The sequence below is a fragment of the Eurosta solidaginis genome, chromosome 1, assembly GCF_040869045.1.
Source record: "Eurosta solidaginis isolate ZX-2024a chromosome 1, ASM4086904v1, whole genome shotgun sequence".
NCBI lineage: Eukaryota > Metazoa > Arthropoda > Insecta > Diptera > Tephritidae > Eurosta > Eurosta solidaginis.
The window spans coordinates 251,149,645-251,558,360 of NC_090319.1; the positions used below are offsets into that span (position 1 = coordinate 251,149,645).

General features: G+C 39.1%; 3 protein-coding genes and 2 long non-coding RNA genes across 9 annotated transcripts; 2 read left to right on the forward strand and 3 right to left on the reverse strand.

Moving 5' to 3' along the window:
* Positions 1-21,132: 21,132 nt before the first annotated feature.
* LOC137241999 (uncharacterized) lies at positions 21,133-23,950 on the reverse strand. The gene is made up of 3 exons (XR_010950048.1): positions 23,327-23,950; positions 23,096-23,265; positions 21,133-23,036 (listed from the first exon to the last, which is right to left on the reverse strand). It is a non-coding gene; the product is annotated as an uncharacterized lncRNA (long non-coding RNA).
* A 20,395-nt stretch (positions 23,951-44,345) lies between these two features.
* On the forward strand, positions 44,346-46,582 carry LOC137242006 (uncharacterized). The gene is made up of 3 exons (XR_010950051.1): positions 44,346-44,419; positions 44,492-46,258; positions 46,328-46,582. It is a non-coding gene; the product is annotated as an uncharacterized lncRNA (long non-coding RNA).
* Positions 46,583-57,432: 10,850 nt separating this feature from the next.
* LOC137242015 (solute carrier family 23 member 2) lies at positions 57,433-109,496 on the reverse strand. The gene is made up of 8 exons (XM_067769380.1): positions 109,241-109,496; positions 79,656-80,269; positions 60,944-61,064; positions 60,393-60,648; positions 60,179-60,318; positions 59,741-60,110; positions 57,678-57,798; positions 57,433-57,600 (listed from the first exon to the last, which is right to left on the reverse strand). The coding sequence occupies exons 1-8, from the start codon at positions 109,274-109,276 to the stop codon at positions 57,540-57,542; spliced, it is 1,719 nt and encodes a 572-aa protein (XP_067625481.1). The 5' UTR covers positions 109,277-109,496; the 3' UTR covers positions 57,433-57,539.
* Positions 109,497-137,713: 28,217 nt separating this feature from the next.
* Bruce (BIR repeat containing ubiquitin-conjugating enzyme) lies at positions 137,714-406,055 on the reverse strand. Of its 5 annotated transcripts, none has more exons than XM_067760342.1 (41): positions 405,728-406,055; positions 360,454-360,767; positions 318,318-319,326; positions 317,446-318,240; positions 305,124-306,072; positions 303,370-303,602; positions 301,559-301,780; positions 296,326-296,469; positions 295,479-295,890; positions 268,662-268,922; positions 268,401-268,567; positions 268,108-268,340; positions 267,920-268,028; positions 220,259-221,379; positions 219,979-220,197; positions 210,735-210,946; positions 210,395-210,675; positions 209,929-210,107; positions 208,604-208,837; positions 208,375-208,524; positions 203,940-204,051; positions 203,348-203,416; positions 202,522-202,952; positions 202,076-202,435; positions 201,743-202,010; positions 190,994-191,214; positions 190,383-190,500; positions 190,114-190,326; positions 188,398-188,579; positions 187,802-188,316; positions 182,385-182,833; positions 180,840-182,309; positions 151,009-151,287; positions 149,269-149,453; positions 148,770-149,208; positions 147,950-148,164; positions 143,408-143,599; positions 142,976-143,340; positions 142,409-142,895; positions 140,832-141,260; positions 137,714-138,907 (listed from the first exon to the last, which is right to left on the reverse strand). In XM_067760342.1, the coding sequence occupies exons 1-41, from the start codon at positions 405,912-405,914 to the stop codon at positions 137,948-137,950; spliced, it is 15,390 nt and encodes a 5,129-aa protein (XP_067616443.1). In that variant the 5' UTR covers positions 405,915-406,055; the 3' UTR covers positions 137,714-137,947. The 5 variants fall into 5 exon arrangements, with proteins under 5 accessions (XP_067616443.1, XP_067616444.1, XP_067616442.1 ...); XM_067760343.1 differs by having other exon boundaries at positions 148,776-149,208; positions 151,009-151,290; XM_067760341.1 differs by having other exon boundaries at positions 151,009-151,290.
* On the forward strand, positions 225,387-231,823 carry LOC137237097 (uncharacterized). The gene is made up of 2 exons (XM_067760346.1): positions 225,387-228,755; positions 229,382-231,823. The coding sequence occupies exon 1, from the start codon at positions 226,151-226,153 to the stop codon at positions 227,327-227,329; it is 1,179 nt and encodes a 392-aa protein (XP_067616447.1). The 5' UTR covers positions 225,387-226,150; the 3' UTR covers positions 227,330-228,755; positions 229,382-231,823.
* Positions 406,056-408,716: the final 2,661 nt, after the last annotated feature.

Consider the following 408,716-nt stretch of genomic DNA (forward strand, 5'->3'; position numbering starts at 1 on the left):
CCATTAATCATCCGGAAACTTTTCTCTCGAACAATCCAAGATCCATCCCATCTTCTCTCGACGCCGTCCATGATTCCGAACAATACATGAGGACAGGTAAAACTCATAGCGCCTTTGTTCAGGCCAATAATATCAATATCATCACAATACGGCAGTTATTGTGCGCTCTTATAATAGATTTTACCATCACGGTTTAGGTCTACTGCTAGAATTATCTTCTCCAGCATTATGTTAAAGAAATCGTACACAAGAGACTCGCTTTGTTTAAAGCTTCGTTTCGAATGGCCCGGAGAGGTCCTTCCCACCCTTACTGAGTTCGTTGTTGTTGTATTAGCAATAAAGACACACTCCGCGAAGGTTTTGGAGAGTATTATCGATGTTGATGGTCCTCTGCTGGATAAATATCCGGTACTTTCATGTAACAAACACCATTAAGGTACTAGCCCGACCATTTCAGGAACGACTAATATGACCACATTAAACCTTCTAGGCCATCCCGCCCCCTCCACCTAATTCCATGAGGACCTTGGGGTCGCCAGAGCCTCTCCTGCTAAATATGTGTATGATGCATTCATATTTGTAACAGGATTCCCTCGCGTAGGTGAGGTTGACAATTGAGTTGCGGAAGCTCTGAAGCTATAAAGCTTTGTATTCTGCTTATCAACCCTTTGAATTCCACACTTAGCTGGTGGTGTTGCTCAACGTCATTTGGCAGAGCCTTGTTAACTTTTCAGGAACCTTAAATTCAGACATAGCAGCATACAAACAACTTTTTTCGCACTTTTGAAGTCCGCTCCGAATTCCACGAACAAATGGTGAGTGTCGACTATTTTATCGTGAATCTTCTCCAGGATCTAACGCATCGTGAAAATGTACTCGATAGTAGATTTACCCGGTATGAAGCCGCACTGATAAGGTCCAATCAGTTTGTTGACTATGAGCTTAAGCCTTCGGAGAGTACGCTAGAGAGAATCCTATACGCGATATGAAGCAGGCTTATTCCATGGTAATTTGCGCAGTTTGCGGGATCGCCTTTCTTGTGGATGGGGCAAATTACACTTAAGTTCCAATCTGGAGGCATCCGCGCATTCGGCCCTATTATGCATAGAAGTTTGTGCATGCTCTTTACCAACTCTTCGCCTCTAAGTTTGAACAGCCCGGTGGGTGATTCGTCCTTATCTGACGCCTTGTGATTTTTAAAACGTGATGTTGCCATTCTTATTTCGTCACAGTCGGGTGCCGGAACGTGTTTTCCATCATTGGTGATTGGGGTATCGGGCTCGTCTTCTCCCTAACTAGCAAATGACCGCGCCCATACGCAACGTAGCCTTATAAGCAGCGTGCTTCTTTTACGAGGCAGCGCGCCATTCCTCATCGTGCCGGTTGTTTTTTTGGGCTCACTGGAAATCTATAGTGTCAGCAGCGTCGATACGAAATAAGTTCGCACTGTTCGGGTACATCGTCAGGTTGAAGATTGATCTCGATGAGCAGGTGTGAGATCCAAGTGCAAACCTTCCTTGTGTTACTGCACGCATCTCCTTTGCTGCGCAGAGGCGTGTACGCATCTTGGCTGCCACAAGGTAGTGGTCTGAGTCAATATTTGGAGCTTGTGAAGTGTGCTCATCCAGGACATTGGAACTATGTCTGCCGTTGATCTCTACCTGATCGATTTGGTTTCATGTCTTTCGATCAGGAGACAGCCAAGTAGCTAGATAGCCAAATAGCTAACACATAAGCGAAATATGCAGCAAATCTAGCATACGGTTAACCAGCGTCCAATCATGGCTCATGCAACATGGATGCAGAACAAAACACAGAGGCAATGCTCGTATCAAGCAGTTGGAAACTAGAGAAAGTGATTATAAAAATCGATAGCCATGACACAGACTATAATTAAAAACCCACCTCGATTATGCTAACGAAAAGGCATCAAAAACCGTAACGTCTTTATTGAGTACAATGTTAAATGCAAGTGGCGCGAGATCCTGTCATATTTCCGCGGCTTTAAGTTAATATACCGTCTGTGCGCGAGCCGAGGGTGTACTGCTTTTAAAACGGTATGTGACGAAGCAGCGCTTGTTGTAGCGGCAATGTATTCGTCCGACTTACTGGCAAATGAAGCAGTGATGATTGCTAAGGAGGAACCACACACTCCGATGCATGACAAATTAGTATGCGAAAATGGCAGTAGAGATGGAATAATTCGACAAAAGGTCGTTGAACATATCGGTGCACTCCAGTCTTGAAACATTGGTTGTCACAAAATCACGGCGAAATGGTTTATCTTTACCATTTCACGCACGAAGAGAATAACATGCGGCCATTGTGGAGGTGAAGCAGTAGAATTTGTTTACCGTGTTCCGTTTTAAATACCCAAGGTCCAAAACTATAAATGGAGACTACATATGTAGCATAAGATAACACACTCGAGACTTTAGTAGCCTATGTTTGAAAGTAACGAAAAATGGAATGCAAAGAAGAAATCGAATAGTATAAGAGGAGCTATGGATTGGATACAAAGCCTCTACAACGATTCCAACCGCGTAAGAAGCAAAGAAGAAATGAAATAACGCCATTGGTGCTAATAAGTAGCACTGAGCATGAATCGGAGACACGGCTGCTTCAAACGGGGCAACTAGCGGCGACTGAGAAATTACGAATTCGCAAAGTATTGAGGGAATAAAAAAAATCATAACAACAAAAAAAAACAAGAAACAAAGAAAAACAAAAAATATCGTAATAAGGAAAAAAACATTCTATAGGTGAGACCTAAAGCAGCGAAGACGCTGATTGAATAGATGGTCTCCTCAACTGCCGGAAGGTGTTTCAATGCGACACGCGCATTGGTCACAAAATACGTCACATGGAACAATAATAAACCAAAATCTTTCCTTTTTTCCTTTTTCTTAATTTGCTTTACATTTTTTTCATTACCTTTCCTTTCCATTATTTTCCTTTTCATTATTTTCCCTTCCTTTCCTTTCCTTTTCTTTTCTTTTCTTTTCTTTTCTTTTCTTTTCTTTTCTTTTCTTTCCTTTCCTTTCCTTTCCTGTCCTTTCTCTTATTTTCCTTCCGATTTATTTTATTTTATTTTATTTGATTTTATTTTCTTTGCTTTCCTTTCCTTTCCTTTCCTTTCCTTTCCTTTCCTTTGTCTTCCTTTCCTTTCCTGTCCTTTCCCTTAGTTTCCTTCCCATGCCTTTTCTTTCACTTCCTTTCCTTCTCCTTATTATTTTATGTATGTTATTTTATTTAATTTTTTATTCAAATCATTTAACTGTTTACTTTATTTTATTTTAATTTATTTTATTTTATTTCAGTTTATATTATTTTATTTAATAACTAGCAGACCCGGCAGACGTTGTTCTGCCCTAAATTTGGCCTATCTGCATAAATTTTAATAAGCTTTTTCCGTCTAACTCTGCCCTACACCCCTCTATACTTTTTCCTAATCTTTTTATTCTCTCCTCCCTCCGCCTTTTTCGCTTCATCTCCATCTTCGTCTCATTCTATATCTTTCTCAGTCTCCTTCTCTCTTTTCTCGTCTCTCAAGTTTTTCTCCTTCTTCTTCATCTCTTATTGCCAGTCCCAGAGGGTGGTATGTATTTTGTTCCAGTCCTATTCCGAGTCTTAGTCCTAGTCCCACTCCGAGTCTCAGTCTCAGTCCCAGTCCTAGTCCTAATCCCAGTCCCAGTCCGTCTCTGGTTCACTTCCCACAAAAAAGCATCGTAAATACTAATATAGGCAAATTTATATACGAAATTTCAGGCAAATCGAATAGGACGTATGTAAATAGGTACATATGTGGGTATTATTAATTCTTGTCTTTATTTCGGCATCGCATGCATATTTATCAGTTTTGCCAGGTTGATGCGACTAAATCGAATATCTGCAATGAACTTTAGAGCTCTCGGCAACAGCTTTCATTTGCTTCCACAATACACACACATTCTAGGGGTATTCGGGTCCATGTTTTGGCCTATATCTCGAGACCCTAGTCACTCAGCGGTGTAAAACTTACTCTGTATTATAGCACACATCAACAGCTTCAATTTGATACCCATAATGTAAAAACACATTCTAGGTGTATCCGGGTCCACGTTTTGGCCTACATCTCGAGACCCTAGTCACCCAGCGGCATAAAACTTACTCTGTGCTAAAGCACACATCAACAGCTTCAATTTGATACCCATAATGTAAAAACATTGTCTAGGCGTTCACGGGCCCACGTTTGGCCTATATCTCCAGACCCTAGTCACACAGGGGTATGAAAATTATCCTCTACTAAATCACTTATCAACAGCTTTCATTTGTTATCCAAATTGTATAAACAAATTCTGGGGGTACCCGGGTCCACGTTTTGGCCTATATCTCGAGACCCCAGTCACCCAGGGGTACTAAAATTATCTTGTACTATATCACTCATCAACAGCTTTCATTTGATATCCATATTGTATAAACACATTCTAGGGGTACCCGGGTCCACGTTTTGGGCTATATCTCGAGACCCTAGCCTCCCAGTTGTATGAAAAGTATCCTGTACTATAGCACTCATCAACAGCTTTCATTTGATATCCATATTTTATAAACACATTCTAGGGGTACCCGGGTACATGTTTTGAGCTATATCTCGAGACCCTAGCCTCCCAGTTGTATGAAAATTATCCTGTACTACAGCACTCACCAACAGCTTTCATTTGATATCCATATTTTATAAACACATTCCAGGGGTACCCGGGTCCACGTTTTGGGCTATATCTCGAGACCCTAGCCTCCCAGTTGTATGAAAATTATCCTGTACTATAGCAACACATCAACAGCTTTCATTTGATATCCATATTATATAAACACATTCTAGGGGTACCCGGGTCCACGTTTTGGGCTATATCACGAGACCCTAGCTTCCCAGTTGTATGAAAATTATTCTGTATTACAGCACTCATCAACAGCTTTCATTTGATATCCGTATTGTACAAACACATTCTAGGGGTACCCGGGTCCACGTTTTGGGCTATATCTCGAGACCCTAGCCTCCCAGTTGTATGAAAATTATCCTGTACTATAGCACTCATCAACAGCCGTTTCAGAGGAGTTAAGCCTCTAACACCGTGACAGAAGAATTTTATATATTAGATTTGGTAAAAATTTAAACAATGTGACATCAGACCGAGCCACCTCGGGAAGTGCTGATGGCCTTACCACAGTGAGGCGCACTGCTGTGGCCTACGGTTCCTTTCCCGTATTTCATAGACCACTGAGCCCGCCTTATAGGCCAGGTGGTCGTACGACCAAGATGAACGACTCAATATCTAATTTTAATACGGACGTTGATAAGGGGAGGACTGAGTCCCAAGCCAAGGTGGGCCGGCTCTACCATATACGCGGACTACGCGACCGCCTAGGGCACCAAGTTCTAGAGGGCACCAAATTCGATAAACACTTATGTACTAAAAATCCTTTTTGTAAAAAAAAAAAAATGTTTGTAGGGGCCCTATACTTAGTTTCATTAAAAAAAATTTAATTTTGACCTTTGTTATATTTTACAACACAACTTGTCTGGTCTCATGCTCAACATAGTATTTTGTTGACGATACCAATGTCGGTTGCGAGTGGCGAGCGTAGCTTTTCGAAACTGAAATTAATCAAAACGTACTTGCGTTCGTCCATGACTCATTGCTATCAATAGAGCAGAAAATTGCGCAAAAATTAGATTTAAGTAAAATTATATCAACTTTCTCTGACTTGAAGGCGTGGAAAATGAAGTTTTAGTAAACTCTAAGATAATTAAAATTACTTTTGTGTGTTATAGTTTCGTTCTTTATTGAAAAAAAATATATATTTACTATGCAAAAGAAATATTTTTTTGTTTTATTGACACTAACGGCCCGATTCTTAGCGTTACCGGTAAAATAGTACCCAGAACATTATGTAACTGAAAATCGTTACCAGTTGTTTTGTTCGCGATTCTGGCCAAAGTGGTAACGCTGCCATCACCGAAAAACTCAGCAGTGTCTGTGGTGAAATTTAAAAGTTGGTTTTCTTCGCTTTACCCATGGCGGAACGATACAAGGTGGCAGCATGGGACAGCTGAATATAAACTTTTTTTATTTAATTTGCTACATCTACGATTTTGACATTTGTCCATCGAATTTACAAAACCGAAGTACATGGAATTTTTATTTATGTTTGTAGGTATGTCACCATGCTGCCACCGTGTATGGTTCCGCCATGGCTTTACCGAAAATGTGTCACTCGTAGATACGATGTTAACGAATAAACGGGACGATGTGTATATACATATGTGCATACATGAATACGTTTTTACATAGGTATATTGTAATATATACTGTGAAATTACATGGAAACAAATATGTATAGCAACGGGCCGATTCTGAGCGTTACCGGTAATAGTCCAGAGAACATTATGTAACCGAAAATCGTTACCAGTTCTTTTATTCGCGATTCTGGCCAAAGTGGTAACGCTGTCATCATCGAAAAACTCACCAATGTCTGTGGTGAAATTTAAAAGTTGGTTTTCTTCGCTTTATCCATGGCGGAACGATAAAAAGTGGCAGCATGCGACAGCTGAATATAAACTTTTTTATTTGATTTGATACATAAACTTCCGGCGCAGTTCGATTTTGACATTCGTCCATCGAATTTACAAAACAAAGTACATGGCATTTTTATTTATGTTTGTAGGTATGTCACCATGCTGCCACCTTGTATGGTTCCGCCATAGCTTTACCGAAAATGTGTCACTCGTAGATACGAGGTTATCAAATAAACGATACGATGTGTATATATGTACATACATGCATAAGATTTTACATAGCTATATTGTAATTTATTCTGCGAAAGGAGATAATGTAAACAAATATATAATATATAGTAAGAGGCAACACTTTTTTACTATTATCTTTACTTATTTGCGCTTACAATTGTTTATTTTTCAGTTTTGCCTTTTTCTAAACAACAGCTGTTGTTTGGTTATTTCGATGTAACCACCTACTTTTGTGGGTAAAAAATTATCCGGCTACTTTCGCGGATAGAATACCAAAAGGGTGTAAAAGTTTCCACATGATTTTGTTACCGTGGTGAAGAATGTTGTTACCACACTAGAATCGGGACACAAGAGGCAACACTTTTTTACTATTATGTTTACTTATTTGCGCTCACAATTCTTTATTTTTCAGTTTTGCCTTTTTCTAGACAACAGCTGTTGTGTGGTTATTTCGATGTAACCACCTACTTTTGTGGGTAAACAATTATCCGGCTACTTTCGTGGGCAGAATACCAAAAGGGTACAAAAGTTACCACATGAAGAAAGTTGCCGTGGTGAAGAAAGTTGTTACCACATTAGAATCAGGCTGTAAGTTTGAACTTAATATTTCTGATCTCCAATTTCTTTCCATAAATACGGAAGAAAGGGGCCCCAAATAATAACTCGCCTAGGGCCCCAAATTCTCTTGAGCCGGCCCTGAAGCCAAGGGCAACAAAAACGGACTTGGCTATGCGTTGGACTCGGGGAGCGATTCAATGAACTCCGTGTCGGAAAAGCATACAAATGAAAACGTAGAAGTAGAGTGGAGAAGGGTATGGAAAAGAGGAAGTAAGAGAGCTCTGTCGCAGTACCGTGCAGCACTAAGACTTTTTCAACGCTTAAAAGCAGTGGTCGACCCAACAAAAGAGGATATCGAGCGCCTAGAATGGGCTCATGAGGCGGTAGGAGTATGTAGAAGGCAGTTCAAGAGGTTTGCTGCGAAAAACCCTCGGTACTGCAACCGGTCCGAGGAGAAAAAAGCGTCGAATGGCAGAATGAAGTGGCGGAAGGCGACAAGCCTGCTTTCAAGGGCCAGAATAGGGGGGTTGGTATAATGATGTGAAGATGATAGCGAACGATAGCATTGCGAGCTTGCGTTGGCTGGAAGAAGTGGTTCCAGACCTCCAAAGGCAGGGCACGAAAGCGCGGAGTAAGGGTCCTGGGGTACAGGCAAAATTTACATGCAACTCAAGAAAAGCAGTTCCGAAAATAACACGCTAGAAGTTGGCGAAGTCGAAAAGGACTTCAAAATCCTATGAGAAAAGGGGCCGGTGGAGGACGCGGACGTCACCATAAAGGTGTTAAAAGATGACCAACAGCCAAATGGTGCTGCGAGTCGAACAGAGGAACGCCGAGCATAGCATTCACGACCCGGGAAAAGAAGGCCCGAGGGTAATATTCCAGAGATTTTGCAAGAAGTTGGAGAGGCTGAAGAGGGCCTCGAAAGCCTTAAACCAAAAGGGCAAGAGGAGGACGAAGACGTCACGACGAAGGTGTTGGAGGGGGACAAACAGCCGAATGATGAATCTTCGCTTTGAAGCAACCAAAGCGTTTATATAAATCCGCATTTGATTGAACGTAGATAAATCGTTAAAAAATCGACTAATGTAAAACAGTCTAAAAGTGAGGGGTTGCCTTGAGAAAAACAAGTTACACACGTATGGTGCTCTATTTTTTGTTTAGTTTCCCCAGACTTTTTTGACTCTAATTTAAATCAATTTTGCTTTTCGTATGTTTTCGCATTGTTGTAGCGCATAAATCTTCTATTATTTTTTATTTCGGCGGAAAGATATTAAACCATTTCTTTTTTAAATACTACTAAGTTTTATTAAGCTATGAAGTGCAACTTAGCTTAAAGTAGTCTTACGTACGGAAAATGCAACTCTATACCTAAGATTAGATGTGAGCGAGGCTCTTTTAGTATGTTAAATTCAAGCTCTCGCTGAATAGAAAAGTGTGCGTATATAGTTGCCACGCATCAAGGATAAAGGGCCTTGCCTACCATCCCTCATGAGGTGATCAATTTGGTTTGCCGTTTTTGATCAGTAGAAAACCAGGTAGTTTCGTGCATATTTCAGTGATGCAGCTTGGCATTGCAGATTATCATATTTCGACTCACAATTACCCAACCGCATAAAAAAATAAATGTAAGGCGTGATAATCTCCGAAGAGATCTAAGGCCGAGCTTCTCTTCCAATTTGCGTCGTGCTCCTCTTGATTTTCCATACAAATTGGCCGGATGGGACCTACATGTTTTATGCCGACTCCAAACGGCATCTGCAAGGCAGATGAGCTTTCACTGAGAGCTTTTCATGGCAGAAATACACTCGGAGCGCTTTCCAAACACTGCAGAGGGGCGACCCCGTTTAGAAAAATTTTCTTCTAATTGAAAAACCTTATTTTTTAAATTTTGATGTTGCTTTGCCCGGGGTGTGAACCCAGGGCATACGGTGTGGTAGGACAAGCACGCTACCATCACACCACGGTGGCCGCATAGGAATAAATATTTTACATTGTTGAGATTTAATGTTTCCACTATAGGACAAAATACACCTTCTTTCAAGACCAAACCAGGTTTTAGACAAACGGTTTTCAAATTTTTCATTTCGTTGATCTGATACTGGGTAAGACACATCCAGCAGCATATCTTAACTGCAATGGTACAATCTATTGATATTATTGGCCTCAAAAAACGTGTCGGAAGTACTGACTTTTCTATCTTGGAGAAAGAGGGGAAAAAACTAGTCTTACGGTGAGCTTCACAGTTTACAGATGGAAACTACAAAGGATCTTCATTCATTTGTTAATCAGCGTAAATTATTAAAACCTTCGTTTGAAACTCGAGTATTGAAAGAAATAGCGATAGGCCTTGAACAGAAAAGTTCTGCGGAATCTTAGTATTCCTTTCCTTCATACCAACGCGTGTATCGAATTTAATTACATTTTTAATGAGCTGAACGCTTTAGGCGGGAAGTATACCTCTTGACATTCATCATGTCATCAGAAAAAGTATACACCTACAACGAATCGAGAAGAACAGGTTGGAGAATATTTTATCTTCCTCGGTATTCAAAATTAGTGTCAGTTATGGCGAAGAAGTGATGACTAGCATGCTGGTTAAGTGCCATTTACTGATGTTGATAAGTTCGGTCCTGCGAATGAAAATATTTGTTTGCACGGTACTTTGATTTTACACAACAAAATTTTGAGAAAAAATTTAGTAACAAATAAATACCTAATAAATACCTATATTAGTAACAAATAAATACCTATTCACTATATATGTATGTAGATAACTACAAAAGTTTATCATTTGTATTTAATTAGTGAGACTTGCTCATAATGCTTTATACAATTGTTTTGTTATTGATATTAGAGAAAAATTGCTAATTTTACAAACGGGCATTCATATGGCTGATTGGTTAAAGGCATCTGCCTTGACACTGGTATGAATGTTGGAGATTCGAGTTCAATACTCACCTCCCGAGAAGCTAGCTGATGAAGATGTGAAATTCAGAAACATGCCCTAATAACCATCGCCATTTGTAAACTTTGCAACTTTTATCTAATATCAATTACAAAAGATTAAAATACATGTTTTGATCAGATCACCAAAGTAGGTGTGTAAATTAAACCATATCACAAAACAACAGACAAAGTGGGTGAATGCCAAGCTAATTGTTGTGCAAAAATTTGATACAATCGCTTTCGATTGGCTCGAACTATTTTATGATTAAGTTCACACTGGAAAACTATCACGCGGCTCTCTTGGACTGCATGTATACACCAGAACCGGACTATAAGGCATTTGGAGCCAACAGCAGAAAGGAGACCAGGCTATGGATAACACTGGTCAACAACATTTTTGTACATGGGTCGTGCGTATATTTTTTAAATTGCTTTTGCATCCAGAAATAAGAATATGAACATAAAAAAGTTGTTGATTTGGTTTTGTTCGAAAAAAATGAGAAAAACGAAAAACATGAAAATTCATCAAAATTTGACATAGATTTGATTTATTCTAGTATAGTAAAAATCAATTTAAGATTTATTCTTATAACTTTAGTCGCCCACAACGAGTGACCCAAGAAACTACAGCTTCTTAAAAAAAAGTTTACTTACAAAAACGCTACCAGGTAGCTGGCATGCTCTATTGCTAGGCCTGCCAATCCGTCAGTAAAAGTTTCGATGAGTTTCTTAATATGTACTTAACGAATTGCCAAATCTACCTAAATCATGTGTATCTGGTACCTTTTATCTCCTTTTTACTGTTTCTCAACCACATTTTTTTGGTTTTTTTTTTAAGATGAGTATGTTGTGCTTTAAGTAGATCTTTTTTCGATGCATCGCTGCATCAGGTAGCTACCCGCTGCCCTCTATCGACCGAAATAACGCGAAAGGACCTACATTAGCCTGGTGCAAAAACGTAAAATTTTCAAATCGCTATAACTTCTACAAAACCAAACATTTTTGATTCGTAATTGCATTTTTTTTATAGAATTGAACATAGAATCCGAATATATAGGGCGAAATCCATGTACAAAAAAATTTTTTTTGTTGACCTGTGTAATAGGCGCTCTGTCTAAATCATTCTCATATAAATTCTCAACACTGTTTTCGACAATCCTATACATACATTCTTGCTATACATAATCATTAATATATATGTACATATATTGTTCACGCATACCCACACACAAATACGAAAATTGATATAAATTAAATTTTTTTAATTCTTATTATAACACTAAATGGTCGCATTGACGGTCAATAGCGTACATAGGCCGGGTGGGCGCTAAGATATCCTCTGAAAATAAACAAAAAAACAAAACAATATATTGTCTAGCAATGTTCTTCCCCAGAATATATAGTTATAACGGCATACCAAATGATATCAAGCAAGGTTTCTTGATTTAAATATTTACATAAATAACATGCAGACGTGCATATACATTAGGGTGTGCCTAAAAATGAAATTTTTTTTCGCTCTGATCCGAATATATCAGAGAATATGTATAAACGAAAATTTCATCGAAGGAACATCTTTCATTTTAACTTGTAGGGGTCCTCGTTCGAACTTGAAGTTTTGCTATTTAAATAACACAGGAACTAGGGCCTTTAACATTATTTTGTTCTGCAAAGTATTAGCTCAGTTCTGTGGAAACTTCATTATCGACGATGAAGATTTGGCTGGATAATTTTTTTTTTTGTAGTATTTAGTGCTGAATATGATCCACGTATTCACTTTATCAAAAAAGTGCTTCATATGAAATTTTTGTTTGAACATAATCTCTGATATTTTCGGATGACAGCGAACAAAACTATCCTTATTTTTGGCACAATCTAATATACTAGTATATATTATCATACAGTCTTACAATTTAAACGTTACATACCCTTAATATGATATAGATTAATTATGTTAGGGATATATTACAAGCCCTTGAATCCTAAAACAATTTGAGAACAGAAAATTTATGATTATTATCAGGAACGGATTCTATGGAAGTTGTATTTTTTTCTGGAACCAGGTATTGTGGTTTTGATTTAAAATTACAGCGGATTAGCTTTAACTGATCCCAGATATACCCATTTCATTTTGGCTTTTTGGATATATATGGCTGTTCTTGCCTTCTTTCTATTTTATAATTTTTAAGAGCTCATATTAAATTTGCATGGTATACAAAACTGGCGTTGAAGAAATTTTTATCTTGCAATGTATTCAAAAGAAATACTTCAGCAAATAATAATTTAATACTTCTCACGTCACCTTGTTGCGTGCCAAATTTATTTCCAAATCCAAAGTTTGCTAAAACGCTAACATAAAAGCTGTTTTATTCAAAACGATTTGTCAGATTCTTTATGTGAAAAACTGAAGACATAGCAATACTAAAACAAATGCCGAAATCAAAAGGTGGAACAAAATTAAAAATCAACGGGCTCATTAAAGAGTTTGGTTCTGCCCGCAAATTCCAACCGTCTCGCAATGTAGGTAATATTACTGTTGAACCATTGCATGAAAGCGGACGACGTTATCTATTGACGGTGGTCGTGTTGGAAAAGGTGTACTCGTCAACAATTGCAACAGTTTTTGACGATTCTATGCACATTCTATGGCTAGAAGGACTCCAACACGAAAAGGTTTTGGTATTTGTTACTGATACGGCACCTTACATTCAGAAAAGCGCGTCGTTGATAAATCTACTTTACCCCAATGTGATTCCCATAACTTCCGTCGCGCATGGTGTATACCGTGTCTGCGAATCAATATGCGCAAGGTACTCTGAGGTGGACGACATACGTTCAAACTTAAAGAAAGTTATTCTAAAAAGCCCAACAAGAGTGACAATTTTCAAAAAACTGAACCAGCTCTATCTCTTTCCCCACGGCCTATAAATCAAGAAAAAACGTATTATTTTGTATGGCTTTCAACTAATATTGTTTTATTTTATGCAGGTGATTACTCGATGGGGTACGTGGTTAGTTGCAGTCGTGTGTTATGCGGACAACTTTGATTTTACAGAAAATAGGTTGTTAAAAAAAAAAATTATTTACTTACAATAGGAACTCCCCATTGGCGAAGTATTAAATATTTTGCATAATATTCAGAACGGTTTTAGAAAAATTCCATGCCGCTTTTACAGCCAACGTAGGTTAAGAGATAATAAGGTAGCTTTGTGAGGAAAGCGGCCTAATTTCTTATAATTTGGAAGCTTGCACCGTTCCATAACAAAATTAGGCACCACTTAGCTTCAGCTTAGTTCGAGCGTACCTTTAGTACTTTCAAGGCATTTCTTTGCGATAATCGAATGAAAATGCTACCCGAAAATTTTAAATTGATTTTGTGGTATAATGTTACTGCAACTTTAAGGAGTATGGTTTTTAAGTTAAGAAACTCGATTCAAATCAAATTCTAACCAAAGTACAAAAAATTCGTGTAATGAAACTAAATATTTTTTTTTCCTTTTAAAAATAAATTTTTTGTTTGTTTATAAATTTTTTTACCTTCGTTTGGTTTTAGCCTTTTCTGCGACTTTTAGTGGAATCTTTGCCAAGATGGATTGAGTACTTGGGAAGCTCATAAGTAACACACACACATTAATATTTATATATAATGGGGAATATAATTGCTCTTTTATTTCTGTGCAAAACACTGTGTACTTACGCATACCCATATATATGCGGGCGTGGCACCGTCCACTTCTTTAAAGTTTTATACAGAATAATATATATAGGGTACATACATATTGTGGCGAATGTTGGCATCACTATGCTGTTAGTCAATAATCAAAACAACAAAAACAGCAAGCAACCACACTTATATACATGTACACACAAAAGCAAGCAGCCACGCAACAAGGCAACGAAGAATATTCCACACACATAACCAGCTTCTCGAAGTGAAGATGCCGAGATTGAAACCTTGCTGCATTGCTCGTGGCATTGAAAGGGTCTGCAGTTGAAATCTTACAGACAATTACAGAGTACGAACGGAACAGTAATGAAGCATTGATGGCCGCTGTAGAGAGATGTTACGGAAACGAGCATAGGAAACAGATATACCAAATAGAATTGTAAAACCGTTACCAAAAGCGCTTATCGAAGCGTATAGGCACATGCAACATATAAGGCAAATGGTATATGAGCGTTGATCTAAACATATTCTCCGGTAAGTATATACACATGTGCATATTTTACTACACTCATTATATAAAATAATGTGGGATCGAAAACGGCGACTTGTCTAATTGCCCAGACAATATGTAAAAATGAGAATGTTGGATTCATAGGTTGGCGTCCTAAAGCTTTCATTTAGTAACGATGCTTTATGGTTTCATCCTTAAGTCTAGCCAATTTTGTTATATCCAAAATACATATATCCAGTATTTTGGATTACGTTATGACTATGCACTGACTGTTTTGTACATACAAGTACATTGATGGATGTAACGGTATATCGTGAGCGCTTATCTAGGCATATGGGTACATACATACCCACCTACAAATAATCGTGTCTATAAATGTATCCGACGAATACCTTGCGGAGGAATGCATATTGTTTTACGACAAAGCAATATGCTCAAACAATATATATGAGTAACACTACTTAGGCTGATAGCTTCACTTCCAACTGAAGCGATCCTCTAAGTTTTCATTCGTCATCGTGACCAAAGGTTGTTATATTCCATATAAATTTATTAACATATGTCCATGTACATTAGGTTGAAACTTTTTTGTAATTCCTTATAATTACGTCTAGGATATTTCCTATACAATCTCATGTTTTGCAAAGTGAGCTATATTTTTGGTGCTAACGATGGAAATTCCAAACACATTTGTTTGCCTATCATACTGTGACGAATATTAGCAACGCTAAGGGATACTATCATCTCTAAGCCAATACTAAGCAGTGACTTGTATGCACATCAACAAGTCAATCATTAACAGAAAAACATGCATATATCTGAGATACTCCCAAAAGTAGGCAATCATTTGTGCAAGTATCACTCACATATACACGGGCATATGATAAGCTATAAACGTAGTTATAGCTGGTAATTTTATAGCTGGTAACTAACCAGTAAATTCTAGAAATAGAACCGCCAAGAAATATGCCAACGAGGAAACCAAACAGTATAAAAGCAGCAACAGTTGAGGCACGACCAATCAGTTTGATTTAAGCAAGCTATCAGCTGCGAAGTATAAGTGAAGTACTTTAAAAAAGGCCATTTTGCATTATTGAATAGTTGAGTTATTTATTCAACACTTTAGTGATTCGAACGTTAGCAGAAGATTGCAAGTAAGGGGAAATGCAGTAAATTCGTTACAATTGGTGTCCCAAGAGGAATTGTTGAATAAATTCCAGAGGACAACAAGGACAGTGAATTGAAGATCCAGCAACTGAAGAAGGAGTTGGAGAGCAGTGGATTGAATCCAACCGGCATTAAACTCGAACTGCAGGTACGACTACGAGAGACAATGGAATTAGAAGGAATTGACGTGGAAGTATGACTTTCCTCTTGATGGCGATGAGACAACAACAAAAATTGAGGAGAAAAACGAAACACCGCAGACAATGGCGAACACAGGCCTGAACACAATATTAGCTGCAATATCTGCACAAATGTCGACAGTAACATCCAAGATGGAAAAACAACTAGAATCACAGGAGATACGTATAACATCGAAGATTGAAGCACAAGAAACGCGTATGTCAGAAATGTCGACACAGATTACATCCAAGATGGATACTCAGCTGGAATCGCAGGAGAACCGTATAACAGCGAAGATTTGAGCACAAGAGGCACGAAAATCCGAAATGTCGGCGCAAATTGCAGCACAGATATCACCGCAGATCTCTGCTCAACTGGAAGAGCAAGAAGGACGTATTTCCTCGAAGTTGGAGGCGCAAGATACAAAAATTTTACAGTTTGAGAAAAAAATCGAAGCCGATGTGGATGCTTTGAGAGGACGTATCACGCAGTTACAACTAAATCGCCCAGCAGTTTCTGCGAGTAATCCAAAGGTAAAAACACAATCCTTTGACGGTTCTGTTCCTTTCCATGTCTTTAAGCTACAATTTGAGAAGACCGCAACAGTGAACAACTGGAATGCTGAAGATAAAGTTGCTGCACTGTTCATGGCGTTGAAAGAGCCTGCAAGCTGAGATTTACAAACCATTCCAGAGGGCCAACGGAACTATTATGAAGCATTGATGGGCGCTCTGGAGAGACGATACGGAACTGAGCATAGGAGACAGATATACCAAATGGAGTTACTGAACCGCTTCCAGAGGCCTGGTGAAACATTGCAAGAGTTTGCGTCGGATGTTGAAAGGCTGGCACATTTAGCGAATGCGGACGCAACCGTGGAATATACTGAAAGGGTAAAGATTCAGAGCTTTATATATGGCAAACGGGACGTCGAAACAAAGCGAGCTACATACGCAAACCCAAAACCTACATTCACAGAAACGGTATCACATGCTCTGATTCAGGAAACGGCATCGCTTCTGTGTAAGCCAGCGTTCAAAGCACGCCGTGTAGAGTGGAAAGGCCAGACTGGGTGAACACAATATTGGAGTCGCTGAAAGGATCGCAAAAGCGGAATGAAAGAGTTATCAAATGCGGGAAGCCCGGTCACATTGCACGTCATTGCGATCTTGATCCTAGTGGTTTCAACAGCATGGGTGGTCTTAATAACAAAGGTGGAGGGGATGGGCAAGAGCGAGTAAGATGTAGAGATCGAGAGCTAGCTCCAGCTATTGAATGTCCTGTGATATCTGTGTCGAAAATTGGTAGAAAATCGAGCAGTCTTACCGTCAGAGGGAATGTGGATGGCAAAGAACGTGTACTGACTGTAGACACGGGCGCATCTCATTCCTTAATCCGATCTGATTTGGTCAACAGGAGAGTAAAACCGTTACCTGGAGCAAGGTTGCGTATGGTCACTGGTGAGTATAACCAAGTCCAGGGAGAAGTGATATGTGAAGTCTTGATTAGAAAGGTCCTAGTTCTACACAAATTCGTTGTGGCGAAGATCCTTCATGAAGTCATATTGGGAGTGGACTTCTTGGTTGACCATGACATCAGGATCGACATGCAGAGAAGGATTATTCGTTATAAGAACCAGAATATACTACTTAACTTCAGTGTGGAGAAAGGGTTTAGTAGTAATCGGGTACTGGTGGAGAAGACTCGACAAAGACCACGAAAGTCAAAGGCAAAGGTTGATGGACCGAATGGGCCAAATAAAGCGAAATCAAAAGTACCTGCGAGAGAAACTCTGGCATTGACAAACCTTATGGACGTACTAAAACGACTGAACGAATTTTCCAGACAGAATGCAAGGGTGGTTTCAAGCCAGCGCGCACTACTGTTGTGGAACGTCAAGACGATACTGATGATGCAAATTCAGTCCGTCAAAATCAAACTCTGCGAAGTAGTTTTTCATTGGCCAAACAACAGATGACGAAGGAACGATCAAGGATAATGAGTAGTGAGATGAAACGCAGGTACGATGTGAACAATAATTCGGAAGGTTTCTTAGAGGGAGATTTGGTACTGCAATAGAACCATCACCGGCAGAAAGGTGTTCCATACAAATTTCGGTGCAGTTGGGAAGGCCCGTACAAAGTTGTGAAGAAGATCAGTGATACCATCTCCCACATACAAACCATTGGGAAACCTCGAAGTAGAAGAGTGGTGTATTTGGAGATGCTGATCGAGAGATTTGTCTGATGGAGACGATCTGACTTAGGTGGAGGACAGTGTGACGAATATTAGCAACACATTATTGAATAGTGGAGTTATTTATTCAACAGTTTAGTGATTCCAACGTTAGCAGAAGATTGCAAATAAGGGGAATTGCAGTAAATTCTTTACAATATTGTGCAACGAATGAAAGGGAGGAGAGTATATATATCGATGCCCGTATTTGAAAGCAGGAAAAGAGGAAGACTTCCACTGCTCCCAATTGTCGTCAGTTGTAGCGAAACAGGGAAAGCTGGTATGGCTTGTTACCGTACGGCCAACTACGCCTAGTCGGTTAACTACGAATTGATGAGCTCACGCACAAATTTCAGCTTCAGCTGTCCACAGGCAATAAAAGTTTGCAGATTTGTATGTTGTTCAGTGCAATTAAATATAGCGATGTCAAAAACTTCACATGAAGCGTCCGGTGCTTTAAAGCAAGAGTGCCCGGCAGTGGTTCCGTATGGCTCGCAACAATATCACTTTGGCCCCGTTTGGCTCCCAACAACAACCAATCGAAACTGAAAATAAACCAGGCATGCTTAACGAACGAAACGATATCATTTCGTTACGATAATCAACGCTAATAAACGAAACGAAGTCACTTCGTTTCGTTTATTAACGTTAAGATCGTCAAATTAACGTTAATTTGTCGTTCTTAACGTTAATAAACGAAACGAAATGACTTCGTTTCGTTTATTAACGTTGATTATCGTAACGAAATGATATCGTTTCGTTCGTTAAGCATGCCTGAAATAAACACAGCATTCTTTGCCGGCATGTGACATAATGAAACAAATGGCACGAAAATCGATTAAATTGCATTCACTGCTGGCGGCCTGCACTTGCTGCTGTTGCTTGTTGTTGTTTCTTTCGCAGTGTGGTTTTAAATGTGTACAGTGCGTTATGTAAAATGCGTAGTTATTAATAATACCTAATGGGATACGTCACTAGAATGTGTAATCTCTAGAATTTAATTAATGGCCATTTTTTATACTGAGCACGCTCACACGTGAGCTAAAAAATAAATCTAACTTTATCACATAAAGCACACACGCCATTTATTTATAAAGCTCCCCCGCTTTGTACATTTGTCGTTCCGAGACGGAAGTTGTGGTACGTTTTAATGAAGCTGTTGTCATTTGGCTCCCTTAGTCAAACCCCTTGACCATTCTATCTTTAAAGCGTACCCGATTCTTGAAAGCATCGAAACCTTCAGGTACTGTACATTGTTGCCATTATAATCATTGATTAGTGCTAAACCACCTAGGCGATTTTGGTTATGGCGAAAGAGTTCACGTAGTCTATCCTTGCTTTGCGATAACTGACGGCATGTGAGACACCAAGGGAGATGCAGTTCTAATCCACCTTTCTCGTTATACTCAGTAGATGTCTACCCTTCATCTGCCTTCAAATACAGGTATTGAAGTACGACAAGTGTTCTTTTATTGGCATAAGATGACCAACTGCTCCACTAGTACAACGCTGTCGAATAGTCTCCACAAAAAGAGATAGAACAAGCATTATGGTCAGGTGAGCACATCTGTGAACGAACAGCTGATATCTTACTTGAAAACCTTTAGAATGGTAGCGTAGTGGTGTGTGTAGTAGCTGTAGTACTGTTTTCCCCGGATAACTTGTGAACGGGTCGAAAAACTTTACTGCCGTGCTTGCATTCTTAATTTTGATATAATTACGCGTCCTTGGATACCCATTCTAAAATGTCGATAGGTCCCATAAAATGCACTATATATTTTAAACTAAATTTGTCCCAAAAAATTTACCATCCTTCATATCTGATTTTCCGCTCCTCTTATTGCTTATTACTACATTCCTGCATCGATCTCGTTGCCTGCTGTCGGTAATTGGACACTTCATTTATTCGCACATTTCGGTCAGTGTCAAACGGCAGTGTGTTAGAATGAAGTCAAAAATGAATCAAATTTTATCAAATTCCAGGACCAACATATATATAAATTGTAACGAATTTTGGGAATTGAGGATTATTATGCACCTTCTCTTAACCTTCGAATCGCTAAACTGTGTAATAAATAACTCCAATATTCAGTATGGCAAAATCGTCTTAATTTACAACTCTACTTCACAATTAATAGTATCGCGTACTTCACTGATAGCGTGTTCCATCAAAATAATGCCTTATTCCACAGCTTGCGCTGCTTTTATATTCTCGGATACCTCGTTCCCCCATTTCTCTGGACTTTTCGCAAATAGCTGCTTATTTATGTCCCCTTTATGTATCTGATATTTACGTTTCTCTTCTAGTTATATGCGTGTGTATGTGTGAGTCACAACTTCTGCTCTTAGCTGCTGACTACATACTATATGTCACGGTGTTCTGGAAGGTGGATTAGGTTTCCTTGCGATAGTTAAAGTTTGCAATCTTAAAATAACTAATATCCATATTTAAACACTGAAGAACTGGAAATACGGTTCGTATCAAAAAATCGTGTCACAACCGTGGCACTTGTATCTTCGTAGTTTTAAGTTAAGTACCGTCTATTGTACCATTTTTCTTTAAAGTTTGCTGACATACATTTTACGGAAAATCTTGGGAGTTTTACTAGCTTTTTTTAATGAGCAATTTATTGTCAAAATGTTACAACCGGTTTCAGTATCAAGAAGAGAAATTACCCTGCTAGACAGCTGTCAGTCATTTGGGGCATCAATTGACAGACATGGCTGATGGAAATTTACATCAGGGCGTAAAGCAAAGTTTCTATCAGGTTGTTAGAAGCGACATGACAAACCTGATTAAACAATTTGTATACGTGTATGGTTTTCCGTCTTCTTTTTGCACACGAGAATCCGCATATCGTTGTCCTTGTCCTTGTCTACGACCTATTCCATAATCCCTGATGTAGATATACATAAGGTATGTATAAACAAAATCAGCAAACGCAGCTGATGTAGAAACCAATCCTGTATAAATAAACCAGAGACAGCGCTGATGTAGAAATTCGTCAAACCTGTATAAATAAAATCCGACCTGATGTAAAAACCTTTCACATTTCAAATTTATCATTTATTTTCATACAACATTTTATCATATAATTACATTACTAATATATTACTAATATATATTTTAATATTAAAATAGTAGATGTACATAACGTGGCATGGTTGATGAGCTTGAAGCTACAAAGTAAAACACTATGTTTTCACTATTAACTTATCTTTGGCCTAATAAATATAAACAAAAATACAAAAACCAAAAAAATTATATCTATAATATAAAAATAATGAAAGCTGTTGATGAGTGCTTTAGTGCAGGGTAATTTTCATACCCCTGGGTGACTAGGGTCTCGAGATATAGGCCAAAACGTGGACCCGGGTACCCCTAGTATATGTTTATAGAATATGGGTAACAAATGAAAGCTGTTGATGAGTGCTTTAGTATAGGCTTTAGTAGGGTCTCGAGATATAGGCCAAAACGTGGATCATGGCAACACTAGGATGTGTTTTTACATTATGGATAACAAATTGAAGCTGCTGATGTATGCTTTAGTACAGAGTAAGTTTTATGCCGCTGGGTGACTAGGGTCTAGAGATATAGGCCAAAACGTGGACCCGGATACACCTAGAATGTGTTTTTACATTATGGATATCAAATTGAAGCTGTTGCTGTATGCTTTAGTAAAAAGTAAATTTTACACCGCTGGGTGACTACGGTCTCGAGATATAGGCCAAAACATGGACCCGCATACACCTAGAATGTGTTTTTACATTATGGGTATCAAATTGAAGCGGTTGATGTGTGCTTTAGTACAGAGAAAGTTTTACACCGCTGGGTGACTAGGGTTTCGAGATATAGGCCAAAACATGGACCAGGATAGCCCTAGAATGTGTGTGTATTATGGATATCAAATGAAATTTGTTGCTGAGAGCTTTAAAGTAATTTTCATTGTGATATTCGATTTAGGTGCATCAACCTGGCAAAACTGATAAATATGCATGCGAAGCCGAAATAAAGACATGAATTAATAATACCCACATACCTATTTACATACGTCCTATTCGACTCGATTTAATATTATTTATTTACGATGCTTTTTCCGAGAAGTAGACCAGAGACGGACTGGGACTGGGATTAGGACTAGGACTGGGACTGAGACTGAGACTCGGAGTGGGACTCGGAATGGGACTGGAACAAAATACATACCACCCTCTGGGACTGGCAATAAGAGATGAAGAAGAAGGAGAAAAACTTGGGAGAAGAGAAAAGAGAGAAGGAGACTGAGAAAGAGATAGAATGAGACGAAGATGGAGATAGATGAAGCGAAAAATACGGAGGGAGGAGTGAATACAAAGATTAGGAAAAAGTGTGGAGGGACGAGGGCAGAGTTAGACGGAAAAAAGCTTATTAAAATGTATGCAGATAGGCCAAATTTAGGGCAGAACAGCGTTTTCCGGGTCTGCTAGTTATATTATAAATAAAATGTATAAGGAAATACATACATGTATGTAAATATACAAATAAGCTGTGTTTACTCAGGTTTATATATAAAGTTATGTATGTGTATATGCTTATACATTTTATTTATTTTGTAATTTAAACATTGTTGGTTTTTGTATTTATGTTAATGTTTATTAGCCCTAAGGAAGACTTCAGAGTAAAGTCGAAATTATGCAAAAGCAAACATTGTGTTTTACTCTATGGCCGCAAGCTCACCAAATATACCACAACAAATAGATAAGGCTATTAGTAACAATTTAAGATTAATACAAATAAGCTCGTTAAGCTGTATGACAAATGATGTGAAAGTATGAATATGAGAGTGGGGATGTGGGAGTAGATGGGCGAATATGAGGAGTTGGAGTGGATGTAGGTGTTGGAGTGGTAGTCAGTGTGCGTGTGGGTGGAGGTGGTAGTATGTTAAATTTTACTCCAAATTTGCTAACTGCTGTGCCATAATTCCTTGGTTCATTGCCAATATGTTTTGCTTAATGGAAATAAAAATGAATTAGAAAATGCAATGATAAATTAAATATCAATACATACATTCGTCAAAATGACCTGCGCCATTTCGAGCAGCTGGTCCATTTTTTTGGAGATTTCTGTTTCTCCGACATTGCTGGTGTTGCTGACTTTCATTGCTGAAGTTTTGGCGTGAGCATGAGCAGTCCCAGTGAAACCCCCGCTGGTTGTGTAACTCATCGTAAGGGCTTTGGCTGAAAATGATAATCATATAATATTTTACTTGGTTTTATTTAAAAAATTAATTATAGTTACCGTTGTTTTGTGACGATATGATGCTATTAATAGTGGTATTGAAGAGGCATTTTTTATTTACGAATTTAATATAGATAGTAATAAATTAAGTTTAACACAGTGAAAGTTATTATAGACTGAATATGTGGTTTAATTAGAGAAGTCGCGAAATAGGTGGTGAAGTAGGGGAATTATTAAAAATTCATTTTCGTAAGGAATGCAGAAGTATTTATAGTCAATATCATCTTTTTTAATTGTCTTCATTTAAGAACTAAGTTCGCTTGCTATAACTAAAGAACAGAATTAATTCCCTCAATATAGCTGCATGCACCTTCGTTTACCCCCGCACTATTCTCACTGGGCTTATACGCAACAATATTTTGATTTAATTGGCATATGCTTTGATTTGCACCTCCATTTTGAGCCATAGGAACAATATTTTCACTATTGTCCTCACAAACCACACATTTCACATTTTCCGTGTCTACCAATCTTTGAAATTTATTTACACCGGTTTCAGTTTTTTAAATGCCTCTTATTCATTTACTCACTTTTTTTTAACACGTACCGCTGTAATAAATAATTAAATCGGTAAATTTTAATAAATTACTTTCAGCAAACAAATTTTCACGACTAGATTTGTCAAATGACGCGTATTTTTTGGCTTTCTGTTCGTTGTTCTTCTTCTTTCGGTGAGAAATGTCAAAAGAAAGAGGAACAAAAGAAAAATGTATGCGAGTGTGTTAGTGATGTCAAAAATTCTGTTAATGTGTTGGAGTTTCCGTCAGCTCGGTCTAGCAGGGAAATAGCTGTAGCTCGTCCACTTTGGGAAAGTTTTTTAGCTATAAAAACTCAAAGAAAAAAGATTGAAAATATTTGAAAATCGAATATTTTGTAGTATTATGCAGCAAACTCTAATATGCCAATGTACTTTCTATGCAAACCACCCATATTGCATGCACATTACAATATCGACCTAAATATATTTCGTTTACCCCTACACGCAGGAGTTCAACATCACTCACTAATGCCGACAGCAAGACCTGTATCTGGTTACAATTCTACTGGCGTATACTGACGAGCCCGTTAATAGCGTGACCGCGTGTCAATGACAATTCGTCAATACGCCTGCCAAAATATTTCTACAGTTACAATTTGTTAAAATAGATCGAACTAATATGCTGACTCAGTATGTAAATGTTAAGAATGCAATGTATTAGTGTTAGTGTAAATATGTATGTGTAGACCAGATAATTTTGTATAAAAGGAAAGACAATTCCCAAATAAAGAGAATCGCTTTCCAACGCTACTCATCAGTGTTTTTATTCAATCATATATCACATATTACAATTTTTTTTCCAAAATTTTGGGTTAGTAAAACTGAGAGCTAGCGGAGAATCGCCCATATATCAAAATGATCTGGGCGAAAAAAGAAATTCATTTAGCCATGTCCGTCCGTATGTCCGTTTGTCCGTAAACACGATAACTTGAGTAAATTTTGAGGTATCTTAATGAAATTTGGTGTGTAAGTTCCTGGGTACTCTTCTCAGATCGCTATTTTAAATGAATGAAATCGGACTATAACCACGCCCACTTTTTCGATATCGAAAATTTCGGAAAACAGAAAAAGTGCGATAATTCATTACCAAAGACGGATAAAGCGATGAAACTTGGTAGGTGGGTTGACATTATGACGCAGAATAGAAAATTAGTAAAATTTGGGACAATGAGCGTGGAACCGCTCACTTTCAAAAGAAGGTAATTTAAAAGCTTTGCAAGCTGTAATTTGGCAGGAACGTTACTCCGATTACTATATGTATGCTTAATAAAAATTAGCAAAATCGGATGATGAACACGCCCACTTAAAAAAAAAATTTTAAGTCAAATTTTAACAAAAAATGTAAAATCTTTACAGTATATAAGTAAATTATGTCAACATTCAACGCCAGTAATGATATGGTGCAACAATATACAAAAATAAAGGAAAATTTCAAAATGGGCGTGGATCCGTCCTTTTTCATTTAATTTGTCTAGAATACTTTTAATGCCATAAGTCGAACAAAATCTTACCAAGCCTTGTGAAATTTGGTGAGGGCATACTTTTAAGACGATAACTGTTTTCTGTGAAAACGTGCGAAATCGCTTGAAGCCACGCCCAGTTTTTATACACAGTCAACCGTCTGTCCTTCCGCTCAGCCGTTAACACGATAACTTGAGCGAAAATCTATATATCTCTACTAAACTTAATTCACGTACTTATCTGAACTCACCTTATCTTGGTATTAAAAATAAGCGAAATCCGACTATGATCACGCCCACTTTTTCGATATCGAAAATTTCGAAAAATGAAAAAAATTCCATAATTCTATACCAAATACGAAAAAAGGGATGAAACATGGTATTGCGTTGGTTTTTGACGCAAAATATAACTTTTAGAAAAAACTTTGTAAAATGGTTGTGACACCTACCATATTAAGTAGATGAAATTGAAAAAGTTCTGCAGGGCGAAATCAAAAGCCCTTGGAATCATAGCAGGAATACTTTTCATGGTATTAAATAAATAAATAAATTAGCGGTACCCGACAGATGATGTTATGGGTCACCCTGGTCCACATTTTGTTCGATATCTGGAAAACGCCTTCACATACACAACTAAGGGTCACTCCCTTTTAAAACCCCCATTAGTACCTTTAATTTGATACCCATATCGTACAAACACATTATAGAGTCACCCCTGGTCCACCTTTATGGCGATATCTCGAAAAGGCGTCCACCTATAGCACTATGGCCCACTCCGTTTTAAAATACTCTTTAGTACTTTCCATTTTATACTCATGTCATACAAACACGTTCCAGGGTTACTCTAGGTTCATTTTCCTACATGGTGATTTTCGTTTATTTTTTCTCCAAAGCTCTCGGCTGAGTATGTAATGTCCGGTTACACCCAAACTTAGCCTTCCTTACTTGTTTTATTTTATTTTATTTTCGTGAAAATACTGTAGTATGGAATCTTACATTTGAGTCCAGTTAGAGAACCACAAGTTGTTAATGAAATTTTTTCAACTTTAGTAATAGCATTTTTTCTTTATAAAAATTTCCTCTTTTGCTGATTATGCTATGGTTCTCGAGTTGAGCCACTGGTTCGAATCAACTCTTGAGATTTTATAAGTATGCCTAGATATCAACATGAGCTCTAATGGTACAAAAGCCCAAATGCTTGTTGGGTATATTCAATGCCATTTCGAACGAACGTAAATAAATGATAGGTTAACTAGAGTTATCCCTCCTAGATCGGCCGCTTAAGCTCAGCATAAACTTCAGTTAACTGTACTGAAAAACCGGGCCTTACTCCTTAAATATCTACTTGCATTGTATAAAATCCTTACATTCTCCCTGTAACAACTAAATTAACTGAACGGCTTTCAAGTAAGATATTCGCTAACTATATACGCGTCTTGAATAAATATGAATTTTTAAATTATGAATCCTAAATACCTATCTCATTAAGTTATAACCAGGGCCCGGATTTTGTTGACCTAAAGAACAGCCAAAAATGACTCAAAAAAATGACATATTGACTTAAAAAATCCTTCAAAATTACCTAAAAAAAAAGAAAAAATGACCTGAAAAAATTTTATATTTTTGAATTGTTTTAAATTTGTATTGCACTTTAAAGCTTTTTGTTACAATAAATAACAAGATACATTTTTAAATTATCAACAGTAATAGATCTTCTGTTATCGGATAATATGTTTTTGTACATAGAAAAACTTCTTTCTACGTCAGCACTGATGTTAATGCAGTAAAATGTATTGTGTCAAAATATTCCTCATTTAAAACATTTGCAATGGATTTTAAAAATTTGTAACCAACATTTTTATCTCGTACTTGTCTTAATTTACAATATATATTTCTAGCTGCAACCCCATGCATATCATTCAATTTTCTTTCCAGATCTTCCATCAAATTCACACCCTCTTCTAAAGATAAATGGTTGGATTGAAGGGATTCTACCGTTTTTGAAATACATGAAAAGTAATTTTTTATGTACGTTAACTGGCCCTTCAATTCATTATTTTTAAAAAGCTGCTGAGTCTCTTCTATGGCTCTAGCATCATGGTTATTAAACGAATTAATAACATGCATTTAACGACGTACCCCAACGGGTGATTACAGGCTATGGTGGGAAAGACACTCCAGGAGCAAGTATTATAAATTGATCTTTTCGTGACGGTGCTTTAATAAAAATCTTTGTTTTTGATATCAGTCCATCCACGACTGGAAAGATCGATCTTATTTCCTCCGCAACCCTGTGCAAAGCGTGAGCGAGGCAAGTGACATGTATCATTTTAGGATAAAAAATGTTAATAGATTTGTCTGCTTTGACCATATAAGGAGCAGCATCTGTCACAAAAAGCAATATGTCATTATGTCGAATACCTGCAAAAACAAAAAAAATTAAATATGATAGAAATATATGCATGAATGTATGTAGGATAATTCCAAAATATAAATGTGCTCGTACCATCTGGCCAAAGTAAAGTCATCGCATTGTAAAAGAGTTGACATATGCTGTTATGGTTCACTTTATCGATCATTTCACATGTAAGAAGGTACGCCTGACATGGCTCGCCTAGCCCCATGGTACCCACTATAACGTTGGCAATATAACGGCCTTCAACGTCGCTTGTTTCGTCGATTGATTGAATATTTTTCTTCCAGCAATGCACTCTCTTATATTATTTATTGTTGACTGATAGCAGAGCGATAAGTAGTTTTTGCGCAAAGTAGATTCGTCGGGTATCTTACGTCCTGTCTAAGCTTCCAGAAATTTTTTTAAAGGAACGTTATTTAGTCTACCAATTGGGATGTCAGATGAAACCAATGCGTCGCATAAGTCCCTGAAAAATTCATTGTTTCTGGGACTTGTTGATGCAGCGTCGATCAAGAGCATTTGCTTGGATTTTTTTTTATCCATGAGCTCCAATCCACGCTTGTGCTTTTCGCGACCTATATGTTGCTGAACTGTAAATCTCTTATCGGGCAAAGCTTTAACTTCACAAAATTTACAAAATAATATTACGCCGTCAGTAGAAAATATTTCACAGCCAAATTCATCAACCAATTTTTTTAAGTGACTGGCTTTCGACGGCTTCTGTTTTGGCATATTTTATTTCGAACTTCAAATGCGCAAACCACAAAGAACCACGAGCCGCTAATCGAAATATCGCGAACAAACTTTTCACCCAATTTATTAATGGCTCAAAATGGTTTCTTATTTTGATATTTTTCTTAGAGTTTCAAATGCATTCGAAAACCGTTACATTAATCGGCAGCAGAGAACAACACCGCACACCAAAACAAACATTTAAGCATTTCCGGGTTACCAATTGAAGTAAAACAAGTAAAGACGGGACTGTCTTCGGCTGTGCCGAAGACTTCATACCTTTCATGAATGGGGCTGAACAATAATCTTATCCCGTTCGTAATCTCCAAATAATCGGATGTATAAGATAAGAAATATATAGTGAACAGATGTACATACCTAAACGATTTTTAAGATAAATATAAAATAAAAAATAGGTAGGTACTTTGTGTGAGGATGCAAAGTTTCAGGTTTTTTGTGGTCTGCGTGTAAAAACTATGACTACGAATCACGTATTTCAACAATATATCACGTAACGTTATTTTTTTTTTTTTTTTAAGACGTAAACGTAACTATTTGATGAATTTTGAAGCTTCTAGCCGTAAAAAAGGGGCAAAAATGACAGTTTATATCGGATATAATACTATATGTACCACCGATCTCAATGATTTTTTCAGACAACAATATATGCTATATACGTAAGCATTTGGTGAAACTTGAAGCTTCTAGCTGTTAAAATGGGGCAGAAATTGCGCAAAGTTTCTTATCTAAACAATTGGTTGTATGAGATATATACTATATATACCACCGGTCTCTGTGATTTTTTCAGACAACAATATATGCTATACACGAAAGCATTTGGTGAAATTTGAACATATCTAAACGATTTTTAAGATAAATATAAAATAAAAAATAGGTAGGTACTTTGTGAGAGGATGCAAAGCTTCACGTGTTTTGTGGTGTGCATGTAAAAACTATGACTGCGAATCACGTATTTCAAAAATATATGACGTAAGCGTAACTATTTGATGAAATTTTATGAATTTTGAAGCTTCTAGCCGTAAAAAGGGGCAAAAATGACAGTTTATATGGGGGACATAATATTGTTATGAATATTAGCAAAACTAAGGGGTGCTGCTATCTCTAAGCCGATGCTAAGCAGTGACGTGAATTCACATCAATAATTCAATCATTATGTATCTACATAAACGAAACAATAATTGCGTCTACACATATGTACCATGTACGTATACGAGCAGCGGAGATTCAATGCACAAACACATGCATATATCTGAGATACTCCTGAAAGTATGCAATAAAATCGTGCAAGTTACAGCTGAGAAGTTTGAGAGCTAATGGCAACTAGTAGATTCTGGAAGCGCCTAGAAGATGCAACGTTGAAATCAGAGAGTATAAAAGGCAGCAATTGTAGAGGCGCTGGAATTCAGTTTCATTTGAGCTATCAATCAGTTTGGTTATTAAGCAAGCTATTCGTTGCACAGTTTGAGTGTTATTGTGTAGTACTTTAATAAAGGCCATTTTGCATTATTACATATTGGAGTTATTTATTCAACAGTTTAGTGATTCGAACTTAGCAAAAGGGCAAAAAAGAGGATTTGCAAGTAAATTCGTTACAATATATATACCACCGATCTATATGATTTTTTCAGACAAAAATATATGCTATATACGTAAGAATTTGGTGAAATTGAATTTGGCAGAAATTGCGCAAAGCTTCTTATCTGAAAAATCGGTTGTATGAGATATATACTATATATACAACCGATCTCTATGATTTTTTCAGACAACAATATATGCTATATATGTAAGCATTCGGTGAAATTTGAAGTTTCTAGCTGTTAAAATGGGGCTGAAATTGCGAAAATATATATATATACTACCATATATATACTACATATACCACCGATCTTTGTGATTTTTTCAGACAATAATATATGCTATATACGTAGTAAGTATTCGTTGAAATTTGAAGCCGCTAGCTCTTAAAATAGGGCAGTAATTACGAAAAGTTTCTTATCTGAACAATCGGTTGTGGGGGATATATACTATATATACGACCGATCTCATCAATTTTTTCAGACAACAATGTGTGCAATATACGAAAGTATATGGTGAAGTTTGAAGCTTCAGTCTGTTAAATTAAGGAAGATATGACAAAAATCTTCTTTTTCTGAAAAATCAGTTGTATGGAGGATATATGCTATAGTGGTCCGTTCCGGCCGGTTCCGACAGATGTCTAATCGGACACCCAAATACACCCGCTCACCAAATTTTACCAAGATATCTCAAAAATTGAGGGACAAGTTTGCATACAAACAGACAGGCGGACAGACGGACATGGATAAATCAACTCAGCTCTTCATCCTGATTATTTCGGTATACTTGATGGTGGGTCTATCTATTTTCTTTTAAGGACTTACAATTTTGGGTTTCGTGACGAAATTAATATACCAATTCATTTTCATGAAAGGTATAAATAGATAGAAAAAGATAACAAGGTAAACTACAAAAAGTTGCAAAGTTGCCATATTGTCACGGATATTAGCATCACTAAGCTATACCATCACTAAGGCGATGCTAAGGCCATGCTAAGCGATATTTACGTCAATAATCAAATCATGTATACACATACATAAGGTAGCCGAGAGATGTCACACACAGATGCATTTACTTATACGCCTATGTGTGCGCGAGAGACTGTAAACTACAGACATTCACATCAATAATTCAATCATTATGTATCTAAATAAACGGATAAATAATTGCGTTTACACATATGTACCATGTACGTATACGAGCAGCGGAGAGTCAATGCACAAACACATGCATATATCTGAGATACTCCTATAAGTATGCAATGAGAAAAACTATAAAATTTTGCAATTGTAGTTACAGCTGAGATGTTTGAGAGCTAATGGACTAGTAGATTCTGGAAGCGCCTAGAAGATGCGAATGTTAAAGTCAAAGAGTATAAAAGGCGACAGATGTAGAGGCGCTGGAATTCAGTTTGATTTGAGTTGTCAAGCAGTTTCGATTAAGACGATATCTAGCGAGCAATAGCAGTATTATTTTGAAAGTCAGTTTCATTATTCAGTTTGGTTATTAAGCCAGCTAATTGCAAGGTATAAGTGTTATATTGAAGTACTTTAATAAAGGCCATTTTTCCATTATTCAATATTGGAGTTATTTATTCAACAGTTTAGTGATACGAACTTAGCAAAAAGGCAAAGAAGAGGATTTGCAAGCAAATTCGTTACAATATTTTGTTGTTTGCCAATTTTATCCTATGTTGCAAAATAAACTTTCAGAACTTGGCAATGTTACAAAAATAAATCGAATTTGCCCAAGTTAAAGAAAATGGTTAAAAATATCCAAAAATGTCCCTAATATAAAGAAAAATTACCCATGCGCAAAAAAAAAAAAACGGAGAATATGCAAAAATTTGACATAAAAACTTTTCGCTTTTAAAATCTAGATAAGATGAGAGAGATTTCTGGATTTTCCAGAGACGTATTCCGTGCACCAACTTGTCAACAAAATCCGGGCCCTGGTTATAACCATATTTCCAAACCGAAAAAGTTATCGTGGTTTTTATTTCATACAAAAGTTGAAAGAAATTCCTGATTACTCTGCACCTTCTATTATCTTTCGAATCGCTGAACTGTCGAATAATTAACTCAGATATTCGGTATAGCAAAATGTTCTTTATTTACAAAAATCAGGGATAACCATTTAGTTGAATAATTATTGGCGCCACTTTCGTCTTTAGTTGTCGCTCAACAAGCAAAGTAGCAACATCGATTATTGGTGTCGCTTGTTTTCGTATGACTATGCTATTAATGCGCATAAATAAACAAACTTCTTGCATACGATGGACGTTGTCTCGTTGCTTGCTAATAGGCGAATGAATCGTTCATCAAGTGATTCATACAATCATCGTGCTCTCACTAATACAGCCACAGTTCCAATTTTGGTTATCCCTGTTTTAAATCAAAATATTTGCTCAGCTTGCGTTCGCCTATTTTTCCGATGCTCCAGACCAGTGAGCTGCAATTATTCATGTTTTAAGGTTATTAGTGGACTAACCAAAAAATGTGTATTAGTGCGTACACAAACAAAGAATATCAAGCACTTATATCCACTAAAACACATTTACATAGTCATGCTTCGTAAAATGAATAACCGCTCATAATCCACGAAGCATTTCAGTACTCAATTGTCTTATTGAACAAGAAAATTAACTGTGTTATACGAAAACACTAATTTGAATCAGTATGACTAACAGTACAATAAAATGATTATAGTCATATCAGTCTTCTGACGCTAGCAACACAACGATGTACACCAAACTAAACTGAATACAGCGCTAAAGAAAAACCGATAATAAACGAAGTATACAGTGTATTACACACGAAACCAACATGTTACTAAGTTAAAGCGACTATAATTTCAGTTTATACTTAACAATGTCATATATGTATGGGACATATGTGTTGCGGAGCACTCGTATGTATTTTCTATTTTATGTGCTAGTCACTCATAGTATTTGTCTGTACTTGACTAAGTACACATTTAGACACAATTTTTTGGCGCATGACTAAGTGCACTAATTTTATTAGAACTCAAAGCAGACCTCTGTTCCAGACCTTTCGCGAACAGCTGTCTCTTATGTATTCCCCCTTCTGTATCACATGTACATATATGAGTGAATAATATCATTTTCGCTCTTGCTGATGACATGTCTGTGTGACTGTTTCTCTTTCTCCCTCGCTCATAGCTGCTAATATTTGTGAAATATTCCCATGTAATGTCGTGAAGGATGGCGCCGTGTATAAAAGCCCGCGAAAGTGAGGAAAGCTTCTGAACGTCATTCACCTGCGTATTGTAAGAGCGATTCTTTTGCATGCGGTTCAAGCAGCTCTCTCCTCCCTTCGCTTGCGGCCAAGTATCCTCTGCGTTGCCACTGAACATACGTTCCTGGCTAGGCCACTCTGACATACTCGTTTAAGGGCTAGTTGGAGGATTTTTCATCGGCAGCGTCTATTCAAAACGAAATGCGGTTGCGAGCGGGCGCATGTCTTGAATCAAGCGGGTCGCTATATAAACGTGCAAATAATAATTTCATCCCCGCTGTGCGCTGGGCTTGGGACCCGCCACGTCAAACCACACTCAAAACAACCCTGCACTTGTGACGAAACGTTTAAATCCGAAATCACCGCCATCCAAGAAATGCGTTGGATGAAGTAGGGAAGAAAGAATATTAAAAATTGTGACATCTTTTAAATTTTTTTTTTAATATATTGTAATGAATTTTGGGAAACCATCTATATACATGTATATTTGTAGTGTATGTTTATCTTGTAGCCATATGCAGGTGTATGAGTGAGTAACTACATGTGTTTGTGATTATCTCTTCGTTGCCTTATACATATTGTAACGAAGCTTTTTTTCTGCCCCGGTGCTTCTTCAATAAGTGCTTGGGGTATACTCGCCGTGTCCAAGATTCACTTACACTAAACTTGTAATTCGGGACGCGGCCACCGCGTGCTCCGCCTACCACACCGTATGCCTGGGTTCACACCCCGGGCAAAGCAACATCAAAATTTCAGAAATAATGTTTTTCAAGCGCTCCGGGTATATTTCTGTCATGAAAAGCTCTCAGTGAAAACTCATCTGCCTTGCAGATGCCGTTCGGAGTCGGCATAAAACATGTAGGTCCCGTCCGGCCGATTGTAGGGAAAATCAATAGGAGCACGACGCAAATTGGAAGAGAAGCTCGGCCTTAGATCTCTTCGGAGGTTATCGCGCCTTACATTTTTTTATTTTATAATTCGGGACACCTTGCAAATCGTTTTCATATAAAATTCACTTTATTTCTTTAACTCTATATATTTTATAACTATAATGAAAATAATGTAATAAAAGAAAGATGTATTTGTATTCTTCACTTCGCTTTGTGCTTGCTCTATGGTTAGTGGTGGGCTAACGGTCCTCGTGTCCCGTTAGGACGCCCTGCTGGTCGTTTCCTGGGTATGTGTAAATGTGTTTCTGTGACGCCCTGCGTCGGCGTGTCTCTCGTACGTCTAGTGACTGCGGCTTATGTCGGTGCGTCTGCGTGCGTGTGTGTAACTCTAGTATGGTTGACGTCGTGTATTTGCGTAAATCTGCTGCGGTCAACGTAGTATGCTTGCGTAGCGCTGTTGCGGCCAGCGTCGTATGTTAGCGCAGTGGGGTTGCGCAGCGCTGTTGCGGCCAGCGTCATATGTTAGCGTAGTGGGGTTGCGTAGCGCTGTTGCGGCTAGCGTCGTAGGTTATCGTGACTCTGCTGTGGACAACGCAGTATGTTTGCGTAGTGCTGTTGCGGCCAGCGTAGTGTGTTTGCGTAGCGCTGTTGTAGCCCGCGTCGTATGTTGGCGTGACTCTGCTGTGGCCAACGTCGTATGCTTGCGTATGGCTGCGATGGCGCGGTCACCGTCGGCGCAGGCGGGCGGACGTCACCTGTTCGTGGGTGCGCGTTACTGTGGCAGAGCCGTTGCCTACGCGGGTGTGAACGAAGTCGCAAGCGGTGGTTGGTGGTATAGCCGACACATTCACAACTTGAGGCCACGACTCACTCATATGAAACGATCTCTCCAGATGGTACAACCGATACCTTCGAGATGCGCTCTCCTGGTAGCTCCGGTCTGCTGTGGCGCGGTCACCGTCAGTGCAGGCGGGCGGACGTCGCCTGTTCGTGGGTGCGCGTTACTGTGGTAGGGCCGTTGCTTACGAATTCTCAAGCGGTGTTTGGTGGTATACCGACACATTCACCACTTGAGGCCACGACTCACTCCTATGAAACGATCTCCCCGGATGGTATAACCGATACCTTCGAGGGACGCTCCACTGGTAGCTCCGGTCACGACCACAGCTCCGTGCTAACTAACTGCTGTACTGCTCTGTCGCTCCTTTTATAGCTTTTGTGTTTGGTGTTGCTAGCTCATATGGTTGCGTTGATATGGTTACCGTGTTGCTATTAAATGTTGCGAACGCTCGTTGTGTTGCTGATACTTGTTAGTTTGTTGTGTTGCTATTAAGTGTTGTGATTGCTAGTCGTGTTGCTGAGACTTGTTGGTTTGTCGTGTTGCTAGGGCCTTTTGTGACTGGCTGTTGTGTTAAAGCTGTGTTGAATATGTTGTGGGGTCGTTTTGTGTGGACCAAATTAATGGTGTTTTATTTGGTCCTCACACTCCCCCCTCCACTTCGGAGAGTCGGCCCTCGGTATCCAGTAATCGTATGCGCGCCTTGCTTTTCACTATGGTGACCTGGTACTTCTCTGTAACGAAGGAGAGCTCTATAATTTTCGGCGACTGTGGCTTTTCCGGTGGAGCTGTGCCCTCACTCGAGGAGAGCTCGATGCTTGCCGGCAACTGCCCTGCCTCCACGTCTATCCTACCAAGTGTGACTGTTAGCGGTGATGTTGCGGTCCCATTGTGGGCCTTGGCCGCGGCTGATTCGGTGTTCGTGGTATTGGCGTCGGTGCCGTAATTTGTGGTGGTTTAATGATGCGTGCGACGCCAACGTATGTGTTTGCGCGTCTAGTTGCACGCATGTTGTTGACGTCGCCGCCTGTAGTGTTTAATGGTGTAATGATGCGTGTGACGTCAGCGTACGTGTTTGCGTATAGTTTCACGCATGTTGCTGACGTCGGCGCCAGTAGCTCCAGCAGTACGGCCCTAGGGCGTTTTGCTTCCTCCTCCTCGTAGCGCGAGCGCATACGCTTGACGCTGTTGGTCAGTTTAGCATTATAGCTCTGCATTGTAGATTGTTGGTTTATGAAAAAAAATTCGTAGCAAAAGAAAACGTTGTTGTCACCTCGGTGGTTTGCGATAGAATGACCGGTGCTTGCTTATCCTTGATATTAATTAATAATTTAAAAATTGTTTTCCTGAATTTATTTTAATTTTCCGTTATGATCTCTGCTGCATGATATGCCTTTAGCTCTGCGATGTTGACCGTTTTCTCCTTTCGTCCGTTGGGTTTTCATATTCTAAGTATCACTGGGGACACATAACCTAGGATCTGGTAGGGTCCGTCATATTTGGGGGCCAACTTTGCCGCGGAATTTTCCCCGGCCTTGGAGAGATGATGTTCCTTTGCGAGCACTAGTTCGCCGACTACGAGGGTCCACTTTCTCCGTCGTAGATTGTAATGCCGTGCTTGGTCTGCCGCCGCTCGTTCCATGTTCTGCCTCACTATTCTGAATGCCTCTTGCATTCTGTCGGATTTTTCTTCTTCCGTGGTGGGGGCTGTGCCCGTCCCCAGGTTGACTTCGTCAAACAATGCCCCTGGTGGTCGCTGGTTTCGTCCTTGTACGAGGAAAGCTGGACTGTATCCGGTGGACGCAGTCGCACTGGTGTTGATGCCCAGCTCGATCTCTGGGAGAAAGTCGTCCCATCTGTTGTGCTGTGATCTGGTGAGTTGCGCTATGATCCTCTTGACCATTCTGTTCGCCCGTTCCGTTGGGTTCTCTTGCGGTGTGTAGGGCGCCGTGATTTGTTGTCGTATCCCAATTTCCCTGAGGCAACGCTGCCACATTGTGCTGGTGAACTGAACGCCGTTGTCCGATATCAGTATCTTGGGGGCACCAAACCTTGCGGGGATGTGTTCTCTGAATGCGTGGCGAAGGCCCTCTACTGTAGCACGCCTCATGGGGACCAATTCCACCCATTTGCTGAAGCGGTCGAAAAATACTAAGAGCATCGTGTTCCCGTGTGTGGATCGTCGGAGTAGTCCGACGAAATCGACGCATACCGTGGCGAATGGTTCTTGGGCCACCTGTGTGAGCATATTTCCAGCTGGCTTTTGCTGTGCTTCCTTGTATTTCTGGCAGGACTCGCACTGTCGTACATATCGACTGATGTCCCGAAACATGCCGGGCCAGTAATACCGGTTGGCAATCCGCGCTACCGTCCAGCGGATGCCCATGTGTCCAGCACTAGGAATGTCGTGATTTTCCTCTAATACTCATTTGTGGGTACACAAAATTTCCAAGGGACCGTTTCTTCATCGTTTGACCGGCAGGGAATATGGCGGTACAGTTGTCCATATTGTATTATGTAGTCGGCGTACTTTTCCGGGTTGGTGCGTACTTCGCCGATGCGCTTGTGCCACCACTTGCCTTGTGGTTCTGCCGTCGTTGTAAGTCGTAAGCGATCCGTCTCGCCTTGTATATCGTCGTTAATTCGATTAATGTTGTCGTGCTTGTAGTGATTACTGTTCGGTGGTGTTACCCTCTGAATGGTTCCTGACGTGGCTCCAGGGGTGTCGCACCTGGTGTTTCTCGTACTCGCTGGGGTTATACTCTGAATAGTCCCAGGGGTGTCGTACCTGACATTACTCGTACTCGTTATCGTTGGTGTTATACTCTGAATAGTTCCAGGGGTGTCGTACCTGGCGTTCCTCGTTCTCGCTGGTGTTATACTCTGAATAGTCCCAGGGGTGTCGTACCTGGCGTTCCTCGTACTCGTTCTCGCTGGTGTTATACTCTGAATAGTTCCAGGGGTGTCGTAATTGGCGTTACTCGTTATCGCTGGTGTTATACTCTGAATAGTCCCAGGGGTGTCGTACCTGGCGTTCCTCGTTCCCGCTGGTGTTATACTCTGAATAGTTCCAGGGTGTCGTATCTGGCGTTACTCGTTATCGCTGTTATACTCTGAATAGTCCCAGGGGTGTCGTACCTGGCTTTACTCGTTCTCGCTGGTGTTATACTCTGAATAGTCCCAGCGGTGTCGTACCTGGCGTTCCTCGTTCTCGCTGGTGTTATACTCCGAATGGTTCCAGGATGCGGTGTATGCTGAGCAAGGGGTCTGGTTAGTACGAGGTGGCCTTCTCCACATGATATGGTGGCTCCCATGCTCCCTAGTGTATCTAGGCTCAGTATGATGTCGTCGATTGCTCCGGGCATGACGTGTAAAACTGTCTGGTGGGACGCTTCTCCGAGGCGTACCTCAGTCCTTATGGCGTCGAAGATTGTGGTGCTAGTCCCGTTTGCAATCGTTTTTTTGATGGTCACTCTCACCATTTCTCCGCTCCCAGAGTTTACCACACGTTCTGCCAGGCTGCTCGAAATGAAACTTCTCGATGCCCCTGTGTCAATGACCGCCTCGGCTGATTCCGCGCCGAGCCTGGCTACGGCGTAAAGGGGCCCATGCTCTTGGTACATTGCTACTGCCGATTCGGTGCTGGGTTCCTTGGGCTCACTGCGCCTTGTTCTTCGGGAAGCCCTCTGTCGTTTCCCTGACGTCGACGGCAGCATTCGATTGTGCGTATATGGCTGCGGCCGCACTCCCAGCAAACAATTTTCCTTGGGTTTCGGCATCTATTGGCGTAGTGTGTTTGTGCGCCGCACCTCCTGCATACGTTGTTGGGGTCGAATCTCTGATTGCCGGGAGGCGTGTGGTGCGGTATGTTCGGTGGTGGTGATACCAGGGTCGTGTAACCTGCGATGTTTCGCGTAACTTCGCGATGATGTCCGTCTGATGGTCTTCGATAGTCCTAATGTATGCTCTCGTATTCCTCGGCAAGGGTTGAGAGTTCTGCGAGATTGGTGAAGTCCCTCAGACGGATGTAAAGTTGGTAATCGGGGTGGCTGTTACGGAAGATTCGTTCCAGCCGCTGTTGGCTGGTGTATCCCGCGTGTCTCATCAAGCTCTGTATCGCTAGCACATAGTCCTTGTACTTCTTGTTATGCTGCCTCCGTTGGCGTATGTCGTCCTCGAGACGCTCGAAATATCTGGCTGGTAGGAAGAAACGTAAAAAATCCTGTTTGAAGCTTGTCCACCTTTCCCTGTGTGCATTGTTATTGCGATACCATTGTAGCGCGGGGCCTCCTAGTAACTCGGGCATGGTTTTTGGTGGGAGGTCCACGTTTAGCGCGTACACTTCGGCTAACTCCTCTAGCCGTTCGATGAACGCTAACGAGTCCCGCCCACCGTCGTACTTAACTGACCATTTCCGCACTTGGTCGATGATAGGTGCGAACACAACGGTCGGTGCTTGAGTTACCTAAGATGCGTAATTTATAGCTGGTGCCTTTATTCCTGATGGTACGTACGGTTGCGCGGGTTGCGTATTTCGTAGAGGTGTCTGGGATATACCGTTGGATGATACCGCTATTGCTGATGATAAGTGCTGTTGTGGGGGTTCTGTACTCCTGGGAGGGAACGCGAACTGGTCTTGCTCTGCTGGTCTATCGGCTATGTTCATGGTGCCCCCTCCGTTCGATGGAATCGGTGTCTTAACCTCATTTAAATCACTCGTGTCTGTAGTTTCCTTATAAGCGGCTTCTAGGGATAAAAATTTTTCGCTTATTTCCGAGTCCACGTTTGCTCTCGAAGCCAGTGCTGCTATGCGCTTTCGGATTTCTCGTGTGGTACCACTCTGCTAAATACCCAATTCCTGTGTGGGGCTATGCGCTTTCGAATTTCTCGTGTGGTACCAGTCTGCTCAATACCCAATTCCTGTGTGATGGATATCAGCTGCTCATTTGAAATGTTGCCTATTATGTTGTCTTTATGGTTAGGTTTCTAGTCAGGAATGTTCCTTCTGACGTTGGACGATTTGCGGGGTCCCTGCTCGGGCGCCAATTGCAACGAAGCTTTTTTTTCTGCCCCGGTGCTTCTTCAATAAGTGCTTGGGGTATACTTGTCGTGTCCATGGTTCACTTACAATAAATTTGTAATTCGGAACACCTTGCAAATCGTTTTCATATAAAATTCACTTTATTTCTTTAACTCTATATATTTTATAACAATAATGAACATAATGTAATAAAAGAAAGATGTATTTGTATTCTTCACTTCGCTTTGTGCTTGCTCTATGGTTAGTGGTGGGCTAACGGTCCTCGTGTCCCGTTAGGATCGTCCCGTTAGGACGCCCTGCTGGTCGTTGCCAGGGTGTGTGTAAATGTGTTTCTGTGGCGCCCTGCGTCGGTGTGTCTCTCGTACGGCTAGCGACTGCGGCTTATGTCGGTGCGTCTGCGTGCGTGTGTGTAACTCTAGTATGGTTGACGTCGTGTATTTGCGTAACTCTGCTGCGGTCAACGTAGTATGCTTGCGTAGCGCTGTTGCGGACAGCGTCGTATGTTAGCGTAGTGCGGTTGCGTAGCGCTGTTGCGGTCAGCGTCGTAGGTTATCGTGACTCAGATGTGGCCAACGTAGTATGTTTGCGTAGTGCTGTTGCGGCCAGCGTAGTGTGTTTGTGTAGCGCTGCTGTTTCCCGCGTCGTATGTTGGCGTGACTCTGCTGTGGCCAACGTCGTATGCTTGCGTATGGCTGCGGTGGCGGGGTCACTGTTGGCGCAGGCGGGCGGACGTCACCTGTTCGCGGGTGCGCGTTACTCTGGCAGAGCCGTTGCTTACGCAGGTGTGAACGAAGTCTCAAGCGGTGTTTGGTGGTAAAACCGACACATTCACAACTTGAGGCCACGACTCACTCCTATTAAACGATATCTCTAGATGGTACAACCGATACCTTCGAAATGCGCTCCACTGGTAGCACCGGTCTGCTGTGGCGCGGTCACCGTCGGCGCAGGCGGGCGGGCGTCGCCTGCTCGCGGGTGCGCGTTACTGTGGTAGGGCAGTTGCTTACGAAGTCTCAAGCGGTGTTTCCCGGTATAACCGACACATTCACCACTTGAGGCCACGACTCACTCCTATGAAACGATCTCTCCGGATGGTATAACCGATACCTTCGAGGGACGCTCCACTGGTAGCTCCGGTCACGACCACAGCTCCGTGCTAACTAACTGCTGTACTGCTCTGTCGCTCCTTTTATAGCTGTTGTGTTTGGTATTGCTAGCTCAAAAGTCGTGCGAAGGAAGTGTTTTCGGTCCCACAGTCAGGAAGTTCAGTCTACACAATGAAACTTCTAATGCCCTGAGGCTGATTGACTTTGCGGGTGCTCGAAACATGGTCACATCCACAGGGAGGTTCATGCATAAAACTATACATGAAGCTACATTGCTGTCCCCCCATCAAAATGATTAGATGTGCGCATGATCCGAGGACCTAGCATCGACTCGGATCATTATCTTTTCGCAGACAAAATACGCACCCACCTCTGCGCGACTAAAACCAAGGAACAAAAAACACAAAGAAAGCTAGTCCTCGAAAGGCTGCAATCGCAACAAACTGTCAATGATTTCGCAACTCGACTCTCACACCTAATCTTTGAGAGCACAGGAAACACAATAAGATGAGTTTGTGAACGCTATCGCGGGAGCTTGAGCTGCTAGCCATCCGGAATAACGCCCGAAAAAACTCTGGAAAGAACAAAAGCGGCGACCTTGGAACCGATGGCCAGAGAGTACTTAGATGGAGAGAACTCTTCTCTGCTCTTCTAAACGGAGACAGTGATGTACAGCACAGGGATGACGGACCCGATTCCTCAATCGATGATGATGGAATAAATGCCCCCCATCCAATGATGATGAAGTCAGAACAGCAATAACCAGACTAAAAAAACAATAAGGCCGATGGCGCTGATGAATTGCCTGCGAAGCTATTCAAATACGGCGGCAAGGAGTTGGAAAGCGCATGCGTCGGCTTCTTTGCAAAACATGGTCGGACGAGTGCATGTCCGACGATTTGAAGCTAAGTGTTCTTTGCCCAGTCCACAAGAAAAGGGATATCGCAAACCGCGCCAACTATCGCGGTGTATTATCACACTACGCTCAATTTTAGAAAAAAGAAAAACGTGAAAGAAGAATAGACACACATCACCTCTTCGTTGATTTTGAAGTCGCCTTCGACAGCATGGAAAGGAGCTGTCTATATGCCGCTATGTCTAAATTTGGTTTCCTCCCAAAATGTATACGGCTGTGCAAAATGACGTTGAGCAACACCATCAGCTCAGTCAGAATTGGGAAGGACCTCTCCGAGGCGTTCGAAGCTAAACGAGGTTTAAGAAGGGATGACCTCCTTTCGGGCGATTCCTTTTATCTGATACTGGAGAAAACTACATATGCTTGCTGCAGAACTGAACCGATCTGGAATAATATTCTATAAAAGCGTGCAATTACTTGAATATGCTGATGACATTGATATCATCGGCCTGAACAGCTGCGCCGTAAGTTCTGCCTACTCCAAACTGGATAAAGAAAGAAATAAAATGGAATTGATGGTGAATAAGGACAAAACGAAGTACCTGCTGTCATCGAGCAAAGAGTCAACGCATATGCACCTTGGCAACCACGCTACTGTTGGCAGCCATAGTTTCGAAATAGTAAAATACTTCGTTTAGTTGGGAACCAGCATTAATACTAACAACAACATCAGCTTTGAAATCCAGCGAAGAATCACTCTTGCCAATAAATGCTACTTTGAACTAGGTAGGCAATTGAAAAGTAAAGTCCTCTCTCGGCAAACGAAAATCATGCTCTACAAGTCACCTATCGTTCCCGTCCTGCTATACGGTGCAGAAGCATGGACCATGACAACTTCAGATGAAGCGGCTCTGGGAGTGTTCGAGAGAATACTTCTTCGAATGATTTATGCACCTCTACGCGTTGGCGACTACCGAAGAAGATTGAATTATGAGCTGTACTCGCTTTACGCAGACATCAACATAGTCCAGCGAATTAAAAATTACGCTCCAGTTAAGAAAGTGTTTTTATTGGAACCCGCCTAAGGAAGCAGAGGTAGAGAGCGGTCCCCACTCCGCTGGAAGAACCAGGTGGAAGAGCGAAGAAGCGACTGGCGCTCCTGTTTGGACGACCATAACCGTTTAAACGATTGAGCACCAATTAAGTATGTAAGTAATGGCATATTGAAACTGCTAATATTCGCCACAATATCATATCTCTACTTTGCAAGCAGACACCTAGCTTTGATATATCAGTGAAGAAAAGTGAGAAAAATTCGAAAGTTTTCTTTCCATATCACATATTTTGAAAATATTAAGTCACATAACAAAAATTTGGCATACATAGATGATATTGTTAAAGTCAAAGTTTAAACGAGAATTGGGGTACATGGCATCTTTCATACAATATCCAATTTCCGTAAGCAAATATTTCTTGGCGGCAGCCGTGGTATGGTGTAGCGTGCTCCGCCTACTAAACCGAAGGTACTGGAATCGAAAAAGCAACATCAAAAATTTAAAAAATAAGTATGTTGAACTTTAGCTGACTCGAGGTCAATAAAAATACGTTGAATAAAACCATAGGGTTTTTAACTAATTTATTCCAATATATTTCGGTTATTCAGCGATAACCGTTCTCTCCGCGTCAAGTTATAAAGACGTGCAAAGAAATATCCTTGAGAACGGTTATCGCGGAATAACCGAAATATATTGGAATAAATTAGTTAAAAAATCTGTGGTTTTATTCAACGTATTTTTATTGACCTCGAGCCAGCTAAAGTTCAACATATTTACATATAAAAAGGTCGCTAAAAACATTCAGTTTAAAAAATAAGTTTTTCAATTCGAAAAAGTCTTTCTAAGTGGATGCGACCCTAGGGAATGATTTGGCAAACACTCCAAGAGTTATTTGCCATGAAAAGCTTCTCAGTGAAAACGCATCTGCCTTGCAGTTCCGAGTCGGCGTTAAACTAGTAGGTCCCGTCCCGTAAATTTTTAGTAAAAATTAAAAGGAGCAGAACGCAAATTGGAGAACTTCGGCGGCGGATGTAAGCAGTTTCTCGCTCTAACGCCGCCATCTTGAACGCCCTTAGAAATAAGAAAGTGGCCGCTTTACAAAACTCCTTTTTTATTCAGAGGAAAAAATGTAGGTAAAACTATACAAATCGGTTTTTCTGAAGAAATATAAAACGGCATCACTTTTTTTTCTCAAATTCTGCTTTGTGTTGACTTTTCTATCATTCAAACGTGTGACAATTCTATTTAATGATTTTGTTTATTTTAACAAAATTATTAAAAATCGCATATTTTCTGCATTTAATGATGGTAAGATGTTGCAATATTAATATAAACTCGATAATTAATGTTTTAAACATATTTTTACATCTTTCTTTGTAGGTTTCGCCTTGCACGCACTGAACGGAGCGTTATACCCATAATGTAATGATAGGTGGCGGAAGATTAACAACCGACAATATTGAAAGTAGCGCTGATGGTTAAACAAGAATAAGTAGCTCTGAAAATGCGCTGGAAACTTAAAATAACCGTAAAACCTGCGACAACACTAATGCCGGATAGCGTAATAAGAGTTAAGAAGCAAGCTCTTGAAGATGGTGTACAAACGGATGAATGTTGAAACGAAAGTGCAAAGGCTAAGGAAGCACAAGCTCCTGCCGTACAAAGTCAACAAGAAAATGTGCTAGGAGTACATATTAAATCAGAACAAACAGATAAAAATGTAGCAGCTGCAGATCAGAGCACAACTGAAATAACACCAACTTCTGCCACGTTTGGAGAAGGAGCAACTATAGCCAGTTGTCAGTCTACCAACTACTTCTGCTTCCAATAAAAACACAGAAACTGCTGAACATGACGAAACATTACCAAAGAGTTCTTTGACGATCTATTACAAAATGCTGATGATATCACTGCAGCTGCATTACAAACGCCTGTACCAGCAGCAGTAGCTACTCCAACCCCAGTAATTAAAGCCAATAATGAATTTAAAGTAAAAAGTGAACCACCTATTAACGAAGTAGCGCCCGAACCAACACAATCAGCGAACATACCAAATAACTTTTTTACTGATTTACTTGTTGATCATGCTGCAGAGCGTCTTGAAGATGTTGTAAATAATGATTTTGAAAGAAAATTTAGCGAGCTTTTGAATGAATTAGAACAACGTGAATCCATTACAATAAGGCACATAAAAAGCATAAAAAGAAGAAAAAGAAATCGCACAAACGTTCACATGTCGAAGCTATGAATACGGAAGAATATCCAGATGGTAAGCACAAGCGCAGCAAGAGACGTGAAATTGAGAATGCCCACCCACGCTACAATCACCTATGCATATACGGGATAAAAGCGAGTTTTCAAATGTGCCACTTAAGACAATTAATTTAGTTGAGGACAATAAACCGGCAACAAGTAGTGCAGCAGCTATTGTCAACTACCAAATCTTCGGCAACAGACTGTCTTAAATAAATAAATAATTGTTTACTGATAAGCTTTTCATGGCAGAAATTCACTCGAAGTGCTTGCCAAATCACTGCCGAGAGGATGACCCCGCTTAGAAAAACTTTCTTCTAATTAAAAAAAACTTGCTTCTAAAATTTTAATATTGTCTTGCCCGGGGCGTGAATACAGGATCCTCGATGAGGTAGGCGAAGCAAGCACACCACGGCGGCCGCTGTTTATTAAAAAGATTTCAATACTACAAAAAATCAAAGCACTTTAAATGTTTAAAACTCGAATATCTCAAAACGTAAGTTTGTTGAATTAATAAATGTTTCGCTTGTTATCTATAAACAATACTCAGCAACCTAAATAGACACCGTCTCGGTCATGGTGAAGATAGCCTTTCAGGTGCCCCTCTAGTTCCCGAAGATTCCGCTGCAGCAAATCTTTGTCCACACATAGAAAGATTCGAACGACAGCCTTGCGAAATTTGTGGTAAAAGTGTAAGAAAATCTGGGGCCAAATCGTAACATCCGTGATCGTATAACTCGTCACGTAAAACATGATTTAGGATTATGACATACGTGAACGTACTACTTCGATCGTAATTTTGGATCGCAACATACGTGACGAGTGACTGAACGTAAACTTTACGTTCCACTTTCCTTCGAACACAAACTGGCGATCGTATACACCATTGAAAATGTAAGAAAATTGTTAGAATAGATGAATAAAAAAAATATAATAAATTTCAAACTCTTATAATTAATAAAGGTCAAATTCAAACAAGCTTAATCCAAGCCAAAAGGAAATATTGGCGGAATTCATGCCGAGACACCCGCTTTGGTATCGGATTGCTTCAAAAGAAGAAGGGTTACTACACTCCGCCTTAACCGCCTTTGGACTATCTTTTCATCGCCTTCGCTATTACTGGAGCTCAAACAAAACAAAAAATTGGGTCCATCGCATTTATTAACTTTTTTTATAATTTTGACAACCCATTTGACAGATCAAAATATATTGTGAGCTAAAAACACAATCCAATCTAATGTGGATCGTAAAATTTATTGTGAATTGAAAAGAAATTACGTTCCGTTTGCTATCGTATTGTAACGAATTTACTTGCAAATCCTCTTATTTGCCCTTCTGCTAAGTTCGAATCACTAAACTGTTGAATAAATAACTCCAATATTGAATAATGGAAAAATGGCCTTTATTAAAGTACTTCACAATAACACTTATACTTTGCAACTAGCTTGCTTAACAACCAAACTGATTGATAGCTCAAATGGAACTCTCCCCTCGCCTCTACTGTCGCGCCTTTTATACTTTTTGATTTCTCATTGCATACTTACAGGCTTTTCCATTCCAGAACTTACTAGTTAGTTTCAGCTACAAAATCGCCAGCCACAACTACGTTTATAACTTCTCATTTGAGTAATACTTGCACAAATTATTGCCCTCTCTTGTGACAACTCAGATAAGATATATGCATGTGTTTGTGCATTGGTTCTCCGCTGCTCTTATACGTACATATGTGTAGACGCATGTAGATACATAATGGTTGAATTATTGATGTGAATTCACGTCACTGCTTAGCATCGGCCTGGAGGTGGCAGTACCCCTTTGTGTTGCTAATATTCGTAACACTGCCCTCCACCTAAGTCTTATCGTCCCGATCAGACAAATCTCTCGATCTAAACGCTGCTAGCCTCTCCAAATGAACCACTTTCATTTTGGTTCGTGGTTTGCCAATGGTTTGTATTCGGTACACTACATCGTTGATCCGTTTTACAACTTTGTATGGGCCTTCCCAGTTACACTGCAATTTCGGGGACAAACCTTTTTTCCGTTGTGGGTTGTATAGCAGCACCAAATCTCCTTCCTGAAACCCTTCCGAATTAATTGCTTTATCGTACCTCGCTTTCATCTTGTCACTCATAATCTTTGCTCGTTGCTTTACCAGATCGTGTATCTCTCTCTGCTCTTTTTTCAAGATACCAGTGGATTTCTTGACATTCCTCTCCGCATCGGCATCTATCCCATACTTCAAATCAGCTGGCAGTCGAAGGTCATTGCCAAAAATTACCTTTGCGGGAGTTTGGCCCGTTGTCTCGTGTACTGCCGATCGGTAGGCCATCAAGAATAACGATATGTGTGTATCCCAGTCCTTATGGTACTTGTCTACTACTTTCCTTAAATGCTCCTCCAACGTTCTATTGAAACGTTCCACCATACCATCGGACTGAGGATGCAATGCAGTTGTCCGTGTTTTCCGAATGCCCAACTTCTTGCAACAGAGCTGATTCAAAATTCCTGCCTTGGTCAGAATGTAACTCCATTGGTACACCATACCTTGCAACCCATTCGTTTGTAACCACTTCTGCCACTGTTTCTGCTTCTTGGTTTGGGATTGGGTATACCTCTGGCCATTTACTGAAATAATCCATAACCACCAGTACGTATTTGTTTCCGCGGTTGCTAGTAGGAAATGGATCTGCGACATCCATGGCGATCCTTTCAAATGGTCCACCTGAAATATACTGCTTCATCTGGCCATGACTTCGTGTTTTGGGCCCTTTCGCTCTGTTGCATACCTCTCAGTTGGCAATCCACTCGGTGACCGACTGACGGCAACCAACCCAATAGAATCTCTGCTTAATTTTCTCGAGCGTCTGTGATTCCAAGATGACCTCCACTTGGACCATTATGCAGCTCGCCGAGCACGTCTGGAATCCTCTTCCTGGGAACAACTATCAGTTTCTTCTTGCATTGGCCATCCTCACTCTCCCATATTCGATGAAAGCAACCGGATATTAATTCTAAACTGTTCCACTATGCCCAATATGACTTCGCAATGGGACTCTCTGTTAACATCTCTTCTCTGCTTGGTCTTTCGTTTCGTTCGAGCCCTTGCATAACATGTGACAGATCTGTATCTTCTAGCTGACACTTTCTTAGTTGTTCCTTGTCCCATTCATCCGTACACGTTATAGTCATTACCCGGACATCTATAATGTCTTCTTTAGCCTCGGCCTTTGAACAGTGCTTGCATTCCAAACTACATGGTCTTCGTGACATTGCATCGGCATTTCCTTTCCGATGCTCAATGGAAAAGTCATAGCTTTGTAGTCGCTCGATCCACCGTGCCAATTGTCCTTCCGGATTACGGAACTGAAGAAGCCATTTTAACGCTGCGTGATCTGTCCTGATACGGAATCGCTGGCCGTAGAGGTATTTGTGAAAATGTTTAATGCACTCTACAAATGCCAACAGCTCTCTCCGCGTAACGCAGTAGTTCCTATCTGGTTTTCCAATCGAACGGCTGTAGTATGCAACTACCTTCTCCTGTCCATCAACCAGTTGTGACAAAACGCCTCCTATTGCATATCCACTCGCATCTGTATCTAGAATAAATGTTGCTCCTGGAATCGGATATGCCAACATTGGGGCAGTGCGCAAACGCTTCTTTAATGTTTGGAAAGCCAGCTTGTAACCCAAATAATTTACTTCCTTTTTAAACAGCGCACACTTTTTGGGACTTAACTTCAGACCAGCGCCAGCTATTCCCTGGAAAACTTCCTCAAATTTCTTAAGATGTTCATCAAAGTTCTTGCCCAATACGATGATGTCGTCCAGGTACACCAAGCATGTTTTCCAATGTAGACCTTTCAGTACCTGGTCTATGAGTCTCTCAAAAGTAGCTGGTGCATTACAAAGTCCAAAAGGCATTACTGTAAATTGCCAAAGACCATCACCGACACTGAAGTCTGTTTTCTCTTTATCTTCCTCCTTCACCTCAACTTGCCAGTAGCCGCTTTTCAAGTCCAGTGTGGAAAACCATTTCGTACCAGATAGCGAGTCCAGAGTGTCGTCAATTCTTGGCAATGGGTAGCTATCCTTTTTCGTAACGTCATTCAACTTCCGGTAGTCCACACAAAACCTCATTTTTCCATCCTTCTTCTTTACAAGTACTACCGGTGAGCTCCATGGACTAGCTGATGGTTCGATGACGCCGCTGTCGCTCATTTCTTGTACGATTTGACTCACAACTTCCCGTTTCGCTAGTGGAACACTACGAGGAGCTTGACGTAACGGCCTCGCGTCTCCAGTGTCAATTTGATGTTTCACAACATTGGTGCGGCCTGGTTTGGAACCATCCTGGTCAAATATGTTCGCGTACTTTAGGAGCAGTTGTTTTGCCTTTCTCTGATAATCTTGATCTAGCCCCTCCGTTCATGCCGTGATGTCATTTGAAAGATCAGTATTACTAGATGAAACGTATTCCTGGAGCTGTTCACAGTTAATAACTACTTCAGCCTCTTGGCATCTTCCCAAAACAGCTCCGTTGGTCAAATTGAATGGTGACTTGAACTCATTGAGTACTCTTACCGGAATACGTCCATCTTGTTTTGTCATAGCTAGGGTTTTTCCTACAAGTATGTTTATTGCTGATTTGTTTGCTGCTTCGACAACCACAATTTGTTTGTCCCACAATCTCCATCAACGTTTGCCCAGATGACTGCTTCGGATTTTGTTGGTATTTGCTGACTCTCTTCCACCAGCACTCGTTTGCTGCTGTAGCCTCTCTCGTAGCCGAAATTAAGTGGCACATCCATGTTCTTATATCGCATCGTCTTGCTTTGCATATCGATCTTGATGCCTTGGTTGATTAAGAAGTCCACTCCAATTATGATTTCATCAACAATATCTGCCACTATAAAACTGTGTAGTACCGTGACGTTCCCAATTGCTACTTCACATTCTACTTTTCCAATTACCTGGGTGTCCTCTCCCGTGGCTGTACGTAATCTTGCTCCAAGCAATGATCTTATCTTCTTGTTGACTAAATCCGCTCGAATAATGGAATGGGATGCACCCGTATCTACAGCCAGTAAACGTTCCTTTCCATCCACATGTCCTCCAACAGTAGGATTGCTTGATCTTCTTCCAATTTGCTAGATAGAGATAATGGGGCATTCAATTGAGGGAGCCAGCTGTCACCCCTTGCGGCTGACTCGCTTTAGTTTAACGATTGAGTGGATTTTGAGATTTGCTCCTCTCCTTCAGCTCTGCGTTTACGGCCACGCACATTGCTGGAACTGTTAGGATTGGTACTGCAATAACGTGCAATGTGCCCTGGCTTTCCACATTTAAGCATTTGACGGCACCATCGTTTTTCTGCTGCGTTCCTTTTAATGCTTCTAAAATAGTGTCTACCAAGTCTGGTCTTTCCACTTCCACGCGATGAGCTTTGTATGTGGGCTTACTCAAAAGTGACGCTATTTTCTGAGTCAGCGCATGGGATACCGTTTTGCGAATGTGGGTTTTGGGTTTGCATATGTCGCTCGCTTCGTTTCTACGCCCCGTATGCCGTTTATAAAACTTTGGATATTTACCCTCTCGGTGTACTCCACGGGTGCGTCCGCATTTGCCAAATGAGCCAACCTTTCAACATCCGAAGCAAACTCTTGCAAAGTCTCATTAGCTTTTTGGTAACGGTTTTGCAATTCTATTTGATACATCTGTTTCCTGTGTTCGCTTCCGTACCTTCGTTCTACAGCAGCCATCAATGCGTCATAACTGTTCCGTTCGTACCCTGGAATAGTCTGTAAGATTTCCGCGACAGGCCCTTTCAGTGCCACGAACAGAGGTGCAACTTTATCTTCAGCATTCCAGTGGTTCACTGCTGCGGTCTTCTCAAACTGTAGCTCAAAGACCTGAAAAGGAACAGAACCGTCAAAGGATGGTGTCTTTACATTTGAATTACTCGCTGAAACTGTTGGGCGATTTATTTGCAACTCCTGTATACGACCTTTCAAAGCTTCTATCCCGGCATCCATTTTGTCCTCGTTCTGTTAAATTTTTGTATTCTGTGCTTCTAACTGCGAAGACATTTGTGCCACCTGCAATGATAAACGCTCATCTTGTGTTTCCATCTTGGATGTAATCTGTGTCGACGTTTCTGAAATACGCGTTTCTTGTGCTTCAATCTTCGATGTTATTTCTGACGACATTTCTGCAACACGTGTCTTCTGTTCTTCCATCTTGGATGCCAGTTGAGATGTTATATATGTCTTTTGCCATTACAGTTGAGAAGCCACTGCCGATGTTTGAGCAGATATTGCAGCCAAAATCATGTTCAAGTCTGTGCTCGTAACTGTCTGCGTAACTGTCTCTTCCATTTTTGTTGTTTCCTCGCCATCAAGATGAAAGTCATACTCTTCCACGCCAATTCCTTCTAATTCCATTGCCTCTCGTAGTCGTGCCTGAAGTTCGAGCTTAAATAAAATAAATGTAAGGCGCGATAACCTCCGAAGAGATCTAAGGCCGAGCTTCTCTTCCAATTTGCGTCGTGCTCCTCTTGATTTTTCCCTACAAATTGGCCGGACGGGACCTACATGTTTTATGCCGACTCCGAACGGCATCTGCAAGGCAGATGAGTTTTCACTGAGAGCTTTTCATGGCAGAAATACAATCGGAGCGCTTGCCAGACACTGCCGAGGGGCGACCCCGCTTAGAAAAATTTTCTTCTAATTGAAAAATCTTATTTCTAAAATTTTGATGTTGCTTTGCCCGGGAGTTGAACCCAGGGCATACGGTGTGATAGGCGGAGCACGCTACCATCACACCACGGTGGCCGCCAGTTCGAGCTTAATTCCGGTTTTATTCAATCCACGGCCCTCCAACTCCTTCTTCAGTTTCTGGATCTTCAATTTACTTAACTTTGCCATGTCCTTGTTGTCCTCTGGAATTTATTCAACAATTCGTCTTCTGACACCAATTGTAACGAATTTACTTGCAAATCCTCTTATTTGTCCTTCTGCTAAGTTCGAATCACTAAACTGTTGAATAAATAACTCCAATATTGAATAATGGAAAAATGGCCTTTATTAAAGTACTTCACAATAACACTTATACTTTGCAACTAGCTTGCTTAATAACCAAACTGATTGATAGCTCAAATGGAACTCTCCCTTCGCCTCTACTGTCGCGCCTTTTATACTTTTTGATTTCTCATTGCATACTTCCAGGCTTTTCCATTCCAGAACTTACTAGTTAGTTTCAGCTACAAAATCGCCAGCCACAACTACGTTTATAACTTCTCATTTGAGTAATACTTGCACAAATTATTGCCCTCTCTTGTGACAACTCAGATAAGATATATGCATGTGTTTGTGCATTGGTTCTCCGCTGCTCGTATACGTACATATGTGTAGACCAGGGCTATTCAAAACTGAAAGTGCACCTGTATTAGTGAGAGCGCAATCGTAGCGATGATCGTGCGGGTGAATTGATTTTTCATTTAGTCGCTTACTAGCAAGCAACGAGCTAACAACAAGCATATATATCGCGAATAATTTTTCATATATATTTTGATACCGATCAGCCGATACCCACCACCGATGTTGCTACGCCAAGTGCCAAGCGACGACTAACTCAATTAACGACGGCAGAGCGAATCATATGCGTGTGAATTGAGAGGGCACAATTGTGCTATGAAATGAATAGCCCCGGTATCATTATGGAGATACATAATGATTGAATTATTGATGTGAATTCACGTCACTGCTTAGCATCGGCCTGGAGATGGCAGTACCCCTTAGTGTTGTTAATATTCGTAACAGTATGTTATAATCCCATTTTGTTTATACGTTTGACGTATCACGTAATTTTCTTTCGTATGGTTGCCGATCCGTGATCGTATGTTACGATTCGAGCCCTGAATTAAATAAGCATCAACTTATTCATTGTAACGAAAAACCGCATAAGTGTGAATTTTTTTGCCTTATCGCACTTACCTAATTTTATTTCAACCATTACTTAATCTGTTATTATCAAACAGCTTATAAGTACTAACAAGTGCTGCAATTTTAGCAATACGCGTGTTTTTCTACTAGAGAGTGTAGAAGAAATGCGAAACCGGTTCAAGGTAGCGCAGAAAAAAAAATATTTTTATTGCCGTTATTACCAAATTCAAAAAAGTCACCTGTATCTTAATCGTTATCATTGTCATAACCGCCATTATTCCATCTTCACTTATTCCAAAATTTATACAAATAAATATGTAAATTAATATAAACATATTATTAATTTAATTTTATCTCAATTTATTAATTTCAAAAACTTGGTAAAATTAAATTAAAGAAAAACTCTGTAATAGAATATAAGTATTTTGTGAGTAATGTTAGTCGTATGTCAATTTTGATGTAAAGTAATATATTCTAACGTTAAAATTACCTAAAACGTAAATAAAACTTTAACGAATCGCCAATTTGATGGGTCAAGTTAGTGTTTTTTTTTCTTAAAATTTAGCAACCTACATAGATACATGGAAATGATTACTGTACCTTTGAATAACTTCGTTTCTACTAAGCGCCAATCCTATTTTTAGATAGCTTATTATATTTGCATTTTGTTCTCTGATTCTCTACCTAACCAACGCAGCGCTTGGTTTTACTTTTAAATTTAATTTTAATTTAAGCAGTAAAGCGCATTGGACTTATAATTCATACTTTTTCTCAATATAAAAATAATCGCTAAGGATTGCTAAGCCGAAACAAAACATGTTTTTTTATTTAAATTATATTTAAAATTGTTTCTTTCCTTTGCAATCCAATTCTAACATTAAATAAAAAAGTATGAAATAAAGTACTATTTTAAAAATCGGGCCCTCTTTTATGCCCGTTCTCTTGTACTTCCAAAATACAACCTGGAGCTCACTGGAGCTAAGGGCGTTCGATATGACAGCTGTCAAATCTTCCGCCACCTTCTATCATTACATTATGGTCACAATCCATGATGCAATTACAAGGTGACGGACGTTGGCAGCTTCTCTTTCTAATCCGCCATATTGAACTCCCACTCTGAAACTCAATTTGTCTCTTTACAAAACTACTGTTTTATTCAGAGGAAAAAGTTTAGTAAAAACCATACAAAGCAGTTTTCCTCCAAAAGTATGCAAAGGCATCACTTTTTTTTCCAACTCTATTTTGTATCGACTTGTCTATCATTCAAATTCGTGATAAAATTATTTTGTTTACTAAATAAAATTTTAGAAATTTGGATATTTTCGTTAAAAAATGAAGGCAAAATGTTTAAAATCCGCCATTTACTTTCTAAACATTTTTTTACAAGTTGGTCTTCTCGTTTCCTTTTCCAGGTAATCTGCCTTTTGTTGTCGCGAGTTGGATGCCAATTTGGGTTGCGCACATCCAAATATCCAAACATGTCTTCCACCTATAGCAATTTTTTTTTATTTTTTCGACCGAAAGGCAAGACAGGAGTATAAAATATGTCTCGGTCGCAGGCAAAGTCGATTAGTCTCAATTCATTGCAAGAGGTATTGTTGTAGGGGTTGAACCTCCCGGATTTGCGGCCAAATATACGTTTTGTCCCTCGCGTTGAAGTTGGCAGACACGACTTTTTAACATGTGCGTTACACGCGCTCCTCTTTCTACTACTACGAATCCGAAACCAAAGCCTGTGTTCGTTTGATTGACCACTTTCATTGGTTATATTTACTTTATCGGTACGTCGCATCTCCTGGATCTTGTTATGTTTTCAATGGAATGTGGTTTTACGTGGCAGATGCTCATTATAGCGCCTAACGCAGTTTGACATGTAAAGTGTATCATCACACCTTTGTACAGCAAGCTGTTAGCTGCGGATTGCTTTGGCAAGAAGTTCTCAAAGATATTTTTATTTTATTACTTCACCAAGCATCCCAAAAGAATATCTCTGGTCATTCTCACATGAACGGCCACTATAAGGTTTCCTCGGTGAGTGAACTTCTACATACGACCCCAACCTCCTAGGATCTGTGCGTCGACAGAATATCACCCCTCCACTGGTTCCCTACTTAGTAGTTATTATAGCAGGGAGTTATAAGACTAGCAACTTATAATGTATCCGCCGATTTGATGCTGATAAACCGACACGGAAAAAAGTATTGTAGGTTTAGGAGTATTTATAGCTGCCCTGCAAAATCTCCACTGACAAACACTTTCAGTTTGCCCAGGCCAAGAGATCAGCCTAACGTGGACGACGCTGCGGTGATCGGGGATTTCAATTTTCGGCTAACACCGAGCTAATGGCAGAATACTCCACTCCCAACCCTGCCGTTCAGTCTGGACCCATCCGTGATCAGGTTCACCAGCTTCTCGTCCATATTAATTCCCAACTTCATTCATCCCTTAATGAATTATGAGTCGTCAATGTAGACGGATATTGATCCGGCATGCTCCGGAAACTAGCTACATTAAGGTAATAAACCGATCCTCTCGAGAACGATTTGATATGACCGCGTTGAACCCTAGGTTTGGTGATTTTGGTCGCTCCGTACTACAGGTATGCCTACCGCGTGAGTATCCTAAGCCCCTAAATCCGTTTCTAACATTTCCTGAAGATATAGACTGCACCTTTTTACTTCAATTTTAAGACCTTTCGAATTGAAAAAGAGCTCTCGTGGCTCCTAACAAAGATCCGAGATATGGATAGTGATCTTGTCAAAGTAGCTGCTTCTTTTACGACCAGCTAGCTATACTACGTCAAATAGCAGGCAGTATAAGGAGAGGAGTGTGGCCTTTATTAAGTTAACCCATACCGTGCGCTGACTTAATCTTCTTGTAATTCATTTTGTCCTTCGGAACACAAATTAAGCAAAATATTTCAAGTTTGCCATATACACTCGAATTCAAAAGAACTAGGTCCAAGAAGCCTATGAAGAAAGAATATTAATCTATCTTTGAGTGGCCGGCCTGCATGTTTTATGCAAACTTTGAGCGGAATCTGCTTGGGCTGCTGAGTTCTCTAAGAAACATTTTATAGCAGAACTAGAAGTTTATTCGGAGAGCCTGCAATTAACATATATTAAAATAAAAAATTTTCATGAAACATGTAAAAAATTTACTTATTTCTTTGCTACAAAATAGTACTAAATTTAATACAACTTCACAAAAGGGCCTCTTCTTTTCTTCCCCTTTCTCTCATCCTTCGTTTTGTATGGGAGTTTTCAAAATGAGCTGTCACTACATAGACCACCTTGTCGTTATTACATCATGGTCACAATCATTGTGAATTCATACAAGTGAAAAATCTTTCTACTCCTCCATTGCCATACCTACCTATCAAATAATAGCTGACAGGGAGAACGGCTGCCGCGAATGGCCAGAGAATGGAAGAAAGGTTTGTTTTTTGCTCGCCGTTATTAAATTGAAGTGCCATGAATTGCATATTTGAGCTTCAAATCAGCTTTTCTTTTAAATGTGTATACAGAAAATTAGACTACATATTGACATTCATTCCTAAAATCAAGTTAATAGATTAAATTTGAGCAGCCAGCTATGCAAACAATTTAAAATATGTAAATATATATACCAGTCGTCTACAAAAATATTTGAAAAACACTATTGCGCAAATGATTTAAGTAATCGAACAGCGATTGAACAGGTGATTGAGGTTGTTTACTATTGTGAACGTTTTTATCAAACATTCGCCACTTGTATGAATTCACAATGGTCACAATCGAACGGGTTCGAGAAACTTGAGAAAATATAATCAAAAATCGAATGTCTTAGTACAAATACAATTTTTTAATATAGATTTTAAGTAGGTTAAAGCAATTTTCCTATATTTTTCAGTTACTATCTTGAAGATATTGGAAAGGGGAAAATGAATTTATTAAAATCGGAAAAAAATTTATATGGATACTTATCGCGTTTTGAAATGAAACTCCTCATATCAGCATTGTCTAAACAACTAGTTTTTTCACAAAATTTTCATATTTTCTTTAGTTAACCAGCAATATTTTTTCTAATTCGATGATCTTCATGGCATATTCCGTTTAATTCCGCCGTATTTAAATGAATAAAAATGTATCCAGTTTTTTTGCATATTTATATGTATAGCGCAAAATAACAACAAGCATTTTTATAATTTACTAAATAACATATAAAAACATACAGATATAAAAAATTAAGAATATTTAACTGGTTTTATGAAGTTTGTATGTTGGTAAGAACGGAATATAATAAGTCCATTTCCATCTAAAAGTAAAAATAAATCGATAGAAAAAAAAAATAGATTAGGCTTAAGTTTTTTTTTATTATTTATAAGTCCATACCTTCTTAACGTATCCATACAACATGGGAAATCATAATCTGTGGCAGTGCCGTCATTGATATTTGCATCGCCAAGTGGCATTTCATTGGCCCACTCAATAAGACCTCGCTCCTCGTCGGAACCTGATACATAAGGCGTATAGAATATTAATATTTAAGTTATAAAACAAACAAATAAGGATGGCTAAGTTCGGGTTCAACCGAACATTACACACTCAGCTGAGAGCTTTGGAGACAAAATAAGGGAAAACCACCATGTAGGAAAATGAACCTAGGGTAACCCTGGAATGTGTTTGTGTGACATGTGTATCAAATGGAAGGGATTAAAGAGTATTTTAAGAGGGAGTGGGCCATAGTTCTATAGGTCGACGCCTTTTCCAGATATCGCCATAAAGGTGGATCAGGGGTGACTCTAGAATGTGTTTGTACGATATGGGAATCAAAGGAAAGGTGTTAATGAGTATTTTAAAAGGGAGTAGTGGGCCTTAGTTCTATAGGTGGACCCCTTTTCGAGATATCGCCATAAGGGTTGACCAGGGGTGACTCTAGAATTCGTTTGTACGATATGGGTATCAAATGACAGGTATTAATGAGTATTTTTAAAGGGAGTAGGCCTTAGTTCTATAGGTGGACGCCTTTTCGAGATATCGCCATAAAGGTGGACCAGGGGTGACTCTAGAATGTGTTTGTGCGATATGGGTATCAAATTAAAGGTATTAATGAGAGTTTTAAAAGGGAGTGGCCCTTAGTTGTATATGTGAAGGCGTTTTCGAGATATCGACCAAAATGTGGACCAGAGTGACCCAGAACATCATCTGTCGGGTACCGATAATTTATTTATATATGTAATACCATGAAAAGTTTTCCTGCTAAGATTCCAAGGGCTTTTGATTTCGCACTGCAGAACTTTTTCATTTTATTCTACTTAATATGGAAGCTGTTTTTTCTAAAGTTATATTTTGCGTCAATAAACTAATCCAATTACAATGTTTCGTCCCTTTTTTCATATTTGCTATAGAATTATGGCGTTTTTTTTTTCATTTTTCGTTATTTTCGTAATCAAAAAAGTGGGCGTGGTCATAGTCGGATTTCAGTCATTTTTTATACCAAGATAAAGTGACTTCAGATATGAGGTGCGTGAACTAAGTTTAGTAAAGATATATCGATTTTTGCTCAAGGGATCGTGTTAAGGGCCGAGCGGAAGGACAGACGGTCGACTGTGTATAACAACTGGGCGTGACTTCAACCGATTTCGCCCATTTTCAAAGAGTTATCGTCATAGAATCTAAGCCCCTACAGAATTTCACAAGGATTGGTTAATTTTTGTTCGACTTATAGAATTAAAAGTATTCTAGACAAATTAAATGAAAAAGGGCGGAGCCACGCCAATCTGAAATTTTATTTTATTTTTGTATTTTGTTGCACCATACCATTACTGGAGTTGAAAGTTGACATAATTTACTTATATACTCTAAAGATATTAAATTTTTTGTTATAATTTGACTTAAAAAAAACTTTTTTTTAAGTGCGCGTGTTCGTCATCCGATTTTGCTAATATTTATTTAGCACACATATAGGAATAGGAGTAGCGCTGTTGCCAAATTACGGCTTGTAAAGCTTTCAAATGTGGGCGGTGCGTTGTCCAAAATTTTACTACTATTCTATTCTACGGCCTAAGGTCAACCCACCCACCAAGTTTCATCGCTCTATCCGTCTTTGGTAATGAATTATCGGACTTTTTGTGTTTTTCGCAATTTTCGATATCGAAAAAGTGGGCGTGCTTATATTCCGATTTCGTTCATTTTAAATAGTGGTCTGAGATGCGTGCCCAGGAACCTACATACCAAATTTCATCAAGATACCTCAAAATTTACTCAAGTGCGAACGGACGGACGGACGGACATGGCTAAATAAATTTCTTTTTTCGCCCAGATCATTTTGATATACCGAAGTCTATATCTATATCGATTTGTTCATGCTGTTACGGATTATCGTTATGCGAACAAAGTTAATATACTCTGTGAGCTCTGCTCAGCTGAGTACAAGAAGGCGAATGGACATTTACCTGGTATAACATTATCTAAGAAACAGCCTAGCAAACCACCCACCAAAATTGTAGTACCCAACAAAACCGAAAGCGTCGAATCGATTGTTTCATTTCCAGTATTTATTGAGCCAGGATGCTGCTGCATCCATTTACATAAAACCATTGGAAAGAAAATTGATAAACCGATTATATAGAGATTCCGTGCTGAACGCAAATCCACATATTGCAATGTGGAAAGACCAAAAGCGATTATCATGCCAAACATAACACAAAAGATACCGCCAACTACCGAGTCAGGTATCATTATAAAAACTGCACCAAATTTACCAATAACACCCTGAACTATCATTATTAGGGCAGCCCACTGAATTACGCGGCGTGAACCAACCTTTTAAAAATGGTTTACCAATATTATTTATGCGAGTATGACAATAAATTACATAGAAACCAACCAACCTTAGTTACACCGATGGCACCCACATTCTCACCAAAGGTATTCGTGCCATTCCCTGCTCCCCAAATTCCAGCAAGAACTGTTCCAAGACCTTCGGTGCCAATTCCTCGATTGATGGCATGCAGTGGCGGGGAATGCGCACCTAGAAGTATGCATATTTATAACATACATAAATTAATTGATTAAGTGAAATGTCACTAAAAAATACATGCGTACCAGCCATTTGAGACACTGTTGGGTAATAACTCAGCGACTCAACTGTGCAAGCCAACACTCCCGCTAACATTCCCAAAACTCCCGAAAGAGTTACAGTCGGCAATCCAAACTGAAATGGATATGGAACATAAAACCATTTGGCATTTGTCAAAACCCCCAGGCGCACATCCGTTCGAGAGGGATGCCCAGGTTCGAGTACATTTGTCACTGTCAAAATACCGCAGAGTCCCCACATTATAGCGATGGTAAGGAGAACCTGAATGTAAATAAAATAAAGTCATAAAAACTCTTAGGCTGACGGCAGAGCGCTCGCTATAAGCTATGCCAGGCAAGAAGCGATTTTTATTTCCATATATTTTACAAGCATGAAACGTCTCTGGCACTCTGATAACCTTTACAATATTCCATAATTTACATAGCTTTCTATCTTTATACCATATCAACGCTTCTCGCTTCCAATCTGTCGTCAGCCCGTACAGATTATCGCATTGAAGTGAATGCATGCATTAGTTATTGTAACATTCGCAGCTCTTAAAAAGTTTCGTACTCACCGGAAACATTCTGAACACCTGAGAGTAACGGATTTCAATGGCATGACCCTTTCGATATGCTGGAAACGGCACAGTTACATTGGCCATTATTTGGGAGAACAATGTTAACATGGCAGTTGTGCTATAAAGAAATTATAAACAAGGAGTTAAAATAAAATAATAAATCCGTCCATAATTAAGGTTCGAGGTTATGAGTTTGCAATTTTGTAATTTTGTGCACATTTGACAGTGCTGTAGTTATTGTTGCAAGAGCTCATATCTTCTTCCCCGTAGACAGTCGACCGCTGAACCATATTCGATTATAGTGGATAAAAAAGCAGTTATATAAATCGAAACATTTTTAAAAAAATATCACAATCTGTTTCGTATAAGATAACTGTTTATAATAGTCTAAACATTTGGCGATTAACTTGCATAGTAAAATTAAATGGAGAAGATGGAAACGACAAATAGTCGATTCCACTCCAAACGACATTCGTAATAGTGGGGTATAAGAAACACCCACCAATGCTTTATTTTCGGGTTAAACATGATCGGATATCTTTCTGGCCAGTTGGTTATCCTCTCATTTTTATTACCATGTTTGCTGACATTTTTGGCTAACCTCAGATAGAAATTCGACCTCGCCTGGACATATGGAAAATATATCTAGATAGAGTTAATTAAAACCCTCGACCTTATATTATACAAAAGGTAAGTTAACTTTGTTTTGAATAAAAATATATTTTTTCTTTGGCCCCAGATATCGTTAATTATTTGGTTGAAGGCAGGGCTGAATTTAACAAATCAGCTTGATAAGGTTTATATTATTTATGTTCAGTATTTGGAATGCAGTCTAAAGAAATGCGATGGACGAAGCAAGGAAGGGAGAAAATTTTAAAGTGTGACCTTTACTGGAGTGGCCATGCAAATAGGCGAAGTTTCGGAGTCGGAGAGAGTTTGTCGCCAATTACTGACGTTCACGCCTGTGGACGAACGTCTCGCCGCTATCCGCATAAAAGCGAAATTTTTTAATATATCATTCATCTGCGGCCCAGCACCGGCAGAGGAGAAAGACGATGATATGCATATGTAAAAGTGGTTCTTGGTGACTGAACGCCAGGGTGGGCAATGAATAAAAATTGTATCTTTTGGATTGTGGCTGATCGCCTTCGCTGGTGCTCGAAACATGGTGAAATCCAGCATGAGGTACATGCATAAAACGATATGACTGTCCCCCGATCGAACTACACACAATCAGATCGACCACGTTGTGATAGACGGACGGCGTACCGCCAGTGTTTTGGTTCTGCACACGATCCGAGAGCCTAACAACTACTCGGATCACTATCTCGACACAGCCCGTCTCTGCGAGTCTAAAACCAAAAAACCAGGGACGGAAAATAATTATTTTTTTTTTTCGGAGTGGAAAAAGTCCGGGTCAAAAAATTGTCCTAGGTGAAAATGTTTGAGTTCCCAGGTATCTCTATCGCAATATCATGTCGAATCATGCATCCTTTTTCTTTTTCGAACTTTTTCCATAAAAGTCCACATATAAAAGTAAAATCTGTATTTTCATTTTTTTAGCCGATAGAACTAGTTCTTTGTTATCAAGCGGGACTTTTATTTCGGCCTTAAAAAATAAAAGTCTTGATTTAACTTTTATTTCGGGACTTTTATTTTTAAAATTCCGAGTTTAACTAGTTCTATCGGACTCAAAAAATAAAAATCCGAAAATAATTTTTATCTTGATCCAAATATATTTAAATTCCAAAGTTAATAGTTTTGCAAGGACTTATATTACAAAAGGAATAACAGTTTCGGCCCGTGCAAAAAACACAAGGAAATCTAGACGTCGAAAGGCTGCAATCGCAACAGACTGCCAACGATTTCGCAACTTTAATCTCACAGCTGCTCTCTAAGAGCACAAATCAACCCGACGGAATTCAGGAGCAGTGGAAGAGTATCTCTACAGCACTTCGTTCTGCTGCCGAGGAAATAATTGGCGACCACGAAAAACAACTGGTACGATGAAGAATACCGCATTGCAACCGAAAGAAGACGCTCCCTTCAGAACATTTTAAAAGTGAGAGCAATAAGAAGAGGGTGTGAACGCTACGCCGAGTTGAAAAGGGAAGCCAGAACCGTATACAGGGAGAAAAAATATAACCTCCTGTCAAGCGTATTGTGCGAAAAATTGAAGCCACCGTGAATCGGCTGATTGGACCACATTAGTGCGTATTCAGACCTGATAAATCTAACATCGATCACACTTTCACTATTCGTCAAATCCTGGAAAAACCCGAAAAAGTAATTGGCACAAATCGCCTCTTCGTCGATTTTTAAGTCGCCTTCAGCAGCACGAAAAGAAGCTGTGCAAAATGACGTTGAAAACACTATCAGCTCAGTCAGAATTGGGATGGACCTCTTCGAAACTAAACAAGGTTTCAGTAAAAGGTAACCCCCTCTCGTATCTTTAATTTGATGGTGGGGGAAATAACACGGGCTGCAGAGCTTAACCGCTCTGAAACTATATTCTCCGAAAATGTGCAATTAGTAGCGTATGCTGAGGACATTGATATTATCGGCCTACACACCTGCGCCGTAATCTCTGCTTAATTCAAACTAAAAAAAAAACAAGCGGAAAAGATGGGTTTGATGATGAATGTGAAGAAAACGAAGTACCTGCTGCCGTCATTTCGAAAAAGTAAAATACTTCGTTTATTTGCAAACCAGCATTAACACAAACAACATCAGCTTTGAAATTCGCCGAAAAACTACTTACATACTTAATTGGCGCTTTTCTGTTTAAACGATTATGGCCGCCCAACAAGGCGCGTCAGTCGCTTCTTCGTTCTGCCAACTGGCGCAATTGGTCACACCAAGGGAGTTTGAATCGTTTTCCACCTGGCCCTTTCAGCGGATTGGGGCCGCCCTCTTCCTATGCTTCCTTCCTCTATAAAATCTTAGCCGGAGCGTCATCTTTCATTCGCATAAAATGGCCTTAGCCGCTGCGTTTTAATTCGCTGGACTATGTTGATGGCTGCATAAAGCTCGTACAGCCCATCATTAAGGCTTCTTCGGTGCTCGCCAACGCGTAGAGGTCCATAAATCTTTCGAAATACTTTTCTCTCGAACACTCCCAGAGCCGCTTCATCTGATGTTGGCATGGTCCATTCTTCTGCACCGTACAGCAGGACGGGTGCGATAAGTGACTTATAAAGCGGAGAGAGGACTTTACTTTTCAATTACGTACCATGTCCAAAGTAGAATTTATTGGCCAGAGTGATTTATCGCTGGATTTCAGAGCTGATGTTGTTGTTGATTCCCAAATAAACGAAATCTTTTACTATTTCGAAATTATATTTGCCAACAGTAGCGTGGTCGCCAAGGCGCATATGCGCGGACTCTTTGCTCGATGAAAGCCGGTACTTCAGACAGCTAGCAGAGCAAATAGGCAATACGACTTTCCGCATGATAAACGGCAATGCCCCCAACAGAACTGGAGATAATTGTCACAGGTCGCCAGACATTTCTACATTCAGCGCAGGGCTCATAAACTACGTTGAATGGCACCCGATGCTTATTTTAGCACCTGACCACCTGCCCATACTCCTTTCAATACGGCGACCTGCCAATTTTATCACCTCTGAGAAGCGAATTTTTATTAATTTCAAAAAAAAAAACTAACTAGGAAAGCTGCACAAACTTCATAAATCAATCTTTTGCTGCTCTCGCCATCCCGACTGATGTCCGGCAAGGCGAGCGTACGTTCCGCACGGTCATCGCTTCAGATTCTGCACGCTTTATTCCAGCCGGTAGAATACCACCGTGGTGTGATGGTAGCGTGCTCCGCCTACCACACCGTATGCCCTGGGTTCACACCCCGGGCAAAGCAACAACAAAATTTTAGAAATAAGGTTTTTCAATCAGAAGAAAATTTTTCTAAGCGGGGTCGCCCCTCGGCAGTGTTTAGCAAGCGCTCCGGGTGTATTTCTGCCATGAAAAGCTCTCAGTGAAAACTCATCTGCCTTGCAGATGCCGTTCGGAGTCGGCATAAAACATGTAGGTCCCGTCCGGCCAATTTGTAGGGAAAAGCAAGAGGAGCACGACGCAAATTGGAAGAGAAGCCCGGCCTTAGATCTCTTCGGAGGTTATCGCACCTTACATTTATTTATTTTTTTATTTAGAATACTTGAAATCATATCTCATTTCCCTTCTGAAACTGCAAACTTAACAAGAGAACGTGAATTTGTGAGACAACTCGACCCACAGACCGCCATATTAGGAGTGGATATTATGCTACTGGTAAATGAACACAAACGTGCCAAATGGGAGGAACATCTAAAGAACTGCAACCTCTCTGCGGGTATCGGTAAATTATGGTCAACCGTCAAATCTTTGTCCAATCCAACAAAACACAGTGATAAAATATCCATGGCCTTCGGCGATATAACTTTATTTAAAAACTTATAATACATTCTTCAGTGGACTAGGCCATCGTGCCAACAGACATTGTCATGCCACCCATTACCTGTAGTCGCTGTCGCTGTAGTCCTTTGTCATTCCCGAACAATGGAAACGGCAAGGATAAACCAACTAACGAAGGCGAGTCATATCGATCGTTATGACTCTTTTCGCCTGTAGCGAAGACATTGGAAACCGTCTTGTTTCTTCATCCCCGCTTCTGTTTAATTTCGACATATCAAAACTCCCTTCCCACCAGAAGAAGTTACAATCACTTCCTATGCTGACGGCTGCACGATTATAGCAACGGGGCCAGGTCCAGGTTCAAAAGATGGATTAGTTTCTAAAATAAACATATATCTCCCAGATCTTCTAATCACCGACAAAATCCGCGGACACTCTGTGTACGACGTGGAAGGAAAAGATGACGCAAATATTGGACGTTCACATCGATGGTGTGAAGCTACCGACTGTCAGTCACCCAAAGGTCGTAGAAGTAACGTTCGATAATACTCCCACCTTCAAATCGCATGCCACCGAAATTGTATCTAAAGTACAAATCCGTAACATAGTCCTCAAGTCTCTTGCTGGCAGCACTTGGGGACAAGATAAAGAAACGTTGCTAACGAAGTAAATTGGCCGACCGCTCATGAGCTACGCGTCACCAGTTTGGTCGCCTGGTCATAAAAACACATACTGGAAAAGGCTGCAGGCCTATCAAAATGCTGCAATCAGAACTGCCACGCGATGTCTCCTTATGACCGCCGAACACCACCTACATAGTGAGGCCAAAGAATTAAATATTAAAGAGCACAACGAAATGCTGAGATGCAGTTTTTGCGACACTGTCACAAACCAGGATGTCCTAGCGAACAACTGCGATTTAGCACCACCTCCACGGGGTTCAAGGAACATCTCCATAAGCACAATGATGAGAACCGGGACCTGACAACACAGCCGTTTGATTCAGACAAGCTGAACCAGGGCTTAGCCAAATCCAAATAAGATCGGTAAATGTTTTAGCCGGGACGCGCCCGGTGAACCCTGTTATTAATATACAATATCCTACCTTGCAGAAGAAGAAAGCACAATACCATGGGAGACACAAGTCACCCTGGCCCATCTTCGCTCTGGATACTGTAACAGGTCAAACTCTTACTTGGTCAAAATCCACCCCGACATACATTATGTATGTCCTGCATGCGATGTCTCCCCACATGACACCAACCATCTTTTCAATTGTAATGTGGAACCTACGCCTCTAACACCAACCTCCCTATGGTCCGCTCCTGTTTAAATTACCAGTTTCCTTGGACTCCCGTTGGCAGACTTTGATAACAATTTGTTAGTGGTCGTTCCCATTGAATGGGGCGAAGCATTGTTAACACAACAACAAAAGGTACTTCGTTTTGTCCTCATTCACCATCAATTCCATATTTGTCTCTTTCTTTATCCAGTTGGAGTAAGCAGAACTAACGGCGCGGGTGTTCAGGCCGATGATATCAATGTCATCAGCATACGCAATTACTGGCGTGGCACGCTTTCATTGTTTATTGTTGCAGAGCGGTTAAGTTCTGCAGCAAGTATAGCTTTTCCAGCATCAAATAAAAGGAATCGCATGATAGGGGGTCATTCTGTTTGAAACCTCGTTTAGTTTCGAACGGCTCGGAGAGGTCCTTCCCAATTCTGACTGAGCTGATGGTGTTGTTCAACGTCATTTTGCACAGCCGTATAAGTTTTGCGGGGAAACAAAACTCAGAACTAGCGACATATAGGCAGCTCCACGCTGTCGAAGGCGGCTTTAAAATCCTCGAAGAGGCGATGTATGTTAATTATTGATTTTGCGATAGGTGACACAGTTTGCGGTATCCCCTTTCGTGTGGACTGGGCAAAGAACACTTAGATTCAAATCGTCGGGCATGAACTCGTCCGATCATATTGTAACGAATTTAGTGAAACTCCGCTTATTTTACACCTTGTAACAACGCTCGTATCGCTAAATTGTTGAATAAATAACTCCAATATTCAATAATGTAAAATGTTCTTTATTTGACTACTTTGAAAATACTTCACAATAACACTTATACTTCGCAACCAATAGCGTGCTTAAATGAAACCGATTACTGACTACTCAGCTTCTGCTGTTTTATACTCTCTGCCCAAATGTCCAGACGCTTCTTCTTCTAGAATCCTCTACCTGATCACCAGCCATATGCGCTTGCATTTGTAGTGTGTAACCATATGCGTGTGTATATGTGAGCGAAGTAGTAGCTGATGATGACATGCGTTTGTGAGAATCTCTCTGCTGCTTGTTTGTATGTGTGTACATGATGATTAATGTGTTTATGTAGCTTGCTTAAATGTTGTTGTGCCTTTATTTAATAACCTTAGAGATGGTAATATTCGTCACAATATTGTAACGAATTTTGGGGAAATCCTGTTTGTTATGCACCTTCTGCTAACGTTCGAATCGCCAAACTGTTGAATAAATCACTCACAATATTCGGTATTGTAAACTAGTCTTTATTTAGTTTACTTTGAGAGTAGTACTTCACAATTGTACTTCACAACCAATAGCCTGTTTAAATCAAAACTGATTACTGATTCCTCAGCTTGCGCTGCTTTTTTACTCTCTGTTGCCTCGTCTGCATATTTCTCCAAAGGCCTACACGTTTCACCTTCTAGAAGCTCCTGCTTGGTTAACAGCTACTATATACATGTATATTTGTAGTTTATGCATTTCTCATAGTCATATGCGTGTGTATTTGTTGTAATATTTCCGAATAATAATAAAATTGAAGCGCTGAAGTTAAGCGTCAGAATGATATTCCTCTTTTTTTGAATAAATTCTTTCCTATTTATAAAAAAGTTATTAACCTATACATATATACATTCTTACATTAAATTTACATATTAGGGGTGCATGACTCAACAGTGAGAAATGCTTTGTCAGCGAATTATTATATTGACCTTCATATTGTCAATATGATTCCTACTTGAGCAATTTGGGTATGACGCATTAATGCATTGGGCGACTTGGCAAACGCGAATGAACTCATAGTAGTTATCTGGGTCAATGAACGAATGTTTGTAATGTTAAGCGTGTTTGAAGTGAGGTGAATTCCACGCGATACTACACCATCGGCCTTTTAAGTGAGCGTATATAATTTTATGCTTAATTATAAACGGTCACTCCAATGTCACTGTGATAAGTGTGCCGTGTTGTTGCATTTTTCGCTGAATGACCCAGTCAACTTGCTTGGTGTTACCAAATAATTTTTTGCATTCAGTTGTAATTTATGTCATACTGGTAAATAAGTTTATATGTTTTCTTTTTGCTTTTATTCGTTTGCATTTGCTTTACATACTATGCCCATTATGCTCATTCTCGCTTTTTCATAATAAGCTGACCTTTTCTATTTTTTTTGTGTATTTACTATGATGAGTAATTTATTATTATTATTTTTTTTTTTTTTTGCACAGCCGACCCTTAAGAGCGTCGACTCCCTTCAAAAGCGGCATGTGTTTACAAATTATTATGGAGTAACTGTAACTTTGTGCTAACATGGGTTAGTATTTTTATTTCTTTTGTTTATTTACATTTTCTTTCTTACGTATCTATGTTGTTGAGTAAATTGGGATGCTTATAGTGTGATTGTTTTGGTTTTCAAATCATATGTATTACTAGTAAATGTTCTATACTGTGTCATGTAATATGTTCTATACCGGATTAAACCTATTCGTATGGATTATATGTGTGGGTTGAAGTAAAAATATTTTCTATTACTATATTCATCTCTAAAAAAAAATATTTTCCTATTACTATTTTCTATTCTACCTGTGGATAAATAAAAATATCTTTCCTAAAATTATGATCTCTCTAAAAATTAGGTTCCCTATCTGAAGCATCTCATACTTATATCTATTTTTTTTTTTTTTCTTTTTTTTTCTATTTCTAACTTTAATTATTTTTATTAAATAACGGCTTTGTTATTGTCATTGTTATTTCATTGTGCAGGAATTTTGGAGCTGAGGTTGACGGAAGAGCAAGGTAGTTTATATTAGTGGTAGTAGTTTAGCTGGTTAATGGAAGGATGGTACAGTGGATGCAAAAATTATTCTATTTATTTTTCTAATTTTTCCATCAATTTCTTTGATCTTATTAGTCATGCGATTTCTGCGGCGGTCACCAAGACAGAAACATGAAAATGAGCGCGACTAGTGCAAATTTATATAGCGCTTTACATATATTTTTCAGGTTCTCTTTGTGACTTTTTCTTCATAAATCTTTTTTTTTTTTGGTCTTATTAGCTGGTTGTAAAATTTTTGTATTTTTTTTTTTCATATGTCCGCTGACACAACTTTTACCACGGCTGTTTTATAAATTTTTTTCCTTTGACAGCCTTCAAGGATGTGATCTTGATAACTTCCATGGAAACTACTACTGTGAAGTGTGCAAATTATTGATTTGCCATTAAATTTGGGAAGGTCTAATGAAGCTGCCTTTAATGTCGTTTGCGACATTTTGAGGGTGCTGCGTAAGGGGTTATTTTTAGTTATTTGCTGCTCTTCCTCAGCTTTGGGTTTAGAAATTTGAGAAGGAGAAAAAGGAAATTTTTAGACGCGCTGTTGCACGTTTTTCAATTGGCTATATTTCAATTTCATATAGTTTCTGATTATAGTGGCTATTGCGATGACTAATAGCCCGACTACGCAAATCATTGCGCCTAGCCAAACATCTGGAATTTTTGGGGTAATTTTTGTGTCTAATTGGTTTGGTGGCTCATATTTAACTATCCTGTTTTCTGTTCCTGAATTTTATGAACTTTCTTTCCCTAATTCATAACCAGCTATCGCTATCATGATGCCTTAAGCTATTTTAGTCCACCAAGACATTTTGAAATATAGTTAATTTCCTGCTTCTATGAGTAAAAAAAAATTTCCATGAAAACGTCTACTAAGTTTAGACTTCAATAAAGTTTTCCTTTTTTTATGTAAGCATTCCATTTTACTTTTTTATTTAGTTAACGCTATTAAAGTATAAAAAATTATGTTTTTAATGGAAAAATTTGTTTAATTTAAAAATTGTTTGGCATATTTTTTTTCAATTTACAAAATATTTTAAAATTAATTTTTATGCCATTTTGCTGGTTTATTTTTCTTTATTTAATAACATTATAGAAAAATTTGTTTCTAAAATTTTAATTTCCTTAAAAAAATTTTACAATTTAATATTTTTGATATTACATTTTTTTTTAAAAAGGAAATTTATTTTATTTTTTTTTTAATTTACTTTACAAAGTATTGTTTAAAATTAAATTTTATGCTATTGTTATTATTTTTTTTCTACGCCACATTGGGCTTCAATTTTTTCTCTATTTTTGGATTTAGTTTGTGCCATTTTCAAGGCTGACATCAAACTTTTGGAAAAAAATTTTTTTTCATACTACCATATTAAAAAAATTCCTAAGCAAAAACTTTCGTTTTTGCTAATGGTTTAGCGTCCATAAGGCCTCTCAATTGATTCTAATCTTAAATATACATGTAATATAATAACTTTTAAATATACTTATTTAAAGCTAACAGCCGCCAGTCGTTCTTGAATCTTCTTTATTTTGCTGCCAGGCTAATGGTCAATTTTCCATTTCTCTATGCTGCTAACTGCTTTCCTTTTTGCTGCTAGTCTATTGGCCAATTTTGTATTCCACTTCTCTATGCTGTTAACTGCTGTTGCTGTTATTTTGTTTCAATCCCATCAAATCTCTTCTGGTTGTTGAAAGTCTATCACATCTTTTCTGGTTGTTAAAAGTCCATCAAATCTTTTTTGGTTGTTAAAAGTTCATCAAGTTTCTTCTGGTTTCCAATGTTTTTGTGGGATTTATTTATACCAGAATATCCTCTAGCTTCGAACCAGTTTATTGCCATTAATTTTCATACTTTTTAAAATAATTTTAAATAAAAAGAACTTGGCAGGATCTCTCCAGTAAGATCCTTCAAACAATTTTCGCTTGTTAGGCAAATTTTATGTTTTAAGGGTCCAACTGGCAGGATGTTCCTCCAACTATATTTTTTAGTAGTTTTGCCAATTTCAAATCTAGTCTGGCAGGATCGCCATGTAATATTTCCGAATAATAAAAAAATTGAAGCGCTGAAGTTAAGCGTCAGAATGATATTCTTCTTTCATTGAATAAATTCTTTCCTAATTATACAAAAGTTCTTAACCTATACATATATACGGGGTATTCCATTCCATTTCGACCAATTTTAAACCCGAACCCTTTAGAATTTGCTGAAAGTTGTTCTTCTTTTTCTAGCTTACGAAAGACGTTTTTCAGAAGTTTTTCAAATTTTTTTATCCAACTCAAAAAAAGTTATGAATTTAAAAAAACACAGTTTTTGTTTTCAAAACGCTATAACTTTTTCAAAAATTTACCGTTTGGGATCACTTTTTTTTTTTAAATATGTTTTTAAATGTTCTTTTCGGAAAAAATACAAAAAAAATTTTAAAGTTTTTTTTTTCAATTAAATAAAAAAAAAAAAAAATTCTCGGCCCACTCCGGGATTAGTGGGGATGATTGCAGAATTGATTGAAGTTTTTTATGAGAAAAAAAGGGCGAAATTCGAAAAATCTCGAAAAACTGAAAAATTACAAAAAAAAAACTTTAAAAATTTTTTGGAATTTTTTCCGAAAAGTACATTTAAAAACAAATTTAAAAAAAAAAGATCCCAAACGGTAAATTTTTGAAAAAGTTATAGCATTTTGAAAACAAAAACTGTTTTTTTTTTAAATTCATAACTTTTTTTGAGTTGGATAAAAAAATTTTAAAACTTCTGAAAAACGTCTTTCGTAAGCTAGAAAAAGAAGAAAAACTTTCAGCCAGTTCTAAAGGAGTCGGGTTCAAAATTGGTCGAAATGGGATGGAATACCCCACACATTCTTACATTAATATTTACATACTAGAGGTGCATGACTCAATAGTGAGAAATGCTTTGTCAGCGAATTATTATATTGACCTACATATTGTCAATATGATTTCTACTTGAGCAATTTGGGTATGATGCATTACAGTGGCTGCTTCATGTTTTTATTGTTGCGTGATTATTTACTAACAGCCTAGTGTTACGCACGCATTTAACGTAGCCCTGTAGGCAGCGTCTTTTCTTTCGATTGCAACGCGACATTCTTCATCGCACCAGTTGTTTTTCTGCGGTCGCTGGTAACCAATTTTTTCCTCGGCGGCAGTACGAAGTGCTTTGGAGATATGCTTCCACTGCTCCTGTATTCCTTCGGGTTGGCTTGTGCTCTCAGAGAGCAGATGTGAGAGTCGAGTTGCGAAATCATTGGCAGTTTGTTGCGATTGCAGCCTTTCGACGTCTAGCTTTTCTTGTGTTTCATGTTCCTTGGTTTTAGCCGCGCAGAGGCAGGCGCGTATTTTGGCTGCGACGATTAATGGTCCCAGTGGATGTTAGGTCGTCGGATCGTGCGCTCATCTAAAACACTTGACACCGTCTATCACAGCCATGTAGCTTCATGTGTGACTCAAAAGAGCGTATTGAAATAAGTTCATGAGTCACATGTGACTCGTTTCTTTATACAACTTAAAGACGTGTCGTTATATATTTGTAAATTCTATGTGAGCGTATATCAAAAGACCTAAACTTTAGGAAAATGAAAGAAAATTTCGAAATATTTTTTCTGATACCTTTTTCTCATTTTCTTCAGTTTTTGTATATAATTCTAACTTCAATTAAACAAAAAAGCACACTCATACACGCCTTTGACGTTTATATATCAATTTACCGTTATTGTGATTCGAAAACTTAAATTATTTCTTATGGTCCTATATGTTCACATGTGACTCATTGAACGTGGTAAACAAAATTGTTTTTGCTACGTTCAGGAGTCACATTTGACTCACAAAATAAAATAGCCAAAATAAGGTTAATATATGTCAAATTATTTATAAAAATAATATTTTATAATATATATTCATATTATACAATTAAGCAACACAAAAAAATAATGGGCGTGCGACATTCTCTAAGCGCTTTGTATGGGGGTAGGGAAGTTGTTAAAAATGATTTCCGGCCGTCACCTGTTAATGTGTCCGCCATGATCGTACTCTACACGTCATATATCATAACCGCTTTTGTTGTTGTTTTCGTGATAAAGACACTCTCCGAAGGTTTGGGAGGGTGTTCCGATGATGATGAACCTTTGCCGGATATAGATCCAATATGTTCCAGTAACAAACAACATTAAGGTATTAGCCCGACCATCTAGGGATCGAAAAGTAGCCCTACCCCCAAAAACGGGTTCAGCATTTCATATATCTTTATTAAGTCTAATGGTAACAACCTTACTGACTAGACAAAAGTTCATTTAGTACTAGTTTAACAGTTTTAAAACGAGATTTACTGAGATAAGTAATAAAACTCAATGCGTGCATTAAACAGACACCTTGGCATGGCAAAGCCCAGATAAAGGCTTCTGGATAGGCGATTAAGTTCTAGAAGACCTCTTAGTAGAGGTGCAGAAATTAAGTAATTCGAACGCAGCGCCTTAACGTGGAATGTACTGTGAAAACGGAGAGCTCTCTTACGACCATTGAAAGTCAACTGCCCAACAGATCATGGCACAGGGTTATTATGTCAAAAATATACATTACGTTTTCAAACAAAACGCCTGACTTCAAGTGGCAAGACATTGGATAAGCATGCATCTAGCATTGTAGGGTGGCGGGGGATTAACGAAGTGCACTAAGGTATAGGACTTTCTTGGTATATGGATCCTTGAAATCCTTAGCATAGCGTTACATGCTTACAAAAAGTAAAAGATGGGTCAAAAAATACGCCAAGATCGCGAAACTCATTAATGACGCAAGAGTTACATTTGAAATAGAATACACGAAATAAACCACATTCATAGGCTTAGTATACGTTATGTGACGGCATTTATTAATATTGAGTCGAAGATTATTTTGGAAGGCCCAATTAACAATAGCATTCAGATCTTCTTGAAGACGCAATGCAGGAGATCCTCCGAATGAGTTTTAAATCTTCCCCATAAAGCCAATAATTCTATATGTTTATGCATGAGCTAACATCGTGAATAAAAATGAACATCAAAATTGGACCAAGGATGCTACCTTGTGGTACACCCGATGCAGCTGAGAAATCATATGACTTACTTTTCTCGATTTACAAAGTTCAGGGAAAATGCTAACATTCGACCCTCTATCAAACAAGTTAACTAAGTATTTTAGTTATAAATATAATAATGCATTCTTAAATTTCATTTGAAATTATGTAATTTAAAGGCAAGTAGAGAAATGCGAGCTTTTTGGGTGTAGCGCTGAAATCTCTCATATTGTTTGGTTCAGGTTTAACTAATTTTTTATTAATCTCTTCTTCGTTTCTCTACATATTTTAATGCATGCAATATGTTCTTTGATTAAAGCTCTAATTTAACTTACTGACTGGAACGTTAATACCTGTTCCCTGCGAAGGTTCCTCAAACACCTTAAAAATTATTCGCTGACCCTTCCTTTTCTAATACATTGAAACCAAAGAGGAGTAAATTCGTGTGTAATGTACCACTTAAAGAGATATTTTTAAACGGCTTCTACTCATTTTCATGTAGTATTTTTGTTTGTTTTAAGGATTGAATTAATTAAGCAATTAATCCTCTTTCCAACCATCACAATACATATTAATATAAACTTCTGACAAATATGTAGAAGGTTATTTTCTAATATCCGCCAAATGAACTTCTCAAAAAGTCCAAACTGACCTCTCTTAATATTTCTATCTTCTTTGATAAAACAAAGATTGATCCCAACGGCAACAGAGAAAATGCTCATAAAATTCCCCGCCGTCTCATCCTCCTCAAAACAGGAAGGAACAAGTCAGAGTTCGTATTTACACACACACTCGCAGCATATTTGGATGGTTTTCGCTCATGCACATGAACTGTGTGCTATCACACATGTGTGTGCCTTGTATATAAAATATTTCTGCACATACCCATGTGCTGTGTAAAAAATAAGATTTGAGTCGTGTGAGTATTTTCCTTTCAATAAAACACACCCAACCTGAGTACTTTTTACAGCTACAAGATCATTGACTTTCTGTTTTTGTTTTCTCTTAAAATTTCTGCAATTTTCTTCTTGAATATTCTGAATATTTCTCTTAACTTCTTTTCGCAAATCATTTATTTCCTGATGAGTCTCTTCTATTATAATTTCATCTAATATGTCATTTAACGCTAAATCGTCTGCCAACCTCATATCCAATCCTGTTAGTATTTTGAATGGTGAGCACTGGTGCAGTATTACTGATAATTTGCTGCACACGACCAACGTATTTATACCAATGAGATGGATTATCGATACACAATAGCATTGCCAAATGTCCCGTATTGGCCGGGACATCCCGTATTTTTTACAAATTTTAAAGTGTCCCGCCGGGAAATGCTATGTCCCGGCATTTTCACAATATAAAAATTAATAAATTACAATCTGCTACGAAACATGGCCATATTTGCGGCTTCGATTGTATTCAGCTCATTAGCATATTGCATGCAACTCCGTAAAGCATAAAAATTCATCACTACTGTGATTCTGAATATTTTCAATGTTTGAGGTTTCGCACACCTAAATATTCATGTTGCAAGGTAAGTGTTGTGTTTTGAAATAACGTTTCGAAAATAAATCCACAGAATATTGAATTCGCATTAAACAGAGTAAACGTATTAAATGTTAGCCTGTTTCATAAAAATATTTGTTATAAATAAATGAGTTTAAAAAGTTTAATTATATCTAAAAGTTATTTCGCCGATTGAGCAACCCATACAAATATATAGGTGTTTCTTATTTTTCAAAAGTCCCAGGAAATTTTTAAAAATCCCGGGAATTTGGCTCAAATTTGAGGTTTGTCCCGGGAACCCGAAATAAAAATCTGGCAACCCTAATACACAATTTCGCTAACATTGGAACTATAATTATGTGGATACGCTCCACCTGCCCATTACCTCTTGGGACACCAGTCGCAGTTACTAAATGCTGAATAAAGTGTACCCTGCAATATTCCTCAGAATCCCCAGCCGTAAATGCTGCTCCCCTATCGGATATTATTCTTTTTGGATTACAAAAACCATTGACAACTTTCCCAAACTATTAATAACTGATGCAGCGTCTGTTGACCTTAGAACTTAGAAAAACCATCAACAACTACCAGAATATATTTGTACCTTTTCGAGGTCAAATCCAAAGGGCCTACATGATCTATGTGAAATTTCCTAAAGATGCATGTTCTTTATCGATTGGAACGAGAAATCCTTCCTTCCTTCCTGCTTTTCCATCAGTAATAATACACTCAACACAATTTCGAACTACCCTGTTTACTTTTGAACGTAATTGTGGAATATAGAATTCTTTCTCCAAGCATTCCATCGTTTACGCCAAAATGTCCTTTACTATGCACAATCTTAATTATCTCTTCCTCCATAGCAGACGGTACTACTAATAGTTCCGTCGTTGGATCTTTATATAGCAAATCATATTTCACAAAAAATTCTGAATACTGCTCTCTCTCAAGTAATTTCCGTACTGTCTTAATCCATTAATCGCTCATCTGAGCCTCCTTTAGGCGATGTCTAATTGAAAAAAGTACAGTAAAATCAACAAATCGGTTCTGTTGTTCTTGACTTAATACTGTTTTCACACAGAAACTTAATGATCTCATTTCACCTTCTAATGAAATCATAAATTTTTTGCTTTCACACAGAAGTAACTGCTCGATTAGTATGAAGGATGAAATGTAAAGCGAATAAAATGACAATGCTATATGACAGACAATCATGGCGGAACGATACAAGGTGGCAGCATGGTGACATACCTACATACATAAATAAGAATTCCATGTACTTTGTTTTTGTAAATTCCATGGACAAATGTCAGAATCGTACTGCGCCGGAAGTTGATGTATCAAATCAAATAAAAAAAGGTTATAATCAGCTGTTCGATGCGGCCACCTTGTATCGTTCCGCCATACATCGTTGACAAGTGACATTTTTAAGCTCTGAACACACCAAAAACTAAGAAATTGAACGCTCCCAACAGAGTTGCATTGTGCTTTTGACTTCATTAAGCATTCGATTAGCTACTAATGAAATAATTATAGATTCGAATTTGTGAGGAAGATTGAGCTCAATAAGCGTCTTAATGTAGAAAAATGCCTTTATTATTCAATAAGCCGTCTGTGTGAAAACAGTATAATAGAGATTCGGTGAAATTGGTCGAATTATGGTTAATTCGACCGAGTTCTTTGTCAAGCGAACAAATTAGTTTAGTCATTTCAACAGAAGAGAAATTGTCGCTCTCAAATTAACAAAATTCTGTAAATTTGGCAGATTCCTAATCAATCTAACTGATTTTTCTGATAACACAATTGATCTCACTGGTAATTTCAACAGCGATCAAAAGTCAATACATGAGCCAAATTCAAAGAGAATTTTACGCTCACTGCGCTCTCTACTTTGTAATTATGACGATGGTGCCATTTGTTTAAAAAAAATACAAAAATAAGAAAACCACCAAATCGAAAAAACACACAAAATGGGAAAGCAACAAAAAACTAGTTTTTCAGTTATCAATACAAAACGAAAAACCCTTTTTTGAATTTACTGTCCAAAAAATTATGAGATACCGGGACACCTATTGATCGGGTACAATTTTGCAACTTCTCCTCAACGCGAAATGCAAAGTTGCGCCCTCTTGTTGCAAAAGTTTTGTTTGAACGAACAGGATTTTTCCAAAGTTAGTAACAGTTTGCTCAAGTTTTTACGAATTTTCACTCACGCGAACGAATTTAATAAGATAATAAAAAACATCCTTTTTTAATGTAGATGTTTCCGACAATATAAAAGTTTGAGTTGTTTTGGAATCGTTTCAACTTAAAGTGTTATGAAAATTAAACTTGTCGAATTACATGTAAAGTTACTCCAGTGGTGAATTAACTTCTAGCGATTTGATTCTTTACTTCTCTTATAATTTACAAGTTCTCTATTTAAAATTGTATGTCAAACATTTATACTACAAGTTGTGTTCGAAACAATCAAGTGTGGCAACTACATGCGAGAGAAGGAATTGAGAATGAGCCCGCATTCCGAAATTGTTGTATTTGTAATCGAATTTGAAAAAAATGTTTGATGTCGTAGAGCTTTTGAAATTTTTCGATTTATTACATTTCTCTCATATTTCGCTACCAGTGTTCGGAGTATTTAAAACTGTTACCTGAGTAAACGACTATGCCGGGGTAAAAACTAAATTTTCGGAGTATATTTTTTCTTCCTTTTTGAAAGCGGCATCAAATTAATTTGGTGGCTTGGCGAACCCTTCGATTGTGTTTTTGCCATGAAATGTTTCTCAGCAAAAAAGTTATCTGCCTTATCAGATGCACATGGAGTCGACCTAAAACCAATGCTCCCATTAGCACACCACATTCGGGAAGAAAAGTGAACTCCTCCCCGGATATTTATCGTAAAAAAATAATAATTATTATTTTCGGTTTACCATACATATTTCATGATCTTTTAATGATAGAAGGTTAAAAGACCAGGGCAGATTCCTGTAGGAACGGAAATGGCAAAAATTTTATATATTTTTTCTAACTTCATGATTGAAAAAATGTGTGCACGTGAAAAAAATAAGATTTTCAATGAAAAGTAAAATTTTAGCAAGTATAAAATTTATTGTTCAGTTAACAAAGATAGTCGCAAAAGGATTCAGAAAGGTGATTGAAAAATGATTATAAATATTTGGTCACCTAAAGCAAACATATTTGATTCAAATATGATTCCAAAATCTGATTGAAAAACATTATTCAGTTTTTGATCATCAAAAGTATTCATATCTGATTATTTCTTTTGTTCAATTGTATGATAACTCAGTATTTAGTCAGAAAGAGTAATCAAATTGTTTTTATATGTAGGGAAATTCAAAATTTCATCACCTAAATGCTGAGTGGAAATGAATTAAAAAGCACACACACGAGCGTGTGCATTAAACTTTTGAATCAAAGAACGCATGTGAGTTGTGAGCTCAATAATGTTTCAATTTTGCACAGCTCATGTGTATGAACAATAAGTTTAGTGAGAATTTATTTCCCGCACGTGTGTGTGCTGAGCATTCGTGTGCAAATACGAACTCTGGAAGAAGGAAACGCTGCTTTTTTAATTAATGTAATGAAATTGTATAAAGCTTACCCAACAGCAATTCCCCAATGTTTAGAGGCTGTATCAGCGGCATGTTCGAAAAGTGTTAGACCCACCAGCGATACTGTGGGCACAATTGTAAGTGGCGTTATGAATCGTAGAATTTTCCCCACCAGACCAGTGTAGCCCAATACAACCTGAACTAATGCTGAAACTGCGATTGCTCCAGATAATTCTCGCATACGACTTTGCCATAATTCTTTACGCTCGTCTTCAGCCATTGCGTCCATCTCATGTACTGCTGGACATTTCCACTGTGGTAGCGATAGAATAGCCAGTGTGGGTACCAAAAATGATATTGTGCCACCCTGTACAATTGGCAAACGAACACCCCAGGTAGCTTGTAGTAGTGTAACGATTCCGGTTACAAATATCATGGTTGATATAATAACACCCCGATCAGGATCTTCATCGGACATACAAAGGGCGGGCGTTAAAATAAATGGAATGGAGACAATGGCACCGATCATGGTTAGATAATGCTGCAGAGCCAAAAATATACTCAAATACCATGGTGGATTTTCATTAATTGCATACAAAAGTTTCGACTGGTTTTTCTCTTTCGAAATTGTACCATGTACTGTAGATCCAAAACTAGATGGTGGCTAAAAATTATGGACAAAAAAAATAATACATATATGCAGTGTTATTTATGGTTTCAACCTTTAATAAAATCCGATATCTATACATCTTATAAAATAAATAATACACATATACATTTGCAAAAACGGAGACAGCCTGCTCCCTTTTATTTTAAAAGAGACAAACGATCATGTCTTCACTCAAGTTACAAGAAAAGCGATTCCGCAAAGCGCGCTTGTTACCGCGGAATATTGGAACATAAGGGCCCATTACTTATACTTAGCATAGACTTTACTTGGCTTGAGAACTGTCACTTACAGTTCTGTTAAATGAACATTGAATGTTACTGATTACTCAAAACTTAGCAACACTTAACTTGACTTAGAAGTGTGTTGAATTTTGACTTTCTATGTAAGTTCTAAGTGACGTTTACATTTCGGGATGCCAGTTGCTTGTTTCCATTTCATTTTTTGACATTTTGTCATACAAATTGACATTTATTTAAAAATAAATTTCAAAGCTGCTTATGATGCCAGATTGTATGCGCTGAGTTGAGTATAATCGTGGCTAAGTTGCCAAGTCAAGTCAAGTCTATGCTAAGTATCAGTAATGGGCCCTATAGTATGAGCCTCAGAAATATGATCTTAAAAGAGTCTTTTTTGATTTTTATCATGAAAATTATGAGCCGTTTGCTAGGAAACAAATTAACTTTGAACAAATATTTATATTTCATTATGAAACTTTTGTTTGAACTTTTCCTGCTTTTTATTGCACATTGATATGGACTTGCTGTTTGGTTTCATTTATGCTGACAATCTCCATTCATTAGACTTCAGAAATCTTAGTGCTCAAGACATTTTAAAAATGATACGGTCTAATGTGCGCTGGTGCAAGAAAAACAGATAAACTTTTTCTCCACATAACTCCCTACGTTTCGCCAATCTCCTTGGCATCCTCAGGCCCAGGATCTTTATTTTATAAGAAACAAACAAAGATGATACATAAGAGACAATATCATAATAATCATTTGTGCTGAAATATGTACATTCTACCACAATATTCTTTATTTTAAGTCGAAAAGTATATCATAAGCAACGGAAGAGCTCTTGGTATATTTGATGCAGCCATCCAGAAATAGCGGAAGGATTTTTAAGTAGGCTTAAATAGATTTTGGCATATGACGAAAGACGAATTCAACTCGACTTGGTCGCCAGAAGATTGCTTTGCTGAATTGAAGCAAGCAACTCCAGCGGATTTCAGAGAATACTATATGAAATGCAATACTACGCCTTGTTTATACTTTATTTCTTAATTTCAAACAAATGCACAACAATAATTAAAATTTTCAATTTTTGAAACAAATTAAGAAATGCGCAACGAAATTTCAATTGACAAAACAGCTGACTTTGAAAATTCGAAATTCCTATTCCCCAATTATTATTTTCCCTGGGAGAAAAGAATCGGACAATTTTTTCCGCGGGAAAAAAAATTTCCGCGAGAACAAAATTCCGAGGGAATATTTAGAATTGGGTTGAATACTTCCAAAGACTTTACTATTTTGATGTTACTTCTATCGGACTCTATGTAATATTTGTTCCAAATATGAGCCAAATCGGAACACAAATACGATTTTTTTGAATATTTCGATCCTTGCGCCACCTAGCGGGAGTTTTTGCATAAAGCCAATTTTTTCTGTATGTAATATATGTTCCAAATATGAACTTAATTGAACCAAAAATAGGATATTTTTTTAAATATATCGATCCATGCGCCACCTAGCGGAGTTTTACTCCTTTTATTGCATTGTCATCGGGTTCTAACCTATATTCCAAGTTTCAAGCATGTAGCTTATCGGGAAGTTACTTAAATTTCAATTACAAAATTCGTAAACAACGCTCGCTACACAGAGTCAAGCTAAATAAAACCTTTTAAAAAAGGACCAAATTTTTGTTTTATTTTGTTGATATACAAACCATTCGGCCATTCGCAAGGGTATCGTACTCGTTGTAAACTATACAATTTTAAAATAATCCATGGTTCCTATAAATAATTTTATTAAACATAGCGAATCGGAGACTTTGATTTAATTTAAACTACTTAGGTATTACATTTTCGCATTTCTAGGATAAGTCTATGTCTTTCACCAACCAAACGTTGTGAGCCTAGTGTTACTTACAAAGCTCTTAGTTCCAGCATTATGTTGTTGATTGCAATAAAATGTGTTCAACAAAATAAAAATATAAAAGAAAATTTCAAAATGGGCGTGGCTCCGTCCTTTTTCATTTAATTTGTCTAGAATAATTTTAATGCCATAAGTCGAAAAAAATTTACCAATCCTTCTGAAATTTGGTAGGGGCATAGATTCTATGACGGTAACTGTTTTCTGCGAAAATGGGCGAAATCGGTTTAAGCCACGCCCAGTTTTTATACACAGTCGACCGTCTGTCCTTAGGCTCGGCCATTGACACGATAACTTGAGCAAAAATCGATATATCTTTACTAAGCTTTGTTCACGTACTTATCTGAACTGGCTTAATATTGGTATAAAAATTGGCCGAAATCCGACTATGACCACGCTCAATTTTTCGATATGGAAAATTACGAAAAATTAAAAAAATGCCATAATTCTCGACCAATTATGAAAAAGGGATGAAACATGGTAATTGGATTGGTTTATTGACGCAAAATATAACTCTAGAAAAAACTTTGTAAAATGGGTGTGACACCTACCATATTAAGTAGAAGGAAGTGAAAAAGTTCTGCAGGGCGAAATCAAAAGCCCTTGGAATCTTGGTAGGAATACTGTTCGCGGTATTACATATATAAATAAATTAGCGGTACCCGACAGATGCTGTTCTGGGTCACTCTGTTCCACATTTCCGTTGATATCTCGAAAACGCCTCATTAACACCTTTTATTTGATACCCATATCGTACAAACAAATTCTAGAGTCACTCCTGGTCCACCTTAATGGTGATATCTCGAAAAGGCGTCCACTTATAGAACTAAGACCCACTCCTTTTAAAATACTCATTAACACCTTTCATTTGATACCCATATCGTACAAACACATTCTAGAGTCCCCCCCTGGCCCACCTTTATGACAATATCTAGTAGAGGCGTCCACGTATAGAACTAAGGACCACTCCCTGTTAAAATACTCATTAACACCGTTCATTTGATACCCATATCGTACAAAAACATTCTGGAGTCACCCCTGGTCCACCTCTATCTCGAACAGGCGTCCACCTATAGAACTAAGGCCCACTCCCTTTTAAAATAGTCATTAATACCTTTCATTTGATACCCATATCGTACAAAAACATTCTGGAGTAACCCCTGGTCCACCTCTATCTCGAAAAGGCGTCCACCTATAGAACTAAGGCCCACTCCCTTTTAAAAAATTCATTAACACCTCTCATTTGATACCCATATCGTACAAAAACATTCTGGAGTCACCCCTGGTCCACCTCTATCTCGAAAAGGCGTCCACCTATAGAACTAAGGCCCACTCCCTTTTAAAATACTCATTAACACCTTTCATTTGCTACCCATATCGTACAAACACATTCTAGAGTCAACCCTGGTCCACCTTTATGGCGATATCTCGAAAAGGCGTCCACCTATAGAACTAAGACCCACTCCCTTTTAAAATACTCATCAACACCTTTCATTTGATACCCATATCGTACAAACACATTCTAGAGTCACCCCTGGTCCACCTTTGTGGCGATATCTAGAAGAGGCGTCCACCTATAGAACTAAGGACCACTCCCTGTTAAAATACTCATTAACACCTTTCATTTGCTACCCATATCGTACAAACACATTCTAGAATCAACCCTGGTCCACCTTTATGGCGATATCTAGAAGAGGTGTCCACCTATAAAACTAAGACCCACTCCCATTTAAAATACTCATTAACACCTTTCATTTGATACCCATGTCGTACAAACACATTCTAGAGTCACCCCTGGTCCACCTCTATGGCGATATCTCAAAAAGGCGTCCACCTATAGAACTAAGGCCCACTCCCTTTTAGAAGACTCATTAACACCTTTCATTTGATACCCATATCGTACAAAAACATTCTGGAATCACCCCTGGTCCACCTTTATGGCAATATCTAGAAAAGGCATCCTATAGAACAAAGACCCACTCCCATTTAAAATACTCATTAACACCTTTCATTTGATACCCATATCGTACAAACACATTCTGGAGTCACCCCTGGTCCACCTCTATGGCGATATCTCGAAAAGACGTACACCTATAGAACTAAGGCCCACTCCCTTTTAAAAGACTCATTAACACCTTTCATTTGATACCCATATGGTACAAAAACATTCTGGAGTCACCCCTGGTCCCCCTCTATAGCAATATCTCGAAAAGGCGTCCACCTATATAACTAAGGCCCACTCCCTTTTAAAATACTCATTAACACCTTTCATTTGCTACCCATATCGTACAAACACATTCTAGAGTCAACCCTGGTCCACCTTTATGGCGATATCTCGAAAAGGCGTCGACCTTTAGAACTAAGGCCCACTCCCTTTTAAATAATCATTAACGCATTTCTTTGATACCCATATCGTACAAACGCATTCTGGAGTCACCCCTGGTCCACCATTATGGCGATATCTCGAAAAGGCGTCCACCTTTAAAACTAAATCCCACACCCTTTTAAATAATCATTAACCCATTTTATTTGATACCCATAACGTACAAACGCATTCTACAGCCATCCCTGGTCCACCTTTATGGCGATATCTCGTAAAGGCGTCCACCTATAGAACTAAGGATCCCTCCCTTTTAAAATACACATTACCAACTTTCATTTGATACCCATGTCGTACAAACAAATTCTAGAGTCACCCCTGGTCCACCTTTATGGCGGTATCTCGAAAAGGCGTCCACCTATAGAACTAAGGATCCCTCCCTTTTAAAATACACATTACCAACTTTCATTTGATACCCATGTCGTACAAACAAATTCTAGAGTCACCCCTGGTCCACCTTTATGGCGGTATCTCGAAAAGGCGCCCACCTATAGAACTAAGACCCACTCCCTTTTAAAATACTCATTAACACCTTTCATTTGATACCCATATCGTACAAACACATTCTAGAGTCACCCCTGGTCCACCTTTGTGGCGATATCTAGAAGAGGCGTCCGTCCACCTATAGAACTAAAGACCACTCCATGTTAAAATACTCATTAACACCTTTAATTTGATACCCATATCGTACAAACGCATTCTAGAGTCACCCCTGGTCCACATTTATGGCGATATCTCGAAAAGGCGTCGACCTTTAGAACTAAGGCCCACTCCCTTTTAAATAATCATTAAACCATTTCTTTGATACCCATATCGTACAAACGCATTCTGGAGTCACCCCTGGTCCACCTTTATGGCGATATCTCGAAAAGGCGTCCACCTTTAAAACTAAGTCCCACACCCTTTTAAATAATCATTAACCCATTTTATTTGATACCCATATCGTACAAACGCATTCTACAGTCATCCCTGGTCCACCTTTATGGCGATATCTCGAAAAGGCGTCCACCTATAGAACTAAGGATCCCTCCCTTTTAAAATACACATTACCAACTTTCATTTGATACCCATGTCGTACAAACAAATTCTAGAGTCACCCCTGGTCCACCTTTATGGCGGTATCTCGAAAAGGCGTCCACCTATAGAACTAAGGATCCCTCCCTTGTAAAATACACATTACCACCTTTCATTTGATACCCATGTCGTACAAACAAATTCTAGAGTCACCCCTGGTCCACCTTTATGGCGATATCTCGAAAAGGCGTCCACCTATAGAACTAAGACCCACTCCTTTTAAAATACTCATTAACAGCTTTCATTTGATACCCATATCGTACAAACACATTCTAGAGTCACCCCTGGTCCACCTTTATGGCAATATCTAAAAAAGGCGTCCACCTATAGAACTAAGGCCCACTCCCTGTTAAAATACTCATTAACACATTTTATTTGATACCCATATCGTACAAACACATTCTCAAGTCACCCCTGGTCCACCTCTATGGCGATATCTCGAAAAGGCGTCCACCTATAGAACTAAGCCCACTCCCTTATAAAAGACTCATTAACACCTTTCATTTGATACCCATATCGTACAAAAACATTCTGGAGTCACCCCTGGTCCACCTTTATGGCAATATCTAGAAAAGGCGTCCACCTATAGAACTAAGACCCACTAACATTTAAAATACTCATTAACACCTTTTATTTCTGGAGTCACCCCTGGTCCACCTCTATGGAGATATCTCGAAAAGGCGTACACCTATAGAACTAAGGCCCACTCCCTTTTAAAAGACTCATTAACACCTTTCATTTGATACCCATATCGTACAAAAACATTCTGGAGTCACCCCTGGTCACCTCTATAGCGATATCTCGAAAAGGCGTGTACCTATAGAACTAAGGCCCACTCCCTTTTAAAATACTCATTAACACCTTTCATTTGATACCCATATCGTACAAACACATTCTAGAGTCACCCCTGGTCCACCTTTATGGCAATATCTAAAAAAGGCGTCCACCTATAGAACTAAGGACCACTCCCTGTTAAAATACTCATTAACACATTTTATTTGATACCCATATCGTACAAACACATTCTGAAGTCACCCCTGGTCCACCTCTATGGCGATATCTCGAAAAGGCGTCCACCTATAGAACTAAGCCCACTCCCTTTTAAAAGACTCATTAACACCTTTCATTTGATACCCATATCGTACAAACACATTCTAGAGTCAACCCTGGTCCACCTTTATGGCGATATCTCGAAAAGGAGCCCACCTATAGAACTAAGACCCACTCCCTTTTAAAATACTCATTAGCACCTTTCATTTGATACCCATATCGTACAAACGCATTCTGGAGTCACCCCTGGTCCACCTTTATGGCGATATCTCGAAAAGGCGTCCACCTTTAAAACTAAGTCCCACACCCTTTTAAATAATCATTAACCCATTTTATTTGATACCCATATCATACAAACACATTCTAGAGTCAACCCTGGTCCACCTTTATGGCGATATCTCGAAAAGGCGTCCATAATCATTAACCCATTTCTTTGATACCCATATCGTACAAACGCATTCTGGAGTCACCCCTGGTCCACCTTTATGGCGATATCTCGAAAAGGCGTCCACCTTTAAAACTAAGTCCCACACCCTTTTAAATAATTATTAACCCATTTTATTTGATACCCATATCTCTAGAGTCACCCCTGGTCCACCTTTATGGCAATATCTATAAAAGGCGTCCACCTATAGAACTAAGGACCACTCCCTGTTAAAATACTCACTAACACATTTTATTTGATACCCATATCGTACAAACACATTCTGAAGTCACCTCTGGTCCACCTCTATGGCGATATCTCGAAAAGGCGTCCACCTTTTAAACTAAGTCCCACACCCTTTTAAATAATCATTAACCCATTTTATTTGATACCCATATCATACAAACACATTCTAGAATCAACCCTGGTCCACCTTTATGGCGATATCTCGAAAAGGCGTCCATAATCATTAACCCATTTCTTTGATACCCATATCGTACAAAAACATTCTGGAGTCACCCCTGGTCCACCTTTATGGCAATATCTATAAAAGGCGTCCACCTATAGAACTAAGACCCACTAACATTTAAAATACTCATTAACACCTTTTATTTGATACCCATATCGTACAAACATATTCTGGAGTCACCCCTGGTCCACCTCTATAGCGATATCTCGAAAAGGCGTACACCTATAGAACTAAGGCCCACTCCCTTTTAAAATACTCATTAACACCTTTCATTTGATACCCATATCGTACAAACACATTCTAGAGTCACCACTGGTCCACCTTTATGGCAGTATCTAGAAAAGGCGTCCACCTATAGAACTAAGACCCACTCCTTTTAAAATACTCATTAACACCTTTCATTTGATACCCATATCGTACAGACACATTCTAGAGTCACCCCTGGTCCACCTTTATGGAAATATCTAGAAAATGCGTCCACCTATAGAACTAAGGATCCCTCCCTTTTAAAATACACATTACCAACTTTCATTTGATACCCATGTCGTACAAACAAATTCTAGAGTCACCCCTGGTCTACCATTATGGCGATATCTCGAAAAGGCGTCCACCTATAGAACTAAGGATCCCTCCCTTTTAAAATACACCTTACCACCTTTCATTTGATACCCATGTCGTACAAACAAATTCTAGAGTCACCCCTGATCCACCTTTAAGGCGATATCTCGAATAGGCGTCCACCTATAGAACTAAGACCCACTTCTTTTAAAATACTCATTAACACCTTTTATTTGATACCCATATCGTACAAACACATTCTAGAGTCACGCCTGGTCCACCTTTATGGCAATATCTAGAAAAGGCGTCCACCTATAGAACTAAGGACCACTCCCTGTTAAAATACTCATTAACACATTTTATTTGATACCCATATCGTACAAACACATTCTGAAGTCACCCCTGGTCCACCTCTATGGCGATATCTCGAAAAGGCGTCCACCTATAGAACTAAGGCCCACTCCCTTTTAAAATACTCATTAACACCTTTCATTTGATACCCATATCGTACAAACACATTCTAGAGTCACCACTGGTCCACCTTTATGGCAGTATCTAGAAAAGGCGTCCACCTATAGAACTAAGACCCACTCCTTTTAAAATACTCATTAACACCTTTCATTTGATACCCATATCGTACAGACACATTCTAGAGTCACCCCTGGTCCACCTTTATGGAAATATCTAGAAAATGCGTCCACCTATAGAACTAAGGATCCCTTCCTTTTAAAATACACATTACCAACTTTCATTTGATACCCATGTCGTACAAACAAATTCTAGAGTCACCCCTGGTCTACCTTTATGGCGATATCTCGAAAAGGCGTCCACCTATAGAACTAAGGATCCCTCCCTTTTAAAATACACATTACCACCTTTCATTTGATACCCATGTCGTACAAACAAATTCTAGAGTCACCCCTGATCCACCTTTATGGCGATATCTCGAATAGGCGTCCACCTATAGAACTAAGACCCACTTCTTTTAAAAGACTCATTAACACCTTTCATTTGATACCCATATCGTACAAAAACATTCTGGAGTCACCCCTGGTCCACCTTTATGGCAATATCTAGAAAAGGCGTCCACCTATAGAACTAAGACCCACTAACATTTAAAATACTCAATAACACCTTTTATTTGATACCCATATCATACAAACACATTCTGGAGTCACCCCTGGTCCACCTCTATAGCGATATCTGGAAAAGGCGTACACCTACAGAACTAAGGCCCACTCCCTTTTAAAAGGCGTCCACCTATAGAACTAAGGACCACTCCTTGTTAAAATACTCATTAACACCTTTAATTTGATACCCATATCGTACAAACGCATTCTAGAGTCATCCCTGGTCCACCTTTATGGCGATATCTCGAACTAAGGATCCCTCCCTTTTAAAATACACATTACCACCTTTCATTTGATACCCATGTCGTACGAACACATTCTAGAGTCACCCCTGGTCCACCTTTATGGCAATATCTAGAAAAGGCGTCCACCTATAGAACTAAGGACCACTCCCTGTTAAAATACTCATTAACACCTTTCATTTGATACCCATATCGTACAAACGCATTCTAGAGTCATCCCTGGTCCACCTTTATGGCGATATCTCGAACTAAGGATCCCTCCCTTTTAAAATACACATTACCACCTTTCATTTGATACCCATGTCGTACAAACGCATTCTAGAGTCACCCCTGGCCCACCTTTATGGCGATATCTCGAAAAGGCGTCCACCTATAGAACTAAGACTCACTCCCTTTTAAAATACTCATTAACACCTTTCATTTGATACCCATATCGTACAAACACATCCTAGAGTCACCCCTATTCCACCTTTATGGCGATATCTCGAAAAGGCGTCCACCTATAGAACTAAGACCCACTCCCTTTTAAAATACTCATTAACACCTTTCATTTGATACCCATGTCGTACAAACACATTCTAGAGTCAACCCTGGTCCACCTTTATGGCGATATCTCGAAAAGGCGTCCACCTATAGAACTAAGACCCACTCCCTTTTAAAATACTCATTAACACCTTTCATTTGATACCCATATCGTACAAACACATTCTAGAGTCACCCCTGGTACACCTTTATGGCGATATCTCGAAAAGGCGTCCACCTATAGAACTAAGACCCACTCCCTTTTAAAATACTCATTAACACCTTTCATTTGATATCGTACAAACACACCCTGGTCCAACTTTATGGCAATATCTAAAAAAGGCGTCCACCTATAGAACTAAGGACCACTCCCTGTTAAAATACTCATTAACACATTTTATTTGATACCCATATCGTACAAACACATTCTGAAGTCACCCCTGGTCCACCTCTATGGCGATATCTCGAAAAGGCGTCCACCTATAGAACTAAGCCCACTCCCTTTTAAAAGACTCATTAACACCTTTCATTTGATACCCATATCGTACAAAAACATTCTGGAGTCACCCCTGGTCCACCTTTATGGCAATATCTAGAAAAGGCGTCCACCAATAGAACTAAGACCCACTAACATTTAAAATACTCATTAACACCTTTTATTTCTGGAGTCACCCCTGGTCCACCTCTATGGAGATATCTCGAAAAGGCGTACACCTATAGAACTAAGGCCCACTCCCTTTTAAAAGACTCATTAACACCTTTCATTTGATACCCATATCGTACAAAAACATTCTGGAGTCACCCCTGGTCACCTCTATAGCGATATCTCGAAAAGGCGTGCACCTATAGAACTAAGGCCCACTTCCTTTTAAAATACTCATAAACACCTTTCATTTGATACCCATATCGCACATAAACATTCTAGAGTCACCCCTGGTCCACCTTTATGGCAATATCTAAAAAAGGCGTCCACCTATAGAACTAAGGACCACTCCCTGTTAAAATACTCATTAACACATTTTATTTGATACCCATATCGTACAAACACATTCTGAAGTCACCCCTGGTCCACCTCTATGGCGATATCTCGAAAAGGCGTCCACCTATAGAACTAAGCCCACTCCCTTTTAAAAGACTCATTAACACCTTTCATTTGATACCTATATCGTACAAACACATTCTAGAGTCAACCCTGGTCCACCTTTATGGCGATATCTCGAAAAGGCGTACACCTATAGAACTAAGACCCACTCCCTTTTAAAATACTCATTAGCACCTTTCATTTGATACCCATATGGTACAAACGCATTCTGGAGTCACCCCTGGTCTACCTTTATGGCGATATCTCGAAAAGGCGTCCACCTTTAAAACTAAGTCCCACACCCTTTTAAATAATCATTAACCCATTTTATTTGATACCCATATCGTACAAACACATTCTAGAGTCAACCCTGGTCCACCTTTATGGCGATATCTCGAAAAGGCGTCCACCTTTAGAACTAAGGCCCACTCCCTTTTAAATAATCATTAACCCATTTCTTTGATACCCATATCGTACAAACGCATTCTGGAGTCACCCCTGGTCCACCTTTATGGCGATATCTCGAAAAGGCGTCCACCTTTAAAACTAAGTCCCACACCCTTTTAAATAATCATTAACCCATTTTATTTGATACCCATATCGTACAAACGCATAATACAGTCATCCCTGGTCCAACTTTATGGCGATATCTCGAAAAGGCGTCCACCTATATAACTAAGGATCCCTCCCTTTTAAAATACACATTAGCACCTTTCATTTGATACCCATGTCGTACAAACAAATTCTAGAGTCACCCCTGGTCCACCTTTATGGCGATATCTCGAAAAGGCGTCCACCTATAGAACTAAGACCCACTCCCTTTTAAAATACTCATTAACACCTTTCATTTGATACCCATATCGTACAAACACATTCTGTAGTCACCCCTGGTCCACCCTTATGGCGATATCTCGAAAAAGCGTCCACCTATAGAACTAAGACCCACTCCTTTTAAAAGACTCATTAACACCTTTCATTTGATACCCATATCGTACAAACACATTCTAGAGTCACCCCTGGTCCACCTTTATGGCATTATCTAGAAAAGGCGTCCACCTATAGAACTAAGGATCACTCCCTGTTAAAATACTCATTAACACATTTTATTTGATACCCATATCGTACAAACACATTCTGAAGTCACCCCTGGTCCACCTCTATGGCGATATCTCGAAAAGGCGTCCACCTATAGAACTAAGCCCACTCCCTTTTAAAAGACTCATTAACACCTTTCATTTGATACCCATATCGTACAAAAACATTCTGGAGTCACCCCTGGTCACCTTTATGGCAATATCTAGAAAAGGCGTCCACCTATAGAACTAAGACCCACTAACATTTAAAATACTCATTAACACCTTTTATTTGATACCCATATCGTACAAACACATTCTGGAGTCACCCCTGGTCCACCTCTATAGCGATATCTCGAAAAGGCGTACACCTATAGAACTAAGGCCCACTCCCTTTTAAAATACTCATTAGCACCTTTCATTTGATACCCATATCGTACAAACACATTCTAGAGTCACCCCTGGTCCACCTTTATGGAAATATCTAGAAAATGCGTCCACCTATAGAACTAAGGATCCCAACTTTCATTTGATACCCATGTCGTACAAACAAATTCTAGAGTCACCCCTGGTCCACCCACTAACATTTAAAATACTCATTAACACCTTTTATTTGATACCCATATCGTACAAACACATTCTGGAGTCACCCCTGGTCCACCTCTATAGCGATATCTCGAAAAGGCGTGCACCTATAGAACTAAGGCCCACTCCCTTTTAAAATACTCATTAACACCTTTCATTTGATACCCATATCGTACAAACACATTCTAGAGTCACCCCTGGTCCACCTTTATGGCAATATCTAAAAAAGGCGTCCACCTATAGAACTAAGGACCACTCCCTGTTAAAATACTCATTAACACATTTTATTTGATACCCATATCGTACAAACACATTCTGAAGTCACCCCTGGTCCACCTCTATGGCGATATCTCGAAAAGGCGTCCACCTATAGAACTAAGCCCACTCCCTTTTAAAAGACTCATTAACACCTTTCATTTGATACCCATATCGTACAAACACATTCTAGAGTCAACCCTGGTCCACCTTTATGGCGATATCTCGAAAAGGCGTCCACCTATAGAACTAAGCCCACTCCCTTTTAAAAGACTCATTAACACCTTTCATTTGATACCCATATCGTACAAAAACATTCTGGAGACACCCCTGGTCACCTTTATGGCAATATCTAGAAAAGGCGTCCACCTATAGAACTAAGACCCACTAACATTTAAAATACTCATTAACACCTTTTATTTGATACCCATATCGTACAAACACATTCTGGAGTCACCCCTGGTCCACCTCTATAGCGATATCTCGAAAAGGCGTACACCTATAGAACTAAGGCCCACTCCCTTTTAAAATACTCATTAACACCTCATTATCGTACAAACACATTCTGAAGTCACCCCTGGTCCACCTCTATGGCGATATCTCGAAAAGGCGTCCACCTATAGAACTAAGCCCACTCCCTTTTAAAAGACTCATTAACACCTTTCATTTGATACCCATATCGTACAAAAACATTCTGGAGTCACCCCTGGTCCACCTTTATGGCAATATCTAGAAAAGGCGTCCACCTATAGAACTAAGACCCACTAACATTTAAAATACTAATTAACACCTTTTATTTGATACCCATATCATACAAACACATTCTGGAGTCACCCCTGGTCCACCTCTATAGCGATATCTCGAAAAGGCGTACACCTACAGAACTAAGGCCCACTCCCTTTTAAAAGGCGTCCACCTATAGAACTAAGGACCACTCCCTGTTAAAATACTCATTAACACCTTTAATTTGATACCCATATCGTACAAACGCTTTCTAGAGTCATCCCTGGTCCACCTTTATGGCGATATCTCGAACTAAGGATCCCTCCCTTTAAAATACACATTCCCACCTTTCATTTGATACCCACATCGTACAAACACATTCTAGAGTCACCCCTGGTCCACCTTTATGGCAATATCTAAAAAAGGCGTCCATCTATAGAACTAAGGACCACTCCCTGTTAAAATACTCATTAACACATTTTATTTGATACCCATATCGTACAAACACATTCTGAAGTCACCTCTGGTCCACCCCTATGGCGATATCTCGAAAAGGCGTCCACCTATAGAACTAAGCCCACTCCCTTTTAAAAGAATCATTAGCACCTTTCATTTGATACCCATATCGTACAAAAACATTCTGGAGTCACCCCTGGTCCACCTTTATGGCAATATCTAGAGAAGGCGTCCACCAATGGAACTAAGACCCACTAACATTTAAAATACTCATTAACACCTTTTATTTCTGGAGTCACCCCTGGTCCACCTCTATGGAGATATCTCGAAAAGGCGTACACCTATAGAACTAAGGCCCACTCCCTTTTAAAAGACTCATTAACACCTTTCATTTGATACCCATATCGTACAAAAACATTCTGGAGTCACCCATGGTCACCTCTCTAGCGATATCTCGAAAAGGCGTGCACCTATAGAACTAAGGCCCACTCCCTTTTAAAATACTCATTAACACCTTTCATTTGATACCCATATCGTACAAACACATTCTAGAGTCACCCCTGGTCCACCTTTATGGCAATATCTAAAAAAGGCGTCCACCTATAGAACTAAGGACCACTCCCTGTTAAAATACTCATTAACACATTTTATTTGATACCCATATCGTACAAACACATTCTGAAGTCACCCCTGGTCCACCTCTATGGCGATATCTCGAAAAGGCGTCCACCCATAGAACTAAGACCCACTCCCTTTTAAAATACTCATTAACACCTTTCATTTGATATCCATGTCGTACAAACACATTCTAGAGTCTACCCTGGTCCACCTTTATGGCGATATCTGGAAAAGGCGTCCAGCTATAGAACTAAGACCCACTCCCTTTTAAAATACTCATTAAAACCTTTCATTTGATACCCATATCGTACAAACACATTCTAGAGTCACCCCTGGTCCACCTTTATGGCAATATCTAAAAAAGGCGTCCACCTATAGAACTAATGATCACTCCCTGTTAAAATACTCATTAACACCTTTCATTTGATACCCATATCGTACAAACACATTCTAGAGTCACCCCTGGTACACCTTTATGGCGATATCTGGAAAAGGCGTCCACCCATAGAACTAAGACCCACTCCCTTTTAAAATACTCATTAACACCTTTCATTTGATACCCATATCGTACAAACACATTCTAGAGTCACCCCTGGTCCACCTTTATGGCAATATCTAAAAAAGGCGTCCACCTATATAACTAAGGACCACTCCCTGTTAAAATACTCATTAACACATTTTATTTGATACCCATATCGTACAAAAACATTCTGGAGTCACCCCTGGTCACCTGTATAGCGATATCTCGAAAAGGCGTGCACCTATAGAACTAAGGCCCACTCCCTTTTAAAATACTCATTAACACCTTTTATTAGATACCCGTATCGTACAAACACATTCTAGAGTCACCCCTGGTCCACCTTTATGGCAATATCTAAAAAAGGCGTCCACCTATAGAACTAAGGACCACTCCCTGTTAAAATACTCATTAACACATTTTATTTGATACCCATATCGTACAAACACATTCTGAAGTCACCCCTGGTCCACCTCTATGGCGATATCTCGAAAAGGCGTCCACCTATAGAACTAAGCCCACTCCCTTTTAAAAGACTCATTAACACCTTTCATTTGATACCCATATCGTACAAACACATTCTAGAGTCAACCCTGGTCCACCTTTATGGCGATATCTCGAAAAGGCGCCCACCTATAGAACTAAGACCCACTCCCTTTTAAAATACTCATTAGCACCTTTCATTTGATACCCATATCGTACAAACGCATTCTGGAGTCACCCCTGGTCCACCTTTATGGCGATATCTCGAAAAGGCGTCCACCTTTAAAACTAAGTCCCACACCCTTTTAAATAATCATTAACCCATTTTATTTGATACCCATATCGTACAAACACATTCTAGAGTCAACCCTGGTCCACCTTTATGGCGATATCTCGAAAAGGCGTCCACCTTTAGAACTAAGGCCCACTCCCTTTTAAATAATCATTAACCCATTTCTTTGATACCCATATCGTACAAACGCATTCTGGAGTCACCCCTGGTCCACCTTTATGGCGATATCTCGAAAAGGCGTCCACCTTTAAAACTAAGTCCCACACCCTTTTAAATAATCATTAACCCATTTTATTTGATACCCATATCGTACAAACGCATTCTACAGTCATCCCTGGTCTAACTTTATGGCGATATCTCGAAAAGGCGTCCACCTATAGAACTAAGGATCCCTCCCTTTTAAAATACACATTAGCACCTTTCATTTGATACCCATGTCGTACAAACAAATTCTAGAGTCACCCCTGGTCCACCTTTATGGCGATATCTCGAAAAGGCGTCCACCTATAGAACTAAGACCCACTCCCTTTTAAAATACTCATTAACACCTTTCATTTGATACCCATATCGTACAAACACATTCTGGAGTCACCCCTGGTCCATCTTTATGGCGATATCTCGAAAAGGCGTCCACCTATAGAACTAAGACCCACTCCTTTTAAAAGACTCATTAACACCTTTCATTTGATACCCATATCGTACAATCACATTCTAGAGTCACCCCTGGTCCACCTTTATGGCAATATCTAGAAAAGGCGTCCACCTATAGAACTAAGGACCACTCCCTGTCAAAATGCTCATTAACACATTTTATTTGATACCCATATCGTACAAACACATTCTGAAGTCACCCCTGGTCCACCTCTATGGCGATATCTCGAAAAGGCGTCCACCTATAGAACTAAGCCTACTCCCTTTTAAAAGACTCATTAACACCTTTCATTTGATACACATATCGTACAAAAACATTCTGGAGTCACCCCTGGTCCACCTTTATGGCAATATCTAGAAAAGGCGTCCACCTATAGAACTAAGACCCACTAACATTTAAAATACTCATTAACACCTTTTATTTGATACCCATATCGTACAAACACATTCTGGAGTCACCCCTGGTCCACCTCTATAGCGATATCTCGAAAAGGCGTACACCTATAGAACTAAGGCCCACTCCCTTTTAAAATACTCATTAACACCATTCATTTGATACCCATATCGTACAAACACATTCTAGAGTCACCCCTGGTCCACCTTTATGGCAATATCTAGAAAAGGCGTCCACCTATAGAACTAAGACCCACTCCTTTTAAAATACTCATTAACACCTTTCAGTTGATACCCATATCGTACAGACACATTCTAGAGTCACCCCTGGTCCACCTTTATGGCCATATCTCGAAAAGGCGTCCACATATAGAACTAAGACCCACTCCTTTTAAAATACTCATTAACACCTTTTATTTGATACCCATATCGTACAAACACATTCTAGAGTCACCCCTGGTCTACGTTTATGGCAATATCTAGAAAAGGCGTCAACCTATAGAACTAAGGACCACTCCCTGTTAAAATACTCATTAACACATTTTATTTGATACCCATATCGTACAAACACATTCTGAAGTCACCCCTGGTCCACCTCTATGGCGATATCTCGAAAAGGCGGCCACCTATAGAACTAAGCCCACTCCCTTTTAAAAGACTCATTAAAACCTTTCATTTGATACCCATATCGCACAAAAACATTCTGGAGTCACCCCTGGTCCACCTTTATGGCAATATCTAGAAAAGGCGTCCACCTATAGAACTAAGACCCACTAACATTTAAAATTCTCATTAACACCTTTTATTTGATACCCATATCATACAAACACATTCTGGAGTCACCCCTGGTCCACCTCTATAGCGATATCTCGAAAAGGAGTACACCTACAGAACTAAGGCCCACTCCCTTTTAAAAGGCGTCCACCTATAGAACTAAGGACCACTCCCTGTTAAAATACTCATTAACACCTTTAATTTGATACCCATATCGTACAAACGCATTCTAGAGTCATCCCTGGTCCACCTTTATGGCGATATATCGAACTAAGGATCCCTCCCTTTTAAAATACACATTACCACCTTTCATTTGATACCCATGTGGTACGAACACATTCTAGAGTCACCCCTGGTCCACCTTTATGGCAATATCTAGAAAAGGCGTCCACCTATAGAACTAAGGACCACTCCCTGTTAAAATACTCATTAACACCTTTCATTTGATACCCATATCGTACAAACGCATTCTAGAGTCATCCCTGGTCCACCTTTATGGCGATATCTCGAACTAAGGATCCCTCCCTTTTAAAATACACATTACCACCTTTCATTTGATACCCATGTCGTACAAACGCATTCTAGAGTCACCCCTAGCCCACCTTTATGGCGATATCTCGAAAAGGCGTCCACCTATAGAACTAAGACTCACTCCCTTTTAAAATACTCATTAACACCTTTCATTTGATACCCATATCGTACAAACACATCCTAGAGTCACCCCTGGTCCACCTTTATGGCGTTATCTCGAAAAGGCGTCCACCTATAGAACTAGGACCCACTCCCTTTTAAAATACTCATTAACACCTTTCATTTGATACCCATATCGTACAAACACATTCTAGAGTCACCCCTGGTCCACCTTTATGGCGATATCTCGAAAAGGCGGCCACGCATAGAACTAAGACCCACTCCCTTTTAAAATACTCATTAACACCTTTCATTTGATACCCATATCGTACAAACGCATTCTAGGGTCACCCCTGTTCCACCTTTAAGGCGATATCTCGAAAAGGCGTCCACCCATAGAACTAAGACCCACTCCCTTTTAAAATACTCATTAACACCTTTCATTTGATACCCATATCGTACAAACACATTCTAGAGTCACCCCTGGTCCACCTTTATGGCGATATCTCGAAAAGGCGGCCACGCATAGAACTAAGACCCACTCCCTTTTAAAATACTCATTAACACCTTTCATTTGATACCCATATCGTACAAACGCATTCTAGGGTCACCCCTGTTCCACCTTTAAGGCGATATCTCGAAAAGGCGTCCACCCATAGAACTAAGACCCACTCCCTTTTAAAATACTCATTAACACCTTTGATTTGATACCCATATCGTACAAACACATTCTAGAGTCAACCCTGGTCCACCTTTATGGCGATATCTCGAAAAGGCATCCACCTATAGAACTAAGACCCACTCCCTTTTAAAATACTCATTAACACCTTTCATTTGATACCCATATCGTACAAACGCATTCTAGGGTCACCCCTGTTCCACCTTTAAGGCGATATCTCGAAAAGGCGTCCACCCATAGAACTAAGACCCACTCCCTTTTAAAATACTCATTAACACCTTTCATTTGATACCCATATCGTACAAACACATTCTAGAGTCACCCCTGGTCCACCTTTATGGCGATATCTCGAAAAGGCGGCCACGCATAGAACTAAGACCCACTCCCTTTTAAAATACTCATTAACACCTTTCATTTGATACCCATATCGTACAAACGCATTCTAGGGTCACCCCTGTTCCACCTTTAAGGCGATATCTCGAAAAGGCGTCCACCCAAAGAACTAAGACCCACTCCCTTTTAAAATACTCATTAACATCTTTCATTTGATACCCATGTCGTACAAACGCATTCTAGAGTCACCCCTAGCCCACCTTTATGGCGATATCTCGAAAAGGCGTCCACCTATAGAACTAAGACTCACTCCCTTTTAAAATACTCATTAACACCTTTGATTTGATACCCATATCGTACAAATACATTCTAGAGTCACCCCTGGTCCACCTTTATGGCGATATCTCGAAAAGGCGTCCACCTATAGAACTAAGACCCCCTCCCTTTTAAAATACTCATTAACACCTTACATTTGATACCCATATCGTACAAACACATTCTAGAGTCACCCCTGGTCCACCTTTATGGAGATATCTCGAAAAGGCGGCCACGCATAGAACTAAGACCCACTCCCTTTTAAAATACTCATTAGCACCTTTCATTTGATACCCATGTCGTACAAACACATTCTATAGTCAACCCTGGTCCACCTTTATGGCGATATCTCGAAAAGGCTTCCACCCGTAGAACTAAGACCCACTCCCTTTTAAAATACTCATTAACACCTTTCATTTGAGACCCATGTCGTACAAACATATTCTAGAGTCAACCCTGGTCCACCTTTATGGCGATATCTCGAAAAGGCGTCCACCTATGGAACTAAGACCCACTCCCAAATTTGACAAGGGATGACGGAAAATTGTTCCAATATACATCATTTATCCACCCTGTCGGAAAATCAACCAAACAAGATAAGTCAGTTATTGCTTATCAGGCTTTTAACTTGAACGCGAACGGACTACGAACAATTTACAAGCGACGCCTACTGAAAATATATAAAGCAAAGGAGAGCATTTGGTTCAACAAACAATGCCTGGAATTGAATGTTACTCCGAAATTCGCAAAAATAACAATAAAGGCAAATACCAAATCTAGCAGGAAAACAGTTAGAAAAGCGGAAAAGGATTTTTTAAAATATGAGTTGGAAAGCTTGTACTCGAAGAAGGATGAGATAAATGCCGAGTTATTATCTATCCATTTAAGATTGGCAGAACAACTACCTACGACTGCATTAGTGGAATGTTTCGACCGCATTAAGACAGAGGTCGATCAGAAACTACAACAAAAATACAGGTCGCTGAACCGAAAATTGGACAAGCTGGCAGGACGACGAGAGGGTAACCAAAACCAAAACACTCACCAGTTTCATGACAAGTTCGTTAACCACACAACAGTGGCCATTACCAAGGAAGAGGCACAACTTCTCGAAAAGGGCCTGAAGCACAATATCATGGACCAGAATACAGTAAGAAAAACGGAGCAAGCGATTGTAGATGCGGAGATCGCAATATCATTGATACCACAGGAAGAACAGGAGCACGCAAGACACATGTGCAGGGAAATCATAAAAAAGGAGGTGAAAGCACAGGAAGGACAAAAATCGAATACAGAGGAGAAAACAATAAAGAATCTACGGCATAAACTAAGGAAAAACAATATTGTCACAACGAAAGCGGACAAAGGAAACACCACTGTGCTAATCGAAAAAGAGCAATATATATCCAAAACCGAGGATCTCATAGAGGAAATGAAATGTCGTAGAATGAGAGAGGATCCCACAGATGAATACCAAAAACAAATCAAAGTTGCTATAAAGAATGCAACCAATATAGTATATTCTAACATGGCACATAGATTGGTCCAAATGAACCCTTCGGCTCCTCCACTGGTTGCGCTACCAAAAATCCTCAAGCCGGACACGCCAATGAGGCTCATTATTAATTTTAAATCGGCACCATGTTACAAACTGTCCAAATATTTAAAAACGATATTGATAGATACTCTGGAGCTAAGGAACGAATATGCAATAGCTAACACAACAGAACTAATAGAGAGACTCGAGACCGTAGAGCTAACAAGAAACAGCAAATTGGTATCTTTTGACATAAAAGATTTATACCCATCTATACCACTATCGGAGACTTTGGACATAGTTAGCTCAACAATAGTTCATAACACAAAAAACAAAGTGAAATGTATGCAAATCACAAATACGCTAAGAACCACTTTACGTCAAAACTATTTTCAATTCAACAATAAAATATATAAGCAAACAAACGGTCTTGGAATTGGAAGCCCCACATCAGCAATTCTTATGGAAGTGTTCATGCAAAATCTGGAAGAAAAGTACATACAGGAGCGGAAGTCCAAATTAGGCGTGTCATTTTATGCTAGATACGTGGATGACATAATATGCGTTTTAACTACTAATAACGAAGAGCTTGTACTGGAGTACCTCAACAAGCAGCACGGAAATATAGAATTTACAATGAAAACCGAAAAAGACGGAGGAATCAACTATCTAGACCTCACGATAAATATTGATAAAGAAGCCAAAAGATTTAACTATGACATATATAGAAAGTCAATGGCCACCGATACAATAATACACAATACCTCAAATCACCCTCAACAGCATAAAAATGCGGCATTAAGGCACTTGGTACATAGACTTGAAAGAATACCGCTTACACAAGAGGCATATAAGAGAGAACTTGAGGTCATATATAATATCGCTGCAAACAACGGATATAAAAAAGCACTAGTAGATAAGCTCAGAAGGACAAATGGAGAACCAAAAAGAAATAATGAAAAGGAAAATAATAACTGGACGACTATGACATATACTGGAAAAGCAACATATAAATTGGCAAACTTCTTTAAAAAATACAACATTAACACAGTATTCAAAACATCGAACAATCTAGGGCGAAAACTAAGAACTAACATTAACTCAGAGGATCCGTTTAGCAGCCACGGCGTATACAAGCTTACCTGTGGATGCCAGCATAGTTACATAGGACAAACAGGACGGCAAATAAGAACGAGGTTCAGAGAACATATTAGAGATTACAACAAAAAAATACGGAATCCAAACATTATACCCAAGTCTAACTTCGCGAATCACATGGTCGAGAGTGAATGTTCCCCAGCAAACATCAATAAAACAGTTAGGGTTCTTCACATACAGGAAAAGGGCCGACGTCTCAAACGTACACGAAAACATGGAAATCTACAAACAGAAAACATTCAACGGTAGAATAATAAACGATCAGATAAACACAATTTCTGACACAATATTCGAGGCTTTAAAACTTGTTTACAGGAAACAACTTAATCACACAGGTACAATAGACAAACACACAACAACAAATAAACACAAAACAATTAACACACCAAAACAAAAAACCGACAAAGAAGGTCAAACGACTAAAATCACAGATTTCTACCTACCCCAGTCAGCCACACAAATCGATTAGTAAACCACCTCGGTTCTGAATGAACACACAGCACATACACATAACTAAATATACACAAGCATCAATTTGACAATACCTGCTCATACACCTACGAACTATAAATACAGGACAAACGAAAACAACAGATCAGAACGAAAATCGACACTGACGATGGCACAACGCCGAAACCGGTTTGTCTCAAAACCAAATTTGACAAGGGATGACGGAAAATCGTTCCAATATACATAATTTATCCACCCTGTCGGAAAATCAACCAAACAAGATAAGTCAATCATTAACACATTTTATTTGATACCCATATCGTACAAACGCATTCTACAGTCATCCCTGGTCCACCTTTATGTCGATATCTCGAAAAGGCGTCCACCTATAGAATTAAGGATCCTTCCCTTTTAAAATACACATTACCGCCTTTCATTTGATACCCATGTCGTACAAATAAATTCTAGAGTCACCCCTGGTCCACCTTTATGGCGATATCTCGAAAAGGCGTCCACCTATAGAACTAAGACCCACTCCTTTTAAAATACTCATTAACACCTTTCATTTGATACCCATATCGTACAAACACATTCTAGAGTCACCCCTGGTCCACCTTTATGGCAATATCTAGAAAAGGCGTCCACCTATAGAACTAAGGACCACTCCCTGTTAAAATACTCAGTAACACATTTTATTTGATACCCATATCGTACAAACACATTCTGGAGTCAGCCCTGGTCCACCTCTATGGCGATATCTCGAAAAGGCGTCCACCTATAGAACTAAGGCCCACTCCCTTTTAAAAGACTTATTAACACCTTTCATTTGATAACCATATCGTACAAAAACATTCTGGAGTCACCCCTGGTCCACCTTTATGGCAATATCTAGAAAAGGCGTCCACCTATAGAACTTAGGCCCACTCCCTTTTAAAATACTCATTAACACCTATCATTTGATACCCATATCGTAAAACACATTCTGGGGTCACCCCTGGTCCACCTCTATGGCGATAACTCGAAAAGGCGCACACCTATAGAACTAAGGCCCACTCCCTTTTAAAATACTCATTAAAACCTTTCATTTGATACCCATATCGTACAAACAAATTCTAGAGTCAGCCCTGGTCCACCGTTATGGCGATATCCCTAAATGGCGTCCATCTATAGAACTATGGCCCACTCCCTCTTAAAATACTCTTTAATACCTTCCATTTGATACACATGTCATACAAACACATTCCAGGGTTACCCTAGGTTCATTTTACTACGATGTGATTTTCCCTTATTTTATCTCCATAGCTCTCAACTGAGTATGTAATGTTCGGTTACACCCGAACTTAGCCTTCCTTACTGGTTTAACATTAAATTGCGCAAAGACTAAAAAAAAATAAAAAGTTATGGTCGACGAGAAGGAAGACGCTTTACCTTGTATGTGTTTTTATCATGGTTTTAGCAGTGATGTTCGTTTATATCTTTATTATATTATTTGTAAAGACTTTTTAATAGCTCTTTTATTATTGTCATATATGTACATATGTATATACGAATTTACATTAGACTGGGTCGATTTATTAACCGATATCGCGGATTTGGGCTGAGGAAAAAAGTTCCACTACGCATACCTAAAAAAAATAATTTTCGAGCCAGCGAAGAAAATGGCGAAAGGGTAAATTTTTCGACCAAACGCTCTTTAAAACCCAAAAAATATTTTTTTTTTCAAAAACTGTAATCGCCAAAGTTTTTACAACAGTATTTTGAAAAAAAAAAATATTTTTTGGGTTTGGGGAGTGTTTTGGTCGAAAAATTTACCTTTTCGCCATTTTTTTTTTATCGCATGCTCGAAAATTATTTTTTGGGTATGCGTAGTGGTTCTGAGCCCAAATCCTATCGAAAAATCGATGGCGCGTTATCGGTTAAGTTTCGTCCATACAAATCGACCCAGTCTAATCTACATACCTATGTTTATTAGGGTGTTTCATTCATTCGATTCATTTCGCAGTTTTTTTAAACAAGGATTTACATATATGTACATATAGCATCGCAATATAAAAAACAAGTAAGGACGGGACTGTCTTCGGCCGTGCCGAAGACTTCATACCTTTCATGAATGGGGCTGAACAATAATCTTATCCCGTTCGTAATCTCCAAATAATCGAATGTATAAGATAAGAAATATATAGTGAACACATGTACATACTTAAACGATTTTTAAGATAAATATAAAATAAACAAGTAAGGAAGGTTAAGTTCGGGTGTAACCGAACATTAAATACTCAGTTGAGAGCTATGGTGACAACATAAGGGAAAATATCCATGTAGGAAAATGAACCGAGGGAAACCCTGGAATGTGTTTGTATGGCATGGGTATCAAATGAAAGGCATTAAAGAGTATTTTATGAGGGAGTGGGCCATAGTTCTATAGGTGGACGCCATTTAGGGATATAGCCATAAAGGTGGATCAGGGTTGACTCTAGAATGCGTTTGTACGATATGGGTATCAAATGAAAGATGTTAATGAGTATTTTAAAAGGGAGTAATCCTTAGTTCCATAGGTGGACGCCGTTTCGAGATATCGCCATAAAGGTGGACCAGGGGTGACCCTAGAATTTGTTTGTACAATATGGGTATCAAAAGAAAGGTGTTAATGAGTATTTCAAAAGGGAGTAATCCTTAGTTCCATAGGTGGACGCCGTTTCGAGATATCGCCATAAAGGTGGACCAGGGGTGACCCTAGAATTTGTTTGTACAATATGGGTATCAAATGAAAGGTGTTAATGAGTATTTTAAAAGGGAGTAATCCTTAGTTCCATAGGTGGACGCCGTTTCGAGATATCGCCATAAAGGTGGACCAGGGGTGACCCTAGAATTTGTTTGTACAATATGGGCATCAAACGAATGGTGATAATGAGTATTTTAAAAGGGAGTGGGCCTTAGTTCTATAGGTGGATGCCGTTTCGAAATATCGTCATAAAAGTGGACCAGGGGTGACTCTAAAATTTGTTTGTACGATATGGGTATCAAATTAAAGGTATTAATGATGGTTTTAAAAGGGAGTGGTGGTTGTTGTATAGGTGGTCGCCTTTTCGAGATATCGCCATAAAGGTGGACCAGGGGTGACTCTAGAATGCGTTTGTACGATATGGGTATCAAATGAAAGGTGTTAATGAGTATTTTAAAAGGGAGTAATCCTTAGTTCCATAGGTGGACGCCGTTTCGAGATATCGCCATAAAGGTGGACCAGGGGTGACCCTAGAATTTGTTTGTACAATATGGGTATCAAAAGAAAGGTGTTAATGAGTATTTTAAAAGGGAGTAATCCTTAGTTCCATAGGTGGACGCCGTTTCGAGATATCGCATTAAGGTGGACCAGGGGTGACCCTAGAATTTGTTTGTACAATATGGGCATCAAACGAAAGGTGTTAATGTGTATTTTAAAAGGGAGTGGGCCTTAGTTCTATAGGTGGACGCCGTTTCGAAATATCGCCACAAAGGTGGACCAGGGGTGACTCTAGAATGTGTTTGTACGATATGGGTATCAAATTAAAGGTATTAATGAGGGTTTTAAAAGAGAGTGGTGGTAGTTGTATATGTGAAGGCGTTTTCCAGATATCGACCAAAATGTGGACCAGGGTGACCCAGAACATTATCTGTGGGATACCGCTAATTTATTTATATATCTAATACCTACCAAGATTTTAAGGGTTTTTTATTTCGCCCTGCAGAACTTTTTCATTTTCTTCTACATAGGTGTCACAACCATTTTATAAAGTTTTTTCTAAAGTTATATTTCACTTCAATAAAACAATCCAATTACCTTACCATGTTTCATCCCTTTTTTCGTATTTGGTATAGAATTATGGCATTTTTTTCATTTTTCGTAATTTTCGATATCGAAAAAGTGGGCGTGGTCATAGTCGGATTTCGTTCATTTTTCATACCAAGATAAAGTGAGTTCAAGTAAGCACGTGAACTAAGTTCATTAAAGATATGTCGATTTTTGCTCAAGTTATCGTGTTAACGGCCATGCGGAAGGACAGACGGACGACTGTGTATAAAAACTGGGCGTGGCATCAACCGATTCCGCCCATTTTCACAGAAAACATTTAACGTCATAAAATCTATGCCCCTACCAAATTTCAAAAGGATTGGTTGATTTTTGTTCGACTTATGGCGTTAAAAGGATCCAAACCAATTTAATTGAAAAGGGCGGAGCCACGCCCATTTTGAAATTTTCTTTTATTTTTGTATTTTGTTGCACCACATCATTACTGGAGTTGAATGTTGACATAATTTACTTATATACTGTAAAGATATTAAATTTTTTGTTAAAATTTTACTTTAAAAAATATTTTTTTTTAAAAGTGAGCGTGGTCCTTCTCCGATTTTGCTAATTTTTATTAAGCGTACATATAGTAATAGGAGTAATGTTCATGATATCTTCAACGACTACCAAATTACAGCTTGCAAAAGTTTTAAATTACCTTCTTTTAAAAGTGGGCGGTGCCACGCCCGTTGTCCAAAATTTTACTCATTTTCTATTCTGCGTCATAAGTTCAACTCATCTACCAAGCTTCGTCGCTTTATCTGTCTTTTATAATGAATTATCGCACTTTTTCGGTTTTTCGAAATTTTCGATATCGAAAAAGTAGGCGTGGTTATAGTCCGATATCGTTCATTTTAAATAGCGATCTGAGATGAGTGCTCAGGAACCTACATACCAAATTTCATCAAGTTACCTCAAAATTTACTCAAGTTATCGTGTTAACGGACGGACATGGTTCAATCAAATTTTTTTTCGATCCTGATTATTTTGATATATGGAAGTCTATATCTATCTCGATTCCTTTATATATGTACAACCAACCGTTATCCAATCAAACTTAATATACTCTGTGAGCTCTGCTCAACTGAGTATAAAAATGGCAAAAAACCCCTTATCTAAACGATCGGTTGTATGGGATATATATTATATATAGCTCCGATCGAAATGATTTTTACAGGAAATCTTCTATGATATATTAAAATATATATGACCGAGTTTCACGTTTATACTTTCTAAATTAACGGAGAAATGGCCAAAAATCTTTCTATCTGAACGATCGGTTGTATGGAAGATATATTTTATAGTGGTCCGATCCTACCGGATCCGACAAATGTCTAATATAATACAAAAATACATCCTTGTGCCAGATTTCATTGAGATATCTCAAAATTTGAGGGACTAGTTTGCGTTCAAACAGGCAGACGGACGGACAGACGGACATGGCTATATCAACTCAGTTCGTCGCCCTGATCAATTCGGTATACTTAATCGTAAGTCTATCTTCTATATTTCTCAACGTTAAAAACATCGGACCAAAGTTAATATACCATTTCATGTTCATTAAATGTATAATAATTATAAATAACAACTTTTCAGCTCAATACGTTATTTCTTAACAGGAATTTTCTGTATCGTGAATTTCAAAAAGCTTCACAACTCATATCTCCCAAAAAATTAATACCGTAAGAACGAATTGAAGTTAAAAAAATTGTTGGTTCATTATTTTTCTTTCAAATATCGAGCTTTTGACGAAGCAAAGCCTGCAATGCACGTCACTTTTACTATCAACAAAAATGAAATTCGAACGAAAATTTAGCACTCGAATGCACCTAAGCACAACCATATATACTTGCACATATTTCTTCTTCATACTTAAGTTGGTGTCATATATTTATGTAATACTTCTATAGGCTGTATACACTCCCAAACATCAGAGTGTCGATATATTGCTGTTTAAATATTTTTGTTTTTGTATTCAATAATCGAATGTACCTAAATTTTAGGTTTTTTTTGGCAAACTTATGCTGCCACAATCACAAAAATTGTACAGTATATTGTACTAGCAGTATAGAAATATTACATACATATGTATATATGTATATGGTTATTGTTTATTAATTTTTTTAATATTTCTTACAATTTCACCATCAACTTTTACATTTGTCAACTCCATTGACGAATTTGTTTCCTTTTATTTGTGTGTCGGGAATTAATTTTCAATCCCGCCCGCTGACGTATACTTTAAAATAACGGTTATTTAAATGAAGCCGTATTTTGTTACTTAAGCGAGACTCGCCAACCGAACTGATCCGCTTGAGTCTCCGTTTCTTTGCAGAATGAAAATTGAGCGCTTGAGAGTATTGAAAAATAATTTCATCTCCTAATAAATAATGCCGCTGCGCCAATGCATCAATGTAAGTAAGTACTAATACTAAGCATACTTTGTGTTGCTGTTAATTCGGTTTCCTTTGCTTATGATCAGTGCACGGACTTTACCACTTTATTGGTAGATCTACCAACTTTTTAGCCCATTTTCTTTTTCTACCACTTCTACCACCAAAGAGAGACGATTCAATTGAAGTCGAAAAATTACACCTTTTGGAATATTTTGATGCAAAAAATATTCAATCTAGTCAAATGACAACGATTGTTCCCTTACTTAAAGCCTCTCCATTTCACAAGACTTCCATGGAAATCCTTAACAACGAATGGCGATCATTAATGTTATATGATAAGAAAAATATAGAAAAGATATTTTCCGATGATATTCTTAAAGCATGGATAAAATTGGGAACTGAAAAGAGTCCTCTAGAAGAAAATTTGAGTTAATAAATGTGCTCCTTAGCAATACTACCTCACAGTAATGCAGCCGCAGAAAGGTCGTTCTCTATAATGAACGACATAAGAACCTCCAAGCGTAATGAATTCAAAATTTCAAGCATTTCCAATCAAATATTAATAAAAGAGTATTGTATCGGACGGAATTTATTTTAGCCTCCAATTGAATTATGTAATAAGATTTTATAAAAAAATGTTATTTGTAGAAGGCGATTTTGTTCCATGTACATATTTAATAACAACCATATGGCACTAGATTTTTCTTTTGTTTTTTTCTGAATTTTTTTTTTTTTTTTTTTTGTTGAAAATTTGGTTTTTATTTTAAAAATTTGTGAGCACAAATTCAATACAAGAAATAAATTTGTTTATGAAAGAAAGTAGTAGTCATCTACTCGCAAATATTTTCCAGTGCTATTTTCATCAGTTTTTTAAGAATAATTTTGAACGAAAATAAAAAAGTTTTAAGTAAACGATAACATGCCAGTGTGGCAGAAACATATTGCAAGTATCATATAGGCATAAGCTATATACATATATACAAATTTACATGAATTTTTTTGTTTTGTTTATATGTTTTTTTTTAAGTGTTATTTCCGTGAAATGTGCTTTATTTGTTTTACAATAAAATCTGATTTGTTTTGCACAAATATAAAGTTTAGCTATCGTGTTCTTGGAAAAAAAAAATCTACCAACTTCTACCACTATTTTAATTTTTCGTCTACCAACGTTCTCTTTTAAAAGGTCCCCGCACTGCTTATGATAAAAAAATCAAGAACAGAAAGTGAGAATAGTAAAAAGTATAAAAAAAGACATATATGTGTGCATATGTATATGTAAGTATGTATCTTTGTACCTGTGCCTGGGAACATTCTTCCGTAGAAGTATTGTATAAGAACATCCTATAGGGTAGATACTCCAGTAACCGGACACTTCACACTTTAACCATTTGAAATAGGCAAGCCGTTAACTAACTTTGGAATTTATAAAATTCAGTCGAAATATCCACAAATTTATAACGGTTTCGCCAGTTTCGTTTTGCTTTAATTTACAAAGAAAGTTTGTTGTTTCAGTTATAGTTTGCTTATGCGAAGTGATGTGTTAAGTCATGCAATATTTAAATTTCTTTCCCTAGCAGTATTTCAATTGGTTTAGGTAAGTTTTTATTCATATTTTGATGGTGATGTAAAGTGGTTCAAATTACGTTTATTCTACAAATAATTGATAAAAATGCGTTATAACAGTATAAAATCACTAAAATTGTTTATACATTTTTGTTAATGCACCTGTCCGGATACTGCAATGAAAATAAAAGTGTTTTGCAGAATGCGGACAAAGTGTCTGGTTACTAGAAATTATGACTAGTCCCACATTTAATAAGATTTTTATAAGGCTACGAGCAAAGCTCACAGAGTATGTATATTAATTAAACATATAGACGTCCATATTATCAAGGTTAAATTCATTTAACCATGCCCGTTCGACCGTCCATCATACGATAACTTCAGTAAATTTTGAAATATATTGTTGAAATTTGGTATGTATGCCCCTTGCGACTCTTTTCCCCATAAAAACCATCCAAAACATGATTATTTATTAAATAATGCCAGTAAAATAACCAAATTTATGGTGTGGGTTGAAATACTAGTTTATAATTTACATATTTTAAATTTTCCAAAATGGGGCATGGCACCACCCAATTTTAATAAATCCAAACTTTTGAATATTATTTGCAATAATCAAAGTTGTCGTAACAAAACTTGGTTAACCGATTACACTTGTCATAAGGAATGAGTCTGAAATAATTTAACGAAATCGGTAACGTCCACATTTACATAAAACAATTCAAAAGTGTGTTTAGAACGAGAAAATTAATACATATATGTATATACATATTTTTGGAAATGATCGTGGCACCGCCCATATATTTTGCTTATAACCCTCAATAGTTTTGGACGATGTCGGATAAAGACCACGCCCACTTTCATATAAAAAAGTTTAGAAGGAACGTGGATGAATATAACAGGCTGTATCCTTGCACAAAATAATTTTAACTCAATAATGGAGTTCAAAATTTTGTGTACTTGACTTTGGAAACGTTGCTATAGTAAATATAAGCTACGGATCGTGAGCAAGTTTTTATACTGTGCTGAGCAGAGCTCACAGAGCATATTTATTTTGTTCGCATAACGGTACCCCGTAACGGCATAAACTAATCGAGATAGATATAGACTTCTATACCTAAAAAAGAAATTCATTTGGCCATATCCGTCCGTCCGTCCCTCTGTCAGTAAACTCGATAACTTGAGTAAATTTTGAGGTATCTTAATGAAATTTGGTATGTAAGTTCCTGGGCACTCATCTCAGATCGCTATTTAAAATTAACGAAATCGGACTATAACCACGCCCACTTTTTCGATATCGAAAATTTCGAAAAACCGAAAAAGTGCGATAATTCATTACCAAAGACGGATAAAGCGATGAAACTTGGTAGGCGGGTTGACCTTATGATTTAGAATAGAAAATTAGTAAAATTTTGGACAATGGGCGTGGCACCGCCCTCTTTTAAGAGAAGGTAATTTAAAAGTATTGCAAGCTGTGATTTGGCAGTCGTTGAAGACATCATGATGAAATTTGGCAGGAACGTTACCTCTATTACTATATGTGTTCCAAAAAAAATTAGCAAAATAGGATGACGAACACGCCCACTAAAAAAAAATGTTTAAGTCAAATTTTAACAAAATATAAGTAAATTATGTCAAAATTCAACTCCAGTAATACTATGGTGCAAAAAAATACAAAAATAAAAGGAATTTTCAAAATGGGCGTACCTCCGCCCTTTTTAATTTATTTTGTCTAGAATACTTTTAATTCCATAAGTCGAATAAAAATTTACCAATCATTGTGAAATTTGGTGAGGACATAGCTTCTATGACGATAACTATTTTCTGTGAAAATGGGCGACATCGGTTGAAGCCGCGTCCAGTTTTTATACACAGCCTACCGTATGTCCTTCCGCTCGGCCGTTAACACGATAACTTAAATCAAACAAAAATCTATACATCTTTACTAAACTTAGTTCACGTACTTATCTGAACCCACTTTATCTTGGAATTAAAAATAGACGAAATCCGACAATGATCACGCCTACTTTTTCGATATCGAAAATTTCGAAAAAAGAAGAAAATGCCATAATTCTATACCAAATACAAAAAAAGGGATAAAACATGGTGACTGGATTGCTTTTTTGATATAAAATATAACTTTAGAAAAGCTTCGTAAAATGGGTGTGACACCTACCATATTACCAAATGAAAAAATTCTGCAGGGCGAAATCAAAAGCCCTTGGAATCATGGCAGGAATACTGCTCGTGGTATTACATATATAAATAAATTAGTGGTACCCGACAGATGATGTTCTGGGTCACCCAGGTCCACATCGATATCTCGAAAACGGTTTGACAAATACATCTAAGGGCCACTCCCTTATAAACCCCTAATTAATAACTTTAATTTGAGACCCATGTCATACAAGCACATTCCAGGGTTACCCTAGATTCATTTTCCTACTTGGTGATTTTCCGTTATTTGACAAAGGATGAAGGAAAATCGTTCCAAAAAACGTCAACCTTGGTCTACAATTTACTTACACTTATAAACCGTCTACGAAACCAACGCAGCTAAGCTCTCAGCTGAGTATGTAATGATCGGTTACACCCGAACTTAGCCTGCCTTACTTGTTTCATTTTACATTTTTTCTTTCCACATTGTATTTTGTATTGACAGTTGCTGATTTGTTATATTGAAAAAATAAACTACGGTTTTTAATGTTACGTATTTGCAATGACGTAGCAAATGATAGCCGCGTATTTTGTTGGTGTACTCCAAAACTATGCTTCGCAATTTTGCAATGCAATGACGCTTGACCATTTACTCAAAATCCTTATAAAAAAATTTGGAAATGGGCGTGGCCCGCCCCTTTTCAGACCATGCACTTTCTCACATTTCGGGAGCCATAACTCGAATACCAGTTGATGTCTCAAAACGAAATCGGATTAGCGCCACGCCCACTTTTACAAAAAGGTGCCTAAAAGAACCGTAGATGAATATAATAGGCTTTATCTTTTCGAAAAGTAACTTACATACATCAAAGCTAAGCATTTTACCTTTAAAGTGTATTTATAACATGAAAAAGAATGAACAAAAAAAAATTATTGGAAATAGCACCACTCCTTTTTTTGAATAAGAACTTACCTATTGTGAAAAAAGCTCGGTACATCTATTTCCTTTCTGAAGAGAAATATTTCTGATAAAAGTGGGAAAATTCTATTAACAAAGAAGCCCGCTTTTGATAATACTTTCTCTCAAAAAAAGGAAGCTCTCAGCTGACCATCGAATATTCTGTTACACCTGAGCTTAGACAGCATTCTTTATTTATAATGTTTAATTAATATATAGGTATGTTGTATTTACATAAATGTGTTAAAATAAGTGAAGCAATACTTAACTTTAATTTTTTACTGCAGTCTTTTGTTTATTTATTTGTTTATCCAAATGTTAAATAGAAATAAAATAAGGTTTTTGATTAATAACTTGCATTTATATTATTGAAGCATGGACAAAATTTCACTTTTTATTTTTAGGGATTCCTTCTTTTATTTTTTTATCAAAATTTTAAATAAAAAGTATAATAAACGTTATAAAACAGTGACTTTTAATTTAAACAATAAGTGTCCGGTAACTGGATTTTTACTGTCCGGATTCTAGAAAAACTGTCCAGTTACTTTCAAATTCTGGATTTTGTTACAACAATAATTGTTAAAGAAATATTGAGAACTTTTTTCGAAAATCGTTGAGTTTATTATATCCAGAATTTGTTAGCAATTATTTGTAAATTAAATGTTTTTTATATCACTTTTTTGTATCAATGTAGCCTAGAAGAGTTCAAACACAAAAAAAGCGTGTCCACCCTATAAAAAGTTCTTTTTTGCCAATAACAAATGGGTGTAATTTTTCTATATTTCTTGTCAGGGTTAAAAGTAACTTCCAATTTTTATTTACTTTTCTTTAATTCGTTTTTACTACCAAAATTTAAAAGACAGCAGTAAACCCAAAATAAATTTGAAAAAAAATATATATGTATATCCCAAAATTATCTTTAAAAATGTAACTTAAATTTTCTTAAAGACTTACATAATATGGACGTTAGTAATGTTTCTGCGTGTGTGCTAATTTTGAATCAGCTGTTACTTGCGCTACCCTGCAAAAATCGCGAGTAGTCCATGCATGCATGTATGGAGTACTCGCTATGGACCAAACGAGTACTCCAAAATTAACCACAATTCATACAAAAGATATGGTACAATTAACATTGCGATGTCCTAGGACTGGACCATATACTCCACCTCCGCATAACATCAGAGTAATCCATAGAGTACCCACAGCCCAATAAATATCGTGTAGGGATTACAATCGTTAAAAACGAGCAATGATCGGCTTACAATCACCCTTATCGCGAGTTTTATTTTCACCCGAAAATATTCAAAGTTTTTGTTCACCCTATCGCAGAGGGTGGCGAAACAATTTTTCATGTTCGAAAAAGATTTCACCTTATCGGCAACTCTTTGTTCGGGCGAAATGAACAGCTGGGAAACCAAAATTTGTTCACTTATATTTTACAGGCGAACGAGAGGAAAACAAAATGTAATTAATTTTTTGTTTTGAAATTTGATAGTCTTGTAATTATATGTACTTCTATTATTAGAAATAAATCAATAAATAATGCACAATCGGAAGCTGAGTGGAAAAAAAGTGAAATTCCTGTATTGCTAAGTATGTAAATTCTATTTTTTCATAACGTATCAGTCGGCCAAGTTATCCATTGTGAACAAAGCAACGGTTCCAAAATGTTGATCACCTCACTGAAACAAGATTACCTAAGACCCACTTCATGGTCCTTTCCAACGCGTTTTCCCTATGCGAAAAAAACGAAGACATTTACCCAACTTTACAATTGGTGGAACTCCAAATTTTTGCTTCAATGGTGGCAAGGAGTTGGTAAGAATAACTAGCAAAAATTAGAATGCCAGCTTGTTTAGCCTGTAATATTGGCGAAAGCTAATTGAAAGAAAGTAACTAGTTATTCAAAAGTGCTGAAAATAGTAATTTTTAGCTTACAGTGAATCATTTAGCTGCAAAGGGTTAGAACTGTCCCTTAACTGCCTCCGAATCGCTTTCACATATATATTTGCCTCGCGCTCAATCAGTACCAACCTAAGTGCAATACTAAACATTATTTTATACAATTTTTATTTCTATTTTTGTTTTATTTTAAAGAAATATATGCTTGGTTACAAAATTTACACAATTTTATGTAAATTATTTGTTCACTGCCAATTCGCAATAGAGCATCAGCTGTTTCGAAGTGAACTTTTGTTCGTCCGAAATTGCCGATAGGCGGAAAAAGTTCACCCGAACAAAAGAAGTGAAGGCGAACACTTTTCCGCGTGAACTTCGCGATAAGGGTGAATATGTTCGTGTAGAAACATGAGTTGGTCCATTGTTGCATTACAGTGGAGTATAATGGTAAGTACTCCAGTGGACCACATGATCCAACGATTTTTGCAGGGTACTTGAATTAAGGCCCTGGCAAATTTGACAAAGTCATAACGCCAAAGTCATTACAATATCTTTACTTATCGATATCAATTGGCATCGGTTATTGGTGCTTTAACTCAAAATATCTGACAATTTAATAAGAAAGAAGAAAATGCAAAAAATTACGAACATATTCTACATATTATAAGTCTCTTAGTTAAATCGTATCCAAAACAATAAATTAAATATCTAAAAATTTAATGAATTCACCAAATGAAATATTTATAGGTTATGGATATGGCGAACAACCAATTGGTTGGTATGGTATGGCTGGAGCGTTATGTTATGGCACCATTGACTAACAACATTGATTTCCATAAGGTTGGTTAGATCAGGTGTTTAATACGGATATGGATATATCAACTTTGTCAGGACTTTTACATTTTGCTGTTGATTTACTTCCTTCATTATTAAGATTTTTGATTTGCCTGTCATTGTTCTGCATGATGCAATAAAACCAAGCAGGCGAAGTCAGTAGTACAACAACCAAAATTTGACGGCCTGATAGTCCGGTTATGAATTTTAAAGTTGCAGTTAGCTACTTTTTACGTATTTAGGACAGAAAAGATAAAAAGGAAATAGAGAAGGGAAAGTAGAGGAAGTTGGAAAAGTAAAGGGTTAAAAGAAAGAGGAGGAGTCAGAGTGAAGTAAGAATAAAGGTAATAAAATAAATATATATCTCCAAGGAGATTAAGGCCGAGCTTCTCTTTCAATTCGCGTCGTGCTCCTTTTAATTTTTCCTACAAATTTTCGGGATGGGTCCTACATGGGACCCCGCTTGGAAAAACTTTCTAAAATTAAAACTTTTTTTCTAAGTAATAGTGAGAGTTGGAATCGGTTAGGAGCAAGAATAGAAAGAGTAAGAGAGAAAGGGAGAAAATTTACGGGATAATGGAAGGGATAAGGAAATTCAGTGGGCCGATTAAGGTATAATGGACGATACTAATGATAGAGGTAAGTCCTTTTTTTGTTATATACCACAGAGTAGTCTACAGGTGGCCTACAGGGGTAGCGTGCCTACATATGTTTGGCCACCGTCAAGCAATGTGCTTGATATCACATTGAGCTCTGAGCAGGATATATCAGGGTATTAATAGAGAGTCCTTGACAGGACATCCTTCCCAGACCATGCATACATCAGCTTCAAAATCCCCCCGAAGGAGGAAGAGAAGGGGAAAACCTTTAGAAACCCTATGGCAGCGGACTAGTACAAATTTAAGCAATGTGTATCAGGAAGACTGCGGTAGCCTAAAGAGGTTACCACCTTAGAGAAGTTGGAGAAGTGCAACAAATTCTTATCAAAGGCGCTGACAACTACGTACAACAGAACTTATCCTCTGTGAAGATTCAAAAGGAAAAAAAATTGTGGAATTGTTGAGTGGAGTGAGGCATTGAGCCTTCTTAGAGGGCAGGTAAACAATTTTTAGGTAAAAGATGCGGGAAGCGAGAAGAGAGATCTATTGAGGATCTATAAACGTGAAGTCAACAGGCCAAAGCGGATTTTGTGGATACCGACATAGAATGCTCCAGCGAAACGGCGATACTGAGGAAAGTCCTATCTAAGGGAGATGCAGTCCAAGGACTGATAAAAAAGGACTACGGGTAATGGTCACACAGTAGTGAAGAATCCCTTGAGGCACTACTTAGCACACACTTCCCATCATGAGATGATGTGGAGAGTTATGTAACCACGTCTACAATCCTAATAAAGAGCGAGAGGTACCAGGATTTTTGACAAATACCAAAATTTAAAGGACAATAAAAACTTTTGCCAAATCAAATTGCCGGGTCCTGATGGGATATTCCCTGCTACGCCACAGATGGCCGGTGAAACGGTTATAGAATGGCTAAGAACAATCTTTGAGGTTTGCATAACTGAACCACGACCCGCAATCCTGGAGAACGGCTCATTTAGTCTTCATACAGAAAACGGGAAAAGCCAGTCTTATGCACCCGAAAGACTATAGGCCTATTAGTTTGACATCTGCTTTGATTTCTGCTCAAAACTCTAGATAGATTAAAAGATATGTATATAAAATCAAATACGAACGAGGAATAATTCTCTTCAGCACAACGTGCTTACACCCAAAGGCACGTCAGTCAATACTGAATTGCATAGGGTGGTCATATATATAGAGAAAGCCCTGGAACACCAGGAATATGCCCTAGGTGTTTTTCTGGGCATAGCCGGAGCTTTCAACAATGCTTCGAAAAAAGCAATTATGGACAGTCTCAACTCGACTTAAGTTCATCCAGCTTTAACAAATTGGATCGGCTCCTTGTTAAGCTGCAGAATGATCACATCGCAATGGGGTCTGAGCGAGGCAACGAAATCTGTAAACAGAAGAACGCTGCAGGGTGGGGTTTTATCATCAGTGCTGTGAACGCTGGTTATAAACCAATTGCTTAGGCTGTTCGACGGAGGACCAGTAAAACTTTTGGCATAAGTGGCAGATGCCTAACAAAAATCAGCTCAGGCACTTCGGGTTGTACATGCCTGGACATCTCGAGTAGGGTTACTAGTGATAGAACGATACGAGTACTGAGTGAGTAGTATCGATACTTTTCCAAAAAATACTCGAGTATTTCGTACTTGATACTTTTTTCCAAGTACTGAGTAAAGTATCGATACTTTTCCCCGATACTTTACCAAGAGCCAATGGTCTACATGTTTAAGATAAACAAAGTTCAGTCCATTAACACCATAACTTGAGCATAAATTGAGATCGTCAACGATGTGGTAAAAGCTCCGCGGTTAACTTAAACCGACTTTTTTTGATAATGGTGGAATGGGAGACGATTTCTGAATATGGTATTAAAAGAAAAGTATGTGTTTATTGTCCAGAATCACTAACTGCAACAAAATTATTAAAATCTGCTAACTCCATAAAATATCAATACATTTAAAATTGTCGTACAATAGAGCTTTTTCATTCTACTGTGAAATTTTGGTGGATGGAGTTAGTAGCTTTTAGAGCTTCGTGGACGATATATTGGCATTGAAAATGGTCGACATCAGATTATATCCACGTCTACTTTAAAAAATGGGAAAAAGGAACAATGTTTTAACAAATATGATGAAGTGGTGAAACTTGACGGGTGGAAAATTGCGATGTACAATAAAAATGTATTACAATTTTGTAAAATTGGCATGGCGCCGCCCACATTAAGCAGAAGAAAACTTAAAAGTTTTACGAATCAAAATCCGTTGATATCACTTTGCAATATGGCGAAAATATGGTCCTTGGTATTATAAATAAGTCCTACCAAAAGCGGATAAGGACCACGCCTACTTTAAAGGGGCTTGGAGTTTTAATCTTAACAAAATATTCAATATATATATGGTACGTAAATATACTGCCAGTGGAGATAGACTTATCAAAAGCTTTTAATACAGTCAACCACGGCAAGTGTGTGTATAGTGCAAGACTTGTAAGGGTCTCCTCTTCCTCCTAGTTTCAAACGGTGGACCGCAAATCATCTGTCTGTTCGGCGGGAATCGGTGCAATAATACCCAGACCCACTTAAATACGGTGGTGTTCTACCGCCGCTTTTGTTTAACTTCTACATACCGAAACTCTCTTAATTACCAGAAGTAGTTAAGGATTGTTTTATACGCCGATGACTGCACGATAATGTCTGCAGGTCCCGGCCCACCCATCGATGACCTATGTAATAAAATAAACAACTATATTCCTGATTTCTCTAGTTTTTTCACCTCGCGAAACCTAACATTTTCACCGGCCAAATCATAAGCGGTCTTATTTACAACATACACAAAACAAATGTCGACGATATTGGAAATCCACGTCAATGGCAATACGCTACCAACTACCAAAAATACTGGGTGTGACGTTCGATCAATATCTACATTTTGGCGAGCATGCATCCGCTATTGTACCTAGAATGCAGAGCCGTAACAAAATCCTGAATTCTATTGCTGGCATCACTTAGGGTTTAGATAAAGAGACGCTCATTACCACTTAAAAAGGGATTGGCCGGCCGTTAAGGTTACTCACTAGAAGAAAATATAGGCCTGTTAAAACACCGCTTTCAGAACCGATACGGGCTGTGTTCAAATGCCCCCATAGTGAGGCGAGAGTACTCCCCATTAGGGCGAGAAATGAAATGCTGCACTAACAGTTTCTGTTGAATACATAGAAACCAGGGCATCCCAACAAACATCTAGTTAAAGGACCCCCAGGTCAAATACGGCAAAAACATAAAAAAGTCTTCAGTGATATCCATAGAAAGGCGGCGGACCTCTATGCCAGGCATTGCCCTGAGCTCGCAGAAGAGGAAAGCGATCTCCCTAGGGAAATGCGCGTCACTCTATCTCAACTTTGATCTCGATACTATAACAGGATAAACTCTTACCTATCCAGAAGCAACCACATCACACCAACCATCTTTTCAATTGCAATGCGGAATCAATGCTTTTAACACCCCTTTCTCTGTGGTCCATCACTGTTGAGACTGCATGTTTCTTTTGATTCCCTTTAGAGGATATTGATGTGAGGGGTCGCACCTACTGGACGGAGCGAAGCACTGTTACAACAACAACCACCAGTAGAGACATGGCAGCGCAAGTACATAAGTATAGATAGTTCTAAAAATTAGAAAATAATTTTTAATCACAAATATTTTATGTTGCAGTAGGTGACGATTAAATAATTTACCATAAATAACTTTACTTACATATATTAAAACTTAAGTTATTAACAGAATAATTAAATTCAGAATAAAAACGGTGGGGTTCATTTTGATTTATTTTTTATAACACTCTTCTTAAAGATAGTTGTAAATAGAATAATTGTAACATTTAATATAAACTTTATTGGAAGTAAAGTTATTTTGAGTTAAGTATTTAATATAAAGTTCTAAGACAGTCAGTCATTTTTATTTTTTTTTGTGAGTTCATTGCGACTGCTGAGTAGCATACTGTCGTCTGCCAGTTCGAAATCGCCCATTCTCAAAATATTGTTAAACAAGTAAGGGCGTCTAAGTTCGGGTGTAACCGAACATTATATACTCAGCGCGAGTTTCAATTGTACAGTACAGTTCAGATAAATTACTTTTTCAAATTTGGTTACGAGGGATTTATTTTTTTTTTTGTTTGAAGCTCTAGAAATGTTGTGTAATGCATGAACGGAATAGGGGCGTGTCACCGCCCATTAAAAAAAGCCAATTTCCTCTAACAATAAAACTTGTCAAGTGAAATATCATTGATACAAAACAATTTTTAGCTAAGATATAGCTTATTATTCTAGCCTACGACCCTTTTAAACCCTTTTTATTTAAAAGTGGGCTTGTTCTTTAACCGATCCCGCCCATTTTTACTAGAAATAATTCCTGCTATAGGGAAAGTATATATTCCCAATTTAATTACGATATGTTAATTTTTCTTCTAGTTATGGCTCCCGAAAGCTCCAATTCGGGAAGACGTCAGCAGCGAAAAACTGGAATGCCGAAGACAAAGTTCCTGCATTGTTCGTGGCGTTAAAAGGACCTGCTGCTGAAATCTTACAGACTATTCCAGGGGGTGAACGGAATAGTTATGAAGCATTGATGGCCGCTCTAGAGAAGCGATACGGAACCGAGCATAGGAGACAGATATACCAAATGGACTTACTGAACCGCTTCCAGAGGGCTGGTGAAACATTGCAAGATTTCGCGGCGGACATTAAAAAATTGGCTCACCTTGCAAATGCGGACGCACCTGTGGAATACACTGAGAGGGTTAAAATTCAAGCATTCACAAATGGAATTCGGGATGTTGTAGCGAAGCGAGCGACATACGCAAACCCAAAACCTACATTCGCAGAAACGGTATAAAATGCACACACTGATTCAGGAAACAGCATCGCTTCTGTGTAAGCCAGCTTTGAAAGCACGCCGTGTGGAAGTAGAAAGGCCAGACTGGGTGAACACAATATTGGAGGCGTTGAAAGGATCGCAATAGTGAAGTGAAAGATTTATCAAATGCTTCATATGAGGGAAGCCAGGTCACATTGCACATCATTGCGGTCTTGACCCTAGTGGTTCCAACAGCATTAGTGGCTTAAGCACAAAACTGGAGGAGATGAGTAAGAGCGAGCTAGGTGTAAAGATCGAGAACTAGCTCCAGCTGTTAATTGTCCCGTTATCTCTGTATCCCAAGTCGGAAGAAAATCGAGCGGTCTTACCGTAAGAGGATATGTGGATGGCAAGGACAGTTTAGTGATTGCAGATACGGGCGCATCTCATTCCTTAATCCGATCTGATTTGGTCAACAGGAGACTAAAGTCATTACATGGAGTAAGATTGCATACGGTCGCTGGCGAGTACAACCAAGTACAGGGAGAAGTGACATGTGAGGTCGTAATTGGGAAGGTCTCGGTTCCATACAAATTCGTTGTGGCTGAGATTGTTGATGATGTCATATTGGGAGTGGACTTCTAGCTGACCATAGCATCATCGACATGCAAAGAAGGATTATGCGCTATAAGAACAAGGATGTGCCACTTAACTTTAGTTTTGAGAAGGGGTTCAGCAGTAAGCGAGTGCTGGTGGAGGAGACAAATACCACAAAAGTCAAAGGCAGTAGACAGGACAAAGTTTGGTGGAACGAATGGAACACACAAACCAAAACCGAATGTACCTGCGGGAAAACGCTGGCATTGAAAACCCAAATGGACGCGCTGAAACGAAGGAAGGAATTTCCCAGAAATAATGCAAAGTTGATTTCAAGCCAGGGCGTACTATTGTTGTGAAAAGTCAAAACGACACTGATTATGCAAAGCCAATACGTCAAGCTCAAGCTCTACGGAGTAGTTCATTGGCCAAACAACAGAGTGGCAGAGAACCAAGATAATGAGTAGTAATATGAAGCACAGGTAAGATAAGAAAAAACAATTCGGAAGGTTTCCTGGAGGGATATTTGGTAGTGTTATACAACCCTCACCGGCGGAAAGGTGTTCCATCAAAATTTCAGTGTAGCTGGGAAGGCCCGTACAAATTTGTGAATCGGATCAGTGATGTCTTCTACCGCATACAAACAATTGGGAAAACACGAAACAGAGGGGTGTTTCATTTGGAGAGGCTAGCAGCGGTTGGATCGAGAGATTTGAGATTTGCAGTGTGACGAATATTAGCATCACTAGCTGATACTAAGTAAATAAAGGCACAACAACAAGAAAGCAAGCTGCCATTCTTGTGTACATCAAATCATTCATCATTTATACACATACATACAAGGAAACGAAGAGATACTCACAAACACATGTAGTCATCAGCCGAAGTTGGCTCTCACACATGCACACGCATATATTTCGCTCAATTACCAAGCAGGAGCCACAGCAGAAAGCGAAACGTCTAGACTTTAGTAGAAATATGCGAATGAAGCGACGGAGAGTATAAAAGCAGCGCAAGCGGAGTAATCAGTAACCAGTTTCGTTTAAATACGTAATTAGTTGTGAAGTAAGAGTTGTTGTGAAATACTCTCAAAATAGTCTAATAAAGACCATTTTGCAATACAGAATATTGGAGTGATTATTCAACAGTTTAGCTATTCGATCGTTAGCAGAAGGTTATAAGCGGAATAATTCCGGAAATTCGTTACAATATAAATTTATTATGAAACTTTTCTTTTAGTGTTTTGTTTTAATAACTTGGTGAATTGGGTGATGCAAAGTCCGTGTTAAGTTGACATCAAAAGCGCCTTTTAATAACTTTTGAACAGTTAGAACAAGTTAATTTTCGCAATTAGTTTCTTATAACTGGCAGTGATGAGCATCCGTTGATACCACTTTCGACCGTATCCGACCAATTTTCAACATGAACAATAAATGGTCTAAACATGGCCGCATTGAGTTACGCTTTTATTTGTCTGATCAACGCCCTAGATTGGTGAGGAGTGTGATGGCTAGTACCTAGGACCACCCAATTATTTTCTAGCTTTTAGTATTATTATTACTTAATGTAAGTATTGTTTTACAATAAAAGCGTTTAACTTAAACACTTTTTTTTATTATTTTATTTTCAAGTTTTTAGTCTTTGTTTAATTGCCTATTATTTCTCATTCTATTTAGGTCTATTTGGTGACTCATTATTACAAGGACTCTTTCCTGACAATTTATTACAATCTAAGTCCTCAATACATAATCCTTCCAAAGACTTTACTCTACCCTGCGCCACGTATGCTTATCCCTCCTCCAACTCCAAAATATTTTGATGTCACTTCAACCGGACTGTATGTAATATTTGTTCCAAATGTGAGCCAAATCGGACATCATAGGTCGCTTTTTATTCATGTATGTTGTTGCATATATATACTTCTTGTATTCTACTTGTGATTTTATACGAACATATTTATATATTTAGCTTTCAATATTTATGTTGTTGTCTTGAGAAAGAAAAATGTTCTTTATTAACTTCAATAAATTCTTACTGACATTGTGAATGATAACTAAGTGTGATATCTTATCTGTCAAATGCCTGACAGGATGTTCAATAAGGCTACTTTTTAGCGTTTTGACAGGGTGTTCAATATAGCGGCGCCAATCTTCAGCGGGTGATAGAAAGAGATACAGAATGATACAGCTATAGTCAAATACAAATCAGGTGATCCAATCACTTTGGAATTTTGACGTCTATGCAGAAGATATCACACTTGGTTATCATTCACAATGCTTACTGAAAAGAACATACTCTGCTAAAATTTTGTAACGAACTTTGGGAAATTCTGCTTTGAAACCTTCTGCTAACGTTCGTATCGCTGAACTGTCGAACAAATAACTCCAATATTCAGTATAGCAAAATTGTCTTTATTAGACAACTTTGGGAGTAGTACAATTATACTTCACAACTTAAAGCGTGTTTAAATCGAACTGATTAGTCATGCCTCAGCTTGCGCTGCTTTTATACTCTCTGTTGCCTCGTCTGCATATTTATACTAAGGTCTAGACATTTCGTTGTATCTCCTACTTGGTAATTTCTATATAGATGTATATCTATAGTTTATGTTTATCTTATAGCTATATGCGGGTATATGTGTGGGTAAGGCTGATGATTACATGTGTTTGTGAGTACGTCTTCGTTGCCTTGTATGTATATGTGTAAATGATGCTTGATCTTTTTATGTACCCAAGAGTGGCAGTTTGCTTTATTTTTGTTGTGCCTTTTTTAGTAACAGCTTAGTGATGCTAAAATTCGCCACAATATGTATTATGTGTTCCAAATATGAGCCAAGTCGGACCACAAATATAATTTTTTTGAATATCTCGATCCTTGCGCCACCTAGCGGCGATTTTTTCATAGGTCTCTTTATATTGTGACGAATACTAGCAACACTAAAGGGTACTATCATCTCTAAGCCGATACTGAGCAGTGACTTGTATGCACATAACCAAAATAATCATTATGTCTACACATATGTACGTACACGCAGCGGAGAAGCAACGCACAATCACATGCATATATCTGAGATACTCCTGAAAGTATGCTATAATTGTCCAAGTATTACTCACATATACACGCGCATGGGCTATGAGAGAACTATAAAAGACGTGCATCTGTAGTTATAGCTGAGAAATTTATAGCTGATAACTAACTAGTAAATTCTGGAAATAGAAGCGCCTAGAAATATGTCGGCGAGGAAACTGGACAGTATAAAAGCGGCAACAGTAGAAGCACGACAATCAGTTTGATTTAAGCAAACTATCAGTTGCGAATTATAAATGTTATTGTGAAGTACTTTAATAAAGGCCATTTTGCATTATTGAATAGTGGAGTTATTTATTCAACAGTTTAGTGATTCGAACGTTAGAAGAAGGTTGCAAATAAGAGGAATTGCACTAAATTCATTACAATATTATTGTATGTATTATGTGTTCCAAATATGAGCCAAATCGGACCAGAAATACGATTTTTTTAATATCTCGATCCTTGCGCCACCTAGCAACGATTTTTTTTTCATAGGTCGCTTTCCATGCATGTATGTATTATATGTTCCAAATATGAACCAAATCGGACTACTGATACGATTTTTTGAAATATTTCGATCCATGCGCCACTTATAAAGGTTACATCAAATTTTTACTTAAAATTTTGGTTTGTTAAATATTTGGGCTATAAAAGGAAGAGTTACATTTTTTTAAAGCGATTGCAGCTAATTCTTTAATTCATTCTTTTTTACGTATGTCCACTACTAAGATTTTGATCGCAGCAGTAGTCACGGAATTTTTGGGAATCATTTTCACAAACTGACAGAAGTTTCATTAATTTGAAGCGCAGACGTATCAAGGGCCGATGGCAATGCAATAATTTGATGGTGGCTCAAAGGAAATAAAGTCAATTGACCTTATTGCTGTTCACGCGCAAGGGCGTCCCGTAGTCTACGCCTCAGCGCCCCCCCCCCCCCCCCCACCCCTTCCAGCAGCTCTACTGCTCAGCAAGCCACAACAAGTACCCGCTGCTGCTCGCGCCCTACCGCGCCACCAGCTCATACGGCCGCTCCCACTCATAACTAAAATCTCCGTAGTAGAGTCGGTAGCAATGCCGAGCATCAGCCCCGCCCCCGTCTTCTTCCCCCTCTTTTCCGGCAGCAATCGTGTAGGTTAGGGAAACAGACTCTTATTCCTTACCACCTTTTGCACCGTTTGCCAGCACAGAATGTATATGTTTGCGTCATTCGCCCAATGCAGCTCCTGCCTTAGACGGTGCCACTTTCCTAGATGTTCTGGTCTCCGCGACGGAAACCCCCCGACGGGCTTCATTGCGCCATGTTCCCAGGCCGCAAACCCAAATACACCGGGCACCCCAATGCTTACCCAGGGACGTCCACAACAGCAATTGCGTCCTAGCCTCTTACAACTCAGTCGTAGTCACCCGTCACTTATTCCTTGAGTGAAACGTCTCCCCCGCTGCACTTCAGGATTCTGTAGTTGAACTGTAATGGATTAACTGGGAAGATCACTTAGATAGTCGATTTCATGAAGCGGTACAACATCCGCATCGCTGCGATTCAAGATAAACTCACAGCAATATCTGCTCTGCAGACCTGTTCTGGGTGTAATGTATACAGAACAGATCGCGAGATCGGAAATGGAGGCGGTCTCGCGTTTATCATACACCACTCAGTGCGACATCGGCCGCAGGTACAGTGTCTTAGAACGTCATGGCTTATCTGTCCGGTCAGGCGATATAAACCTAAAAATCATTAACATCTACATCCCTCCTGCCACATGTTGCCCCAGTGGATACCGCACTAATATCAGCGCCTTACTCACTGGCGATAATCGCATTATTTTAGGCGATTTCAATGCCCATCACAATCTATTACATTCAAACTTGCAGACGGACAGCAGGGGTGAGATGTTGGCGGATCAGATAGAAGAAACGACGTTCTGCACAATAAACGGAGACGCCCCCACGCGTATGGTAGGAAGCTGTCACAGTTCGCCAGACATATCAATCGTGTGCGCAGGACTCGTAAACTGCGTCAACTGGCAGCCGATGGTAACATTAACATCCGACCACCTACCAATACTTATTTCGATCGAGCTTAGCGCCGACTTCATCGTCACCGAAAAACGCACTTTCATAAAATTTAAAAAGGGAAAGTGGGATGAATACAAATCCTTTACAGACAGCCGCTTTGCTGCCCTCCCTATCCCGACTGATGCTCGCCAAGGGGAGCGTGCTTTCCGCAAGGTCATAGAATTCGCCTCGGCTCGCTTTATTCCCGCCGGATGAATTCCCGATATTCGGCCTCATTTCCCGGCGGAGCCCATAAATTTTGCGAGAGAACGTGACCTTATAAGACAGCTCGATCCCGGCGACTCCCAAATAAGGGATATAAACCAACTCGTCAGATTGCTTGCTGAACACAAGCGGACGAAATGGGAGGAGCATCTTAGTAGTTGTAACGTCTCTGCCGGTTTGGGTAAGCTCTGGTCCACCGTAAAGTCCCTATCGAATCCGTCTAAGCACAATGACAAAATTTCCATCGCCTTTGGCGATAAAGTTCTGTTGGATGCAAAAAAATGCGCGAGCGCTTTTTGCCGACAATATATAATGCATTCTACGGTTGACAAAGTTAGACGGAGGGCCAACAGACGCGCACATAAACATAAATTCAAGGCGTCCCCAATTACCATCACCGCCAAAGAGGTTGAGGATGCCGTCGCTCCTGCTAAACCATCTAAAGCAGTGGGCCCAGACGGCATAGCCATGCCGATGGTTAAAAGCCTAGGAAAAGAGGGTTTCAAATATTTAGCACATGTCTTCAACCTGTCTCTTTCCATCTTTGTCATTCCCGAAAAATGGAAAATGGCCAAGATGGTCCCGCTACTAAAGCCTGGGAAACCACCTAACATAGGAGATTCATATCGCCCGATATCTCTCCTATCGCCAGTAGCCAAGCCACTTGAAGCCATTCTGCTCCCCTACTTTAAAGCAAATTTGCAACTAGCCTATCATCAGCATGGCTTTAGAAAACTTCATAGCACAACCACCGCGCTAAATGCCATTAGCACCCAGATAAATTGCGGTTTAAATCCAAACCCCCACCATAGAACAGTATTCGTTGCGCTAGACCTATCAAAAGCTTTTGATACGGTCAACCATGGCACGTTACTGCAAGACCTGGAAGGGTAGACCCTTCCCCCAAGTCTTAAAAGGTGAACCGCAAGTTATCTGGGTAGTCGGCAGGCATCGGTGCAATTTAGAAACGCAGCATCAAAACCACGAAGAATTAAACAAGGGGTGCCACAGGGTGGTGTCCTATCCCAACTCTTGTTTAACTTCTACATATCAAAGCTACCTTCGCCACCAGAACGAGTTATGATCGTTTCCTACGCCGATGACTACACAATAATAGCCGCAGGCCCATGCCCACAAATCGATGAGCTTTGCAATAAAATATACGGCTACCTCCCTGATCTCACCGACCTTATTTACAACATGGGCGTCCCAAATGTCGACCATTTTAAACATCCACGTCAATGGCACTACGCTACCAACCGTCTTACACCCCAAAACCTTGGGTGTGAAATTTGATCAGGATCTACATTTTGGTCAGCATGCAGCGCAATTGTACCGAAAGTCAAGAGCCGCAATAAAATCCCCAAATCTCTTGCTGGAAGTACTTGGGGTAAAGGTAAATAAATGCTCATTACCACTTACAAAGCAATTGGCCAGCCGATTGCATGCTACGCGTCCCCGATATGGCCGCCAAGCCTAAAGACTACTCACTGGAAGAAGCTACAGGCCTGCCAAAATACTGCCCTCAGAACTGCCACGGGTTGTCTTCTTATGTCTGCAGAACACCATCTACATAATGAGGCGAGAATACTCCCCATTAGGGAGAGAAATGAGATGCTAACCAAACAGTTCTTGTTGAATACCCAGAAACCTGGGCATCCCAACAGACATCTGATTGATGAGCCAACACCGCCCAGGGGCTTAAGGAGTCATCTCCGTAAGCAATATGAGGAAATATGGTACCTGAGAACACAGCCCTATGAAGCCAAAAAACACAAGCAGGTCCTTAGTGAACTCCACAAACAGGCGTCGGACCTCTATGGCAGGAATTGCCCGGTGAATCCTGTACTCAAAGAACAATACCCTACACTTGCATAAGAGGAACGCACACTCCCTATGGAAACGCGAGCCACTCTAGCTCAACTTCGATATGGATACTGTAACAGGTTAAACTCTTACCTATCCAGAATAAACCCCGACATACAAAACATATGTCCTGCTTGTAACGTGTCCTCACATGACACCAACCATCTCTTCAACTGTATTGTGGAACCAACACCTCTAACACCACTCTCATTATGGTCCACCCCTGTTGAAACAGCAAGTTTCCTTGGACTCCCGTAAGAGGATATTGATGACAATTTGTGATCGTTCGCACTCATTGATTTGGGCGAAGCACTGTTAACACAACAACAACAACCTTATGAACACTTCAAATGGCCATAAGTTTAATTAAAACTTTGCACACGTATCAATATGTGTGGCAATAGTTTGATGGTAAGGTAACATAAGTTCAACGAAGATAAGGTCAAATAAATTGGTCATAAGACCAATTGGAAATTTAAATCGGCCGTAGAGCCAATTGACTTTAGGGTCCTTACAAATTTGGTGTTTTGACCATTTAGGAAGTTTCCGTTTGACCATGTGACCATTTCGGAAAAAAGACCATAACCATATTCTTACTGGAGTGAAAGGAGCACACCAGGAAACAAGCTCCGCAGGATAAACTTTACGTTAATTTGCAATAGTTTTTTTACTCGATTTCCCATTAGAGTCAAATAAGATATAGAAAAATGAGCGCCGCGAAATTTTTTGTTCCAAATTTTCCTTAGGCGCAAACATCAATCAGTCAAACAGTCCAGGTCATTTACAAACAAGCAAATGGCCGACGTCTGAACGTACTCGAAAACATGGAAATCTACAAACAAAATACACCGAACTAAAAAATTATAAATTAATAAAAGTTTTGAAAAAACTAAAACCCTACAATTTTATAGCTGACCGAACTAAAAATAAAAAAATTATTTTTATTCACAAAGATTTTATATTATACTTCAATTTTTCAATTCTTTCTAATCTTTTTATTCACTCCTCCCTCCGTCTTTTTCGCTTCATCTATCTCCATCTTCGTCTCATTATATCTCTTTCTCAATCTCCTTCTCTCTTTTCTCTTCTCTCAATTTCCTCTCATTCTTCTGCATCCCTCACTCATCAACAGCTTTCATTTAATATCCACATTCTATAAAAACACATTCTAGTGGTACGCGGGTCCACGTTTTGGCCCATATCTCGAGACCCTAGCCACCCAGGGGTATGAAAATTACCCTCTACTAAATCACTCATCAACAGCTTTCATTTGATACCAATATTCTATAAACACATTCTAGGGGTATCCGGGTCCACTTTTTGGCCTATAGCTCGAGACCCTAGTCACCCAGGGGTATGCAAATTACCCTCTACTAAAGCACTCATCAACAGCTTTCATTTGATATCCATATTCTATACACACATTCTAGAGGTACCATGGCCCACGTTTTGGCCTATATCTCGAGACCCGAGTCACCCAGGGGTATGAAAATTACCCTTTACTAAAGCACTCATCAACAGCTTTCATTTGATATCCATATTGTATAAACACACTCTAGGGGTACCCGGGTCCACGTTTTGGCCTACATCTCAAGACCCTAGTCACCCAGTCACCTATCCTATATTTCAAGTTAGATCAAACTACACATGGGGTGCAAAACAAATTCAAAATCGGTTCAGTGGTTTAGGAGTCCATTGGCCTCAATTGTGTGACACGTGTTTTTTATATATTAAGATTAGTAGAAGATGGAATAATTTACTCAGAATAAAATTATCTATAATAAAATTAAAGTTATTAATAGAAAAGTAAAATTGAGTAAAAAAAGTGTTAAATATTAAAATTTTTCTATTTGCAACTATGTATTATGAAAATAAGTCAAATGATCCCCACGCTTTTTACTCTGAATTTGATTGTTCTGTTAATGACTTAAATTTTATTATATGTAGGTAATTCTGAGTAAAATATTTTGGTTAATTATTCCACTTTCTACAACTGTAACATAAAATCTTTGTGATTATAAATTAATTTCAAGTTTTTAGTTCAGTTAGCTATAAAAGCGTAGTTTTTTAGTTTTTTCAAAATATTACTTATTTAGAATAGAATTGATGGGATTACAAAACCACATACTCAGAAATTTCTGAAAAAAAGTAAAACATTCAAAACTTTCATGCAGTTTTTTCGAATTTCGAAAATGTTTTTGAGATTGGTACACTCGTAATTTATATTTTAATTTACATAATTTATGCAACTTTTTTCTCAAATTATCATTGATGAAAATTGCTAAAAATTGCCACTGCTATTTTCGTGTTCTCTGCTGTAGATACCGCACGGAACACTCGCAGCAAATATAATGAGTAATGCCCCTATTACCGTTTACAACTGAACTCTGGTTGGGTTGAAATTTCGCAATTTGTTATTACAGATTACAACTCAACCTGTAAAAAAAATGTTGGTTGAGTTGTCTAGTATAACAACTTTTTGTGGCATTACCGTTTACAACCTTGTGTTGGTGTAGTTGTCAAAGACATCAAAATCTGACAACTGATTACTGGCAGTTGTCTCATACAATTTTGGAGTTGTTTTGAAAAAAGGTAACGTTTTACAAGACGGTTCACCATCTAATTTTTCACAAAAATTTTCAAAGTTGGTATCAAAAGACACGTTTCAACCTCCAATTTTAGAATCCGAAAACAAAAATTAAAAATTTAATTTCTATCATATCACTTCGGTTAAAATTTTCATGTGGTTATTGTATTTTGCCAGATTTTTTGTACACACTAATGCAGAAAGGCGTTGCACCCACACAGAGTTATTTTTACAAATCGCGGCCGAAAGCCGCCAACGCAGAAAGATGTTCTGTGCAAAAAAACTATGGATCGGTCCTCATATTTCGGGCCCTCTCTGGGCCATTTTGTGGGTTTTTGTGAATATTTTTCGACGGAAATAAAATTTTTAATTTCCGCTTTCTAATCCTAAAAACAGAGATCGAAACTCGTCTTTTGATACCACTTTTGATAAGAGTTAGATGGCGCACGGTCTCATAAAACGTTACCGAAAAAAAACAAAAATTGTATCAAATAATAATCCAAAATTTTGTACACATTTATAGAAAAAACAAAGTTTAAACGAAGGATTACATTGAATAACTTTTTTACTTTATGGAGCGACATTCCGAAGTTGGACGAGGCTGGCTGCAGCCAAAAAAGGTGAAATTATGCGAACGTGAGTCCCATTGATACTACCCACTACTCCTGGGAATCCTGTTTTAGAGTAAAATACAATTTTTGCTGTTGGGTTTTAATCCACTTCGCACAAATATGCTCCTCAATAATATCTAAAACCAGTCCAACACCGAAATCATTTCCACAGCATTTTTGATAGCTGCCATCAGCAAGGAATCTGAGTGTGGCGTATAATTATAAAATAGAGGTAAAGCTGTGGCGGTGCAGTTCAAGTTTTCAGAACAAAAGTGTTGCTTAGCAACTAACATTTAAATTTTATATTGTTCAACAAGTTTTCATAGTTGAGTCAGTCATTAAATATTTTTCATTGTGAAATAATAAAATATATTTATATTTAAATTTCAATAGGAAATATTTATTCTTTATTTTCCTATAAAGCCTTCCCTCGAACGCGTTTGCGGAAATGGTCCTTAATTGTGTTTAGTAATAAGCAAAATGCTTTCTTTCAAATCTGCAAAATAACTTCATTTGAAGCTCATTATTTGTCACTTAAACATTTTCATACTTGGTGCTTGGTAGTTCCGAGGGATTGGAATGATCACGCGAATGTTTTTCGTATTCGCGACATATCAATCACAAACATTTTCGCCATTATAAAATAGATTTCATCTAATATCCGTTTTGCTTTTAATAACAAAATCACTTTTGCAAATACTTAAATTTCCGCCACAAATTGATCAGCTGTACATCAATTCACTTCAACTGAAATAAGTTGTAATTCGTAATACCAAACAGGAGTTGAGTTGTCTTAAAGTTGAGTTGTTTTAATTACAACCCAACTCAGTTGAGTTGTTAACCGTTATAGGCGCATAAGTCGTTGCAAATGTGTAGCTCAAGCGGGACATACTTGTGCAATACCACTAAGGCAAACCAAACAAAGTAGTATTGACAACTGAAAGATATATTGTTTGTATGACTTGTTACTTAAACAATGTGTAAACAATGTCATCAGCTCTATGTGGTCTAATTATATACAGAGAAACCCCTCCTAACGGACATCTCTTCTAGGCGGACCCGCTTTTGCCGGACAGTTTTTCATACACCAAGTTCTAGGTGACATTTTTAGAACAAATTGCCCTTCGTTAGGCGGGCATTCTCTCTGTCGAACGCTGACAGTTATTTGCTATAAAATGAGATGAAAAAAATTTGCTGAGGGAACACGTACCTCTTATCTGCGTACATTGATACCTGTTTCATAACAAATCAATCAAAAACCTCTCTTGAACGGACGCCAAACTTCTCGTGAGCGGACAAAGTGTGAGTATTTATGTAAATGATTTTATACGTTCAAAAAATCGTATTGGTTGCGAGCGTATGTATATATATATTTTTAATAAATATTTAGTTTAAAAAGTGTCATAGTGTGATGCACATAGAACAAAATTTGTTAGATACATTTTAAGGTGCAAAGCTTACTATTTACTACAAAAGGTACATTTGTTTTTTAATGAAAAGTAAGGCTCCGTATTGCCTTAAGTAAGGTTAGATTGCACTGGCCGGTCCGTACGGACCTCACAAAAACTGAATGCTTCCATAGTATAAGCAGAAGTTTATTCGACGCCCAAACTGAAAACCGTCTCTCAAGAACCATGACCTATGTTATAAGGTAACTAAGTCCTGTTATCACCGCCTCCACTTCCGCCTGAAAGACACTTTAGTGATCGCCAGTATGTATGATCTTCTTATTAGTATGGATCCACCAACTTATATATATATCATATCTACCGACATTTTCGTTCCCTTGTGCCATGTTTTCACCTTTATTGGAGTTATTACACTATGCGACAAAATCAACTTTTTTTCTGGGTATTGGACCAAACCAACTTTTTTGTGGAAATTGGGGCTTAAGTATAAAAAGTACTATCTCCGTTTTCCTAAGTTAGCCTCCAAAAAATAGATATCGGCTTTCGAAGTTCGAAATTCTACATTTCGAAATTTAATTTTTTTTTTGTTTTTTGTTAACGCGTTCAGCAAATTAAAAAAGTAAAAATGTGGTCGTGGTCCGCTCTTTTCCCTTAATTGAAGGGCTGAATTCTTTTTTTGAGAAATTTAGTATAACAGCTGTTATACCAGGTGAAAATTCAGAACTTCATATTTTTTCATATTTTCGAAGTTCTGACTTTTCACCTCGTATAACAGCTGTTATACAAAATTTTTCAAAAAAAGAATTCAGCCATTCAAATAAAAGAAAAAGGCGGGCAACGACCACATTTTTACTTTTTTAATTTGCTGATCGCGTTAAAAAAAATTAAATTTCGAAATGTAGAATTTCGAACTTCGAAAGCAGATATCTGTTTTTGGAGGCTAAATTCGAAAAACGGAGATAATACTTTGTCTAATTAAGCCTATACCCAGCCGGCTGTTGCAGTGTTAGATTTCCACAGAAGCACAGGCTTATATACCTTTTGGAGCAATGTATTATAAAACTTGATTTTTAAAAAATAAGGTAGTGAATATTAAATCTATTAAATAATAAAAAAAAAAATTTAAATATCTACCCACTCCTTTGAGCGGATACCTCTCTTAGGCGGGCAAAAGTTGGCTGATCGTGAGTGTCTCCCAAGGGGGTGTCCCTGTATATGCTTGAAATAGATATATTTTTAGACAATAAGAAATTGAAACGTTTTTGTTTATTTTAGTCCCATTTTGATAGGGGGAAACTTTGTCCCGGAGTGTTGGGGGAAAGTTCTTTCCAAGGTTTACGGACCTTAGCATAACGGCGAGTATGGAATGGCCCACCGGCAAACCGCCCTGGAAAGATGAAATCTGAACTAAATTGAAAAAAATTGAATTATTGGACTTATATTGGAGTTTCTAACAGCAAGGAATTGCTCTTCGTGCTGCACCTACAAACAGTATATGCCTTTAAGTCACTTGTCACCCTTATGGTATATGTATGACACTAGAGAACAAATGCGCCTTCTTAAAACACTTGTCTTGGCAAAGAACTCACATTTTTGTTCCCGCCGTCTTCGCGTTTCATCACCAATAAATGATTTGAAGCACCGAACAACTGCTGCATCCTTCGTAACTCCGGAAGCATCTCGCATCAATGTTCAACGTTAATAAGAAAACTTGTACGAACGCTGTTATCTTTGCCTTGTGGCCATCATATGCATGACATTTTCCTGAGAGCGAGCTTAAAGTGTTCTTTTTCATAAAATACTAGTAAAGATGTTCAATAATGTCGGCGATTTCTAGACTATTGGAAGAACATGGACTTTAAAGATCTGCCACAAAATGACGGTTTGCGATTTCCCAACTTTTAGGGCTATCGCAATATATACATTAAATTAGTAACCATGCTATGCAGCAGCAAGAAACTCCTTGATACCGATAATCTTTTATTATTTAATAGGGTATATTGCAATTTGCAAATGGATTACAATTAACATGAAAACAGTTCAATGGACGATATGTAGTCTGAGTGCGGTTGGAGTAATCGAAAAATTGCTGAGTCCTGGGACCTTAGTATGTAGCTTGATTTGAAATAAATTTCTTTCGCATTTGCAAAAATAAGTATGTGATTTGACCGCTTTCGAATCGAGTTACAGGAAAAGGCCCCTGTGCCCATCTTACGTTTATCAGTGACAGAAAACCATTTCACTCAAACGATAGCTATGCAACTGTCAAACTATTTCCAGAAATTATAAGTTATGGCGGCCGCCGTGGTGTGGTGGTAGCGTGCTCCGCCTATACTACACTCCGTTTGTATTCCGCCTTCCCCCATTTTAGCAAAGAATTTAGTTTCTTTCTTCTGCTAGTATATTTAGTTTGAAAAAAAGTTGTGATGTGGCCCCCTATTAAGGGTCTAAAGACAAATGATATGGTTGGCTATAGGAATACATGGCATTGCCGCTAGATTCTCCACGTGATGGCTACTCGAACTTCTGCACTGTTAAAGCAGCGGATGTATATCTTTTTTATTTGTACTTCCTCCTGGTAACTTAAAGCCCGGTTTCGTACACCGAGGACTGCAGAATATCTTTGTGACTGAATAAGATTACGACAGTTGCCAAGGAGAGTTAGTTCTTATTTTGGAACAAAATATATAAATGTCGATGACTGTCTCCATAATCACCCAGTTATCAGCGTAGCAAGTTTTTTTGTGGCAAATTTTTCGTCTAAGCGGTAAAAAATAAATTATCACTTTAGATCACGAAGCTACAACGAAAATATTTGATATATTATTTTTGATATGGACACTGAGTATAGTTGATTTAATGTTAAAGACAATCTTCATTTTATAATAATAAGAAAAAAATCATACAGTTATATATAAAACAAAGGATTTATATTTTATTTAATTTTATAAAAATGATTTAATAAAATTAATAATAAGTAGAAGTAATTGGGTATAACACACACACACATACTTAAAAAATTTATTTGAAATAAAGCACATACAAAGGATGTAGCAGCAACAACTACACATCGAATCAACGCATCTTTAATTAGCATCATCATGATCTAACTCCAGTAATATTTGAAGTTTACGAGTCTATTGATCATCGAAGTCACCCATTTTGGTATTATCAAATTGGGAGTCATCATCATCAAAGAACAGCGATTCTACCAAATCAGTATCATAATTATATTCACTGGAGTCAATTTGCATATCATTGACAATTTCCTCATCCTCATCACCAACTTGTGTCGTCGGCAAGTCAACAGTGGTCACTTTTGCGGTTACTAGATTTGGAACCGGTGCTTGCGGTGGCATTATAATTGTTGCATCACTCAAATCGTTAAATTCATTGCTAACATCAACCAACATTGAAACCGGTAAACTTTGTCGTAACAATGATGTCATCTCAGCAGATGTCATAGATTCTGATAATGATGATGAATATGGTTCGGAAGTATTCACTGATAGAAGTTGATTTGGAATATTATGCTGTTTATTTGCTGCTAGTATTGAAGAAGAAGGTATTGTTGTTACTGCCATTTGATTCGTAAACACTGTATTACTACTTTTACTGATATTACTTTCGGGTGTGGGCGTGGTTGAACTACTATCACTTCCACCGACAGTATCGCCGCCACTACTATTCACATTTTCATTTTTATTTTGAATATCATTGCTATTTGCTGAATTATCAGTATTAATCAAACATTTATCATCAACAATTGCAGTAGCTGTTGCCACTGAAGCCACATTCGCTGTTGTTGTTGTTATCGCGGTATTAGTAGCGTTAGTCGTGTTGCTGGTAGATTCAGTCATTGCAGGCAGATTAACATTCGGATTAAAAGGTGAATCGAGATCCTCTAAGCCTGCGGGTACTTTTAGCTTTGCAAGCTCTTCGCGCAAATGGCGATATTGACGACGTAACACCATAGAATTAAATGATATAGTACGACTATTTCTTTCACTATATTGCGGTTTGCTTAATTCTTCAATCCAATTTTCTATTTGCTCGCATATTTCATTACGTTTGAGCCAAAAATGTGTATGAATAACCTGAAACAAAATACGTATAAATAACATTCTAGTTATAAGAGTTTATATGAGCGAAATTATACAACAACTTAAGGTAAACATGTCGCCTACATACAGTATCTGAGCATACACACATTTTTTGTGCATGCAAGTGCAAGAGATGTATACACTGTTGTTATGTTGAAAAAAAAGAGCCAGAGATAAGTGTTCACAAAAACAAAGAACGTGGTTAGGTATTCAGGTTTATGTTGAATTTGTTTCTTTTTAGGGTTTTGTACATTATTTGGTTAGATTTATATGAAATAGTAATTGCACAAAGAAACAAAAAGAAAATAATTAAAAAATATATGTGTGTGTTCAATTTTACTTGAATTTTTTAAGAATTAATGAGCTTAACACCGGTAAATAATAATTGTTATTTTTGTTTATTGGATAAAACTGATAAGAAGGAAACATTTGCTGGCATATTGCTATGGTACAATTATCGGAGAGCGTGAAAATTGGATAAAACTGAAATTAGCAAAGAAGACAAAATACAACACAATAGCCCAATGGTTAGGCGATTGTAATTTCAGCGGTTCGACCGTGGTTCGATCTCCGGTGAAACCTATTGAAATAAAAAAAAAAACATCACGAAATTTTCCGACGATGATGAATGGTACGATATGCCAATATATATGCCAGCAAATGCTTCCTTCTTTTCAGGTTTTCCCAATAAACAAAAATAGTAATTGAATTACCGGGGTTAAGTTCATTATTGCTTAAAAATCTTAATTTAAAAAAGTAAAATTGAAAAAAAAAACAAAATTAAATAAAACAAAATAATGAAATGAAATACAATAAAACAAAATTGAACTGAATGACATCAAGCTATCTTAAATTAAATTAATATAAATTTATAAATTTCCGAACGGCATCTGCAAGGCAGATAAGTTTTCACCGACAAGCTTTTCATGGCAGGAATAAGAATGAAATAACATAAAGTAAAGCAAAATAAAACAAAATAAAAAATTTTATTAAATGAATATAAATTTAATTATATCGATTATTAATCGACGAGTTATCCGTTTGTTATCGAAAGGATGTCAATATGTTTTCGGAAACTTATAGATTCGTTATCGGATTGTTAGTAATTTGTTATCGGGGTGTTGTCCAAAAGTTATAGATTTGGTTATTAAAAAATGTAAAGATTTGTGATCGTAAATAATGTACGATATACTATATATTAAGAAAATGTTTCAAATACTACAACAAAAAAGTGCTATATCACTTCAAATTTAAAAAAAAAGAAAATCCACAACCGTAATTTTCAAAGAAGATTCCTTTTTCCACGCAACTGCTCAATTACTCACAAAGACAAAAATGGAAAATATCTTCCGGTCGGTCCACACTCGCTCAAACCAAAAATACGAATTGTAATTCTTTTTAAGCTTATATAACAAGAGTTTTAAGGCCTCAAAATAGCAGAAGCCAGACACTGGCGATTGAGCGTTTTTTGAACCGAACCGAGACTCTCTAGGCTAACTTTGATGTCTGATTGGGATTCAGCGCATCAAATGCACATGCATGTGTCATTGTAGCTGTGTAATTTATCGCTTTTAGTTATTTCTCTTATATAAGCTTGAAAACTTATATATGCTTAAAAAACAAAATTTATTTAGTTCAAATAAGAAAAAAATGTTTTTTTTTTTATTTTTCCAACACAATAAATAAATAAACAAATGAGAATGGGTCCATGTTCGAATTTCGAAATCCAGTATCTACGATTTGGAGGCCAACTTCGAAAGGCGGGAAAAATACATTTTTACTTATGCATCAATCCACGAAAAAATTCGTGTTGCCCAATACCCAAATTTAATGATTTGGTCGTATACTGTTACCACTCCCGCATTTAATTTTTCTGGTATGGAGATGACGATACTTATGTAAATCCAAATATACTTACATCTTTAAAACAAGGACTTGGATTACGTATTTGTTCCAACATAGCCCACCGCACGCATGCTTGATAAATGTTGCTATTATATTCACGAGATGAATGTGTGCCACTTGGTGAGCCGCGACTACGTTCAAAACCAGGCTCGTTGAAATATGGTTCTGGTACTAGAATTAAGGATTGAATTGATACTAAAACTTGTAGAAAACTCGAAGTTTGCGCATTCCATTTCTCTTCAGGTCGTCCATGCCATGTATTCAATACGGATAAGCAGACCTTGCCATCGTTATATAAATTTGGATTGAAGCGCACCGAATGTCGGCCAGTTGTTTCCAAATTAATCATCATCGGGAGATTTGGATAATCGGGTGGGAAGAAAACATCAAATTCAAAACACCCGTTCGCATATGGGGTATCTGCGGGCCCAGTAATTAGCACCTAAATAATATTTGCAATATTTGTAAATGTTTCCGCTGATCACGTATTTATTTGATTTAAATCTAAAAAGTTGATTTTCTTCTACTTAATTATCGTTTCTAGGGTTGTTGTTGTAGCGATAAACAATCCCGAATGTTTTGGGTTTGAAAAATACTGCAGTATTTGATTCCTACATTTCAATCCGATTAGAAAATCACACCTGAGTACAATTTGAAAACTATTTTTTTTCTCACTTTGAGAAACAGCATTATTGCCATATAAAAAATGTCGCCGTTTTGGTGGAGAATTTTACGATTCTCTAGTTGACCCACCTTTGTGAAACAACGCTTGAGATTTGAGAAGTATGCTAGTTATCAACTTGAGTAGAAATGTTTATTGGGAAGTAAAAAAAACACAATTTGTTTATCAATGTCAAAAATGGAATGTCGAATGTTGGAAGTTAAAGAATTACTTATGTTGCTGTATTCACTCAAATTTTTCAGAAGCATGCAGGAAGGCTTTGGTTTATGACGTTGTGGTAACTGTAGAGGCTAAAAATATGCTGCGAGAAAAATATGGTCCTAGTTTCTTCTTGATTAGGTTGAAACTAAGTATTTTATACTTATTTTCAGGACAGAAATCTTGATTGACAAGATGTTCAGTATGTCTGCGCATCCGGGTCGACTCCTATCCTTACCGAATGATAGGAAGAAACGCAGAGTTGGGACGAAATTGCCATTAAAAAAGGAGGTGATTAAGGTTGACAGTCGGCTATTACTTAGATATATATAACGCTTACTTCGATTCCCCACACATATGCACTGTAAACTGTTGAGGCGTTAAAGCTTTCAGTAGGCTATTATTTAAAAGAACCAGGACAGCTGAAGGCTTTAAATGAAGAGTTTAGTACGGTAGAGATTGATATTCGACCAAGGGTTATTACTCCAGCAAAAGATTCAGGAGTGTTTTTCTAGTAACAACAAAAACAGAAACCTTGTTCCCACGTTAGTGCCGTTTGAGCGGCGGAAACACTGCTCAAGAAATGTGCCCTACTTAGGCTTTACCCTTGCTCCTGACTATTTTACAATTCGAAAATACAATTCAAATAACAGCGTACATCAGTATATCAAGTTGTAATATTGTAGATATCTATTCGGGTCTATACTTACTTTCATAATATCCAGTCTATCAGTATCACAGCGTACAAAGACGGAACTACTATACGACAACGGCAAACTCGTAGAAAGCGTTACCGCTTCTTGAGCCAAGCGCTTCACCCGAGATGGATGATAACGATCACCAGCCATACGTACCATCTTCTCAAAATGATGTGAAACGACAAAACGAAAACCATTATTATCCGCTTCCACAATCATATCATAAGCATCGAATTGAAGTTTTTTCATGACCTCCAAATAGCTCTGTTCTATTGATTTACTTTGAGGTATACGATCAATATTTGCTAAGCCACTTCCGCCAGACTCACGATCCAATCGCTCCTGATTTGCTAAAGCATCTGCATTAGTTGTCTTTTGCACAAGTACTGTAGTCTCTTGTATATCAGGAATTAGCAATGCAAGTCCTTCGTCATCTCCATCATCAATATTAACGGTCACTTGCTGAGTTTGCCCCTTTATATTAGACTTTTTATTAACTCTGTTAAACGAAAATATTTCAAAATAAAATTAAGTTAAACCATTGAATAAAGCTTAACAGAACATACAGACAGTACTTACTTCAACCGTTTCGCATAAGTATCTACGCATGTTTTCATATTCAAAAGTAATTCAACAATGGCTGGTGAACTATCGGTATTACTTATAACTGGCTGCAGGAGTGATACTAACTCTGTAGAAAGTGATAGCGCTCTTAGTAACTGCAAAATAGCGCGATATAAAGGAATGTGCCTGGTTATATCCAGTACGGAATCATTTCGTAAGTAGGAACTTAAAGCCGGAATGAGACACGACTGCTGCAATAAAACGATAAATAGTGGAGGCAATTCGCCTGATACTTCACGTATTTCATGGTACGACATAATTTCATCCGTATGTAATGCTGCTGGAATTTTATCACCCGGATTTATATAACTGGAGAGGACCTAATATGGAACAAATAAATGTTTAAATAAGTATGTAATAAAGAAATTAATATTGTGTACCACATACTTGCAATAAAACTGTTACATGCTCTTCTTCGCTCTTTTGTCGCAGCAATGCTTGTTCAACATTCCACGACTGTGTCGTTGAACCGGTACCGAAGCCAGTTCCTTTAGCCCAATACATGTGGCTTTTATCATCAGATGTACCCAATGAGTCATCAACAATATTACTTGTAGTCGTCTTAATACCGTTGGCGGACTGTTTTTCGTATGAAAAATGACATTTTATTTATCTTTATAGTTAAAGATATAAAGAGCGAAATAATTTCTAGTCTGGACTAAAAACAAATATTAGTTTTACAAATTTTCTCAGGTCAATTAATTCTATTTTTGCAGTCATATAAAATTTTATTTTTTTTGACGAAATGATATTTGTGTGAAATAGTTTTGTGGGGCATTTCAATCGCTGACTCTCACCAAAAAATTCCTTTGGCAAGATTCATAAGTCATAAAAGGTGAAAAATTTCCTGAGAGCTCCCTGTCGATACAAAAATAATGTAAATAAAATCTATATTTATAACTCGCAAATGAAACTCAGCCAGCACATTGCTTTCACATTGGCAACACTTGCATTTTTGTTTTTTCTCGCGAAGGAATATGCCACAAAATCACTTTTTTCTGTATTTTTATACTCAGCTGAGCAGAGCTCACGGAGTATATTAATTTTGTTCGCATAATGGTAATCCGTAACGGCATAAACTAATCGAGACAGATATAGACTTATATATAATATATAACAAAATGATCTGGGCGAAAAAAGAAATTCATTTAGCCATGTCCGTCCGTCCGTAAACACGATAACTTGAGTAAATTTTGAGGTATCTTAATGAAATTTGGTATGTAAGTTCCTGGGCACTCATCTCAGGTCGCTATTTAAAATGAACGAAATCGGACTATAACCACGCCCAGTTTTTCGATATCGAAAATTTCGAAAAACAGAAAAAGTGCGATAATTCATTACCAAAGACGGATAAAGCGATGAAACTTGGTAGGCGGGTTAACCTCATGATGAAAAATAGAAAATTAGTAAAATTTTGGACAATGGGCGTGGCACCGCCCACTTTTAAAAGAAGGTAATTTAAAAGTTTTGCAAGCTGTATTTGGCAGTCGTTGAAGATATCACGATGAAATTTGGCAGGAACATTACTCCTATTCCTATATGTGTGCTATATAAAAATTAGCAAAATCAGATGACGAACACGCCCACTTAAAAAAAAAAAAATCTAAGTCAAATTTTAACAAAAAATTTAATATCTTTACAGCATATAAGTAAATTATGTCAGCATTCAACTCCAGTAATGATATGGTGCAACAAAATACAAAAATAAAAGAAAATTTAAAAATGGGTGTGGCTCCGCCCTTTTTCATTTAATTTGTCTAGAATACTTTTAATATATGCAAAATTTGGTAAGGGCATAGATTCTATGCCGGGAACTGTTTTCTGTGAAGATGGGCGAAATCGTCATCGACATCCACATAGTAAAGCCAATTAAAACGCAGCAGCTCCGCTGGCTAGGCCATGTTATGTGAATGAAAGATGATGCTCCGGCCAAGAAAGTGTTTCTATCGGAACCCGCCTATGGAAGCAGAGGCGGCCCACACTCCGTTGGAAAGACCAGGTGGAAAACGATTTAAACTCCCTTGGTGTGACCAATTGGCGCCGGTTGGCGGAGCGAAGGAGCGACTGGCGCGCCCTGTTGGACGGCCATAACCGTTTAGACAGTAAAACGCCAATTAAGTAAGTAAGTAAGATATTCATGTATAAATTGTCATGCATGGTGAAATGCCAAAATTGTTTACCTACTGCTATTTTCATGCTCAAGAAAAATGCTAAATTTGTCTCGAACGTTTGCTTTTGATTTGCGTACAGCGCTTAATAATACCAAAATGTAAGCTTTCGATTTCAAAGTAAGTATGTATGTATTCTGTTTTTAAATACTTTTTGCATTTTTTATTTGCTACTTTTATCATCGTTGGGTGTGTACATCTCATACTTATATAATTTTAATAAAACAATGTAATAATAACAATGTAAATAAATGTTATGTTTAAAGACACAGAGTGAAAATTTCTGAAAGTGATCACCGAAAAACGTCATAATTTATTTTTGAGCAACAAAGGTATTATTCGATAGCTATCGATAATACAAACAAATGCTCGTCTTCGATTTTTCCAAAAAAAAATTATCCTTAATTTGAATTTTCTTTGTCCTTTTTCTTTTAAAGTTGAATAGCAGCCGATAGGCTCGACCGATTTTGACAATTCAAACACCAATTTGCTTGTAATAAAAAACTCTTTAATAACAGATTTTTTATTTCTGTGAAATAAATTTCTATTTTTAAAATTGTTGCAAAAACTGTGCAAAAAAAATTGTTCCGGAGCACATTTTTGCACGCAAAATTTTACTCTCTATGATATTCCGTTCAGAAATAAATGGGGGGCGTAACTCCGCCCTTTTTAATTTATTTTGTCTAGAATACTTCTAATGCCATAAGTCGAACAAAAATTTACCAATCCTTGTGAAATTTGGTAGGGGCATAGGTTCTATGACGATAACCGTTTTCTGTGGAAATGGTTAAAGCCACACCCAGTTTTTATACACAGTCGACCGTACGTCCTTCCTCTTGGCCATTAACACGATAACTTTAGCAAAAATCGATATATCTTTACTAAACTTAGGTCACGTACTTATCTGAACTCACTTTATCTTGGTATTAAAAATGGGCGAAATCCGACTATGACCACGCCCACTTTTTCGATATCGAAAATTTCGAAAAATGAAAAAAAATTCCTTAATTCTATACCAAATATGAAAAAAAGGATGAAATATGGTGATTGGATTTGTTTTTTTGACGCAAAATATAACTTTGGAAAAAACTTTGGAAAATGGGTGTGACACCTACCATATTAAGTAGAAGAAAATGAAAAAGTTCTGCAGGGCGAAATCAAAAGCCCTTGGAATCATGGCAGGAATACTGTTCGTGGTATTACATATATAAATAAATTAGCGATACCCGACAGATGATGTTCTGGGTCACCCACATTTTGGTCGATATCTCGAAAACGCCTTCACATATACAACTAAGGGCCACTCCCTTTTAAAAACCCTCACTAATACCTTTAATTTGATACCCATATCGTACAACTACATTCTAGATTCACCCCTGGTCCACCTTTAAGGCGGCATCTCGATATTTCACGTTATGTAACTTTTTTATATATAGTTTTTACTTTTATTATTTGGTAGTGCGACGCATCTAAAAAAAAGTATTTGGCAGAAGATATTTAGGCCGAGCTTTACATCGGATTTGCGTCGTGCTCCATTTAATTACAAATCAACTAGCTTTTTGCGTAGCTATGTATGTAATTTATCGGTTTTAACTTTTACAAAAATCTACCAAAAATCTAATACGAAATTTGAAAAAAAAAGAAGGCAGACCGCGCTTACATTTTAACTCTCATTATATTGAATGGAACCAATATATATTAGAATGGAACTAATTTCGAACTTCGAAAGGTATTTTTTGGAGCGTAGCTTCGAAAAACGGGGAAAATTATATTTTGCTTATGGATCAATCTCTGCAAAGAAATTAGTTTGGTCCAATACCCAGCCAAGTGTTGTACAGTGTAATTGGAGAATTTCCGCTAAGAGACCTTGGCCGTTGTGTACCAAAGTATGTCAGTATTCCCCACAAAGATTACAAACGGAGATTGGGAATGCCAAGGGAGATCGAGTCTTTCCATAAATTTTCCCAAACTTAGTGGACATCGCTTTATTCCTCTGCTGCCTCCTCGAGTGTTGAGAGGCAACCTTTCTCGGCTAGAGCGCCTCTATCTGTTGGGGGCCTGTTGTTGTTGTTGTAGCGATAAAGACACTCCCCGAAGGCCTTGGGGAGTGTTATCGAGTTGATGGCCTTTGCCGGATGCAGATCGGGTACGTTCCGGTACCAAGCCCGACCATCTCGCGAACGATTTGTTATGACCACATGCGATCTTCTAGGCCATACCGCCCTCCCACCCCCTAGATCCATGAGGAGATCGCGGTCGCCAGATCCTCGGCTGTTAATGAAACAGGATTCGCCACGGATAGGTGAGGTTGACAATTGGGTTTGGAGAATCTATGTATTGCACTGGCACTGGTGGGCTGCGGTACACAAACCTCTTGAATCCGGTATTTTAGTCGCCTCTTACGACAGGCATACCTACCGCGGGTATATTCTAACCCGCTGGGAGGACCTCGCAAACGATGGTATTATACCCTGACTAAAAAACGAGCAAGCCCGTTTTTTCTATTTACCATATTGATAATCCGCTCTCTGGGTGTGGAGTCATTCTATCAAACACCACAGAAAGTGAAATGTGCCAATAACAGAGTTCACTGGCGATTTTATGCGACGTAGATGTGCAGATCGTAAAATTTTACATTTACACAAAAAAAATAAACATAGAGAGATACGAAAAATATTTGTAGTTTTTGCAACAAGTTTTTCATCCTAACTTGAAATAATTTTATCCCGAATTGAATTTCTTGCACAGTGCACTAACTCACCTCATTTTGTGGACTAGAAATTTGATAATTCTGTGATTGGTGTGTAAATACACCTAAACAATTCAAAACTAAATGCATTGCACCCACTTCAATGACCATTCGTCGCAATAGCATGCCATCATCGGTAGTAAGCAGCGAATTATCAAGCAACTGCCGGAATACTTCAAACGGTAATGTTGGTAACGAAGGTGCTATAGACAAACTATATATGTCGTCTGAAAAATCAAAATAATAACCCATTAAACATATTTTGAAAATAAACTGCTTTATTTGCATTGCATGCTTACTTCGGTAATTCTTTACTTTAGCTCACAACTGCTAAAACTCGTCCAAACATATCGGTAGAGGTGTCAAAAGACGCACTTTGGACCCTGGATCACGAATCCGAAAGCGGAAATTGAAACTTTTTATTTCTTTCCGGAAATATTTGGAAACAAAATTGAAAATTTTCATGAGGTTGTTGTAATTTTGATGATTTTGGTATACCCACAAAAAAAAAAACTGCGGTAAAAGTGTTTTGCGCGGATATAGTTTTGGTCTCCAAACCGGTGTTGGACCCACCCAGGGGAATTTTTTTATAAGCGCGGCCAAAGGCCGCCAATGCAGAAAGGTGTTCTGCGCAAAAATACTAGGGATCCCACCCCCGGTTTCGGAGCGGTCCGCGGCCATTTTTCGGTTTATGGAAATATCTTTTGACAGAAATCAAATTTTTAATTTTTGCTCTCGGCTTCGTAGTCCTGGGTTCAAAACGCGTATTTTGACACCTCTCTCGATATTTTTGGAAGAGTTTTAGCAGTTGTGAGCTAAAGTACAGAATTACCCTTACTTCCTTCTCCATCGCCCGTAACGCCGAGTACAAGACGTAACAAACATTGCGCACGCACTTTATCACGCAGTAATACATCCGAATATGGTGGCAAACGCAAAAATAGGCCAAAAGCTGCAAGGGAATGCTGTGGTACAGATGTAATTGCAGTATGTTTAGTTGTTGGTTCAGTTATTGGATCTTCTAAATCTTCATATATTTCGTCGTTTGGCTCCAATTTAACCCAATCAGTAGTGGGCGGACTCTTCTCTTTCTCCGGCACTGTTGTAGGCGTTTTACGACCAGCACTATCGGGATATACAGTAGGCAAATATTGAGCGAGCAACGATAAACCACCTCGTGTTGAGAAACGTTGCAAAGGAGATGGAATTGGCTCAATATCGGCAGCCTTAATCACAGTGTCTTCCTTTTCCTCCACAGATTTCGCGGATATCTGAAAAACAAAAATTATATATATACGCTATTGCAATTAAAATATGTGTACTTAAATTACCAAATTCAAGGTAATGCATGGCGTTGATAGCGAATAACCTTTGCTGAGTAAAGCGGCCAATAATTGTGAAATGGTCGTATCACAAGTTAGCAAGATATCCGGACAATCTGGATGTTCGAGTTGCGAACAATTAGCAATACTAGAACCATTTGATGGCGTCAAAAAGTCGTCTATGCTGAAGAATTCTACAAATTCAAATGCAAGTTAAATAGACGCAACTAGGAAATCAAAGTTCGCGTAAGGCCAAAGTAATGCAGTTCAACCCAGTTGTGACAAATGATTTCTTTAAAATATTTAATATTTTGAAATGTAGAATAATTTAGTTAAGTCTTAGTTGAAGTCCTGATACCATTATTTACGATATAGTTTGTATTAGTTATGCAGCGGATTGAGTGCAGGCAGTAAAAGACACAGTCGAATGGAGTGGAATGGAGAGCATCGTTGAATGGCATCAATTTACCTTCAATATTTGTATCAATATTACAGATAAAACTTAAAAATAACTAAATAATTAAATATAAGCAAACATTTTCTCTTAATTTCTTCTCTTAAATTATTTATTATGTTTAAAAATTAAAACCGGAAAAAATGTAGGTGGTGTCTTCCTTCTCTTTTTACTGAATTAAATTACATAATTTTTTTATTTTATGCGATAAATGTATTATCATGCATTTTAATGCTATGGATCTAAATCAGTTATCAGAATTGGCCTTGCAGGTCCCACTTCAGCCTCAACCTCAAATACCGAAAGGTTAGAGCCGAATCGGGAAAAGCTAGGCCCATTCTGATAGCCTTTTCGGATTCAGCGCACCAAAATGCATGGGAATACACGAATCGCATTATCACATTCACCAAATTTTTTGTTTAGCTTTGTTTATCGCTTTTAATTTTTTCGAAGATTGATGTATGTACATATAAATAAATAAATAAAATATATACGAAATATATACTTTCGACACATCACTATGCCGCTAGGAATACATGCTGGACAACAACAACAGAAGTTAAGAGCGCATATTACTCTTGTTTGAGTTATTTATTCAACAGTCTAACGATTCGAACGATAACAGAAGGTGCAGAGTAATCAAGAATTTTTTAAGATTCGTTAAACTATATTTTCGAGGCTAGCTTCGAAAAATGGAAAAATGCTTTTATGGTTATGAATCAATTTCTAAAAAAATATTCGATACCTCAAAAAAGTGAATTCGTTGTATAGTTAAAATACCTTTCCCTGGTGAACTTAAGCGTCTGTTAATTGTATTTCTGTTCGAAAATTACAATTCGAAATCTGCTATAGAAATTTTAGCATCTGCAGCCAAGAAAATTCCATGAATTTCCAGTCTGTATACAACGGTATAACAGATACGCGAGTATGAGTGTCTGTATCTTTAAATTCCATGAAATGTAATTCCTCGCAAGCAAACAGGCGGGTTAAGGCCAATGCAATATAAAAAGAAAATTGTTATCAACTGAATTTGCCCATCGAATATCATATTAAATGTGTTATATCCAAAACCTTTCAAAAGCTTTGAAAGAACAGGGGCGTTTCAACATCAATTTAAAATTTTTTTTATTTATCGCATTTCTTTTAGCAGTGTCGCTTATTAGGTAAGTGTATGTTATTTATATAAAACGATTGATTATCAAGATATTGCCTTCTAAATATATAATGTGGGCGTAGCACAACTGAGTATATTGCATGAAAATAGCGCGAACCATACTTAGTGACTATTAACATACTTGGGAAATTCGGAAACAAATCTTTGCTTTCCTTATTTGCGGCAACTTGATTTTTTACATCTTTAATACGTTTATCTTTTGCTGTAACACCGGCTGCAACACTCAAAAATTCCATACCATTTTCTAAGCCATTAAAATTCAATGATATACCACCATAAACACCATTATTTTGCTTCTCATTATCAAGTTGGACATTTTGTTGTTCGCCACTGTTGGTGCTTACTGCATTCGCGCCACAGTTGCCACCCAATATCCCGGTAGTATCTGATGTTCGTGTTTCTGCTTGCAGCGAGGAAAATAGAAAGTAAAAATGTTTGAAATATAAATACATATATGTGGAATTCTTAATAGTTAAAATTTCTTTAAGCTATCGTTAATCCAATTCAACTACCCTTCCTTAACTTATTGGCCACACCCTCACCTTAAGTTATCCTGAAAGGGCTGGAACAAGATAGGACGTAGTAATAAAGAACTAATCCCAAATAATTCCTTTCGAACTAACCCGGAAAATGAGATTGCCAAGACTACGCAAGGAAAAAATCTATTCGCAAGCAAATTACAAAAAAGGCAAGGGCGCAAATAACAAATCTATTAACGACACACACACATCGATATTCGTTATTAAATTAAAATTAAACTCAAAAATCAACAATGCTATAAATTATAAAGAAGACGTCAATAACATCAACTGCGCTTACAGACGGCATTATAAGCTAGTGGACGATACAGTGAAGATGAATGAATTAAAATTAAGTGTTGTTTATTTATGTTTAGTAATGTTTATATGTTTTAATAAAGTTGTTTAACATTGAATGTAAGTGAAAAGTCTGTTAAAGAGTTATCGAAATTATTCATTGCTAAATATGTTAATGTTTGTTATACTCAGCGTGCTTTGCACACAGAGTATATTGTGACGAATATTAGTATCACTAAGCGATACTACCATCACTAAGCATACTAAGCAGCCACTCGTATGTACGTAAACAAATCAATCATCATCTACACACATAACTACAAGGCAAACACATGTAATCATCAGCTGAAGTAGTACTCACACATACACACGCATATGGCTATGCGAGAGGCTATAAACAACAAATACACACGCATATAGCTAGTAACCAAGTAGAAGATTCTAAAGGGAGAAACGTCTAGACATTTGGAGAAATATGCGGACAAGGCAACAGAGAGTATAAACGCAGAGCAAGCTGAGTAGTCAGTAAGCAGTTTTGATTTAAGCAACCTATTGGTTGTGAAGTATAAGAGTTATTGTGAAGTACTCCCAAAGTAGTCTATATAAAGCCCATTTTGCATTACTGAATATTGGAGTTAGTTATTCAACAGTTTAGCGATTCGAACGTTAGCAGAAGGTTTCAAATAAGCGCAATTTCACTAAATTCGTTACAATATTAACTTTGATTGGATAACGGTTGGTTGCACAGGTATAAAGGAATCAAGATAGATATAGACTCCCATACATCAAAATCATCAGTATCGAAAAAAAATTTGATTGAGCCATGTCCGTCCGTCCGTCCGTCTGTCCGTCTGTCCCGTACCACGATAACTTGAGTAAATATTGAGATATCTTCACCAAATTTGGTACACGAGCTTATCTGGACCCAGAATAGATTGGTATTGAAAACGAGCGAAATCGGATGATAACCACGCCCTCCCTTTATATATATAACATTTTGGAAAACACAAAAAACCCGATTATTTAGTAAATAACACACCTAGAATGTTGAATGATGCCGCGTGCACTGATATTGAGACTCTTGATAAAGATTTTAAAATGGGCGTGGCACCGCCCACTTGTGATAAAATCAATTTTACAAATATTATTAATCATAAATCAAAAATCGTTAAACCTATGGTAACAAAATGCGACAGAGAGGTTGTCTTTACTATAAGGAATGCTTTGAAGAAAAATTAACGAAATCGATTAAGGACCACGCCTACTTTTATATAAAAGATTTTTAAAAGGGTCGTGGACGAATAAAATAAGCTGTAGTACGGCACGAAATAATTAAAGCGTTTTATGCTTAACTAATTATATTTATTTTGTGATAACATTAAGAAAAATGTAAATTTTATGAATTCAATATCTCAACGCGCAATTGTCGATCTTACGAAAACGAATAGAATAAGAACGAGAAAGTGCGAAAAAAAAGAAAAAAACAATGTCATGTCGCAGTGCTGTATTTTCGATGTACTATTTTTATTATACTTATTTGCTGAGCTTGTTTGGCTGAGTGCGCCACAAAGCTATATCTTTGCAAAAAAGAGCTTCATATCAATGATATTATCCAAGCGGATATATAAAAACAAATAGGAAAAACTTCAAATTTAAAAAAATGGACGTGGCATCGCCCATTTTATGACTAAGCAATTTTCTATGTTTCGGGAGCCATAACTCGAAGAAAAATGAACATAGCGCAATGAAATTGTGTACACATATTTTCCTTATAGCAGAAAATGTTTCTAGTGAAAATGGAGGGGATCGTTTAAAGACCACGGCAACTTAGATATAAAACAAGTTTAAAAGGGTCGTAGACTAGAATAATAAGCTATAACTTAGCAAAAAATAGTTTTGAATCAATGATATTTCACTTATCAAGCTTTACTGTAAGAGGAAATGGGGAGACATTTTTCTTTTAAACAGGCGGTGCCACGTGTTATGTAGAAAAGTAGTTTATCTGAAATCAAATGTATAATTGAAGCTTACGCTGAGTATATAATGTTCGGTTACGCCCGAACTTAGACACCTTTACTTGTTTTTTTTTTCTTATTTGTTTGTTTTTTTTTTTTTTTTTTTTTTTGAAGGCGTAATGCTCTTTTTGGCGGCCGCCGTGGTGTGGTGGCGTGCTGTCCCTACCCCACCGATGGTCCTAGGTTCATGTCCCGGGCAACGCAACATCAAAAATTTGGAAAGAAGTGGTTTGGTAAACGTTCCGAGAGTATTTCCGGCATTAAAAGTTTCACAGTGAAGATTCATTTACCTCGCAGCTGCTATTCGGATTCGGCATACAACATGTAGGTCCCGTCCCGCCAATTTGTAGGGAGAATTTAAGGGAGCACGACGCGAATTGAACGCTTTCCACGTCAGCCGGTTCTATGTACCGGAGCGACTCGGTATTTTACCGACCAACGGCTGTCATTTCAATGTAAGCCCATTTAATTTGTGCCCTCTCACAAATTGCCATCCTGTGAGCAACTTTTTCCAGACGGACTGCTCCATAGCATCCTGCTAAGGGAAGGTATTAAACCCAGTCCCGGTCCTACTATGTGGTTCTGCTGCATCTGCCGCAAAAGGACCTTCCTCAGACGGTCATGCTATGTCATGGTTTCACGTCCAAAAGATGGTTGCGTCGTTCGGGATGTTCTGGGTCAGAACCAAACGTTGGTTGGCTTCGAAATACCTACAAAGCTTTTGTGGCTACCTGTTGTTCGCGTCCAAGTGTGGAGGATCCATTTTATGGATCCTATAAAATGTCTGGCGCGCGCATCTGTCCGGCGCACACTACACACGCACTCACCTTTTAACTTTCTTCTTTTAATTTCTTTTAGTAAAACATTTATTTTCGTTGTATCAGTATAAGAAAATCTTTTTATTAATAGCTTTTTATCGTTTCTTACACACTTTTAGTTTTAGATGTAAAATCGCGCACTTACGCTTTAGTTCTCAAATTTAATATAAAACACTTTAAATTTAGGTTCTGTAATTTAACAGCAAACTTTTTGGTTCTTATTTTTATATATTTTTCTTACAACCCTTTTTGGTTCACTCACTGTCAGTTGCGGATCTAAACAATTGAGCGTGTGTATTAGGTGCCGGTTTTCTTCTAACTGCCCAAACTGCTGCTAACGCAACTCTGTAGCGCGGCAGTTTTTCTTTACGTTGCTTAGCAACGAAATTAATGATGGCGTCGAAATAAATCATGGCGTCGAGCAACGGCAGTTTCAGCCAATCAGAAACTTTTAGTGATGGCAAGTGCATCTGATGTATGGTTGCATCTTGCACATTTCTAAAGAGGGTTGCCATCTACAATTTATTTTAATGCAATTTACTATGGCACTACATCATTCCCCTTTAGAAAAGAAGAATTTGGTAAGGTTAGTAATTAATCTTGCCACATTCTTCTTTAGGCTTTAATATGTTGTTGTAATGTTATGAACGAAGGAGTTTGCTAGCATTAGGGTGCTCTAACCCGGGACTCATTCGTTCATCACAGTGCAACTTCTAAAACGATGATTAAAAATGAAAAGAAAATTTTGAATAAAGTGAAATATATAAAAGTTAGTTTGAAACATTTAATTTAATGTTTGAAGTAAACCGGTTTTTTTTCCTCTTATTGTAAAATCTACCTAATTACATGTATATTTATTTGTTACATTTTTTTTTTTTTAGCCTTCATTGGCGGATTTTTAAAATATATTTATATCTAAAGATTATTAGTAATAGACTATTAAATTAATTAATTTTTTGTACTCGATTTTTGTGTACAATTTTTCCGTTTTCTGTACTTATCTCACAAATAGTTACATTTGGTCCATCAATATTCTTTACTATGTAGGGACCTTGATACATATTTTTGTGTTTATTTCTAGGTTCTGTTTCTACTAAAACTCTATCATTAATTTTAATTTCTAAAGGCTTAGCCGTTTTATCGTATAAATCTTTATTTCTAATCTTATGCTTATTAATCAAATTTTTTGCCATTTTATGCGATTTTTTCATTCTAAACTTAAGCTCTTTTGCGTAATTTTCCACGTTATAGATCGGATCAATTTGCTCTTTTTGCAATTCATGTGGCATTGTAGTTTTTCTGCCAAATATTAATTCAAAGGGAGTAAATTTATTATCAAAAACCGAACTACTTGTAGTATTGTGTAAAATGTAAAGTATTTTAAATATGTATCCCAATCTGAATACGTTTCATTTAGATATGCACGCAAGTATTCGTTAAAGACTCTATGATTTCTTTCAACAGCACCAACAGTTTCGTGGTGGTAAGCTGTTGAGAAATCATGATCAATCTTTAAAAGTTTTGTCAATTCAGAAAATAATTCGTTTTTATATTCCGTTCCTAAATCGGATCTAATAGCTTTCATTGTACCATATGTTAATATAAAGGTTTCAAAAATAGCGCAAGCAATAGTTTTTGCTGATTTATGTGGTACAGCTACTGTTACCAGGTATTTAGAAAAGTCACAAATCATAGTAACAGCGAACTTGTTACCATATTTGGATTCCGGAAGTGGACCTATTGTATCGACAATTACTATGTCAAAGGGTTTGCAGGGTGTCGGAGTCAACACAAGATATTCCTTTGTTTTTGGTTTTACTTTATTTAAAAGGCATTTATTGCAATTTTTGACAAATTTAGCTATGTCACGAGTCATATTTTTCCAATAGTATTTTGTTCTTAATTTGGAATATAATCGTTTTGTACCGCAATGACCGCCTAACAAAGGGTCTTCATGATAAATTGTCATAAGTTTTTGTTTTTGCTCTGTTTCTGTTACAGTTTCTACAGGGTCTGTTAATATTATTTGTAATGATTTTAAAATTTTATTACCGCTGATTTTAAAATTTGTAATTGAAAATTCTTTGAAAAATATATCATTTTTTGGCCATTCTAACTGCTTAATATTGTGACTGCCGGCTGCTTTTTCAAGCCTCGGAAATAACTCATCTAAATTTGTTTTTCCGTTAGCATTCACAAAATTAAGTAAGTTTAGTTTTTTATGTTTTAAATGCGCATAAATTTGTATATTGGAGATCTCATTATTTTTATTAAATTGTATAGTCGACTTTATTCGCGGTATCTTTTTTGAAAAATTGTATGAAAATTTGTCATAAACTTGTACTTTAGGCGTTAGTATCAGTAAAATTATCGTCTTTATTTTGTAATTCCTTTTGTTTGGTTTGTGATCGCGTTTGAACTGCTAAAACATGCTTTGTAGATTCTTTTATTTCGTCTATACTAATGCGTGAAAGAGCATCAGCCACAACGTTAGATTTTCCTTTTATATATTCAATCGTAAATTTATATTCTGACAGTGCTAATCGAATTCTAGAAAGTTTAGAGGAAGGGTCTTTCATGTTAAAAAGATAAACTAGTGGTCTATGATCGGATTTTACTGTGAAATTTGTACCGTAAACATATGGACGAAAATGCTTTATAGCGAAATGTATTGCTAGGAGTTCTAATTCGATAATTGCTTTTTTCTGTTCTGCTTTATTAAAAGATTTTGACGCGAAACAAATTGGTAAATCGTTATCATCGTGCTTTTGGCTTAATATAGCACCACACCCACTCTTAGAAGCATCTACTGTAATTATAAATTCTTTTGTGAAGTCAGGGTATTGTAGTAGTTGAGGAGACATTAATGCTAGTTTTAGTTTTTCGAAAGCGTTTTCGCACGCTTCATCCCAAACAAATTCAACTTTTTTTCTATTTAAACGATTTAAAGGCGCTGCCAGTGACGCAAAATTCGGTATAAATCGCCTGTAATAATTTGCAAATGCGACAAATCGCCTAACCGCATCTTTGTCTTTTGGCTTAGTATACCTTTTGATAGCGTCTATTTTTGAATCGTCTGGTAGCAAACCTTTTGACGTACATTTATGGCCTAGAAAAGTTACTTCGGAACGAAGGAAATTGCACTTGTTTGGATTCAGCTTTAAATTAAACTTTCTACAGGTTTCGAAAACTTTTTCTAAATTTTTAAGGTGGTGTGTCTCACTATACTATATACATAAAAGCCTGATTTGGCGAAATGCCTGAAAATGCTATTGACATCATACGAGAAAAAGAGTTTGGTGCTATATTTAACCCGAAAGGTAAAACTTTCCAACGAAAAGCTCCTCGATCTGTACTGAAAGAAGTTACGTCTCTAGATTTAGGGTGAAGGGGTATTTGGTGGAAACCAGAAAAAAGGTCTAAAGTCGAAAAGTATTTGGCTCTGCCAAGATTGTCGAGTATGTCATCAACGCGGGCTAGTGGAAATTTGTCGGCTATAAGTTTTTTATTGACTGCTATTAAATCTACGCACATGCGATACGATTTTTTGCCTGTTGGATCTTTTTTCGGTACCAAAATTAAAGGACTGTTATAATTTGAAAAACTAGGTTCGATTAAACCATTCTGTAATAGGTTTTCGACTTGTTTATTTATTTCTTCGCGTTGTGTGTATGGCAAACGGTAATTTTTAATATATACAGGTCTTTTGTCAGTTAATCTAAGTTTTTGTTCATAGAAATTATTAAGCGTCATTAAGTCGGTTTTTAATGCAAAAATATCAGAATATTTCAAACATAAATCAAGTAATTTCTTTTTAGCGTAAGAAGGCATTTGTTTTGCCAAAATTGATTTAAGCTCTTCTATACGTTTTGAATCAATAGGTGTTTCATTTATGCGATAGACATTGAAGTTTTTTATGTCTTCAGTTTGAATATTGAAATCTTTTACGTAATTGACCTCGTCGGTGGTGTTGATAACTTTTATTATTGAGTTTTTTGTATCAACGAGACATTTTGCTGTGAAAACACCGTTACAAAGTTCCTGAGAATCAACAAAAACTGGACTTGTCGAATTTTTCAAACTAAAAACACGAAAAACTTCGCATCTTAGTGGAATTACAAGAGTATTTGTTGAAGTGCTATGCAAAATTGAAATATTTACCTTTTCTGTCCCTTGTCCGAATGTAATTGTGTCATTAGCATAATTGATTGTGCATTTGTTCGTTTTTAGAAAGTCTTTCCCTATTATGCCGTCCGAAGGGATATTAAAGTTGTCATTGACAACGTGAAGGGTCAGAGGAAAAAATGTATTCGATGCGTCGTTCTGTCGTTACGCCTGTTATATTTATTACGTTACTATCGTCTACTTCTACATCGTTTGCCAAACTGGAAATTTTTATTAGTGAAATGTCTGCTTGTGAATCTACTAGAAAAGAACATATTTTATGAGAATCGCTACAAGCGACTTCGACGAAATCGGAAAAATTTAGATTTAGACAATATATTGACTGAGAAGTATTTAGTCGAATTGCTCCTGCTCCCTCAGTGTTCGAGCCTGAGGGGATTCGGCATTTAAAGAACGAACATTGGCTGAGTTTCTAGAATTTGAACCCTGATTACTGGAATTTCTGTTATTTCCGGACCGATTATTATTGTTATTGTTTGAATTGCTATTGCCTCTATTGTAATTGCGATTATTGCCTCTGTTATAATTGTTATTTCGGAAATTTGTATTGCCTATTTGCATTACCGTTAAATCGAAAATTACTATTGTTGTTATATCTGAAATTACCGTTGCCTCTGGAATTTCCACGGAAATTATTATATCTTATCGGACGTGAACTAAACGCTAACACCTGTCGCTCTTTAACTTCCTGTTCTCGCTCTATAATCATTTTCGCTACCACGTCCTTTGAATCTTTGAAGGTTATTGACGAAAGGATTGATTTCACCATATCTGACCTACTATTTCATCTACAAACGCTAATGGTTTGTTCAACTGCCATCTCATGGGCTTTTGCCTTCGTCATACCTTCAATGATTAGACAGCGCTCTAACGAGTCAGAAAGCTCTTCTACCTGCTTTGAAAATTCTGAAAAATTGTTATTGGTTACTCTTAAGGCTGCGATTTTTCCCGCGACAACTTTCGAGTTGTCTGGCCTAATTTCACTACATAGCGCTTCTTTAATTTGGTTTACAGATTCTATATGCGTTGGTAGGGCTTCGCGAGCTTTGCCTTCGAGCTTGGATTTTAAAAATGCAATAAAAGTAGGAGTTAAATTTTCGTTAGAGAATAATTCCATTAATTCAACTTTAGTTATAAACGAGCCAAGTGCTAACGGGTCTCCACTGTAGTTGTCTCGCATAATCGAGGCACAAGTATTAATAAACGATTTTTTCTCCTCGATTGTGGCCATGGTTGTAACGTTAAGAACCGGAGTTAGAATAGAAAAACTAGAATTTGGAATTACAGGTTGATCAGCAAATCCTAAAAAGTCTGCACTCAGGGATAATTTATAATTATGTTCACTTGTTAAGGTATCAGTTGACGATGCACTTGAAGATGAATCAGAATCTGAATTATTGGAATCTATATCTTGCTCTGAGTTTTCGGAATTTAAATTTTGCTCTGAATTTTTGGAACTTGAACTCGGATGGGAATCTTTAAAAACAACCTTCCCGCTTTTCAGGTCCATACGCGTTGAAACGAATAGACAAAATATTAAAATTTTTGCTGCAAGATATGTGGAATTTGTTTATGAAGATTGAATAGAAATTGAATTTAAAGAAAATTAAATTGGAACGGGTTGAGTTGAGCTCAAAAGAAAATTATGAAAGTATTCTTAAAGGGAATTTATGAAAATATTTTAAAAGAAATTTGTGAAAGTATGTACTTTGAAAGCTTTTAGATTTTAGTTATAATTATACAATTGGTTAGCGAATACTTATAGCAAAAAAACTTTAGTTAGTGAATTTTATTGAAATACTAAAGTTAGTGATTAGTTAATGAAAAGAAAGATTAAAAAAATATTTACTTTACGCTTTTTTTGTCCGCAAATCCAAATCCAATGATTGGAATGCAAAACGGGAAGTGGGAATTGGAATTCACATGTAATTTAAAAGATGTTGAATATTGTTTACGAGTATATTTATTGAAATGTAAGAATTTTAATTGTACAGAATGTGAAAAAAAATTATTTAATTTGAAATGTATGGCAAAAATTATAATTTTATTTGAATTTAAATGCAAAGATTATAGAATGGCAAATATTTTTGTACAGGCTTTAAACGGACGCACCGCTTTTATCAAAATTGTATTGTTTTTATTTTTATAGATACGGGCGCGCCGCATCTTTCCAAAATTGTAACATAAATGTCCTCGGACGCACCGGGGTTTAAAAAAAATTTATATCATATTTTTACGCGGGCGCACCGGTTACGAAAAGTAAACAAATTTTTTTTTTTTTGTGTTTCTAATTTTTTGATGGAGCCCACTGTAGGGCAGAGTGGGGCTAAAACTAGAAGCAATTAATAAAAAATGTTTTTCTGTTTTTGTCCGACCCTGTCCCACAGTGCCTACCTGAAACCTTACGCATATACCTATGTATGTGTATTTTAATAAATTTGATGGATGTATGTATTTATTAATCAAAATTAATTTTTTTTTTTCTTTTTTTTTAGTTAATATAATAGAAAATGGTATGAAAATTGGATTTGTAACGTATTGAAAAAGTAGTTTTAAGTAGTTTTTATAAAATGAGTTTAAATAGTATAAAAGTGAGTATAATAATTAAGAAAAAAATTCATACCAAATGCCTCTGCGTTTTACCGTTTGCTGTTTTTCTGCTGCGTTTGGTGTACTGCTGCTGCGCTTGCTGTTCGGCTGCTGCCACCTGGTATTCTGCCGCTGCACTTGCTGTTCCTGATGGCGTCACTAGCCTTCCGCTATTCGGTTTTTCGATATATGGTGGTTTGCCGTTATGACGGTGGCGTGGCTAGTGCCGTTATTGAAATGGCGTGGCTAGTGCCGTTTTTCCACTAGTTTTTTGGTACAGTTTCAATTTTTTGTTTTTATAGTTCAAAATTTAATTTTTTGCAGTTTTTTCTGATTTCTTTTATTATTTCTGCTGCCGATTAGTTTGTTGTTTTATAAGCTTTGAATTTTCGTTTTATTTCGGATTTTTTTAAGTCTTGGTATTATGTGTATATGTATATTTTTCCAACCGATTTTTTTCTACCACTAGCCACGACCAAAAAAATCCACCACCACTGCCTTATTTGTTGATTTCGTAAAGTTTTTTTCTTTTACAGTTTCAAATTGTGGGTTTTTGTTAATTTTTACATATTTTTGGTTTTTATTGATTTTAAATTTTTTGTAAATTTTCCTCAGTTTTATATGTTTTTGTTTGTAATGATTTTAAATATTATAATTTGTTGAAAAGGTTTTTGAAATGTTTGTATTTTTTTGTAGATTTTCCAAATTTTTAAATTTTTTTGTAATAGTTTTAATCTTTTGTACTTTTTTTTTTTGTAATTTTTGATTTTAAACTTTTGTGCTATTTTTGATTTTATATTTGTAGAATTTTAAACTTGTATTTCATGTAGATTTTTTTCTTTTTTTTTTATTTTTTTGTATCTTATTTCCAAATTTTTATATTTTTTTTGTAATAGTTTTTAATGTTTTATATTTTTTTTGTAAGAATTTTTAAATGTTTTGTATTTTTTTTTGTAATTAATTTTTTTTTGGTTTTAAACTTTTTTTGGTAACTTTTTTTTGATTTTATAACTTTGTATGTATGTGTATTTTGTTAATTAAATTCTTTTAATTTCTTTTAGTCAAACATTTATTTTCGTTGTATCAGTATAAGAAAATCATTTTATTAATAGCTTTTTATCGTTTCTTGCACACTTTTAGTTTTAGATGTAAAATCGCGCACTTACGCTTTAGTTCTCAAATTTAATATAAAACACTTTAAATTTAGGTTCTGTAATTTAACAGTAAACTTTTTGGTTCTTATTTTTATATATTTTTCTTACAACCCTTTTTAGTTCACTCACTGTCAGTTGCGGATCTAAACAATTGAGCGTGTGTATTAGGTGCCGGTTTTCTTCTAACTGCCCAAACTGCTGCTAACGCAACTCTGTAGAGCGGCAGTTTTTCTTTACGTTGCTTAGCAACGAAATTAATGATGGCGTCGAAATAAATCATGGCGTCGAGCAACGGCAGTTTCAGCCAATCAGAAACTCTCCAAGTTGCTCGACTCTAACAATTTTAGTGATGCCAAGTGCATCTGATGTATGGTTGCATCTTGCACATTTCTATAGAGGGTTGCCATCTACAATTTATTTTAATGCAATTTACTACGGCACTACACAAGGACGTCCCGCGGTTCACGCTCAAGCGTACCTCCGTAACCTTCTAGCAGCAACACTGCCCAGCAGACCACATCAACTACCCGCAAACGGCGCTTCCAGCTAACACGGCCACTACAACCCGTCAGGACAATCTACGTAGCATGGATAAAAGCAATGCAGAGCAACAGAAGCAGTCTGACAACACATTCGACAAAGCCTGAAGCCTTCAGCGCGTGTCCACTCATCTCTAGCTCCCAGAGTGACGAATTGTAACGGGTTAAACGCAAATGTACGGCATGCTTTATTCCGGCCGGTCGAATACCTGAAATCATACCTCTGGTAAAAGAACACAAACGTGCAAACGTATCGGTCCACTGTACTCAACCGTCAAATCTTTGTCTAACCCGACATAACATAATGATAAAATAACTATCGCGTTCGGCGATTAGACTCTTTCGAACTCAAAGAAATAGGCAAACGCTTTTTGCTGGCAATTGTTGACAATTTTGTAATACATCCTGCACTAGACAAGGTCAGACGTCGTGCAAACATAAGGGCACCTAATCACAAACACGAAGTGTCCCCCATTACCATCACCCCACAGAACTCGATGAAGCTATTATAGAGGTCAAGCCCTCTAACTCAATAGGCCCAGACAGAATAGCCATGTCAATGCTAAAACACCACGTTTTCACCATTTTGTTGAAGTCCTTCGTCATTCCCGAACAATGGAAAATGACAAAGATAGTTCCAATACAAACACCTGGGAAACCAGAATATCAGCTGATATCACTCTTTTCGCCAATGCGAAGACATTGTAAACTATCCTCCTCCCTCATTTCACTGCGAATCTTTGTCTAGTCACCAATCAACGCAAAATGCGTAGCATTACCACAGCTTCAAACGCCATACAGAACAAATTACGGACTGAGCTAGGAAAAACTCCATTATAGGACGGTGCTTGTGGCACTTGACCTGTCAAAAGCTTTTGACACAATCAACCACGGCACGCTACTCCATTACACAGAATGTTCACCCATTCCCTCTTGTAAATTTAGGAGCAAACCTCAAAACCTGAGAATTAAACAGCGGCTACTACAGGGAAGGATCATATCCCCGCTTCTGTTTATTTTCTAGATATTAAAGCTCTCTTTACCCCCAGGAGGAGTTACTTTCATTTCCTACGCCGATAATGACGAGGGGTTCTGGCCCTACAACATACGAATTGGTTTCTAAATAAACGGCTATCTTCCCACTCTTTATAGTGGCTTCACACCGCTCCACCTGGTTCTATTGCCGACCAAATACACAGCCCACCTGGAGAAAAGGCTTTGAAGAGATTACATGGTATAATCGAAACAGCTGTCGCCTTGTCCGTACTGATGTCATGTTGTTTAAATTTTTCCCAAATTATTAAATAAACACAGCCACTCATTTTACGACGTGGAAGGAACAGATGGCACAAATGTTGGACGTTCACGTCGATGCTGTTACGCTACCGACTGTCAGTCACCCAAAGATCTTAGTTGTAACGTTCAATAACACTCAGGTTCAAGACGCATGCCACCGAAATTGTATCTAAAATTCAAATTCGCAACAAGTCGCTTGCCGGAAGCACTTGGAGAAAAGATAAAGGAAACGTTGCTTACCATATACCAAGCAATTGACCGGCCGTTCATGTGCTATACGTCACTTATTTCGTCGATGGTCTTAAAAAGATACTGGAAAATACTGCAGACCTGACCCAACTTCGTTCTGAATATTGTAACACGTTAAAGTCTTACTTCTCCAGAATCAACCCCGACATACGTATAATATGTCCTGCATGCGAAGTGTCCCCACATGACACCAATCATCGTTTCACTTTTAATGTGATACCTACGCCTCTAACAGCAACTTCCCTATGCTACATTCCTTTTGAAACTGCAGGTATTCCATGAACTCCCGTTAGAGGGCTTTGATGACAATTTGTGAGTGGTCGCACCCATTGATTAGGGCGAAGCACTGTTAACACAACAACGATAACGCAAAATGGAAGTAAAGCTCGGCCTAAATCCCTTCGGAGGCAAATCAATAATGGAGAAAATGTTGTCCAAAAAAATTCCTAAATATTAGAAAGATCTTTCAATCGCCAAAAATTAGTGGGCTAAAAGACTGCGTTATCAGTATTTTCTATTGCAAAGTTTGAAGTTGTTGAAGCGATAAAGACCCTTTAAAGTGTTGCGCTATACAACCCCTTGAACCAATTGAGTATTTTAGTCGCTTCTTACCACAGGCATACCTGCCGCGGGTATATTCTAAGCCCCCTAGCCCGTTGGGTCGGTAATAATTGTAGGTAGGGCCAGTACAAAGTTGACCGAATCCCTCTTTTCTTCTATACGATAAAAAACGAACATGAAAAGGTATGTGGACCCTTCAACACACAATTGAGGAAAATAACAGTTCAAGCCTGTCTAAGCCGCCGTCACAAATATTTAGACGGCGTCAAATATACGTATGCGCAGCCGTGCGCGGCGAAGTCGAAGACACCAACGAGCGACCACTGCCATCGTCGTCAACGATATTGGGTCAAAACAGTCAAGCATTATTAGCCGGCAATCGCGGACGCGCTTCTTTTATAAATTTAATTAATACTTTGGATTTGCATTTAGTTTGAACACTTATAAATAAAAACTGAATTATAACGTTTTATGAAAAGACCTTTGAACCCATTTATTTAGTGCAGAGTGAAGCGAAGAGAGACCACCATTTGTTCATGGTCCTTCGAGCCGGATATGAACCAGGTGGCCCAAAGGAAGAAACGGCCAAGGAGAGGTCAACATCCCCCGGAAATCCAAATCAGTTGACCCATCCGCGCAAAAGTTCATCGCGGAAAGTGATAATCTGATGAGATACTGTGCAAAATTCAACGAAGCACCGATTCAGGATCACACTGAATCGTATCTCATGATAAAGGACAAATCACTAGATGATTTTTGGGCACGACTTCAATCGGTTTACGATCTGGTTTTTTCGAAACCAGACGAAAGTTTCCCTGAAGACTTCAAGAGTTCAGTGCAAGGCAAACAATGCGCCTGCCTTGATACGTATGAAGTGACTAAAGCAAAAATTGCCGATCAACTTTCATTGATCAAAATGATGGCAACGCCGAGTCCACCACCCCGCGTGGAACAACCCCCGGCTGAGGCAAATTTTTACCTCAAAGTCCCAGCATGCGACACGGAGACCTTTTATGGTGGCTATGAAGAATGGCCCGCTTTTCGTGACATGTTCACAGCGGTGTACATTAACCACCCAAGGCTCTCCCGTGCTCAGAAATTGTACCATCTCCGGTACAAAACGCAAGGCAAAGCCGGCTCCATCGTCAAACAATATGCGTTGAGCGATGATAACTTTGACCTTGCCTGGGCAGTCGGTTTCCCAAGGCAGTCGGTTCTATGTACCGGAGCGACTCGGGATTTTTCCCGACCAAGGATTGTCATTTCAGTGTGACCCCATCTAATTTGTTTCGTCCCTCCGACAAATTGTCATCCTCCCAGCAGCTCCTTGCAGCAGGACTGCTCCATATTCTCTTACTCCGGGAAGGCATCGAATCCAATCCGGGTCCGTCTCCTGACCGCGGTCCTGAGAAATGGTTTTGCTGCATCTGCCGGAAAAGAATCTTTTTAGGACGGTCATACTCTGTTCAGTGTGTCTCGTGCAAGGGATGGTTGCATCGGACAGGTTGTTCTGGGCTTGATCCCAAAACCCGACGTCCACGTAACTTTTATAAATCTTTTGTGGCTCCTTGCTGTTCACGCCCAAGGGCGCCTCGTAGTCTACGTCTAAGCGCCCCCCCCCCCATTACCTTCCAGCAGCCCCGCTGCTCAGCAAGCCACAACAAGTACCCGCTGCTGCTCGCGCCTTACGGCGCCAACAACTCAAACAGCTGCTACCACTCATAACTACAATCTTCGTAGTAGAGTCGGAAGCAATGCTGAGCAACAGCCCCTGCCCCCGTCTTCTCCCCCCCTCTTTTCCGGCAGCAATCGTGTAGGTCAGGGAACCAGACTCTTAGTCCCTACCTCCGTTTGCACCGTTTGCCAGCATAGAATATATATGTTTGCGACATCCGCCCAATGCAGCTCCTGCCTTGGGTGGTGCCACTTTCCTAGATGTTCTGGTCTCCGCGACGGCAACCCCTCGACGGGTTTCATCGCGCCATGTTGCCAGGTCGCAAACCCAAATCATCCGGGTACCCCAATGCTTGCCCAAGGACGCCCAGTCCCAGGGCCACAACAGCAATTGCGTCCTGGCCTTCCTCAACCCAGGCGTAGTCACCCGTCACTTACCCCCAGAGTGGCGACGTCTCCCCTCATGCACTTCAGAATTCTGCAGTTAAACTGTAATGGACTAACTGGGAAGATTACGGAGATAGTCAATTTCATGAAGCGGCACAACATCCGCATTGCTGCGATTCAAGAGACTAAACTCACAGCACGATCTGCATTGCAGACCTGCTCTGGGTATAATGTCCACAGAAAAGATCGCGAGAGCGGAAATGGAGGCGGCCTCGCGTTTATAATACACCACTCTGTGCAGTATCACATATTTGATCCTGGCATCGACCGCAGGGACAACGTCTTAGAACGTCAAGGCCTATCTGTCCGGTCAGGCGATGCAAACCTAGAAATCATCAACATCTACATCCCTCCTGCCACCTGTTGCCCCAGTGGATACCGCCCTAATATCAGAGCCTTACTCACTGGAAACAATCGCATTATTTTAGGCGACTTCAATGCCCATCATGATCTATGGCATTCAAATTTGCGGGCGGACAGTAGGGGCGAGATGTTGGCGGATCAAATAGAAGAAACGACGTTCTGCACAATAAACGGAGACGCCCCCACACGTATGTAAGCTTGAATATGCTTCATTTATTATTAAATAGTAATTAAGTACATTAAGAAGAATGATTAAAAATATGAACGTGAAATGAAAATTAATGGTTAGCAAAAATTACTGCTGCAAAATTACGACTGCTGCTGCTGAGTGGTTACGATGACGACTGACTTCTTTTATCGTTGCTCTTGTTCCTCTTCTCTACTTCGTACAGGGGTGTTACTGGTATGATTCAGGGCTGCCATCTCACATTCGGTCATCCTGATTGTCATATGCCTCAGATGACTCTTCGTCTTGATCGTCTTCATTCTGCTCGTAATAGCGCCAGAGCTTCATATTATCTGCGCTAGTTGATGTTTGACTTGGGCCTCGAAAGTTCCCAACTTTTTTCACATCATATCTGCCATGTCTTTTAACTTTGCTTACTTCGTATGGCCCGATGTATTTACTGGCCAGTTTTTTGCCTGTTACGAACTGTGTGACTTTGATGGCTACTAAATCGGATATCTGATATCCATGCTCTCCTTTTCGTTTTCTATCATAGTTGGATTTGTACACTTCTTGCGCTTTAAGTATTTGTTTTCTGGCTTCCTGACGGATTTGGTTTCGCTCATCTTGTGCGACTACCAGCAGTTCTTCTCGGAGTACTTTTAGCAGCTCTATATCGGCTTCGTTTCGCATCTTTACACCGAACATCACTTCAAACGGTGTAAATTTTGTAGAAGAGTGAACGTGAGAATTGATTGCGCGTTGCACTTGTGACGTATATTTGTACCATTTATCCGGCTCTTTTGCTGACATCTTTGCTAGAATAGAAATAATTACGCGGTTCACTCTCTCGATCTGACCGTTTCCCCTTGGGACGCCGGTTGTTACCTCAACATGGTCGATTTTATTTTTTGCGCAAAATTCTTTAAACAGTTTCGACGTGTACGCTGTGCCTTTGTCGCTTATTATACGCAGCGGACTGCCGAATATTGTCACCCATGACTCCAGGTGCCTTACAACTTCCTGTGCATCTGTGCTCTTTGTAGGGTATATCCACGTATACTTGGAGAAACCATCGACGATAGCGAAAATATACTTGTAACACTTTGATGTTGTATCCAGAGTACCCAAGTGGTCGACATGGAGGGTAGAAAGGGGACTGTCCCCTTTGTCAATACAATGCAGATAATCTTCTTTCTTACCCAACTTATGATTGTGCATAATGCATTCGACACAATTTTGAATTACCTGCTGAACTTTTTTTTCAAGATGTGGAATATAGTAACTCTGTCGTATAGAATGCATTGTCTTTTGGCAACCCATGTGCCCAAATCTATGCGTCTCTTTAATTATTTCATTCTCCATGCTCTTTGGTATAGCCAATACATCCTGCCCATCGACTTGTTTATAAACTAATTGATTTTTTAATTTAAAGTTTTCATATGGCTTTTCCTTAAGAATCTCTGCTACAGCTGTCAAATGTGCGTCCTGCTTCTGAGCTCTTGCGATCTGGGCTTGAATTTCTGAGGTCACTGTCATCACGGGAAATCGACTTAAGCTATCCACATGTTTCATTCTGTTGCCAGATCGGTGCTCTATATTGTACGCAAAATCTTGCAGATACATCAACCATTGAACCACTTCGCGTGGTATATCTTTTTTCGCATTTGTCTGCTTGAAAGCTGAGCAATCTGTAACTAGTGTAAACTGTATACCCATCAGGTAGTGACGCAACTTTTTTGTGGCTAAGTATGCTGCTTTTACCTCAAGAAAATAGCTGTGTAATTTTTCTTCTTGGGGAGAAGTCTTTTTACTCCAGTAGAAAACCGGATGCCATTCTCCGTTCTGGAGCTGCATCAGCGTTGCCCCGAACCCATGTTTCGACGCATCGACGTGTAGCTGTGTCTCAGCGTTCTGCTTATATATTTGCAGTACTGGTTCTGCAACGAGTGCCGCTTTCAAATCATCAATTGCCTTTATTTCTTCTTCTTTTATCTGAAATACTTCGTCTTTTCTTAACAGTTGTGTCAAGGGGCTAGCTATACAAGCATAATTACGAATAAACTTGCGAAAATATCCGGTTAAACCCAAAAAAGCCTGTACGTCTCGAATGCTTTTTGGTATCGGAAAGTTTTTGACAGCTTTGACTTTGCTTTTCCCCGGCCAGACACGCCCATTCTCAACTTCGTGTCCCAAAAACGCGATTCTCTTTTTCAAAAATTGGCATTTCGCCCACTTAATTTCCAAACCATACTGCTGGGCTTGGTTCAATACCCTTTGCATATTGTCCAAGCATTGTTCTGCTGTACCTCCAAAAATAACAATATCATCAACATAAATTTCCATTATACCTGCGTTAATTAATTTTTGAAAAATGTGGTTAACATATCTTATGAAAACAGCGGGTGAATTACAAAAGCCAAATGGAGCCCTGTTAAATTCATAAAGGCCTTCTTTTGTGACGAACGCAGTGTATTTTTTGCATTGCTCCTCGACTTCGACGTGGAAAAATCCATTTGCAAGGTCCATCACGGTAAAATATTTTGCACCCTGCATTTTCTCAAGAACCTCTTCGACAATCGGTACTGGAAACCTGTCTTTCATAACCATGGAATTTAATTTACGAAAGTCAACGCACAATCTGTAGCTTCCGTCTTTTTTCTTTGCCAGCACAACCTTGCTAGCGATTTCTGAGCATGATTCGCGGATAATTCCCTTTTGCAGCCATTCAGCTACTTGCTTACGTACAAATTCCCTTTCCATTACTGACAATCGGCTAGGTGATTCGCGAAGAACAATATTGTCGCTTTTCGGAACAATATTTAATTTAATGTGACAGTCTGATTGAATAAAACTCGGCTTATAGTTATCAATCAACTGTTTGACTGCTTCTTTGTATTTAGGTTCTACATCTACCTCATTGCTGCTATGAACAACATTTACAACATTGTAACTAGTTTCTCCTGCATTTGTGTCATCTTCTGAACGTGAAAAATTATACCCCTTGGCATTTAAGATTACCAAAAACTTTTTAAAAAAATCATACCCTACAATTGCGTCTACATTTATTTTGCTATCTTTAACAACCAAAAACGTATGTTGTGTACTCAACTCGTCAACAACGACTTGTGTTGTAAATTCTCCTAACACATCGGCGGCGACGTTGCCTAAGCCATACAGTCTAGCAAAACTTTTTCTCAGTTCACAATTGCTACATATTTGGTCATATACACCCTTACGCATTAACGAAACGTCCGCTCCAGTGTCCACCAAACAAGACACATTGTTGTTATTGATTTTCAGCTGTTTCATGCGTTTTTCGTCGAATACTACGTTTACAACGTTTTGCTTCGTGGCGGTGCACTGCTTAGCCATATGGCCAGAGCCATTACATTTAAAGCATTTCGTGTTTTCTTTGCACTCAGCCCTCTTGTGTTGTGTCGACCCGCAATTAAAACAATGTTGATTTTTACGCTCGCCGTCACTGCTGCCTTTGTCTACTTCTTTACGACCGCTTGCTATCTGCCGACGTTTATTCGCTTCGCTGTATTTTGCCAAAGGCTCCACCAACTCATATGCTTTGATCAACTCTTTGTAGGATCGAGCACTATATAATGGATACTTTTGTTCGTTGCGCAACTCAACACCATCAGCTATGTACGTTATAATTGATTGCTCATCAACTTTACCTAGTGCTGCTATTTTCCGCATTTGTAACACGTATTCATGGAAGTTTTCTGTTGCTTGTTTTCGACGTTGCCTTAATAGCTTATGTACCTCTGCGCTACTTAGTGGTTTGTCAAATTCCTCTATCAACGCTTCACACAACGAGTTATAGTTGGAGACAGTAATTGTTTCCAACAACAAAGCTGCAGTGCCCTTCATTTTATTTCGCGCATTGACATACTTCTGTTTCGCTGTCAACTCATAAGCCTCAGCATTCTCGTCAAAATTAGATATCCATTGCCGAATTGGAATAGATACCCCGTCAAAATTAGGTACGACCTTTGCGAATGCATCAATAGTGACATTACCTTTACTGTCATCGTTTTGGTTCATTTTCTCGACAAATGTTTTAAAGAAATTTTCCATGCTTTTATCATCCATTTTGTGTAACAGGTGACTTTTTTCGCTGATCTGCTGCCGTTCGTGCGTAGTAACTGCGCTGTTCGTTGCTTCGCCTTCTCTGCCTTCTTGGACTGCGTTTTGTTCAGCTGGATGTTCTGCTTTTACGTTTTCTTTGGTGTTTGTTTCAATGTCGGTCTGCTTGATTTTTTCGCCTTCACTGTCGCCCGTTGTACCACTTCTGCTCACTATTTCTTCTACTCTGCTGGCGTTTGTGTTTGTTTCTGCTGCTTGCTGCTTATTTGAAGTTTCTGCTGTGTTCTGCGTTTCACTGCTGCTTGACTGATTTCTGATTTCTTTGCCCGAGCGTAGCATTCCGATTTAGAATACAAAAAATGTTATGCTCTCGGTTGAGCCCCCATGTAAGCTTGAATATGCTTCATTTATTATTAAATAGTAATTAAGTACATTAAGAAGAATGATTAAAAATATGAACGTGAAATGAAAATTAATGGTTAGCAAAAATTACTGCTGCAAAATTACGACTGCTGCTGCTGAGTGGTTACGATGACGACTGACTTCTTTTATCGTTGCTCTTGTTCCTCTTCTCTACTTCGTACAGGGGTGTTACTGGTATGATTCAGGGCTGCCATCTCACACGTATGGTAGGAAGCTGTCACAGTTCGCCAGATATCTCAATCGTGAGCGCAGAACTCGTAAACTGCGTCAACTGGCAGCCGATGGTATCATTGGCATCCGACCACCTGCCTATACTTGTTTCGCTCGAGCGTACCGCCGACTTCATCGTCACCGAAAAACGCACTTTCATAAACTTTAAAAAAGGAAAGTGGGAAGAATATAAATCCTTTACAGACAATCTCTTTGCTGCCCTCCCTATCCCGACTGATGCCCGCCAAGGGGAGCGTGCCTTCCGCAAGGTCATTGAATCCGCCTCGGCACGTTTCATTCCCGCCGGGAGAATTCCCGAAATCCGGCCCCACTTCCCGGCGGAGGCCGCAAACTTAGCGAGAGAACGTGACCTTATAAGGCAGCTTGATCCAGGCGACCCCCAAATAAGGGATATAAACCAACGCATCAGATTGCTTGTGGATGAACACAAGCGGGCGAAATGGGAGGAGCACCTAAGAGGTTGTAACCTCTCTACCGGTGTGGGTAAACTTTGGTCCACCGTAAAGTCCCTATCGAATCCGACTAAGCACAAAGACAAAGTTTCCATCGCCTTTGGCGACAAAGTGCTGTCGGATGCGAAAAAATGCGCGAGCGCTTTCTGCCGACAATATATAATGCATTCTACGGTCGACAAAGTTAGACGGAGGGCCAACAGACACGCACATAAACACAAATTCAGCGCGTCACCAATCACCATCACCGCTAAAGAGGTTGAGGACGCCATTGGTCGCGCTAAACCATCCAAAGCAGTGGGCCCAGACGGCATAGCCATGCCGATGCTTAAAAGCCTAGGGAAAGAGGGTTTCAAATATTTAGCGCAGGTCTTCAACCTGTCTCTTTCCACCTTTGTCATACCCGAGAAATGGAGAATGGCCAAGGTGGTCCCGCTACTAAAGCCTGGTAAACCAGCTAACATAGGAGAGTCGTATCGTCCGATATCTCTCCTATCGCCAGTAGCAAAGACGCTCGAAGCCATTTTGCTCCCTTATTTCCAAGCAAATTTGCAACTAGCCTCCCATCAGCATGGCTTCAGAAAACTCCATAGCACTACCTCCGCGCTAAATGCCATCAGCACCCAGATAAATTGCGGTTTAAATCAAAACCCCCACCATAGAACAGTACTCGTAGCGCTAGACCTATCAAAAGCTTTTGATACGGTCAACCATGGCTCGTTACTGCAAGACCTGGAAGGGTCTACCCTTCCCCCATGTCTTAAAAGGTGGACCGCAAATTATCTGGGTGGTCGGCAGGCATCGGTGCTATTTAGAAACGAAACATCAAAGCCAAGGAGAATTAAACAAGGGGTGCCACAGGGTGGTGTCCTATCCCCACTTTTGTTTAATTTCTACATATCTAAGCTACCTTCACCACCGGAAGGAGTCACAATCGTTTCCTACGCCGATGACTGCACAGTAATGGCCACAGGCCCAGGCCCACAGATCGATGAGCTATGCAATAAAATAAACGGCTACCTCCCTGATCTCTCCAGTTTTTTCGCCTCGCGAAACCTGGCATTATCACCGACTAAATCTTCCGCGACCTTATTTACAACATGGACGTCCCAAATGTCGACCATTTTGAACATCCACGTCGATGGCTCTACGCTACCGACTGTCCTACACCCCAAAATCTTGGGTGTGACGTTTGATCAGGATCTACATTTTGGTGAGCACGCAGCCGCAATTGTTCCGAGAATTCAGAGCCGTAACAAAATCCTCAAATCCCTTGCTGGCAGTACCTGGGGAAAAGATAAAGAAACGCTCATGACTACATACAAAGCAATTAGCCAGCCGATTACGTGCTACGCGTCACCCATATGGTCGCCAAGCCTAAAAATTACCCACTGGAAGAAGCTACAGGCCTGCCAAAATACTGCTCTCAGAATTGCCACGGGCTGTCTTCTTATGTCCCCAGAACACCATCTACATAATGAGGCGAGAATACTCCCCATCAGGGAAAGAAACGAGATGCTGACCAAACAGTTCCTGTTGAATACCCAGAAACCTGGGCATCCCAACAGACATCTGATTGACGAGCCAGCACCGCCTAGGGGCTTAAGGAGTCATCTCCGTAAGCATTTTGAGGAAATACGGCATCTGAGAACACAGCCGTATGAAGCGAAAAAACATAAGCAGGTCCTTGGTGAACTCCACAAACAGGCGTCGGACCTTTATGCCGGGAATTGCCCGGTGAACCCAGTACTCAAAGTAAAGTATCCAAAACTTGCGGAAGAGGAACGCATACTCCCCAGGGAAACGCGTGTCACTCTGGCTCAACTTCGTTCTGGATACTGTAACAGGTTAAACTCTTACCTATCCAGAATCAACCCCGACATACAAAATGTATGCCCCGCTTGCAATGTGTCCCCACATGACACCAACCATCTCTTTAATTGTAATGTGGAACCAACGCCTCTAACACCCCTTTCCCTATGGTCCACCCCTGTTGAAACAGCAAGTTTCCTTGGACTCCCGTTAGAGGATATTGATGACAGTTTGTGATCGGTCGCGTCTGTTAGGTGGGGCGAAGCACTGCTACAACAACAACAACAACAACAACAACCTTGCCTGGGAAGCTTTACGGTCACGATACGAAAACAAGCGTATCTTGGTTGACAACCAGATAAAATCCTTACTGACTCTTGCCACTATTCCATCCGAAAATAGTGAGCAACTTCAGAAATTGCAAAATACAATAAACAACTGCCTATCCGTCCTTCACTCCCAAGGAGTTACGACAGACAGTTGGGATCCGATTCTGGTGTACATTTGTTCATCAAAGCTCCCAGAAACAACCCTGTCACTTTGGGAACAGTCTCTCTCTTCTCGAAGAGATCTACCCTCATGGTCACAAATGAACGACTTTCTCACCTCGAGATATGAAGTCGTTGAAAGGGTCAATAGGCTTCAACCAAGCAAACAAAAACCAGTCGCTCATCAAAATTCTACGCAAAACAGGTCCTTCAACAGGACGCAAACCCTTGTGGCAGAATCTAAAAAGGAAACTTGCCAATGTTGCAACTCCCCGCACCTTATTAGATTCTGTCCACGATTCAAACGAATGTCTGTGCAAAACCGGACACAATTCATAAAACAAGCTAAGCTGTGTACAAACTGCCTTAGCAGCACTCATATCATCAATGAGTGCACGAGCAAGTGGTCATGTTCGACATGTCATCAACGGCATCACACGCTGTTGCATGCGAGCCCACAAGCTCAACGTTCCACCCCGCGAACGAATGCACCAAACGTGCAGCACACAACTGCTGAGTCAACATCTCCCGTTCGACAAACGCAGAATAGCTCCGATTCTGGCGAGCTACCGTGTTGTTCAAAACACGCACCGGTTCAATCATTGCATGCAGCCAATGATAACCAAATTCTCCTTCCTACTGCTATGGTCGCAGTCGAACACGAAGGGGAATTATTTCAACTGAGAGCCCTTATTGATCAAGGCTCGGAAAGAACTTTCATTTCCTCGAAAGTGCAAAAACGGTTGAAACTTCCATTTCAACATTCAAAGTTCGAAATCTCTGGCATGGGTGGACAAGTCGTACAAAAGTCCTCCAAGCTTTGTCCTTTGACACTGGTTGCATCCAAGGCCATGAAAAGGATAAAGGCTCATGCCATTGTGTTGCCGCAATTGACAAAAAATCTGCCAACATCCACCATTAGTCGCAAAATCTGGCAGCAGTTCAAACTCCTTGAGCTCGCTGATCCCAGTTGCCACATACCAGGTCAGACTGACATGGTCATTGGCAGCGACATATTTCCCCAAATTCTGCTGGAAGGTATAAAAAAAGTGTGCGGTAGCATACTTGCGCAACAAACCATTTTTGGTTGGATTCTCAGTGGTTCAATAACTGAAAATGTTGTGTCATTCTCGACGCAAGTCCAAGCGTCAAACGAGACACTCAGTTCTCAACTGAGAAAATTTTGGGAAGAGGAGGAAATTCCACAACCTCCACAGATATCCCCCGAGGATCAAGCGTGTGAGCAGATATATGCAACAACCACGACACGTGCACCAAACGGTCGATACATTGTGCGACTTCCATTCAAGAAAGAGTTTCCTGAAAAACTCTCCCTCGGCAAATCCCGCCCGGCTGCTCTGCAGCAGTTTTTCAGCATGGAGCGATCGCTTCAGAAAAAGGGGGAGTTAGGTACAATGTACAACAATGTGTTGCAAGAATATCTCGACCTTGATCACATGGAATCTGCCGACCCATGCGAAATAACTTCGAATGGCAAGGTCTTCTCATTTTACTTGCCACATCATGCGGTAGTCAAACCAGACAAGGTCACCACCAAAGTTCGTGTGGTTTTCAACGCCTCTAAAAAATCTGGGTCAGGAAAATCCATGAATGACGTGCTATACACTGGTCCAACTCTCTAACCAGATCTCATGCTACTAATTCTACAGTGGCGCATGCATAAGTATGTGTTCAATGGAGATATTGAAAAAATGTACCGTCAGATCCTTATACACGAGGACGACAAAGATTTTCAGCGAATCCTATTTCGCAAATCGGCCAACTCCAATGTTAGCGATTTCAATCTAAAAACGGTTACATTCGGCGTCAATTGTGCACCATATCTCGCTATTCGTACGTTGCATCAACTATCCGATGACACGAAAGCGACATTCCCGTTGGCTGCAACAATTCTCAAGACGCAAACTTATGTCGACGACATCCTATCCGGAAGTCATACCATCGATAACGCCACTGAATCACTCGTTCAAGTGATAAACGCCCTAAAATCAGCTGGTTTCATACTAAAGAAACTAACGGCTAATCACCCGGCCATATTAGAACAGTTTCCGAAGGAGGATCTTCTAGACTCCAACTTCTTAAAATTTGAGAGCACTTCCAATACCAAAACTTTTGGCATTCGATGGAACGCGCTCACGGACAAATTTTCATACACCATTCTGCCGGAACACACCCAAAATGCGGTCACAAAGCGACAAATTTTATCTTCTGTTGCAAAACTGTTTGACCCGGCAGGATGGCTGTCGCCAGTTATGATCCAGGCCAAGATGCTTCTCCAAGAAATCTGGCTGGATGGCAGCGATTGGGATGAAAGCGCCAAACCCGCAACATTATCAAAATGGCAACATTTCGCAGAAAATCTGCCAGCCATTTGCCACATCGAAATCCCTCGATGGGTTAATGTCGTTCCAGGGCAAGACACCCAAATCCACGGGTTCTGTGATGCCTCGGAAAAAGCATATTGCGCAGCGATTTACATCCGCACACATGTGGGCAACCAAATAAAATCTTCTCTTTTGGTTGCGAAAGGCAAAGTTGCCCCCATAAAAACTGTAAGCTTACCCCGCTTAGAGCAATGTGGTGCAGTCCTACTCGCAAAACTGGCTTCAACTGTTCGAAAACAGCTCGACTTACAAGCATGCAACATATTCTTATGGTCAGATTCTGAGATTGTACTAGCCTGGCTAGAGAAATCTCCATCGACCTGGAAGACTTATGTGGCCAACCGTACCTCTCAAATTCGAGAATATCTTCCCAGCGGCACCTGGCGCCATGTATCTAGCCAAGACAACCCTGCTGATCTTGGCACACGTGGTTGCAAGCCGCATGATTTGATAGGCTCTTCACTTTGGTGGCACGGACCACAATGGCTTTCTTGCCACGTTTCGGCATGGCCAAAGCCGAAAGCAGGTAGTGCTTCTCCACCCGAGAAACGCAAGGTCGAAGCATATCACGCACTCGAGGAAGAGGACGATATTCTCCAACGCTTCTCCTCATACTCTCGAGCTCTCCGTGTGATTGCATACGTGTTCCGCTTTGCGAACAATGCCTGCAGCAAATCCAAATCGGTGGCAACACGTAATCCCCATCTGACGTACAAAGAGTTGCAACATGTGAAAACGCGGCTTGTGGCAATGGCACAATCTCGCCATTTCGGGGCGGAAAAGAGCGGCTTACAAAACAATATGCCAATAAGCAAAAAGAGTTCCCTTCTGGCTCTTGACCCATTTCTGGATGGATACGGGCTCCTACGTATCGGTGGAAGATTGGAACATTCTACAATGCAGTACAACGAGAAGCATCCAGTAATCCTTCCTCCGGATTCAAGGCTCTGCCAGTTGTATCTGGAGTTTTTACACCGCCTGCTTCTTCATGCAGAAATGCGGTTAATGCTCCAAATGGTGAGGCAAGAGTACTACGTACCAAAACTAAAGCCTCTTATAAAGAAATGCATTTTTCAGTGCAAATCTTGCACGCTTTTCAAACAGAAAACGCGCACGCAAATAATGGCAGCTCTACCACCTGAGCGCTGCAATTTCTCACTCCCCTTTTCCACAACAGGAGTAGACTTTGCAGGTCCATTCCAAATAAAAGCATCGGTTCTGAGGTCGACCACTATCATAAAAGGGTACGTGGCTGTATTCGTCTGTTTTTCCACAAAGGCAGTACACCTCGAGCTATGCTCGGACCTTACTACTGAAGCCTTTCGAGCAGCATTCGCCCGATTCGTTGGCAGACGAGGTTATCCCTCAAAAATGATGAGCGACAATGGTAAAACGTTCATTGGCGCTCAGCGCGCACTCGAACGCGACTTCGTTAAATTTCTTAACGAATGCTCTGCGGACATTGTACAGAAATATGCCCCTCAGGGAATAAACTGGCAGTATATTCCACCCAGCGCCCCTCATATGGGCGGCTTGTGGGAATCCGCAGTAAAAAGTTTTAAAACCCACCTCAAAAAAACCGCTGCATCCCACAAGTTTACTTTCGAAGAATTCACGACGCTGTTGGTGCGTATTGAAGCAGTTCTCAATTCGAGGCCTCTCACCTCACTATCCCAGGACCCAGCTGACTTCACAGCGCTCACTCCGGGTCACTTCCTTCGAGGTGCACCGCTATTAGCCATTCCTGAGCCAAACGCGGAAGACCTCTCCTGGATAAATCGATGGGAAAAGCTCAAATCGCTTCATCACCAATTCAGTCGACGCTGGAAAGAGGATTATTTGAAGGACCTTCAGAAACGCTATAAATGGCAAACGCCACAGCGAAATCCTCAACCAGGCGACCTCGTCGTAATTAAAGAAGATTCACTCCCACCCACCGAGTGGCGTCTGGGACGAATCGAGAACGTTCGCCACGGACCTGACCACCATGTTCGGGTTGTAGAGGTTCGCACCCAAAATGGGCTTGTCATGCGCCCCTTAGTTAAACTGTGCTTTCTTCCAATGGAGCACTCTTCGAGCACAGCGCTCTAACTTATATACGTTTCCCCTGTATAATTAAATTTCCGTATCATCCGCTGTATCCAACTACTTCTCGTTTCTCTCTCTGCTCTTATGCTTTCAGGACGACACCATCATGGCATCTCGACCAGCATGTCCACTGGCTCCCACAGCAGAGACCGATAACTGCCTCCAGTGTCGGCTCTGCCACCGCTACCACGTTCTGCGGACCGGCCCGGCTTTCAAGGCGATGCGGCCACCGCAGCGTGCTACCGTGGCCAGGGCACAGGGCTATTGTTATAATTGCTTAGCCCTCACGCATACAACGGGTGAATGCGACTCCCGAGGGTCGTGCAAAATGTGCGGTCTGGCGCATCACACCCTCCTGCACAATGGACCGAAAAGTCAACGTGGTCAAGGAAAGGTCCCAACACAGCAAGCATCCCGGAAGCCGAAACCCAGGCCGAAAAAGAAGAATGAAGAGAGAAAGTCCACCTGCGCCTGTAGGGCACAAAAGGCGCACCCTGCGACCAAACCCGCAGCAACCCCAAAACCAAAACGGACGGTCAAGCGCACGATCGCGCGCACCCCAGACGGCCTGCAAACGGCGCAAGGCCAACGGCGCAATACCAGTCGCGCTTTGGATACCACCATCCGCGCCTTGCAGGAGCTGCAGAAGGTGCTTACAAGCACCTCCCTGCAGGGCGGGCAGGATGTCTAAGCCGCCGTCACAAATATTTAGACGGCGTCAAATATACGTATGCGCAGCCGTGCGCGGCGAAGTGGAAGACACCAACGAGCGACCACTGCCATCGTCGTCAACGATATTGGGTCAAAACAGTCAAGCATTATTAGCCGGCAATCGCGGACGCGCTTCTTTTATAAATTTAATTAATACTTTGGATTTGCATTTAGTTTGAACACTTATAAATAAAAACTGAATTATAACGTTTTATGAAAAGACCTTTGAACCCATTTATTTAGTGCAGAGTGAAGCGAAGAGAGACGACCATTTGTTCAAAGCCCTTATTTCTTGGCTAGAAAAGCAACAATCTAAGAAAAGTTATTTCCCCTTTATCCTAATATATATCGTATATAGTTTTCTACTTACCCGAAATGCAGTTCTGTAGTATTTCTTGACACTTTGTGTTTGCACTCACACTAAATAACAAATGATGCGCATTAACACGCTTAGAAGGATGATGATTGACCAATGACATTGACACACTATTATTTGAAATTGTGCTGGCTGTTGCAGCCAATGACAATGCTGATATATCACGTTTTTGCAAAGGTTGTTTACTACGAACTGATATTAAAATACGTTCATTTTCCAATAATAATTGTAAAACAATTTGTCTTGTAAAACCAGAGATAGTGGTTTTGCCGCCGATCGATGACACCTGCATCGGTTTACGAATTACGGAAATAAGCAATGTTGTAAGTGTATCTTGATTTTTCGGATGGCAAGCGCTAACGCGTGTAAAAAAGTTGATAGTAGCACGTTCCATACGTACGAAAGCCTGCTGCATGGGTTCCTCTCCAACATATTCCAATGGACGATAGTTACATAACAATTCCAGCAGTGATTTCCAAAAGATGGACCCCTGTTGTGTGCCTAACCAATCACGCATATGACCTTCCGCACAACATTCCGAAAAAAAATCTAATACTTTTGGAACATGAATCCAACTAAGTATCGCTAAATTTTCGCCACTGGACGTCGCTGATGTATTATCGTCAATATATTCTGCTTTATCCGCATCCGTCAAACATGTACCTGATGTGCTGCCTGTTGACAAGTCAGTCGACGACGATGCTGATGTAGAAGTGCCTGCTGACGATTGGTGACGACTAGATCGTTTAACCCCTGGCAAAAAAGCACTACAATATTGATATAAAGCATATGCTAATAATTTTGGTAGACCCGAATCTACTAATTGATATACAGCCATTGGAGATTGACATGCCATTGCTAAAGTTGCCAAATACGCTGGACGTTGCAATAACGTTGTTAAGTTTTCTGCAGCAACACTAGCAAACCAAGCACTTCCACTTTCACCTTTATTATCATCAGTTAATCCACCAGTCATGCCAGTATCGATTAGGTTAGCTTTTGGTGCAACTCCTGCAGTAATTACAGCGCTTACATTTGAGTTACTGCTACTCATTTTATCTTGCGTTTGTTGCACTTTAACATTGACTCTATTAAGCAATTGATTGAATAGCTCCGGTTTTATACAACAAAAGGAGCATAGCAAAGAATCGAAAGCTACTTTCAATGGCTCTTCATTTTCCAGTGTATCAATCCAGTATATACTCGCATCAAATATATCATTGGTAATTAGCTCGTGCAAATTTGTTACATAATTCTCCATATGCACTGACCACAGAATCGAAGCCACACACTTAACAAAACCACTTTGTGGATTATTACAGCGCAATGTACGATTACTAAAGTTATGTCGTAACTTAACGATCCACTCAAGTAATACTTGAATTTTATCTACCGTATATTCATCTCTTGTTGTTGCCAATTCATAAAGTAAATTGCAAATACTTTCATTTGAGAGTTTGTAAGCTGGAAATTTAAAGAAATGCAGTTTTTATTTTGTCTACAAGTTCAATTCAATGAAAGAAAAGAAGTTATACTTACTTTGCGGCGTGGTGGACCAAAGCAAAACGCGTATTATAGATAAACATAAATTACGATTATAGGCACCTAGGTTTAACAAAACAGTATGAAGATTTTGTAACGCTGCATTTGGTATCATTGGCATTATATTCATTAAAGAACAACATGCTTCGAGAAAGCCAGGGTATATGGCTGATGCACCAATCACATCCGCAGCCATTTTTTCGTCATAGATAATAGCAGGCGCTTTGAAGCAACGTGCTAATATTCGTATCCAACCAACGCTTGTTTTTGCAAATGTATCCTCATCATTACTTTGATCAAAATTGAAAACGCCACTTCCGGCAACACCCACTCCAACATTACTACTTCCACTTGAACTGTTGTTTAATGCATTGGAGTTGAACGCGAATATTGTATTGCCCAAAATAGCAATTTGTGAGAGACCAATACTCGAACTATCTTTCGGTCTAAAAAATAAAACAAAAAGAATGATTATTGATTTGGAGAAAATAGCGGTTTTAAAATCGTTTGCAAAAGGTGGTATGGTTTTAACTCAAAACGAATGTTTAGGACCGTAACAAAAATTTTGCTGCAAAAACAATTTACTGTGAATGGTAATTTGGTTCGCACAACGGCATAAACAAATCTAAATAAATATCGACATCCATACATCAAAATGATCGGGGTGAAGAACAAAATGCATTAAGCCATGTCCATCCGTCTATCCGTAAGCACGCTAACTTATGTAAATTTTGAACCAAATTGGCCGGTAACCACGCCTACTTTTGGCCTATATATAAAATTTTGTTAACACCAAACACGTGATAATTTAGTAAATAATGTAGCTGCAATAACAAAATTTCATGTGTGGGTTAAAATAGAGATCCCTTATTGAATTTTTTTGAAAATTTTCAAAAAGGGGCCGGGCACCGCCCACTTCTGACAAAATTTGGCAAATATTCACCCCTATTCTGCATTTCGATTACGTTCCCGTTCTACGCTCCGTTTTAATCGAAGTAGGGTATTCTGCATTACGACGGAATCGTAATGAGAAGAGGAAATCAGCTGTTTGTACGGAATGTGTGAACATTGGAACAAAATAAATTTAAGAAAATTTTAAAAAAAAAACACTGAAAAACGTTTATATTTTATTATCCACGCCATTTTGTACAAAAAAAAAGCAATAGAATATATTGCCGCAGTGTTAGATTTTTTTGAGTGAAGTGCTTTCATAATCGTGTGTGTTTTTGTCGTTATTTTGGCCAATTTCCGTCATGGCCACCAAGTTTTTTTAAAACGGATTCCTGCACGAATATATTTGACATTTTCTGAATTTTATGGATAATAATTTCATTGCACTGGACTAAAATACTTCGTGAAGATTTATTTATTCTTTCCGCAAGGACTGTTTGCGTTTTCGCTTCACCTTCCTCTACTCCGGCAGCTTGCTTTGGCATATAACTGAACCCAACCAACAGACACAAATTATAGCTGTCTATTATACTGGAGCCAATAGCCGCGGCATTATTTGTGGAGTTGGAAAGCAACGTATACGAAAATGGCCAGGCGAGAATGGAAAGGCAAATATTGCGAAGTTTGTGTAATCCATTTGAGATCAGTGACGAATTGTAAGAAATTGAACTTAAAAGTGGTAAAGTTTAATGACTTATTTTCTTATTTAGGTAAAAAAAAAAAAAAAACTTTCGACTTAATAAGGATGCTTCAAGTATGTGTTAGATACTTTTGCGGGTCAAATACGTCCGAGGACTTCGACATCGACATCGACATGTTGGTTTAGATCTGGAAACATATAAAAAACAATTATCATCAAGCCTTTTACGTTTCTTAACAAGTTTTACTTACATTTTTGTTAAAATTCTGTTATAAATTAATACAAAAAATAAAAAGAAAATATTTTTCCGCCAACCAATTTGCAACTTAGAAAAACGGAATTACGATCGAAATGCAGAATACACAAAATCGAACGATTCGAAGTTGGATCGAGAGATTGGAACACAGAATACCAAAATTGCCAAATCGAAAAAATTCCAATCCAAGTCGAAATGCAGAATAGGGCTGATTATTGGTCATAAGTAAAAAACTGTTTAAGTTGCCATCACAAAACTCGTCAAAACTATTACTGTTGCCAAAAGTAATTATGCTGGCAAGTCTCTTCTACAAAGATATCTCTGTTGACTCGTTCCACCATACCATCGGAATAAGGATGCAATACAGTTGTCCGAGTTTTTCGAACTGCCTTACACATTTCCTGGAATACAGCTGATTCAAAAATTCCAGCCTTGGCTAGAATATAACTCCATTGGTACACCATACCTAGCTACTGCTACTGAGTAATTTTGCTTCATCTTTCCGGCCATCTATAAAATCTTTTTTAGCCTCAGCTTTCGAGTAGTGCTTTCATTCCAAATGGTCTTCGTGACATTGCATTAACATTCCTTGTCGATGCTCAATGAAAAAACCTTAGCTTTGTAGTCGCTCGATCCACCGTGCAAATTGACCTCCCGGATTGCAGAACTGCAAGAACCATTTCAACGATGCGTGATCTATCCTGACGCGGAATCGTAGAGGTACTTGTGAAATGTTATATGCACTCTACCAATGCCAAGAGCTCTCTCCGTCTAACGCTATAGTTTTATTCTGGTTTTCCAATTGATCGGCTGTAATAGGCAACTACATTCTGCTTAATTGCAATGACGTCTGTTAATGAAACAGGATTCGCCGCGGATAGGTGAGGTTGACAATTGGGTTTGGAGAAGCTATATATTGCGCTGGCAACCTGAAGGGTTGCGCTACACAGCCCCTTGAATCTGGTATTTTAGTCGCCTCTTACGACAGGCATACCTACCGCGGGAATATTCTGACCCCCTAACCCGCTGGGGTCAATAGGAAAGATCAGAGAGATGGTTGACTACATGAATACAAATTTTATCCGTTTCGCCGCAAATCAAGAAACAAAGCTGATCCGGCAGGACTTCCGAACTTACGATGGCTACAACATTCATAGGAAAGATCGCACAAGGGGCAATGGTGGTGGCCTTGCCTTTATCACCCATCACACCGTGCAATATAGTATATTTCATCCCACCATCAGCCGCAGGGATAAAACCTTAGAATATCAAGGCATAACCATATGCTCAGGCGATGCTGACTGAGAAATATATTAAGATCTATATCCCTCCTGCCACCTGCTGACCACGTAGCTATCGCCTCACCACGCATTCCAGCTTGCCAGTCCACACCAGAGGCAGGCAGCGAGCAGAGCAAACAGACAATACGATTTTCTTCCCAATACGATGATGTCGCCTAGGTACACTAAGCATCTTTTCAATGTAGTCCTTTCATTACCTGATCCATATGTCTCTCAAAAGAAGCTGGTGCATTAAAAAGTCCAAAGGGCATTACTGTAAATTGCCAAAGACCATCTCCTATACTGAAGACTGTTTTCTAATTGTCTTCCTCCTTTACCCCCACTTGCTAGTAGGAACTTTTTAAGTTCTGTTTGGAAAACCTTTTCGTACAAGATAGCGAGTCCAGAGAGTCGTCAATTCTTGGCAGTGTGTAGCTGTCCTTCTTCCTGCAGTTTGAGTGGTGACTTGAACTCATTGAGAACGCTTACTGGAATACGCCCATCTTGTTTAGTTATATCCAGTGTTTTTCCTATAAGTATATTCGGTGTTGATTTGGTTGCTGCCTCCACAACCCACAACGTGTTTGTACCATAATCTTCTTCAACCTTTGCTCAGATTACTGCCTTCGGTTTTGGTAGTGTTCAAATATATATAACATATTTTTAAAATTTATCTAAAATACTTACATACACCCACATATAAAAGTCAATAGGTTCGTTATCTAGCGACCTTTACATAAAATTAAATTATGTCCATATTACATAATTTTACCTAATTCAATAACAAGCTAGACATTAACAGTTAGCATTAAAAAACATGGCAAGCATTGCTTATCACCAGCTAAGATGCACATTTATAAATGCCCTCAAGCAAGTGAAAAGAAATGCGCACATACAAAGTCAATACAAAAAGGGGCCAACTGATAGTTTTAGAAAATACAAGTAAACATACATAGTTACATTAAAAACATATTTTAAGAATTTATATGTAAACACTTGTATTATTAAATAAAACCAGAATTGGAAAGACTATCACGTTAAGACGCAGACTAGGGGATGCCCTTGGGCGTGAACAGCGAGGTGCCACAAAAGATTTGTAAAAGTTACGGAGACGACGGATGGTTCCCGTCCAGTGTAACCATCCCTTACAAGTGACACATTGACATGAGTGTGACCGTCCTAAAAAGATTATTTTCCGGCAAACGCAGCAAAACCATTTATCTGGACCGGGATCAAGTACAGTCCCCGGATTGGGTTCGATACCTTCCTGAAGCAGGAGAATATGGCGCACTCCCGCTGCAAGGATCTGCTGGAAGGATGGCAATTTGTGGGAGGGACGCAACAAATTAAATCCCAGCAAACACAGTTTCTAACGTTAGAGAAATATTTTATTTTACATTAGAATTCTAATGTAGTTCTCTAATGCATTTTGAATCGAAAACTAGGTTAGAATTTGACTGTAAAACGGTTCAAATAACACTAGAAATGCTGAGCTCAATATTTAAGTATGGTTTTAATTTATTATAATAGAAAAAACCTTTGAAATATGTTCCTTCTTAATACATAAGCTTATAACCAAATAAAAGTATTTGATTCGCTGATTTTAAATAATTGAACTTAAATGCGCATCACTTCAAAATTCTCATTAGTAACCCATTAGAAATTGACGTTCGTTCGATTCGATTAGAATTCTAACCATTTCCTCGATATCGAGAAGGAAGTCCCCTTTTTGTCGAGAATGCTATAATTCGCGACAGTATCGCAAATCGTCCTCTAACCTTCTACCTTAGAGAAATACATTAGAATTCAATTCGTCTTCTAATCGTTTTCTAACCTAAATGTTTGTTGGGATGGGGTTACACTGAAATGACAGCCCTTGGTAGGGAAAAACCCCGAGTCGCTCCAGTACATAGAACTGGTTGTCTTATCTCTGCAGCTCTGAGTTTACGGTATACAAGGCGCGATAGCCTTCGGAGGATTTTAGGCTGAGCTTCTCTTCCAACTTTCGTCGTGCTCATTTGTAAAATTTTCCTACAAATTTGCGGGTTTTATGCCGACTCGGGAGTTGTAACTAGAAAGAGGCATACCTTCGAAAAACTGGGAAACAACTTTTTTGTTTATGATCACGATTAGTTTGGTCCAACCCCGGCGAACATTGTAAAGTATATTATTTAATATAAAGAAAATCGGCCATGGAATGCAAATAAAGAAAAATCTATGTCCTAGAACGTGAGTAGAAATCGCGCCCAATTTAAAAAAATTATTCCACTATATAGATGTAACGCACCTGTACAAACGAAGCACAACACTCGTAGCTATTTCTGGTTTAGCTAGCTTCAAGCGTATGCAAGTCATGCCCGAAGTGGTGAGAGGTGGTCCTAATGGAATTGGTCCCAAGCCATAATCGCGTGATACTTCTAAAGCAACTGCAAAAGGGCATGATGCTAATGTTGGTGCATGTGGCTGTAATTGTATTTCCTTCAAAAGTATGGCAGTTGGTAGTGTAATTGTCAAATCTACATGAGATTCGTTAGGGTAAAACATATAACTCCATGCGGGTGTACGAGGACGTCTATGTGAAGCTACTGGATTCATAATTAAAATATCTGCTGAATGTGCCGTGTCATGCTCAGCAGATATGGTGCAAAATGGAGCGAAATTAATGAGCCCTTCCTGAAAATTACGTTGATTTTGGGCGCTGCTGGAAGATGAGGATGTCTTTTTGCCATTACCATTCACGCATGTATGTGAATGTAATTTCAATTTAGTATTTTTCGTCATATGTTGCATAATCAACGAAATCTATTTAAAACGAAAAAAATAAATAAATAAAAAATACTTATGATATCAAAATATAAAGTTAAAATAAATAATTATACGTACCAAGCCAGGTTGCATATTTATTAGGATTTTATTTAATCGCACCAAATTTTGACAAATTATTCTTATACCACCTAATTGTGTAAAAATTTGCACAGCTACAGAAGCCTCTAGTACTTTTGATATATACCATAAAAAGGGTTCCGACAACTGCAAGCGAGGCAAAGAATTGCGCTGAATGGTACCTGAACAAAAAAAAAGATTGATTATTGATCTCTTACTTCAAAAATATATAATTCACGCTGGTTCGAATCGAGCTCAAGGTCTAACAATAATTATTTTATCATTATTATTGTTAGGCCTTGAGCTCGATTCGAACCCGCGATCTTATAAATCAGTAGGCCGATATAACAACAAAAATGTGTATGCATAATTCTATTACAATGTTGGTAGCAACAGTACATCCTGTTCACTACCACTTCAAATTGTCATCTAAACCAGCTATCCGCAGCCCAATGAACTAGCAATTCGACAGGGTTGTGACTAAAAAAATCGGCGTTAAATGCACTGGTTTCACATTACGGTAGGGATGTTCAGTTTGTTAGTACAAGATATCTACGAACTTGGTATAGACTTTGGCATGAGGTACACGCTACATGAAATACCAAGAGCACGAGCTATGTCAATACAATGTAGGTGGCAGAGCCACGAACGTCCGTTGCGATATAAGCACCCTTTGCATGAGATAAACTGACAAGGGTATAACTTGCTTAAATATTCCTTTTTTCGGGCAGACGCAGCAGCATCAGCCTCTTGGCACGGAGCGAGGTTAAATACCTTCCCAGAGCAGGAGGCTGGGAAGCAACACCCTCCAAGGATGGCAATTTTTAAATTGCAGTAAATTAAACGAGTTATACTAGAATGACAGTTCTCGATCTGGGAAAAAAAGAGTCACTGTGGTACTTCTATCTATTCTATGTTAATAGTCCTTTGTCGGATATCGATCCTGTACGTTTCAGTACTAAACACCATTAAGGTATTAGCCCGACCATCTTGGGAAATATTTAATATGACCACATTGAATATTCTATGCCATAGCGCAGCCCCCTTCCCCACACAATTCCATGAGGAGCTTGGTGTCACAAGAGCCTTGCGTAGGTGAGCTTGACAATAAGTTTGCGGAGGCTTATCAAGCCCTTGAATCCCCACTCTGTTGTTGTTTTTGTTGCGATAAAAACATTCCCCGAAGGTTTTGGAGAGTGTTATCGATGTTGATGGTCCTCTGCCGAATATAGATCCGCTACGTTCCAGTAACAAGCACCATTAAGGTCCAAGCCCGACCATCTCCAGAACGATTTAATATGACCACGTTGACACTTCAAGGCCATCCCGCCCCACCCCCTTCTTTCATGAGGAATTTGGGATCGCTAGAGCCTTTACTGCAAAGAAACATGATTCACCACGGTTAGGTGAGCTTGACAATCGGGCTGGATAAGCTATAAATTGCGCTACACAGTCCCTTGAATCATTTGGGTATTTGAGTCGCCTCTTACAACAGGCATACTTGCCGGTGGTATGTTCTAAGCCCCCTAACCCACTGGGGAGTGAGTCCTCAATATATGTGGCCACAAGCGATAACGATATATGTAAGTAAATGCCCTTATGAACTTTAATTAATTTTTTGGAAATTTTACGTCCTTACAATATTTTTTAACACGTTCAATATTCTGTAGTGCCCTTATGTTCTTGGCGCTGTTATTGACAGATATATTTACTTACTGGCTTCCAAATATTGACATATCGGTGCAACAATAAGACGTGCATTTGACGCTTTATCATATAATGTAATGAGTAAATTAAAAACCGCATCAGCTGTACTTTGAGGCTCATCTAGCAAGAAGTTCGATGATGAAGCCATGATTGTGAAAGAGGAGCTGGAACAATGTGACAAAGAACCCAATAAACGTTTCATTGTGGGAAAATGGCGCAGCACTAGAAATGAATAAGTTAACAAAAATTAATTTTTATCTTTTCACGGTATTACTCACCAGTATCAGCTATGCAAGGGATCTTTGGGCCATGACCTTCTATATTTAATTGCTCCGCTTTGGTTTCATCTGTTTGACTTTCATTTGAAAGCTCCTTCTCTTCCGGGATAGGTAACTCCTATTTATATTAAATATTTTAAAATAAATATCAATATTCAAACATGACCTAAACTTCGGCATTCATACATCGGCGGTTGAGTTGAAAATCTCTTTATCTCGGCGAAATTATTTCTACCATTATTTTTCTCGGTAGTGGCCAAAGCAATTTTTTGTAGAAATTTGCGCCATAAGTCAAATAGTATAAAAGTAAAAATTTAGACGTTTAAGCTTTTTAACTTTTAGGAATATGTGTTATATAAGCTTGAAATTGAAATAATTTTTAAGGTTCAAACAGACAACGCCTAATTTTTTTTACTTTTTAAACCCAATATATAAAAATATACATTACGATGGGCCCGATTTCAAACTTCGAATGCCAATATCTATGCTTTAGAGAATTACTTCGAAAAACGGGGAAGTTACTTTTTTGCTTAGGGTTCAATCGTTACAGAAAAGTGTTTGGTCCAATGCCAAGCCGAGTTCTGTGCTGTGCTATTTAATATTTCACTTACACTTGGTTGTCGAGGCAGCTCCGTCTCTGCCAATGATGAAGCGAGTTTCAATAAACTAACAATCAACGAATTATCAGATAGTGTGGTATTTTGTTTAGAGTTTTCCGACCCAAGAACGTTTGCAAACAGATTGCTAAAAGTACTCGTGGCGTTGTTACAGTCAGATGAGCGTTGACATTGCAGTTTATCGCCATTTGATATGTTGTTATAAACCAAAAACGCTTAAAAATAAATATTAAATTAGCAGTTAAATTGAAGTAACGGCATTAACATACATATATATGTAGATAGACCCTTATACGGGAAGGAAATGGAACTTCACAAATAAGCTGCAAATGTATACATACGTTCTTATCTTAATAGTTACAAGTTATTTGCTAGATCCGAACTAATCTGCATGTTTATCTTTATCTTGCATAGGATTGCTTTAGCGACTCTTTCGGCATTAGGCCCACCATAATTCTACATTTTCTCCCTTCGGAATGTTAAATTTCTATCTTGAACAGTCGCAGAGGAATCAGTCGTTATGCATTGAAAGGGTTGTGTTTTCAATATTTTTTATAATAGTGGGGGAGGTTTTCAAATTTGACGCAGGTCTACATATTTCTCCGTCGGCCAGAAATGTGTAAAATTTAAGCAAACCCCAGCGGGTCAGAATATACCCGCGGTAGGTATGCCTGTCGTAAGAGGCGACTAAAATACCAGATTCAAGGGGCTGTGTAGCGCAACCCTTTCAGATTGCCAGTGCAATATATAGCTTCTCCAAACCCAATTGTCAACCTCATCTATCCGCGGCGAATCCTGTTTCACTAACAGACGAGACTTTGGCGACCCCAAGCTCCCCATGGAACTTGGGGGTGGAGAGGGAGGGATGGCCTGAAGGTTTACTGTGGCCATATCAATCGTTCCCGAGATGGTCGGGCTAGCATAGCACCTTAATGGTGCTGTGTTACCGGAGCGTACCGGATCTGTATCCGGCAAAGGACCATCACATCGATAACACTCCCCAAAGCCTTCGGGGAGCAACCTTATCACTACAACAACAACAACAAAATTTTTGCATACTAAAATATCGATGGTTCATTGTTTCGTGAATATTTCTCCATATAAAAAGTGGGCTTAATAAAAGACCGATTCCTCTCATTTTCATTGACAATCTTTCTTATTGCAACAGAGAGCGATGCGTTAAACGAAATTTATTCCACAAAAAAATATGCTTATGAGACTTCGGACGGACGAACGTTTTTCCGTTGAGACTACCCATTTTTCGGTTTATTGATCAATTTGCGATTTTGTAAACAAAGTCATTTATTTGACTGTTTGCAACTTTCACCGTGCTTTGTTCCCTTTAAACATTTTCCGCTTTTTCTTTATAAAAATATACATATGTCAATATATTATACAATCAGTTGCACGAATTTTCATTTAAGTTTTTTTTAAGTTTTCACTAAGAGCTTTTAGAAGTTTTCCAGTAAGTAATTTGGTAGCTCTTTGAATTCTAGTATAACAAACTAATAGTCTCAACGCGCTAGAACACTCTGATTTTTAAAACTGTATGTATTGAGCTTTTCTTTTCTATATAAAACTATTATTTGTAAAGTTTGTCAGTAAAACTACGCTTAAAAGTATTATGCAGTTCGTCTATTTGTACTGTGTAAGTGAGCATTACGTTGTTTTCGTTTAAGTTAGGTAGGTAGTTTGTAACTCATATAAAAGACGAAAAAGACACGATAATCGTCCAAAATAGACGAAAGGTTATTAATGATCGTCATGATGTTGGTGAACGATTTTCGTAGTTTTGAGGAAAAGCACAGCATGTGGCATTACATTTTTTTGTATTTTTGCTTTAATAATTATGTCAATATGATTCAGTGATAGTAGAGATAAGAATTGAAATGCATGTTCCCGTTTATTATATAAGTTGATAATTAGTTTTGTTGTTTGTTCTGAGATACGCTACGAATCTGAAAAGATTACTTCTTAGCAGCATACTTAATGGGTCCTGTGAATAAAAAACGCAAAATCTTTATCTTGAAGATTTCAAAAATAAATTTGTATGATAGAAACGTCAAAATTTAAGTTAAAGCTGTAACAAGCAAATTGTTATATTTTTATGCAATCGGCCAAGTATCGGGTAGCTCCATTATATTGTTGTGGTCGCGCAATCTTTCTATATTTCTTTCTTAAGTTTCCTCAGCCAGTAGAGAAATAGGAGCATACATTCTTTTTTGCAATATAATTGGACAATTCACGATAGTGTCGTATTCATGTAAAATTATAAGATTTGAGTTGTTTCCATGGTTTCCAATACAAAATTTGATTAAAGTACAGCATATACGGTGAATAGAACATGTGCATTGCCTTAATATCTTTATTTACACCCAAGCAAATGTAAACAACTCCCAACACCCTTCAAAAACACATTCATATTCATCCGGCAGCTTCACCATATCTGTTATTAACGTAATGGAGACGATAAGCAGCGACGGAGGATAGAATACATGATGACGATTCGTTCGTCTGGGGATTCAAGGGGTTGTGTAGCGCAATATATAGCTTCTCCAACCCAATTGTCAACCTCACCTTCGAGCGGCGAATCCCGTTTCACTAACAGACGAGGCTCTGGCGACCCCAAGCTCCTCAGGGAACTTGCGGGTGGGGAGGGAGGGATGGCCTGAATGTTTAATGTGGCCATATAAATCGTTCCCGAGATGGTCGGGCCAGCAACTTAATGGTGCTGTTACCGGAGCGTATCGGATCTGTATCCGACAAAGGACCATCACATCGATAACACTCCCCAAAGCCTTCGGGGAGTAACCCAATCGCTACAACAACAACAACATTCGTTCGTCTAAACGTTAGTTTTACTTTTCTTTTTACTTATTTCATCACAGCTTTTTTTCCGCCAGCAATGGCGGCCGCCGTGGTGTGATAGTAGCGTGCTCCGCCTACCACACAAAAGATCCCGGGTTCACGCCCCGGGCAAAGCAACATCAAAATTTTAGAAACAAGTTTTTTCAATTAGAAAAAATTTTTTCCAAGCGGGGTCGCCCCTCGGCTGTGTTTGGCAAGTACTCGGAGTGTATTTCTGCCATGAAAGGCTCTCAGTGAAAACTCGTCTGCCTTGCAGACGCCGTTCGGAGTCGGCATACAACATGTAGGTCCCACCCCACCAATTTGTAGGAAAAATTAAAAGGAGCACGACGCAAATTGGAAGAGGCTTGGCCTAAAATCTCTTCGGAGGTTATCGCGCCTTAAACTTATATTTATTTTTTTACTTATTCAGAGCTGTATTGGCCGTTGAGTTTAAAGCAAAAAACTTAATTTTCTTTTCTAACTCCGACGCGTTTCGACACGATATTGTGTCCTCTTCAGGGAGTAATTATCTTAATATATAGTTACACAATTTTGTAATGGGTGACATTTATTTACATTTATACAAACATTTAAACACTTAACATATAAAATCAAACATCCACACTCTATCCCAGCTGTTCGTCATTTGTGATATTTATTTATTTTTTTTTTTTTTTGGCGTCGAATATGTAAAGAAACGCTAGCGTTAAGCTGTGACTGAAAAGTGCTTTGTGGATTAACTGAAGTTTAAATTTGACTTGAATTTAGGCAAACTTGGAAAGTCAAGGTATAACCATCCGGTCAGGTTATGTTGACCTAGAAATATATTAACATATATATATATATATCCCTCCAGCCTTCCAAGTAGCTATCGCCCTGATATCAGCGCGCTACTCTGTGGCGAAAACCGTCTTATTCTTGGCGGTTACTGCGCTCACCACGACCTCCCTTATTCCAGATTGCCAGTCGACACCAGAGGCAGGCAGCTAGCAGATATAGACAATAAGACTAAAATAAATAAATTAAAATTTGCTTCAAATAAATGTTTTCATACATTTAAAAGCAATGAGGGTAATCCCGGCTTAATTCATACAAAGGGAAAAAACTACCTAACGCACGTTTCCAACCTGTCGTTGAAGTCCTTTGTCATTCCCGAACAATGCAAAATGGCAAGGCCATGTTATATATGAATCAGAAAAGATTATAGATTCTTTTTGTTTATCACTTAGTTAATCATTCACTATGGTATAAGTCCCATCTTTCAATATCTAACATACTTTAATATTTGTTACTTGATAAAAATGTTATGTTATCTGAGAATGTATTTTGAAGAAAAATATTGAAGTATTACAAATGTTATAAATATGCGCAACGCCAAGAAAAATTTGTTCATTTCAAATTTCAAACTGAAAATATCAAGAATAAAAAAATTGTTCTTAAAATAACAAAATTATTTTCAAATCCTTTTTTGAACAATAATTTTGAAATTGGCGCAGTCGGTAGGATACTCTTTGTAAAATAAGCAAAGAATCCTTACAAGAAAAACCGATTTTTAGTACAAAAATTAAAATTTTTTAAAATCGGAGAAAGTATAAATTGAGCTGTCATATATCGTGTTTGCAATACCAATAACTGAATGCAACAATCAAAGGACAATACCAACGAATTGAATGCAACATTAGTAACTGAAAGCAACAATCGAAGGCAGTATCAACAATTGAATGCAACAATCAAACGGCAGTATCAATAATTGAATGCAGCAATAAAGCGGCAGTATCACAATCAATACTTATTACATGCAAATATCATTCACTCATTAAGGTTTGAAGCACGCAGCAATCAGAAAGCCTGAATATCTTTCCATATTGTGAACATCCATAGAGGAGCACTTCCAACAAAATGAGTTTTCAACCAGCAGATAATATTCCAGGAGCAGCAGCAAATGAAGGAGCTAATACACATGATGGTAACAGTAGTTTGAGAAATTTAGATTTAAATCCGTTTAAATATATAGAAAGGTTACAAAATTTTGATGGAAAGAAAGAGGATTTACCAATTTTCTTATCAAATATCGATGATATTATTCCGACGCTTAGTCTATACAATGAGCAGTCACAACGAATGTGCATTAATGTGATTAAGAGCAAGCTAGTAGGTCGTGCTAGGCAAGTAATTGAAATACATAGCCATTTGTGTACGTGGTCAAGCATAAGAGAAATGCTTATACAAAATTTTAGTAGTTTCAAAACAAGTTCACAACTGTATGAAGATTTGCGATCTGTACAGTATAGAGGCGACGTCTTTAATTTTTTTTCAAATATTCAGAAGGCATTAACGATTTTAAATCAAAAATGTTTACAAGAAAATAATAATGCCGATATTCCTAGAAACATTGAGGCAGCTTTAAAAATATTCAAGGAAAAATTACCTGTTCATATGAGAACAATATTATATGCATTAAAACCTTCGACCATATAGAAGAAGCTTTACATGAATTAACAGCAGCTGGATTTATGAATGAATCGCAGATACCTGATAAACCGCACTACCAAGGTGGTAAAAACGATAGAAGTTTTAGAAATGATGTCAGACAAAATAGTACACAGATCACAAAACAAACACAACATTTTAGGAATACTCCTCAACATACGACATGGCAACCTAGAACATATAGTCATAATCATCAATACAGTAGTTTTAGAAACAACAATTTTAGGCATAACACATCACATAATCAAATGTGCAATCAACCTAGAAATACTAATGAACCCATGGATGTGGATATTTCTGGCCAGACAAGAAAACCACAAACTAACTTTAGCGAAACTAGTAAGGATTTTCAATTAACAGCCTCGGAAATGAATCAAGTTTACCCTATATTCGACTAATTAAAAATAATTTCAAAACAAAACTTTTAATTGATACAGGTAGTACAGACAGTTTACTAAATAGGCGAAATTGTCCACCTTGTACAATAAAGGATCGTATGGTACCATTAAATATAAAAACTGCTTCAGGAAATATTAGAATTTTTCAAGATGCAATAATACCACAAGGGCATATAACTTTGCCCATAAAAAATGATTGCATCTTTCATATTTATGATTTTCATTCCAAATTTGACGGACTGATAGGAAATGATATATTAAAAGAAAATAATGGTATAGTAAATTACAAGCATAAAACTTTGATTTTGAACGACCAAATCTTACCAATATTTTTTGATATCGAAGATGAAAGGGATTATGATTCTAATATAAATCATATGGAACGAATTGATCCATATCCAGAAATAATGGATATAAAAAAGGATATTAGAATCGAACATTTGAATAAAGAGGAGAAAGAAAAATTAATTGATCTTTTAAATAATCATAAGAAAACATTTTATAAGAAAGGAGATGACTTGACTTTCACTCATGAATTAAAACATGCAATACCAACTAAAGATAGTTCCCCGATTTATTCACGAATCTATCGATATCCCGAAATACATAAAAAAGAAGTTAATAAACAAATTAGGGAAATGTTAGAACAGGGCATAATTAGTCATAGTACTTCCCCATATAATGCACCTATTTGGGTGGTGCCTAAGAAGGAGGATAACGCTGGAAATAAAGAATGGCGTATAGTAATTGATTATAGAAAGCTTAACGAAGCAACAAAAGAAGACAAATATCCGATACCTAATATTGAAGGAATTTTGGATAAACTAGGAAGAGCGAACTATTTCACAACACTAGACTTAACGAAAGGATTTTACCAAATAGAGGTAAAGCCAGAAGATCGTGAAAAAAACAGCATTTAGTACTCTAGACGGACACTATGAATTCAATCGTATGCCGTTTGGACTTAAAAATGCTCCAGCTACATTTCAAAGGTTGATGAATAATGTTTTACAAGAATTTATCGGAAAAATTTGCTATGTGTATTTGGATGATATAATTATATTTTCTACAACCTTGGAAGAACATATAAAAAGTCTAGCAGAAATACTAAAGACCCTTCAAAACGCAAATTTGAAGGTATCCTTAAATAAAAGCGAGTTTTTAAAACACGAGACAAAATTCTTAGGTCATGTAATAACTCAGGATGGTATAAAACCAAATAGCGATAAAATTGAATGTATAAAAAGGTTTCCTATTCCCAAAAACATTAAGGAAATACAATCCTTTCTTGGGCTCACAGGCTATTATAGAAAATTTATACAAGATTATGCTAAAATAGCAAAGCCACTTACTTTGCGATTAAAAAAAGGAACAAAAATTAATATTAACGATGAAGATTTTAAGGAAGCATTTGAAAAATTAAAATGTCTCTTATCCAGCGATTTAGTGATACAATATCCCAATTTTCAAAAGGAGTTTACACTTACTACAGATGCAAGTGAATTTGCGATAGGAGCTGTGTTATCTCAAACACAGGGACCAATAGCTTTTATATCTAGGACTTTGAATCAACATGAAATTAATTACTCTACTATTGAAAAAGAATTATTGGCAATTGTTTGGGCGACTAAGCAGTTTAGACATTATCTTTGGGGAAGAAAGTTTCAGTTAAAAACTGATCATAGGCCATTGATTTGGTTAACTAATTTGAAAGAGCCAAATTCTAAAATTCAGAGATGGAACATCTTACTTAGTGAATATGATTTTGATATTACATACTTAGAAGGTAAAGAGAATAAGGTAGCAGATGCATTGTCTAGAGTAAAAATTAGTTTAAATGAAGTAAATGTATTCGAATGTGAACAATGTAGTAAATCTTTTATAGATAGGCATAGTTTAAATAACCACATAATCTTGCACAAAAAAAAAGTATACCAATGCCAGTATTGCAGAGCCAAGCTTAAAAATGATGAAAGTAAAGTGCGACATGAAGAAGAATGTGAAAATCGTAACAATATATGCTCTTTATGTAATAAACGTTATAAGCGCATATATACACTTAGGCAACATATGATACGAGTACATTATCAGAGCAATAGACAAGAAACCAAAGAATTAGAAACTGTTCATAGCGCACAGGATGATTCTATAAAAGGGATTAGAATAAGTGAAAAGCCGCTCAATATGTTTAAAAAACGAATTTTAGTATTAACCACAGAAGATTTATCGCTCCGCGATACAGTTATATTTAAACAACCTACATACTCTAGAAACCAGTTGAAGGAAATATTGAAAAATTGTGGAACAAACAACACAGGCATATACTTTGATAACGATGATGTATTCAGAGATTTTCAAAATTTATATAATGATCTAAAATCCTGCCCAAATAAAATATATAGGTGTTCAAAGGTATTACCACAATATTCAGAAGAAAAAACATTTGAAATAATTCTTCAAAAACACAGGGAAACATATAATCATCCAGGCATAGATAAAACATATGAAGAATTAAGAAGGGAAATTTATTTTCCAAATCTAAAAGAAAAAATCACTAAAATTGTTAACAATTGCAAAATATGTTCAAAGAAAATTGAAAGAAATCCAATTAAGTTACCATATGAGAAAACACCCACTCCTACACAACCATTTCAACACTATCACATGGACATTTGGTACCTTAATAATAACGAAAAATATATTACTATAATAGATAAATTTTCTAAATTTGCGGCTATAGAGCCTTACGATGAAAACAGTTTCATAAATTTAATCAATGTCATGACTAAAATTTTTTCTTATATGAATAAACCCAACTTGATTACTCTCGATAATGAAACAACATTTAAAACACTACCATTTTTAGAATTTCTTGAGAATCTTAATATTCAATATCACTTTACAACTCCTAATCGACATACCGGTAATTCCGACATAGAGCGATTTCATAGTACCTTAAATGAAAATATTCGAATTTTGAAACATAGAGAATCAATCAATGACATCATTTTAAAAACAAACAATGTTTACAAAACACTAGCAGATTATAATAACTTAATCCATTTATCTACCAAAGAAAAACCAATTAATATTCATCACGGACTTGTGAATAATGAAGTTATTTATCAAAGATTAGAAAATAAAAAGGATCAAGTAATTAACAAAATTAATGAGAAGCAAAATAGGATAGACAAACCTATTGATGAAACAATAGTAATCGATTATAAAGCGCGCACTGCAAATAAAACTGCACCTAGATATTTGGAAGCAAAGGTAATAGAAAAACAGGATAGAGAATATAAAGTTAAAACTTCTAGGCATGCTAAAACTACTAAATTTTACAAAGATCAGTTCAGAAAACTGAAGAGGTATCAAAATACTTCTACAAAATCTATAGGTGATGTTAGAAATAATGATGACAATGAATCTACTATTGTAAATCGAGGCTCGATAGCATAACAAAATTTTTAACAATTTAAACACAATTAATAAATTATAAGTGAGGTTAAAATATTTTTAGGAAAAATATTGGACAAACTATTACAACAAAGAACTAGTGCAAGGGGAGTGTAAAACTAAAAAATAATACTAATGAAATTGAAACAAAAGATTTTATCTAACAACAAATCAACATAAACATATAAATACTATGCAGAATCAAATTTTAATTCCTTTATACGTACAAATATTTAGCTTTATAAAATAAATAAGATTTTAATATGAAGTTAATCTACATATAAATATGCAAACATGTATATAAATGAATTGAACTATTATATTATATGTTGATAATATTACAAAAACTACTGATACTAATTATTTAAGAAACTATGTAATTTAATAGAATTCATTAATTTCAATTTCAGTTTTAAATATAATTATTTTTATTGTAAAGATCGTGTGAAAAAGTTGTGACTTATAAATATTTCCATAGTTGGAACGCATCTTCGGAGGGAGGTGTTATATATGAATCAGAAAAGATTATAGATTCTTTTTGTTTATCACTTAGTTAATCATTCACTATGGTATAAGTCCCATCTTTTGTACACATTATTAAAATACTATTGAATATCTAACATACTTTAATATTTGTTACTTGATAAAAATGTTATGTTATCTGAGAATGTATTTTGAAGAAAAATATTGAAGTATTACAAATGTTATAAATATGCGCAAAGCCAAGAAAAATTTGTTCATTTCAAATATCAAGAATAAAAAAATTGTTCTTAAAATAACAAAATTATTTTCAAATCCTTTTTTGAACAATAATTTTGAAATTGCCACCCATCAACATAACTTCCGCAAAATGCACAGCACTACCACCGGGCAAAACGCCATATACACTCAGATGAATTACGGACTATATTAGGAAAACCCAATCTCGACCTGTCAAAAGCGTTTGACACAGTCAAACATGGCACGCTACTCCAATACATAGAAAGCTCACTGTCTAAAGAGATGGACCGTGAAGGGTCGGTTCAATTAAGGAACGAAGTCTCAATGCCTAGGAGAAATTAACAGGGGTACCACAGGGTGGTGACCTATCTCCGCTTCTGTTCTCCCTCCCCCGCCAGAAGTTTCCTATACAGACGACTGCACGATAATTGCAACGGGACTTGTCTCTTCAATAGATGAATTAGTTTCTAAAATAAACAGCTATCTTCCCGGTCTTTCTAGTTTCTTCACCTCGCGCAACCTGGCATTATCACCGACAAAATCCACGGCCGTTCTGTTTACGACGTGGAAGAAACAGATGACGCAAATATTGAACGTTCACGTCGATGCGCTATCGACTTTCAATCACCGAAAGAAATTTGGCGTAGTTTCGATAACGCTCTCACCTTCAAGGCGCATGCCACCTAAAGTACAAAGCTGCAACAAAATCCTCAAGTCACTTGTCGGCACCATTTGTGGAGAAGATAAAGATGCATTTATACCTTATGTTTGTCAGTTGTGCAACCACTTTATGAAATTTCACTTCAAAAACAAAGAACTGAGAACTTACAAACACTTTCTATTATATTCAACGCAATGTTCAAGTCTGGCTTATCAGTAGGCATTAAGAGTACATCCCTCACTAACTGACTTTGTGCATCGATTGGTCCTTGCTGATTAGCAATAGCTCCTCCAGGTTGCACCAGTTGTAATATCACATGTAGTAAAGTATCTTTTAATTTACGTCTATTCGAAACGACTGATACACCACTACTTTCGCATTTCTTATGTAGCCATATCAACAATTCGTGTAAGTTTTTACAAATTGTTGGTCCAGCCTGCAAAAAATATAAAGAAATGAATAAATTATTACTGAAAAGATATTTAGATGCCGCTTGCTTACACATCGATTTGTTATAATTGACGAACTCATTCCATAACCAGAAAAGAAACGTAAAAGCATTTTCTCGAAATTTTCATCATTGACAATGACTTCATTGATACGTGTTGAATCCAGATCATCATCACCCAAAGATTGCGAATTACATGCCAAAAACAAGCATTGGAATCCTAAACACCATGTGCGTAATTTGATATCATTATGCCATGCTAGAGCGAGCAAGAGACCTTGTACGGCGTGAGCGCCAAATGGTATTTTCGGTATATCAGTTTGTGTGATGCCAGCATTGTATGATTTATCAGATAATTCACCATTCAATGTTAACCACATTTGTAGAACTTGTTCCAAATGTACCCAGGTATCCTGAAGATGAACATGTGTAGCAAAATAAATATAAAACTCGCTTTCAACAAATGAAAGGCAAACATCGTGTTGGTTAAAGTACATACCTGTAAATGTAAATGTGCAAAAATACAATCGAAAACATTTTTAAACATTTTATAAGTATTTTGGCCGCAACTGTATTCAGGACTAGACCAAATATCTGTTATATATTCAGGCCAAACTGTTGCTTCTGGTGGAGTGGTAATAAACTCATTCGCTAATATTTGTGGTAGTGATGAATACATGTCTAAAGATGAGACCATCGTTAAACGACGCAACTGTATTTCCACATTTATATCAAGTCCAATATCTAGACGTGAATCCATTGCGCTTGATATCGATTTACAAAAGTAATTAAATGTATTCTTGTTGATAGCATTGCTATCCTTTTTAGTAACGGTTTTTGAACGATCGATAATATCAATATCATTTAATATATCATCGAATTCAGCATCCTCACATTCAATCAAAGAAGGCAGATAAGAATATTTTACACCTAATAAATAAAAAACCAGTATGTATTAATACTTCTCTATACTTTATATAAACAATAACTTTGTATGTCTGATGTGTTAGTATTTGCTCTTAAAACGTTCGTTGACATACGACACCTGAGTGGAACATGAACTCCGCTGCCAGTACGAAAACACCCACATCAGATTTGATTAAAGAACTCTATACTTTAGAATTCGGTTGATGAAATAGAGCGCTTTCGAAATGGCAGCGGGGATAAGATGATATTCAAGTCAACGGCCGCCATGGTATGAAGTTAGCGTGCTGGCCTGCACTGAGTTCAAGTCTCGTGAGAAAATCAAAATACTTGAATCCGATTTTACGAAAATCAATGTCGGGAAAAATTATTTTATACTAATTCTTAATTTATGTACATACCGTCAGGATATTGTATATCATTTGCAGCCGTTTGTAGCTGTGAATTCATCGCTTGTGACATATAATGTGCTAGTGAAAAAAAAAAAGAAATTAGTATAACCACTTTTGTAGATATTTAGGGAATGACAAGCTGCGCGATAATGCTTGTAAAAATAGTTATCGCACAGCTTTGAATTCGCTAAGGGGTGATCCATAAATTATGGGGTCGCGTGTACTTTCTTTGTTTACTGAAATACATAAACGCTTTACCCACTTTTATTCGCTTTGGCACTTAGCCGCGCCATAACTACGGAACATTTTGCCGCTTAATTCGCTGTGACGTGACAAAGGGTATGTGTTAATCCGGCATTGTGGCGCTATGGCGGGCGCTGCTATTTTCTCTTTCCAGTTATAAAAAATCTTCACGTCTGCTGTATCAATGGCTTTAAAGCCTGATTTACATTCTGTTTTTGGGTCGTTTTGGCGTTTACGTTCCGTCTTCGCAAGCGTAACGATTCGTCACTCAGAGAGGAAGGTCAAAAAGCAGCAAAAAACCGCATCACTTAATTTACGGATCGACACTCATTGAAATATTCAAAGTGAAGTTACTTACAATAATCGGAAAATAAATCTTTTGTTTCTTGTATATCCATTGGCCGCACTCCTTCTGTATTCACTGTTGTCGTATCGTTATCCTTAAAGTGCTTATCAGCATCAAGTAGGTCCTATATAATTTATTGTGTAAAATCGATGTGAAATATTTAACTTGCAAGATAAATATTTTCGCATAAAAACCACTGTGCAAAAACTGAATATAGGAAGGGTTCGCCCCCATATATGGACGCCTCCAAAATGCGATATTCTACAATAATTAGGGATTGCAAATAACGCTTACTGATCAATATTAACACCAAAAAATCATATAGAAGTGATAATGCCAACCGCATAAAATTTAAAGACTAACAATAAGGGTACTGATTTTTGCGGGAATCTTTTGGAGCTTTTCCACCGATGGCTTAAAGCAAAAAAGAATGTGTCGATGCTATTTTGCACCTTCCTCAGGAAGTCTATTTTGATAAAAAAACACAAAATAAGTATAACATAGACAAAAGCATATGAGATTTTCTAATAAACATTAATGGTATTTGACAATTTTTCTAATTTAAACATATTATTTTACGGCGGTCCCGTGGTGTGATGGTAGCGTGCTCCGCCTACCACACCGAATGCCCTGGGTTCACACCCCGGGCAAAGCAACATCAAAATTTTAGAAATAAGGTTTTTCAATTAGAAGAAAATGTTTCTAAGCGGAGTCGCTCCGAGTGTATTTCTGCCATGAAAAGCTCTCAGTGAAAACTCATCTGCCTCGCAGATGCCGTTCGGAGTAGGCATAAAACAAGTAGGTCCCGTCCCGCCAATTTGTAGTAAAAATTAAAAAGGAGCACGACGCAAATTGGAAGAGAAGCTCGGCCTTAAATCCCGTCGGAGGTTATCGCGCCTTTAATTAATTTTTATTTATTTAATTTAAATGCTCAATTGGCAACACTTTGTTATATTTGAAGGCTTTCCAGTGCCAGTCTTGTTTTTTCTCTTCTTTCTAGATCTAAAATGTTTTTCCATTTTTGGCATCTGCTTTGTGCTCGGTGATTCTGACTCCCAAAGCTTTCTTTGTTGTGCCAATGTATACTTGGTTGCACTTTTCTTCAACATTCCCATTGCATTTAATTTCAGATAAGACAATGCGTTGTTGTTCCTTCGCTACTTTGACTTTTGTTCTTATGAATGTTTCGTAAAGCATGTATTGTTGTCCATTATTTTGTTCAAAGTTTTGTTGTCCGTTAAGCCTGGTATGTATGTAACTCGCCTGTTTATTGTCTTTTCCTGTTCGTTGTTTGTGGCTGCATTTCTGTTATAATTTTTAACTTTGTTAATTTTTGTTATAAGCATATCTATTAATGAATTAGGGCACCCATTTTTATAGAGTGTTTTTTTTAGTTTTCGCTTGTTATCGTTCGTGAACTCCTGATGTATGATTCGAGTGATAATTATCATTCTGGACGATGCTATCGATTTTGCGTATCAGTTCCTTATAATTTTTGGTTTTTTCTTATTAAAATCTAGGAAGGATATTCTAGTGGCAAGGATAATTCCACTACTAAAGACTGGAAAACCAGATAAAGAAGCAGAGTCATATCGGTCGATATCACTCCTTTCGCCAGTAACGAAGATATTGGAAACTGTTCTGCTACCAAAAATCTAGATCTAAATCAGGAAAAACCCCATCATAGGACGGTGCTTACGGCAATCGACCTGTCGAAAGCTTTTGACACACTCAACCACGCACGCTACTATGGCATGGTCGGCAAGCGTCGATTCAATTAAGGAAAGAAACCTCAAAGCCAAGAAGAATTAAACAGGGGGTGCCATGGGGTAGTGTTCTATCCCCGCTTTCGTTTATTTTCTACATATCAAAGCCCACTTCCCCACCAGGAGTTATTATCATTTCCTACGCCGACGATTGCTCGATAATGATAACGGGAACTGGCTTTCCAATAGACGAAGTTATTTCTAGAATAAACAGCTATCTCCCCAGCCTTTCTAGTTTCTTCACCACAAGCGGCCTGGCATTATCAGTCCATGATCAATCTGTTTACGACGTGGAAGCAACCGATGACGCAAGTATTGGACCTTCACGATGGTGGTGTCACGCTACCTACTGTCAGCCACCCAAAGATCTTAGGGGTAACGTTTGATAATATTCTCATTTTCAAGACGCATGCACCGCCAACAGTACAAAATCGCAACAAAATCCTTAAGTCGCTTGACGGCAGCATTTGTGGAAAACATAACGAAACGTTGCTGACCGCGTAAAAAGCAAATGGGCGGCCACTCATGTGCCACGCGTTACCAGTTTCGTCGCCTGGTCTTGAAACCACATACTGGAAAAGGCTTAAGGGTTGTCAAAATGCTGTAATCAGAACTCGGAGGGGATGTCTCCTTATAGGCCCTGAACATCACTTACAGGCCAAAGAGCTCAACATTAAAGACTTGCAACGAAATGCTGAGCACAGTTTTTGCTTAATTAAAGAACACCCCAGCAAACAACGTCTCCATAAGTACTATGATGATATCCGGCACCTGCCAACACAGCCATTTGATCTAGACGAGCATGAGAAGGCCCTAGGCCAAATCCACACAGAATCGGTAAACGCTTTTGCCCGAACGCCTCCGGTGAACCCCGTTATCAATATACAATGTAGAAGAAAACATACTACCAAGGAAGACACGACTCACCCTGGCCCAACATCGCTCTGGATACTGTAAAAGGTTACACTCTTACTTGTCCGAAATCAACCCCAACATACGTAATGGATGTCCTGCAAGCGATGTGTCCCACATGACCCCAACCATCTTTTTAATTGTAGTGGAACCTACGACTCTAACAGCAACCTCCCTATGGTCCAGCCCTGTTGAAACTGCTACTTTCCTATGACGGACTCCCGAATTGGAAATTGATAACAATTTGTGAGTGGTCGCACCCATTGAATGGGGCGAAGCACTGTTAACACAACAACAACACAAAAGTGCAGGGATTCAACCCAATTGTCAATCTCACTTACTAAAAGCGAATTCTTTTACAAATACAATCACATTTATCTTTAAAATAACAAGAACAAAATAATACTCTTTTTCTTTTGGCGGTGACATGCACAATTTTTCAAAAATTTAGCAAATTTCTATTTTGCGTCATAAAGCCAACATCTTTACCGAGTTTCATCAGTTTATCGCATTTTTCTATTTTTCGAAATTTTCGATCCCGAAAATGTTAAGTGCGGTTACAGTTCAATTCCCAATTTTAAAAACCAATCTAGTTTGGGTCTAGATAAGAATGATACCAAATTCCGTAAAAATATGATAGTGTGCGGAAGGCCACATGAAACCTTTCAGGCTTTACCGCCTTCCCACGCTCTACACCAATGATTTTTTCTGAAATATATACATATAAAAATGTTTGTTGTTGTACAGAACTTTTATCCAAGTACTGTCTAAAAAAAATGTATGTTTTTTTTTCTGAAATTTCCCCTGACAACCACACAAATTTAATCATATTTTGTACGAATAATTCAAAATCAAATTGTTCGTCTTGATGTCCTACTCAATTCAAAAGCATGTTTATATATTTGTTTGGACATTGAATACACAAAAATCGTTTTTCTTCAATTAAGAACGAAAACTGTAAAAAAATTAGTACGATTTGTTCCGTACCAACCGTGGAATGCCCCATATACAAGGTAAACTGAATATTTTCTTTTCATGACTTTTTCTATCATTTTTTTTTTTGGGTTTGAAATATATGGCAAGGAGCAGTGCTCCAACACAGCCAGGTTATCCCTCCTTTTTCGTGATAAATCTCCTAGCACGTCTTGTGGTGCTTGTTGTTCACTCCGTTAAATTGTCCCGTTTATTTTCGAGAATTTTATTTTCATTAGTATGTATGTATATGAATGTTAATTTTCAGTGGCCTGTTGCCAAGTGTCTTTCAATTATATATGTATTTAAAGCGAATTGTGTTTGATTTTTATGGCGTCACGCCGGATATTCCGTTAGTTTATGTATGTATGTATAAATTTAAGGTTAGGTTTTTTATTGGCACCACGCCATTTTTTCAATGTAACTGATTCCTATTAGGAGTGCATAAAACCGCCCTAACTCCTGGTCAGGGAGGCACTGCATCTCCTAACTCCGCGAAAACGCCCGAGGGAAGCACAGAAGCCAACCTTGTGGCCTATTTAATTTTTCACTCAATGCAAAAAGCCCGAAAATTGAAGTTGAGTAGAGGATGACCCGAACGACCGCTCGCGCGAAAAGGCAAGACCGGAATTGACTTTTTCTATCAAACAAAAATATGTAAGATTTCAAATGATCATTAAAAGAAAATTTTAAGGTTTTAACAAAGCTTAGTTCACCCATCCTAAGATATAATGGTTCCGCTCTTGCACAGGGTAGTACTTTTATTTGTCCAATATTTCTTCATATCTTTAAATTACCTGTAATAAACAAGTAATAGCATGCACAGCCCACGGTTGTTGTTGATCATTCCAAACCGCTAAGCGAATAAGTTGCTCTAATTGCGACGTTGTAATTATTTTGGATAGTTGAACAGCTGGCCGACATGCCGAAACAAGACGAGCAATAACCTATGATATTAAATTAAAAAAAAAAAAATATTATTTTAAAATGAAACACTTTATCCAAATGTTTTATTTTCATATTTACCTTGCATGTAAGTAGGAACTGGTCCATATTACAAGTAAAATCCATTTCCAGTAAGAGTGCAATTAATCCTCGTATCACAATCAATATATTATTCAAACGAATTGTTTTTAGCCCTTTGTCAAAATTATTTTCAGGCTCTTGATTGGTTTCTTTTGCTACTTTGGGTGTTATATTTGTTTTGTTGGTTTTACTAGGTTTCGGCTTGCCTGTCATTTCCATAAATATGCCTGGATGCTATGGGTAATAAAAAGGAACAAGAAAAGGTAACCGTGAAACCGGTCAAGCATTACACTCTGAATATGTCGTAAATACGAATAATCACACAAAAAACATATTTTTTCGACTTTAATTCAAAAATTTACAGCTATATTTTTATTTTTATGACAAAAGTCATAACAGTTTAGTATGTTTAATTCAGTCACTCTGATAGCGAAATCTATAAATTGGGGTAGTTACAGTTTGGTGGCAAAGTTAATACATGCTATCTTTATCCAGGTATCCTATCTTGCAATATATTGTGACGAATATTAGTATCCCTAAGGGATACTATCATCTCTAAGCCGATACTAAACAGTATGTACGTAAACAAATCAATCATCTACACACGTTCATATAAGGCAACGGAGAGATACGCACAAACACATGTAATCATCAGCCGAAGTATACTCACATATACACACGCATATGGTTACACACTACAAATATACATGACTATGGCTGGTAACCAAGCATGAAATTCGAGAAATTACTAGAGCTTAGTAGGGGTATGCGAATGAAGCAGCGGAGAGTATAAAAGCAACACAAGTTGAGTAGTCAGTAATCAGTTTGATTTAAGCAAGCTATTGGATGCGAAGTATAAGTGTTATTGTGAAGTACTTTAAAAGAGTCTAATAAAGACCATTTTGCATTATTGAATATTGGAGTTATTTATTCAACAATTTAGCGATACCAACGTTAGTAGAAGGTGTAAAATAAGTGCAGTTTCCCTAAATTCGTTACAATATTATAAATACAAGTTTTCTTTTTCTTTTCTTTTAAAGTTTCTTCTTTGTTCACTTTATTACACAAAAAAAAAATCAGCTGAGGCGAGTTGCTAACTTAACAGCTCATGTAAAACAACAAGAAAGTTAAGAGAGTATTCAAAGTGTTTTAGTCAACAGATGGCAAAATGAACGGCCTAGATAACACACAACCGTTATTAGCATAAATGTTTGCCTTGAGTGGTAAACCATTTTCATAATCAGTTTTACTATTTCGTTTCAGTTTCACTCGTTTATATCCCTTCACAAATACATAGAAAAGTTTAGAAATTATTCGATATATACCTCGTTCTGAATCATGAAAATCTTTTTGCCCCAATCCGTATAAGGCTGTACACTGTATTTATTTTGTTGAACGATACGCCTCTTAAAGCAACGTAATTGTTTTCCAGATGTATTTGTTGTTTGCGTGCGCGTCTTTGTGAAATCGGTTTCACAACTCATGAAATCCCAACGGCTTGAAGCTAATGTCATAATCAAATAAAAACGAAAGTTATTGGATCTTCGTTCCCATGGAAACTAGAACAGTGGGTCATTTTTGTGGGAGACTAGCGCAGTTTATTAGGCATCGAAGTCTAACATAGCTGAAATATGTGAGTCTTCCATTCAAAAAAAATGGAAGGTGTTAGTATTTTAAAGCATTTAGAAAACTGCTAGTTTTCAACGCAAATAATGAACTATGTTAGTCTTTCATGAATATTTGAATTGTGCTAGCCTTCGTTGGAAGCGACGAGATGTACGTAATACTCACATTTATCTTTGCGTTCATTACTATCATCCAAGCATACTGACAAAAATAGCAGCAACCAAGTGATCAGTTGTAAATCTGACTTTGACCATAAACCAGAACCGCTCCCATCACCACCATCTGAATCATCAATTCGTGTTGCTGCCGCTTGACTCTCTTGATATCTTGGCGAAATGGGTGTCAGCAATTTCGCCAATGTTTTAAGCACTGCATCGATAACAATTGATCGACATGTACCCATTGCAATGCTACGTCTACCCAAATACGTTAGCAAAAAGAAAATACTGCAAAGAAAAGAAATAACAAATCCTTATGGCAATATGCGATTTATTTAAATGCTTACCGATCTTGTGGAAATATTTTACTGTTCTGAGAAGAGAACAAGTTACAGAATATATCCGCTAAGAAATCACCCCACCAACTTTGAAAGCAGCACATCCGCACCAATAGGGAACAAGTTGCTAGCTGAATATGCGCATCACCATATACCACGAATGAGTTGAAGAGCGTATTTGCTACATCCATTGTGAAAAGCTGATGAACTGGTAATATGTTCTTTAAATTGAAAAAGAATATATATAGAAAAAGAATTATAACTCTACTAATCAAAAGCAACAATCTGAATGAAATTTTCTATAATGATCCTTGAAATTTTGTTTTTAGTTTTACAAGCTATATATCTTTATAATAGCAGTGCTTTTTTTTTACACGTATATACGTTTACGTTTCCGCGTTAAAAAAAACCATTATCCTCACTTAGATAATGCTTAGGAGACCCATCTAGCGGCAACTAGCTACAAAACATGTTGCACCGTAAAGCGCAGACACAAACCTCTGGTGGCCATAGTGTATAATATATGGCTGAATCGGTTGCGATGAATAGTGGACACACACCATTTTTGGACAGAACAATTTAGAGACCCGCAGCGGGTTAAAGGGTCAGAATATACCCGCGGTAGGTATGCCTGTCGTAAGAGGCGACTAAAATACCAGATTCAAGGGGCTGTTTAGCGCAACCCTTCAGGTTGCCAGCGCAATATATAGCTTCTCCAAACCCAACTGTCAACTTCACCTATCCGCGGCGAATCCTGTTTCACTAACAGACGAGGCTCTGGCGACCCCAAGCTCCTCATGGAACTTGGGGGTGGGGAGGGAGGGATGGCCTGATGGTTTAATGTGGCCACATAAATCGTTCCCGATTTGTCAGGCTGCTGTGTTACCGGAGCGAACCGGATCTGTATCCTGCAAAGGACCATCACATTGATAACACTCCCCAAAGCCTTCGGGGAGCAACCTTATCGCTACAACAACAACAACAACCATTTTTATAGGTGAAACATAGAATTAGTGTAGAGGTGAAACATAGACACATATTTCAGATGCATCTGAGTATAATGCGTATTGAAATTTAGTAGTACTAATTTAATGCGCGGTAATTTCAGAAGAGTAAGTAAAGTTTAACGCTTAGCATTCCATATAAAGTTTAAAAAAACACAGCTCATATTTAAACATTAATCACATTCCACATCCAAATGCAGTCAGATGTGGAATCTGATTAATGTTACTGCGAACTGACTTGATGATATTCTTGTTGCTGCAGTGCTTCGCCCCATACAATAGGTGTGACCACTAACAAAGTGTCGTCAATATCCTCTAACGGAGGTCTATGGAAACATGCAGTTTCTGCAGGGGGGCCAGAGAGAAAGGGCTGGTAGAGGCGTTGGTTCCACATTGCCATTGAAAAGATAGTTGGTGTCATGTGGAGACACGTTGCAAGCAGGGCATACATTATGTAAGTCGGGGTTGATTCTGGATAGGTAAGAGTTTAACCTGTTACAGTATCCAGATCGAAGTTGAGCTAGAGTGACGCGTGTCTCCCTAGGAGGATTGCTTTCTTTTTCTGCGAGATCAGGGTACTCAACTTAAAGATAGTGGTTCGCAGGCTAATTCCTGGCATAGAGACCGACGCCTTTTTGTGGATACCCTGAGGACCTTTTCGTGTTCTTCTACATACTGCTGAGATCTCAGGTGCCGTATTTCCTCATAATATTTGCGGAGATGACGGAGTCCCTGGGAGGCGGGAAATCTTCAATCAGATGTCTGTTGGGACGGCCAGATTTCTGGGTATTCAACAGAAACTGTTTGTTCACTATTTCATTTCTCTCCGTAATGGGAAGTACTCTCGCCTCACTGTGTAGGTAGTGTTCTAGGGAAATAAGAAGACAGCGCGTAGCGGTTCTGAAAGCGGTGTTATGACAGGCCTGTATTTTCTTCCAGTGAGTAACCCTTAGACTCGGCATAACATGCAAGCGGCCGGCCAATCGCTTTGGTAGTAACAATGAGCGTCGCTCTGGATTTAAGGTACAATTGCGGATGCATGCTCGCTAAAATGTAGATACTTATCGCGTCAAACCCAATATTTTTGTGTATAAGACAGGCGGTAGCGTAATGCCATCGACGTGGATGTCAAATATGGTCGACATTTATTTTGTGTATGTTGTAAATAAGATTGCCGATGATTTGGTTGGTGACAATGTAAGGTTTCGGCGAAGGAACTGGAACGGTCAGGGATATGGTTTTTTATTTTATTACAAAGCTCACCGATGGGTGGACCAGGACCTGTAGCCATTATCGTGCAGTCATCGGCGTAGGATATAATAGTAACTCCTTCTGGTGGCGAAGGGAGCTTCGATATGTAGAAGTTAAACAAAAGCGGGTATAGTACACTACCCTGTAGCACCCCGTGTACAGCGGGTTAGGGGGCTTAGAATATACCCGCGGTAGGTATGCCTGTCGTAAGAGGCGACTAAAATACCAAATTGATTCAAGTAGTTGTGTAGCTCAACCCTCTCAAGGGGTTGCCAGCGCAATATAGCTTCTCAAACCCAATTGTCAACTTTACCTACCCGTTGTGAATCCTGGTTCATTAACAGCCGAGGCTCTGGCGACCCTGAATTCCTGATGGATCTAGGGGGTGGAGCCTAGAAGATTTCATGTGTTCATACCAAATCGTTCCCGAGATGGTCGGCCTAGTCCTTATCGCTACAACAACAACCCCGTGTCAAATTTTTCTGGGTTGGGAGGTTACGTTCCTGAGTTGCACTGATACCTGCAGACCAAACAGACCACACGTGGTTGACCCTATCAAGAGCTACTCATAAGTCGAGCGCTACGAGTACAGTTCTGTGGTGGGGTCTTCGATTCAATCCGCAATTTATCTGTTAATTGATAGAGTTTAGCGCGGTGGTAGTGCTATGTAGTTTTCGAAGCCATGCTGATGATTGGCAAGACGCAAGTTTGCGGTGATATAGGGGAGCAGAATGGCTTCAAGTCTCTTGAAGAGAGATATGAAGGTAAGATCCTCCTACGTACGCTGGTTTCCCAGGCTTTAGTGGCGGTACCACCCTCACCATTTTCCATTTTTCGGGGATGACGAAGGGGGACAAAGACACGTTGAAGGCATGTGCTACCTATTTAAATCCCTCTTCGCCAAGTTTTTTAAGCATAGGCATGGCTATACCTTCTGGGCCTACTGCTTTGGATGTGCCCATAAAATCAGTAGTACTTAAGGGACCCAGAAAAGTGGCAACCCTTGGGCTTTTGTTTGTCGTACTGTTTTCAAATCTGCGTAAAGCTCACACAGGCCGCTGTTTAAATTCTTCGAAGCACGGAAATATATTATGAAATTAGTTTAAGTGGCATTGGAAAATCCCTTTGTATAACACAAAAAGTTGCATATTTTTAACTTATGAAAACCATATAAAAAAGACTTGCATAAAATGAGCAATGGGAAGGGACTAGAATGTTTAAGTATTTATTTTGAATAATCAATTAAATTATTATTTATTACATCATGATCAACGACTTTTATATCACAACATCTAAATTAAAAAACAACACCTTTCAGTCGTTCAAATTCTTTTTTATTTTAATACATACATACGTTTCGATACGCGCGTTATATCATCGTCAGTTGTAGCTTTCAGCGGTAAACGTATTGTTTTTTAATTTATATGTTGTGAGGATATGAATATTTTTAGGAAATTCGCAGTAATAACTAATAAAAGCTGCGCATAAAAAAAAAATGGTTAAAATATTGTAGTGAATTTTAGGAAATTCGCGATTGAACTGCGTCTTCTGTTATCGTTCGAATCACTGGACTGTAGAATAAATAAACGCAAATTTTCTGTACATAAAATGCTCCGTATCAACAGCACTACTTTGGTAGTAGATCTCCACAATTGAACGTATTCGCGTATATACACTTATAGCGTATTAAAATCAAACTGAATCTCCATCACTTGAACTGCGTTGCTTTTTTACTCTCAGTTGACTCGTTCGCCTATTTCTCGCAGGGTCCAGACTTTTCGCGAACAACCTTCTTAATTATTTCATTATTTCGTTCTCTCATCTGCTGTCCCTCATATTCGCTGTTACCTCATGGTTACCTCAATGTGAACATGCCTGAGTAATATGCGCTCTTTATTGTTGTGTTCATGTATTTGTGACTATTTTCTATTTCATCTGCTTGCTTTGTCGTAGTTGTTGTCCAGCATTTATTACAAGCGGCATAGTGACGTAACCAAAACTGCTAATATTCACCACAATATCTTTACCCGATCAGAAGTTATGACCAATAGAAGAAATGATAATTCCATTTTAAATTCGAAATCTTTTGCAACGTATGAAATTTTTAAGACACAATTTTTGATTCTCTACCAAAGATGGTACTTATTTTAGTTTTCCAAGGAAAAGTGGTTTTAGGTGGCCCTCTTTAAAATGTTAACCTTATAATAAAAATAATTCGTGAATTTATGGAGCAGTCTATCTAGAAAGAAGCATGGCTTGAAATACTATCATTCACGCCTACTTTCTTTTCTAAACATATTTCTATCTTTTTTTCTGTACGAAACGAAATTTGCCAGCTGTAGAAACAATGACACCTCCCTTGTTTGTACTTTTATTATTCTTGATTTCTACCAAACAAAAACAGGAATATTTAATATATCCTCAGTACTTTATTTCTCTCTGAAAATAACTGTTATTTTTCGAACTTTTTGCTTTGTTCGGAAAATACCCGTTATTTTTTTAATTTCTTTGCATTCTACTAGAAATATTTATCTTCATACGCATTAATCCATTGGCCCATATGTTTGCATGTATGAATAAATTTGGGTGAGCAAAATAGTTGCACCAACAAAGTAAGATGTGCTACTAAGTGAATTACATGAAATTAAACATAATTTATTATTATTTACATATTAACAAAAATTACCAAGTTTCATTAAAAAAAATTCGGATACACAAAATTAAAAAAGTAAAACCGACAACGAAAATTTGCATTTTTGCACAGTATTATTTTTTTGTTTGTTTACTGCATAAAAAACCAAGGTGAAAACTTAAACAATTTTATTACGAATAGAGTTAAAAACTACTTTTCGGCTGGCCTATTCCTGATAAATATGAAAAAAAAACTGTTAGTAGTCGTCGCAAACAGTTTGAGGTTAAACTTTATGGAATAAAAATCTTAACGAGTCAACTTAGCAAAAAATCATGATCATATGTGTAGCAAATGATCAAGACCCAAAGCCCATTAAGCATTTCCATACATATAGGTAAAATGCTAAAACTATCACTTAGCGACCTAGCGGTAAATATAGTCATATGATTACTATCATTGCTTAGATATATATAACACGTTTATATTATTGTGACGAATATTAGTATCACTAAGCGATAGTACCATCACTAAGCCGATACTAAGCAGTATGTACATAAACAAATCAATCATCATGTACACATACATACAAGGCAACAGAGAGATACTCACAAACGCATGTCACTTCACATATACACACGCATATGGATAAAAATTACAAATATACATGTGTATAGCTGGTAAAAAAGCATCAAGTTCACGAAATTACTAGACCTTATGAGAAATGGGTGAACAAGGAAACCGAAGAGTATAAAAGCAGCACAAGCTGAGGCATGACTAAGCAGTTTGATTTAAGCACGCTATCAGTTGCGAAGCGAAGTTTAATTTCGAAGTACTTTCAAAGTATTCTAATAAAGACCATTTTGTAATACAGAATATTGGAGTGCTTTATTCAACAGTTTAGCGATACGAACGTAAGCAGAATGTTGCAAATAAGCGGAATTTCCATAATTTCGTTACATTATGATACATAGAGAGCAGTAATTTATATAATACTTATAATTATTTCCAATGTGTGTTAGGGTTGCCAAAAATACACCTGTCTCTAAAACAAAGATATTTACGAATGAGAGTAAAAGTTGTTTAGCTTAAAAAATGTATCGAAAAATAACTAACTCAAATGTCACTATACCTTTGCATTCCTTCACTTTCTTTCCCTTCCTTTCCTTTTCTTTCATCTGCTTTACTTTCCTTTACTATCCTTTCCTCTCCTTTACTTTCCTTTTTCTTCTTTTTCTTCTCTTTCTTTTTTCCTTCTTTTTCTTTCCTTTTTTTATTTCCTTTATTTTCCTTTTCGCCTCTCCTCCCCCCTTACCTTTCCCTTTCCATTCGCTTCCTTGTCTATCCTTTCCATTCCCTTCCTTGTCTATCTCTTCCATTCCTTTCCTTTTCTTTCCTTTCCTTATTTTCTTTTCTTCCCTTTCTTTTCCTTTACTTTCTTTTTCTTTCCCTCCTTTCCCTTTCCCTACTTTTCCTTTCCTTTCTTTTGCTTTCCTTTTCTTTCCATTCCTTTTTCTTATTTAATTATATTTTAGTTTGTTTTATTGTACCTTATTCTATTTCATTATATTCAGTTTTATTATATTTTATTTTGTTTTATTTTATTTTAATTCTTTTAATTTTATTTTATCTTTTTTAATTTAATATTTTTGTTTAATTTTTTTTTCTATTTTAATTTCAATTCACTTTATTATATTTTATTTTACTAACTAACAAAAAGTATGTACATAAAACTGTTGCAACCGGAAAAAAGTAAATACCCTACCTTGAGTAGTCTCGTTTGTTTTATTTGTTTTCATATTTATTCCAACAAAACAACTATGTTTACACCAGTGGTCATCAAAATTGAAACTGTAGCTGTGTTAGTGAGCCAAAATCGGTGGTCGTCAGCTAGTGAAATAATTATTCGCGCTCACTTCACACAAATTATTATTCTATTTCGTTTAGTATATGCTGAACAAGTAGAGTATCAACATCAGAGGCTATTGTTTATTTGCGTGTTTCCAAACAGATATTTTGCGAACAAACGCTCAAGCGCATGTTGTTTCAATGGTTAAATATGAGCAATATATTTTGTTCAAATTTTTGGTTAAACCCAAGCAATAATGGAATATTTTCTTATTATTTGTTGAGTGTTAGTAAACATGCGTGCATACGTCCTACCTCATTGCTTTTTTATCACCTACTAAACCACTGCCAGCATAATGATTTTACTCTTACTAACACAGCCACAGTTTTAAGGCATTTTTCATAAAGATGCGCTTAACACAAGATTATGCATTCCAATAACATCGTCACAATCAACCAAGATGTTGCGTTTGTAAATATGAAAGAACTTCAGACTTGGCAATTAAAGTTTATTTCGTCTTGCCCATTCACATACAAAACTTCGCGAAGCACTCTTATAAACATTCTCACTGTACAAGAAAAATACATGCTAACATAGTTTGCGTTGTATTCGATTGTTATATTGCAGTTTTTACTTGCGAAAAATGCTAGAAAATTTACCAACCAGTGGGAAAAATAATTTCACTTGCAAAGTGTGTCAACACCCTTAACCAAAACAAATGTCACATTCTTCTTCTTATGCTTTGTTTGTAACAAAATTTGGGAGATGGCTACTTTTCATTATCAGATGGCGCCAGTGTCGCCCATTCTACCGTTCTCCATAAAAATGCGTGCAATTAACTCATAATGCATAAGCTTGTGTTAAATTCATCTATATGAAAAAGTACTTATGTGTCGGGGCTTCTAGTCCGTTGCGTGACCACTGGACTAAAGTCATCGTAGTGGTAGTGGCTTAGTTGTTGATACAAAAAACAATGAGATAGGACGCATGCAAGTATGTCTGTTGATACACAAAAAATAATTCGTAAATATGCCATACAAATACCACTTCATTGCTTGAGTCTAACGAAAAATCTACAACAGACAACATTGTAAGACCAAGTTTCTTTGAAACCGCCTTACCAACGCATAACTTTACCACATGATGCCATACGAAGTATGGACTGTGAATAAAGAAAATATGCAAAGAAGGCAGTTGGAATAAGGTTTACAACAACTATGGCATAACGTGGCTGAATGCGTTTGTAACACTTCAACCATCGTAGGAGTGCGGGTTCAAATCCCACTCCCGGGAGAAAAGGCTTTGAAGAGATTTACAAGGTATAATTGAAACAGCTGTCGCCTTGTCCGTTCTGATGTTACGTTGTTTAAATTTTGCCCAAATTATTAAATAAATTAAACAAAGTAAATTGTTAACATTAAACCATAAAAACGTTCTGAGCATTAGCGTTTGTTTGAAAAATACCTTTTCGGCATATATGTAATACTCCTATATTGCTAATAGAGAATGCTCGCAATGTGTTTTGAATTCGAAATCAAAACAAGACAGCCTATAAAATTTTTGTGATTGTAGCAGCATAAATGTGACAAGAAAAAATTTAAATTTACATATGTACATTCGATTATTGAATACAAAAACAAAAACGTTTAAACAGCAATATATCGGCACTCTGATGTTTGGCAATGTACCTAGCTTTTTTTAGCAATATAGGAGTATTACATATATGCCTATATTGTTAATAGAAAATGCTCGCAATGTGTTGTGAATTCGAAATCAAAACAGGACAGCCTATAAAATTTTTGTGATTGTAGCAGCATAAGTGTGACAAGAAAAATTTGAAATTTAGGTACATTCGATTATTGAATACAAAAACAAAAACGTTTAAACAGCAATATATCCGCAGTCTGATGTTTGGGAATGTACCTTAGTTTTTGTAGCAATATAGGAGTATTACATATATGCTTTTCGGAAATCGCAAACAAACAGTATCCTCCTTCGATGTTGCTATTGTGCTTGATCAGCGACGATAATAGAATGAGAATAATATGTGTGAAGTGAGCGCGAATAATTATTTCACTAGCTGACGTCCACTGGTTTACACTCTTCGGTTATTTGCTCTCGAGATCAAATCTAAGTTTGGTTTTCTCAACACAACAACAATTGTAAAAGTAATTGTTTTCCTTAGAATTATAGTTTGGCGGTAAAAGCGGCGCGAAAAAACTTGCCTATTTATGAAATAGACCTGCAGAGCGAAAGGTAAAACGCGAAAAACCACTGTTACTTTCCGAGCTGTTATTTTTTAAACGATTTAAAAAAATAATTGTAACTTTTCGAGCGAAAAATAAAACTCAAAACGAAATCGTTATGATGCCTGGATAAAACAACTTATATATAGTCTGCTACTTAAGTACGTATCCAAAGTCTGAAAAGCGTCATTAACGACTGGCAAGTGACTACACTAAACAATACTGATTACTAAAAAAAATATTATGTAGTTTTGATTTTATATTATAAGAGTACCTTTATTCCGTATTCTATGGAGAAATGTAACAAAATCTCCACTAAACTTTGACCTAGAACACGTAATTTGTCACGAGATGCCAACTGTAATATATTTTTCAAATTCATATTCGTCAATGAAGCAGCGACCAAACTGTTGTGTACTGTGGGAAGAGAATTCTCCAAACGCCCAATTACATTCCGTATTATATTTATTTGATGTTGCAATAAAACGCATTCCTAAACACATATTTCTCATATTATTTAAAGCCAATTTTCATTCTTATTTTGCATAACTCACCTCGTAAATAGTAACAACTTTGCTATTATCCATTACATTAGCATCTTCTTCCCTCTGTTTGTGTATAAATGCTTGCATATGCGCCACATTTGACATTTCACAATTTAAAATTGGTGTTAATAATTCAATTAATTTGCAACTTGCTAAACTATAACGACAATGTACATCTTCATACAATGAGGTGAGCGCTTTAATTTGAGCTTGAATATTTTGCGATGGTTGTTTCATAAAAAGAACTAAGGTATCGCCATATCCATCATGCTCTAATACAACTGCATGTCCATAAAATGAACCAATTGGAATTTTGCATTTAGTTGCTGACATACCGATGCGCCCAATTATAGTAATTTTCATATAACGGCATAATGGTGGTGGTTGGAGATCGCTCAATACTAAAGTTTTTGTGCTTATATCAGATGCGACAACTAAGCGTACACTATCAGCTTCCTCATCGAAACACCAAATATCTATATGGAGTGAAGCTAGCTCATCGCATGCGGGTATAACCAAATCCGTTAACAATATGGGAGAACCAAAATCTAGAACAACAAAACGACGAGCACCAGAATGCATACGGTCTATAACTACCATTTGCTTAGGCGGAGGTGCCAACAATTTATGCCAAGCAAATACATTTGTAGCAGCATTAGCAGCATTGGTGTTATCATTAACTATTGGAGTGTTAGGAGTACCGTCCGTCATTACTACTTCAATTTTGTTATTTTGTTGTTCATTTAGCTGTTGTTTTGGCAATCGCTGTTGTTGTTGGTGTTGTATACAAGGCGATTGATCTTGGGTTTGGGATGATTGTGAGCTAAGATGTTGTTGTTGCTGTTGTAATTGTTCCTCTTGCTGTGCAGCTTCAAAAATAATTTGTTTTGCTATATTGATGGCCTTAGTGCTTTCTTCATTAATTTTTGGATCCGAATTCGACAAGAGACTTGAGCTTGTTAGTACTGTGCTGTTAGTTGAATTATTGGCATCGTTATTAGCTGAGGATGTTTGCAAGCTCTCATCACAATACTCTATATATTGGCAAATTGCTTTGAACTTTGGCAAAAACGGCATACATTTAAACTTGATTTTGTCATTTAACATTGTAACGTTAGTTGGATCAAAAGCTAAAAAAAGGACATAAGAAAAATTATAATTTTTTGCTATTTATCGCTCCGACGCATGATAATACAAATAGGTTTTGAGCAGTATCTGTGCCAAAAGTACAAGTATTCAGTTTTCAAAAGTATGGACATTTCTCAAATCTTTTATATGTGGGAATTATTCCCGACAGGCTGGCAGCACCACGGCGAAGAGAACGGCTTGCGCACAATGAACAAAGAACATAGAAGAAGAGTTAGTCGTTAATCTCTCGTCGGCCGTTAAACTCGCGTTCATAGTACAGGTCTACAAGTAGGATATGTAGCAGCGCGCACATACACAGCCACACTCACCTGATAAAATGCTTGTTCTTGTTCGTTTTTTGTGTGGATGCTATTTGGCACTGTTGTACTTCTTAGTTCCAAGAAAAGTGTAGTAGCTGCTAACGAAAACTGTGTAAAATGTTTATTGCAAAATTACAAAGAAATATCCCTATTTACTTTCAAATGAGCCCTTAATTGCATCTCTCTTTAAAATACATATGTTTTGGACAATTTTAATTAAAAAAGTGTGATACTTTATTACCGGGGACGATTGCTAAGACACGACCAAAACCGTCGATGGGGTACTGATAGACGCGTTTTTGCCCAGCCTCCAATAATTGGAATACTTTTTCGCCTTTGAACTTTAGATAACAGGACAAAACGCGTCTTTTTATTTCTCTTTCCACATTTTTGGACGGGTTATTGCAGTCGACCTCGGTTTCAAACTGTTTTTCGCGGAGTTCCACACCAGATTGACATTGACCGAAGTGTCAAACGGCAGTGTGTTAGAAAGAGAAAGGAATTGTTTCCTTCTCATACATATCATACTTGTAAACCTGTACTATGCTCGCATACGAAATTATCGATTAGTAACTTAAACTTAGTCTAATTTAACTTTTAAAACCTAAATGTTACTATTATAAATAAATGTGTTACTTTTATAAACAGTGCTGTGTGAATTAAAGGAAATAGGGCTTGAGAAGGTAAGTCCTACAAAATTGGGGGCTCAACCGCGATTGTACTACGAGCAAAAAATAGCCAAATTTTTTATAGGTACGCGGTGAACAAAAAATGCTAAGAACGGTCGCGCGTGCGATGTGAAAATCTGCGTAAGTGAATGGGGAAATAAAAAGTTTAGAACGGTCACGTGCGCATACATTTATTGTATTGTGCAGCGTCGTGGACAAAATGCGAATAAAGTAAACATAGAAAACAAAACAAGACAAAGTGAAAACGAAAATCAAAGCGGCAGCCACAAAAAATAAAAATTAGAGAATAAAGCAAACTCAAAAACAATAGTGGTAACACAAGAAGTGAAATAATCCAAACTAAAGGATGAAGAAAAGTATTGCGAAAAATATTGCGAAAATGGAAGCAAGTGAAATAAGAGAGATGAAGGTTGACGAATTGAGACCGAAGTTGAGAGAGCTTAATTTAAATTCAACAGGGTTGAAAACAGATTTGCAGAATAGGTTGTTAGAGTATTTTACCATCGATGAGACAGATGATCCAAATGAACAGGGGGTTGAACATTCATTTACAACAGTAGCAAATGCAGGTGCAGGGGCGTTGCAAATAAATAGAACAGATATGGTTGCTTTTACACTTCGCGATATTAAAGAGAGCGTATCTGCGTTTACAGGAGACAATTCCACTGACGTTAAGCATTGGATTGTTGAATTTGAAGACGTTGCTGATACGGTGGGCTGGAATCAGTTGCAAAAGTTTGTTTATGCGAAACAACTTTTGACAGGCGCTGCTAAAATATTTGCTCGTGGATTAGTAGGGGTAAGAAATTGGATTTCTCTAAAAAATGCTCTAGTTGATGAATTCGGTGAAAAGTTATGCGCTGCAGAAATTCACCGTGCCTTATGTAGCATTCACTCATTAAGTTATTCATTCATTTGTACAAACATATATTTCGACCCGTTTTGGAATGTCTTAAAATACATTGACTTTTACATACATATTAATACATTTGTACATACATATATTTTGGCTCGCTTTGGTACGGCCTGAGATTCAATCGACACATTCATTCATTTGTACAAACATATATTTTGTACACCGTGCACCGTGGTAACCTGAACCTTGGTATGCCACTGTTTGGAGCTTGCTCGCGACAAGGCTTTACCTGTAAACAAATTATTAACATGATTCATTTATGCTTGCGTTGCAGATTCCACAGCCAATTTTATTTAAGCTTAGAATGCAGTTCCCTAGAGAACTGAATTGAATGTATATGTGTGTTATACTTAGTTTGTAAGTATTAGTGTAAGTATTTTAGCTCATAGAAATTTTGTATAAAAGAAAACAACTCTTGAATAAAGAACTTAATTCTCTCTGGTGCCGCTAAATGGGCGCTGAAACCTAAATTACGTTATTCTCATTATCCCCAAATCTTACATGGCGATCCTGGCAGTCCTGCTTAGGCAAACTGCTGTTTACAAGGCAGTCTGCTAAATATCTTTAGCAGGACGTCCCAAATATAATAATAATAAATACAACATAATTCCAAATAAATTTTCAACAGACTATCAGTATTGGATGCATGTTAAGCTGCGAGGTGATAATCCCAACGAACATAATTCAAAACAAATTTTCAACAGACTATTATTCGTGTATTGTATGCATGTTAAGCTGCGAGGTGATGATCCCAAAGAACATAATTCAAAATAAATGTTCAACAGACTATTATTCGTGATAAGCAAATATATGAACACATGGAATTGAAGCGTTAGGCACAGAGACGTGGAATAGACCTTGGGCTGCAGATACACATCAAGAAGACAAAAGGAGATAGCAGATTATGTATCTAATTATTTAAGTAGTTTATTTTAAAAGCATTTGGCAACCTAACGGCTGCCAGTTTGCGGGCAAAAAGTATATTTTTGCTAATAAAATTAAGAATTTTTTTTTCTTCTCGCTCTAACTTTTTCAATGAACGAAATCAATAATCAAAAAGAATTTGACGCAGTATTCTTGCATTGTTGTAAATCAATTGAGGAAGAAGTAAATAAATTAGAAAAAGCAAAAGCAGTAGAAATAATTAAACAAGGCCCTAATGCAATTAGCATAGAATAATATAGGAGTAGAATAAAACAAAAAAAATTGAGGAACCAAAGATTCCAAAACCCACCAAAAATAAAATAAAAAGAGGAGGAAAAAGATTTAACATAAGAAAGGCTGTAGACATATTGTATAAAGAAATTAATTTAACAACAAACACAGAGGAAAGGATTCGTCTAAAAAATAAAATTAGGGAATTAAAAGAAGTATAAAAGAATTAAAAAAAAAATAATTTTTTTTTTTTAATTATAATGCCGATCAAAAACCCAATCACTACACTTGAGAATAAAATAGAAAAAAAGATTTAGAAAAGAAGTTACAATGGTTGAAAGGCTTTTGGAAGGATATTGGTATGACTAGGGAACCAAATATGGAGGATGTCTGTTGGGTCATAGATTGGCAACCGCTGCATTTATTGAACATATGTTTTATACATACCTCACTACTATTTAATTATATGCCTAAGCTATTCAAGGCCAGAATAACACAAGTCATTCACCCAATCATTTTACTTGCATTGCTTACTTTGATTTGTAACTATTTTCGTTTGCTGCTAATGTACCATTGCATTGCATACAAATTTACATACATACTCCCGCTATAGTTAGTCACTCATATTTGTTGTTTGTACACTTGATAATATCACATTAAACAAGGGCAAAGCCTACAAGAAAGCAAGCATAAGAATGCTGCGATCCCACTTTTTGCTAATTGCTGTTCTATAACACATGTATGTTGAGATGTATGAATTATACAAATAGCGTTAAGCATATATTAGAGACAACCACCTTTTAAGAAGTTTGAATATATACAATAGAATATCGGTACTTATTGAATTATGTGAATTATATTTAAGGAACTGAAATTGTAAAATAAAGTTAGTCTATTAGCTGATCACCACGTCGTTCAGTTTACTCGGCCCTATCAATTTATAGTCGCTGCTGTTATTAGCGTTCTTGCTTTTTGGAGATTTCAGCGGTCACAAAAAACGCCTTGTGATCCTACATTTTTTGGCGCCCAACGTGGGGCACGAGTAAGTTTTTTGGTACCGAATTGCGCTTGGATTTTGGAATTGGTGGTCAGCATTAGACTCCACCATTAGGCAACATCATAGCATTATAGTTGCAACAATTACATCGCTGGACATCAGCATAATTGAAAGTGCCAGCATAGCTCGCTCATCGCGCGTTCATCAAGCGCACATCACTGCATATCACCTGCTTTGCCGTCGGTACATCGTTGCGCCAGAACTTGCAGCTGCTAATACTTTGGTTGAAGTGTCTTCAACATTGGTTGCCGTAAGTAAATAAAATTTTGAATTCATCATAGCTCGCTCATCGTGCGTTCATCAAGCGCACATCACTGCATATCACCTGCTTTGCCGTCGGTACATCGTTGTCGCCAGAACTTGCAGCTGCTAATACTTTGGTTGAAGTGTCTTCAACATTGGTTGCCGTAAGTATATAAAATTTTGAATTCATCATAGCTCGCTCATCGTGCGCTCATCAAACGCATATCGCTGTATATCATCCACTTGCCCTTGCCACGTCGTCGTCGCCCAATTTGCCTCTGTTAATATATTCATTTGTAAACGGGTGAGACACTGCAATATCTATACAAGGTTTGCCATTGCTGTTAACAACGTAAGAAAACACTCTTTGCATTGATTTTGTTCTGCTTTACGATGTCTTTAGAAGAGTTAAAACAGCAACGCGCTAGCACCAAGAAAAACATTTCGCGCATAAAAAATATCATTGACTCTAGTCTACGACCAGGTGGAAAGCCCCTTTCAACTGCAGAATACAAATGTCGCCTGGGTATCCTCGAGTCTTATTTTAAGCAGATTATCTCAATTCAAACTGACATCGAAAGATTGGATGTTGAGGATGGACGCGCTGACCTGGAAGAATTGTACATAACAACCAAACTACCCATTCAAACGCAATTGTCCGAAGATAACAACGTTTCACTTTCGGACACAACTTGCGTAGTACAATCGACGTCTAAACTTCCACGGCTCAAGCTTCCATCCTTTGACGGCAAGTATTCGAACTATCAAAACTTTATTTCCTCTTTCAAACAAATTATAGATCGGGAGTTCAATTTAACAAATATTGAAAAATTCAATCATTTGCAAAATTGTCTCCAAGGCCAAGCTTTAGAAACTGTTGATGCGTTCCAGGTGACAAATGAAAACTACCCAAAGGCTTTAGAGCGACTTAAGGTAAGGTATGACAACAAGACCCTTATATTTTTGGAAGGTATATCGTCATTATTTGATTTGCCTGCGGTTACAAAACCAAACGGTATTCAGCTTAGAAGTGTAGTTGATAAGGCGTCTGCTATTTATGGTGCGCTGACGTCGCTAGGTACTGACAGGCAGATATCCCAAGCTATGCTAATTTATATGGTTTTGCAGAAATCCGATGAACAGACCAACAAAAAATGGAAGGAATCGCTGGACTTTAAAACGTTGCCATCATGGGAGGAGTGTACACAGGTCTTGGAACGACACTGTCAATATTTGGAGTCTCTGAGTAACACGCACAATAGTAGTCCATTCGCACAAAGTAGCAGCAAATCAACAACAAAGTCAAGGAATCAATCAAAGGGGTACACGTTTTCTTGCTCCAGCATGTCTTGCCAATTTTGTTCCAGCACAGGCCACAGGGTTCCAAATTGTGAACGCTTTAAATCTTTGAATTACACCCAACGCTACGACAATACAAAGAAAATGGGATTGTGTCTCAATTGCCTTTCGAAGGGACATCAAATAGCCCATTGTCCATCAACACACAGATGCAAGGTTTGTGCACGGCAACACCATAGTTTACTTCATCGGGTGTGCACGTCTAGCCAATAAGCAGCAGCTCAAACATCCACTTCACAAGAAGCAGCTGTACATACACATATGAACAATTCATCGTCGGAAAATGTAATCCTCGCTACCGCAAAAATTCTTGTTCGTGACGTAAGAGGTAGTTATATGTTGGGCACCGCACTACTGGATTCTTGTTCGCAAGTCAATTTTATAACTGATGAGTTTGCGCAAAGGTTGTTACTACCAAGAAACAAGCAGAACATAGAAATTCAAAGCATCGGTGCGTCATCAACAAACATCAAATACAAAACCACAACGAATATAAGGTCGCAAGTCACTGGTTTCGAGCTCCCATTAACGTTTTGCATCACATCGAACATAGCTTATCAACCAGATCCTGAAATCGACATTTCAGCATGGAATATACCAAACAACGTTGTACTTGCTGATGATGAGTTTTATGTACCAAAGAAAATAAACATGCTATTGGGGACAGAAACATTCTTTAGTCTGCTGTCTGTTGGTCAAATACAACTTGGACCTAACTTACCTCTTTTGCAAAAAAACGCTTTTAGGCTGGGTGGTTTCGGGACGTTACCAAACGGGTAATAATAACTTAACCAAATCATCTTGTTTATTTGCAGTTTTCGATTGTTTACACACCAAATTGGAAATGTTGTGGAAGTTGGAAGAAGTTACGAGTAAACCAGAGGCTTGGACTCGTGAACAGCAGAGTTGCGACCATTTGTACAACAAAACAGTGTCAAGGAAACCCGATGGTAGAATAGTTGTGAAATTACCTTTCAAAGATTATCCAGGTTGTTTGGGCGATTCCTACACAACAGCATTGAGACGATTTCATGCAAAAGAGCGTCGATTAGAGAGATCATCACAACTGAGGAAACAATATATGGAATTTATGAACGAGTACGAGCGTTTGGGACACATGAGCATTGTAGAACATCCGAACCTAAGCGAACCACATTATTACATCCCACATCACTGTGTGTTAAAGCCAACAAGTACAACAACGAAGCTTCGAGTCGTATTTGATGCCTCTTGTCAAACAACAACCCAAAAATCTTTAAACGATATTCAAATGGTTGGCCCTACAATTCAATATGAACTGTTTACTCTCCTTTTTCGTTTCCGTCTCTTTAGGTTTGCACTCACAGCTGACGTTGTTAAGATGTAGAGACAAGTGCTGATGCACGAAGACGATCGAAAGTTCCAGTACGTCCTATGGAGGAATTCGCCGACTGAAGATATTAACACATATCAACTTAATACCGTAACATATGGAATGGCGTCCGCTCCATATTTGGCTATACGGAGTTTAATATATCTAGCTGAGCAGCATTCAGAACAATTTCCAATTGGAGCGAAAATCGTGAAGGAATCGTTTTACGTAGATGATTTATTGTGTGGTGCTGATACTCTGGTCGAACTCTCTCGAATCAAACAGGAGGTAACTCAGTTGTTAGAATTAGGAAAATTTGACTTATCGAAGTGGCATTCCAATCATTATAAATTCAGAGAAGACAACTCTGCAAAGGATCTGAACATAGACCCATCCATTACAAGCACACTGGGCCTAAAATGGATTCAAAATCTTGATTGTTTTATTTTTTCTTTCGATGAAAAACTCGGATCCACACGCAAATTTACAAAACGATCAATCCTCTCTGTAGCATCGTCGCTGTTCGAACCACTTGGTCTTTTGGCTCCTGTGGTTATTACGTCCAAAATTTTACTGCAAGAATTATGGTTGCTGAAGTTGGATTGGGATGAATCGGTGCCACAGAACATTGCGTTTGGAAAAACTTCTTAGACTGCTTACCTTCACTTTCATCAATTAAGGTGAATAGGTATTGTTTATCGGACGACATGGTGTCCCTTGAGTTACATGGATTCTGTGATGCATCGATTCGTGCATATGGTTGTGCAATATATGCCCGTGTTATCAAAAAGTGTGGAACATCAAAAAACAAACTTTACCTAAATTAGAACTTTGTGGCGCTCTTCTTCCTGCTCGTCTTATAGAAAAAATTAAACAAATCATAAATAACTCTTTTACCTTATTTCTTTGCACAGATTCCCAAATCGTATTACATTGGCTAAAAATGCATTCGGCAACACTTTCGACCTTTGTAGGAAACCGGGTTTCGGAAATTCAACATGTCCCGACACATTGCAACCCAGCCGATTTGTTGTCTAGAGGAGCGACTGTGGAGGAACTTGTCAAGTCAATATGGTACAATAGACCAACGTTTTTGTATGAAAAACCAGACAAGTGGCCAAGTGGCAGGTGCGGCGACATTGACATGGAAGTTGTAGAGAGCGAGAAACGAAAATCAGCATTCAATGCAACTATTAGTACCAATTACATTTTAGAAATCATCAATCAGCGTAGTAGTTACACTAGCGCACTTCGATTTGTAGCCTGGATGTTTCGCTTTATTAACAAATTACGACACCGTATCAAACCTGATGATGGTCATAGACTTTCATCGCAAGAATTGCATCACGCGTTGCTTTGCATAAGTTGGAACATACAACAAAAACATTTTGCTAATGACATTAATCTTTTGCATAAGGATCTTACGACGAATGGCCCATTGCGTTACTTGAGCCCTTTTCTTGAATACGTGGAAGGGTTTCAAATACTGAAGGTTGGTGGCAGACTAGAATATGCAGATATCCCAGAGGAAAGAAAGCACCCAATTTTATTACCAAACAAATGCGACTTCGTTATGCACTACGTCCGTCATCTTCATCTGAAGCACTACCACGCAGGACCCAAAGCACTAGTATCACTCATAAGACTCCAGTTTTGGGTAATCAACGCTCGCGACGTAGCAAAGCACATCGTCAGGTCATGCGTACCTTGTGTACGCTATAAGCCAAAGCTAATGAACCAGATAATGGGACAGTTACCGGTTGAACGGTTAAATCCATCTCGCCCTTTTGCACGCTGCGGTATTGACTTTTGTGGACCATCTAATGTTTATTTGCGAATTCGTGATAAAACACCATATAAAGCATATATTGCCATCTTCGTTTGCCTGGCACATCGAACTTGTATCGGACTTATCTACCGACGGATTCTTGGCGGCACTAAAACGCATGATTGGCAGAAGAGGGCCTTCTTCCGACATCTTTTGCGATAACGCAACAAATTTCGTTGGTGCTTGCAACAAACTCAATGAATTAAATGCGTTTTTATTCAAAACCGAAAATCGAGATGCAATAGTAAGATATTGTGCTAATGAATTTGTAAACTTTAATTTTATTCCCCCAGGGCACCACATTTTGGCGGTATATGGGAGGCCGCAGTTAAATCGGCCAAGTGTCACCTTAATCGCAGCATATTAAACGCAAGACTGACATTTGAGGAGCTAACGACAGTTCTGGTTGAAATAGAGGCAGTATTAAATTCTCGTCCTATCGCACCATTGTCATGCGATCCTAATGATTATGAAACACTAACTCCGGAGCATTTTCTCATTGGTAGTTCACTAAAGGCCCTTCCAGAGCGTCAGTTGTCAAACAACATCAACAACTTACAAAGGTGGAATCAAATTACTGCAATCAAACAGGCGTTTTGCAATCGGAGGTCACACGAATACATCAATGAGCTTCAAACTCGGTCAAAGTGGTTTGAGGAACGTCCAAATATCAATGAAAATACAATGGTTATTATCCAAGAAGACAATTTACCATCACAAAAATGGCAAATTGGCAGAATTATAAACTGTATTCCAGGAAAAGATTCCAAAGTTCGGGTGGTCGATATTCGTACATCAAAGGGAGTCAATCGGCGGCCGATTCATAAGTTGGCACCTCTGCCGGTTTGAAATGTCTTTCAACGGGGCCGGGATGTTGGGTCATAGATTGGCAACCGCTGCATTTATTGAACATATGTTTTATACATACCTCACTACTATTTAATTATATGCCTAAGCTATTCAAGGCCAGAATAACACAAGTCATTTACCCAATCATTTTACTTGCATTGCTTACTTTGATTTGTAACCTATTTTCGTTTGCTGCTAATGTACCATTGCATTGCATACAAATTTACATACATACTCCCGCTATAGTTAGTCACTCATATTTGTTGTTTGTACACTTGATAATATCACATTAAACAAGGGCAAAGCCTACAAGAAAGCAAACATAAGAATGCTGCGATCCCACTTTTTGCTAATTGCTGTTCTATAACACATGTATGTTGAGATGTATGAATTATACAAATAGCGTTAAGCATATATTAGAGACAACCACCTTTTAAGAAGTTTGAATATATACAATAGAATATCGGTACTTATTGAATTATGGGAATTATATTTAAGGAACTGAAATTGTAAAATAAAGTTAGTCTATTAGCTGACCACCACGTCGTTCAGTTTACTCGGCCCTATCAATTTATAGTCGCTGCTGTTATTAGCGTTCTTGCTTTTTGGAGATTTCAGCGGTCACAAAAAACGCCTTGTGATCCTACAATATCATTAATCCTACTACTAGAATCGAGGAAACCAGACGCATGATGATAATGTATAACCTTACAGATCACAAATAAATAAAAAAAAACACATTTTTTTGGCAATTATTATTTCAAAATGGGAGGCAAAGAATCCAAATTAGAAGAACCCAATGCAAACGTAATTAATTCCATTCAAGTAATTGACCATAGTGAGCCATTAGACTTTATCAAAATCTTGTTGATAATTTTGATGGTCTGCACTTGCGTCAACTTATTTCTAAAATTATACTCAACTCATAATAAATTTTTAAAGAAAAAATACATGAGCCGAGCAGATGGTCTAGACAAAGTCTAAACCCAAAAAAAAAAATATTTTTTTACCTCGATGGGCAAATGGGAAACTATTCTCAACACACTAGAGGAAGAAAAAATTTTACCAGAAAAAGCTAAGCTTATAAGTGTATTAATGAAAATATAAGCATACAAAGAATAACCATTTTAAAACACCTCACGACAATATTACAGTCATTGAATAATATATGCAAAGCTATACAAGAAGTACATAGCAAATTAACTGCCAGCCATCAACTAGCACAACGAATTTTTTCCGGTGTTAGAGATAAATTAGTATACTCATTAGGTAGATATAACATTGAGGCATTAGTCCCAACCTCATTTGAAGGAGAGATAGAAATTGATTTTGCTAGCTTATTACCTGAAACTCAACCAAATCTAGGGGAAAACCCAAAAATTGAAATTTTTAATAAAACCTCATAAACTGAAAGCAACAAAATGTCACAAACAATAGTCGAATTTTTAAAGACTGCTTCATCAGTTTTGCCAGAATTCGATGGTAAGGCTGAAAACTTGAATACCTTTTTGGTGCTTTGGATATCTTAGAACAAATTAAGGATACCCATGAAGCTGTAGCGGTTTCGATGATAAAAACCAAGCTGAAAGGAACAGCCAGAAACCTAATAAGCACCGGCTCAATTGAGGCAATAAAACAAAAATTAAAAACAGCAATTAAAGGTGAATCAGTGAATATCCAACAGCGCAGTAAAACTGCAAATCAATACACTGCTGAAATTGAAAAGCTCACAAAATCGTTGGAAGGAGCATACATATCTGACGGACTAACACCAGAGTTAGCAACCAAGTATGCTACACAATCAGCTGTGAAAGCTATGTGTAAAAACTGCTCCAGCGATAAAGTAAAAACAATTATGCAAGCTGGAACGTTCACAACAATGAACGAAGCCATATCAAAATTTACTAACAGTTGCACAGAAGTAACTGGAAATACAAATTCAATATTACATATTCGCCATCAAAATCAGTTCCGAGGTAACTTTCGCAGGAGTTACCAAAACAATAATTATAGAGGAAATTATAGACGTTCTTTCAATACTTATAATAGTAATAACAATAATAATAATAACAGACAAAATAACCAAAGATCTGGTCGAAATTTCGGATCGCGAGGAAATACCCGCAATAACATCAGAAATGTCCGAAATGTTACACAACAGGAAAACCAACAAACTCCACCTCAATAAATAAAAAAATATATATTTTCAATTTACACCTTAATAGCTACATATCTTCCAGAACAACTCTGAATGATTCCATATCAACCCTCCTAATCGATACGGGAGCGGATATTTCAATAATAAAAAAGGGTCAAATTGACAGTAATGTCACGATAAATAATTCTCAAAAAACAGATGTAAGAGTAATTGGTCAAGGGATAACAAGCACTATTGGCACGGTTAAAGCGGACTTAAAAGATGATTACCTACTAATTAGACACAAATTTCATGTAGTAGAAGACAATTTCCCAATTCCATGCGATGGAATATTAGGATTAGATTTCATTAAAAAAATTTAATTGCATTTTAGATTATCAAACAGAAGGTGACACTCTAATACTAAGACCATATGATTACCCAGAAAACATAAGATGACTAACAAACCAACAATCAATAGTATTTCAATTCCCGCACGATCAGAAATAGTTCGACAAATTCACATCGAAAATAACAATTCAGATTTACTAATTCCACAACAAGAATTGTCTGAAGGTATTTTTATTGCAAACACACTAGCAAATTCAAAACAAACATTTGTTAGAATTATAAATACAACAAATAAAAATGCAACACTGCAAGATTTTAATATACGTACAGAAAATGTGAATGATTATATAACAGTTAAAAATAATAAACTCGAAAATGAGGCCAACAATAAAGAAAAATTAGAAAGATTAAATAAAAATTTTCCAAAATTTGCAAATAAAGCATATATGTACAGAATTCATTGAAATTTTTTCATTGGAAACAGAACCAATTACCACTAATAATTTTTACAAACAAAAACTTCATATGAAAGACCCAGTCTACGTACAAAATTATAGAATACCAGAAGCTCATAAGAGTGAAATTAATAAACAAGTAAATAAATTAATTAAGGATGGCATAATAGAACCTTCAATCTCAGAATTTAATAGTCCAATTTTATTAGTACCGAAAAAATCACTACCGAATAACCAAGAAAAAAGATGGAGTGGTTGTAGATTACAGACAGGTAAATAAACAATTAACCGCAGATAAATTCCCTTTACCAAGAATTGATGACATACTAGATCAATTAGGAAGAGCTAAATATTTTTCTTGCTTAGATTTAACTTCTGAATTTCACCAGATTGAACTCAGCGAAGAGTCAAGAGATATCACATCCTTTAGAGCAGATAATGGTACTTATCGTTTTAAAAGATTACCGTATGGCCTTAAAGCAGCACCGAACTCATTCCAAAGTATGATGAAATTAGCATTTGCAGGCTTAAAACCTTCACAAGCATTCCTATACATGGACGATTTAGTCGTATTAGGATGCTCCGAAAATCATATGATTAAAAATTTACGGGATGTTTTCGCAGCTTGTAGAAAATATAATTTAAAATTACATCCTGATAAATGTTTATTTTTAACCAAGAAGTAACTTACCTTGGTCATAAATGCACAAGCAAAGGAATTTTGCCAGATCCCAGTAAATTCGAAACAGTTAAAAATAACCCAACACCTAAAAACTCGGATGAGGCGAAAAGATTCGTTGCATTTTGCAATTATTACAGAAGATTTATTCCAAATTTTGCAGAATATTCTAGAATAATAACAAGACTTGCCAAGAAAAATGTAGGTTTCGACTGGACAGAGGATTGTAAAAAATCCTTTGACTATTTGAAATCTGCGTTAATAAGCCCTAATATCCTACAATATCCCGATTTCAATAAACAATTTTGTGTAACAACTGACGCAAGTGGATATGCTTGCGGAGCAGTGCTAAGCCACGAGTATGAAGGCAAACAATTGCCAATTGCCTATGCAGCAAGATCATTTACTAAAGGAGAAATTAATAAAGCAAAAATTGAGAAAGAATTAGCGGCCATTCATTGGGCCATAACATATTTTAGACCATACATTTACGGTAGAAATTTTTGGTCAAAACAGACCACAGACCCTTAACATTTTTATTTTCGATGAAAAATCCGTCATCAAAATTAACTCGAATCAGATTAGATCTGGAAGAATATGATTTCGAGGTAAGTATATCGCAGGTAAAGAAAACTATGTAGCCGACGCATTATCACGCAAAGATATTAAAACCTAAAACAAATATCGGTAGAAGCGTGTAAAATATTAAAAGTTACGACTAGATCAGAAACTAGCAAAAATCATAACAACAAACATTCCAATAGTAAAAATGAAGAAATAAAAAGTCACAGAGAGAACCCAATAATATTTGAAGCGCTAAATAAATGTGAAGTAAAGAGACTGGAACAATATACTATAAAAGCGTGCAATTACTGGCATATGCTGATGACATTGATATCATCGGCCTAAACACCCGCGCTGTTAGTTCTGCTTACTCCAAACTGGATAAAGAAGCGGAAAAGATGGGTTTGATGGTGAATGAGGACAAAACGAAGTACCTGCTGTCATCCAGCAAAGAGTCAGCGCATACGCGCCTTGGCAACCACGCTACTGTTGGCAGCCATAATTTCGAAATAGTAAAAGACTTCGTTTATTTGGGAACCAGCATCAACACTAGCAACAACATCAGCACTGAAATCCAGCGGAGAATCAATCTTGCGAATAAATGCTACTTTGGACTAGGTAGGCAATTGAAAAGCAAAGTCCTCTCTCGGCGAACGAAAATCATACTCTACAAGTCACTTATCGTACCCGTCCTGCTATATGGGGCAGAAGCATGAAACATGACAACAGCAGATGAAGCGGCTATGGGAGTGTTCGAGAGAAAAGTTCTTCGAAAGATTTATGGACCTCTACGCGTTGGCGATGGCGAGTACCGAAGAAGATTTAATGATGAGCTGTACGAGCTATACGCAAACATCAACATAGTCCAGCGAATTAAAACGCAGCGGCTGCGCTGGCTAGGCCACATTATGCGAATGAAAGATGATGCTCCGGCCAAGAAACTGTTTCTATCGGAGCCCGCCTATGGAAGCAGAGGTAGAGGGCGGCCCCCACTCCGTTGGAAGGACCAGGTGCAAAACGATTTAAACTCCCTTGGTGTGACCAATTGGCGCCGGTTGGCGGAGCGAAGGAGCGACTGGCGCGCCTTGTTGGACGGCCATAACCGTTTAGAAGTTTAAGCGCCAATTAAGTAAGTAAGTAAAGAGACTAGTCCAGCTCGTTTTCGATCCTCCGAAATTACGTTTCAAAAAAGGAAAGAAAATTTGTAGCGAAATTAATATAAAAAATCTAATTGTTGAGGCGAAGATTGACTTAGGCCAATTCTTTGCCAGGCTTATGAAAGAAGCCGACAATTTAGGAATTAAAAAAGACAGTTGTCCTTAGGAGACAAACTGTTTAAAGATAATTATACCCGGGTAGACACATTTAAAGAAATTGGTACCAAAGTTCTCAAAAATCTAATTATAGCATTAACCCCAGAAGTTATGCATGTGACAAATAATGAAAAAATTAAAGAAATTCTTCACAAATTTCATGACGATCCTGTTTTTGGTGGCCACCCAGGAATAAATCGCATGACAAATAAAATAAAACAAAATTACTATTGGAAAGGAATGAAAAATGATATCAGAAAACACATCAAAAAATGCGCTCATTGTAATAAAAATTAAATAATTGAAATAATTGAAAGAAAAAAATAAACCATAAAACGTCAACACCTTACCACCATCAAACTTTAGGCACAGTTGAACGTAGTCATAGAACATTCAATGAATATGTACGTTCCTACATATCCATTGACAAAAACGATTGGGATGAATATCTTAAATACTTTGCGTATTGTTACAATACTACCCCATCTACAGTTCATAATTATTGTCCATACGAATTAGTATTTGCCAAAAACCCCCAGACTTACGAATTTTTAAGAGAAAATACAGTAAGCCCATTATACAATTATGAGGCTTACGACAAAGAAATTAAGTATACGTTACAAATAGCGCAAGATAAATAATTTATATAATTAGTAAAACAGGCTAGGGAAAAACAAAAAATTAGTTATGATAGGAAAACACAATATAAAGAAATAAATTTAGGAGATTTAGTGTTAGTAAAAAATGAATCAGGTCATAAGTTAGATAGTAGGTATACAGGATCTTTTAGAGTAGTAAATATCGATGAAAACAATAATTTTACATTAATTCCCTATAAGGTAGAAAAGATCGATAAAAACAATGGAGAAAATAGAAACATAGAAAACATAAATCAAAATAATAAAAATAAGAAAATTGTAATACATAAAAATAGACTTAAACTCATAGAATAAGAGCACTTTACTTTTATAAACACAAAGAAAATTGTTATTGTACGCAAAAGAAAAATACAATAATAAAACAAAACAAAAGAGAAAAACAAATGTAGACTATTCTTTGGAAATCAAGCTAAATGTCATAAAATACTGACACACACAAAAAAAAACCCAACAAGCAAAGTAAGCACAAAGGGTTCAAAATCAATAGCCTAATTTGAGTAGCCATAGATAATTCGTGTACAAAATTATATATGTCTACTCTCTCAAAGGCGGATGGTGTAGCATTCACTCATTAAGTTATTCATTCATTTGTACAAACATATATTTCGACCCGTTTTGGAATGTCTTTAAATACATTGACTCTTACATACATATTAATACATTTTTACATACATATATTTTGGATCGCTTTGGTGCGCCTGAGATTCAATTGACACATTCATTCATTTGTACAAACATATATTTTGTACACCGTGGTAACCTGAACCTTGGTATACCACTGTTTGGAGCTTGCTCGCGACAAGCCTTTACCTGTAAACAAATTATTAACATGATTCATTTATGCTTGCGTTGCAGATTCCACAGTAAATTTTATTTATGCTTAGAATGCAGTTCCCAGGGAACTGAATCGAATGTATATGTGTGTTATACTTAGTTTGTAAGTATTAGTGTAAGTAAGTATTTTAGCTCAGAGAAATTTTGTATAAAAGAAAACAACTCTTGAATAAAGAACTTAATTCTATCTGGTGCCGCTAAATGGGCACTGCAACCTAAATTACGTTATTCTCATTATCATCAAATATTACAGTTACGGAATAGACGCAAACAAACAAAAGAGAGTTTAAACGAATATTTATACGTGTTAATAGAAATGGGCAAACCCATATCGCTGGATGATCAAAGTATCATTTCATATTTTGTAGAGGGAATTCCAGACGCAGGGGCCAATAAAATGATGTTGTATCAGGCAAAAAATTTAAAAGAATTAAAAGAACATAAAGCGAATAATAGAGCCAGGAAATTTAATGATTTTCACTTTCTAGAAATTACTATGAACAATAACTTTTTCTGCATTGGTGGACACAGGTAGCAAATATAGTATAATGAGGAATGGCACACTCCTAATGTTAGGTGATGTGGAGTTAGGCAACGAAAAGCTACATCTAAGCGGGGTGGGTAAAGGTCAACTCACGAAACTGGGTTGTTTTTATTCGGAAATAAAAGTAGACGAGGTAGTTCTACAAGTACGGTTCCATGTGGTTAAGGAAAGAGATGTACCATATGCGGCGATTATTGATTGCGACGTTTTGAAGAAATTTGAGTTAGTAATAACGGGTGACGAAATTCATTTTAAGCCAGTGATAAGTGCCGTAGCTGAGGTTGCGGTGGGAAACAATCGTCAGGAAAAGGTGGTTAGGCCGAGAGCGATAGATGATGCTGAGGTATCTGTCGTGCTTTCTACTGAGGTAGTTGGTAGCAAAATCACTTCCGGGGACGATAAACGCGAGGGGGAGACCAGTAAGGAAAATGGTAGTTCCAATGAGTCTTGGTTTAAAGAGTTCGAAACGTTGTGTTTAGCAAGGGATATGACAGAAATTGTTGAGAAACAGAATGTTGATCTGTCGAGTGTTGGGAAAAGTTATGTGAAGGAAATTGAAGACTTAATACAGAATTATGTGCCTAAAAAACCGGAAAGTTCAGCAGTAAAAATGAAACTTATATTAACGGATGAAGTACCCGTTTATCAGCGCCCACGTAGAATGACTTTCGCGGATCAGAAATTTGTGGATGAACAAATTACAGCCTGGTTAAAGGAGGGAATTATACGGAAGAGTTCCTCCGATAGTACTTACTACCAAGAAAAACGGTACAAAAAGATTGTGTGTAGATTATAGGAAAGTAAACGAGAAAATAATAGGAGATAATTTTCCTATGACGGTTATCGATGAAGTCCCGGACAAACTGTATGGCGCATACGTATTTACGACTTTGGACCTGAAAGATGGATTCTTTCACGTTCCTATTGAGGCAGCTTCGAGGAAGTATACGGCGTTCGTAACCCAAACAGGACAGTACGAATTTTGTTTCGTACCGTTTGGCATATCGAATTTGCCGGCCGTGTTTTATAGGTACATACAAGCAGTTTTCCAAGATCTATTGAGGGATGGTACAGCAATTGTGTATATGGATGACATCGTCGTTCCGGCTAAAGATGAAGCCGAAGGTATACGGAAACTTAAGGTGGTTTTAGAACGTGCAAAAGAATACGGGTTAAATATGCAATGATCGAAATTCCAATTTTTGAAACGGCAAATAAATTTCTTGCGGTATATCATAGAAATGGGGAAAATATTACCGTCTTACGAGAAAACTAGGGCAGTCGAAAACTTTCCGATACCGAAAAGTAAAAAAGAAATTCAACGGTTCTTAGACGATTCGTGTTGAATTACGCAATGGTAGCTAAACCGTTGACAGATTTATTGAAAAATGATGTGAAATTGTCTCTGTCCGACGAACACATAATAGCCATCCAGGAATTGAAAAGCGCGTTGACGAACGCACCAGCATTAAAGTTGTATAATCCGACGGCATATACAGGGGTCCACGCAGATGCCTCCAAATATGGATACGGCGCAGTGTTCCTGCAGAGGGACGGAGAGGATCAGCAACTCCACCCGGTAGAGTTTATGAGTAGGAAGACAACTCCAACCGAGGAGAAGTATAGTTCATACGAACTTGCGGTTTTGGCGGTCACAGCAGCCATGAGCAAACGGGAGGTGTCGGACAGGATTATGATTACAAAGTAGAGCATCGATCAGGGACTCGCATGAGACATGTTGACGCTCTCAGCCGTGTATATTGTCTAATAATCGAAGACTCGTTAAAGTATAGATTACGATACGCACAGGCGGAAGATGAGTGGATTAGGGCTGTTAAGAAAGTTCTGGCGAAAGATGAATATGAAGACTATTTTCTGAAAAACGAGTTATTATACAATGATGTAGTGAAGGAGCTGTTAGTGGTACCTTCCTCTATGGAAGATGAGATCATACGGCTGGCACACAATCAAGGCTACTTTGTAGCTAAGAAAACGCAAGAACTGGTTGAGAAATTTTATTATGTACCAAACGTGAGCGGTAAGGTCAGTAGGGTGCTGAAAGAATGCGTTGAGTGCATCATAACGGATGCTAAGTCAGGGAAAAGGGAAGGGATGTCGCGACAATCAACAAAGCTTGCGATCCTCTAGGCACATATCATGTAGACCATGTAGGTCCACTGACTGAGACGCGAAAAAATATAACCATATTTTCGTAGTAGTGGACGGATTTTCCAAATTTGTTTGGTTATATCCAACAAAGTCCACTGGGCAGAGGAAGTAGTTGAGCGGCTACAAAAGCAGGCGGCGACTTTCGGAAACCCGAAACGAATCGTGTCGGATAGGGGAAGTGCGTTTACATCAAACTTATTTAGAAAGTACTGTGAGCGTGAGAATATACAACATTTGCAAATACCGACGGGGGTACCTCGCGGTAACGGGCAGGTGGAGCGGGTCCACAAGATAGTCATACCCATGATTTCAAAATTATGCCACAGCGATCCAACTCACTGGTACAGCCACGTCAACAAAGTTCAGCAGGTTATAAACAGTACAGCTCCGAGAAGTACAAAATCATTTCCTTTCAAAGTTCTGACATGCTTAGAAATGCGTATTACGGATTACCCTGATCTAAGGGAAATATATGACGAATTAAACATGGAAGAATTAAACTTAGAAAGGGAAACAATTAGAGAGCAAGCGCAGGAAAATATAAATAAAATTCAGACAGAAAATCGTAAAAATTGTAATAAAAACGAAAGAAAGAGAAAGAATATGAAGTAGGTGGATTGGTCGCCATAAAAAAACACAGTTTGGGAACAACACTAAGTTGAAAGCCAAGTATTTAGGACCGTACGAGATAACCGCTAAGTTAAATCACAGGAGATATGAGGTGAGGAAAATAGGAAATGGCGAAGACCCAAGCAAAACGACAACAGTATGTGAGTTTGTGAAACCGTGGGGCTCGTCGTTCGGGTCGAACAACCCATCAGGAGGGCCGAATGTGGGAATTATTCCCGACAGGCTGGCAGCACCACGGTGAAGCGAACGGCTTGCGCACAATGAACAAAGAACATAGAAGAAGAGTTACTCGTTAATCTCTCGTCGTTAAACTCGCATTCGTTCGCATACGAAAATATCGATTCGTAAGTTAAACTTAATCTAATTTAGCTTTTAAAACCTAAATGTTACTGTTAAACATTCTTATAAATAAATGTGTTACTTTTATAAACAGTGATGTGTGAATTAAAGGAAATAGGGCTTGACAAGGTAAGTCCTCCATATATTAAAAGTCTTTCAGAAAGAATTATTTCCGAAATTTTAATTGTTTAGTACGAAAGCAATTTTTAGGTTAGGTTGAACTGGCCGGTCAATAAAAGTCCTGATTACATTCACGACGGCGGTTACGAAACCACATCTGTCAAATTATTTTTAAACATATTCTTATGAATGTCGTTATTTTCAGCGCGACAGAGCAGCAAGACAATCAATCACGAAAGCCGTTGTAGCCATATTAAACCTAATTATATTTTTGGGAAGCGACAGTGAGTGGCGTCCTTTTTATTTTGTCAATAAAAACTAAAATAGAAGTAAACAGCAGATAATAAAGCTAAAATCATTCTTTTGGGCGTTTTTTAAACAATATTAATGTTTTTTTTCTAAAGTTTTCGCTACTGTTTGCTATAATTTATATTTGTGCTGCCGCTTTCAAAGTAATCAAGAAGCCAATCCTTTGCTACGGTTGCTCAAGATTTTCTTTATAGTGGTTGTGGTCTGTTGAGCCATAAAGGCTTCACATAGACTATGTGTCCATAGTGTTACCACATTTTTTTTTTTACGACCAAATGTAAGAACCCCAATCAGGTACCAGGACTTTCGTTATAGATTAACTGCACCCTCTTGGCCAATACGAAGTTTTCTAGAACCTAGCTTGATTCCCGCCTCGATACCTGGCCCCTTATAGCTGGAGCCTTGACCTGGCGACCGCAGGACACGAACACAGAACGTGATCAACCCTTTCTTCCTCTAGTTCGCATTTCCTACATCTGCTGTTACTGAAGAAGCCTAACATAAGCATATGACAACACAAGGCAGTGTCCAGTTAGTATGCCCATCGTAAGCGTTAAGTGTTCGCTCTTCAGAGATGTGAGCCACTTTTTGAGTCTAATATCGTATGATTTGCATATGATCTTTGAAATTTTGCAACCCCACTCTTCTGTCCACGCCTTTCCTTCTTGATGAATCATATGAAACTCATGTATCCTTTGATTCCTCCCGAACAGATTGGGACGTTTACCGTCGATTCAGGGAATGCTGCACCACCCTTTGCCAACTCATCGGCTTTTCGTTACCTTCTATCCCTTTATGACCGGGAACCCAGAACAGATATATGGTCCGGTCTCAGCGAAGTTTTCCAATGCTTCTTTGCATTCTAGGACACTTCTTGACGAAGTACTGGTTGGGTTTATTGCTCAATAGCAACCTGACTATCAGTATATATTGATGCGATTGCAGCTTAAACATGCATCTTCTAGAATTTCTGCTGCTTTCTTTACGGCTATAACTTTCGCCTCAAAACCGCTGTTCTGGATAGTTTTAATGCTAATCAGCATAATCAGCATACTCCAGCTAGTTATTAAATCCTAAGTTTTATCTTGTAAGTCCGAAAATATAAGTTAAATCCGTACTTTTATTTTTTAAGAAGAAAATTCGGGCCTTTTAAAAATATGTCCCTGCTCATTTCACACACCAGAAAATCAAATGTAGGAATTTTCTGCTACTAAGGACTGTTCCGAAAAGGAGGTGCACACTTTTGACTAATTATTACTCAAAGTATGTGTCCAATTCAATTTCAGTGGATGTGCATAGGTGGTCCTTTTTTTAAAACCTTAATTTTATTGTATTAAAAAAACTAAAGTTCAAACAATGTTGTTGTGCCCATTATTTACGTATTCACCAATGATAGTGCTACCATATTGTTAAAGCTCAATAGCTGCGTTCCAGATCTCGATAAAAATTTAACATGCAAATGTAACAACAACGTTGTGATCCTGTTGATTTCATTTTTTGTGGAAAATTTTTGACAGCCAAACCTTTTTACTCGGTAGCACTTGCACTAGGGCATCCGACATTTAACAAATTTGGTACATTCGACAACCCATACATTTTTACTTTAATTCTGAAAATAAACTATAAGGGCAATAAAGTATTTAAATTATATTCGTTTTCAACCATCATAGAATAAATTTGCATTGAACGCATCTATATGAAAAAGTTGATTGTGACGAGGGCATTAATATAAACCAAGAGCTAATATAAATAAAGAAGTTAGGCCTGGTTTTTCAGTACTCAACTCAGTTTGTCAGTTAAACTACGCTCAAACTTATTCTGCAGTTTTTCAGTATACTTTAACTGAAGTTTAAGCTGAGCTTAAGCAGCCGATCTGGCAGGGTTAAACTCTAGTTAACCTGTCAGTTATTTGCGTTCATACGAAATGGAGTCGAATATACCCAACAAGCATTTGGGCTTGAGTACCATTAGAGCTCATGTTGATAACTAGGCATACTTCTAAACTCTCAAGAGTTGTTTCTAAAAAGTGGCCCAACTCGAGAGTCATAGCATACTCAGCAAAAGGGGAATTTTTTATAAAGCAAAAAATGCTATTACTTAAGTTGAAAAAAATTAATTAACAACTTGTGGTTCTCTAACTGGACTCAAATGTAAGAAAATAAAATGAAATATATCTAATTTAAATAATAAATAAATGTGACGCGATAACCTCCGAGGAGATTTTGGGCCGAGCTTCTCTTCCAATTTGCGTCGTGCTCCTTTAAATTTTTCCTACAAATTGGCGGGACGGGACCTACTTGTTTTATACCGACTCCGAACGGCATCTGCAAGGCAAACGATTTTTCACTGAGAGCTTTTCATGGCAGAAATACACTCGGAGTGCTTGCCAAACACTGCGGAGGGGCGACCCCGGTAAGAAAAATTTTCTTCTAGTTGAAAGACCTTGTTTCTAAAATTTTGATGTTACTTTGCCCGGGGCGTGAACCAAGGATATTCGGTGTGGTAGACTGAGCACGCTACCGTCACACCACGGCGGCCGCCTATATAATTTATTTTTGATTAATTACGCTTCATTACTGCTATCAACCAGGTGTTTATTTCTCACAATAAACAGCTGTTGGTTTTGGTGGTACCACCTTGGACATTTTTTCCAACGCCACCTCAACTCGATATGTAGGATATCAACTGGAGAAATGTTGAATAATTGAGAACTATACACTACTCAAAATCTCTCGAAATTAGGATAATAATTGGAAAATATTAATGACGTTGGAGATCAACTCGAAAACTTTTATTTTACAAATTTTCTCAAAGGTTGGATAGTGATTGGAAAATGAAGTTTGATATCAACTCGAAAACTATCTGGTTTAAGAATAATTAAATAATGATGCTGGATATCACTTCCGGAACTTGATATATATTTCGCTGGAGAATTTTTTCCCCATGTTTGTTGGGTAAACAAGATACAGCTGTTGCCGTATCTAAGATAATAAAAAAACCAATGTTGCCGCACAAAACAGCATACCCCAAATGCGGCCTTAAACTGTGACTGAAAAACTGCTCAGTAGTTTAAGTGGAGTTTAAATTTGACTAGAGTTTAAGCTTAGCTTAACCAACTAACCTTAAAGTTGTAAAAAGCTAAAACTCCAGAAAATAAAAAAAGACCATAATGTAAAAAAGAATACAGTTTCAATACAGGTGAGTTTTACGTTTTTAGCTCGAATGAGCAAATTATTTCTTAAATCTTGAGTGCGCTTACAAAAATGGACGACGGCAGGGCGTTAAAAGGATCCTTAGCAAAATATTCAGATGGAAAGCCCACACCAAACTGGTTTGATGAGGGCCGAAATAAAAAACAAGTAAGGAAGGTTAAGTTCGGGTGTAACCGAACATTACATACTCAGTTGAGAGCTATGGTGACAACATAAGGGAAAATAACCATGTAGGAAAATGAACCGAGGGAAACCCTGGAATGTGTTTGTATGACATGTGTACCAAATGAAAGGCATTAAAGAGTATTGGTGGACGCCATTAAGGGATATAGCCATAAAGGTGGATCAGGGTTGACTCTAGAATGCGTTTGTACGATATGGGTATCAAATGAAAGGTGTTAATGAGTATTTTAAAAGGGAGTAATCCTTAGTTCCATAGGTGGACGCCGTTTCGAGATATCGCCATAAAGGTGGACCAGGGGTGACCCTACAATTTGTTTGTACAATATGGGTATCAAAAGAAAGGTGTTAATGAGTATTTTAAAAGGGAGTGATCCTTAGTTCCACAGGTGGACGCCGTTTCGAGATATCGCCATAAAGGTGGACCAGGTGTGACCCTAGAATTTGTTTGTACGATATGGGTATCAAATTAAAGGTATTAATGAGGGTTTTAAAAGGGAGTGGTGGTAGTTGTATAGGTGGTCGCCTTTTCGAGATATCGCCATAAAGGTGGAAAAGGGATGACTCTAGAATGCGTTTGTACGATATGGGTATCAAAAGAAAGGTGTTAATGAGTATTTTAAAAGGGAGTGATCCTTAGTTCCACAGGTGGACGCCGTTTCGAGATATCACCATAAAGGTGGACCAGGGGTGACCCTAGAATTTGTTTGTACAATATGGTTATCAAAAGAAAGATGTTAATGAGTATTTTAAAAGGGAGTAATCCTTAGTTCCATAGGTGGACGCCGTTTCGAGATATCGCCACAAAGGTGGACTAGGGGTGACCCTAGAATTTGTTTGTATAATATGGGCATCAAACGAATGGTGTTAATGAGTATTTTAAAAAGAGAGTGGGCCTTAGTTCTATAGGTGGACGCAGTTTCGAAATATCGCCATAATGGTGGACCAGGGGTGACTCTAGAATGTGTTTGTACGATATGGGTACCAAATTAAAGGTATTAGTGAGGGTTTTAAAAGGGAGTAGTGGTTGTTGTATAGGTGGTCGCCTTTTCGAGATATCGCCATAAAGGTGGACCACGGGTGACTCTAGAATGCGTTTGTACGATATGGGTGTCAAATGAAAGGTGTTAATGAGTATTTTAAAAGTGAGTAATCCTTAGTTCCATAGGTGGACGCCGTTTCGAGATATCGCTATAAAGGTGGACCAGCGTAGCATTATACGTCATACCCACTGTAAGGTACCATTATACCTCACAACGACTGTAACACACTTGCGGTATTACGCTGTATAAATTCCAAATATATTTTAGTAATAATCATATTACAATATTTTTCCCAACATAAATTATTGAACTAACCCTAAACGATATGGAATGCCGAACATGAGACCTATATCCATTCACAGCTAATCAATTATACATATAAACATACAACCCATTGTAATTATACATACTAACATACAAGCCTCTTTTGGGAAAATACCGAAACACTCAAACTGATCTGCCGACGCTGCTAAATGTACAAAACTACATGTATGGAGTTATGCATACAAAAATACATGTATACAAAGACCGTATACAAACAGACATGTATGCATTCTCCATTCCCTATGTACTTATTTTTAGTTATTAGTATTTAGATATTTATTAATGTATAGGTTAAACAAATTAGTATAAAGACAAGAATTTATTCAATAAAGTGAAGATTTAAGTCGCAACCTTTAACTTGCAACGTCTTCTTATTCCTTCAAACTTTTCATGGCGATCCTGCCAGTTTAGATCAAATCAGCACAACTGCTAAAAACGATCTAACTGGAAAAGATCCTGCCAGTTCAATCTTTTTAAAAAAAAAAAAGTTGCTGATCAAGCAATAAAAAATTTTTTCTAAGATCCAGCCAGTTATTAGAAATCCTACAAATTTGGCAAGGAGCAAAGGGTAAACAACACAGTTATTAATCCTGCAAAAATTGGTAACACAGAAGGAGCAAAAGGAGCAAAGGGTAAACAACATAGTTATTAATCCTGCAAAAATTGGTAACACAGAAGGAGCAAAAGGAGCAAAGGGTAAACAACACAGTAATTAAAAATCCTGCAAAAATTGGTAACACAGAAGGAGCAAAAGGGAGCAAAGGAAATTATGATCGACAACCTAATAAAATGCATTAACAATCAACGCGAGAAGTTTCGACAACAATATGCACATCTTTTAAAACGCATAAACCTGAGCAATCTGATACAACTAACAGCATAAACTGGAGAGCGGACATAAAACAATAAAATCAGCACTGACAGCGTAGATATGAAACATTGATACCCAGCAAAATACTAAATGGCAGCAACTTAGACTAAAGTAGGTATACAATTTATAACGTTAAGTATGTTTAAAAAAAAAAAAAAATTTTAGAATCAATTGAGCGGCCTTACGGACGCTAAACCATTAGCAAAAACGAAAGTTTTTGCTTAGGATTTTTTTTTTCTTTTAGTAGGAAATAAAATTAATTAAAATTTTTTTTTTTTGAACAAACTTTCATTTCCTTTAAAATAGAAAAACTGTACTTTAAACAAAAAAACAAAAAAAAAAATAAATATTATATAGTATGTACAAACAATTTCTTTTAAACAAAAAATATAATATAAAAATTTACTCAGTTAAAATTTAAAAATAAAATTTTTTTATAGAAAAAGAAAAGTAAATAGGAATATTTAGGACACTTCTAAAACCTCTAGAGAAATCCCATAGAACATTTTAATAAAATTCAAAAATTTTAACTACTCTGTCCATTACTATTAAAATGCAAATAAACCCCTCAGATCTTCCTCTCTATTGGTGGGATGAAAATACCCGACACACTAGGGACCTACCCAAAGAACTAGAAGGTTTAAAGAAATTGTAGAAGATAATAGGTATGGAAAGGGAACCCACAATTGAGGACATTATAAACCCCACTACCAGGGTGGAAGAAATAATGCGAATGATGAGGAAAGTGTTTCCCAACAATGCCAAATGCTAAGTAGCATTGAAAAAAAAAAAAAAAAAAAATCGTTTTCAACCTAAAAATTAGGAAAAAAAGATTGAAGCCCAATGTGGCGTAGAAAAAAATTTTTTTTACATTAAAATTAAACAAATTTTTCCAACAAAATTTTTCTTAAACTTTTATGCCAACTAAATAAGGAAAAATAATAAATGGAATGCATAATATAAAGAATACAATCAAATTTTTTTTATTTATTTCAACTCTCATAAAAGCAAAGAAAAATTTCAAGATGCCTTGGTGGACAAAAATAGCCCAAGTCATTATGGTAGCCATAGCTGGCTATGAAGTAGGAAAAGAAAGCTCTGAAACAAGAGATAACAAAATAGTCAAGTACGAGCCATCAACTAGGGTAGATACAGAAAGTACTCCGAACATTCCGGATGTTTGGTTAGCAATTATAGGTTGTGTATTCATCCTATTGATCATCACAATAGCCATGATGCTCAAAAACTATATGAAGCACAAATTTAGGCAAGTAAAACCAGCCACAACTCGTATCTAACCCATTACCAGTACCAAACTAAAACTGAGGAAGAGCGATAAATTCAAATAAATCTCAAATAATAAACCTAAAAGTGTCACAATCGACAGTAAAGGCAACCCTGCCTAAAGCGAACAGCAAATCAAAAAAAAAATTAGCATAATTCCTTTGATGGCTCCTGACAAAAATAGTCATGAAGCAATAGGAAATTTTAGGACAGTGGAAATAGGCAAAAACTAAGAAACCTTTAAAACCAGCCCATAACAAAAAAAAAATGATGAAGAATAGTCACAAAGAGAACCTATAAAAATATAAGTGAAGCGCTATACAAATTTGCAATAAGACATGTCGCGCTCGTTTTCATCTTAGGATAGAAAAATGGTAGCGTAGGAAAAACAAGAAACCTGATTGTAGATGATAAAATTGACTTAGGACAATTACTTATCAGGCTGTACACACGTTGTACAAATGCCGCCAATACAGGACTTGGTATTTATATGAAAAACACAGTTGTCCTCATGGACAAATTGGTGAAAAATGATTATTTACTCGAGTAGGCAAATTTAAAATAACAAAAGTAGGTACCCAAATTCTCTAAGATCAAACAATTGCACAAACCCAAAAAGGTTGTGAAAGTGACAAATCCCGGTATAAAAATAATTCTTCATAAAAGTCATGACGATTCTGTCTTGGTGGCCGCCGCAGAAATCGCATGACAAATAAGATCAAAGAAATAGCTGGAAAATATGAATCCATATAAAAAGAACATTAAAGATACGAAAAATTTTTTGCACCCACTGTACCTTCCACTTATCCATTAATAGAACTACTATCAATACATAGCTACCCCGCTCTTCCATCAGCAACCCCTCTATCATCTATGTAATTATTACAAATTTACCTTATTATGAATGAAAAATATCAAAAAAAAAAAAAAAAGAGAAATATTTTCCTTAAATAATATGCGGAATTAGTTTAAAATAAATACATTCATTTATTGCCTAGGTCTTATAAGGTCATATTTTTACATATTAAGAAAATAGCTCACTCTAACCCCAATAGATTAGAAAATATTAATAGCAAGGTTTCTTCTTCTTTAACTTTAGGTAGATAAATAATAAAAATTATTTAGATAGGAAAATGATTTGCATAAGTTAATAAGTAATGGTAGAATAAATAATGGTAGAAACTATAAAAATAATTTAGAAACTAATAAATAAATATTCCAATTCACTTGATTTGTAAGAACAACTAATAAATAAATATTCCAATTCACTTGATTTGTAAGAACATGACGATTTTTAAGAGTCGACGCTCTTAAGGACCGGCTGTACAAAACAATTGTATAAAATTTTAATATAAACAATATAAATAAAATAAGTAAGATTTAAAAAATTTCTACATCTAAAAATCTAGAATTTTGAATAAAAAATGGACTTATACAAAAAAAAAAAATATATATATACGTAAAAAGTAAACAATAATTATAACAATAAAAATAGCAAGGTCAACAGATCAAACGCAGAGCAAACAACCTCTTTCACTACAACAATAAAATATCAAAATCATTGAAAATATGACAAAGAGTCTCATACAATTGTTCACAAAACAACTGTATAAAACTCTTTTTCTAAAGCGGATGGTGTAGCATTATACGTCATACCCACTGTAAGGTACCATTATACCTCACAACGACTGTAACACACTTGCGGTATTACGCTGTATAAATTCCAAATATATTTTAGTAATAATCATATTACAATATTTTTCCCAACATAAATTATTGAACTAACCCAGACGATATGGAATGCCGAACATGAGACCTATATCCATTCACAGCTAATCATTTATACATATAAACATACAACCCATTGTAATTATACATACTAACATACAAGCCTCTTCTGGGAAAATATGGAAACACTCAAACTGATCTGCTGACGGTGCTAAATGTACAAAACTACATGTATGGAGTTATGCATACAAAAATACATGTATACAAAGACCGTATACAAACAGACATGTTTGCATTCTCCATTCCCTATATACTTATTTTTAGTTATTAGTATTTAGATATTTATTAATGTATAGGTTAAGCAAATTAGTATAAAAGACAAGAATTTATCCAATAAAGTGAAGATTTAAGTCGCAACTTTTAACTTGCAACGTCTTCTTATTCCTTCAAACTTTTCACCAGGGGTGACCCTAGAGTTTGTTTGTACAATATGCGTATCAAAAGAAAGGTGTTAATAAGTATTTTAAAAGAGAGTAATCCTTAGTTCCATAGGTGGACGCCGTTTAGAGATATCGCCATAAAGGTGGACCAGGGGTGACCCTAGAATTTGTTTGTACAATATGGGCATCAAACGAAAGGTGTTAATGAGTATTTTAAAAGGGAGTGGGCCTTAGTTCTATAGGTGGACGCCTTTTCGAGGTATCGCAATAAAGGTGGACCAGGGGTGACTCTAAACTTTGTTTGTACGATATGGGTATCAAATGAAAGGTGTTAATGAGTATTTTTAAAAGGGAGTGGGCCTTCGTTCTATAGGTGTTCGCCTTTTCGAGATATCGCCATAAAGGTGGACCAGGGGTGACTTTGGAATATGTTTGTACGATATGGGTATCAAATGAAAGGTGTTAGTGAATATTTTAAAAGGGCGTGGAGCTTAGTTCTATAGGTGGACGCCTCTTCGAGATATCGCCATAAAGGTGACCAGGGGTGACTCTAGAATGTGTTTGTACGATATGGGTATCAAATTAAAGGTATTAATGGGAGTTTTAAAAGGGAGTGGTGGTAGTTGTATATGTGAAGACGTTTTCTAGATATCGACCAAAATGTGGACCAGGGTGACCCAGAACATCATCTGTTGGATACCGCTAATTTATTTATATATGTAATACCACGAACAGTATTCCTTCCACGATTCCAAGGGTTTTTGATTTCGCCCTGCAAAACTTTTTCATTTTCTTCTACTTAATATGGTAGGTGTGACAACCATTTTATTAAGTTTTTTCTAAAGTTATATTTCGCGTCAATAAACTAATCCAATTACCTTACCATGTTTCATCCCTTTTTTCGTATTTGGTATAGAATTATGGCATTTTTTTCATTTTTCGTAATTTTCGATATCGAAAAAGTGGGTGTGGTCATAGTCGGATTTCGTTCATTTTTCATACCAAGATAAAGTGAGTTCAAGTAAGTACGTGAACTAAGTTCATTAAAGATATGTCGATTTTTGCTCAAGTTATCGTGTTAACGGCCATGCGGAAGGACATACGGACGACTGTGTATAAAAACTGGGTGTGGCATCAACCGATTTCGCCCATTTTCACAGAAAACAGTTAACGTCATAAAATATATGCCCTACCACATTTCAAAAGGATTGGTTAATTTTTGTTCGACTTATGGCGTTAAAAGTATCCTAGACAAATTAAATGAAAAAGGGCAGAGCCACGCCCATTTTGAAATTTTCTTTTATTTTTGTATTTTGTTGCACCATATCATTACTGGAGTTGAATGTTGACATAATTTACTTATATACTGTAAAGATATAAAATTTTTTGTTTAAATTTTACTTTAAAAAAATGGTCCTTCTCCAATTTTGCTAATTTTTATTAAGCGTACATAATGTAATAGGGGTAATGAATGTTCCTGCCAAATTTCATCATGATATCTTCAAAGACTGCCAAATTACAGCTTGCAAAATTTTTAAATTACCTTCTTTTAAAAGGGGGCGGTGCCACGCCCATTGTCCAAAATTTTACTAATTTTCTATTCTGCGTCATAAGTTCAACTCGTCTACCAAGTTTCGTCGCTTTATATGTCTTTGGTAATGAATTATCGCACTTTTTCGGTTTTTCGAAATTTTCGATATCGAAAAAGTGGGCATGGTTATAGTCCGATATCGTTCATTTTAAATAGCGATCTGATATGAGTGCTCAGGAACCTACATACCAAATTTCATCAAGATACCTCAAAATTTACTCAAGTTATCGTGTTAACGGACGGACGGACATCGCTCAATCAAATTTTTTTTCGATCCTGATTATTTTGATATATGGAAGTCTATATCTATCTCGATTCCTTTATATATGTACAACCAACCGTTATCCAATCAAACTTAATATACTCTGTGAGCTCTGCTCAACTGAGTATAAAAAATTAGACAACATTCGAAAAAGTCAACCCAAATAAAATAAAGCAAGTAAACGTTACTCTCAGATAGAAAAAAATAACAAAAAAATTAAGTCTTTACATGAAGGTAAAAAAGGACGGAACTGTGGAACAAACAACAGTTGTGACGAACATCGAAAACTTAAATACGGAGGGAGTGACAAGAACAAAAGCACACCATCTCGCTACATACAAAGCAGGGGAAAAAGAAAAAAAATCATACGAAAATTACAAGACAAAGAGGAAAAAACTTATACACTTTTGTGTTTCAATGACACATCAAAAAGCCCCATCTGCAAAATGAAAATATAAAAAGTGGCATTTTCTTATAGGCAGATATAAATATTTCAATATAGAAGCCAAATCATTCCTAACAATGTTACCAAAGCTCTCCCAAGAAGAAGAAAAACATAAAAACATAAACTCTAGCATTCCTATTGAATCAGACTCATGCGTCGCGACAAACGACAAAAGCAAGCTGACACCTATTTAAACAATTTCGAAGGAAGCGATCTACCCGAATATGTTGCTCTATTTTTGGTTAATTTCAAAATACTTTAGGGTTAGACAATGTTTTAACTGTGGAAGATTAGGTCACACTAGTCAAGGCTGCAAAGCAAAAAACATACATCTTATTTTATAACTTTAAACGAGCAATTCTTGTATATTTCTATATTTGTATGTTGCCATTTAGGGTTGCCACCTATTCGAAATTAAAAAAATTTCATGAGATATGCCGATATGGGTATCAAACGAAAGGTATTTTACGCCGCATTACAATAGGGACATTTTTGAGGAGGGTTGCCATTCAGGGTTGCCACCTATTGGAAATAAAAAAAAAATTGCATAAGATATGCCGATATGGGTATCAAACGAAAGGTATTTCACTCCGCATTACAATAGGGACATTTTTGAGTAGAGGTGCCATTTAGGGTTGTCCCCTATTCGAAATTAAAAAAATTGCATTAGATATGCCGATATGGGTATCAAACGAAAGGTATTTCACTGTGCATTATAATAAGGGCATTTATGAGTAGGGTTGCCATTTAGGGTTGGGGTAGTTAGACGAAATATAACTCTACTTACTCATATTCTATTAAAGCTTTGAAGGAGAACATTAAAGCTAAAAATCTTCGTAAATAAATCTTACACATGATTCGACTTAATTTTCTTAATTTCACACACGCTAATAAAATATAAATGCAATATCAAGGCACCTTGGCAAGTTCTAGCAAAATATATTTAAATGCACATTTTTGGCAAATATGAAATGAATAATTGCAATTTCTGTTGTTGTTGTCGTAGCGATAAGGTTGCTCCCCGAAGGCTTTGGGGAGTGTTATCGATGTGATGGTCCTTTGCCGGATACAGATCCGGTATGCTCCGGTAACACAGCACCATTAAGGTGCTAGCCCGACCATCTCGGGAACGATTTAGATGGGCACATTAAACCTTCAGGCCATTCCTACCTCCACCCCCCCCCCCCCCTTAGTTCCATGAGGAGCTTGGGGTCGCCAGAGCCTCATCTGTTAGTGAAACAGGAAGCGCCGCGGATAGGTGAGGTTGACAATTGGGTTTGGCTAAGCTGCATATTGCGCTGGCAACCTGAAGGGTTGCGCTACACAGCCCCTTGAATCTGGTATTTTAGTCGCCTCTTACGACAGGCATACCTACCGCGGGTATATTCTGACCCCCTAACCCCCTGAGGTAATTGCAATTTCTTACAGATTACTATTAGAAAGATTTCTCACCATAGCGAAAAGATATCTCACCATGATAATTTGCTACCGTTGAACACTAGAGGCATATGTTCAATTTGAAACCGACATCTAACCATTTAACTACTTACCAACAGATGGCGTTTAGGGAAGTAAGTTGACATTTAATTAAACTAACTGATAGTTGTCATTCGTGAAATTTACAAGTTTTTGGAAGATAATAAAATTGTGAGACTTTCATAGTGTATAACTAAAAAAATGTTTGAAATTAATAATTCGGCGCATGAAGATACTCGACCTAAATAACTTAGTTCTCGATTTCACTAATTGTCATAACAATCCTTATACTATAGGCTGGAATTACCCATTTCAAATTTTTCATTCCAGTTCATTTTGCGGTTGGTGTTTGATATGTTTTTGAAATCTATTTTTACGGAAATCAAATATTGGTAAGTAAAAATATGTAATATATGTACATTAGTGAGACCGCAAGTTATATGGACAATTTTTTTTTCATATTTTCACTTGGCAAACCCCTTATATTTATTCCAAATTAGAAAAAAAACTATATATAAAAATTTTAGATTGTTTGCATAATTATTGCACGTGCCTTGAGCCCACAAAGTTTGCTAAAAATGCTATTTTTCTCACTATGGCTCGCTTTAATTGTTCTTAACTTCAGTAATATTTATTTTATAGAAAAACTTTATTCACAAATATTCTAGGGATATATCTGATGAAAAATGTTGCTCTGTATTAGTTTTCTTTAACATTAATATTTAATACAGAAAAAACCAAATTAAAAAATAACAGCGAAATTTGCACATATCTTCGCATTCTTTGCATACGAACATATTTTCATATAATTATTTGTGTTATAAACTACTTTGCTTATTTATCACTTGGTAACACCATAGACTATTTAACTTAGTTGTATTGGCTTTGGAATTTCTGTCAGTGAATTAAAATATGTATTGTAATAATTGCTTACAGTCGAAATTATACGTGCATTGAAACCGAGTTTGTGTGTTTAGTATTCTTTTTCTATTAATAAATCTCTGCTACCAATTTGCAACACATAATTAGTGCAACAGTTTACCCTTAGTTCTTACTGAGTAGCAGAGCAGTATATTCTTGTTGTTGTTACTTAATGACGAATACATTTCATTTATTGTTAGGCTATTTTTCTCCTTCCTTAAGTGGATGTAAACTACCTTCTAACAACAAAGAAGTTATGAAGGTATTATTTTTAATGCTAACAGCTGTTTCTCGCAATTTCTTTTTTGAGTCATAAGCCACCTTTCATAGACCGGGTCACATATAATGCATGGAGGAAAGTGAATAAAAATTCTAAAATTAAATCGGAAACGCAAAGAGAAAGAGAAGACGCGTGGACGTCGAAGTTAGATGACTTATTTGATATAGCAAGTGCAAATGCACTGGACCTTATTAAAAATTCAGAGGACAAATTATTTTTGGAGAATCAAGGAAAGAAAAGTAGACCGTGGTTTATGTATGGCATCGATTACAAAACAGCAGTAAGTGAAGAACGAATGGAAGAACGTCAACAAAATCATTTAAAACGGAGAGAGCTTTTTATAGAGATATTTTTAATATAGAATAACATATATTTATTTGTACTGTCTTTATTCAGATGAAACAGCTGAACTTTCTTCCTGCAGTTCGGAGAGCGATATCAGCGAAATCGTTGCTAGCTATGAGGTAAGTTCAAGGTTATAAATTATAAGTAAAACGTGAGAATGAAACTATATAAAACGTTGATGAGAAATAATTGAAACACATTACAAAACTATAAGCAGAACACTTAATTCCTTTTTAACAGGTCTCGAGAGCAGAAGCTGTAATGCCAACGCCAGCCAAAAAAAAATGAGAGGATTTAAAAATATAATGACTCCAAAACTTGCAGCCGCTTTAGATGTTTGCAAGGTCGTGATCGGAAAGCCGTGCATTTAATTATATCTGTGGTAGAAGCACTCGGTCTTGAAGTACAAAACTATATTATAAATAAAACGGCAATACATAATGCAATGGAAAAAATGGGTATCAAACGAAAGGTATTTTACGCCGCATTACAATAGGGACATTTTTGAGGAGGGTTGCCATTCAGGGTTGCCACCTATTGGAAATTAAAAAAAAATTGCATAAGATATGCCGATATGGGTATCAAACGAAAGGTATTTCACTCCGCATTACAATAGGGACATTTTTGAGTAGAGGTGCCATTTAGGGTTGTCCCCTATTCGAAATTAAAAAAATTGCATTAGATATGCCGATATGGGTATCAAACGAAAGGTATTTCACTGTGCATTATAATAGGGGCATTTATGAGTAGGGTTGCCATTTAGGGTTGGGGTAGTTAGACGAAATATAACTCTACTTACTCATATTCTATTAAAGCTTTGAAGGAGAACATTAAAGCTAAAAATCTTCGTAAATAAATCTTACACATGATTCGACTTAATTTTCTTAATTTCACACACGCTAATAAAATATAAATGCAATATCAAGGCACCTTGGCAAGTTCTAGCAAAATATATTTAAATGCACTTTTTTGGCAAATATGAAATGAATAATTGCAATTTCTGTTGTTGTTGTTGTTGTCGTAGCGATAAGGTTGCTCCCCGAAGGCTTTGGGGAGTGTTATCGATGTGATGGTCCTTTGCCGGATACAGATCCGGTATGCTCCGGTAACACAGCACCATTAAGGTGCTATCCCGACCATCTCGGGAACGATTTAGATGGCCACATTAAACCTTCAGGCCATTCCTACCTCCACCCCCCCCCCCCCCCCCCTAAGTTCCATGAGGAGCTTGGGGTCGCCAGAGCCTCATCTGTTAGTGAAACAGGAAGCGCCGCGGATAGGTGAGGTTGACAATTGGGTTTGGCTAAGCTGCATATTGTGCTGGCAACCTGAAGGGTTGCGCTACACAGCCCCTTGAATCTGGTATTTTAGTCGCCTCTTACGACAGGCATACCTACCGCGGGTATATTCTGACCCCCTAACCCCCTGAGGTAATTGCAATTTCTTACAGATTACTATTAGAAAGATTTCTCACCATAGCGAAAAGATATCTCACCATGATAATTTGCTACCGTTGAACACTAGAGGCATATGTTCAATTTGAAACCGACATCTAACCATTTAACTACTTACCAACAGATGGCGTTTAGGGAAGTAAGTTGACATTTAATTAAACTAACTGATAGTTGTCATTCGTGAAATTTACAAGTTTTTGGAAGATAATAAAATTGTGAGACTTTCATAGTGTATAACTAAAAAAATGTTTGAAATTAATAATTCGGCGCATGAAGATACTCGACCTAAATAACTTAGTTCTCGATTTCACTAATTGTCATAACAATCCTTATACTATAGGCTGGAATTACCCATTTCAAATTTTTCATTCCAGTTCATTTTGCGGTTGGTGTTTGATATGTTTTTGAAATCTATTTTTACGGAAATCAAATATTGGTAAGTAAAAATATGTAATATATGTACATTAGTGTGACCGCAAGTTATATGGACAATTTTTTTTTTCATATTTTCACTTGGCAACCCCCTTATATTTATTCCAAATTAGAAAAAAAACTATATATAAAAATTTTAGATTGTTTGCATAATTATTGCACGTGCCTTGAGCCCACAAAGTTTGCTAAAAATGCTATTTTTCTCACTATGGCTCGCTTTAATTGTTCTTAACTTCAGTAATATTTATTTTATAGAAAAACTTTATTCACAAATATTCTAGGGATATATCTGATGAAAAATGTTGCTCTGTATTAGTTTTCTTTAACATTAATATTTAATCCAGAAAAAACCAAATTAAAAAATAACAGCGAAATTTGCACATATCTTCGCATTCTTTGCATACGAACATATTTTCATATAATTATTTGTGTTATAAACTACTTTGCTTATTTATCACTTGGTAACACCATAGACTATTTAACTTAGTTGTATTGGCTTTGGAATTTCTGTCAGTGAATTAAAATATGTATTGTAATAATTGCTTACAGTCGAAATTATACGTGCATTGAAACCGAGTTTGTGTGTTTAGTATTCTTTTTCTATTAATAAATCTCTGCTAACAATTTGCAACACATAATTAGTGCAACAGTTTACCCTTAGTTCTTACTGAGTAGCAGAGCAGTATATTCTTGTTGTTGTTACTTAATGACGAATACATTTCATTTATTGTTAGGCTATTTTTCTCCTTCCTTAAGTGGATGTAAACTACCTTCTAACAACAAAGAAGTTATGAAGGTATTATTTTTAATGCTAACAGCTGTTTCTCGCAATTTCTTTTTTGAGTCATAAGCCACCTTTCATAGACCGGGTCACATATAATGCATGGAGGGAAGTGAATAAAAATTCTAAAATTAAATCGGAAACGCAAAGAGAAAGAGAAGACGCGTGGACGTCGAAGTTAGATGACTTATTTGATATAGCAAGTGCAAATGCACTGGACCTTATTAAAAATTCAGAGGACAAATTATTTTTGGAGAATCAAGGAAAGAAAGGTAGGCCGTGGTTTATGTATGGCATCGATTACAAAACAGCAGTAAGTGAAGAACGAATGGAAGAACGTCAACAAAATCATTTAAAACGGAGAGAGCTTTTTATAGAGATATTTTTAATATAGAATAACATATATTTATTTGTACTGTCTTTATTCAGATGAAACAGCTGAACTTTCTTCCTGCAGTTCGGAGAGCGATATCAGCGAAATCGTTGCTAGCTATGAGGTAAGTTCAAGGTTATAAATTATAAGTAAAACGTGAGAATGAAACTATATAAAACGTTGATGAGAAATAATTGAAACACATTACAAAACTATAAGCAGAACACTTAATTCCTTTTTAACAGGTCTCGGGAGCAGAAGCTGTAATGCCAACGCCAGCCAAAAAAAAATGAGAGGATTTAAAAATATAATGACTCCAAAACTTGCAGCCGCTTTAGATGTTTGCAAGGTCAGTGATCGTAAAGCCGTGCATTTAATTATATCTGTGGTAGAAGCACTCGGTCTTGAAGTACAAAACTATATTATAAATAAAACGGCAATACATAATGCAATGGAAAAAATACGAGCAGAATAGTTCAAAAATATAAAAGAACGTTTCAACAAGAACGAACTTGGTGCAATTTGTCTGCACTGGGACGGAAAACTGTTACCAGCTCTTACTGGGAATGAAAAAGTTGACAGACTTCCAATCATAATTTCATACGGGCGTACGGAGCAACTACTTGAAGTTCCTGCACTTAAAAGTGGAACTGGCAGAGAGCAGGCGTCTGCTGTTTGAAAAGCTATATTTGAATGGGGACTTCAAGATCATATAAAAGCCTTGGTGTTCGACACAACTGCCGTAAATACGAGCCGTTTTAATGGAACCTGTACGACTGTTGAACACAGTCTTCAAAAGCAGCTTCTTTGGCTACCTTGCCATCACCACATTTTGGAAGACGTATTAAAAAGTCCCTTTGAAGTTAACCGAAAGCCCAAATGTAAAAATATTTGAGCAATTTAAAAATACATGGGGAAATATTAACCAAAATAATTATCAGTCTGGAATGGAAGATAATGATGTCAAAAAATATTTAACAGTAGATAAAGATAAAATAATTGAATTTGTGAACGATGCGATCAAAAATAAACAGCCAAGATGTGATTACAGAGAGTTTCTTGAGCTAACACTAATATTTCTGGGCGATGCAGCTTTTCGCGCCCCTGGGGCTGTCCACCACGCGAGAGGGATGGCAAAAGCTAGATACTGCTTAAAAATTTAAAGATAGGAAAGCTTTAGGTAATATATGTATTTTTATTGTTTCAATATATGTTGAGATGTGATTCTCTGCCCCTTCTGCTGCACAAGCACCATACAAAGATTTCCAGCTTTTGAAAAAACTGGATTCTTTTAAAAAAATGGATGCTTATATATCTCAAGTTGCATTACACAAATTTAAAAACCACTAATGGTACTTGAGTCCTGAATGTGGGACTTTAGCATTTTTTGATAACAGTGTTTCTGTTGAGTCAAAAAAAGAGATGGTGAATGCATTGAGTCGTGAGACTTTAGATGAAGACGTAAAACACGCCTCAATTCAACATTTAAATGTTATGCATGTTGTTGAAGGCGGAATGGATCAGTTCATTTCTTCTGAGACAATTTTTTTCTTCGCTTTAAAATCAATACAGCAAAAAAATTATCCAAGTTGATGGCCTGCGGATAGTAATTTTAAAACTGTTCTTGAAATTGTTAATGGCATTCACGTGGTAAACGATACAGCTGAACAAGCGGTGAAATTGATGCAAGACTACAACCCAATGCTCACCAAAGAGGAGGAACAAAAACAATATATATTGCAACTTGTCAAAAACTATCAAAAACAATTTCCTTTGAGCACGAAGGAGATTGTATTACAAAACTTTTTATAATTACACCATCTAATAAAATAAATAACCATCAGGCAAAGAATGCGAAGATATCTGAAAATTTCGCTGTTATTATAGCTTTCATGAACATGAAATGGTATATTAACTTTGGTCCGATGTTTGTAACGTTGAGAAATATAGAAGATAGACTCACCATTAAGTATACCGACTTGATCAGGGCGACGAACTGAGTTGATATAGCCATGTCCGTCTGTCTGTTTGAGCGCAAACTAGTCCCTCAAATTTTGAGTTATCTCAAAATTTGTCACAAGGATGTATTTTTGTATTATATTAGACATTTGTCGGATCCGGTAGGATCGGACCACTATAACATATATCTCCCACACAACCGATCGTTCACATAAGACGATTTTGGTCATTCCTGCCGCAATTTAGAAAGTATATACATGAAACTCGGTAATATATATTTTAACATATCATAGAAGATTTTCTGAAAAAACCACTTTGATCGGAGCTATATCTAGCATATATCCCATACAACCGATCGTTCAGATAGAAAGATTTTTGGCAATTTCACCCTTAATTTCCAATAAACTTGGTGATATTTATTCTAATATATCATAGAAGATATCATGAAAAAATCATTTCCATCGGAGCTATATATAATATATATCCCATACAACCGATCGTTCAGATAGAAAGATTTTTGGCCATTTCTTCCTTAGTTTCCAATATAAAAACGTGAAACTTGGTGATATAATTCTAATATATCATAGAAGATTTCCTGTAAAAATCATTTCGATCGGAGCTATAATATATATCGCATACAACCGATCGTTCACTTTACTCGAACGCACCAAAAGAATATGCTTCAAACAAAGGAAAATTAATATCTAAGGAGATGCCTGGCAGTCCTTCCTAGCACACCAACTTTAGCGAGATACGCGTTAACCTGTGAGTATCCACTAAAACATAGAACTTTATGGTTAACTGTAACGGCAAAAGAACTGATTAAACAACTATTTTCAAATTTGATACGAATAATACTTAAAAAAAACCTTATAAATTAACAATAATCGAATTGAAAAAAACTACGTCATCACATACGAACAATTAAAACCGTCTACTATGAAGAAGTAACAAACCTATACTAACAAACAAAGTGGGATGTGCCGTTCATGGAGTTTTGCTAAACGTTGCCTACCTGTTCAGCATTGATGTTAGTTTAACATCCGCAACTGGAGAACCATTCGCAACTTACAAGCAATTGAAGTAGCCAACAATAACAAATGGACAACAATAGGAGTCTTCGCAGACTGCCTAGCAGCTATTAAATCATTGGAATACATGGAAACTCAAAACCACATAATGGCCAAAATTCAAAACAACATCGCAAATTCACAAATTTTAATGTTAAAAAGTCGGATCCAAGGGGTTTATAAGATCAATACAAAGCTTTATAGCTTCAGAGCTTCCGCCACCGAATTGTCAACCTTAACTACGCGAGGGGCGGGATGGCTTAGAAGGTTTTATGTCGTGATATTAACCGTTTCCGAGATGTTCGGGCTGGTACAAAGGACCTTCAACATCAATAACACTCCACTGGTATGTAGAGGTTTACGCCGATTACTTTATCCACGGCGGCGTAGGCTCTATTATTTGTATACCGGCGGTGGTGACGGGACTGGCGCGCCGACAAATTGATCGCTTAAACCTCTAAACTGCATGGCTGGACTTCAGAGTATCACATTGTCCACAACTAATGAATATGGAAAGATACTGCTGACGTCAATGGTATGTTTGACGATCTGGAACAATATCATAAAGTTGCGGATGAGTATCTGCGAGGCTTGTAATACGAAAATTTTAAATAATATTTGGAAAAGTTTTGTTTATAGGTATGTAAGGAAATCGACGTTTCGGCCATTTCGGAAAAATCCGGAGTTTTTGCCTCAAAATCTCGCGGATCGTTAAAAATATTTCAGGAGTAGCTCTTTGCAGAGGGAGGGAGGAATACTTAAATGGCCACACTTAGTTTCACCGAAGGAGATGTTCTGGGCTAGCTCTAATACTCGTCGTCGGCACGATTTCTTTAAATCGTTTGTGGCTACATGCTGGTCCCGCACAAAGGCGACTTACGGTAGTTATCAATTATCTACTAATAGCCGTGACTCTCATGGCACAGTTTTAACAATTACCACCAATGCTGGCCAATTGTCCATCGCGCCAAAGGCGCGTTCTGTTTTTTCGGCTGTTTTTAAGAGCTACAATTCCCGACGTGCGAACAGTAGCAATCCCGACCACCAGTCGCTACTACGCCTCCTGGCCCTCATACCATATGCCAGCACAGAAGCTATAGGACTGCGACTTCGAACTCACACTTTCTAGGTGTAGCTCCTAAGACTTTTTGCCGCGCAATGCTGGCTAGCTACACCAAAGAAACACCTTGAAACGTAAGTGAGTAACTGTTCAGCCAAGGATGCCGCCCTCGAAATCATAAGCTGTCTAAGAGGACATCATTGCGTAACTCATGGATGAAAATCGTATAATCCTGGGCGCATCTACATAATTTAAACTTTACATGGAACATGGATAAATTTTTTAAAATGTTAACCAAAATTTGCACATGTTTGTATTCGACACATTGACTTCAATAGTCTTCGTTTCTGGCCTTATGATATAAGACCTCATTATGGATGACCGCCTAAATAAACCAGCTCACAAAATTTCATCAAGACATCTCAAATTAAATTAAATGGGCAGGACTCGTTAACTGGCAGCCGATGGTAACATTGAAATCCGACCACCTATCCATACTCCTCGAGCGATCTGCCGAATTCATTACTACTGAAAAACGCACTTTTATCAATTCAAAAAAGGAAAGTGGTAAGATTACAAAATTTTACAATCGTTTTTCTGCCCTCCCTATTCCGACTGATGCCCGTCAAGGGGAGTGTGCTTTCCGCAAGGTCATTGATTTCGCTGGAAGAATTATTATTATATATTTAGGCTCAAAATAGGAAGCTGAACAGCTCCACCCAGACATTAAAACAGCTTTCAATGAGAGTTGCCCCCAAGGAAAGATACGTACACAACGCGATGTGCCTTGGTGGAACAAAAAGCTTGGGCAGGTAAGATGCCAGGCTAGGAAGCTGTTCAATAAAGCGAGAGCTACGGGCGACTGGGATTCATACAAAGTCGCTCTAACATCTTACAATAAAGAACTTAGGAAATCTAAAAGGGCTACCTGGAGAGAACACTGTGAAAAGATTAATAATCTTCCAGCAGCGGTTCGACTATAAAAAGCCCTTTCTAGAGATCACAGAAATGTAATTGGCACGTTGAAAAAAACAGATGGGAGCTACACCACGCGACCGGAAGAGACGAGCAACTATTACTGGAAACACACTTTCCTGACTGCACAGCAGGCTATCAATCACCACCCATAATGGCAGATTTGCCAACCATCAGCGGTAATGAAAAAAGCTTAGCAACAAAGCTCACCACTGTGACATGGGTACAATGGGCTCTGTCTAATTTTAGCCCACCCAAGTCTTCAGGACCGGATGGGGTCTACCCTTGTCTGTTACAACAAGGGATAAATCAGTCCTATCCACTTTATATAAGGCATCACTACTGCTCGGCCACATCCCGAGCAGGTGGGCAGAGGTTAAGGTAGTATTTTTACCAAAGCCAGGGAAACCCGAGCAACTGCCCTGATCATATCGACCAAAAAGTCTGAGCTCGTTTCTCCTAAAAAGTATGAAGAAAATCTTAGATCAGCATATCAGGGAGGTCAATTTAAATAAACTCACTCTGTGTAGGAGTCAGTTCGCCTACCAGTCAGGGAAATCCACGGAGACGGCTATTCATAGTCTCACGGTAAAAATCGAAGACTCTAGGGTCTAAAAATACAGCCCTCTGCGCTTTTATTGATATATCAGGGGCTTTCGATAACACAACACATCAAGCTATCGAACAAGCTATGATTGAGAAGGACATAAACCCTATAATAATTCGATAGGTGCTGTCTATGTTAAAGAGTAGAAAAATCCATTTGGAACTGGGAGGGACAACTGAATCAATTGCGGTCACAAGAGGATGCCCACAAGGAGGTTTGCTCTCCCCTCTCCCGTGGACCATGGTTATAGATGACTTCCTTCAGTTAATGAAAACCAAGGGATTTGACACACAAGGATATGCAGATGACCTAGTTATTTGCATCACAGGGATGCACGAAGATACAATATCAGATCGCATGCAACAAGCCCTTTGCATCATAGATACGTGGTGCGATACCAAAGGATTGTCTATCAATTCTAACAAAACTGTTATAGTGCCCTTTCACACGGAGAAGAAAATTATCCATCCCTGGGTGGTACAAATATACAATTCTCAGTGGAGGCTAAATATCTAGCGGTCACACTGGATAGAACCCTCACGTGGAATGCTCATTTGGATGATATACTAAACAAGGCCTGTACTCGTCTCTACGGCAAAGCATGTGGGATATGTCCAAAAATGGTATATTGGACATTTAATACTGTTGTAAGGCCAATAGTCACCTATGCTTCCCTAGTTTGGTGGCAGAAGGCCACGCAAAGAACGGCAGCAGCTAAACTAAGCAAACTGCATCGACGGCATAACGGGTGTGATGAGGCTGGTGCACTTAGTGCTTTGTGGGAATACCTCCCTCCCCTATTCTGATAGAGAAAGAAGCAACATTAGGACTTCCAAATATTTCTGAGTTGAAGCAAGGAAATATGATAGGGCATTTGAAAGTAATAAGAAAATGCATAGGAAATCCCTCATTACAACTGCGTGGCGCGATGTCCCCTAAGCTCAGAATCTCACGGAACTTTGAAGTGTCCATTGTGGACAGGACCCACTGGGAAATAGGGAATTCTTATAACGACCCTGACTCAGAGGTCTGGTTCACGGATGGATCGAAATTCGATGACGTTAAAACGGGAGTTGGCATCTATGGGCCGAACTTCAAGAAATCGATACCAATAGGATGCTACCCCACCATATTTCAGGCAGAAATTCATGCAATAGAAGTCTGTGGTAGAGAATGTCTGCGGAGAGGCTCAACATCGAAGAGCATCTACATTGTCACATTATGACATGAAGGTAATGAACATGCAGATTACCTAGCAAAGCAGGGTGCTACAACAGCATTCTATGGTCCAGAGCCCTTTTGTGGACTTACAAAAGCACACACCAGGGTAATTGGGAAATTAAACAATTCAGACGTCACTGCATTGACTGCGCAGGGCAAAGGCAGGCCAAACTGTTTATACTTCCGGCAACGAAAATATCAGCCAAACTCAATAAAATAAGCAGGGAGGACATAAGAAATCTCACTGGGTACGGGACACAGCGGTCTACGATATCACCTAAGTAAATTAAATCTATCCGATACCCAAATTTGTCGGTTCTGTGAGCTGGATGATGAAACGCCGGTTCACATTCTCTGCGAACGCGTCGCACTAGCTAGGCAGAGACTATCCCATCTAGGTGGTGGGACTCTTAATCCCTACGTGATATGGAGTAAAAAGCCTGAAGATGTACTTAGATATATCAAAAGCCTCCAGATACAAAATTAGGCTGAAAGGTCTTGCACAATAGATCTGTACAAATGTCGCAGTGCTTCCAGACCTATTAATAATAGTAGACTCAAAATAAATTTTAAGACTAACAAAAGAACACTATCTGCTGAGGGCATCAGCTATACTTAATAAAATTAGATAGACTAGTAAAAATACCATAAAACAAAATTAAGTTAAATGAAAGTGAAGTAAAATATAATACAAATTCAATTAAATAAAATACAATAAAGCAGTTATTTCCAATAGAAGGTATAGAAAAGAGTTACTTAATTCAATATACGGACACACCGAAATACAAACGTGCCTATTCACCAGCAGGGGGCCGCTGGCGGCATCGCAGATAAAATTACTAACACTGAAATGCGGATAACGCCGATTAGCTTGATAGTCTAAATAAAGGATGCGGCATAAGCCCCTCTGCTAAACACTTGAGGCTGGCTCAGTCTTACAGACGTTCCGCCCATTCAACAGCTACTTCCTTGGCGCTGTAGATGGGCCCAAAGATATAGGGGAGAATGACCGTTAGGAAAGTTAATCAGTGAACTAAAGGACATAAAGGACAGTGGAAAGGGCTCCATTACTCAAAGTGTTAAAGATTAGGTGAAAGCGAACGCTGTCACATACAGTAAGGTAGTAGTCTCGACTGCAGAAAATAAAAAATATATTGCCATGAGATAGTCTCAGACTACTGCGAAGCTGGGTCAGAGGAAAATGCATACCTTTTACACATTTGTATTTGGTTCTACCGTAAAATATTCTGAAAATGAATAAGAATATTGCAACGCGTTGCTTACGCTGTATCAAACAGACGAGCATTATCAAAATTATTAAATATTTCTATTACTTACTGCATATACCATTTGGTTTTAATACTTCAGCAACATCCATGTCATTATCGGATTTTTTGGAGTTAACTATCTTCATTTGCTTATCTCCATTATATACAATATCGTTGAGCTAGAATCATTACAAGATTTATTATGTAAATTATATATACATGTATTTAATGCTCTATTTTTTTTTAGTTTGCTCTTACGTTATAGTTTTCCTGTTCTTTTGGCATATCAACCATTGGTGCGACAATCAATTCTTCCATATTAATGTTTGAAGTACTAGATGCTGAAACAGTATCCATGTTGTCGATGCGAGTTGCCTCGGATGTTGAAGCACATGTGTAATGTAATTGTTCCACCTCTAATAAACCTCGTAATTGATTACTAACACTTTTACATTTAATTAAATGTGGAAATGTACGGAAGTCCACACCATCTGAAATAATAATACAATATGTAGATATTTATATCGTTAAATTCTTTAAAAAAAATCTACCAATAGAGCAGAGTTTTTTTATATCCAAACCGGCAGCTTGCATTAGGCCTGCATTCGAGCGAATCATATTTATTAGTGATGATGGCAGTGCAACGTTATTTTTATTAATATTTGGCAAGTCGTAATCGAAAATTTCAGGTTCAAACGGAAATCCATAAAGACCAAATCTGTTGAACATTCATTTCATTTATAAAAACCAATAAAAAAAGATATTACAAACATAAATATTTTTATGTAAAAAGGTATATTTTAATTTTATACCTAGTACTAAGCAAAGAACAGTAGGGGTCCCAGCGTCCATCGATTTCCTGCGCAATATCAGTCAGTAATTTTACACATAACTCAGATATACCGTTGTGTGATTCCATAGTTGAAGTTGCACAAGCCAACATGGAATACCATCGTACAACACTGGCAAATTTGGCACTCGGTAATTCATTGAATGTATTTGCTACTGCATCCTTAATGGCAACATCCAGAGTGGAATGTGACTGCACCTCGACCGGCAAACTGCAGATGCCACTGAAAATTATAATACATAACCTTTATTTGTATGCTGATTAAGATTAAAATCTATATATACATATATGTATAAATGAAGTTGTGTGCGTTAGTACGTTCAAAGCTGAAGAACGGCTATATCGATTTGAATAGTTTTTCCTCGGTTATTTTCGATCTGATTCAAGGATCATTTACGGCAAAAAAAAAAAAAAACTTTTTTTTTTAAAAACCGCAATTGAAAAATATTTTAACTAATACTCAAAAACGGTTTGGCCGATTTCAATAATTTTTTTAGCAAAAAAACTTTTTTTAAATACTCAATTTATAAATATTTCAGCTAATATAACTAATTTGGCTGTTATTATTCCTGCTACTTTGGCGGCCGCCGTGGTTTGATGGTAGCGTGCTCCGCCTGCCTGGGTTCACGCCCCAGACAAACCAACATTCCAATTTTAGAAACAAGTTTTTTCACTTAGAAGCAAAATTTTCTAAGCGGGGTCGCCCCTCGGCAATGTTTGGCAAGCACTCCGAGTGAATTTCTGCCATGAAAAGCTTCTCAGTGAAAACTCGTCTGCCTTGCATATGCCGTTCGGAGTTGGCATAAAACAAGTAGGTCCCTCCCGCACATTTGTAGGAAAAATTAAAAAGGAGCACGACGCAAATTAGAAGATAAACTCGGCTTAAAATCTCTTCGGAGGTTAGTGCGCCTTACATTTATTTTTATTTACTTTAGCTATTTTTAGACCTGATGTTACACCCCTTTCGTATTTGCAACATTTTTCCATTTCGTATTTGCTAAAAAGTGATATAAATTTAAATTTTCCCAATGCAACCAGTGTGCCGCTCTCATATTTTCTTTCGTACCAAAAGACGAACAAATTTTGTTCTTGGCTTGATTTACCTATTTTAGGTAGGTAGCCCTTTGCCCAGATTAGTATTTTAGGGGAAGGCAGAGTAAGAGGTAAAAACTGCTTAAAAGTTATACAGATATACCAAAGCTAGGGCAAAGCAACGTCTAAGCTAGTCTATCTATAATATAAAAATAAGTCGCTGAATTTGTTGATAAGCGCGAATCTTGAGAAGTAAAAAATCATAAAATTGTAACGTAGCAAAATGCCACGTCACAATAACCTACTCACAGCCCTAACATTAAATATATACATACCCTAGCATGAAATATATACATACCCTACGATCGCCTTGCACAGCGAATAACCATGCGCACATAATATGCTAATTAAATATACATACCCTTGCACAGCGAACAACCACACGCACATGGTATGGCAAGTACCAACAGTGAACAACCAAACATACTCAGCACGCGTGGTACTGACTACCTTAAAAACTGTATACACTGCCAAGTATGTAATGGCAAACGCCATCACTTACTGCAGACTTCACCTAGGTAAATAAGGCCGAGGCCAACTTACGATGGTAGGTATCAAAAGGGTCCCAAGGTGAATGGGAAACTCTCAGCGAACCCATCGGGCTCATGGATCTCCCCCCACCTATGGGAAACCAACCTTTTGCACTTGGGCTCTACTTGAGTGACATGCCAGGCCCAATATCAATACGGGTGGCATTTGTCGCGGACAGTTCACCAAGGGTTGCCGAGGGTCATCTCGCTCCCCCGCTCCCTGGTTGAAGTACCGAGCCATATGCAAGGGTGGACTTTACTACAACACTCATGGTCGCTAGGACTCTTGTCCGAGGCTCTCTGAGAGGAGTACTGAGTCTACCCAGCAACAAATGGGGATGTCATAGGGCGCGGACGGTTCACTCAGGGTGGCCGAGGAGCATCTCCCTCCCTCGCCACCTGATTGGGGTGCCGAGCCGAATGCAACGGTGGACTTCACTACACAGCTCATGGTCGCTAGGACTCTTGTCCGAGGAGTACTGAATCTACCCAGTACCCATGTATACACATATATTTGTACGTTGGGTATTACTAACCGAGATACTTCACCTAGGTCGAACCGCGCCCTTCCTGCCGCCCCGTCAATCGTTAGCCATAGGAACACCACCGTAACCCGCCTGAACCAATCCGAGGAAGTTTTCTCTGGGGGTAAGATACTATTTGAGGATCATCACCACCGTTCCCTGAGAACCGCGACCCGTACCGTCATTTCCGAGACCCGCTTCCGTCGCTCCTGCGCTATCATCCGTGGCATCTCTCTCCCTCTCTTTCTCTGACATAAGAGGCTGTCGGCATCGAAAGTCAAAGCCGCATCGTGTGTATGTGCATCTCTCTCCCTCTCTCTCTCTGGCATAAAAGGCTGTCGGCATCGAAAGTCAAAGCCGCATCGTGTGTGTACGTGTTCGGAACAAAACAACAACTAATTGTGTTATTAATTGGTAGAGGTTAGTGGGACCTTCGCCTGATCCTAGAGCGGCTGAGCTCATCTCAGCCTTCGACAAAACCCACCTCACAAAATGTTTGTTCACAGCTATAAATTTAATACGGATGGATCGATTGGAACATTTCTTCTTTGCAGTAAAACTTTTAAATATTTACCTTCGTTCTGCATTTAAAAAATTCCTCGTACCTTTCTAATATAAGCAAAATTTATTAACAAAAGTAAATTTTTTACCAAAAATGAAGTGCGTCTGTTTGTTCGCTGACAACTGTGCGAATGAACTTGCTTTGAGTGGGTCATTATGTGTCACATACGTAAATACATAGTTCGCTAGCGTTATTTAACTTCGGGAATACATTTACAGGTATGTATATCTATACGCCGCCGATAACCCCGCCGCCGATTTGCGACGTTTTTCGCACGTCGCCGCCAAATGTCAAAAATTTCAGCGCGGCGGCGGTGTTCGGCGCGTTACTGTATTTTCTACTCTTAGGACTGTCTACGCCATTTATTGTTCATCTAGAAAATTGGCCCGATATGGGCGAAAGGGGTATCAAGGGATGCGCATCACTGCCAGTTATAAAAATCCAATTGCGAAATGTAACACTTTCTAACCGTTCAAAAGTTATTTGAGAAAACAGGCGCTTTCAATGCCAGCATAACACAGATTTCGCATCACCGAATTCACCAAGTTATTAAAACAAAGCACTTGAAGAGAAGTTATATAATAAATTTAAATGCTCACTTCGCATAATTTTTTCAAAAAATTAATAAAGAACAATGAATTTAAATAAAATGTCCCAAGTCGAACATATGTATTTTCAAATTGTCAAGTTGTTATAAAAGCAAGTTACCCGAAAAAGGTGCCGAATTTAATATCCCGATTGGCTGAAATAAAAAGCGAAATCAGTGATGCATAATCCTTTAGTAGGCTCCAGTGGTTTAAATTCTCCTTTGAAATGATTCTCAGCACATACTTAAGTTCCATATACATATTGTGACGAATATTAGCATCACTACACACGCATATGGCTATAAACTACAAATATGCATGCGCTCATATAACTAATTACCAAGCAGGAGATACAAGAGTTCTAGAAGGTGAAACGTCTAGACCTGTGGAGAAATATGCGAACGAAGCAAGGGAGAGTATAAAAGCAGCGCAAGCTGAACAATCAGTAATCTGTTTTGATTTATAGCGTTTTCTTTTCTGAAATAAATTGTTGCCTAAGTAAATGGTAAAGCCTTAATAGAGTTACTCCTACCCCAGAAAATGTTCAACATTTATAGTGCATACAAAGAACATTTCAACTCACCATATTCACTCATATCACAAATCACACAAGAAGATTGCGCATTGCGCATGTAAACATTAGATCAGCTCTTTTTTATGGGCAATTCTTACGTCATTTTACTTTAGCTCTTGTTTTTTTCTCTCTCTTCGGAGGTTAGTGCGCCTTACATTTATTTTTTTATTTACTTTAGCTCTTTTTAGACCTGATGTCACACCCCTTTCGTATTTGCAACATTTCTCCATTTCGTATTTGCTAAAAAGTGATATAAATTTAAATTTTTCCAATGCAACCAGTGTGCCGCTCCCATATTTTCTTTCGTACCAAAAGACGAACAAATTTTGTTCTTGGTTCGATTTACCTATTTTAGGTAGGTAGCCCTTTGCCCAGATTAGTATTTTAGGGGAAGGGAGAGTAAGAGGTAAAAACTGCTTAAAAGTTATACAGATATACCAAAGCTAGGGCAAAGCAGCGTCTAAGCTAGTATATCTATAATATAAAAATAAGTCGCTGAATTTGTTGATAAGCGCGAATCTTGAGAAGTAAAAAATCATAAAATTGTAACGTAGCAAAATGTCACGTCACAATAACCTACTCACAGCCCTAACATTAAATATATACATACCCTAGCATGAAATATATACATACCCTACGATCGCCTTGCACAGCGAATAACCATCCGCACATAATATGCCAATTAAATATACATACCCTTGCACAGCGAACAACCACACGCACATGGTATGGCAAGTACCAACAGTGAACAACCAAACATACTCAGCACGCGTGGTACTGACTACCTTAAAAACTGTATACACTGCCAAGTATGTAATGGCAAACGCCATCACTTACTGCAGACTTCACCTAGGTAAATAAGGCCGAGGCCAACTTACGATGGTAGGTATCAAAAGGGTCCCAAGGTGAATGGGAAACTCTCAGCGAACCAATCGGGCTCATGGATCTCCCCCCACCTATGGGAAACCAACCTTTTGCACTTGGGCTCTACTTGAGTGACATGCCAGGTCCAATATCAATACGGGTGGCATTTGTCGCGGACAGTTCACCAAGGGTTGCCGAGGGTCATCTCGCTCCCCCGCTCCCTGGTTGAAGTACCGAGCCATATGCAAGGGTGGACTTTACTACACCACTCATGGTCGCTAGGACTCTTGTCCGAGGCTCTCTGAGAGGAGTACTGAGTCTACCCAGCAACAAATGGGGATGTCATAGGGCGCGGACGGTTCACTCAGGGTGGCCGAGGAGCATCTCCCTCCCTCGCCACCTGATTGGGGTGCCGAGCCGAATGCAACGGTGGACTTCACTACACAGCTCATGGTCGCTAGGACTCTTGTCCGAGGAGTACTGAATCTACCCAGTACCCATGTATACACATATATTTGTACGTTGGGTATTACTAACCGAGATACTTCACCTAGGTCAAAGCGCGCCCTTCCTGCCGCCCCGTCAATCGTTAGCCATAGGAACACCACCGTAACCCGCCTGAACCAATCCGAGGAAGTTTTCTCTGGGGGTAAGATACTATTTGAGGATCATTACCACCGTTCCCTGAGAACCGCGACCCGTACCGTCATTTCCGAGACCCGCTTCCGTCGCTCCTGCGCTATCATCCGTGGCATCTCTCTCCCTCTCTTTCTCTGACATAAGAGGCTGTCGGCATCGAAAGTCAAAGCCGCATCGTGTGTATGTGCATCTCTCTCCCTCTCTCTCTCTGGCATAAAAGGCTGTCGGCATCGAAAGTCAAAGCCGCATCGTGTGTGTACGTGTTCGGAACAAAACAACAACTAATTGTGTTATTAATTGGTAGAGGTTAGTGGGACCTTCGCCTGATCCTAGAGCGGCTGAGCTTATCTCAGCCTTCGACAAAACCCACCTCACAAAATGTTTGTTCACAGCTATAAATTTAATACGGATGGATCGATTGGAACATTTCTTCTTTGCAGTAAAACTTTTAAATATTTACCTTCGTTCTGCATTTAAAAAATTCCTCGTACCTTTCTAATATAAGCAAAATTTATTAACAAAAGTAAATTTTTTACCAAAAATGAAGTGCGTCTGTTTGTTCGCTGACAACTGTGCGAATGAACTTGCTTTGAGTGGGTCATTATGTGTCACATACGTAAATACATAGTTCGCTAGCGTTATTTAACTTCGGGAATACATTTACAGGTATGTATATCTATACGCCGCCGATAACCCCGCCGCCGATTTGCGACGTTTTTCGCACGTCGCCGCCAAATGTCAAAAATTTCAGCGCGGCGGCGGTGTTCGGCGCGTTACTGTATTTTTTACTCTTAGGACTGTCTACGCCATTTATTGTTCATCTAGAAAATTGGCCCGATATGGGCGAAAGGGGCATCAAGGGATGCGCTTCACTGCCAGTTATAAAAATCCAATTGCGAAATTTAACACTTTCTAACCGTTCAAAAGTTATTTGAGAAAACAGGCGCTTTCAATGCCAGCATAACACAGATTTCGCATCACCGAATTCACCAAGTTATTAAAACAAAGCACTTGAAGAGAAGTTATATAATAAATTTAAATGCTCACTTCGCATAATTTTTTCAAAAAATTAATAAAGAACAATGAATTTAAATAAAATGTCCCAAGTCGAACATATGTATTTTCAAATTGTCAAGTTGTAAAAAAGCAAGTTACCCGAAAAAGGTGCCGAATTTAATATCCCGATTGGCTGAAATAAAAAGCGAAATCAGTGATGCATAATCCTTTAGTAGGCTCCAGTGGTTTAAATTCTCCTTTGAAATGATTCTCAGCACATACTTAAGTTCCATATACATATTGTGACGAATATTAGCATCACTACACACGCATATGGCTATAAACTACAAATATGCATGCGCTCATATAACTAATTACCAAGCAGGAGATACAGGAGTTCTAGAAGGTTTAACGTCTAGACCTGTGGAGAAATATGCGAACGAAGCAAGGGAGAGTATAAAAGCAGCGCAAGCTGAACAATCAGTAATCTGTTTTGATTTATAGCGTTTTCTTTTCTGAAATAAATTGTTGCCTAAGTAAATGGTAAAGCCTTAACAGAGTTACTCCTACCCCAGAAAATGTTCAACATTTATAGTGCATACAAAGAACATTTCAACTCACCATATTCACTCATATCACAAATCACACAAGAAGATTGCGCATTGCGCATGTAAACATTAGATCAGCTCTTTTTTATGGGCAATTCTTACGTCATTTTACTTTAGCTCTCGTTTTTTTCTCTCTCTCTCAGTTAACTGTGACGTAGATGCGCAGAACGAAGCAATTTTGAACGTGTGAATGCGTAATCTGGGTAGGTGATTTGTGCACTCATATTAACGGAACTTAAGAGCGAATTGAGAGTTTCACAGAGTTGCACTGCCACACCGCCATTTTATTCAGGGTAAAAGTGTTACGCTTTTGCGTTGCGAGCAGGCAACAATTTTCACAAGAGAACGAAATACCCCGTAAAGGCGTTGCCTGTTTTTTAGAATAGAACAACCCTTGCGCGGCGTACAAAAAGCGTAACACTTTAGCCAGAAAAGAAAACGCTATTAAACACGCTATTAGTTGTGAAGTATAATTGTGAAGTACTACTCGCAAAGTAATCTAAATAAAGACCAGTATACTGAATAATGGAGTGATTTATTCAACAGTTTATAGATTGAACGTTAGCAGAAGGTTTCAAATAAGCGGAATTTCCCTAAATTCGTTACAATATCTTCAACACGTGTGAGAAGGGTTTGAAAAATCACTTTATTTGCTGAGCTATAAAATAGCGTCTAAAATCTTAATTTTGATTTTCACACTTCATCTTTCAACCCCCAAGTCTCCCGGTTAGACATTTCCTAAAGTTGCCGGCCCTATCCCCAACTAGTCCCTTGGAGTGAATCACATTAGATATAGCCTATCAACCATGTTTAAATATGACCTACACGTGACGGCTCCTGTTACAAATGTGAATACGTAGGCACATTTTTTAACCAGTAAGGCTTTGTCCTTCGCAGGAACACTCAAAATGGTGAAGCAAAAGCTTTCTCAAGACAGTCGAGCAAATTACCGGGTATTCTACTAGCCTAACGAAGGGGGTAGTCGAACTATTCTTTAAACTGAAGGCGGTCATCCATAATGAGCTGTTATATCATAAAGCCGGACACGAAGACTATTGACGTCAATGTATCGAACACAAGCGTCTGCAAATTTTGGTCTACATTTAAATTTTCAAAACTTTTATCCGCGGTCCTTGTAAAGTTTAAATTATGTAGATGCGCCAAGTATTATACGATGTTCGCCCATGATTAGTTAATTAATATGTATATATATATCTATATAATATTGTAACGAATTTACTTGCAAATCCCCTTATTTGCAATCCTCTGCTAAGTTCGAATCACTAAACTGTTGAATAAATAACTCCAATATTGAATGATGGAAAAATGGCCTTTATTAAAGTACTTCACAATAACACTTATACTTTGCTACTCGCTGGCTTAATAACCAAACTGATTAATAACTCAAATGAAACTCTACTATTGGCCGCCAGATCGCGTGCGTAAGCAAACTGATTGATAGCTCAACTCAAACTGAATTACTTCTTACTTGCCTGCCCCGCTTTTATAGTTTACGCTGCATACTTCTAGGCTCTTCGATTTCCAGAACTTACTAGTTTGTTTCGGCTACAAAATCGCCAGCCACAACTACGTGCACAAATTATTGCTCTCTCTTGTGACAACTCAGATAAGATATATGCATGTGTTTGTGCATTGCCGCTCCGCTGCTCGTATACGTACATATGTGTAGACGCAATTATTTATTCGTTTATGTAGATACATAATGATTGAATTATTGATGTGAATGTTTGTAGTTTACAGTCTCTCGCGCATACATAGGCGTATAAGTAAATGCATCTGTGTGTGACATCTTTCGGCTGCCTTATATATGTGTATATATGATTTGATTATTGACGTAAATACTGCTTATCGTGGCCTTGGCATTGCCTTAGTGGTGGTATAACTTAGTGATGTTAATATCCGTGACACTGCCCTCCACCTAAATCTGATCGTCCCGATCAGACAAATTTCCCGATCTAACTGCCGCTAGCATCTCCAAATGTACCACTCTTCTAATCCGTGGTTTCCCAGTGGTTTGTATGCGGTAGATGGTATCACTGATCTTCTTCACAACTTTGTACGGGCCTTCCCAACTGCACCGAAATTTGGTTGTTTAACAGTACCAAATCTCCCGCCAAGAAACCTTCCGAATTAAAGTTCTTGTCATGCCAGTGTTTCATCTTACTACTCATTACCCTGGGCCGTTCCTTCACACTCTGTTGTTTGGTCAATGAACCACTTCGTAGAGCTTGAAACTACCCTCGCATTCTTTCTCGGAAATTCGTTGCTTCGTTTTCCTGCGTCTTTTAGGTTTTGTCAATGCCAGTGTATCTCTCGCAGGTACTTTTGATTTTGATTTATTTGGCCCATTCGATCTATCAACTTTTGCCTTTGACTTTCGTGGTCTTTGTCGAGTCTTTTCCACCAGTACCCGATTACTGCTGAACCCTTTTTCCAAACTAAAGTTAAGTGGTATGTCCTGGTTCTTATAGCGCATCATTTTTCTCCGCATATCGATCCTAACGTCATGGTCAACCAAGAAGTCCACTCCCAATATTACTTCATCAACGATCTCCGCCACAACGAATTTGTGTAGAACCATGACTTTCCCAATTAATACCTCACATACCACTTCGCCTTGGACTTGATTATATTCGCCTGTGACCGTACGCAACCTTCCTCCAGGTAATGACTTTACTCTCCTGTAGACCAAATCAGATCGAATCAAGGAATGAGATGCCCCCGTATCTACAGTCAGTACACGCTCTTTACCATCCACATTCCCTCTGACGGTAAGACTGCTTGATTTCCTTCCAATTTGCGACACAGATATCACAGGACATTCAATAGCCGGGGCAAGTTTTCGTTCTGTACATTCGACACGCTCTTGCTCATTTCCGCCAGCTTTGCGTTTACGGCCACCCACATTGTTGGAACTATTAGGACCAAGATCGCAATGACGTGCAATGTGACCTGGGTTGCCGCACTTGAAATATTTAATAACTCCGGCATTCTTCTGTTGAGATCCCTTCAGTGCTTCCAAAATTGTGTCTACCCACTCTGGCCTTTCTACTTCCACACGGCGTGCTTTGAAAACTGGCTTACACAGAAGCGACGCTGTTTCCTGAATCAGAGCTTGTGACACCGTTTCTGCGAATGTTGGCTTTGGGTTTGCGTATGTAGCTCGCTTTGTTTCGGCGTCCCGTATGCCATTTATAAAGCTCTGAATTTTTACCCTTTCAGTGTATTCCACGGGTGCGTCCGCATTCGCTAAATGTGCTAGCCTTTCAATATCCGACGCAAACTCTTGCAATGTTTTACCAGGCCTCTGGAAGCGGTTCAGCAACTCCATTTGGTATATCTGTCTCCTATGCTCAGTTCCGTATCGTCTCTCTAGAGCAGCCATCAATACTTCATAATTGTTCCGCTCTCCTTCGGGAATCGTCTGTAGGATTTCCGCTGCTGGCCGCTTCAATGCCACGAACAATGCAGCAACTTTATCTTCCGCATTCCAGTTGTTCACTGTTGCGGTCTTCTCAAATTGTAGCTTAAAGAACTGGAAAGGAACAAACCCGTCAAAGGATGGTGTTTTTACCTTTGGATTACTCGTTGAAACTGCTGGACGATTTAGTTGTAACTGCTCGATACGTCCTCTCAAAGCATCCACCTCGGCCTCGATTTTATCCTGTCGACCACTGAAGCCTTCATGAAACTGGGTTAGTTTTTCTTCCATATGCGCTTCCAGTTTAGATGATATACGGGCTTCCTGCTCTTCTAGTTGTGTGGAGATCTGAGATGATATCTGTGCTGAAATTTGTGCTGACATTTCCGAAATACGTGTCTCCTGTGATTCAATCTTCGCTGTTATACGGTTCTCCTGCGATTCTAGTTGTGATGCCATATATGTCTTCTGCTCTGCAAGTTGAGATGACACTGTCGATGTTTGAGCAGATATTGCAGCTAAAATAATGTTCAAGTCTGTACTGGTAACCGTCTGCGATGTTTCGTTTTTCTCTTCAATTTTTGTTGTCTCCTCGCCATCAAGATGAAAGACATACTCTTCCACATCAATTCCTTCTGCTTCCATTGCCTCTCGTAGCCGTGCCTGAAGTTCGAGTTTATCGCCGCTTGTATTCAATCCACGGCTCTCCAACTCCTTCTTCAGTTGCGGGATTTTCAATTCACTTAACTTTGCCATGTCCTTGTTGTCCTCTGGAATTTATTCAACAATCCCACTTCTGACACCAATTGTAACGAATTTACTTGCAAATCCTCTTATTTGCAATCCTCTGCTAAGTTCGAATCACTAAACTGTTGAATAAATAACTCCAATATTGAATGATGGAAAAATGGCCTTTATTAAAGTACTTCACAATAACACTTATACTTTGCTACTCGCTGGCTTAATAACCAAACTGATTAATAACTCAAATGAAACTCTACTATTGGCCGCCAGATCGCGTGCGTAAGCAAACTGATTGATAGCTCAACTCAAACTGAATTACTTCTTACTCGCCTGCCCCGCTTTTATAGTTTACGCTGCATACTTCTAGGCTCTTCGATTTCCAGAACTTACTAGTTTGTTTCGGCTACAAAATCGCCAGCCACAACTACGTGCACAAATTATTGCTCTCTCTTGTGACAACTCAGATAAGATATATGCATGTGTTTGTGCATTGCCGCTCCGCTGCTCGTATACGTACATATGTGTAGACGCAATTATTTATTCGTTTATGTAGATACATAATGATTGAATTATTGATGTGAATGTTTGTAGTTTACAGTCTCTCGCGCATACATAGGCGTATAAGTAAATGCATCTGTGTGTGACATCTTTCGGCTGCTTTATATATGTGTATACATGATTTGATTATTGACGTAAATACTGCTTATCGTGGCCTTGGCATCGCCTTAGTGATGGTATAACTTAGTGATGTTAATATCCGTGACAATATAATTGTATATTTGACTTCCAATCATAAAGACTAATAACAACAGTAGATAATTTATTTAATCTTAACAATAATAATATTAATTATAATTATCACAACAATTATTATAATTATGGCATCTATTTTGTCCAAAAAAACCTTAAGAGAAGAGAAAATGCTCACCATTCGAATGCGGATTTGACCCTAAATCATCATCACGTTTACCTTTCTCTTTACGATTCTTTTTAATTACCATTATTTTTTTAATCTTTGATGTAGAAATTGCATTAATTTTACCTATAATCATAATTATTGTGATATCCACTTAACCCCCTTATGATTTCGAGAGCGGCATCCTTGGCCGAATTTCAAGGTGTTTTTTGGTGTAGCTCGGAAGCATAGCGCGACGAAAAGCTTCCGTCAGAAAGTCTGCAGAACTACACCTAGAGCTTCTAGGAAAGTGACGTCAACGAATGTATGAGTTCAAAGTCGCAGTCCAATGGCTTCCGTGCTGGCATATGGTATAAGGGACAGGATGCGTGGTAGCGACTGGTGGACGGGATTGCTACTGTTCGCACGTCGGGAATTGTAGCTCCTAGAAACAACCGAGTAAACTGAAGGCGCCCTTTGGCGCGATCAACAATAAGCCAGCATTGATGGTAATCGTTAAAACTGTGCCACGAGAGTCATGAATATTAGTAGATAATTGATAGCAACGGTAAGTCGCATTTGTGCGTGACCAACATGTAGCCACAAATGATTTGAAGAAATGGTGCCGACGACGGGTATTAGAGTTAGCCCAGAACATCTCCTTCGGTGAAACTACGCTACAAAAGTGTGACCATTTTAAGAATTTCTCCCTCTCTCCGCAAGGAACTACTCCCGAAATTTTCTGAACGATACGCGAGATTTTTAGGCAAAAACCGCGGATTTTAGCGAAACGTAAATTTCCTTAAATACATATAAACAAAACCTTTCCAAACATTATTATTTTTTTTTAATTCTCGATTTACAAGCCTCCCAGTAACTCATCCGCAAGTTAATGATATTGTTCCGGATCGTCAAACCTAACATTGACGTCAGCAGTATGTTTCCATATTCATTAGTTGTGGACAATGTGTTACTCTGAAGTCCAGCCACTCAATTAAGAGGTTTACGCCGGGCACTCAATCGGCGGCGCCGGCGCGCCGACAAAGTGATCGGCGTAAACCTCTTGTATGTATGGATATATGTATGTATTTCCATTCCATATCAGCCTGACATACATATGTATGTAAGTTAATGCTATATAAATGGTTAAGAATGCGTACATACATCTCTTGAAAAATACTCCTTCGTAAAAAATTTTAAACATTTCGTCAAAATTCGTAAACAAAAGTTCTATTTTTTTGTATGTTTGTATGTATATGCTAACGTTTGTGCACTAATGAGATTTATAGCGTTTTCTTTTCTGGAAAAAGTACTTCACCGGGTATGTCGTTCTTGTGTGAAAATAATTGCCTGCTCGCAACGCAAAAGAATTACACTTTTACCCTGCATAAAGTGACGGTGTAGAAGTGTAACCCTGCTAAACTAGCTAATAGTGACAATTTAGTTTCGTTACTTCACAAATTTGTAGCGAAGAAAATTTAAATAGAGTCAATAATTGCTCATGAATATCAATCATTATTATTTGTATCCAATTATGTAGGCTAATCCGATCTAATATGTGTTTAGTGCGAATGAAACATGTAAATTCCACTGTTTTAACCCAACGTTTCGCTAATGGTTATTAGCTTCTTTAGGGGTATATAACATTTATTCAATCTGTCCAACAACAAAAATAAATATTTTGTTAAAATTAAGTTTAATACATTTCGTCGAATTTGAGTTTTTATACTCACAAAATTGCTGTTTTCCGGAATCGTTACTAATTTTACTTTATGTACCATCCACAGTGGATAAATACAAGTGTGTTGACTTCTTTCTGACAGGCATTCGCTTAAGTTAGCATAACGGGAAAATCTGGGTTGCCATTGATGTTTCGGTTGAAAACGCTCAATTAGAGTTCTGTGCAGGGATGTAAAAGTTTGAAACAGGGTTTATGTAGTCACAAAAGTGTTGCTCCTGTTCCACAGCATTTTAATTTTATATCATGGCGAAAATTTTTCAGTTCGGAGCCGGTGTTAAGCTCATGAATTCTTGATAATAAGTATAAATTGGACATACCATTAAAACAATCAAACATAGCTATTGATTTTCATTAAAAGTTTAATTTATTAAATGAGGCTACTCCTCTAAGTTTAAAAAGCATAGAAAACGTAGAGTTTTTCAAATTATTGTGAAAAATTTTTTAAACTTAACAACAGAGTATACAGTAAAATATTGTCTAGGATTTCTGTACCCAAGTTCATTATATTTGTGTAATACAAGAATCTGGTAACAACATTTTTAAATGAAAAAACAACAATGTTATTGCGAAAAAAATGTATCTAATAGTCAAACTTTCATTCATTCATATTTTTGCTGTTCCTTTGGTTTGCTTCCACTCACAGCACCGTTCTATTTGCGGGAGACTTTCACAGCTACAGAAATTAAGGCGGATTTACATAGACGCTTTGGTTGTGTTGCATCGATCTGAAACTGTGGCAGGCCCATGATATAAAATTTAGACTCCTTGCCATTTTCTTCGTTTTGAAGCGATGAAGAAGTTGTAAATCCTCATTTGAGAATTTCTCAACTTTTGGAGTCCCTTAACATTCAACAAACTTTGCTTAGCAAGATAAAGGAGCTGCCATAAATTTAACTCATTTTTCGGGCGAAGCATCTAAAGATTTACATAAACGCTTTGGTTGCGTGCCTACGCTTTGACAACGCCATACGAAAAACAATGAAACGCCTTGCGTTATCTTTGCTTTGAAGCGACCAAAACGTTTATATAGTTTTGCCCTTATTCATTTGCGTAAACAGCCATAGAAGTGAAATTTTTCCAGAGGGAAACATGTTACACGTGTGGCGCTTTATACTACAAATCTTCTATTATTCATATTTCCGCGGAAATATATGCACCTATTTCATATGTAAATACTACAAAGTTTTATTAAACTATTAAATGCAACTCAGCTTAAAGTACTCTTACGTACCAAAAATGCAACTCTAGGTCTGAGATTTGTATCAGGTGAGCAAGGCTGTTTGTAATTTTGACGTTTATCGCTTAGTTGGCACACTTGGTATTGTACACAATGGTACCATCTTCTGTGGTAGCATTGTCAATACTAAAAACTAATTACTATGTGAAAATTCATAAACATAAAACATAGGAAGCTGCAATGTTGTCTTCCTGTTCCTTTTTATTCATTGTTATTTCTCTTTTCTGCAGTATTCTTAAGCTTTCCAGTGTGTATCTAGTTTTTTCTCTTATTTCCTTGTCTAGAATTCGTGTATTTGCAGTCAGCTATGTGACCATTAATTGCTATGTGTTGTGCTAGGGCAGTGTTAGTTTTTTGCTTTTTGATGTCCGTTTGATGTTCTGCTAGCCGAGTACCTAGCGCTCTTTTCGTCGTTTCTATATATACCTGTTTCACTTTCTTCTCCTGTACATTTAATTTCGTAGGCGACATTGCTTTGTTGCCGTTGCTCAATTGGACTTTTAGTGTTGGTGTAAACGCAGGACAAAGTGTGGTTGGATTTGTAGGCAAATGAGATGTTGTTTACTTTTGTTAGTTGGTGATCGATCAAGAATTATCACATCTTCCTGAAGATGGCTTCAGATTTAAGCCGAAATATCGGGAAGTTAAAAACCAATGCAATTTAGACATTGTGTTTTATTTAACCACGGCCTTTAAGCTCACAAAAAAGTTTTTATTTATATATTTTAATAATTTAAAAAATCAAATTCGACGAAATGTATTAAACTTAATTTTAACAAAATATTTATTTTTGTTGTTGGACAGACTGAATAAATGTTATATACCCCTGAAGAAGCTAATAACCATTAGCGAAACGTTGGGTTAAAAAAGTGGAATTAACATGTTTTATTCGCACTAAAAAACATATTAGATCGGATTAGCCGAGCTTATAACTGGATACAAATAATTCCTAAAGAACCGATCATACAACCAAAAGCATATTTAATCATTATAGACAGCGCGTTTGTAAAAATCAGCTGATACACGGGGTAGCCATTTATGTTCTTTTCATGCTTTATAAAAGTTGACACTGGGGTAGGAGTAACTATATTAAGGTGTTACCATCTATTTCGGCAAAAATTTCTTTCGGAGAAGAAAACTATTAATTCTTCAATATTTTTATACTCAGCTGAGCAGAGCTCACAGAGTATATTAACTTTGTTCGCATAACGGTAATCCGTAACGGCATAAACTAATCGAGATAGATATAGACTTCTATATATCAAAATGATCTGGGTGAAAAAAGAAATTCATTTAGCCATGTCCGTCCGTCTGTAAACACGATAACTAGAGTAAATTTTGAGGTATCTTGATGAAATTTGGCATGTAGGTTTCTGGGCGCTCATCTCAGATCGCTATTTAAATTGGACGAAATCGGACTACAACCACGCCCACTTTTTCGATATCGAAAATTTCGAAAAACCGAAAAAGTGCGATAATTCATTACCAAAGAAGGATAAAGCGATGAAACTTGGTAGGTGCGTTGACCTTATGACGCAAAATAGAAAATTATTTTGGACAATGGGCGTGGCACCGCCCACTTATAAAAGAAGGTAATTTAAAAGTTTTGCAAGCTGTAATTTGGCAGTCGTTGAAGATATTATGATGAAATTTGGTAGGCACGTTACTCCTATTAATATATGTGTGCTACATAAAAATTAGCGAAATCGGATGACGAACACGCCCACTTTTAAAAAAAAATTTTTTTAAGTCAAATTTTAACAAAAAATTTAATATCTTTACAGTATAAAAGTAAATTATGTCAACATTCGACTCCAGTAATGATATGGTGCAACAAAATACAAAGATAAAATAAAATTTCAAAATGGGCGTAACTCCGCGCTTTTTCATTTAATTCGTCTAGAATACTTTTAATGCCATAAGTCGAACAAAAATTTACCAATCCTTGTGAAATTTGGTAAGGACATAGATTCTATGACGATAACTGTTTTCTGTGAAATCCGCGAAATCGGTTGAAGCCACGCCCAGTTTTTATACACAGTCGACCGTCTGTCCTTCCGCTCGGCCGTTAACACGATAACTTGCGCAAAAAACGATATATCTTAACTAAACTTAGTTCACGTACTTATCTGAAGTCACTTTATCTTGGTATAAAATATGGCCGAAATCCGACTATTACCACGCCCACTTTTCCGATATCGAAAATTACGAAAAATGAAAAAATGCCATAATTCTGTACCAAATATGAAAAAAGAGATGAAACATGGTAATTGGATTGGTTTATTGACGCAAAATATAACCTTAGAAAATGGGCATATTAAGTAGAAGAGAATGACAAAGTTCTGCAGGGCAAAATGAAAAGCCCTTGGAATCTTGGCAGGAATACTGTTCGTGGTATGTCATATATAAATAAATTAGCGGTACCCGACAGAAGATGTTCTGGGTCACCCTGATCCACATTTTGGTCGATATCTCGAAAACGCCTTCACATATAAAACTAAGGGCTACTCCCTTTTAAAACCCTCATCAATACTTTTAATTTGATACCCATATCGTGCAAACACATTCTGGTCCACCCTTATTACGATATCTCGAAAAGGCGTCCACCTATAGAACTAAGGCCCACAACGTTTTAAATAATCATTAACACCTTTCATTTGATACACATGTCATACAAACACGTTCCAGGGTTACCCTAGGTTCATTTTGCTAAATGGTGATTTTCCCTTATTTTGTCTTCAAAGCTCTCAGCTGAGTATGTAATGTTCGGTTACACCCGAACTTAGCCTTCCTTACTTGTTTTATGCTAATTTGTATGCTGATCGTAAAGACAAAATAACTAAGTATCATTTTTTAATACTTTTTTATGGCAGCCCTTAATGTTTTCTTTTAGAAGGATCAGTTACTTTTAACGAATTTACTAAATTACTATTAACTTACTAAAATTGTTACGTAGTTTGTGTAAGTGAATAAATTTAATCAAAACAAAAAAGTTATTTTTTAAACAAAAATAGGTAGCCCGAAGGAAATAGTTACATCAATGTTTATCGTAAATAAAGTTTAAATTATCGCGAACATTTTTGAAAATAATTCCAAAGGTTTTCAGAGAACTTTTCTGAGGTCAAAAAGGAAAGAAAAGAAAGGAAGTAAAGGAGAGGAAAGGAGAGGAAAGGAAAAGGAAGGAAAGGAAAAGGAAGGAAAGGAAGGTAAAGGAAAGGAAAAGGAAGGAAAGAAAAGAAATAGATTGAGTTAGATGAAGATATAAGATAAGGAAAGATGGAGAAAAAGAAGAGAAAGGTAGAGAGAAAAGAAGGTAGAGAAAATATGGAGAGAGAAGAGGCGAAGAAAGAAAGGCAGGAGTTAATAAAAGGACAGATATATCGGTGGGAGAGGGAAGGGATAGCAGAAGGTAAAAACTTCCCAAAAGTTATGCAGATAGACCAAATTTAGGGCAGAACAACGTCTGCCGGGTCTGCTAGTAATGTTGTATAATTAATAATAATATTGTAACGAATTTACTGCAATTCCGCTTATTTAAAATTCTCTGCTAAGTTGGAATCACTAAACTGTTGAATAAATAACTCCAATATTGAATAATGGAAAAATGGCCTTTATTAAAGTACTTCAAAATAACACTTATACTTTGCAATTAGCTGGCTTAATAACCAAACTGATAGCTTAAATGAAACTGACTTTCAAAATAATACTGCTATTGCTAGATATCGTCTTAATCGAAAACTGCTTGACAACTCAAATCAAAACTGAATACTTCTTACTCGCTTGCGCCGCTTTTATAGTTTTCGCTGCATACATCTAGGCTCTTCTATTTGCAGAACTTACCAACTATTTCGTGTGTTTATAGTTCTCATATAGTTTCTACTTGTCTCTCAGATGTATGTGAATTTGTAGTTTACAGTCTCTCGCACACACATAGGCGTATAAGTAAATGCATCTGTGTGTGACATATCTCGGCTGCCTTATATATGTGTATACATGATTTGATTATTGACGTAAATACTGCTTATCGTGGCCTTAGCATCGCCTTAGTGATGATATAGCTTAGTGATGCTAATATCCGTGACAATATTTAAAAAAAAAAGTATCAAGTTAAAGCATTTAGTTTGATATATACGCTCATGCTTTCCACCGCACTCGGTTCTATGAATCGGAGCGACTCGCGATTTTTCCCGACCAAGGGCTGTCATTTCAGTGTAACCCTATTTAATTTGTTTCATTCCTCGCACAAATCATCCTCCGATCAGATCCTTGCATCGGGACTCGTCCATAATCTCTTGCGCCGGGAAGGTGTTGAACCTAGCCCCGGTCCAGAGATATGGTTTTGCGTGTAGCGGAAACGAATCTTTAGAACGGTCATACTAATGTCAGTGTGTCACGTGAAAAGGATGGTTGCATGGAACGGGGTTTCTGAGCTAGATCTCAAAATTCTTCAAAACTTTTGTGGCTTCTTGCTTTTCATGCCCCAGAGTGTCCCGTAGTCCGCGCCTTAGAACCCCCACTACCTTCTAGCAGCTCCGATGCTCAGAAATCCACAACAGATATCGCCACCAGCTCACACAGCCGCTCCAAACCCAACTACAACTTCCGTCGCATGGACAGAGCACTATCGAGCACTAGCACCTGCCCCGTCTTTTTCCCCTTTTTTTGCACGAGCCCATGTGTAGGTCATATGTCCCTATGACCCTGTGCACCTGTTCTGCACGATGCAATTTTCTGGACTCAGCGACGGGTGCTTTTGTCACACCTTGCTGCCATGCCGTACGGGGTACTCCGACGCCTGATAGCATCAGCTTTATACAAACTAGGCGCAACCACCCGTCTCACAACCCCAGAGTGACGACGTCTTCCCCGTTGCACTCAGAATACTGCTGTTGAACTGCAATGGGTTAACTGGGAAGACCACGGAGATAGTGGACTTCATAAAGCGGCATAACATTCGCATAGCTGCGGTCCAAGAAATTAAGCTGATTATAATGTCCACAGAAAAGATCGTGCAAGAGGTTATGGAGGCGGACTCGCTTTTATCACACACTATTCTGTGCTATAATAATCTATTGATCCCGACATCGGCTACAGACACAATTTCCTATCTAGTGGCTTTCTCACTGGTGAAAATATCATTATTCTTGTCGATTTTAATGCCACCGTGATCTCGGGCCATCTCATATACAAGCAGACAGCAGAGTTGAGATATTGGCGGATCAAATTAGGAAGGAACACGGCGTTACGCCCAATATATGAGGGACACTTCCACACGAATGATAGGAAACTGTGATAACTCGCCGTCGGCTAGTTTCATTCCCACTGGAAGATTTGCGGAAATCCGGCCACGGAGGCCGCAACTTCAGCAAGAGAACGTTTCCATGTAAGACAGCAGGACCCTGGCGACATACGGGCATAAACCTGCGCATCAGACAGCTTTTAGAAAAACACAAGCAGCAGAAATGGGTGGAACACCTAAAGAACTGTAACATTTCTGACGGGTCAACCGCTAAGTCAATCTCAAATCCAGCAATGACAAAATACACATCGCCGATGGCGATAAAGTGCTATCGGGTGCGAAGAAATATACGAGCGCTTTCTGCCGGCAATATATAATGGACACAAGCATAAACACAGCGCGTCCCCTATTACCATCACCGCCACTGAGGTAGAAGAAGCCACGGAACTTGCTAAACCATCTAAAGCAGTAGGCCCGTCGAGGATCGCCATGCCGGTGCCTAAAAACCTTGGCCATGAGGGTTTAAATATCTCGCACCAGCCTTCAGTCTGTCCACTGTCGTCATTCCTGATAAATGGAAAATGTCGAGGGTGATACCGCTACAAAAACCTGGGAAACCAGCTAACGTACGATAATCATAGCCAATCACTTTAAGCCGTCCTGCTTCCTTATTTTACCGCAAACCTACGGCTTGCCAATCTCCTTGGCTTTCGAAAATTGTATAGAACCACCACCGCGCCAAACGCCATCAACACACAAATAAATTTCATACTGTAACGAATTTACTTGCAAATCCTCTTATTTGACCTTTTGCTAAGTTCGTATCACTAAACTGTTGAATAAATAACTCCAATATTGAATAATGGAAAAATGGTCTTTATTAAAGTACTTCACAATAACACTTATACTTTGCAATTAGCTGGCTTAATAACCAAACTGATAGCTTAAATGAAACTGACTTTCAAAATAATACTGCTATGGCTCGCTAGCTAGCGTCTTAATCGAAACTGCTTGATAGCGCAAATCAAACTGAATTCCAGCGCCTCTACATTTGATGCCTTTTATACTCTCTGATTTCAACGTTCGCATCTTCTAGGCACTTCCATTTCCAGAATTTACTTGTTGCCATCAGCTCTCAAACTTTTCAGCTGTAACTACAACTGCAGGATTTTATATCTTCTCTCATTGCAGACTTTCAGGAGTATCTCAGATATAAGCATGTGTTTGTGCATTGATTCTCCGCTGCTCGTATACGTACATGGTACATATGTGTAGACGCAATTATTGTTTCGTTTATGTAGATACATAATGATTGAATTCTTGATGTGAATTCACGTCACTGCTTAGCATCGGCTTAGAGATAGCAGCACCCCTTAGTTTTGCTAATATTCGTAACACTGGCCTCTACCTAAATCTGATCGTCCCGATCAGACAAATCTCTCGATCTAAACGCTGCTAGCATCGTTAAATGTACCACTCTTCTATTTCATGATTTCCCAATTGCTTGTATGCGGTAGATGACATCACTGATCGTCTTCACAACTCTGTACGGGCCTTCCCAACTGCACCGATATTTGGATGGAACACCTTTCCGCCGGTGAGGGTTGTATAGCAGTACCAAATCTCCCTCCCGGAAACCTTCCAAATTATTTTCCTTGTCGTACCTGTGTTTCATCTTACTACTCATTATCCAGGATCGCTCCCTCGCACTCTATTGCTTGGTCAATGAACTACTTCGTAGAGCTTGCGCTTGACGGATTGGCTTCGCATAATCAGTATCGTTCCCACGTTTCACAACAGTAGTGCGGTCCGGCTTGAAACTACCCTCGCATTCTTTCTCGGAAATTCGTTGCTCCGTTTTCCTGCGTCTTTTAGGTTTTATCAATGCCAGGGTTTCTCTCGCAGGTACTTCTGATTTTGCTTTATTTGGCCCATTCGACCTATTAACCTTTGCCTTTGACTTCCGTGGTTTTTGTCGAGTCTTCTCCACCAGTACTCGATTACTACTGAATCCTTTCTGCAAACTGAAGTTAAGTGGTATTACCTGGTTCTTGTAACGCATCACCCTTTTCTGCATATCGATCTTGATGTCATGGTCAACCCAGAAGTCCACTCCCAATATGACTTCATCAACGATCTCCGCCACAACGAATTTGTGTAAAACCATGACCTTCCCAATTAGGACTTCACATATCACTTCTCCCTGGACTTGGTTATACTCGCCTGTGACCGTACTCAACCTTGCTCAAGGTAACGGTTTTACTCTCCTGTTGACTAAATCAGATCGAATCAAGGAATGAGATGCGCCCGTATCTACAATCACTACACGCTCCTTGCCATCCACATTCCCTCTGACGGTAAGACTGCTTGATTTCCTTCCAATTTGCCACACAGATATTACAGGGCATTCAATAGCTGGATCTAGCTCTCGATCTCTACCTCTTACTCGCTCTTGCTCATCTCCTCCAGCTTTGCGTTTACGGCCACCCACATTGTTGGAACTATTTGGACCAAGATCGCAATGACGTGCAATGTGACCAGACTTCCCGCATTTCAAGCATTTGATAACTTTTTCACTCCGCTTTTGCGATCCTTTCAGCGCATCCAATATTGCGTCTACCCACTCTGGCCTTTCTACTTCCACACGGCGTGCTTTGAAAACTGGCTTACACAGAAGCGACGTTGTTTCCTGAATCAGAGCTTGTGACACCGTTTCTGCGAATGTTGGCTTTGGGTTTGCGTATGTAGCTCGCTTTGTTTCGACGTCCCGTGTGCCATTTATAAAGCTCTGAATCTTTACCTTTTCAGTGTATTCCACGGGTGCGTCCGCATTCGCTAAATGTGCTACCCTTTCAATATCTGACGCAAACTCTTGCAATGTTTCACCAGGCCTCTGGAAGCGGTTCAGCAACTCCATTTGGTATATCTGTCTGCTATGCTCAGTTCCGTATCGTCTCTCTAGAGCGCCCATCAATGCTTCATAACAGTTCCGTTCGCCCTCTGGAATGGTTTGTAAAATCTCAGCTGCAGGCCCTTTCAACGCCATGAACAGTGCAGCAACTTTATCTTCGGCATTCCAGTTGTTCACTGCTGTGGTATTCTCAAACTGAATCTTAAACACCTGGAAAGGAACAGAGCCGTCAAAAGATGGAGTTTTTACCTTCGTATTGCTTGCTGAAACAACTGGGCGAATTAGTTGCAACTCCTGTATATGACCTGGCAATGTTTCAATATCGGCATCGATTTTGTTCTCAAGTTGCAAAATTTTTGTGTCTTGCGCCTCCATCTTCGAAGAAATACCTCCTTCTTGCTCTTCCAGTTGTGCAGAGATCTGCGCTGATATTTGTGCCGACATTTCGGATATTCGTGCCTCTTGTGCTTCTACCTTCGATGTTATACGGTTCTCCTGCGATTCCAGTTGAGATGCTATACGTGTCTCCTGTGATTCCAATTGTGATGACATGTTGTTAGATATTTGTGATGACATTTCGGACATTTGTACCGATATTGCAGCCAATATCATGTTCAGGTCTGTGTTCGCCATTGTCTGCGGTGTTTCATTTTTCTCTTCAAAATTTTAGATAAACGGTTTTATTGAAAACAATACTTACAGTAAGTAATAATAATACCAAAAGCTGTAAAATAATTAAGTACGTCCTAGGTGCTAGTCATCACACTGCTCATCAATCTAGGGCGTTGATCAGACAATTAAAAAAAGCGTTGGACGCGTCAAGTTTCTGTTGATAGTCATAAGTAAGACCAACTGAACCTTAATCAGGTTATGCTACGTCTCACATTTTTAGAAATTTCACGGGCCCAACGATTTTATTTAATTGTCTGATCAATGCCCTAGATTGATGAGGAGTGTGATGGCTAGTACCTAGGACCTACCTAATTATTTTCTAGCTTTTAGTATTATTATTACTTCATGTAAGTATTGTTTTCAATAAAACCGTTTAATTTAAAACATTTTTTTTTATTATTTTATTTTCAAGTTTTTAGTCTTTATTTAATTGCCTGTTATTTCTCATTCTATTCAGTTCATTAAGTGCTCATTATTACAAGGACTATTTCCTGACAATTTGTTACAATCTAAGTCCCCAATACATAATCCTTCCAAAGGCTTGACTCAGCGCCACGTATGCTTGTCCCTCCTCGAACTCCAAAGTATTTTGATGTCACTTCAACCGGACTGTATGTAATATTTGTTCCAAATATGAGTCAAATCGGACCACAAATACGATTTTTTTCAATATCTCGATCTTTGCGCCACCTAGGGGCGATTTTTTCCACAGGTCGCTTTCTATTCTTGTGTGTATTATGTGTTCCAAATATGAGCCAAATCGGACCACAAATACGATTTTTTGCAATATTTCGATCCATGCGTCACCTATCGGAGTTTCTTTATCTTATTATTGCATTGTCATCGGGTTCAACCTTGTAGCTTATCGGGAAGTTACTCAAATTTTAATTACAAAATTCGTAAACAACGGCCGGCCGGCCGGCCGGGCGGCTAGCCACTACACAGTCAAGCTAAATAAAACCGTTTAAAAAGTAGACTGCATATTATATGTGTGATGGGAAGGCATCGGTGGAGTTCAGGAAAGTTACATTGAAAAACAGAAAAATTAAACATGGGATTGTTACAGGGTGGTGTCCCTTCCCGTCCATTTATGAGCTATGCTATAAAGTCAACGGCTATCTCCCAGGTCTTTCCAGATTTTTCACCTCGCGAAATGCATATTGGACATCCGCGTCGGTAAAATCACGCTGGGTGTGACGTTCGACCAGGAGGCGATAAATGTAATGATAAACAACAGACATCTGGTTGAAAAGGTCGCGCCCTCTATGAAGTTAAGGACCCCAGCGGGTTAGGCGGCTTAGAATATATCCGAGGTAGGTATGCCTGTCGTAAGAGGCGACTAAAATGATTCAAGGGGTTTCAGTTGTCATCCTCACCTACACGTGGCGAATCCTGTTTCATTAGCAGCCGACGCTCTGAAGGTCTCTGAAGGCCTAGAAGGTTTCATGTGGTCATACCAAATCGGTTCCGAGATGGTCGGGCTAGTACCTTTATGGTGCTTGGTACCAGAACGTACCGGATCTGCATCCGGCAAAGGAGCATCAACATCAATAACACTCCCCAAGGCCTTCGGGGAGTGTCCTTATCGCTACAACAACAACAACATGAACTTAAGGAGTTATCTCCGTAAGAACTTTGAAGAAATTCGGTGCTTAAGAATTCAGCTGTATGAAGAAAAGGAGCGCATGAAAAGGCTCGGACTACTATCCCAGGATTGTCCGATGAGCCCCATTCTTAAAGATAAAAAGCCCTATTTCGATGTATGCTAAAATTTAGCGCATTTAAAACAAAAATACTATTATAGGGAGTTTTTCAAAACTGCAGCCCAGATAAGAGTAATATTGCACTCGGCAGTCGAAACGTAAGAACAAAATTTAAAACTTTTGCGGACAAGAAGTCATGTTCATGGTCGTGTTTCATGTTCTTTCTATCCCGGGAGTTGGATGGTAGAGCTACGTAAGTACAATAATTTTAAACGGGCGAAATTGAACAGTATTCCCCTACATTGTGGTCTCCGCAACTATATTATCTAAAGCAAGATTTTACCCAGAAAATAAACTGAGGAGCCTTAAACCAAATCGCAATAAGTGACTCATAACATGTTCCTAGATAAATGAAGGCACATTGTCACATGATACTTATGATCAGAGCTGCTCAACCCCTATACACTTATAGCACTTTTGTTTTTGTTTTGCTCTGAAGAATAGGAACAGATAATAATTCACACTTTGAATATAAAAAAAAAATGTTCATACCACTCTCATATGCCTTCACATATAAATTCGATTAATATGAAAGTGCCTGAATTTCATATGAAAGTGCAAAGAAGAAGCACTTCCATATGAAGCCAAGACAATTCGGTATGATATTCAAATTTACGCTAACAAATTGACAACAAAAATTTTTCTTTTAAATATTGTATTAAGATAATAATTGAACTATGTGTACTTTTTTTGTCATATTAGTACTCCAATATAAAGAATATGGCCCAGTTCTAGCCTTTTTTTAAGTAGTCGGTTAAGTCAGTTTTTAGCATTTGTGGGAAAGTTGTTGCCCATTGGTGTTCCATGGAGTACTCTGAAGGCCCGGGACATCGCAATGTAAATTGGGCTATACTTTTTATACGTATAACGATCAGTTGTGGAGTGCTCCAATACTCCTTAAATCATCCTTAAGGGGTATAGCAGTACTCCACAACTTATCCCCATTCATATAAAAATAACCAAAATTTTCAACTAAAAAAATTAAAAAATTTTATGAAATTATTGCGTTTTAATATGAAACTAGCTTTTTTGAATATTTGAGTTATGTATTTATGGGACAATTCAGAGATTCGAATGTTAACAGAAGCTACAAAATAATCAGTAATTTTCCAAAAATTCGTTACAATATACATATATGCATAATTTATAAAGTACTTACTCAGTTAATATTAATATTAGCTTAACACATTTGTGTGCCATTGTACGATTACTATATATAATGCAGTATCTCAGCATATTTTCAAGATACTTTTCCGATAAGCAAATGCATTCGAATTGTTGAGCCATTAAATCTGTATTCGTTCCTGCTGTATTTTTATTAATTTGTGTTTTGATGCGCTCCGATTTTGGTGAGCGAAAACGATTCAATCGTATAAAACATATCCATGTAAGTATATCCAAAGCTAGATTTTTATTTAATATTCCAGTATCTGCACAACTAACAATCTTAAAAAGATTATCTAATAAAATATTACTCTCCAGCATAGCAATGCGTTGTAGTCTTTCATTAGGCATACATAACGTTTTTACTCCGCGTACATTGATAGAAATTTCATGTAACCAATCACAACCTGGAAAAAATATAAAAATGAAGTTAGAAAAGCTTTGTTAATATCATAGAGATGTTCGAAAAATACAAGCGGTTGAATATGGAGCCCTTTCAATAGTTAGTATTTAAAGTTTTCCTTTTGTTTATGAAAGTCTGGTTAATTTTGTTAGTCCTCATCAAATATATGCTGCACATAAACCACTTTTACAGTGAGGGTCAAAAGAATAAATGCTGTAAAATCTGTTCCTAATTCATTTCTCGTTTGTTAAAAGCTAAGTAGTTTCATTTTTATCTTATAACAGATCTTAGTACTTATGTTATAGGCAAATAACTTAAGTGTGAATTTAGTCTTATTCCACAGAGTATATCTATTTTTATATATTTTTAACGGGAATTATTATGAACATATAAACGACACTAAACACATCACAGATTACTTTAACTGATGATATCATACCAATATAAAAATCAAATCGCGATTTCGATGAACTCGGCGGAGTTAACGGGGTTGAGGTTTCACTTGGCATCGCATTGTTTGTTGGACAGCTGGCATATGATAATGATAGCGGTAAACGCATTATTCCACCCTTACGTACAGGCACTATAGATGTACATGTTTGTTTATGTATAGATATATATATTCATTTAAGTGATGATCATAATGCAGGATGTTGTGCGAGTATAGCAGTGAATAATGACAGCAGGCAAAAGTGATAGCATGAACATTGATGATGGAATAGATATTTGGATGGTTGGATGGATGAAGATGCAGAAAAAGCCAGAATTAGTATAAAAGAAAAAAATTTATTTATTATAGCAAGATTAGAAGATGTTAGTTTTTCTATTGACTACAACATGTTACGAAAATGAAGAAATGTTCACATTTGCATGTTAGGTCTGTGTTTTCACTTCAAAATTATGTTGTTAGCGTCTTCGTCAGGGTATAATAATAATATATATGGGTCATTATTTTACAAATCGTACGGATTTGTAGAAAAAAAATGTCACTTTAAAAGACACCAAATTTATTTGTTGGAATCTTTTCGCAATTTAAGTCAACACATATATCAGGATTTCCTCGAAAACAATTTTTTTTCAGAGATCTGCATGTGCTCAGATTCGATGGGTAAGTAAACTTGCCCACATCAAAAATGCTATATCTTTGGTTCCACTCGTTGTATCTTATTCATATTTGTTTTATTTTGAAGGTAATATTTACTTTATAATTGCGTTAAAAAATATTTAATTATAAAAAATCAAAATAATGAATAAAAAATGAATTTTTTAAATAATTATTACATACTGTTTTCCCCCACGAATATTTTCGAAAAAATATATATAATATGCGATACACTTTCATCTAAAAAACCCTTTTTATTTTAAGTTGGACAATTTTGTGGTCAAAAGATATTAACTCATTTCTGACCTGGCCTTGAGCAAATTGCTTATTTCGTGCGAGCAACTTAAAAAAAAAAAGTTTGAGCCGAATCAAAATTATGAAATCTCAAAAGTTGTTCGATTTGTAAAATAATGATCCATATATACGAAAACTTATTTATATATGTCAAAGTTGGGATGTATAACTCTCGAGTCCCTTAGACCAATAACATTTTGTTTCCACAAATATTTATTTTAACTATATTTTAGCTAGATAATGGAATATGGATGGGTCTTATAGACAGAGTTCTAGGCAAGTTTGGAAAACTGTGTAAAGCCCAGTCGGGTCTATTCGGAAGCGTTTTATTTCATCATTTCATGATGCTTTTGGAACTATTTATTGATCGCTTTGGCCCTATTAGCACGGATTGCTTCCGGGGTAATTTCGGGGAAATTTCTGCATTTTCGGTATAGTTGTCGGGACTGTTTTCAGGGGTTTTTAGGATAATTTCGGACCATCAGGGTAGTACCCGCTATCACCGGCAACTGCAACACAGGCATCTTATATTTCATTGTGAACGGATGTAGTTCAGTTTTGGCTGAATAGACATATAGACCCTTACTCCTGGTTCAGTTCTCCACCAGTCTCAGCTCTGTTTGCACTAAATAGCATAGTGTCTGCGGAAACATCTCAGTGACCAACAGCGCGAGAACTTCTGCATATGCAACCGATAGCGCGATATACTTTCGATGAGATTTAGTTGGACGGGGTCTATATGTTTTATGCCGACTCCGAGCAGCATCTTCAAGGCAGCTGAAATTTCGCTGAGGAGCTTTTCATAGCATAAATGCACTAGGAAAGTTGGCCAAAGCATTGCCGAGAGGCAAGCCCGTTAGACATTTGTTTTTTCTAAGTGAAAAACCTTTTTCTTAAGTATTTTTATTTTGCTTTTCTTTCGGTGTGGTAGGCGAGCACGCTACTCACCTCTACTTAATTACATACTATTTCACAATATTTTGGTGATAATTTGGATTATTTCGTGAAAGTTTCAAGAAATTTTCGGGACCGTTGTGGGACTATCGAAACATTTCATGATTGTTTTCGGGATAACTTCTAGATAATTTCGGGATTATTTCCATATTGTTTTCGGTATAAATTCGGGACTATTTGGAACGGTTTCTTATCTTATTCGGGATGTTTTCGAGATAATTTCAGTACTATTTTGGGACCGAAGTTAAAATTTAGTTTCTGAAGTGTTAATTAAGTTAATTTCGATTTTTTAGCCATTTTCGTTCAATCACCCCTATTACGGTTGTCAATAGTGAGAAAATTAGTGTCGACGCTCATGAATTGGTATCGGCATTGTCAACGTCGATAACTATTGATAGGTGTTGACGCATTTTTGGTATTGGCTAAAACAATATTGAAGTTGTGTTGACGTGACGCGACACAAAGTTTGTCGACACAGTTTTTGGTGACGACAAGCGCGGCAATACAAAATTCAACTAATAAAAATTCAAAAAATAAGCTTTTCTATGATTTTTATGCTTCTTATTTATTAATTTTTTATTCAATTTCAGAAAATAGTTAAAATAACCAACAACATTCAGTTTAGTAGAATTGTGGTAATGTTCTACGGAAGCGGTCGACTGCTAAAACACGCCCAAAAAATTCAGGAGAGGTACCTAAAGACACGTATTGACCTCGATTTTAATAATCCGAAGTCGGAATATAAAAATTTTACTTGCGTTAGGAAATATTTGCAAACACAGTTGCAAGCTTTCAAGTGGTTCATTAAAAGGGGTAGTAGTGCAGTTTACGGTACCCACCCTACAGTTGGGCCAAGATTTTCGAGTGACGTATCAAAAGACGCGTATTAATCTCGAGAACAATAATCCGAAGGCGGAAAAGAAAAATTGTATCTCTGTCTGGAGATATTTGCAGTTGAAGTTGGCGATTTTAATGTGGTTGTTGTTGTGTTAATACCCACAAAAAAAATTGTGCATCACCGTGGCGGTAGCCACGGTTATACCACACACCCGGACTTGGCATGGCGTAGCCCAGGGTTATTTTTTATAAGCGCGGCCGAAGGCCGCCAACGCAGAAAGGTGTTCTGCGCAAAAATACTATGGATCCCACCCCCGGTTTCGGAGGGACCCGGGGTCTTTTTTCGGTTAATATCTTTTGAACGGGTAAAAAAAGTTAACTTCCGCTTTCGGATTCTTGATCTAGACGTCAATACGAGTCTTTTGATACTTCACTCGAAAATTTTGGCCCAAATTTCGGTGGGTACCGTAAACTGCACTATTACCTTAAAAGGTTTTTGTGAAATTTCAAGGATTTTTTATTTCTGTCTTCAGATTATTAATACCGAGGTCAATTCGGGTATTTTGATACCCCTCCCGAATACGACTAAGTTTTCCATTAGTGCACCACGCTCTGGGAGGTAGGGAGTTGCTAATGGTGTACTAAAGAGAAATCCAATCATCTACAATATATTTACTAAAGTAACAAATTCCTTGTGTGTATTTTGCCCGGAATGCTTAATTGTGCACTAATAGATTTCAGCAGTTATTTAGATCCACAAATTGTCCACTAAACAAAAAATTAACTCAATACAAATTGTAAATAAACAGCTGTCAAAAATATAGGGATCGTATTTTTATCGATATCACGTCGACATCAATACATTGCCTTAGTAAATACCAATTATGCATTGACGTGACATTGATGTTGATACGACGTGATGTCGACGACGATACGAAGTGATGGTTGACGTTGACAACCGTAATAGGGGTGAATTTCTTTTTTCGACATTTTTCATTTCATTTAAAATATTCTTCTTCGAAATTAAGCTTTTAATGATCAGGCCTTTTGAGCTTCGATACATCGACTTCATTTAGGATTCATTTCTGGGATCAATCTGTGGATGCTTTAGATGTAATTTCGAATCTAATTCAGGATTGTTTTCGCTTTGATTTCAGTACTGTTTTGGAACCCACGTTAAGGTTTAGTTTCTGAAGTTTTACATTAATTACAAATACCAATCTTGACTTTTTCAACCATTTTCTATCAACTTTTATTCGATCAAAACTTTCAAATTATAAATTAAGCTTTTAATGATTGGGTCCAAAGCCTGTCAACCTGTCGCTGAAGTCCTTTGTCATAATGGAAAATAGCAAGGTCAATTCCACTACTAAAGCTTGTGAAAGCAGTTTACGAAGGCGAGTCATATCGACCGATATCACTCCTTTCGCCAGTAGCGAAGCCATTAGAAACCGTCCTGCTCCCACATATCTAAATCAGGAAAACCCCCTTCACAGGACGGTGCTCATGGAACTAGACCTGTAAAAAGCTTTTGACACAGTCAACCACGGCACCCTACTCCAAGACATAGAAGGGTCACCCCTTTCCCTTGACATTAGAAAGCGTCCTGCTCCCACATATCTAAATCAGAAAAAACCCCTTCACAGGACGGTGCTCGTGGAAAAGCTTTTGACACAGTCAACCACGGTTCAATTTAGGAAAGAAACCTCAAAGGCTAGGTGAATTAAAAAGATAGTACCACAGCCGGCAGCACTTGGAGAAAAGATAAAAACTTGTTGCTAACCACGTACAAAGCAATTTTCCGACCACTCATATGCTACACGTCACCAGTTTGCTTGCCTGATTTTAAAAACACATACTGGAAAAGGCTGCAGGCTGCAGTGCCTGCTGCACTTACAACTACATCGGAATGTCTTCTTTTGACCCATGAACATCACCTACATAGTGAGGCCAAAGAGCTCAACATTAAAGAGCATAATGAGATGCTGAACACAGTTTTTGCTTAACTGTCCTAAACCTTGACACCCTAGCAAACAACTGCTTGATCTATCCCCACCTCTATGAGGGTTAAGGGAACTATCCATAACCACTTTGAAGAGGTCCGGCGCCTGCCAATACAGCCGTTTGATCCAGACGAGCATAAGGAGGACCTAGGCAAAAACCACACAGAATCCAGTTACAAGACACAAGTCACCCTGGCTCAACTTCGTTCTGGATACTGTAACAGGTTAAACTATAAGGCCCATTTGCAGAACGGCTAGTTATTTTTTTGGTGGCTCAAAGTTAATTTAAAAATGTGTCAAAAGTTCATTCCCGGTTTACTCTCCGCAAGTATGCCAGTGTTTTAGTTGCCCCTTACGCCAGGCACCCTTACCGCGGAAAAGTCTTAAAGTTACAGTAGGAAAATAGACTAACTTTTGTATGTAGATGTGTATTCTAATAAAATAAAGGTATTTACATTTACATACCTATATAAGGCACTTACCTCGTGTCTTACTTTGGCCTTCCTTTGATGGATCCGACATTGTTTTAATATGCAATAAAAAGTTGCGTGTACGTGTTTTAAATAATTTTGGTGACGTCAGTGTCACTGTGCCGCCTTGGTCGCATAAATCTATACAAGATGACAACTCAATAGGACCGGCGAGAATTTCTGCATTATGAGTCTGCAAATATTCTTCACTCAATACAGGATTCTCATTCGTACCTAATAAAAGAATTTATATTTATATATATAGTATTTTATCCACCACAAATATATGCACTTACGGTCAAAAAAAGCTTAAAAATATGTTTTCTCTCTTACAGCATTTCTCCGGTCTCTATAGCGCCGCAACGAAAGTGTTTAGTTCATGTTGCTGAACATTGATTATGCGTCTGCTTATTAGGTGACATGATAGGAAGAGAAAGTAAGTCCCTGTCAGTTTTTGTAAAAGCAACGGTATTTAAAAGAAAGTAATAGTGTTATACATATGGAAAAAATTATTATAAATTGTCTACACACCGCAAATCACCCAAAATATGTACATATGAATAGCGTAGGTGATAAACATTGCAATATGTCATCCCTTAGGAGATTCTAGATGAAATATATGAAATCGGTGACTTTTTTCCCTCATTCTGGCTGCGGATGAGCACAAAAGGCCACTGAACGAGATGACAGGGATATCATCAAGATAGCTCTTCTGTACACAAGAATAACCACGGAATTGAAGGATAGTATAAACATGAAAATTGAAATCGTTACGGTACAGCGTCTCCTCAGAAAAAACAGTCTGATAGCCCATGACTGGAACACACCCGCTTCTCACCACAATAAATCGATCCCGCACGAAAGCAAAAACTGGGCACGATTCATACTCTCTTATGAGAGCAAAATAAATTGTATTCGGTTAAGGTTCGCGTAAAGTCGCGTTCGTAGAAAATCCCAAAAATACAGGAAGATTAAATCATAGCTGCGTTGAGGTAAGTGTAAAGGATTCTTCGTATGCAATGGTGTGGTACGCAATAAAAACTGTGGGAGTTCCTTGGATTTTGTTAATGGAGAGTTACGCTAACTTCACCGCCTACATACCGTTAGAGGACTTTAAAGATGGCATACCACTAAGTAGTGGGGGGCTATTTGAGCAGAGTAATCTGAACGCAGTTGTGAATCCATATTTTTGTTTTTTGGGGGTAACCAACAAAACTTAATTGAATAAATCTAACTTAGCGGGGGAACTGTTTTTTGTGGTAGGAAGCTGGTTTTATTCTGGCTAGGAACCATCTTATTATTTTACCTCAAGCGACGATGGACCAATGAGATTATAGTTTTCTGTTTATACTATCCAACCGTTGAAGTTTCTTGAGCAGTTTGAAATATATTCAGGAGAGCTTTATGACAATATTCCTATGAACGCGTTCAGTGGCCTTTCGTGGTTCATCGTAGTCACCTTTTCAATGTATTTCGTTCAGAATCTCCTTAGGGATAATTCGTTGTAATGTACTCCGTCTATTATTTCCGTATTTTGCGTGATTTGTAATTTGTTGACAGTTATGTTAATTTTTTCTTCATGGATAAAACTCCTACTTTTATGAAATATAGTTGATTTAACGAAAACTGCTAAGAACTTTCGAGCTTTCTCGCCTTAAGATACTACCTAATGAGTTAAGGAATTATCGATGTAAACCAAAATAACCAAGAAGTTTCGATGCGTAGCAGCAGTGACTGTTGAAACGCCGTAACAGGGAAAAAATTCGTCGGTTTTTTTTTTGACCGTAAGTGTTTGTAGTATGTGAAAGATATTACATACGTACCATCATAATTATTAAAAAACATATCGATTTTTTCGTCTAATGTTGTTTGTTTATAGCTGAGGTGTGGTCCTTTCATACGATAGCCAAAACCGCTGGTATTTTGTTTAAGCAATGTAACTTGAATTGCAGCAGGATTATGACACTGTTGATATAATGAGAACTTCAAATCAATATGCCCCAGACTCACCGGCTGTACAAGATTAAGTTCTATAATGTGTTCATCCCAAGTGGTGCTATAGGGAGAAATAAATTAAATGCAAGTTATTTTTCATTATTTGTATTTTTATTGTTGTTGTATTAGAGATGAAGGCACTCCGGGAAGGTTTTGGAGAGTTTTATCGATGTTGATGGTCCTTTGCCGGATATAGATCCGGAACATACCGGTAACAAGCGCCATATGCATCACAAATGCATAAACAAAATTTATTATACGCAAACCAACTCACTGCATTGCCAATAAATAAAGCAGTGCTGCAAACGAGCATTATGCTTTATCATGATGCTTTGCAATATGTGCCTATACGGCCTATGAAAAGGTGGCTTATGACTCAAAAAAGAAATTGCGAGAAAAAGCTGTTGAAGATAAACAAGACATTTCTTCAGTTTCTTAGTAGTTTTTCTGTTGCATTATGACCAGTCATGCCCAAAAGGCAAAGCACAAACCAGTTTCTGACCGAAAAAATATCGTGGGAGTGCTCAGATTTAAAAACAATGCTGAACGAGTAGGACGTGTGTCGCTTGTGAATAATGTCCGTCGAAGAAGAATTTAGCGAGGTTTTTCAAACATATTTCTGTTAAAACGAAGAGAATGATGATGATTTTTTCGATGATGTTGGTATCAATTACGAGGACGAACTACAAGCATTGTTTCAAGCTGAAGGTCAAATGGAAATGGATGAAAATATTTTTACAGTGGACTTGTGTATTACAGATAACAAAAAAAAGAAATTGGTAAATAAATTTATTTCGCAAGATTGCTGTAATAATAAATGCCAAAAAATTATACCACGAAAGATGATAGAAACTGCAAAACATGAACTTGATTTGGTTATACTGAGCCATATCGAATCAGCAATGATGTGCACGGACAAACTTAGAGATGCTTACACAGAAATCGTTTTTGCAGCGTTCAATGCTGTTTTTAAATTTTTCAATTTCTTTATTATCTTGATTCTGGATTTTCAATAAAATTCTGTTTTTCTTTCATTTGTGCTCTTCTTTCTCTACATTTTTAGTACACTTCTAAGCAAGTTAAGACTTTCTAGTTTTCACCACGTGAAAGATCGTCTCAAAAACTATCGAAACCAGACAAAAAGTTGAAATTTTTTTTTTGAGTCATAAGCCACCTTTTCATAGGCCGGGTCACATATGCATTTTCGAAGTCAGCCTAAATTAACAAAAAAGTCCTAAGACATTGACAAAGTTGGAAAGTCATTTATTCTTTTTGGAACCTGAAAGCAGAAGTCTACAGTATATTGAGTAGAAATTTCATCGCAACTCCAGGCCTCGAAGGTCTTAATATATGTAATATATTTAGTATGGAGAAAGCTTCTTAAATAAGTTTGCAAACGGGTCGTTTGCCATTAATTTTTGTTTTAAGCTGCTATATGTATTTATATATTGCAAATAAAACAAAAGCAAATTGGAATTTATTAAAACCATTCAAAGTGTTCCATAATTGTCTTCATGCTTTCCATGAAGCAGTGTTCGTGCTTAGACTCAATATTGTTATTTCATACATAAAATTCACTTACGCATCGTTATGAAGCCGCCAAGTTTTTGTGAATTGTGTATCGTCACCATGTCGTAGATTCTGCGGCTGCTTCCGTTGCTTTTGTGCTTGCACTAAATCATTCCAGCAACTTGGCACTTCTGCCGTATATAACGCCAATGCATCATCGAATTGTGTTAGTTCGTAAAGCATACGTAAATCATCTGTCGTTAGATCACTTGTTTTATATGCCAACAAATTTGAAGTTGAGATCGACGAGGAGGAGGGAGATGGTGATGATTGCGGCAAACTACTAGTATTATTTATTAAACCATTGCCAACTGAATCTTGACCATTGCAATCTACTTTGATGTTAGGTACAGTATGTAAGGATGCATTACGAGGTAACTGATTGATGCTGCTGGTTATCATTGGTACAGATGTTCCAGATATTCCATTAACATTTCTACTCAGTCCATCTGGCACCGTCAATGATGTGGTTGCCGATGTTATATTACTATCAATATTAATTCCAAATTTATTTTTAGATGGTGAGACTAAAGTTGCATTACAATCTTCATCCATCTCTAACATTTCATCACCAGATTCATTTTCTACGTCGTTTAAGGAATAAAATATTAATGCTCCATTTCGTGTGCAGCCACACAAACGATCTAAACTACGACAATAGACTACTGAAACAAAATGTTCCCCCTCTTCCTCGACAACAGTAATAGGCTGGAAATCAGTTAGGGAGTAAATCTCCATGCTTCCATCTGCACAAACCACACAAAGCGCACCTGATTCGACATTTAAACCATTTTGGTCATAATATAATGATGACTGAAAACTTGGCAATATACACAATTGTTGTGGACATTTTGCTTTACTGAATGTTACTGCCAAAGTGTATTCATTTGATATTAACGAATCAGTATAATCGAAAAGTAGAAGCTGAGCGGCTACTGCTTCTGAATTGAAATCGGCATGATCTATAATAAAAAAATATATAAAAGTTTAAAGGATGTGATCGCTACAGTCAAAATAACGATTACTTTCTTTGATTTATTTTTTTATTTTTTATTATTTTTTTATTATTTTTTTCTTCGTTTGCATTTAATTTGATTGAAATCGATTCAGAAACACATTTAAACACTACGACTACAAACACTGGGAAGATCACGGAGATAGTCGACTTCATGTAGCGGCACAACATCCTTATAGATGCGATCCATTGCTTTGCGGACTTGCTTTAGCTTCAACGTTCAAAGGATCGTGCGAGAGGAAATGGAGGAGGACTCACATTTATCGCTCATCACTATGCGCAGTATAAGCTATTTGAACCCAACATCGGTGGTAGAGACAGTGTCTTAGAGTGTCAAGGAATATCTGTCCGGACAGACCCTGCGAATTAAGAAATCATCAACATATATACCCCTCTGCCAACCCCCCCCCTCCCCCTGCCAACGGATATCGCCCTGATATCAGTGGTCTTCTCACTGGTGAAAGTCGCATTATTCTCGGTGATTTCAATGCACACCACAATATGTGGCATTCTGATCTGCAATCTAGCAGTAGGGAGCGGGGGTGAGATGTTGAAATAGAAGACAAACGATAAACGGGAACGCCCCCACACGCACCGCAGGAGGTTGTCATAGGACATCTTCATCGTAGCATACACAAGCAATTTTTTTTCTGGCCTTCCTATCCCGACCGATGCTTATCAGGGAAACGTGCTTTTCGCTGGGACATTGAAACCACATCGGCTCGCTTTATTCCCGGAAAAATACGATAAATCCCGCAAAAGTTTCCAACAGAGGGCGCAACTTTAGCGAAAGAGCGTGAAGTTTTGAGACATCAAGATTCTGCCGATCCCAGAACAATGGACATAAACCTGCGCATCTGACAGCTTGTGTACAAACACAATGGGAAGAACATCTTAAGAGCTGTAACCTCTCTACCGGTGTTGGTAAGCTATAGCCAACCGTAAAGTGCCTCTCAAACTCAACTAAGCGGAGCGCCATATTATTCTTCGCCTTCGGCAATTAAGTGATACCTAATGCGAAGATATGCGCGTGCGCTTTATGCTGGAAGAACGTAATGCAATCGTCGGATAACAAGTCCAGACGGTAGGCAACCAGATGCGCACATAAGCATAAACACAGCGCGTGTCCTTTTACCATCAGCCCCACAGAGGTTAAAAAAGCCATCGAACTTGCTTAACCATCTAAAGCAGTAGGCGTGGACGGGATTGCAATGCCGGTGCTTAAAAATTCTGACCTTCAGGGACTTAAATGCCTGGCGCTTGTCTTCACTTTCTTTTTGTCCACTTCCGTTATCCCAAAGAAATTGAAAACTGCGAGGGTAGTATCCTACTACGGGCAAGGAAACCAGCCAACGTTGTCGTCCGATATCTCTCCTATCGCCAGTAGCCAAGACACTTGAAGCCGCCCTGCTCCCTTGTTTTGCCGTAAACCTCCGAATTGCCGATTATCATCATGGCTTCCGAAAATTACACCACCGCGCTAAATGTTATCAACGCACAAACGAATTGCGGACTGAACCAAGAACACCACCATAGAACAGTACTCGTAGCGCTAGACTAATCGAAAGTCTCAGTCAATCACAGCACGTTACTGCAAGACTTGGACTTCCTACCAGTCTCAAAAAGTAGAATGCAAATTATTTGTGTGGTCGGCACGCATCGGCTTAATGCAGGACCTTACCATCAAAACGCATAAGAATTAAACAAGGGATGCCGCAGGGTGGTGTCCTATCCCCACTCTTGTTGCTTTTTACATCTCGAAACTCCACTCCCCGCCAGAAAAAGTTACTATTGTGTCGTACACCGATGAATGCTACCGAACCTTCGACGACCTTGGTTACGACGTGGACGTGGCATATGTTGGCAAAATTGGATATCTACGTCGATGGCAATACGCTGCCGACTGTCTAACACCCAAAAATACTGGGTGTGACGTTCGATCAACACCTGCATTTTGACGAGCACCCAGCCGCAATTGTACATAAAGTTCAGAACCGCAACAAAATCATAAAGTCCTCACTGGCAGCAGTTGGGACAAACAAAGAAACACTCATAACCACTTATAAAGCAAATGGCCAGCCGCTTTTATGCTATGCGTCTTCGATATCGTCGCCAAGCTTAAAAAAACACACTTGAGGGAACTCCAGCCCTGCCAAAACACCACGCTTGGAACTGCAACGAGATGTATTCTTATGTCACCAGAACGCCATCTAGACAGTGAGGTGGGGAGTACTCTTGGAGATAAACGAAAGAACAGTTTCTGCTAAAATTTCCAGAAACCTGGGCATCCCAGCAGAAATCTTATTGAAGAGGACTAGCCTCCCTGGAACTTAAGGAGTCATCTACGTATGAAGAAATCACAAAATAATTCTGCCGTTTAAAAAAAAAAAAAATGGATAAAAAGACCCTCAGATGCATCCACATAGTCTGCAAATTACTATGCCAATAAATGCAAATGCACGGTGAGCCCCGTTCGCATTTTAATTGCTTTCCTCTACAGAGAGAGCGAGAGAGAGAAAGAGAGAGGCGTGTATCACTCTTACGCAACTTTACTGGATACTAATAGGTTAAACTTGTGAGGACCAAATAAATCCTCATTAATTTGGCCCACACAAAACGACCCCACAACATATTTGACACGACATTTAACAGCAACACGGCCAACCAACAAATCTCAGCAACACAACGAGCGCTCGCAACATTCAACAGCAACACGGTGACCATGGCAACGCAACCATTTGAGCTAGCAACACCAAACACAACAGCCATAAAAGGAGCGACACAGCAGCACAGCAGTCAGTCAGCACGGAGCTGTGGTCGTGACCAGAGCTACTAGCGAAGTATATCCCTATTGCAGTTGACCTTCTCTATGCAATAGGAATCCACTTCAAAGGAGCGAGTCGTGGAATGGTGATTGCGGTTGATCTTCTCTACGCATCACCCCCAGAGACCAAAGGCCCCGCCACAGTAACGCGCAACCGCGTCAGGTGACACCCGCTCACCTCCGTCAGTAGAAGTACGCCGGCAGAGGCCGCAACTGAGCGGCAACGCACGTAAATCAGCGCAGAGCGCGGCAGCAAAGTCAGTCAGCACGGAGCTGTGGTCGTGACCAGAGCTACTAGCGAAGTATATCCTTATTGCAGTTGACCTTCTCTATGCAATAGGAATCCACTTCATAGGAGCGAGTCGTGGAATGGTGATTGCGGTTGATCTTCTCTACGCATCACCCCCAGAGACCAAAGGCCCCGCCACAGCAACGCGCAACCGCGACAGGTGACACCCGCTCACCTCAGCAATACAAGTAAACGCCGTCGTAAGGCGCGTCAAGGCACCGACGCCACATACTAACGGGATCCGTCTAACGGAACACGGCGACAGAGCATCGCCTCAGCAATACAAGTAAACGCCGACGTAGGGCGCGACAGAGTATCGCCCAGCAAATTCGAGTAGACGCCGACGCAAGGCGTGGCAGAGAATCACCCAGCAACCAGCAATACAAATAGACGCCGACGCAAGGCGCAGCGGAGTAATACAAGTAAAACGCCGACGTAGGGCGCGACAGAGTATCGCCCAGCAAATACGAATAGACGCCGACGCAAGGCGTGGCAGAGAATCACCCAGCAACCAGCAATACAAATACACGCCGACGCAAGGCGCAGCAGAGTAATACAAGTAAACGCCGACGTAAGGCGCGTTAAGGCACCGACGCCACATACTAACGGGATCCGTCTAACGGAACAAGGCGACAGAGCATCGCCTCAGCAACACAAGTAGACGCCGACGTAAGGCGCGACAGAGCGCCGCAGCAGCGAGAGACACCGCCATAAGGCGCGTCAAGGCACCGACGCCACATACTAACGGGACCCAGCTAACGGAATACGGCCGGACCGCTAGGGCCCGCCACCGCAATCAAGGATACCGCAAGATAATCCAAGTGAAATTGAAAATGAAGTATACAAAACACGTTTTATTTTATATTATAGAATTTAGAACCAATAAAGAGAGTGAAGTTTTTTATATTAAATCGATTTGCAAGGTGCCCCTTTAATACAAATTTATTGTAAACGAACCCTGGGCACGGCGAGTATACCCCAGCAAATATCAAATAAGCAACGGGGCACGAAAAAGCTTCGTTACAATTGGCGCCCGAGCAGGCACCCTGCAAATCGTTAGCGCGTCAGAAGGAACATTCCTGACGAGAAACCTAACCACAAAACGGTCGACCAGATCGATACCACGTGGTTAGACACAATTTCAAAGGAGCAGCTGATATCCATCACACAGGAATTGGGTATTGAGCAGACAGGTACCACCCGAGGAATCCGAAAGCGCATAGCAGCACTGGCCTCAAAGGCAAATACCGACTCGGAAACCCACGAAAAATTTTTATCCCTACAAGCCACCTACAAGGAAACTACGCACATGAGCAACGTAAATGAGGTTAAGACACCGACTCCATCGAACGGAGGAGGCACACCAAAGGTCGCCGTTACAACAGTAGAACAAACTCAATTCGCGTTTCCTCCCAGGAATACAGTACCCACACAACAGCACGTACCATCAGAAATTATGGCATCATCAACCGGCACATCTCAACCCACGCAACCGTACTTACCAGCGGGAATGACGGCACCAGCCATGAACTATACATGCCAGGTAACTCAAGCACCGACCGTGGTGTTCGCGCCCATCATCGACCAGGTAAGAAAGTGGTCCGTAAAGTATGAAGGTGGACGGGACCCGTTAGCGTTCATCGAACGGTTAGAGGAGTTAGCCGAAGTATACGCGCTAAACGTGGACCTCCTGCCAAAAACCATGCCCGAGCTACTAGGGGGCGCCGCGCTACAATGGTACCGCAATAATGCGGACTGGGGAGAGTGGACAAGCTTCAAAAAGGATTTTTTACGTTTCCTCCTACCAGTCAGGTACTTCGAGCGGCTCGACGACGACATACGCCAACGAAGGCAGCACAACAAGGAGAGGTATAAGGACTACGTACTAGGAATCCAGAGCTTGATGAGACACGCAGGGTACACCAGCGAACAGCGGCTGGAACGAATCTTCCGTAACAGCCACCCCGATTACCAAATTTACATCCGTCGGAGGGACTTCACTAATCTCGCAGAGCTCCTGACACTTGCCGAAGAATACGAGAACATTAGCGAGGACTATCGAAGATCATCAGGCGGACATCACCGCGAAGTTACGCGACACATCGCCAGTGACACAACCCGGGGGTCACCATCAAAACCTGCAACACAACCATCACCACCACCGAATCTAACGAACCGCACGCCTCCAGGCAATCAGAGATACGACCCCAACGGCGTATGCTGGAGATGCGACGAACGAGGACATGACACCAATAGGTGCCGAAACCCACAGAAAATTTTTTGCTGGGAATGTGGCCGCAACGATATACGAACCATCGAATGCTGCCGCCGACGTCAGGGAAACGACAGAGGGCTCCACGAAGAAGAAGGCGCCGTGAGCCCGAGGGACCTAGCGCCGAAACGGCAGTAACGATACCCAAGGAACCCAGCGCTGAAACGGCAGTAACAATGTACCAAGAGCATGGTCGCCTCTACGCCGTAGCCAAGCTCGGCGCGGAATCAGCCGAGGCGGTCATCGACACAGGGGCATCAAGAAGTTTCGTCTCGAGCAGCTTAGCAGAACGTGTGGTAAACTCGGGAAGCGGAGAAATGGTGAGAGTGGCCACCAAAATAACGATGGCAGACGGGACTAGCACTACCATCTTCGACGCCATAAGGACTGAGGTACGTCTCGGGGAAGCGTCACTCCACACAGTTTTACACGTCATGCCCGGAGCGATCGACGACATCATACTGGGCCTGGATACGCTAGGAAGCATGGGAGCCACCATACCATGAGGAGAAGGCCACCTCGTGCTAACCAGACCCCTTGCCCAGCACACACCGAATCCGGGAGCCGCGCCAGAAACTATTCAGAGAACAACACCAGCAAGAACGAATATCGCCAGGTACGACAGCCCTGGGACTATTCCAAGTTCAACATCATCAAGAACGGATATCGCCAGGTACGACAGCCCTGGGACCATTCAAAGTACACCATCAGCCAGAACGGATATCGCCAGGTACGACAGCCCTGGGACTATTCAAAATTCAACATCATCAAGAACGGATATCGCCAGGTACGACAGCCCTGGGACTATTCAAAGTACACCATCAGCCAGAACGGATAACGCCAGGTACGACAGCCCTGGGACTATTCAAAATTCAACATCATCAAGAACGGATATCGCCAGGTACGACAGCCCTGGGACTATTCAAAGTACACCATCAGCCAGAACGGATATCGCCAGGTACGACAGCCCTGGGACTATTCAAAATTCAACATCATCAAGAACGGATATCGCCAGGTACGACACCCCGGGGACTAATCAGAGTATAACACGAGCGAGAAAGGGTAACGCCGGGTACGACACCCCTGGAGCCCCATCTGGAACCATTCAGAGTATAACAGCACCGAGCAGTAGTAACTTCAAGCACGACGGCATTATGCAAAACAACGACGACGACATACAAGAAGAAGCGGAACGAGTGCGCGGTTTTCTGGCAAAGGAACTCCGAAAATTCGAGAGCATGAGTGGAGTGACGACAATAGCCGAGCACAAGATTGTCCTGACGGACGAACGCCCCATCAAGCAACGTTACTTCCCACGCAACCCAGCCATGCAGACAATCATCAACAGCGAAGTTGACGAATTGCTCCAGAAAGGATGCATCGAGCCATCTTGTAGCCCACACAGCGCACCGATCGTACTGGCCAAGAAGAAAAACGGAAAGTGGAGGTTATGCGTGGACTATCGTCAGCTCAACGCCCGATCCGTACCCGACGCATACCCCTTACCCAGAATACAACACATCCTGGACAAACTACGATGAGCGAAGTACATCAGCAGCCTGGACTTAAAGAACGGCTACTGGCAAATACCACTGGAGCCCAAGAGCCGGCCCTACACAGCTTTCACAGTACCTGGACGCGGATTATTCTAGTGGCGCGTTATGCCGTTCGGCCCTGCAACGTTTCAAAGAGCACTAGATCAGGTTATTGGACCGGAGATGGAACCTTACGCTTTCGCTTACCTCGATGACATAATCATCATAGGATCCACCTTGGAGGAGCACATTCGCAACCTGAAAGAAGTGATGCTACGACTACAGCGCGCCAACCTCAGAATAAATCCGGAGAAATGCGAGTTTTTCAAGAAAGAAATTCGATACCTAGGACACGTAGTAAGCGACAGGGGAATTCACACCGACCCCGAGAAAGTTGCAGCCATCAAAGACCTGAAACCACCAACGAACGCGAGAGAGGTGCGTCAATATCTCGGTATAGCATCTTGGTACCGACGATTCGTGCCCGACTTCGCGACGATCAGCCAGCCACTCACAACCCTGCTGAAAAAGGGCAAACACTGGAAGTGGGGAGCCGAACAACAGGAAGCCTTCGAGGTCTTAAAGCAAAAACTAACGGAAGCACCGATACTTGCCTGTCCGTACTTCACCAAGACCTTCACCTTGCAAACGGACGCAAGCAATTTCGGGCTAGGCGCCGTATTGACACAGGATTTGGAAGGCGGGGAACGCGTGATCGCCTACGCCAGCAGGAAACTCAACAAGGCGGAAACCAACTACTCGCCTACCGAGAAGGAATGCCTCGCGATCGTCTGGGGAATACGCAAGATGAGGCCATACTTGGAAGGGTACCGATTCAGGGTACTCACGGACCATATGTCTCTAAAGTGGCTAAACTCCTTCGAAAGCCCCTCCGGCCGTATAGCACGATGGGCCTTGGAACTTCAGCAGCACACCTTCGACATAGAGTACAGGAAAGGGAAACTGAACCTGGTAGCGGATGCACTATCACGACAGCCACTGGAGACCCTACGACTGGCAACGACAACAGAGCGACCATGCAAGTGGTGGCACAAGCGCGTGAATGAAGTGCGCACTAACCCCGAGAAATATTCTGACTACATGATACAAGATGGACAACTGTACCGCCATATTCCCTGCCGGTCACAAGATGAGGAAGCGGTACCTTGGAAACTTTGTGTACCCACACCACTGCGACAACGAGTATTAGAAGAAAATCACAATATACCAAGCGCTGGACACATGGGCATCCGCCGGACAGTAGCGCGGATTGCCAACCGGCACTACTGGCCCGGCATGTTTCGGGACATCAGTCGATACGTACGACAGTGCGAGTCTTGCCAGAAGTACAAGGAAACACAGCAAAAGCCGGCCGGAAAGATGCTCACACAAGTGGCCCAAGAACCATTCGCCACGGTATGCGTCGATTTCGTTGGACCACTCCCACGATCCACACACGGGAACACGATGCTACTAGTATTTTTCGACCGCTTCAGCAAATGGGTGGAACTGGTCCCCATGAGGCGTGCGACAGCAGAAGGCCTACGCCGTGCGTTCAGAGAACGCATCCTCGCAAGGTTTGGTGCTCCCAAGATACTGATATCGGCCAACGGCGTCCAGTTCACCAGCACAATGTGGCAGCGTTACCTCAGGGAAATGGGGATACGACAACAATTCACGGCGCCCTACACCCCGCAAGAAAACCCGACGGAACGGGCGAACAGGACAATCAAGAGTATCATAGCACAACTCACCAGATCACAGCACAACAGATGGGACGACCGTCTCCCAGAAATCGAGCTGGCCATCAACACCAGTGTGACCGCGTCCACAGGATACAGTCCATCCTTCCTCGCACAAGGACGGGAACCGCGACTACCAGGGGCATTGTTCGACGAGGTCAACCTGGGGACGGGCACAGCTACCACAACGGCAGAAGAGAAATCTGACAGAATGCAAGAGGCATTCAGAATAGTGAGGCAGAACATGGAACGAGCGGCGGCAGATCAAGCACGGCACTACAATTTACGGCGGAGAAAATGGACCCCCGTAGTCGGCGAACTAGTGCTCGCAAAGGAACACCATCTCTCCAAGGCCGGCGAAAATTTCGCGGCAAAGTCGACCCCAAATATGACGGACCCTACCAGATCCTAGGATATGTATCACCAGTGATACTCAAAGTACGAAAAACCAACGGCGGGAAGGATAAAACGGTCAATATTGGGGAGCTAAAGCCATATCATGCAGCAGAGACCATCGCGGGAAATTAAAATAAATTCAGGAAAAATAATCTAATTAATATCAAGGATGGGAAGATAAGCAAGCACCGGTCATTCTATCGCAAACCACCGAGGTGACAACACGTTCTTTTGCTACGGAGTGTGGGGACCAAATAAATCCTCATTAATTTAGCCCACACAAAACGACCCCACAACATATTTGACACGACATTTAACAGCAACACGGCCAACCAACAAATCTCAGCAACACAACGAGCGCTCGCAACATTCAACAGCAACACGGTGACCATGGCAACGTAACCATTTGAGCTAGCAACACCAAACACAACTGCCATAAAAGGAGCGACACAGCAGCACAGCAGCACAGCAGTCAGTCAGCACGGAGCTGTGGTCGTGACCAGAGCTACTAGCGAAGTATATTCCTATTGCAGTTGACCTTCTCTATGCAATAGGAATCCACTTCATAGGGGCGAGTCGTGGAATGGTGATTGCGGTTGATCTTCTCTACGCATCACCCCCAGAGACCAAAGGCCCCGCCACAGCAACGCGCAACCGCGACAGGTGACACCCGCTCACCTCAGCAATACAAGTAAACGCCGACGTAAGGCGCGTCAAGGCACCGACGCCACATACTAACGGGATCCGTCTAACGGAACACGGCGACAGAGCATCGCCTCAGCAATACAAGTAAACGCCGACGTAGGGCGCGACAGAGTATCGCCCAGCAAATACGAGTAGACGCCGACGCAAGGCGTGGCAGAGAATCACCCAGCAACCAGCAATACAAATAGACGCCGACGCAAGGCGCAGCAGAGTAATACAAGTAAACGCCGACGCAAGGCGCAGCAGAGTAATACAAGTAAACGCCGACGTAGGGCGCGACAGAGTATCGCCCAGCAAATACGAGTAGACGCCGACGCAAGGCGTGGCAGAGAATCACCCAGCAACCAGCAATACAAATAGACGCCGACGCAAGGCGCAGCAGAGTAATACAAGTAAACGCCGACGTAAGGCGCGTCAAGGCACCGACGCCACATACTAACGGGATCCGTCTAACGGAACACGGCGACAGAGCATCGCCTCAGCAACGCAAGTAGACGCCGACGTAAGGCGCGACAGAGCACCGCAGCAGAGAGAGACGCCGTCATAAGGCGCGTCAAGGCACCGACGCCACATACTAACGGGACCCAGCTAACGGAATACGGCCGGACCGCTAGGGCCCGCCACCGCAATCAAGGATACCGCAAGATAATCCAAGTGAAATTGAAAATGAAGTATGCAAACACGTTTTATTTTATATTATAGAATTTAGAACCAATAAAGAGAGTGAAGTTTTTTATATTAAATCGATTTGCAAGGTGCCCCTTTAATACAAAATTATTGTAAACGAACCCATGGCACGGCGAGTATACCCCAGCAAATATCAAAGAAGCAACGGGGCACGAAAAAGCTTCGTTACAAACTCTTAATTGTCCGGAATCATCCTCGACATTTTCAATGTATGCCCTGCTTGTAACGTGTCCGCCTCACGACACAAACCATATTTTCAATTTTTGTGTGAGACCAACGCCCTAACACCCATATCTCTTTGGTCCACCCCTGTTGAAACTGGACTCCCGTTAGAGAATATTTGTGACAAATTGTGAGTGATCGCATCAATTGGATGAGGCCAAGCAGTGCTACAACAACAACTGAAAGCACCAAAATACTGATTGAAGGTCGCAGGTTAAAGTCCTAGGGTAGTGTCAATGGGAGCAATTAAAAAGGGAAAAGTTTATATTGATTGAAAGCAATGCGCGTTTGCAATGAAATACTTTAGCAAGATTGCAGATTTTAATTCTTAAAATCAATATATGTGCAATCAATGTGATTGCAATCAATTTAAATTTAGGTGTAAAGGTCAATGTGAAGAACTTAAATAATTTATATGAAACGTTGTAACAATGTTTGAAATCTTAAATTTTCTATTATGCTCACTTGCAGAACAGGAAGTTTTATTTTTAACTCAAACTTAAATTTAAAATCTGTCAAAAATTAATGAGTATAATCCCTCATGAGAAGCGAACTCAGAGTTAAAAAGATAACCCACCGGTCTGCAGGAGTGAGTAGTCGCAAATATATCAAGGTATTCTATACAATTAATAGCAAATAAACTCGTACCCTCCACACGTTCATCATCCAAATCCATGTCTACGGTAGCCATTATTATTTTACTACCATCTTCAGTTGGTGCTTTGGTTTTTATCAGTTTTACAAGTAATTGATTGCATCTACCATTTATGGGCAAAATTTCAGCAATCTCAATTACTTCGTGCCGACCACTGATAACGCTCCCACCACCAGCCCCATTTCCTGTATCATTATCCGAAACCATAGCATTCATTCGTCGCACACTTGTGCAACTTTCCACAACACAATCAATATCTTCGTTTATAAGCTTTTGAGCAATTATGCCACCATTATTGTTATTTCCATTGATGTTATTGTTATTAGCATTGCCATTGTTATCACTATTATATTGTTGTGCACCGTGGGCAGCTAATAATTTTTCCTTGAAATAGTTGGAGTCCATTTCAATTTCATTTGTATTTATTGAAACATCACTATCGATTCCAACACCGACACCAATTCCACTAGTATTTCCTGCCTCATTCGATTTTTTCAATAATTGAAAATTACTTAAATGTCCTAATTGATCCATTTTAATAAGTTCACTCTCAAGTAAATCATTCAGTGTAGATGTATCGGATTTGTTACCAACAATAGAATCGCCCTTTTCCAAAGCAATCAATTCAGAAACAAAGCCATTGCTATCAAACCCATCAGTATATTTTTCAAAAACTGAAGTAAGCGATTTATTGTCATCATCTCGATGGTCGTACTTGTCACATAATTTTTCAGATTTTTTGCTATCGCCGCCACCGCCTCCAGCACTACTCTCACCACCGGTGCTAGCTAAAGAAAGATGAAAAGTATAACAAAAACAATTAAGATTAAAAGTGTTGTATGAAAAGTTGTTTTATTTATTTTACCTCCAGTTAGTTGTGGATTTTGAATGCCTTTTCCGTTAATACTTCCATTGCCACTACCAGAACCGCTAAAAGCGCTACCAATGCTTCCAGCATTGCCGACATTTTCTTGAATACGATCACTCTCTACAATATTTAGCACCACCATACGCAATGAGTATTCGCCGGTGTTTTGTCGTATGCTCATACCCAATATTATTTTGGAACCGACAACACCTGCCCGTAGGGTTGACGTTGAGGGGCACTGTGCTATAGTTGTGCCTGTTATGTTAGTTGCAGTCATTGTATTGATTTTGAACTTGGCACGATCATTCGGCAGCACACAAATAGCTGTTACACGTGCCCATTCGTATCCTTCATCACAGATATCTTTCATTAGTGTAGCAATATTAAACGCATGCATTTTCTTTAAATGACGTTCAATGCTCCAAACAGTTATCTCACCAGTCTCTATACAACATGTACATAATACATTCGAGTAATCACTATTTGAGATCACATCAAAACCAATTCCTGGCACAGGTACAGCAGGATTTGTTGCGTATGTCACTGATAACGGAACATTTTGGGTATATTCACCTTTAACAAATGGGCACATGGGAGAATGTCGTTCGTGTTCGCTCCATGGTTCATCAGTTTTTTCCCAACATACCAAACATACACTACAAGTAAAGCACATGGCACGATCTTCTCCGGACGAAGAAGGCTGATGATAAAAACCAGCTTGTGCCATTTGATCGGGTAATGCCCATTTGTAGTCCATGTGTGGCCACTTTTCAAATGTCTGTCGCCGTACAGCTTCCGAATGCATTAACACTCTTTGAAAATTGCTGCCGTGCCAGCTCAAATCAGGTATACGCGAGCCAGCTAGGAGATCGGTAAGTCTTTCATTTATAGCCGAAGCAATAGCCAAAGCCGGAATGTGACGCTCCAATCTCTTCAACATTATAACCACATTATTAGCAACTAGCTTCAGGCTAGAATATGATACCTCTAGACATATTGTGTTCCACTGTAATGAAGTTATTTGCGTTGATATGAGTAAACATTATATAAATAAATAATGAATTGTATATTCGGGCACAATTGAAACCTAGGGTGACTACTAACTTAACTTGCGCGCGGAAGTCGTGTTTTACTTCTTCTTAAAAGATATTGGTGGAAGTTGGCAAATATGTCAGATAGACCCAGGAGTTCGATAATTTATCTAATATATAAAATTCTTCGGTCACGGCAGGGTTAGGTTTTTCGATACAATTGTACTTTTTTGATACAATTTCACTCAAGAAAGTACTGAAGTACTACGCTGCCATTTTTGGTACAATTTTGCCTACAAGTAATATTCTAATTTAAGTAATGTATTTTGACGCTATGGCAACCGTCTTTGAAACAAACGACAACGTTCCTTTCATCTGTGTACTTGCACTAATAGTTCGATTAGCACTGTCTTTATCACATACGATTTTTCAAGCAATAATTAAGTTTGAAATAATATGTACCTACATACATATGTATGAAACCCACCTGTTTTCACTGAAATCAAAAAGAATATTTCTATTTCTAAAATACATGTAAACAAAAATCATATGGATAATGATAGTATATATTGCGGCGCTGAAGTAGATCTATTCATTTGTAAAAATTTATTGGAAAACAAGATATTCAAAATTTTAAACTAAACGTCAAACTATTTTACATGGAGTTTTGTAAAAACCTACAGACGAAAATTGACTTTGTTAATGAAATTTTCAATTGGGTCACAAAGCTTGCTCCTGACGCATTGTTCCACTGGTAAATAAATTGATAAAATCGAGGAAATTAATTCGGAATCTCGAGCCCTGTCAGAACACGAAGAATTGCGTGCTCTTAAAAATCATTCCATTTCTGAGTTTTGGGCAAAGGTGCGATTATTGAAAAATTAACTGAACGAGCCGTTTTTGCAAATATATACAGAATTGCACAGGGGGTTTTATCTCTTTCACATTCTTCAGCGAATGTTTGAAGAATATTTTCGATACAGAATATAATTAAAACCAGGTGTAGAAATCGTTTACTTGTTGAATGAGTTTCTTCTTTGATAAAAACAAAGGATTTTATTAAGACCAGGGGGCAATGTTGTTATAATATTCAAATTGATAAGGGAGTTAGTTGTGAACAAAGTTTAATCGTTGACGAGGATGAAAAGTTTTTTGATTAACAAACATACATACATATATGCAAATAATTAAAATATACCTATGAAATAATAGTATGTTTTATGTATGAGAAAATATTTATGTTTTTCAGAAACTCTTATTGAACTAAAAAAAATGTTTCCTTCTAAATAAAAAGAAAAATTAATTTCAAATGAATACATACATTAACCGTCCTGTGCATAGATGGCTACCCGGGTACCTTTTGCATATTCAAAAACCGGTTTAACATAATCTACAAATAGAAACGAGTCAAAATTTTGTGGCATCCTATAGGAATAAGTTGTCTACAAAAAGGAGAGACAATTTTTTCAAATATACTTTCATAAAGATGGTTTTTTAATAAATTAGTTTTTTATTACTAAAATTAGTTTTTTATTAGTAGTTGTCATGGCTGGGATACCCACGTACCACTAGTAGTTCTCACGTATGAACTGCCTTGTGGTACCCGTGTACCCAGCCATGCGAACTAAGAAGAAAAATTATTCATGAACAGGACGGTTAAGCACGTATTTTTATTTTGGTACTAAAAAGTAAAAAAAAAGTGAATGAGTAATAGTGTAATATATGTAAATCCATACGCAAAAAAGTTCAGTACACTTTGAACGAAAAAAGTACGATTTTTGAGTGGATTTAGTACAATTCATGAAATGTCATTTCCCAACCCTGGGTCACGGTGTTAGACGCCTAACTCCTCCGAAACGGCTGAAGCGATTCTCATGAAATTTTGTGAGCATATTGGGTAGGTCTGAGAATCGGCCAACGTCTACCTTTTTTTCGCTAGGTGCCTTGGGTCTTGAGATCAAAACGTGGACCAGGGTACCCCTAGAATGTGTTTATATAAAATGGATATCAAATGAAAGCTGTTGATAAGTGCTATAGTACAGGATAATTTTCATACAACTGGAAGGCTAGTGTCTCGAGATATAGCCCAAAACGTGGACCCGGGCACACCTAGAATGTGTTTATAAAATATGGATATCAAATGAAAGCTGTTGATGAGTGCTATAGTACAGGATAATTTGCATACAACTGGGAGGCTAGGGTCTCGAGATATAGCCCAAAACGTGGACCCGGGTACCCCTAGAATGTGTTTATATAAAATGGATATCAAATGAAAGCTTGTAACGAAGCTTTTCGTGCCCCGTTGCTTCTTTGATATTTGCTGGGGTATACTCGCCGTGCCCAGGGTTCGTTTACAATAAATTTGTATTAAAGGGGCACCTTGCAAATCGATTTAATATAAAAACTTCACTCTTTATTGGTTCTAAATTCTATAATATAAAATAAAACGTGTTTGTATACTTCATTTTCAATTTTACTTGGATTATCTTGCGGTATCCTTGATTGCGGTGGCGGGCCTTAGCGGTCCGGCCGTATTCCGTTAGCTGGGTCCCGTTAGTATGTGGCGTCGGTGCCTTGACGCGCCTTATGACGGCGTCTCTCTCTGCAGCGGTGCTCTGTCGCGCCTTACGTCGGCGTCTACTTGTATTGCTGAGGCGATGCTCTGTCGCGTGTTCCGTTAGACGGATCCCGTTAGTATGTGGCGTCGGTGCCTTGACGCGCCTTATGACGGCGTTTACTGGTATTACTCTGCTGCGCCTTGCGTCGGCGTCTATTTGTATTGCTGGTTGCTGGGTGATTCTCTGTCACGCCTTGCGTCGGCGTCTACTCGTATTTGCTGGGCGATACTCTGTCGCGCCCTACGTCGGCGTTTACTTGTATTGCTGAGGCGGTGCTCTGTCGCGCCCTACGTCGGCGCTTACTTGTATTACTCTCTCGGTGTACCTTTGCTGCGCTCTGCCGCCGCGCTTGGCGCTGGCTTATCCTGGCTGCGCTATGCGTCGCCGCGTTGACGTGACCTCTGTCGGCGTACTTCTGCTGCCGCGGTTCGCGCTGGCTTACCCTGGTTACGTTGTGCGTCGGCGGACCTCTGCTGCGCTTTGCTGCCGCGCTCTGCGCTGGTTTACGTGCGTTGCCGCTCTGTTGCGGCCTCTGTCGGCGTACTTCTACTGACGGAGGTGAGCGGGTGTCACTTGTCGCGGTTGCGCGTTACTGTGGCGAGGCCTTTGGTCTTTGGGGGTGATGCGTAGAGAAGGTTAACCGCAATCACCATTCCACGACTCGCTCCTATGAAGTGGATTCCTATTGCATAGAGAAGGTCAACTGCAATAGGGATATACTTCGCTAGTAGCTCTGGTCACGACCACAGCTCCGTGCTGACTGACTCTGGTTACGTTGTGCGTCGGCGGACCTCTGCTGCGCTTTGCTGAAGCGCTCTGCGCTGGTTTACGTGCGTTGCCGCTCTGTTGCGGCCTCTGCCGGCGTACTTCTACTGACGGAGGAGAGCGGGTGTCACCTGTCGCGGTTGCGCGTTACTGTGGCGGGGCCTTTGGTCTTTGGGGGTGATGCATAGAGAAGGTCAACCGCAATCACCATTCCACGACTCGCTCCTATGAAGTGGATTGCTATTGCATAGAGAAGGTCAACTGCAATAGGGATATACTTCGCTAGTAGCTCTGGTCACTACCACAGCTCCGTGCTGACTGACTTTGTGCTGCTGTGTCGCTCCTTTTATGGCTGTTGTGTTTGGTGTTGCTAGCTCAAATGGTTGCGTTGCCATGGTCACCGTGTTGCTGTTGAATGTTGCGAGCGCTCGTTGTGTTGCTGAGATTTGTTGGTTGGCCGTGTTGCTGTTAAATGTTGCGATCGCTCGTTGTGTTGCTGAGACTTGTTGGTTGATCGTGTTGCTAGAGCCTTTTGTGGCCACTTGTTGTGTTAATGTCGTGTCAAATATGTTGTGGGGTCGTTTTGTGTGGGCCAAATTAATGAGGATTTATTTGGTCCTCACAAGCTGTTGATAAGTGCTGTGGTACAGGATAATTTTCATACAACTGGGAGGCTAGGGTCTCGATATATGCATGCAAGGCCGAAATAAAGACAAGAATTAATAATACCCACATACCTATTTACATACGTCCTATTCGAATTGCCTGAAATTTCGTATATAAATTTGCCTATACGGTGAGTGTCACAAAAATAAAATTTTAACGCCCATAACTTTTGAACCAAAAAAATATTTGTAAAAATCAATAGGTCTAATAAAAGTAGCAACTTTAGATTTTATGAAGACAATGACACGAAACATAAATCAGGAATTGTGCAGCAGTGGTTGATGTGGAATTGTCCCCACGTAATGGAACTACCAGCGCAGTTACCTGACTTAATTGTCATTGAGGATTTATGGTCCCTACTAGAAAAAGATATCCGAAAACACCATATTTCTAGCAAAGAAACCCTCAAAGCAGCACTTCTCGAAGAATGGTCAAAAATTTCACCGAATTTAACCGAAAAACTTGCCAGTTCAATGGAGGATCGTCTAAAATCAGTTATCTCACAGAAGCGTTACAGGACAAAGTACTTATAAATTCAAGAATTCGTTTTCGTTTCACTCTTTTAGTGCTGCATCATATAAGCTGCTCATGTGAAATATACGGCTTTTCATTACTTTTTTGTTTTTAAGGACTAAATAAGGAACATCTAGCACTTGAAATGATTTTTTAAATAAAAAACAATGCTAATATTACTATGATTTTTAATTTTTTTGAATATCTTTTTTTAATCAAAAGATATGGGCTTCGAAAGATTATTTTTTTGACTGCATCAAATAAGATGACACTCACTGTATTAGTATTTACGATGCTTTTTTCCGGGAAGTATACCAGAGACGGACTGGGACTGGGATTAGGACTAGGACTGGGTCTGAGACTCGGAGTGGGACTGGGACTGAGACTCGGAATGGGACTGGAACAAAATACATACCACCCTCTGGGACTGGCAATAAGAGATGAAGAAGAAGGAGAAAAACTTGAGAGAAGAGATAAGGAGACTGAGAAAGAGATGGAATGAGACGAAGATGGGGATGAAGCGAAAAAGACGGAGGGAGGAGTGAATAAAAAGATTAGGAAAAAGTGTTGAGGGGTAGGGCAGAGTTAGACGGAAAAAGCTTATTAAAATGTATGCAGATAGGCCAAATTTAGGGCAGAACAACGTCTGCCGGGTATGCTAGTCTATATATATATATAAATCAAATTCTGAGTGTGTGTGTGCTCGCTATGGAAACGTATTTCCCACACTTCAATCATCGCCAAATTTTGGCTATAGGTTCCTTCGATCAACACGAAGGTTCTAGGCTAAAAATAATTTCGATACATAAAAGGGGCGTGGCACCTCCCATACAAATGGAATCTTTGGTACTGCATAACTCTGAAGGTATACATGCCAGAACATTGAAATTCAGTAAGGAGTTGTATGAGGTCAATCCCTAACACCACCATGAAAATGTGGAATTAGGAAAAAGGGGCGTGGCACCTCCCATACAAATGGAATATATCATACTGCATATCTCTGGATGTAGTAATAGTAGGATAATGAAAATGGTAAGGAGCTATAAGACGTTAAGTCCTAACACCTTCAGTAAAATGTGGAATTGGGAAAAAAGGGGCGCGGCACCTTACCTACAAATGGGATTTTTCAGAACTATGGCTGCCGTACAAACTTAGGCTATTTTAACACCTAGAGTTTGACTCTTGAGTTTGGCTATTATTCCTTTTGGAAGTTTAGTAATCTACCGCCGTTAAAAAAATGTGTCTATCTGCATGTATATATATAAAAATCAAATTCTGTGTGTGTGTGTGTGTGTGTTCGCTATGGAAATGTACTTCCCACATTTCAATCATCACCAAATTTTGGCTATAGGTTCCTTCGATCAAGGCGAAGATTTCTCATAGTTCGGAATTAAGAATTTTAAATTAGATTTTTTTTTTTTTGCCATGCGAACGAGCATATGCATTACAATAAGATACAATAATAAAATGTTTTAAACGAAAATTTCACCAAATATGCGTACAAAATTCAATTCAATTTACAGAACAATAAAATAAATTATCAACAAAAAAAAAAAAAAAAACAGAAAAAATAACGCAACATTCATTCGATCCCGGGCTTTACAACGTACGCCGGGTAAAAATAGTAACATATATCTTTAAAACTCTGTGAAATATTATTTTGACAATTTTCTTTTTAAATTATATTATACTTGTGAGAAAGTAGCTTAAACTAATAGAATACAGACGCACACACATGCATACTTGAGTTGCTGAAAAATCTGAATAATAAAATCCAAAAATGGGAGAAATACAAATTTGCGATTCGTGGAGAAACAGGAATAAGATGTGTGGGTGTGTGTTCGAAAGTATACCACTCTGCAGCTAAATGTTCCGGCTTGGATAGCTACAAAGCTTTATTTGTGAGGAGGGCATTACATACATACATAATATTGATTTGGTATTGCGAAATATGTAAGAGAGTGTCAATTATAACAGTGTGTATATAAAAGATATATATATAAGAATATAAAAATGAATTTGCAGAAACTTTGAAAACCAACCAGAGAGAATTGAGAGCGTTAATAAAGGCGATAAAGAAGAAATAAAATAAACGTTTAGCGACCTTGAAAATTTATCAGGAAAATACTTTAATAAAGTGACGAATATTAGCATCACTAAGCGATACTATTATCCAGGCATGCATAACGAACGAAACGATATCATTTCGTTACAATAATCAACGTTAATAAACGAAACGAAGTCATTTCGTTTCGTTTATTAACGTTAAGAACGTCAAATTAACGTTAATTTCACGATCTTAACGTTAATAAACGAAACGAAGTGACTTCGTTTCGTTTATTAACGTTGATTATCGTAACGAAATGATATCGTTTCGTTCGTTAAGCATGCCTGCTATTATCACTAAGCCGATACTCAGCAGCCACTCGTATGTACGTAAACAAATCAATCATCTACACACATATGTACATACAAGGCAACGGAGAGATACTCCTAAACACATGTAATCATCAGCCGAAGTAGTAGTCACATATACACACGCATATAGCTATGCGAGAGGCTATAAAATACAAATACACACGCATATAGCTGGTAACCAAGCAGGAGATTGTGGAAGGAGAAACGTCTAGACATTTGGAGAAATATGCGGACAAGGCAACAGAGAGTATAAAAGTAGCGCAAGCTGAGTAGTCAGTAATCAGTTTGATTTGAACACGCAATTTGTTGTGAAGTAAGAGTTATGGTGAAATACTCTCAAAGTAGTCTAATAAAGACCATTTTACATTATTGAATATTTGAGTTATTTATTCAACAGCTTGGCGATTCGAACGTTAGCAGGTTTCAAATAAGCGGAATTTCACTAAATTCGTTACAATACTTATAAATGCAGCTGAAATAAAAACGTACGGGAAGTAGCCGACCAAATGAAAAACCAAGCAGAAGTTGTTGGTAGGGAGAATAAGAAGTTTTGCAGTGAAATAAAAACATTAGTAAAGGAGAAAAACAATGCGATACCAAAACAAAATTCATATGCCAATATACAAAAACAAAAAATAAAAGCAGGGATGAGACCGTGACAGAATTAAAGAAACGTTTTCCTAATATTATTAAAGCAAGACCAAAACAAACGAGTGAAAAAACAAGCAAGGTCTAAACAGTAAAACTAACACGAAGGAGCTAAAGATAACTTACATTAAAGCTGGTAATAATGGTATTGTAACGAATTTAAGGAAATTCCGCTTATTTGAAACCTTCTGCTAACGTAATCGCTAAACTGTTGAATAAACAACTCCGATATTCTGTATTGCAAAATGTTCATTGTTGTTGTTGTTGTTGTAGCGATAAGGTTGCTTCCCGAAGGCTTTGGGGAGTGTTATCGATGTAATGGTCCTTTGCCGGATCCAGATCCGGTACGCTCCGCCACATTAAACCTTCAGGCCATCCCCTCCCTCCCCACCCCCAAGTTCCATGAGGAGCTTGGGGTCGCCAGAGCCTCGTCTGTTAGTGAAACAGGATTCGCCGCGGATAGGTGAGGTTGACAATTGGGTTTGGAGAAGCTATATATTGCGCTGGCAAATTGAAGGGTTGTGCTACACAACCCCTTGAATGTAGTATTTTAGTCGCCTCTTACGACAGGCATACCTACCGCGGGAATATTCTGACCCCCTAACCCGCTGGGGTCAAAATGTTCTTTATTAGACTACTTTGGGAGTAGTACAATTATACTTCACAATTATACTTCACTTCGCAACTAATATCGTGTTTAAATAAAACTGATTAGTCATTCCTCAACTTGCGCTGCTTTTATACTCTCTGTTGCCTCGGCCGCATATTTCGCCAAAGGTCTAGACGTTTCACCTTCTAGAACTGTTATAGCTCCTGCTTGGTTACCAGCTATATACATATATATTTGTAGTTTGTGCGTTTCTCATAGTCATATGCGTGTGTATGTGTGAGTAACTATTTCGGCTGATGACTACATATTTGTGTGTGTGAGATATGTATCTCTTCGTCGCCTTCTACATAAGAGTAGCTGCTTTATTTTTGTTGTGCATTTATTTATTGTTGTTGTGCATTCATTTAGTTAGCAACTTAGTGATGCTAATATTCGTCACAGTTTTATGGTGATCGATAGTAAAAATTAAATATGAAATACAGATATCACGCAAATATAAAGAATACTTGAATACTTGAATATTGTGGCGAACATTGCCTATTCTATACATCACTATTCTGCTAGTAAATAAATGCACAACAACAGCAAAGTAAGCAACCACTCATATGTGCATGTAAACATCAATGCAAGCAGCCACACATACACGCAAAGGGCGAAGGTAAGAGCGAAGAGATTATTTCACATACACACGCGTAGTCATCACCTAAGAGCAGAAGTTATTACTCACACATACACACGCATATAACTAGAAGACAAATGCGAATACCAGATTCATAAAGGAGACAAACGCGAATACCAAATACATAAAGGAGAAATAAATAAGCAGCTGTTCGAGAAGACTGTTCACGAAAGTCTAGACCCTAGGAGAAATGCGAACGAAGTAATCGAGAGAGTATAAAAGGAGCGCAGTTCAAGCGATGGTGAATCAGTTTGATTTTAGCAACACTTTTACTGAAGTACGCGATAATTGTAATTGTCAAGTCTAAAAAAAGAACATTTTGCTATACTGAATATTTGAGTTTCTCAGTTCAGTTCAGAGATTTGAACGTTTACTGAAGCTGCAAAATAATCAGGAATTTACTTAAACTTGCTACAGTATAGATAGCAAAGTGTCTAACAAATCTGAGGTGGAAGTGCTGGCGGAAGTACATAAACCAGGCATCATATTATGCTCTGAAACGTGAACAACGAAAGATGTCCAAGACAATGAATTAGTAATACCTTCATACAAAATTATAAGGCGCGACTCCCGCAACAGGTATCCAGGTTGGGTTACATTGAAAAGGACGTCCAATGAAGAACTCACAAAGACTGAATGTGTCCCTAGTGTTACCAGAATTTTTTTGACGACCAATGGGAAGAACCCCAATCAGGTGTCAGTACTTTTGTTATAGAATAACTCCGTCCTCTTGGCAAATATTAACAACTGTCTAGGGCCTAGCTCAATTGCTATCTTGAGACTTGACAAATCTGCCGCCCCTAACAGCTGGAGCTTTGACCTGGCGAGCGCAGGGCACGAACACAGAACGTGCTCAACCGTTTTCTCCTGCAGCTCGCACTCTACATCTGCTGTTACTGACGAGGCTAACCAAGTTTTTCCAATACTTCTTTGCATTCCAGGACACTTCTTGATGAAGTACTGTGTGAGATTATTGCCTTAATCGCCACCTGACTATCAATATATATATTGACGCGACTGCAGCTTATGAACGCTTCCTCCAGAATTTCTGCTGCTTTCTTCATGGCTATAATTTCCACCTGAAGGACGCTGCAGTAATGTGGCAGCATGTAAGATCTACTTATTTCTGGATCGCCACAGTAAACAGTAGACCCGATCGCTTCCGTTAATTTGGAACCATCGGTATACACGCACTAAAAGAAATGGTTCTAGTAAAATCAACAAATCGGTTCTGTTGTTCTTGACTTAACGGAGATTCGGGGAAATTGATCGAATTATGGTTAATTCGACCGAGTTCTTTGACAAGCGAACAAATTAGTTTAGCCATTTCAACAGAAAAGAACTGGTCGCTCTTAAGTTAACAAAATTCTGTAAAATTGACAGATTCCTAATCAATCTAACTGATTTTTCTGTTAACACAACTGATCTCACTGGTCATTTCAACAGCGAACAACAGTCAATGTATAAGCAAATCTCAAAGAGAATTTTACGCTCACTGCGCTCTCTACTTTGTACTTATGACGATGGTACCACTTGCTAAAAAAAAAACACCAAAATAAGAAAATAACCAAATCGAAAAACACACAAAATGGGAATGGGATTTTTCCAAAATTAGTGACATTTTGTTCAAGTTTTTACGAATTTTGACTCACGCGAACGTATCTAATAAGATAATAAAAAACATCCTTTTTTAATGTTGATGTTTCCGACAGCATAAAAGTTTGAGTTGTTTTGGAATCGTTTCAACTTAAAGTGTTACGAGAATTAAACTTGCCGAATTACATGTAAAGTTACTCCAGTAGTAAGTTACCTTCCCGCGCTTCTTTACTTTTCTATAACTTACAAGTTCTATATTTAAAATGTTATGTCCAACATATATACTACAAGTTTTGTTCGAAACAATCAAGTGTGGCAACTCTACAGCAGAAGCAACGATAGGTTGCATCAGTTCTTGCGATATAGAAAAGGCGTGTTTGTGAATCGTTGGAACATATTTATGCAATATATATAATTGATATTTTATATTTTATATTTGATACATAAATATATACATACATAAATAACAAAATTTGTAAATAAATAAATATATATATGTATATACAAGGGGCAGGGTGGTGTGTAGCCTTGGCGTGCCTTGCCTAATGATTCGGTCCAATGTAAATATTCTTATTCTAACATGTTGCGGCCACCGTGGTGTGATGGTAGCGTGCTCCGCCTACCACAACGTATGCCCTGGGTTCGAACCCCGGGCAAAACAACATCAAAATTTTAGAAATAAGGTTTTTCAATTAAAAGAAAATTTTTCTAAGCGGGGTCGCCCCGCGGCAGTGTTTGGCAAGCGCTCCGAGTGTATTTGTGCCATGAAAAGCTCTCAGTGAAAACTCATCTGCCTTGCAGATGCCGTTCGGAGTCGGCATAAAACATGTAGGTCCCGTCCGGCCAATTTGTAGGGAAAATCAAGAGGAGCACGACGCAAATTGGAAGAGAAGCTCGGCCTTAGATCTTTTCGGAGGTTATCGCGCCTTACATTTATTTATTTTATTTTTAACATATTTATGTGTCAATATTAAAATATGTATGAGTGTTTAAGCTCCAAATATATGTACGTGTGTAAATATGCATATGTGTGTATACAATGATGAAAACAATGATAAAGAAAATCTTAATTTGAAAACATACAAACAGATTAAAGAGGATTATTTTCAATTTGAAAGTATCGGAAACGACCAAAAAAGCGAAAGAATGTCATAGCACAGTGCACCATCCTCTTTTTGTTGAAGAAGATAATGATGAAGATGAGGACATATACGTACTTCAAAAGTGCATTCCTCCTGAACTACATCTATTGCGGGGGTTTGTCAACCATCTCTTTTCGCTATCAAGGAGATCTTTTTGAAGGAAATCATTGTCGAAAACACCTTAAAGAAGCGGATAAATTACAGGATTTTCAAATTTATGAGCATGTAGGGCCGTTTCGATTGCAGCCTTATATTGTCGCATTGAAAGTGATGAACAAAATTGTCAACACTTGTTTAATGCCAAAAAAAAGCGGATCTTACTGATCTTGACAAAAATCTAAGCGAACTCCGTAAAGCATTAAAAAGTGCTAAGATTTCTCAATCACTCAAGCTCCATATTATTCTAGAACACTTGAAAAAAGCCATTATATTCTTGAATAACGATGGTTTAGGATTATGCTCTCCCAACAGGCTGGGGATCGATTCATAAGGAGTTCAAAAAATTCTGGGAAAAATTTAAAATAAATATGATTGAAGAACCAAATTATTTGACACGGTTAAAAAAAGCTGTAGTGACATTTTCATCACAGCATATTTAAATCTGTAATCTTGGTATTTAATAAACTATAATGTAAAAGGATTTGAGAATTTAAAAGTTAAGTTTATAAAGTTTATATAATCTTAAAAAAATAAAAAAAAATTAAAAACCTATAAACAAACAAAACAAGAAAATATTAAAAATAATAAAAAAAATTTAAAGCATAAAAACGAAAAAAAAAACATAAAAAACTAAAAAAATAACGTTTGAAACCGGCCAAAAACTTACGTAAATTATATGTATACACACATATGCATATTTACACACGTACATACATTTGGAGCTTAAACATACATCTTTTAATATTGACACATAAATATGTTAAAATGAGAATATTTACATTCGACCGAATCATTAGGCAAGGCACGCCAAGGCTACACACCACCCTGCCCGTTGTATATACATATATATATATTTATTTATTTACAAATTTTGTTATTTATGTATGTATATATTTATGTATCAAATATAAAATATAAAATATCAATTATATATATTGCATAAATATGTTCCAACGATTCAAAAACACGCCTTTTGTATATCGCAAAAACTGATGCTATCAGAAATATGTAAATTGTGAATATTTTTGAAATAGGAGCTAGGATATCAAATCCAACGAATTTTTCATCTATAATCATCACCAAATACAATCCCGCTTTCCTTTTTTGTCGACATTTTCATGCAACCTATCGTTGCTTCCTGCCCACCGTGTCTACATGAGTATCAGGTTCGTGACTATTATTTTCATTTCTATTTGAAAAGTGAAGTGACGCGCGGCGAAGTTCAAAACTATAAATTCAATAAATTATAAAAAATAAAATTTGGTGAAAGTGCGTTTAATAAAAAAATAATTAATAAAGTGTATAATGTTTAATGTGTGCCAGCATATTTGATGTACGCCCAATGAAGTTCCGTTAGTAACGTATGGTGAATGAAATCCGAACACAACTTGTGAACACAAAAACTAAGTAGCCCTAATATTTTAAAAACAAATTGCAATGCATAAATTTAACGGGACATCTTCGTGAAATTTTCGCGTAAAATTTTTTATATGAGCACACCATTAGTAGTCGAAATGTCTTTGAAAGAGTTTCAGCGGCAAAAGCACAAATGTAGTTTTTCATCATTTTAGGGACTTGGGATTTAAGAAAACATCCTTATATAAGATTATTAAGCTTTTCAGAGATAATAAAAGCATATTTCGAAAAAAAGGTTCCGGCAAAAAATGTGATTTACAAGACAGTAAATTACGTGGAAAGTTGGAAGGAGATACAGTGGGGCGCAAAGCAAAATCGTTCCGTCAGCTTGGACGAAAATACCAAGTTGATAAGATTACTATTAAACATTATTCGGAAGCTATGAAGATACAAATTAAAGAAAGAGAATCGAAACCAGCTACTACAGAAAAGCAGGCAAAAACAATTAAGGCATGTTACGACCACTTTCACAAAAATATTATGCCACATCTTCAACTTACAAATTCGTTATGGACTATGGGAGCTACCTCACAGTGAAAGGCAACGAATGGCAGCCAAAATATTACTTCGAGTCCAAAAAACGAAAATCTTCCGACAAAATTAAATATATTCAAAATACTAAATTTCCCGGGAAAGTTTTGTTGTGACTAACGATCAGCGAGCGTGGGAAAAGTGATCCCGTATTTTTCAAGGCTAGTTTAGCCGTTTTTGCTAAGACTTATATAGAGAAATGCATTCCAGAATTTCAAAAATTTATAAAAAAGGGGAAAGTTAGTGTTCCGGCTTGATTTGCATCTTCACATTATGCAAAAAGCAAGCTAAGGGAAGTACATAGCCGGAAAATTGAATTTGTACCTAAAAAGTATAACCCGCCAATCATTCTCCAGCTGAGAGCAATTAAGACTTTTTGCGAACATTTTAATAGGCGTGTTTATGGGGAAGGATATTAGGCAAAACCACGACTTGTTTAGATAATAAAATCAAAAAGGAGCTTAAAAACTTCGATACAAAAGGAATTCAAGAATCAATGAGGAAATTGCTAAAAAATATACGAAAAGTAAGCCGTAATGGAGCAAATATTTAACTATAAATTTATCTTACATATCTAGATATTAAAAAAAAATAACTTTAAATAAAATAAATATCCTTTCATACTTTGTTTTGACTATAATACGTTTGTTCAGATTTCATTCACCGTATGTGAAGTACATACATATGTATGTACTTATTTGTCCGATTTTTGTTTTAAATTCAAAGAAAATGCAAACATTTTATATCAAATGTGCGTACACAAATATAAATATAATTATAACAATATGGTGAAAATTTTTGAAGAAAAAGTTGAAATAAAGTTCTTGAAACCGACGCCAATGTGGTTTAGCAAACGGTGCAGTGCCGCATTTTCGCTAGAGCATATACTATCGCGTGTGTGAATATGTATGTAGCAAGCATGCGTATTTATGTATTCACATATTTACGTATATATATGGCAACATGCTTTCGTACAAAGCTGTCGATGGTAATTCGGAACAAGTTTTGTTTATTTGAATTCAGATCTAAGTTATTATTATTTTAACTAATATTAGTAAATATAGCAATAAAATCATAAGAAATGAAATGTGTAATTTATACAAATAAAAAAAAGAAAGGAAGGCTAAGTTCGGGTGTAACCGAATATTACATACTCAGCTGAGAGCTTTGGAGACAAAGTAAGGGAAAATCACCATTTAGCAAAATGAACCTAGGGTAACCCTGGAATGTGTTTGTATGACATAGGTTTCAAATGGAAGGTATTAAAGAGTATTTTAAAAGGGAGTGGACCTTAGTTCTATAGGTGGACGCAATTTCAGGATATCGCCATAAAGGTGGACCAGGGGTGACTCTAGAATGTGTTTGTACGATATGGGTATCAAATTAAAGGTATTAATGAGGGTTTTAAAAGTGAGTAGCCCTTAGTTGTATATGTGAAGACGTTTTCGAGATATCGACCAAAATGTGGAACAGGGTGAACCAAACCAACATCTGTCGGGTACCGCTAATTTATTTATATATGTAATACCACGAACAGTATTCCTGCTTTTGATTTCGCCCTGCAGAACTTTTTCATTTTCTTCTACTTAATATGGTAGGTGTCACACCCATTTTACAAAGTTTTTTCTAAAGTTATATTTTGCGTCAATAAACCAATCCAAGACAGACGGTCGACTGTGTATAAAAACTGGGCGTGGCTTCAACCGATTTCGCCCATTCTCACATAAAACAGTTATCGTCATAGAATCTATGTACCTACCAAATTTCACAAGGATTGGTAAATTTTTGTTCGACTTATGGCCTTAAAAGTATTCTAGACGAATTAAATGAAAAATGGCGGAGCCACGCCCATTTTGAAATTTTCTTTCATTTTTGCATTTTGTTGCACCATATCATTACTGGAGTTGAATGTTGGCATAATTTACTTATATACTGTAAAAATTTTAAATTTTTTGTTAAAATTTTACTTTAAAAAAATTTTTTTTTAAAGTGGGCGTGTTCGTTATCCGATTTGGCAAATTTTTATTTAGCACACATATAGTAATAGGAGTAACGTGCCTGCCAAATTTCATCACGATATCTTCAACGACTGCCAAATTACAATTTGCAAAACTTTTAAATTACCTTCTTTTAAAAGTGGGCGGTGCCACGCCCATTGTCCAAAAATTTACTGATTTTCTATTTTACGTCATAAGGTCAACGCACCTACAAAGTTTCATCGCTTTATCCGTCTTTGGTAATGAATTATCGCACTTTTTCGGTTTTTCGAAATTTTCGATATCGAAAAACTGGGCGTGGTTATACCAAATTTCATCAAGATACCAACGGCTTTCCTTGTTAGTCTCATCTTATCATTAAATCTCTTAATTTAACAGTTTGCACTGGTATTTTCAAAAGAACAGAAATCCCCTTCATATTAACAGTTTTGATTGGTATTCTTAGAGCGACAGTAATAATTGTTAATTTAACAAAAATATAATGAAACAACTTTTTTTGTTTATTTGATTACTAAAACGGTCAATCACATCAACGATTTGTGCGCAGTTGATTCAACATCTTGTTGCGATGGATAAAAATTGACAGAAATTTTGGTTTAATTGACCCGTATTTCGGTTGATTTTACCAGTATTTTTCTTTCAGTGCGTGTACAGTAAGTTCTCCCATTTCGACAACCCTCCAGCTTAATTGTGGCCCCCAGATCTCTTTCGAAACGCAAGCATACGGCCTGCACTCAAGTTCACCCGAGGCGAAAGCCTTGATGCAGTGGCAAACGCTATATTTCTTGCCATTAGGTCTGCAGGCGGGATGTGTAGAATGGCATGTAATGCAGCTGTCGGGGTATTTTTTAGGGCTTCTGTTATGCTAATCATTGATAATATGCATACCTCCTCCAGTTTTTTGGTTTACGTCCTTTTTTTGTGTGGCTATCCACCATACAAGGCTCCATAGTAAAGTATGAACCCAATAAGAGAGTTTGTGTGATAGACCCACGTGCATCCTAGCATCCTCTCGTAAGCATACAGTGATGCGGAGGCTTTCTTCGCTCTCTCTCTCTTCCACAAGGAGATTCCACGACAACTTACTATCTGGGATGACACCAAGATATTTTGTGTTACATTTTTCTTGTAGGGTTACCCCTCAAAGCTTCGGCTTAGTCCAAATAGGGACCTTATGTTCCCTAGTAAATAATACTACATCAGTTTTTTCCGCGTTGGCGGTTAATCCAACTCCAGATGCCCAGGCATGTACATCCCGAAATGCCTGATCCATCAGAGAGCTGATTGTTATAAGGCATATGCTCTTTATGATGACTGAAACGTCATCTGCATATGCAGTTAGTTTGACAGGTCCTCCGTCGAGCCGCCTAGCGCAATTGGTTGATAACCAGCGTCCACAGCATTGGTGACAAAACCCCACTCTGCGACGTTCCTGCTAACACATGTTGTTGGCTCGCGTAGACCCCAATGCGACGTAATCATCCTGCAGCTTAACAAGGAGCGGATTCATTTTCTTAAGGCCGGATGAACTTCAATCGAGTTAAGACTGACCATGATTGCTCGTTTCGAGACATTGGTGAAAGCTCCGGCAATATCCAGAGGCTTTCTCTGTATTAATGACCACCCTATGCAATGCAGTATCGACTGACTTGCCTTTGGTGTAAGCATGTTGTGCTGAAAAGAATCCTTCCTCATTCGTATTTGATTTTAAATACACATCTATTAATCTCCCTAGGGTTTTAGCAGAAAAGATATCAACCGAAGAGGCCTGTAGTCTTTCGGATGCAAATGACTGTTTTTTCCGGCTTTCGGTATGAAGACTACCCGATCCGTTGTTCAGTTTTATGCAACCCTCAAAGCCTATTATAAGCCTTTCTACAATCGTTTCACCAGCCACCGGGACCATATCAGGGAATATCCCATTTGGAGCCGTTAATTTGAACTTGGCAAAAGTGTTTATTGCGCATTTAATTTTGGTATTTGTCACCAATCCTAGTTCCTCTCGCTCCATATCAGGAGTGTAGATGTTGTTACATAACTCTTCCGCATCATCTTCTGATGTCAAGTGTGTGTTAAGTAGCACCTCAAGGGACTCTTCACTACTGAGTGACCATTCCCTGTCGTCCTTTTTTATCGGCCAGTGACCGCATCTCCCTCGGGTAGGACTTTCCTTAGTCCCGCAGTTTCGCTGTAGCATTCTATGTCCGCACAGGAATTTTTCACTGAAACACTTTTCGACCTGTTGAGGTTATTAGTTTTTATACATAGTACCGTTGATGTTGAAGTTATGTATAATGATAGTATAGATATTGTGGCGAGTTTTCACATCACTAAATAAATGCACAACAACAAAAACATTAAAGCAAGCTAATAAACACATTAATCATCATTTACCCACATACATACAAGGCAACGAAGAGATAACTCACACACAGATGTAGTCATCAGCGGAAGTAGTACTCACCCATACACCCGCATATGGCTATAAGATAGACATAAACTACAAATATACATGTATATAGCTAATAAGCAAGCAAGAGATACAATTGTTCTGGAATACAGTTTCGCGAAATGACTAGACCTTAGCAGAAATGGATGAACGAGAAAACTGAGAGTATAAAAGCAGCGCAAGCTGAGGAATCAGTAATCAGTTTTGATTTAAACACGCTATTGGTTGTGAAGTATAATTTGGAAGTACTACTCTCAAAGTAATCTTAATAAAGACCAGTTTGCAATACTAAATATTGGAGTGATTTATTCGACAATTTAGCTATTCGAACGTTAGCAGAAGGTTTGGAATAAGTGGAATTTCACTAAATTCGTTACAATATGAACGTATGGTGAATTTTAATAAAACTGCAAAAAGGTTGATAAAAAGTCGCAAAACGGGGTGCTGTACCATTTGCCTAGCGCTAGTGATGCAGCTTTATTGCACTATTTAAATGAAATGCTAATTAGAGTAGTCGGTGATTTTAATATAAACATGAGCTACGTATCAACATATAATTCTAAATAAGGTGAGGTATTTTTCGTCATGAGCATGAGCCAAAATTTATTTGGTATATCGTCGGCTTATATTCTATACCGTCTATCAGCAAAAACCCTGGTTTTCAGGAGAGTCCGGTAGTATGAAGTACCCCACTGGGTTATGAGATCCGCCGTTCGGTGTTCAGAACAGTTTTTTGTTCTAAACTCAGTTTTATTAAGTTAAATAGTCAGATACAGCTTTTTGCTATTCGAATGAAAATTATTTTTATAAGAAAATTCGTAGCGTGCGGACGTAAACATACCATCGGATGACGATTTTTTATTGCTTGTAACTGCAGTTGTTTTGGCGGAAAAAAAGAAAAAAGAAAGAAAATTAAAAATTTTGTTTACGTCTTCTTTTGTTGCATTGTATCTTTGTTTATACAATTCGAGCAGAATATCATATTGTTTATTTTTTTTATCACGGTTGGAATATGCTTCACACTTTACATTGCACAATGCTGGTAAGCATTCGTAGATTTCAATAAACGCATCATAAAATCTTTTTCTTCCGCGAACTTGCTCATTTCACGTTCTCACAAAACTAACATACCAATGCTTATCAATCACGTTGGCCACCATCAAATAGACCAGCTGTCAAGCGAAAAAATCTAAAAACTATGATTTTCATCAACACGAAGCCGAAGAGTACGTGTGAGCACGACTACCGCCGATCGCGCCGATTGCTATGGTAACCACCCGTTGCTATGGTTACCAGCAGCATTTTTTGTGCTTTTGCCAGCCAGCATAAGTTCTTGAGGGCAATCTAAGTTAGAGTATGGCTATCTTTCATTTGGAATTCCATTTAATCCACACGATCGGCAAGAATTGAAAGGGTTCAACGCCAATTCATTCAATTTGCCTTTCAACCCTTTATTTTGATAGCCTCTGTTATTTTGATAGCCCTTAGTTGTATATGTGAAGACGTTTTCGAGATATCGACCAAAATGTGGAGCAGGGTGAACCAAACCAACATCTGTCGCGTACCGCTAATTTATTTATATATGTAATACCACGAACGGTATTCCTGCTTTTGATTTCGCCCTGCAGAACTTTTTCATTTTCTTCTACTTAATATGGTAGGTGCCACACCCATTTTACAAAGTTTTTTCTAAAGTTATATTTTGCGTCAATAAACCAATCCAAGACAGACGGTCGACTGTGTATAAAAACTGGACGTGGCTTCAACCGATTTCGCCCATTCTCACATAAAACAGTTATCGTCATAGAATCTATGTACCTACGAAATTTCACAAGGATTGGTATATTTTTGTTCGACTTATGGCCTTAAAAGTATTCTAGACGAATTAAATGAAAAATGGCGGAGCCACGCCCATTTTGAAATTTTCTTTCATGTTTGCATTTTGTTGCACCATATCATTACTGGAGTTGAATGTTGGCATAATTTACTTATATACTGTAAAAATTTTAAATTTTTTGTTAAAATTTTACTTTAAAAAATTTTTTTTTTAAAGTGGGCGTGTTCGTTATCCGATTTGGCAAATTTTTATTTAGCACACATATAGTAATAGGAGTAACGTGCCTGCCAAATTTCATCATGATATCTTCAACGACTGCCAAATTACAATTTGCAAAACTTTTAAATTACCTTCTTTTAAAAGTGGGCGGTGCCACGCCCATTGTCCAAAAATTTACTGATTTTCTATTTTACGTCATAAGGTCAACGCACCTACAAAGTTTCATCGCTTTATCCGTCTTTGGTAATGAATTATCGCACTTTTTCGGTTTTTCGAAATTTTCGATATCGAAAAACTGGGCGTGGTTATACCAAATTTCATCAAGATACCAACGGCTTTCCTTGTTAGTCTCATCTTATCATTAAATCTCTTAATTTAACAGTTTGCACTGGTATTTTCAAAAGAACAGAAATCCCCTTCATATTAACAGTTTTGATTGGTATTCTTAGAGCGACAGTAATAATTGTTAATTTAACAAAAATATAATGAAACAACTTTTTTTGTTTATTTGATTACTAAAACGGTCAATCACATCAACGATTTGTGCGCAGTTGATTCAACATCTTGTTGCGATGGATAAAAATTGACAGAAATTTTGGTTTAATTGACCCGTATTTCGGTTGATTTTACCAGTCTTTTTCTTTCAGTGCGTGTACAGTAAGTTCTCCCATTTCGACAACCCTCCAGCTTAATTGTGGCCCCCAGATCTCTTTCGAAACGCAAGCATACGGCCTGCACTCAAGTTCACCCGAGGCGAAAGCCTTGATGCAGTGGCAAACGCTATATTTTTTGCCATTAGGTCTGCAGGCGGGATGTGTAGAATGGCATGTAATGCAGCTGTCGGGGTATTTTTTAGGGCTTCTGTTATGCTAATCATTGATAATATGCATACCTCCAGTTTTTTGGTTTACGTCCTTTTTTTGTGTGGCTATCCACCATACAAGGCTCCATAGTAAAGTATGAACCCAATAAGAGAGTTTGTGTGATAGACCCACGTGCATCCTAGCATCCTCTCGTAAGCATACAGTGATGCGGAGGCTTTCTTCGCTCTCTCTCTTCCACATGGAGATTCCACGACAACTTACTATCTGGGATGACACCAAGATATTTTGTGTTACATTTTTCTTGTAGGGTTACACCTCAAAGCTTCGGCTTAGTCCAAATAGGGACCTTATGTTCCCTAGTAAATAATACTACATCAGTTTTTTCCGCGTTGGCGGTTAATCCAACTCCAGATGCCCAGGCATGTACATCCCGAAATGCCTGATCCATCAGAGAGCTGATTGTTATAAGGCATATGCTCTTTATGATGACTGAAACGTCATCTGCATATGCAGTTAGTTTGACAGGTCCTCCGTCGAGCCGCCTAGCGCAATTGGTCGATAACCAGCGTCCACAGCATTGGTGACAAAACCCCACTCTGCGACGTTCCTGCTAACACATGTTGTTGGCTCGCGTAGACCCCAATGCGACGTAATCATCCTGCAGCTTAACAAGGAGCGGATTCATTTTCTTAAGGCCGGATGAACTTCAATCGAGTTGAGACTGTCCATGATTGCTCGTTTCGAGACATTGGTGAAAGCTCCGGCAATATCCAGAGGCTTTCTCTGTATTAATGACCACCCTATGCAATGCAGTATCGACTGATGCCTTTGGTGTAAGCATGTTGTGCTGAAAAGAATCCTTCCTCATTCGTATTTGATTTTATATACACATCTATTAATCTCCCTAGGATTTTAGCAGAAAAGATATCAACCGAAGAGGCCTGTAGTCTTTCGGATGCAAATGACTGTTTTTTCCGGCTTTCGGTATGAAGACTACCCGATCCGTTGTTCAGTTTTATGCAACCCTCAAAGCCTATTATAAGCCTTTCTACAATCGTTTCACCAGCCACCGGGACCATATCAGGGAATATCCCATTTGGAGCCGTTAATTTGAACTTGGCAAAAGTGTTTATTGCGCATTTAATTTTGGTATTTGTCACCAATCCTAGTTCCTCTCGCTCCATATCAGCAGTGTAGATGTTGTTACATAACTCTTCCGCATCATCTTCTGATGTCAAGTGTGTGTTAAGTAGCACCTCAAGGGACTCTTCACTACTGAGTGACCATTCCCTGTCGTCCTTTTTTATCGGCCAGTGGACCGCATCTCCCTCGGGTAGGACTTTCCTTAGTCCCGCAGTTTCGCTGTAGCATTCTATGTCCGCACAGGAATTTTTCACTGAAACACTTTTCGACCTGTTGAGGTTATTAGTTTTTATACATAGTACCGTTGATGTTGAAGTTATGCATAATGATAGTATAGATATTGTGGCGAGTTTTCACATCACTAAATAAATGCACAACAACAAAAACATTAAAGCAAGCTAATAAACACATTAATCATCATTTACCCACATACATACAAGGCAACGAAGAGATAACTCACACACAGATGTAGTCATCAGCGGAAGTAGTACTCACCCATACACCCGCATATGGCTATAAGATAGACATAAACTACAAATATACATGTATATAGCTAATAAGCAAGCAAAAGATACAATTGTTCTGGAATACAGTTTCGGGAAATAACTAGACCTTAGCAGAAATGGATGAACGAGAAAACTGATAGTATAAAAGCAGCGCAAGCTGAGGAATCAGTAATCAGTTTTGATTTAAACACGCTATTCGTTGTGAAGTATAATTGGGAAGTACTACTCTCAAAGTAATCTTAATAAAGACCAGTTTGCAATACTAAATATTGGAGTGATTTATTCGACAATTTAGCTATTCGAACGTTAGAAGAAGGTTTGGAATAAGTGGAATTTCACTAAATTCGTTACAATATGAACGTATGGTGAATTTTAATAAAACTGCAAAAAGGTTGATAAAAAGTCGCAAAACAGGGTGCTGTACCATTTGCCTAGCGCTAGTGATGCAGCTTTATTGCACTATTTAAATGAAATGCTAATTAGAGTAGTCGGTGATTTTAATATAAACATGAGCTACGTATCAACATATAATTCTAAATAAGGTGAGGTATTTTTCGTGATGAGCATGAGCCAAAATTTATTTGGTATATCGTCGGCTTATATTCTATACCGTCTATCAGCAAAAACCCTGGTTTTCAGGAGAGTCCGGTAGTATGAAGTACCCCACTGGGTTATGAGATCCCCCGTTCGGTGTTCAGAACAGTTTTTTGTTCTAAACTCAGTTTTATTAAGTTAAATAGTCAGATACAGCTTTTTGCTATTCGAATGAAAATTATTTTTATAAGAAAATTCGTAGCGTGCGGACGTAAACATACCATCGGATGACGATTTTTTATTGCTTGTAACTGCAGTTGTTTTGGCGGAAAAAAAGAAAAAAGAAAGAAAATTAAAAATTTTGTTTACGTCTTCTTTTGTTGCATTGTATCTTTGTTTATACAATTCGAGCAGAATATCATATTGTTTATTTTTTTCATCACGGTTGGAATATGCTTCACACTTTACATTGCACAATGCTGGTAAGCATTCGTAGATTTCAATAAACGCATCATAAAATCTTTTTCTTCAGCGAACATGCTCATTTCACGTTCTCACAAAACTAACATACCAATGCTTATCAATCACGTTGGCCACCATCAAATAGACCAGCTGTCAAGCGAAAAAATCTAAAAACTATGATTTTCATCAACACGAAGCCGACAAGTACGTGTGAGCACGACTACCGCCGATCGCGCCGATTGCTATGGTAACCCCCCGTTGCTATGGTTACCAGCAGCATTTTTTGTGCTTTTGCCAGCCAGCATAAGTTCTTTAAGGGAAATCTAAGTTAGAGTATGGCTATCTTTCATTTGGAATCCCATTTAATCCACACGATCGGCAAGAATTGAAAGGGTTCAACGCCAATTCATTCCATTTGCCTTTCAACCCTTTATTTTGATAGCCTCTGTTATTTTGATAGCCCTTAGTTGTATATGTGAAGACGTTTTCGAGATATCGACCAAAATGTGGAGCAGGGTGAACCAAACCAACATCTGTCGGGTACCGCTAATTTATTTATATATGTAATACCACGAACAGTATTCCTGCTTTTGATTTCGCCCTGCAGAACTTTTTCATTTTCTTCTACTTAATATGGTAGGTGCCACACCCATTTTACAAAGTTTTTTCTAAAGTTATATTTTGCGTCAATAAACCAATCCAAGACAGACGGTCGACTGTGTATAAAAACTGGACGTGGCTTCAACCGATTTCGCCCATTCTCACATAAAACAGTTATCGTCATAGAATCTATGTACCTACCAAATTTCACAAGGATTGGTAAATTTTTGTTCGACTTATGGCCTTAAAAGTATTCTAGACGAATTAAATGAAAAATGGCGGAGCCACGCCCATTTTGAAATTTTCTTTCATTTTTACATTTTGTTGCACCATATCATTACTGGAGTTGAATGTTGGCATAATTTACTTATATACTGTAAAAATTTTAAATTTTTTGTTAAAATTTTACTTTAAAAAAATTTTTTTTTAAAGTGGGCGTGTTCGTTATCCGATTTGGCAAATTTTTATTTAGCACACATATAGTAATAGGAGTAACGTGCCTGCCAAATTTCATCATGATATCTTCAACGACTGCCAAATTACAATTTGCAAAACTTTTAAATTACCTTCTTTTAAAAGTGGGCGGTGCCACGCCCATTGTCCAAAAATTTACTGATTTTCTATTTTACGTCATAAGGTCAACGCACCTACAAAGTTTCATCGCTTTATCCGTCTTTGGTAATGAATTATCGCACTTTTTCGGTTTTTCGAAATTTTCGATATCGAAAAACTGGGCGTGGTTATACCAAATTTCATCAAGATACCAACGGCTTTCCTTGTTAGTATCATCTTATCATTAAATCTCTTAATTTAACAGTTTGCACTGGTATTTTCAAAAGAACAGAAATCCCCTTCATATTAACAGTTTTGATTGGTATTCTTAGAGCGACAGTAATAATTGTTAATTTAACAAAAATATAATGAAACAACTTTTTTTGTTTATTTGATTACTAAAACGGTCAATCACATCAACGATTTGTGCGCAGTTGATTCAACATCTTGTTGCGATGGATAAAAATTGACAGAAATTTTGGTTTAATTGACCCGTATTTCGGTTGATTTTACCAGTCTTTTTCTTTCAGTGCGTGTGCAGTAAGTTCTCCCATTTCGACAACCCTCCAGCTTAATTGTGGCCCCCAGATCTCTTTCGAAACGCAAGCATACGGCCTGAACTCAAGTTCACCCGAGGCGAAAGCCTTGATGCAGTGGCAAACGCTATATTTTTTGCCATTAGGTCTGCAGGCGGGATGTGTAGAATGGCGTGTAATGCAGCTGTCGGGGTATTTTTTAGGGCTTCTGTTATGCTAATCATTGATAATCTGCATACCTCCTCCAGTTTTTTGGTTTACGTCCTTTTTTGTGTGGCTATCCACCATGCAAGGCTCCATAGTAAAGTATCAACCCAATAAGAGAGTTTGTGTGATAGACCCACGTGCATCCTAGCATCCTCTCGTAAGCATACAGTGATGCGGAGGCTTTCTTCGCTCTCTCTCTTCCACATGGAGATTCCACGACAACTTACTATCTGGGATGACACCAAGATATTTTGTGTTACATTTTTCTTGTAGGGTTACCCCTCAAAGCTTAGGCTTAGTCCAAATAGGGACCTTATGTTTCCTAGTAAATAATACTACATCAGTTTTTTCCGCGTTGACGGTTAATACAACTCCATATGCCCAGGCATGTACATCCCGAAATGCCTGATCCATCAGAGAGCTGATTGTTATAAGGCATATGCTCTTTATGATGACTGAAACGTCATCTGCATATACAGTTAGTTTGACAGGTCCTCCGTCGAGCCGCCTAGCGCAATTGGTTGATAACCAGCGTCCACAGCATTGGTGACAAAACCCCACTCTGCGACGTTCTTGCTAACATATGTTGTTGGCTCGCGTAGACCCCAATGCGACGTAATGATCCTGCAGCTTAACAAGGAGCGGATTCATTTTCTTAAAGCCGGATGAACTTCAATCAGTTGAGACTGTCCATGATTGCTCGTTTCGAGACATTGGTGAAAGCTCCGGCAATATCCAGATGCTTTCTCTGTATTCATGACCCCCTATGCAATGCAGTATCGACTGCCTTGCCTTTGGTGTAAGCATGTTGTGCTGAAAAGAATTCTTCCTCATTCGTATTTGATTTTATATACACATCTATTAATCTCCCTAGGGGTTTAGCAGAAAAGATATCAACCGAAGAGGCCTGTAGTCTTTCGGATGCAAATTACTGTTTTTTCCCGCTTTCGGTATGAAGACTACCCGATCCGTTGTTCAGTTTTATGCAACCCTCAAAGCCTATTATAAGCCTTTCTACAATCGTTCCACCAGCCACCGGGACCATATCAGGGAATATCCCATTTGGAGCCGTTAATTTGAACTTGGCAAAAGTGTTTATTGCGCATTTAATTTTGGTATTTGTCACCAATCCTAGTTCCTCTCGCTCCATATCAGGAGTGTAGATGTTGTTACATAACTCTTCCGCATCATCTTCTGATGTCAAGTGTGTGTTAAGTAGCACCTCAAGGGACTCTTCACTACAGAGTGACCATTCCCTGTCGTCCTTTTTTATCGGCCAGTGGACCGCATCTCCCTCGGGTAGGACTTTCCTTAGTCCCGCAGTTTCGCTGTACATTCTATGTCCGCACAGGAATTTTTTACTGAAACACTCTTCGACCTGTTGAGGTTATTAGTTTTTATACATAGTACCGTTGATGTTGAAGTTATGCATAATGATAGTATAGATATTGTGGCGAGTCTTCACATCACTAAATAAATGCACAACAACAAAAACATTAAAGCAAGCTAATAAACACATTAATCATCATTTACCCACATACATACAAGGCAACGAAGAGATAACTCACACACAGATGTAGTCATCAGCGGAAGTAGTACTCACCCATACACCCGCATATGGCTATAAGATAGACATAAACTACAAATATACATGTATATAGCTAATAAGCAAGCAAGAGATACAATTGTTCTGGAATACAGTTTCGCGAAATGACTAGACCTTAGCAGAAATGGATGAACGAGAAAACTGAGAGTATAAAAGCAGCGCAAGCTGAGGAATCAGTAATCAGTTTTGATTTAAACACGCTATTGGTTGTGAAGTATAATTTGGAAGTACTACTCTCAAAGTAATCTTAATAAAGACCAGTTTGCAATACTAAATATTGGAGTGATTTATTCGACAATTTAGCTATTCGAACGTTAGCAGAAGGTTTGGAATAAGTGGAATTTCACTAAATTCGTTACAATATGAACGTATGGTGAATTTTAATAAAACTGCAAAAAGGTTGATAAAAAGTCGCAAAACGGGGCGCTGTACCATTTTCCTAGCGCTAGTGTCGCAGCTTTATTGCACTATTTAAATGAAATGCTAATTAGAGTAGTCGGTGATTTTAATATAAACATGAGCTACGTATCAACATATAATTCTAAATAAGGTGAGGTATTTTTCGTGATGAGTATGAGCCAAAATTTATTTGGTATATCGTCGGCTTATATTCTATACCGTCTATCAGCAAAAACCCTGGTTTTCAGGAGAGTCCGGTAGTATGAAGTACCCCACTGGGTTATGAGATCCCCCGTTGGGTGTTCAGAACAGTTTTTTGTTCTAAACTCAGTTTTATTAAGTTAAATAGTCAGATACAGCTTTTTGCTATTCGAATGAAAATTATTTTTATAAGAAAATTCGTAGCGTGCGGACGTAAACATACCATCGGTTGGCGGAAAAAAAGAAAAAAGAAAGAAAATTTAAAATTTTGTTTACGTCTTCTTTTGTTGCATTGTATCTTTGTTTATACAATTCGAGCAGAATATCATATTGTTTATTTTTTTCATCACGGTTGGAATATCCTTCACACTTTACATTGCACAATGCTGGTAAGCATTCGTAGATTTCAATAAACGCATCATAAAATCTTTTTCTTCCGCGAACATGCTCATTTCACGTTCTCACAAAACTAACATACCAATGCTTATCAATCACGTTGGCCACCATCAAATAGACCAGCTGTCAAGCGAAAAAATCTAAAAACTATGATTTTCATCAACACGAAGCCGACAAGTACGTGTGAGCACGACTATCGCCGATCGCGCCGATTGCTATGGTAACCACCCGTTGCTATGGTTACCAGCAGCATTTTTTGTGCTGTTGCCAGCCAGCATAAGTTCTTGAGGGCAATCTAAGTTAGAGTATGGCTATCTTTCATTTGGAATCCCATTTAATCCACACGATCGGCAAGAATTGAAAGGGTTCAACGCCAATTCATTCAATTTGCCTTTCAACCCTTTATTTTGATAGCCCCTGTCCTCTATACTACTAGGTACATGCTCAAAAAGTCACTCGCAGTCAGAGGATCGTTCAAAATTTAATGTTTATCTTCGACATTATCGCTGGTATAATGCTGTCCTGCTCTTCTTCGACAAATATGTGTCAATATTTCTAATTGAACTCTCCGCTATTGTAATATGTTTTACATCAATGTTTGGAGATTTAATTATGTTAATTTTGTCCCTCTCTTTAGAGGCCTTGAAGAGTTTAATCGGATATGTAGAAGTCTGGATCTTGACTATGCGATGCCACATGCGAAGTTACCTATTGACTTAATACAGAAATGAATATGAACATGAAAATGTATGCTGATAGAGGGTTTTGCATTTGAAAAAATATTTCGTTGCTGATAGTGAATTTTTCAGAATCAGAGTTAATACTAAGCTAAGTTTTGAGCCTAGAATTAATGTCATATATGAAAGGTGAGTCAGAGATCATTTTGCCATCTAAAACTCATTTTCGTTAAAATTGCTGATAGAAGATATTGAATATAACCGACGATATTCAAAATCGGATGAAATTCAATGTGATAATTTAAAAGAATTTAAGATTTGCGAGCACGAAATAATAAAGTTTGGTATCAAAAGGTCTAAATCTTACAATATGAGGCAGACCAAGAATATCATAGCTTGAGATAAATATGAGGGAGGAAGTTTATAAGTATCCTGAGATCAGTTAACTTCAACTTTACCGAAAACTTAATAATTTCTGATAAAAAATCCGCCGTGGTGTGGTGGGAGCGTGTCTACCTACCAATATCCTGGATTCATGCTCCGCCTACCACACCGAATTTCCTGGGTTTATACACCGGGCAATCAAAAATTTAGAAACAAGCAATTACAAAAAAGTCTTTCCAAAGCGGGGTCGCCTCTTGGCAGTGATTTGGCAAACACTCCGAGTGTATTTCTGCCATGAAAAGCTTCTCAGTGAAAACTCTTATTCTTCAAAAACCTAGAGATACTCGAACGGCTGATATGTTGAAAAGCTTACATATACTACATAGTACCTTAATCGAATCACAACTTTGTTTAATGGAATAGTTTACTTTTCCAGCATCTGTCAGTAGATTACGCTATTACAAAAAAAATAGTTCAAATGGATAGCAGCCCTTTCCTCCTTAACTATTAAGGTAATCAATATAAAATGCATACGCAACTTCAACTTTACCGAAAACCTAATAATTTTTGATTAAAAACAATAGCCGCGTGGTGTGGTGGTAGCGCGCTCCACCTATCACACCGAAAATCCTGGGTTCACATCCCGGGCAAGTAACATCAAATATTTAGAAACACATTTTTTTAATTAGAAAAACGTCTGCGGTATACTGTTCTGATCCGGAAATGAAGAGATCACTTAAGATGCCAGATCACTGTAGCTTTTTTCAGGTGGAGGTAGTAGCAGTAACCAAAGCAGTCGTGTCAGCTTTTATAGTGACAGCATAGCAACAAGTAAGGCAACAATCTCGCAAAACACAGCATCTAAAAGTGTGTAAGCAATTCCCGTAAGGAATCGTGATAGGGAGAAGCATCTATATTATGGGAATATATGGAACTGAAAAAAAGGATGAACCAGCTAAAAAGAGCGAATCAGTATCGAGTAAAGCCTGTGAAACCAGCTAACATAGGAGATTCATATCGCCCGATATCTATTCTATCGCCAGTAGCCAAGACATTTGAAGCCATTTTGCTCCCCTATTTCAAAGCAAATTTGCAACTAGCCTGCCATCAGCATGGCTTTAGAAAACTTCATAGCACAACCACCGCGCTAAATGCCATTAGCACCTGGATAAATTGCGGTTGAAATCAAACTCCCCACCACAGAACAGTACTCGTTGCGCTAGACCTATCAAAAGCTTTTGATACGGTCAACCATGGCACGCTACTGCAAGACCTGGAAGGGTCTACCCTTCCCCCAAGTCTTAAAAGGTGGACCGCAAATAAAATGTCTGGTCGGCAAGCATCGGTGCAATTCAGGAACGTAACATCAAAACCAAGAAGAATTAAACAAGGGGTGCCACAGGGTGGTGTCATATCCCCACTTTTGTTTAACTTCTCCATATACAAAGCTACCTTCGCCACCAGAAGGAGTTACTATCGTTTCCTACACCGATGACTGCACAATAATAGCTACAGGCCCTGGCCCACAGATCGATGAGCTTTGCAACAAAATAGACGGCTACCTCCCTGATCTCTCCAGTTGTTTCACCTCTCGAAACCTTACATTATCACCGAGTAAATCTTCGGCGACCTTATTTACAACATGGACGTCCCAATTGTCGCCCATTTTGAACATCCACGTCAATGGCACTACGCTACCGACTGTCATACACCCCAAAATCTTGGGTGTGACGTTTGATCAGGATCTACATTTTGGTGAGCATGCAGCCGCAATTGTACCGAAAATCCAGAGCCGTAATAAAATCCTCAAATCACTTGCTGGCAGTACGTGGGGAAAAGATAAGGAAACGCTCATTACCACTTACAAAGGCATTGGCCAGCCGATTGCATGCTACGTATCCCCGATATGGTCGCCAAGCCTAAATACTACTCACTGCAAGAAGCTACAGGCCTGCCAAAATACTGCCCTCAGAAGCACCACGGGCTGTCTTCTTATGTCTCCATTAGGGAGAGAAATGAAATGCTAACCAAACAGTTCCTGTTGAATACCCAGAAACCTGGGAATCCCAACAGACATCTGATTGATGAGCCAACACCGCCCAGGGGCTTAAGGAGTCATCTCCGTAAGCATTATGAGGAAATACGGCACCTGAGAACACAGCCGTATGAAGTCAAAAAACACAAGCAGGTCTTCAGTGAACTCCGCAAACAGGCGTCGGACCTCTATGCTAGGAATTGCCCGGTGAGTCCTGTACTAAAAGAACAATACCCAAAACTTGCGGAAGAGGAACACATACTCCTCAGGGAAACGCGATTCACTCTGGCTCCACTTCGATCGATACTGTAACAGGTTAAGCTCTTACCTATTCAGAATCAACCCCGACATACAAAACATATGTCCTGCTTTTAACGTGTCCCCACATGTCACCAACCATATATTCAACTGTATTGTGGAGCCAACGCCTCTAATACCCCTCTCATTGTGGTCCACACCTGTTGAAACGGCAAGTTTGCTTGGACTCCCGTTAGAGGATATTGATGACAATTTGTGAGCGGTCGCAACTATTGGCAACAACAACAACAACATGAAGCGCGAAAGGCGTAGACTCAAGCGCGGGGCTGCAAAGTGCCGAAGATCATGTGTAGGTCCTACAATCTTGGACTAACAATGTTACTCCTAACATCAAAAGTAGAGGGATGCACAGTGGTTGGTTCCATAGGCCAAAAATAAAAAAATCAAGGTGAAAAGTTTGTCCCCAAATGTGTCGTTAGTATCTCTTATTACAACAGCCTTTAAAAGGTATATTTGTTTTTGTTGTATTCGAACTGTACTCTTTAAGAATTGCTTCAAAAGTGAGGTTATGGTATTAGTTGGTTTTTGCAGTGTGAGCAAGTTAGAAATAAAGCGCAAGTTTAAGCTATTTAAAAATCATAAAATATCATTATATTGAAATAAATAAAAATGATAATTGAAGTCAAAGGTAAATAATTTTAGGGTCTTTAGCTTGTCTTTTTTTTTTGTTATTTAAAATTTCACCAGTGCCTTTATCAGTGTTTATTTGCAAAAATATTTCAATTTCAGCTAGTTTTAGTGGGGTTCCTCACCGATCTTTATATCTTATTATTAGTCAAAGTTTTAAGATTCTACAGTGTTAATATCAGCTGCCACTAACTATGTTTGATAGCGTCACTCTGATAAATTATTGTCGTATGTAATATGTGCTCATATGTAACATACGACATTATTTTATCCAGTCGACAATATGCGAATGTAAACTTTTGTGTGTGTTTGTTGTTTTGTTATTGTTATGTATGCAAGATCTTTTAATAACTTTAATTTCTTTATTTAATCCTATTAAACATTGTATTTGCGATAGACACATCTTAACACTTCCCCCCCAACTACTTACTTTTTGTATGCATGCGGTGAAAGTGGGTGATTGCGGGTCGGTATGAAGATATTAGACCCAATTTTATGAAAAAATAATTCTCACATATTTGTAAAGCCGTGACCAAAGTTTCACGTTGATATCTCTACTGGAAGTATTTTTGGCCATCAACTCATGACGTGTATTCCGACTGAACACTGCCTTCTGTCGTCACATGGTATTAAGCTTGGGCAGCTATAGCAGATGTATGAAGTGCGGGTTGGAGGAGGAAAATATTGAGCTCGTTTTGTCCTCGTGCCCAGGCTAAGATTCTAGCTATTAGGAGTTATTTTATAACATAGGTCCTGGTTTTTGATAGGCTTTTTCAGTTTGGTCGTTATACAAACTTCTGGTAACACTACGGCCTCATTCAGTCTATGTGAGGACCTCACGGACCGGAAAGTTCCTAATCTAACCTTAGGCCACAGTAGCTATAGCTCTTAAGATAAATATTGGAACGGTTTTCCGTCATGCCTTGTCAAATTTGGTTTGGATGATGCGCAATGCCGAAACCGGTTTGTCTTCAAAGCAAATGTGACAAGGGATGAAGGAAAAGATACTTTACTTGTAATTTCAATTATAAGATACAGATTTGTTTAGTAATCATATATATACTGAATTTTTATTTTTTTTTTCAAGAAATATAGTGCAGGGTGGCGATTCATTTCACCAAATCCTAAAATAAGCTATACAAAAAGACTTGTGAATACAATTTTTCTATTAATAACGGTATTGACAATAAGCTACCTAATTCCATAGTTGGTAGTAATACTTCCTTTTTTTTAAATTCGAATTACAATTTATTCAAAGAAAATAATCGTAAAAAATCGACTAACGCATTAACGAACCATATTTTCTACACATTTTTAAAATTCAGTTTATCAGACCTCTTCCAGTTTTCAGGAAAAAATTCGAATCGATCTTATATTTATTTCGAGGTATTTGGTTTCTTTTTTTTTTTAAATATTTATTTTTTTAAAGAGTAAAGCTTGCACTTTTTAGCTACAAGCACATTAAAAAAATGTACGACGGTGCAGCCTCGGAAGAAATTTTAGGCCAAGCTTCTCTTCTAATTTGCGTCGTGCCCCTTTAAGTTTTATTTTGATGCCGACTCCAAACAGCATATCGTCAGCTTATATTCAATAACCTGCATTAGCAAAAACTCAATTTTTCAGCAGAGCAAAAAACGGTTTAATCAACTATTTTGCAAAGTGCAAATAATACGAAGTACCCCATTGAGTAATAAAATATTACTCTAGCTAACTGAGCTAGTTTTTTGTTTAAATTTTACTTTAATTTAGCTTAGAAAGCAGATAGAGGTTTTGCAACTGCAATGAAAACTATTTTTGTATAAAATATTGTTGATAGAGGATTTTGCAGTATAAAGAAAACATAGATTTTTCGGTTTGTATGGTGTATGCTGGCCCAGATTATGAACCTGCCGTAGCACTATAGTGTGAAGAGTGCTGGCTTTCCATACACAAGGACCTGGGGGCAATTCCCGTGATAGGCGCTATCAAAAATGCAAACGCGCCAGAAGCGTGGTAAGCATAGTATTTCTCCCATGGGAAAATTTTAAGCAAAAATTCCTTTCTTAGCAGATGCATTCGGTCAGTTTGCAAAAAAAAAAAAATTGAGTAATAAACCGTCGGAGTTAAGTTCATGCCAATTATTTATTATTATTTTTTTTATTATAGGTATTAAACATTAACATTATGGATCATACTGAAATTGAAATTTTTTAATCGCATTTTTTTAAATTATCATAAAAAGAATGATATTCAGTTGGAATTACTGCTTTTAGCTGTTGTAAATGTCTCCATTTATTAAGAGTGATTGGTATTGTATTATTATGTAGCTGCTTTGGTGGGTTCTGACCTGAATACTCCTTGATTCTTGCAGGCAAATTCTTGTAAATATCATCGAAGTACAACTTGTATTGGACGTCCCCAGTGGGTATATAATTAAGAGCTTTAAAGTCTGATACCGTAGGGTCTTTTCTGGTTACTCCGGGTCTTATACTCGAAAAACGGAGAAATTCTCTATCGCTGTAGTTTTTAAAAAAAAGTCGTAGTTTAGGTATACAGCTTCGAATGGCTTATTAATAGTACGTTTATTAATTTTTACAGTTTTTCGAGCCTCTTTTGTTATGTTAATATAGTTGTTTGGTAGATATATTGATTGGTGTTTAATTTTTTCTCGGTTTTTGCATGTGCACTGTCACATTCCATTTGCGTGTGACCTTTTTCTAAATACTTTTGTTCTATAACTTTATTATGTTCTATTGCAAAAATCGACAACGCATTAGATAAGTAATTGTTCCGATTCTGATAACCGCAACCATCAGAATAGATGATCGGTAATGCATCGGATAAACAATTGATTTCTAAATGATGTATTAGACACGAAATGAAAGACGAAGCTGATAAATCTCCATTAGTTTCGTTCCACCAGTAATTTGTACATTCATGGTTGGCTATATTATAGATAGTAAAGTTATGAACTTGCAAACGCTGCTTATAATAAATCGATGATGCGTTTATATTAAGACAAAGCTTGACGGCTTGAGTATCCATTGTAAAAACATGGCATTGTCCTTCTTGACCTCTTATTTTATTTTGTTGCTTTTCAAGATGAGCTCACTCTTTTCTAGAAATATGTTCGCTGTATTCGTGCTCGGAAATTTGTTGAGCCTTGTATCCAACACATTTATCGTACCAACAACAACAGGCATGAAAAGCGCTAAATTATTTTCATCGAAAACTTTTGATAACGTAAATATAGACACGGGTCTCATTGCATGTTCTGAACACTTCTCACGATAATTTTTATAAACATCGGCTTTGGTTCTAAATATTGCTGCGATATATATTTTGTTTGTATTACTACGACAATAATGACTTTCCATTTTGTCCAATTTTTTTAAACATTCGTCAAGGTACCCTCTCGATCTACAGATCTTTAAAGCTCTTTTAGTGCAAGATGGCAAAACACCGTTATTGCATTTTTTTAAAAAACCTTTTACCATACCAATTTTTAAAGCTAAAGTTGAAAGAAACGTTGATCTGCATACTTGCAGTGCTTGATTGTCGTGCGGCAGTCGAAAGATAAAGCTGTTGCGTCTTACTGAATCTTCCACATAGATTCTCTTGTTGTTGTTGTTGTTGTAGCAATGCTCGCCCCACCTAATAGCCGCGACCGATCACAAATTGTCATCAATATCCTCTAACGGGAGTCCAAGGAAACTTGCCGTTTCAACAGGGGTGGACCATAAGGAAAGGGGTGTTAGAGGCGTTGGTTCCACATTACAATTGAAGAGATGGTTGGTGTCATGTGGGGACACGTTGCAAGCGTGGCATACATTTTGTATGTCGGGGTTGATTCTGGATAGGTAAGAGTTTCACCTGTTACAGTATCCAGAACGAAGTTGAGCAAGAGTGACACGCGTTTCCCTGGGGAGTATGCGTTCCTCTTCCGCAAGTTTTTGATAATTTTCGTTAAGCACTGGATTCACCGGGCAATTCCCGGCATAAAGGTCCGACGCCTGTTTATGGAGTTCACCAAGCACCTGCTTGTGTTTTTTCACTTCATACGGCTGGGTTCTCAGGTGCCGTATTTCCTCAAAATGCTTACGGAGATGACTCCTTAAGCCCCTAGGCGGTGCTGGTTCATCAATCAGATGTCTGTTGGGATGCCCAGGTTTCTGGGTATTCAACAGGAACTGTTTGGCCAGCATCTTATTTCTCTCCCTGATGGGGAGTATTCTCGCCTCATTATGCAGATGGTGTTCTGGGGACATAAGACAGCCCGTGGCGATTCTGAGAGCAGTATTTTGGCAGGCCTGTAGTTTCTTCCAGTGGGTGATTTTTAGGCTTGGCGACCATATGGGTGACGCGTAGCACGTAATCGGCTGGCTAATTGCTTTGTATGTAGCCATGAGCGTTTCTTTATCTTTTCCCCAAGTACTGCCAGCGAGGGATTTGAGGATTTTGTTACGGCTCTGAATTCTCGGAACAATTGCGGCTGCGTGCTCACCAAAATTTAGACCCTGATCAAACGTCACACCCAAGATTTTGGGGTGTAAGACAGTCGGTAGCGTTTTGCCATCGACGTGGATGTTCAAAATGGTCGACATTTGGGGCGTCCATGTTGTAAATAAGGTCGCGGAAGATTTAGTCGGTGATAATGACAGGTTTCGCGAGGCGAAAAAACTGGAGACATCATGGAGGTAGCCGTTTATTTTATTGCATAGCGTATCGATCTTTGGGCCTGGGCCTGTGGCCATTATTGTGCAGTCATCGGCGTAGGAAACGATTGTGACTCCTTCCGGTGGTGAAGGTAGCTTAGATATGCAGAAATTAAACAAAAGTGGGGATAGGACACCACCCTGTGGCACCCCTTGTTTAATTCTCCTTGGTTTTGATGCTTCGTTTCTAAATTGCACCGATGCCTGCCGACCACCCAGATAATTTGCGGTCCACCTTTTAAGACATGGGGGAAGGGTAGACCCTTCCAGGTCCTGCAGTAACGAGCCATCGTTGACCGTATCGAAAGCTTTTGATAGGTCTAGCGCTACGAGTACTGTTCTATGGTGGGGGTATTGATTTAAACCGCAATTTATCTGGGTGCTAATGGCATTTAGCGCGGTGGTAGTGCTATGGAGTTTTCTGAAGCCATGCTGATGACGGGCTAGCTGCAAATTTGCTTGGAAATAAGGGAGCAAAATGGCTTCAAGCGTCTTTGCCACTGGCGATAGGAGAGATATCGGGCGATACGACTCACCTATGTTAGCTGGTTTCCCAGGCTTTAGTAGCGGGACCACCTTGGCCATTTTCCATTTCTCAGGTATGACAAATGTGGAAAGAGACAGATTGAAGACATGCGCTAAATATTTGAAACCCTCTTTCCCTAGGCTTTTAAGCATCGGCATGGCTATGCCGTCTGGGCCCACTGCTTTGGATGGTTTAGCACGACCAATGGCGTCCTCAACCTCTTTAGCGGTGATGGTGATTGGTGACGCGCTGAATTTTTGTTTATGTGCGTGTCTATTGGCTCTCCGTCTATCTTTGTCGACCGTAGGATGCATTATATAGTGTCGGCAGAAAGCGCTCGCGCATTTTTTCGCGTCCGACAGCACTTTGTCGCCAAAGGCGATGGAAACTTTGTCTTTGTGCTTAGTCGGATTCGATAGGGACTTTACCGTGGACCCAAGCTTACCCACACCGGTAGAGAGGTTACAACCTCTTAGGTGCTCCTCCCATTTCGCCCGCTTGTGTTCATCCACAAGCAATTTGATGCGTTGGTTTATATCCCTTATTTGGGGGTCGCCTGGATCAAGCTGTCTTATAAGGTCACGTTCTCTCGCTAAGTTTGCGGCCTCCGCCGGGAAGTGGGGCCGGATTTCGGGAATTCTCCCGGCGGGAATGAAATGTGCCGAGGCGGATTTAATGACCTTACGGAAGGTACGCTCCCTTTGGCGGGCATCAGTCGAGATAGGGAGGGCAGCAAAGCGGATGTCTGTAAAGGATTTATATTCTTCCCACTTTCCTTTTTTGAAGTTTATGAAAGTGCGTTTTTCAGTGACGATGAAGTCGGCGGTACGCTCAAGCGAAATAAGTATGGGCAGGTGGTCGGATGCCAATGTTACCATCGGCTGCCAGTTGACGCAGTTTACGAGTTCTGCGCTAACGATTGAGATATCTGGCGAGCTGTGACAGCTTCCTACCATACGTGTGGGGGCGTCTCCGTTTATTGTGCAGAATGTCGTTTCTTCTATTTGATCCGCCAACATCTCACCCCTACTGTCCGCCCGCAAGTTTGAATGCCATAGCTCATGATGGGCATTGAAATCACCTATGCGATTGTTGCCAGTGAGCAAGGCCCTGATATTAGGGCGGTATCCACTGGGGCAACAGGTGGCAGGAGGGATGTAGATGTTGATGATTTCTAGGTTTGCATCGCCTGACCGGACAGATAGGCCTTGACGTTCTAAGACATTGTCCCTGCGGTCGATGCCAGGATCAAATATATAATATTGCACAGAGTGGTGTATGATAAACGCGAGACCGCCTCCATTTCCGCTCTCGCGGTCTTTCCTGTGGACGTTATACCCAGAGCAGGTCTGCAATGCAGATCTTGCTGTGAGTTTAGTCTCTTGAATCGCAGCAATGCGGGTGTTGTGCCGCTTCATGAAATCGACTATCTCCGTAATCTTCCCAGTTAGTCCATTACAGTTTAACTGCAGGATTCTAAAGTGCATAAGGGGAGACGTCGCCACTCTGGGGGTAAGTGACGGGTGACTACGCCTGGGTTGTGGAAGGCCAGGACGCAATTGCCGTTGTGGCCCTGGGACTGGGCGTCCTTGGGCAAGCATTGGGGTACCCGGATGATTTGGGTTTACGACCTGGAAACATGGTGCGATGAAACCCGTCGGGGGGTTGCCGTCGCGGAGACCAGAACATCTGGGAAAGTGGCACCACCCAAGGCAGGAGCTGCATTGGGCGGATGTCGCAAACCTATATATTCTGTGCTGGCAGACGGTGCAAACGGAGGTAGGGACTAAGAGTCTGTTTCCCTGACCTGCACGATTGCTGCCGGAAAAGAGGGGGGAGAAGACGGGGGCAGGGGCTATCAACTCTACTACGAAGGTAGTAGTTATGAGTGGTATCAGCTGTTTGAGTTGTTGGCGCCGTGGGGCGCGAGCAGCAGCGGGTACTTGTTGTGGCTTGCTGAGCAGCGGGGCTGCTGGAAGGTAGGGGGGGGGGGGGGGGGGATAAGGCGTAGACTACGGGACGCCCTTGGGCGTGAACAGCAAGGAGCCACAAAAGATTTATAAAAGTTACGTGGACGTCGGGTTTTGGGATCAAGCCCAGAACAACCTGTCCGATGCAACCATCCCTTGCACGAGACACACTGAACAGAGTATGACCGTCCTAAAAAGATTCTTTTCCGGCAGATGCAGCAAAACCATTTCTCAGGAACGCGGTCAGGAGACGGACCCGGATTGGATTCGATGCCTTCCCGGAGTAAGAGAATATGGAGCAGTCCTGCTGCAAGGAGCTGCTGGGAGGATGACAATTTGTCGGAGGGACGAAACAAATTAGATGGGGTCACACTGAAATGACTATCCTTGGTCGGGAAAAATCCCGAGTCGCTCCGGTACATAGAACCGACTGCCTTGGGAAGCGCATAGATTATTTTCTTTTCTATCTGTGACACATAGCTCTCTATAAAAACTAATTTCGCTTCCCACGACATATTCCAGAACGATTTGAAGATGTTTAATCTGCATTCATCGCTGAACTGCCTACAGTACCTGGCCTTGCTTTTCAGGCATGCTGGTGAAGTGCACTTGGGCCCAATTGACTTAGCTGGTTTTGGCCATAATTGTTTAAAGTTTCCACTTTTTGTTGAAAAGCCCAACTACTTCTCGCCCTTCTTTTTTTTTTCCATGGTTAGCCTTTCTTTTATTAGAATACGGGTTGTGGGCTCGCTTCCTTCTTCTTACCGGTGGATTTACTTCCTCACCTTCCGAATCTATTCAATTTAAATTCCATTAACCAGTAATACTTACTAATTTATTATATTTGCTACCTGTGATAATATTAATTCCAGTGTTTTCTTGTGCTGATGATGCATAGTCAATTGCAATTAGTTGTAATACAGACATCGTAGACTATTTAAATAGATAGTTCTAGACGTTAATCGAAATATGTATATACATACATATGTAGATCTAATAATTTGGCAAACATACATGAACACAGATGCACGCAACTTACCCTGATTATTCCGTTTGCAAAGAAAATTTATATAAGAATAATTAATATGCTGATAGAGCTTTTTGCCCTTCAAAAAAATTTTTTTTTGCTGATAGAGGAATTTTCAAAATGAAAATACAGTACTAATAAAGCTGTCATAATTGTCATAGATGACAGGTAAGTCAGAGTTCATGTTATCATCAAAAACTCGTTTTTGTTAAAATTGCTGATGGAGGCTATTGAATATAAGCTGACGATATGCAAGGCAGATGAGTTTTCACTGAAAAGCTTTCCATGACAGAAATACACCCGGTGTGCTTGCCAAACACAGCCGATGGGCGACCCCGCTTAGAAAAATTTTCTTCTAATTGAAAAACCTTATTTCTAAAATTTAGATGTTGTCCGGGCGTGAACCCAGGATCTTCGGGTCGGCGAAGCATCTACCATCACACTACGGCGGCCGCCAAAACAAGAACATTGGAAGATTGTAAAAATCTGAACAAGTTTCAAGGCAGTTACGTTCTTCAGATATGCAATAGTAAATCTGGTTATAGATAATATGCATATAAATATAAGTAGCTTTAAGATTTGTAATTTGTCAGATGCATAATTTAGCTATCTTACCCTCTGAGCCTTAATACCCTTCTTAGCGTTGCCCTGTGCATTTTTTATTTTCTCCAAGAGCTCATTACTAACGTCACTCGGACACTCTAAGCCTTCATGTTCAAGATCTTTGAGACAAGTCTGAAAAATCGTCGCTTCGGATAGAAGTAATTCCAATTTGATCAAATCATCATTTTGTAAAATTGGTGGCTGAAGGATTGTATCCAACAACAGAACACCATTGTAGTCACCACGAAAACCTATTTTCTGTCCATCCCAGAGAAGCACTTTCTCCTGAAGAGGCATATACTTTCCTTGTACAGTTCTATAGATATCTGCAAATAAAGAAAAAACAGAACAAGTGCACGTATGTATACCTTTGTATTAATATATAACGAATAAACACAAAAAACATAATTAAACATAATGAAACGCATCGAGGAAAAGTCAAACCCAGTACGATAAGATCGGAAGAAGGACCTGGTAACCGATTTCCAGAGAGTACTTAGACTATGGAGGGAACACTTATCTTACTCACTTACTTAATTGGCGCTTAAACGGTCAACCATGGCACGTTACTGCATGACCTGGAAGGGTCTACCCAGGGCAGTAGAGAGAAAATCCGGGCCCGGGACTAATCAATTTACGGGCTCCCTTTAAAAAATTAACTAATACATTTGATTAATTTGCCACATGAACTAAATGATTTTTGGACTAAGAGCTGAAAATAAAATTAACACAGAATACATACTATTTATACTATTTTATTGTAACGTAGAAATAAAATTCTCTTTTAACAGCCACATATTGTTTCCAATAATCTTTTCTAGTTATTTGGTAACATTTTAATACATTTCCATACATGTAATACTCCCATATTGGTAATAGAAAATGCTCGCAATGTGTTTTGAATTCGAAATCAAAACAGGACAGCCTATAAAATTTTTGTGATTGTAGCAGCATAAGTGTGACAAGAAAAAATTTAAATTTATGTACATTCGATTATTGAAAACAAAAACAAAAACGTATAAACAGCAATATATCGGCACTCTGATGTTTGGGAATGTACCTAGCCTTTTGTAGCAATATAGAAGTATTACATATATGTATGTACATTTCTGATAAATTTAATGATGATTATAAATTTTAATTATTCAATATAGAAGGTTCGGATATCAAAGAGTGGCTTTTCTTGCTTTATTCACTGCAAAATTTTTTATAATAATATCAAAATTTAACTGTCTTGGCAAAACGGATTCAACACAAAGCGTGGTAAGTCGCTCTTGAGATGAACACGAACTATGAAAGTTTTTGATTCTTTAAAGGACGATGAAGGAACGTTCTGCACTAGCTACAGTGACAAGTATAGTGATAAGATACGTAAAGCAACACAAATGTTGGGGAAAATTGTATACAGATTTGGAACATATGTAGATGGCATTTAGCAATTCCAATGGTGACATACCTTTATCAAAATTTGCTTCGTAAATGTGTTTCAAGTGAATTATTTCGCATTCTAAGCTTTGAGAAATGTTCGACTTGTATTTTTCGACACATTTTGCTGCGCTCGCCCGAACCGTAGTTTCATCTATGTCTTCAAATTGCCACAAAAAGGAAAACGTCTCGCTCAAATTTCTCATAGCTGCACATCGTTCAGTAATGCCAGTGATTACCGAATCAACGATCACCAGGAATGTATTCTTTTTTAAAATCAGACTCTGAATCATCCGTAATCATCTTATTTAAATTATCTTCAGAACGTCTTTTGGGTTTTCTCTTTTGAATGTCCGGAAACTTTGGCGAGATGTCAAATTGAATAGCAACTGTTTTGTATTCGTTTAAAATTGTTTCCAATTGGTTCCTGATCAACTTCGACTCAGCTAATAAGGCATCTAGATGTCGGACCAAAACATCTATGGTGGCGTCTCTAGCTTGGAGGACCACGTTTCTTTCATTAATGGTAGTCAGTATTTTGAACCAAATTGAGGACAGCAAGATACATTCGAACTTGTTGATGTACTTGAAAATGCCGGTAACATCTTCGTATGCTTGCGCAGTAAAATTTGGCTTTTGTCTGAAAGACTTTGAAGAGAGCTCGGTACATTTTTTTTGAGGATGTCCCATCGTTGTGGACTGCTGCTGAAAATAGTAAAACATTTTTGTACAACTCCGAAGAAAGTAATTGCAGCCGTACAACATTCTGCAGCATCAACACCACATAAATTGAGACTGTGGGTTGCAGAAGGCGAGTAATCAGCATTAGAGTTATTGTCGAGAATGTGACGTAGTGCTCCGTTGTAAGCTCCTTTCATATTGGCGCCGTTATCGTACCCTTGTGCACGACAATCTGTTAATGGGATTTCATGTTTACCATACTCTGCCATACTTTATTAGACAAATTAGATCAGCGATTTGCTGACCAGTTTTTTGGTTACAATTCACGAAAGCCAAAATCCATTCTTGAATTGTAAAATTTGTTGCTTTCGAATTGAAATGGGGTTAGCGCAAAATGTGACTACGTTCGTGACTAGCATCAGACATAGCATGAACGATAATAGCAAAATGCTTGGCTTTCTTGCCTTGATCTAATATAGTTTCCCTCACGTGCTTTGCACAAATTTCTATAAACTCGTTCTGAATGTCTGGGGAAAGATAGTGAACTTGTAAACGTTTGTGCTGCTGTTGTGAAATCCTAAAACCATAATGGCTTATGAGATCTTAGATGCCCAAAAAATGTCCATCGTTTCGTTCACCACGATATATACTTTCGCCTTTGAAAGCTAGGCCTCTTTCACCCAAATATAAAATAGTGTCCAAAATTATATATAAAATTTCTTTCCACTTTTGAGTTTCAGTGATTAGCTGTTCATTGATAAGTGTATCAATTGTAACTTCTTTCTGAATTAGATTTTGTAAAGATCGCCATTGACGCCCCGATTCTGAGCGTTACCGGTAAAATAGTACCCAAAGCATTATGTAACCGAATATCGTTACCAGTTCTTTTATCCGCGATTCTGGCCCAAGTGGTAACGCTGTCATCACCGAAAAACTCACCAGTGTCTGTGGAGAAATTTGAAAGGTAGTTTTCTTCGCTTTCACGGTTGCCGCTTTGGTCCATTTGGATCAAAAATGATTTTATTTTCATATATTTTACATAGTGTTGTATAACCGATCGAAATATCCAGCCGTTATTAATATTATTATAAAACAAGAGTTTTTTTGATTAGTCGGTTATTTCATCAACAATTAACGACAATGTTTTTGCCAAAACTTTTCTTTTTAATGCCTGGCATAAATTATATCCTAGGTGAAATGTTATTGTTCTGGTACATTTTATTGACTGATAAATTTTTTATGGTGACAGTTTCATTGAAGTAAATTCAAAATTATATGGGGGCTAACGAAAGTGTGGCGAATTTTTGGGCAATATTGTGAATTTTTACCTGGCGAAAAAGGAAGAAAAGTACCAATCGTGGCTACTGCCTAAAAAGGACCAAAATTGAAGAAAAGGGACCAGCGGATTGACCAAAGTGGCAACCGTGAAAGCGAAGAAAACTACCTTTCAAATTTCTCCATAGACACTGGTGAGTTTTTCGGTGATGACAGCGTTACCACTTGGGCCAGAGTCGCGGATAAAGGAACTGGTAACAATATTCGGTTACATAATGTTCTGGGTAATATTTTACCGGTAACGTTCAGAATCGGGGTGTTAATGTGATCTTGAGTATTTTCGTGTGATGGCAGTTTATCGTATGGCTTCTTCCATACCTGGAATTTCGAATATCCGCAAGGACAACACATTTTAAGTCGATTTAAAGTATTGGTGCTTAACAGACGGCATGGTAGGCAATAAAAAGCATTGCTACTGGCACTCCACACCAACCAGTCACGCTCCACTTTCTCTCCATTTGGAAATATTCTGTTTAACAACGAGGTATGAAATACCTCGTCATGACAATCACGTGGGAAAATAACAGAACATTTTTGATGACCTCGACGAATTATTTCGTTGACTTTTTCAGATCGCAAAAACTCATTATTCACGGTACCGATATCGAAGTCGTTTAAATAATCTGGACTTTGATACAGAGTTGGTGGTATTGTTGGAAGACTTTTTGAAGATGAACCTTCATCAGTGTCACCACCAAAACTTTACGATTTCGGATTCATGATCTGATTGTACCAAGCTATCACTACCTTACCTCCTCGCGGCTATTCTTTGTCAATGCCATTAGTACTTGGAACTCGATACCAATGTCCATTCGCAGTAATATTACTAAAAGCAACTTTAGGGCAGTTTTATATGCTTACTACCGGTAAAATACATTAATACTCTCACGTTGATTTGTTCACAAGTTTCGCTATCTAAATAATAATTTATCTGCGATTATTGACTTCATGCTTTATTTTTCTATATCAGTATTTGTTTCTTTTTTTTCTTGTGTTATGATCTTGCCTAGATTTAAGTATTACCTGTATTGTTGCTGTTCCATATACTGTTGTAGTATAAGAGATCATGGATCTCATTGTACTAATGTAACTTATCAATAAATGTAATGAAATGAAATTAACATACATTTTTAATTGATGTTTTTATTGTCTCCTCACTGTTCGAAGGCCCAGGCAAAACATCATTATCAATATTCGTTGCTTTTGAAATTCGGCTTGAACTTTGCACATGGAACAACTAAAGACTCTCCTGAATTAAAAAAAATGTCTTAGTACCTCTAAATCGCGGGCCCCATGAGAAACCCCGGGCCCGGGGGAATCCCCCATTTCCCCTCCCTCTCGTCGGGCCTGGGGCTCCCCTTCCCCCATGTCTTAAAAGGTGGACAGTAAATTATATAGGTGTCCGGCAGGCATCGGTGCAATTTAGAAACGCAACATAAAAACCAAGAAGAATTAAACAAGGGGGGACACAGGGTAGTGTCCTATCACCACTTTTGTTTAACTTCTACATATCAAAGCTACCTTCGCCACCAAAAGGAGTTACTATCGTTTCCTACGCCTATGACTGCACAAGAATGGCCACAGGCTCAGGACCACAGATCGCTGCAACAATATAAACGGCTACCTCCCTGATCTCTCCAGTTTTTTCACCTCGCGAAACCTGGCATTATAAAAAATAAATGCGAGGCGCGATAACCTCCGAAGAGATCTAAGGCCGAACTTCTATTCCAATTTGCGTCGTGCTCCTCTTGATTTTCCCTACAAATTGGCCGGACGGGACCTACATGATTTTATGCCGACTCCGAACGGCATCTGCAAGGCAGATGAGTTTTCACTGAGAGCTTTCCATGGCAGAAATACACCCGGAGCGCTTGCCAAACACTGCCCAGAGGCGACCCCGCTTAGAAAAATTTTCTTCTAATTGAAAAACCTTACTTCTAAAATTTTTGATGTTGCTTTGCCCGGGGTTTGAACCCAGGACATCTGGTGTGGTAGGCGGAGCACGCTACCATCACACCACGGCGAGGCAACCGAGTAGTATAAAAGAGGCGCAGTGCAAGTGATGTCAGTTTGATTTCCACACGCTAAAGGTGAAGTACGAGAATCGTTAAATTGTGAGTATGTACTACTAAAACAATACTGTTGTGGAGTTAACCAAGGACCTGCTTGTGTTTTTTCACTTCATACGGCTGGGTTCTCAGGTGCCGTATTTCCTCAAAATGCTTACGGAGATAACTCCTTAATCCCCTAGGCGGTGCTGGTTCATCAATCAGATGTCTGTTGGGATGCCCAGGTTTCTGGGTATTCAACAGGAACTGTTTGGTCAGCATCTCATTTCTCTCCCTGATGGGGAGTATTCTCGCCTCATTATGCAGATGGTGTTCTGGGGCATAAGAAGACAGCCCGTGGCAATTCTGAGAGCAGTATTTTGGCAGGCCTGTAGTTTCTTCCAGTGGGTAATTTTTAGGCTTGGCGACCATATGGGTGACGCGTATCACTTAATCGGCTGGCTAATTGCTTTGTATGTAGTCATGAGCGTTTCTTTATCTTTTCCCCAGGTACTGCCAGCGAGGGATTTGAGGATTTTGTTACGGCTCTGAATTCTCGGAACAATTGCAGCTGCGCGCTCACCAAAATGTAGATCCTGATCAAACGTCACACCCAAGATTTTGGGGTGTAGGACAGTCGGTGGCGTAGTGCCATCGACGTGGGTGTTTAAAATGGTCGACATTTGGGACGTCCATGTTGTAAATAAGGTCGCGGAATATTTAGTGGGTGATAATGCCAGGTTTCGCGAGGCGAAAAAACTGGAGAGATCAGGGAGGTAGCCGTTTATTTTATTGCATAGCGCATCGATCTTTGGGCCTGGGCCTGTGGCCATTATTGTGCAGTCATCGGCGTAGGAAACGATTGTGACTCCTTCCGGTGGTGAAGGTAGCTTAGATATGTAGAAATTAAACAAAAGTGGGGATAGGACACCGCCCTGTGGCACCCCTTGTTTAATTCTCCTTGGTTTTGATGTTACGTTTCGCACCGATGCCTGCCGACCACCCAGATAATTTGCGGTCCACCTTTTAAGACATGGGGGAGGGTAGACCCTTCCAGGTCTTGCAGTAACGAGCCATGGTTGACCGTATCAAAAGCTTTTGATAGGTCTAGCGCTACGAGTACTGTTCTATGGTGGGGTATTGATTTAAACCGCAATTTATCTGGGTGCTAATGGCATTTAGCGCGGTGGTAGTGCTATGGAGTTTTCTGAAGCCATGCTGATGAGGGGCTAGCTGCAAATTTGCTTGGAAATAAGGGAGCAAAATAGCTTCAAGCGTATTTGCCACTGGCGATAGGAGAGATATGGGACGATACGACTCACCTATGTTAGCTGGTTTCCCAGGCTTTAGTAGCGGGACCACCTTGGCCATTTTCCATTTCTCGGGTATGACAAAGGTGGAAAGAGACAGGTTGAAGACATGCGCTAAATATTTGAAACCCTCTTTCCCTAGGCTTTTAAGCATCGGCATGGATATGCCTTCTGGGCCCAATGCTTTGGATGGTTTAGCACGACCAATGGCGTCCTCAACCTCTTTAGCGGTGATGGTGATTGGTGATGCGCTGAATTTGTGTTTATGTGCGTGTCTATTGGCCCTCCGTCTATCTTTGTCGACCGTAGGATGCATTATATATTGTCGGCAGAAAGCGCTCGCGCATTTTTTCGCATCCGACAGCACTTTGTCGCCAAAGGCGATGGAAACTTTGTCTTTGTGCTTGGTCGGATTCGATAGGGACTTTACGGTGGACCAAAGTTTACCCACACTGGTAGAGAGGTTACAACCCTTAGGTGCTCCTCCCATTTCGACCGTTTGTGTTCATCCACAAGCAATCTGATGCGTTGGTTTATATCCCTTATTTGGGGGTCGCCTGGATCAAGCTGTCTTATAAGGTCACGTTCTCTCGCTAAGTTTGCGGCCTCCGCCGAGAAGTGGGGCCGGATTTCAGGAATTCTCCCGGCGGGAATGAAACGTGCCGAGGCGGATTCAATGACCTTACGGAAGGCACGCTCCCCTTGGCGGGCATCAGTCGGGATAGGGAGGGCAGCAAAGCGGATGTCTGTAAAGGATTTATATTCTTCCCACTTTCCTTTTTTGAAGTTTAGTGCGTGTTTCAGTGACGATGAAGTCGGCGGTACGCTCGAGCGAAATAAGTATGGGCAGGTGGTCGGATGCAAATATTACCATCGGCTGCCAGTTGACGCAGTTTACGAGTTCTGCGCTAACGATTGAGATATCTGGCGAGCTGTGACAGCTTCCTACCATACGTATGGGGGCGTCTCCGTTTATTGTGCAGAACGTCGTTTCTTCTATTTGATCCGCTAGCATCTCACCCCTACTGTCCGCCCGCAAGTTTGAATGCCATAGATTATGATGGGCATTGAAAACGCCTAAGATAATGCGATTGTTTCCAGTGAGTACGGCGCTGATATCAGGACGGTATCCACTGGGGCAATAGGTGGCAGGAGGGATGTAGAAGTTGATGATTTCTAGGTTTGCATCGCCTGACCGGACAGATAGGCCTTGACGTTCTAAGACATTGTCCCTGCGGTCGATGCCAGGATCAAATATATAATATTGCACAGAGTGGTGTATGATAAACGCGAGGCCGCCTCCATTTCCGCTCTCGCGGTCTTTCCTGTGGACATTATACCCAGAGCAGGTCTGCAATGCAGATCTTGCTGTGAGTTTAGGCTCTTGAATCGCAGCAATGCGGATGTTGTGCCGCTTCATGAAATCGACTATCTCCGTAATCTTCCCAGTTAGTCCATTACAGTTTAACTGCAGAATTCTGAAGTGCATAAGGGGAGACGCCGCCACTCTGGGCGTAAGTGACGGTTGACTACGCCTGGGTTGTGGAAGGCCAGGACGCAATTGCTGTTGTGGCCCTGGGACTGGGCGTCCTTGGGCAAGCATTGGGGTACCCGGATGATTTGGGTTTGCGGCCTGGCAACATGGTGCGATGAAACCCGTCGGGGGGTTGCCGTCGCGGAGACCAGAACATCTAGGAAAGTGGCACCACCCAAGGCAGGAGCTGCATTGGGCGGATGTCGCAAACCTACATATATATTCTGTGCTAGCAGACGGTGCAAACGGAGGTAGGGACTAAAAGTCTGTTCCCCTGACCTGCACGATTGCTGCCGGAAAAGAGGGGGGGGGGGGGGGGGGGGGGGGGGGGGGGGGAAGACGGGAGCAGGGGCTGATGCTCAGCATTGCTACCAACTCTACTACGAAGGTAGTAGTTATGAGTGGTATCAGCTGTTTGAGTTGTTGGCGCCGTGGGGGCGAGCAGCAGCGAGTACTTGTTGTGGCTTGCTGAGCAGCGGGGCTGCTGGAAGGTAGTGGGGGGCGCTTAGGCGTACACTACGGGACGCCCTTGGGCGTGAACAGCAAGGAGCCACAAAGGATTTATAAAAGTTACGTGGACGTCCGGTTTTGGGATCGAGCCCAGAACAACCTGTCCGATGCAAACATCCCTTGCACGAGACACACTGAACAGAGTATGACCGTCCTAAAAAGATTCTTTTCCGGCAGATGCAGCAAAACCATTTCTCAGGACCGGGGTCAGGAGGCGGACCCGGATTGGATTCGATGCCTTCCCGGAGTAAGAGAGTATGGAGCAGTCCTGCTGCAAGGAGCTGCTGGGAGGATGACAATTTGTGGGAGGGACGAAACAAATTAAATGGGGTCACACTGAAATGACAGTCCTTGGTCGGGAAAAATCCCTAGTCGCTCCGGTACATAGAACCGACTGCCTTGGGAAGCGATTGCGGCTGCGTGCTCCCTCAAAATGTAGATCCTGATCAAACGTCACACTCAAGATTTTGGGGTGTAGGACAGTCGGTAGCGTAGTGCCATCGACGTCGATGTTCAAAATGGTCGACATTTGGGACGTCCATGTTGTAAATAACGTCGCGGAGGATTTAGTCGGTGATAATGCCAGGTTACGCAAGGCGAAAAAACTGGAGAGATCAGGGAGGTAGCCGTTTATTTTATTGCATAGCTCATCGATCTTTGGGCCTGGGCCTGTGGCCATTATTGTGCAGTCATCGGCGTAGGAAACGATTGTGACTCCTTCCGGTGGTGAAGGTAGCTTAGATATGTAGAAATTAAACAGAAGTGGGGATAGGAGACCACCCTGTGGCACCCCTTGTTTAATTCTTCTTGGGTTTGATGTTTCATTTCTAATTTGCACCGAAACCTGCCGACCACCCAGCTAATTTGCGGCCAACCTTTTAAAACATGGGGGAAGAGTAGACCCTCCCAGGTCTTGCAGTAACGTGCCATGGTTGACCGTATGAAAAGCTTTCGATAGGTCTAGCGCTACGAGTACTGTTCTATGGTGGGGGTTTTGATTTAAACCGCAATTTATCTGGGTGCTGATGGCATTTAGCGCGGTGGTGGTGCTATGTATTTTTCTGCAGAAATGCTGATGGCAGGCTAGCTGCAAATTTGCTTTGAAGTAGGGCAGCGAAATGGCTTCAAGCGTCTTGGCTGCTGGCGATAGGAGAGATATCGGGCGATATGACTCTCCTATGTTAGCTAGTTTCCCAGGCTTTAGTAGCGGGACCACCTTGGCCATTTTCCATTTTTTGGGTATGACAAAGGTGGAAAGAGACAGGTTGAAGACATGTGCTAAATATTTGAAACCATCTTTCCCTAGGCTTTTAAGCATCGGCAAGGCTATGCCGTCTGGGCCTTCTGCTTTGGATGGTTTAGCATGACCGATGGAAAGCTCAACCTCTTTGGTGATGGTAATTGGTGACGCGCTGAACTTTTATTTATGTGCGTGTCTGTTGACCCTCCGTCTATTTTTGTCGACCGTAGAATGCATTATATATTGTCGGCAGAAACCGCGAAAGGCGATGGAGACTTTGTCATTGTGCCTAGACGGATTCGATAGGGACTTTACAGTGGACCAAAGTTTACCTACACCGGTTACAACCGCTCAGGTGCTCCTCCCATTTCGCACGCTTGTGTTCATCCACAAGCAATCTGATGCGTTGATTTATATCCCTTATTTGGGGGTCGCCGGGATCGAGCTGTCTTATAAGGTCACGTTCTCTCGCTAAACTTGCGGCCTCTGCCGGGAAGTGGAGCCGAATTTCGGGAATTCTACCGGCTGGAATGAAACGAGCCGAGGCGGATTCAATGACCTTGCGGAAAGCACGCTCCCCTTGGCGGGCATCAGTTGGGATAGGGAGGGCAGCAAAGCGGTTGTCTGTAAAGGATTTGTATTCGTCCCACTTTCCCTTTTTAAAGTTAATGAAAGTGCGTTTTTCTGCGACGATGAAGTCGGCGGAACGCTCGAGCGAAATAAGTATAGGCAGGTGGTCGGATGCCAATGTTACCATGGGCTGCCAGTTGACGCAGTATACGAGTTCTGCGCTCACGATTGAAATATCCGGCGAACTACCATACGTGTGGGGGCGTCTCCGTTTATTGTGCAGAACGTCGTTTCTTCTATTTGATCCGCCAACATCTCACCCCTACTGTCCTACCTCAAGTTCGAATGCCATAGATCGTGATGGGCATTGAAAATGCCTAAGATAATGCGATTGTTTCCAGTGAGTACGGCGCTGATATCAGGGCGGTATCCACTGGGGCAACAGGTGACAGGAGGGATGTAGATGTTGATGATTTCTAGGTTTGCATCGCCCGACCGGACAGATAATCCTTGACGTTCTAAGACATTGTCCCTGCGGTCGATGTCGGGATCAAATATATGATATTGCACAGTGTGGTGTATGATAAACGCGAGGCCGCCTCCATTTCCGCTATCGCGATCTTTTCTGTGGCCATTATACCCAGAACAGGTCTGCAATGCAGATCTTGCTGTGAGTTTAGTCTCTTGAATCGCAGCAATGCGGATGTTGTGCCGATTCATGAAGTCGACTATCTCCGTGATCTTCCCAGTTAATCCATTACAGTTTAACTTCAGAATTCTGAAGTGCATAGAGGAAGACGTCGTCACTCTGGGAGTAAGTGACGAGTGACTACGCCTGGGTTGTGGAAGGCCAGAACGCGATTGCTGTTGTGGCCCTGGGACTAGACGTTGTTGTTGTTGTTGTAGCAATGCTCGCCCCACCTAATAGCCGCGATCAATCACAAATTGTGATCAATATCGTCTAACGGGAGTCCAAGGAAACTTGCCGTTTCAACAGGGGTGGAGCATAAGGAAAGGGGTGTTAGAGGCGTTGGTTCCACATTACAATTGAAGAGATGGTTGGTGTCATGTGGGGACATATTGCAAGCGGGGCATACATTTTGTATGTCGGGGTTGATTCTGGATAGGTAAGAGTTTAACCTGTTACAGTATCCAGAACGAAGTTCAGCAAGAGTGACACGCGTTTCCCTGGGAAGTATGCGTTCCTCTTCCGCGAGTTTTGGATAATTTTCGTTAAGTACTGGATTCACTGGGCAATTCCCGGCATAAAGATCCGACGCCTTTTTATGGAGTTCACCAAGGACCTGCTTGTGTTTTTTCACTTCATACGGCTGGGTTCTCAGGTGCCGTATTTCCTCAAAATGCTTACGGAGATGACTCCTTAAGCCCCTAGGCGGTGCTGGTTCATCAATCAGATGTCTGTTGGGATGCCCAGGTTTCTGGGTATTCAACAGGAACTGTTTGGTCAGCATCTCATTCCTCTCCCTGATGGGGAGTATTCTCGCCTCATTATGCAGATGGTGTTCTGGGGACATACGAAGACAGCCCGTGGCGATTCTGAGAGCAGTATTTTGGCAGGCCTGTAGTTGCTTCCAGTGAGTGATTTTTAGGCTTGGCGACAATATGAGTTACGCGTAGCACGTAATCGGCTGGCTAATTGCTTTGTATGTAGTCACGAGCGTTTCTTTATCTTTTCCCCAAGTACTGCCAGCGAGGGATTTGCGGATTTTGTTACGGCTCTGAATTCTCGGAACAATTGCGGCTGCGTGCTCACCAAAATGTAGATCCTGATCAAACGTCACACCCAAGATTTTGGGGTGTAGGACAGTCGGTAGCGTGGTGCCATCGACGTGGATGTTCGACATTTGGGACGTCCATGTTGTAAATAAGGTCGCGGAAGATTTAGTCGGTGATAATGCCAGGTTTCGCAAGGCGAAAAACTGGAGAGATCAGGGAGGTAGCCGTTTATTTTATTGCATAGCGCATCGATCTTTGGGCCTGGGCCTGTGGCCATTATTGTGCAGTCATCGGCGTAGGAAACGATTGCGACTCCTTCCGGTGGTGAAGGTAGCTTAGATATGTAGAAATTAAACAAAAGTGGGGATAGGACGCCACCCTGTGGCACCCCTTGTTTAATTCTCCTTGGTTTTGATGTTTCGTTTCTAAATTGCACCGATGCCTGCCGACCACCCAGATAATTTGCGGTCCACCTTTTAAGACATGGGGGAAGGGTAGACCCTTCCAGGTCTTGCAGTAACGAGCCATGGTTGACCGTATCAAAAGCTTTTGATAGGTCTAGCGCTACGAGTACTGTTCAATGGTGGGGGTATTGATTTAAACCGCAATTTATCTGGGTGCTAATGGCATTTAGCGCGGTGGTAGTGCTATGGAGTTTTCTGAAGCCATGCTGATGAGGGGCTAGCTGCAAATTTGCTTGGAAATAAGGGAGCAAAATGGCTTCAAGCGTCTTTGCCACTGGCGATAGGAGAGATATCGACCGATACAACTCACCTATGTTAGCTGGTTTCCCAGGCTTTAGTAGCGGGACCACCTTGGCCATTTTCCATTTCTCAGGTATGACAAAGGTGGAAAGAGACACGTTGAAGACATGCGCTAAATATTTGAAACCCTCTTTCCCTAGGCGTTTAAGCATCGGCATGGCTATGCCGTCTGGGCCCACTGCTTTGGATGGTTTAGCACGACCAATGGCGTCCTCAACCTCTTTAGCGGTGATGGTGATTGGTGACGCGCTGAATTTGTGTTTATGTGCGTGTCTATTGGCTCTCCGTCTATCTTTGTCGACCGTAGGATGCATTATATATTGTCGGCAGAAAGCGCTTGCGCATTTTTTCGCGTCCGACAGCACTTTGTCGCCAAAGGCGATGGAAACTTTGTCTTTGTGCTTAGTCGGATTCGATAGGGACTTTACGATGGACCAAAGTTTACCCACACCGGTAGAGAGGTTACAACCTCTTAGGTGCTCCTCCCATTTCGCCCGCTTGTGTTCATCCACAAGCAATCTGATGCGTTGGTTTATATCCCTTATTTGGGGGTCGCCTGGATCAAGCTGTCTTATAAGGTCACGTTCTCTCGCTAAGTTTGCGGCCTCCGCCGGGAAGTGGGGCCGGATTTCGGGAATTCTCCCAGCGGGAATGAAATGTGCCGAGGCGGATTTAATGATTTTACGGAAGGCACGCTCCCCTTGGCGGGCATCAGTCGGGATAGGGAGGGCAGCAAAGCGGCTGTCTGTAAAGGATTTATATTCTTCCCACTTTCCTTTTTTGAAGTTTATGAAAGTGCGTTTTTCAGTGACGATGAAGTCGGCGGTACGCTCAAGCGAAATAAGTATGGGCAGGCGGTCGGATGCCAATGTTACCATCGGCTGCCAGTTGACGCAGTTTACGAGTTCCGCGCTCACGATTGAGATATCTGGCGAGCTGTTACAGCTTCCTACCATACGTGTGGGGGCGTCTCCGTTTATTGTGCAGAACGTCGTTTCTTCTATTTGATCCGCCAACATCTCACCCCTACTGTCCGCCCGCAAGTTTGAATGCCATAGATCATGATGGGCATTGAAATCGCCTAATATAATGCGATTGTTGCCAGTGAGTAAGGCCCTGATATTAGGGCGGTATCCACTGGGGCAACAGGTGGCAGGAGGGATGTAGATGTTGATGATTTCTAGGTTTGCATCGCCTGACCGGACAGATAGGCCTTGACGTTCTAAGACATTGTCCCTGCGGTCGATGCCAGGATCAAATATATAATATTGCACAGAGTGGTGTATGGTAAACGCGAGCCCGCCTCCATTTCCGCTCTCGCGGTCTTTCCTGTGGACATTATACCCAGAGCAGGTCTGCAATGCAGATCTTGCTGTGAGTTTAGTCTCTTGAATCGCAGCAATGCGGATGTTGTGCCGCTTCATGAAATCGACTATCTCCGTAATCTTCCCAGTTAGTCCATTACAGTTTAACTGCAGAATTCTGAAGTGCATAAGGGGAGACGTCGCCACTCTGGGGGTAAGTGACGGGTGACTACGCCTGGGTTGTGGAAGGCCAGGACGCAATTGCTGTTGTGGCCCTGGGACTGGGCGTCATTGGGCAAGCATTGCGCAGGCGTAGACTACGGGACGCCCTTGGGCGTGAACAGCAAGGAGCCACAAAAGATTTATAAAAGTTACGTGGACGTCGGGTTTTGGGATCAAGCCCAGAACAACCTGTCCGATGCAACCATCCCTTGCACGAGACACACTGAACAGAGTATGACCGTCCTAAAAAGATTCTTTTCCGGCAGATGCAGCAAAACCATTTCTCAGGACCGGGGTCAGGAGACGGACCCGGACTGGATTCGATGCCTTCCCGGAGTAAGAGAATATGGAGCAGTCCTGCTGCAAGGAGCTGCTGGGAGGATGACAATTTGTGGGAGGGACGAAACAAATTAGATGGGGTCACACTGAAATGACAGTCCTTGGTCGGGAAAAATCCCGAGTCGCTCCGGTACATAGAACCGACTGCCTTGGGAAGCAGGACTAGACGTCCTTGGGTAAGCATTGGGGTACCCGGTGTATTTGGGTATGCGGCCTGGCAACATGGCGCAATGAAACCCGTCGGGGGGTTGCCGTCGCGGAGACCAAAACATCTATGAAAGTGGCACCGTCCATGGCAGGAGCTGCATTGGGCGGATGTCGCAAACGTATATATTCTGCGCTGGCAAACGGTGCAAAGGAAGGTAGGGACTAAGAGTCTGTTTCCCTGACCTAAACAATTGCTGCCGGAAAAGAGGGGGGAAGAAGACGGGGGCAGGGGCTGATGCTCGGCATTGCTCCCGACTCTACTACGGAGATTGTAGGTATGAGTGGGAGCAACCGTGTGAGTTAGTGGCGCCATGGGGCGCGAGCAACAGCGGGTACTTGTTGTGGCTTGCTGAGCAGCGGGGCTCATGGAAGGTAGCGGGGGGCGCTAAGGCGCAGACTACGGGACGTCCTAGGGCGTGAACAGCAAGGAACCACAAAAGATTTCTAGAAGTTACGTGGACATCTGGTTTTGGGGTCTAGCCCAGAACAACCTGTCCGATGCAAACATCCCTTACACGAGACACACTGACAAGAGTATGGCCGTCCTAAAGAGATTGTTTTCCGGCAGATGCAGCAAAGCCATTAATATGCTCCAATATATCGTGATATAAAAAATCGTGTACCCATACTCAGTCAGGGTTATTTAAACGTAGCGATTCGTATCAGTAATTTGGTTGAGAGTCTTTTTCATTCTGACACCGCGTTAGCGTTGAACGCGAAAGATCTGACAACCGAAGATGCTGATATCCGAAGTGAAGCGACTTTTGGCAAACACATACCATATGTTTTCTCGAAAATCTGTATATTCATATGTCTGTATGTATGTATTTAACGTTTCGTTGTTGCAAGAACACGTCAACATGTGTATGCACATATATACAAATTCATTTGAATGAGTTGAACAAAGCATGGGGCGCATTCCAAAAGCACAACTGCTGGCGAAGATGATTAGTGATAACTTCTTGGAACGCACAGTTGCAACTTTACAACAAATTAGTGAGCATGAGGAGGTTCCACGACGAAGTGCAAAAGGCTAGTACAGGAGGAAGGGCGCAAAGGGCGGTTGGTCATAGGCGCAGATGCAAATGCGCACCACAATGCGTGGGGAGGAGCAGATACGAACGAGAGAGGCGAATCTCTATTTTGTTACATCCTGCAAACCAATTTGCAGATAGCCAAAAGGGGAAATGTCCCTACATACATTGGTCCAACATCCAGCAATGTTCTTTGAGCTCCGAGCGTGATATATCAAGGTATGATTGAATGGTTCTTGATAGACCATCCTCCGACCATGCGTATATCAGCTTCAGGATCCCCCTAAAGAGGGTAGAGAAGGGAGGAACCTTTAGAAACCGTAGGACAACGAACTGGACTAATTCCGGAAACATGTAGAAACAAAACTGGGATAACCCAAATACGTTGCCAATGTGGGGGAACTGGAGGAGTCGAATGAATTCCTAACAAGGACGCTTATGACTGTGTATAACAAAGCTTGCCCTCTAAGAAGATTCAGAGGAAAAGCAAAGCCGCCATGGTGGAACAATGAGCTGAGTCTTCTAAGAAGACATGTAAAAGAAATGTTTAAGCTCGCAAAGACCGCGGAAAGCGAAGCGTGTCGGGACGAGTTCAGGGATCTACTGAGGATCTACAAGCGTGAAATTATCAGGGCGAAGAGAAACTCATGGAAAAGTTTCTGTACGGACATAGAGTGCTCCAACGAAACAGCACGGTTGAAAAGTCTTAGCAAAGGGAAACATAGTCCAGGGACTAATAAAGAAAGAGAACGGGGAATGGTCACGTAATAGTGAGGAATCCCTTGAGGTGCTTCTCGACACACATTTCCCATCGGGAGACGGTATAGAAGAGCCAGCGGACATCACTCACACTTCGATCACGGAGCTAGTCGTGCCGGGCTTGGTGACCGATACCAATACAAAATGGGCAGTGAAAACGTTTTCTAAGTTTAAATCGCCGGGCCCAGACGGTATATTCCCGGCCATGCTACAAGTTTCAAGTATGGCGGTGGTGGAATTGCTTAAAATAATATCCGATGGCTGCATAAAGCTAAATCATGTACCGCACTCTTGGAGTACTGCTCGTGTAGCTTTCCTACCAAAGGCGGGGAAGATCGGTCACGTGTATCTCAAAGACTATAGACCCATTAGCTTAGCATCATTTCTGCTCAAAACCTTTGAGGGGCTGATAGATGTGTACATAAAGTCCAACGTGGATGAAAAGCTGCTCTCCACAACACAGCATGCGTACACCAAAGGCAGTTCGGTAGACACCGCATTGCATAGGGTGGTAATAAGCATAGAGAAATCCCTGGAATATAAGGAGTATGCTCTAGGAGTTGCTGTTGTTGTTGTTGTTGTTGTAGCAATGCTCGCCCCACCTAATAGCCGCGACCGATCACAAATTGTCATCAATATCCTCTAACGGGAGTCCAAGGAAACTTGCCGTTTCAACAGGGGTGGACCATAAGGAAAGGGGTTTTAGAGGCGTTGGTTCCACATTACAATTAAAGAGATGGTTGGTGTCATGTGGGGACACATTGCAAGCGGGGCATACATTTTGTATGTCGGGGTTGATTCTGGATAGGTAAGAGTTTAACCTGTTACAGTATCCAGAACGAAGTTGAGCAAGAGTGACACGCGTTTCCCTGGGGAGTATGCGTTCCTCTTCTGCGAGTTCTGGATATTTTTCTTCAAGTACTGGATTCACCGGGCAATTCCCGACATAAAGGTCCGACGCCTGTCTATGGAGTTAACCAAGGACCTGCTTGTGTTTTTTCGCTTCATACGGCTGGGTTCTCAGGTGCCGTATTTCCTCAAAATGCTTACGGAGATGACTCCTTAGGCCCCTAGGCGGTGGTGGTTCGTCAATCAGATGTCTGTTGGGATGCCCAGGTTTCTGGGTATTCAACAGAAACTGTTTGGTCAGCATCTCATTTCTCTCCCTGATGGGGTATTATCGCCTCATTATGCAGATGGTGTTCTGGGGACATAAGAAGACAGCCCGTGGCGATTCTGAGAGCAGTATTTTGGCAGGCCTGTAGTTTCTTCCAGTGGGTGGTTTTTAGGCTTGGCGACCATATGGGTGACGCGTAGCACGTAATCGGCTGGCTAATTGCTTTGTATGTGGTCAAGAGCGTTTCTTTATCTTTTCCCCAGGTACTGCCAGCAAGGGATTTGAGGATTTTATTACGGCTCTGAATTCTTGGAACAATTGCGGTTGCGTGCGCACTAAAATGTAGATCCTGATCAAACGTCACACCCAAGATTTTGGAGTGTAGGACAGTCGGTAGCGTAGTGTCATCGACGTGGATGTTCAATATAGTCGACATTTGGGGCGTCCATGTTGTAAATAAGGTCGCGGAAGATTTAGTCGGTGACAATGCCAGGCTTCGCGAGGCGAAAAAACTGGAGAGATCAGGGAGATAGCCGTTTATTTTATTGCATAGCTCATCGATCTCTGGGCCTGGGCCTGTGGCCATTATTGTGCAGTCATCGGCGTAAGAAACGATTGTGACTCCTTCCGGTGGTGAAGGTAGCTTAGATATGTAGAAATTAAAAAAAGCGGGGATAGGACACCACCCTGTGGCACCCCTTGTTTAATTCTCCTTTGTTTTGATGTTTCGTTTCTGAATTGCACCGATACCTGCCGACCACCCAGATAATTTGCGGTCCACCTTTTAAGACATGGGGGAAGGGTAGACCCTTCCAGGTCTTGCAGTAACGAGCCATGGTTGACCGTATCAAAAGCTTTTGATAGGTCTAACGCTACGAGTACTGTTCTATGGTGGGGATATTGATTCAAACCGCAATTTATCTGGGTGCTAATGACATTTAGCGCGGAGGTAGTGCTATGGAGTTTTCTGAAGCCATGCTGATGAGCTAGCCCAGCTGCAAATGTGCTTGGAAATAAGGGAGCAAAATGGCTTCAAGCGTCTTTGCCACTGGCGATAGGAGAGATATCGGACGATATGACTCACCTACGTTAGCTGGTTTCCCAGGCTTTATTAGCGGGACCACCTTGGCCATTTTCCATTTCTCTGGTATGACAATGGTGGAAAGAGACAGGTTGAAGACATGCGCTAAATATTTGAAACCCTCTTTCCCTAGGTTTTTAATCACCGGCATGGCTATGCCGTCTGGGCCCACTGCTTTGGATGGTTTAGCGCGACCAATGGCGTCCTCAACCTCTCTAGCGGTGATGGTAATTGGTGACGCGCTGAGTTTGTGTTTATGTGCGTGTCTATTGGCTCTCCGTCTATCTTTGTCGACCGTAGGATGCATTATATATTGTCGGCAGAAAGCGCTCGCGCATTTTTTCGCATCCGACAGCACCTTATCGCCAAAGGCGATGGAAACTTTGTCTTTGTGCTTTGTCGGATTCGATAGGGACTTTACGGTGGACCAAAGTTTACCTACACCGGTAGAGAGGTTACAACCTCTTAGGTGCTCTTCCCATTTCGCCCGCTTGTGTTCGTCCACAAGCAATCTGATGCGTTGGTTTATATCCCTTATTTGGGGGTCGCCTGGATCAAGCTGTCTTATAAGGTCGCGTTCCCTCGCTAAGCTCGCGGCCTCCGCCGGGAAGTGGGCCGGATTTCGGGAATTCTCCCGGCGGGAATGAAATGTGCCGAGGCGGATTTAATGACCTTACGGAAAGCACGCCCCCTTGGCGGGCATCAGTCGGGATAGGGAGGGCAGCAAAGCTGCTGTCTGTTGCAGATTTATATTCTTCCCACTTTCCTTTTTTGAAGTTTATGAAATTGCGTTTTTCGGTGACGATGAAGTCGGCGGTACGCTCGAACGAAATAAGTATGGGCAGGTGGTCGGATGCCAATGTTACCATCGGCTGCCAGTTGACGCTGTTTACGAGTTCTGCGCTCACGATTGAGATATCTGGCGAGCTATGACAGCTTCCTACCATACGTGTGGGGGCGTCTCCGTTTATTGTGCAGAACGTCGTTTCGTCTATTTGATCCGCCAACATCTCCCCCCTACTGTCCGCCCGCAAGTTTGAATGCTATAGGTCGGGATGGGCATTGAAATCGCCTAAGATAATGCGATTGTTGCCAGTGAGTAAGGCCTCGATATTAGGGCGGTATCCACTGGGGCAACAGGTGACAGGAGGGATGTAGATGTTGATGATTTCTAGATTTGCATCGCCTGACCGGACAGATAGGCCTTGACGTTCTAAGACATTGTCCCTGCGGTCGATGCCAGGATCAAATATATAATATTGCACAGAGTGGTGTATAATAAACGCGAGGCCGCCTCCATTTCCGCTCTCGCGGTCTTTCCTGTGGACATTATAACCAGAGCAGGTCTGCAATGCAGATCTTGCTGTGAGTTTAGTCTCTTGAATCGCAGCAATGCGGATGTTGTGCCGCTTCATGAAATCGACTATCTCCGTAATCTTCCCAGTTAGTCCATTACAGTTGAACTGCAGAATTCTGAAATGCATGAGGGGTGACGCCGCCACTCTAGGGGTAAGTGACGGGTGACTACGCCTAGGTTGTGGAAGGCCAGGACGCAATTGCTGTTGTGGCCTTGGGACTGGGCGCCCTTGGGCAAGCATTGGGGTACCCGGATGATTTGGGTTTGTGACCTGGCAACATGGCGCGATGAAACCCGTCGAGGGGTTGCCGTCGCGGAGACCAGAACATCTAGGAAAGTGGCACCACCCAAGGCAGGAGCTGCATTGAGCGGATGTCGCAAACCTATATATTCTGTGCTGGCAGACGGTGCAAACGGAGGCAGGGAATAAGAGTCTGTTTCCCTGACCTGCACGATTGCTGCCAGAAAAGAGGGGGGGGGGGGGGGGGGGGGAGGGGGCAGGGGCTGATGCTCAGCATTGCTACCAGCTCTACTACGAAGGTAGTAGTTATGAGTGGTATCAGCTGTTTGAGTTGTTGGCGCCGTGGGGCGCGAGCAGCAGCGGGTACTTGTTGTGGCTTGCTGAGCAGCGAAGCTGCTGGAAGGTAGTGGGGATACGCTTAGGCGTAGACTACGGGACGCCCTTGGGCGTGAGCAGCAAGGAGCCACAAAAGATTTATAAAAGTTACGTGGACGTCGGGTTTTGGGATCAAGCCCAGAACAATCTGTCCGATGCAACCATCCCTTGCACGAGACACACTGAACAGAGTATGACCGTCCAAAAAAGATTCTTTTCTGGCAAATGCAGCAAAACCATTTCTCAGGACCGGGGTCAGGAGACGGACCCGGATTGGGTTCGATACCTTCCCGGAGTAAGAGAATATGTAGCAGTCCTGCTGCAAGGAGCTGCTGGGAGGATGACAATTTGTGGGAGGGACGAAACAAATTAAATGGGGTCACACTGAAATGACAGTCCTTGGTCGGGAAAAATCCCGAGTCGCTCCGGTACATAGAACCGACTGCCTTGGGAAGCTCTAGGAGTCTTCTTGGACATTGCCGGAGCTTTCAATAATGTTGCAAAATAGGCGATTATGGATGGTCTTAATTACATTAAAGTACATCCTGCCTTAATCAGATGGATCGGCTGCATGTTAAATTGCAGAAAAATGACATCACAATGGGGATTGTACAAGGCCACGAAAGGGAGGGGTGCTATCACCTCCGCTGTGGACGCTGGTCATCAACCAACTGCTCAACCGATTCGATGAGGCCCCGTAAAACTTACGGCTTACGCAGATGACGTTGCAATTGTCATAAGTGGAAAGAGCCTTCCAACGATTAGTTCTTTCATGAATCGGGCGCCTAGACAGTAAGCTGTCATGGATGCTCAACGTGGAGTAGAGGGTCAATAAGGCCTCAAAGGCACTCTATGCATGTAAAAGAATGCTGGGGTGTACGTGGGGCTTATCGCCCTCTCTTGCTCATTGGGTTTTAACAGCGATTGTAAGCCCTATCCTATACTATGGAGTTCTTGTTTGGTGGAAAGCCACACAAAAAACAACATACCTCAAAAAATTAGAGGGGGTATGCAGACTATCGATGCTTAGCATAACGGGAGCCCTGAAAACAACCCCGACGACTGCACTGTATGCCATTCTGCACATTCCACCTGTAGACCTGGTAGCAAAGAACAAAGCATTAACAACCGCAACCTGGCTCGGTGCCTCGGGGCAGCTTGAGCGCCGACCATATGGCCATAGTAGTATAGCGTCATCAATCACAAGACGAACAGACTACCTGATTCCCTATATACGCTTCAAGGGAGATCTTAAGGTCACAATAGAGGTGGACGGTTGGCGCAAGGGTGCGCAAATGGCGGACGAGGCGATACATGTGTACACAGATGGTTCCAGGGTAGTGGAAGGAGTAGGGTCTGCCATATAATGTGCTGATCTGGAAATAAGCAGATCCTGCAGGCTGCGGGATTACTGTAGCGTTTTCCAAGCGAAAATATTAGCCGTAACCAAAGCAGTAGAAACCCTGGAAGAGAATAGCTTAAGCTGCAACCGTGTTACTTTTATATTGACAGTCAATCAGCAATTAAGGCAATAATCTCGCATAGCACAGCAACTAAATGCTTGTTAGAGTGTAAGCAGTCTCTGGAGAGAATCGGGACAGAGAGAAGCATACATCTATATTGGGTTCCAGGGCATATGGGAATAGATGGAAATGAAAAAGCGGACGAGCTAGCTAAAAAGGGCGCATCCATTGAAGCTTGCTCCGTAGACGTCCCAATTAGACTGGGCGAGATTAAGCGAAGGCGAGAGGTGCACTTGATCGACCAAGCGGGAAAGGCGTGGGTTCAAGCGCGACTAACAAAGTTGCTTCTATCATTAAAAAGAGAGGACTGTAGACTCATGACGGGTATTCTGATTGGACATTGCCGTCTGGCGTCACAGGCCTTTAAATTAGGCTTGGTCAGTGATAGCAGATATAGGAAGTTCGGGTTGGAGGAGGAAACGATCGAGCACGTTCTGTGCTCGTGCCCTGCACTTGCCAGGCTAAGACTCCAGCTATTAGGAGTAATACAGCTGTCAGATCTAGAAGCAGCAAGTGGCAGAAGTGGTCCTAGGAAGCTTCTAGTATTTGCCAAGAGGACGGAGTATTTTATAACATAGGTCCTGGTTTTTGATAGGGTTTTTCGAGTGTCGAAAATCGATTTAAAAAAATGTTCTGAGTAGCTTTTCAATAGTTCTGGAGTTCCTGAAAAGGCGGCCACCGTGGTGTGATGGTAGCGTGCTCCGCCTACCCTTGAGCGCCACTTACTGCTTGTTATTTAACGTATTGTTGTTTATGTAAAAATTTGTTTATTATTACGGTTCTTTAGATGTGTAGCTTTTTTGTTTATCGTTTTCCCTTGTACTTGATTATTTTAAGATTTGTTAAATTAGCCGATCAGGTGCACTCAAGAGTATAAGTTCAAAATTATGGAATGTAAGTCAAATTTTTTTAAAAATGTTCAAAATCAAAAAAAAAAAATGGTGTTCTAAGTAGCTTTTAAAAAGTTCTGGAGTTCCTCAAAAGGAAAAGAAAAGTTCTGCAAATTTAGGCCCAATATTCCTATTTTTTCAAAAGTCAAATTTTTTTAAAAATGTTCAAAATCAGAAAAAAATTGGTGTTCTGAGTAGCTTTTAAAAAGTTCTGGAATTCCTAAAAATGAGAAAAAAAGTTATGGAAATTTACGCCCAATATTCACTGTTCACATCTTTCCAAAAGTCAAAATTTTTAAAAAAGTTCAAAATCAAAAAAAAAAAATTTGGTGTCTTAAAAAGTTCTGGAGTTCCTGAAAAGGAGAAAAAAAGTTCTGCAAATTTACGCCCAATATTCACATTTTTTCAAAAGTCAAATTTTTTAAAAAATGTTCAAAATCAAAAAAAACTTGGTGCTCTGAGTAGCTTTTAAAAAGTTCTGGAGTTCCTGAAAAGGAGAAAAACAGTTCTTCAAATTTACGCCCAATATTCACATTTTTTCAAAAGTCAAATTTTTTAAAAATGTTCAAAATCAAAAAAAATGGTGTTCTGAGTAGATTTTAAAAAGTTCTGGAGTTCCTGAAAAGGAGAAAAAAAGTTCTGCAAATTTACGCCCAAAATTCACATTTTTCCAAAGTCAAATTTTTTAAAAAATGTTCAAAATCGAAAAATTGGTGTACTGAGTAGCTTTTAAAAAGTTCTGGAGTTCCTGAAAAGGAGAAAAAAGTTCTGCAAATTTACGCATTTTTTCAAAAGTAAATTTTTTTAAAAAATGTCCAAAATCAAAAAAAAAAAAATTGGTGTTCTGAGTAGCTTTAAAAAAGTTCTGGAGTTCCTGAAAAGGAGAAAAAAAGTTCTGCAAATTTAGGCCCAATATTCACATTTTTTCAAAAGTCAAATTTTTTAAAAAATTTTCAAACTCAAAAAAACATTGGTGTTGTGAGTAGCTTTTACAAAATTCTGGAGTTCCTGAAAAGGAGAAAAAAAAGTTCTGCAAATTTAGGCCCAATATTCACATTTTTTCAAAAGTCATGAGTAGCTTTTAAAAAATTCTGGAGTTCCTGAAAAGGAGGAAAAACGTTCTGCAAATTTAGGCCCAATATTCACATTTTTTCAAAAGTCAAATTTTTTAAAAAATGTTCAAAATCAAAAAAACATTGGTGTTCTGAGTTGCTTTTAAAAAGTTCTGGAGTTCCTGAAAAGGAGAAAAACAGTTCTGAAAAATTTACGCCCAATATTCACATTTTTTCAAAAGTCAAATTTTTTAAAAATGTTCAAAATCAAAAAAATGGTGTTCTGAGTAGCTTTTAAAAAGTTCTGGAGTTCCTGAAAAGGAGAAAAAAGTTCTGCAACTTTACGCCCAAATATTCACTTTTTTTTTCAAAAGTCAAATTTTTAAAAAAATGTTAAAAAAAAAATTGGTGTTCTGAGTAGCTATTAAAAAGTTCTGGAGTTCCTGAAAAGGAGAAAAAAGTTCTGCAACTTTACGCCCAAATATTCACTTTTTTTTTCAAAAGTTAAATTTTTAAAAAAATGTAAAAAAAAAAATTGGTGTTCTGAGTAGCTTTTAAAAAGTTCTCGAGTTCCTGAAAAGGAGAAAAAAGTTCTGCAACTTTACGCCCAAATATTCACTTTTTTTTCAAAAGTCAAATTTAAAAAAAAATGTTAAAAAAAAATATGGGTGTTCTGAGTAGCTTTTAAAAAGTTCTGGAGTTCCTGAAAAGGAGAAAAACAGTTCTGAAAAATTTACGCCCAATATTCACATTTTTTCAAAAGTCAAATTTTTTAAAAATGTTCAAAATCAAAAAAATGGTGTTCTGAGTAGCTTTTAAAAAGTTCTGGAGTTCCTGAAAAGGAGAAAAAAAGTTCTGCAAATTTACGCCCAAAATTCACATTTTTCCAAAAATCAAATTTTTTAAAAAATGTTCAAAATCGAAAAAATTGGTGTACTGAGCAACTTTTAAAAAGTTCGAGTTCCTGAAAAGGAGAAAAAAAGTTCTGCAAATTTACGCCCAATATTCGCATTTTTTCAAGTCAATTTTTTTTTAAAAATGTCCAAAATCAAAAAAAAAAATTGGTGTTCCGAGTAGCTTTAAAAAAGTTCTGGAGTTCCTGAAACGGAGAAAAAAGTTCTGCAAATTTAGGCCCAATATTCACATTTTTTCAAAAGTCAAATCCATTATGCCCAGTATGCCTTCGCAATGCGACTCTTCCTGCTTACTTCCTTCCAAGTTGGCCGTTGGCTCAGTTGCAACCATTCCAACACTCGTGCCAAGTCTGCGTCTTCCCACGGATTCTTGTTAAACTCCCCCATAAGGTCTTTCTCCGTGGAAACAAATGGCCGAGTTGCTTTTGTTTTATGAGGATTCCGCTGCTCCATCCCGGGAATTAAAACTTTGCTGCTAAAGCCCGTGTTATGGCCGAAGGTTAGAGGTATTACTTGGTTATTGTACATCATTATCCTTTTCCTCATATTTATGTCAACGTATCGCTGAGCCAAGAAATCTGTTCCAATCATGCTTCGTCCACGCTACCAAAAATTTGTGATATTTAGCAACATTCCCAATTATAATCTTGCATCATACAACTCCAAAAACTTGGTACTTTCATCAGTTACTGTCCACAACTTAGCTACCTTCAATGGTCTTACCCTCTTCCTGACCAAGTCACTTCGAATAATGGAATGTCGTCATGCACCCGTGTCCACAACGCTTGCCTGTTCATTCTCGTGAACGGGGCCACAAATGGTCACGCTACTTTCTTCATCATCATGCCATTTGTTTCTTGCCACATCTCGCCTAGCTCCCAGCTCTAGCGCAAGGTCATCGAATCCGCGTCGGGTTGTTTCATTCCCGCTGGCAGAACCCTTAAATCCGGCCACATTTTCCAGCGGAGGCCGCAACTCTAGCGAGAGAACGCGACGTTATAAGACAGTACGACCCCAGCGACACCCAAATAAGGGGTATAAACCAACGCATCAGATTGCTTGTGGATGAACACAAGCGGGCAAAATGGGAGGAGCACATAAAGATTTGTATGTTTTTATTGATGTTGTAGCAGTGCTTCGCCCCATCCAATAAGCGCAACCGATCAGAAATTTTCATCAATATCCTCTAACGGCAGCAATCGTGTAGGTCAGGGAAACATACTCTTAGTCCCTACCTCCGTTTGCACCGTTTGCTCCGTTTGCCAGCACAGAATATATGTATATGTTTGCGACATCCGCCCAACGCAGCTCCTGCCTTGGGTGGTGCCACTTTCCTAGATGTTCTGGTCTCCGCGACGGCAACCCCCCGACGGGTTTCATCGCTCCATGTTGCTAAGTCGCAATCCCCAATCATCCGGGTACCCCACTGCTTGCCCAAGGACGCCCAGTCCCAGGGCCACAACAGCAATTGCGTCCTGGCCTTCCACAACCCAGGCGTAGTCACCCGTCACTTACCCCCAGAGTGGCGGCGTCCCCCCTTATGCACTTCAGAATTCTGCAGTTAAACTGTAATGGACTAACTGGGAAGATTACGGCACAACATACGCATTGCTGCGATTCAAGAGACTAAATTCACAGCAAGATCTGCATTGCATACCTGCTCTGGGTATAATGTCCACAGGAAAGACCGCGAGAGCGGAAATGGAGGCGGCCTCGCGTTTATCATACACCACTCTGTGCAATATTATATATTTGATCCTGGCATCGACCGCAGGGACAATGTCTTAGAACGTCAAGGCCTATCTGTCCGGTCAGGCGATGCAAACCTAGAAATCATCAACATCTATATCCCTCCTGCCACCTGTTGCCCCAGTGGATACCGGCCTAATATTAGTGCCTTACTCACTGGCAACAATCGCATTATCTTAGGCGATTTCAATGCCCCTTACGATCTATGGCACTCAAACTTGCGGGCGGACAGTAGGGGTGAGATGTTGGCGGATCAAATAGAAGAAACGACGTTCTGCACAATAAACGGAAACGCCCCCACACGTATGGTAGGAAGCTGTCACAGTTCCAGTTGACGCAGTTTACGAGTTCTGTGCTCACGATTGAGATATCTGGCGAACTGTGACAGCAACAACAACAAAAACATGGTAACATTGGCATCCGACCAGCTGCCTATACTTATTTCGCTCGAGCGTACCGCCGACTTCATCGTCACTGAAAAACGCACTTTCATAAACTTCAAACAAGGAAAGTGGGAAGAATATAAATCTTTTACAGACAACCGCTTTGCTGCCCTCCCTATCCCGACTGATGCCCGCCAAGGGGAGCGTGCCTTCCGCAAGGTCATTGAATCCGCCTCGGCACGTTTCATCCCCGCCGGGAGAATTCCCGAAATCCGGCCCCACTTCCCGGCGGAGGCCGCAAACTTAGCGAGAGAACGTGACCCTATAAGACAGCTTGATCCAGGCGACCCCCAAATAAGGGATATAAACCAACGCATCAGATTGCTTGTGGATGAACACAAGCGGGCGAAATGGGAGGAGCACCTAAGAAGTTGTAACCTCTCTACTGGTGTGGGTAAACTTTGGTCCACCGTAAAGTCCCTATCGAATCCGACTAAGCACAAAGACAAAGTTTCCATCAACTTTGGCGACAAAGTGCTGTCGGATGCGAAAAAATGCGCAAGCGCTTTCTGCCGACAATATATAATGCATCCTACGGTCGACAAAGATAGACGGAGAGCCAATAGACACGCACATAAACACAAATTCAGCGCGTCACCAATCACCATCACCGCTAAAGAGGTTGAGGACGCCATTGGTCGCGCTAAACCATCCAAAGCAGTGGGCCCAGACGGCCTAGCCATGCCGATGCTTAAAAGCCTAGGGAAAGAGGGTTTCAAATATTTAGCGCATGTCTTCAACCTGTCTCTTTCCACCTTTGTCATACCCGAGAAATGGAAAATGGCCAATGTGGTCCCGCTACTAAAGCCTGGGAAACCAGCTAAAATAGGAGAGTCGTGTCGTCCGATATATCTCTATCTATCAAGTAGCAAAGACGCTTGAAGCCATTTTGCTCCCTTATTTCCAAGCAAATTTGCAGCTAACCTCTCATCAGCATGGCTTCAGAAAACTCCATAGCACTACCACCGCGCTAATTGCCATTAGCACCCAGATAAATTGCGGTTTAAATCAATACCCCCACCATAGAACAGTACTAGTGCTAGACCTATCAAAAGCTTTTGATACGGTCAACAATGGCTCGTTACTGCAAGACCTGGAAGGGTCTACCCTTCCCCCATGTCTTAAAAGGTGGACCGCAAATTATCTGGGTGGTCGGCAGGCATCGGTGCAATTTAGAAACGAAACATCAAAACCAAGGAGAATTAAACAAGGGGTGCCACAGGGTGGTGTCCCATCCCCACTTTTGTTTAATTTCTACATATCTAAGCTACCTTCACCACCGGAAGGAGTCACAATCGTTTCCTACGCCGATGACTGCACAATAATGGCCACAGGCCAAGGCCCAAAGATCGATGTGCTATGCAATAAAATAAACGGCTACCTCCCTGATCTCTCCAGTTTTTTCGCCTCGCGAAACCTGGCATTATCACCGACTAAATCTTCCGCGACCTTATTTACAACATGGACGTCCCAAATGTCGACCATTTTGAACATCCACGTCGATGGCACTACGCTACCGACTGTCCTACACCCCAAAATCTTGGTTGTGACGTTTGATCAGGATCTACATTTTGGTGAGCACGCAGCCGCAATTGTTCCGAGAATTCAGAGCCGTAACAAAATCCTCAAATCCCTGTTGTTGTTGTTGTTGTAGCAGTGCTTCGCCCCACCTAACAGACGCGACCGATCACAAACTGTCATCAATATCCTCTAACGGGAGTCCAAGGAAACTTGCTGTTTCAACAGGGGTGGACCATAGGGAAAGGGGTGTTAGAGGCGTTGGTTCCACATTACAATTAAAGAGATGGTTGGTGTCATGTGGGGACACATTGCAAGCGGGGCATACATTTTGTATGTCGGGGTTGATTCTGGATATGTAAGAGTTTAACCTGTTACAGTATCCAGAACGAAGTTGAGCCAGAGTGACACGCGTTTCCCTGGGGAGTATGCGTTCCTCTTCCGCAAGTTTTGGATACTTTACTTTGAGTACTGGGTTCACCGGGCAATTCCCGGCATAAAGGTCCGACGCCTGTATGTGGAGTACACCAAGGACCTGCTTGTGTTTTTTCGCTTCATACGGCTGTGTTCTCAGATGCCGTATTTCCTCAAAATGCTTACGGAGATGACTCCTTAAGCCCCTAGGCGGTGCTGGCTCGTCAATCAGATGTCTGTTGGGATGCCCAGGTTTCTGGGTATTCAACAGGAACTGTTTGGTCAGCATCTCGTTTCTTTCCCTGATGGGGAGTATTCTCGCCTCATTATGTAGATGGTGTTCTGGGGACATAAGAAGACAGCCCGTTGCAATTCTGAGAGCAGTATTTTGGCAGGCCTGTAGCTTCTTCCAGTGGGTAATTTTTAGGCTTGGCGACCATATGGGTGACGCGTAGCACGTAATCGGCTGGCTAATTGCTTTGTATGTAGTCATGAGCGTTTCTTTATCTTTTCCCCAGGTACTGCCAGCAAGGGATTTGAGGATTTTGTTACGGCTCTGAATTCTCGGAACAATTGCGGCTGCGTGCTCACCAAAATGTAGATCCTGATCAAACGTCACACCCAAGATTTTGGGGTGTAGGACAGTCGGTAGCGTAGAGCCATCGACGTGGATGTTCAAAATGGTCGACATTTGGGACGTCCATGTTGTAAATAAGGTCGCGGAAGATTTAGTCGGTGATAATGCCAGGTTTCGCGAGGCGAAAAAACTGGAGAGATCAGGGAGGTAGCCGTTTATTTTATTGCATAGCTCATCGATCTGTGGGCCTGGGCCTGTGGCCATTACTGTGCAGTCATCGGCGTAGGAAACGATTGTGACTCCTTCCGGTGGTGAAGGTAGTTTAGATATGTAGAAATTAAACAAAAGTGGGGATAGGACACCACCCTGTGGCACCCCTTGTTTAATTCTCCTTGGCTTTGATGTTTCGTTTCTAAATAGCACCGATGCCTGCCGACCACCCAGATAATTTGCGGTCCACCTTTTAAGACATGGGGGAAGGGTAGACCCTTCCAGGTCTTGCAGTAACGAGCCGTGGTTGACCGTATCAAAAGCTTTTGATAGGTCTAGCGCTACGAGTACTGTTCTATGGTGGGGGTTTTGATTTAAACCGCAATTTATCTGGGTACTAATGGCATTTAGCGCGGAGGTAGTGCTATGGAGTTTTCTGAAGCCATGCTGATGGGAGGCTAGTTGCAAATTTGCTTGGAAATAAGGGAGCAAAATGGCTTCGAGCGTCTTTGCTACTGGCGATAGGAGAGATATCGGACGATACGACTCTCCTATGTTAGCTGGTTTACCAGGCTTTAGTAGCGGGACCACCTTGGCCATTCTCCATTTCTCGGGTATGACAAAGGTGGAAAGAGACAGGTTGAAGACCTGCGCTAAATATTTGAAACCCTCTTTCCCTAGGCTTTTAAGCATCGGCATGGCTATGCCGTCTGGGCCCACTGCTTTGGATGGTTTAGCGCGACCAATGGCGTCCTCAACCTCTTTAGCGGTGATGGTGATTGGTGACGCGCTGAATTTGTGTTTATGTGCGTGTCTGTTGGCCCTCCGTCTAACTTTGTCGACCGTGGAATGCATTATATATTGTCGGCAGAAAGCGCTCGCGCATTTTTTCGCATCCGACAGCACTTTGTCGCCAAAGGCGATGGAAACTTTGTCTTTGTGCTTAGTCGGATTCGATAGGGACTTTACGGTGGACCAAAGTTTACCCACACCGGTAGAGAGGTTACAACCTCTTAGGTGCTCCTCCCATTTCGCCCGCTTGTGTTCATCCACAAGCAATCTGATGCGTTGGTTTATATCCCTTATTTGGGGGTCGCCTGGATCAAGCTGCCTTATAAGGTCCCGTTCTCTCGCTAAGTTTGCGGCCTCCGCCGGGAAGTGGGGCCGGATTTCGGGAATTCTCCCGGCGGGAATGAAACGTGCCGAGGCGGATTCAATGACCTTGCGAAAGGCACGCTCCCCTTGGCGGGCATCAGTCGGGATAGGGAGGGCAGCAAAGAGGTTGTCTGTAAAGGATTTATATTCTCCCCACTTTCCTTTTTTAAAGTTTATGAAAGTGCGTTTTTCGGTGACGATGAAGTCGGCGGTACGCTCGAGCGAAACAAGTATAGGCAGGTGGTCGGATGCCAATGATACCATCGGCTGCCAGTTGACGCAGTTTACGAGTTCTGCGCTCACGATTGAGATATCTGGCGAACTGTGACAGCTTCCTACCATACGTGTGGGGGCGTCTCCGTTTATTGTGCAGAACGTCGTTTCTTCTATTTGATCCGCCAACATCTCGCCCCTACTGTCCGCCCGCAAATTTGAATGCCATAGATCATGATGGGCATTGAAGTCGCCTAAAATAATGCGATTGTTTCCAGTGAGTAAGGCTCTAATATTAGGGTGGTATCCACCGGGGCAACAGGTGGCAGGGGGGATGTAGATGTTGATGATTTCTAGGTTTGCATCGCCTGACCGGACAGATAGGCCTTGACGTTCTAAGACGTTGTCCCTGCGGTCGATGCCAGGATCAAATATGTGATATTGCACAGAGTGGTGTATTATAAACGCGAGGCCGCCTCCATTTCCGCTCTCGCGATCTTTTCTGTGGACATTATACCCAGAGCAGGACTGCAATGCAGATCGTCCCTCGCTGGCAGTACCTGGGGGAAAGATAAAGAAACGCTCATGACTACATACAAAGCAATTAGCCAGCCGATTACGTGCTACGCGTCACCCATATGGTCGCCAAGCCTAAAAATTACCCACTGGAAGAAGCTACAGGCCTGCCAAAATACTGCTCTCAGAATTGCCACGGGCTGTCTTCTGAAAACCTGAGCATCCCAACAGACATCTGATTGATGAACCAGCACCGCCTAGGGGCTTAAGGAGTCATCTCCGTAAGCATTTTGAGGAAATACGGCACCTGAGAACCCAGCCGTATGAAGCGAAAAAACACAAGCAGGTCCTTGGTGAACTCCATAAACAGGCGTCGGACCTTTATGCCGGGATTTGCCCGGTGAATCCAGTACTCAAAGAAAAGTATCCAAAAATCGCGGAAGAGGAACGCATACTCCCCAGGGAAACGCGTGTCACTCTTGCTCAACTTCGTTCTGGATACTGTAACAGGTTAAACTCTTACCTATCCAGAATCAACCCCGACATACAAAATGTATGCCCCGCTTGCAATGTGTCCCCACATGACACCAACCATCTCTTTAATTGTAATGTGGAACCAACGCCTCTAACACCCCTTTCCTTATGGTCCACCCCTGTTGAAAGGGCAAGTTTCCTTGGACTCCCGTTAGAGGATATTGATGACAATTTGTGATCGATCGCGGCTGTTAGGTGGGGCGAAGCATTGCTATAATAACAACAACAACAACGAGAGTCCAAGGAAACCTGCCATTTCAACAGGGGTGGACCATAGTGAGAGGGGCACTGATAATACAACAACAACATAGTGAGAGGGCTGTTAGGGGCGTTGATTCCACATTACAATTGAAGAGATGGTTGGTGTCATGTGGGGACACAATGCAAGCAGGACATACATTTTGCTTGATTCTGTATAGGTAACAGTTCAACCTGTTACAGTATCCAGGGCGAAGTTGAGCTAGAGTGACGCGCGTTTCCCTAGGGAAGAGGGACAGTGCATTCCTCTTCTGCGAGCTCTGGGTATTTTTCTTTAAGAACTGGATTTGCGGGCAATTCCTGGCATAGAATAGAGGCCCGACGCCTATTTGTGGATATCACTGAGGGCCTGCGTGTTTTTTTGCTTCATACGGCTGTTGTTGTAGTTGTTGTAGCAGCGCTTCGCCCCATCCAATAGGTGCGATCAATCACCGTGCTAAATGTCATTAGTACTCAGATAAATTGCGGGTTAAAACAAAACCACAACCATAGCACAGTACCCGTTTCGTTAGACCTGTCAAAAGCTTTTGATACGGTCAACCAGGGCACGTTACTGCAAGACCTGAAAGGTTCTCCCCTTCCCCCAAGTCTTTAAAGGTGGACCGCAAATTAAATGTCTGGTCGGCAAGCATCGGTGCAATTCAGGAACGTAACATCCAAACCAAGAAGAATTAATCAAGGGGTGCCACAGGATGGTGCCCTATCCCCACTTTTGTTTAACTTCTACATATCAAAGCTACCTTCACCACCAAAAGGAGTCACTATCGTTTCCTACGCCGATGACTGCACAATAATGGCCACAGGCCCAGGCCCACGCCCACAGATCGATGAGCTTTGTAACAAGATAAACAGCTCTCTCCCTGATCTCTCCAGTTTCTTCGCCTCGCGAAACCTGACATTGTCACTGATCAAATCATCGGCGACGTTATTTACAACATGGACGCTCCAAATGTCGACCATTACTTTTTACCCTGTTCATTAATGACTTACCACAGGTTATCTTACATTCTAGAGTTTTTATGTACGCAGATGATGTAAAACTTTGTTACACATATCTGACTTCAAATTTGCTCTGCTTTGATCAGCTTCAGGCTGATCTTGACTCATTTCAAAGCTGGTGTACTGCAAATTTAATTTTTTTTAATTCCTCTAAATGTAAATGACTTTTCACCGGGTGAAGCCGGTCCTGACATCTTATATACTTAAGCTACCCTTTGGAACGGATATCATGATAACTGATCTAGGTGTTATTTTTGATCCGAAATTAAGTTTTAGCATACATATTTCAACCACTATAAACAAAGCAACTGGTGTACTAGGATTTATCAAACGTTGGGCTAAAGAGTTTGATGACCCTTATTTCACCAAGATTCTTTATACCTCGCTGGTACGTCCTATTCTCGAGTACTGTTCATGTGTTTGGTCTCCAATCTATCAAATCCATATAGATCGGATTGAGTCGGTCCAGAAACAGTTTTTAATTTTTACATTACGAGGGCTCACCTGGGAATCAAGTACTCATCTTCCACCATACAGGAATAGGCTTCTTCTAATTAATTTGCCATCTCAAGAGAATCGTAGAGTATTACTCGGCGATATGTTCAATCACAAGCTCATCATCGGTGTGATTGACTGCCCTGACCTAATCAGTCAACTAAATCTTGCTGTTCCCGCTAGGGCCTCCAGACATTTTGTGCCTTTTCATTTACCTCTATGCCGGCAAAATTTTACCAGAAATAGTCCCTTGCGTCATTGGTGCTCGCGTTACAATGATTTTTATGCAATCCTACGTAAAATGTTTATAACATACTAATTTTCTATGTACCTCTTTTAAACTTTTTAATTTTCAGGATGGCTCTGTATTTACAAATATATGTATTTGTTCTATTACAATAATTAGTCGACCCCTTTGTGTTTGCGTCGACTTTAAATAAATAATAATAATAACAATATTGAACATCCACGTCGATGGCACCACGTTACCGACTGTCTTACACCCTAAAATCTTGGGTGTGATGTTCGATCAGGATCTACATTTTCGAGAGCATGCAGCCCCTATTGTACCGAAAATCCAGAGTCGTAATAAAATCCTCAAATCTCTTGCCGGCAGTACTTGAGATAAAGAAACGCTCATTACCACTAACAAAGCAATTGGCCAGCCGATTGCATGCTATGCGTCCCCGATATGGTCGCCAAGCATAAAGGTTACTCACTGGAAGAAGATGCAGGCCTGCCAAAATACCGCCCTCAGAACTGCTGCGGGCTGTCTTCTTATGTCCCCAGAACAACATCAACATAATGAGGCGAGAATACTCCTCATTAGGGAGGGAAATGAAATGCTAACAAAACAGTTTCTTTTGAAAATCCCAGAAACCTGTGTATCCCAACAGACATCTGATTGATGAGGCTACATCGCCCAGAGGCTTCGTAAGCATTATGAGGAAATACGGCACCTGAGAACACAGCCGTATGAAGCTAAGGAGCACAAGCAGGTCCTCAGTGAAATCCACAAACAGGCGTCGGACCTCTATGCCAGGAATTTCCTGGTGAATCCTGTACTCAAAGAACAATACCCAAAACTTCCAGAAGAGGAATGCACACTCCCTAGGAAAACGCGAGCAACTCTAGCTCAACTTCGATCTGGATACTGTAACAGGTTAAACTCTTACTTATCCAGAATCAACGCCGACATACAAAACATATGTCCTGCTTGTAACATGTCCCCACATGACACCTCCCATCTCTTCAACTGTATTGAGGAACCAACGCCTCTAACACCCCTCTCATTATGGTCCCCCCGATGAAACAGCAAGTTTCCTTGTACTCCCGTTAGAGGATATTGATGACAATTTGTGATCGGTCGCACCTATTGGATGGGGCGAAGCCCTGCTACAACAACAACAACAACAACCCTGGCCGGTGTAGCCTCGTCAATCAGATGTTTGTTGGGATGCGCAGGTTTCTTGGTATTCAACAGAAACTATTTAGTTAGCATTCCATTCCTCTCCCTAATAGGGTGTACTCTCTCCTCATTGTGTAGATGGTGTTCTGTGAACATAAGGAGACAGCACGTAGCAGTTCTGAGGGCAGTGTTTTGGCAAGCCAGTATTTTGTTCCAGTTAGTAACCTTTAGGCTTGGCGACCATATCGGGGACGCGTAGCATGCAATCGGCCGACCAATTGCTTTGTAAGTGGCGATGAGCGTTTCTTTATCATTACCCCCAAGTGCTGCCGGCTAGGGATTTGAGGATTTTATTACGGCTCTGGATTTTTGGTACAATTGGGGCTGCATACTCTCCAAAATGTAGATCCTGATCGAACGTCACACCCAAGATTTTAGGGTGTAAGACAGTCGGTAAGGGGTAATCTCTGGAAGCATTATGAGGAAATACGGCTCCTGAGAACACAGCCGTATGAAGCTAAGAAGCACAAGCAGGTCCTCAGTGAAATCCACAAACAGGCGTCGGACCTCTGTGCCAGGAATTGCCCGGTAAATCCAGTACATAAAGAAAAATACCCAGAACTCGCAGAAGAGGAGCACAATCTCCCTAGGAAACGCGCATGACTCAACTTCGATGTGGGAACTGTAACAGGTCCACCCCTGTTGAAACAGCAAGTTCCTCGGACTCCCGTTAGAGGACACTGATTACAAATTGTGAACGGTAGTACCTATTGGATGGGGCGAAGCACTGCCCCAACTACAACAACACCAACAACAACAACAACACCAACAACAACAACAACACCAACAACAACAACAACACCAACAACAACAACAACATTCCCCGAGGGTTTTTGGGAGTGTTGTCGATGTTTATGGTCCTTTGCCGTATATCCATTTTCTCTTGCTCCGGGAAGGTATCGAACCCAATCCGAGTCCGTCTCCTGACCCCGGTCCTGAGAAATAGTTTTGCTGCATCTGCCGGAAAAGAATCTTTTTAGGACGGTCATACTCTTGTCAGTGTGTCTCGTGTAAGGGATGGTTGCATCGGACAGGTTGTTCTGGGCCAGATCCCAAAACCAGACGTCCACGTAACTTCTATAAATCTTTTGTGGCTCCTTGCTGTTCACGCTCTAGGACGTCCCGTAGTCTGCGCCTTAGCGCCCCCCCCCCCCCCCACTACCTTCCACAGTCCTGCTGCTCAGCAAACCACAACAACTATCCGCTTCTGCTCGCGCACTCATTGCTACAATCTCCGTAGTAGAGTTGGGAACAATGCCGAGCGTCAGCCCCTGCCCCCGTCTTCTCCCCCTCTTTTCCGGTAGCAATTGTGTAGGTCAGGGAAACAGACTCTTAGTCCCTACCTCCCTTTGCACGGTTTGCCAGCACAGCTCCTGCCATGGACGGTGCCACTTTCCTAGATGTTCTGGTCTCCGCGACGGAAACCCCTCGACGGGTTTCGTTGCGCCATGTTGCCAGGCCGCATACCCAAATACACCGGGTACCCCAGTGCTTACCCAAGGACGTCCAGTCCCAGGGCCACAAAAGTAGTTGCGTCCTAGCCTTCCACAACCCAAGCGTAGTCACCCGTCACTTACTCCCAGAGTGGCGAAGTCTCCCCCTATGCACTTCAGCGTTCTGCAGTTAAACTGTAATGGATTAACTGGGAAGATCGCGGAGATAGTCGATTTCATGAAGCGGCACAACATCCGCATTTCTGTGATTCAAGAGACTAAACTCACAGCAAGATCTGCTCTGCAGACCTGTTCTGGGTATAATGTTCACAGAAAAGATCGCGAAAGCGGAAATGGAGGCGGTCTCGCGTTTACCATACATCACTCTGTGCAATATCATATATTTGATCCCGGCATCGAACGCAGGGACGGAGTCTTAGAACGTCAAGGCTTATCTGTCCGGTCAGGCGATGCAAACCTAGAAATCATCAACATCTACATCCCTTCTGCCACCTGTTGCCCCAGTGGATACCGCCCTAATATCAGCGCCTTACTCACTGGCAGCAGTCGCATTATCTTAGGCGATTCCAATGTCCATCACGATCTATGGCATTCAAACTTGCGGGCGGACAGTAGGGGCGAGGTGTTGGCGGATCAAATAGAAGAAACGACGTTCTGCACAATAAACGGAGACGCCCCACACGTATGGTAGGAAGCTGTCACAGTTCGCCGGATATTTCAATCGTGAGCGAAGAACTCGTAAACTGCGTCAACTGGCAGCCGATGGTAACATTGGCATCCGACCACCTGCTTATACTTTTATCGCTCGAGCGTACCGCCGACTTCATCGTCACAGAAAAACGCACTTTCATAAACTTTAAAAAAGGAAAGTGGAACGAATACAAATCCTTTACAGACAACCGCTTTGCTGCCCTCCCTATCCCGACTGATGCCCGCCAAGGGAGCGTGCTTTCCGCAAGGTCATTGAATCCACCTCGGCACGTTTCATTCCCGCCGGTACAATTCCCGAAGTTCGGCCCCACTTCCCGGCGGAGGTTGCAAATTTAGCGAGAGAAAGTGACCTTATAAGACAGCTCGATCCCGACGACCCCCAAATAAGGGAAATAAACAAACGCATCAGATTGCTTGTGGATGAACAAAAGCGGGCGAAATGGGAGGAGCACCTAAGCGGTTGTAACCTCTCTGCCGGTGTGAGTAAACTTTGGTCCATCGTAAAGTCCCTATCGAATCCGTCTAGGCACAATGATAAAGTTTCCTTCGCCTTTGGGTATAAAGTGCTGTCGGATGCGAAAAAATGTGCGAGCGCTTTCTCCCGACAATATATAATGCATTCTACGGTCGACAAAGATAGACGGAGGGCCAACAGACACGCACATAAACATAAATTCAGCGCGTCACCAATTACCATCACCGCCAAAGAGGTTGAGGAGGCCATCGAGCATGCTAAACCATCCAGCGCAAAGGGCCCAGACGGCATAGCCATGGCGATGCTTAAAAGCCTAGGGAAAGAGGGTTTCAAATATTTAACACATGTCTTCAACCTGTCTCTTTCCACCTTTGTCATACCTGAAAAATGGAAAATTGCCAAGGTGGTCCCGCTACTAAAGCGTGGGAAACCAGCTAACATAGGAGAGTCCTATCGCCCGATATCTCTCCTATCGCCAGGAGCAAAGACGCTTGAAGCCATATTGCTCTCCTACTTCAAAGCAAATTTGCAGCTAGCCTGCCATCAGCATGGATTCAGAAAACTCTATAGCACCACCACCGCGCTAAATGCCATCAGCACCCAGATAAATTGCGGTTTAAATCAAAACCCCGACCATAGAACAGTACACGTTGCACTAGACCTATCAAAAGCTTTTCATACTGTCAACTATGGCACGTTACTGCAAGACCTGGAAGGGTCTACCCTTCCCCCATGTCTTAAAAGGTGGACCGCAAATTAGCTGGGTGGTCGGCAGGTTTCGGTGCAAATTAGAAATGAAACATCAAACCCAAGAAGAATTAAACAAGGGGCCACAGGGTGGCGTCCTATATCCCCACTTCTGTTTAATTTCTACATATCTAAGCTACCTTCGCCACCAGAAGGAGTTACTATCGTTTCCTACGCCGATGACTGCACAATAATAGCCACAGGCCCAGGCCCACAGATCGATGAGCTTTGCAACAGAATAAACGGCTACCTCCCTGATCTCTCCAGTAAACCTGGCATTATCACCGACTAGATCCTCCGCGACCTTATTTACAACATGGACGTCCCAAATGTCGACCATTTTGAACATCCACGTCGACGGCACTACCCTACCGACTGCCCTACACCCCAAAATCTTGGGTGTGACGTCTGATCAGGATCTACATTTTGGTGAGCACGCAGCCGCAATTGTTCCGAAAACCCAGAGCCGTAATAAAATCCTTCAATCCCTTGCTGGCAGTACTTGGGGAAAAGACAAAAAAAACGGTCATTACCACATACAAAGCAATTGGACAGCCGATTGCGTGCTACGCGTCCCCTATATGGTCGCCAAGCCTAAAAATTACCCACTGGAAGAAGCTACAGGCCTGCCAAAATACTGCTCTCAGAATCGCCACGGGCTGTTTTCTTATGTCCCCAGAACACCATCTACATAATGAGGCGAGAATATTCCCCATCAAGGAGAGAAATGAGATGCTAACCAAACAGTTCCTGTTGAATACCCAGAAACCTGAGCATCCCAACAGACATCTGATTGATGAGCCAATACCGCCTAGGGGCTTAAGGAGTCATCTCCGTAAGCATTTTGAGGAAATGCGGCACCTGAGAACTCAGCCGTATGAAGCAAAAAAACACAAGCAGGTCCTTGGTGAACTCCACAAACAGGCGTCGCACAGTGTTTCGTGTAGAACAAGCTAGCTGGACAAAAACAAAGTTCTTATTCCAAGAAAAGTGTAATGAGATATGAAAGAAAACAAACAAAATAACGGGAGTTTTGCTTTTTTTTGATATTTTTGCTCATATATATTGAGTAATTGAAGTAAGAAGGCAGAAGTGGCCGTAAAATGCATTGATTAATTTGCAAAATTCTTGTTGAATATTAAGCTTCATATTTCTTTTAAGTGAACACTTTTATATAATTTTTTTGATGGATTCTAAGCTCGAAGGTAAGTAAAATTTTTTAATAGTAATTCTTTCGCAATTAGAGTATTTTCAATATATTTAACATTCCGTTATTAAGAAGAAAAGGTATTTTTTCTCTATATTTTTAACTTTAGGGACAAAAAAGTTACATACATCCGCGGACATCCGGGCTAAATTTTACATATGTTATAGTCGCAAGTATTCTCTAATAGTCGAAAGAAAAAACCATTGCGAATTCTTTGCACATCTATTTTGAATTTTTTTTTTGTAGATTTAGTTATCTCTACATATAAATTAGGATGTACGTACGTACCACCTCCGGCGAGATATTTGAACCTTTAAATCTGATCTACAAACGGCAAAATCAATTCCCAGGTACAGGGAACAAACACGTAGCCAACAAACAAAAACGCGCAAGGTCAACAAGAGCACACTAAAAGCAAAAAGGCGAAGATCACTGACTTCAGCCTGCCACAACCTACCGCACCAGTCACCAAGGCTTAAAAACAGGTACATACAAAGCAATCCTAATGCAGGTATAACCACACAGGAACGCTACACAAAACACCCCATTTGGTAGCATCTACGCCAATGCCTGAATGTAATATAAATACTGCACAACTGATAACATATCAGAACGATCAACGACACTTAAAATGGCAGCACAACAATCATCAACTATTCACCCTGTCGGAAAATCAACAACACAAAGCAGTTTAGTTATAACCGTACCAAGAACGGAGTTTTTTGACATTTGGGTACAATATTCGAAGGAAACCAGATATAAAGAATTATTGAGTTTTGTTGTACTTAAGTACGATTTAAGCGAAGCAGCCGAGTATTCGAAAAAAGTTTAAGCTTCCAAATATCGGCATATTCGTCGAAGCTGGATCAAAAGGGGAACACTTCTGGAAGACATAAGGAGCGATTTTTGAATAAAAACTTGGAGTGGCTTTCGGGTCCAGACTTCACATTTACAATAACGGTGGATTCAAAGTGGCCATCAGACCAACCAACCACTTCTTCAGGTAACCCCGGCCCCGGAAGACGAAAAAAGGACTTTGTTAGCTGCAGTGAAAAAACCAAACGGCGTCGAGTGGATGACCTCTTGCAATCTAGAAGTTCTGGTGAGTTACTTTATGCGGCAGAAGTATCAACGCGTATATCCGGCAACCGACAACACCTGTTTGCTCCCCGAAGGCTTTGGGGAGTGTTATCGATGTGATGGTCCTTTGCCGGATACAGATCCGGTACGCTCCGGTACCACAGCACCATTAAGGTGCTATCGCCAGAGCCTCGTCTTTTAGTGAAACAGGATTCACCGCGGATAGGTGAGGTTGACAATTAGGTTTGGAGAAGCTAATATTGCGCTGGGAACCTGAAGGGTTGCGCTACACACCCCTTGAATCTGGTATTTTAGTCGCCTCTTACGACAGTCATACCTATATATAGTATAGGGTATATTCTTACCCCCTTACCCGCTGGTGGTTCCTTCGTTCCTCTTCAATTACAGCATGAAAAAGGTAACATTGTTTGGCAGAATCTTCGACCTTCTTCTACCATGTATTGTCGTCCAATTAAATTTATTTTTTCTAAAGAAACAAAAAATTGTATTGTTTTTTAGGAGATAAATGCGTTGTTGCCAACAAAGTACATGCTCGAAGAATACGAAGTTTGCGTAAATCACAATATGCTTCTAACAATGATTGACGGAAAAGTTTGCAATGCTTTGACTGAAACTTCTTCCGCACAAAAGTGTTATATTTGTGGTGCCACTCCAAAAGATATGAATAATGAGTTACGGGACTTTACGCCTAACCGAGATAATCTTGGTTTTGGTTTGTCTACTCTCCATGCATGGATAAGATGTTTTGAATGCTTGCTTCACATAAGTTATCGCCTCGAAGTAAAAAAATGGCAGCTTAGGAATGAGGCAGATAAAGAAAGTGTAAAGCTACGTTCCAACGAAATCCAGAATAAATTTAAAAGTGTACTTGGATTGATAGTAGATAAACCAAAACCAGGTTTCGGCAATACCAATGACGGCAACACTGTTCGTAGGTTTTTCGAAAATTCTGAGGCTAGTGCTGAGATTACGGGATTGGATTTAACGCTCATCAAAGTATTCGACACTCTCCTTCGCGCATTACCATCTGGGTACAATATAAATATCCCAATATTTGAAAAATTTGCGGTCGAGACTAAAAAACTATACATAGATCTCTATCCATGGTTTAATATGCCTGTTACAGTTCATAAAATCTTAGTGCGTAGTACTGATATTATAAAATCAGCAATTTTACCTATTGGTCAACTTTCTGAGGAAGCACAGGAAGCCCGTAGCAAAGATTTGAGACGATTCAGGGATGATAACACACAAAAGCAGTCGCGTGAAGCCACTAATAGAGATCTTATGAATATGTTGCTTATAACATCGGATCCTTTAGTTAACAGTTTTAGGGAGATACCTAAGAAAAAATTTAAAAGTCTGACTTCCGAAGTCTTAAATTTACTGTCCCCGATAATGTTGAGGAGTAAATAAATACCTCAGTTGCTTCAAGCTTTCACAGTAGTGTTGCTGATGGTCATGACTATTCCACAAGTGAATCATCGAATGAAAGTGATGATAGCGAATAAGAACATAATTACAAAAGATAACCTATATAACTTTTTGTTGGATCAGGTTTTATTTAATTTAAATCTATTGTCTTTTCTACTTTGTATGATAATTTACTTTTAAGTTTTTGTAATAAGTAATTTTCACATAATTAATTTAATTATTTACATTGTTATTATTATTATTGTAATTCACTTTTACATTCCTGACTGTACATATGTACAGTCACTTACATAAATAAGTACACACCCCTTTTTGGACAATTCTTACAATTTTCGCTTTCGCAAATTTATTTTAACTAATTTCCCATAAGAAAATTTGTTCCGATATATAACAAAAACTAAATTATATTTAAAAAATGTTTGAAAAATTCGACGAATTTTCATAAAAAATTTTAATTTTTTTTCCGAATTTTTAGAATTTCTTAGAGTATTGAGATTTGTAGTCCATTCAATTTAAGTACAATAAAGTAATATTCTTAAGTCCTTTAAATTTTTTTGGATCTATGTCACTTATTCACATGAGTTACTGTACATGAAATAAGCAAATGTATGCATATGAAGTAAAATTTTGGAAAAAAAAAATAAAAAAAAAAGAACATATGGCTGCAAAAATGGTAATAGTCTAGTTGAGGGGTCGACTGCTAATACGCTACCAAAAATATCGAGAGAGGTGTCAAACGACGCGTATTAATCTCGAGAACAATAATCCGATGGCGGAAAAGAAAAATTTTATCTCTGTCCGGAGATATTTGCACTTGAAGTTGGCGATTTCCATGTGGTTGTTGTTGTGTTTGTACCCCCAAAAAAATTGTGCATCACCGTGGCGGTAGCCACGGTTATACCACACACGCGGACTTGGCATGGCGTAGGCCAGGGTTATTTTTTATAATCGTGGCCGAAGGCCGCCAACGCAGAAAGGTGTTCTGCGCAAAAATACTATGGATCCGACCCCCGGTTTCGGAGGTACCCGCGGGTCTTTTTTCGGTTTTTCGTTAATATCTTTTGAACGCGTTAATTGTAATAAATGACTGCATATGAAACGATAATCTCATAAAATAATTTTGTCCAGCTAGCTTGTTCTACATGAAACACTGTGCGTCGGACCTTTATGCCAGGAATTGCCCGGTGGATCCAGTACTCAAAGAAGAGTACACAAAACTGGCGGAAGACGAAGGCATACTCCCCAGGGAAACGCGAGTCACTCTAGCTCAACTGCGTTCTGGTTACTGTAACAGGTTAAACTCGTACCTATCCAGAATCCACCCCGACATACAAAATGTATGCCCCACTTGCAATGTGTCCCCACATGACACCAACCATCTCTTTAATTGTAATGTAGAACCAACGCCTCTAACACCCCTTTCATTATGGTCATCTCCTGTTGAAACAGCAGGTTTCCTTGGACTCCCGTTAGAGGATATTGATGACAATTTGTGATCGGTCGCAGCTGTTAGGTGGGGCAAAGCACTGCTACAACAACACCTACATTAAACCTTCCAGGCCATCCTGCCCCCAACCCTAAGTTCCAAGAGGAATTTGGGGTCGCCAGAGCTTCGCCTGCTAAATATGTGTATGATGCATTAATATTTGTAACAGGATTCGCCTCGCGTAGGTAAAATTGGCAATTGGGATGCGGAATGTGTGCCTTTATTGTTACAAGAACAATACACCTATAAAAATGTTGGGAGGTGTCCAAATACGTTTTCGGATTATTGATCCCGGCGTCGGAATCCGTCTTCTGACACCATCTCCCAACATTTGTGGAAGTTTAAAAGTCGACCCCTGTTAATGAATACACCAAAGATTTACTTTAAAATATTATTAAAAAAGCTGTCTTAAAAACCGAATTTTCCGCAATCGTAATTGCGCACTAACACCAGTTTGTACGAGTTGCAAATATGACATACATACATCCAGTCATACGTATAACCAAGTGGATGTTTTAACACACTTTTTACATTTGTATAAACATTTTCTTACCATTTCCACCCAAATTGTACGTCTGTAATATAACTCCGGAATGCACATCGAGAATTTTCACTTGATTGCTGGAGTCGAAGACAAGAATTACATTCAAGTGGGGATGGTAGGCGATATTACGCGATTCCTCAACACTACCCACATCCAAATAACCATCCTGTTTCAACACGCGTTGTTCTGCGGCCATAATTTCATTTGTTATTTATATACAGTAGCGGATACTCTTGATTTTGAACCAGTTGAAGAAGTTTTTGCAAATTTTTCCCGTGGAAAATAATTTTTACAAACTTTTGCTGTATTCTGCACTTTTTCGTATTTTCTCATTAATTTCCGCCATCGAGTAAGGAACGATAACCCGATAACGAAGAACTGTTATCGTGTGAAAATAAAACTGACTTAGTGTTGCCGTAATGCTTCAATTTTGGAAAAGAAATTGTTTGCATCCCTGCAAAATTCGCGAGTACCCCATGCATGCATATATGAAGTACTCGCTATGGACCAAGCGAGTGCGCCAAAATTAACCACAATTCATACAGAAAATATGGTCCAATTAACATTGCAATGTCCTAGGACTGGACCATATACTCCAGCTCAGCATTACATCATAGTAATCCATGGAGTACCCACAGTCCAATAAACATCGTGTAGTGATTACAATCGTGAAAAACGATCAATGATTGGCTTACAATATGTTCGGGTAGAAACATGAGTTGGTGCATTGCTACATTACGGTGGAGTAGAATGGTAATTACTCCAGTATGACATAAGTGGACCACATGATCCAACAATTTTTGCAGGGATGTGCCAAACGATAGCAAAGTTCCATGGAATGGATATGTTTCGATCTGTTGACATTGATCAACTTTGTAAGACGCTGTTTGCACACAAATCGTTTCGTTGCTAATTACGTCAACCTCTCTTTTGGTTGTTGCGCTATATATTTATAAATGAATTCATTTATTACTATGACTATTTAGGCCTAAAACTTCAACTACTACACAGAATTCATTATTACAATCACTTAGTTCTATTGAGTATGCTGTCGGAATGCCATGTGATTCCGATCAGTATATTTACTAGCGTGACAAACGGACGAGACTGGGAACCGATCTTTTAAGGGAGGTTGGAAAGGACCCGTTTCCAACCCTCGAGTGCTCCCAGCATAAGGCTACAAAATTTGGAACATATATTTTTCAATTATATTGGTATTTTAAGCTGCCGGAATGTATTAAAACCCTATCAACAGCTAAACATGTATTAGGATGTTGGAAATAACGTGTATCCAATCACCCCTCAACTTAGTTTAGTAATGACGCAACTCTAGTCATAGAACTTTCTGACATTTCGCGGGTATTGTAATTGTGAAGTCCAACTACAACAGTAGAGTTGTAAATAAAGAACATTTTGCTATAGTGAAAATTTAAGTTATTTATTCGACAGATTCAGATATTCGAACATTAACAGAAATTACAAAATAATTGGAATTTTCCTAAATTCGTTACAATGGCGTATAATCATACTCAAAATAAAATAGGTTTTAAATTTAGTTTCAGCTTTTTTGACAGATAGCTCATAAAAATTATGTCAAAAAGCTGCAACTAAATTTAAAATCTATTTTATTTTGACTATGATTATGCGCCAATATGTTTTAGATATGTTTAAAGCTGTTGTTGGTTTAATACCATTTTTAATAGTGGTAAGTTATTTAATAAGGCTTTTAGCATAAATAGAACGTTTATTTCTGCCCAACCGTGGAATATTTACAACTTATTTAACTTGTGCACCATTAATGGACATATGGAAATTTATCTATTTTTTGACATATACATCATTTTGGTTTTACTGAAATTGAGATAAGAGTATCTGTAACACACTTAATAATTCTTCTATTCTATTTTTTAAATTGCTAAAAATATTGTCTTCACTATTTCCGTGTTTTTTTACACGTATATACATCTACATTTGCGTGTAAAAAAAAGCTTATCTTCACTTATATAATGATTAGGAGACCCATCTAGCGGCAATGGTTAAATAACTTGCTACATAACGGTTTGTAACACCAACACCAATACACAGATTTTGACAATTTGAACAGACATATTTTGTTGCTTTACAGATGAGCCAACCTGTATATAGTTGAACCATGGTTTTGCGCATATACGTCACACTTGACTGCTTCAGCGAATGAAAGAAAGAGAAAAGAACAAGAGCTGCAGGAAAATGAAGTAAAAATTCCCATAAAAAACAGCTGAACTAATGTTTACATGCGCAATGCGCCACCTTCTATAATGCCCCTACAAGACAGGTACCCGTTCCCTAATCGATTACTTAATCGTCATCAATAACTTGTTCACCAATTATCGTCTTAATGACTTTTACATTGCTGTCGTGAAAAAGGTAACGCATGTGCTCTCTCAAAATAGTGTACGTGTGACTCTCTTTCTCGCTCTTACCTATTGTGTTTTCGACATTCCTTCTCGCTCGATGTTATTTACATTTTTAAGTTACTTCATCGGTTATGTTTTCGTTATCGCTAACCAAAACATATGCAACAACAACAATACGGGTAACTGGTCTATCGGTTACCCGTATCGATTACCTTCTGTCAAATCGCTTTTTCTATGAATGAAACGCGTCCTTTATGTTCAGATAATATTTAATTATAAATTATTTATATATACAATGTTTTTTTGGAATTTAAATTATTGCCTTATTACTCTAGCGAACTTTACATATGTGAATTTTTATATTTATAAACTATATAAATACATTAACGTCTATTCATAGTCGTGCCCTTTCCGAAACCTTGTTTTGAAGTTCTTATTTTTCCTGCGCTGGTAGTGTTGCTCATCAGTTTGCAGTCATATTAGTTTGGTAGGTATAGTAACATCAGACGTAGGGAAATTAGGAAGCATGTCAGGAGTATCACCAGAATCCAAAGAAGCATGGTGATTCGTCACCTCCGTTTTCTTCCATATCCGGATTCATT

What these genes read in the sequence shown, in the direction of transcription:
- LOC137237097 (XM_067760346.1), top strand. Translation starts at nt 226,151, where the DNA reads ATGTCTTTAGAAGAGTTAAAACAGCAACGCGCTAGCACCAAGAAAAAC.
- Bruce (XM_067760341.1), bottom strand. Translation starts at nt 405,914, where the DNA reads ATGGCCGCAGAACAACGCGTGTTGAAACAGGATGGTTATTTGGATGTG. An exon ending in CTATTACTTGTTTATTACAG is followed by an intron (nt 204,052 to 208,374) that starts GTAATTTAAAGA and finishes TAAATTATATAG; the next exon opens with GACCTACTTGATGCTGATAA. An exon ending in GTTGTGCTTCGTTTGTACAG is followed by an intron (nt 182,834 to 187,801) that starts GTGCGTTACATC and finishes TTTATTTTTTAG; the next exon opens with ACCGAAAGATAGTTCGAGTA.
- LOC137242015 (XM_067769380.1), bottom strand. Translation starts at nt 109,276, where the DNA reads ATGGAGTTGACAAATGTAAAAGTTGATGGTGAAATT. An exon ending in CATTGGGGAATTGCTGTTGG is followed by an intron (nt 61,065 to 79,655) that starts GTAAGCTTTATA and finishes ATTTCTTTATAG; the next exon opens with CACAACTGCCATGTTAACAT. An exon ending in AACAGTGTCTCAAATGGCTG is followed by an intron (nt 60,319 to 60,392) that starts GTACGCATGTAT and finishes GCATACTTCTAG; the next exon opens with GTGCGCATTCCCCGCCACTG.